Consider the following 516,082-nt stretch of genomic DNA (forward strand, 5'->3'; position numbering starts at 1 on the left):
GTAAAGCAAAAACTTTTATCCCTACTTACGAAAATTACGCACAAAGAATGAAATTTGATAAATTAACAGTTAATATGGTGAACGTTCTCAGAAAGCTAATATTGTTATGTAATACGCATTAGACATACATTCAATTAATTAAAAAAAGCATTACACACAATATCATGCGTCTGACACACACGCATAGACAAGCTACGAGTATCGTCGTATCAAATTAGGGCCAATGAGCGATCATTAGTATTAATAATGGCCTAACTGATTTCGCCCGCGGCGGCTCAATGATAACTAGCCAAATGTGCAGAATATATCAGGTGCATTAGAGTGTATTACACAGATTGCACAAATACAAGTACATTGTCTGTGTCCTTAAACTCAAACCGAAGTAACACAAATAACAAAAGATACGCGCCGGATTTCAACCTTGCCTTGTTTTTAAGACATGGGAGTACTAAAACTGCCCACGATCTGCTACTAATAATATTAATAAGGATAATAATAATAATTCCAGAAAACCTTTATAACTATTAATTGGGTCTGGAATTTGATCAACTCATTAGAACAGTGAATATAGAAATATTAGTAACATTTTAAAAACTAAATTTCTCTACTACTTAATAATATAGTCTGTTAGGAAAATAAATATCTTAATATTTTGTCAATGATATTAGGATTATGACAATTAGTAAAAAGTATAAAAATTGTCTATGCCTAAATATTATTGTCTTTGATTAGTATCTATAACATTTGCCAGCATGCCAGGAGGTTATGCGTGAGTATTGTCTATGCTGGAGGACTGTAATAACAGTTAAGTATATAGGTAGTGTAATTAGTAGTCATACAAGACACTTGAACTTAATAGGGTAGTAATAAAAAAGATAGTAAAATAAATACATGTTTATCAAATAATTTCTATTAATTCGAAGAAAACAAAATAATGTTAACATTTACCATCGTATATTTTTAACAATATATTGATTTGTAAGCCTGAAGAACTCGAGCTTGTTTGCTTTGAAGATGGATGTCACATCAAAGGAATTGATAATTTACGTCGTAACTAAAGAAAGGAAACGTGGGCTTATATTTCATCATGATCTCCGTATTGGGTTCGTTATCTGCGCTTTAACGTACCACGTCTGTATCGTAAGATGGGATTGTGTTATTCAGAAATGTTAATAAAAATTAAATGAATTTATTTCTGACATGCTACTGAAGTTGGAAGTAACAATTACTAAATATATATACCTACCTATATGTATTAGCGTGAAAGTACGTCGGGAAAATCAGCGTAAAATTGTCAGCATATCCGAATAAGAGAATCAGACTGCTAAACGCATTCAGTATGCTGTTAGTATTACCACATACCTATGCAACTAATAAGGTACTAGCAGAAAAGCGATTTGTGTGTGCTTACACAAGCATTCCTATCCTAGCACAACACCGCCTATATAGCCTCAACATCCTGAATGCGTTATTTTATTGGACTCGCAAGTGACATTTTGCCTATAAACTGCAATTAACCTACATACAGCACGTTTAGAATAACTGGCAATTGGCTTTAAAAAGGTTTACCGTGACAGAATTTCGATACAAGCTTACTATTCAATTAAATTGGGACCACTGATTCGGAATGATTTCATTCTTAAAAAACTTTCGAGGAAAATCGGCAAGAGACATTGTTGTTATTCTTCTAGTCAAATAAAATTACACAGTTAATAGTATACCATTATATGTTTATGTTATATGTTTATGTTTATATGTTTATGTTTAATATACCATTTATATATCCGTATAGAAATCAACGGATACTGTCTTACTTACTGACGTACTTTTTATCTGTACTAATATCATATGTGCGAAAGCTCTGTATGAGCAACAGACAGTGTTGATCTTTCACGTTCGAACCTTAGTTTAAATAAACATTATTTAAGTAGAATGATGTTAAGTGGTTATCAACGTCCACCCTTCAAACAACACATCAATACTAAGTATTGCTACTTGGCGAAAGAATATCTGTTAAATGGGTGGTACCACCTACTTAAATATTTGATAAAAGATATGAATCGTTATCTTAAAAGATAAGAAATGTGATGTCCCTCCGTTTCGGAATATAGATTGTATCGAGAAAGACCGACAAGACTATGCGTTTACTTAAATACGTATTTACATAAAACGAATATAAACTTTTACATATGTAATGAAAGTCATTTATGACGACCTCCGTGGTCGAGAAGTGTGTTTTCATGGGTACGCCGCTCCGAGGTCCCGGGTTCGATTCCCGGCCGAGTCGATGTAGAAAAAGTTCATTAGTTTTCTATGTTGTCTTGGGTCTGGGTGTTTGTGGTACCGTCGTTACTTCTGATTTTCCATAACACAAGTGCTTTAGCTACTTACATTGGGATCAGAGTAATGTATGTGATGTTGTCCAATATTTATTTGTTTATATTTATAACAAAATGTATATATTTCTATAGAGAAGATAGTTTACTGACAATATGTTAATAATATAACTATTTAGATTACTATAAATTAGTAAACATAAATAAAGTAAGCTCGTTATTGTTCTCACATTGCTAACCAGACAATTTCTCTTGATTGATCTTTTATGTGCGACAGTAGTTTATTTACATTAATTAAGTTGTTTTTGTATATACTAATAGATTATGTATAGATATGTTATAGGTTTAGTCGTGAGGTATAAGACATAAAAAGTAGGAAGGACAGACTCCCTTGTACTACCTAATATCATGTATGTATATAATCTTGTGATGAGTAACAGCCCTATATATTAATGATTTTTCACAAATTATATAAATTTATTGATGTGCAAAGTTATTTAGTGAGTTTAAGATCGAACTAGCAAGTGTCCCCTCGCTAGGTACTCGTTGAGCCTTTGAAAATCCCGGAACTAGTACCTTCCACTTACGTTCCAGCTGAACGTACCTACTATTACAGTAATGTCTGTTTCCAGCCGTTTGGTTTTGTTGACTGCGATTTGATTATACGGCCAACTAACTTTGACAATGTGTATGAAGTTGGCCGTGGGATTTAAGGCATAGGGATTGTTTTTTTTATTTATTTAATGATCATAAACAGACAAAAAATACGTTTTAAATAGGTAACATGAATCAAATGATAAATAAAATGCAACAACGGCTCGTAAATAACGTCTGTGTCTACTTAACATCAGTTCGCGAATTTGCCTGTACTAAATAGTAGTAATATTTAAAAAAAACAAGAGATTTCGTGGAAAAGTTGTTTTCATTAAATATTATGTATTGAATAAAATTGTTATTAAATTCCCATGACAACTAAAATAGGAACCGAAATCGGTTTAAATAAAACAATATTTAAAAGAAAGAAGCAGAGAGGAAGAGAAAAAGAGGGAATGATCACCTGTGGGGGGCGTAACGCTTTTTAACGTGACAATTCATGTCAGTTCTCTGTATTATAAGCCGCGTAAAGGAACTTCGATCCAAAAATAATTTTACGTGTAACGTAAAATCCAATAGGTCATTGAACGGAGCCGCTTAGGAAAAAACCTGGGCTGGTAATAATAAAATGTATAGTTTGAATTAAATGATTTGTTTTCATCCTTCGTGCAATTCTAACGCTCTAAGCTTTGGTTCTTTGTGGTTATATTGCATTTATGTTTTCACGTTCAGTCTGCATAGTTATTAATTTCTATATCCAATTAGGAGCCAATTAAGATTGACTATTCATCGGTATGAGTTATTTTATGCATAACAAGTGGGGCTTTCATAGCACAAAATATCAAAATCTCTTAATTTAAAGTATTTATTTATAATAAATGAAAATCAAATTTCAGAACTCAGATTTATAATCCATACAAATTACGATTCTTTTTTCAAATAACGTTCATTCTATCAATTTATTATAACAAATAAGAAAAACTTAATTTAGTGGTAAGGCTTTATGCAAGCTCGTCTGAATAGGTACCGTTCACTTATCAGATATTCTACCGCCATACTTAGTTTTATTGTATTCCGGTCTGAATGGTGAGCGAGCGTAACTGCAGGCACAAGGAATACGAGTATAACATCTTAGTTCCCATGGTTGGTGGCGTATTTAGATATGAGGAATGGTTAATATTTCTTACAGCGATAATGTCTAAAAACCGACTACAAATAATAAATAATAAATTCGAGCCCATAATTATAATTATTTTTTTTTATATTTCCGTATTTATGAACCTAACGACCATCACCAGGGAATTATCTAACAAAAAAAAAAAACCTTAACGAGAAATAATGAGAACTTCCTTTATCGAAGGCGGTTAAATATACATATTTATTTTCCTAATTCAATGTGAACAATGCCACTTAATTCAAACCTCAAAATCAAATATTGAAATTGGCTATAATAAACACTTTAGAATAGTCAATTTAAAAGAAAATAAAAGCTATCATCAGTTACAAAATTACATAGAATAGGGTCGAACCGTGAATTTAAATTATATAGATGTGAGGAGCTCAATAGTTACTGTTATTTAACAACCATGTACACGTAATAGACATGATTATACATAATTACATATATAATATGTACATACATATAAACAATATATATAAAAACAATAATAAATATTAAATACAGACAAATGATATTTAGCTAGTTCGGTTAACATTTTTGTTCAATTCGTTCGAACAAATCGTTCTTTTGATCGTTTTCGTTCCTTGAATTTCGATCGAACTATATCAGAATTGATTCTAGTCCTCTATAGGTCGTTGTCTGTATCTCTGATCTCCTAAAGTAGAAATTCATCAGCAATTAATGAAGAATTAACGAAGTAAACAATGACGTGATCTTACACGTGTGACCATTTCTAAAGTACATCCTATCTGAGATTTATGCATTGACAGGGTCACCCCTGTAATAAATAGCAAATGGCTCAGATCGTTACTCCATCCATTTGTATTGCACACACCACTTGTTACTGTGAACGCGTGTGTCCATTACGTGTGGAGTCGTTGCTAAAGATATTTTTTAATTTTATTTCCTCATCATCCTCCTGCCCTTATCCCAATTTGACTTGGGGTCGGCGCAGCATGTCTTCCACTTCCATACTTCTTTGTCGGACGTCATCTCACGAGTAACATTCTTTCTAACCATATCGTCTTCTAATTTTATTTATATGTGAATAATTTTCGTTATTTAAATACGTTCATAGTGTCATCAGACAAGTACTGATGTTGAACAAAATCAAAATCCCATTTATTCCACTATTATAATGGTACATACTCGTATATCTTTATTAAAACCGGTGGTAGACCTGTATGGAATCTGGATTTACCAGTTTTTCAACTACCAAAAATAATACTTATTTTTGAAATATTCCAGTTTGAATGGTAAGTGAGCCAGTGTAATTATAGACTCAATTGAAGATGCAACTTTAATACGCCATTAACCAAGGCAAGCTTGGCGGCTTATTAAGGGTGGAAGAAGAGGCTTATATTACTTTATTACCAGTGTTTGATTTTATTGTGTGAAGGACATCACATAAGCCGACCGATATTAGACACTAAATTGTTCTTAATACGTAACGCTGTAGATAAAATTTAGATATATTTCCAATAGTTTTTCTGATAAAATGAAGCTGGAATTAAGCTTAGATTATTTAGAATGACTATTACATAGCGAAGTATATATGTACGTTAAGAGTGCCATATTTTTGGAAGCATTAAAGAATCCTTTACTAATTTTTCAATAGGAACTTGACCATTTGATAATAGAAAATGAATGGCAATTGCGTTTCTATCGTAAATATTTATAAAATTCGTATAATACACGTAATAAGAGAGACGCAAATGAAATGAAAGCGGTCGTGTGATTGTAATATTGATAAAGTGTTGCAGGAAATCGTTGGAGTTCACCATACCTCTCAGTATCGTGATAAACTTAAATGGTTTACAATTCGACAACGTAGAGACTTCCGATTACTTTCATCTCTTTTCTCTATTCTCTTTGATTCTCTCTCTCCCGATTATTTGAAAGGCAAATTCAAATTTCTTTGTGATAACCACAATCGTCAACTACGTTCTAAGGATTCTTACCTTCTTTCTGTCCCTATTTACACTTCCGGTTTCGTCTCTAATTCCTACTCCGTTCAAGTTGTCCGATTATGGAACAAAGTACCCGAACATATTAGAAAAGCTACCTCAAAATTAACTTTTAAAACTCGTCTACGTGAGCACATATTGTCAGAAAGCCCCTAGCTCTTATGATTTCTGTTATGCACTATTATTATTAAATTAACTATTGTTATATTATATATATGTTTTTAGATACTATATGGATATGTATGTATATGTTTTTTTTATGTAGTTTTATATAAGTATGTGCATATATTGTTATATATTGTTAATTAATTTTTAATTACCGCTTTCATGGTTTTTCTGTTTGACCTAAAGGTTGACTGGCAGAGAATGCCTTCAGGCATTAAGTCCGCCTTTTGTCCCATTAACTTTATGGTGGTCAATAAAGAATTTAAATAAATAAATAAATAAAAACATTCAGTTTGCTGTCCCTCAGACAATTAACGCTTTATATTTACTCCAACGTTCGTACAAAATGTAAACAAGAAAACAGCAAATGATCATTTGTTGTTTTCATGTGATTTAGTTTCTATAGTCCCCACTAAATAAAGCACATAATATACCTAAATTAAGTACATAATATTATTATATACTATATTTTCAAGATGCTTTAAGTGTCTTCTCTTTTATTCTTAGTGGAATCTAAATTCCTAGACGATGGTAGCCTTGTACTTGTTAAAACTTGTAAAATTATTCATTAAAAGAGCCTAATACAATAAATAAATAAATATAAATAAATATTGGACAACATCACATACATTACTCTGATTCCAATGTAAGTAACTAAAGCACTTGTGTTATGGAAAATCAGAAGTAACGACGGTACCACAAACACCCAGACCTAAGACAACATAGAAAACTAATGAACTTTTTTTACATCGACACCGCCGGAATCGAACCCGGGACGTCGGAGTGGCGTACCCATGAAAACCGAGCACACTACTCGACCACGGAGGTCGTCAAATATAATCAATATTACATATATTTGACTAATGAAGAGAGAAATAAATATAAGGGTAATCAGGTTCGAATCGATTCCAAGTCAAGACCGCTAGCTTGTTATATCATAAGAATTTAGAATTCCCAGCTTACAAAACACTCATGACCTTTAAGTGATTATTGACGTGATAACAAAAACGCCTTTCGTTTCACAGTATTGAAAATTTGTATTCGCTTTTGTTGCTTCACTATAATCTTCCGTGCCCTCTATCTGCGTTTTATTTTATAACCTGAGATTGCGCATGTTAAATTTAATATAGAGTTGTGATGTCGTTTTAATATTTTACCAGCAAGACGTGACTGAAGCCAACTTGTGTTTCAGAAGCGTGGCACACAAACTTGACCTTGAAACTTTACTCGTACCGCCCATGAAGTTTCACTTCAATGAATATAAACATATCAACAAATAAAGATACATTCGATGCAACGTTATTGAAATAAGTCCCGAAACGATGCCAATTACGATTTAAAATTCAAACGAAGTGTGAATAATTACGTAATAAATTTTACTTTGTAGTCTTGAGTTTAACATTTCCTTCTAACTGTCTCGGTGGCTGCATCCAAGTGCAATAAAGCGGGGAAAATTTCATTTCGAATACAGGATGCAATTTTACTGTGAAGATTTAAATTCTTCCCTTTTTTGCGTTCGTTTTATTTTCGAAAGTGGAGTGTAAAGTGTACAGTTAGCATCAGAATGATTTAGTCATTGTCAAATTGTGACTATTACTCGTGTTGATTATTTGTTGCATTAAAACATTTCAACTCGCACTTTAAAATAATAATATTACATAGAGTGTGTCGGTATCTGTGCAAAATCTGGTGTACTTGGGAGAAAGCCTTTGTCCAGCAGTATACGACTTCCGGTTGAAATGATGATGTTGATGAAGTCTCATTTGAATAGGGCCGCTGGGGTCGATGCAGGTGTAAATAACTCTTAATGTCATAACATATATAGTCTATATGACATATTTTATTTGTATACAGTTGATTGTGCACATATAACAATATCTTTATTGTCTTCTCCATTTAAACGTAAAGTGTGAGTTAGGAGTTGTGTAAGGAGTCGACAACACAAGAGGTAATGTTCGAACCTGTTCATATCATTGCTGTGCAGTCCATTAATGTATGCCACTTTATGTTTTAATCACCTGAAGTGATAATCTTATTAATATTTTAATTTATACAAACTAAAAGGAACCCTAATCCATTTAAAAATAGAACTTCTCAAATAGATAACGATTTCATCATCGCCGAGACACGAGAGAGCTCCCTCAGGCTACGAACGACATCAATCGAGCGTCGCTTTTCATCCCAATTATGGGATATTTATTTCTTTACTGAAGTAGAAAATAAGATAGGTTTTTTCTTTAGTAGTACAGTACCAGTTCTCGTTGACGCGTTGACGGTAGTGAGAAATGGATAAAACACGACCCATTGGTTGGCTGGAGCAATTTCTTAGTATTTCAGTGGCTCTCCATAGGTTTGTTACAATTATAATTGTCATTCTTAATTTGAATCTGATATTTTGTATGATTTTAAATTCTATGTCTTATAAATTAATTAGACTTGACATACATTAAATTTTAATTATGCTTTTACCCAAAAATTATTAAAACTATTTGGGTAGAAATAGTTATAAAACAGTTTGTTTTTTTTTTGGGTAAAATTGCGTTTTTTCTGAAAAGATAAAGGAAGGCATATAGTTTATTAAAAAGTAAAACTTCATATAATCAAATCGTTTGAGCCATATTCGTGATATACGAATTTATGTTTATACAAGAATTATATATTAAATTATAAGATATTATATTATTTAACAATTATTAATTTAATTAAGTAAGTCACTCAAGTCTTATAGAACGATATTAATTAAATAAATTTTAAGCCTCGAATATTTTATCCAGATCTGTAGAAAATTTGCCAACATTTTTTTCAAACAATATAGATATATTTGAATTTGAATCTTTAATTCGTTTATTAATATAAATAATCACATAATATTATTAACACAACGATTATTAACCTTGTGTTAGTATTATAATAAGATTTTTTATAATTCATGTACTTTTAAGGATGATTAACAAACCCCTAAAGTCAAACACTCTTTTTCTGTGCTTATGTGAAAGTAACTGGAGAGTAAGGACAGATGCAAATAGTCGTAAGTCCAAGATTGAGTTAGGATTAAAGTGATTTAACATAATTAAAACTAAACATAAATGTATTAGTACGTTTACATTGCGAAATTGATATTACTTTTTACTAATAAACATTTAGAATTGGAGTGATTAAAATTTGTATCACTTGAAAAACATTCTATCGACATTGAAACGTGAATCGTCAATTCTACCGTTTTATAAAGTTGCTGAAAAATAACAACTTAAAAAGGAACAAGCTGAAAGCTACAACGTTTATAATGACAATATATAAGAATCTAATAATTCTTCACTTCGTTGTATAAGTCTTTTTTAAGGGTGAACAGTTTTATTAACAGCCTGGAATTTTAAGTTGGAATCGTGTACCTACTCTCCTGTGTGTCGGAAAGCACGAAAAACCGATGGTCCTGCGTCTGAATAATTTTCGTTACAGATAGAGAGTGCATCTGTGTTGGCACACACATTTGTGCCCTATAATACGTCCTTCGTAGTTGGCTTGTATCCCTTTAGATTGGCTGACGTGGTCGAAATCAATTATGACAATATCATCAATATTCGACAACATATTTTGTTTATATTGCAAACTTTACTTGATTAAATGAGGTTTTATATGCGCAATTAAGTCATTTTAAATTGAATGTCAACTTACAACTGGTTTGGAATACTTGGCCTTTGTGGAAGTCCGCTTAGGTACCGCCTACTCATCATATATTTTACAACCAAGCCGTAATACTTAGTAATGTTGTGTTACGGTTTGAAGGGTTAGTGACCCAGCGTAAATACAGGTTTGGTGGTTGGTGTGTAATGTTCGTGTGTTGTTACGAATGTCTAAATCAAAGTCCAACTCACTTTCAATGTGTTTATTGAAACACAAGAAAACCATAGAATAGAAGGTGCAAGAATAGAAACGGTTACACAGTTCACAGTGTTAAACACAAGATAAGCACAAGAAGAAAAAGTTTATAGTACAGTGGAAAGATAGAATACAGGATAGAACTATAAGCAAACTAATAACTAATATAGGTACAGTGCAACGTATACTGCGCGGCGTGGGATAAAGCGACAGGCATTCAGCGTCAAGCATAGGTGACTGGTATAAGTTGAACCGCCGCATACGCAGCCTCGCTAGAACAAAAGGATCGCTATAGTGGTGCGTAAACATCGCGTTCCAGTGTAAGCAGCGATGAAGCGATGCGATACGATAGCTATGGTATTTAATTTATTTATTATTAAATTGTGTTTATATTTTTATATGACTGTGTGATGTATGAATGGATATGTGCGATTATATATATATGTAATATTTATGTATGTATGTTTATTTATTATATTAATTATATATTGTATAATTTAGTTTTAGTTGTAGGATGTAGTATAAGGTTCCCTACACAGGCACAAGGGAAGTTCCAAGGTTGATGGCGAATTAGCGGTTTAAATAATATTTAAGATTTCTTACACCGCCAAAGTCTATGGACAGTGGTGACCATCAGGCAGCCCAATTACATATAAAGGAAAAAAACCTATTTATCTGCTACCTCCATCCAGAATATATCTGATTGGACGTCAACGAACGGTAACAAAATGCTTTTCATCATCTAAAAATTATGTAATGTACTGTATAATAACCGTTGAAAAAAATTTAAATTTTTCCAAAGAAGATACTGTGATCCAGGACAGAAAAATTGTCTATGTGATAGCTAATCTATAAAAAAAATGTTACCCAGTATCATTTTCAAGATCAAAGATTAAATGTATTAAGATATACGACATGGCTGTCCCCGGGGCGGCATGTGTCTTTGTAAATAGTGATCTCCTAACCGAGGCTACCATTGCTCATCGTTTAGACGAAGGAAATCCGAGAAATGGAAAAAGTTACGTGCGTTTTTCTAAAAGTTTTTCTCATTTAAAATGTGTAGTTTATAAAACAAGTAATTCGATCGGAAGGAAAATATATAAAATAAGAGATATTTTATTTAACGTCTGAACGTTTAACATAGTTATGAAAAGCAAGAAAAATATATCCGTATTAAAATAAATAATGTTTACATTTTAAAAGGTTTTATGTAGATAAATATTGCTTGCTTACTTCCTTACTTAAAAAAAAAACAAAACGCTTGAAGCATTTTGTACGACGCATACTACAAGTGAATTGATCACTTAGCAAATGTTTATTACAATTATTTCTTATAGATAACAAATCGTCTGTAACTAACTACTAACTTAACAAAATCAATAGTCCAAATATACTTTATTCAAGTAGGCGCGATTAAATTTAATGACATATCTGTAACGAAAAACAAAAAAAAATGTAACATACTAAATTAAACATAATTGTTTAACAGTTGAATTAAACAAATAAACTTCGTCCTTTTTATTATTTATTATTATTAGTAAAATAAAATTATATTAAAAAAATAAATTAAATTACAATTCTAATCAAAATATTCGTTTGAAAAAAAAAATATATAAAGCCCTCTGTATTCGATCATAATTATTCGTTATGCGTATCCACAAACCATAAAAGATAAAATATATGTAAATCATACATTCACATATGTTTAGGTATATCTCGCTATTCCTTTAATCAATCCTTGCTGGGTTTTCATGCTTTGATAATATTTTATACAAACATTTATTCGATCTTTTCTGTAAATACTTCAGATAAAACTACAACCTACATCTTGTGCTTTTATCCACGTTTAATAAACTGTTCTTAATGTTATATGCTTACTATTAATCGAACTATTGGTAGGGCTTTACAAGCCCGTTTGGATAAGTACTCGGTGGTAATTACCACTCATATCATAATATATTCTATCGAGAAATGATAACATTAAGTGCTTAAATATATACAAATATGATTTAAAAATAGTTACTGTATAAATCTTGACCGCGTTGAATGGTGGCAAGAATGCTAGCAGCATTTCCCCGTTGAATCGCAATTCCCATCCTCTGGGCTAAAACAAACAGTGGAAAAGGAGGTAAATTCATTTTTAAGAGCCGACATGCCCAGTGAATGTTAAGGAAAATCGCAGGTTCATATTCGGGCAACACTGCAGTTTTTATCTGTACAAATCGTGACATATGTATGGTAGAATAATATTGTCTGTCGATTTCTGAGTAAAATAATATTAGGTATACCGTATATTTTTGAAAGAAAAGGTTTTATTTAACCATAAAAGAATATGTAGATGTAATGTAACTGATCGAGCTCTTTCATTTGATACCCATATCACAGGGATTGAAAATTATAAATCGTCATTTTGTAACGTCAGCCATATTGGATTGAATATGGCGGCAATTAATGAATCTTGCATTGTCATCGGAACTAAATATATGTGTGTGGAATCATCATTCTCCTGCTCTTATCCCAATTTTATTTGGGGTCGGCGCAGCATATCTTCTACTTCCATATTTCTCTGTCAGACGTCTTCTTACAAGTAACATTCTTTCCAGCCAGGACATACACATATACATAAATACATAGATACAAGTGAAGTTAAATAAAACCTTTTAAAATATAGTTCATTTTATTTGTTTTTTAGTCTGGGTAACTTGTTGAACTTTGTCAAACTTTTATTTTATAGGATAAAATGTGTACTATATGCTACCATAATTTATTTTCATATAACGATACTAACTTTTATTAAAAACTGTATAGGAATGACCACGAGAAATGAGCGGAGTGCATATTTATTGGTTACAGGCTTAAAGTATTTATATTATGGTTATTAATAATATATCATGCATTGTTAGTTTAGGGACTATGTTGTGTGGCTATGGATATTGGGATCCTGCGTGCTCACCTCGGGACGGATTGACAAATAACACGGATTTTTTCTTAGAACAGAGATTATCAGAGATAAATTATCAGAAGCAGACCGGAGTTTAGATAAGTAGGCATTGTGTTAACTCGTGAAAGACTATCTGAAATATTTGAAATCGGTCAGGCACATTTAATATTCCCTTTAATTTATCGATAATGCTGGAAAAAGTATCGCTAAGCCGAGAACGTGAGTGGGTGCTAAAGGGATATATCTATTTATAGTACTTTTATATTCCGCCACCTTGGTGTACAGTGAGCAAAAATGAGGGTCGATAATATAACACTCAGTGCTATCGACGCTGGAGCAAAACTATTTTGAGGAGTAAATGGTAAGGTGAAAGCGGTGAAAAGCGGCTTAATACTAAGGGTGACATAAGGTCATAACATCAAAGGCCTTTGAAAGAACTTTCTATTAAGCAAATCTTATTGAAATCGCTTGAAAATATGTATTAAGTATGGGCATAAAAATATTTTAGTCTGGCTTTAATGCAGTGGTTGTACAAAGATGAAAAAGTTTTTTTGTACTAAGAGGTATAGTTAAAAAAAATACAACGTATGAAACGGTGATGTGTCCCAAATGTATGTATTATTCGGCTTCCAAGCTACGTTCCAAAATTCTAATCTGATTTTTGTAACGGTAACTTTTATGGTTGTATCGAAATACGTTATAATAATATTAAAATAACAAAATTAACAAAATTGGCATAAGCCACGCGAAACCTATCGAGGCATATTAAAAATGTAACAATATCAAATTTAAAACCACCGAATGTGTATTCTAGCTTGAAACTATCATTTGAACTGATTTATAATTCACACTTACGGTCATATTAATAAAAAGCTTTTAAAAATCTAATTCTTTAAAGATATAATAATACACTACAATTTTACTGATCTTCATATAATCATCGAAATATCAATATTTGTTCAAGTAGCAAGTATTTCATCTTTGTCTGCACAGCGGGGTCGTTGAATGCTCAACTGTAGTGAGTTTCCACGGAGGCCATTTTCTCAAGCTGAGGCGGTCAATAAAAATATAAGGGACGACGGAGTTCGTACGTGAAGGAAATGAAACAGCTACCCTGGGGGCCAGGAGATCTGCGATTTCTATTTAATAATACCCTATTTAGGCACTATTGTGAATATGGACTGAATTATTTACTGCACAACTATTATATTATGAGTCGTATAAATTATGAGGATAAGGAAACGAAGACTAATTTCTGGGTATAGAATCTAAGTAAATTTTATTCGTGGTTAAGATTCTTAGCCTGCCTGTCTGGGTAGGTATATGTATCATTCTACCACCAAACAGTAATACTGTGTTGTCATATTCCAGTTCGAAAATTGAATTAGACGTGGTTATAATAGTCGCAGTGTTCATAGCGTCTTAGAGAAAGAAATTGATAATGTTTTTAGAGTTTTTATGGAAGGTGGCCATTAAACAACGTAAGACTTTTTTGTCTGTATGTAAATAAATATATATATATACCTGTAGTTGTCTATTAATTGTACTCATATTCACATTATGGTTGTTATTATGACTTTTGTTTTTAACTGACATGTGCGTGTGTCTTGGGCTATTTTGGTGCCGGACAATTTTTTGCAATTCCTACGGAAAATATGGAAGAGACCACGATGTTCTTGGTAAGACGGGATCAATATAATGACGGAGGCGTACTGTAGTACTTCAATCCTTCTGGATTCTCTATTCAATATAAAAAAGGGTAGACAGACCAATAACCAATTAAAAAAAAATTAGATAAAGATTTTCTAGCGTTTTTTTATAATATTAAATCATTTTGTATATTTTGTTACTAGTTAAATTTTGTTTAGAAACTGTTTAATAGGTAGCATTAAGAACGTCTTTATATTTTTATCTTTAATATGATTATAAAATTCAAATTTATTTGATAATATTTTTAATCCATCTTCTGAGAATTGTAGTGTACCTCGCATTTCAAATTAAACAACTTGACTTTATCTACTTTTTGTTAATTATATTATGTCTTGTGTTGTAAAATTGGTAAAGTTCTGTACGTTCCGGATACCATTTATCACTTTAAGGTAGTAACAACACGTCACAGAATAAGTAACATATTAGGTTTGTAATGACGCAACGTGACGCAATCCACATGGGCGTGCGGTGACGATTACACTGACGTCGGTCGTTGACGGTGTTCCGTTATGTCCACATCCACGTTGCGCCCGCGCACACCCCGCCCCGCGCGAAACCTGTTTTTTTTTTCATAAACACTCCCGAGACTAGCGGTGGTGTGATCAGCTGCGACCTGCGCCTTGCGTCCCGTGCCCCTCAAATGTTTTTCTTTTTTTTTTTTTCAAGTTGATACTGTCATTGCGTGGCTACAAGGGAGACAGCTGAAAATCAGCAGAGGGATAAAAATCCCTCATAGCCTGAGCTGTCTCCTTTTGACTGCACACAAGTGTCATATTAATTATATTTAATTATTTTTTATTTATTATTATATTGTTTTTATATCCATTTTTATTATATATATTTTTTTTTTCTTTATATGTGTGTATGTCAATAAATGTTTTTTCTTCTTTCTTCTTCTTCTTCATTTAATCAAAGTAGAACATTACCTACCACAAATATATTTCGTTTAATAATAATAAAAAATCGCTGTTTTAACGTCGCCAGACAGCCATCTATTAGGGGCTGGATTCGGCGTGACATAATACTTCATTTTATTACGATGCCTGTTACTCAATTTCAGTTTGTAAATAGATGTAGCAAGCATTGCCGGAGTCATTCGATTTGTATCTTTTAAACATTGTAACCGTGAACTAATTGACTGTTTATTGAAAATTATTTGCTACTAAATTATTCGATAAAAAAAAAATTGAACTTTAAGCGTTAGAATTGGTTAAGTTTGTCTGATTAGTCTAATTACTTTTTGCGTCTTAATTTCTTATAAATAACTAGCGACCCGCCCCGGCTTCGCTCGGGTGCAATGCTGCCACTAAATAAACTACAGAATGTCTTTCAGTCGTTAGACAATACAAACCGCTATGTCCCTGCGTTTTAAATCTGTAATATCTTCGAAAATATTCATTTAAATTACATGCTGTAACAGGACGTATAGATCTTTATTAAATGTATTTAATTTGATAAGGATTAATGCTGTATTGCTTAAAATCGCTTCGAAAGTAAGCCATTATTTCTCGTAAAAAGTAAAGGATAAAAATAGTTATTGTGGGTTATCCCTAAGAGATAGACATATACCATCGCGGACTTTTTTGAAGGCCTTTATAAGATGTACAATACATTATTTTGATCTATCTCGCCTTCTCGCATTTGCAATGTGAGCGCAAAAATGTGTTTAATTACAACATCATTTTGGAAACCTTTAAAATTATTAGTGTTGCTCTACTATATTGTGCATGTATTATACATATAAACCTTCCTCTTGAATAGATCTATCCATTGAAGAAACCGCACCAAAATCCGTTGTGTAATATACAAAGGATTTTGATTTCAACATAGAGACAGACAGCGGTAAGCTACTTTGTTTTATACAAACAAACATTCTTTTTAGGAATGCAATATTATTCCATTTTTTTTTACAAAAAAAAAACTAATTTTAATATGATTAATAGTATATAATAACATGCCCGTCAAACGAAATAAAGATTAAATTATTGTTCCATAATGATTTGTAATTGTATATATACCAATATTTAGCAAAAAAATATAATGATAACAATGCAACTGTAATAAATTCCTCAGTGGTATTTAAATCCACGAACATTAACACGAGTTAAGAATTTCATAATTACTGGAATATTTTGATTCATCTGCATTAAAACTAACTGCAATTTTGAAAAAGCAATTTTCATGCATTTGAGATATAAGAGCAGTTCATGTAATAGAGGTTTCGAGTGTATTGTAAGGTCTCGAGAAAACATATAAGCGCAGGATATATAGGATGAGATATTCTAGAGTTATGTGACCTTATGCTGTGTCACTGTGTGGCGAGAAAATAAATAAAAATCATTAATTGGTTTGTGTTAGCGACTACTTGACGTGTCCTATTAACGTGAGCCACGGATGCGATGTCTTGACACGATCCCCGAGCTGCTCATTCGTGCCGATGGACGACTTCGCTATATACATAAAAAGTAAAAGTTACTTTACCTTAGTGAGTTTCAGCAGTTAATTTATATTCAAAAATTAAATAAAAAGTATTTTCAATATTTATTATGTAAAATAAGGAGCAATTTTATATCTATGTGGAGCATTGTGATTCGTTCCAAGTTCTTGAGAATTTTCAAGTAGTATTTGTATTTACAGTTCGTGTTCGTTCCTGAAAATCTTTGTAGGTATTTCTACGAAAATCTGCGTATGTTATAATAGAGAGAGATAGGTTTTATTGTTGTTATATTACATCAGTTGTATTAATATAAAGATAATTATAATATCCAAATTTGAAAATAGTTTTCGTTCAACTAATGCGTCAATACATATAATTCCAATTATTTCCAAATACTTTTGAGGCAAAGATCTTCTTAGATCACTTCGAGAGCTACTACTAACCTTTTTTTTTTTGTTTAACGAGGAGGAAATGCATTTACGCATGCCGCCCGGTCGGGGGACCTGGACGGGTATGTGGGACTCAACCGGGGCCTAATGCCCCGTGCCAGGGCACGCTAATGCTAATGCCCTATCCTACCCACTAAAACCATCCTCGGGTTTCCACCATGCCGCCGAGTGGTGAGGCCACGGGATCGCCAAGGGCATGCAATCGCGACCCCACCAGCGGAAGCCGCCGTAAGGCGGCTGAATTTTCATGGAAAGCGCGCCTTCCCCCTCATCCTCCACGTAGGAATGTGGCGAACTCCCCCGAGTCCGCCACTGGAGGCTGGGCGTTAACGAAGCTGACGCCCTGCGGCGGATAAGATGGTAGGCTCCGTCGCTGACCGCCGGTGTAAAACACCTGGGAGGCTCGAGTAGCGAGCCCTCCCACTCCCTCTTAGGCAATGAGGCCACTCACATGGTCCGTCCTGCCGCCGATCAGGGACGTACCAGGAGCGTTATGCAACTCAACCGCCTTTGTTAGCTACAAAAATATTCACACATTTTTAACCATTTCAAAGATGTCGTGACGTTTAATTACAATTAATATCTTGTTGTTGTTTCCGCTCGTTGTTTCACCCGCGCGTAAGAGGGGGAGAGCAAGTGTATACCTAATGTTTATTTGTGTCCTGACAACGATGCAATACTTCATTATGATGATGATGATTACGAGTACTTAGGATATAATAATGTCTCGTCGATTATTGTTTATTTAAATTTAATAATAATAAAAATCAAAATATACTTTATTCAAGTAGGCTTTTACAATCACTTTTGAAACGTTATTTTACAAAACTATATTAAGTGAAGGTACCACCGGTTCGGAATGTAGATTCTACCGAGAAGAACCGGCAAGAAACTCAGTAGTTACTCTTTTCCAACATTTAACATACAAAGAAATGTTAGTTAAATATTATACAGGTATACGAGCAACTCGCCCCGGCTTCGCACGGGTGCAATTCTCATACTAAACATACTATAGAATGTCATTAGACAATACAAACCGCTAGTTCCCTGCATTTTAAATCTGTAATATCTTCAGTAGTGCATGTGCTATACATATGAACCTTCCTCTTGAATCATTCTATCTAATAAAAAAACCGCATCAAAATCCGTTGTGTTATTTTAAAGATCTAAGCATACACAGGGACAGACAGACAGCGGTAAGCGACTTTGTTTTATACTATGTAATGACAATATTATATCCTGTCTGGGAGTCAACAAGTTTTAGTTCCACGTTTTTTATCATTGTGTGTGTTGAATAATATATATGTGTGTCGTAATGTGTGTTAAAATAATATGGAACGATCACTGTGATTTATATACCGTAAAAGTTTATTATCTATCCATCAAAATGACATTACAGCCCAGTGGTTCTCGGATCAACGGTTACCGAGCGCAGGATATAAAGCCACATTTTAATGGGCATAAAAATATTACATGCGTAATACCTCTATAATACCTCTTATAGAAAAGTTAGTCAATAACATGGCTATTGAGCAGAGGCGGCCGGTGTGAAATAGCGTGTTCAAATAAGACATGGGCCTTGTACATTGTACTTTTGGTATATATAAAATGTGGCCGCCTAGGGACGACCAGCAGACGTGAAACATCAAAATTGATAGATATTGGAAGAATTAAATATATAATTAAAGAATACCAATATTTAAATATGGAATGAAATATTTTGAATCTTCTCTTAACGGTGAAGAGGGATAGTCGCTCACCAGTAACTCCGCTACTCGTCTAAAGAATTATAGGTAATGTGACTTTTATCAACGTTTCAGAAACTACAGGCACTCATTATGATGTAGTTAGAAACCGTTATGTAAACATTGATGATGATTGATGAAGGTGAACACTTCATAACAATAATAATTTCTTTATTGAGATCTTTTATTTATTTATTCCGTTTATTCTAGCACTTTGACAAAGTGGTACAGTATCGCGAATATAATTTCCCTGCTAATATATTTTATTTTTATTGTTTAATAAGATATATGTCCCTTGTGCCTGAAGTTACACTGACTCTTTGAACCAGATAGCGGGCTAGCGCTAAGCCTTAGGTACGTTAGGAGCTCAAACACAGCTTTCGTCCTCATAAGTTCCACATAAAGTTATCCGGAAGTTTATGAGTAAATATGAAAAACATTGTTATTTTTAAAATATTATGTCGTGAAAGTGTGGTATCTTCCTAAGCCACAGTCCCTTTACGAGCTGTTTCGTCACAAGAAAATACTTCGAATAACTAAAGGACATTTACTTGAAGCGGTTTTTACATCGTCTAAATAGTAAATACAGTACCGAAATATTGTCCATCCAATTTTAATCCTTATTCCATACGACTTAAAATCCAGTCTGGTCTCTTATTGTTAGGCTGTTTGATTTATAATGGATTACAAATAATAAATAATGTCGTGTAGCGCATCTGTGCTCGGAGACAGTATAGTTAAAATTAATTTATAGCACTAAGAGGAATCTCTATTGATAGTTAATATTGGTTAATAGGTTTAACGATTTTGTTTTATAATTCTCGTCTAATATTTATAATATTGGGTTAAGAATATCGTTTGAGAATATTTTCTTTTCTTAAGCAGTTACAGTCCAAAAATCAGTAAATATTACATTGCTGGGAAAATGCCAATTTTACATGACATGCAACCTGCATCCTCAAGATTTTATGTCATAGATAGCAAACGGGCTTGAGACGCAGCCTGATGGAAAGTGATTACCACTGCCCATGGATATCTGCAACAATGAGGGGTTGCAGATGTTTTGCCCGTCTTCAAGGAATTAGTAGCCTCTTTTTTGAAGTTGTATCGGCTTCGGGACCGGTTACACAATGCGCTCGTGCGAGGCAGAAAAAGCCTTAAAATCTTACTGTTGTGGATTTTCGGAGATCTAGGTGCGGATGAATCTTGGATTTCTGACGCGATGTCCGAAGGTGAAATTCAGCGGCTGGGATTAAACCACACAATTCGGAAAAATGCAGTAGAAGAACTAGAGTGATGAAATATCTCTCTAAAGGATTGGAAATATTATCGTCGATAATTCGAGCCGCTCTACCTCGAATACAGCCAGAGGGGAGAACAGTACTCCATTTGAGAACGAATTTGAGCTTTGTATTTTAGGCTAATTTGTGTTTTAGGCGATAGACTGACGTGAATTACCATCCTGTATTACCGAGTATACCAAGATGACTTTTTAGATGCCAATTTGGCTTTACCTTACAATTGACCATGGAACGGAAGGAGGCTCGAAATATCGGCACCAAGTATTCTGATACTAGCAATTTTCTACGAATGAATGAATTATAATAAAAATTAATTATAAACAAGCACATGACAATTCAGTGATACTACATACATACATAGTTTGATTCTGAAGTCTTCGGTTATGATTAGCGTGTTGTTGTTGTTATCGTCTACCCCTCTGTATCGATTTCGTGCTTGACGATAAATCATTGTATGAAAACCTGATTTTTCCCGATAAATTTCTATCATAATAACTTAAAACACAAAATCAAATTTTACCCTATAAAATACATTTTATATATGCCTCCAAAATAATATGGATATTTATTGTTTAAGGACTACTTTTTATCTGTAAGATCTTAAGCGCGTACGAAAGTAATGATAAAGTTTACTTGCGGTAAATTCGGATGATCTATATACGTTCAAGCCAATATCACTAAGCCCGACTGTTTTTTTAAGTTAGAAATTGTACCTTACCGAAGTCTTACCGGTTTGTCGATTATAAACGTGGAAGACATTTTTTTTTATTAATATCATTCTATTTTTTTCTAAATCTTTTGTGCATTTGAAATTTGATTGATTTTATTTATCTTCCAAAGGTCATCCATTAAAAAATTATATCGATAAAATTTATGCTACGCCAATATTCGTTTATATAAATGACCGCAGTATTAGATACGTTTGAAAAATATGTTACACGAGTTCACCCAGCCTACGTATCAGTTTTATTGGCTCAGGGGCATGACGTGACGTGATAGATCACCGAGCGTCCCAATAATTACTCGCCTCACACCTCAGCCATGGAAAATATTTTAATAGGATTCACGACAAAATTGATGGTTGTCGTGATCGTCAACAATGCTCATTATATTTAAAATGTTAATAAATATACAATAGCAGTATATATCTTGTTTGCTTTATTTAAATAAATTTAATCTCATTAATTATACATGCGATTTTGTTCTTCGCCTGCTATTCTAGAGGTTCCTTGGAATTGATCCCAGTAAGTAGTGATAAAACTGCCTTTGTATGGTTAAAATAAAAAAAAGTATCTCTTAGAGATTCGCACTTTCTCCTTGAATGAATTTGTCGTGTTTAGTATTACAGTTGGAGTTCACCAGTACTTCTAGTAGCTTTGGTCTAACCAAAGAAGAAAAATTAAATATATATGAATTGAATTTGGGAAGAGATAAATAATATATTACTAGTCAATGTCTTGACTGAGAGACTATGTACAAGCAGCTTAAAAATAATACATAGCTTCATATTGTTGTTGGAGTATACATTCGTTTTACTTGGTACTTTGCAGAATATTCATTTTAAGCGGGTTGCAGTTCCTCAATTTTCAACTTTTAATGATCAAATAAAGTCTCGCAAATAGTTAATTATATGTTTATTTAAATTGTACATGATATAAATTAAAATTCATTTATAACTACCACTGTAATACTGAGGTTTGTCCGTAATGCTGGTATAATGGTAGCAGTGGTTAAATATTGACAATTCAAAAACGCTTCATTGCGAAGTTTACTTGAATAAAATACATCTGATTTGATTTGATTTGCTTCTATTAGTTATGCGTCACGAAATATTTTATATCATTATACAAAGTCAATGTTAATTCATTTGTTGATCTGATACGTTATATTTAAATGATAATAGAAAAAGTTTTTCCACTAAGTATTTCGGCTGTAATGCCCCTTATCAAGACCATATCTAAATTGGCTGTCGACTCTCTCCCCGGTCGCCGAATTCAATTAAATATTATTCACTATTCCCCCTTCGACTTAATACTTATATTATAGTTATCCGGACAGGCAAATGGACCACATGATGGTAAGTGGTCACCACCGCCCATAGACATTGGTATGGTAATAATTAAGGAATGGTAATCATTTCTTACAGCAGTAAGAAATAATTAACATGCGTATCATCATCTCATGTCTCAGCCGAAGGACGTCCACTGCTGGACATAGGCCTCCCCCAAAGATTGCCACAACGACCAGTCTTGTGCAGCCCACAACCAGTGGCTTCCCGCGACCTTCACCAGGTCGTCGGACAACCTTGTGGACACCCACGCTGCGTCTTCCGGTCCATGGTCGCCACTCGAGAACTCGTCGGCCCCATCGGCCGTCGGTTCTTCGAGCAATGTGCCCTGCCCACTGCTACTTAAGTGTGGCAATTCTTACATTCCTTACAACATAAATATGCAACCTTGGGTTGCTAAGATTTGATGTGCTTGTAATTGGTCAGACTTATTAATTCAAATTCGAACACAACAGAACTAAGTATTGCTGTTTGTGCGGTAGAAAAAGAAGATATATCAGATAAATAACATTATTATGCAAATATTGTATGTTTTAGTTTTTTTTTCAGTTTATGCAAAAAGTACTGTTACAATCTAAAAATAATGTCTGCCTATGTTGCAAAATTAATTGTGCCATCGTATTTGGAGCGCTGTCAAAACTGTAAAAATGATACCTAAACGAAAACGTTGATGTATGTTTTGAAGATTTTATAAATTACTGAATTAAAATCTACGAAAAGCAACCTACATATAAAAGTAAACTTTAAAATGTAAACGTTTCTTGTGAATAAAAATTGTAGAGAACAATTATTTTTTAATTTGTTCTTTCGTTTATCAAGAAGAATATTTCTTGGTTCAATATTAATTGAATTTATAATTCTTCATGCTTAAATATTTAAAAAAATAGTGTGTCCGTTGGGTTATTAACTTCTAAGCTACTCGTTATAAATGCAACGTTTGAGTAAAACGTTTTTGAAGCAAAAAGTTTTTATATCTAACAATTTGACTGAGTTATTATCGAAGATAAAATATAAGTTATATACGCTTTATATTCTAAGTCCAATATATTTTTACTTAAGCATTATAGCAAAGGCCAGTGAAGGTTAATGAGGAATCATTGAACCTCAGCTTTGGAACATTAAGTTAATGAAATCTCCTTTAAAAGGATGAGATGATGGAAAAGATATTCTTTTAAAAGAAATCTAATTCGGTTTCGTATAAAATTCTATTCGAAGAGACATCAAAATGTTTTATATGTATTACACTAAAGTCATCGAACTGCAATAATTATATTTGATATTGTCTTTGTGTTCTTTAAAATTATTTATTTATTTCATAGCTAATTCGGTGGTGTATTATTGGTTTAGTTTCTAGCTTTAATGGTTAGTTTCGGCTAACCCGACGTTCAGACCAATAAACAGTTATAAGCTTTGTGAAAAATCTATTTAATATATACGTTAAAATATTTTATATACATACTAATGGAGCTTCATTCGAATTTATTAAAGAATATTATAGTGTACATAATTCACCTTATATTGTTGTATGAAAAAAAATAATACCACATTTTTTTTTTTATATCATAGGGATTGGCAATGGGCACCTGGTGTTATTGGTCAGCCCATTGAGATTGGCTGTAAGAATTATTAATAATTCCGCATATCACCAATGCTCTATCAGGGTTGGGAACTGATATGTTATGGCCTGTAGTTATACTGGCTCACCCTTTAAACCGCAACACAACAATATTAAGTATTGATGTTTGGCGGTAGAATATATGATGAATGGTTATTACCTACCCAAATGAGCTTGCGCACAGCACTGTTATAAAGTAACAAAAACAAGAAATAAAAACATTCAGCTATCTCTCAATGAGATTTTCACCCACAATTCTTGTGATGAGAATCCTTTTCAAGTATCGGAGGGGCTCTTAATGACAGAACGCTTGCGCTGTTCCCTTGCTATGCTTTTGTAAAAGATGGATCCCACGCAGCCTTTAGATTCGTCAATTCAAGGTCAACTCGTCTTTTGTCCTGCATTTGCTCTCCCCTCGGGAGCGTTAGATAGCCATCCATCGGTACACGATCGTGAGACTTGGTTTCAGTATATTATGTGTGTGCACTACGAGTATTATATATCTTGTATGGTTAACAGGACAGTCGGTTAGAAATATTGATAATACATAACAAAATAATTGATTATTATTACATTATTTATGGTATTATAGAAAGTTTAATGGCATTACGCTATGTAGCACATTTGAAACATTAATAAATAACTTATTTAAAACCAACTTGTGCTTTGAATAAACTGCAGTGTATGTAATGGCGCCAGTGTTGTACTTATGTCCTTTTATTACAAGCGCACAAAGTACGGAGGAAAATATAATGTTATATTGTTCACTAACCACTAAATAAATAAATGTGGTTCTGTATATTCGCATAGTCTTGGACTGGATGCCAAAGATAGTATTGTCATACGAAATCAATTTAATTTATAATAGCCGTTCAAATTCAATGCATTCGGAGCATCTCTCGTTAATTTAGCCAATAAAACTTGGAGCTTTCATTTCCAACATTCTATGCATAGCATCGATTTCGGTTTCGTTACGTTCATCTGCTAAATATTTGGATGTGACTGCAGCATCGTAATAAAAAAAATGTCTAAATTAACAAACGATAACCGCCTCTTTGTTCATAATAATAAGCATAAAATTCGTCTGATGATTGTAAAACATCCTAAATCGTAAGAAACTCTGACATTTTTATATCCAGCAAAAAACAGTAGCCGTGTGGGTAAATACGCTCAGAAACGATTATTTAAGAGGAAACGTCTTTATTCTATACTAGTTGTCGCCTGCGACTTCACATTCGTTTAAGGGCTTGGCGCCAAGTGTTGCATAAAAAAGTGCCGAATTGTATCAAATCCAGTTCAGTGGTTTTGCCGTGTAAGAGCAACATACGTAGATGGTAAGTTTCAGGACTATACAACGTTACTTACTAAATATTGCATAGAGATATAGCAGGATACTTTGATAAAAGTAATGATGGGTATGTATACACAGGTTTTCTATTATCATACTCTCTTATACTTTATTACATAAAAACTACGCAATATATACATGGCTTTACAGTAAAAATCTGGATAAACACTTGGGATCCGTTAAAACTATTTGATGTGATGAAATATTTTTGGGTTTTCGCGACGTTATTCGTGTAAGTGTGGGTGAATCGAATCTTTGCATTTGAATTTGAATGGAAGATGGCATGACACTCATATACAAGAATACGATGACGTATCTAATAGTAAGTAGGCGGAGGGGTAAATAGGCCACCATTTACCATAAGTGGTCACCACCGCTCATAGACTTTGGCGCTGTAAGAATTATGTCTCTTGTACACAGGCACAAGGTACAAGACAACTTTGTTCCAAAGTTGGCAGCGCCTTGTTTTGGTGTAAGGAATGGTTAATATTTTACTCCATAGTTGTTTTATAACATGCGCGCGTTTCATGAGGGCGATTTTTTAACTTTATTATTTGAAAAAAAAAAAACAATAAAAATTGTCTTATCTGTAATCGAGTCTCTTCGTATGTTCGTGTAATGCAAATACCGTAACCGCGGCGTAGACCACGGAACATTCCTCGTTTGCTCTGCACTACACGTTACCCCGACTCACGCAGTGACCACGCGATGCTACTCATAAACACATGGATTATAAAAAACAACTTAAAGAGTTAAATATTAATAATTAGAATAAATTTATATCATACACTGCGCTGTGTTACAATTTATACGATTGTTTGGTTGAGGTTTACGGAATAACTTCTCATAAATAGTAACAGTGATTAGTTCCTTAGGTGTGGAAAAAGTGAAAGCAATGTTTTAATTTCAAACATTTTAGCTAAAGTAAATATAAAGTTGTGTATGTATGTATGTATATTTATGTAAGTGTGATCGAGAAAAGTATTTATTATATATATACAAAAAATTATTCGGCTTCTGAAAATCAACGTTATTGAGTAATACTTGTTATTTTGAATAAAACATTTATTATAATAATATGTACCCAATTAACTTTAATGCTTTGCAGTAGGCGTTTATGACATTATTAATTTTTTGTATAATTTAAACCTCAAAATATTATTTAAAACATCAAAATGATGGTTGTCCTACTCTAGCAACACAGACATACACGTATAGAGAGACATACTGTACGGTGGCCTGTTATTTTGTCCATGCTTTGCGTAGTGGACAATAAAATACAACGAATGTTCGATGTGGCCAGAACATCTGTGTTCCGTGATCCCTGACTGGGTCTATTGTTTAGATATGGAATATTTTCACGTTATTTGCATAAATCGCGCTAATATTATAGATGCGAAATTTATATTTTTGGATATCCGCCGAATCAAATTAACAAGAATTGAACGAACTTTATTGATAAAAATGAGGTCGTATATTTTTACTATAAACTTTTTCATTTACTTGAAATAAACTCTATACTTGTATAAGTTTATAAACAATTTTAATATATACTTAGAAATCTAGATCTTATCTTAAGAATGTAATATTATCAAACTCGATATGTTTATATAATTACTTTTTTTCGTTTAACGCAACCGATATGCTAATGTTGGATTTAATCTGACATCCTATAACAATATAATAAAGTCTGTTATTACACATAATTTAACAAACTAAGATGCCAAGACACACACATGAATAAATATATATGTTACAGCAAAAGTAATAAATCCGGATATTATATATATTATCCAGCCGTTATTTATAATATCTACTCAATTTAGATAAAGTGATGATTTACACAGAAGCAATCACATTAACTAGGATTTTTACCAATATAATGTAATAAAACTAGTAGGTATGGGTAAAGATTATACCTAACTATATGTGTAGCAATATTATACTGTTATTTAGTAGAAATAATTATAATGTTCATCTTAATAATAAAAATAACATTGTCATGGATAATAATTATATGTTTATTAACATTGTTATAACGTTATTTAATTTTAATTCATTGAGTAAATTAGACCGTTTTATTACTTTGGCTAACTTTGACTCGCAATTATGAATAATATCCGGATAAAGTGATTAATTTATCACATTGTCTAGTAATTTTTGCAATTATATATAATGACTAGTCATTATGTATCACTACGACTGTAACATATATACTAATATACTTAAACATATTGCTAATGTCCTAATCCTTTTCAGTTCACTGTAGTTAGCTCTAAATAATGTAGTTTTAAATTTTACTATTTATTTTATTATTATGAAAACTTGAAAAAGTTTTTCTCTTATAAAATTAATATGCTCTGTGGAGTCGAACCGGCTCATCTACTTGGTCCAGCGATATGAAATTTCAAACATCGCGGCCATGTTGAATTTTTAGCTGAGCTACATACCCCAGAGAGATTAAAATTTTATTGCATTTATTAAACTTGCCTGCCAAAACAAAGAGGGATTAAATTAAATTTGAAAATTTATTATTTTAAAATATCTCTACAAAGTATTAAATAAAAATAAAAAAATAGCTTCCCGTCGTCTGTACGATTAGGTCTTTTAAGCTACGCGACGTATTTTAATGGGATATTCAACAATAAACAGAATAATTCAAGAGGCAGGTTTTTATGTATAATCCATGCAAATTAAAGAAGAGAAAAACCGTGAATTTCAACCAAATATTTTTTTCTAATTATGTTAGTTCTTCAATATTATAGTTGTAAATAGACTCTTATTGTGCCCGTGTGAAGCCGGGTCGGGTAAGGTAGTATTGAAAACCTGACAATACAGAATACAGATATTGGTAGAAGATATTTGACGACCTCCGTGGTCGAGTAGTGTGCTCACTGGTTTTCATGGGTACGCCACTCCGAGGTCCCGGGTTCGATTCCCGGCCGAGACTACGTAGAAAAAGTTCATTAGTTTTCTACGTTTTCTTGGTTCTAGGTGTATGTGGTATCGTCGTTACTTCTGATTTTCCATAACACAAGTGCTTTAGCTACTTACATTGGGATCAGAGTAATGTATGTGATGTTGTCCAATATTTATTTATTATTTCTTCTGGATGGATTGGATGGTTTGATAGAAACAAAACCATATATTGCTTGACATGACACGCCATGACATATATTAAGTATTTTAAAATATACAGAATCCATATAATAATATAATAAGATTCTGAATTGTATTTCGTTTCAAATGATTTCTGTATACGATTCTCTACTAAATAAATTAAGTGTTAATTTTTTTATTACTTTTAATTATTGTACTAACATTGTACAAATATTACAATTGCATTTATCATAGAACAGATGCGACGAAATCACGTCGTGAATTAATTAAGACTGTATCGTATTTCCGGACGTAATTCGTCTACTTCATTTATAAATACATTTATCGCTAAGATTCAAATATTTCATTATTTTTTTCATATCTGATATTCGATCTCCAATACTGACGAAATTCGTCTAGCCACTCGTCCCTTTGACTCGCATCCAAAAAACTCTTACTAAGCGTTACGAACGACGAACTATCCTGATACTATATTAAAAGAAACTGAGTTTCTCAATTCTTCTTTTTTTTTTACATTTAATTCAACACCGTAACATGACGATTCAAAAGTGCTTTTATGAGCCTACTTGAACAAAGAATATTTTGATATTGATTCTGTATTATTCACGAATATTGGATATACAGAAAAATGTATTAAGACAATAAATGCTCAGTAAAAATGTTAAAGACAATGAGACTTTTATCCGTATAGTAACAGGACTTAAGTAATGCGGCGAATGACATACACTCTTCTAACCAGAAGAACGAATTACCAAGTTATTATGCAGTAGAATTAAAAAGCCAATACCTATCACCACACGCCTAATGATAACCGGCTTTTTATTTTGTTCGTCATATTATAAGTTGTCGGTGAATAAATATGAGGACGGAAACACATTAAAGTGTACAAAGTAATCTTTGTACACTTTAATGTGTACTTTGTAAACTTTTTTTCGAGGTTTCTTTGGTCAGTATATTGCGGTGGACATTTACTAAAGTTGGTTGTACAAGTAGCAGCTAAAGTTATGGAATTTTATTAACAAATATTTACTTTGTATTATCTAAGAAGCAATTCGAAGTTTCGCGCTCGAACTCACACAAGCACGAGTGCGAGATGTAAAAATGTGATATGCAACATTGACTCTAAACATTATAAAATTTATCGCATACACGTATCATAATGGCGTATCACCGTTAGTTGATCAACATTTCAAGATTAAGATACAAAGTGAATTCGAACAGAATCGAATTGGTTATGTCATAATTATGAAATTCCTTGTATATTGTAAAGCTCTATCCAAAAGTTTTTTTTAAGGACAGTCACGTTTGAATCGGCATATAAATGAATTTATAGAAAATTACATAGGCATTCATGGAAAAGAAATCAGCATTTATTATTTTTCTTATTATTATTTCTTAGTGTGCCAATGTCAAAAGAGGCCCCTATTTGATGATCCCAATTAATAGATATATACTTTTATGTATAAACATACAGGTTTTTTTTGAGTTAAATTTATAATCAGTAAAGTCAACAAAATGAATTACTTTATGGTATAAGTTATCACCAATTATTATTCCTTACTACTTCTAGTTATACTTTTGTCCTTCCATTAAATTACTGATGGAACGGAAGTTTTTTTTTTATTATTACATCATCATCAGCGAGTCACATTGCAAACACCGAAGGTCGTGGAAGTTGCCATTTCGTTTATAATGAAAAATATTTTAGCTAAATATTATATATTATTTTATTAATTTGGAGAACTAAAAACATTATAAACATCACGGGCTTATTTTATATTAACATTACATAATTTAGCATTATGTAAAATTACGGAAAAGTCTAATGTTTATGTCAACAGTACTTTTCAAGTTAGAAGTTAATCGATTCGTTGGAAACACCGTTAAATTTTATTCGAGCAAGTGCACCACTGGCATTCGAAGAGAAAACATGATATTGACTTTCGCAAGACTCTCATACAGCCATGTATGATATAGTTGTCATCCATGACTTGTCAAAATTCTTTGTTATGAGAATGGATGGATTAGGAAAAATGATTTTGAAAAAGTATGACGTTCATTTATAGGCTTATTTTTGCAGAATAATTGTATTTATAATATATTTTTTATGGTATAGGTGGCAATCTTGCAGGAGACTCCCCTGTCTCTGATAAAAATGTATACAACCTAAATTGTAGAACATAAGGAAAGCAACAAAAAAGTACTGTATTATAATTCTCGTATTAAGTCGCGGAGCCAAGTAGTCGCAAAAAAAAAAATTCAATCCCTTTTTCAAAATCGACATCGACAATTTCTAGTTAAGCCTTTCTATGTCCTCCCTACAACATATCCAAAAATTGGCCTTCTCGGTTCATTTGAATTTTTCAGCCTTATATTTAGACTATATCCAATGCGTGAAAAATCAGATCTATTGGCCCGAATCTGAATTCACGATATTCGGGTAAGATCGAAGTTACGACCATTGTCTCCAGGTAATAATAAATTTATTTATCGTTGAAAATATGACCAGAATTTCACATTCAAGTAACGACAATCGATGTCGTGGGTTCACGCGACCGTCATCAATTTGTCGGGACAATATTATTACCGAGTTGACTACTATTTGTATACCTTGACGTATTGCACATACTCAATATGTTTACTGTTTATTTAAGAAGATATTTTAACCTGACTTCGCCAGCTAGTTTTATTTCTCACGAAAAACTAATAAATCGTGTTTTTTAGTCGCACGTGAAAACGGTTCACGTGAAAAGCATTCAGTTTATTTAATGTCATTCACTCGCTCTTTTTATTTAATGATATTAAAAAGAACATTTTATGGGGCATATGTCGGTTTGACTGACTACTAGAATTGCGCTGGATATTTTCAGCAAGGATTAGAGAGGCTGCCAGATCGTGTATCTGCAGCTCCTCGCGTGCTATTCTTCGTGGCTTTGCAGAGCTCTCCTTGAGGTTGAAGTTAGTCTCGCTCACCCGGTCTATCGTGTTCGGTAGCACGAGGCTATTCTGGTTGCTGTCCTCTTGAGGGCCGTCTGATACAGGACAAACAAAGGCCTCGCCTCACACTACTACTAAATATAATAGTTACGACTATCGATCAAAATAGTAATGACCCTTGTAAGCGAGACCATTCAAACAAAGAGTTAAAAAGAATAGATAAAGGATATTTATATAGTTTTCACTAATAGAAAGAGCGATACATTTTGAAGGTTGGCGTAAATAATTTATAAATATTTTGTAAGACTGTGAGGGTGTTTTTTTCGAACAACTGTTTTCGTATGCTTACACGGAAACACTGGCACATCCATAATAGCGGTATATGTATCCGTTTTATAAGGTACACTCACAATAACTATATATATCTAGAAGAGATTAGTAAAATATAATAGTCTTACAGATCAGAAGTGAAAATGACTTTTTATTAAAAATATATATAACATAGATAACAAAAAATAACAAATAATATTAATTAGTTTAAATTAATAATAATAAATAAAATGAACTCTACAAATAATTATCTATGACTCGGATAATTAATATATATATTGTATATCCGAATCACTTAATTTTCGCGCCAAAAAGTAAACCCAAGACTCAAGACCCAACTTCGCTTGTCAAGCCTCCGTGACAGGCGAAGCTGAAGCGGCCTTTTTTTAAATGTATTACGCTGTAATGCGATTCACGCAGTAGGAAAAGAAAAGTACTTTATTTGGGAAGCTGAATTTTGTCTAATTTATTATTAATCTTTATTCGGTTGAATATGTCATTTACTTAATGCATTTAATAAAAGACTTAAGATTAGATATTAATAATATAGATATTATTTAAAAATGTCTTGCTCAGCGCACTTCAATTTTGTTTATTAGTTAGCTGAATTTATTAGCTAGAATGTAAAATTTAATATATGTATTAGGTATTTTAGTCAAATATTAGCATCAAATTTTATCGTAATATTTGGGCGAAGCTTTACATTATAAAGGTAATATTATTTTAGAAAATAATTATTTGGTTAAACGTTAAATATTTGTTTATAAATTAAACATTCAGCACATTTTTCAATATATTATTTTTCATTATTTAAATTTTGTTAGGCCGCTGATTAACGGCGTCTCCGTATATGACTATTCATTGAAAGGCTAATAAAACTTCGGCTACGACAGATGCATCAAGTGCCGGAGATATATGTAATACGTGAGCGTGTACCTTCTTTAAAGAACAGATAAAAATATGAAAAGAACATCGAGTTTATTAAGTCAGCTGTAAATTAAAAATGTAACACATTTTAAATAGGCAATAACAAAACAGTTCGTTGTTTTTTTTACTCAGTTTTTCAATCAATATCTTTTTTGTAGCATCTTTTAATTGGTAAAAATAAAGTGTTACCAATAAAAAAAATGTTAGAAACATCGTCATAATCATATCAGTCGGAAGGCGTCAGCTGCAGAGTAAAGTCTGAAGTTCGAAACAAGCATATGTATTATCCTTACATTTTCAATATTAATTATAAACGAATTTCGACGACTGAGCAAGTATTTGTAGATAGAAATATATCTTTAAAAAGCTTACTTTATAAATCCGTAACTATAAATAATTTTAATAACAAATACCTAAAACTAAGTCTACTATTAAAATCAGATTATTCAGTTCTTCGAAGATTCTTCAAACGAGACTTAACTTCATACTATAATTATAATCGGATAAACAAAGAAACAAGTAAACATCGACTTTATAACAACGATCACCTGAAAATTAAATCAAAATTAATTAATTAAATTAATATTAAATTAAAGATTTTCGATGTATTCAATTAAAAATATAATATAATCAATTAGAATGGGGAATACTCTGTATTTTTTTTTATTTCTATTATTCTTAGTGTAAATGAGTAATTTCCGTCTTTTATATTATGTGGAGACTATTATTTTTTACGTTACAATTCAAAATATCCACACTCAAGTATGTTTTTAAAAGTACTTTAATTGTTCATTCAACGCACTTTAATCCATCAATTTAATTTGTTTTAAATATTTCCATAAAAAAAATGAATTGTTATTTTTGACAATGTACAGAAATCTTTACACTACAACCGTATTAGTAGCCCAAAGAACTTATTTATTTACCATTAAAATACGACGAAATTTATTTATAAAGTGCTTTTATACATGCAGAGGGTTGCGACGGCCTAGTTTCATGTGCTTAATTTATGTTTACAATTCATCTCGTGCTCGTCGGTAAAGAAAAACGCCGTGAGGATACCTGCACGTGTCAGATAAAATTCCACCTATGTAACTAACCCGTATTGGGGTAACGAGGTGGAATTAACTTCAAACGTTTACGTCTATGCATATAAATCATGCAAGCAGATTTTTTAAGACAAAAATGTAGAGACCGGTAGAGCTTCCGTCACGTGAAATAGAGGGGTTATTTTTAAAAATCGTTTTATAAATGCATTTTAAACATATGACAATAAATAAACAGTATAAACAGATTGTAATCCGTGTTTCCAATCAAAGCCGCAGTCACTCTCGCTCTCATTCGAAGTTTCAACTAAAAAAATATGTTCAATTTGTTCTCGATGTACATTTACTCGACGAGTGATTGATATTTTCAGTGAACGGTCACCGAATTTACATAAAATGTAAGATTTTAACAACTATTTTGCATATTATTTTTTTTAGTCTTTTATTGGAATAGCGCGTCGGCATAAGATGTTTACATCCGAATAAGTATTTCTAAGTTTTTGAGTGCTTAATTTACAATTCATTTCGTACTCAACCGTGTAGAAAAACTTTTCAAACCATGTGTTTTAAAAGACATTTTGAAATATTGCTCTATTTTCAAGCAATTTTTACTGGAAAGTTTTAAGATTTTGAGTTTAGGAACCTGGCATCCATAGTTACGAGTTAACAATTTTTTAAATAAAAGAGTTTGTTTCTAGTGTTGAGAGAGTAACTTTTATGTTAGGACTTAATCCGTCTGTGTAAGAACTAACTCATCATATAGTCTACCGCCAAAGAACATTAAGTATTTTGTGAACGATAGACTCAAGGGACATAATATCTTAATGTTACTTTGTTAGTTCCCTAGGTTGGCGGCATCTTTTCAATGTAAGAGATTATTAATATTTCTTACAGTGTCAATGATGACCACTTAGCATTAGGCAACCCATTTGAAAATCTACGAATACCAAACAATTATTAATAAAAAAAGGGTATTAAATAGCGAAACCTTATAATGATAAAATTTTGATTTAAGTTAAAGCCTATTATTTGCCAGATGGCAAAGAGTTTCAAGATATTCAACTGTATACTTTAAATAAAAAGGAACTCTAGAATTAAATAAATCACAGTACAGAAGAGATAATGCAAGTAAAATAATAGAAGATTCTGAGAATGCCGACCATTAACTTCTCTCTACTTTATAAAATGTCTTCGATGAGTCTCAGGTTAGAGTTATGTAGCGCTAAATACGAACTTTTATTATTCTTAGAATCATTCATTTATATAATTATATCTACACACTTTACATAACCGGACTCTACACACGTTGACTTGGTGGTAGGGCATGCAAGCCCGTCTGGATAGGTACCACCCACTCATTAGATATTATACCGCCAAACAGCAGTACTCAGTATTGTTGTATTCCGGTTTGAATGGTGAGTGAGCGAATGTAGCTACAGGTGCAAGGAACATAACATCTTGGTTCCCAAGGTTGGTGGCGCATTGATGATGTAAGGAATGGTTAATATTTCTTATAACGCCATTGTCTATGGGCAGTGGTGACCATTTACCATCAAGTGGCCCAATAGCTCTTCCTCCTACCGGTATCATAAAAAACACTTGTAAAATAAACACCCCGTCTCGTATCAGGGAAAAGCTAAGGTGTACAAACGAGACAAATATTCGTTTCTTATTGAAAATGATGTCTTCATTCAATTTGCAATTGAAACACTTGGACCTCGGAGTAAACTTTAAGATTTGACAAGTACAAAAACATTTATTAATAATATAATACCTCGTCTCATTGCCTCCACGGGTGACTGGGTGGCTGGTTCCTTTCTTTACTTAAAAGATCGGAATTGCGATTCAACGTTGAAATGCTGATGCATTCTCGACGTTGTTACCATTCCACGCGGCCGTGATGTGTATCGAGCCTTAACGTAAGCAATTTCATTATAACACTCATACATATTATTTTAATATGAATGTTTTACAGTTTGTCATCTGACAAGTCCCTTTGGCGTTATCCTGATGATTCGACAACAAACCTATAGTTCGTGATAAGATTAAATGCAATAAAAACTAGAACCGTACTTAATATTATGCTGTCAAATAAGTCGCGGTATCTGCGGAACGCGCCCAACAGAAACAATATTAACTGGGACTCGGCCATTTCCATTTGCATAAGAAAATAAAAATGGTCGCTATTTGTCTTAGGGAGTGGAAAGTCTTTGCTTAGCACCGCTACTATTTGTGCTATGAATACATAATGACAAAACATTAATAATTTTGATTATATATATTTATTTTATGTGAAATAGTGTAAATAACGCTCCGTATGTAATTATACTCTTTTCCATAAATTAATTTACATGGATAATGTTTGTGAAATATAATTAAAACGAAACTGTATTATATTAAAATAAAAGCAAATAATTACTTACCTATTTTTTAATGTCTTATAACTAACTTTTGATATGTCTAGTTTGAAATAGACATACATTTAATTTGATAATATTCTTAAAATTGTTACGATGTTCATAAAGATTTATTAACCGAATTCTTAAAAGAAGATTGTCAATTTGGAAGTCAATACATTTTTTTATTTCTGTTCGAGCATTACTCCATTACATACTGACGTATATTTTTTGAAAAATTCTCTATTTGTTCGAAATGGGTTATTTCGAAATGGTCCCATTTAAATTTCTTATAAACAACGTATAAGTAGCTCTTTAATAAATGTCAGTAAATCAACCGCAATTGCCGCTATATTACTGCTACGTATGCTATTGAAGACGGTTTTTTTTTTAAATCTTTTTGTTTTAATTGATCTCATTGAAAATAAAGATGACAACTTTTTTAGTTATCTGTTTTGACGAAGCTTGCCGTAATTTTAAGAAGTTCCAAAACTTAACGATTACGCCTCGGGCATGTGACAATATATAGTAAGATATTATGAGGTTATTTTTTTATTAAAATACGACGTTATTTTCTATAAGGTATTAGCGATTCACTCGAGGGTGAATTTATTTTTTAGAAGAGCCATTAGTACGGGCGGGCGGCTCCTGTCTCAAAGTTGTTATTCTGCGTTATGTTTGCGGCAAGCATTATTTCGTTTTAAGACTGAACGTTTTTGCTGAGATTGTGTATTTCGTTAACTCGAGCACCTGGAGAGATGTGCGTCAACGGAAAATTTTAAACAATATAATTTAAATTCAAGTTTATTCCTAGAAGAAATAATGTTTTCTTGTGTAAGCTTTAAACGAAGTTAACATTGCTGTTTGGTTTTATTTGTAGCGTTAAGGTCGTCCAGTGACAAAACTGCCATTTTCAAATCGTGATTTGAGCCACAAGCAATATACTAACGACACAATATTGACGTTATAAAAAAAACTTAATTCACATATATTAACTTAGAATCGATATTTATTTGTTGGGAGTTTAGTTGAAATAAGTAACGTTAAATAACAAGACAAAAATAACAATAATAAAAAAATAATATTTATAACTGATCAAGCTATCGTTAACCCTTAAGCTTTGTAAACTTTTTTGCAAAAATAGGCACTTAAGCAAAGAACGAATTTTATTATTCCTATTGGTTTGTTTAATAATATTATGTGAGTTCTATCCTCAGAATTTTGTAACAATAAATACTTAAGCTAAGTATGTTTAATGGTATTTAAACAGCTGTCTATGTTTTTTTTATCAGATAAATTGTTCAACGTACCTAATAACCTCACGAGTATTATTTACTCGGTCGAACACGTCCAGTTTTAATGAGTCTGAGATCAATATTATCTGGTGATGACGGTACGATAAATAAACTGTGAACATTTTAATTTGACCGGATAATTGATAAATCATACATAGTACTGTCTTAAAAAATCAACATTTTCAATTTCATCACATCATTTTTATTAACGGAAATTTTGAAGTAAAGATGTTTACAGCTTTTTTATCTCTCTCTTACCTTATTATTGTACGTCTATCTCTGTTTAGATTAGGCCAGTTGTCGGCTAGTATTAAATTGAACTCAATATAATAATCATACGTATATATTATGCAAATATCCCCCTGTAACTCAAATTTACATGAGTGCGTTATAATAAATACTAAACTTTATTCTGGATAAAACAAAGTTAGCAGACTAGATATTAAGTTGTAACTTAATATCAAAACTTGATACGAATAACAATCTCATAACTACCATTAAGACGATATGATTTCATATATATATTTTTTTATGTTATAGGGGGTAAACGAGCAAGAGGCTGGAAAGTGATTACCACTGCTCACGGACATTGCGACTACGTGGGCCTTGCAGGTGTGTGGCCGGCCTTTAAGGAATTAGTACGCTCTTTTCTTGGAGGTTCCCAAGTCGTATCGGTTCGGAAAGAGGTGGTGCGGGTGATATTTGGAATTTTGCCGAGATGTCCGAAGGTGAAATTCAGCAGCCGGAATTAATCCAAACAATTCCTCGGAACATTCCCCGTGAAAAATTCGATAGCAGATGCAGAGTGATCCAACATCTCTACGCAAAGCCGAAGGATCCAGTAGATCGGAAAGGGCGTCGATAATTCTTGCCGCTCTGCGTTGGATACGGTCAGTAAGTCGGAACGTGTTTACGAAGACCGTACCTCGTAACATTGTTGCAGCTCCAGTATTTTTGAACGCAAGAAGTATTTATGGTAACTTCCCTAAACTCTACAAATCGAAATCAAAGTAAACTTCATTCGGATATGCTTTTGCGAGTACTTAAAATTACGATCGGCTCTAAATGTAGATTCTACTGAGAAGAACCAGCAAGAAACTCAGTAAAGTAATTAAATACAATTTAATAATTATTTATCTTGTTTGAAAATCTATGAATATTGAAATGGATTCCTCGCTCTTTGATCATCTTTATATATAATGTTTAATCGAGTAATATGGCCAAATAATCAAAGGTTTTATTTTTTACATAAGATATGAATTTATAAATTGTCAAAGATAAAAGTATTTGAGGATTTTTATTACTGAACATATAATTTATCAAATAATGTTGATCAAAGTAGAAATTGTAAACAGAATATATTTATTGATAAAATTATTGTGTAATCCAGTTATAAGTGGATTCAATTTTAAAGTAGAGCCTGTAAATGCGTGGGGCATTACTGGACTAAGTCCTCCTCTCCTTTCACATAGGAGTACGCTTATTCCATCACCCTGCTCTACTGCAGGAACTCATTCACACTTGATATCTATAAAACGTAAATTATTAATATATTGCACCCCAGATTCGAGGTGGGTCGCTAATATATATCATATAGTATATGATAATTAGAAACTTGTCCTTCAATAAGTCTTCCAAATTTCAAATATGTAATTTGTCATGCGTAGATCATCCTATTATGTAGTAGTTTATATTAAGTCGAATGTAAGATGTACTCTCAATTTAATCCTGTCTGAAGTATATTCATAACAAGCGATCAAATAAAACATATGAATATAATAATAATACATTTATTTTCATACAAAATGTTTTTCGTCAAAAATCATGGCTAACAAAAATATAAACTTGATTTATTCTAAAGTCATAAAAAACCTCAATGATAAAAAAGCGTCATTTATTAACACACACTGTAACCTGACCTAATATATGTTTATTTAAAAAAAAAATCCTACTAAACATGATGTTAATACTTCAATATCAAGTTCAAGTAATTTCAAAATAATAATAAATTGATTTTATTATAAATAACACTTATTTGAATACCTATCAACAATAATACCTGTCGTTATAGGTACCGCGAATAAGCTGATGGACCACCCTGAAGGGCACTTATAACTGTATGCTTTTTTTTGTAATAAATGCACTATATTTCGTTTACCTGATTTAATAATAAATACCTCTTTAGAGGAATAGAGTTTATTCGTGGTCAGAAAAGTGGAACACTGAAGGTGTTCCCGAGAATCATGTTACGATTGATTTTCCACGTCGTTTGATCGTTGACCAAAATAGGAGATTATCCTCCTGTTTTCTCAGAGAGCTATCAGCGACTGCCTTTTGGATGTATATTCCAATGTATGTGTAAAGTTCATAATAAGGCGACGTTTTCATGGATAAGTTTTACATTACAGGATACCCGCAATAAGCCTGCACTTACAACAACAAAAATGGCGATGTTTGCAACTTTCACGGGATTATTTAAATTATATATTGAAAATTTAGTTTTTATCGGCAAAAAGTATTTTTTCCGTTGCCATTCTTTGTGAAGGTTGACTAATACAAGAAGTAAGTAATGTATTACGATTTTACCTGAACGAAACAATCCGCTTCACACAGAACAACAGTTCTGTCCATAAATCCAGGAAAGTTCAAAATTATTTAAGTGGAAGTAGAGAATTGGAGCGAATAGTTTTTCTTCCAAGAAGACCCGACTTAAATCCCATTACAACTTCTGAGGTAAAACTGTGGGATAATAAAAAGTGCTGATAATTTAAGAAGACACGTTAAAATCCCGTGGGAGCCTTCAAGGGGAGAAATATGCGTGACATAGCGATGCTATTTTTAAAATATAATTCTAGAGAATATTTCGATAAAGTTTACTGTAGTAAATTAATATTTATTATTTAGGTGTACTGCTGATTTACTCAAAAAGGTGGCGGTTCTGGGTAGTGGAGTAGTATCATTGTTTTGTTCCAGGTTTTTTTCTCCCCAAATATTGAAATACTAGTACGGTTCCTTATAAAATAACAAAATTTGCAACAAATATTAGGACCCTACATATGAAATTAGTGTGTTGTTAGGTCGTACTGACCACTTTGATCTGAATATCTCTCATCTAACTTAGTGGTATATTTGGTTAAGAATTCGAAATTCAAATTTATAAATTCATTTAGTTGGTACATTTGAGTTTTGAAAACAGTCATTCACTTGATTTTTCCTCATTATTTTGATGGACAATGGAAAACATGAAATATCAGTATATTTACGAGTACGAGTTCTACCGTGGCACCAGTGTGCTCAACCGACTCAATAATGAAGGGATTTTAAATCGAATCATTACTTACGTACGTACGTACGATAATCTCAAGATCTCGTCGCAATGGCTGAACCCTGGAGTTCCAACCAAATCCTGCCCTAAACGAAAATTGACTCAGAAAAAGTTACTTGTGAGTGTTTGGTGGACTAGCGCCGGTGTCGTTCACTACAGCTTTCTAAAATCTACCCAAATGATTACGGTCGATATCTATTGTCAGCAACTGCAAACCATGAAAGAAGAACTAGCTGCTAAACAAGCGAGATTGGTCAATCGCTCTAGGTCACTGCTGCTTCACGACAACACAAGACCACACACTGCACAACAAACAACCACTAAGTTAGATGAGCGATTGGAATGTCTGCGACATCGATCGTACTCCTCGGATAACAGATTACCATTTTTTCCGGAATTTAGGCAACTGTTTTTTTACAAGGCAAAAAATTCAACTCCGATGAGACAGTCCAAACCGCCTTCAAAGAATTTATTGATTCTCGCCCCCATGGTTTTTTTAGTAAAGGGATCAATACTACCTATGAGATGGCAAAAGTGCATAGATAACAACGGTGCATACTTTGATTAGTTAATTAATTAAATAAAAAAAAATTGACTTTATATTCTTGCCGTACAAAACGCCATTTTCATTTGTAAGGACCTAATAGACATGTATGTTAGCGTATGTAACAACCCCGTAGCAATAGATGGCGCTGTTTGAAAATGTCACTTTCCTGGATCACGCTATCCAGATATTTGATCAAATAACGTTGTAGTTGAGAAAAGTGGAAACCACTCTCCTAGTTTTATTGACCGTTCGATTACCCGAAAGTGATACGCTGTATACTTTACGTTATAATAAAACTACAGTTTTAAATGCTAGGTCCTCACCCTCGAAGACTAGTGCACCTCAAAGATTAACTGTACCAATTTTTAAAACCAAACGACTTACTTCCACTGATTGGCCAATTAAGGCGCGCCTACAGCCAACAAAATTTCAAACTTCAACCGCGGCTCTATTACACGCCCCTTGGGACGCGATATTTTTTTTATCTCAATTTTATATTTGATGTTTTTTTCACGTGCTTTTCATATAATTTATTATTAATTTTGTTTTCAATAACCTATTACAATTATAAAAAAAAAAAAATAAAGATCAGAGGATATTTCGTTATTTATTTATATAGAGTATTTTTTTTAATGTTTTTAATCAAATACAATCGTTGAAAATATTATGTAATTAAACATACTAAACTTTATTTTATATTTCAACCGGATTTACCCATACAAAATCAAGTAGGAATTTTGAATTATACGCCCTCATAATTAATCTTATACATATTTTAATGAATTACGATAGAGCCACAATTTTTTTTTTTTTTTTAATTAACGAACTTCTGTAGGGTATGTATTTTCGATAATTAGTCCTTAGCATCTATTAGTATATTTTTATAATGTATGTATGTTTTTCTAAATTAGTCCTGATATTAATTTTCGTTATTTAAGATATATAATTGTAAGTTTACGATATTTCACTTTCAGATAATTTGTTAGAGTTTCATCCTAAGCCAGGATAAAATGGTTTGAAGAAAACACTAGGGATATATTACAGTTATTTACTCATTAGCTCAGTTGTTGCGTATACATAAATATTAATGATATATCTTGTTTCCTGGTAAGCAGCATATTTCATAAATGGCTAGTCATATAGGTTGCAACGAACGAACATCGGTAAGGAATTTAAAAGAACAAACTGTACAAAGATACAGACCAATTGTTATTGGGCTGAAAATAAAAATTCTGGCGTATTAACTTTATTTTCGAATTCGACACACTAAAAATTAAAATTGTAGTTGATCGTTGACTACATTTTTTTATTTTGTGTATTTTGCGACTTTGGAATTGTATATTATAAAATGGATTTTTTATGTACAGTCAATAACTCAGGTTAGTAATAACTGTTTTATATATTAATAATAATGATTCTAAAATAAAATATGCAATTACCTTAATAGGACTTTCTTCGTCACCGTTATGGGCGCCGACTTTGTGCAGGGCAATCTAGTTGGCTACAACCCAATTTTAATAAATAGAATTTATATTTAGTTAGGTGAAATAATCTTTCAAATAGTAAATTAAATCACCGTCTGAGTCTCTTACTAATTTGATATAAATTTCTAAGTTTGTTATTGAAGTTATCAATGCAATATCTATTGGAGAAGTCTGCGAACTACTCGACGAGACGTCGCCATACTTTAAAATGAAATGCTTTATTGACACGAACTTTCGAGAAAGAATTAATAAAATTGACTATGGATTAATATTTAGTTTATTTCATACATACAAAAATAAGTTTGTTGGTATGTCCTTTCTTCACACGAACAAAAAATTGGATTAATATTTGTCTATGCAAAAAAATATTTATACATAAGATTTTTTCCGCATATGCAGTAAAGTATGACACTCCGATCCATTATTTTATTTATTTGATCTACGGCTTCGTGCAAGCCCATCTGGTTAAGTACCACTCACTCATCACATATTCTACCGCCAGACAGCAATACTTTACTAGTATTGTTATGTTCTATTTGGAAGGTGAGTTAGTAGAAGTAAAAGTACTTTATATATCTTTCGGTATCAATGTCTATGAGCAGTAGTGATCACTTATTATCAGAAGGCCGGTTTGACCATCATCAATCATCTAACAATATTTAAAAAAAAACTCTCTCAAAGATATTCAATGGCCTGGAGATTATAATATTCGAATCACTATAATTGTATGCAGACAAACATAATAAAAAAAATGATGTGTCTCGGGACGCCCGATAGAAGTGATAACTTTAAAACAAAAAACGTCTGTCTGAAACACGACTAGCGCTGTGGGTTAGAGTGAGAGAGAGCCTGCTTACCGCTGCCGTATGCGTAAGATAAAGCGAAGCCAGACAGACTGGCACCGTAACGCGTTACGTAACGAAGCGGTTTACCTTCCGCGGTTACCTTTCGCGGGATGCCCTGCAGATGTAAAATAATTTATAATTATGGGAAACCAATAAATAAATTTAAAGTAAAATGAATTAAAGCATAACGACGAAGAAAACCTCGTATCGTTTTTCGTTACGGCATACGAGTCAGTTTTATTCCTACAACGTGCCAATGTACATATGTATGTTTCACATTATAAATTAAATTAATCCTATGACGTGACATATTTAATTCAGTAAAGTACAGTATTGTGCCAGTACCTAAAAAGGTATATTTTATTTATTACTTGTAGGTAGAAGAAAATGAAGTTCATGTCGCTCTGTCGTCAGCACTAATGGGCGCATCCATCAAAGTGAATAAGTCCATACAAAATGACGCCGTAATGACTCACTACGTCATATCAAGTGTCAGGAACTTTACGTTACATAGAAATGTATATAATGAGTAGCTGTCGTTAGTTTTTATTACAGTTATATATAGCACCATCAAAATGGGACTGTTTCTTTATTAAATGTTTATTTAATGTAACATGTAACATAAAAAAAACCTACAAGCATCACGCTTGTAGGTTTTTTTTTTTATGATATCGGTAGGCGGACGAGCAGATGGGCCACCTGATGGTAAGTGGTCACCACCGCTCATAGACAATGGCGTTGTAAGAAATATTAACCATTCCTTACATCACCAATGCGCCACCAACCTTGGGAACTAAGATGTTACGTACTTTATGCCCGTAGTTACACTGGCTCACTCACCCTTCAAACCGGAACACAACAATACTGAGTACTGCTGTTTAGCGGTACCTACCCACGGGCTTGCACAAAGCCCTACCACTAAGTATAAGTTTTATGTAAACTAGTTTAGTAGTTTTGGTCAGTAATAATCAAATAGGTAGATGATGGCTTCGATGGATTTTAACAAATGTGGTAGTATTTCATACAAACATAAATTTCATACGGTTTCCGGAATGCGTTTACATTTACAGAGCAGCACAACTTTGATTATTGTAAACACAAATTAAGAAAATCCAGTGGCGTAGCTATGTTAATGCAACCGTTGCGGTTGCATGGGGCCCTTGATTCGGGGTTTGGCCGGTCAGCGAGCCACGGATGATTATTTTATTTCAAAACATTTTTAGAGAAAGACCCTCATAGTTGTTTATAAAAAATCTTCAATTAAAAGAAACCTATCACATATATACACGCGATTTAAGATATATTATTTTTACGAGGACAACGAATAATAGGATGATTTTAGGCAATAAGGTCACTCTCATTTTTTTGGGACAAAAAGTCATGTTACTCCACTTTATCACTATAAGTCAATCTCTATTCTATTCTTCAAAAAACTTTAACGCGATGTCTTTTATAATGAATATATTTAAATCATTATTATATAGATCACAGATACTTCATAATATATATTATTATTTTCGATAATTGTAGAATTTAGTATTTATTTCTCTTAAAATATATTAATTCTTCGCACTGCCTCGTTCTACGTACAAACTAAGAACTTGGAGTTTTTCCACATTTTCGGTCTAATTTAGAAGAGGCGTATTGCTATCGAATTTTATTGCATAGAGTTTTATATTATATATTAATATAACGACACATAGCCATTATCATTATTTTCTGTATCCATCTGTGGCTGCCGAGCGATCGTGGGTAGGCGGGCGAGGAGGATTAAAACCACGTGTTTGAAGGTTTTACAGTTTAACAGTAATACAATCAGCACTTTTGATATTATAATAAAGTAACGACGCTCCACCAGGCACGTCTTGCTTACGACCAATGCAAAAGCATTACACAAAAGAGCCTGAAGTTGCGTCAGAGTGAAGAAACGTCCAACCGCACTATCTCCAATTTTACTGTCAAAAATGTCATTATTACTTTTTTCGTTTCTTGACACTCTCAAAACATAGTGGCCCGTCAAATATATTGTGTTTTGAAACATATTATTTATGTCATATCTTCTCTTAAATATAGACAGCAATACCGATGCATAATTGTAAATAATTATATGTTATAGTGTAGCAGTTAAACACGATCTATTTTATTTGTAAATTTTTAAAATCCCCAAAATTTTGAGCACAGTATTGATTACACCACTACAGCTGTTGACATTTTTTATTGACGGCTTCTTTATTCAGTGGTAGGTTACATGCCCGTCTTTTGAAAACCCACTTTTTCTAACAGTAACAGTATTACTTAGTGTCGTTTCCGGTTAGAAGGTTGAGTCCGGCTTAGTCTGGTTTGAAGGTTGAGTGAGTCAGTAAAGGCGTTGGTCTTATATTCGTTATAATAAAATAAGCCTTCGCTCATGACTTGAGCCACCTTAGCAATTTGTAACGGCTTCCTGTTACCGGCCTTGAAGGACGGTATTGAAAACTGCGCTGTCTCTTGAATTTAAATCGATGAGCTGATAAATGAAACTTTATACATTTTTTTATACTTAAGTTTACCATAAAATAGTAGTAACACAAATATAATAAAACAGAGCCGAGGTGACCCAGTGGAAAGAACGTTAATCAAAGATAGCAGATTCGTAATCGGGCAAGTGCCACTAATTGTTGTTTATGATTCATAGTGTGCTCGGCTTGATAGAAATAATTTTGTAGAAGTACTATTCTGCCACGAATTGGAGCAACCTGGTAGAATAGGTGACAAAGATTTTTCTTAAAAGGAAAGCAATTCTTTATATGGAAGTGGAGCATATTATGTATGGTTGCTAATATGAGGTGTATACTAAGCATTTAGAAGAAACATAAATATCCAAAACGAATTAAAAAATGAAGCAAACATAAGTAAAATTAAAAAATAATAAATAAATACATAGACACGACGTATTTATGTATATACAAAAACAAATACGTATCTAAACACACTCACACACACGCACACTTTAAAAAAAAGGATGGCTCTCCTAACACGTGTAAAACGTTTTAAATTTCAGTTGCAAGTTAATCCACACATAAACACTCTTATTAACAGATGAACTAAAATAATTGCTTGTAAAATCTACTCAGCAGTTAGAAAGATATCGAGATCTTTCGAAATCGAAGGTGAATAAAATCGAATATTCCTCTATTAATATAAGGCAATATTGAAATTCTTCCCCAACGTATTACTTCAAAAAACGCAATTTGCGTCTAACTTTTCCGAAATTGTACCGTCTCGAGGGAATCGAAGGTTGATAAAAATAAAATATTATTATAAATTAAAGTTCGATACTAGTTTTTTATTTTTTTTTGCCTATCGATGAAGCATATTAATAAATTCGATTTTCGATTAGGAAAACATTTCAAAGAGCTATTTATGTAGTATTTTTCACCGAAATTGGATTCGACATTACTTTGAAATATTGCTCATCCACGCCTATTTAAAAAAATAACCTGTTTATTGCTTCTTAATCTAAAAAAAATATGTTCAAACGGGTATTATCATGAATTGTGACGTAAGTTTAATAAATAATATCTTGATAAAAATCTATACGACTTATCTATTCCCGGAGACGAAAGTCTTGCAAATCTTTGTCACTCGCATAGTCAGATGCAGCTGCCATTTAAGGGCGTGCGCTAAAACTGGCAGGGGTGCATGGATCAGGAACCCTGAGAGGACGTGGCGGCGCTCAATATATTTAAGGAAACAAGCTACCAACGCACGTGCGTAATCCCGTCATACAGGCTCGCGCCTTTTAAGCTTGCTTATAGTATTTCTTAATACAGACACACGAGTGTGCACCTGTGCGAGTTATAGTGTACGCTAATATATTATGTTATTATAGGCAGCGCCTGTTACAGCCTTATATCAGAATATCGCTATTATTCGGCACAATTTTTTTTTATAATATTCATCAAAGTCTTGACCCTTACAATGATGTGTTTTAATCATGTCTATATATCATACCATTTAAAAATAGTATTTGAACATTAGAGTCATCGTCTCGTACTTCAGTGTATCGCAAAAGATGTATACCGAATAATACTTTTTGCTGATAATTCTCATTCTAAGGCTGAGACTGTACCTTTCGTTCTAACGCACAGCTGGTACTAATTACAGCCGTGATTAACAATAATGTAAATATTTTTAACGCAGACAAAAACATCCCACAATAATAATAATATTCCGTTATATTATTTGTTTAATTATGGATCATTTTACTCATAGAATAGATTGGAACGGTGCGGTAAATACAGATTTAAAGATGAAGTTGCCGAACTGAACTAACATCCAACATCGATTACGGTCTTACTAAAGAAAAATTTATGGTTTGATACCAAAGAGAGCCGAGATGGCCCAGTGGTTAGAACTCGTGCATCTTAACCGATGATTTCGGGTTCAAAATAAATTAAGGACATCAAAATTCAGTGGTGCTTGCCTGGGTTTGAACCCGCAATCATCGATTTCATTTGCAAACAGAAAATCCAATACCGCATTGGACACTTTTGTATGTATATGTACCTATATACATATGTATCATGTCATAAATTTTCAACTTCTCGAAAACATATTTCATTAAACCAATATCACAATGACACGAGGAAATTAAAAGCTAGACTCGCCGTCAGGTCGTTCCGAACCACTGACAAGGGACAGAGCATCCTACCGATCTCAAACGAAGTCAAATATTTGTTACATCAGCTATCATAGGAAATTTTCAAAATAAACACGATTGACGACATCATTTCTAAATCATGATTAAATAGACTTTAACGGCATAGTAATAAGGATCACGGAGAGTGCAGATGTGATATGTCACTTTATAAATGCTTCGTTTCCAAGTTTGGTCTGATAAATTGGATTGGATAACACTCAATTTGTTAAATAAATGTAATTAAGTGATTCGGCTCTCAGAATCGATTTTAGATTGTTGCAATAACTTCTAAGCTTGTTTAACATTTATTTTGTAAATAAATTCAAACGACGATTTGTTCGTTTTTAATTATGAAAATTTTCGGGTGTTGTGTATAATATTTAGTTTCAACTATTCAAGATCAGGTTCGAATTAATTGTTTTTAAGCTGGAGGTGACACGCGTCACAAGAGATTTCCAGTAAATAAACCTTACTGTACACGTGTTTCCGACGGAATAAAAGTGATTCAATTGTTTGTGCTATCAATACGATCTTCATCGGTCGATCCTTTCAGCTCCCGATAGGACACGCGAAATGCATTGCAGCCTTTATCCAGCATCCCTGGAGATATAATGGAGGAAAATATTTTATTTTATGTCACTTTCAATTTATTTTAATAAAACATTTTATGTACATGTACTTTGTTGTACAAGTAACAGTCTGTAACTGTCTCACTGCTGGGTTAGAGCATCTTTGCCGTTTGTGGAGAGGTTAGAATTATATTCCATCATACTGTTCCAATACGGATTGGTAGATACACATGTCGCAGATTTTCATTTAACTCGTGCAAGTGTTCTCAAGACGTTTTGATTCACCGCCGAGCACGAGATGATTTATAAACACAAATAAGCAAAATGCAGTGGTGTTTTGTCCTTATTGTGTCCGTTTTTAAATCTTCAAACCTCAGTTAAATTTTTCATAATTACATATTTTCTTATATTCCTTTCCGAATACTAAATGCTTTAATTTGGGGTACATATAATTTCACTCTGAAGGTTTGGCAAGCCACGAGAGGACAAGAGACAGGCGGTGGATGCAAACTATAGAAACATTACCGTAGACTCTCTGCCAAGGACGTCTTTCATGGGGCTTAACTGAAATTGGCCCATGATATGCACCTGTAGCTTTGCACACACCTGTGATATATAATCTGCCTCGTGTGGTTGGCCAGTCTCGTTTGAGAATAGTCAAAGTGCCTGAAATCACTCAGAAATGCATGTTATGAAATTGCTTTGTATTTATTTTTACTTTTTAACTACTGTCTAAATACGCCTTCGTTTCCTGATTTGTTGCAACATAGTTAATCGTAAAGTTTTTACAAATTTCAAAATTGGAAATTAACTTGATTCTAGAATTTCGACCTAATTTTGCTTCATTATCAAATCAAATTATTTCCCTACTATTTAGGTGCGAATGATATATTTGATAGAGTGAAATCACTTGACACCTTGTGCGGGGTTATTACTTCTTAGACTTATATAAATGAGAGGTATTATGGTGGGTATTTTGAGAGCATTTGGTTACACACAAATGTGACGTTGTTAAACGTGAAGCTCACCATAAGCTCAGCATAACTTCAATAATAATCATAAATTTAAATGATAAAAGTAAGGTCTCATGAGGTATAATTAATATTGTTGGCTGTAAATCTGAAAATAAATTGTGCTCAAATAAGTATACTTCCATTTGAAGAGTTTAAATTTTTAATATCTATACAAATAATTTAAATGCGAACTAACTAGTAATTCTGTTTCATGGCTAAACCAGTGAATCGAATTTGATGTAATTTGGTATGAGGCAGGCCGAACGAACTAATGATTACGACGAATGACGGTAAACCCCAAGGAAGGATATGGCTGACACGGCAAGGAAGGCTTTTTTATACCTAAAACGTACGACCGCTCTAACATGCGGGCGAAAACTAGTTTATAAATTATCTTCATTTATTGACAGAAAACAAACTAACTTCGACGATGTTAACAACCCATCATAAAATATATATATATATTTATATAGTCCGTATATATAAAAACATAAAATAGGCGTAAAAACATAATAGAGGCATAATTTTAATTACATTAAAGTCAATTTCGGTTTTAACAGAGGCAATAAATATGTTTATCTCGAACTTTGTTTATTTTATCGAAGCAGAAACAATAATTGTTAACAAACGTGATGTATAGATAAGCTTCTTACACCGAGTTTCTGTAACCGTAACACCATTTATATTTCATTGCCGAGATAAATTATAATCGATTCTATAATATAAACCTGCAGTACTTTCAACTTTTATTAAGTGTGTATTCAAAAAATACGGATAATTCAATCATATTTATTTTATAATTATTGTAATGAAATGTTTTTTTTTTTAATTAGCTCGTAACCTTCTCTTCAAAGGGAGCGGAGTCTTTAGTCGAGCATTGGTACGTTTGCCCACCTTTACATTTTTACAACTGATATATTTAACGAAGGATGAACCTCCGTAAGCAACTATTTATAAATATACTAGTTGACATCCGCAGCTTCGCTCGCTTTTAGACATAAATCCTATGTTCTTCGTTAAAGTTCAACCTAGCTTTAAGAATGGCCATGAAAGAGCAACATAAAGACACACGGAGTTACTTTAGTATCCACTAGTATATTTATAGTACAATCGATATAATAAAGTATTAAATCAATACTAATTGTTTTGGGTTAAAAATTTAATAAACATTTTTTCTAACTTCAAAGAGCTGTGTTATGCGGAGAAAAAATTTGCATTTATGAAGACGCTCTGATGTCATCAGCTCGCGCCATAGAAATAGGATCTTATATTTTATAAAAATAATATGACATTCACTCGTCACAGCCATTTTAATAGTCTAAATTTAAAGCAGTTGATACCTATATATACTTATGTGACGACCTCCGTGGTCGAGTAGTGTGTAAACCGGTTTTCATGGGTACGCCACTCCGAGGTCCCAGGTTCGATTCCCGGTCGAGTCGATGTAGAAAAAGTTCATTAGTTTTCTAAGTTGTCTTGGGTCTGGGTGTTTGTGGTACCGTCGTTACTTCTGATTTTCCATAACAGAAGTGCTTTAGCTACTTACATTGGGATCAGAATAATGTATGTGATGTTGTCCAATATTTATTTATTATTATTTATTTACCTTGCAGCTAAAACCTTTTCCAGAATGCGCTACATCTTCTGGTATAAGTTTTGTGTACATATATATATTAATTATACAGTATCATACATAAATCAAAGAGGCCCTGTACACCTAAACTAGGAGACCCCGCATCTTAGGGGCCAGTGACTTCCCAATCATTGCTTCCATTTGTTAGACGTATTATTAAAGTTTATGTTTAAACATTGTTTTTATCTCTTGGCCATATTTTGTCCGGTCGTGTCGAATTTGTCGTCTCTTCGGATTTTGAAAGTGAGGGTATAGAAAGTGCACCTGTGTTAGCGCACACACATGAGCACTATTGTATGTCCTGTGTAGTTAACTACAGAGTAGCCAACTACACAGGACAACTTTACAACTTTGGCTAAAGTGTCCGAAATCAGGGCAATATCATAGTGTCCTAATTTATAATCAAAATAAATAAATCTGTCTTCGGTAACCTATTTTAGTAGACGAGCGTTATTTAAAGGAGGTTGATACGAAAGGGTTCGAATATTGAAACAAAAATGCGGATAAAAATGTTGATCCTTCTTTATGAGATTTTTAGAACGAGCGCATAATCTAGATCCGATAACGAAATTTGCATAATTTAGCTTCGATAAGACCCAAGCATTGGTACATTATTATTTATATTTTCTGATATGATAAAGCAATGGAAACAATGTCGAATCGTGTTTATAATGTGTATTTAAACCTTCAGCTTGCGTCAATTACTTAGGTAGCTTCATGAACACGTTCCAGACATTCATTTTTGATTGTACTTCGATTTTAAACGAAAAATCGTTAAATATTCATACTATCAAGTGTCAGAGAACAACATTGAGGAACGCTTAGTGGTCTGAGCTATAGAAAATACTGATTAAGATTTTGTATGATATAGGTAGGCGGGCGGACAAATGGGCCACCTAATTTTAAGTGGTCATAGACATAGATAGATATTCGCGCTTTAACATATATTAACCATTCCATACATATCCAATGCGTCACCAAAATTAGGAACCAGATGCTATGTTCCTTGAGTCTGTAGTTACTGGCCCACTGACCCTTCAAACCGAAACACAACTGTACTAAGTATTATTGCTTAGTGTTAGAACATATCATGTGTACATGGGGTACATACCCAGACGGATTTACACAAAACCCAAGTAAATAAAAATATGTCTTATTATGTATAGTACATCACGCATTGCTTGAGAACTTATTTTTGATAAACATATACATATATGAACAAAACCATTTGTTACTAAACAACATAGCACAATCGATCAGTGTCATAACACGCGATTCCTCCGCGTGTGCTCGGTAGTTATACTTTCTGAAAAGTTTTCGAATTAATATGCATTTTATTAAAATAATATTTTTGATTGATATATGATTTATTGAAAATTTTAATTGAATTAATCTTATCTTTTTAATATAAATGATGTTTACTATGAGTCCTTCTATTCTGGTTGTGGGCTGATTTGTATAAATTTTGGTACCTAATATTTTATCAAAAAGGACATAAAGTTGTATCTAAAAATATATATATATATATTATCACAAATAAATATTATTTATATTATAATTTTTATTATTGATATGTCTCGTTGGTCTATTGGGTTAAAAGTCTATCGATTTAAAGGACATTCAAACCTCGGGTAGGGCTTTGAATACAATTTTAGTAGCAGCTCTGGCGGTGTTGGTATAGCTCTGAGATTAAGCAGTTCCACTATTTCTAGTCGTTTCGGATTTGCATTTCCATCAGATTATGAAATTAAATACTATATACTTGCCCATCATATGTCAAGCACAGTCTCCTATAAGAATAATTGCCATTGTCGAAATCAGTTACACGAACTGTAATCTTATTACTGCCTTGAAACCACAGACTATTACAATACTAGTTGCTACCGGCATCTTTGCTCGCGTTTTAGGCATGAATGAGAAATTATTGCTCAAATGCGATTAAAAAAAAAACAAACAAACATACATGGTACTAAAAAACTGGTTGGTATTTAATCGTATAAGTCGTCGATGTACGAATTTTACATTTGGAGTTATAATTTAAGTAAAATTAAGAAAGAATTTAACTCAAAGCATATCTGTGTATTTTTTTAAATAAAATTAAGAAAAAGAACTGATATTAAAAATTTCATTTAAAAAAGGAGTAACCTGCCTCGTTCGAAATCGTTCGTGTCTTGGTATAATAACGTATTACCGAATCACTTAGGCGGACGCTAAGCCGGGCTAATGGACCGACGCGCATCACGCGCACCGCTTTTATTAAGATATTCTCTGGATAAACGAATGATCCCTTTGACACATTATAATTTGAGATTAATTCACTTCAGTCTCGTAAGCTCCTAATGATTACACAGACTTATAAGGAAGTAGATCTTGTTTACTTATAGGTATGCCTTATTTACAATTACAAATCCATACGGTTGAGAACTTACGTAAACATCTAAGTTTATATTTTTGATACGCAATAAATAATAAATATTACATTACTTATATGGTGGCCTAACACCAAGTAAGGGTCCGCAAAGGGGTTGCCCAAAACATTAGCTTTGGGCAAGCCCGTAGGTATGGATAAGTGCCACCTACTCAACAGATATTGTTCCGCGTGGCTCATTAGACATTCTTCAACTGAGCAATACTTATTATTGTTTTATTTTAGTTTGAAGGGTTCATTGACCGAGAGTAATTACTATGAAAAAACATAGCATATTGGTTCAAATGGTTTATTGGCACGATGTAAGGAATGGTTAATATTTCTTCCTGGGCTAATGTCTATGGGCGGTGGTGACCATCAGGTAGCCCATTTGCCAGTCTGCCAAAATATTCCAATAAAATAACTTCTTCAAAATTATAAAGAGAATCCAAATGAATTTAAGCACTATATAAGTCTCCGTAATGGTATTGTACCTGACTTACCGACAATTTTATCGAGATTCACCCTTCCATATTTTCCGTAGGAGCTTTTTATACATAATTGACGTACAAATATCTTTCATATCGTATGTCTATGAATAACGTGGCTTTCACGTGAATAGAACTGCAAATCAAATTTAATAACGGTAAAGGTTTTTTTCTTTTTCACCACTCAGACTTTGAAACTGTGTCACCAGCCATGGTTACAAGCGTGTATTGTCTCTTGAGCTTGTAATCAGTCTGACTCATTTATAAAATTATATATTTTAAGCTGGACCAAACAAAGCGTCCTTATCTTGAATTTGTGGTAATCAGTAATCACCGCAATGCACAAAGCGCTGTCACTAAAATTTTATAGTTGCACAATAATCACTGATAACTCACTCAAACATTTTCGCCATACCACATGAATGCTGTTTGAATTTGGAATTGAATATTAGAGCATTCTTAAGTTTCCGAAATAGTATTCAAACTCAGATTAATTAATTTGGTTTTGATATGAACGCTCATTTGTCGTCTATTTTGACCAATGATCGTTTCTGAACCCGGAGACATGCTTTCCATATTTCTGTATAAAGAGTACGCTTGTTTGAACTCACACATCGAGGGAAATAGATGCAGCAGGAGTCTTATTTGAAAAAAGCTTTTAAAAAGATGTACTGCAAAAATAACTTCAAAGATATTCTTAGAGCAGATGTTTTAAAAGGAGTATTAAATACTTTTACTTTTTTATGACATTGGTGAGGTGTGAGTAACTGGACCACCTGATGGTCATCACCGCGCACATAAAACGGCGCCACCACTAAGATGTCGTTGTTGCTATTATGCCTGTAGTTACATTGGCTCACTCACCCATTAAACTGGAACACAACAATACGGAGTACTGCTGTTTAACGGTAGAATATCTGATGAGTGGGGAGTACCTACCCAGGTGGGCTTGCACAAAGCCCCGTCACCGAGTACTACTTAAATTAGTATTTCAAAAAGCAATAGATGTTTAGATGTTCGATTTATTGAATATATATATTATATCAATAAGAAGTACATCGTGAAATGGTATTTAATATTTAATTCCTACGTCTAATATTTTATATAAAATTGAAGCTGGTTGAGAAATGACAGTTAGACTGACGGAAAAATACTAAGTATGTCACACTTAGTACTAAATTTTGTTCCTTTTGCCGACGTAATAGCTGTACGGGTTACAAAACGAAACCTAAAACACCGTGTCCGAAACAATGGCTCTGATCCACGTAGTTTCTTTTATCTAGTCCAGCACATTTCACTGGCCATTCAGCCGGATCGCGGACCGGTCACGAGACGGAACTATTTTTCATTTAATTTTTAACTTTTGTACGTTAAAATATAATTCGGTAAATCTTGCGTTCATAAAATAAATTTGATAATTTTGTTTTTAGTGCTCGTGTCTAATAAAGATTGAAAAAATGTATAACTATTTAAATCGCGGATAGTAATATTTTATTATCATTAATATTTGATTCTGCTTCATCAGTTTTAGTTGGTGGGATTCCTATATAAATAACAGATTCTATATAAGTATTAAGACAAAAAAAAAATGGGGCATTTTTCTAGCTTATATGTTTAAGGCGACCACCTGAACCAACGTACCCAGGTCTGAATTTCGTATAAATTGCAGAGAGTAATTGATAAGAAAAAATAACAAATAAATTTCTATATCAAACCCGAAAAAGGAAATTGATAAAAAACAGCTGTAATACTAGCACTTCGCGATCGGATTCCAGCGTATGTTTCGACATCGAGGTCAATCGGATAGTTCCGGAAGTTTGTCGCGATGCAGTCTGTTTTAGTTACCACATTTCCAAACGTTCCGTTCTAACAGCATCTATGGAAATTCTGTTGATCTGAATTCCATACTAATAACGAAACCGATAATCGAATAAAACATTAATGTATTCTGTTCTCATATCTGTATTGAAACAAAAAACTGCTCGTAGAATTTGCACCCGTGTATTCTTTGCTTTGGTTAAGAAAAAAAATACGACATTTTTCTCATTATCATCTACACAAATACTAATGTTATAAAGAGGTAAAATTTGTTTGTTTGTATGTATGGGTGAAACATCTGAACTAATGATAAGATTCAAATTTTTTTCCACTGGTGTAAAGCTACATTATTCCTGAGTGCTGTATATGGGTATCAATTATATTTATATTTTCTATATTAATAAATATCTATCGTGGCAAGCCAGGGCGGGTCGCCAGTACATAATAAAAAATCGTCAATATTTTTGTGAATTATTTTCTTAGAATAATTGTTGCAGAATTTTGAACGTTGCCATTTTAAAACCCTCATTCTGTTACGTTATTAAATTTTGGTCTCGTTATTAAGTAAGCTTAAGTATTTATGTTTAATGCGGCATTTTAATATAAAAAAAATAACATGTAAATGTCCCATTGCTGGGTAAAGCCGTGCTCTCCTTTGCTCCTCGAGAAGATGTATAGCTTTTCAACACAGATTTTACTTGGACATTCAGTTTGTTTGTTACTTGTCAAACTCAAATTAAGCAAATACAAACTTCGATTGAGATTCACGTGTTTAAGATACTGTGCCATCATACCCCAGATGCTTAGATACTGGTTTTGATAATGTTCACCGTTCACAATCTAACTTTACCTATAGTTAAACTATATTAAGGTATACATAACTATTTCCCCAACAAGTATCGCAGTCGTATAAAAGTTTTTTTGTTTTACGTTTACCGTTATTGAGGTCTCGGGATTCATTGACGTTAATCTCGGAGTTTACGTGATCAAGTTTATGTGTTCATCTTTAATTGATAGTTTTGATATTACAGTTTGTAAATTACTTTATAGTTTTTGCGGAGAAGATCAACTAAATTAACTGAGTTTCTTGTCAGATAATACATTCCTAACTGCTAGTTGCTTGGATATAATCCTGTAAAATAACAAGTAAGCCCTCGTAAAAGCCGGCTCGAATAAAGATTACTTCGATTTTAACGGAAAACCTGCGTTGCTTTTATGGTTAAAAGCATAACGGTCACGGTTTAAGCTGGATAAAGACTATTTCGGGTAACAAATCACAATTACATACATATATTTTATTGCTTCTTCTTTTAAAATAAAACACGTGCAACTAAGATTACATGATTGAAGTGAATCAAATCATTTTTTTCTACAGAAACATCATATTTTGAAACGTTGCAGTTTTTTTACCTTGCAGTTTAACTTCATGGCACCAATGGAAATTTAAATTCAAAATACACGTGTATCGACTCTGACAGACTCTAAACTAAATCGAATAAAAAGTCTTTTTAAAATTCGAATCCGAATCTAAAAAAGGAATCACTTCCAGTTTGAGCTAACGATAAATTAAAAAAAAAAAACAAAATTACAGTCCTTGTAACGACTGGACGATAGCTTTTCTTCAAAATAATTAAAGTACATATGAAAAAATATTGTTGACGGTTTGGAAATGATGATGATGAAATTATTCTCCTCTTTATTTTTGTATTACACAATTCGTGATACAAATACACTTAAATTAAGTATTAAAGAATTTTAAATGTTACACTAGAATATTTTTACACCAGCCTTTCCAATTTCACACATACTAAGAGAAATAAAAAAATATATATATGTTCAATAGAGGAACAAAAATACAACAAGCTACTTATGCTTAGTAAATGTTTTCATCTTTATTTCTATTATCTTTCGACAGTTTACAATCACACGAGACAGATTATAATCTAACGGTATTTACAATTTTGCAGTGACACATATGCAATGAAAAACTATATAGTTTACTTTGCTCATTTTGAATATATCTATATTATGTACCTCTGTATTAAAACATCATTTAATATAATTTAATGAGTTTTGAACAAAAGATGGGAAGATGACTTGCGGAAAATAGCTGGCCCAATATGGAGCCGATTAGCAAGAGACAGGAATACGTGGAAATCTTTAGAGGAAGCCTTTGTCGACAGACAAGCTGTTCAACTAAAGCAACCAGTTGCCGATCACTTTAATATAAATTAGAATTAGAATATATATTTAGTTTTTAACAAGTAGGCATGTATCAATTTATTGTAAGAAGAAGCAGCATTAAAGGCTATTTTATTTTATTTTTATTTATATTTAATAAGTTTTGATTATAATATAAAAAAAGCACCTGACTGTATTAATATAATTTTTATGAGCAAACACATGCTAAGGAATGTAGTCTAGCTCAAAATCGTGTAAGTAAGGTTTTAATTTTTTAATGAAGATGTTTTCTGATTCTATTCTGTTTATGTACATATGAATAAATAAATAAAAGTACATCATTCAAATTCAGTCATACACACAAACCAAGTGCCAAATATACCAGCGGAAGAAACTGAGTGAGTATTTTATTGTCAAATTATATAATTGTTTTTCTGCCTCGCACAACCACTCTGTGGAACCAGCTTTCGCCGGCGGTTTTCCGAACCGATACGACTTGGGAACCTTCAAGAAAAGAGCGTACTCTTTCCTGAAAGGCCGGCAACGCACCTGCTAGCCCCCCGGTGTTGCAGATGTCCATGGGCGGTGGTAGTCACTTTTCATCAGGTGAGCCTCCTGCTCGTTTGCCACCTGACATAAAAAAAAAAAATTTTTCAAAACAAAAGAAAATAGACACAATGCCGCCATTTCCTTCGCAAGTCGTGATCCATGAACTCACTATTCGTTTACAAACGTTTCCTTACTTTTAACTTTAATTTTGTATCATTGGTAGTTCGAGCGTTTTACTGAATCATTTTGTTAAACCTTATACATTGCCCCAGTTGCCAGAATTACTGATTTCACCCTAGTAAACTAATAACACACTCAGACATCGCAGTGTCAAAACATCCTTCCTAGAGCTATGGTATTCGTTTCTATAATAAGATTCAGTAGTTTTTTTAACCCGAACATGTTGTATATTCTATATATGTATGTGATAGTTGGGTGGTACCTACCCAGAGGAGTTTGCAAACAACCCTACCACCAAGTGAATTACTGAATTTCTTTCCAGTGGTGAGTACACATGTGGTACCGCCGAGAACGAGATGAATTATAAACACAAATTAAGCACATGGAAATTGAGTGGTGCTTGCCTAGGTTTGAACCCGCAATCTAACCACTGGGCCATCTCGGCTCGGTAACTTTCCTTTTAATTCGAACGATTCAAAAGTTCTATTATAAGGATAAACGAGTACATTGTTTTTGAATTTCGTTTATTGTTCTTGTCATATAGTATCTTAATTATAACCTTATTATTAATTACAAATTTTCGTTCCGCAAACGAATTCGAAGTTGTATAAAAGTAATTACGAGTTCAGTACATCGTAAACAGCGCTGGTCCGCCGGGATTAAGTTTTAATAGCTCTAGTTGTGATAGGAACCGCGGAGACGATCGGCGCTTTGTGCACAGTTTGATTTATAACGCTCCGTTATATCGATCAGAGAACGTATGCCATTACGGCGTTATTGAACCCCAACTAATATTATTCATGCGAAATTGTCCTCGTTGAATTTGGTTATAAACGTCTACAGATTCACTGAGAAGTAAATTTAAGGAAATAAAAGTTTTGACTTGCTTAATATATATTTGATAACGTATGTTCGTTGTCGTAAAAATGTAAATATTATTTCTAGATATTGTAAAACTACTACTGGTTCGGGAAGTTCTACAGAGAAGAACTGGTAAGAAACTCAGTGCTTCTATGCTGAATAAAGATTTTAAGAGTAAGACCTACTTGTATGCCGTGACAGCAACGGCATAACGCTCTCTACGCCATATCATACTGTTCGTGTCATCATGCCTCTTGTCTCCTCGTCAACATAATTCGTCAATATAATCAATGATCTCATAAATATATTATATGGATTTTGAGTGGATGCAAGGCCTTAAGTCATTATAAGCACACGTGTCTTTGTTATGAGTAAGCACAATAGAGTACTGCGATGTTTTGAATCTTGGCAGCTTCGATAATTCCTTCTTCTTTATTCAGTATTTCTGAAATAATTTGTTCTAACCGCTCACAGTTATGAGTCAATAAATAAATCAAAATTATTACGTACGGTAAAACTATAAGAAGTTTTAATTATGATAAAATTTTAACGAATGCACAAGTTTATTAACGAGGATTGCAGTAATACTTCAGCAGCTCTGTGATAAGTTGCAAAGTTGCGAGTCATATTATAAACTTTGCAGGCACGTGTGTTGTAGAGTTGCATAACTTGTAGTTACCGGTATTAGTTCCGCGGTGCAGACTACGATAACACGATAAATTAACATTATAGCCTCCAGTTTTTCCCATTAAAACTTTAAATTGAATTCGAATTTAATAATTTTAGCCATTAATATGTGTTGAATGTATTTAAAAGTTTTATAGTAAACCCTATAAAACGTCACTCGTGAATTATCACCTGATCTTGTATTAAGGATTGGGCTTGAAGCTTAATCGACTATTCCTTTTTCGGTTTGGTTGAAGACGTTTCGATATATTATTATTGATTGAATTATTAAGGAATATTGCCTTCTTCTGAGCCAAGACGGCCCAGTGGTTAGAACGCGTGCATCTTTACCGATGATTCCGGGTTCAAACCCAGGCAAGCACCACTGAATTTTCATGTGCTTAATTTGGGTTTATAATTCATCTCGTGCTCGGCGCTGAAGGAAAACATCGTGAAGAAACCTACATGTGTATATTTTCAACAAAGTTCTGCTACATGTGTATTCCACCAACCCGCATTGGAGCAGCGTGGTGTTATATGCTTCAAACTTTCTCCTCAATGGGAGAGGAGGCCTTAGCCCTGCAGTGGGAAATTAACATTGCCTTTATGCCCCGACTTTTTACTCGTATTTGTAATTGGCTGATTCATTTACGTTTGGAAAAGCGAATTTCCTTTTGGAAGTAGTAATGTTTAACTGTCTTGCCACCGTAGTTTGACCCATTCGCTCATGATTTGATGCAGTAATTTTTTTGCGTACTTGTTAATTAGAGCCTTTCAAATGATAGAATACCAGCGCAGTGCACAGCGTTGAAGCATTTTTTTTCTATTGTTTCAAACTTTCTCTGATCGGAAATCGATTCGATTGCACTATTTATACTGAAAATAAAATGCCGTTCACGCGGAGCGGACTCAAATCTCATTGCTTTTATTTGCCGATCCTCGATGGTATGAAACGACTTTTATCCATGTAATAAAATTTTAGCGTTTGTATTGCAGGTATGCCCCAGCAAATAATACTAGATTATAGTTTTTCATTAAGACTGGAATATATTTAAAAAAAATTTATACAGAATATTACTGCTTAAATGTAATTCTGATACAAATTACCTGATTAACATAAATAATAGTAATAATTCCTGCCTCGTTGATGTAGTAACTAGATATAAAGTTGCAGATCACGAGGTTCTAGATTAAAGGGCAGGTCAATCAAATATGGGTTTAATGTTAATGGGCTTTTCTGCTATTAAATTTGCCGTAAATCTGTGGCTTCTGGGCCGGAAATATTGTCAATCATGTCGAATTTACCGAATAGCGAGTACCTACACAGGTGTTCAAACTTGTGCAATATATTATTCCGCATATAGGTCTCTTCTGAGAGTGGTCATCGCGAAATCGGTCAGGATAACGTCGTCCAGCGTTTTTTTTTATGATACGGATACGAATAAATACGGGATTTGAATGATAGAAAAATGCAAGTTTGTAAACGTACGGTTCGTCTACGTATCTACTGACGGTTGCTACAAAAATATAAAATTTAAAATGTTCTACCAAAAATATTTTTCATTTATTTTAGTATATTCATAATTCTTAATTGTAACATTTATATATTAGATGAGGATGAATAATAATTATTACAATTGTTTATCACGATCCAATTAAATACTTCTATAGTTATTACCACCACTGTCGTCGTATAAACTATTCAAATGTCTACAAGTTACAAGTTATTTCCGATATTTTAGGTCACAGATTAGTAGCCAATCACTGAGCAAAAGGTAGAGCACTCGAGGGCTCAAAAGGCTTATAGACTCTGAAAGGACGAATTTCAGCTTAAAAGTTCGTGTATACACATTAATTTGAATCAAACGTTAAGGCGATTCAGATTAGCTATTTTATAAAACACATCACAGGTTTAAAGCTACATGATGAAATGTAATTTTTTTTCCTGGAAAATATTTTGAGCTGAAATTAGAATGCCCATCATAGGAATAAATACTTCTATGATTTTTTTTTGTAAGCTTTTTTCCGATACCTTCAATTAAATTGTGAAAAATTTCAAATGAATCGGATTAATGTTATGTTACCGCATTCGGTGAAGTAAAGAAATATTTATTTATATAAGGGGTTTTCCAATAGGGACTTGACAATTTTGAATTTAGATTGTGAACTAACCTTTTCACTTAACATCGAACCGTCACTGTCAGTTTATACAGTTAACATTTTCATCATGGTGAAGTACACAAACGAAAAACGTCTGCAAATCATAAAAATTTACTACAGAAATTCGGAGTCGGTGGCCGCTACTTTAAGAGCGTTAACTCCGATTTTCGGTCGTAATTCTCGCCCTAGTAGACAGGCAGTAACAAGTTTAGTGAAAAAGTTTCAGTCTACATGTTCGGTGTGTGATGTTGCTGTAACAGAGAGACAACGGGTTGATCGAAGTGTCGAAAATATCGCTGCCGTTGAAGCGTCCGTAGCAAATGAACCACATCAGTCCATTCCACGGCGTTCTCAAGAGTTGATCATCGGCAAGACTACTTTATGGCGAATTTTGCGTAAGGATCTTGCTTTACACCCATACAAGATTAGGCTCACTCAAGAATTAAAGCCGATGGACCATTCGAAGCGACGTACGTTCTCCGATTGGACTCTGGAAAGGATGCGCCAAGATGATCAATTTCATCGCAAAATCATCTTCAGTGACGAAGCTCATTTCTGGCTCAATGGCTATATGGACTTGGATAGTGGTTTCAACAGGACGGCGCCACAAGTCACACAGCACACGCTACAATCGATTTATTGAAGAACAAGTTTGGTGAGCGTGTTATCTCAAGGAATGGACCAGTCGATTGGCCGCCTCGTTCGTGCGATTTAAAGCCTCTAGATTTTCTTGATCTTTGGGGCTACATCAAGTCGTTGGTCTTTGCTAATAAGCCGCCGACATTGGAAGAGCTCATAGCTAACGTTGAACGCGAAATAGCAGCCGTGTCGGCCGAAATGTGTGGCCGAGTCATGGAAAATTGGGCCCAACGAATCGACCGCTGCAAACGTGCCCGAGGTGGCCATATGAGCGAAGTCGAGTTCCATACATAAATGTATTGAATGTACTTCAACCCGATTATAAAGTTTTTGAAATATGTTAAATGGTTTTCATTTTATCTTGAAAAAACGTTGTAAAGTCCTTATTGAAAAACCCGTTATAATACAAAGATTGGATACTGTTTGTGTTTTTTTTCAAATAATCATGTCTCCATAGATAAGGCACAGTTAGCCTTTGGTGCTCGACGCACATCATTATAGACGATACATCGAGGCGCCTCCATTATTTTTTCCAAGATATATCACTCAATATAAACTTTATTCTTATAATTCAAGACTCTTATCTGGGATTTTGTGTGGCAGTTATTTCAATTATATCATTTATTAAACTACAAGATTTATATTTCACTTTAAGTATATGAAGTTAATATTTTATACAAGACAAAACTTACTAAATAAGCGCGATAAATAAAAATAACGGGCAATTAGAATTCTTAATTCAAATTGTGTATAAATGAAAACATCTGCCTTCGAACATTAAAGGCAAAAGGCATAATCAACGTTACGATTCAGAGAAGACTGTTTTTTATAGAGTTAATTAGTAGAGAGAAATTAAGGAGGTATAAACAATTTTCTCGCTGGGAATGTTTCTCGAAATGCCAATTTCATAGCTCAAGTTGGCATTGGGTTTGTAATGCTGCCATAAACTCATGTTTCATTAACACCTCACCGACAAACGATTCCATTAGCTCGTAATAATATATATTTATATTATCAGTAAAAGCCAATGATGTTTATTTTAAGACATTTATTATTTCGTGAAACAAAACAACTTACTATTACGTATTTAAGTTAATTTATATATTTAATCAAACATAATATCGTCATAATACCGTAGTCGACGTGGAATACTACAATTTATAAATATAATTGTTTGGCTTTAAAAGGAAATTCTTCGAAGGGGAAAAAGCTTTTTTTAAATTTAACCAATTGCTTCCAATATAAGATGAGCTCTCATTTTAATATTGCAATTAAATGCAAGGTGCAATAAAATATTCTTTCTTTTTTGGAAACTGTTTTATATATAAATATATAGTTTGACTGGTCATTCCAGTCGTTCCCGCTTGTCAATTGTTAAAGTCGCAATAGCGGAACTGCAGTTTTCACTCTGTCCATATTTTTCAAAGTTTGTCTTCAAATTCTTGAGACGACTGGCACTCTGGGACGCGGAACTATAAGTTTGTTCTCGCTGGAACTTAATCTGGTTTTTAGTTTTATGGAACAAAGGAAGCACTGATTGCGAGAGGTATTTAACAGATGAGTTTTATTGTATTTTTGTGTTAAGACTTAATATTCATAGGTCGCCTTGTATAGGTAGAGATAATATTTAATTCATCGAATAAAAATATACTTTATTCGGGTATTGTCGTTTTGCCATTTTAAAAGATTGAATTAAAATTTAGCACATATGGAATGTAGCTTCTACTGAAAAGAACCACCGAAGAATTCAATAGTTATTGTTCTCTGAAATAAATTACATGGAAACGAAAATAAATCTATCAAATTACAAACTGTATCTGTACCAGGTAGGTACCACCCACTCATCAGATATTCTCCTGCCAAACAGCAGCACTCAGTATTACCGTGTTCCGGTTTGAAGTGTGAGTGAAAATTATCACGGTCTAAGAGAGGGACGAGAAGTTGTTCCTAAAAAATAAAAATAGTTAATATGATTTATTTGTTAAGCACGTCTGCATATGCTGTGGCGAACATGTAAACATTTTAGAAATCTGAAATATATTTTTTGTATCGTCTACCTAGGGGGAAAATTTCAACTACAACTACATTATGATGATGTTGAAAAAGAGTAACTCCTGAGTTTCTTGCCGGTTCTTCTCGGTAGAATCTACATTCCGAATCGGCGGTAGCTTTACTTTAAATAGTTCCTTAAATGACGATTCAAAAGTGCTTGTAAAAGCCTACTCGAATAAAGTATATTTTGATTTGATTTGATTAATATTATAAGTTATATCGAAACAATATTCATAATAATTAAACTCATAAAGTCATAATAAAACTAAAACAATATAAAACTTTCATATCATTTGTATCAGCCATATTTTTTATAATATTCTTATCGTTCAGTTCTATCAAACCGTACACTCAACTATATTAAATAAATGATTAAACAATAAACGACGTAAGTGACATCGGATAAGCTAATAATAAAAAAATATTTTATTTTCAAAGTCTTGAGCTTAGATTGTTTGATAGACACCGCTAGATAGAAGTACCTTCCATCGTTCAGTTCGAGAACATTCTGCTGTAACAGGTAAATGGTTCGCTGTAATGGACTGTGAACCTTACAGTCAATCCATTAGTCGCTATCCGCAGCCCATCTTAATGGAGCCCAACATGGTTGAGGATTACAAGAAAAATCGAAGGGTTTACGATTGAACAATTTAATACTGCGAATACTGCTTGGAAATACAATTGTGGTTTTAAAGGAACCTGGTTTTTATATATGTCTAAAGAAATCTTTGTATGTTATTCGGGTGAAAGATATACGCTTTGAAGTATATGTTTTAAAAGATCCTATGTATCTAAGTATAAAAGACGACGAATAACGTCTAGCCGTAAAAGAAATACTGAAAAGAAGATCTCTTAAGATAATTCAACTGACACATGCAGAGACCATTTTGTTTATTTAACTATGTTTTCGAATAATTGATATTGAGAAAGAAAAGAAAGTTAATTAATTTTTAACATAACATAAAACATAATCAGCCTGTAAATTTCCCACTGCTGGGCTAAGGCCTCCTCTCCCGTTGAGGAGAAGGTATGGAGCATATTCCACCACGCTGCTCCAATGCGGGTTGGTGGAATACACATGTGGCAGAATTTCGTTGAAATTAGACACATGCAGGTTTCCTCACGATGTTTTCCTTCACCGCCGAGCACGAGATGAATTATAAACAAATTAAGCACATGTAAATTCAGTGGTGCCTGCCTGGGTTTGAACCCGAAATCATCGGTTAAGATGCACGCGTTCTAACCACTGGGCCATCTCGGCTCTAATTAATTTTTGAAAAAAAAAATTATCTTATATTTTCTGCTATCAAAAATAACATAATGTTGTCCAGTAATTACAATGTAAATAAGACGCATGAACATAGCTTTCTTCACTTTACCTTAAATTACTACGATTGTATTCTGTCATTTCGACAAGCTTACCGTACCTTCAGACTCGAAGAGATTTGACTAAAGTAAGTAAATCAATATATTGCAATCATCAATCAGAAATGCCTGATATAGAAGTGATCTTCATAAATGCAGTCCAAAAAATTACGAAGGGTACAAAGTTTGTGTTAATAAACAGACAGTAAGGGAATAGTAAGGGACATAAATCACCACCTTGATAGACACCAATATTTATCGCCCCCAAAGCAGACAACAAATGACTAATCGGTTAATTGGCCAGAGGCTGAGTAACTAACCTGATAAGATTGAAGAGATAAGAACTCTTGGAATAGCAAAGTTAAAATTATATTAAAATTTTGCTAAGAAGTAACTTGCTTGGTGGTAGTGCTTTGTGCAAATCCGTCTGGGTAGGTAGCACAAACATATCAAATATTCTACCGCCAAGCAGCAATACGATTGAAAGGTAGGTGAGGCGGTACTCACAGGCACAAGGAACATAACATGTCATTTCCTATGATTGTAACCAATGCATACGGACTGTATGCTAAAAAAGAAGTAAAATACTATAGTCAAATAGCATTACAGAAGTCAATAAGAACTAAAACATACTTATTTATCGTACTGATTGGCTACGTATTGTGTCTACTGTGGTTCTATCTCCGGCCAAAAATAATAAAGACATAAATTAATTAAAAAATAAATATGATAAAAAAACTATTATTGAATAATATCTTAAGTTGATATTCAGGTGAAATGTGTGTATCGGTTACACGCTTCCTACGTGGATATATGTACTTTAACAGAGATGCCAAAGGGCTAGTATTAAATTTTGTCACAATTGTTCACTTTTATTGTTTTAAGAGTTAGTTGTATGAGTAGATTCTTTTTTTTTATGGCATTGGTTGGCGGACGAGCATATGGGCCACCTGATGGTAAGTGGTCACCACCGCCCAAAGACAAAGACGCTGTAAGAAATATTAACCATTCCTTACATCACCTATGCGCCACCAACCTTGGGAACTAAGATGTTATGTCCATTGTGCCTGTGATTACACTGGCTCACTCACCCTTCTAACCGGAACACAACAATACAGAGTACTGTTATTTAGCGGTAGAATATCTGATGAGTGGGTGGTACCTACCCAGACGGGCACAAAGCCCTACCACCAAGTAGATTCACAAATAAAATGAAAGATCCGTCCACCTCTTTTATTATTATTATTATAACTTTTGATTGTAGAGTTAATCTTACTTCTGTTGAATAAAGAAAACATTAATCGTTTTAATAGCTTTTAATCAATGCTAATGCAAAATCGCATTACAAATTATTCTCAAGACGTTCTACCCATTAATGTATAATAATTTTCTTATTTTATAGACGCCGCGACGTCTAAAATATATAAAATAAAGTAATTTTGATTTGGTATTTCTTACTTATTACATGTTTCTGTAATGCACTTCACTTATTTAAGTACACGAAGTACTGAAAGATGGTTCATTAGGTTTATTATTTGAGGTATAAGGTACTTTAGCCCAGCAGTGGGAAACAATCGATCTTTTACTCATATTGTTACCTATAATAGTATAATTATAGAGTCTAGTGATACATTTATAATGATATAAACACCTGTTATTTGCTTTTCAAATACTTATATTGTTCGTTCATATTGTAGAGCAAATTTTATTTTCACATTTAAAGAAAATCAACTTTATTCCGTTGTTATATCTAACGCTTGTTTTATATACAGGGTCACTTAGTTAAAAAAAAAAACTAACAATATCGCAGTATGAAAGTAAAATCTGATGAGTAATTACATAATCAGCCTGTAAATTTCCCACTGCTGGGCTAAGGCCTCCTCTCCCGTTGAGGAGAAGGTATGGAGCATATTCCACCACGCTGCTCCAATGCGGGTTGGTGGAATACACATGTGGCAGAATTTCGTTGAAATTAGACACATGCAGGTTTCCTCACGATGTTTTCCTTCACCGCCGAGCACGAGATGAATTATAAACACAAATTAAGCACATGAAAATTCAGTGGTGCCTGCTTGGGTTTGAACCCGAAATCATCGGTTAAGATGCACGCGTACTAACCACTGGGCCATCTCGGCTCTTATGATGAGTAATTAAAATTCTTAAAATTAATGAGTGTTGTTTATGATGTGAGCAATTTGGTACTGCAACTTAGTTTTCAACAAATAACCATCTACATAAATTTTTGGTTTTGAAAATTATTCTATTACAAAATACAAACACTTTATATTTTTTTAGTTTAATATTATTTTATAAATGTTAGTTTCAATTAGAATATAAATTTTTTGAACTTTGATCAGTAGTCATAGATTATGGACATTTAAAAAAAAAAGTTTGTGTTACCTGAACTGTCCGAAGGTATGTTCTAAAATATTATACTATGTTTAATATGTTTTGTAAGTATTCTTAGTAGCGTTCACCGAAAATATATACCTACATAGTTTCGTTAGCGTCAAAAATTTACAAAGATTCTACCGATTATGATCTATATGGGTATATTAAGCAGACTTAAACGATGATTAAATCTTTAGAAGGTTTGCGTACATATTGAATATTAGCATGGAAATTGCTTTAAAACGAATCTAACTACTTATACATGTATTTTTTTACGAGAAAAATCGTATAAATCTCGTTAAAAACGATTATTGTATATACTATGAGCGAGTATACAAACTACAAAGCGTAGCCTGGTAGCGCGTGGGCGTTACTACGCCGTAGCAAAGCTACGCACGTAGTAGAGGGTGGAGTTCTGTTGTTGTTTTGACGGGAATTGTTGTTGTGCTTGTCTGTGTATTTGCAATCTCTCATTGCTTATAATATTTTTTCTTCCTTTATGATTTTTTTCAGATGAATAACTTATTTGAATAGCACGTTATAACTCTAACTCACATATATACATGACCAGTGAATAATAAAATTGATTCGAGGCTGCGTTTTTGTTGAAATATATAATTTATGTTAAAATATATCTTTATGTTTATTTAATCTCAAGCCAAGGTATTTGTTTCGTCTGTAAACAACAGTTTTATTTTATATTCTTCAGTTCTACGGAGATGTGTTAAAAGAAATCACTCAACCGATTTTATTGTGATAGAGATTTTCAAATAAAAATATATTTAATATTGGTACGAGATGCAATAGCAACAAACTTATTTAATAAATAAAGCTTTAAGTATCGTCTTTAAGTATAAAAATATAACAGGGCCTTCCCTCGAAGTTTCTCTTTATAAAATATTTGTTATAAAGATATAACTAAAGACGCTGTTGTTATACTTATAAAATATTATCGTTCCATCCTGCAAGTTATGACGTTTATTTATCCGCCGTCGACTTAATGGCAAGAGGTGTAGGTATTGAAACTGTAAAATTTTTACTATTTCTTGTACCGTCAATTTATACGCCCCCAATTATCTGAAGTAAGATGTAATGTTTTGTGTGTGTGTGTGTGTGAGATCAAAAAAACCTTACCATTGTTTACGATTGGTATGTATTTGCGATTTAAATTTAATCAATAATAATTCAGTTAGTCAAGCTGTTTTTATACTCTACATATGCGCCGCTTCATATTTTGCTACACGGTTTTATTTTCACTTTAAAAAACTTAGCGTTTTCAGATTAAAAGCAACGTGTAAACACACCCCTACCTATTATAAACCGCTTTGCTTGTCAGTGGAGCGCGAGAGATAAACACTCGTTCTTATATGTTATGTATATAATAACAATATCAATTAAATTATTTTAATAATGAGCATAAAGTATAAAAATAAACGATTTACTTGGTGATAGGTCTCTCAAGCCTTTCCATAGAAATATTATTAATATATTTGTAAAATTGTGATGTAAATATTATTGATATATACAATCAAAACAAAAATATGTCAATTTACGATTATTTTTAATTCTGAATTAATGAAGGTTTCAATTAATACTTAAAAATTTAACAATAGGGTTATCCAATGATATTTTAATATCGATCGATTTAGAGATTATTTGCCATATAATGACTTCATTAAAACCTTTAAAAAGACCTGTGTCTTTGTTTTTCAGCGATACCTGCTCTTCAGAAATGATTTATGTTCTAAATCTACTCTTCTGCTATCTGTTAATCGGTAAGCTTGCGTTAGTCCGTATGACACGTCCAAGAAGATTCAATTGAGCTTGCATTTTGATATCACTAGTTCGTATTCAAACAAATGCACAGAGAATATACCGAATAAATGTAATTAAATATCTTTAATAATAACAAAAGATAAAAGTTTTGATTAGTAACAATAAATGTATTGCATTGTACTAATGTATATTTACAAACAAATAGTAACTAAATGCTTCACAAAAAGCTGTCGTCTTTAATACGCTGTGATATCTACATCGTTGGTAAGAAACACTTTAAATGAATTCAAAGGCAGGTAAATATTTCGTCAACAAAACATCGCTTTACGCGAGGGGAAGTTGGGGAAATAGCGGTAGAGCATTCGATCGATTGCTCTTGCGATCCTCGACCTCTAGAATATATTTTATGTAACGTCTAAGAGAAAAAACATTTGCCTATCTAAATAATATATTGTTTCCTTTTTTTTATTATTAGCACCGAACTCATACATTAAGACACATTTAGTGCTATTTGTATAACATATGTATAAAAAGTTTTTCTTCACGCGCTTCATCACACGAAAGACGCTGAATATTTTTACATATAATTTGTATCATTATATTCAGCGTGTTTTATATAAGGTTTTGTCATGTCATAGAATATAATTCAAGGTATAACATAGCCACATCAATGTCTGGCTGGGTGTATTAGAGTTAGTGTGTAATACGAAATATTGTATGAATATATTTACTTAATCTAAATCAAATCAAATCATATAAAAAATACAAATTTACTGTTATGTTATAGAGTTTTAGTTATCTGATATGCCATTCCAAATATTTCATAGAAATGACACTTTCAATTCTCTGCTACATTTTAAATTAACATCAAAACCATTTGCCAAGGAGACATTACGTAGCTGTCGCTTTAATTTACGTTTAAGTAAATTCAATTTAGTATTTCAAGATTGAATCTATGAAAAGACATTAAAAGGGAGACGATATCGCTTATTTAAAAGCATCACAACATAATTAGGAAAAGACAACATTTTGTAAAACGACGAAAAAATGATGTTAGCATAATATTTTTTTAGTACATTGATTGTTTTTGATGGTTTTTTTTTAACATCGTCTTGTTTAACGATTAATGTATAACAAAATCGCGTCGTCTCCATCAGACTGGAAAGCCTTCGGTCGCTTTCTACGTGCTCGATGAAAGCCGCGAGCTCTTTTAAGGATTTTTACACAGCGAAAGTATATTTCTCGCTTTCAGGTTATAAATGAATAATTTGCTTTTATAAATAATTGGTAGATATATGTCCTTACATATAATTATTTCAATTTATTTTGTAGGGTTATAATGAATTCCAATTCATTAGGCATTTACCGTTTATAGTTTGCATTGTATTAGCAAACCAAGAGATGTTTTTTTAACTTCCTCTTTATTTCCCAAGACGTGTAGGAATATGAATACAAAAGGGAGTTTTTCTTATTTAAAATGATATAAATTTTTCAGAAGTGCAGGCATCTCTTCTGGTTGTAAGAAAAAATCTAGAAAAGTGAAAGAAAGCGAAAGCGAAGCTTCACTAGTAGTGTGCGCTGCACCACGCCGGTGGCAGAGGCAGGGGGGCGCGTCAGACGGCCGCCTACGCGCGAGCCAGCGGACGTCTGCCACAGCGGCCGGGCCCGGCGCCCGCCGCGCCCGCACCTACGGTGTGAGCGCTACGATCGCTACATTTCGGGTAAGTTTTGTTACGAAATATTTATTAACTACGATATTAATAATATGAAATAATATTTGTGTGTCATACGTATAAGCGCGTTATGCGCTACGGGACGCGTTATCGGCTACGGTCGATTTAGCATTGGTGAGTGTTTATCTACGAAATATTTGAGATAATAATATTTTGGGTGCTATTAGTGCGTTGCTACGCCGCCGTTATCTTCTTTATGTAGGTTTTTTTCTGCGTTATTTTTACGCGGCCCAAGTCATAAAATCCTTATAATTTTTATACTTTTTGTATACATGTATGTACATATTTTGTGCACACTTCAAGCGATTGCCAAGTGTAAAAGACGAGTTTTAGTTAATTTTCAATTCATTGAGCAGTTTATTGTATATTTTATATTATAAACCAAAACTTGTGTGTATATACATATTTAATTTGCTAGTCAGTTAGTGTCAGTTGTTTTTATTTCGTATTGGTTATGCGGTTTGATATTTTAGTTCGGTTTGTTTATTTAGGCGTGGGAAAGTAATATAATTTACATAACTATTTTTATTTGAAAACAGTTTTATTTAATTGTAAAATTTTGAGCAGTGTTTAAATTTTGAATGTTTTAATTTTTACATAATTTATATAGCCAATAAAACTTGTTAATCTTTATATACCTTTTTAAGAATAATTATTCATTTTGCTTTACTATAAATCATATGATTTAAATATCTCATTTTTCTTCCAAGTACTACGTACGTTCACTTAATCTTACTAGAACTCAGTCTATTATAATATGTTGAATACAAAAGAAAAATATTCTTAGAAGTTGTTTCAATTAATTTTAGAACATAATCATTTAGTTATTTTATTTTACAAATAAAAAAAATACGTTACTGCGTTGTTCTTATTACAAATACGAGGGTTCTATTTTCAAAAATCATATTCGTTGAATTACTTTCTTAAACAATTCTCTAAAGCTTTATATCTCTCTTCGTATATGTGTCACGTTTCGCCATATTGAAAATGGTAATGTTGGCCAATGCCCATAATCGATACATGTGTCTTATAATTGTTGTAATTATTAAAGTCAATGTCGTTTATCACGTTCTGAAATTTAATGGCCAAGTGCGGGCTATATACAAGAAAATGTTTTTACCCAAGTTATATGAGTTCAGAACATAAAAGCTGATCAATAATTCAATTCCCTTAATTACTAGATAAACATATGCTTGTTTGAGATCATCGTTTCATTATCTCGATTAGTACTATTTACTTTAGATTTACATCGAATAAGACCAATAGGTCGACGGATTTGTTTTTTATATCATTGTTTAAATAAATATAAATGGGATGCCTCTACAGCTTGAGTTACTTTATGGTACGTCTCTGAAATGAATTGGCTTGGAATTTATGTATATTCGATTTTTAAAAAGTAGCAAAAGAGACATAGTTAGTGACCAGACATTGATTACAATAAAATGATAATGATGTGTGCGCGCATGTAGTAAGTGCATTTTGATATACGGCCCGGAGTTTTAAATTTATGTATGATTAGCGCGTCCCAACTTCGTACGGCTCGAATAAAGGGTCTACATAAAAAGGTTTATATTGGAGGACAAATATATTAAAAAACAAAAAAAAATATTTTTATTTTAGACCAAGGCCTATTCTTGCGTACGCATCTTAACACTATTTAATCTTAATTTTATGATTAATTTAGGAATCCACAAAGGACTAACATTCATTTTTATTTATTAAGAAGATAATAGATAACCGTTCAACACGCGTATTTTTATTGCTCGCCTAAGTTGTCTCCCGAACTCAATTTTGTTCTCAAAGCAAAGTCAAGAGCTAACTATATCCGTGATTAATTTCTGATAGGTCAACGTAGAGTCCGTATTGATTAAAGGAAACTTTTAAATCATTATTAAATTAGCTTAAAATCAATTTACTTGGACATCTTTTTTTATCTTTTGTTTGTTTTTTTTTTTAAATGAATTAGGTGGATAATGAGGAAAATGGTAACAAAAGTTCAAGATAATTAACTTTTGAAACAGACATTAAGTATCTTGGGGAATCTTTTTGACGTGCCGGATAACATTTAAGTCGATATTAAGTAATAAACGTATTTTTCAGTAGGCATACCTTACTAATATTTAATTACATTATTGGCATTTTTAAATTATAACTTCTATCGGGAATCGGGTTGGAACGACTCGAATGCCGTGATGGTATATGGCAAAAATTAAATTTGTGTAAATTAAGTTTGTTTACTTTTAACTATTTTTTTTTTTAAATTATTATTTAAATTTTAATTAAGCTACTCAACATTCGATTGATTTAAAATTTTGAAGATTTTTGCTAAACGTATGTAAGGTGACGTGAGTCATGTAAATTTAATTAAAAAAAATAAAAATTAGATACAATATATAAAATAAAATAAAATAAATGGTGTGCAAGTCAAAACAGTGGCTACCCTTTCCGGCTGTGAGCGGATCGAATCTATAACGTTGATTTTGAAGGACAAACAAAGATTTTTCAAACAAAGGGCTTTTGCTATTGTACAGATTTCTAGATTTAGATTTTAGATTTTAATATTTTATCATCACCATCAGATGAATAGTTAAGGAACGTATTGAGGACAAATTTTTCATTGTAAGGTTCCTACGACACCTGCATAGATTTCGACAAGACAAGACGAATAGTAGGGATAAAAATAAAGATTAGAGTATTGATATCTAGAAAACTAATCGGAGTATCAAAAATTTCGGCATATTTCGTCGAGCTTAATACAAATTCACCTTTCAATCGTGGCGCTTTTAGAAACATAGTTTTGCCGAAAAACACACGAACATTCATCATTATTTATTAAAAAGTAAGTTCATCATTATTTATTTAACACTGAAATCAAAATTAAATTCTGTACTCTTACGAATTATAATATTATAAAAATACGTAAAGAGAATTATTAATAATATATAATATTTTATTTTGTTGCAAATTGAAGAATATTAACATTTAACTTTCAATATTACAAATAGACGTAAAGACGTTCGATCAAACTATTTAAAAAAAAATTTTATACGACCTACGCGAGACGTATAATATTTTTAAGATACTTTTAGTTTTTGAATTTCAATATTTGATATATCCCACTTTCTTAACGAAATAAATAAAAATATTAACAATTGCTTCTGAATATATTCTTATAAATGTTACATAATTATGTTCGTAAAACCATAAGAGATTTTTGTAAGAGTTAAATAAATAAATAAATATTGGACAACATCACATACATTACTCTGATCCCAATGTAAGTAGCTAAAGCACTTGTGTTATGGAAATCAGAAGTAACGACGGTACCACAAACACCCAGACCCAAGACAACATAGAAAACTAATGAACTTTTTCTACATCGACTCGGCCGGGGTCGAACCCGGGACCTCGGAGTGGCGTACCCATGAAAACCGGTGTACACACTACTCGACCACGGAGGTCGTCAAAGAATTGGGAAAGAAATTCTATTACTAAGAACAACAAGCATGAGCTAGCTACGTCTGTTTCCTGACAACGCGGGGTTGATAATTCTCTTACGGGATAAAGTGTACGCTTTTACAAAAATAACTCAGAGAACGTTCAGAAACGTTTAATTGTTAAATAAATATGTTAAGGAACCTTTGTGTGTAGAATATTATAAAACTAATTATTTTCTAATACATTTATGGCATGTAATGATCTCCAAGCCGTTTCTAGTACAAACATGAATATATTAATCCGACCATCTATACTAATGTTATAAATGCGAAAATAAATCTGTCAGTCACTTCTTCGCGTTTAAATAGCTGTATCGATTTCGATAAAATTTAGTATCGAGATAATTTAAGCCCCGTGGAGGTCATAGGCTCCTATTTACCATTTTAATTCATTTAAATTCAATTCAAGTTTGTGTACTAGAGCTTTTGGTAGGCTCGTCTAGATATTTGAACTCGAGACCGCGGTATCAGCACTCCAATGAGCTAGCTATTAGAACACTAAAACAATTCAGTCTATAAATAGTAGACGTACAAAGTGAATAACTGTGGATAAAGTAATGACTCAGTTTATCCGCCGTTAACCGGTACGAACCGGTATGAGGTATATATGGAATGCAAAACAAAGTTGGAAACAATATTAAACGTACAAGTTTACGGAACCCATTTGAAGTTGACGTTTAACCTATTGTTAAGCGAAACTTGAAATACACTCGCAGTTTCACTAATTTGTAAGCCTTTCGGGAAAGCCAGATAATTACATTATATATAATCACATATATTGGATAAGTTTTCCGTTCACATTCTTATTTCAGGTAAATTAATTAAATGTCTCATGTGACGTTTTTTAAATAGGTCATTTGCCTCCTTTAAACAAGTTTGACTGATTGACAAACATTGTACAGCCTAAGTCAGGTCTGACTAGATGATATTTTGCACAGGAATTCCATATGGAACGTAAGGACTACGGACTAAGGACTAAGAAATTCCAAAATTTTGTCTTCATACGGAGTTAAATAGGGGGTGAAAGTTTGTATGGATATATGTTATATTTGATGCTAAAAATATATAAATCGATATTTCGTCTTCTGCTAATGAGCTAAATTAGCATGAAATTTTTGGGATTCGAAGTATTCGAATTAGTTTTGTCTTCTGAAGCTGTCTGTTATAATAGAACTGAGAAAACTTGGATGGTTTGGATGAAAAATTGCAGTCGTGTATCGACCAACCAGCATTGGTTGAATAAAATCCAACTCTTCTCCTTTAAAATAGTCTTATCCAAGCAGAGAGAAAGTTGTATGTTATCATTGTTGTTGATAATGATGATGATGTCGTGATTGACTCCAAGCGCAGTACCAAAGGCTTTTCGTGCTTTCTGAGGCATGGGATTGTACAGACATCCAACTTATACTCAGGGCTTATACTGAGAATTTTTCGAATGAAATCCCCAATAATTTTTTATCGGTCCGATCTAGGTTTTGAACTCAAGACATCGGGACCTGGAAACAACGAACCGGTCTTATCATATAAGGGCACAATTGAGTAAATAATTTCATATATTTTTCCTTTTAACAATATGTTACAGTTGCAATATCTTTTCATAAGACCGTATCACGTATCATATAGTCGATTTGAATGCATACTTGTAAATGCAAAGTATTCTGTTGCTAACGAGACACGCCATCCTTGCCATCGCTCGACACACGCCTCCAACTAGTGGAGTAAATTTGAGTTGAGTAAGTTTGAGAGACTCGATATTAAAGTCTATATGTATATATCTATCTTTTTTCATTATTAATTTTATAATCTTTTTTTTTAAAGTATTTTCGTTTCAGCGGTCTAAGGCACAAAAATAGTGAATCTTTAATAATACATCTACAAAAAATCAATCACAATTGATATATGCAAATTAAATGCGAAAACGTAAAGAAACATTTATGAATACGGTCACACGTCACCTTGCGTTCACTTACAACACGACTGATTTGACTGAAAAATGGAGTTGAGATATATAATGCTAGTCACGATACTCCACATTTATTTCGCCCCCCCCCTTAGTTTGAGTCCTACTATTCGCCCGGTAACGTTATCGAGCCGAGCTAACAGACAAACTCATTTAAAAGAAATACTACAGAAAAATGCTGCAGCAGTGACTAAACGAGTTAGAAAATCTACACAGTTTGCCGAGACGTTATGATTGTCATTTGCATTTGTTTACTTATATTTTGTTTTAGTTGCTATTGTATAGTTTAAACGTATGACGGTCGCGCCACGACGCTAACACTCAGTGTTCCCGCCGCATCGATGTCTTGAGTACACTAGAAGAGGGCGCGCTTTTGGGCGTTCAGGCGAAGGACGAGAGTCTGCATGTAATATTTCATGCCGATATTTGCCATTTTTCCAAGAGATTTAAATGGGCTAAGATTGTTACCTCATATAATATCATGCGATATTCCTGCACTATGTGGATAGCTACTCTTTGTCGCAAATCCTGAAGTTGAGTTCTGCAGTAGGAGACGCTTGACTTGAAGCCAAATGTAGCAACGATTGTACGGCTTAGAAATATATTTGTTAGCTGTCTATTCATAGCACCCGCTATGTTTTCAATCCTGGGCGTTTGAAGCGCTCTTCGAAGCAGCGAATACGGTCAAAAGTGAGCCTGTCTATTCCACCTATCTGACCTTGAGGCTTTACTTGGACCTTTGAGTCATCAACGCAGACGTGCGGTTCTTTTCTCGTCGGCAGTTTATAGAACCGTAGCCTCAACGAATATCAACGTCGATCAACGAAGATCAGCGAAGAGCGATCACGTATATCAACGAAATATTAGATGGATGTTAATACCGGTTTTGGTATACGAGTATATACTTGTTCTTATATTTTGTGTATGAAAATCCGTTCGAATAAAAGTATATTATATAGTAATCAAAAATATATATGTTGTGTGTAATAATAAATTACATTACGGTACTTATTTTCGTATTCGCGTATTGCGTCGCCGTTAATGCCGAGACGAGTTATCGATTTTTTATTTTCTGTATCAACATGTAATTGGATTGAAATACGGTTATATCGAAATCGGTTCTGTTTACTAGAAATTAAATAAAGGTTATGGTTGCATTTCATTCATTCATATTTTATTTTATAAAACGTTTGGTTGAAATTTCGAATGAACGTCGGTATGTAAGATATATATAAATTTTAAACATATTAGAGATCGTAAGAAGGTTGCTATTCATATTACTACGATATAAGTTACATTATATCTACAGATTCCACCAAGAAGTATCTGCGAGAAACTCAGTAGTTACTTTTATTCGATGAACGTTATTATTACATATGTATTCGGTATGTTAATTAAATCATTATTTATCCATTATGAAAATCATTGAATATTAACTGAACTCAATAAATGACAAATGTTTAATTTTTATGTCAAAAAATCAAAATCAAAATATACTTTATTCAAGTAGGCTTTTACAAGCACTTTTAAATCGTTATTTAACAAACTATTTAAAGTAAAGCTACCACCGGTTCGGAATGTAAATTCTACCGAGAAGAACCGGCAAGAAACTCAGTAGTTACTCTTTTTCAATATCTAAAAATACAGTCATGTTAGTTAAATACAATTATATATGTATGTTATGTTTCCTGCCTGGAAGTCAACAAGCATTAACTCCACGCTTTTTTATCATCAATATACTCTTGTATCGAATAATATGCTTTCTTTACCAATGAATTTTTTACAATTGACTTGAATCTATGAAACGGCAAAGTTAAAAATGTCTGCCGTATTTTATTATAGAAGCGGATACCTTGCCCGAAGAATGATTTATTGAGTGTTTTGCATTGTAGCGTCTCGGGGGTAAAATCGGTTCGTATGCCGTGACGGCAAACTGTAAGGCTCTCTTATCCCGTCTTGCCTCTTTCCGCCGCTGGTGTCTGCACCCTGCGTGGAACGTATACTTTATTACTATATTTTATAGTTACAAACAAATCTGTATTGTTCTTTTATTATATCCATGTATGAGAATCTAACTAACCAATAAGACGCTGTGGTGTGAAATTATCCGTAAAGCCAATGGCTACACTTGTGTGAAGTGCCTTTGTTACCTTGAATCCGCGTCGCGGTCATCACTTATCTCCCAGGTGTGTTCCGTCCCTTGTACAATTTCCGGACAGTTTATTCAATAAAATATGGCACACGTTAATCGATTGTATAAAATGAGTTCAAATTAAAGGTAAAATCTTTGTAATGTAAACTAAAATTATGACTGCATTCTATTATCGAATAGATATTTATGTAATTTTACAAGTACTTTAACGAGAAAGTGTATTGATTAATTAAATTTCGTCTGACTTTTTCCAATCTCAGGGATCCATATCCGTATACACCAGTGTGAAAAATGTGACTGTGCACAAGTGTGCACAAGTGTACGCAAACATTGACCAATGATTTTACGCGCTTTGCGAAGCATAGATTATAACAGTCAACTTTCATTTTACACTAACAACTGTTATCTATGAATCCTCGGATTCTCAGAAACGGCACTGTTATACCATAGCCACTGGACCATTAATACAACTATAAATAAAAATTGACATGACACATTAATTCTACTACTTTGACAAATGAAATAAAATCCGTCCACGAATCTTTATTTATCGTCGGGCCTTTTTATATTGATCAAAATTATTAATGGTTTATTTATATTATAGATAGGCGGACGGGTAAATAGACGAACTGGTGGTGAGTGGTCCCCATCGCCCATAGACTTGGGCGCTGTAAGAATTTATAAACAATCCTTAAATAACACAAATGCGCCACCAATTTCGGGAGCTAAGATGTTATGTCCCTAATGCCTGTACTGGCTCACACATCCTTCGAACCGGAACACAAAAAAACTAAATAATGCAGTTTGGTGGTAGAATATCAAACGAGTGGGTGGTACCCAGACAAGCTTGCACCAAGCCCTACCACCAAGGGAAGATTATTAATTATTATTATACACTATATTCGCTTAACAGTGTAGCTGTTGTGGTAGCAGTAGAGTATATTCTATAAAATACTTTAGCTGTATTAGTCGAAACTGAGTAATATAAGTTTCATTCCTCACCTTTATAAGATAACACAATAAAAACGAACAAAGTATACGTCACATTAATATATTGATATTTGAACATTTTAGATTGCGTCTATATCACGTTACTGGCGGGTACATATATCCTTCCCTTTCTCACTTATGTGGATGTCTGATAGAGAGAGTGAAATAGGACGTCTTACCCTGACTCTAAATGCGGGTCAAGTTCAGAAGACATCTGGAGGGCAAATTGGTATTCTTAAGTTTCACAATAAATCAAATTAAATTGGTACCAAATTCATTTTTGTTCAGTATGGAATATAAGTTTTTATAGAAATGTTTAAAGATATTTGTCTTTCATATAATTAAGAGTAATACCTTATTTCTTGAAAGTGAATAAATCAATACTAAGATAACAAATCTCAACAGTTTGTTTTAATGCTTTAATCTCAGGGTCTACAGGCCCGATGGTTTTGATTTGTCGAAAGCTATTGGGGTCAAATTATAGATAGAGCCGAGATGGCCCAGTGTTTAGAACGCGTACATCTTAACTGATGGTTTCGAGTTCATCCCAGGAAAGCACCACTGAATTTTCGTGTGCTTAAATTGTGTTTATAATTCATCTCGTGCTCGGGGGTGGAGGAAAATATCGTGAAGAAACCTGCATGTCTCTAATTTCAACGAAAGCAACATGGTGGAATATGCTCCAAACCTTCTCCTCAAAGGGAGAGGAGGCCTTAGCTCAGTAGTGGGACATTTACAGGCTGTTAATGTTATGTAATTTTATGATACATATCACATAATTTAAATACGTGGGACGCGAGATAAATTAAAACAAAAATTACGAATGAGAAAATTTAGTGATATTCGCCCGGGCTGGGACCCGCAACTGATCATTGGGCCAATAATAAATAAATATGTTCAAATTATCCTCATGCATTAATATATCTTCAAGATCTCGATAAGTTTGTTATTATTGTTAAACTCTCGGTAAGAGTAAATAGAATCGATCATCCTTGATTGCTATTCGTCAAATATACTTTTGCTGATATTGAGATTGTTGTTTCGTTATCATATTCGCTTCTGATATAGTAAAATTGAAAATTGACGACCTCCGTGGTCGAGTAGTGTGTACACCGGTTTTCATGGGTACGCCACTCCGAGGTCTCGAGTTCGATTCTCGGCCGAGTCGATGTAGAAAAAGTTCGTTAGTTTTCTATGTTGTCTTGGGTCTGGATGTTTGTGGTACCGTTGTTACTTCTGATTTTCCATAACACAAGTGCTTTAGCTACTTACATTGGGATCAGAGTAATGTATGTGATGTTGTCCAATATATATAACATATATATATAAAAAAAAATTAAACATAAAAATATTCAACAACAATAACATCGCAAATCAGCAACTAGTTACATAATCTACCGCCAAACCGAAGCCATCCAATCTAAGCCAGTGTAACTCTGTAGTTACACTGGCAACAAGGGGTATAATGTCTTAGTGTAGCGCTGCATCAGCGATCTAACGAATGGTTAATTGTTATAACTGTGACCATGTCTACGAGCGATAGTACGAATTAGATCTATAAAAATAACTTGAATAATTGCCTAGTTTTATTGTTTAACAAAATGTCAAGACGCGTTAAAACGTATGCCCGATATCAGTCGTATTGGTATATCGTACTTGGCAGGTTATAATAATGCAAAGACGTTTGTGTAAAGATAAATCCGACCAAAGAGTCTTCGCGTACATTTTTTGAATTTAGCTAGACTGATGAGGCAGATAAGTCAATGTGTGGAATTATTAAAAACTTTTTAGTAATAAACAAAGACTTTAATCAGCTTAGTACCTTTTTCTCACTTATATTTGAAGTGAAACTTTTTTTAGAATAATTGTGGTTTGAAACTCGATGGAAGGGAAAAGCGTCACGAGGAATATATAAAAAAAATGTGAATTGTACACACATTTTAATTGATAACACGTTTCAGCTTCAGTGTTATCGGCGAACGGTATTACAAAAAAACAATTGCTCGGATCAAAATCAAAATCAAAATCCGGATAGTGCAATAGGACGCGTCTTTTTATGAATACGTCAAAAGTTCCGTCAATTCAATTAGTATTTATTCGGGTTATAGAACTTTATTACTCATAAAGAACCTTACAGTTTTAACTTAAAGTTCACTTTACAATGAGCAATACATATAATTTATATACAAAGTTGGTTTCACTGGTAGAACTATTATAAATATATATTTTTTTGTTTATTTGATTTTGAATTCGCTTTTGGTTTCACTAAGATGTTCCGCGCGCTCCATCTGCCTTTTGTTTTATAATCTGAAAACAATTGTAACACTTATTATATACATTGCATACATTATATATAAAATGTCTTCACTTCACTTCAAGAACACTATACCTAATATGTAAAACCTCTTTTCATATTTAAGGGAAAGAAATCAGTTCGGTAGACATTAATAATTGTCTTAAACTAACTGTGCGTCACCAACTTTTTTCCAATGAGGAAAGTAATAAAAGTTGTTGAAGCAGAAATCGCAATTTGCCACAAGTTTCGCACGGTATCTCGCCATCTCAACATATATTTATGTAATTGCTTTCAGGTAAAGATGGAAACGTACATTGAATAAACACGAACATTGTTTATATAGTATACAAACTTAAAAATAAACATACGCGTATAAATAAATCGCCCGAGTAGATAATTTTTTTGATAGTATCAGAATTGGTATGTAGGTACAAATTGGAGTATAATAAATAATATTTATGAACGATCGCCGGTAACAATGGCAGCTGTAGTGGCGGACGAACGCGTTTGTTTCGGACAGCCGTAAATATTTATTGATTTCGTATCGATTTAATGCGAGAACAATGGCTGTTTTATTGGCCATTAATACTTTTTATATAATGAATCTTATTGAGTACCTGTTCACCTGATGGGATTGGAATTTTCTTGACTATTAAACTTTTTTTGGTAATCTACGTCGCCTATATACCAGTATCCATATTTCAATCGCAATCGAAGCCTCTCAAGGATTAGAATAAATTGTTAGAAAAAAAATCGATTTTTTACTCATATAGGTCATATTCCATAAGACTTCAACTTGTTATACCCACTAGTTTAACCTTGAGTGCATTTTATATCAGTCAGTCATGTTCCTCGGACGCCATTTTGAAGGATATAATACTTTTCCAATTGTTATTTAGAATATGAATAGCTTTCCGCGGAAATGTTCATAATACAAGATAAATTAGATATTTCGATCTATGTTAGGGATTGTACTTATTTCCTAGGAATTGTACACAACGACGGATTACATATTATGGCTTTATATATATGAAATAAACAAACAAACAAATTTATTTATTTATTGAACGTCATACAATAAACTAAATAAGTATAAAAAATAAGCATATTATGTCGACATTTTGTATTACGACATTGTAAGCTTTCACCTCGTTAACATTGGATCCCATATGTCCCGGTGTTCCAGGACATAACGCGTTATTATAAATGTATTTATGTCCTCACTACCGACTTTAGTCATGGCGTCAATACTCGTCAGAGAGTGGATAAATGTGCAAGAGATGTGATCATACTTCAGATCAGGCGTAAACACACTTAAGCTCTTTTCTCATTTACATATCATTGAATGGCAATTCATCAGAGACACGCAGTCCAGGTGCAACATAAACGAATTTATTGTTGAATGTCATAAGAAAAGATACAAAATGTTGCTCCAGGTGAGGCTCGAACTCACAACCCCGGCATGTCTCGCACGCACTGCGCTATAAGTACCGTGCGCTGACCGATTGCGCCACTGGAGCTGTATGTTTAAATGCCAAAAATTTGATAGTTAGAGATTTTCTTGAAGTTCTCTCTTAATAGGACTGTTATTTTAAGAAAGTGGCTAATAAAAAATTTTCCTTCGTTTTACGTTTTTACTCCATTTTACATATAGTGAGTTGGACGCGCTATATTTTCGACATTTATTCACCATTATGATGCCCTCCTGATCAATATCAGTATTGTATCAAGTGTACCTCGCAAAAAAACGAAGACTTTTTTTTAAACATTTTTTTTGTGTACCTATTATTTGTTAACGCGGATTTCAAGATGGCGGCTAACGTTCGAAAACTTCCAAGACCTAAACTTGGCTTTGTACTTGGCGCCTTGATTTTTTTATAATGTATTCTTAGCCTATCATAAAACATAATTCTTAGGATTTCTTAATAAAATGTATATCGTTTCTATTTACTTATTTAAAATGATAACTATTATGATAGATAGCATTTTCAATTTCTCTCGACCTGCATATAAAAAGTCAGATTGAGTTTACCAATTCTGAGAATAGTGGTCACGGAAAAGTAGCATTAAATCTCAGCAGTTTCGCGATTCACTACTTACCTTCGACAGGCCCATTACTTATAAAGCGTATAAAATTCCACACCTGGAAGTGAACATCTTACGTTTCATAACAATTCATATAACAGTTTATCATATAAAAATATATTATACGAAATGAAAATGTATTTTATTTAAGTGGTCTTTTTAACAAAGTTATTTTATAAAATTAATTACAATTATATATAAGGATTATTGTGTAGTTTATATTCGTTTTTTTTTTTAAATTTAAACTTTTAGCTTATTAAAACGCAAATTGTGTGAACCTAGTAATAGTGCAAACCTAGGGATAAGGAGCGAAAGTTAATTTGAAAAATTATATGTAATGATGATGAATTATTAGATATGAATAAATCACCAAATAAAAGTAAATTCAATAAATTAATAGACAACCAAAATAATTATTTCTTTCTTTAAAAGTATCCTTTGTTCACAATGTCCACGTATTCGTCGTATTGTGGATCGGTGATCTCACTCAAACTCTTTTCGTAGCGTTCGTAGCACTAGTGGCGTAGCGTTCGGTGCTACACACTTCACAGTATATTAAGCGTATTATTATATTTTTTATTAAATACGTGTTAAAACTGTTCAAAACTAAGTAGTTGTAATTACTCCGTTACTGAAATGTAGTTTCGTTGTCAAATTTAGCGTCAGAGTAATGTAATCTATTAAACGCATAAAGTTATCAAAGTTTTCAAAGTCAATAAAGCCCGAAAAGTGGTGACTCGACAGTCTACAATGCACTTCCATCGTTCACTTGATTACACATTTCAAGTTTCGGTTATGTACTGGTGTTTACACTGGTCATATTCAGTATATTACATGTCAGTTTGGAACCAGAGAGAACAGTTTGTCAAGTACGATTTTAACAAAGGTATATAGTAATACTACTTTGTTCTATATAGATCCCATTTGTAGAGCTCGTGAATCTCTGAACAATTTCCTATTTTATTTATTTATATATTAAACGTGTCTGAAATAAAGTTGACAAGGAGAAATATCAGACGCGGCATTTTTCAACTTTTTCGTTGCCCGTGAAGGCCTTCATTTGCGGAAATGAAATTGGAAACGTATTTAAAGAGGGACATGAATCGAATGTCAAACCTTGGACAACTATTGGAAAATTTATTATGTTACTCGAAATAATATATTTTTAACTTTTGGACTGATAGATTAATGAAATTCGGAATAGTTGGTTAACCTAAATCAACGCATAATGAAATTATTCTAGAATATAAATGCGTTAAAAAAAAACAAATGCGACTGGAAATTCTTCACTTGTGTCGACGATACTATGTATCGGATACAGGACGGATATATTGCCAAATACCTCGCTCTCTGAAATATTAACTCGCAAAATTTCATGCAGATTGACTTAAAATTTTACACGAAAATGCGAGTTATAAACGGTTTGAGTGAAACCTAGAAAACAAAATGAATTTTTTGATGGGAATCATTTTTGTTTTCCTGAAATATGAGCGAGAACGTTGCGAGGTAAAAAACGAATTTTGCGGTGGAGCCGTTGCCTCAGGAAATGAAATCGGTTGGCTATTCAAACAGGGTTGCACAGCCCCTCACCGCATTCTTTGATAGGTAGCATATTGTGCAAACTACTACCGTGTTTAGCTCGTTCAACTCGCAATTGAAGCCTGCTTAGAATGTTTAGAATAATTAATGTCTCTATTAAAGCAATAATCTAATTCAATTTCGATAATTTAATCAGCTATATGGGATTATGTCCATCTTTGTAGTGATATGAGATTATGAGATTTTATAATCTCTAAAAATGGGATTTTTAAGTTAAGTTGATGTTGATTAGTGTAACTTTAATCAAATAAAAAAAAATTAATAGTACATTTTCTTTAGCTCTAATTGTACGAGACTTAATTTTCCGTGCGGTTTCACTCGCCATGAACTGGGCTTGGCGCCTTGATTTATTTATAATGTATTCTCAGCCTATCTTAAAACATAATTTCTAGGCTTTCTTTTCACCCCTCCTCAACGCTTTTTCTTTCATCTTTCCTAATAAATGGTCTATTACATGCTGGATAAGAGCGTTAAAACAAACAGATGAACAAACTCGATGGCTTTTTTTAAAAAAATATTTATATGTTGAGTCTAAGTACTATTTTAAAGCATAAAAACATACAAAAAATAATAATATAAATTTACGTAAAGTTAAACACAGTCCTCTTCGCTTGTATCGGAGTAGAATAAACAGCAAATAGCTAATACTGCGAACGAGTTTCTCTGGTCAATTGGAGTCCATTGCTTTTATATCGAAGGTTCTAGCCAAAGGCATGTTTGATGAAGCGATAACAATCTTTCTCATATGAAAAAAGAGGTCGATTTTACCGCTTTGATTATTTAGACTAAAGCTTGCAAGACTACTGAAACTAACGCAACTATAACATCATTAGGATTTATAATAAATATTTACTTATTTTATAGCAGTTGCTATAGAACTAGCAGTGTTTCGAACTCGATAATTTCGACAAACCAAAGGAAGCACCACTGAATTTTCCTGTGCTTAATTTGTGTTTATAATTTATCTAGTACTCAGTGGTGAAGGAGAACATCGTGAGGATCCTGTATGTGTCTAATTTCAATGAAATTCAAAACATGACAATTGTATATATTAAACCGAGCAGCATGGTTTAGCTAGAAGCCTTCTCCTCGAAGTTGTCCTTAGCCCAGCAGTGGGACATTTACAGACTGTTACTTTAAGAAAGAAGGCAGGCAAAATTAAAAGTCAAAGTGGTTAATGACCTACCAGCATCAACTAGGGATGTAAAAAATAAAAGAACACTTTTTTAGTTTTTTTAGTTACTTTTTTATCTCGAAAAAATACTGACCTAGTTCGAATGGATACTTTCAGTTTTCATGTTGTTGTGAAATCCTATTTTAAAATTCCATTCATCATTCGCTACGTATGTAGTCTGTGGTGAAACAGTATCTGTCATTTTTGGCGTATCCTATTCTGCCGCTATATTCTGTAATGAAATCTCGCCGGCAGTCATCTACAGATATTTAATTAACGCATTTCAATTAATATTTTGAACATTACACATAAAAGATGAGATATGTTATATTCCTTTTTAAATTAATATTTGTTACCTCAGATCTCCGTCATATATGAATCGATTTGGTTTGTTTTTTGTTTGGAAGGGTATTTCCTAGTTAAATTTCAAGAAACATTACCAATACTTATGTATGAAAAAATACGCGATATATTTTTTTAACCTGCTCGAATTTTATTTATAACTCGTTTTCTCTGAGTATTTGACGTGGTTAGGTTGTTGTTAAAATTTTATATTATAAAATTAATTGTCCAAAAAATTTAAGCCGAAAATCAATGTCGTGATTAAATTAATGAAGCATATAAAGTCAAACTAGAAAACCTGTATTTCAGCTAGCAGCGCCAAATCCAGTGAAAAACTTTCTTACATTGTAAAATATGAATTATAAAGATGAGTAATTATATCAAAACTAGGCCACTGTTGCTGAATTCTGAACATAGATAATAAATATGAAGGAGGAGTCACAGAAACGTCTAAAGTATACGAGATAAAATACAAACGTGAAATTGTTTACCGTCTGGTAAAAATGTTTATTCTTGACAAAAGAGTTCATTATCTTAGGCGCGTTCCAGTTGAAGCCTCAAAACACGTCGCCTGTAAGAAGGGCAAGGTACGAACGTTTGAGGAAGTATATATCTTATATGGTAAAGTATAAAGACTAAATTTGTTTTAGCGTTACGAGACAGCTCATTCAAAGTAGCTGAGTGCAACTGCTATGATTAGTCTTTTGCCTACGAGTCAGTTTTAGTGTATTGTTCACGAGGCTTAATAAGTTGCAAACAGCGGGTATGACTTTAGGTTGTAAAACTATCTCGCTAAATTATAGATATTAGATATTTAGATATTTAGATATAATATATAAAGCGGAAGAGTTTGTTTGTTTGTTTGTTTAAACGCGCTAATCTCAGGAACTACTGGTCCGATTTGAAAAATTCTTTTTTTGTTGAATAGTCCATTTATAGAGGAAGGCTTTAGGCTATATAACATTACGCTGCGACCAATAGGAGCGCAGCGACAGTGAGAAATGTTGCAAAAACGGGGAAAATTATTCACATTTATGGACTTTCGATGCGTGCGCAGCATAAACGTTTTAAGTTACTCAAAAAATGTGTATAAAAGATATATTCCTCTTTTAATAATAAAAAAAAAGTCCGTGACACTATATGTCTATTTGTTAAGAGTGTGCTAGCAGGCGGGGCGCGGCGGCGGATGAGGGGGAGGCGGGTCAGCCCCGCCGCCGCGCTCGCCACTCTCACCCGCGGTGTAGTTCTGCGAAGTAGCAATGCACATAACGACTTAAAAAAATTAACATTCTTAATAGTTAAATTATTTATCAAAATTAGGTTTTGTTATCAGCTTATTTGCTCATTATTTTTAATCGTTTAAAATCGATTACATTTAAATCATAATCTGCTGTAGTTTTAACTTACGATATAAGATAAATTTTCTATGAACATTCCTTCGTACTTTCCAAGTAAACAATTCAAACGTTTCACGGTATAAATAAGGTATAAAAATTACATTACACATGTAAAAAAGTTCAAAATGGCGAGCGATACTTTCACCGATGCAGATTAATCATCACTGAGAAAATAAATTATATAATAAACAAATAAGCAAATAGGTGAATATCGTTTAAAATGACTACACAAATAAATTAGTGGTTCAATATTTCAAGTAATTTCTATTACGTTCAAGCATATTCAACACGGTTGTACTATAATCACCTTATGAAATAATAACACCAAAGGAGAAACAATCTAAATTTCTTATTGTTCGGTTTGTTTATCTTATTACGTTTAAGTTAATATTATTTGTTTTCAACCGTCTTCAAAAAGGAGGAGGTTATCAATTCGTCTGTATTTTTTTTTTTATATGTTTGTTACCTCATAACTTTTCACTGGATTTTGATATTTTTTTTTTGTTTGAAAGGTAGTGCTTCCCGTGGGACCCCATTTTAATTTTATCCTGTTACGATGATGGTATCCCTATGAAAACGATATAAGTCTTAAATGTGCATTATGTATGTGCGCGATAAATAGGTGAATAACTCAAAATTGTGCCAACCAATTTTAATGATTCTTTTTTTATTATAAAGGATATACTTCAAGGGTACTATGGTGAAAGTTTGGTAAGGTTCTGAACATAGGATCCTTGACAAAGTAACGGTACGGAAGGGAACGGAACAATTCTAAGGAGCACGTTAGCGATACTCGGCCGAATCTTTTAGAAACAAAAATTTTGACAAAAAAAAAACCGACTTCAAAAGAGAAAAAAAGTAATATGCTCTAAAAAGTAAAAAATAATTGCTTATTATTCTACAACTTAATAATCAAGTAACTTATTCTACTTACCAATATGTAGGTACATTCTGTGTTTCCACGCAAGGAGATAAGTATGTACCTACCCACTTTAAATCTAACTTAACACAAACCTATGAATAACAAACAATGATCACAATATTTTTTAGATTTATACTATGTAAAATGAAATTAAAAATATTTAGACTATTTAAAAGTCAGCAAAGTTATTACGATAATATATTATAGTTAAAATTATTGTTATTTTTGGAGGCGGTGTCAGCCAAGGTAGGTTTGTAAATATATGATATACTCCAAATTTGTAAATCTGGTCTATCGATAAATACACTTCTTCTTGATATTTTTTTAAACCCTATACGTACATAGTGGTCCTATATAATGACAGAAAATTGGAATCAAAATTGAGTGTTTAAGCAAACATGTCTACCGTCAGGTATTACAATTCATGAACTTTTCTCCTAATCCAAGACAAATAAAAGTCATTCAGATTTACTATTACATTTCCTGTTGAACGTTTTGTTTGTTTTGGCAGAGTATGAATTTTGTTTGTGATTTATTTATTTACAATTGACTTTTTCTTTTGTCTTACATCCAGATGTCGATACACCTGCATCGAATTGTTAACAAAAAAAATATTCGCAATCGTACACTATTGTACAATATTTCTTTTATGTTTAAGAAAAGGGTTGTCATAATTGACCGTATAACAATAAGCAATAAAAACACAGATGTTGGTAATTTATTTAGACAAACTTTACCGGTAATTTTAAGAGGACCTAGAGCAGACATTGTAAGGTCTTGCCTTAAAAGTTCACCGTTATGGAAATTTGTCCATACCTTAAAACTATCTACGAATATGAGAGCACATTTGGGAGGAGGAAGTACAAATTTTCCTTCAAAGTTACTTTTAATAGGAGATGGAAAAGTACCTCATTCTGAAAATAAAATTGAAATTGATCGCGATTTAGGAGAAAAAGTGACTAGCATAGAGAATTTAATATCAAAAGTTTACCCTAATATCGTCGAAATAGAAAATAAAGATTACCAATGGATGTGTCAAAGGGCAATATTGGCGGCGAGAAATAGTAGCGTTGACGAAATTAACGACCTAATTTTAACCAAACTTCCAGGCGATATAACTACCTACACATCTATTGATAATGTAATGGATCAAGAAGATGTTGTCCATTACCCACAAGAGTTTCTCAATTCTTTAAACCCGAGCGGCCTTCCACCACATTCCCTGAAGTTAAAAATAGGTGCTGCGATAATTTTACTCAGAAATCTTAAACCACCAAATTTATGTAACGGGACCCGCCTTCAAGTAAAATTCCTTCGCAATAACGTGATCGTTGCAACAGTTTTGACTGGTCCGGCAGTTGGTCAAACAGTGCTTATACCTCGCATCCCAATGATTCCAAATGATTTACCTTTTAATTTTAAAAGAATTCAATTTCCCATTAAGTTATCTTTTGCCGTAACCATTAATAAATCACAGGGCTAAACATTTAAACACGTAGGAATCGATTTACGTCAAGACTGCTTTTCACACGGCCAACTATATGTCGCGTTGTCAAGATCGGGTTGCGGGCAAAATCAGTATGTTCTTCTACCACAAGAAAATAAAACTAAAAATATAATCTACGCTGAAGTACTGTAAAACATATTATTAAATCTTATTGACGATTATAATAACAAAAACCAACGTGAGCAATCAAACGATAATCATGATAGTGTTTCCGACAACTACGCGAACGAAGTCGCGGGCACAGCTAGTTATAGATATAAGAAAACTAATATCTAGAACAGCAAGGTTTAGAATTAGCTGTTATGAAGACACGTGTGTGATTTTGATTCCGACTACGACGGAGATCAGGCAGCTGCACATGACATTCGTATAGTACACAGTCTTGCCTCACTCTTAATCGTAGTGTCAGCCCTGAACCACGGTATTCAGGTGTTAGTTAGCCCCTAAGTCAATGAGGAAGTTAATTTTAGAATAGAATATAAATTAAATAGTTAGAATGTAAAAATATTGCTCCAGGTGAGGCTCGAACTCACAACCCCGGCATGTCTCGCACGTACTGCGCTATAAGTACCGTGCGCTGACCGATTGCGCCACTGGAGCTGATAGCTTTATCCTCAAAAAATCAATGGGTAGAGCTATTGTTGAAGTGCTTTATTTGCACGCGATAATATTGTTACATGGAGTTAGTCTCAAGTTAATGTTTCGCAAGAAATAAAACGCTTCCGACATTTAATTTTATATACCGTCGGACGTGCTTTTTACTGAATGTAGTTATGTCTTCCAAATTCGGTTCTGGGAGGTATTTGGATTCTATGATGATAGGATGAGGATTCTCAACGGGAGGTATTATAGTTCACAAGTGTATGCCCATATATATGTATTTGTTCTCTCTAATCCCTGACTTTCATATACGTTTGGGATGGTATGACCAAACCGGAGATATTTCAGACATAGAATCAAATTACTACCGGCATCTACAGGCGATCAGTGCCCCTATTTTCTAGATACAAGTCTTTAGACACAATATTGTTTAACAATTTCAATTGTTGATTAATAGTCTTCTTCTTTATTGATGATGATGCTATCGTCCTAACTGTTTTTTTTTTCACAAAAGCTTCGAGGGCAACCAGCCAATTGCGCAGGGCCCAAGTCCCTGGGTTATGTGGAATTCTTACCCGCTAAAACCATGGCTGCGATGTCTGTCTTTGTCATGGATTGAAGAGGTCGAGAAATCGATTACATAAACCAGCTTAGAACTCAAATCATAAATTGCACGTGATAATCAACTTCAAAGAGCCTTATTACTAAACTAGGTGCCCTACTACAATTTCTCTTATAATATCCTTAACACTGAGCTACGGAGGCGTCCCTAAAAGGACGAACATTTTGCTACAAACGACACTTCTCGTATTAATAAAGCGATTAGTGCGCCATATATAGTGATGCTAGCCTGGATGAAATCCATTATTTGGGTCCTTCACTGCATAAACGTATCACTTCAGCATTATTACAGCCTCCGCAACGCCCTGCAACATTTGGTCGTGATTCTGGTACTACCGATTGATGAGAGACATCAATAACGACATCGTAACATCGACCAGCCATAGCTCAGTACCACATAGCACATACACTACTCTAGTAACCCGGTGAGACAGAGTGAGGGATATTACCATATCGTCAAAGACGTTATACAGTAACCTCAAACCCCGAAACTATCTCACGTAGGCAGCCTCATTGGTAAAAGAAGGAGAGACACTACCGTATCGCTGAAGACATTATACAGTAACCTCAAACCCAGCAACTGCATCACCTAAGCAAATTCAAGACGACATCGCCACGAGGGACACTAATGCAGCGACTCTCGGTCGAGCCACACAGCCTCGGACCACGCGTCTAATCATCAAGAATCCACCAGAGTAAATTCAGTACAGTACTCGTGCGCGATCATTTTGCATGTGCATAGTACCAATATAATATAAAGGTTTTGTTATTTAACAATAAAAATCTTAAAACATCAACATCATTAGATCGCTGTCGTCGTGATCGTACCAAACAGTTATAACAAACTTGTATATATGTATGTATGTATGTATGTAAACTATCCAAAACAACTCAACCAATTTTGATTAAATTTTAATATGTACTTATATTGAACCCGGTAGGTGGCGCTGCGACCGATGTTATGTTTTAAAGAAAAAAAAATGTATTAAAATAATTCATTCTCACATATATACGTAAATAGTATAGTATAGTCCGATACAAGCTCTTCGTAGACAGCAAAGGTGATCTTACCCCAAGTTACGACTACTTGTGTGTACGACAGCATGAGGCCAATCCGGCTTTACTTCTCCTCAGGGCCATCTTAAAAAAACACGAGTAAAGCCCAAGGGTTATTTATATCTAAAAAACCGACCAGGCAGTATTTATTATACGTATATTGGGAGTAGTAAATTTAGTCTATGGAAGTAAATTGTTAAAATCATTTGATTTTCTTGTCTATATTATTGCTTAGTAAAAGATACTCACTGTCTCATTTGAGTAGTGTTTTAAGAAGAACCTACCGATATTATTTTTAAAGTTACAGCTCGTATTTATTTTATTAAAGGTAAGAAAACTAAAAGTCTTTAAAAATTATGTCACTTTTACGCTTAAATTAACTTAAAATGAACATGATGTTTACGAGACTCGAGAGCAATACTTATTAAGTTATTTTTGGAGTCATTTGAAGCTAAGGCTGAAATCTCTTTGATTTAAACGTAGACTTAAAAATAAACGAATTAATATAAATACTGGTAAGAGCTAATAAGAACACGTCTTAAATATAATGTTTGCGAACCGAAATACGACGTTGTTAAAAAAAGGAAACATCAAAACTATTTGTACTAGCCACAGTCTGTGAGCAAGTCTTTTATATCAGAAAGAGCCTTTGTTTCGTAAGTTCTGTTGCGGTTTTCATGTTAAAATATACGCGTTTTCAATTAAATTTGTTTCAAGTTGTTGTTACAAGATAAAAACTACTTCGAGTTAATTAAAATAAAACTTATATAAAAAGTGATCGACACAAGACGCCGGCAGAGGCTGAAAATTGATAGTTGTTTAAATAATTTATAATTGAAGAATAAGAATCGATAAATAGCAAAATAAATAAAAACATAGGATTTTGTTAATTAAAAGGGGAATAAAAAGGCGTCGTGCTGTTAGCCGTCACGTTGTTTTTTAACCCCATGACGCGCCAATAAAAATGCTTCACATATCAAATTGAACGATCATAACCACAGCATGATAAACAACCAAAATCAAAATTAAAATATATTTTATTGCAAGCAGGCGATTTTTGAATTGTTAATTTACAGTATTAAATGTAAATCGTATTGTTGAATCTTCATTCTGACCAGCGGTTCAGATAATAGATTCTATCAAGCAATACCGGCTACAAACTCAATAGTTATTTTTCCAACCTTTGAAATAAGATTATGTGAATCAAATACAATTAATTTTATATAACACATCCTGTCTGAAGTCAACAAGTTCTCCGCGCTTTTTATCGTGTATGTAGTCTTATGTTGAATAATATGCCTTATTTATTAATGGACGAAAAATATATTATATTTGCAATTCGATGAGAAAGTATTGAACAAATCTGCGTTCGGTGCTGCCTAACTCTGGCAAATGAACATCATAATTTACATATTTTCTATCTAATTATTTTTCAACCATCATTTAACAAACACCCTTTTCTGATAGCTTCATCATCAGACATATATATATATGTCTGATGATGAAGCACACGCATTGTCTCATGCCTCATAATTTGACATGTAAAATTAACCAAATAATTTACCCTGCAGGTAAAAGCACACGTCTCGCGATGTTCACCGTATAATTAGACGCTGAAGTCTCTGATAAATGAGAGTATCCAGGCCTCCCGGACAAGATGGCCTCCTTCAAAGGTATGTACAATTTTAAACCTTATCGCTTTTATTATAGAACTCTCTTTCCAAGAAACGTATCGTCTCGTGTAGGAAGTTAGAGCGTAATGTGAATTTTGCCCTGGTTAATATGTACGATAGTATTCATGTCTCTCATTGTATGAAATTTTAATAAGAGACGTTTGTTTTGTGCTAAAAAATATGTAATTACTGTTATTTCTACGACTTCACGAGATTATCTTAATCTTTTATTTGAGATTGAAATTAATAATAGTTGTTTCTAAACCAGAGCGGATAATAAAATATAACTGCTATTACACGTTATTTAAAAGACAAAGATCAAAAGTGAATAGAATTTGTCGATGTTCACTGAACATTGATTGATATTTCATGTGCTAAGTTTGTACTTATAATTCATGTCACGTTCTAACTATTTCTTCAAGAGGGGTAGACCTTTGCTCGAGTGTGGGATATCTACGGGATGTTACTTTGTATTACAACGTTAGTTGAAACTGTCTCCAGTAATTTCGATCTGTAGTTGATCCAATGGTACATGAATGCGAATGAGTATTCTAGTAACACGCATGTTAAGTTTTGGGAATTAAATTAAGAACAACAATTAAGTTATGTGTTAAAAAAGACAACTCTATATGTAGTTTTTTCATTTATTCGAAGTTCAAATTAATGTATAGCTGTCACAGTATTTGCATCATTTCAACTATAGTTAAATACATTTTTGGATACTTCCGTGAGCCTCATGCACTCTTAATCACGAACTATTGAAATCAGTCTTTAGTTGTCAACTAATTTGACAAGCTGACTCATCCTTCAATAATCGAATGGGATTCGTATCAGCCAGTCGTAATAGAGTTATTCGATTTGATCCAATTATTGAATTTCCGATGGAAGTGTCGATTGATGACATGATACTCAAAAAGGCGATACGTCGTATCGCCTTTTTGAGTATCATGGAAAAACTGGTATGAAAATTTTGATAAAACTTTTTGCGCTTAAAAATATATGATTAGAATTAGAAGCTCGTTTTTGTATGACGAAGATGCTTACATGGCCCAGTGGTTAGAACAAGTGAAAATTTACAGGTGATTGTAGGTTTCAAACCCAGGCCATTGAATTTTTATGTTTATTTTTATCGTTTTTGGTGGTGAAAGAAAACAACAATTGCTGTATAAAAACATGATATCCATCAACCCGTATTAGAGTACTGTGGTGAAATAAATTCTGAAAATCTTCCGCTCAAATATATCCAACCACAGCAGGAAATGAAATCAAAACAAAACCTGTCATGGGTTTCGAAATTCCTAAAAAATCTTTTAAATAGACGCGAAGTTTTGCAGGAGACCCACTAATATGGTTTATTATTCAAAGGGGAAAATTGATAGATCTATACTTAAAATTCTAAGTATTACATGAAATTAAATTAAAAAAAATAATAATAAAAAGTACTCGTGAGCCTACTTGAATAAAGTATATTTTTATTTTGATTAAAATAATTACAGGTTTTTATATAGCTAGGATCTTAATAAGAAATTATAATTACCCTTGGGGTAAGACTCGGCAAGGTCTGCGAGCCACAGATAGCAGGCTTATAGTTGTATCATTAGGTATTTTTAATTTAATTAGCTTCATTTCTTTCTCGTCTGGGGATCAACTAATGAAGGTTACATTTAATTATTTTTAATACACTCATTAACCTAGTTTATTGCCCACAATATGTTAAAGATTAACATCGTGGACCTTTGACAGGAGTATCAGTATTATTGGATTTATACCATAACTCAGGCGGTCAATGAATTTATATCTGAATCTACACAAATGTACGTATATATAATCTTATTACAAGCTGTGTAACTAGAGTTCCGTTCTCAGAAATCCACCGAATTATCTTATAGAAGATTAGAGTTTCTTGGAGCATTCAGATTGCATTGCTTTTCCCGTTAAGACCTAGGTCACTCACGGTATACTATGAGTAGGAAACGTGTCTTTGAGATGCAGTTTTAGGAATCTACATATTTTTTAACTTAAACTGCCACAATACCTACTATTGTAAAATGCTTAACCAAAACAGAGGCTTACATATAACACTACTGAAACATTATTTAAATATTAAGTATAATATATTTTAATACAAATTTCACATATTGCTGATAGTTATAGCCTAAGTATGCACACTTAAAAAAAAAAGAATTAAAGCAATGACCCTTAATATAGAAGTACTGATGTTCCTATTTACGATTCCAATTAATTAAAAGGGGTGACTATTAAAAAATCAATTAAAACCTTACCTATGAAACAGAAGTCTTAATATTGACGTCGTGTAAACTTAAAAGGTACCGAGTAGTCAATCTAGATTATTTGGTTCAAATGATCGGTATTCCATGAGCGGTGATAGTCACTTTCCTTCAGTTGAGCCTCCTGACCTTTTGCCACCAAACATAAAAAAATGAAAGCCTGCGAACAGTTCTTATCTTTCAGAAGGTCTGCAATTGTACCTTATATCCTTATGAGTTGTTACGGTTATTACAGGAAGCTGCAGTGAACCTTTGGTCAAATTAATATGAATAGTAGTTTAGTTAACTAAACAGGTTTCTAGGATGGATCCTTTGCAAACGACGACCTCAATTTTTTTTCAGGGCGTTCGTCATGTTCAAATACCGTTGTATACATATATGTTTAGTTAGTATTAATTTTCAATATTATTTCATTTTTGTTTTATAAATTAATTTATTTTAAAAATGTTTCTAATGTCCTACCAATATTTTGTTTTATTACACATTTTATCTCAATAATTAATATAATATTTTAGTAAATTATACCTGAATATTCTAAACATATATACATATATATATTTATTTATATATATATATATATATATATATATATATATATATATACACATAAACCTGCGAACTCTGAGAGATTTTTAATTCTTTCTTTTTGGGATCTAAAAAAAATGCGAAGTCTACCATCTTTTTGTTAAAATTTTGATCTTGTATGTAATTGTAATTTTTGGCCAGAAAAAGGTTATTAATCAATTAGTTTATAGTTCACTATCACGTCAGGATAAACGGTAACGCAGATATTTCATTAGTTCACTTGACATTTATACTTCCCCCATAATTTATCGAAGGGAGCATGTTTAACCCGATCCAACATGTGGCAGGTGTGGGAAAAGTTTTTTATTTCTACCCTTTTGGTTTAAGGATTGATATCAATCATATGTTTAAATAAATTTAACACATTTTATGACGTGAGAGAGTTGGTAAAATCTAGCTATTGTGTATATAGTATAAATATGGATATATTTGTTTGTAATCGTTTGACCATTTATTATAAAAAAGTGGGTACATTTTGTATTTTTATAACCTTTACTTTTTTATTGTAATTCGCCACAAGATGGCATTACAGGCAGGACAAAGTGTGCCGAGAGGTTTTACTAGTAGTCTATTTAATAAACTTTACGATATGATTACGGTCATATCGTAAAGTTTGTGTCGTATCACACTGGAGCAGCAAGTACAAACATCTCTTTATATTTATCGCAATAGGGTAGACGGTGTATTGTCAATGTCTCGTGCGAATCAACGTCTGAAAATCTGTCAAACTGACATTAGCTGTTATCGACCAATCACAGTGCAGATTTATTTTAAGAAAATGAATTAATTTAATGCTTGTAACTGTCCTTTCAATTCCAACCAGTTTGTTGTGATAAGACTTACTGTTTCATATTCTTACTCTGCTTATATTAAGATGTTACTGTTACTACATACATATAACTATGTCACTGTATATTCGTATAATAATTGTATGACGTCATCGGAAGAGACTAGCGTCTGAGACACGGGCTCGGCTTAGGTCAGGCGCTTGTACTCATAGAATAAGTACATACATGTTGTAATATTGTAAGTTATGATACATCCATGTACATTATTTGGTTTTGGTTCCTGATAAACAAATAAATGTTCCACAAACGGAAATATTAAACGATGTCTGAACTGAAGCGATAGCTGGATCACCTTATTGCCATGAACGTACAGCGTTAGAACTTCGAACTAATGAGCTGAACTTATATTTGCATTCTTAATTTCCTGGCTCGGGGCTTAAGTTATTCCTTGATTAAACACATAATATGAAGTAGTTACTTCTGAATTAAATATTCTTAATTTGTCTAAAATATATAAAATCCAAAATGATATCCAGTTTATAGTTTACTAGCGACCCACCCAGCTTCGCACGGGTGCAATGTTGATACTAAAATATACTATAGAATGTCTTCATATACAACGTCCATAAATTTGTATCATTAAATACTACAAATCGCTACGTCCCTGCATTTTAAATCTGTAATGTCTTCGAAAATTTGAATTACAATTTAAATTACAAGCAGTAAAGGGCCGTATTGATCTATATTAAATGCAGTGTATTTAAGGTACTTAATTGGATAAGAATTAATGCTGTAATGTTTATAATCGCGTCGCAAATAAGCCATTATTTCCTGTAAAAAGTAAAGGATAAAAAATGGTTATTGTAGGTTATCCATTAGAGATAAACATACACCACCTACTATCTCGTAGGGTTCAGTCAGCGTTTGCAATGTAAGCGTAAAAACATCTGTTTATTTATGACATCACATTATAGACCTCAAAAATTATTAGTGTTTTTTTAATATATTCTAACAAACCCTAAAATTAATTAAATAAAAAAAAATAACACGATTGGCTAACCTATACTTCTTTATTTATTTATTTATTTATAATCGAACACAATTACCGTCAATATATAACTCTAATCAACTATACAAGAATATTGCAATACATAAAGAGTTAATAATTACATAAGAATAATAAATATCACGACCGATACGAACAGACTCGGACCTAGTCGACCGACCGACAACCGAACATTGACCCGTTACTAAGCGCTCTGCCGTATTTATGTGATTCCGCTCGGTCCAGGCTGAGGAGAGGGTAGTTCTTGTAAAACGGCCGTTCCTGACGCGCGGTTGTCCTCGACCGCCTCATCATCTTGGTCTTCATCTCGACTGTCTCGCTCATCCTGACCATCACCAAGTGAGGTCTCTATAATAAACACAAGGCATAAAAATAAGACAAATGTCGTTCAGTATTAATTAGTGATGTGAATTTAAAATTCGCATCGATGAAAATATTTCATTGCTGCCGGCACAAGTGTGCACTCAAGCGTCCTTAGGCAATGATTAGGATGTTTCAATAAAATGCGATCAATCGTTAAGTATTAAAGTTTTAATTATTAAAAAAAATAAATAAAATGTAGTGCGATTGATAAGATTCCGGACTCTCATCACTCGCTATACATCACAAAAGTAGACGAGAACTGTATGGAAGATACTGTAGTACTTTCATACAGTTCATTTGGCATATGGATTTTATATGCTGGTTTGTAAATGTACGACGCTACTCACATGCGTCATAAATTCACAAATTGTAATCAATACAGCAGAGGCCCCACGTTTGCATGCTAGATAGTAGATGTTTATGTTCTGGCAGAGGCCCCACGTTTGCTTGCCTTAAGTAGTTAACGAATGTACAACATTGAGGAATGTCGTAGGTTCGTAAGGTAGGTACGTATGTTTTGGCAGAGGCCCCGCGTTTGCTTGCCTAAAATCATACTGTCATACTCACCGCTTTCGAAAAATGCAGAGCATGTGTCAGGTGTCCACTCGCCTCGCCACCGAACCATGTGTTCAGAGGCGGCTTGAGTCTTTTTACCATAGGAACCTGCTAGTAATTCTAGCTCGTAGCGGTGATGTGGCAGCGTGCATAGCACCCTATAGGGACCGCGCATGCCGGAGTCCAACTTCCCAGTACTTTGAGAGGTCTTGATCACGAAGACAAGGTCCCCCACAGCGAAGGTTTGTGGCTGCCGACGAGACTGGTTGACGTATTCGTCTTGTCTTCGTTGATTGGCGCCAAGCAGCTTAGACACCCGTTGCCTGTCAAGACTGAGTCGAGCCTCTCTGTTGGATGGTTGAGAGGATTCCAGTGCTACGTCTCTCACAAGAGACCTGATGACCGGAGTCGCAGCGTCCATGCCAACAAGTAGTTGCAGCGGTGAAGTCTGTGTGGTAGTGTGTCTGGTGATATTAAGGGTTAATTGTACCTTCCATAGTGCGTCAGACCATTCAGTACCTTTCGTCTCAATATCGACGCGGAGCATGTTTAAAACGGTACGACAATACCTTTCTACCTGTCCGTTTTCGCGATGCATACCAGGCGTGATATAATGTAGGGAAGAACCCAGTTCGCTTATAAAGTTTCGAAAAACTGAGCTTTCGAACATTCTGCCGCGATCGCAAACGATCGTGATAGGTACTCCGAATAAAGAAATAGCATTTGAAAATACCCTCTTAACCTCATTACTGTCTTGTCGGTAAATTGGATATAACAGACAAAACTTAGAAAAAGCATCAATTATAATTAAGATGTATTTGAAACCGTTTGATTCAGTTAATGGTCCTAAAACATCGGTATGTAATATAGAAAAAGGTACATCAGGTTTAGTCCATGACTCAATCGGTTGTAAGGGAGCTCTCGGAACCTTTTTATGGGCCAAACATATAAGACAATGAGTTATATACTTTCTTACAAATCGTCGTAAGTTAGGAAACCAAAAGTGTCGTAATATAAGATCGGTCGTTCGGTCAATACCAATATGATTATGATCATCGTGAAAAATTCTTAATAGACTAAGTCTATGACCTCTCGGAATAAAACATAACAAACGTGACTCTTGTCCAATTGGCACATATTTATAAAATAATAAATCACTCTTAATCACATACCTAGTAGAGTCTAGTTGACCATCTCTTAATTTAGCCATTAATTCCTGTGTTTCCGTATCAGCTGTCTGAGCGATTTTTGCCCAGTTGTTTGTATTACGAATATGGGATACCATTGCAGGAGGATGTCGGCTCAAGAAATCTGCGTGCTGCATTAGGCAGCCTTTCCTGTATTCTAAAGTGAATCTGAAATCCTGTAAATATACCCACCAGCGCGCCACCCTAGGTAATAGGTCTTTTTTACGCTCAGTTAATTTTAAGGAATTGCAATCCGTCACTATTTTGAAGTCTATGCCTATCAAATAGTGTCGGAAATGCTGAAGGGCTCGCACAATTGCTAAAGTTTCAAGTTCGTAACTATGATAACGGGATTCGGCACCTTGGGTAGATTTACTAAAATAAGCAACCACTCTCTTCCTCTTACCATCATGCTCCTGCAACAGTATTGCTCCCAATCCTATGGCACTGGCGTCGGTGTGAAGCTCAGTTGATAGCCTGTGGTCAAAAATCGCTAAGACTGGCTCATTAGTTAAACAGTTAATAATGTAATCGCGAGCTAAATCTTGTTCGGGCCCCCACAAGAAAGGTTCACCTTTTCTCAATAATTTTGCTATACTAGCAGTTTTTGTAGAATAAGCCGCAATATAGCGACGAAAGTAACCTGCAAGACCTAGAAATTGGCGAATCTGTCTTGTGTTGGTAGGCTTCGGCGATCGAACTAGTGCTTCAATTTTATTAGGGCTCGGCCTTACATTACCCTGACTTATTAAGCGACCCAAATACTCTACCTCTGTATCTAGAAAATTACACTTTTTAAGGTTAATTGAAAACCCAGCGTTTTTGAGAATGGTTAGGACTTGTTTTAAGTAGTCCAAGCCTTCTTTTATTGTGTTAGATAAAATCAAAACGTCATCTATGTACGTGAGGACCCTCCCAGTATCTATCAGGGACTTGAGGGTCTTAGTAATAATCCTCTGATAGACTATAGGGGCGTTAGCTAAGCCATAGGGCATTTTTAGATATTCAAAATGGCCTTCCGGTGTAATAAAAGCAGTTTTGCTAATAGAATCGTCATCTGTCTGCATGGGTACCTGGTGGAAGCCAGTCGCCATGTCCAGGCTGACGAAATACTTGAAATTGCCGAGTTTGTCAATATGATCATCGATAAGTGGCAAAGGGAATTTCTCTTTAACAGTGATAGTATTAAGTGCACGGTAATCAACGCACAGTCTGTCACTCCCGTCTTTCTTTTTGACCAGAATGACAGGACTAGCGTATGGCGATTGTGACTCCCGAATTATTCCCTTACTGAGTAAATCATTAACAATATTACGTACCCTGCGCTTCTCATCTACAGATAACTTATAAGGGCGGTGGCTAATTGGTGTAGGAGAAGTTAATTTAATAGTCATACTACCCGTATTTACCGTGGATGTAGCAGTACCCGAGATAAAAATGTCAGAAAACTCACGAATAAGATTAAGAAGACTTATCCTATCCTCACCGGTAAGAGGAGTCTTAATGTTTTCAAGGTCGACCGTCGTTACGTGATATACTGATAACGGACTATTGGACCTGGTTAATAATTGTTCACCATCAATTCTTGTATACATCAATCCCCTGCGATTGAGGACGTCAGTGCCAATTAAAATTGAACTGTTAATACACTCTGGACAGACGACATACAAATCTATTTCTATTTTTAGTTCTGGAAATTCAACAAGAGTTGTGATATATGATGTAGATTCGATATCCTGACTACCTATTCCGCGTAACAAACGATAAGTAGGTATTCTGTTAAAATTAAAATATTTGATAATTGATTGAGATATAAGAGAAATATCAGACCCACTATCAATTAAGACATCTACGGTTATACCTTGAATAACTGCTGCGATCAAGTTGTCTCGTTTGGAGTTAGATCTTTGCAAAAATTTACGGCGCTATTATTATTATTGGATTCCGTATTCAGCGAACGTTTCTTAGAAAAACACGCGTCAACTAAGTGACCGTTACGTCGGCAAAAAGTACAAAATATAGCAGACCGCCTGTCAGTAGAGGTCGATGGACATGACTTTGATATTTCAGACCCTCGTGTAGAACTGGAAGCATCTGCCTTAACCCTCTTAGGACATTGCCACTTTTTATGGCCCTCTTGTAAACAAAGAACGCACTTATCTCCTATATTCGCCTTATTAAATCGTTTTCTCGATAAGGAATGACTAAACTGACGATCGGATACGTAAGGTTTGCGAACCTCACCCTTAGGTTTAACATATGCGGTCAGGTATTCCACCAGATTGCTTGGTGTTAATTTGGCATTTATAGCAGCCGCTTTAACTTGAGGATCGGCTATGCCACGCACGACAATAGAAATTTTTAATTCATCAGATAGACCTTTAACTATATTAAGACGTAAAAGTGACTTACGAGCGTATTCGGCATATGTCGGATACTTATTAGAGTTCGTGCACATAACGTCGAATAAAATAGAAGCTGAATCTACATAACGAGGACATAAAGATTTAAATTCCACTTTAAAGTTACTCCACGTTCTATCGTGAGTCACCCAATCACTTATCCAAGACCGTGCCTCTCCCCGCAAACAACTTCCTACACGACCTAGACATTCGCGATCATCCCAGTTATTTAAGCTACAAGCACGATCTACCTCCGCGCACCAATCATCAAAATCATGAATGTTCGGGTCGAATGGTGAAACATAGAAATTTCGAGTATTTACGCTTAGTAATTCCGATAATGCCCCAACAATTCCGACCGGTACGTTTTTGATTCCACCCGCACTATTCGAAACGACACCCGATACGCTTCCGGTGGTTGCACCCTCAACGGTCCCAGAGTCTTGCTCGTTACTAGTAACAGACGTCGGACCCGTTGACGGCAACAACGGCGGTTGTAATGGTCGGTTGACTGTCGGACGGGATGAGCTATCACTACTCGATATTACAGACGTTGGTTGAATTCTGCCTTCAATCACGTCTAACCGAGAGAGTATTCTATCTAAAACTTTATCATGTCCCCGAGAACGTTGCTGACCGTGACTCGACAATTGTGTACGTCTAGAATATTCGCGGTGACGACCGGAATTACTGGAACTTTCTCGATATCGATGTGTCATCGGGGGCGTATAACCTCTCGAGATACTATGCCTATCGCGAGACTCAGACCTAGATCTAGACCTGGTGTATTCTCTAACGTATTTTCGATCCCTAAATCGAGACGAGCGATGAGACATTATCACAAATTATATACAAATGCGGGTAGAAATTATACTGATTTAGAATTTAATGCTAGACAGCGAAAACTAAAACAAACTAATTCGGATGGAACAGCGGCAGGAACACGTATTTTTGTAATCCCACTTCTGATCTAACAAACCCTAAAATTAATTAAATAAAAAAAAAATAACACGATTGGCTAACCTATACTTCTTTATTTATTTATTTATTTATAATCGAACACAATTACCGTCAATATATAACTCTAATCAACTATACAAGAATATTGCAATACATAAAGAGTTAATAATTACATAAGAATAATAAATATCACGACCGATACGAACAGACTCGGACCTAGTCGACCGACCGACAACCGAACATTGACCCGTTACTAAGCGCTCTGCCGTATTTATGTGATTCCGCTCGGTCCAGGCTGAGGAGAGGGTAGTTCTTGTAAAAATATTATACTCATATTATACATATAAAACTCCCTCTTGAATCACTCTATCTATTACAAAATAACACATCAAAACGCAATCTGTTGCGTAGTTTTAAAGATCTAATCATGCACAGGGATAGACAGACAGCGGGCAGCAACATTGTTTTGTACTATGTAGTGATATATAAACCCACAAACTCCATTTAACATATATTTAAATTATATTTTAAACAATTCTATTCATTAGCTCCTATTGACTTCGTAATCCTTTTTTATGTATGTGTGTTATCGTATATATGTGTAATGTACAGTCGGGGTAAGAAAAGTTTCGTCACCTTAAGATCTATTTTCGTGTGCACAGTATGAGCGATAATCTGTTTTACCGATTGAGTATGACATATTGCGTCGCAATGTCATAATACGTCGCATCTAGCAAAGAGTAAAATAGCGTTTAAAAGCTATTATAATATATATTTTACTCTATCTCTTAGATAGAGTAAAATAATATATACTCGCATCTAGTAAGCCTCTAATTGTTCCAGTCGGCTGTCGGTCGCCGTCAATCGGGATGATAATTACCAACTTTTCACGAAACCTCATAGCCCTTCGTGAATGCTCGTGTAACATTGGAGATTAGGACATTGTCTTGTCTCTTATAAAAGAGAGTGCATAGTAGTAATCCTACTTCCTACTAATATTATAAACACGAAAGTTTGTGTGTATGGATCTGGCTGATTTCTCTGAGGTATGGATGGATGCTTGTTTCGTAAAAATCTCTTTCACGTAAAAATTACTGAACGGATTTGGATAAAATTTGGCACACAGATAGAATATGTACTGGAATGACATATAGGATACTTTATAGCCCGGGAAAACATAAAATCTCTCGGGAACGTGGGTGAAACCACAGGACGGAAGTAGTAAATAAAATAGTAAAAATAAATAGTAATTATGGTAAAATTTATTAATTTAAACAAATCTTATTTATTTTATTAAAAACGAGTATATCCGCCATTCGTAACAATCACAGCTTGTAGTCGCTGTCGCATTGATCCAACAAGGCGAGAGTATATGTTGATTCCTCTGAAGCCCTCCCAGACACTTCAGCAAAGTTCTACGACAGCTGCTTTGGTTCTATCGTTATTATTTATCCACCGCTGCACCCTCAAACCCCATAGATTTTTGATAGGGTATATCCGCCGCTTTTGCAGGCCAACGAATTACCACCACTTCCCGGTGCCGATGGAACCACTCATCACATGTCACGTCATTACATTAACCGTCGCTTAAAATAACGGCCGAATAATATTACAATTGTTTTTATTCTAAGATTGCAATATATTGCAAGAAAATATATGACACTGAAAGACTTTGACAATTGACAATTAAGATATCATATCTACAATATAATTAAAATCTTGTAATGACTAATTAGGCCATAAAAAAGTTTTAATGTTGATATGACACTAGACGTAGTCCAAAGATTTTACACTATTTTGAACCATGTTATCATACTATGTTGGTTTAATTTTATATGCAGTAATCTGTTTAGTGCTTTAGTTTCAAAAGGTAGTAAGAGTTTAGGACTTGATAAAGGAATGAATTTGAAAACTGACGAAGGTTTTCTTACTCTGACTGTACATCAACACAGCAACCGTTAATATGTCATTATACATAGGTATATGTTTAAATGTATTGTAGTATAATATAGCTAGCTGCTCAAAATTTTTAATAAGCTGAAAGCACAAAAACATATATGGCATTTAATTTTAGATATATCCATATTTATATAAATATTAGTATTATCGCCCGCGCCTTTGCTTCGCGCCCTTATCGGTCATCATGTGAGGTAGGTAAAAAAGTCAAGCATGCTTCATTTATATAATTAGTATTATATATAAAATTATAACTATATAATATATATAACAAGTATTTGAACAAATACATTTTACTATTCTTTACAATCTTTAACGTAGATATAAATAAACTCGAAGCCAATAAAAGCAGACTAAATTATATTAATCATAGTATTTGCGGGAATTAGAACGGTTACAGCTGCGTGGGGTTTCGTTATTTTGGCCCGACGAAGACAATCGAAACCCGCGGGGCTTCTGTTTACTGTGAGACAGTATTTCAGTTATTACTTACGAACACAGTATTTAGAATTGTATCTTGGGGTTAAGTTATGTCTAAATGAGATTTATGATTTTTGATAAAGCATATTCTCGTTGCTTTATTTTGAATGTCTGCGTAATTTGAGAACTGGTGGGTGTTAGGAACTAGCGACCCGCCCTTGCTTTGCATGGGAGCAATTTAAAATGTAAAAATAAGCAGTCAATGTTGAAAAATATAAATAAAATGGAAAAGTAAGGCGAAAGACATAGTAAAAACCTGAGTGACTAATGTTATACCAGGATAACTTTCATAGTTCTATTTTTTTAATAATTTTTATCATTAAGCTATTATCATTGATTGCATATATATATATATATATATTTTAAAAGTTGCTTACAGTTATGTTAATAGGTTTATAAATATATTTTTTGTTTTAACTTGTAAATAAGCTAAATTTTGGGGGTAGGGTTTTATGCAAGCCATTTCGAGTAGGTACCACGCAGTCATCACATAGATACCACAAAACAGCAAAACTTAGTATTGGTGTGTTACGGTTTGAAACGTGAGTGAGCCAGTGATGACAAATGACAAGTGATAAAATTGTAATTATAAATCTCGTCTTAATAAAACAAAAAGTTTTTTTTTTTTAAATAATATTATATAAAACCGGATTCGGTAGAAAAAGATAGAAAATGAAAGAGAGAGAAATGGCATAACACTTTCCTTGCCTGACGATTTCTGGCAGTTGAGTCTACTATACGCCGAGGTAAAACACTTCGTTCCAAAAACGTTTTCAATATTCCGCACATATAACATAACACCAAAATAACTTGGGATCACGATTCACACCTACTAATATAAAAGACGGCGCATTCATTTCTTGTCTATATTATTTTCATATCATTACAAATTTTGGTTGAAATTTCATTAATAAAACTCCAAGCCTTAACTACAATACGAACCGAAACAAAGTTACGAGTAAGTTACACATGTTCCATATGATCAAATAAAACAAGTTTACGTATCGAATATACTGTATAATTTTATCGAACATATCCTGACTAAGTTACTGGTCTTAAGTTTGTCGAGTTCCGAGTACATTAAGTAGAATGTTTGAGTTGCAAACAGCAGTAATTAGAGTCGGGTGGACGAGTACCACGTTTGTTGCCATTCAACTTAGACCCATCGAGATTTGAATTTGTGAGTTTACTCAACTTGGTCATGTGTAAGTTTCTGGTTGTTTCTTTTAGTAACTCTCAATGATCTCTATCCAATTTAGTGAACTTCTAACTACATCACGTTTAAAAATATCATAAGTCATTGTATCTATTTATGTTACTTAATAGTGTCATGTTTATTATAGTCCAGTAATCACGTCGGGAAAATCTGGTGAGAAATGAAAATGTACCGAGAAAACTAAGAAAAATAATTGAAAAAAATGACTGCTTTTAATTATTATTTTTCACAACAAAAAAAAATATTTGTTCAACGAATATTATGTGTTTTATTTATAATTTGTCTGGTTTAATAATTTATTTTGTACTGTAATAATTCCCCATCCTCTATGTCGTGCGAGCGGCTAAATCTGACACGAGATTTCTTCCCCAAATTTTTGGCTTTCTTCCTCGATATCTTAATAACGGTGAACGATACGTGGAAAATGTAAACGATCGTAATTGTAGATCGTAACAAAAGCAACAAAAAAGTATTTTACAAAAATTGACGATTGTCAACAGAGTATTATGAAAAATGGAAATTTAATCCTTTTTTCAAGATGGCGAAAATTACACAAGGCTTTTATGGTCGACAATTTAAAGTTAAACTTATCTAGGCCCCTCCTCGTAATATCCAAAATTTGGCTTTCTCAGCTCATTTGCATTTCCAAATGTAGGTATTGACTGTACTATTAAGCTAGGTCATAATATAAGATCAATCTATACGACACGGGACCGGAGTCTATATAACATAGATATTTAGAGTAATTGAAGTTGCTCGAATCTAGAGTAATGTTAAGCTGAGTGGTTGTTTGTTTATTCAAACAGCATATCTTAGAATCTAACAGTTAGTTCTATTTGAATAGATAAATTGAATAACAAATTTGTTGAGAAATGTTATACATTTTTAGTTTACTTAGTGGGATGACCTTACAAGTATTTCTAAATACCACCCAAGAGCAATACTTAGTATTGCTGTGTTCTGGTTCGTAGAGTGAGTGAGCCAGTGTATCAGACACGAAGGATATAAAATCTCAGATCCCAAGGTTGGTGGCGCATTGGTGTTATGGAAGGAATGGTTATTATTTCTTACAGCCCCAATGTCTATCGGTGGTGGTGATTACTTGACATCATATGGTCCATTTGCCCGGCCGCCTTCCTATAAATACCTATATAATAAAAAAAAAAATTATAGGACAAGCTTGTGAACCAAGCTTGAACCCCAAGGAAGAGCATATGCTTAACACCTGAAAACCAAACCCTAAAACGCGAGAGATCCTGCGGGCAACTACTAGTTGGTTATAAAAACTATAATATAGTAGGATTTGTCTCCAAATGGCGGTAATTTAATTAAATATAAAAATATATATACATATCCTCCCGGAAAAAGGAAAAGAGGTCGCCCCTTGAAAGATGGGAAGACGAACTTTTGAAATTCCTAAACAAATACTGGATTGATTGACTGACTCAAGATAGAAAACCATGGAGCGAGATGTAGGAGGCCTATACACGCCGAGATGTCCTTAGTTAAAACTAGATTAAAAAAAACCTTCTTTTATTACTATTAATACTAAGGAATTGAAGAGGCTTAAATAAATATATATTAAATTATTTTTCACTATTGCCATTTAATAATTCTTAATTTTATTTTATTCTACATATGTATCTGTAATAGTATGTACTCTTGGTATGATTTTATTGTATCACCGAGCAACATAGTTCTAAATATAAATAATTGTACAGACGATTGACTGAGCTTAAGCTTGTTGAGTTTCGCGTGCATTAAGTAGAACGTTTGAGTTGCAAACAGCAGCAATTAGAGTCGCGCGGACGACTCCGAAGTTTTGTTGTCGCACGGCTTATACCTATCTTACTTGAGTTAGCTTAGCTTTGTATGTAAAAGTAACTTTTAAAAAGTACTGAACTAAGTTTAGTGTAATAAAATGTTAATGTTACTGAGTATCTCTCAGGTAAATGTTGTTGCGTTTTACAAGCTTCTTGCTTCGTTACTGTAATGAGAAGTTTGAAATTGGTTGTTTCCTTTAAATGTATAATGGTGCTAATACTGTGGAAGAAGAAATAAATCAAACCCTTATTTTTGTTTTAATTAATTGATTATACTCATTACGTCCGTAGTTTTTTTTGGTTTTGTCTCACATGAACAGTGCATTTAAAAATGTCTACACGTTCTGTAATTAAATATATCACAAAAGGCGAATGCCTCTCAGTTTTTTCTTGCCAGTCAAACTTTATGCCAAATTCGGGATCAACAAATCCTTATACAAATGTAGTATAAATAATAACATAAATAAGAATCGAACAAAAAAATCACATAAATTTATATAAAGGTATATAAGTGTTTGACGCTCTTGTTTAGAATTTATCTTAGTGTTCGTGAGAAGTCTAATTGTAAAAAAGGGAATAAAGTACAAATCAGAGTATGATTCTGGAGTCTATTTTATAAACGCCTATCATAATCTAATAAGGAGAGACACGCCTTCGTAATTTAAAATCGAATATTTACATAATGATACGAAATTGAACCGTGTTAACTTTTCAGTCAGAGTTCTTCGGATATAAAAGCAAAAGACAGCATTATTAACATATAATTTGTTAAGATTATCGAAATCAAAGTCGATTTCACGGACGTTTAATTTGTTACTAATACATTTTGCGTATCTTTCGTAACGTTCGTCCTACATACTCGTGTGTTCGAGCTCAGATTACAAATAAGAGCAGAAAGGCTGTGTAATGAAATTGATATTATGAGTAGGACATTTATATAAATTTAAGTTGCTATTTCATTCGACGGTCTTTAGAAATGTAGACCGTAGATTTTGATTAACTCTTTTAAACATTTTTGTGGGATAGAAACATATATTCGATTCAATTTCATGATCAAAAATGTAAAGGAATATTATGTTACCTCGTCACAGCAAATCCTTTTTGGCATTAGATTTGATATACATTAAACTATTCATAAATTGTAATCTCATGTTAAATTTATACTATGCAAATACTATTGATATCTTATTTCATTAAAAGAAATTATCCAACAGAAGAATTCACTAAATATACTAAAACGATAACGATATCGTCGTTGTTGGGTTTAATTATGAAATTAAACCCAATATTTGTAAATATATTGAAAATCAGCACGTTTGTTTGTTACATATTTCAAAGAGAATACTTGCACGATAAGACTTACAGTTAAAAAATTCAAGAGGAAAACTCCCACTCAAGATGAAAGCTCAACGCACATACAATATATTTGTGTAAAGACTCCTTACTTTCTCTCAGTAAAAACCTTTAAAAGAGAGACAGATATACAAAATTCGAAGAGGTTGAAACGAGACAGTAACAGGGCATCACAGGTGTATTAAAACGACTAGCATGAGAGAGACAGACGGCGTCGTATGAAATCGTATACGTATGGAAATAAGTATCACCGGAACAGTGTTACGAGTGAACGAAGCATGAATCTTTAATACAAACGCTTCGTACTACATGTATTAGTAAGAATACAACACGTTCATGTTGGATAATGAAATACATTCTGAATTCTGATTGAATTAATGTTACTATCTCACAATATAATATTATAAATGTGTAAGTTTGTACATCTTTCACTCATCACGCAAAAACGGTAGAATTTTGGTTGAAATTCGAATATAGCTTATATTTTGACTAAAAACAAACATACTAAGACTTCTTCCCCCTCTAAACACGAACGAGATTGTAAACGGAAGCTAGTTTTATAGTATCTAAATAATATATTTTACGATCAATTTTGGATAAAATGTTCTTCACCGTGCTCCAATGTAGTTTGGAGATACACGTGTAACAATATTTATACACATGCAGTTTTCCTTATTATGTATTATGCGAGCTAGTAAAAAGGCTAATATCGTTTAGAATAAATCACCGACTCCAAATAACTTGAAACCAGGAGAAACGGCTGCGAAATGGTCGGTTGACTGACTATAACAATAAAATGTTGATCTTGCCAATTAAAATTGGCTAAACTTGAAGCCGCGTACAAACTTGTTTCATATAGTTCTCTAAAATGACGATTCAAAAGTGGTTGGAAAAGCCTAATTGAATAAATTATATTTTAGTTTGATTATGAATGAAATATACAATTCAAATCAATTTTGATATTTCTCATTTATGACATATTTATATAAAGGAATAAATAAATAAACTTTATAAAATAAATATAATTATTAAATTTTTTCTTGCTACGTGTTTATTTTGTTTATTAGCATGCGTGCGAAGCTGAGGCGGGTCACTAGTCCAACACAAATAAGCAAGTATTGATTGTGATTGAATAGACGTCGTTACCAAGTCTTCTTAATTGACGTTAATACCTATTCAGCCTTCGTGGTATTGGTATAATAAGCTTTGTGATAATCTCTTACAATTGTACATTTATATGCTACGGTTGTTAGAGATTATACAACTTTAAGGATTTCATTGTTATTATGCGGAGTAAACACATATAACGTTTAACAAGTTGTTGCATAGATCATGCAAGATTTGCGCGCGTACACGCAAGTGCGCTATTGCGCGACATTGTGCGAGCAAAAGGACTTATGCTCGTGCAGACGCATTTTAATGATGAAGTTTTATTTTTATCGCTCTTAAAGCAGAATCAATTCCACTACTGTCTCGGTAACATAGTACTGTACCATGCCTTTCGTTTCAACGAGTAAAAATTAAATTAAAAAAAAATCTGTATTTAACATACATATATTAAAATAGTAGAGTAGTAACAGAGAACATGATCATAAAATCTAATGATTTTTCAGAAGGAAGTTCTTTTACGCGGCCTACTGTAGAGTGAGTAAGCGTTATACACCGACGACCGTTCCGTTTATATCTCTTTCTATTTTCTACAATGAATATAACATGATTTAATTTCTTTTTTGTTATTGTTGTATTGTCATTTATATATTTTCAAACATTGTTTGTTTATTCCATCGTGTCTATTGTTTAATATATATTTTATAGCGACTTCGTTCTGACCGGGTGTCAAAAGACAGATCTCGTTTTTTTAAATAAAAATACAGGTAATAGAAAATTTAATTAAACGTCTGCAGCAGTGGTTTGCTCCAAAAAGATAAACCACTCAGCATGACTCGAGTTTTAGACAACCCGACATAGATTTTCTGTGGAACCTCGTAGTTTCAGCTGACAGTGACGAGATCGAAAAAAAAAGAATATCATAACGGTAAAAGTATTTTTCTTCTATTTCTTTGTGTGTCCGTATATCGTTTTTGTATCGTTATCCTAATCTCATTTAGATCTGATTTATATTTTAATGTGCTTGTAATCTAAAAAATTTGGCAAATTAATAAAATCTACGACGACGATTTTTTCCTCAGCTGATCTGGACAGTATGAAATCAGTTTGTACATAGTTGATTAAATAATATAACTATGTCGTAAAGTTTCGGGAAGGAACTGACAGCTGACGCTAGTTTGGAATTCAGGTCCAACATAATATTGTAATTACTGGTTATTTCAATATAATTTCATTTTATTTTTATAATTGGGTTTTATCTTTCGCCATTTTTCGATTGTAATCCAGAATCTCCTTAGTGGTTGCCATTTGTCACCATTGTCATCATTCGATGGGGTCGGTGTAAAATGTTAAGTGTTTCGTGTGACGCGATAAAGTATTTAGACTACATACTGTTTTATTATTGCACAGCAAAATAAACCTTAACATTACAAAATTAGAGTATTTTTAAGATATCTCCACTTCCCCTGCTAATCCCTTCGAACTTGACCTACTTGGCCTGGGAGTAACAGGAATTTTGATTTATTTCATTTATATATTCATTTTTACATAAATAATTTGATCTTTACTGTTCGCTGTTAACGATTAAAATGCCTTGGACAAATTTAAAGACCTTAAAAAATATCTCTACTTTCAAATGAATTTACTAAAAAATATACTACTATTTAAGTACTATCCATTGGGCCATCTGGACTTGGAAAAATAAAAGTAAGCATTAAATTAAGAGTTTTTGAGATAAGTCGTAACGATTGACAGCAGATACGACGGGGTTGAAGCGTTGGTTGCGATACTGTATATCGACTTTTCCGAGAACCATTTTTATCTAGAAGCAGTAAATAAAGCGTAATAATTTTGTATTTTTCCTTAAACTCTACTATAACGGTTTCTATTTCATCTATACAAATCGACATATGTTTTAATTCAGTGTATAAATTTATCTAAGACTGTGTCCCGACTTTGTATGGTTAAAATTCATCATACCTTGAAATTTAATTTTCCTAAAAATCTTTGAAAGGAGTACCTTTAGTTTCAGAGATCTTATGACGGGTAGTATTCTCTTATGAATATTGATTAATGACTAACTGCCCCGCGGGTTTCGTCCTCGGTAAAGGTTGATGGTCAAAAATTGCACAACTACCTACGTAGGAGAGCCACCGTGGCTCGTATTGTAATTCTGTATAATCTTTAACATTAAAAAAAAAAAAAAAACTATCTAATAAAAATATATTTTATCTGACAGATCTTGAAATTAGCACATTCAAACGAACACACACACTCAAGCCTTCAATATTACTTCAATATTAGTATAGATGTAAATAGATACGTAACTTTTACAATATATGTATATTAATTACTAATTTTCGCCTGTGACTTCGCCTACACGTCGAGAAGGGCATGTCGTGTCAGGTATGTTACGTCTTTTCTCCTGACCATGTGTATGAAAAATTTCATAATGATCGGTTAAGTAGTTAAGACGCCAAGCGTAACAAACAAACGAACTCACTCTACAGTATAAGTAAGGATTAACAACAAACCGGTTAAACAAATTAAAAATGATAAGGCGCAGTGAATGTGTTTTGTATTAAAACTTTCCTAACAAGCTGACAACGCTGCAGCCCGAAGTCGTTTCCGGTGAGGGAAATGTTCGCTTAGACGCGTTCATCTTTAAACGTGAAACCTCTGAGTGCAGTTTTAAAATTTTGAATTGTTATAGTTTTTAATAGAACTGAGATGATAACTCAGCGTTTAAGTAAAATACGTGAAGTATAGAATATCGAGAGCTTGAATTAGATTTGAGTAAGAATTTGGCATGGAAGTTGGTTATATATTTCAATATATGATTATGATGATGAGATATGTATTATCTTCGTTTATTATACTGATTAATAAATGGTTATCTGTCGTCGGCCCAGTGTATTTTTCCATTCCATTGATTATATTTGGCTATATGCTCCCGTTCTCCCTTATCGTACATAATATCATCCGACATAAGGTTCAATCATATCTTATTTCTGTATTTCTTTTCTTATTATAACTTTTTAACGACAAAAAAATAAAGAAGGAGGTTTTCAATTCGGTTGTATTTTTTATGTTTGCTACCTCAGAACTTCGTCGTTTATATTGTTTGTTTGTTCGAGAGGGTATATGTCGCGTTTAGTTTCATTTAAATTAAAAAAACCCTAACGGTGAATAATACAGATACAAAGAGTAAATTATCGTTAAAGAAGTTGTTTTTTTTTTTCTTAGAAAAAAATCGTATAATATTTTTACGATACAAAACTTGTTAAAACGTTAAAATGATTCAAAAAACTAATGCTTCCTTTAAAATACAATACTATACATAAACTGTCCTACAAAAGACAGATTAAAGACCGTGTTCACTTGGATCTTATTCAGAAGCGTAGGTTTTAAACACTCGTGTATCGGAACACTTGGAAACGTGCCCAGAACGTGAAATATCGCAAAGAACGGTATACTGCATGTCGTTCAACATATTTTGTTTTTTAATCAGTTCGAATTTTAGTTGCATTTAGGAAATTGGAGATACTTCAGTATATATTTGAATATAAAGTTATCGGCCATTGCGAAATATTTGAATGTATTCATTTTTTAAAAATTGAGGATATCATAAACTAAGATAAGCTAAATTTAAAAAAAAAACTGTTCGGCTCTGTGCAAGCCCTTCTAGGTAAGTAGGTGGTACTTTCATCATATATTATATCGCCAAGCAGCAATACTTTGTACTGTGTTTTGGTTTAAGTCTGAGTGAGCAAGTATAACTACTGTCACAAGAGACATAACACCTCTGTTCCCAATAAAAAGAGTCGTCAAGCTGAGGAGAAAAAGATACTTAACCGTTTTGTCTTTGTTAATTCATATGTATGATATACGCTTTTGAATAATAATAATAATACAAGCAGTCTTGATTGTTCTCTTTTTCAAAGAGAAAAAATAAATAGATAATTAAATTGTAGATGACACAAAACACACTACAGCATATCAAATAAACATTGTGATAAAGTTTTGTAGAGAAAATAAAGTTCTTAAATGTCCCGTTACGCCGCAAACAACCCATAAGTCTTATTTCTACTATGGTCGATGTTAAATCCCATAAAAATCAATTTCAAGCCAAAAAGAAACAGCCTGTAAATTTCCCACGGCTGAGCTGAGGCCTCCTGTCCCCTCGAGGAGAAGGTTTGGAGGTTTTCCGACATATATTTAAAATTTGTATAATCAGCTCGTGTGTTCATCACCTAACGCTAATCTTTCCTTACTCGTGTATCCCATAACATGCTAAAAGGCTGAAATACTCATGTAAATGAAATTTGAATTCACATGAGGAAATACTATATAGAGAATAAAACTTTTAATATTTAAAAACAGTCTGCGACTGTTAAACCCGTACACGTGTTCGTGTATGAAAAGTAAAACATTTAAAAAATGTTATAATCTTGTACGCTAAATTAATTGTTAATCTCATAAACGCTCTGAGCAAAAGTTTAGCCACGGAAAACATTTTAGCATAACTCATGGAAAACATATTATTTTATATTTTATTTGTAGCATCGAGAGAGACAGAAGTGGTCATCTTTGTCGAATATAGCAACGATACTTACGTGCTTGCTTTTGTATTTTGTCTTTCTTGTGTCAAACGTGAAATAAAAAATCATAAGGAATCCTCTAAGCACTTACTGCTTACTTCTTTTTTGTTTATACTATAAGATCAATATCTTGTTCAAAACGTGTCGAATTCTTAATCACCATTCCGGATTTGTAATTGCGTTTTTTATTTTTTTTATTGCACGCAGTACACTTATCTTTTTAATAACATATAGCCACGAAGTATATCGTATACGCGCGACGCATGAGAGGTAGCATAGCGGAATAACAGAGCTTTTTTGCTGTGAGTCGCTCATACATCTGAGGCACGCCAATATATGTTTACATCAACAAGGATATGGATATGTTTTCGAGCAGGAGGTTCACCTGATGGAAAGTGACTACCACGGCCCATGGACATCTGCAACACCGGGGCGCTTGCGCGCCTTTTAGAAATGTGTACACTCTTTTCTTGAAGGTTCCCAAATCATATCGTTTCGGAAAAACAGTCGGCAAAAGCTGTTTTTTTTTTATGATATAGGGGGCAAACGAGCAGAAGTCTTATAAGTTGAGCTTAAAGTGATTACCACTGCCCATGGACGTCTGCAACACCGGGGGGCTTGTAGGTGCGTTGCCGGCCTTTAAGGAAGGAGTACGCTCTTTTCTTGAAGGTTCCCAAGTCGTGTCGGTTCGATACTAGGGAGCAACAGTTCGAGACTTTCTTTAACACAGACCCGATTTTAGACACAACTTTGTTCCGGTTTTCGTCGATGTTTTCCCGATAAATATTAGTACGGCCGGTGAACAAAGAGTCTCCGGCATTGTCGTCTGCATAGCAGTTAATGCTGCTAATTTACAACAAGTCATTGATATGCAGAAGAAACAGAGTAGGTGATACTCCCTCTATGGAACACCAGAATTGACCAATTTTAAATTTCATTTTAATTTTCATTTTAAGTTCACAATTAGTGTAATTTCCGTAATGCCATAACGTACCTAATTAATAATTGTATTTATTGCGTTGAAACTGAATAATGTATCCATGCTTTGTTTAGAAATTATTAGCTATCTATGAAATATTTGGTCATTAATATCAAATGTTAAATGATTAATTGGATAATTAAGAGTTTGCTGTATATAATCTATCTTGTATAATATTTTCAAATTATAAACAGGTATTACAATTGGCAGAACAGATATGTTATACTAATTCGAGATTCGAGTCGTTTCGTTCGTGAATTTACATCTTTGTTAAGAGATTGGATAAAAAATTAATGCTCTGAAAACGAGTAATCAAACTTCAAATTAAATCAAACCCTTCATTTTGTTATGGATCTATTCCATTACGAAGGCGTGCTTCACGCTATTATCGTCGGGCAATACTTTCAGCATAGTATAATACAATGATGCATTAAACTGAAAAATTCTAACGGAAAACGTTGCCGCTCGAAAACGATATTCAATAGATCGTGTATTTTCTTAAATCACTAGTGTTAACAAAGTGTCTTAGTGTGCGTGAAGTGACCAATGTAGGAATAATAATGAACAGATTTACAAATTATAGAATTTTATATGGTTTGATAATTTTTGAACTAATTTCTTTTACGCGGCTAAACTCGTCACGTAAGCGTTATGCCCTACCAGACGATCTTTCCCTCTCTTTCTCTTTCTCTCTGTCTCTTTCTATTTTATACGGTTTTATTTAATATTATTTATTTTATTTTTTGATATTGTTTTAATTCAGACGGGATTTTAATAACAAATTTATTTCTTGTCATTTCTTGAATTATTCTCAAACGTAAAGTTCACTTGGTGGTAGGGTTTTGTGCAAGTCCGTCTGGGTAGGTACCACCCATTCATCAGATATTCTACCACTAACCAACAGTATCGAGTATTGTTGTGTTCCAGTTTGAAGGTTTGTTCAATTCACTGGGTCTCTCGGCTTTTAAATTAAACTAAGATTTTCATAAGTTTTATAAGATATTTTATGACGTGTGATAAGATGTATTGGGAAAGGATAGACAGGCTGGATACGTGTGAAAATTGCTATTAGATGGATAATATAACCTCTTCCAATTTATACGGAAAAATAAATGTATTCATTATATTTTATTAAATAATGTGATATTAGTAAATATTTTTGACGACCTCCGTGGTCGAGTAGTGTGTACACCGGTTTTCATGGGTACGCCACTCCGAGGTCCCGGGTTCGATTCCCGGCCGAGTCGATGTAGAAAAACTTCATTAGTTTTCTATGTTGTCTTGGGTCTGGGTATTTGTGGTGCCGTCGTTACTTCTGATGTCCATAACACAAGTGCTTTAGCTACTTACATTGGGATCAGAGTAATGTATGTGATGTTGTCCAATATTTATTATTATTATTATTATACAATTTATTTATTTCAGGTAAACAACAGCATATTATAAAAAAAATATAAACATATAATACAGTATACTGAGAATAGAGCCAATTACTGTTTTCCATTGAATTATGCAAACTTAATATTAGTTAATAGAAGTAGCAACACAGAGTTTTGATAGCTAACATTTAAAAGTAATAACAAAACAATGAATTAAAAATAACAAAAACTAAATAATAAAAAAAGGAATGAATACAAATTAGGCGACGCAGACCATGTTGTGAGTGTGGTAGTGCAGTTACACTGTTATTTTGTGCGTGAGTAAGTGATTGTATGTGTGTATGTGTGTATATGTATACAAGTTTTGTGTGAGTTTGAATGGTTAAATTGTATTTTGAGCCGTAAGAATGTCTTTTTTATATGACTTAATCGACTTGAGAATATTTTTTATTATATGGTGAGAAAACGCGTGGCAATGTAGAGCTTTAACGTGTATTGGATAAAGGTACGTTAAACAGATTAGAATTTGCATTACGGGTTCGCTCGTTAGGTACATTAAGTACCCGCGAGCGCAACTCATGCGAGTCAAGCTTACCAGAGATTAAATCATATAAAAATATCATATCAAATGTTGCACGTCGATCTGTCAAGCTGGATATGCGATTAAGATGACAATCAAGATTCATTCAAGTGATTTATCTGTTTGTAGTTATTGTTCTAATTTATTTTACCGAGTGACAAGGTTTTTAACATGTAGCATCTGGCGCGCCTTGGGGGTGTGAAGGCTTATACATTACGGTATCTAATGTCGCGGCTTTTCTGCTCCCTTATATGTACTTGGTATTATAATAGGAAAAATAGTATTTAGAGTAAAAAAAAGTCTCTGGATTCAATTTAATAAATAAAAATAATAATAACAGATTTCTTTAGGATGTAATATAGACACGAAATTAAAGTGAATTTAAACAAAAGCAGCGAGACATGAAATAAATTATTTTATGTATACAACACACACACGTACTCACACGCAAACATACTACACACACACGCGCGCGTTCCATTTTCTTAAATGTATGCATGGATTGTGCAAAGTCTAGGTAGTCAGCAGTATTTTCATAACAAGATTAAAATAATTGAATTTCGTTTCCTCATCAGCTATCCAGTGTATCCCCTCTCGGCCACGTTTGAAACCAGTATTTTGGATAGTGTCCAACACATGTAGGAGGCAGCTGTTAAGATTACGATATCATATAATAATACATAGCAAACGGGCTCTATGAAGTTTGAATCTTTTAAATCGTTTTGCGTTAAATATTTATACAATTTTCGTGATTTTATTTCATACATTTTAAGTAGTTTCTTTGTCAACTTTGAGTAATGTTAAAACGGTACATTGCACACCGTTTTTCAGACTACTTTCGTTTATACTTATATCAAAAAAGGTACTACGTTTTATATTAAAGGCTTCTTCTGGTTTGGCTATTATTTACTAACATGTTTGATCTCATGGCTAACTGGAAGGCTGTAGTTTCCTAGTACTCTATCTTGGTAGAATATACCCTTTGTAAGTGTAACCTAACTATCGGGACAACCATTAATAACAGCACGTGCAACTCATACGTGCCAAAAAAGAAGCGTTATAAACTTATTGTTCCAAAATTTTACACACAAAAATGTTTGCTTAAATTCGACTCAAACTATATCACATTCAAACCGAAACAATTTTGCTGGTTTTATCAAATATGCCATGGTTTTGGTTTGAGTGAAAAGGGGCTGTTTCATCGCAAAGTTTTATTGCAGAAAACAGGAAAACACTGCTCTGTGGTTAAATACTCCCCTTTGAATATTAGTGTACCAGCTTAGCGCTTATATTGTTTATTAATTTATTAATTTTCTCCATTATTTACAAACTATAAATACAAATGCAATCTTCAGTCGCTTTCACTATGTTATTAACTTCATCTCAAAGTCGTTTATCGTCTCTCGTTACAGCACTAACAGCCGAAACTTCAATAAATTCCTATGTCAGCTCGATGTTAGACGAGAAAGGCCTTTGAACCTATTTCATTTAATATCCAAACTCAAATCTAAGCTCATTTGTTATATTCAACAGAATAGGCATATATTCATAACAATAATACGATAATCAAGCTCGGGGAACATGATGTCGTCATGTCAACAGTCTAATCTTAAATCAGTTGATACTACGACGTGTAACTTATCTACTAATACCTTCTCTAAAACACTCTGCATTTTATGATAACGGTTTTGTGTATATTAGTTTACTAGTTTTGCTGAATGGTCTCCACAGTGCCCATATACATAGCTGCCATAAAAAAAATCCTTGCAGCGCCAATGCGCCACCGAGCTTGGGAACTAAGAGGTTATGTCTATTATGAGGAATACAGCAATACAAAGTATTACTGCTAGGCAGTCGAATATATGGTGAGTGGGTGGTACCTACCCAGTGCTTGCACAAAGTCCTACGACCAAGTATACATTTATTACTAAAGTAAATATATGTATATTAGTATAGATTTATGAGTTTCATTTGGCTTACTTTCAGATTGCTTTGGGCATCATTGGATTTGGAAAGACAATGATTACATGTTTATTAATAGTAATCAAATATTTAATTTATTACTTTAGATACAATTTGTAAACGAACAAGTCATATACTCGTAAAATTAACTTTTCCAAATGGATAGATTCGTAACAGTGATTTAAACTTCGTATCTCATGTGAAATGTTGAGAATCTTCTTACTGTAATGAAATTCTGCTATAAAATAAATTGCTGATAATTATTAAAATGTTACATTGATTAGTATAGTTAATGTCGTTTATTACTTTCTGACGTTTCACGATTATTCTGCGGTGATTTTCAAGTTTGTTCTTACCGAGTAGCTCTAATGGGCGATGACTTGTCAAATATCTTTGTAATTTCTAAGTGACATCGGTTAATGTATACTTATTTTCATATATATATTGAACTTATATATACTTTTTATATTATATAATCTTGTTACAAGCCGAGATGATCCAGTGGTTAGAACGCGTGGATCTTAACCGATGATTTCGGGTTCAAATCCAGGCAAGCACCACTGAATTTTCATGTGCTTAATTTGTGTTTATAATTCATCTCATGCTCGACGGTGAAGGAAAACATCGCGAGAAAATCTGCATGTGTTTAATTTCAACGAAATTCTGCCACACGTGTATTCCACCAACCCGCATTGGAGCAGCGTGGTGGAATATGCTCCAAACCTTCTCCTCAAATGGAGAGGATACCTTAGTCCAGAAGTTGGAAATTTAGAGGTTGCTAAAGTAAAAAGTAAAAAAAAAATTTTATTGCTTATTAGCCAAAGTGAAGTGAGAAAAATCTATGTTTAAGTTTCAGATTATAAAAGAAAAGGCGAATGGAGCGCTCGAAACATTGTATTGAATAAATAAAAGCGAATACAAAATCAAAAACGAATACAATCAATCCAAACCGGCAGACGGGCAACGAGTCTACTTGATAGTAAGTGGTCACCACATAGACAATACATAGACAATGTGCTGTATTCTTGGGAACTAAGATGTTACGGCCCTTGTACCTGTAGTTACTTGGTGGTAGGGCTTTGTGCAAACCCGTCAGGGTAGGTACCACTTACTCACCATATATTCTGCCGTCAAGCAACAATACTTGGTATTGTTGTGTTCCGGTTTGAAGGGTGAGTGAGCCCGTGTAACTACAGGCACAAGGGACAACATCTTAGTTTCCAAGAATGGTGGTGCATTGGCGACGTAAACAATGGTTAACATTTTTTGCATTGCCAATGTTTCTGGGAGATAGTAACCACTAACCACCAGGTTGCCTATTTGCCCATCCGTTTGACTATATTATATAAAAAACGAACATCAAATAATAATTAATAAAATATATCAAAATAACTTCGGTCCACTGCTTTCTATCTATCTATCTACATTCTATCTATCTATCTATATGAATTGATACCATCCACTCACCACTTATTTTACCTCTAAACAGCACTAATTAGTATTGTAGCCCACTTGAAGTTCTAGTGAACCAGTGATATTATAAGCACAATGGGCATAACTTCTAAGTTACTAAATTTGTTGACGCGTAATTTATAATTAATAATATGTTCTACAGTGCTGATGTCTATGGCCGACGATTTCCCATCAGATGTATTACAAATATACAAAATAAACAGTTTTAATACGTACTTCAAAACTATATGGACGATGTCCAATTTTGTATAAAAAATAAAATTACATATGTATGCAAGAACATTTACACAATCTCTATGCAAATCAACGAATATTAACTCCAAAATATATGCACCTCATTATAAATGTTTTAACATAGGACTCAAATATATATCTATAAATAATCGCTGAAATTATTATTTAAGGTTGAATTACTAAATCAGCTTAAATGTTAATTGAAATCGATATCAAAACCTACTTTGTTCAAATGGTGTTTGATTCGGATTCAATTTTGTATTTTAATGACTAAAAAATATTTGCGTCGCAATTGTAAATTTTCTTGGCAAAGCTTTCGATTTTAGATAATGCTTTATTTATATAAACATAATATTAATGTCTAGTTACTACTATCAAAATCAATTTATTTATTTAGCAGATTTGCTATGAGGTTTTTCAGAAGTTGTCATTGACTTTCTGTTTTCGATTTAGAAGGCTACGAATAACAGATAGAAGCGTAAATGTATAACAGATGCTTTAATACAAATTAAAGGTATATTTGAGTTTTTTAGTACCGGTAAGACGAACGAATCGTTTTTCGAATGTAGTAGATCATAGAGCAAAGACAAGAGCACGAGGAATATGAAACGACTCGCCTTTTCGTTAATATGACAAAAGTGCTGTTAATTATTAATTATTTTAAAATCTTGAACATTTTCATTCATCATTTTCATTCATGTCAGCCGAAAGACGTCCACTGCTGGACGTAGGCCTCACCCAAAGATCGCCACAACGACCGCTCTTGTGCAGCCCGCAACTAGCGTCTTCCCGCGACCACCAGATCGTCGGACCACCTTGTGGGGGGCCTACCCACGCTGCGTCTTCCGGTCCGCGGTCGCCACTCGAGAACTCGTCGGCCCCATCGGCCGTCGGTTCTTCGAGCAATGTGCCCCGTGCACTGCCACTTAAGTGTCGCAATTCTTCGGGCTTTGTCGGTGACCTTAGTTCTTCTGCGGATCTCCTCATTCCTGGTTACGGTAAAATCTAGAACACTAGGTTGTAAACCAAAATCTATACGGACGGATGATATATCAGTGTCATACATTTGTGCTTCGGAAGCAGGGCCATATAATTTCAGTAATATGGCCAATGGTACCATTCATCAGACCTTTAGATACATCTACATTGTAACGCAACATCAACTTGGCCCCAACAAATATTTCTAACTCTAACCCTAACCTAACTCTCTTTGGGTTCGACCTAACCCTTTTATTTAATACCCATACTATACGAAAGCAAAACAAACTTCAAAAGTCCGTCATATTGGATTAAGAGTAATGTCAGAATATTTTTCAATTTATTCTTGACAACCTCTTTCATTTGATACGTATGTTGTAGAAGTGCATAAAAAATAAATAATCTGCCATCTCGAATGTTCCACCATATTGGATTTATAATTACGTCACATTATTTTTCGAATTATTCACATCGAGTCCTATCATTTGATACCTATATTGTAGAAGTGCATAAAAAATAACTATTCTGCCATCTCGAATATTCCACCATATTGAACTTATAATTACGTCAAAAGCTTATCGTGTATTGTCATCCAAACTTAACGTGTATACAAAATTTCAGCCAAATCGGTTAAAGAGATCTGCTTCAAAACTGAGTAGCAAGATTCCACCCGCACATACATATATACATACATTGTAAGTTAAATAAAATCTTTTAAATTTAACAAATAGTACTTATTTTAAATGTACATCTACAGCTAAAGCTAAAATATCCCGAATTAATATAAAAGTTTTTGCAATAATACATAAACCTTTGCATAAACTTTTAACGTATTGGCCTTAATACATTGTGGCTGTATTCATCGGGAGTTGGAGTTGAAAAGATTTATCGTCGTCCGAACTAGTGATACTGAATTCGATTAGTTCAATTACGTTCCTGACTCGGAGTCATTACTTAGCCATTCAATCGTCATTACCAGCCCTCTGGTTTTGTATTGTCTACGTTATTAGTTTAGAAACTTTACAATAGGCGAATTACAATGATTTAAGACATTTATTGTTTAATGTATACAGCTGGTGATTCAAACGTTAAATGTAAACCCGTTTTATTTGCCTCATTGTATAGTGGCTAGCTCTATTGAACTCCGGATCTCTAGATCCTAGCTTCAATCTCTGAGTCGGACAATTGGGTTTTTTCTGTCGAAAAATTCTTAGTTGAAGCTGAGAAATTATGTAAAACCGTTGGCCATTGGGTTTGGCCCGTGGTTGAGATGACCCAGTGGTTAGAACGCGTGCATCGTAACCGATGATTGCGGCTTCAAACCCAGGCAAGCACCACTGAATTTTCATGTGTTTAATTTGTGTTTATAATTCATCTTGTGCTCGATGGTGAAGGAAAATATCGTAAGGAAAACTGCATGTATCTAATTTCAACGAAATTCTGCCACATGTATATCTACCAACTGTGGAATATCCTTCAAACCTTCTCCTCGAAGGGAGAGGAGGCCTTAGCCCAGCAGTGGAAATTTACAGGCTGTCAATGTTGTTGGCCCTGAGCCTGAACTCTTTTCAGTTCTGTCGGCTTTGCTGTCCCATAGGATTGATTGTTTTGGCGCGCACACTTGTTTGTGCACTATGCGCTCAGGCATCTAGATAATACCTATTGATAAATCTAGATACTATTGAAATATATTAGACTAGCTATTCTCAAAAGAGACTAACTAGACACTCTGCTGAGGCCGAAATCGATTTGGCTGAGATCTACAAAGATTATCATTGTTGGACATAAATTGTATCTCACAAAATGTATCTCACACTAAAATAATAATCGACACCGCTTTTTGAAATGCCTACTGAAAACTTCTAAGAATTATTATAGTATTCTGTTATAAAAGTGTATAAATTGTTCCACAAAAAATGTTTTTTATGTTTCGGTCTTCTAAATGAATATTTATTTTATTTACGTAAATTACTTTTTACTCTAATATTAAAACAAACATCTTGAATTATATATAAATGATAGGAAACTGCAGATATCACAAGGCGGACTGATTGTCTCGATCAGGGATAGGATATAGTGTGGGTAACTAAATCATCCAACCCTTACGTGCGTTTCAATACAATTCAAAGGACGAGCGGTCGTTTTATAAAATAATAGACTTTTAAAATACATAAAGAATATTCAAAGACATTAAATTTGCCCAGAATTGGCTACTCCTGCGTCGTAATGGGTTTAACTAGTATTTAGGAGACTTGCCGTTTGAATAGAATATCGCTGGTTCAAATTCGATCAACTAACATTAAGTTTCCATGTGGTCAACTTGTGTGCGTTTTTTTAGATCGTGCTCCCTAGTGAGGGATATTGTCGTGAAAAAATATGCACGTATGAGATTCTGCCGGATGTTTTATCGACCAACTGTCGTTGGAACAGTGTCATGGAATAAGCGACAAACCTATTTCTCAAGAGGAGAGAAAACCTTTGGCCGACAGGCATTTTGTAGCTGTTACTATTCGTTTAAGATGTTCCAATTTTTGCAAATATTGAACTGTTTCGTCGAAAGTGCGTGTGTTTTTATGTTTTTTGCCCGAATCTCTGGACAGAAGTAACAATCACTCACATATTATAACGTCAAAGAGCAATAGCATTGTTGTATTCCGGTTGGAAGGTAGGGTTTAAGATGTATGGGGACACGGGGCGTAAGTAAGCTTCTTAATTCCCAATATTGGAGTCTCTCAACCGAAAAATTCAATATCAAAATAAAATTCACTTAATAATTTTAACAGAATATTCGATGTGATCTAATTCAGGATATTACGTGGTCAGCGCAGGTTTTCGACCGTTCGCATGTTCTCCAATTTTAATAGTACTTGATATCCGATGGTGTTAAATTGCCAATGAATAATTTAGTTAATTTTTTGTAATATTATATTTTCGATATATCGACATTTTTTAAATATATCACGATATCGGAGTGCGATGTATAGAAAAAAAATCGGTATTTCAATTATATATTAGCTTTATTAAAAAAATCGTATGTTAGCTTAAAAATGATTACACATTTTATAGTCCTGTGTATTTATTAAACAAATTATATTATAAATGTATGTAATTGTTAGGTTATAGTTCTTAGTAATATTTTTTTATATTTAAATAAGACAATCATGTCTAACAATATTTTTCAGAAAGAGTTTTTAAAGACAATCTTTGTTTTATATGTTCAGCTGTTTGTCTACTACGATTATTAGGCACTAAAAGATTGATTGTAGACTAGGAATAGAGAGAAAAACATAATATAGTGAACAAAAAGATAGATTATATAGTTTACAGATAAATAAATAAATAAATAAATATTGGACAACATCACATACATTACTCTGATCCCCATTTAAATAGCTAAAGCACTTGTGTTATGGAAAATCAGAAGAAACGACGGTACCACATACACCCAGACCCAAGACAACATAGAAAATTAATGAACTTTTTCTACTCGGTCTCCTACTCGGTCGAACATCGAACCCGAGACCTCGGAGTGGCGTACCCATGAAAACCGGTGTACACACTACTCGACCACGGAGGTCGTATTGATTCAGTTTTTCATGAATTAAATAATAATATGTACCTACTATGTGTTGCAAACTGTATTAGATGAGTTCCGTTATATTAGGATAAAGTATCCAGTACTGTGCAAACAGTCCACATTCCTAGATAACATTACAATAATTATTGTTAAAAAACATTTCGGATCTAACATTAGATTATTTAATATTTGTAGTAAGTATTTGAAAATAATTTCCTTGAAATTCTTGGACTTTCGACTTGTAGGAAAAACCTTTATTAAATATATACCGATAGATATTATTGCCTCCACTGTTGACAGGAAGAATGGTTAATTTTTCGCTCAGAAATTGCGATTCAGCGGGGAAATGTTTTTAGCATTCTTGCCACCATTCCACGCGGTCACGATTTGTACAGTAACTCTCTTTTAATATTGACTTTTATATACTTAATATTATATATTTATAGAATAAAATCTAAACATTTTCATCATCTAATAGATTAAAAACAAATGTTCTTTAATCTCGATCGTTACTAAGAAGTTGAGTCAGTCTCAGTCTGTGCCTAGCAATGAGAATCGTCAGACTCTCGTAGATAACAAACACCTCTTCATTAATCTTATTCGGGCGCGCTAGGGTGCATATGAATTCAGTAAAAGTAGTGGAACCAATAATAATATTTTGTTGCTTAAAATCTAAATTATATTAAGAATCTATAAATAAATAAATAGTGAGGTTTTTATGAAAATAATAAGTTATCTGTCTATATTATATTTCAAGACATCTTAAATATTACAAAAAGTATTTTTTTGTATAGTTCAACTAGCTGTTGTTACTTTAATGAATAAATTAACTACCTAGTTTTAGTGCCTACCGTTTAATTTTAAATAGGCATATATTTTACATATTTAAAATAGAGCATGATAATTAAACACGTAAAGTAAGGCAATGTGTTGCCTGTATAATAAACTATAGTATTCAATTGTTACACATATATATCTAAATACTCCTATAAACCGGAGATTTTAAGATGTCATGCCAAAAATGTCAATTTGCTAACTCTCGTTTGGATATGTAAAAGTTATTGGGGTTTGGACAAGAAACTATCAGTAGCCTAGAGTTAGAAAATACGTTTAGTTAGTGGTAGGACTTTTTCCGGCCTGGGTAAGTATTATACATATAATTTTAATCCTACCATCAAACAGAAATACTTAGTATTGTCCTGCTGCGGTTTGAAGTGAGATTGAGGCAGGGTAACTAAACGCACAAGGGAATTAACATAACTAACTATATGAGAAATGATTAATATTTTTTTACATTACCGATATATATATAGGCACCTTAAGTGAAATTTGTTAATGTTAGTGATACGCAATTTTTTTTAAAATAATAATAGTCGGTCAATTATAATTTAATTGAATTATAAGAAAACATGACTTTGATGTAATAAAATATCGCAACAGAGTATGACGCGACAAATTATGTAATTAATAAAAGTAATGCCGGGTCCGTCTTCGCTGCGGGTCCGCCCAGTCGACCCTCGTCAAACAGCGAGGCCTTGGAGTTTTGCATAATTTAATCACATATGACGTGAATACGAAAAAGGATTGTAAATAACCGAACTAGACCTTTCTTATCGAATATTTCTTAACTCTGAACTAAGTTCTCGTGGAGAATATCGAACATACGGAGAGGAATACATTTGTTGATATCTTGCCCTAATATAATGGCAGATACCATTTTTTTTTTGGAAAGAGCAATGCGGCAATCTCTTTCGAACTTCACCTTGTAGGTAGTAGGGCTTTGTGTAAATCTGTATGGATAGTAATAGCCATTACATATTCTATCATAAAAAAGGAATATTTAGTATTATTGTATTCCGGTTCTAAGGGAGCCAGAGTAACTTTTTTTTTATGTAACAGGTACGCGGACCGGCGAATGGACTACCTGATGTTAAGTTACCACCGCCCATAGACATTGGCGCTGTTAGAAATATTAACCATCCCTTACTTTGCCAATGCGCCACGAACCTTGGAACCTAAGATGTTATGTCCCTCGTGTCTGTAGTAACACGTGCTGACTCACTCTTCAAACCGGAACACAACAAGACCAAGTATTGTTGCTTGGCGGCAGATTATTTGATGAGTAAGTGGTACCTACTCTGACGGGTTTGCACAAAGCCCTACCACCAAGTAACTACAGGTACAAGGGCCATAACATCTTAGTTCCTAAGGTACAGCACATTGTCTATGTATCGTCTATGTGGTGACCACTAACTATCAAGTAACCTCGTTGCCCGTCTGTCGTTTCGGATTGATTGTATTCGTTTTTGATTTTGTATTCACTTTTATAATATGAAAATTAAACATAGATTTTTCTCACTTCACTTTGACTATTACGCAAAGAAAAGCTACAAAATGTATTTATTACATTCTAAATAAATAATATACTAATCTAAAAGAGACATTAATACTACTTGTAAAGAAACCTCCACAATGGGTATAGCGACATTCGAGAGGAATTATATCAGTGTCTTGGATGAAAATCATATTTATCTTAGCGTATTGTCTGCGTCGCCATGGCAACGGGAACTAAACCGATTCAACTTGAAATTACGAGCGTCGGTCTAAGTGATAATTTGTTTTCAACTGACTTTGAACAAGGTGATTTTCTCATTTAATTAAACAAGTGTGTAAATTAAAAGTATTATAACAAATTTATTATAATGCTCATGTTTATATTACAACGCTTTGAGGTATTGGTTTTATTTCCATTTCTACGAGATGCAGATTTTTTAACTCTACTCTCATCTTTTTTTTTCTCGCTGGAAAAACGATACTCTTACAATTTTATGGGGGTATGTAGGGCTCGCCGGCGCTTAAGGCGCCGAAATACTAACTAAAAATCAGCGGTACCCACTCCGTCTTCTCTGAGCATCACTGGATCGCTTGCGCATGCAACCGTAACGCCCCGACGGTGGGAGCACCATTATGGGCCTCTAAGCAAGAGGAGTTCCCGGGGTACAAAGAACCCCCCCTACTCTCGGCGAAGCTTACAGCGGGGGAAGAAGGTACGCATAGCGCCAACGCCTTCTCCCCGGTGTTCTTCTGCGCAGCGAGTCCGGGTAGGCACTCTCATCACGCGCCCGCTCCGCAGCCTCCTTCTGCGACATTAAACTCTACTCTTATCTACCTCTACCGTTGAGCATAAAAAATTGACCACCTGAAAATGTTTCTAATCTGGGCTTGAACAATAACCCTTGGTACAAACGACCCACACGTAATATATACTACCGCCAAACAGCAATACTTAGTATTGTTAGGTTCCGGTTTGAAGGTTGAGTGAGCCAGTACAAGGTACAACGGCTTGTGGTGCGTTGGCAATCTGCTGCTGGTTGAGAAGCACAACAAGGAAGTTCAGAAAGTCGCTTGTTAAAAAAACACAGAAATGAAATTTTTCTAATCTCAGACTAATATAATTGTAAATGCATTAAGTATTGAATGTTATATGAGACACTGACGGTCCCTTGTGCCTGTCATTACACAGACTTCACTCTTCAAACAGGAACACAGCAATACTTAGTATTCGGTGGTAGAATATATGACGATGGTGGTACATACCTACCCAGACGGGCCTGCACAAAGTGAGTCATGAGATGCATCCATTTAATTCTTTCATTTTCGACTTTAGTCTTAAACCCTCCGTGGGGTTCACTTTTGGATGGAATTTTCCAGAACGTGCACATCGTGCTTTAATCTTCGGTATCTGTATCTACTACGTCATTGTTGTTGAATGTTGGAACAGATTGAATTCATTTCAAATTCTAAAAGACGAATACAATAATATTAAAAGGAATACCGAGATATTGATCGGGCTTTTATTATATTTTTCAATTTCCCTAAATGGTTAGGATATTAATAGAAATAGATTAGGGACTAATATTCATCAAAATTATTTTTATTATAGAATTCTTCAACATCTTGGATTTTTGGCAAATACGCCTACAGCTCCAGTGGCGCAATCGGTCAGCGCACGGTACTTATAGCGCAGTGCGTGCGAGACATGCCGGGGTTGTGAGTTCGAGCCTCACCTGGAGCAAAATTTTTATATTTAAATTTACGAAAAAAAAAAACATCACGCATATATGATGTGATGCGCCAGGGGTGGTACTTTTTATTCCGTGCTCTACAGTACCCATACCATCAGGCTTGGTTTGGTCTCTTCTGCAAAACGGCGTCACGTTGATAGTGAGGATTCTACCAAGGCTGGGATAGCACATGGTCGCCTTATATTGTAAATATCAACGCATCTAAAAAATAAAAAGGTCTGCTTCTAGGCCCTTTACAGACATTACTGCTAAGGCGAAGACGTCTTCATTTAGGAATATTTGTGTTCCTGTGTCTCAGACAATATCTGTCTACCCTCCTGCCCATATCTGCAGAGGTAATGCCGTTCTTTTGGGCTCTCATCCAACGCGACTCTTAATAACTGAGGAAAGTAGGTAACCTACACTGACCTAACCAATAGAAATTTTGAGGAGAGCTAAAGCAAATATTATAACACATACCTATTATAATACATGTCTGAATATCATTAAGGCACTCGTTGAACGGCCCTTTTTAGTAAAATGGCTAGGATATTAATTATTATAAAAGGTTATTTAAACTAGTTCGCTACGACATATACACATTATAACTAAAGCAATGATTTTAGTTCAGAAACAAAGATTTATAGCCGAACACAAATTTTATTATATATATAGGAATTACATCATCATTTTCTCGAAGTTGGTTAAAATGAGGCCGCTTAATGTTTTCAGCTGTATTTTAACTGACGTCAAAAAGAATTATGAGATCGGTTGTATTAATTTTTTTTACCTCGGAATTCCGATATTGAAAAACTTTCTTTTTCTTTAGGGGATATTCATTTTTTCTCATTTAATTTCTTTGATTAATTGAAAAAAGCTACGCCTAAGGGTGCGAAAAATACGTAACATAACTTTTCTCAGCGTATTATTAGAAATCAGTTTATTTTTTTTGTTAACATTTCATATAATCCATTACCATTATTGATCTGTCATTTTCGTTGCAGACTGGCTTACAGTGACGTGGGCGCAAAGCGGGATGCACCTCCAGCCGGAAGCCGGCAACGAAGACGACACAGACTCTGTACGAGGACGGTGAGTTTTGAGTACACATGACATTAAAAATCTACCCGAACAAGTGAAAAACAAAGAAAACATAATTTTATTAACGTACTAAAATTCTATAGCTGTATGGTATACAATTTAATTAAAATTCTTTATGTTGGGCTTCTGGACTATTCAGTTCCAGGTACATAAGTACTTTATAACTGAATAGTTATAGAATAATAAGTAAAATAAATTTATTTATTTATTTATCAAAACTGTACACATATCATTACAGGACATGGTTGTCCTAATTCGATAATACAGCACATTTAATAATAATATTTCAAATAAGTTACTACGTTATATAGATTAGATAACCTTTATGAGCTCACTCAGGCTGCAACAAATCGAATCCACCCTGTCGTGCTGTATCAGGTTGAGAATACCTAATGTGAGCGTCAGTGTCGCCTCCTTGAGCAACTTGGTTCGCTCGTTGGGTATCGCTAGCAATGACGGTCGATGTCTCCGCCACACATATCCATCTGGGGCGCACAGACTCAACTAGCAAGTCATCACAAAAATAAATACGTAGGATCATATTCTATCTTCTCAATGCGTGCATCGTCGTATGCGTGTCGGTGATATGAAGAGTGATAAAAATATAAAATTTCTTACAGTACGAATGTCTTTGGGTAGTGGTGACCACTTACCTTAAGATTATTTGCCAGATAGTCGACCTAAATGACATAAAGAAGCTCAATGGTATGATTATGTCTTTCAGACAAAAATTGGTCACGGTCGGCAATTCTGAATGGAAAATTGCCAACTGATAATAATTGGCTAAGACGGTCATCAGATTTGATCGGAGAATATATTTAAGTTATTTCGGAGACACGGGAGTATTGACACTGCAACCTACCTAAATTTACTCTGGTGATGTTTTTCTAAAAAAGACCTACTTACTTTTTATTGATCTAACCCAGGGTTTGAACTCGGAACCCTGGGATTTGCACACTTACAATCTAGCCTCTAGACGAACAAGCTGTTGTGAAGTTCTCCTAAACAGTACTCGTAAACACTCCTATCTCATGATTAACGCTTAATTGGAGAGAATAAAGGAATTATTAGCGATTCGTCCGAAACAAGAATCGGTTGTAATATTAAAAGAAAAATAGAAAGAATTGCAAGTAAAATAACGTAAATCAATTTTTATTTTAAATTGTTAGTGCTTTCTAAGAATTTATTAAAGATTCTTTCGCAATATCGGTTCAGTTTTTTGTCAAAAAATCATGTTTAACTATTGTTATAACCTAATACGTTAGTCAGACATAATAATAAAACAAGTTTTTCATATATTTTTTTAAACTTAGTCGCGATGTAATCAATTTGTTTAAAATTAATGTATATTATATTAAAAATAGAACATATTGTATTAAAAAATACATCGATATTTTATACTATATATTAATTAAATTACGAGTTAACGTATCAAATCTTTTGTAATTTATAAATTTGTAAAAAATAGGTTGAATCAACAATATATTTTAATGCCTCTAAACATGTCACTTCCAACATGAAATCCATCAATCTCCGTCGAACACACTGTTTTGCCAACAAAACACAGAATCCGACATTGACGTTAATTCGTCTAAGCGCAATATTTTATTTTATTATGATTCTGTTTTCCTTGCAAATCTACACGCATTCACTTTCGTGTCCAGAAGATATAGGACGATTGAACTGCAATTATACCTGTATATATGTATGTTGTTAAATTTTATTTCAAATGTATTCTTAAACAGATGAGCTTATCCTCGCTACCTGTTGTAAGAATAGTTATAAAGAATATTCTTACTTAAACTGAAAAGATTACGGTAACCGTTTCTAGCACAATAACATTTTGTCGTTCATTAGACAGGGAGATAGATCAATGGGAAACCTGAAGGTCACCTCCATCTGAAGTGTTTGAGGAGTAAACCAATTCTCACGCTTTAAAAGTACCGATCATGATTCCCACCACAGCAAATGTTACACAATTTAAACAATAATTATAATCAGTTATAACAAAATAATTTGCTACAAATTTTATATAATTTGATACATCTTTCTGTCATCCTCGCACGACTGTAGATTCGAACAAATCGAGCAGGTAGATAATTAATCTAATCAATATGAAATTACCAATACGTCAATTTTACTGTATTATTTATCACTTTAACTAGATGGTAGGGCGTTGTGCTTGCCTATGTTAGTAGTTACCACCCAATTTTATCACATATTCAACCGCCAAAAAGTAGCTACTAGCTGGACGTAACTTCTTAGTTCCCAAGGTTTGACGGTGTATTCATGTTGTAAGGATCGGATATTTTTTTGCCAGAGTCAATATCTATTGGGTGATTATATTACTATTTACAATAAGGTGGTCCATATAAATAATACCTAACAATAAGATCACGGTTACTATCATCAATTCCACGAGAATTGTAAGTCATATAGGTTAGGTATTATTCTACAATTTGTGATGTTTCATAAAGTTCTTATTACGAAATTTATCAGAATTTTCTCGAGACAGGCGCTTGACAACACCTTGCCCTTTGATAAAATGAAAGTGCCGCGGTTCATTCGAGTTTAATGGACAGATTAGGGGTGCCATTGACGTGTATATAGGCGGAAAAAAAATGTATGTTCTACGATTATTCTGTAAAGACAAGCACCGCTTAGCAACTGGTATTGTATAGTTAGAACAACATTATTATTTTCATGTTATACGTCTGAAGGTATGACGTCCCTACCTACCCTATGGACATTGGTGTTGTAAAAAATATTAATCAATCCAACGCATCGCCAATGCACCACCAACCTGCAGTTACAATGGCTCACTCACTCTTCAAACCGAAAATCAGCTATACTAAGCACTGCTGTTTGGCGGTAGAATATTTGATGAACGGGTGGTACATACCCAGACGGGCTTACTCAAAATCCTGCTGCCAAGTTTCGAACAGTGATTAAGTAGCAATAACGTAGCAAGCAAGAGGTATTATTTTCACAATTAAAATACTAGCGAAGAGAAACTGAATTACAATATTTGTTCGTTGGATGGCTATGAAATTGAAATGAAATCGAATACGTTCAGGGAATATCTAACATTGGGATCATCGTATTACATTAATTTAAGAACGCTACAACGGTTCGGCATGTCTATTCCGTCGAGAAGAAAAAAAAATCATAAGAAATATTAATAATCGCAATTATATCCTGTGCACGATATTTCAACGAATACCAATTATCCCGCCCTTATAAATTATTTGTTTAGAGAATTCAATGCTTAAGGATAGGCTTAAAATAAACTTAATTTGAGAACTAACAATGATGATAATATGATGCGCTACGTAAACAGTCCGCCATCTTTAATATCGTCTGACGTCACGTCCATCTTGTTTTTAATGTTAACTTCAATATCGTATGATATCGTAAAATTTTCATATTCTTTATCTCATATTTAAAAACAAACAATGACGTCAATATGAATACGTCAACTCTGCGCCGTCTTTGCGTAATCGTGTGACATCTTAGGATTGTGTAAATCCCATAGTTCACTTCGTATTGTATATCATTTACGTCCTGAACAATGATTTACGCTGCGTAATCGATACATTTCTCATTAGGCGCATAAGAAATACGTAAATTATTATTATTATTTGTTTCGTAATTTATGACTGAATAAATAAAAAAAATCATTCATTAATGTTCCCATTTAATTGGGACAAGAACACATACATTATAATTTAAACGATTTAAAAATAATTTTAAATAAATTTTCCGCTTGCACCATTAAACTTAAGGAAATATATCGTTTTATGCTGATAGTTAGTGCTACCAAGATAAATTAATAAGTTAAACTTGATAATACAAGCTTAGAGTTAGTGTTTGCTGTTTTCTTACGAGATCATCTTAGTCGTATAAAACTTTTAGATAAAAGAATAAACACACAAAGAAAAAAAAATAGTTTTATTTGGCCTGGGATTTGGCTTGTTTGGGCTTAGCTGGCGTGAGCAAAACACAGTCGTCGCAATTATATGAATAGTTTAGAAAAGTATAGAGGACAAACATTCATATTATATATGAATATTTTTATTTATTAAGAAAAAGATTATAGGGTTGATTATGTTATTTTGTTTCAGAGTAAGAGTAACTGACTGTCCTACTAGTTATTTTCGGTAGAATTAAAATTCGAGTATGCGTATAAGAATTTAATTTTGATCTTGGTATATCTACTAAAATAAAGTCATGTGGACATATACAACCCTAAACGCTAATGCAACCCGCATCGACGGTTTTCGACGGATAGACATTAGTGCGGCTGAACCATAGCATTTTCATAAATAACAGCTCGTAATAATTTTATTTCAATCGTGTAAAATTACTATATTTACTATAATAGTGCGATATTTATAAAATTGTAATTAAATTTCTACAAAATCAATATCAATAAAACAATCAATTAATTATTTATTCAAGTAGGTTCGGAAATTAGATTCTACCGAGAAAAACCTGAAAGTAGATACATTTTTCCACCATTCAAATTACAAAATATGTCAGTAAAGTACAATTAATTTTTATAATATATACCGCCAAAAATCAATAAATATTAATTCCACGCTTTTTGTATTGAGTAAAATGCCTTATTTATCAATGTTTTTTCGACATGAGCTTTAAATTTTTTAAAAGGCCAAGTTAATGATAACTGTGTATTCTTATTATAGAATAGGGTAATTTCGTTTTAATTTGTGGGTATCATAAGTGATCTACTCAGCACTTATGGCAATAAAGTTTATAGAAGTGGGAGACCAACCTACCATCAAAAGTATTACCAAGAAGGGAGGTTGGAGGTTTATTCAGACAGGCTGGGCCGATTAATTCTGAAAAATATAGCGCCAAAACGAATTAAATGAGATAAGACCAAATTGATATGCTGATCGTCTCTGAGTGATTTCTGCCACGGTTAGCAATCTCGGTGGAGACAAGCCATCTTCATAGGACTCTCATAATGTAATGGCAAATAAGAGAAAACTGAAACCTGTGTAGGCGCAAGACTAACGCGCTTGTACATTTCACTAGGAAGGAAGAAAGCTTTTTTTGAAAAGACAGACTTGTGTTTTCGTACTCGTGAAGTGCTGGAAAACTTCTTACGGTAATACATTTTTTTGATTCGTGTGTCTTTTAAGTGTAAAATTTATTTAATTCATTGAAGATTATCGAGTTTGATCTAACAGAATAACTTAACAGAACTAATTAATTAACTATTCTTTACTTTGATTTAATATCGGTATTACATTTTTATTTATTAAAATAAAACCGGAGTAAATAGTATTTAAGCATGATTTAAATCAATACAAACACAATGCGGAACCGAATTTTAATATTTTCAAATCAACCTTTTAAACTTCAATGTAAAATTAAAATGATATTTTAATCAGAAGGTCCTCGAATAGGTCACCTAACGATATATTATGCTTACTTTCTCCTTAGTAAATAACTGATAAATAACATCAACGTCTAAAACGCATTCGAAAATGTTACGTCCCTAGTCTATAAAGTATTTAATTGGCTCACTCAGCCTTCAAACGAGCAATACACCAATAAAAAGAATTTTTAACTACCAAAAATCTAAACCTGGTCGAATCAAGTGCGTTTTTTTTTTGGATTAAATTGAATCTAAAGCTACTACTGGTTCGGGATATGTACTTTACCTAGAAGAGCCGACAAAAAACTCAGCTCAAGCTTTTTCGAAATTGATTAATATAATCTCAACCCATTCCACCAATACTAATATTATAAATATTAAAGTAACTCTGTCTATCTGCAAAACCACTGAACCATATTTCATGAAAATAGGTATAAAGCAAATTTGAACTCCAAGGACTCGTAGACTACTTTTTTATTCCTAATACCTCACGAACTTCCCCGATAAAACTCGAGAGGAGCCGCGAGCGACAACTAGTCATAGGGACATATAAGGTTTATCAAACAATACAAGTATAATTATATATGTATATATATTATTAACATATTAATTTATTCATAGGCAACATTCAAGATATCTGTGGAATTTTATTAAAGGAAAGGAAAATCTTGTCCCAAGAATTACGTATTATCAGGTTGAAAGCTAATATAAATATATCACAAGTTTTTTTTCTATAAAACTTAGTACGTAAGAGTGATTAATTACAAGCTCAGAACAAAGTGCATTTTGGAAATGACATCTAATAATCTGTACTAACATTTGAGGAGACGTGTTTTTATAATGACTAAATTAATTGTTAAATCAATATAAATAAAACTATCAAAATGGCCAGCACAGAATTTGATTCATTATAGAGTCGTAATTTAGTTTCATTTGTGATTATAGCGTTCGTAGTGTTCATTTTTTTGGCAAAACTTGACCGTTGTAATTATTGAGAAAAACATATATAAATTGTATATAAAGTATCGGTAAATTGATCGGCAAATCTATAGACTCGGGTGCTGTATGAAATATTAATCATTGTTCACATCGCCAATGCGCCACAAACCTTGGAAACTAAGACATTATGTCCCTTGTACCTGTAGGCTCAGTCGCCCTTCAAACTGGAACACCATTATACAAAGTATTGCTGATTGGCGGTATAATATGATAACTGGGTGCTAACTACCCAGACATGTTTGCACAAAGCCCTGCCATCGAGTAATCATGTGAATCACGATATCAATATCAGTAATGATCAATAATATATATCTCTTGTCACTGGTTTTATGATCGTATTTGTTATTGTTGTTTTCATAACATCAAACCAGTGTATCGAACGTTTCAGGAAGGTTGAACTATTTCAATATTTTTTGAGTGGCAATAGAAGATGACTTATCTCGTCGTAGTTAGTTTGTCGTTTTTGGAATATTGTTTTTTGTGTTTGTGGAAGTTTTTCGAAAATTCTACGAAGATAAAATCGGTAAAACGAATCAGATTGGATGAGTTGTACCGAATTACGTCGAATCACTACACGAATTGCTATTCCAAATAGATTCAGTGTTGTTACAACTCTATTGTCGTAGCTTTAGATGGATTATTATGTTTTGACAACACTTTTAATATCAATCTATTTTTTTTTTCATAGTATCGTAATTCTATTGTAGTATTTCCGTATATTTGGTGTATATTTTGTCATATATATCTATGTAGCGGCCAACTGGTTAAATTAGCTATTCAATGAAACACCTAGCCACTTTACGAAACAGCGCTGCAAAAAGCTGTCTGAATGATATTAGCCAATTAATCATAGAATGAGTTAAATATTCCTTTGTTTTTTTTTAATACGATGGCCAGTATTTGAATGTATTTTTTTAAAAAGCCACCGATTTTTGAAATTGTTAATAAACAACCTTTTTACAGGATCAGATTTTCATCTGTATTTTTTAGAATGACTAATTTAATTAGTCGGCTGCGACTTATATACTTCATTCATTATATATGTCTGCTTGTATCAAAATTCCAAGCGACATCACACTTAAAATTCTGAGTATTACTGATGTCTGCTCAAATTTTGTTCGGATTCTATGATGACTTCTTTGTTGATACGAAATGTTGTGAGGGAATTTTGTCTCGAAGGGTTGTCATTCATTGGTCTCCATACTATATCAGGATAGTTTGACTTTACTTCATTGAGTTATTGATAAGTAATGTTCAGATCACGTACTTATACGCCGTATTTTAAGCCCTCCTTATGGTATTGTTCCCAACGTTATGTGTCCCACGTGCCATAAGTTTCCTCACTTATTACTAAATGGTTATTAAGTTAGCTAAATTACTTCCGAGTTATGCAACTTAATGCATAAACAATATCTACTTGATCGCGAAAGCAATTAACAGCCTCGTGCTGTGAACATATTTTTGTGACGACGGAAGTCATATATATTTTTTTATTTTAGTTCTTGTAACTGGGTGTTTTGATATATTTTCATTTTTTATTTTATTTTGAAATAAATTAAATACATTAGAAACAAAACATCTAATACAAAGCCGTATAAACTAAACTATGTACGTTTCCAATTATCCCATTACAAAGAAAGGATAACTACATATATTATACCAGCTGGTTACAATATATTTTTTCTCAGTAAATAGAATATGCTGAGGAAAATATATATTTTTAAATCGATCTTCTAGATCTTTATATTACAGCGTTCATAACGACAAACTATACAGCTTAGTTTATTAGAATATGTTTTTAATTATTTAGTACAAAACTTTGACTAACTGACTGACTGACTAACTGATACTGTCGATTATCACCAGCTGTTTTAGATGGGTCACGGAATAAAACGTTGACTTGTTTCGCCATTGAGTTGGTACGCATCAATCCGTTGAGAAGGGTATGGATACATCAAGGATGCTATCAAATCTTTTAACGACATCATGCATGAATACGGAGTCCTGATGTGAACGTCGGACATAAAAAGGATTACATCAATAAAACGAGGAAAATTACTTCATAGACGGACATCTTATAAAGGAATTCTTTGACTAAAACATTCCATGCAAGATTTTAATTACTTTTCTGGGAATTCTTAAACGATTACTCGTAGATCGATATATCGGATTTTCGTATTACGGGACGAATACTGTTTCACTAGAGGTCAAGCTTTGTGCAAGTACTGTGCGTGGACTGTGAGTAGGTTTACGTGGCTTGAAGCAATGTCTTGCAATGTATTTACCAAATTTTAAATTTCGATAACATTTTTGGACATCAAATAAATGTTTTCTCCTCGTTTTCAGATTATTACCACTAAAGAGTTTTATGAAATTTCTAATAAATAGAATTCACCTGAGAAATAATTCCCTTAGTTCACTTGTCAAAACATAATGTACTTATCACAGAATGTACGTTCGTCACGGGCTCACATTGGTGAGACTACGCAATAAGCCGACAGACTGACATTATTAATCAATTTGAGCCTTTGAGCTCCTCTACGAAAGCTTTACTGTGACAGGCTTTTATCAGATGAAGAAGAATACAATAATAACGTATATTTCGTAACTATGTATATGCATATATGTATGTATGTCGCCTTTAAATTTTTAGATATGAAATTAAATATTTAAAAAAAAACCTGAATAGTAATTTTGTTTTTCTGGAAGTTTATTGACCCCCATTAATGCATTCCACTTTTCATACAAAATCGGATATCATAAATAACGTTGTACATTGTTATGGTCTATTGTGAAATATAGTTTGTTAGACCAGTTGTTATAACAGACAGCGTGAATATTATAAGTATTGGGTCCGGTAGTGAAGAAAACATCAAAGTCATTGATGTGAATCATGAAAATAGATGAAGCGTTCACTGTAAAGGTACACGTCAAACGAGATGTAACTAATCACTGGCGGTAATTAGTTGTCGGCGGAATGAAAAGACGGTATTCACGAAGCTGGCATCACTATTAAGATGGATGTCTCTGAAATGGAAAATGTCGACTGCGTGTCGACAACAATGATGGAAGTATTATCGATCATTGTGTCGGTAACTTTGTCAAAGGTTCAACGAATGTCTTGTTACATTTCACTGAATATCTTCAAAGGCTCAAAAATAAACATTAGCCATGATGGTTTAGAGGATAGAAAATGTGGTGCATGATTAAAGAACGAAGTTTGAAATCTGGTAAAGCTAGAAAAAACCTGCACGTATCTGAAGCGTGGAGAAGAAAGCTCCAAACCTAAGTGGAGATTTACATATCATAGCAATAGCTGTTGCTATTAACATATTCTACCACAACATACGATTTTAGAATTGGGAGACCGTGGTCCATATTATAAAAAAAAATCATATTCCATAACCATGTCAAACGGCTGAGAGCTAAATATTTGTTTACTTCGCTCTAACTTCTGTAATAGATCTTAAAAAAAAAAATATTAAACTATCATTGCGGTCGAATTACGACATGTAGTGAGGACCAGATTATGTTATTTATATATGATTATCTCACCTACCTATTATTTAATATATTTTTTGTCAACAGTTATGGGAGAGCTGGCAGTTTAGCCGTTACTCCAGGAGAAAAATTAATGGAACTACTTCGTCCGAGCGTGGGCACACCTCGTCGCCATTCGACTGCCGCCTGCGCTCCGGCACAACCGAGGCCCTCTGGCTTCGTATACTGCCCTTCTGACGCGCTTCCTTATTGCCCTCCGTCGAGATTCGCTCCGCCCAGAACAATTAATAAGGTGAGTTAGTATTTATTTATTTTGATATGATATTGTGGTTATTTTTTTCTACATTCGAAGTATACGGTAACACTCACACTCACAGAACGCGATAATAAAATATAAAGGCGGTTCCTCACCAGCAGCATTCGTAAACTAACAATCTAAGATACAATTTAAAGTATTCGTCCGATTCTTCTCTCTTACTGATATAATATTACAAATTGTATCATTTAATGTTGCTCACTTTAATGCTCAGTTATGCTCACTCACATATAATGCTTGAATCAGACCAGACGCATTCATTGAGGCATCGCTCTTAGAAAGGTAAGTTATATTGTTGTAATGACTATAAAATTTAAACGTGTTCGTAACACGTGTACAACGTATCAAAATACCGTATCACCGTTTTCAAAAAGAACATAGAAAGAAAAGGAGAACATAGAAATTAAATTACTATTAATTTTCGTGAGACTAAGCAGCCGAGATGGCCCAGTGATTAGAGCGCGTGCATCTTAACCGATGATTGCGGGTTCAATCACAGGCTTAATTTGTATTTATAATTCTACTCGTGCGCGGTGGTGAAGGAAAACATTGTGAGGAAATCTGCATGTATCCAATTCCAATTCTGCTACTTGTATATCCACCAACCCGCATTGGAGCAGCTTGGTGGAATATGCTCCAAACCTTTTGCCTCAAAGGGAGAGAAGGCTTTAGCCAAGCAGTGGAAAATTTATAGGCTGTTAATGTAATTCCCATGTCTTAATATCTTCAAACATTTTATAATGTGCTTTTACAACAGGGTCCCAGAAGATGCTCGAAACTTTTCTATTGTAAAAAAAAACTAATAAAAAAAGTATGTGCTAAAGAATTATATAACATTACCGACTTCATAGATGACAACACGCCTTGGGAAAGAAATAATCGTCTCCAACTCTTTTCAAAAATGTGTAAAAAGTTATCACTACAGTAACGATTACACTGGTCATTCTTTATTTTCGTTGATATCTCAAATTGTCGCGTATTTTTTAAATATGGCAACAATTTTTCTCTAACAGCTTTTGTTTTTGAGTTACAGTTAACTACCCTCATTTACTACTTTTATTTAGATTTGCGTTTTTTATTATTTTATTATATTACAAAAAAAGTTATCCCAATGGATGGTACTTACCCAGACGGGCTTGCAGAAAGCCCTGCCACTAAATAAATAAGGCAATGGAACATAGAGTTGTATACATAAATAGTCTAAATACCAGTCAGCCAGTTCTTAAATAATCAAGATATATAGGCTTCATTTTTCTATTTCAACTCTACCACTTACTGAAAAGTCCCTTTTTTAATGACAAGAAGTACTGTAATTAAATTTTCATATACATTATATTATGTTTGAGTTCTTTATTCGCATGAAATATGTTTACTTGAGTTCTGTTTGTTATAGTTGCCGCCCCCACAAATACAACAGCCGCCTCAACCTCCACCAGTACCACAGCGGACTGCTCCGGTAGTGGCGCCTTTACCCGTGCCACCGCCAGCGCCTCCACGGCGATCTTCGCCACAGCCTCCACGTCGAGTACCACCTCCGACGCCTCCCCGGCCTACACCAACAACAACACCTCCTATAGTAACTGATCCCAATGGAAACAAGCGCCCACCACCAGCACCGCTACAGCAAATACCTGTTCAATCAAGACTTGACTGCAATCGAAACCCTCAACCACCCGTCCCTAGACGGCCACCCCAAAAGATACCTGATACTCCGTACCCACCGGCACCTTTACCTCAGAATAATCCCGTAAAGCGATCACCAAGCTCTGGATCAAATATAAGTGTACGACAAGACTCGAATGTGTCATCTGATTCATTCAGTCAGACGTCCTCTCCATCGTATACGACGAAGACCATGGAAGCGCCATTGCTTCCCCACCAGCATGTTAACAAAAGCCTCAATGCAAAGATAGCGAGAGGGCTCCTGCTTAAAGAACAGCAAGAGAAGGAGTCTGGCAACACTTCTATAACAAAGAGCATGTCAACGCCAGCCTCTTTACAGACAATAGTTAGGTTCCAGAATGGGAGTAACATGTCCCTACATCACAGGGTAAGTGACCTAATATAATCTGATTATAATTAATTATCTTACAAAATATATCATAACATATTTTCTTAGGGTTATTTTGCCAGACATATTTAAATGCTTAATTGTAAAATCATGGGTTGCGATCCCGAGAGGCTTAAGGATATTACATTTATTTTTAGATTATATTTTAATTTCATCCTCTCTTTGTAAAATTTGTTGAATATAAAAATACATTCACATATTATATAATAATATATATACATACATTATGTATTGCATACAATCAAGTCATTTACGATCTCTGAGACGTTTATGTGAGTAGGCAATTACTTGGGTACGTTAAAAACGAGTCCAATTTATATGAAATATTGACGTGATGAAATGTTATCGCTGCAGCATAAAAATATTCACAACTGGTTGTGTATGTACAATTTCAGAGATGTACATATATCTAACTCCTTTCAATATTAACATTAACGATCCAAGAACAATAACATTAAGTATCCAAGAACATGGCTTGTGGAATACATCATTTTTTAACCGAATGATAAATAAAGCATAGTTGTTGTCATGTTCGTCTAAACAACGTCAGCGAGTTTTCCTCGCAACCGAGCGGCTCGTAGCGGCACGTAGTGGCTCGTAGCAGCTCGTAGCCACGTATATGAGCTACGAGCTTCTTTCACCTGTACAAAAAAAATCTTTTAAAACAGAATTCAACTACAGACAACATTTTTAAGAATTTAAATTTTTTTTTTTTTGAACGAAGTTACCTTTCGTCTAAGAAAATTTTATAGTGCTACCTGGAAGCCGCTATAGAATGAAGTTTTAATTTTTCAAGTTTAATAATTTTCAAGAATCGATAACTATGTTTAAAATTGAATTAATTTTAATCAATAGTGCATCACGATTGCTAATGTAAAAAAATAGTAAACTCTTATATCCGAATGTTATTCCATCGATAGATTATTTATTCTATCATAGTAAGAAGTATGACGCGTTATAAATGTAAATTTAAATCTATTTGAATAATAATTATTCGTATGTTTTGCGGTCACGAGGTTTTCTTTCGCTTCGAATGTTTATCTTTCATTATAAACGTTGTATGTTTGACCCTTATTCTACTCGAGCGGAGTCGGAACGTGCAGTTATTTTTAAAAGTAAATTAAATATGAAAGGCAGAACTAAATAATTTTCAAAACCAGTGAAATTAGTTAGGCAAAAGTTAAACAGTGCACGATTCATGAAAGTTTTATTCGCGACAGCTTTCCTAGGTTCGCGATACACGTGCGCTCGGAGCCGGATAACCGGCGAATGGATTTGTACTTTTCACTTTTACGGATAAAATACAGCAAAACATTATTCACCGCATGACTGCCTTAACACCTTGATATGAAAGAAGTCACAATACACACTCACATAGAGAAACATAGATTGAATTCATTCCTATACTCGAGTGTCATTTTTTAAAATACCGAAGTTCAACATATTTCTATTTATGTTATAAATAGAAAATAATTGTATTTATTTTAAACTTTTAATTGATAAATAAAAATCTTATATTAAAAAAAAAACATTAATAAATAAGGCGTAGTTTTTTTTCCCCTGAATGAAGTAGTGCTGTTGGCCCTACTGGCCTTTACAGCGTCACCTTACGTTGGCGCGAGTGCAAGACTCAGTCTTGAAATTGAACCCTTTCGAGCTCTAGAGTGACGTTCGTCCTGGCTCGCACGTCGACTCAGAACGTAGTCGGTGGGTAAGGCGTAGTGCACAACACGATATTATATAGATGATAAAAAAGTTTGCATTTTTAATTTTCAGGCAACAAAAATAAATTTAATTGTAATTTATTAATATACCAGTAGTAGTTAATTGGCGGGCGAAAGTAATTGTCGATTTTCGTTCTGACTTTCTTTTTCGTTGGAATCAAAGTTGCTTCTAAAAGCCTACTTGACAGAAGTATATCTTAATATGTAATGAACGACTTCGGTAAAACTAAGTCTAATTTTATTAGCACGTTATTTTAGCGAGATTTCAAAAAGCATTATATGGGTCTTTTAGTACGCACTTTTATTCCACTCTCCTATTTAAGTCATTCAAGAACACTTTAATGTTATTTATATGCAACGGGTTGTGGGCTGAGCGAGCCTGTAATAATTACTTCCTGGTAGGGCTTTGTGCCTATCTTTGCAGGTATTATATATAAAAAGAAGTTGCTTAGATCTAGATGTGATATTAACGGTGTAAGAAATGGCCCAAATATCTTACAAGGCCTATTTTAAAGCCGGAGACGAACACTTATCTAATGGTTCAAAATATGTACCAAGAATACGTTGTATCCAGGTTACATTTATTAAAACATTAGCACTCTAAGCTATTTTATCCTCACCAACTTTTAACTCGCCTTGTGTAATAGTTATTAAACTAATTAGAAAATTAAGGTCAGTTTATCAATGATGAAGATAGGCCGAGAAAAACAGTGTGTAACTATTTACTCGCCACAATACAACGTTTATCAGTACGGCTGTTAATGTTCTGCAACTATATAAAAATGCGCGGCGATTTTTCTTTTAAAATTATTATGTACAGGCAGTGTTCTGTTTCATATTTATTATATGGATATTTTTTATGAAGCAAGAATTTTAATTCAAAATGGCTTAAAAAATCATACTCAATAAAGTTATTTTCAATTGAATTTATTTCACTCTATAGCGCTTACAAATCACCGACCTATTTTCACAATAGTAGGCTCACCCACACATGACCAGGCAAATGGACGTAAAAACAATACGCGTTTTTATGTTATAAACCCTGATCCTATAAAAATAAATATCAAATTTCAGTGGACGATAAAACTCTTTGTTATCATAACAATTACTATTTCTAAACGACTCCATAGAAACAACGATTTGGATGCTTTTAATATTCTTCCATTAAAGTAAATTCGTATAGGTAGTAGGAAAACGGAAATAAACATGTTTATAAATCAGTTACGAGAGAAGTAACAGTCTGTACATATTTCACTGCTGGGCTAAGGTCTCCTCTCGTTTTGAATACTCCAAATGCTCGAAAAACCTAAGCTTTCTACTCTCTTGAATTGGTAAGAAATCTCATGATTGGAAGAAAACACATATGGCAAACTTACTTCTGACACACGCAGGTTTCGATATTTTTCTTCACTACCGAGCACGCAATGTATTATAAACACATATTAAACATGAATATACAAGGACACATGCCTGAATTTGAACCCGCAATCTTCTGTTGAAATTCACGGGTGTTAACCACTGGGCTAACTCGGAACATTAGATATTTAGGTAACTTCCGGTCAAATTATTCAACACGTCAATAAAGTATTACTAGTTGAATCAAATATCAAGTATATTTAATTTGGTACCGTATTATGCCGTTTCAAAAGTTCTTGAAAGACCCTACTTAACAAAAGATTATTTGATTTTGATTTAGAAACATTACCGGAAAGTATTATCATAGAGCTAAGTGCTCGCCAGCGTACATTTTGCTGTCACACGCAGTGTAGCGCCTGCAATTAAAATATACTCGTAGTACGATATTTAGCGGCACGAGGCTAAATCGTGGTACGTTTAACTAAAGAAACGAGATTTCGAAACTCGAAGGCTAACGTTCGAATTTCGAAGAAAGGAATAACATTATAATTATGTTATTTTCATACATATTTAGTGCAGAAGGTACTATTGTATAGTAGTAGGTAAACTATTTTTGAGCTCTAGAAATTAGAAGTTGGATACACGGTTTTATTTTCTTACCGAGGATGCGAGAGCACTGTGACCATTGTTACACCATCTGAACTTAGAACTTCCAGATCAACAGTCTTATTGTCTATCCACGAAACCAAGCAGCAGTTAAAATAAAAAATAAAAAATGCTTCTTTACAGTAATGGTGGAACTTCGTAGGTCTTCTTAAGAGCTTTCATTAGCTTAACTGGAACGTATGTAATGGTATATTTCAAAGTGATTTTCACTTTCCTGAATTTCATCGTCCTAGTATCCTGGTCCATGATTACCAGGATAACACTACAAAAATAAGAAATACTGGTTCACAAGTTGCATACGTACCGTCCTCCGCGTGTCGGTAAATGTTATCCTTTCGTTTGTTTTTAAAGCATTATTTTGTCTAATATATTTTGTTGCATTTTTATTAATTCAATCTCAAGTCATATACTGTGTTCTTCGTTGTATGTCAGTTTGAGTTTGTTTACTTAATTTTACTCCACATTTATTTTTACGTTTTCTTTAATTCTTAATTATTTCAAGAAGCATCATTTTTTTCATTTTTAAATGAGCAAACCGAAAATTCGTCTTAGCCAATCTGCCTTCTAAATAAGCTCCTAGTTTTCTGAGAAAAATGAGCCTGCTGAACATTGTGCGCTATTACTCAACTGTGGGACGTAAACAAAAATTCTATAACTTTATGGTAGCTGTTGCACTGCGGAGTGAACTGTTGTCAGCTTTGAATTAATGCCGAAAAATGTAAAAAGGATAATTAATTATTTTTAAGATGTATACACGAACTGAAATGACGTTAATGTTTTTCCTCTCACTTTGAAAATGCTAAATAAACGCCGTTGCTCGTAACTCGCGCCGCGCAAAACATTTTATTTCACACGGAAAGCGTTTCCTGTGAATTGCACTTAATTTGATCACGAGCCGCGATTTCAACCAGCACCAAATTGAATTGTGGATTTATCGGTTGTTTTTATACATTTCATTCGCATTCAACTTTATTATTAAAATTGTCATTCTTTCATAAATATGTAAAGAATGAAAGTTTAAACGATTGGAATGACCAGAATGAAACTGAATGAGTTTTATTTGGTTCGGAACTTGTGAGTTGTTTTCATTGACTTAATTTTTTATACATTTTGTTTTGTCCTTAACTACTGTGTTTTATTTATTTTTTTCTTATTGACGTGCAATATATTTTCTTTCGCTTTCCTGCAATCTGTGAGAGTTATTTCTTTAAAAGCCACAGAAGTGTGTAAAAGCCTGGAAATCGGGAAATTATTTGATCAATGGGCGCGCTCAGTGCTAGAGTTGGTCGTGAAATGGTACCCAAAAAGAAACGGCGAGAGAAACGCAGCGGGTGTTTTATTATAAATTTAACACTTTTCAATTAGAATAACACAATTAATTATACTTAAATTTGCTCGGATTCTATCGTTTTATTCTCTAGGTCTCAATCGTTTAAAAATTCATTACATTTTAATATATTTTCGCATACGAGCGTTTCTTAAGGATGGATAGTAGTCGTGCTTGTTCCTAATGTTAACAGCGTGTACGTCACAATTTCTCCAAAAATGTTCAATGCTTAACATTATCGTATATATATATATGAAACATTGCTTGTATATGATTATATAAGGCTCGCTCTTTTTGTTATCGTCATCGATTGATCTTGGAATTAGATTTTCCCCATTTTCCTTATCAATGGCTATCCATTAGTTTCGACTTTATGCTCCGACTTCAACTAAACATTTGAGTCCATTATTTAGTTTTTATTTGTGTGTGATTAATGTTTGGCATTAGACATATTCCTAATGGCTGAAAATGTATGCAACGTGAACTAGATTACACTGCTTCAGGTTCACACTTGTTACCTCTACTGAAATACATTTTTCTAATAATTTGTTTTTCCTATTTAAATATTTATTGGCAAGTAATTAAACTGTATTCTTTCTACATTCGAATTGTGTACGTAGCCGACGACTCCTTCGTAAATCAACTTCAGTTGGTTCAAGATTCGACAACTTGGTACCGAAAATATTTTCTATGATATTAATGTAAAATTTATCTAATCTAAAGGGCTCATTATATCCAGAAATGCAATATTTAACATAAAAAGATCATATAAAAACTAAAGAGAGACATTTATTAAGAAATAATTAACCATTATACTCTAATGGGCTAATAACGTTCAAAGCCTTCTTGAAAGCGATATCTGAATCTAAGGAAGCCGAGACTTTGCTACAGCTTTATGCATAGTTTATAAAAGTGTAGCAAAGTCAAGAAATACATAATATGGAAATAAATAATTTTGCTCTAATCTCAAACCAGTTTGATATTCTGAACTTGGATGATCTTAATATATCTCTATGGAAAACCTTACTGCGAATTTATACAATAATTCATACTCAATAACATTACATATTCGATAAATTCGTGGCAAAAATATTTAATTTATAGATATATTTATTATTTCGCTTAATTTTCAATTGCAGTTATTAATACGCTTACATATTTTTCGTGGAATTCACTAATTACGGGGGCGAATGGTAATAATGTCGAATGTAAACGAAGCCGTGTGTATTGTGGTTCATTACGGACGATCGAAAATAAATTTTAACGTAACAAATAATACTTATGATTTACAATAATATGCTTATTTGAATTCCACTTTTATTGCTTCTCAGATAAGGGCTCTTTTACCATGTTAGTACTTTGTACGTTTTACAAATTTTATAGGTATATTCTAATTATACAGTACGAATATCGTACATATTATCTTGTCATTAAGGGCCATATTGCTATACAGTATACGTGTTCTTCAGGGGTTTTAATGGTACTACGGTGATTAGACCGAGTAAGAATGAGGTCGACCGAGAATGAATGGTCACGGATTAGACTTTGAATTCTTTGTTATTTGAATGTAAATTGTGTTTTTTTTTTAATAATGGAAATAAGAATGATCTAGGGAGGGTCTTTCATTACAATTAATTACCAATTTTGGTTTAAAATGATTTTCTATGGTTTAAAATCCTTTTCTATACAAAATTTAGTCAAAACAACCAAAAATTTGAGTGTTAAAAGATTATTGCAACTGACAGACCGTGCAAGTTTTAAGGTTATAGATAAACCATGACCCCTTTTACTTAACACTCGATTTTGGCCTTAATTTAAATTTTAATTACGTATAAATAAAATATTGAAACATTACATTACATTAGCAACCTGTAAATTTCCCACTGCTGGGCTAAGGCCTCCTCTCCCTTTGAGGAGAAGGTGTGGAGCATATTCCACCACGCTACTCCAATGCGGGTTGGTGGAATACACATGTGGCAGAATTTCGATGAAATTAGACACATGCAGGTTTCTTCGGTGTTGCAGATGTCCATGGGCGGTGGTAGACACTTTCCATCAGGTGAGCCTCCTGCCCGTTTGCCATCTATGGCATAAAAAAAGAGTCTCCATCTTAACCTTATTATATAGTGTCGTGAGAGGCTACCTTCATCAGCCTCTCTCGCTTCCAACACCAGTGAAATTTCTTCACCTCTAGACGCACACAAGGATGATTAGAGAGTACTTACATGATTCAGAAATGTAAGCATTTCGAAGAAATTCAATACAAAATGAACGAACAACTAACCCTAATTTTAAACCTAAAACGGATGAAACATTTAACACTTGACGCTGAGTGACGCCTTGGTTAGCGAACTCAGCGCCGCGTATGAAAGGATTTCCAATAAATTACTAAAGCCTATTAGGATATTCAACTGTTCGACGGCTACACGGAATTCAATTAGAATAAGCTTTGTAGATTCTTATATTTTTAGTGAAAGACAAGCTACCCATAGTCACACGTGTAAAATTATATTTGAATTTTAAGTATTTGAACACATCTCTCATCTTACTCTTACTAAGTAAATAAATATTACTGTTCGCCCCATTTTTATTTTTATGTGGCAATTTTAAGGTCCAAAGGTACAGAAAACGGTTGATAATACCTTTTGCCTAATAACTAAAAATATTTTAGAACACAGTAATGGTCACACTGTGAACTATCTATTAAAAATGGAGCTATAATATACTGCACTGAATTTATCTGAAGAGCAATATATACTAATCCGATATAAACCATCGAACAAAATATTCCATCCGTTTAGGAGCTCAGATACAGTTCAGATACAGATCCGTTTAGGAATTCAGACACGTACAGATAATTTACATATACAGAGATATGTGTTAACTGATACACGATTTTTTATAATTTGCTTTAACGCAACGAGCGTTAATAAAATGATGTTCATGACATCAATTGGTGTCACGTCGTATTTTTATGTTATGTAAAACAATTATGATGTCAATTTGTGCGATCATATTCAATTACGAACCAAGTCTGTTCACCAGACCATTTTAATTTCCGACTCCTTTAATTCCTTACATTGAACAGACTCTAAATGTACACAATTTAATAGAATTCTGCACAACTGAATTTTATTCATAAGCTGAGGCATACATGACGCATTCCTTATTTCTAACTTTCAATAATTTCGGTGATTAATTTTCAAAAAGTTTAACAATGTTCTTTATCTCATTAACAGAACCCCAAACACTTATTTCCATATTTAAAGCATCAGAAATAACGAATTTCAATGACTTTCATCCCTTATTTAACTCCTTTAGGAGATTAATTTTGAAATTACGTTCGTAGCGCACACAAGATATTGACCTAAATTAATTCAAAATGTCACCTTGTTAGACCCATCGGCTTCAGACGTGCGTTGTGTATCAGTCAGTTATTTAAAAAATTTATTAAGTAGATTTTATTTAACTTCCGGCGTTCGGATGAGAATGCATTTTGCAAGGAACTCCTCAAACGATTAACAGAGTAAACATGAAATTTTGTGTAAATAATTTGGTATGCTAACTCATTTTATGATAGAGCTACTGCACTCAGTGTATACATCTGATGAGGAAACTGTTCAACATTGAACAAGTAATTAAGTATACACATCAAATATGACAGATCGATGAAAGACATAATAACTAACAGCCGTTTTCAATAAAACAATCTATCCCTAGTTTGAGTAACTCAAGATAAAGAAAGGCAAATCTGTTCTTTTGTCCGCACTTTCTTTTTAATAATCTATCGGCGGCTAGAACATTGAAATTAATTATTATTTCTAAATGGTTTTTTAGTTTATTTTATATTATGAAGTATATATTAAGAATATTATAACGATGTCACTTAAAAAGTTGAAAAGTGTTCGTTAAAAATTTTCAAAATCGGTTAGTAAGTGTTTCAGTATGAGAGAAATGTAAGGGAAGTTCGAATATAACTGATCTTTTAAACTGGCGAAAACTCAGGTATCAGGTATATTGAAGACGTATTCAAGCGAATGGACGCATTTATCTCGAATAGAATTTCCACTTTAAGATCGTGACAGTGAAATGCTTTTATGGATAGCTTAGATGTTCCTCGTGGAGATACTCGTAGTTATTATGGAGATAAAACGTTAAAATATTTTAGATTTTAATTGAGTAAACAAAATCAAGAGATTGTAATATTACAGTCAGTCGTTTGGAAATAAAATTACAACCTGACTGCAAGGAAGCCCTGAAAGGCTTCTCCAGAAATCGTTTGTGAATGTAAAACAGAATACGATAATCTTATCAAGTATGTATGTGTAATGAAAAGATTACGGCATGTACGCACTGCCAACAGCGGCTACATACCCGAAATCATATTTAAACATAGCTGCCTTAAAATGATCCGTCGAATTAAGCTAAATTGGCTTGCGTGGAGATTAAATATATTCTTGTATTTTATTAAAATTTAAATCTCATCTTGTTTTTTTTTTTTAATTTATGGGCAGTGGTTTGTGTCGGTTTTCGCGAGATTTACTCACCCACAAAAATTATGGATATCCTTAATACGGATTGAAGTTGTAATACTTGTTGACTTCCAGGCAGGATGTATTGTATTTTAGTAAATATACGCCTTAATGACATGACTTTATATTTTTAAATGTTGAAAAAGAGTAACTACTGAGTTTCTTGCTGGTTCTTCTCGGTAGAATCTGCATTCCGAACCGGTGGTAAATTCACTTAATATAGTTTGTTGAATGACGATTCAAAAGTGCTTGTAAAAGCCTACTGGAATAAAGTATATTTCGATTTTGATCGTTTTAGTATACACATTCGCTTCTGTATCTTGTTTTTTTATTTCACTTTACAACATCCAAAGGCTTTTTACATTCTACTTTTATACATTTTGGTGTTTTATATTTTATTTTTACTGAACATCAGCAGATCTTCGCTGGACTTCAAGCTTTTCGTCTTCTTGCAAGATGTGTATATATTTTTTTCATTTTAAAATAATATACATTTGGTATCCTTTTATTAATCCTTTTAATCCTATTAAAAGCTTTACTGCAATCCAGCGGGCCCTGCTCCGCGCTCAATCAGAGAAAGTACAGCCTCGGCGACTCTGATGTCGCGTTTATGTATAGATGTCTTGAGGCTGTGCTCTAGGATGGTCCTTTCTGGAGCACCCACCTCGGCCGATGAAGCTCCCGATAGCATCGTCACCATCGTCCGTGTAATAGACACAGGTGTTAGTGTATCTAGTGAGGAACACTTTCGTATATACGGAGCCTCACATTCTTCGACTGGACTATGATAACGTCACCGTAGGTCTATCCCTGAGATTCGTGGATTGTTATGACGCCTGACCCTTTTCCGTATCTATGGTCCATCAGGAGTTTCTTTTCTTCCTGCGTATAGACCAGTGATAGGATTTTGATTTGGTCGGATGGTATGTTGGCGTCAGTGAATCTCTCCATTTTGAGGGAGTGCAAGATGGGGCTTGCGGAGTAGATGCTACAATAGACCTTGCTAATGACGTATGCGACGTTCAGAGGGTTTCGGTGCGTACAGGATAACTCAGGGGTGATGTTTGTTGTCAGGCTTGGCCGGCAGTACCTCATTTCGAACGGTTTTTTTTTATGTCAGGTAAGAAGTTAGTGACTGATCCGGTTTATGAGGAGTCGTAGCGTAACTGCCACCTCTTAACAGTTTCCTCTCGTATCTGCCTCCTGACATACGATATTGGGACTTTATCGTAGTCAGGTGCCGTCTTTTATGTGAGAGCCGGTTTCTTGGATAGCTCATCCGTTCTTTCATTGCCCGGCGTTCGTACGTGGGCCCGTAACCAGAAAAACCACACAGTTGTTCCTCCTCTTGAATTTCTCGTATGCACTCCTTCATCTCAAGGGCCAAAGGATGAGTTACCGATGGACACCTTAGTAGGTCAAGCGAGTCGCTCAAGATGGTGTTAGAACGTGGCTTCGATTTTGACCATTTTGATTGCTATGAGGAATGCATACATTTCCGATTTGAAGACTGTGTCATGCGGTTCTGTATCTTGATTTGTTCTTGGTTCGGTGAACTTCAACAGATAGAGATAATGATCTTGCGCTTCACACTCCCACCTTATGAGGATATATTATGTCATTTGGATTGTAGTTTCTTATTTCGATTTTTAATGATTGATGTGAAAGTATGACATCGGTCGTATGCTGTGACGATAAAATATGGAATGACGCTCTCTTATGCGTCATGACCCCCCCCCCCTCCGATGTTATAATTTATTATTATATATTCTATTTATTTATTAAGCTCTTAACTTGTCTACATTGTCAGCATTTCGCGATACACATAAATCAAACCCTGGTATCAGCTCTATGATCTATTTTATTTTTGAAATGATTCTACACTTTCGTATTTCACCAATATCTGAAAGAGCTATGTTGAAACTTAATAGCGCTTTAGTAGCTCAAACTAAACTCCCAAGTAAGCCTTTATATCCTTTGCGCTCTTACAAACATCTTAAAAGAAGTTTCATTTCATTCTTTTTTACAATAGATAATGTTATCGCCAATATTATTTAACAAGATAATTCTCTCAAATGAAAATAGTAATTAATGGGACGGTTGATTTATTTATTGTGAAGATGTAGTCTTAGTCATTTCATTCGATTAACGAATTTGTTTATAGAAAACCTCCAATTATAAAACAACACAAATATTTAGCATGTTTTGTGAACAAAATTAGAGAAAAAAGAGACGATTGAAATTGCTTCGACTCGAATCGAATAAGTTTGTCACAACTCCCAGGATTGACTAAAACGGGAAATATCATAGCACTATTTATTATCCGTTTGTAATTTTTTATATTTTTCTTTTAGATGCTTCGAGACATGCGCAGCTCCAGTACCGAGAGTTCAGCGCATAAATTTCGTCTGATGCAACTCGCGTTGAACGCGGTTGCTTTACTGGCTATCACCGGCGCGCTCTTCGCTTACTTCCGGGCAAACCCCGCTGTTCAGGTACGACAACGTTATGACATGTCATTTAAAACCATTTTAAACAGTGTCTACGGTCATTTAACTTAACACATAATAATAAATAAAATATAACTTGATGTTCAAAGTGTGTTATTACATGATATATATTTTTTGTAGAAAGATGACTTTAAATTTAATTTATTCTCATCTTCAAAACAGATACATTTTGTATTTAATTATTTAAAGTTGAGCCGGTTGTTCTTGGTGATTTCTTTTAATATAGTCTTATAAAATGATGATTACAATAAATGGTATTACTCCTATAAAAGTAAACCCACAACAGTTGTTATGGAAGTGTCAGTATTGGGATTTCTTTTAATTTTGATAGTGGCTCTGTAATTAATAGGAGCCATTCCTTATATAGTCAACGTACCGCAAACGTGTGTTTCTATCAACATGATCTCATGCACCTTGAGCTTGTAAATACACGTCTTCACTCTCTATTCAAATCGTAATACAAAACAAGGTATTGTTTTACGTCAAAAGAATATGAAACTGCCTGCAAGTACCCTTCAACCGGTTACAATGGCCGGTTTAATATATTCATTTAAAATTCGTATTACAAATTGCGTTACAACAGACTCGGACTCTCTTTGGCATATAACGGGCTTTGACACATAAGATATGCCGTATATTTTAAGAATGTGAATTTTGTAGTCGTTGGAATGCCTACCTCTGTTATCATTTTGAGCGCAATGTCCGAGAATCGTAGGCTTCAATTTAACCACGTCATAATTGTTAATAACATTTTTAAGTTTTAATATGTATTTATTAAGCATACAATTAAATCCGAGACAATTCAGACGTTACAAATGAATCTTACAGCTGTGTCGCCGTGGGTTCAAACCAAAATAAGTATCATTGTGTTTTTAACCGACATCAAATGGAAAAAATATACATAAATTTCGAGCCCCTAAAAATATATTCCGTATGTTTTCAGCCTTAGTTACTATTATTATTACAGTTACACTAACATAGTATAGTATTGTTTCTTTAAATTTAAATGGGACCAAACGCGAAGTTATTTAATGAATTACGGATTTCTAACAAACACAAACATACAAAAAATCAACCTAATAAAAAAGAAGAAGGTTCTTGACTTTTTTCGTAGTCAAAAAAAGACTTTTTAAAAAGTCGGTTAGAAAATATATCAATCCATATTGCAATGGAGTTATTTTAATAAAGCATTATATAGTGCAAGTATTTTTACGGCTATAAATTAGGGCAAACCAAAGAAGCCCTAGTGTCAGTTAACACTCTGTTGTTTTTTTTCAACATTTCTCTCTTCATCCAAGGTCGGGACAATGGGCCTTATAATTGGAGACGTACAAAGCTGATTGAAATAATTATTACGGCACGCCGCCCGCTAACAATCAAAAGAAGCCTATAGAGGCGGTATAAACAATCAAATGAAAAGAATTCCAAGTTTTCTTACGAAGGTTGTTACAAGTGTTTATTGTAAAAGATTTTATGCGTCATATTCCAGGGAAAATTCTTAACGAGTGCTAATTTGTTGTGCTTGCTTTGTTACTAAAGGTGAATTGTGTTTAGTGCCTTGTTAAAATATAATAAAGATATATAATATATTATACCATATTCAAGTTGGAAGGGTGTACGCCAGCGTAAAAACAGGTATAAGGGAAGTAGCATCTTAATTCCTAAGCTAATTGGCGCATTGGCGGTGCAAGGAATGTTTAATATTTCTTGCGATGCCAATGTTGGGCGGTGATGACCACTTAAAACAGGCGACCGATTAGCAAGTCCTGCACCATAAGCAAAATGTAACTGTATATATGGTCAGCAGTGCTAGACTTTAAATTATATTATAAAAATGGTAGACATTAACTGAGTGTATTTTACCTCGTACCCATGTAACCTTACGATTTTCAGAAAATATTGCATATCAATTTCATACAAAACCAAAATTTCCTTTATGCTGTAATTTTCTATTCCAGATATAATAGCTGTGTTTATTTAGATTTTTGTTTGAAATATTCTACGTAGAAGCATTGTGGTAATGTTACAGATATAGATAACGATAACATCGGCCAATTGTATGGGGACCTCACATCGCATGGGCGATTGTATTCTTACAGCATCAATGTCTGTGGACAGTAATTACTAACCATCATTAACCATCACATTTATCGGTCTGCCTGACGAATTTATCTATACTAATATTATAAATGCGAAAGTAACTCTGTCGGTCTCTCTATGTCTGTTGCTCTTTCACGGCCAAACCACTGAAACGAATTGATACGATGAAATTGATATGAACTAAGCTTGAATTCCAAGGAGTCCTTCCTTAGACCAACCTCTAAAACACGAGCGGACACAACTCGAAACTCAAAAACAATCGAAATCAAAATGTTCTTTATTCAAGTAATGTAAAGCTACCATCTAAAATAGTATTTATATAAATATATTAAATCATAATAATAAAAATATTTTGACTAAGTTATTTTATCTTTGATATGGTTTTGTCCTGCGTCGCGACACGATAAGTTTCATAAAGGGTGAATAACAGAAATAAACAGTCTCTTTATTTATTCAGTTATTTTATTAAAATACTTTGTCGAAACGTTTGTGTCTGGAAATTAGACACGTCGAGATATTCTGCGGTTCCTTTGACAATACAACCCGATAATTGTATTCATCGCGCTTTGACAAAATATTGAACAATTATTTTTATTTCATTTCTAAAATACGGGCTTGTCATGAGCTACTTGGTCTAGCTTAAAAATGTATTTTAACGTTTCGTTTTAACAAAACATCATAAATATATTGTTAAAACGATAATATTATAATGATAAAAAAACGTGACCGTCCGATGAGAATAGATTTACTGATACAAATTTGATTAAATAAAAACAGTAAATGAAATAATATTTTTTATAATAATATGATATACAGCAACGAAATTTATGTAAGACGCGTCGTGCACACACATGGCAGTAGAGAGCGGCGGCGGAGAAAGAGCATCATGCTGTTTGCCGTTACGATATACAATTTGACTGGCTACCCAGTTAATGTAGTTGCTAGATCGCAGATCCTTGGGTCCTGGGTTCAAACATCGGGCCGATAAAAGTTATTGGGTATTGAGACACTCCCGTGCCTCGGAAGCACGTAACGGCTTTGATCCAGGCCTGAACTCTTTCAGTCGTGATTTGCCATTCTATCGGATTATCAGAGTAAGGGGATAGATAGTGCACCTGTGTTAGCGCACACACTTGAGCACTATAATATGTTCGGTCTCCTTTGAGTGACCGTGCCCGAAATTTGACATGACGACATCATACGAGTAATAAATATTTTAACCCAAAAGCAGAATGATTGTTGAAAGTGACAATCATCTTAAATAATTAAGATCAAAATGATTTATCATAAATTGTTAACCAAGCTGTATCATTAAAATTAGCACAAAGTATAATCGTTTAACAAAGCAAGATGATCTATCAACGTAGTGAGAAAATTTCTGTATAGCTCACAAAACAACATTTTAATTACAGTACGTCAGGAATTTTCGGGAGCAATCTCGTCCGAGAATGCGAGGGAAAAAGTTAATTTTAGGGGCTACCTGACTATATACATTTTATGAAGGCGTGGGTAAAGTTTGCGAGCTCTTTTGGACCGTATCTATGTTTTTATAGCGCCCACGTTATTTTAAATATATTGATTATTCTGTTTTAGGCCTTTGAGATATTTTTATTTTATTATAATCGTCTAGCCATTTCTTCTAAATTTACATGCATTAAAATAGTATTATGTGATTTTCGAAGCATAATCTTCAAAATTAAAATGCATCATAACTATGACAAATTAACTATAATAAATTACTGCTTTCAAAATTATAGCATTGATTTAAGTATCACATTTCCGACACCTAATGGTAAAAGTAATTGCCTACCTTTGAAAATGGATAATATTGATCTTGAAACTGTTAACTCAACCAGAATCTTGGGTATAAATTGGAATTGATAGCTTCAGCGGAGTCCATTTGTCATATCTAGCAGGTAAGCTCGGCTCTGTGGCTTATACTATGCGGTATGTTGGACAATTGACTGATATCGAAACTAGTATAATTGTTTCTTTTAGATATTTAAAAATGGCATCCTATTTATTGGTAATATATCAGAACTATATATATATATTACACATATAATGTATCAGTTATTTTTTTTGTATCAAATCGAATAATTATTATAAATATATGTATGCATACATATACAGGATTACATACATATAAGTATAATTGTAATTAACTTACGTGACTTTGTATTTTTAAATGTTGAAAAAGAGTAAATACTTAGTTTCTTGCCGGTTCTTCTAGATAGAATCTGCATTCCGAAATGGTGGTAGCTTCACTTATACTTATATATTTTGTTAAACGGCGATTCAAAAGTGCTTGTAAAAGCCTACTTGAATTAAGTATATTTTGATTATATGCGGAATTTTATTAAAGAAATGATTACGTTGTCTCAAATAAGATCAATTGACTTTGTTGAGTCGGAAAAATGGCGTCACAAACTTATCCATAATTCTCGTATTTATACAATGGTCAATGATTATCAGTGATTCTATCAACATGATTGTGAATTTTAATTGACTTGAGATTGTTTTAAACATTATATTGTAACTATATGTTTAAAAATATCCCTCTTCCTTTTGTAAAAGGAAAACAGATTCAAAATATGTAGCTTTACTCCGATGTAATGAACTAATAAGACTACTATGAAAACAAATAAAATACACTAATCGAGTATCAATAATATGAATTAGTTGTGTAACTTTTCAAACCACGTATGCTGCGGAGATAAGTTTGTACGTTAGGGACGATAAGTGAGTTTTCAATAGGATTTACGGATCTAATGTAATGTACTGTTTATAAATACTTTAGTATCGGTTATATTGATATATATTAAATTTTGCTTTCTCACATCAGGTAGGGGCAACGCTTTGTATTTTAGCATTCAAAACTAAACCAATCATACTGTGACAATGCAATGCATACATCACCATAATATTTTTTTCACCAATAGAAAGACAGTGAATATTATTCTAAATAGTATATTATTACATGAGTAACTAGTACCAGGCATACAATCAGTTGCCAATTGTCCTTTACAGAAATAATGAGCAAAACATCCAAATTTCTTCCCAGTCCATAATGTCTGGGACGTCATGATGTTTGCGAGTACGAGCGCCGGTGTCCTCGTTTATGGACAAAATAAATTGTAAAAACCTAAAAATAATACGTGTATCCTAGTTGTTGATTTCTCTAAAAGTTTGCAAAATTAATCGATACAAGTAATTATAACTCTTGTAATCATATTTGGAAACATAATCTATTTGTTTTAGCCCATTTTGTTTGCAAAGAAAATGTATTTCAGTGGCGCTATGCATGAACTCGCTTCGTATCTCATTCGTGAAATGTTGTAAATCGACTTATGACTTATGCTATTTCGATGTGTTTAAACTTTAAATGTTATAATTAAGAATCATAGGCAATGACGCTTATCACCTTCTGATATTTCACGATTTTTTCTAAGGTGAGTTCCGAGATTGGCTTTAAAGACTATCTCTAGAGTATGGTTTCATTATTTCTTATTCATTCAACTTTAACATAAAGTCAGAGGCTTTATATTCCCATCTGATTAGAGTCTCATGTACGAGTATAAAGGCTTTTTTATCTAGATCGGCGCTAACTGGTTTGGTTTGATTTCGGTAAATCTTTTCGTGTTAATTCAATAATGGAATTTGAAATTGTTTTATTCTCATATCGTCACTGGACTGAAAGAAAAGCTTAAGTGCAAAATGGTACTTTAGAAAAATGAGATTTAAAGTAAATACTTTAAACCTCATTTCCCAAAATCACCACATTGGCGCTGTAGCCTTTTTCTCTTTCCACTGAAGATATATTATCAGGACGTGAATTTTAAAGTGTTATTTGCATGGGAATTCATATATTCACCTATTTTTAACCGTTCTAAAAAGTGGGAAATTCTTAAAATTATTTATATTATGTATAACATTTTTTTATATTATATAAAATCTGTTGATCATTTCTTTACATAAGATTTTAGTATAAAATCATAAATTTCTCCCTTTGGATCTAAAATATATGTACATTTTAAATAAAAACTTAACAATTAACCTGTTTGCTATTAAAGGCGTATTTTGAAAGTAGATTTAAAAAAAGAAGTTGTTTTGTCAAATATGTCAACTGGGTAATTTTTATTACATAAAACATTTTCTCGAATGGAATCAAGTTAGTGTCTCCAAGTTAGCAAGGGTAACTTGACATTTTGATGTAGCAAGCTGCTCGAAGATGAATAAATCTAATCTGAAAAGGTTCTAGTGACTATGTATTTTTTCTTACCTATTTATAAAAGGATAGCTCTTGAAATATTAATATATAGCATTATATTTAATATTATCACTAATCATTGATTTAAGCATAATTTTGCAAAAGTGTTTTCTTTTATTAAAGCAAAATATACTTTGGTTGGTATACTTTCTCATCAATCGTATACGATTACACGTAATAATGATATCAATTCAATTTATATACCGGGGGTGGGTGTTAGGTAACACTCACTCATGAGATAGTCTACCGCCAAACAGTAATTCATAGAATTGTTCTTTTCATCAATATTTAATTGGCGATAGAAGTATGTCTTGTTAGCTACCACCTACTTATCAGATATGCTGCCGGAAACAGCAGTTCTTAGTAATGTTAGTAATGTTTTGATGGGTGAGTGAGCAAGCGTACAGGCACAAGGCACCGAATTCTTAGTTTCCAAGGTTTGTGGGACATTGGCGATGTAAGATTAATATTTCGCCTGCCTACTTAAATCACAAAAAAATACCGATAATATTTCTCATGAAAATCACCGCATATTAACTCCGCGCTCTTTAATAACGATTCAATTTTAAAATATGTAAATATAGATAAATATTTTACGTTTTGGCTTGCATCAGAATGTGTACAGATTAGCAAATCAGTTTTAAAATAATGCCAGCATTTAGTACCTACGTTTAAATATTTGGGCATAAATAACTGATATTGGGTGTGTTCAAGTCGATTTCAGACAAGACAACCATTCTCAGTGGAATCACTAGACCAACAAAACAATACTAGAATTATTTATAAATTTAGTCTGTTCTATCATTTTAGCAAAATTGTATTTCAAATGTGGAATTAATCCTTCAAATCGTCATGTTATCTCCATAAACAAATCGTTCATATCACAGCAACGTATACTGTTTAAGCAATTTAAATTATTAAAGGCTGTCCGTGCATCTAGGAGCAGAAATTTCAGTATATCATTTAAATCCTTTGGATATTTAGGTACATATCGTTCATCATATATTCGATATGCAGACAATTGCCTCGGCTATTCAATAATAGACTATTGTCCGAACCAGTGTTAAATGGAACATGTTCACAACAACATGTAAGGTCGTTGAACATAAAGCTATCTATATAACATAAATTGATGTTTGGAAATCTGTTGGAAATTAATAGACTATTTAATTGATCAACGTGAACGTTGGTACAGATATTTCTTTTTTCATCGAGATTATGTTCACTTTTGGGTGGTCAGGTCGGGCCGATAAAAATATATTCGATATTACTGTTGAAAAATTCTCAGTAAACGTCGAAAGTCCGAAATTTGGAAGTGTGTAACGTCTTTAAGTGATAAAAAAAGTAGATTATCTCTTGTCTATATCTACTTTCTTGAATAAGTTAATTAATTTTTCGTTCTATACTGGAGTAAAATATCGTGAGGAAACTTGAATGTTTTGGATGAACTTATAAAATAACCAGCAATGGGATAGTATGAGCAATTGAGCTCGAAATAGAACCACATCTCAGCTGTTCTTATGTGAAATATTACGATAGTAAAGCGCTCTGCGCTCAGACAAAGGAAATATCTTTAATACTCTCTTTGTTAGTAATATACCGTTGTAAGGAAATAACTCGGTTTTAAAATAATGACAAATTAGTAGAAACATTTCTTCAAAAGATTGGTCGAATTGGTGAAAATTTGTATTTTATCTCGTTAGTCATATCAAGCGATTTAATTAACATTCCGAGATTTTGTGTTTTAATTTATGTGATATTTGTTCTAGTACGTGTCTCAAGTCGTCAACCGGTCCTCAGTTGTCACGTGGCCAGCTCCGACAGAGCCTCCGGGCGCTCGCAACCCTGCGCCCGGAGTCTGTTTGCCAGTCATAGTCACATTCTGTCAGCAGCATCGAATATCATACAACTTCACCGTATTTCCAAATTATATTGGACATTTTGGTCAACGAGATGCGCAGCAGGTATGTGATGATTTCTAAACCTATTTATTTAAGTGTCTACTTAATAAGCCGCGCTCTTCCGCGATAAGTGAATACTTTACAATTTACTTTTTAACTTTAATTTACGTTTGTACTTTTTGCTATCTTTATTCTTAGATGTCTCACTAAGGCATCTTGCATGCACGCATACTATGCTATAATATTTACACGTATAATATACTACGCACGCCGACAATAATTTGACTTGGCGCGCTCGTGCGAATGAATAGACCCATACAAGATTGCCAACTACCGAAAAGACCCACGTTGGGTGTCAAATTGGTTATTGATATATTTTTTATAAATTAAATTTTAGAAATTGAAGAAAATAATAAATAAATATAGAGTAAAATAAAAAAAAAGCATAGAGGTCAGTGGTTTTTATTTATTGTTTTAGTAATATGAAGCAACTAATTTAATTTATTGTATACGTGCTATAGACAAGAAAATGACCGCGGAAAGAGATCACGACGGCATATACGAGACTCATGCCATTTGCCGTCACGGCATACGAGTCTCCCCCCAATCTTACCCCCAAGGCGCACCAATAGATGTTTCATATAAAACGTCTTTTTCAAGCGATATAATATTTCAAGTTCTAGTTTTTGTACGCAAAATATTCAAGTTGAACTCTTTATTCAAGTAGGCTTCCGAGAGAGAGAGCACTTCTACGTCGTCATTTTTAAAATCTGTCAGTTCTACTTGAATCTATTGCCACTTAAATATGTACATATCTTCCGAAATGAACCGAAAAAACACTTCGTTGCCATATAGAATAATTTATACATATAAATATTGTTTTTTACTATTATTATTATTATAATAGTCTGCGATAATATTTTTTTATATTTTAATTTAGGGTGTGTCAACAATTGATATAAAAAAGATATACTGTGTTTATAAATATATCCTACATATTTATGTACCTAAATCAATGAATTCTAACCCTCGAAAAACCGATACTTAATAATTCAAACGCCAAGATATATTACAGACCTAAGGAACACCCAAAAATGCTCTTATATTTTAATGACGGTATTACTAAAGAGCGTGACCGCACATTGTAAGGACGGATTAGAGCACACTTGACTACCGCCTAATTGCTCGAAGGCCGAAGCCTTTTCGGTGCATTTTTAATAAATTTCGGTGATATTGTTTCTGTATAAAAATCTATAGGCCAAATTTGGGCACAGAATTTTTAACATCAATTTCTTTTCACGATTATTTCATCAACCTATACATATGATTTTCTTGCTGATTTAAAGTATTGTCTTAATCTCCAACCACAGTCACAGTCAAAATCTTCACTTTATCTTTCAAATATAGAAGCATCACTTACATTTATAATTTCTCAAACTAATAATGTTATACTTACCGAATTCGGCCAAGGCGGTGAATCTCAAGGGAGACCAGCCAACACAGGTCATATTATGGAGTATGTGCAGATATATGTGCACATACTATTTCCTCACTTTCATAATCATAATCCCATGGAATGACCAATCTGGCACGACCTGAATGAGTAGCGAAAGTTTTACGCCCTTTCTTGGGCACGGAAATGCACACACTTCCACCTTCCACACTCTGGACTGATAGTGAGAAATTTACAACTGAAAAATCCGATACATTTTTATCGGCCCGACCTTGGATTTGAAACCAGGACCTGGGGATTTGTGGCCTTACATCGAGCCACTAGACCAACGAGGCGGTTGAAAACGATATTCGTTTTCAAACTAATATCGGTTGAGAATAATAAATACCTCAGACTTTATTCACTAACGAACTAATTTTAAAACAATCGAATGTAAGAGTTAATATCGGTCATAAAATATTTATCTCTTACTCCGAATGGGTCCACAGGAATTAGATCGTCTTTGTGTTCGCTGAATGGCAAAAAGCGAACTTAATGGTGTGTAGGTCTTCGATTTCAATATCGACGTCATTCGATAATTAAGGTTTCAGAGGAATCAATCATTGTCAAAAACGTTTACATCTCGACTCCGTGATGCCTGCGCCGTGTCTCGCAACAAAGGGTTATTTATTAGCACCGGGGCAGGAAAATTAATTCCGTTAATGAACTAAGGAAATGTATTGTGTCATGTAGAACTACTTCCTGCGATGCGATCTTACGATCTGATACTAAGCGGATGGAGACATTTAATTAAATAATGCCTTACTTAGTGCACTGCTATGAATATCTCTTCTTCTTAGTAATATAAATGTGGATATATTTCTACAGTATTTATATATTCCTTTGAATAGGTGAATTATAATATTGGTTAATGATGATGATGATGAATATTGGTTAATGACAATCATATTAAAGTAAGATCAGAATTATGTCTTTCATTTCCACGAGTCGTAAGTTAAATCCTACTTGGATATATAACATGTACATATATATCAGTATAGGTTAATACGTATGTCTCGTCATCGAATATAAACGATTTTTTTATAGGTATATAATACTAGTATAGTATACTAAAGTATTCAAATGATAAATTAAATGCTGGGTAAAGGCCTTCTCTCCTTTTGATGAGAGGATTTGTAGCTTATTTCAGCACGTTGCTCCAATACTGGTTTTGGATACACATATGGTAGAATTTCAGTGAATTTTGACACATGTTGGTTTCGTCATGATATTTTCCTTCACCACCGAGTGCGCGATCAATTGTAAACACTAGGTACTTGCCTGGGTTTGAACCCGCAATCTTCGGTTAAGATGCATGCGTTCTAACTACTGGTGCATCTCGGCTCGTCTGCTACATTGAATACAATTATAAAGAAATAATCTGGAATTATTTTCATTCCAGTCGCAACTTCTTTCTGATAATAAAATACAATGTATGGTAAAGAAAACATAAATCTGAACACTTAGTCTAATAGCCTTACACGTGCCCCAACTATGTTTCAGAGTGAACACGTGTGAACGAATAGAGTAATCTATTCCATTTACGACAAAATGTTTTATAAATTGACAGGACTCGACGGAAAATACTAATTAATATCACATTAATTGGAATCATGCGATGTATATTAGAAGTGATACTTGTGGCATATATGTATTTTAGGTCGATTATTAAACCACAAAAGACGTTTTGTTTTTGAGAAAAGTAATGATTTCGGATTACTTGCTTAAATTTTATGCAAATAGGAACACGGTGGCAGGTTTTTGCAGGGAATAATGGGTACAGTCTACACGTTTATTTTTCTACCCCCAGATATCAATACTCTGTGTTTCAGGTGGATGTGAGATTGATTTACCTTGTTTGATTTATCTTAAATATCATGGTTACATTTTACGTTCGAGGAAAAGGTTTGGATCATTTTCCACCACGCTACTCAAATGCGGATTGGTATTTCGTTGAAATGAATGCAGGTTTTCTCACGATGTTTTCCTTCACCGCCGAACACGAGATGAATTATAAACACAAATTAGGCACATAAAAAATCAGTGGTGCTTGCCTGGGTTTGTACCCGTAATCATCAGTTAAGATGCACGCGTATAATCACTGGGCCATCTCGGCTTTTAATATCATGGTTGCAGTGCAAATTTTTTGGTAACCACTTAACATCAAGGGAAAAAAAATATAATTATAAAGTGTTTAAATTAAAAATCTATGAGAGACCAAGTTTTCTTATATAAAATTATTAATAATATTGTTGACTCCCCTTTTCTACTTAGTAAGTTTTCTCTGAACTGCCCACGATCCAACGCTCGTCAACCGTTATGTTTTTATACTCTCACTTGTCATTCATCACATAATGCTAACTGTTTTCTAATCAGAGCTTGTCGCGAATATAATAAGCATTTTGGGAACATTGATATATTTCATTTGTCTTTGATTAAATTTAAAGATAATATTTGTAACAATCTTAAATTAACTTAATTATATACTTTTAATATTGTCCAATATTTTTTATCTTATTGTGTTAAAATATTTGAGTGCATTTTATGTTTTATCAATCGGTGGAAACTTCGCTGGATAATGTGATATTTAAATTGTATTATGTAATCAGATTATATTTTATATCTGTTTGTTTCCCAAATATTAAATAAATAAATAAATAAATAAATAAAAATATTTTTAACAGGATTTGGAAATTTATGACGCTGTCGTGGATGTGCGATGCTACGAGCTCACAGCTCTCTTTCTATGTTCACTCTTCGTGCCCAAGTGTGGCCCTTTGGGTCATATGGTCAGACCGTGCAGAAGCCTTTGTCAAGGTAACGCTATTCCATAAATATGATATTACGGATTTTTTCGCCTGCTATCATCGAATTTTGATTTCCTGATCTTTATGATAACATTTTGTTCTGAATTTTTACCAACTACCTAATAGTCTGTATTTGGTATGTTGTGTTGGATTTGGTTTTGTTCAATTTGGTGTAATAATACAGAAACAATGCGTCGTTGCGGTTTCTTCCTGGAGGTATTCGGCTTATCGATGCCGGATTACTTGCAATGCGAGATATTCCCAGAATCTACTGACACGGACGTCTGTCTCGGCAACCGAGAAGTTAAAGATGCCCGTTTCCGAGCCGCTAAGCCTGGTAAAGTCGTTCTATTTTCTTATATTGTATACGAATATTTTTTATATCGGGATAATTTGCAAAAGTTATAACTGCTCACCTATAATATTATGTTTATTAAGCCGTCTGTCAATAAAATTATGAAAATTCCGTTTTTCCGTACAGTTTGCCCAACGGGCTTCCAATGTGACATGAACCGGTGCATTCCTCATGATTGGCGCTGTGACGGTCACGTGGACTGTGCGGATCGCTCCGACGAGCTCAACTGTCGAGTGTGTAAGCGCAGCGGTGACGTACACTGCGGAAACCAGCGATGCATATCACAGGCTCATCTGTGCGATGGCAAGATTGATTGCCCCTGGGGACAGGACGAGAGGAACTGTTGTAAGAAAACTTATTACGATCAAATTATATCCTTGGACGGTGCCAATAAATTAATCGATTAATGTCATAGACGTTTTTTTTATTGTACAAATATTCTGTTTTCTAGATTTTGTAACAAGAAATAATAAATTCAAAGAGATTTCTCTTACAATTTATTTATTATTTATTTATTATTCAAGAACAAAATATATGTAAGGAACTTCCACAGTACGATTGAGTGACGCGAACGGTGACATTGGTAGCGGTGAGCTGCAAGTGTACCGCGCTGCTAACCAGTCGTGGTTCCCCGCTTGCATCAGCACGCTGGACGAGCCCACTGCAGTCAAACTTTGCTCCATGCTCGGATACTCGTGAGTAGCGTACTTATGTGTTCTGGATATTATCACCCCCGTAAATATTCGTGTGGTTATACTTTATGAAAAAAACTTTAAGACTTGTGATTATTGCTAAATATTCTATGCATATGGCCTAGAGGTTATCAATTTAATGCCTTTATATAAATGAATAAATTTAAGCCTAACAGTCATCGATGGTCCCAGATGGGTGAACAGGAGTTCTGCGGTGGGAGGTGCAGGAGCGCGCGCGGGTCGCGGTCATGCACACGTGCATGGTGTGGCGCAGTCGTACCGCGCTTTCCAGCGCAGCGAAGGCGGCCTGTTACGCGAGCTGAAGGACTGTCGGCACGACACCAGCCGCGTGCATCTCGTCTGCAACAACTACGGTCAGTACCCTTGTAATTGACTGCTAATTTAGAAACGACTTTGACTTAACTTAAAACTTCTGCTCATAATTAATGTATGAAAACCAATTGAAAACGAAAACGTGTGCAATGCGGAGAAGACTATGGAATTATCTATTTCCTTTTTATTTCACAAACTCGATTTATTTCAGTAATATTAAACAAATTTGTCACATAACAATATAACATAGGGAAGATTAAATGGCCGACCATTATGCATGCGACGTTGGCTTAATCGGACTCCAAACGCGCGCTCAGCCGACCGCGACTGTTTTGATTCACACATATGACTTCGCGCGGAAATATTTTAAGAGTAATATAAAATATGAATCAAATATAGTATGTCAATTTATAATTCAAATTTCTTTATTCAGTATCGAAACATTATACTTACTAATTTATAGAGAAGCAACTTCTACAGGTTCAGATAAGAGAATATCATGTCCTGAAAAACTGACGCAAAAAACTCAGCAAATAGTTATATTTGAACTAATTTTATTGATGTAAATAACGTGTTTGGATATAAAAGTGTTAGTTCATAAATGTCCAAACGCTGGGCAAAATAGTAGCCCAATGGTAATGCATCTATGAGTGCCTTCATAATTTTTGATATTTTATTTTATTGGATTGAATACAAAATATAAATCCTCTCTCTTCTTTATAAAAATAAATATATAAGTTCGTATCTTTGTTCTCAATGCTTTCCTAAACCAACTATCCGAAACTTTTATTAAGTATTCTCTATATGGGGCCCCCGAAGGTTCCTGTCTCAACAAACAATATTTTTTCCTATATTTTGTCCTTACATAATATGATGAACATGAACATAGCATACCATGACGACATATAGACCCTTATTTTACGCGAAGCCGGGGCCAGTAGCTTGTATGTTGCAAATACTAGTAATATACCGATATCTAAAATGCCAAACCGTTTATAAATTGGAGACTAACTTATATACAATTTAAACGGATTGATAGCAAGAGGAGTTCCCTTTTAGTCGCAATACCTATTCCGTAACGAGGAATGAAACAGCTGTTCCTTTACCAGCAGCGTGATTTCACACTTCGCGTCACCCGAGTGTACGTATCGTTTACATTTAACTCAAATAACATTTTAGTATCATAAGAAAATTTAAATTTAAATCGTTTTTTTTTTTAATTTTTCGTCTTTCATTCTTGTAAAATTAGCAGAATTGTTTATTTTTTTTTAATCTGTACTCCCAATGACTATATATGTATTTATGTCTGGTTTTAAAAAATAATCCTATTGTTAGAAGCACGTTTATTAAGAAAGGCTATTTAACATCACATGGGAGTAAATTTAACCTAAGGGAAATTTGGTGTTGTCGGTTTGTACAAGCCCAACTGGGAAGGTACACTACACATATATTATACCGCCAAAACGTATGCTATTAATATTTAACGTATTAATACTAATTAATACGTATTAATATAATATGCATTAGGCACATAACATAACATTTTAGTTCCGTAGGTTGGTGCCATATTGGCGATGGGTGAATATTTACCACCAATTGGCACATAAAAACAAATGCAGTAGCTAAAAAATAAAATAAAAAATACTAGCACAATTTATTTGTAAAAACTAATAAAACTAAACGATGTCATTACTCTGTAACAGCTTAATCCCACTCTTTATAGCGCTCGGCTAAGCCGGGCGTACAGCGTTGCACTCGCTATGATTACCAATATATTTAATTATTTATCTATGAAAAGGCTATCGAATAAATAAAAAGTCACAATCGTCCCGCTGTTGGATAAACTACGTTTTTAACTGTATATGTTAATACAGTATATAATAAAAGGAGAGAGCTTCAAAAATATTTCCCTACGTTGCTCTAAAGCAGTGATTCCCAAAGTGGTTCCAGGTGGACCCCCAGGGGTCCACGGGAGACTTGCTGGGGGTCTACGTAGGCGTGAATAAAAAATGGGGGTCCACGAAAATTTATCTGCTTTTGATAGTAAAGAGCAAAAATGTAAGCATAGTTTTTATAAGGGCCTACCTACATTGTTTTAAGTACCTAACTAAGCAGATAATATTTTAATAAGGTAAGCGACTGTTACTTGTCCAAACTTGCGTATTCGATATTACGTACAATTTCATGTACAGACTTGCAAAGCGCTATCCGCCCGACAATGCTTAATGCTTGTTCAGACATGAATTTGATCACCACTATAAATACTTGATGCCAAAGGTACCTAACCTTTTTTTTTTTTCAACTAATTCATAGATTTTAATTGCTGAAATACTCTTAGTGTTACTAAGGATAGAATTAAAAGCACCAATATTAAACAAATTTAAATTTAGTTCATATTTTAGTGTTTCTCTTAAACTGTGGTTACGGACACATGCCAATAGGTGGTCCACGAGAAAAATAAGTTTGGGAACTACTGCTCTAAAGCGTATTGAAAGAAAAAAAAAAGATAAGAATATAGAGACTTTACTTAGAGACTTATACAGTGATTTCACTTTTATTTAAAAATAAAAATAATTTTAATATCATTTTAAAAACAAAAAAAAATACCCTTTAAGAAAATTTTACATTCTTAGTGGTAGCAAATTTAATATCACATTCGACACGCCATGCCTGTCTCATCAAGATTTCTTCACCGCTGAGAATAAGATGAACTATAAACACGAATGAAGAAAATGAAATGAAAAAACAGCCTGTAAAATTACCACAGCTGGGATAAGGCCTTCTCTCCTTTGAGGAGAAGGATTGGAGCTTTCACCAGGCTGCTCCAATTCGGATTGATGGACACACATGTGGCAGAACTTCGTTGAAATTAGACACATGCATGAAAACTCAGTGGTGCTTTCCTGGATTGGAACCCGCAATCATCGGTTGAAATACACGTGTTCTAACCACCTAGCCCCCTTGGCGCAAGTTTGCCAAGCAGCAATGTATATACATCTATATTTATAATTACGAGTAGCCACAAATTAATACAGTTACGTACAAGTTGTCATAAAAATAAGTTACGATATTGATTATCGTGAACGAAATATGTAGCTGATATACTGTTTTACATACGCGAATTATATTCTGTTTCGTTTGTATAGCCCATTGAGAATAGCAATCTTATTTTATAGTCGACATATCTATGAAACTCTCGGAAAAGACGAGATCAATGACCCCACCATTCCTGGATCGTAGTTTTTTTATAATACACTGAGCGAAATACGCTGGAATGTTTACAAATTATGTAAGCGAAGCACAACCTCTGTTCACTCGGTTTTATTTTAAACTGTTCACATTCTTCTCGTTTTATTGCGGACTGAAAAAATGTCAGAAAGTTAGTTAAAATGCTCTATCGTTGGGATTTGTATCGACGGGAAAAATAACTTGAAGCGTTTAGAAAAATGTGTTACTTTATTAAAAGATATACCAATAATTTTATGCTACAGCTGATGTATAATAATGGGGCTGTAAGCGCATTATATCCTTTTCAACAGAAACTGTTTGTTATCGGTCAGAACTCATATAGATTGCGTTGTCTTCAATTATATATGTATGCGGGGCGATGAGGCCTTACGTACGCTATGTAAATAAATCATGATGTTTGATTAGTTGAGACGTTTAAGCGTAACTAACATAACATCGATCATCGCATGTATAAGATTAGTTAGGATATAATCTATACTTCTATACTAATATACTAATACTATTATAAATGTGAAAGTAACTCTGTCTCTCTGTCTGTCTGTCGCTCTTTCACTACCAAACGAATGAACCGAATTTGACGATATTTGATACGAAGCAAACTTGAACTCCAAGGAAGGATATAGGCTACTTTTTTGCCTAACACATGACAACCAACCCCTAAACCGCGAGCGAAGCCGCGGGCGACAACTAATTTATAATATTCTAAATTAACCAAAAAACAAAAGCATGACAAAATACATATAAATTAAAGAATAATAACACACGCGTGTCCCGAATTGATATTTTATGAGAGAAAGTTAAACACAATAAGCCATAATTAATTCCGGATCCCTTAGGAAAACAGGCCGACTCGACAACACTGCCGACAACAGTCAATCAACGCTTTATCAAATAAACAAAACGAGCAAACGTTGCCTATTTATTCCCGTGTTTCGGGTAAGCTGCCTCATGTACTGTTGCTATATCAACTAAGATATTTCTATATACAAACAATTCTAGTATAAAATTATCTTAAATAAATTTATATACTGTATATCTATACATATAATAAAACCGTAACTGATCAAAATCTGTACATACAAGATATTTGAGAAACAATAGTACTGGGGGGTATTTAGTAACGCAATAGATCACAAAAATGTGATTTTTAGAGTTTGTGTCTGTTTGTCTGTTTATGTGTTCGTTCGTTACCGCTAATCTCGGAAACGGCTTTACCGATTTGGATTCGGTTTTCACTGATATACTGTAGTGTTGTTTTATTTAAATCGAGTTGTTATGGAACCAGGGTTGATGAGGTTAAAACCTTTTTAAAGAGTTCTAGTGGTGTTACATCAACCCTCTGCGTTCGAAAATAAATATACTATAGGTATAAATGGGTGCGGCAGAGATTATTTTGTGTTTATTCGTTTCGGTTCCTTCTCATTCCAAAAAAAATTTCGTTTACTTTTAAGCGAGTCCAGTGCACACGGCTAGCTTTATGTGGCTCGGTCGCGTGTTCACAACTCCAAAAGAATCTATACTTTAATCCGAGATGGCACTACTTGTAATATCGTGTAATGTACATTATGCAGTTAGACAAATACTTATCGGAAACTACAATGCCACGACAGACTCAAAGATACACAGATATGTCAACCATATAATACTTCTACTTTTGAGGCTTAAAATCACGCGAACGGAGTCGCGGGCACCAGCTAGTCATATATATATAATCTAAGGATTGTTGACTCTACCGTCGTTTTGACCATCGCGGCTAGTGTTGGGCAAGGCACGTCAAGGCCTCCTTATGGCAAGGGCCCAGGTTCTACCGCCTAGCAGCAATATTTAGTAATGTTGTGTTCCGATTTGAAGAGTGAGTGAGCCAGTGTAACTTTATACAAGGTACAAAACATCTCAGCTCCCAAGGCTAGCGTCGTACAAAAAAATTACATGTAATTCTGTTTTAATGAATATCTTATTGACTTTTAAAGGGTTTGTCCTAACGACATATTTAATACAGCAATGTTCATAATAATTTATAATTTATGTTAGATCAATATCCAAAAGATAATATTTTATTAAATCGTTTTTACTTTAGCTTTCATTTAAAAAAAAAATACTATTTTTTTACTTTGACCAACCTACACAAATAAGTATTCGATGTGGGCGTGGTAGACAAAATCTAAAAATAAAAAGAATCATAACAAGTCTTCGGGGATTTCTTATAAAAAATATAATTGGTTTTATTTTTCATTGACCCTGCTATCAGAAAAAAAAAGAAAAACACCACTATCCTCCTGTTTTGTAGACGTCATCGGGATTGAATGCGAACATAAAATAAATTATAAACGTAAATTGTTTCGTAGCATTTCTTTAAAGTTTTACAATACTGAGTACTGTTGTTTTGCGATAGAATATCTGATGAGTGAGTGGTACCTACTCAGATGGACTTGCACAAAGCCCTACCACCAAGTAAAAGTTATTTTATATTAACTTCCAATCATCCACCTCGATCCAGCTTCCCAACATTCTTATTTCATATTACTCAAATTCCCGTCACAGACTACACAACGTATTTCCCTCCAAAACGTTAAGATGGCGCCTCGACCCCGCTCAAGGACTATTCTCGACTCTGATTGGTCGTGACGTATGATGTAATATTATATTAGTAACTTTGAATGTTTTAGTAAGATGATAATAAACGTAACAATACAAATTAAATTTAGGAAACGATTGTGAGATGCCTTATGAGTCCTTTCTCATTAACTTGGAAGATGATATAAAATCTTACTGCTTTGAAACTTTAGATACCCAAGTATGTTTCGTTACACGTTTTCCAAAATTTCCAGAAAACGACTATCTTCATATAATCGTCATCGTAATAGATTTTGTTGATACTATAAAGATAATGTAAATATTAATTAGTAAATTCCAAGAAAGTGGATTAGTAATATCTTTGTTCTCGTTTGATTAATCTTATTAGCTGATTCCTTAATACTGTAATCGAAAAACGTTCCCGAATGTAAAAAAATGTAAGAAATATTAATTTCGATCCAGTAACCTTAATTAATGAAGGGATCTTATTACATTCTTTGTGTTTCTCACATAAATTTGTCAAAGTTCGGCAATAAGTCAGATTTCGCCAAGGGATGGAAGGAGCGTGGGTGTGTATAACTTGCGTAATTTATCTTTTAATTGAAACGACAGTGCCCAATTAATTTCGTTATCGAGTTTGGGTTAATGTTTATTGAAATAATTTGTATTGTATGGTATTAATTAGTTAATAATATTACAATCAGAAATGACACAGAGATAATAATAATAAATATATATAAAAGAAAATTCAACTATAGTAGCGGCACGCTATGATGGCCGTTTTGACGTTTGCCCGCTCATGAAGTTTCGTATTTAATAAATAATTACATCAAAGGAGCAAATTGTTGTTCTTTATTGTCAATAGTGACGTGCAGTTAGTCATAAAATTTATCGAATGTGATTTCTAAACTACAAATATTAGGGTACCGGGATAACTTTTTTTTTTTTGCGTAAACGTGTACGTCACACTCTCACACTCGTCCTCGTAGTCGGTGTTATATTTGTGTTGACAGTAAATATTTTATATTTTATTTTTTATATTTTGATAGTAAATGTTTTTGGTTTCTTTTTTTGTATCAATTTATTTCTTGTATGTAATGTGTTTATAAAGTTATTCATTCTAATTCCAATTTTGATTTAAATTGATTTCGTTCGAATATATTACTTAAGCTTATTTTATATATTTTTTATTAAACCTTTTTAATCAGATACTACTTGCAACAAAAACTTGAATTAAATTACTTGCAAAAAAACAAAGATTTGAATATATTATATCGATAATAAATTTACATTTCACATCACTTTTTTAATGTGTCAAAACGGCCATCGTATCTTGCCGCTAGTATAGTTGTTGATAATATTTGAGGTTTGAGAATGATAGAAATTAGGCTGGTGAATTTAATTTACTTTACAATGTCGAACGATGAATACATTGTAACCATAAATTGAGCAGGTGATTAATACTTGCCCAGGTTTGAAAACATGATCTTCGTCATACCTCTATTTTCTCGCAATTACAAGAATTCGCAAGAAGAAATCTTGGCCAAATTTGCGGACCAGGTTCTCCACGTAGCATACGACGCAAAACTCCAGTGTACGCTGGAGTCCTGGCCCATAGCATATTGTATCGTAAGCCATCGTATTAAATTGCACTATTGTTGTAGTGCATTTTATTTAATAATAGTATAAATTATGATAATTTAGTTCGAATGACTAACAAATTTTAGAGCAAAATAATGCTCAGGAGAGACACAGGAACCTGCAACGATGCAATTATCCTAATCGGAAAGCCGACATTGCACCAAATAAAGCGATAAAGGATTACAAAATGAATATACGCTTAAAATTTAGAGACACTCCTGTTCGATGAGCTGAATAACACAGATGGTTGGCTATTAATTCCATTTACTTTAATATACCCATCGTAAGTGTGGATTATTTTTAGCACAAACGAGTATTAGTAATTTTAATGATTATGATATAGTATTATATATAATTTAGATTGGTGTTGATGGTGATAAAGAATAATTTACTGATTTAATAGCCATGGTGGCCAGTATTAACGGAGAATGCTTTACTATTTATTCTAATGCAGCCATGAAAAATAACAAATAAAAACAAAACTCAAAATTTCGAAAGTCTCTGGAGTTGCATCAAAATGACTATAACAATTTTTTTTGCAATTAATTATCTCTCCGTCTCGCTTGTTCGCACAAGTATGGCCACAGCTTAAAACTCGCGGTTGCTCGAGCTTCTATCCTTTAAATAAAACCTTTCACATTTCATCCGTAGAACGTGACGCTCGTTGACTCCACAAGAAAAATACTCTGAGAAAGTAATCTCTTAAACAAATAACCAGAGATTTTTGAGCGGATTCCAGCAAAGACGCTGTTTATCATGAAGATTCGTCATTCCCACTTATATATGCTAACATTTACAGGCTGCTTATGTAATGTTTAAAAAAAAAGGCCTCCTCTCCCTTTGAGGAGAAGGTTTGCAGCATATTCCAGCACTCTGCTCCAGTGCGGGTTAGTAGAATACACATGCGGCAGAATTTCGTTGAAATTAGACACATGCAGGTTTCCTCACGATGTTTTCCTTCACCTCTGAGTACGAGATGAATTATAAACACAAATTAAGCACATGAAAATTCAGTGGTGCTTGCCTGGGTTTGAATCCGCAATCATCGCTTAAGATGTACGCGTTCTAACCACTAGGCCATCTCGGCTCATATATATATACTTTCTCAACCAGTCTTGTCCTGAACTTGTCGTCAAATAATAATTATTTTACATTTAATTAAAACAGAATTATCTTTCAATTATAATTTATTTCAATTACATTTTTTTATTATCAGATAAATCTAACACAATTCACAAGTAACTCTGTCTGAACTCTGTCTGTCTAAGACTCTGAATTGACGAATGAAGTATAAGATAGAAATAGCCTTCGACTGAAATAGAAATAAAGATAAATAACTTACAGGATTAACTGGAAAGATAAATTTGAGACGAACAGACGGAATATATAAATTATTTTAAATCAGTTTTTACAAACATTGAAAGAAACTGGATCATAAATGTCACCGAGGAGTTGTTTCACTTAATACATTCGTGTGGTTCTCGGATACGTAGTAATATCTCGACAATGTTCTTCGAATTGCTACACCGCAAAACACGTGTTGCAAAGATAAATTTAACACTTGATAAACTCATTAGTACCAGACTTACAGTCTGCGTTATTCACTTGCATCTCGGTTTCGGTAGAGTAAACGTTCGGGAATGTTACAAGGATAAATATTTATTATCTAAGTCTACTCCTGGTTTCGAAATACACTGTTTTAAAGTGTAGCTGGATATAATTGAGTTATTAAGGAGATGATGATGAAATCGTCACGATGTCCTAACATTTCGACACTTGTCGCAGATTATGTACCTTTTTAGGATATATAAACTCGGACCATTGTGAGATAGATTTAAACTGTCTAACCCCTCGCTTTAAAGCTTTTTTTGGTTTCGACCTTGAATTGAGATCAAGAACTAGTTCTGCCACAGGATTGGTCCTCCTTCGTGCTTTCCGAGACATGGAAGGACAGACTTCAAACTTCCAGACTTTTTTATAATAAAAATAGGTAGACGAGCAAAACGGCCATGGCTGCAAAGTCATCAACGCTCATAGACATCAATGCCGCTCCATCTTTAGGAGCTAAGATGTTATGTCCCTGGTACCTGTAGTTACACCGGAACACAACGATACTGAGTATAGCTATTTATCTATTAAGGCGATAAAAACGCGGTAAAAACTCTTAGCTGCTATTTAGAAAATTTCTAACCAACGAGGTAATCGAGTCTGCGTCCTTACAAGCTAGCCAACTACACGTATAATTAGACCACTGCGACGGTTAATAAAGTATACCTACCAAGTGAACGGAGTCGAAACTTTTGAAATATAAATCAAATAATTTTATCTGTTATTAATATTTCAAATACTTTAAAATGTGAACCGAAACGATGATTTACTAGCAAAAGGACATAACAAATTATTGATCAGAAAATCCTCTGTCAAGTTACCATAATCGGATTATATTTGAATGGAAACGAAATGCGTTTACGCAAAATTTAAACTATTTCAGACTTTATTTATAAAAGAATATTCATCGCATTATTTACAAATAAAATATGGGTTAAATAATAGTGATCCTAATGTAATCGATGCTGCAGTGTTTTAAAAAAATATTTTAATCTCGAAACTTTAGTGGAATCTTGATACAACGTCCCTGACACAGTAAGACTCAACTCCGAAGCATACGTGGTTAGAACAGTGAGACAATTGGTTTTGATACAATTAATACCATACTATTTTTTAAATGTTATTTTTTACAATTATTGTTATCATAAGTATATTTTCGTTATTTGAAACAGCCTGGAGGCGATCATATCATTCCCAAGGTGTGCAACCAACTTAGAAGTCGTTAGTGTTGTAATATCCTCTAGCACACAAATGTTCTTTAATAATAAAAACGTATACATTATTCCACAAAAACATTACTACTCCTGTGTACTCGGGAGCTTGGAGTAACAAGTATATTCTTGTTCCAAGTTTCTATTCTATTCCCCTTAACTACATATATCCACTTTAATTTTACTTTCAAAGTACTGATTCATATATTAGTGTTCACCCGCGGCTTCGCTCGCGTGTTACGGACGTACACTCAGTGATTTTCAATTTTTCCGGAATAAAAAGTAACATATGAGCTCGAATTATCGACAATCAAGTCCTTTCTGACCTGCTTGATCAGGTTGGCTTGATCTTAATGCAAAGCCAAGAGGCTTTGCATTGAGATGTTAAATCACTCTGTAATTTCTACCGCATTTTTTACGGGGAATGTTTCGAGGAGCGGTTTGGATTAATTTCGGATGCTGAATTTCACTTTGGGACATTGCATCGGAATTCGAAGTTTCATCCCCACCATCTAGATGGCTGAAAATCTACAACAGCGCGTCTTTTAAGGCACTTTCTGCCTCGCACAATCTCACAATCTCAGTTTTTACGAACCGTAAGTACCGTAACCGTACAGTTTCTCTTCCCTCTTATTGCAGACGTCCATGGGAGGTGATTGCCACTCACCTATAGCATAAATAAAATGTCCCTCATTCATCTCGTTCTTGACAGTGAAGGAAAACATAATGAGGAAACCTGCATAGGTTGGAGGAAATTAATCCACACCTATATCAGCACTCCTGAAAAAGCGTAGAGCCCTTTGCAGTCCTGGTGCATAAACAGACAGCTACTTTTATAGTACCAATGCATTGTACAAAATAGCTTTTATAAGAATGCTAGTTTTTTCCAAATATCTGCTAAAACAGTGGTTGGAAAATTTATTAAGAAGAAGCTTTAGAATGTTAATTTGAAATATTATTACAGTAAAGTATATTGAATTACCTTATTGAAATCATGGAATTTTAATAATTATCACCATCGTAAACTTTAATTAAAAACTACCATTTCTCTGACAGAAACCCTTGAACAAAGGAACCTAATTAGCCATTCCGTTCAAACTTCAAGCATCTCTAAAATTTCTTAACAGGCTATAACTGATAGGTGGGTGCGAACAAAAAACGACCTTATATTAAAGTGTTACGACACGATTTACTTAACAATTTACATTCCATTACCTGTAATGACGGTCATAAGAAGCAGCGACTGTATTCGATCGCATCGGTCATGCGGGCGCTCGTATTTTTTACGGTATCAAATAAAAAACGTACCAAAAACGTCGCAAAAATCTATTCCGAAACGTTCACCTGTCGCCTGGCGCCTGTAACGCGACAGATGATTTACAGATACAGTTTTTTTATAGCCATTATTCTTTTAATAGATTTTTGAATGCTGAAATGTTGCGTAAAACGTAATACGGTTGTTGAGTTTGACAACACTATTATAACAATTTACTTGGTGATAGGCCTTTATACAAACCCGACTGGCCAGATGCCCCTCACTCATCAGTTGTTCGAACTGCCATTCTTGCTATTGTTAATAGTCAGTGCAACTACATGCACAAGTGGCATAAAATCTTATTTTCCGAGGTGTCGTACTGGTAATATTTCTTACGTTGGTGTTAATGGGTGATGATACCCACTTACAGGTGGCCAAAAATAGAATAAAAAAAAAAAAAACAAATGATTCGTTTAAATTTTTATAAAAGATTTGAAGTTTAGATTGTTTGTTTTTTTTGGTTAAAGATTCAAATATGTAAACTAATAAAGCTATATTATCCTTTTTTTCTTATCCTTAAAACATATTATTTAAGTCTTACAGAGTGTGTCTTTGTGTTTGTCTGTGTGTGTGTGCTATAATATTTCATCAGTATTAAATAAAAAAGTATTTTCTAACATTAAACGTTAAACCTTTCAGTAAATAGTACTCTTGTAGCGAGTTAAATACGTAAGTAAACAACTAATGAAACTCCAAAATTTTGCGGCTTACAACTTGTTAATTATTGTAGCCATTAAAAAAGTTGTTAATAACTTTTAACGAGAACGTCTCAGATTAGTACATTAAGGCAAATACTTGAGATGATTTGTACCTTAAAATATATTCCGTTAGCCTCAATATTGTTATTTTATTTTGTAACTGGCGACCCAATTATACTCCGCACAGACAATCTAGGGCCTTATAATTTTACTTTTACAATAAATGTAATAGACCGTAGATTGTTTTTATTCCATGGTACTTATTACTGTGAGAGATTCCTGTCTTTGCATGCTAATAATTGATAAATAAAATATCATTCCGACTGAGTTTGTGCAGATCCCTAATTATTATTTTGATTCAGAACTAGTGTCAGATTTATGTGATCTAAGGGTTCTGGGGTTAAAACTCTGGGGCCTCTATAAGAAATGGGGCCACAACAATAGAAATTTCTAAAACTAAAAAGCCCCAATTCTGACGAGTAAACACATAAAATGTCGTAGACAAAGTAAAAAAGGGTATAACATTCTTGTATTTTGTAATATTTGTCTAATACATGCTAAAAATGTTTTTATACATAATATAAAAGAAACGAAAGATATTAAAAGAATTTAATTATTTAATCATCGGACTGAAAAATTCTCAAAATTATTTGGAAAATAATTAGGGGTATTCTTTGTTGCCCCAGGGCTTTCGGACCTCTACATCCGGCCCTGATCGCTACGCAAGGAAATCGTTACGTAACCACTCACTATATACGGACCTTAAGAGAACTTAAAATCATAAATTTGTAAAAATATATTAGGTGTTGTAAAAAGTCAACACAACAACATCCTCCACCAAAAAGTCGTAACATTAGAAATGGGCCAAAATGAGAAATGATTTTAGTATTACTAGCATAGTCCCGCGAGGTTTTAAACATTTAACAAATAACCCTGTGTATACATTTATTCAGAACTATGTAAATAACATAATACGCACACTTGTAGGGTGCCTAAATATAAATAAATACCACGTTATGTCACGAATAATGCTACAATTGTTAATATTATAGCAAAATCCAGCGCTAGTTTATAAGTACATTGAGCTCTACACATATTATATCTAAACTTAAACGGATTTACTTTAAGTAAGTGAATAGTTAAGTATAAATCCTTTTAAGGGATTATTCTTAGCCAGAGTTACTTATTCCGTGGTATTAAAAAGGTTTATAGCATGTAATCTGATGTTATCTATGGGTTATTGTTTTTTATCGATACATTTATTCGTTGTTAACTTTTTATAAATTATCTTGATACATATAAGATTAAGTTTTTTGAATATCCTGTTAAGTGGACTGAGAAATGGACCATCTGACGTTAAGTTGTCACCACTGCCCAAAAATATTAATCATTCCTGAAATAACCAATGTCGCTTAGAATATACACTGGCTCACACACCCTCCAAACCGAGACATAACAATAATTATAGGATAAATAGAACATTCGCCATATAGTAACATTTAGTGCTACTAGAAGCATCCTGGACGAAGATGAAATAAGGCACTCGGGAAAAATAATGTTCCACATCCCAAAAAATGATCTCACCATAGTCACAACAGTAGGCATAGATATAAGGCTGAAAAACTCCGTTCTCGCAATCGCAAGGGACCAATCGGTGACCGAAAACGATCTTCAAAGATAACGTGAGAAAATAAACCAGGTTACGGAAAAATAAATTGGATTATACGCAACTTGAATATAAAAGACGACATAGTAGCCACCGCCACAACAGAGGCGAAGAAAGACTAAAGAGATAAGATCACCAGCCGGGCGGAAGCGGACACGGCGAATAATATTCGAGCGTCGATCCTCGTGAATAGCATCAGAGAGCAAGACTAAAAATAATGCAAATAACTTTTAAGTCGACAAGTAACTCACAAATCACATTGGAGCCATCGTGATGATAATCATATCATGATCAGCTGATATTACGTATCAAAGCAGTATCAGCAATGCCTGCGAATGCAACATGAAAACTATTTCCTTTCTAATATATTTTTTTCTATAAATTAATAGCTTTGAACCCTTACCCCTAACGTGTCTCCCATTATACGCTTTGGCAAATAAGCCATACCCGAGCGTTGCTGAACAAAATTCTCAATATATTGCATCTAATCTGTTTTATCGATCGTGGCGCCATCTGTAACTTCACGAAAACTCATTTTACGATATCAAAACCATCCTAAAAGTAATTATATAGAGTAACTCCATCGGATCCATTTTGTTATCATTGAAGTTACTGCCTCTAGATATTCACATTGTCGAGTAATGTTCTTATATTTTTTTAATAGATAGGTAGACTGACTTATGGGCCACCTAATAGCATATAGAGTAAAAAGAGCCGAGGTGGCCCAGTGGTTAGAACGCGTGCATCGTAACCGATGATTTCGGGTTCAAACCCAGGTAAGCGCCACTGAATTTTCATGTGCTTAATTTGAATTTATAATTCATCTCGTGTTAGGCGGTGAAGGAAAACATCGTGAGGAAACCTGCATGTGTCTAATTTCAACGGATTTTTGCCACATGTGTATTCCACCAATCCGCATTGGAGCAGCGTGGTGGAATATGCTCCAAACCTTCTCCTCAAAGGGATAGGAGGCATTAGCTCAGCTGTGGGAAATTTACAGGCTGCTAATGTAAAAAAATAAAATAAAAGCATGTGGTTATCATTGCTCGTAGACATGCTTACAAGCTAATGCGCCACCAACCTTGGAAACTATAATTGTATTTCCCAATTAGCCTTCAAACTGGAACATAACAATACTGACTATTGCTGTTCAGTAATACAACATGGGATGAGTGGGTGGTACCAACACACGGGCATGCACAAAGCTCTACCACCAAGTAAGTTATTTTCTAACCCCGTTCCAGATAACTAAGTAAAAATTTTAATCTATCATCTTAAAAGCCAAATTCAAAATTATGTCCTCCATTTTGAAGTGATTAATATACACTTTTATTAAATTCCTGGGAGGGCTAGCTTTGACAGCGTATACATTACTCGACCCGAAGACTGCGAGACTCGTTACGATAGAGCAGTTTTACATGTTGCTACATTTATTTTTATTCGACTTCCATCAAACCGATATTAGTAATGATTATTGTATTCAAGAGAATACTCGGTTAGATACAAAATTAATTGACTTGTTTCGGTTATCAATAAATTGTCAATAATAGACTGGAGTTAGGAAGTTTTCGGTGCTCTTCAAATTTGGTTATCAAAAAGCAAGATGACTCATAGCTCCTGCGCGTCTCGGTCATGTCATATCATTTTCTCAACGGATTGCGAGGAAATAGAAAATCCAAAGATAATTATGCATTTATGTGTACTAAAATATCTCCTACTTTGTTGATTTTACTCCGTTTTGAACAATCGAATTCTGTCACATGGACATTATCATCATTACATTCAGGAGGTAGTAGATCCGATTTAACATACACGGAGTGAAATGTTAGTGGTAAACCTTTTATTTCAAACTTTAACTACAAACTATTTGAAAGAATAATCTCACCGTACCCAAATAAAGCCATTCAAGAATAGCTCTACCCATTGATTTTTTGACGACAAAGCTATCAGCTCCAGTGGCGCAATCGGTCAGCGCACGGTACTTATAGCGCAGTGCGTGCGAGACATGCCGGGGTTGTGAGTTCGAGCCTCACCTGGAGCAACGTTTTTTATATCTTTTGTAATCATATTTGACATTTAACTTCCTCACTGATTTTTAGCTGGATTCCGTAGTTCAGATCTAAAAAATACAGGGGAAAGTAACCTTGTATCTTTGTTAACTAGGTGATCTTAGTGCAAGTCTGGGTAGGTATATAACATATTAGTTCTCAAGGGTCAATGTCTAGTGGCGGTGGTGACCACTCACTATCCATTTGGCCCATTGGCTAGTATTCATTTCTATTAATTATAATTAACGAAATAATAAAAGGGTAACACAAAGCAATTTAATTTCATCCAAGTGTGACTTCAAATTTGATGTTTCTTATATAATAATTTTGCAATTATGATAAACAAAAACATATTTATTCGAAGAAAAACAACGTACTAACTTCAAACTAATTAAAACGAAATAAAATTCCTAACTCAGACCCATCACGGAATCACTGATCTATAAAGGTCACCCTTCAATTTAGAATAACAACATTGCGGTTATGAATTTGTAATTTAAATAATCAATTTGTTGTCGTCCAACTAAATATTTTAATCTAATAAAACAACATTTGTTTTGGTAAAATATTTACTCTCAATAAATAACGAGTTGAAAATTAAAACGTTCCTTGGAAATTATTTTAGAAGTAAGTCACGCTATTGCCCAAATGATAAATCAATACAGCCTTACAGATTACAATGAAACATTTCTCTTTATGCTTAATTTTGAACATTTGGCATTTTAAATTGCTCCACGATATTTTAATAACTAGAAAGTAGGTTAACTGTGTTACCACATAGGACATGGTCGCCACTAAGATGTGATATGGACACAGAAATATTAACCATAGCCTAAGCCACCAATTTTCCGAGAACCATGGGAACTAATCTGTTATTTTCTTTCTTGTTATTGTATTAACTCACTCACGGTTGCATGTTAAGTGGGTGCTACCTACCTAGATGGACTTCCAAAGAACAATATTACAACTTCAAAAATAATAAACGTGATAACTGTCCATGCTAGGCAAAAGCTCTCTTTAGGTTTTATCAATTATTTGGGTATACGCGGGTCTCATCCAAAACAAATGAAATACCACCAAAACAAATGAAAACATCATTGGTAACATGAACCTGCGATCATTGATTAAAGTCCACGAGTTATATCCACTGATACCTCAGCTCAAGCTTTGTGTTTGTTAGAAGATTCTAGAAAAATCCAGGAAACTATATTGTAACGATATCGTATCGTACCCTGTAAATTTATTTTCCAGGGGTTTAGTAAATATATCGCGTCAGCATTGTAGGTAATCTTTTATTGTCCACCTGAGAAGTTCAGATAGAGGATACACGTTAAACCGCCTTTGTTATCGGTATACTTTATAGCGTTTTCTCAACGGCTTAATGTCAGCATCTACCATATTAATACCAGGTATACATCAGAGACTATTGTCTGGGGGCTTGAGGTACTTGTAGAGCAGCTTGTAACGCTTGAAATGCATACATGCATTAATACACAATCAATACTACGTCAACCACGAAATACGCCTGTATTTAATTACTAGTGTTGGTATTGCTAACAATTTATTTTTTTTAATATTGTAGTTATTGACATCAGCGCTTTCGGAACAGAATTTATACGAAGTCGATAGTATAAATTGGAAAAAAAATTAAATTATAAGTAAATTATTTTCTAGCAGTGTATATAAGAAAATATTGTGAGGATCCGTCTGTGTGGATATACCTCATACCTGTCTGAAGATACCATAAGCTCATCATATATTCTCCTATAATTTCAAATTTTATTCTACTACGAAATTAAGAGAAATCTTGTTATCATATTTTCTGCACATATAATTATGTCCGTTGCAAGAAAGCATAAATTACAAGAAAGAAATATTTAAAATTGCGAGGATTACTTCGCATCGTACTAAAAACGATTTCGCATAAATTTAAACTAAAGCCAAATACTGATCTCCTAAATCTTTACGACGACGAAGCAGTGTGTAGTTACAAGAACAGGGTGCTGCAGAAGATAATAAAAACAAATGAAAATAGCCTTCAACATTCCTATTCTAACAAGGCAAATGCTAATTATACATACAAAGGAACGCAAAGCGAGGCTTAGGTGGATCTATTTATACTAATTAATCCGTCGGCCGAGCACCTGAGTCTGTGGCTGTTTACATAATTTCAGTATTACTCTTGCCATGACTATTTGCGTCAATAACTGTATAGAAATGGTTGTTATTAATACATCTGAATAAAGTATTTTCCATTTATGATATTATATGAACGTTAATCATTTGGAAACGGTTATTGAATTTGAGTGCAATTATTTCTGATATAACAAGGAAGGAAAATACGTAATTAACCAGAGAAAGAAAGAGAGAGAATGCTTTAATTTTCATTCCCGTCACGTGTACTGAGTTGCCTACGCGTTCATTTTTAGGTATTCCTCTTTCGTTTCTAAAAAGGAAACCCTCTTAGGATAACTCGTCGTGTCCGTAAGTTTGTCAGCTTTTTATTCCGCATTTACTAAACAAAGATAATTCTCATTTTAGAACTCATAAAAACTTTGTTTCCTATCTCATACAAAACAGAATTTATATTTTTTCAAAGATATAAAAATATTATTCTATTATTTCTATTAATAATGAATATTTATCGTCTTATATTATAGTTCAATAAAATAATAATATAAGAACTTGCTAAATTCTTTAATTTGAAGCGATGACAGTAACTTATTGCTTTTGACTGTAAAATTTCAATGTTGTTTACACCTTTAAAGACGTATCACTTTGTATGTTACCCGAGTCAGATATTAATTTTAAGTGCTTATTGATAAGTTGATGGTGTAACTTTTCCAATAAATAAAATAAATAAATAAAAATAAAAATCGCCAACTTAAACATCAACTCAGATATAAAATTAAATGAATCAACGGATATATTAAACCATTCGTTTTAATTAAAGGAACAGAATAACTTTTATCGAATTATAAGTTCTTAATTTAATCTCGTTTAAGGCGTGTTTAAACCGCCCTTACTGCTTGTAGCGACTGAGGGCGAATTTGAGTTCCCGCAGTATAATCTGTTATACTTAATTGTTGTCTGGACCCGCTGGTATTTCTGAAACTTTAATTATATCTCCGTAAAGCCGCGCGTCAGGTGTTCATTGAAGTCTTGTAAAAGAAATGTTTTTGTTGTTGTTGTAAGTGATATTTATACTTCTCATAGTCTCAGACTGAATTTATCTGAAGTCATTTAGGAGATCTATAATTCCTTCATACAAAGTATTTGTGTGTGAATTATAATATTCGCATCGTTCGCTCGATGCCCCGAGCTTTAACCCGAATAGCCGGGTCTATCCTGCGATTATAAATAAAGTATCTATATTAAGCAAGATATAAATAGCACATTACAATTTCTAAGGTCTCAAAACAAATCTTAGTAAACAAAATAAATAATAATAATATTATTAATAGATTATTGTAACTTAGCTCGAATATTGTTTGACGTCGCTTTTGTTGGTTTACCCAAACGTTTACCAAAAGGGGTTTGCGTAAATTTCAATTTCGAAACCGGCCGCCAACAAGTTGAGTCGAACAAAGAAATGATCACGGGAGATGTTAATTTTAAATCTCGTGAAAATGACCGACTGAAAAATACTTTTGGATCTTTAAAACAGTCCCTAGTCCTATAGTCCCTTATAACAAACTCCGTTCTCAAATTTTTGAGAAGCCTTTGTATTGTTTTTCTGTAATGTAAAATTTTTAAGTACTTAAGCCCGAGTTGAAAATATGCGCCTCACTGAAATAGATTTGCTTTCAGATAATTCAAGAAGCATATTTGAATTATTATGGAACAAAGTAATTTACTTTTAGCAATTCATTTTGTTTTCTTTAAATGAATGTCTAAGCAAGCTGTGGAAACTTTATTGGTATCCTTAACATTTTTATTTTGTAAAGTATTAAGTATGATTACTGTTTGAAGGAAGAATAATACACAAATGATTGTTATCTGTTCAGAGAAGTCTGCACAGAGTCGTACCAGCAATAGGTATCTTTTCATGTTCACCAGTTAGTTTTTCTTTTATGTCATTGGTAGGCGGACCGACAAATTGGTCTGAATGGGTCTGAATGGAGTGTAATGGATCCTCTCATAGTAATATAAATTGGGCCTCTAACAATCAGTCTATATCCAACAAGGTCTACGATGTTTAAATATTACATTATTTTTAAATATATAAATATTTAGTTAAAATGTCAATTTTATATAATTGACGAAGATTTATCAAGGAATACAAAACTTTATTTGAGCTCGTAAACTTATAAAACTTTTATTTTAAGAGTTAACAGAGAACAGAAAATATAACAAATATATTTACTCCAGAGTGCGGCAAGCGTCGTACTATCGGAGCTGGAAGGAAGCGGATAGTTGGCGGTGTGGAGGCTTCTCCTGGAGACTGGCCCTTCTTGGCTGCGATTCTAGGAGGGCCTGAGGAGGTGTTCTACTGCGCTGGAGTTCTCGTCGCTGATCAGTGGGTACTGACTGCATCGCATTGTGTTGGCAAGTAAGTCAGTTGCATTAAACAAAATCTGTGTCAAACTATACCTATTTTACTGACCCAGTTTTAGTTAGATATCAAAGGCAATTTTCTTAAATTTTCTCAACGATACCAAAATTGTAGAAAAATTGGATTTCTGATGTCCCAACCTGAAATTTGAGGTATCTGTAATCTAATGTATTATTGACCAGATAAAAAAACTTGTTAAGGATATTTTACTATTTCCATTTACATTTTTTGTCCTTGTACCAGTCACTCAGATGTTAATGGCTGGACTATCCAACTGGGTATCACTCGAAGACGATCTCACGCGTACTACGGACAGAAGGTGAAGGTCCGTCGAGTGGTACCACACCCTCTCTACAATGTGGGCGTCGCCCATGACAATGACATCGCATTATTCCAGGTATTCTTGCAGGAATCTAAAACTTCTCCATATTTCACGTAGGAAATAACTTTTGAATTAGTTCTCTGCATAAAATTACATATCCTGATAGTAGTACCACAAAAATTAGTAAGGAGAATCACCTACAGATAAAACAAGAGGCCTTTAAATGCCATATCGGTCATCAATCAGTTCATTGGTCCGTCAAAATCATTCGTTGACGATTAAATTAGTAATTATCCAAATTCACTTAGCATGTATTTTGTTAAGATACAAATATGCTTCCTTGCACACTAAAAATATCATATAACTAACAGAGATAAATGACACATAAGTGAAAAGTGCTTTTTATCTTATTTTTTAAATTTTCAAATGTTTTTTATATTTCCATATTATAGCTATCGTTACTGTTGTCGGATAAATAAATCTAAATATTTCAAATTTGTATCAAGTGATGATACAAATTTTACTCAAATATCTATTACCTAAAAACTGACTTTGTACCTCAGTCGTTTAATATAGAAATCTGAATTATGGTGATACGATATTTTGACGTTTATTTCCTATAAACACTATAAGAATTTAAGTCAATGTCGTATATATAGCTTTCAGATAGTCACGATCATGTTCCACGGCGTGTTCCAACATTGTTCTTACAGCATACCTCTACAGATTCTTGCGAAGTTGTAAATTAATTACCATAATTAATGGTTGATTAGTGGATTATTTTAAAATCATTTTTAACTTGAATTACATTTTGAAAATAATCTTTAATATTTTTTGTCCAGAATACAATGACATTGATAACTATGTACGAAATGTACTCGAAGGTAAAAAATACTTTAAAATAATTGGTAATAACTTTGCACACCAGAAAAATAAGTACAGACCGATTTATTTCTTCCTGTCATCGTATTTAACATCAAAAGATGGAGATAAAACATTGAGATTCTATGTTTAGGTCATACTATTTATTAGGTGAGGTTATCACAGTTACGTTTTGTACCAGTTGGCGGTTCGCGTACGCTACCACGAGCAATTGTCCCCGGTGTGCCTGCCGCCGGCACAGCGTGCACTTGCCCCCGGCACCCTGTGTACCGTCATCGGCTGGGGCAAGCGGGACGACAAGGACAGTGCGTACTTCTTTAAATACTGTTGTGATATTGTTTGGTGAGGTTACCACTCAAGTTTTTGACTGTTCTATGTCGTATGTGAATTGAAGACACACTACGCTTCTGTTGCAACGAATGACCACGCTTCATTACATTTTTAATGTATTATGTTATAATATTCATAAATGAGCCGATAGTAGATTTTTGGCAATCAATAAGCAAGTGTAACAATTCTATATTGAACTCTAATTAATATTATAATTCTATATTGACTTTGACTTTGACTTAACTGTTTAATTAATACTGATGGTAGAGAAATGTCACCGTCACCATCCTGAATATACTGAAGTAAGTGCTTCAGTATATTCAGGTACACTACACACAAGTGCACTGTATGTAGCCGAAGACACAAAAAACAACACAGACAAAATAATTCTGAATTCTGCGCCAAAAACGTGAACTTTTCAGAATTATAGTATCGATGTTTATAATTAAATATATATGTTTATAATATTTTTACTGTAATATTTTGTGTGGAATAATTAATTTAAATTCGTGTTTAGTGTCAGAATATGAACCAGCGGTGAACGAAGTCGAGGTGCCTGTATTGAACCGCGACCTCTGCAACCAGTGGCTTGAACACCGCGACCTCAACGTCACCGAGGGTATGATCTGCGCGGGTTACCCAGAAGGCGGTAAAGATGCCTGTCAGGTGAGCGGGATTTTGAACTTGACGTAGACTTAAAAAAATAAACTGCGGGATCAAATCTACGCAAGCATCACTAAACTTAACACAAATTTTCCATGTGCTTAATTTGTGCTTGTAATTCGCCTCGTTTTCGGCGGTGAAAAAAACCTCACGAGAAAACCTGCATGTATCAAACAATGAAATTCTGCCATATGTGTATCCATCAGTCCGCATTGGAGCAGAACCCCAATCCTTCTTCTTTACATGCTGTTACTTTATAATATAATTAAATACAGTTTAATTTAATGTCATTATCATACGCACCAAGTTAAGACCAGTAATGCAATATTTGAGTGGATAAGCGTATGTGCTTAGATATACTCAAGTTTATAACTATAAGGGTTAGGGAACAGAGAGTGTATCAGAATCGATAGGATAGTAATTTCATACGACCATGGATAATAGGCGATAGACCCTTACGTGCTTCTCGAGGTACAGGATTATCGGTATCATTGTAAAAGCTTTCCAGGTGGTGCAGGATGTTTACGGAAATTTAAACTATTCACGCTACTCCAAATAATATATTTCTTACTTCTGAATATGACATCTGACTGTTTACACTATTGTATCTTGTTTATCCAAGTGTACTTCACGACGAACACGAAGAGAATGGATCATTACTGCGAGCTTGAGTTCTAATATACTTTGTTTTTTGTCAACAACCATAACGTAAATTACACGTTTACAAAGGAAATTAAATAATCAAGTCAACAATAATTTAAATGATTAAAGAGCTTTTAATTAATAATAAACAATAGATTAATTGCATTAATCTTAAAATAAATACTTATGCTAACAATTATAACACTGCCAAATTCCTTATTCTGATTTGCTGAGAATTTGTTTGAGAAAAATCGACCTACTTATGGCCTATGACCCGACTCGAACAATGTCATACTACTACACCAACGAGAAGTTATACCCCCAATGTTTTAATTATAAATTTATAAATATGGATAATAATTAAGATGAAACACCTCGACTACCATATTTCGAAGTTGATTATATAGTTGTTTCAAATAATATTATTTCAATTATATATTTTAAATTCCGCTCATAACGCTCTGAATGATCAGAGTTCTGCTAAATGTTTAATTCGTCAAATTTAAAGCTAAATTGCGTTACATTTTGAAGTTATAGTAATATATTGAATAATAATAATGAATGAACCGATAAAATGATCACATGAAATATTCGTCGAATCTTCTGTATTAATAATGCGCTGTATTTGCGCGCTGCATTAATAATATTATATTAAATTAAGTTTCTCGTGAACGCTATTTGAATTGTAATATTATAACATTCAAATCACGTTTGTCGAGTTGGATCAGTAGTTAGAACAACTGAATGTTAATCAAAGATTGCGCATACAAATCCTCGCGTGAAAACCTGCATTTTTCGAATGAATCTGCTACATGTGCACCAACCTGCATTGGAACAACTTGACGGAATAAGTTCTAAATATTTAGAGGAGAGGGCCTAGAACAGCAGTGAGACATTTCCATGTTACTGTACTTTTACGTTTTTCGAATCACTAATTTATATTTATAACTATATTTACGGGGCAATAGGGCTTTGTGGAAGTGTGTCTGGTAGTACCTGGTAGTAGTAGGTACCCCTCATCAGATATGATTGAGTTTTATGGTAATTGATCCGCTATATAGGTGTGGCTTAATATTACATTAACGATAATTTTGAAGAAATATTCCTGAATAGTTGTCGCCCGCTGTTTCGCCCGCATTGTCTCCTACAACGCCATCAGGGTCGTCGTCGTTGCATAGGCTCCGCGGAGTTCAAACTTGCTTCATACCAAATTTCATCAAATTCGGTTCAGTGATTTTAGTCGTGAAATAGCAAGAAAGAGAAACAGAAAGACAGTTACTTTTGCATTTATAATATTAGAATACATTAGTTATTAGGTTTCTTTTTATGTAATTTCGTGATGATGGGGCGAGAAGTTTAAACATGAAAGCCTAAAAAAGAAACAAATTCACTTTCGTATTTATAATCAGGATACGATCCAACAATTTCCAGCTTTATAAATCAATATTATTATTATTAGTATTGTATAAAGGAATGAGTACATAAGAGGAAGTTTGAAAGTGGCATCTGTAACCGAGAAGCTATGTGGAAACCGGCTGTCATGGTATGGGCATGTTATGCGGAGTAATGATGACCATGTTGTGAGAAAGGTCTTGAGCATGGATGTGGATGGATATAGTAGGGGACGACCAAAGAAACGATGGATGGATTGTGTGAAAGACGATATATAAAATAACAGAGTGCCTCGCGATGGTCATGGCAATGATGGTTAATTTATATATTATACCATTTCCGTCTCAGAAGGTCACTTAAAATTGTTGGGAGAGGAGATGGGGCTGGTTTTATCACTGCAAGTTTATTTTAAAAATGGAAAAAGAAAAATTACAGTTTTCAAGATATAATATCTGCTGTGATAGTTCTTGTATTGAGCTAAACGGAACGAAGTCAATAGTATGGTTTTAATACAGCCTGCTATTATATTTGTTTTCAATGCATCGGTTGCATTGTGTTCCATATTTGTATTCCTAAGGTTTCATTTCGGATCCAGACGAATTATTTAAAGAAATATTGTCTAGAGATATTATTTCTTTGTTTGATCTTGACAGTTATTGTAGGTAATAAGAATTGTACAATTACAGCTTTTATGGATGTGGTCAAAATTAATTTTAGATGGAAAATTCTAAATAATTGGACACTTACACTGAAATAGTTTCAATGGGACTTTTAATCATTTGTACTCTTTTTTAATTTTCTGAAAAACGTCTAAGTATTATTAAACAGTGCGAACAAATTAATACAAATGCCAGAAGTAAAACTTTTTTATGACATTTCATGACAAAACATGAGCGGTTACTACTTAATTCTCCGAGAATTACTTAAAGGATGGATTTGTTTGGTGTATAAAATAGAATGTAATGTTACAGGGTGACTCGGGCGGGCCGCTGCTCTGCAAGGACCCTGACGACACAACGCGCTGGTACGTCGGCGGCATCGTGTCGTGGGGCATCAAGTGCGCGCACCCGCGTCTGCCCGGCGTATACGCTTACGTGCCGCGGTACGTGCCGTGGATCACGCGACAGATTCGCCTCTACGACGACGAGAACGCGCGCTCCGACGACGACTGAGGTTCGCCGCACGCCGCGTGCTACCCGATGTAGACGTAACCACTCCGCAAATTCTTTCTTATGATTTCTTATATTCGGTTATATATTTTTTTAACTAATTATTTTAAAAGAGGAATCAATTGAACGCATTAGTTTTGACCTAATTTGAAATAAATTAGTTTTTTCGTCAAATCGTTATTATACAGAATATTCTATTTTTGCATTTTGAATATTGCAATATTTTATCGGAGTGTCCTCTACTTAACAGATACAAAAAAATCGATTTAGTTCTTACCTACTTTTTAATTATAAATGAAATTAATCTTTTGTTTATTTATATTTTACAAAACATATTTGACAGCATTCAATTATGTAAAATCGTTAAATATGTCAATTATTGGTTACGTCTGCGTCAGTGGAGATGTACATGGAGTTGTGTTCATTGCTTATGGACTATGAAGTTACTATTTTAACGACAATAAAAAAATATATATTTGACAATAAAATATATTGACAATAAATTATATTGTAGCGTATTCTACTGACGATTGAAATTCTAATTACTTATATGTATATATTGATAACTAAAAAATAGAATGGCTAAATATTTTTACATATCGCTCGTGTGTTGCGTGAGGTAAATTATTTGATGCTGTGATAAAACGGAACTCTATAATATATAATGAAATCGATAGAAATTATACCAGTGATGTTGCAAAGTTCAACTTTTTATATAACTTTGGACGTTTTCACGGAGTCTCTCGATACTTTTTCTCGGGATGTTATGCGTCAGTGTGGTGTTTATTGTAATATACGACTAAAGGCTTATGATTATCGAGTAGGGTCACTAAGCTTTAGCGTTTTCAGAATTTTTATATGACGCGATTACTTCTCGATACATTATTATTTCTATATTGTATATTTATTTGATGTTTGGTGTTGTAGTATTAGAGAGAAGTGCTTTTATAGATTATATTATATACGTATTCCTTTTAACTAAACGTGAGACAATAATGTCTTTGCTGAAAGACGTCGCTGTGTGTAATCTTAAATAGAGTTAGATAATGAACCTTATACAATATCTAAATTAAATGTGTCGGTGTGAATTTCACGTCAAATATAAATAGGACACTAGTACTTCCTAATAACAAAGAATTATACTTGATAAAATATTACAACTATATAAATAAATGCAGGTCACCGCCCGCGGAGAATGACTCTTTTGATATCGTTTTTATATGAATGTAAAAAAGTCGATGTGTTATTTTTTTTATTACTAATGAAATTAACGTTAAATTGACAATAACACATCTATTGTGGAAATTAGTAACATAGCTTTAATAGCGTGTAAGACTAAGTAGCTACAGAGGTGTAACTTAGGTTTAGATCGTTTAAACTTAGCTGGTATTTGTCTTTAATTCGGGTTTTAATTTTCACTTACCATTAATTTATTTTATCGTAAATTCAATTTTTTTTTTACAAATACGTGACAATATTTAATAATACATTCGTTCTTTCAAAAATCCATTTAAGTATATCGGTGAATTTACGTATTTTTAGTGATCCACACACTTTTTTTTTTCAAATATATATATAACTATATAACTTTAGATGAATAGCGTTGAGTATGCTCAAAGTTGCTGTTTTAGATATTATATAACGTAATAGATATACATTTATATACAAGCGACAACATAGATTTATTAAATAATGAATTGTATACACATACGACATTTGAAAATGTTTCGTATTAAATTTAAACGAACCTCATTAATAAAATATTAATTTAATTTATTTATAATTACACCCGGGATATATTCAAGTTGCTTAACTTGTCTTCCCGGGCATAAATACGATACAGTTCAATTCGTTTCTAACAACATATATTATCCTCATTGCTACCCTTGTAAGTTCACTGATCTGAGAGACATATAAATATAAATTACTTATAGACGCCATTTTTTAATATTTATTGTAAGCACAGCGAAAATTAACTCATATTGCTCAAAAGCAGTCATTAAATTATGTCAAGATAGTGCCATTTTGTCAAAGAATTTTATGAAATGCCTCAATTCCAAAGCAAATGCTACATGAATTAATATAAAAAACGTGTTCTTTTTTAAAAAAAATTCAATGACGAATATACATTACAAAACATATCGATTTTTTGAATAAATACACAATGTTGCATTTATAAAAATTACAGTTTATAAAACAATGTTGCTATGTTGTCGTTCGTATTGATAAGGTTGTTGACTTATTAAGAGTCCTCTTCTTTCCACGAGCTTTCTATTAGAATAAAGAAAAAAGATTTACATCAAGTAATATAAATTGAAATATCCCTTTATACGAAATGTGAATTTGTTTAAAAAAAAAAAACATTATAATAAACTCTTAAATGTGTTGTGTATATAATATTTTATTTAAACTTATAGAAGTACCTACTTCGGTTGTTCTAATAAATAACGTAGTGACTGAATAAAAAACTATAAATAAAAACCATGTCAATTGTTTGGCAATTGACAATAATAAATTAACATAACCCATTATAAAAGTAAGATTATTTAAATGGTATATTAAGAAAGTGTTGACTATTAAAAAAAAAAAATGTCTATTGCCATTTCGATTGACTTTTTCAGAATAGATTAAGTAGCTTAGGTGTAGGTAGAAATATACTAATTAATTATAGATTTGCTTTAGCGTTTTTCCTTCTATTAACTGTTTATTTTGATATTTTTCAACATTATTATTATTAACGATTACAATTATTTTTTCTTCTAATTATATTTCTTATAATTATACATTTCATTTAATATAAAAAAACCCTCATTAAGTTTGATATAAACGGTAATTTAAATATACTTAGTAATCTCTGTCGATTATTTGATAATCTTTTTCAAAAACGCGAGTGTCCTTGTAATTTTAAATCTACGCCTTTAGGTCGAAATTGTTAGTATTGCTTTTATTTATATTAGATACAGTTAAGTGGTAACACTTAAATACATAAAGATTATAAATAACACGAGATGCATTGGTATTTGGCTTTATACGGAACATTTGAAATGTTCAGCTCTAAACGTTTATATAGTAGACGTAATATAAGGGATTATATGTCGTATACAATCAATGTATGTAGATTAAATGCTGTTGATCTCATTATTAGGTAATATTACGTGTTCACCTTCCGTGTCGGTATCGACTCGTAAATTAAGTATAGTTTATAGAAGCTATGGTATCTAGCGATGGTAAATGTTTTATATACCTTGTCGAGATGTCTGGCCGACGTGAGCGTTGAAGATGTTTAAGATATTTATTTCGTTAGTATATTGTATAAAGGTATTTATATACACGTGGAACGGTGGAGACAATTACGAAATTATATGACGTTCAACTTTAAATCACATACCGTGATTTTTAGTCATTTACTTTCAACACATCATCGAAAATTCTTCTTTAAATTTATCTAATTCATAAAATATATATGATCGCGCAATACATTAGTTGCGTTTCCTCCGCGTGAAGTAGGGGGGATTTGGGACTCACCGGTGCTGAGTGCGCATCAACCTAATAAAAAACATGAGGTCTCCTTCAGTTCGAAAGGATCGTAAAATTTTCATAAAGTCCTTATATTGTTTTTGCAAATAAAAAATTGTAAAGCGTCGCTTAAATTATATGCATATACAAATTGCTTTATATAACAATATTTTATTCGTGTGGCCTTTATATCAAATTACAATATTAAATTCAATTTGTCGCTAGTACTCTGGTACTGTGTGTGCAATAGTTAAGCGAAATTGGTGAATTATTCGGGTTTTTAATTGTGTTGCAAGCTGATACACATATTAATAAGTGAAGTTTGACAAAATCTTGTAAAATCCATCTACGACGTACATAGCTCTGTGTTATAAAATGTATAATTTTTGATAAATTTTCTTCTTACAACTTATTTTAATATTACATATTAATAAACTTCTAACATAACATATACAAAATGTCTCCATCGAATCACAGCCTATTCAAAGTCACGTGGTGGACAATATTAATAAAGGTTGTGTTGTAGACGTTTAGAATTAAACTAAAGTACTCGTAGGTAGCTTGACATTATTGTCGTCTAGAGTATTGTGGTGTTCTGCCGACCCCTCTCAGTGTTGATCGTTGTAGTAGTTTAGCCCTCCATCTTATACGTCGCTGTTTTATTCAAATATATTTTATGTAGGATACTGGCAACATTTTTTAACTAAATTACTAAAAATTACATATATGTTTATATAGATTCAAAATAGACTGATTCATTAGACTTTATTACAGACATGTTATTAAATAAATTAAAAATATATCTTTTAAATCTGTTATCGTAAATGCCAGTGCCGAAGAGGTTTGCCTATTTCTTAGTTCCACGGACGATGTCAGTGCGCTAGAACAATAATATTGGACAATAATTTTATATAAAATAAAATATATTATTTGTACATCTATAGATATATGAAAGTTTGTATTTTTCCATCGTCTAAGGCTTGAGAGCAAACTTCGTAACTTAGAAAATTATCTCATAATTATAAATATTGCATCGAGTAGTAAAAATGGGAATACTGGCCTTCACAATCGGAAAATCGTCACTGACAATAATATTCCATTATAATACGATATGTTTTATATATCCAGAGAACGTATTACCTCTTGCAATAAATTTACTAGGTTAAGTTACGAAATAAATTTAAAATTTTTGAATTATAACTAAAATATACCAAAATGAATATCTATAACCAGTTTTACTACTTCGATGTAGATTATAAATAATAATAGTAGTCATGTAATAGACACGCACAAATTATTCTGTACAAAGCTCTGATAAACATTTTCTGTTGATGAATAAATTCTATTTATGTACTAATCGATGTTAAGTGTTGTAGCCGCGGATGTTGCTTTTGTAATCAAAAATGTAATATGTGTTTAGTTGTGTAATAATCTTTTAACCCTATTTATTATAAAAACTTACCTCGACTTTGCTTTTGGTAACGTTCATAATTAAAACTTTAACATAGTTAAGAATAAAAAAATCCTTTTCAAGTTTACATCTGTAACTTGTATAATACTGTCTATTAATATGTATAACTACGTAACATATCACTCAATATCCAATTAAAATCTTTTTGTATGTAGTTTGTTACATTTCATATAAATATATTTACACTTCGTTTAGAATCTCAAAATTATTCCTACGCTTTGTCACGTGTGGTTGTAACTTACGAGGATATAACTAATATTGACCTTACCTTTATATTAATAGTTATACATTAAACAGAATTGAAAACAAATACAGGTAAAAAATATTCTACGAATTACCTAAGTCTATTACTAGATAAAATATGAAGAAAAAAAATCATACTAGGACATTTCTAATATTCTAAACCAGATCAAATAAAATTTACCAGATTATACTGACAGCATAAAATAAATTATTCTGCAGCTTACCTAGTTAAACGAATCGGCAAGCTATTCTAGTAGCAAAATTGTGTTAACGCGTGGCATAGTGTAAGAATATACACAATTTAAATACATTAAGATATATTTTTCTACTATTAGCTTTCTTTTAAGGATTTAGAAGTGTTCCTCGCTATTGTGTTAGTTGATTTCTGAAGTCCATAGAGTAAATGTTAGCTGCCGGGCAACCGGTATGGATGTCTCTTAATAGTTTGTGTAGCTCTACTTTGTTCCTCAAGCTTGAATTAAAAGTACTATAAGAAACATTGTGTTTTATTTATTTCTAATTGACTTTCCTTAATAGTGTTTTTTTAAAAAGAAATAAACCTTCCTAATCCCGTACCAATAAAGAATTGACAGTACAGAACACTATTGCTCTCTGTCGCACATTGTACAGATAAAAAGGGTACACACCTGTTTCGAACTTCTGCTATAATATTTTTATAATATTGGACAACATCACATACATTACTCTGATCCCAATGTAAGTAGCTAAAGCACTTGCGTTATGGAAAATCAGAAGAAACGACGGTACCACAAACACCCAGACCCAAGACAACGTAGAAAACTAATGAACTTTTTCTACGTTGACTCGGCCGGGAATCGAACCCGGGACCTCGGAGTGGCGTACCCATGAAAACCGGTGTACACACTACTCGATTTATGAGTTTATTAATTAGGTATTTCGGTTTATTTTCATTGTTTTAGTCATTGCTTTTTGACAATTTTAATATGTAAAAGTCATTCTTGCAAAGTATGAAGTTGGCTATAACGTAACATGGTGCGGATAAAACAGTGAGGACTAAAAAAGGTATTATATGGGGTATTAAAACAAACACATTGATTCAGATTAAAATTTTACTAATGGATACATTTTAGTTACATAATCAACAATAGTCATAAATAACTAGGCATTAACAACTAGCTAGTACAAGAATTGTTACAATTTCGTTTTATACAATCATTTCACACCACACAAGTTGCATCGGAAATAAATGAGAAAATGTTAATTAACATGAAAACGGATCCATCCATTGTAATAGACAACCGGGTGAGATGTAGCTAAACTGTAGCTTAGACACTTTTCTACTAACAGCACAGGACTGTTCACTGATGACGGACAGTGGTATCAATTCTGCTGTACACAATCGATTCATTTGTCTCGAATAAAATGCTATTGATTTTGTATTGCAATATTTTGTTAAGATATTGTGTACAAGAGAATCGATACTATAAGATAAATAACCACATTTCTATCGTCATATTGGAAAGTTAAAAGACGTTTAAAACCTTATAATATTAGACGACAGACTGAAGAACTAAGACCGTTTGATGCTGCGATACTATTATAACAGTGGTCCCATTTATTTTAATCGGAATCACTTACAAATTAGTAACGAACCTGGTTATACGCATACGTTGATGTTCAATGAAAATCAGGAAATAAATCGTCGCATATGTTTGTTATAAGGAGAATATAATTTCGTTTTCAAGTTACCTAAATTAACAAGAAAATTTTACTTACGCAAGGTAAGTTTCAGAATCGAATTATGATTCAAATAATTATGAAATATTACAAAAAACTTCCGTTAATAAATTTTAAAATTATCTAATTTTAAACATAGTTATTAATGTTAAATGTATTTTTTATTAATTATCTTTTGTATTATTGGATGGTCGTTGTATTTAATAGTTTAATATCGAGCTACATCTCAATTTAGAGAGATTTTCGTTGAAATTAGACATTAAAACAAATGAGAATTCACTTTTCTAGTTCAGTCTTGAGTATTTTCTCTAAATTGACTAACACATTGGCCCTTAATTCCGTTAAAGGCCACAATATATCGATTGTCATATTCACCCTTTACGGAATTTAATACTACACAACAAGCTGCACTTAAAGAACGTTTAAGAATCATTATTTTCATAATATGCAACTTACTTTTAGTTAACAGATTATTGTATTGTTACTATTTAAGAACTGCAAGGGTTCAAAATAATATTATCATTATCAACTATTCTGGTTTCAATAACTTCATAAATTGCCTGAAAGGTTTTGTCCAAGCGCGCCTAGGTAGGTATCGCTCACTATACATTTTGCCGTCAAACTTTACTTAGTATTTTTGCGTTCCAGTTTTAAGGATGAGTGAGCCCGTGTGACTATGGGCAAAAGGGACACAAGATCACAGTTCAGGTCGGTGGTTCTTGCCGATGTAAGAGTGAGTTAACATTTTATACAGCGCCAATGACTATGGGCGACCACTGTCCATCAGGACGTCCACTGGCTTTACAAAACCTTCACAAAATTCCCAAAAAAAACAACTTATAGAGTTTACCGTAGATGAAACCAGAATAATTAATCATATTACATTTTTGTACCCTGCAAACATTTTGAATTAAACACAATTCTAGTTTTTCACCATAAAGTTCCCGCACCAGTGTTTACCTCCTACCCATTTGATGCTAATAATTGATTCACAGTTATATAATTGAGAACGAATTGACAGATTCCTTTAACAAGAAACTACGTATTGTAGATAACTATTCTCACATCAATACACGATTAATACTGAGTAAATTCATTGAACTCGATTCAGTTACACGACACACGAGGATAGGTAATATTGTCACATTAACGTTTCATTATGCTAAGGTTATTAATTGGCTTTTTAACGGAACCGGGCTCCTACACCGGATACGTGTTCGCACGTTAGAGCAACGCACACACGCAAATACTTATACACTTCGATTATTTGTGACGCTACGAAATTAGTATGATTTAGTTTAGTTTAGTTCAAATGTGTTCGTTTAGGACACAATCACAAAACAGTCATTGTATCTTTTTTCTTCGTAACGCACGCATTTTGAATTTCAAAGTTGACTTTTTACAAATCGACAACGATCGCACACCCGTTAACATCCATCTGTGTCTATGATTCTGCCCCGAACCATTTCCATAAACACATTTTTTTATTCGCCTAAAATTATCAAGAAAAATCAAAGGCGACTATTTATGGTATAAACACTGATCTATGGAAATTTACAGAATGCGGGACTGAGAAATAGCTTTTTCAAAAATAAACGATCGATTTAGAGGGAAAGTGAAAATTATCTATTAAAATACGGTTTATGCCTAAAGTCTATGCGATTAATTGCCTATAACAGGGGACGAATTCTATTACATTCTGAGGTAACTAATTCATACGGAAAGTTTAAAGTCCAGCGAGCGGTCCTTAAAATTGACTTAACTAACCTACTTCTAATATATCGTTTAACATAATAAATAATTAAATAAGATACATCAAAGATTTAGTAAATACATACGTGACAAAATTAATAAAAAAATGCAAGAACATTCTAGAAAGAGCACTCGTCACTAAATAAAACATTGCCCTTTATACGAATAAATTACAACTATAACTGCAAAAGGTCGTATGTAAAAGTAAATATTTAAACATTTGTATGATATTTTTATAAAATTAAGTTTGGTTCTTTTAAAGTTTACATAGATCGGTTGACATTGACACTGCAAAACATATCGATATTACACGACCACACATAATACCACTAGCGTACAGTTAGTGCAAAATTGTGAGGAAACAGTGAGGTTTAACCTAAAACTGCCTTAAATTGTTCTTTACAGAATATTCGTTTTTATTAAAAATCTCTTAAAGTGGAGTCATACCACTCGTATGTATTTGTTATGAGAATATTCGATAACCGTCAGAACAAGCTTGATAATATCAGATTGAAAACAAACGGCATTTACTGAAATTGTTAGTCGACTGACAATGGTTACACGTGTAATGATGTAACACGATTTTACATACGACATTTTGGGATACAGCAATCTATCCAATCAAATATATAGAAACCAAACATAGAATTCCCTCTTCAATTAAAATAATTCCTGAATATAAAAGTCCTTACAAACTACAAAACCGATAACCGTCTTATTTACAAACTTCATTCAATTAGCACGTTAAGACAATAATTGATATTTAAATTTGTTAACTTATTTTTTGTACTAATTATGGACGAACGAATGAAATATTCGATTGATTCGAGTTAAATAATATCGATATTTGTATTATTATAGAGTTGTACAATTGTAATCAACATCGCTTGTCCTCGTTCCAGGTCAATGCAAGTCTCGGCAGCGTCTCGCCCAACCATTTTAAACCCCCTCTCATATCCTCAGTCACTCGCCGCACTCACGTCATTCCGCTAGCAGTCCATCTTTATTCCGTAATTTCTTATCTTGATAACTGTCAAAATTAAAAACCTAACTCTCCTATAATGTCACCCCCCCCCCCCCCATACAAGTCACTACGAGAGTCTATTTCTTCACGCCCTTCCTGTGACCAGAGCACACACATACACACACTATCAAATGTCCTCTGACTACATCGCGTCAGTTGTATTCCCTCTCGTCTCTTTAAACATTGATCGCAGCATCTTCATCTAACTAATATTCATCAACTTTTATCCGCCATCTTTCATATCAGCATTTTTTATCGAGTAAGTCAGTCAGTAATTCGTCAGTCGGTTGTCAGTTATAATCGTATCGCGTTTTCTTGTACATCGGTATGGAATACGTCGTATGTTTACGTTCATTAATAAGACGGTTACGCAGTCGATAAAATTTCGCACCACAGATCTCGAAATATAATTTTAAAAGAGCAACACTATCTACTGTATATATATTAATATAGAAACGAATATAAACTACGATTATACGAACACCGTTATATATTTAGCCATTTTGCATCAGGCTGATCGATATAAAATATGAAAATTTCCTCAACAAAGTAAATTCGGCGTCAAATTTTCGAAATACATAAGATTTTTAAATATAATTTTACTTAAATTTAATGATATGATGAAAGCGCAATGTTATACGTATCGAATTCAAATATTCAATTTCGATAAATGTCGTGGATCGCGGGGACTACTGCCGAAGCAATCATACGGAATACAAGCGGCACAGATACACAAAAGTACCGACGACTATCAAGGAACGCACTGCACGGTACAGTAGTCCGCGTGTAATGAGTGAGGAAAAATGACGTTTGTATAAAATACCGAATTGAGAGATAACCGATAATATTCATGTATACTATCATTATTTAACACTAGAAAAAAAACTACAATGATATCAGTCAAACTATAGCCTCTATGAAATACGAAATGAAAAATTGACCACACAGCTATCATTACAACGATTAAAAATCTTTGGTGTACCTTTATTACGGATGAGAATAACATTTTGAGCCTCGTACGAGAAGCACTAGCATCTAGTCATTCGTCGTTATAAAAGACACTGAACCGTCGCCTACCATATTCACGAAACGATTTTTTTGCCTACGAGGCGTACTTCAATAATAATAAAATAATCTACGACTAACGGTTAGTAGATTAAACGTATGACAAACAGCCAGTTTAGCTTTTGAATGTAGTAACCGCTTATAAAAAAAATACAACCTACAATACAATTACACAGTACCGGTATGATCGGGTTCGCGTGTTGCCTGAGTCCCGAACGTATTACTGTTAACTTAATAATATAATACTGGTTTTTGAACGCAATGATTGTTAACGATCTAGAATAGTTCAGATCCAAGCGACACAAAAATATATATTTAATAGTAATCAGATCGAGGCGACCATGAAGAACGACCGTCGCCCTTTTAAAGAATAAATTGACAAAGATTAGATAGTATCATAGTGTTGATAAAAACGTGCAAATTTAAACCTTATCGCTACAGACATAGGATTCCTAAAAGATTGGAAGAAACGTCGGAGATTCACAGGAGTCGATATAGTCTTAAAAATATTCGCTGCTTTAAAATACTTAGGCCTTTTAGATTCAAAGTCATCTTCCAGTAATATCGAAACGATATAAAAAAAAAACTTCCAGCGAATTTACTGCTGCACAGAGAAAACGATAAAACAGCGCGCAACGAAACGCGCCGGTTACTTTTAGAGAACACGGCGGCGGGGCGGCGCGGGGCGGGGGCGGCGGGGCGGCGTGGGCGGGCGGCGCCGCTAGTGCGCGTGCTGTATGGACGCCAGGAACGCGGGGTCCACGGACGCCACCTTGGCGGTGAGGAAGGCGTGCATGCAGAACAGCAGGCTCTGCAGGATCTGGCATTCTAACTCCTGGAACGGACGTATTTCTAATTGCAGTCCCTCACTGGACACCGTGGTCTACGGTGCGAGATTTAATAAATAAAACACCTCGAAATGAGCGGAAGGAAATGAAAAACGTTTCACTGATGTTTTATTTAGAAAATATGTGTCCAAAAACGACCTTGAATATGTTGCAATAGTTTAGTAGCTAAATTAAAATGAAAACGCATAAGTGATCAAAGCTTTTATATGTGTATGAGAAAGTAGTCACTGATTACTTACCTTGGTTTCGATCACTTTAGTTTCGGTGTCTTGGAAATGTAATTTCAATTTCGATTTTCCATCGTCGCTCGATCCTCTCAACTGAGAAAACCTAAAATCATGGAAATAATTATACGAGACCCTTGATCTCTCACATGTCGGCAGCGAAGGGTGTGATTGAGCGACTCCGGCACCTGTAGGACCACACGGGCGCGGCGCCCGGCGTGCCCTCGCTCAGAGAGAAGCCCGACGACCAGTCCAGGGTGAGCCCGGCCGCTCGGCCCATGTGCACCACCGTAAACGTCTTCTTCTGTAAAAGTGAGATAATATCTGTGTTTAGTAGATCTATTGGGTGTCGTCAGCGCAGCCCTCATTCAGCCCGGGGGCGAAGGGCGAAGGGCGAAGGGCGAAGGGCGACGGACCCCGAGGCGCACGACGGAGGCGACGACGTTGTTGGTCCAGGCGGCGTCGAGGCGCAGCAGGTCGTGGCGCGTCTCGGCGCTGAAGTACCGCGGGCCGGGCGCCGCCAGGCTGCCGGCGCTGGACTGCAGCAGGAAGCAGTGCTGGCGCCAGTCCACGGTCTCGCTCTCCTTCACCGTGCGGAACATCGTCTGGTACACCTTGAGGCTCTCGGGGCACTTGGCCAGGTCGGCCACGCTGGCGGGCGGCACGTCGAACAGCATGACGTCCGTGCCCTTCAGCACGAGGAAGCGCGGCCGGTAGCTCTGCCAGGGCTGCGCCGCCGACACGAGCCCCTCGTGCACCCAGCCCATGTACTCGATGCGCTCGCCGCCCGCCAGGTGCCGGTTGAACAGCTTCATCTGCGGCGGCGACCACACCACTGTTAGTCTATTATACTACTCGGCTATTTACAGTGGACTCCCGGTGATCCGGGCCCTGGCTAATCCGGTACCCCCTTATTATTGAATATTTTTTGACAATCTTCGCTTATGTAAATAATGCATGATTAAGCAGGTGACAACCTGGGCGCCACCACTATTGTGCTCGACGCGTTTTCTGTTTTGATTCTGATCGCTTAGTTTGAATTTGACTACATGTGATAGCTATCACTTTTTTATAACAGATTATAACATATAGAATCTTATCATTGGATATGTAATTTGTTAGATTAAAGGGACTCCTTTGTAAAAAAATCCGGACTATTGGGGGGTCAGCAGGGTACTCTATAATCCGACAATTTCGATAGTCCGCCACTGCCCTGCAGAACGTTTGTCGGATTACCGGGGATCCACTGTACCGTGATTAACATAAAATTCGGTACGGAAAAGCATATCTAGGACAGTTACGACGATGATGCCGTAAGAAAATAAAAAGCAAACTCGTGGTCTTCCCCAGAGCCGCCTCCGTACCTGCAGGTTGGTGAGGCCGGTGATGTTGTCGGAGATGCCCTTGAGCCAGTGCGACAGCGCGGCGGGGTCGTCCACGTGCAGCACGCCCGAGCTCTGCTGCGGCCGCGCGCCGCGCACCTGCGCGCGGGAGCCCGTCAGCGGGCGATTACTCGAGCACAACACATGTTTGCCGCTTCACATACCTCAAACGCACCCGGCCGCAGCTTGTCGGTCCCGAAAACGTATCGAGTCACGTAGCCCATCATGAGAGGCACTGAAACAGGTGTAATGCGAACGATATCAGTCTTGAGCTACTGTGTTCAATTAGACGACTCGTTGCGACGCCCGAGGACAATAAGCTTTTAGACGTGGCGAACAAATATTTCGTGACACGTCAGTAATGTCACGCCCCATGGAAGTTAGTGCAACCCTATTTATCAATCAGAACGTGAAAGTGAAAATAATGCACTAATTTCTTTTGTTTTTGTAACTTTAATTTGGCAATTTCAACCACAATAATACTATAAGTACGTTGAGTGAATTAATATATAATCGTTTCAGAAACGGAAACGAAATTGCAACGCTTGCAATTGCTGTTGTTTTTTGGAAAAATAATGTATTACAATCACTATCGTTTTATCGTGTAATGTAAAAATAACCAGTATTAAAACTCCAGAATAGTTGTTTATCAAAGTGCCAGATGATATTAAAATGACAGTTTGTACCTAAATGACGCCTCACCATAGCGGCTCGTGTTTTAGGTCACGTGATATACAGACTAAAAACTACGACTTTTAATTTCATTATAATAAATTAATAATGCGCTTTTATGACTCAGAATCAAAATATTCGAGTATATAATCTACATACAGTTTAATTTTTATCAAATTTAATAATTTCTTTTTCACTATCGAAAACACCCTATTGTTTCCTTTCGTATTTAATGTTCATCGTGACCATTGAGTGAAGTGATTTGTTTTCAACCAAACTTACAACCAAAGTTTTCAAGCACCCGTCGTCTGCGTCAAACGGGGACACATGTTTACCAAGCGTCTACGGTGTGCCGTAGTCAGCGGCGTGTCGGCATGCAGGGTGTGTGTGCGTGTGCGTGTGCGTGCGTGTGTGTGCGTGCGTGTGTGAGCGAGCGTGGGCTCACCGGACACGACGTCGACCCACTCGCGCGCGGCGTCGGGCAGGCGGTCGGACGCGACGGAGGGCGGGCGCGAGCCGCGCGCCGAGCCCGCCGCGCTGCCGGGCCGGCTGCCGTCCTCGCACTCCGCCCACGCGCTCTGCGCCGCGCGAGGGTTAGTGTGACGGGTGGAGCATCATTTCTACGACTCGCGATGACTATGAGTACGACCGACTGGATATATCCATTTTTTTTAAGATATCCTCTGATAGATACTTCGAAAGGAAGTGGTATGGAGGGATGAATTTTACATATTTGTTTGTTGATGATTATAAGATATAATCCCTGCAAATTGCTAATACGCGCGGCCGCCACTGTGATGACGTATTCTCGTGAGAGACGTTCTTTATTTTTGGGATATTTATCAAAAATGAGTAGATACGTATTTTAGTGTTTCTGGATATTCTAGCCCTAAGGGGTGATATAGAGGTTTAAATATATAGGTTAGTCTTGAAGAAAAGTGAATTTTTAAGGTTAAAAGATTGGCGTATCAATAATGAGACTGGGGGATTTAAGACCTCCAAAATTAAGCAACGGCACTTGACTAATAGATACAGTATTCCATCGTAATGTCATAGTGGCTACAGTTATCACCGAGTGGTTTACAAAGAGATCTTAAATTAACTTAATATTTTAAATTAGCCAATTTCCACGCGAGCAAAACCGCGGGCAACAGCTAGTAAAAAATAAATTCGCAGGCTGAGCCGTGACATCCACCTCAGATACGTATATATTATATACTCGCACCTCAATCCCATACGAATAGGCAGATCACGTATTACGGTGCTGACCCTATCCATCCAATTATTTTGAAATCAATTCAATTACCAATTACGAATACTTTTTGTGCTAGCTGTATTTTTAAGTTATGGATAATGTCTCGGCGGTTATTCCGGCGCATTAGCAATTCGCGGGAATTGTAAGGAAAATAACAAATGAAATAATATGGCGCGTGTGCCTCAGAACGAGGATCGCAGACGAGTCGATAGATTACCTGCCATCCGCCATTCGTTTCGCCGTGCCGCTCGCTGTTACAATTCGCGTCGACCTTGTTATGGAGAGACGGGTGCTCGTCCCCCGTGCTGCTGTCCGTATCGGACGCGCCGTCGGCTGTTTATGAAAAAGAAAAATATATCGCGCAGTGGTTAGAACGCGTGCGTCTCAACCGATGAATTCGGGTTCGAACCCAGCCAACTCCACCGAAAATGCATGTGTTTAATTTGTGTAATTTATGATTAATCTCGGCGGTGAAGGAAAACATCGTAATGAAACTTGCACATGTCAAATTTCAATGAAATTCTGCCGTCCGTATCCACCGACCAACATCGGAGCAGCGTGGTGAAATAAGATCGAAAACCCTTCTCCTCAGAAGGGAGGGGCGCGGCGCACCTTGCTTCTGCAGGAAGGGCGTGGCGGCGCGGTAGTGCTTGACGGTGAGCACGACGATGTCGCCCGCGTTGCGCAGGATGTTCACGGCGTCGTCGTGCTTGCACGCCGTTATGTACTCGCCGTTCACTGAAACACGCCTGCCTGTTCACTTCTTGGACAAACTCATACGCAGCCTTCGTCATCGCACGATACACCCACACGACCCACCAAGGTGCGCAGAATATACTATAGTGCACAAGGAACAAAATACAACTCTACATATAATACCTAGCTCTCATTGTACGATGGAACGGCAAATCCAACACGACAAGAAACAGTTCAGGCACAAGACCGACGACTTTATGCACTTTCCATTGGCGAATCCTTTAAAATGTGAGTTCGACTTTTCATTTCTCTAATGGTTTAAGTATAAATCACATCTCACACCGTCAATAATGGGCTTAAACGATGACGTATTAATAATTCAGTGGTTATCCTTCAAACGGAAAATTCGTCTGTGCAATTAGAGATCCTATGGAAATGAAATAGAAGCACAATTACATGGTGGTAGGGCTTTGTGCAAGCCTGTCTGGGAAGTACCACCTACTCATAGATATACTACTGCCAAGCAGCAGTAATAAGTATTGTTGTGTTCCGGTTTGAAGGGTGTGTGAGCCAGTGTAACTACAGGCACGAGGAACATAACATCTTAGTACCCAATGTTGGTAGCGCATTGGCGATTTAAGGAATGGCTAATATTTCTACCAGCGCCATTGTATGAGGGTAAGGCAAGTGGTCCATTTCCTCGTCCTCCTACCTATATCTTTAAAAAAACTTACTACTGATTCGTAACAATTTGGCATATTTAAAATGAATTACTTATATCCTAGAAAATGACAATACATCTAGAATGTACGTAGAAAAATTCATTAAATCCAATTAAAGGGTGTGCCACACTTTATCTAGATCATGAAACTATAAAGGCTTATAAAAGCCTACAAGTGTGACTCGGATAGGCTTTTCATACAAGTTACCAGCAGCGGAAATTCAATACATTTAATTGGTTCTGCGCGTTTATTAAACACTCACTGCACATATGGAAAGAATATTTTTTCAAGTTTCAACCGTATTATCATCAAATAATATGAAAACGGATCTTGTCGTTTTTTTCAGCATACAATGACACAAGGTACTGTACAAAACGGAAAATTGATAGTTCAGTCTTATAATTAGACTCATTTTTTATATTTTTGGGATGCTGAAAACGAATTTCAAACAGGAAGTATTTCCTTTTGAAATGAAAGACCTCATAATTTTCTTTTAATTTTATTTGTCAGTTATCGCCAAAAAGCCAAAAAACTATTATCCATCTGGTCAAAAAATTGCATTGCATAAATTTACAAGAAGCTAAAAATGTACACGAACTTTTATATGGGATAACATTACAATAAAATTGGGATCCATCAATACCATGTATGCAAAAAATGTTATGATAGATCAAAGTTTGCGAAATGGGTTTTTCGGCCTTTATAGAAAAGGAGTTATAAACAAGAATTTCCCTAACAATTTTGACACTGACATTCACATTTCAGAGAAACAGCGATCCTAGAATTTACTAAAGTTGTATTTTTTATAACATGTACACATTTCCCGATAGTGAACTTGTGTCCTGTGCAGGCCACATCAAATTTAAAATCACTCAATACACATCTCATAAACATTACATTCATTCTCAAAAGTCAAAAAATAAATACCTAATTTCAAGAACACGAAATAAAAATTTCATTAAAACTTAAAGATAAAAAAAAAAAATACATTTTCGTTCATCTCCAAGTAAAATTTCCGCAAGCCACTTGTCTGCCATGAGCAAAAAAAAATGTTCATTACATAAATAATTCTAGGGACCGACATTTCAAATAATTAAATTATCCTTTACAGCGGTAGCTCGGCTGTGAATGTTGCTTCTAATTAGGGACACTTTACAACTAACTGCACTCAATTGAGTAACGGGCTACATTTACATCATTAAGAACATATAAAAGTATTAAAACCATATTTACTACTAGAACGAATTAGAGGATTATTTAATAATCCTCATTCATTCGCGTTATTTCTCAAATATTCTCGTTTTTTTTTTAGAAAGGACTGTATCATAGCCTTTGAGAATTCTCAAGCGAATCCGTATTCATTTTTAATAATAATAAAATTAAAATTCACTTATTGCAATAGCCTGTTGTAAAGCTACCACCGATTCGGAAGAACCGGGAAGAAACTCATTATATACTCCTCTTACGGTACGATTAAAAGTGAAATTATAGAGTATCGAAGAATAGTTGGAAATTCTAGTACTTTGTAAAGATTAATTTCACTCTGGGAAACTTCCAACAATGGAAGAGTAGGCGAGTAGGTGAAAGTTACAACAATAATAATCACACTCAACGATGCATTTAGTAGCATGTTCACTAAGATTTTATAGCTTTGTCGTTGAACCGAATTCTAAGTAAAATGTATAAAAAACGTATTCATCAATGGGAAACTGTCATAATGTTAAAATCCTTTGTTTTAACTGACTATCTATGCACAGCCAAAACTAAGACTAGTAGAAAGTTGAAATTTGGAATGCACTCCGCTAAGAGAGGACTGGATATTTTGGTGTGAATAGTTAGTTAGTGAGGATATAAAATGTTGTAATTAGTTTAAAACACGAATAAGCCAGTATAGTTACATTTCTACACAGTACAAAGTGGCTTAGATACTTTCAACCACGCAACGGATTTCATTCGAGAGGAAGGTTTAGATGTATTATTAAAGTGCAAGTGACAAATGCCGAAAAAAAAAACAATATACTGCTTCGATCTTAAGTTGTAAAAGTTGTAAATATACCCTTATTGTACACCTGTGTAGCCGGGACGTAAATAGTAACACATAACATCGTAAGGGTATAAGAAACAGTTTCTATGGGAAGTGATAACCATTTAATATCAGGTATTTTCCTGTCGTCTTGCCCGTAAGTAATAAAAATTATAAATAAAGGTAACAGACATAACGCGTTACCTTTAATAACAGCGTCACCCACAAAAAGCTGGCCCGTTTGATCCGCTGCTTGGTCTTTGTATATCTTGGAGATGAGTATGGGCAACTTATGTTCTGCCCCACCCTTTATACTGAGCCCCAATCCGCCAACTTTCTGTCTAGTTATTTGGACCATACGCTCCTGGAAAAGATTACACTGCTTGTTTAAATAATTCTCCTCCGAAAAATATTGGATAATATTCATTGCATAGGCAGTTATTGAAAATCCATGGGATTGGTAATAAAACTCTTTTTAACTTCTTGCTAACTGACACACAAAAAGGAGGTTGTTTCATCGGAGCCAGCCATTAAATCGAGGTCATATTTGTTATCGAATAGTATAGTAAAACAACATTAGAAAAAAAAATCATAAGTTAAATAGGTGTGGTTGGCGCCAACAAGTTTTTCTTCGTGGCACGCATATTACAGAGCCGATATGGCCCAGTGGTTAGAACGCGTGCTTCTTAACCGATGATTACGGGTTCAAACCCAGGCAAGCACCACTGAATTTTCATGTGCTTAATTTGTGTTTGTAATTCATCTCGTGCACGGCGGTGAAGGAAAACATCGTGAGGAATATGCTCCAAACCTTCTCCTTAAAGGAAGAGGAGGCCTTAGCCCAGCAGTGTGAAATTTACAGGCTGTTAATGTAAAAAATGTAAACACATTAGGACGCGTGGCATCCGAGGTGGTAAGCAACATTAAATTCATCATCGATTATAGAAGCATTAAGTACCTACGTCACGCCCGGGAATGACCGGCAAAAGAAACGTAACGCAATATATACATACCTACATGTATTATAAGCTGCTTAAAAAGATTATAAAATCGTCACGCATTCAAGCGTTAAAGTAATAGGACTATTTGTAAAATCTCTTAACAGTAATAAATATATAACCACATAATAATTTAGTCTGAGCGATAATTCGCAAAAAGGAGCAATGGACACTAGCTACCAAACGTTACGTGGATCGTAATGAAAACCAAGGATTCCTTTATGTTTATAAATAACGTGTTTACCCTAGCATGAGGCACACTCTTGTCTCGGGGCGGCTGCGGGGGTATGACGACCTCCCTCTGCACCGTCACCGACTCCATGGTGAGGACGAGCCGCGCCAGCCGCGGCCGCGACTTGCCGTCTGACACTTGCACCATGCCTGTGCGGATCTGAAACATACATCACGAAATGTTGCAACTACTGGGATAATGATCAATTGATATTATATTCCAATCCATATATATTTGATACTAACGCGTCATAACGCTTGTGAAAATTAAACTCTTAATAAGGTTATATTCGAGATAAAATATTGTACGGAAATTAATCATTTTTTAAAATGTGCCCATGTTCAATGCAGGATCCTAAAATACTCCAATATTTAAAAAAATTGTAGGTTTCCGTATCGTGTTCCGATATCCCATCCCATCAGGTAGACTCAAAGTCTAGTGTTTAAGATTTTATTTTATAACTGTAACTCTCAATTCTTAGTGCGGTTCTATGGGTTAGTGCATTATAATATATGAACAAGATCAGTCAAAAGGAAATTGTTTAAAAAGGAAGAGACAAACGTTAGCTTTTATCAACGCGACGAAATGTAATCTTTACTTAAAATTAACGTATTCTAAGGAGATCTCAGCTTTTATTTGCTGACTACTTGAAACCGCGGCTTCGCCAGTATTGATACATAAATAAATGATTAGATAGAACTCTATATATTACACATCTATTTTAATAGTGAACCAATTGGAAAAGTGTTTGTTTACAAACATGCTTATTTGAATACTTTTTTACATTAAAACTGTATTCATATCAGATAATACATTTCGCGAATTTAGAGGTAACATACACAGAAACAAACAGGTAAAACTATAAAATCATTGTTATGGGTTCTATAGCACTAGTAAATAAAATTTATATATTTTTTTAATTAGTACCATGTACACACATCAATTACTAAATATTTTAATATATATATTTGGATATAATTGCTTTATTAACTCTCACTGGTTAACCTTATGTCAGACAGTCTGTGCCCAAATAAATGCCAATATTACACTTAGTAATTTAATGTGACTGATGTTGTGAAAAATTTCAAGTAGATTCCTTCCATGCTATAATTTAATAAAATCAATTTATTTTTTAATAATTAAACTAGCCAGACATTCCATTCATTAAATTTAAAACATCTCTCTTTAAGCAGTTTCAAATGAATGTACATTAAACAAACATAAATGAGAAACACAATTGAGTCCACAACCAACAGGTTACAGTAATCACAGCATAATGTAGGTTCCGTCATGCCACTTCTAACGATAGTTTACCGGAGCTGTGATTGTTAAGAATATAGGTGAAGGCCAGACTACTAGAGAAACGTAACTTTATAAATATGTATAGTTTGCATTTCCACTTCCTATTGTAGCATCGTTCTTGATTTAAAACTGACATCTTCATTTATGCTTTTGATATTTCAGAAACATGAATAACAGGAAAATGAATGTGCAAATCTGATTATTATCTATGGTTTTATTTGTATTATCATGAAATATTTATGTCACTAAGATTTTGATTATCCAATCCAATACAGTATAGTATGAAGAAGGTTCTTCTTATAGAAAAATCATTAAAAAAATTATTTCCTTTTTTAAAGCATAGTATTGAACTTCTTACCATTCGATAGTGAATATAATTAATTATCTCAAGAAGCCTGAAGTACATAGATAGCTAGCAAGCCCATTTGAGTAGATTTTATAATTATTCCAGTTATCTAACTATTTATTATTCATCTATCTAGGTGAGAGTGTAATTACAAGCATAAGGAACAAAATATTACCTTGAAATTACCTCTTTGACAATATAAGAACGGTTTCTATTTTGTAAATTGTCAGTACAGTGGTCCAATTGTCTAAATTACTAATTAACAATATTTAGCATGTTCTAATCATAAATTTTGTATTAAGTATTTTATTGTGAAAGGAAACTTTTTTTATGTCATACATAGAGGAGGTCTGGCAAACCGGCTACCATGCTATGTGGCCTTCACTGCCCACAGACATTAGTACTGTTGGAAATATTTATCATTTCTCATATAACCAATGGCCGACCAAAATTGGGAACTAAGGTATTATGTCCCTTATGCCCTTAGCTACACTGACCCTTTAAACCAGAACAAAAAAATACTAGGTATTACTGCTTGTTGGTAAAATATCTGATGAGTATAGAGTACCTACTTAAACAGGCACAAAGTCATGCCACCAATTGTAATTGTAAATACAAATCAATCGGACATTTAGTATATTCTAATTATATTATTAAATAAAGATACATAAGCACCGAGTGTTACAAATAATGAAGGCATTAGTAATAGATACATTTAAAGCAACGAGGATAAAGATAACTTTGTAATTTTGTAAGTAGCTTCCCAGATGTGTGATAACTAATGGCATTGCATTAGAGAACTGCTTACTTAAAAACTAAGTTTGTTTTAAGATAATATTTTTTGTTTACTTTATTTAAACATTTATTCTATTAAATTGTAAATATTATTTAAATAGATTCCAATTGATACAATTATTTGCTGTTATATTAATTGATAATATAAATTTGTAAAATGTTTTTCATTAAGAGCTTGACTCAGTAGGGGGTAAATTTCTATTAAAGTGGCTCACTTGCAGTCCAAAGGTAATTTCCTGTTTTATTTAATATTTATTATTAAACCTTTAATACATGAACAGATAAATAATTGTTTTCGTTTCTGTTTCAATAGTCGAAAAAGTAAAAAAAAAAACATAATGGGCGTTATATTATCTTATAATAATTTTAAGTTCTTACCTTTTCATCTTTCCTCTCCTCTATGGGTGTCATCATTGTGGATAATACACCATAACGAAATAACAGATTTTAATCTAATAATTACCAAACGCCACAAAACTCAATGATTTGTTCTCTTGTCATTCTTATTCACTCTCTGATAAGTTTCAAGTGATCATTACTAATTACCCGGACACTGAACTATTACTATTAATTATTTACGAGATTCACATAACAAATACGAAAAACAGGTCACTGGCTTACAATAAATCAATATACGTGAGTGGAACCAAAACAATCCGCAGTTTATTGAATATTTTTTTGATTTATTACAATAATATCGGAACAAAATGTAAATGCTCCACAGTAGCCTATTGACACTATTGTTCCTAATACTTAATAGGCATCTAAATCGTATCAATAAATGGTTTTATGATACGTTTTTATGAACGACATGCAATCTCCACAACGGCTAAGTTGCCACTGAGCAGAAGTTGCCAGTACAAAATTGACACTGTTTTGTCAGGAATTTAAAATACAGCTTACAACACATTCTGGTTTTTGTCATTAATGATTTGTTTTCTGTGCGTAGTGTTATAGATAAAATGATTATGATGTATTTAGATTATTTTTTTTATCCATACAACAAACTACTAAGACAAAAAACCGTGCACTAAACTGAATTAAGCCGCCATTTTTTTTGGGCTCGGACTGTATGGTCCATATTGACGCACCTTGTATTTTGTTTAAAATGTTCGTTGTGTTTTATTTGGATATGTAAGCTTAAATGATTAAATAGTTTACTTCGATATTACTTTGGTGGTATATTTATTTGTTAAGATAAATTCGAATTTAGAGCTATTTTTGGTTTGTTATTAATTCAAATTATTTATTTAAACAATATAAAGAAGATGAACCGTAATGTAATTTAAATATGTAACTGTCTTAGATTAGTTTATATGTTGTTCTTACTACGTACCTAGAAAGCTGAAATTCAATATACGAATTAAATTTAGGTACTTTTTAAATATGTGCAGTATTTACAGCTATTAGAATCATTTGATTGTAATAGTGTACTACACCAACCTAGGCCATTAATCTTGTTAGAAATAGTTATGCACTTACATTTATATTATAATTATAAATTTATAAAGTCATCAAGAAGTGTTATCGATTTCAGAACATCATTCATATGTAATTTGAATAGGAGATTTTTGTCAATTGGATTTTATTTTCCTCATACATATGTATATACCTCAGGGTTATTAGGTTTATAAAATTAAAAAAATAATAAAAAATATTTTGTGTACTGGTGTATTTATTATTTTGATCTTTAATTATTCACTTATTATTAAAATGTGAAAGCTTATTAGAACCCGAGACGACGACGAGCGAAATAATTTTATTCGATAAATAAAAATAAGTTTAAGTAGGTACATACCTACATAATTCAAAATTTAAATTAATTGGAGGAGCAGGATTAAATTAGTTAGGCTAATAAAGGTTGTATAAATAATAAATAAATATTACGACACACATTTTTATTTCCATCCTTCGTCCTAATATTAAAATTAATAATTTTATTATTACACAACATGTATATAGAAAGATTTTTATACAATAGTGTATAATTAAACGCTAATCAACTATTATAATCAACAATACAGTAAAAAGAATTACGAATCGCTTAAATTAGCAGTCTATTTTAATGATATGTATCTTTTGCGGATTGGAACAGCCGTTTTAACATTTACTTAGAGATATAAAAGCGTCACCCAGCTAATTAAAATTAATATTTTATAATTATAAGAAGTTAATCGCAAACATTAATATCAACATGTCCTGTTATATAACACGACAATCTATATTAACGATTCAAAATGACACGCATTGAATAAAATGTTGACATATTTTCAAGTGACGCCATTTTGAAAAATATGAGACATTTTTCTGAGCGACCTTTAATTTAGTGTAATTTATGTCTATTTTATGACTAACTTATAAATTGTGTGCATAAATTAATTTACTTACCTTATAAGGTCATATGGAGATATGGCCTAAAATAAAGCATTAAATACTTCCTGAATTACTTTTGAACACGAACGCATCACAAAACATTTGTTATTTAAAAGTAACTAATTTATGCACACAAATTATTAAAAAAATCAGTGTGTTCGCTGTGAGAAATACATTTATCGTTAAGCAATTCCAAAATATATTTTTTTATATTAACATTAAATACAGGGCTATTTTTAATAACTTCCTACAGAAAACATCAATAAGAACCTATGTTGTATTGATTCAAGCTACACTATTACGTCTATAAAATTATTTTAAAATAATAAGGTACTTATGTACCAACGCCACCGCAGGAAATTAAAAGTTAGGAGCCGAGATGGCTCAGTGGTTAGAACGCGTGCATCTTGACCGATGGTTGCGGGTTCAAACCCAGCCACCACCACCGAAAATCCATGTGTTTAATTTGTGTTTATGATTAATCTCGAGTTCGGCGGTGAAGGAAAACATCGTCAGGAAACCTACATGTGTCTAATTTCAACGAAATTCTGTCACATGTGTATCCACCAACCCGCAGTGAAGCAGCGTGGTGGAATATGCTCCAAACACTCTCCTCAAAGAGAGAGGCGGCCTTAGCCCAGCAGTGGGAAATTTAGAGGCTGTAACTACTCTATACTGGCGCATTTGGTTTTGCTGCGGTGGCGTTAATACGTAAGCAACAATAATAATAAGTATTATTCTGTATAGGTACATACAGGATTTTTTACGATAACATTAAGCAGTTTAGTGCCATTTCATGACTTCATTATCTCACAGCAAACAAAAATATCTAATCACTTTCTGATTATTTACAAAATCATTACATTTACAAAGTATGCCTTTTAACAGCATTTAAATAAATCACATTATATATGTAAATATATTCTATATATAACAATTATTCTTAACACTTAGCTACGGGAATCGTAAATATAATCACAAAGTTGTTTAAGCCTCGACTATAGATCGGTTCCTATACTAGAAAACGATATTTGTTTCGCTATTTTAATTTTATTCTTAATAACTGTAACGCTAAACAGTTTTAAAATACTTCGCTTTACTTTTAGTAACAGTTAAACGAAAAGTTATTTAAGCCATGGTTATTTAAATATAGGAACCGGTGTTTATTTTTTTATTAAAAGTAGGCGATATTATTTTTAACTAACGCCTGACGACTTACACTTATCACAAAGTACAATCAAGTCATAATTTAAAAAAAAACTGTATTAAAACAGTTATTCCCATTACTTTAGAAAACAATTTATAAAACAAATATAGAATTATTTATTAATTTTTAGTTAATGACTTAACCGGAACACTTTTGGTTTAAATAGTGACATCATCCAAGTGCGACTACTTTTCTATCTTGTATTGTAATGTACAAATAAACACATAATACCCAATAAGTGTAGCCTTTAGCTTTGCAGAAGACGTTTAGCCAAGTCGATGTCGCTTCTCATAGACATCCAAGTACTTTTAGTAGCTTAAAAGTGTATCCAAATTCTCCATAATTTTCATAAAGAATTATGGCTCGTATTTAAATTTAATAAGTGCCGTTGTTCTCGCATTGAATAAAATTGAATCCGTATAAGTTTTATATTATTACAATAAGACGCAAAAAGCTTATTCCATCAAAAACCTATCTAATACAGGTAACTTTATTCAGAATGGTTTAGTCAAGAGTTAGAATTTGTTAGCATACTAAAGTATATAAAATCTACAATGGACCATGGAATGTTACACGTGAATCGTGCATTCCCGACGTTCTTGTTCTTTTCTTTGCTGGTATCTGAAATGTTTAAGAATCACACTTTTAATAAAGGAGACATACTTACCTAATCCTTTAATTTATATTGTTTATTTTTCTCATTTCAAGTAGGCTGCATTTGCATAGGTTAATTTACTTATGACATGAAAAGTTATTTAATTCCCTATCCGATTTTTACGGTTGCTTATGTTTTTAATCTAACATGGACGTGACTCACTTATGAAAAGGTATATTATTTTATTTAATACCGCCAGGTTACCTTTTCGCGCCTGATAATTTCTTAGTTATATACATATATTAAAAGGAAATATGCCGTAAATATTTTTCCAATAGCTCGTGTAATTTCTCGACTAATGGTAGATTTTCTTCATTACCTATTGGGGTATCTTATAGAAAAAAGCTAATGTTGTTGGATACAACTTACGACCAAAATTTATGTTTTGAATTAATTTGACTCTTTTAGAGAAACATTTTTTTACAAGATACTTTTTTAAATTTATATCATTACAAAATATTAATCCTAAATATTATATATTTAGGTAGTTATGAAATTGCTAATTGATTTCATAACTTTTAGAAGAATAAAGTGAAGCATTTATAAATCACTAGCTTAACCCGCTGCTTTACTCGCGCGAAATATTATAAAATTTTATAGTAACAAAACCCGATTGGTAAAAAATGCTCAAACATTATTGCTGTTAAATTGCCTATAGTGAGTTTTATATATATTACTTAATACACAATTGTTTACCCATAAAAACATCCAATCCACTTTTTACACCCTTAATTGGTGATTTCCGCAATAAAAATAACCTTAGTCTATCTGTAATGGTGATAATAAGAGCTGTTTTAAATAGAAACATAAATTCACATACGACTTTTTGCATTTACAGAAACGATATACGATATAACTATTAATTTTAATAAATCTTACTTGTCTATTAATGAAGATATATCAGGTGGCACGGGCGCGAAGCAGCCCGAGAGGCCGTCGCTCCCGTTTTGACCACCGCTGTGTGTCAATAACATTACGTTAAGGAAGTAAGTACCTATAGAATATCAGCGATAAAGTGATGAAGTATTAAGGTATATTATCACTACGAACAAAATGTTTTCTTCGACCAAACATTACATAAAAAACGTTTCACTAAAACTCGACCTTGAGATATAACTAACGCACAAAGTTTTGGTAATTGAACAAGAATAACGTCTTTAACAAATAGGTTCTTAGACACGCAACGAACTTATTATACGTACTTATATTATGTTACTTATATTAAAATATACCACTCGTTGCACACGCCAGCAGTACACACGCGTACACTGCACGAATGTACGAAAATAAGTGTTAGTTACGATTTTATCAGCAATTATAATCAATTATACAAAATAAATATATAACAATATTCTGCTATGAATGAGACATTTTATTTAATTTAAAATGTTACATCGTAACTTTATCGAAAATTTATTCACTTGATGCAAAATTTCGACATTGGGTGGCATTATTTACAGCGCCCAGGGGCGTCGCAAATGATAAAGGTTCTGCCCACCACGAGTTATGTGCCAGCCCGCCTGGATATAGGTACCACCCAATCATCATATTAGAAGCAGCACCAATACTTTGTTTGTGTTCCGGCTTATAGGACAAGGGACATAACATCTTATATCCCCATGTTGGGGCGTATTCTTAATGTTTTTGGGCGGTGGAGACCACTTATCAGGTCCATCTACCAGTCAGCCTACTTACATGTTTTCAGTGCAACGTTTTATATGTAACGTTTGAATTTCTGACGGAAACAGGTTCTACTTGTGTTACGTCATGTCACGAGTTTGACGCGCTGTATTTTTTATAAGCGCCTAAACAAACACTGTGACATAGTAAAATCAAATGAGTATTTATTTATTTACACGCTTTATGATCACGAATATTGAAATGTTAAAAACATCCCATTAAAAACAGGGTTTCTAAAACCAGGACTAAGTTTTTACTTATAAATAATTATTTATTAAGCTGGCAAAATTTAACAGGAAAGGTTAGAAGCTAGATTGTATAAGAAAAGATAAAAACTACAAAATTTGTAATTCTATTTTCGTTTTACTATATTGTAATTTTAATGCAAATCTAAAAGACTGTATAATGATTAATATCCATGCCAAATGTAACTTTACACCATTACAATATGGTAATGAATCGAAAAACCCATTTGAAGTGGGTTTGTAATTTGGTATGAAACAGTGCTCGGTGGTGGCGATCGTGGTAATGACGGTGATGATGACAGCGGATGTGAGGGTGCGTGGCGGGTGTCGGGGGGCAGGGAGGTACCTGGTCTACCTGCTGGCGGTGCGGCGCCCGCTGCCGTATGCGCTGCCACCACCCGACCCGCCTGAACCTGGAATGCGATTAAGGAGATGAAACGTCATCGTCTAAATATATTCCATTCACGAGTAAGTACTTTATGAGTGGCTACTTATAAGTACTGTTTTATATTATACACTATACAACTACCACAGATTATAGGATCTGAAAAGCCCACAAAAAATACAGTATTTCGACTGGTAAAATATACTTGTAGTAAGTTCTTACTTTGCTCAGATATTATATGTAACGAAATTCAAAAACAATCAAACAAAAAAGGTATTTAATCAATGTTCTAATTAGCACATGTGTGCAAGTACGTTACCCTTGGTGGTGGTGTTGGCGGCGCTGTCGCTGTAGTCGTCGGAGTCGGACCGCTCGCGCCAGTGCGCGGGCGGGTGTGCGGGCGCGGGAGCCGGGGTCGCGCGCAGTCGGTGTCTAGCCTCTACCGTTGAGCACTTTGAGAGACTCGATTCATCTGGAATTTAACATTTTTTTACGTGTTACCTCTATCTCTCTCTCTATTTCTTGCAATCTGTGGTGGTTTTGTGAATACGGACGGAAGTGTGGAACTAGAGGCTGGGAAAGTGCGCGTTTTTGCATTTGATCAATGAGCGCCCGCGGTGCTAAAGTTAGCCATCAGCCATAGCATTTTCTGACAGAATGTAATGTTGCTTGTTACATAGGTGAGATGTTAGATGTTGCACATCACATGAGACTACTTTATGGGTCACTCGTTTATAACAAAAATCGGCGGAAGGGTAAATGGGCCACTCGATAGGAATGTGATCACCACTGCCCATATAGGTACATTGTTGCCATTAGAAGTCTTAACTAATCCTTACGTCACTAATGCGCCATCAACTTTGGAAATTAAGATGTTATGTCCCCTATGCCGGAGTTACACGTGCTCACTCAGCCTTTAAGCCGCAACACAACAATAGTAAGTAGCCCTACCACCGAATTAACACGATATTAAAAAAAAATATTGTTTTCATTTTAATATTTTGAGCTAATTGACCCAAAGGGTCAGGCGAAGCGCAAGGCTTTTCACAGGTTTAATAATAAGCAGTGAACACAACAACGCGAACATGCTCGTGTTCGTGCGACATTGCGTATTACGCATATAGCTTAAGCGTTTGGCAAATACACTATGATACGAAACTGAGGTGATATATCTCTACAATATACATAGTTAGTACAAAAGGTTAAGGTTACCGTATCGGTAGTGGTCGCAGGCGCGTCGGCGTCGGCGGTGCGGCGGCGCGGCGTCGTCGTCGCGGCGCGCGAGCGTGCGGAACTGCAGCGAGTGCGCCGCCGCGCCGCCGCCGAACGTCGCGTAAGGGCTGATCTCGTACAACTCAGCTAGAACCACACTTTAAAATTTACTCTATGATCTTATTTTTTAATAATATGACTTGACAATATAACATGCTTCATTAGAATTGAACTGCAAGGAAGATTGTACTCCCGTATGACCGCAAGTTCCGAAGTTCTGGATATGAGCATCTATGTGCTTAATATTTTATGGGCATAAATTTTGTGGGCTTCTCTGACAAAATATTGTCATGATCAGCCCGTACTTCAAAGAGCATGTTAAACCGCTGGTCAGCTACTCTCTTTCAAACTTGCCCTCTATTGAACTAAAGAGAGAGGGAGAATAAATAATAAATCTTGATCGTGCACATACTTGTGTATGCTTGTGCTGTTGTGCGTGTGTTTTTACAATAATATATCCTGTGTGTTGGGTAGATTTTAAGAATATGCGCCGTAGCCGATATAAGTTATGAAAATAATAGATTTCTCACCTGATGAATCATCGTTGGATTTCTCGTTCCCGTTTATCGAAGAGGACGAGTAGAGTTTATGAGCATCTCGAAGTTTTTCTCTTTCAGCTTCATTACTTTCACTCAGTTTTCTGTTATCCCGCAAATAGTGGTCATTTGATAAGCAGAAAAATCTAAAATCAAATGCTAAGTGATTTTACACTTTATCTTTAAGTTAAGAGCTATTTACTCTTACTAACTTAATGCTCATGTTGAAGAAGATATTGTTTTCTGAAGTAACTGAACCTTTTACGGAACCAAGAAAATTGCTGTTTTGAGTATACGTTTAAAATCGCACAATTAAGTAAATTATTTAATAAGTTCGAGCGAATCGGTACATACACCCAAATGATTTTACACAAAGTAAACATAATTATACTATTTCTCCTCGGACTATTAAAGACTAACTTCCGCTTGGCGTGTAGCAGACACAGCAGCGCCGCCAGCGCCGCCACCACGACGAGTGCGCTGGAGGCGCACCACACCAGCGCCGTGCGCATGGAGCCCGTGCGCGCGCCGCCCGTCGCCGGCGGAGACACGCGCAGCGGGGGGATGCGACCTGCGCGAGGTTTAGTATTAGCGTCCGTCTTTTAATTGGGGTTCCCAGTGCAAACTTTTTAATTGAGACGTCAGTTTTGATAAGAGATTATCTACTATTTATTAGTTGGTAATAGCCGTATTTCTAAATACTTATGTGATTGACGAATTGAATGCTTTTGATCAAATTTAGCTTTGAATAATGATTTTGATGTAATTTGTGTCGTTAACATATAAAAAAGGTACATTATGAATTATCAGAATTATTATAAAATTAAAAAGGTATGTCATGAGCCACCCAGTTGAAGTACCTCCGGCAAGCGTGTGCGTGTCGGCGAGCAGCGTGACGCGCTCGACGCCTGCGTCGCTCCATGCCTCCACGGCCAGCTCGTACCACGCGCCCGGCGCCAGCGCGCCCACCACGTGCCGCGCCGCGCTCAGCCCCGAGCCCGCCTGGTAAAACTGTTTCATTGAGCACTCAGGACAAATATTCAATTAATAATTCATTATGTCGCAAAGGCTAAAAAATAGAAAATTGGCACACTTCGACAGGATTAACACAACCCTCATGTAAGCTTACAAATCCAGAAAAAAAATGAATATGGCGCGTCATGTAATTTATACTGATTCAAAAAACGCGCAACTTGAAATTACAAAACTAACTTGTATCCAGTGCTCATCTCCTGCACGACGATACGCAACACGGAAACCGAGGATGGGACAACCACTGTCACGCCACGCGTAGAGATTGATCTTAATGGCAGTCGCGTTCGTGTGTACGTGTTCTTCCGGCTTTGGTGCCTTTGGACCTGTAAACATATTATAAGAAACAGTGTAAAATAGTGTAACCTGTGCGAAGATTTATCCAGTCGTGTGAAATGACACTACATTTAACTAAGGTAGTAATTAGAAAAAAATATAGAAATACTTTTTTACTTACGTCCGCCTCTAGTTGTCGCAGTAAGTATTTCACTCGGTGGTCCCAATGATATCTTGTTCTGAGCTTGAATCTTAGCGTTATATGTGGTACCACATTTCAACATGTCCATAGTGTACGATGTTTGTTCTGGAGACAGTTCGACGCTGTGCCATTCTGTTTCTGATGCCTGCTTGTACTGGAGTATGTAGCCTGTTACAAGTTTAACCATTAGTTCTTGCGTCTACAGGAAATTCGTTAATGTAAAAGACAACTAACAAACCAATCGGTCAAATGTACGTACAATGCTACAAGACTATTGTAAACCAATTGTGTAACAATTATATTTACTCAAGTAAGGGAATATAACAAAAGTACAAAGGTCTTCGCGGTAAAAGAGCGATCTATATAAATAAATAGTGTTAATATACAAGTCATACATAAGGAAATCGCTTAATACCCAAAACAGGTTGATCAGACTCCGGCATCCGCCAGTGCAGCTTGATACTCGTGGCGGTGGTATACTGCAGCGACAGCGCAGGCGCGCCGGGTGGGAGCACCGCCCGTACCGAGTACACGATAGAATCCTCGCCAATGCTGTTCGTGGCCGTGCACGTAAAGTTGCCCGACGACTGTTCGTTCACCTCTGCAAATGGTGTAGCTTGTTTTATTGGTATTCAAATTTTTCTACAAAGTTTTTTTTTGCGAGACCCAACCACACGTATCCGTACCTCTGATATGCAGATGGCCATTCCGCGTGACCTGGTAGTAGCGATGGTGCGTGACGGGCGCGCGCGCATGTGCCCAGCGCGTGCGCGGCGCGGGCGCGCCCACCGCGCTGCACGCCAGCAGCGCGCCGCCGCCCAGCGCCGCGCGCACCGCACCCCCGAAAGATGCGATGCGGGCCGGGACTGTGAACGCACACCGTGTCACTCTATTTTGCAAATTTTTAAGCGTCACAAACTCTATTGTAATTGCAAGTAACTCCAAGCCAAGTGTAGGACAGAATTTTGTCAAGAGTATTATATTGTATATGATATGTGACACAATTTAGTGTTTATTTAGTATTCAAAGCCACCTCATCAAGTCAACGCTTAGTAAATACACAAAGTACCAAGTTTAGTATATTTATTAATGAGATGTTTGTGGATAATTGAAAAACACGTTCAATTACTTGTTAGTTTATTGCTAAGAAGGATGTTGCCCATAGCAACCCGAGTAAAAATAAATACGAGTGTTAATCATAGCAACGCGTATAACATATATCACATCTTCCCCCTTATTCTAAGAACTTAAACTGTTATATAAAAAAAAAAACAATAACCGAAATATTCAACTAATTAATATCTGGAACGATTAACAATCATTACTTTTACTAGAATAGCAATATACATATACAAAATAAAATTAATCAAACTCTATTCCATAGTTTTTAAAACCTCTCAAAGGTCTAGGTCTCAATCCAGATCTAGTGACATTAACCTCCGGAACTGTTGGTGCTTCATGAGTGCCATTCGAGCTAGTAGGAATCACATGATCTCTGGCACTTGGTATAAAAGTACCTTGTAATGGTGATTTACAGGTAGTAATCCATTTACTTTTTATTTCATCAATATGTCTTAATCGGTGAACCGTTCTCCCCTAGCACCTCATAATGCCGTGAACCTATTTCTTTCTCTATCTTCCCTTGCGACCATTTCTTTCCCCCGTAAAATTTCTCGTCCAAACCTTATCACCTAAATTAAAAGATATATTCGATCCATCAACTTGGGCGATTTGTTTCATTTGAGCCGCCTGAGCCTTATTTTCAATTCGAACATCGCTTCGTAATAAATCTAAATGTGAATGTAGATGCCTCTTTTGTAAAAGAGTAGCAGGTGCTACTTCTGTGGTGCTGTGTTCTACGTTCCTATAATCTAATAAATATGATTGCAACGCTGCATCCAAGTCATATCCATCCTGCATTGATTTTTTAATTGCTCCTCCATTTGATGCAGGATGGTATATCGCAGAATAGGTTACTTTAATACCGTTGTTATTCATAAAATCTTTGTATTCGCTACTTGAAAATGGTGGACCATTATCTGAAACTACGTCTCTTGGTAAACCAAAACGAGCAAATGTCTCTCTAAATACTTTCACCACTGATCCTGCTGTAGTTCTTTGCATTTGGAAAATTTCTAGCCATTTTGAAGTGGAATCTATCAAAACTAAAAAAGTTTTACAATGAAATGGACCTAAAAAATCTAAATGTAATCTAAACCATGGTTCAGATGTACATGGCCACGGTTGTAGAGCCGCTCGCGATGGCGCTGTACTAACTTCAGAGCATGTACAACAACTCCGACATGTACTTTCTATGTCCGCGTCTATGCCTGGCCACCACATTACGCTACGTGCCATTGCTTTCATCTTAACAATACCCATATGGCTCGAATGTAATTCTTTTAATAAAATATTTTTTAACGTACTAGGTATAACTACCCTGTATCCCCATACGATACAACCCATATCTATATACAATTCATTACGACGGCTAAAATACGGTTTCAAATCATCATCTTTATTTTCATTCGACCAACCGTTGTGAACATAACTGAAAACTTTACTTAATACTCTTTACTGACATGATTTTTAATAACTTCTTTAGTGATAGGAAGAACATTTTGTATAAAATTAATATACGTTTTTTTTGTAGTGCTTTAACTTTACCAGCAGGTAACCCTCCAGGTAACCATCTAGTTCAAACTGTGCATAAGCCTGTGATAAATCTATTTTAGTAAATTTCTTACCACCATACAACTTTACTAATAAGTCCCCGGGACGTGGTAAAGGAAAACTATCCACCTCAAGACAATTTCAATTTAATATCACCACATAACCTAATTGTGCCATCTTTCTTCATAACAGGAACAATTGGTGTTGCCCAGTCGGAAGTACTTACTGGCGTAATAACTCCGTCTTTGACCAATTCATGTAAAGCCTTCTCAACTGGTTCGCGAAGAGCGTAAGCTAACGGATGTGCTCGCATAAATATAGGCCGGGCGCCTGGTCTTAAATTAAAATCAACAGTTCCACCGGTAAATCTCCCTAGACCATCTGAGAAAATCTTAGAGTATCTGAAACTAAAAGATTCCAAATTAAAATTTTCGTCTTTAATATTATGACGTTAATATCCTTATTATATATAAACGTTAATTCACAATTTTTTTTTTGATTCTAACGAGAAATTACTGACCTCGTCTTTACTAGCTATACTGTCTTTGCTGCTATTCGAGTGTAAATCATTATTTTTATTAAAATGATGAACTGCCATTCTCTGGTCTAAATTTGGACACATCTTCCGTAAATGGCCTTTATTATTACACACCCGACAGACGTACATTTTATATTTACAAGAAACATCTTTATGATGTCCTCCGCAAGCTCTACATTTCCTCCACCCATTGTCACCCTTATGTTCCGGATCAACCTGATGAAATAACTTCGCCTTGCTTTGTTTTCTCTCGTACACATAACGCATTCCACTTGGATCCGCTTCAGAGTTGTCTAGCCGTCTATCTGCTCTAGTACCTCTCGTCCAGCCTGTAGTCGATCCAAATGCGCAATTACCTCCTTCACTTCCCCGTTTAGTAATCAATTTATGCAACGTTCCTTCCGACGATACTGTGCTTCTTCCATTTCGATTCTGCACAAAAGCCGCATCCGCTTCTGCCGCCTCCGTAGTTAGTGATAACTTAAACGCCATATCGAACGTGATATCTTCTTCCGTAAACAGTCTTTGCATTATATTTTCATTGGTTATACCACAAACAAATTGATCTCTTAAACTCTCTTTCAAATGAGCTGATGGAAAACTACAGTTTGCGGAAGCTTTTTTTTAATGCTGTAACGTAATCTGCAATGCTTTGCTCGCTTTTTTGCACACACTGTCTAAATTTAAATCGCTCAGCTAGAACACTAGGTTTTGGCTGTACGTGATCTTTCATTATAGAGACTAAATCTCCGAAGGTTTTTTCCGATGGTTTAATCGGTCTACACAAGTTAACCATAAGCTCATAAGCTTCATTGCCGATTAAAGTGATCAATGTCGCCACCTTCCAGGCCGGCTTAACGTCGTTTACGATAAAAAAATATTCTAGTCTGTCGATATATAGTTCCCAATTACCGCTTAAGATATCAAACGAACCGATTTTACCGACAGACATTTTGGTCATATATTGTATCCAAATAATATTTATTTAGGCAGTAAATTAATTTAAATGCAATATGCAATAGATTTGCCTGATTGCTTCTTCGCTTATATTTGGTTTCTAAGTTTCTAATTTTTTATCCTCGTCGCCATTGAGATGTTTGTGGATAATTGAAAAACACGTTCAATTGCTTGTTAGTTTATTGCTAAGAAGGATGTTTCCCATAGCAACCCGAGTAACAATAAATACGAGTGTTAACCATAGCAACGCGTATAACATATATCACAATGAATAAGTACATTAGGTAATAGTAGCACTATAATTACCCATTATTTTGATTAGTAGCTAAAATTTTCACGCCTATAACATTTTGTATTGAATATATTTATTATTTTAGATTAATGTTTTTTTCAATAAAATTAAGACAATCCGTACTTCTTGAACTAGGTCCCTGTCCCACCACAAGCGTTGACTCCCCTTCTCCTGAGCCCGTAGTGGCAGACACCCAGAACTCGTAAAGCTGATTCTCCATGAGGTTCCTCACTTGGAACATCAGCTCCGTTTCCGGGTTCTTATCAGCCGACACCGTGAAGCTCGAGTGCTTACCTAACCTGTCCCGAAAACAATTGAACTAAAGATTTTATTAACCAAATTACGTAGGCATGTCTATCTTATTATAATAATCCAATATAACGATCGGTGCTCGAAATTGGTACTATTTAGTAAATCGTTTGGCCCAGTGGTTAGAAAGCGTGTATCTTAACCGATGATTTCTGGTTCAAACCCAGGCAGGCACCACTGAATTTTCATGTGCTTAATTTGTGTTTATAATTCATCTCGTGCTCGGCGGTGAAGGAAAACATCGTGAGGAAACCTGCATGTGTCTAATTTCAACGAAATTCTGCCACATGTGTATTCCACCAAACCTTCTCCTCAAAGGGAGAGGAGGCCTTAGCCCAGCAGTGGGAAATTTACAGGCTGCTAATGTATGTATGTATGTAGCAAAACGTTTTAAAAAGGTATCTAAATTGCCTATAACATTTTGAAATTGGTCTCTCTAAAAGTCAGTCATGGAGAATTTAACTCACCGTCCAGCTTCCCTGTAGTAGACTGTGTAATGTGATATAACACCATTGGGATGTACCGGCGGTAGCCAGCTTACAAGCACTGAGTCACTGGAGTAAGGTAATGCTTTTATTTTCTCAGGCGCTGATGGAACTAAAATAAAATATTTCTTTTAAATTAACTTAGTTCGCTTATTTATTTATTAGAGCATGTTGACTTTTTGGAATGAAGATTGAAATGACAGAAAACATCACGTAAGTTGAGCGTTATGCCCCATCTTTTTCTATTATTATACGGTTTAATATAATAATATTTATTTAAAAATACTTTTTTATATTGCATTGATTCACACGCAATTTTTAATAATAATTTTATTTCTTGTTATTTATATATTCTTGTCTGTTATTTAATATAATATAGCCAAAGCAACTTCGTTCCAACCTGGTGTCCCATCATACATCTCTCTTTTTCTATTTATTTCATATTTGGTTAGAGAAGGAAAATGTTATCTCACCATCCTCCTCAGTCATGCAGTAGACAGGCGCACTTCGTTTGCCGTCCCCCGCGGCGGTGTAAGCGGCCACTTGAAGCGAGTAGTTGCTGTACTTATGTAAAGCGTGCAAGTAAGTTTCTGTCGTCGAAACACGCTTTAACTCTGCCCCTTCTGCTGCAAATGCAAAATGAAAATTCTTTTGACAATATAGGGACGTATATATTAGGAATTATTAGTATCAAACCCTAAACCTAGTAAGTCATTAGGGCTGACCAAAAAAAAAAATAGCTTATAAAAAAAATCTTAGACAATAAGCGATAAGCGTGGATTTGTTTTTAATTGATTTGTTTCCACGCTGATGTTAGTAAGTGTGTGCGGTAGAAGGTTTTAGGTATCGAAAATAGCTTGTGATCTTAAATGGGTTTCAAGATTGCTTCGTATCAAAAATTCTAAGGTTCAGGGATCTAATCCTAAAAGCGTATGAAATAGACAGAGAGAGTTACATTCGCATTTATAATATTTGTATAAATTATACCAGTTGTTTACCGTGGTCTGTGGATAAAGCCGCGTAGATGACTTTGTATCCCTGTATGAGGCCCGCTCGCAGCGCCGGCGGCGGCGGCGTCCAAGAAACCTTCAAGCTGGATGACGACAGCGCCGTGCATGTGACGCGCGCCGGTGCGGCCTCAGGAACTGTAAAGTGAGATATTATTATGAGAACCGATATATTATGGAGATAGTCCAGTTGAGATAGATCAAAACGCATGCATCTTAACCGATGATTTTGGGTTCAAACCCAGGCAGGTATCGATAAATTTTCATTTGTTAAATTTGTGTTTATAATTCATCATACGCGGTCGTATAGAAAAACTTCGTGAGGAAAACTGTATGTGTCTCATTTCAATGAAATTCTGCTGTAATGGGACATTTATAGGCTGTTATTTTTAATTAAGTTTTAAGTTTTTTCGGATCCAGAAAAGAACTAATAACTCAGAGACGCTTTGTGACAGCTTATAACAGGGACATTATAGAGACATTTAGTCCTAATTTCAAGCAAGAAGAAAGGTCCTCCTTAACTGTTCAGTTGAAGGTGGTCTTATTTCTAATTTGGATCCACAGCGGGTGGGCATTTATTTTGCTTTTTCTTTTACTGCCGAGTACGAGATGAATTATAAACACAAATGAAACAGATTAAAACTAGGCGATGGTCCAGATTCAAGTGCTTGATCTATAATTTAGATCTCGCTGTTCTTTATACGGGAACATATAGCAAATTATCATTTATCTTATTGACCTCCTTCTAAAGTGGTAGCAGTGACAGGTGCAGATGGTGGTCCAGCAGCAACTCCGTTGAAAGCACGAACACGTACTTCGTAACGAGTGAACTTCTTCAGTGCCGATAGTGTTAGCTCGGTCGCTGACCATCCATTGACTGTCAAAGTTCTGGAATAAAATTCAAAATGAAGAAATACAATTTATGCTTTTTAATATAAATATTTATCATCCGTCATTATGAATGAAATAATTCAGAAATAATGTGTCATGATTCTTCTTTATAGATTGCTTTCCGGCTTGAAACTTTCAGCTTTTTTAATGGAAAAAGTAAAAATTACCTAAGTGTCATCGATAATTATTATTTTGAATTAAAAAAATGCCATTACCTGGTAGAGTTAGGCAGCGTTACGATGTCCGTGGCCAGCTCGGTACAGCTGACGGAGTAGCCGAGCAGCTCGCCGTGCCACGCGTCCCGCGGCGGCGCGCGCCACGTCACGTGCAGCTCGCCCGCCGCGCCCGCCGACACCGACACGCCGGCCGGCGCCTCGGATGGAGCTGCAAAGTACAAATTTATAATTTTAATTATATTATGAATAAGAAATAAGAGCGATATTATTGATGTATGTATGGGTTTATTGTGTCACCTTCTTCTTGTGTCTTCACGACAACAGGTTCCGTGAAATCGCTGCGATCGATCTGGTTGATGGCTGCGATGCGGATCATGTAAGCTGTGTGAGGTCGCAGGCTACTGAGCAACGCCTCGTAGTGGATATCACCTTTTTTAGTTAACCTGTTAATATTAATAGTTTAATTTATTAATTTAACATTTTCAATCAACTTTTTCAATAAGGAAACGAATTTGTAAAATATGATATTTTGTTGAAATCCTTATTTCCTTTTTGTTAAATTTTAGATCTTTCTAGAGTCCAATTAGTAGTCATTATTATTAAATGTGAAGGTGACGATATATGTCCAATTGTACCTTAATATCGATAACGTACTCTATTGAATAAGTTTTTGTTTATCTATAAAATAAAAGCTAGATTTAAATAAGTGTGATGATTTGAGATCATTGAGAACGCACGTGATGTGGGAATGCGAGTGCGAGCCGTGTAGCGACACGTTGAGCGTGTCGGCCGCGTCCCAGCGCGACACGCGCAGCGCGCCCTGCGCCGACAGCGCCGCGTGCTGCAGCGTGTAGCCCAGCAGCGGGGAGTTGCCGTCGAAGCGCAGGCTCCACGACAGCCGCACTGCACGCGACTGGATCTCCGTCACGGACAGTGATTGAGGAGTTTCGGGTTTTTCTGTGAGAATTGTGTACGTTGATCATTCTCTCTTCGTCATTGTAAAATTATTTTTTTATTTATGTAATGGAAAATTTTAAGGAGGCACAGCGGAAGGTCTATTTATTGAATTTATTTTAACATAATATTTAACACTACATAGTAAAATCTCCCACTATGGATATATATTATTATATTACGATGATTTTCAGAACGCAAGAGTCTACATCAAATTATAATAAATTATTTTTACGACACTATGGTTTAAGAAAATTGAATTTCACCTTGGACGGATAGATAAATGTAGTGGTCACTGTGACCATAAGCGTTGACAGCTTGGCACTTGTAGACCCCGGAGTCTGGACGGTCGGTGCGGCTGATGTATAGTTGAGACCTTAAACCACTATCAGTCTTTGCTTCTGAGATACTTAATCTGTAACAAGGAGATATAATCTATTAATGCTTTGATATGAAAAAAATATGTTGTCCCGACTGATATCGTCCTCATTAATCTCAAGAGGGACCAGACAGATGCAGGACATATACATAGAGTACAAGTGAACCCAGGACCTTAGGATCTGCGGTTTTATATGCAGCCACTGTACCAAAGAGTCAGTCAATGCAATGAAAAAATATAAGTAAACTCTATGTAAATAAAAATGGAAATATTAAAAATTAAAAGGATATGCTAATGGTTAAACTTCATTATTTTAATGTATGTTGTATGCAGCAACAAAAAACCGATGAAATAAATGAAATTGGTTGTAAATGTGATATAGTCAGTTTTACCTATAGGTGGAGAGGTCGAGAGGTGAACCATCACGCGACCACGAGAGGCGTAGCGGAGCGTCTCCGCGCGCCTCACAAGCGAGCGTGGCGCCCGCTTCGCGCCGCGCCGACACGTTGTGCGACGTCACCTCAAAACGAGCTGGCTCTGTGGTAAATAATCGTTACATGGTAATGATGGTAAAAGAAAAGTGAAGATTTTTTAATGTCTCTATAACATATACTATCTAGTCGGATTGGCAAATGAGTCACCTGTAAGTTAAATAAGTGGTCGATAATACTATAATCCGTATTACATTATGTACATTGGTATTGAACGAAGGAAATATTAAACATTCCTCATATCAATAATGTGCCAAGCAAATGGGCCATCTCTTCGTAAGTGTAGAAGAAGACAATGGCGCTGTAAGAAATATTAACCATTCCTTACATCGCCAATGCGCCAATTAGTAAATATTGCTGTTTGGCGGTAGAATATGTGATGAGTGGGTGGTACCTACCCAGATAGTCTTGTACAGTCTAAAATAAATGTTTCTTTATACATTTAATTTTTATCATAGAATTTTTGGAGGACTCACCATTAATTGCAACAAATATGGTCTTTGAGAGTGGGGTTCCAACGCCATTTTCTGCTCGGCACATGTAGTACCCTTCATCATAGGGCAGTGCAGCTTCGATCCATAATGTCCCGTTTGACAAGAACTGAAATCTTCCCCCTAGATTTACCAAGGGAACGAAATCTGACGCGGATCCCGCTGAAAGAAAACCGTACAATAAACATGGAAACTTTGTCAATTGACTGCTTGATACAGGGATATAAAAAACTCTTTCCACTTGTTATTAGTCAACCGTTTCTTTATCAAAACTTTAAATTAAATAAGTTTAAATACATTTATTTTATTGCACATTCAGCAAACGAATAAGTTGTTTTTTTTTTTCATCCTTAAAGTATAGTGATTTAATATGACTGATCTATTAAGGATTGGGCTATTGTTTAGATCAATTCAATCATTTAGAACATATGCTGCAAAAAGAAGATCTGTATTTTGTTTACTAATATGAAACACGTCCAATTTTTTATGTTCTATTATTTGGTCTATTATGGAATTATATTTAGTGAAATGCGTAGAACACGTCACTTTAATCGAATTTATAGTAATAGAATTTCACAATATTATGGTTCTATTGTAGTATGACGTATATAACATCAATTTACCTCTCTGCTTAAGCCATGTGGTATGTGGAGTGGGCGAGCCTGTGGTGTGGCAGTGCAATGAGAGAGGCTCACCAGCCAACACCGCTGCATCAGCTGGTTCCCTTAACCATTTTGGCGATACTGCAGCGTGCAATAAAATATATTTTATATTAGTTTATTGCCTTGACTTATTGAAACAGGACAATATTTCATTTGAAAACAAATATGATGGTTCAACGTTGTCTGACTATATTCTTCTTTATAAAATCTTTATAAAACCTTTAGCTTGATGTGTTTGATATCTTCACTTTCTACTGATTAAATACTCGTTTTTTAAAGTTATTATTATAAAAATACTTAATTACTTAATACTAAGCGAGGTCCTAAGTGATGAGAGAGTAGTAACTTGTGTCGTCTCAGATAGTTAGTGATCTCGTGAGTTAATAAGTTTGAGTTTAAGTGGACAATAAGAATATTAGCAGAGCCACAGTAAAATCGTTAATATTCTTTGAAAGAAATATAAGAAGGTGTCCTTTCTGCATACTTACTAATCCTGGCAGCAAAATGTTTTCTAAAATTCTTAAAGCTAAATATAATTTTTACGCTAAAATTACAAGTTATAAATTATTTGAATTATATTATTAAAAACTTTCTTAAAATACATATTAATGTTATAAACAAATTAAAAAAAACTATCTAAACATGTTAAAATATAATAACTAGTTGACTCGTGGAATATTAACAATGAAAGTTTTCTTTATATCAATAGCGCTTGCTTTCATGACACTAGTGTTCAATCTTGCTTATTTTATTTACTGAAAGAATGGTAACGTAATGATCAATATATCTGCTTGTAAATTACCCTCTCCTTAAAGCCATCTAAAATCCAACGTCGAGCAAAACAAAAAACGAAAAACATTTGAGACACTGAAGCCATAACGTCATTTAAAAGTATTATTTCAAACCATTCACAATTACATTTATTAGTTTTCTTTACTGACATTTAGTAAGATATTTTGAATATGTTTCTTTAGAGAATGTTCAAACTTTTGATTGAGTCCAATTCCAATCAAAGATCGCTAAATACCTTGGAGGCATTTTAGATTACAGTAAATACGTGTATAAGTTTTCCAATTAGAATTATACAGAGAAAGTGCGTGGAAGCGTGTGCAATGGGGTGCTAGAGTGCTGGATTAGTTTTAGAAAACCAAACATCAATGGTTTCGTGATTCTTGTGCAAGCGTGCGGTGCTGGCTCTATTGGTGCTGGTGCTCCGGGTTTACCTTTGACGACCAGCTCGGCGGTATAGTTAACTTTGGCCGCGTTGTTGGACGCGACACACGTGTATAGACCGCTGTGTCTGGCTGATACCTCTTTGAATACGAGGTTGCTGAAAAAATCTGCCCCTCGTTCTTCGACCTATCGATCAGTGGAGCCGTCTCATGATTTTACTCAACCGCTTTGAGTTAAGATATTTTTTTGCTTAGTAGGCATATAACAATAGTAAATTTTTATAACAATGATCCTTAAATTTCGATGTTTATTTTGTAGATGTTTAGTTATTAATTACAAGTGGCATGTAGCTTTAAATGTTGATAATCTTATAAATATGTTAACAGTTAGAAGACAAGAGATTATAATTTTGTTACCTGTAAGTCGACTGGTATTGGTGCTCCATCCTTAAGCCAGGCAAAACGTACTGGCATGTCACCAGACGCCACACTGCAACTGACTTGGGCCCGCTTGCCTTCCTGCAGGTTTGCCGAAAACGAAAACGGCTCGATCTCGGGTGGGTCTATTAATATAATGGGGCTGTTCATTAAACTAACTTAAATCTTTCGTATGATGATTTAAAAAAGAAATACCTCCTCATGTTTTAAGAAAAAAATTTAATGGTGCGAAAGTGAGATATCGTTGCCTTTCTTTACCAGTGTTGTTTCACGTACATAGCGCGTAATTTACCTACCCATAATTAATATATTACAAATTTTATATAACACTTATTTATATATTACTGAAGAAAACTACATTATTTTTGATTTATTTTCGAAAATATTTAAAACTTAAAATAGTATTTATATAGCATTATATAGTCCAATATTATTAAAAAATACACTAACTGCTGACAATCAGCTGCAATTCTCTCCTTGCAATCTCTCCATGTGGTCCTACTGCACTGCAAGTGTAAGCGCCCGCACTGCCGGCTTCCACGCGTGCTAGTCGTAACGCACCAGTCATCCCCACACCGGTAGCACTCGCACCCACAGAACTAGACGAACTGCCCTCCCATTCCAGCTGATTTCCATCTCGTTCCCACCGGACAGAGCTGATAAACATGACATTGCTTAATTTGCCTACAACAGTCACGAAATTATTTTATTAGAAAAGTCAATATAAGAATAAAATAATGGATAAGGCTGAAAGTTTACGTTCCTATTGAAGATTCTGGTTAAAAATGAATTTTTTTTTTAATTTAAGACATGATTCAAGAGTATTCAAGTAACCAGCAGGTAGAGAGATATTTTGTCTTAGACGGTAATAGCCGATAGATGGATTTGAATCCGAGACACACCAGTGATTTCACATTATTTGCTTCATTTTTATTTAAAATTCGTCCTATGCTCCATGGTGAACGAAATCAAGTAAAGTAAGGGCCAGTACTCAACCTACTCCTTAAGAGAAGAGTAAGCCATTGCCCAGTTTATTTTACCACTATTGTATATTACTACGCATATTATGAATATTACGATTATAAGTTACGACTGCTTATTTTATTATTTGGTATTCTTCAAATGAATAAAAAAGAAACCATTGCAAGAGAACGGGTCTTTAGAAAATATTTCTTCCAGACCCCCTTGAATCAGTTGTTAAATTTATTAACTTAAGCGAGAACTTGGAGAACGGCTGCTACTATAAAAATCCATTTATTTTACGTTTAATAATGAGACAGTTTAATTTAACTGCTTATATAATTTAATTACGAATTTAATATGTATAAGGAATGATTTTTTTGATTATGAATGATTATACGAAATCCAACAATTTAATTTCTTCAATATTTTATCATCATCAATCTTCAAACACGATAAATTTTATTAAAGTTTGACCTTAAACACAGCGATAAGGAATAATGGCCGTAATTATTCAGAAGGTCCAGATATAAATAAAATCGTTCTTCGTAAAATCTTTTATCGTCTAATGAAGCCGCGTCAAAGTGTCGAAAACTGGGGAATCGTTAAAAACTTCTGACGGCTGACGTTTTCTTACGTAAATCGAATTACATTAAAAATTAATCTTATGATACTTGGATTAAGAATCAAAAAGTCATTAAAACAGTTTTCTTTGCAGCAGTATATTGACCTCTAAAATCTTAAACGGAAGATAAAACGTCTTTGAAGCATAGGAGATAAGACCTTTCAAATTGCAATAACGTAAGACATAATTATTGGCCTACTTGCTATGGTCCACGATTCCACAATATCATACATGGAAATACGAAAATCGTAAAAATTACCAATGGTAACGGTGGTTAAACAACTTTGTAAGTTACTAAGTTGAAATCTTTATAGTTTTAGCGAGTTATTTCGCGATTTTTTTTTGTATTTTCCCTTGACAATGAGATACAGTTAAAATTTATTCTGTATTGTTGACTCAGACATTCAGTTATCACCATGCCAAGTTACATCAATATCCATCAAGTTGCGGTACAATGCGGTAACAGAAAGACATACAGATACAATTGGGCTCTGTCGAATTTCCAATAAATATTATCAGTCAGTTTTAATAGGTTTATATCTTGACGAACTAAATCAAATTAGTTTCGACGACCTCCGTGGTCGAGTAGTGTGTACACCGGATTTCATGGGTACGCCACTCCGAGGTCCCGGGTTCGATTCCCCTCCGAGCCGATGTAGAAAAAGTTCATTAGTTTTCTTGGGTCTAGGCGTATATGGTACCGTCGCTACTTCTGATTTTCCATAACACAATTCAGCTACTTACATTTGGATCAGAGTAATGTATGTGATGTTGTCCAACATTTATTTATTTTATTTATTTACTAATATCAATATTTAAAAAATAAATCAATGAACCAACAGTATTCAAAGCAAAGTACAAGCAACATTAGCACTTCATTTTTTAATTTGTGAATCCTTTTTATGACAAAGGTTCACGGGAAAGTCCCAGGATAAATATAGTCAAGATATATTCTACAGGTTATCCATCTTTCACTTTTAGGCCTTGTTCTATTTAAATAATTAATTTATTGGTAGTCTTTTCTATTTTTTTTAGCTTTTCTATATTATGGCTACACCATATAATGGAATGGAATAATTTATCTTTACATTATCTTTTAATACATAAATAAACAGACTAGCAATTGGACAGGCTGCTGGTAAGTGGTCATCGACCTTGCTAATTAAAAAGCTTTCACCTGTACCTGTAATTACGCTAGTTCACCCACCTACAACCTCCGATACAAAAATACAAAGTATTGTTATTTGGTAGAATGTGATGATTAGTTGGTATCTATCTGGTATTTCATATCTATGCGTAATTTACATAAAATATATTTCGTTTAAATAAAACGTGATAATTCTTTAAATCTTACCTGATTGGATAACCGGAGTACGGGCAATATAAGACCAATTCTCTCCCAGCCACTGCTCTTATGGGTCCGATCGATCGGACATACGGCGGACCTGAAATTGAATCGAGTGAAACAGACCTTAATGCTTTTATATCTTTTATTAAATAACGGACAAGCTAATTCAATAACGGGAGGGTCAATTGGCAACGTTGGTTGGATTCCTGTAACTTTTGAATATGTTAAATGGTTCGTTGCCTTCGGTTTATTCGTTTTAATTACAATAAATCGTCCATGTGATCGAAATTGATTTTTAACGACATATTTTATAGTTTACTGTATGGTAACCGAGAGGTACGTATGTCAGTTGCTTATCTGTAGCTTCCTGTAACATTGCAGGTGTGTTTTTGAAGGATCAATTTATGCACCTGGGTGACAAAGTGGAATTTATCCTTTGTAACGTAAGACATTTGTAAAGCGAAAGCTACACCTGCGACTATGCTTCTGAAAAATCTTAATATTTGTCACGTTTGCTTTTTATGGTTGTTTCTTTAGATGCTTTACACATATGCCTTAGTTGCTCATCACATTTAGAGTCCGCCCAAACTGATCACATGAAACCATCAAGGCTCTATTTACGAGTATACTGCGCCTGTTCCGTGGGATGTATCTTATATAGTGGTAATACTCAGATGAAATGGCGCAGTGAGGCTATTGTTGTGACCGCGTTGTAACATGTATGTACTTACCGTATATATTGAGTCTCGAGGTGTGAGATATTTCCCCGAGAGAGTTTGCCGCTCTGCATGTGTACAGACCGCCGTCTTCCGATCTCACTGCGGTAATGTTGAGGTAACTTACGACTTCGTTGGTCTTTGTTGCAAACTGTTCTATACTGTATCTGTTAAAATACGTATTCTATTCAATTTCGTTTTATTGCTAGCCAATGCATTGTCATAGCTCTTTAATACTGTTGTGTTAACAAATGTATGATATCACTGGAACAATAATTACACAAAGGCTTAAGCCAAACAGATGATCGATGCCCGAACATATAGAATGTTCATATGAGCATTTTTATATATTATAAAGAAATAATTTCTTTTATAAAGATTATTTTTTAAAGATTTCTTTTATAATAATTTTTTTTATAATTTTTATAAAGTTTACAATATAAATGACATAAACGAATTCCTAACTTATAAGAAAGGCATTTACATTTTATTTAAATTGACGTACACATTTAACAAGTGTCTTAATAATCAGTACAGTTTCCTTGAAGCCTATTCTTGATACGTGTAAACGAGTCTCGACGATAATGTTAATACGTAAATGTAAAAAATATTGGTATTCCGCCCTATAGAGTATGATTTAGTTGCGTAATTAACTCTCAAATAAAAATACATGTGTAGTTGAGTCAACTATCACGAAGAATGTGTAAAGATTAATAGTCAATTTAGTTTGCGTCCTACATAACGTTCTTTTGTATTCTATTCTATTCTATTATAAGAAACTCTATATATAAATATAATTTAAATAGTTACCTATGTCCTCTTGCCATGGTGTTAAGAGGCTGTCCATCAAGAAGCCAAGTAAAGTGTGGAGGCGGTGAACCGGCTGCAGAGCACTTGAGAGTGACCACTTGTCCTGGCCGTAGTACTTGTTCAATGAAGGTGTATTGGAGCTCGGGTGCCGTATCTGTTAATGCTGTATCATTAGCGCTGCGTGATCATCGAATATAATATGTTTATTTGCGACAAAAATAATCCCTAATAGGAGAATGAAGTCGCATTTCGATATTTTTAGTTACATGAAATATTATTCCAGCAGACATACCTTTTCTAAGTTATAAGTAAGTCTTCGTTTTTCAATACAAAAAATACGTTAATTTGATTCGTTGGTCAGAGAACTCTTCCCTTATTATAAGAAAAACTGAAGAAAGGAAACATCGGAGTAATTTGTAACTCGTACAAAAGAAAAAAAATTACCTCCTAGTCTTAACTCTGCGCTAGCTTGAGCTGAATCTCTCTCATTCCTGGCCACACACTGGTATACTCCTTTATCAGCACGATGCAATGATGCAATAACTAGTTGTTCTCCATTGTTTTGCAGACGAAGTCTTCCACCGGTCACACCGGATACTGGGATGCCGTTATGCAGCCATTCGAGCCGAGGGGAAGGCCAACCTGCCCATGTGCAGTTGATGATGGCAGTGCCGCCGCTGTTGACTACCTGTGTACGAAAATTTTACTGGATTAATCAACCGATATCGAGTCTTAATATAATAATATAAGTCACGTATTAGTGTAACGTGTATGAAGTAAGTTTATGTTTTCGATCTCGTATTGCTATAATGTACAAGCCAATGACCTAACCCGGACACTGGGTTACCTTTACGTCAAATTAAATTACTATTGGTTTAGTGATTGAATCGTGATGAGGTTATAAATAGACAAACAGAGTTACATTTGCCTCTATAATATTAGTCTGATAAGGGCTCGAATATGCGCGGCTAATCACAAGGGGAGATTCTGCATAATTACTGGCTAAGCTACAGCCGGTATACGTTTAATACATTCGCCAATCGTTGTTACATTAGAAGTGTAGTTATCCTTTGGTATCACATAAGTTTTACACTAGGGTAACACTTATGTTATACCATGTTCAGTAGAACATGCCACATCGCAGTTCCATTTCTGATGGTCGCAGGTGTATTCTCTTCCTTAATGCGAATGAAAAATAACCCAAAACTAGTAAATTGCGGCATATTGGGGTTCGGGTACAAGTTTAGAAGAAACACAAACAGATTTATTGCGCCGAAACTTTGTAATAATTTTTCGAGCACCTTTTTGTTGTCTTTAAGTAAAAATAGTAGTTTCAGAATTTAACTTGGTTCTGGGATTTTTACTTTATTTGTAGCAGAATAGTTGACGGATAAATTAACTAAATAATTTCTGCGTCACTGTATGAAATAAAAAATGGTATCGATGATTGATGGCAGAATACACCTGTACTAATATCTCCTACAAAGGTGTAACAACTCTTTGGATGGACGATGACGGATGGCTGCATTGCCATAATTTAGTCATTATTATGGGATATAGGTTTCGGCTTACATATGAGGAGGGCAGGTGTTAGGTACTGGATGTCTTCTGTATGCCATATTTAGTTCCGATCGGAGCTAATACACGAAAGCAAAACAAACAAACAGACTTACTTTCTCATTTATAATATTAGTTAGGATGTTTATTTCTTCAAATCCATGAATTAATTGCTTTTCCAATTGACTTTATTACTGATACATCGTAGTTGGTCTGCGCTGCTTCATCCGTTTTTAAATAAATAGACTATTGGCTTGCTAATGAAAAAAGTTTCAAATCTGCCTAATAGTTCCAAGGATTAGGGCGTTCAAGCAAAGAAAATCTTTATATTTATTGCATTGGCATAGATATTTTTTTTTATATTTTGCTGATTTCGAGAAAAAAGGATCATAAATATTTTTTCAGTAACTAAATAAAATAATGTTTTTCCCAGACAAAAACAACACACGCTCGTTAGAGTTTTAACTGTCCGTTAAAATAGAATTTCTATTTACATATAAATTTAGGTCGACCTATAATATTTTTAAATCGTTATTTGTGTTGCAAATTTTTGGTGAATTCGGAAATTTAGTTTTCACGTGTTTAATTTAAATGTGCTCATCTATTTAAATTTACTTGGTTGTAGAACTTTGTGCAAACCCAAGGGTAGGTAACACCCGCTCATCATATATGATCCAGTATTGAAGTTTGAGATCGCTGACCCCAAGTAGAGTTGGGATAAGGGCAGGAGGATGATATTGAAGTTTGAGATCCAGTTTGAAGGGTGAGATAGCCAGTGTAGCAACGAGTGAGTACAGTGGACATAACATCTTAGCTTCTAATATGAGAATTATTTTTTCTTACAGTACCAATATCTTTGAGCAGTGGTGGATTCATAAGGTGGCCTTTTTGCTAGTCAGTCTACCTATATAACATAAAACTACAGCTCACACGGATTACAACCAACCACAAGATAACACTTCAAATCAGAACACATCTGATGACTAATGTAGCAAGAAGTGATGATGGAGTCCCAGAACATGTTCCATTCAACCAGTAAAAATGAATCATTCTTATTAGTATAAAAAAAAAAAACTTTTGTAAAAAAAAAATCAAAAAACACTTTTTGTGAATTCAAGCTGCCACCTGAGGATAGCGGTTTTTTTATTCTAGCGCGGAGAAATAGCGTGATAAGTATAAGTGTACGTACGTACTTACTTACTCACCTTTTCACCGTTATTTGACATGCTAATGCCGTACGTCTTAAGCAATCTTCCTTCATTATTAGAAGCTTAATATATACATCTTACATTTTTTTATTAAATCGAAAATTATTATAGAAGATTCGTGTAAAGATTAATATAGCCGCTTATTTGGGGAGGCTTATTTGAAGGGCGACAGCTTGTTAACTGACACAGCAAAAAAAAAAAGAAATCGACGAAAGTAATATAAGTTCAATTGAAAGATTTATTGACAGCATGAGTCCAAGTCCTTTTATGGTATTACAAATATTTGTATAATCTACAATGTACGCAGTTCGTTTCTTTTTCAAGATTGATAAAGCAACACTCGTACTTGTTGTTCGAGGCTTTCTCGAGAGAGGAGAAGATTATGCTTATTCTATCGAGCTACTCCACATTGATAGATATATGTGTGGCATTAAAATGACATGTACAGATTTACTCGCGATGTTTTCCTGTACCGCTGAGTACGAAATGAATTATAACCAATCCATCACGTGATAGATTAGTGATGCTTTAAACTCGAATTCGTGTAAGATTTACTTTTCTGTCTATTCATCTTAGGATTAATATAAAAAATAAAATAAAGTTGTCTTAAATGAAACAAGAACTAATCGAAATTCAACTAAACAATATTTTTTTTTTTGGAATTCGAAGTGTTGTAATTAATGAAATTGTATATACAAGAATATTCATTATTGAAAATTTTAAATATTGTTTCTTTAAAATAATTAAAGCTTTAGTAAAAGATTTGCTGAAGTCGAAAATATAAATGAACAAAAAATTCAAAGAGACGTAAAAGTTTTATTAGGCATAAAATAAGAAACGAACACACAAAAAGTATAAATTCATTATCCGATTGCCCTCAGTTTCGGATAAAAGGAAGAACTAAAATACTATAAAAAGTAAATAAAAAAGTTCAACTGCGTAAAATGGGAACTAAAACATTGGAAACAAGCCAGACGCTTTAAACTTCAACTAACAGCTATTGTACGTAACAGAAGGCCTATATTACTGCCAAAAAGATAAAACAAACTTGAACGCCGTATGCACGTGCGGTGATGACTAGACATAGCACCTTATTCGCCTGTGGAACTACTTCTATAGCTCCAGCTACGGGATTAAAACTTAAGGTTATTCCTATATTACATTACATCATGTTAGCTGATATTATTTCCTTTCGACGTTTTCCTTCATTGATTACGAATGGAATAATAACATACCAATTAGACTGAAAAATCTTTGAGCGTTCAGCGGGTCCAGGCTTAAGCGACCCAAAGTGGTAAAAACCTCCATTAACAGTCACTTCAGTCACTTTGAATATTTTGCAAATTTCACAAGCGTTAGTAATGTCAAAATCATTTGAAGAGCTTACGCTCGAGGTAGTAACGGGATTATTAATTATGCGTTTAATTGCTTCGTCAGCGATGTTGTGCAATAATTATATATATATTTGTCGATAGTCGAGCTAAACAGAAATTATTTTATCGACATTTGAATTAATTATGATTACGTATAATACCGATTAAATATTTAAATAACTTAGAAATAATATGACAGAAATAAATGTCCTAAATTTAACTGTGGTAGTTTCTGTGATATATATTTTTTTATCTTTTTAAAGCAGGAATTTCTTAACTGAATTTGAAAAACAAAGTTTGAACACAAAACTTGAATTTCGCAGAAAGACCAAACGCTTTCAAACTTTCGCGTTCAAACACAGACAAGGACCAAAGAATTTCCTTGAAATTCAAATATACAAAATTTGCCTTATATTTGACAGTTGGCAATGTAACGAAAACTTACATCGTCGGGTGAAAATCACCAATCCGTATTGGAATATTGTGATGGAATAAGCTCCAACCCTTCTTCTCACAATTTGAGGAGCTTAGACCAGCTGTAAGATATTTACAGGCATTTACTTTTAACTTACAAAATATTTACCTTTCACCGAAATGAAATCTACAATGACGTCTTCTTGGATGTTTATTGAGGTAAGAAGGCACGAATTGATTTTGGTTTTGCCTTATTACTGATTGTTGGTTCAGAATACATTATTGCAATGAACTGAAAATGTTCGTACGTGTTCCGAATTATACCAATGGCGTATTTGCATTAATTGGCTATTATCGCATTAAATGGGCCATACGTAACGTCGATAATAATTTTCTTGCATATAAATAATTATTGAGTTGCTATTCATCAATTAGTTAAAATTATTACGAATAAATAAAATATTATATGTGTATACAGTGAAGCTGCAATAGTGATGATTTAAATTGATGCACAATTTTAAATACGTTCTTTTGATTGTCAATTATCCAAAATGTGCTTGGTTTGCAAGTTGATGTTATTGGATGGTTTTAGTATTATTTGAGATATTGTTATATATATATTATGCCGTGATATTATTGAAAGGCCTTTATGCAATTCCTCTTGGGTGGGTAGGAATCCCAGTTATTTAAAAGCAAAGCTTTAATGCCTTGTATTACTGCGTTCCTTTTACTTGATGGTAGTGCTTTGTGCAAGCCCGTCTGGGTAGGTACCACCCACTCATCAGATATTCTACCGCCAAACAGCAGTAATCAGTATAGTCGTATTCCGGTTTGAAGGGTGAGTGAGCCAGTGTAACTACAGGCACATGGGACGTAACATCTTAGTTCCCAAGGTTGGTGGCGCATTGGTGATGTAAGGAATGGTTAATATTTCTTACAACGCCATTGTCTATGGGCGGTGGTGAGCACTTACCATCAGGTGTCCCATTTGCTCGTCCGCCTACCGATATCATAAAAAAAAAGATGTGCAAATCAGTGTAATTATACATACAAGTGACACGACGATATTCTACAAGTTTGGTGACATTTATGTTGCAAAGAACTCTTCATATTTCATCAGAGGCTAAATCATTTTATAATGGTAATGATACGTTACCAATTCTATCCCGATTCAACTTCTATTCCTCATATAAATTAACCTCAGCTTCATAGTGACTGAGGACCAGTTCTTCCCGACTTTGACCGAGAAGCAACTAGAACGCTGAGTTTGTAGAATAGCTACTCGTTTGACCGGCAACGGCTACGTTTCGATTTGATTATGATTAACTGTCAATTTGTAAGTTAAATTGGGAGCAAGTGTCAATGTCAATGGCTCGTCAACATAACTAAAATTTGGCAAGCTATGATAAAGCAATCAATAAAAATATGTAGAAGTCAACCTTCACGCGAACGAAATCACGAAATTATTGTATCCTACATTCTTATGTGGTATTGACTCGTACATAAATACTTTGCCATTTTATAAAGTATTCATTAACAATACTTAAATCTCTATATCAAGATCAATTATTGTGAATTATTAACAGAAATCCAGTACTTAACTCAAACTATTTCCGATTTATTTACATTGACAATTCTTCTAAAAGAAAAAAAAAAACGCTTTGAATAAAGACCTTAAGAAATAGGGTCTGATACATACATATGTACTAAATAAATAAAAAATAAAGGAAAAATCTTCACGTCTCACAAAACGAACCCCAAAGGACTAATTGCATACAAAAATTCAGGCCCCGAAAGAGAACTCTGTTCAAAACAATCGCATTTGCAATATCCACCTCACTAACAATTCAGCGCCTCGGGTCCACGTCACCCTGTCCAATCTTAAACAATCAGGCCGGTCTTCTTCCTAGGGTTTTATTTTCGCTGAGCAAGTACCCTACTTTGCTGATTCCTTAAAATGCGAATGTATGTTTGTTGTAGACAACGGGTTGAACCCTTGTTTGAATTTGGGTAATGTTCAGATGTCTTTCTGCACCTCGGGGATTTTTGCACGTTAAATCTATATTCAACTTTTAATTTTTTATACATACCTGGCACACCTAGCTGATTAGAATACATTAAGATTCAACAAAAGTGTTTTCGTCAACGTCGTACTTGTACAAAACTGTATGACAAAATTTTAGACGATTTAAAAGTAAAAATAAATAATATCCAGAATATTTTCTTAGAAGTTCATAAATAATAGTTCGATTAGACTTCTTTCCAGAGGTCAGTCGTTATTTTTTAATTACTGACCTTTTATTCTCGGAACATAAATTATTATTGAATATTTTTTAAAAGCATATACCTACCCACATCTAAATTTTCTTTCAAACGAACTGACGGAAACATGAATAGATAAAGGTAGACCAGATAAAATACGGAACAAATTTTCACAACTGACATTGTGACCTTCTAAATCAGAATGTTTTCCCGATGAATAAAACATTATCGCACATGTCCTACACGACTCCGTTTATTCTGCACCAATATATACAAGTTGAGTAGTTCGATGCCTGTTTTCCGCCTTCACTTCCCTACCTGAATGTTATTAAAGCTCGCGAGTTATGTTATGAACATTTTGCTCATAAAAAGTTTTATTCGCAACTATTTTATTTCTAATATCATAATGCTTTAGTTCGAGTTCTTATTAAATTAATCATATTATAAAGTATGATGAAAAAAGCGTGGAGCTAATACTTGTTAATTTTGAAGTAAGATATATCTTTCTGACATAACTTTGTGATTCAAATGTTCGAAAAGAGTAATTACTGAGTTTCTTAAAGGTTCTTCTTGGTAGAATCTACACTGCGGTGGTAGCTTTACTTTTAATACAGTTCTGTGAAGTGACTATTCTAAAGTGCTTCTTAAAGCCTACTTGAATAAAGTATATTAATTGATTTGATTTTGGTAATAAACGTATTTCTATTAACTCCCTTAATTAGTCAACTCTATTGGGATCGAAGAGAAAATATTATTTTATTGAATGCGATGATTTCAATTATAACGTCGAATTGGTAAATATTTTAAAACAGTTGTACAAATTTACACACGTAAATGCAACGTATGTAGAATGAAAACAAGGAAAAACAAACTGGAGATAAACACAGCGGTATTTTGTATCTGACAAAAACATCCAAATCAAATTAACCTGATGGACGGCAATTTAAATATGTCACTCGTGTTCTCGATGGAGGACGTTAAAATCAGAGCCGCAAACACCGCACCATTTAAATCGGAAAGCAAATAGACAGGCTGGCTGGTCAACGTTGCTTGATCATTTATTTGTAATAATTAAGAGGCATTTACCGTTTGATGCCCTCGCTAATGACCTGGGAAAATTAAGTTTTTCTTGAAACGTTTGAAGGTTGATTAAAATATCTGGGGATTACACTTAAAAGTTATTGTTTAAGTTAAAAGGATTAAATGACATGTTTTATCTGCTTTGACGTTAAAAGATAGGTATTTTGGGAAGAGCCATTAATTATGCTGTATAATTAATTTAAATTATGGAATGTCCAAAATTGATTGATTTATTAATCGATTATAATGACAAATTTAATACGAAAACTTTAAAAAATAATGACATTTAGTAAAAGTGAATTAGAAAAAATAAAATGTAAATCTGGTATGTTTTCTTTGCGGTTCGTACCTGCGTATGAGGTTGTGCGTGGACAGTCAGATGTGCTCGCAAAGACAGGTGAAGTTTCAAAGTAAGGTGTCCATGTGCGTTTGCTGCCCTGCATGCCCATCGGCCATCGTCGGAGAGCTCAGCGCGCCGGATGGACAGGGAGTCTGGTGACAAGCTGTACCTTCCTCCGCTTTCACCCTCACGAATTTCTCGGAGAGCTCCACTAGCTGACTCTCTGTACCATCTGGTGAATAACAAAAATATATTAAAAAGTTGTAGTGGTTTCTGAAATTCAATAATTTAGTTGACACAAAAAAATGCCGCGCAAAACCTTTTCGAAAGGTATTTTAAGCATACTTTAAATGAAGACTTTAAGTGCATGATATCTAAGGAATGTAATAACACGTTGATTATATGTCTTATATCGTGTAGAAAATTGAGATTGTTAGAGAGAAACAGTTGCTAGGCAACGTCACGCGCTTTTAGTCATTAAGGACGACAAAGGGACGGGTAGGTGGCGTGTTTGTCTTTCAAATATTGCGGGTAACGTTTAGGTGATCCTAGTACATTTTATATCTTTGATAAAGTGTACGTTTTTCTTTTCAGCAGATGTATTTTGACTTTGACCTTGCTTGTACCGTTTTTGTGTTAGACTAAAGAATCAATTTTAATTTATTTATTTTATGAACGGGCTTATACAATTAAATCAGTGGATCAGGACATCTCTTGAGTCTGTAGGTGATCCTTTCAAGTAACTAAAAATTTAATTGAATCTAGTAAGAACTCACTTGAGCAAAGTATGTATAACATTTCAACAACAAATATATACTACTAAAATTAATCCTGATAACCAATAGTTCTAATGTTCTCGACAGAACTATCAACGTTAGTGAGTCTTAGTCAGTTAAATTCACGGCACATTGTTATTTACGGTGAGCAAATATTACGGGCCGTAAACGCGATTTGAATATCAAAAGGTAAATTGAAGATTGTTGTATTTTTGGCTAAAAACGCTGAACCGAGAGCAATAACATATTACCGAGGCTGTTTGTATGTGTATATTTAACTTTTTTTACGTCCATATTTTACTTTCTGTCTATAATTGGAAGGAAGGAGTTCGAAGACGAGTGAAAAGCCCTACCGATTGTCTGTAACCTATAGACATGGGCAATATAAGAAATGTTAATAATTCATAAATTTTCATATTCTTAATTTGTTTTAATAGTTCATCTTGTTCGATGCGAAACATCGCGTTGAAACCTGTATGTCAGATGAAAAATGTGTATCCACCAAGAGACAGTTGAGCAGCGTGGTGGGATAAGCTCTGAACCTTTTCCTTGAGAAGAATAAAGACTTGTAAATAAATAAATAAATAAATCCAGCCTTGGATCGTTAACAGGCAATTGACTCCCTTTTATTTTCACCTAAAACGTGAATATCATCATCAATAATATCATCATAAGTTTTGCGGCACTGTTGTATAATACCAGACGAGTAGTATTAGTATACCAGATATTTTGCTGAAATAAATACTTCATTCATTTTGATTTCGTTTTCATTGGCACATTAGGAGGCTTGCACGATCTTTCCCTGATTGAATATATTGTAATGAGTCGTTTTATATATATCTGTATTGATACAAGGCAATGCCTTATTTGTCCCCAATATCTAGGTTAAGATCCTTATGTTGAAATTCAAGGAGTTCGACGATCGTTATCGATGTGTATTTTCAATGATATCGGTGTAAGTGCTATAAAGTTATGTGCTTATTAATAAAGGTTTTTGTAGCGAGTGAATAGATACACATCGATTGTCTCTTTCTGTGATCGGTCACTCGATATTTGAAAGAAGAAGATGAAGCATTTTGTGACTATTTAAAATTACGGTTTTTATTTCGTCTCGTCATCATTTCAGGATCTCTGAAATATTTATTCGCGTGTCAGATTAAGTAAGAAATAAATAAATAATAAGACGATTACAAACAAGGCTTACACTATGTATTGTATGTTTTAATCAATTCTGTAATAATAATAATTTAATTTAAGTTATTTTTGAATTGTATTGATAACATTGATATTAAATAAGAGGGTACTTTGACTTTTCTGTTCAATATTGTGAGTCACGTGATTTTTAGTGAGGCTTATATAAGTGATGGAAGCTCCGTACAGAATACTTTTACTTTACACTTTACTCTTCCTGGAGCAGCAAAGTGCTAACATTTAAGGTACGATATAATTTTGTGATATAGTATAATTGTTATTGCTTGTTAAAATGTTGATGAATATATGAATTATGTTTTTGCAATTATCAATATACAAAGTTAGTATAATTGTATTTAACTAACATAACTGTATTTTTGGATATTGAAAAAGAGTAACTACTGAGTTTCTTGCCGGTTCTTCTCGGTAGAATCTACATTCCGAACCGGTGGTAGCTTCACTTTAAATAGTTTGTTAAATGACGATTCATAAGTTCTTATAAAAGCCTACTTGAATAAAGTATATTTTGATTTTGATAATGGCTAAATAAATATTTGTGTTTCATATATAATCTTTTATTGTCTTATAACCTTAAAATATAATAAAATAATAAAGGATTAGAAATTATCTTAAAATATCCTGACATAATGTATTAAGTTTCTATATAAAAAATCTAAATCTAACACGCGCGTATGGCTTTAATTAGTGTTAAGTATATACATATGCTCCAGTCGCTTTTACTTAAATGAATGTAATATAGAATTATTTTTTTGGTTTATTCATATACCTATGTATATAAATAGAAATACTGTATATACTAAAAAACCTGTATATACTAGAAAGAGACGGAGAGAAAGGAAAGAGAGGCAAATTTCGTCTGGAGGGGGCATAACGCTATTTATTTAAGTGACGATTTTGGTCAGTTAACTCTATTACAATCTTAGAGCAGGAACTGTCGCAGACAAAAGTTTCATCATATTCAGACGAATGGCTTACAAGCCCAAAAATGATACATAACATCCATACATTTTTATTTACTAGAAGAAAAAGAAGATACCAGAAATTAATTTATATTTTGTCCTGTACGAGAATTTACGAATACATATTTCAATTTTGTAGGTAAACAGAAAATCGAATTTTGGTACAGATATTCCATCGTATAATGTGTGTGCGAGTGTGTGTGTCATAGGATAAAGTATATACATATATTAGTATTATATTATGCGAGGAACACGATACAATGTAGAAATAATTGGCTGAGCGATATAATTACTTTCAAAATTCGATATCTCAAAAAAAATGTATGTGCCAAAAAACCTTTGGCGGCAAGTCTTATACTATCAAAATGAATCCATGAGCTAAATTTCATAATAAAATTCGGTTTTCATTTCTCCGAAGTTTATCCGTATATAATTTTATTGTTTAATTTAATAATCCACAAAGTATCTCGCGAAATGTCATGTATTTCAGTTGGTAGCTATCGCAGGTTCACTCGTATCAAATATCCTCGTCCTACTTTAATAAAAACAGTACATTGATTCCCCTAAATCCGACCTTTCATTAGTAGAGACCTATCTTCATCAAAGAACGTTATAATTTTCCTTTTAACTTTTGATCCTTTAAAGACCTTCATAGCATTTGTAAGTTTTTGCTTGATCGGTGAAAGATTATTATTTCAAAAATATAATTTAACGTTAATATTCATTTATTCTGACGAAAAAATAACAAAGTAAATTTTACTTACTTTCATTTTATTTTAATGTGAGCCAGTCTCGTATTATAATTAGTTAGCTAGATAAGGACAACTGCGATCTTTATAAGCTAAAAACAACAACATATATGAATGAAGCTACAGTTTAATTTTACCAAATACATTCGTCCAAGGTGACTACGTACCCAGAATGAAATTAAAGGCGATATCTTACTATAAGTATTATCACATATCATTCTACTTTGTGAAAGCTGGTCTAGGTAGATACTGATCAACAGGGGGCAGGTTCACACCTGCGTGCGCCAACAGGGGGGTTCCGTGGTGGAAGTTTCGTTCGCCCCCCTGTCGTAGCACGAAGAGTGGTCGATTGGAGAGTGGAAGAGGAGGTGGAGACTCTATCGGACCACCGCGACATCCGATTTGAGATCTCCACCTCTCGCAGGCCGACGGAACCCCAGAATTTCATCAAATTCGATTCAGTTACTTGGCTGTGAAAGCCTAACAAACAAACAGGCAGTCAAAATCGCGTTTATCATACTAGTATAGATTGAATAAAGGAATTTCAATTATATTTCGAATATATTTTCAACGTCATAATTTAAATGTATAAATAGTTAAATACAAAGGTTTCAATCAGAAAAGTAGTTTTTGAAATAATAATTTCGGCGTAATAATACGTCCGACACGTCCAAAATGTTCAAGGATAAATATAAAACCGATACCTGATTCAACTGAAAATAAAAATGGCAAGCCTTACGGCGCATTACACGAGCTATCAATCCTCAAGGCGTCGATCTCACATCGATTACAGTCGACCCGAGAGACCTCAGTCAGCTACGCCCTTGATACGAGATTCGGCAGTGATGACTGAGCGTTGATAACGAATCAATCCATATCGGACTTCGAACTGTTCATAATAACAATACGAATTTGTTCAAAATAAAACGAATTATTGTATAGCTATAAGCTTTCCAGGAAAAAAAACGTTTTGCTAATGTGAAGTTATTTAATAACGTTTAATTTTTATTGACTTGCGAACCTCCCGATTCGCACGGCCGAAAATTATCAACACCGAAATATAATTTATTCCCAATAGCACTCAATGATAACGTAAGGAGAAAGAGCCGTTTACATTTTTTATAAAATAAAAACTAGTGTCGGTCATAATAATATTTGTCATTGTATCCGTTATTGTGTCTAATTCATAGTTACATGCCAACCGCGGCTTCCGAATTACGGTTTAAAGAAATTTCTGCTATCAACATAAGGAATATTTTCATGAATATCGTAAACAAGTATTAATCAACGTACGAGTACACTATATACGATGTTTAACGAAGAAAAAAAATTTTAAACAAAAACAACATTATAAAGCTTTCAAATAACATATTCTAAATATGTCCAGTTTATTTATATTGCCCATAAATTCAAATAATAAAATATAAACCTTTCCTTGATTGAGTCATAAAATACTTGAAGTTTTATGATATCCAACACCGAACCTCGAGGCGTCTATCCCACATAGATTATCGTCAGACGGGAGTCACTCAGCGTGTAACACAACGCCCGAAGGTCTGACGTACATATGGCGCGAATGACGACCGAATAAAAGTATAATATATGTTGATGAAAATGTATGAAATATAACTTTTCTACGTAGTTAGCGCAGAGACATATCAAAGTTGGTGGTGTTGATGTAAGAAGTGGTGTTAATCTTTTACAGCCGATATATTTCTCACACATGGAGGGGAATAGCTACTAAGCTCTGCCCCATAGTATTATTCTGCGAAAGTAAACATTTTGAATTTTGAGGAGGCACACTGCTTTCTCCTAAACAGGAATGAAATACTTTACCCAGTAAAGACATTAATTGTTACTTGACTTTTGGAACATTTTTTATTTAATAATTAGGAAAATCTTAAAACAGTTGAATGAGTTCGAAGTGATATCGATTAAAATTCAACAACGCTAATTTAATCCAAGGCTAAGTTCAATTAGCCCGCGTCACTCCGGGAGCCCTCGCATTAGGTAACTCATTGTAAAGTTGAACGCATTACATTACTCGGAGTTTAGGGAAATTTGTGAAACGTAGCACGGATACAGCGCTCATGAGTTAATTATTTCTTTAGAAATTTTTATTTTGACTAGTTCTTCTAGAGTATATTGCTAATTAATTTTATTAAGGAGAACTTTATTGCCGAAGAAAAACCACAGTGGCGTGCATTTGGAGAGGCCTATGTCCGGCAGAGGACAAGTATGGCCTGATGATGATGATTATGAAGGAGAACTCCTGTAGTTGACAATATTTTCATTATAAACGTATGTCTGTATGTAATGTCTAAATAAATATTTAATTATGAAAAGCATGGGATTAGTATTTATTGAGGCAAAAAAAAAATGTTGTTTACTGACACACTCTGCAATTGAATTAAATTAGTTGAATAGACAAACTACTGAGTTTCTTGCCAGTTTTTCTCGGTAGAATGTTTTATTTTCTCGTTTTAACTGTGTATAATTAAAACCTTTAAGAACATGGGTTTGTAAGCTTTAAATTTAGGATATTTATGAAATTGAATGAATTTGAAATTGATTGAAATTGAATGTTTTATAAATAAGTCCTTAAGTTTCATTTAAGTGAATACCTATATGATGTTGGTCATGAAAAAAATATATATCTAGAATTATAAACCATAGAATTTATCAATTGATTTTTATTTAGATATTTATCATACTGATGTTAAAAATCAAAAAAGAGGACAGTTGATTGGGATTTGCCGTCCCATCGCCACTTTTGATGTCCATTGATGTTTAACGCGACACGTTTTAATTGCTGTATATTTGATATACTGTATACAAATACCAACTGAGAGATTTGGAACGGATTGATGGATTTCATTTTATAAAAGTCGGTGAGGAATATTGGGGCGTCACAACGAAAGAACGTACAATAATTGATTATAGGTCTCCTTTTGCTACTAATGTTAGAACGTTTTCTAAAGTATTTAAACTATATACTAAGATTACACGAAAAATTAAACGAAATATAAAATGCAAAAATTGGTAGAGAATGTCAATAAATGGAATTCGTAGAGTCAGCAGTCGCAGCTCCAAATTTACTTTTTATTATAACAAAGGCCTATTTTAAAAAAAAAAAATGTCATTTCTTTCTTCATTAATTCAACCGCAAAGTCCTTGATTTCCTCTGTTGGTTAAAAAAAGATAAGAAACATTTTATGCAGCATTTTTTTCATCATCACTTGGTAAAAAATCACGTCTGGTTAGGTACCTCCCACTTATCACGTACTCTAGCGCTCTACCTCCCAGTACTACCAGAATTTTTTATTTAAGCATTGCTATTTTCGTTGGCTTATCGATCTATCGGCGATAATATTTGTTTATCGAAATGTCATAAATATCTTATATATTAATAGCGTAAGTCGATTTTTGTCCCAGTGATTATGGGACGATGGCTGCATATAAAAAATTGGTTATAGTCTCATTTTGAAGAGCTCCATCCGTAGATGTGCAGAAAATTAACAGGATTCTTGATTGCAAGTAAATTGTTACGATTTAACAAAGATTTAATTTTAGAGAGTGGAAAAAAGTTACGGGCTGGTTAGACCGCGGTACTACGGCTGTATAAGAAAAAAAAAATGAAAATGTAAACATTCTAACTGAACTAATGTATACTATTTGATATAAAAATTTAATTTAAAAGAGGTTTCATCATTTTGGCGTCAAATGTAGATAATTGACTTGCAGTTTACAATGAAATGAAATCAAAGACTTGACATATGTTTCGAAGTTACGAAATAAACGCGAAGTTTCGCGGGAGACCCACTTGTAATAATGAATAGTCGGAATAGTTACATTACAGTCTCGATCTCAAGCGGCCTTGATCAATTCATATGAGATTTAGCTTTATGTCATGAAATGGGATGTAGGATTTATTCAATGATATTTGGGAGTGACTATGCGATTTAGGTAAGTGTAATTCTGGAGAAAATATCTTTTATATTTTCTTTCGTATTTTTTGTATATTCCAATTGAGCGGAATAGAATCAATAGATCCGCCTTCGCTTCGGTCAACCAGATAAAATCACTGCTTAGTATAAAACAAAGTTACTTCCTGTTGTCTGTCTGTCCCTATGTATGCTTAGATCTATAAAACTATGCAACGAATTTTGATGACGTTTTCTTTAAATATACATAATATAGAGTGATTTAAGAAGAAGATTTGTATGTACATATACATAAACATAACATAATCAGCCTGTAAATTTCCCACTGCTGGGCTAAGGCCTCCTCTCCCGTTGAGGAGAAGGTATGGAGCATATTCCACCACGCTGCTCCAATGCGGGTTGGTGGAATACACACGTGGCAGAATTTCGTTGAAATTAGACACATGCAGGTTTCCTCACGATGTTTTCCTTCACCGCCGAGCACGAGATGAATTATAAACAAATAAAGCACATGTAAATTCAGTGGTGCCTCCCTGGGTTTGAACCCGAAATCATCGGTTAAGATGCACGCGTTCTAACCACTGGGCCATCTCGGCTCTCAACTGGGCTATCTCGGCTCTCTCATGTACATATAATACATGCATAATATAGTATGACAAAAAAGCTGTGAACGTCATATATAAAGACATTCTGTAGTATATTTAGTATCAGCATTGTACCCGGGCGAAGCCGGGGCTGGTCGCTAGTACATATATAATTGTATTTAACTAACATCACTGTATTTTTAAATGTTGAAGAAGAGTAACTACTGATTTTCTTGCCGGTTCTTCTCCGTAGAATCTACATTCCAAACCGGCGGTAGCTTCACTTAATATAGTTTGTTAAATGACGGTTCAAAAGTGCTTGTAAAAGCAAACTTGAAAATAAAAATAAGATTATTCCCATTTTAGTTTGACATCTATAAGTTACTAGCTGTTCTCCGTGTCTTCGTCCGTGTAAAATTTATTTGTTCCATTAATTAATAAACATCAATAGCGCAATGACTGATGGGCCGCCTAGCGATGTAAAAAGTTGCAGGTTCGATTCTGATCACTCAGACACTCCTACTGCAAATTTTAGAGTAATTAGAGATTAAATTAAATATTCAATCGGCAGACAGACGGTAACTTTTGCATTTATAGTTGATAATGTAAAGACATTAAGTTAAATAACACGACCTATAAGTTCAAAATTACTGTAAATAAATAATTCGAACCTTTCAAACAATATCAAAGAGCTCTCAGTATCTTTGAAATACGATCTTTTGATTAAATTAAGTACAAACTTGTCATCTTAGACATCTGAAGTTACCTTCGTGTAGTTCAAGAGAGGTAAAGGCGGGGGTTAGACCTTCGGAGTGCTAATGGAAAACTGATGTTGCCCTAACGAGTGTCATCTCTGAGTTTTATATCGGTAAAATAATCTGTTGAGGTTTTTTCATTGATTATATTGATGTGATTCAATAAATATTATTATTTACAAATTCTTATTCAAGTTGAATTATAAAATAAAAAATAAAAACCTACGAATCGTAAATTATCTTCGGAAGAAGAATGATGAAGACTCTGAAGCTTACTTTAATACCTTACTTGAGTACACTTGACCTGTAATTAGTAATTATTTAGAATATTAGAATTATTCTTATATTATTAACAGTTATTAATTAATATCAGGTTAATATAAAATATCACTATATACTATACAATCAAGTTCCCCGCCGCGTTTGTATGTATGTCTTGTTTGTATGTATGTCTGTCTGAACGCGATAAATGAAAAAAACTAGTGAATGGATTTTCATTCGGTTCAATAATAGACGTTTTGACTCATGATATAATGTATACTTAATTTATTTATCTTTTATATAATTGCTTGAAATACAACAATGATTGCTGAAGATGTCGAAATGATACCGACCCTTATGTAGACCCTTATTCTACCCGTGCGAAGCAGAAAATTATAATACTTTTATAATTTTCGTGTTCTTCTCTTTGATTCTTAAAACATTTTAATGCGAATCATTCTGTATTTTCATACTGTAATATCATCATACAAAAGTACTTTTATTTGAACAAATTTATTTGGATTAGACTAAATATAGATCTAGATTTAAATATTTGTCTCGTTTATTTAATGGTTATAAAGTTCAGGGTCCTGAGATCAAACACCGGGTCTGGCAAATATCATTTTATAGAGGTTTTCTGATAAGAAATTTTCAGTTTCAGAATTTTGAAATTTTCAATGTGAATCTTAATATATTCGTTTTAATTTATTTCTTGCAGTATTTTACTTGATGGTAAGCCATTGTGCAAGCGTCTGGGTAGGTACCACCCACTCATCAGATATTCTACCGCCAAACAGCAGTATTCAGTATTGTTGTGTTCCGATTTAAAGGGTGAGTGAGCCAGTGTAACTACAGGCACAAGGGACGTAACATCTTAGTTCCCAAGGTTGGTGGCGCATTGGCGATGTAAGGAATGGTTAATATTTCTTACAGCGCCATTGTCTATGGGCGGGAGTGACCACTTAAAACCAGATGGCCCATTTGATCGTCGCCCTATCGACATCATAAAAAAATCATAATTAATTATTATTAATTACTATCAACGCACAACTTAAACTGCTGTAAAGCGGGATGAAATATTGAACAGTAATTCCTTACGTAATTTAAGTGCGAACTAAGAATTTTCAATATAAACAATCCTTAAGGGGATTAACGTTGAAGTTTGCCGTTTTTGAAAATCTAAACATCAGAATTGGTCTATAGGAAACGAAGGTTATCAAAAAACTCTTTATACTTAATACTTGGGAACTAAGATACTATATCCCTTATGCCTGTAGCTACACTGGCTCACTCACTTTTCAAACCAGAAAATAACAATAGTGAGTATTTCTGTTTTGCGGAAGAATAAGATCAGTGTGTGGTATCTAACCAGGCGGGCTTGCAGAAAACCCCAACTATGTTCAATTAGATACACGGTTAGTAATTAAATTAGAACTATTCAAATTAAGAACTTCACTTAATCTATAGATTAATGGCTTTATCTCAAATCTTTGCTCAGGCAGAAATCAAATATCTCGTTTCGTTTCATTCAAATATATATCGAATCAGTTGTGTCAGAAAGAGACATTTCTGTTTAAGTAAACACTGATATATCTTATTATGTCAACAACATTTTATCGTTGGGATATATCCTTATTCTAATAGATATTTGTAAACGATGATGACGTATTTATACAAACATCCCTCACAAGCGGAGAGCGACGTGAAGTTGTAGAGACCATCCATCTTACTCCTAGTCATTATTGTATCGACAAAACGACGTTCTGAAGAAGTTTCCTTATAGTATACCATAAGGAAGCTTCTTTGAGTTTGATAAATTTGAATAGTGCGTTTTTTATGTATTGTTCAAAAATGAAACTGTTCTGATTTATATTTATTTTTACATAAATAATGAAGATAACATTCATCAATAATGTATAATATTTAAATGATAATGTTTTAAACTAAAGGGTTTAAGATTATTCGTAAAACTTCAAGGTAAGAACTATGTGTACAATCATACAAAATGAAAAAAAAAGTAAAACATAAACCTTATTAAAAGCAATGTAAAATGTTTACACTTAAAAAGACATAATTCATCATCCAAGCAGACTCGAATGTCGATAAAAACAAAAAAATATTTGCGTTTAAATAATAAGCTAAGAAAACTTAGTCCTTATTCTCTTATTTTTCCAAAACCGTGAATCGACGGTGGGCGTCAGTCGTTAGTACAAAATACGTTCGACCTTTGGAGATTATTATTTTCGATATTGCTTACTTGAAATGATTCTTCATTGATCTTCTTTAATTTATAATTGCTGGTATCCTAGCTGAAATTATGAATTAAAGTTTGTTATACTTTTACGTATTAACCACGAAATAGATCACCAAGAAAATTTGCGTACATGATGTAGCAGAAATGATGCAGGTACATAACACATGGCTTTCAACTCATCACTCGAATGTCGCTCCGCGGCCGTAAATCAGTATATTCACTAAAATTAAATTGAAACCTACGTTTAATGATTGATTATGTTAAAAGTAGCCATTATGACATCATATGATGTATTTTTATATTGTATTATTATGTCCTCTTTTTCCCCACTGAAAAAACGCGTTTATGCGGCCGTGTGAGACTCGCAGGTACAGAGTGCATCGGAAAACCCACTAAAGAACCAGTGGTACCCACGCCGTGTCTTAATGGGACGTCACAGGATCACTTGTGCGTGTCACCATGACGCCCCCATGGTATTATGTAAATTATTGGAGATTCATAATATATTTATTATTATTAACAATATATGAAAATATAAACAATATAAGGACATCGTCGAAAACAAAAGGTTATATTTTCTTATCACAACTTTGGTAATATTTTACTTCGCCTGTCTGAGTAGGTACCACCCACTCATCAGATATTCTACTGCCAAAAAGCAATAGTTACTATTGTTGTGTGCCGATTTGAAGGTTGAGTGTGCCAGTGAAACTACAGGCACAAGAGACATACGTACGAGCTCCCAAGGTTGGTAGCGCTTCGGTGGGATTAAAAGAATGGTTATTATGTCTCATAGCGCCAATGGTTATGGGCGGGGTTCATTTATCCCTTCGCCAACTTATTAAATAAATCATTTAAAAAAAGAAAGTGTCGAACCAGAGTACCTTGTATTACGATGTCTGCAATAATATTGCACAAAGTAAATAAGCAGTTATTTTATTAATGTTATTAATATTCTACTATATTCTGAACGAAGATCAATAGCGTTGTCAGTAACTGTCAAATGTTTCCACTACACCCTGCGGGTATTCGAAATCAACATTAATTTGGTAATTATGTATTTCTGATTTTCTTTCTTGTTTAGTAAAATGTCGATTACTTTTCTTTTTAAATATGTCAGGCAGGCAGATAGGTAAGAGGGACCTGTTGGTAAGTAGGCATTAAGTCAATGCGCGACCAACCATGGAAACTAAGATGTTATGTGCCTAATATATGATTGATGAGTGAGTGGTTCACCTAGGCGTGCATTAACAAAGACCTACCGTCTAGTTTTATCATTCTGATTTAGTAACTGTATTCCGTTTATAATATACGCTACAGCAAGAGCCTTATTGCGCGATGCCGTATTTTCAAAAGACTGAAAAGTTTAAAATCATATCATCCTAATCCTTAAGGAGACGAGGTTGTTTTTCCACATGCGTTTATCTGGCTGGCTTACCCGCGTGAAATGTATAAAACACAAACCTCCAACCCCGTTTTACCCCCTTAGGGATAGAGATTTGAAAGATCAAATCCGTTGTTAGCGGATATCTACATCCTATAAAGAACCTACCTGCCCAATTACAAGTTTTTAGGTGTTATAGTTTCTGAAATTCGTGATTAATCAGTATTTTGCTTTTATATATATAGATTGTATCGTTGCTTAGGCATTTATATATAGCATATTATATAATATTCTATAAATTATTTAAATATTGATACAAGTTATGTTTTCGAATATTTCGAGAATGGAAGATTGAAGGCTTACTAATAGGGTTGCTTTCTTTTCAGAAAATATTGCATATTGTTAGATTTTATTTGTTTTTGCTTACTTGACTTGTACTCAAACACGAAAACCAATACTTAATTGTATACGCATCTTAAATGATCTTTTTATTATAATTGAAATTTCCCATTAAATTAAATTTGAGATCAAAAATCATTCAATTGATTTTAAATTTCGAACATGCTATTGATTTCAAAGTTAATTTGAAATACGATATTAAAAATTGGACCAAAACTCAACCATGAAGTTTTGAACTGCTTGAATTGCTTGCGGTAAAATTGAACCTATCGTATACAGCACATTTAATAGAATCATTTCAACTGCAAAGATTTTCTAATTAGCCGGACCAATTTATGAAGTAAAATAATTAATAGGATTCTGAGTAAATACTGTGGAGTAAGTCGATATTTTCCAAATGAACTGCAAATGGAAATGTTTAAGATATTAATTACTTAATAGCATATTTTTATTTATTTATTTATCCTGCATGGAAATCGACGAATGCTAACTTATTTTTATTAGATAATGCGCTTAATTAATTAATGTTTTTAATTTTTTTTAATTAATAATTTTAATTAATAGATTGTAAAGTAAATTATAATTTTACAACACGAATTTCTCAAAAATTAATAATCAAACAATGGTTAATATTTATAACAGAGCCTTAGACTTCAGGTGGTACCAATTACCACTATAGATGATAAATATTACAAATGATGCATTTAGTAAACATGAGGTCAATCTCTCAATCGAGAAACTCGTCTTGTTATAATCTGAGACTTTAATAAAATCGTGTATTGAGTTTATAAGTATTAGTTATTGGTAAGGAGTAAATGGTCAATGATTACCTTTGCGCTCACCTTGCTATTATAAGGGCCATTAGACTTTCTTTATATTACTAATGAGATTGGCGTAAGCTGATCTGGTCTTTGTGCCTTTAGTTATAGGGCTCAATTTGCCTTTTGTACCATGAGCCTAATGGACCAACATCTAGAGGACTTGTACGGAGCCCTATTACTGGTTAGCTTAGTATCATCATTGATTCTCGGAAAAATGATGTATTTGGATGCTATTTTTTGTTGAACTCAATACTAACATTTAATGGAATTTATATCAAATTAAGTTAAGTAAAATATAACATTTAAACAAAAAAATCGACTTCAAATAATACCATGAGAGAATAAAAAATAATCCTCCCTTATTTTTTTAACATTACGGATGATATTTATTTTACAAATTCAAATAGGAATAAACAGGTAGTAAGCCAAATCGGTTCATAAATATTTAACGGTAATAAACAAAAAATACTAACCTCACCTTTTTTAAAGCCATATATACCATAGCTTTAAATACACGAACTATTTAGAAATACACGGACACACTACCAATCTAATACATTAGTAGTTATTTCCGTCTCAACTACCGCAATAGCAAACAGGATGGACATTTGAATGTGTTTGTAACCATGTAGGTTTACATACAGGCAGTACATACGTACGTATTGATTGTTCACTAGTGTTAGTGGTACTTTATTACTAATGAATACTAATTTACAACGTCATTGGTTCAACACTTGTTCATGAGTGTGAGTTAATTCATAAATAATTGTTAGCAATTGAATAATATCAAACATCATGATGCGTCATTGTTTCATTTATTTTGGCTATGAAAGAGTTCTATGAAATTACTGTTGACGACAAAGTACTCAAACTACAATTTTGTGCAAATTATACAATATAATTGAGCCGAGATGGCCCAGTGGCTAGAACGCGTGCATCTTAACCGATGATTTCGGGTTAAAAGCCAGGCAGGGACCACTGAACTTTCATGTGCTTAATTTGTGTTTATAATTCATCTCGCGGTCGGCGGTGAAGGAAAACATCGCGAGGAAACCTGCATGAGTCTAATTTCAACGAAATTCTGCCACGTATGTATTCCACCAACCCGCATTCGAGCAGCGTGGTGGAATATGCTCCAAACCTTCTCCTCTAAGGGAGAGGAGGCCTTTATCCCAGCTGCAGGCAGCTAACGTAATGTATGTAATACGATATAACTATAATTATTTATATACATATATGTAAAAAATATTTAAATCGTTCAGTATTGTAAGTATTACCATATGTGCCATAAGAACATTTAAGGTACGTTTCCTAATTATACGAGAGACGCTCAAGGTTTTTTCTTATATAAAAACTTGTGGTCTTTTCCCGTCTTTAAGTCCACAATATGCGGTGCAGTTAACTAGTCACTGGGCCATTTTAGTTATTACGGGTAATGCATTGTCACAGCTCTGTAATAAAAATATTCAATCGAACCGCGCACTACAAAGCAAGTTTACGTAAAGGACGAAACGATATCGTAATATAGAGGTAACAAACGGCCCTGGAGCACGAGACAGGCACTAACTTTTAACTTTATAAAATACAGTTCGATTGTCGCTTGAATAAATTCTAAACATTCGTATTTTTATGACAAAGTGAAATATTTTACTTTGGAACGATTTACTTTGAAACTATTTTCATATACAATAAAAATGCGAAAGGGTTCTGTATATGATTTTTTTTTGAATATCCTTTGTTTTGTCACTCAATTTTCTACGTTATCTTATTTGATTCCGTGACTAGCTGTTACAAGGATAACGAAATTCTTATTTGTATGTTACTACTTTCAAAACTTTTTATAGTCCAGGTAATTACAGTTCTATTTTGTTTATGATGTCGTTAGGCGGACGAGCAAATGGGCCACCTGATGGTAAGTGGTCATCACCGCCCATAAACAATGGCGCTGTAGGAAATATTAACCATTCCTTACATCACCAATGCGCCACCAACCTTAGAAACTAAGATGTATGTCCTTTGTGCCTGTAGTTACACTGGCTCACACACCCTTCAAACCGAAACACAACAATACTGAGTACTGCTGTTTGGCGGAAGAATATCTGATGAGTGGGTCTTACCTACCTTGGGCTTGCACAAAGCCCTACAACCAACAAAATAGCTCTTTAATACCTATACTAATAATGTAAATTCGAAAGTAATTATCCGAGTATGTATGTTACGTCATCCCGACTCAATCGCTTATCGGATAATAACTAAATGTAGCATTAAAATACGTTACAAGTTTTACAACCAAAGAACACGAGGATTGCCGCGAAGATCAGGTTATACCTTATAGCTATCAATATCCAAAACTAACATCTGAACACATCTGAACATAAATTAATCCATGTCAATTGACAGGGTGACATTTTAGGCGATAGGTCTCGGTCCATTAGCGGTGACGGACGCTATTGGCTGGTTATACGAATGGCTGACTCACGGAGGATCACAACTATGACTTTTTACCTTGTTCAAACTAATGAAATATTACGAACTATGTTACAACCGTGTCGAGCTCGGGTGAAAGAACTTTGAATGATGTTACAGGGTCGAAAGACTTGCAGGCGTTTAAATAATATAATTCACCGAGTTTTCAGCGCTTCTATTGTTATGAATTTTATGTTTTGAATGATATTTCGAATTGCATTAATCTTAGAAATTTTCACAATTTTAAACTGAAGGTTATTAAGGGTTTACTAATGAGATTTATGGTATAATTTTCGGAATAGCCTCGTTGGTTTATTATGGTTATATGGCAGCAACTCCCGAGATTCCGGGTTTAAATCCTGGCCAGTAAAAATATTGCACTTTTCAGTAGTAATCAGAAGTTAAAATATTGAAGATGGTACTCTTCTTTAACTTGTTAGGCACGAGTATTTTTCTTATCGCCATTTCATCGGATTATTAGCACGAGGTAATAGATAAAAGTTCGCGTACATACTTTTGTACACTTCTATGTCCTGTTTAGTTGGTTATTCTTTAATATTAACCGCCTTAGCCTTTATTCAGTCAGGCTTTTATACATTTTTAGGAATAACGCGATATAAATTATCTATTTTTTTTTAATATATCATAAATAATATTTTATTATCTTTAAAGAGGCTTCACTTTTCGTCTAGTATTCATGTCCATCTGAAGATTACAGATATGAGTGGTTTAATTTGTATTCATTATTCATCTCATGCTCGAGGAAGGATAACACCGTGAAGGCACGTGTACGAATCGTATTCTGACCCATGTATATTCAACAACTTTTCTAACTTCTGCTTGAGAGAACACTTTGACGAAAATAAAAACACGGTCAGTATCCACTATAATGGGAAATTTACTCATTCGGTCTGAGCGACTACATCAACCGATAGGAAATGATACGCCAATCTACCTTTACTATACATAAATGCCCGGATGTATAAAAGTTATGGTGCTGTAAATGTAAGTACGTGTTGTCCTAATAGGGGACAGTTTACGAGGTAATGTGCAAGTTTTAGTAGGATGGTGTGAAGGCGGAAATGTGATCTTTATAAAAAAACATAAAACATCACTTCCGATGTGTATTTATGTGACACCGAGCGATGACGTTAATATTGAAGAATACAGTGAAATAATTAGAAGCCCTGTGATGAGAAGTAACGCTTTCCCGTTGTAAGTGTCCCACAGCTGGGTAATACCACATGACAGATTTGCATCCCTCACGTGCTGTTGTCATCAGGATATATTCCTTCACCGCTTAGCACGAGATTATTTTAGTAATTCGCTTTTAAAGAGCGAGTGAGCTAGTGTAACTACAGAAGGAACATAACATCTTAGTTCCCAGGGTCGGTTATGCATTGGTGATATGTCTAAGGTCACTACCCACGGACATTGCCAGACCTACCTACATTCCATGAATAATTAAAAAATAGTCCATAAGGATAGGTTATTATACTCTGTATCCAATTGATAACTGACAAAATGCACTCGTAACCGAATTTCGGCCATTGCGCTGGAGATATTACAGTGTCAAAGTGTGGACGTAATCATAGGTCCACTCTTATAGTCCGCTAGAACGGCAATCCGTCACGACCGGAGTTTAATCTGCAAGATGGCTTTACGTACTTTTCGAGGTACAGAAGTGTAAACATCGTAATTTTTCGTAAACTTCCTAATTATGGGCTGCGGTTGAGAACTTCTAGACAAAAAAAAAAATCAATAACTTTTATTGGATCAACCAGGGATAAAAAATTTAGGATTGTCAGAAACGTGTGTATTATGAAAACCTCACTTGAATAGAATATTTCGAGATCATATGGTTTGATTTGATTTATATACTCTTATGAGATCGTTCGGTAGAATACAAATCTAAACTTCGGTTTTATACTTCAAAAATAGATCCTTTTTTGTCTCGCTGGACTTTACGCGTTTCCCCCAGTAAAGTTTGGTCGGTATGTGGGACTCGCCGGTGCCCAGGACTGTGCTAAGTACACCGGAATACCCACTAAAAAACCAGCGGTACCCTCTCTGTCTTTTCAGCGGGCGCCACGGGATCGCTTTCGCACTCTACTGTGACGTGGAAAATAGACCTTAGCGTTGTGTGCAACAAACATTTTTATTAGGTATTTGTTTTAGGAATATTAAATTAGTTGGTAATCAAACGAAACACTTAATTTGTATTAGAATATATGTCATTAAAAATATAATAAGACAGTATTTAATTCAAACGATGCGCAAACGCCATCTATTTTTTTTATTACTACGATTGCATAATATACTCGATTAATGAATTTATTTATACAAAAAGTAAGCATACAAATTCAGCCGTGTTTTCTTGGACAGCCTACGATATAAAAAATTAGAATGTTAATCAATTTTTTTATTTGATACACCATAATTTCAACTTATCGTTATAATTAAATTACATTTAATCACGGCTCGTACATTGCTGGCCTGTATCCGTCATTTCATTGTCTTAGCCTATAATAATCCAGTAACTCCAAATGGTTATCCTGGCTTTAAGATGTTACACACAAACTGATAATTAATATTCCTATGTATAATTCAAACATTATATTTTCACTATGACATTTTACAAATTCTAACATTGTATTTAAACTCACAATCGATAATTTTGCTTAATTTAATTTATTTTTAACATTTTGACATAAAACCTATTTAGACTGTTTTCCTATTGTCTCTTTATTTTTATTAATTTTATAATATTTTATTTTATCAGTTAGCTTTTTGCAGTGTTGCCTTATATTTCGATTTCCAAGTAATCTTAGGACACCTGTACAAAAGTAGGCAATTACCCATTTACTTATTATGGGCTATATATAAAAAATAAATTAGGTGACAATCAATGAATGCATTCTATTTGTATTGTCACACACTATAGAACTAAACAGATAATGACAATAATTGAAATCACAGGGTAGCACGGCGTCGAAAGCAGCTCAGTATAGCGGGCTCACAGCAAAGCATTGTATTCAGATGGTCAAATTACCTCGTACACTTGTCTGCAGAAAGTCAACCTACAGTCAAATATTTTTATACAAAAATATACATAATTATAAAAGTATACAAAAACAAAATAATGAACAGATAATTTATTCTGCCTATTACTAATATAATTAATGAAGAAGAAATTTTTAATTGAAAAACGATACCGTAGAAGCTGTTCTCCCGGTTATATAAATTAATCATGTTCGACGCGACCTTGTGTAAATTCACAGCCTCTTCATCATACAAAAATAATTTGATATTTAATAACTTCTTTATCATTGTTACAACAATATAATCATTACAGTTTTTCTTATTATATAACGGTATCCGATATTTGATTAAATAAATATATCTGCGGTCTATATATGGTTACTGAGAAAAGTAACAGTCATAGGTCATATGCTTTAAATATGTATCTTCTAATCTATAACCACAATTAGTAAATTTGTATATTACATACATACATACATTAACAGCCTGTACACTTCCTACTGCTGGGCTAAAGCCTCCTCTCCCTTTGAGGAGAAGGTTTGGAGTATATTCCACCACGCTGCTCCAATGCGGGTTGGTGGAATACACATGTGGCAGAATTTCGTTGAAATTAGACATAGATAGAGCACGAGATGAATTATAAAAACAAATTGAGCACATGAAAATTCAGTGGTGCTTGCCTGGGCTTGACCCCAAATCATCGGTTAAGATGCACGCGTTCTAACCGCTAGGCCATCTCGGTATCTAATAACATATAACCACAATTAGTAAATTTGTGTATACACCTATATATTTTTTTGTATGATATCTGAGGATTTTTTCGCCGTCGAGTTTTACGAGCAGGAGGTGTAGTCGTTTATAATTAAATTAATAACTCTTGTTCATAAAGTCGCAGGTTCGATTGTTATCTCTATCAAAACAATGTTTACTTATGGAAGTAATAGGGGAGGTGAAGATGGGTATGGGTATTTCTAAAAAAATTGCTCTGTTTCCAGGAATGTCTTAAATTTAGTATTGATTAGAGCAATTTAGCCACAAACCCGATTAGTAAGAAAAGTGATGTGTAATTGGAACTCCGACTGATAGGTCTCGAGGGACGGAGCGATGGCGAAATTTATAATTAGAAATTTTAGTTGCGGATTATGAAAGTTAGGCATGAAGCAAGAGTTTGAATTATATTCGTAAATAGTTTGCGTCGATGGTTTAATGAGTAGGCCAATAAAAGTTATCGAGTTTTTCCGTCCGAAAATTCTCACTTGCAGATCAGAATCTCAAAGTTGGACGTTTAGTAATATATTTTGTCAGATTAAATTTCTTGATACTGTTATTCTGTGAATCAGGCGTCAGTCGATTGAAATTCTTCAAAAATTATTTTAGTTATCCAGACTCAATATATTTCTAATGGAACTAATGCATTTCCATAACAAAATACAGTTAGCACATGTTACTTTCAGGTATAGAAATTTGGTAATAATAAAATTTCACTATCAAATTTAACAAAGCTTACGTAGACAAAAAAAAAATTCCCGAGCGACCCGGGCAAGGAAAAAAATCAACTTGAAAACTCGCAACGTAACCGTCGAGACGAAAGGCCTTCAGATGAAAGCAAATTAGAGTGGCGGGGTAATGAGACGAGCTACCTTTGCCGCAATAACTCTGTTCCTGGTAATTATATCACCCAGCTAACTGGCGAGTGGGGGGCGCGCGGTGTTGCCACATCATTCGCCTTATTTTGTCCTGTATTGTATTCATCTCATATAAATAGTACATCCAATTTTAAGTTCTTACAGCACAATCTAAAAGTGTGTGGTATAGCCGTGGTGACCAATTCCAAGAAAACAGGTACACGCAAATATAGGTGAAGCCCCTATTTAGTTGCACTCATATTTTCTTGGACCAGCTAAGAAGCGACAAAGCATAAGCGACAAAGGACGAGTGGAAGGAGCAATCACTTTTAAGCTTTAAATTCGTTTTTTTTTTAGTTTTATTGTCTACACATCACGTAAAAAAAAATTGTATCATTAAAATTTGAATTAGTCATTACTAAATGCCTTCGACTTTCAAAAAACGAAAACGAATATTGTATTCCCTCTTGACAAAGCTTACAAGATTGCATTCGCCTCACTAAGTAACTGCTTTGTTTTTTAAACATAATATAAACCGGGCTACGACTGCTCTGAATGAAAAATGGCTGCATGAAAAGTTCGCTATTTCCATAACTTTTCCTTAATAGCTATAAAATACTATCTTATAATGCAGGCTCTGATGGCATCTCTTTATAAGTCTTTGTTCTGGCCTATGTACGGAACCTATAAAGATTCTCATTTGTTTTATTTATGCTTGTAATATCACGACGTTAGATACATTAATATCACAATATATTTTATGTTATGGTATGAATAATTTAGATTTTTGTTAGATGTGGTTGTCATGTTAATGTTTTATATCATCCTGGTATCATGTAAAAAGTTAGTTTAGTAATTGGTACGTAAAACTACGTAAGTCATAATTGTTACTTTACTTGGTGGTAGGGCTTTGTGCAAGCCCTTCTGGGTAGGTTATCGCTCATCAGATATTCTACCGCCAAACAGCAGTACTCAGTATTGTTGTGTTCCGGTTTGAAGGGTGAGTGAGCCAGTGTAACTACAGGCACAAGGGACATAACACCTTAGTTACCGAGGTTGGTGGCGCATTGGTGGTGTAAGGAACGGTTAATATTTCTTACAGCGCCATTATCTATGGGCGGTAGTGACCACTTACCATCAGGTGACCTATTTCCTCGTCCGCCTACATATAATATAAAAAAAGAGTAATATAAATTATAATTAAGAATGGAATTAAAATTCGTTGATTAGCTGATTTCATTGTCTTTTTTATCAAAATCAAAATATACTTTATTCAAGTAGGCTTTTACAAGCACTTTTGAAACGTCATTCAACAAACTATATTAAATGAAGCTACCACCGGTTCGGAATATAGATTATACCGAGAAGAACCGGCAAGAAACTCAGTAGTTACTCTTTTTCAACACTTAAAAATACAGTCATGTTTATATGTATGTAATATATCCTGCCTGGAAGTCAACAAGTATTAACTCCACACTTTTTTAATATAAGAGCCGATATGGCCGAGTGGTTAGAACGCGTGCATCGTAACCGATGATTTCGGGTTCAAACCCAGGCAAGCACCACTGAATTTTAATGTGCTTAATTTGTGTTTATAATTCATTTCGTGCTCGGCGGTGAAGGAAAACATCGTGAGGAAACCTGCATGTGTCTAATTTCAACGAAATTCTGCCACACGTGTATTCCACCAACCCGCATAGGAGCAGCGTGGTGGAATATGCACCATACCTTCTCCTGAAAGGGAGAGGAGGCCTTAACCCAGCAGTGGGAAATTTACAGGCTGTTAATGTAAAAATGTAAAATGTATGTTTTTTAATATCGTCATGATTTACAATCAGAACCGGTGTTTATATATAAATTTTATACCAAAAATACAAAACACTTGAAAAAGTCTCTTTAATGTGTTAAAATTAATACGAAATCGCGTCTTAGACCCTAACTTCAATTTAAGTGGTCTTAAATGACTTGTGGAAAGTAAGGAAGATTATAAAATAAAAATTAATGCGGTTATTCCAATGAAAAACAGCAGGTAACTACAATAAGCGTTATTTACGTGGACTGTGCAGAGATACTCGCAATTGTATTGACGAACGAAACGTGTAGGGAGCGATAAGTGACTTTGACTAATGGATAATAAATATAAAATTTGATTACTTATTGTATTTTTTTACTGTTTTATGAGTGAAGGTAAGCCTGCGTTCAGCCAGGCCAATTTATGTTATCCGTATTCTTGATTACCTCTAAAAAAACATTGTTCATTTTTATATAACTAAAGAAGATCATCAGCATCATCTGACGACCTCCGTGGTCGAGTAGTGTGAACACCGGTTTTCATGGGTACGCCACTCCGAGGTTCCGGGTTCGATTCCCGGCCGAGTCGATGTAGAAAAAGTTCATTAGTCTTCTATGTTGTCTTGGGTCTGGGTGTTTGTGGTACCGTCGGTACTTCTGATTTTCCATAACACAAGTGGGTTACAAGTGGGTTGGTTACACACAAGTGGGTTGGTTAGTACTTACATTGGGATCAGAGTAATGTATGTGATGTTGTCCAATATTTATTTATTTATCATTTATCTTTTTGTGTTGATGCAAATATACCATAAATTTTTGTTATTCTTCTAAATTTAAACGGTAAGAAAATGTTTTACGTGAGAAATGCTTAAGGATTCTTTTACAAGGCATAACATCTTAAGGTAATATTAAGATATGGCTGACAGCTAAATTATGTCAATCAAAAATGTAAAGTGAATTGTTATCAATTAATATTTCTAATAGATCCCTAATTTTATATAATACTAGTAATAAAACGACCATACTAAGCAAATTTCATAGAAAAAAAAAACTAACTTCCTGTTAGTATATTAGTATATATTTGTTTTTTGAATTTTGCATCCGATAATAGACATAACAGCAACTAACAATTATGAAATATTTAAATAAATAAACATAAAACATAATCAGCCTGTAAATTTCCCACTGCTGGGCTAAGGCCTCCTCTCCCGTTGAGGAGAAGGTATGGAGCATATTCCACCACGCTGCTCCAATGCGGGTTGGTGGAATACACATGTGGCAGAATTTCGTTGAAATTAGACACATGCAGGTTTCCTCACGATGTTTTCCTTCACCGCCGAGCACGAGATGAATTATAAACACAAATTAAGCACATGAAAATTCAGTGGTGCTTGCCTGGGTTTGAACCCGAAATCATCGGTTAAGATGCACGCGTTCTAACCACTGGGCCATCTCGGCAATAAATAAAGTAATTTAAACTTTATTATATGTACGGGTGCACACGAACGGCAAGGGAGACCAGACGGACGGGGGGCAAGACGTCAGATTGAGAAATCGTAGGCGAACCTAGAATATATTATTATCATTTACTTGATGGCAGGGCTTAGTGCAGACCCTTCGGGGAAGGTACATGATATATTCTATCAACAATGAAATAATTAAGTTATAAGTATTTAATTTAGGACTTATGATCACGGCTACATTTTATATATTATGATGTATCGAGGCTATGATTTTATTATACTATAAGAAGTTATACGGCGTGACTGATTGCTACTGAACAACAAATTTTCATGAAAAAAAATTAACTCAGATTTTATCGTGCTAATATAATAACATGAAGTTTCTTTGTTTTAATGAGTTTATCAATAAATTAAAAAAAAAAAACATCGAATTGTATTTAATAACTCCATAATTCGCGGCTTCCATTTTCAAGCTTAATTTTAATATTTTTGTATAAAAAAATATTTAACATTTTGATTTTGACAAATATTTTGAAATTTATTGATAGAAAAAAAAAACTAATGTTAATAAGTACCTTCCTAATGATAAAATATTTTGTACCAGATGCTCTCGTTATAAAATACACCAAAGTGGCTGTGCATTGATAGTCTGTCAGCAGAAGCTACTTTACAAATATAAATAAATGTTAAAGTAAATGACTGAACTGTTTCTATTTTTTTCAAATACGAGGTAGATTCCCTTAGCGATACCATAATGCAAGTTGCAATTATTATAGTACAGAAACGTAAACGTTCTACATATAGACAAGCAATTAGACCTTGCATTTTTTCTAGCGTATTTTACCATTGTGTCGCTAGATCGGGGTTACCCGGTGGGGGTTAATGAGAGCTAGGGAGCGTGACAAAAACCCCGGCGACTGTACACGTCGCTCATTTGTCTCGCTCGAGTTTCCATGTTTTTGCTACATCGTGTACACCTGACGCGCAATTAAGGATACACATCGTGCTAGTTATATTGACTGTTTTTTCAAGTTTATAGGTTTCGCTAGAAAGAAATAAAACTATGAAGTTTAGTTTATATCGACTGCAGCGTATTAAACGGATGTTTAGCTTGTATATCAATGAATATTATGTAACTTAGTACTACTTTTCTGTTATTACTTGAAGAATATATGTTTATAAAGATATCCCGTTTTTTTATGTATATTTTTACATCTTTTGTGTTTTTTCCAGCGTTTTCTAAAGGTGGCTGTTACATAATGGTTCTAACATTCAGCCCGCTTTTATCATATATAGTATTGCATACATAGGTTGTGTAATAAAGTATTTGATATATAAATGTTAAAGTGAATAGAAATTATCCATTTCACACTATTATAACCCGAATATTATATGTTATAAAAAAAATTAACATTCAACTTTTAAAAAACAAAAATGAATTGTAACTAAAACAAAAACCGACATATAAATATCCTGACATTTAAATTTATTAATTTTTTTGGACGAATAAAACAAACGCAAACATTCAAACCAAAACACAGACAAGTAAAGAAATGTTATTTACGGTAGAACAAATGAACAATTAGTACAAAGTTCTACCACCAACACTGGTTAAGTTTAATGTGTTATCCGTTACATTTTTTTTTTAATTAATGCAATTGAATATACTGATTAATAAAAATCAAATTTCCCAGATGCAGCTAATTACATTTATATTAATATTAAAATTTTTAAATCTATCACAAAAATGATGATAGTATTAATTACGTATATATTATTTGTCCGGGCGTGTACACAGAAACACGACGCAATTTGTTACGTTCCTGTTTCCAAGTGGATGACGAGTCACAGTGAAAAATATCCACCGAAATATTCGAGTGTATAAATTACACGAAATATCCGGCAGAGCGAGTTATGACCGGATTATTGTAACAGAGATAGGAATCTCTTCACTAATTCATACGCCATTGTTAATTCTGTGGTTGTGTGATGTCCGTGTGTGAGTTCATATAATACATTATTTAGATGATCCGTACACATAACAAAGAAATAACGGGACGTGTCTGTGTATATTATTTTAAGCTGCTATTAATCTGCTTCGTTTGTTCGACTGTTAGTATTAATGTGTTCTAACTTCTGATGAAAAAAAAATGATACTTTAAATCAAGTGCCTCGTAAAAAAGTTTCTATCGTTTTTTTTGTCTTTCTCCAGCTTCGTCTGTTCTTTTTCCTCGGATTATGAAACTAATTAAATAAAGATCTGTTAATCAAAGTATCTTTGTTTGCATACATATATATGTGTGTGTGCGCACACACTTGCGTATACATATGTATTAATCCAAAAAGGAAACGGGATTATTACTCCTAAATAATTATTTCATACTAGCTAGGAGTACAGTACTTCACCGACCTTATTGTAATTGAATTGTACGAAGTTATTTCGTAAAGTATAATAATCTATATTTATAATTTGTTTAATAAACAAAGTTTATCTGTTTATACAATCCCTTGTGTAGTATGCTCCACTGACCACGGTGGCCAAAATTCGGTAGGAAACGCATTATTTATTATCATTTTAATGTTTGATTCCGATTTGATAGTGCCGTAAATCTTGCTGTAGTCTCGGTAATATCTTATCCTGGCTTAACATTTTGTGTCGCTCTTTAACTTCAGAATATAAAAGTCGAGTAAGCGTTCTCGTGTAAATGATTGCTATGCTCCTTTGAGCATAGCAATCAATGATATTTTATACATAACTAGTTTTAGCCTCCGGCTTCGCTCGCGTTTTAATGGTTGGTTGTGAGATGATATTCGCAAAATATCTTTATAAATTATAGCCTATATATTCGGATGTTTAAGCTATGTTATTGTAAAGTTTCATTAAAATCCATAAGGCAGTTGTTGCGTGAAAAAGTAACAAACACCCATCCTTTCGCCTTTACAATCTTAAGTAAGAATTACTAATATGTGCGCTGTGACCCGTCTAGGAAATAGAACCCTAATAAACTAAGATAACCTATAAAGAAAAAATAAAACAAATGTTTATTCCGTTTCAACAAAACAAAAAAAAATTACAAAGAGCAATGTGAATGAACTAAACATAACTATAATAGACCAAGAACGTATCGACTGGAACAGATACTCCCTCAGACTGATTATTTAAGCCTTTGTATGTTTAAAGACAATCTTTTGCTCGGAAAAAAAAACCATCGTCTATATTCCTCTTTGGTAATGGTGTATTTCAGTTCGAAGGGTGAATGAGGTGAGGGTCAATTACAGGCACAAGAGACAGGGCTTTATTGGCGATGTAAGGACGGTTAATATTTCTATGGGACATTTATGGGACATTTGGTATCGACTAGCCCCATTGCCGGTCCGCCTACCTATAACAATCAAATAAAAAAGAGCAAACCTCCGACACAGTCATGACCTTCAAACTGAAGAGTGAATTTCAATGAGTGGACGTACAAACTTTCTATTTATGAGGAGAGGGGACTCTTTTTTCATTTAGATGTTATAATCATAATTGATTCTAACAACTATTGACTTCCTTGTATTTTAAAATAAGTAAATTTACTGTTTATAACAATTATTAAATAACTTAATTGAATTAAAATATTTTTTATATTCCCTTGTAGACAAGCATACTTCCAGTCCAGTCCGTTAGGAACGTTTAGAATTAGTTTGATGCAATAAACGCGTTACATTTACGAGTGGCCCGGGATGTTCCTCGATTTGTCTCCAACTATCGCAGACATCATTAAGAAGAATATATTACAGTTTTATTAACGTTAATACACAGTGTCAAGAAAAAGCGACGAGAAATATATTTTTTCTGAAGCGAGTACTACGAACTATAGTATAGTAATGAAACGTTTCAAGGTTCACAAGTGAATTTATTGTAATGTTTTTTTTTACGATTTTTTGTACGATTTTTCGAAACTGAATTGTTACAAATCATCCACGAACGCTTTGATTTCTACTCTTTGTTGTTTGTATGTATGTGTGTATTGTGTGCGCGTAGAAGTATTTATGTTTGAGTGTGTTTTATATCTGCGCTAGTGTGTGAAATTTATGATTGTGCGTTGGTATGTGTGTGTTGTGTGGAAGTTAGTCCATGTGTGGCTAGATCTGTCTATATTATTATTAATTTTACATTTAAGAATTTAAATAGCATCTACGGATAGTTACTTGCCCGTTGCTATTTCCTTTACAAATAAATATAATTTTACTATATTTACTGTACAAGTGTGAAAGTATGTAAAGATTTTATGAAACATTTTCGTTATATTGTTATTTGTATGGCTATTGAGGCTATTAACTCTTAGTGTGTAGTTACCGAGGTGAGCCAATGCATTAAGGCCCAAGGAATACCGCCCAAGGGCGCCGTAACGTTGAACTTGCTTCGATATTAGAAAAAAAGCAATAACTATTACGCAAAGGCTACACACACTGAACTATACTGAGAGATTTAACCTTAAGCCTTAAGCATTTTATGTATTAAGTTAAATGACAAGACTTGAATTTTCAATTTTTGCTATAATCATTATTTTATTTTATTAAATTTATTATACTTTATATCTATTTATATATTAGAAGTTCTTAGCCGAATTCATAGGTGGCGCTATGCTTAGATTAAATCGCGATATCGAGATGTATTTTGTATTGGGAGGAGTCACAGGATGCCTTAGGGATATTTTGTGATTTATCTAAGGCCTTTGATTGCGTGCAACACGAAACTTTGGTCAGGAAGCTACGTCATTATGGAATTAGGGACACTGCACTCAGTCTTCTGATTTCGTATCTGAGCAATCGGATTCAGAGGGTTGATGTAAATGGAAAGAGATCTCCCGGGTCTCCAGTTACTGTGGGGGTCCCTCAAGGATCAATTCTTGGACCATTCCTCTTCCTTGTTTATATAAATGACCTGCCACATCTCCTAGGTGATAAACTCGAGATAGTATTGTTTGCTGATGATACTTCTTTAATTTTTAAAATAAAAAGACGTCTTTCAATATATGACGATGTGAACAATACTCTCTCTGAAATAGTAAATTGGTTTAGTGTTAATAATTTAATGTTAAATAGTAAAAAGACTAAATGTATTAAATTCACTACTCCCAATGTAAGATGTGTCAAAACGAGTGTATGCTTAAACGGGGAAGCATTAGATGTTTTAGAATCAACAGAGTTCCTTGGTATGACAATAGACTCTAAGCTCCAATGGGGCCCCCATATAAATAAGTTGGCGAATAGACTCAGCTCTGCAGCCTATGCGGTAAAAAAAATTAGACTTTTGACTGATGTGGATACGGCTCGCCTTGTGTACTTCAGTTATTTCCACAGTATAATGTCGTATGGCATCCTACTCTGGGGTAATGCAGCTGACATTAATACTATTTTTGTACTGCAGAAGAGGGCTATTCGTGCAATTTATAACCTGGGCCCAAAAGATTCGTTAAGAGATAAATTTAAAGAAATTAAAATAATGACTGTCGCTTCTCAATTTGTTTTTGATAATGTTATGTATGTACGCAAAAACATAAACGATTTTCCCAGAAATTGTGACGTACATTCTATTAACACTAGGAACAAGAATAAACTTGTTACTCCAAGTACCCGATTACACAGGGTTAGTAACTCTTTTTTGGGGCAATGTATACGTTTTTACAACAGGATCCCAGAAAACGTTCAAAATTATTCAATTATAAAATTCAAAAGAATCGTTAAAGAGCGTTTGTGTGCTAAAGGATATTACAACACTAATGACTTTTTAGTTGACTGCACACCTTGGGAATGAAATGATCGCCTCCAGGCTGTTTCAAATAACTAAAATATAATAATTATTGTACATGCAAAATGAAAAAAAAAAAAAAATATCCCGCTGAGTTTCTTTCGCCGGTTCTTCTCAGGTCCGAGGTGCTAAATTCCGAACCGGTGGTAGATTTTTGACAATCAATAAGCAAGTGTAAACACTTCTATATTGAATAAAGATTTTTGATTTGATTTGATTTGATTTATTTATTAAAATACTTGATATGTCCCTACAGGTACTTTCTGTGTAATAAAGGAAGTACTTGTCAGCTAGGAATATTCAATTAAAACTGGTATAAATGAATTTCCTGCGTTATTTTCGTTTTCCTTCGACAAAGTAATAGGAAACTTAAAAAAAACACGAATTAAATGAGTAGAGTCGTTCTCCAGTTATATCTGAGACCAAAAGTTATAGGGACTCATGTATATATAATAGAAGTAGAATAGAAATAGAAATAATATCCATAAGAGACTCCATATTTTTTGTTACACTATTTTTTTCCGTACACAATAAAGTATTATTATTATTATTGTAACATTTCCGTTAGTGACTTACTCAAGACTTGATGAAGTGTTTTCCTTCCACCAAATTATCATTTTTCATCTCTCAAAAGATAATCCCTCTCTTTCATTTTGAATTCTAAATGTCTAAGGATAACTCAAAATATTCTTTATTCAAGTAGGCTTCTAAAACCATTTTTGAATCACCATGTCACAGTGTTGAATTAAATGTTAAGCCACCACCGATTAATAAAACAGATTCTATCGAGAAGAACCTGCAAGAAACTTAGTACTTTTCAATTAAATTTATATGTATATCCTATCTAGAAATCAAAAGTTAGGAGTAGTTAAGAGGTAAATTTAAAGAAATTAAAATAATGACTGTCGCTTCTCAATTTGTTTTTGATAATGTTATGTATGTACGCAAAAACATAAATGATTTTCCCAGAAATTGTGACGTACATTCTATTAACACTAGGAACAAGAATAAACTTGTTACTCCAAGTACCCGATTACACAGGGTTAATAATTCTTTTTTGGGGCAATGTATACGTTTTTACAACAGGATCCCGGAAAACGTTCAAAATTATTCAATTATAAAATTCAAAAGACTCGTTAAAGAGCGTTTTTGTGCTAAAGGATATTACAACACTAATGACTTTTTAGTTGACTGCACACCTTGGGAATGAAATGATCGCCTCCAGGCTGTTTCAAATAGCTAAAATATAATTATTATTGTACATGCAAAATGGAAAAAAAAAAATTATCCCGCTGAGTGTCTTTCGCCGGTTCTTCTCAGGTCCGAGGTGTTAAATTCCGAATCGGTGGTAGATTTTTGACTATCAATAAGCAAGTGTAAACACTTCTATATTGTATAAAGATTTTTGACTTTGACTTTGATTATACTTTATTAAAAACATCCCGTAGGGAGTCTCGAGCTCCATGATTATAAATAGACCGGACATATCTTATTTGCAGTATGAAAACAGTTTCAATATCTATAAACGTAATACGTAATACTATGAAAATGACCAAAGTTATATAGTCGAGCAATATAAACATCAGTTAGTTGACAACTTTTCTAACCGCGTATGCTGCGGAGCTAAGTTTTCCTGTCAGGGACGAGCTTATAAGTTGCAGATCACCAGTACGCGGATGTTGAAGTGTGTTTTTCTGTTAAAATGTTGACACAAAACCTCAATAGCTTCTCGGAGTTTGCGAATTGTGAGTGTCTCTCGGAAAATATATAAACCATATTTTACAAGCTTAATATCCGAAATAACAAGCCCAAGTTACGAACTAAGTGAATCATTTTAATTTCAGAAGTTCATTTTTCGCTCAGAGGAACGGAATTACGATTAAATCGGGTAATTCTGCTAACATTATTGCTACCATAGTAGAGTCATACTTTGTACAGTAGCGTACTTTTAATTTATTTTTTTTATAGATATAGGTACCTATTTAGTATAAGAATATGTAGTCATCAAATAAATAAATTATTATCCAACTCGTTTAGGTACGTTTAGGATACATTTTAATTGTATTTCCATATGTATTTTTGCAACCTAATTCTGCTACATTATTAATTTCTCCAGCACTCCTGGTCAGGAGACGACCGTCCATTAGGTTGTGTTTAATTTTATTTTTAATTTAATATATGCGAAAATCTCTTAAAATAAGTGAAGCGAGTAAACACGAAATCTAATTTGCTTAGCGAGTGCCAACGAAATATTATCAACGTTCCGTTTTGGGAGCGCAAATCCTAGAAAATATAAGATGTACAATTTCAGAACGCTTGTTTCAGCTGCAGTCTCGCGCAGAACTTCCGTGGGAAGCTTTTAAGTTTTGAATTTGTATTTTAGAAACATTGTTTTGTGTTTGATTTAAACTGAACATATTTTATTACTTTACTTTTTATAAAAAAAGTCGTGATGTTTTCCTTTTTATAATATGATTTGCACTTTTGATTCATTTAAGCTTGAAGCTAGCTTATAGCTATATACCCATAAGTTTATAATAAAAACATATATTTTTAAATTGAAGTAAGATACAATCCATATATACAATGCATACAATTTTGCTATTCCCTCTATTCATTTGAATATTTTGGTATCCATTTGTAAAACCGTATATATTTAATTCACAAAATGTTCACTTTAAAATAGAGACTGACTTCAAGTGTATCTGTAAAGGTTGCACCTGATCCTAACAAACGTATAAATAAATACGAATGTATTTTATATATACGTTTTATTTTATTTTACTTATTCTATAAGCTAGTAATTCACTTAGTAGTAGGGATTTGTACATGTTCATGTGGGTAACACTGACTCGTTTTGGGGACAAATTGTAGATTGCACGATTTTTCATCTTCTGCAATACAAAAATGTTATTAATATAGGCCGCCCCAATTTAAAATGCCATAAGATTATGCTATGGAAGTGACTAAAATACACAAGGTAAGCCCCGAGCATCGAGATCGAGATACGAAATCAGAAGATCGAGTACAGTCACCAGTTATACATTCATTATATATCAAAATTTCATTATGTAGATTTCAAAGGACATTCTATAAATTTAAATAATAAATAATAAATAAATAAATATTGGACAACATCACATACATTACTCTGATCCCAATGTAAGTAGCTAAAGCACTTGTGTTATGGAAAATCAGAAGTAACGACGGTACCACAAACACCCAGACCCGAGACAACATAGAAAACTAATGAACTTTTTCTACACCGACTCGGCCGGGAATCGAACCCGGGACCTCGGAGTGGCGTACCCATGAAAACCGGTGTACACATCACTCGACCACGGAGGTCGTTTATGAATATATAATATTTATGAATTATATATAATCTAAAACATATTCCAAATTTATTATAAGATTAAAGCATAACAATACGCTTAATCCTAATCCTATGTTTATATATAAATATTTACGAGTATAGTACAATTTTTGTAATCTTTTTATACGTACAAGTACACTTAAGTGCCGATCATTCAAAGCAAATAAGTTTAAGTTATAAAACATGATCTTCTAAGAGATTGCAAACTTGGAAGATGCGATAGCAATACCAGTAGAATTCAATTATTATTTAACAACAAGAAAATTGCAACCTTTACTTTATCCAATATACAAGTCCATATGTTTGGAATATTGTTTCAATAAAAGCTGAAAGCGCTTTGTCGATAGGGTTGTATTGAAACCTTTTAAATATTGGAACTATGAACTTATTAGTTTTTCTGCAACAAACGGCACGTGAGTTTACATAACAGTCTTGGGAATCAAGTAAATACTTTGCTTGAGAATCGGTTTGTTATTTGGTGGTCAGGCTTTTTTTTTATGACATCGGTAGGCGGACGAGCAAATGGGTCACCCGATGGTAAGTGGTCACCACCGCCCATAGACAATGGCGTTGTAAGAAATATTAACCATTCCTTACATCACCAATGCGCCACCAACCTTGGGAACTAAGATGTTACGTCCCTTGTGCCTGTAGTTACATTGGCTCACTCACCCTTCAATCCGGCACACGACATTACTGATTACTGCTGTTTGGCGGTAGAATATCTGATGAGTGGGTGGTACCTACCCAGACGGGCTTGCACAAAGCCCTACCACAAAGTACTGTATGCGTTCCATCTGAATAGTTATCTATTATCATATAATGTACCAAATACTCATTGTTTTTAAGTTTGGATTTGACGTGTGAGTAATTCGGTGTAACTGAAGGTACAGGGGGCTTAGCATCTTATACATCCAATTCAGTGGTCACCACTTACCAGTAGGTGGCATTTTTGCACGTCCGCCTATATTACAATTAAAAACAAATCATTATTAGGCAGAACATTTCAACTAACGGACGTGGTATCTGAAGGTAACACCCACCTAATTTAGATTTATTTTTAGTATTAACGAACATGTACAGTTTGTATTAAGACTACCTAATTCATTAATCACAATCAATTATAATCCATATTGTAATATTATTAAATGCGAAAGTAACTCTGTCTGTCCCGCTTTCACGCCAAAACTACTGGACCGATTTTAATGAAATTTGGTACACAAATAGTCTAGAGAATAATCTTTCTCAGGGAAAGGACATTTTATTTGGAAAAAGTGCTGTAAAGGGTTGAAAAGGGGGATGAACGGTTGTAGGTTGTTGAAAGTATTGTCATTTTTAGAACTAGAAGCATAAAACTTATATTTTAGTCTGTACACTTACAAACTAACATATCATGACACCCACTAAGGAGCGAATTTTAGAAATTCTACCCCTAAAGTGGTGAAATAAGGGATGAACGTTTGTATGGAAGTTCGTAATTTTTTTAATTAGAAACGTGAAACTTTATGTTTGGGATACTGATTAAAATGAATTGATTCGCATTTAAGCATTTCTGGATATTCAACCCTAAGGGCTGAAATACACACCAATGTGGTATACAAAGAGGTATTACATTAACGTACTATTTTAAGTTAATTTGTAAATAAATTCATATTCTACGCGAGCAAAGCCGCGGGTAACAGCTAGTATCCAATATAATTTGTCCACGAGAACAACGGGCCTTACTTATAACAATATAAGAGTGGTGGCCTCAACCTGTTACTTCCATAGTAACAATTTTACGTTCCTATTAATACTTACTGCTTAGTATTAAGTAAGGACCAAAGAATTCTACCAAGTTTGATAAAAATATATTAAAATAAAGAGGAATATTCAATGTCTTTGACAGTTGTTGGTGAAAAGGATTAGTCGACTTTTCTCTTAAAGAGAGAAATTATTATCTATCCGGAGTCCGCCTTTGCGACATTATCCCTGTAAGAGAAATATTGCAAGGATTCCTTATATTTAATATCAATTACGTACTTTTTTGATATAATGTATTTTTAATGTTGAGTAAACCTTTTTTCGAGGCGCCTTTTCTAAAAATACTTTACAAAATGAGGATGTCATATTATATTCGACGCGTTTGTCTAATTTGAGTGAACAATTACTTAGCTGTAGCTATGTCTAGTATACTGTTCCTCGAAGTTTACTGGTCCACGGGTCTATATATATATGTGTATTTTGACGCTGTTTACCAAACATAACAACTTCAGAGAATTTCGTAGTCTCTACTATTTATATATTCAATAAAAAAAAAACTTCCAAAATTTTTTAATAAATATTATTTATAAAGTAAAATAATTTATTAACTATATTTGTTTAGTTTATAGCTTGAATTACAATTGCTGTAAAAAAACTATAATATATAGTATTGTATTGTATAATGTTTAAACTCACGTAATCGTTGGCAAAGGGTTGGCGTGCACTAGGCAGGGTAAGACGGCGTCCCCGCCGCGTCTCGCGCTCGCTTCCCACGTGCCCGGCGAGACTGCTCGGGGAGCAGATGTTGTGCTCATTGCTGTTGACAACGAAAACGTCTTAAATTTGTATAAAAAACAAACAATTTGTTTGCTTTGTAACAAGTGTAATTCTATTAAACAAAAAAAAAATTGACATAATGTACGTTATTAAACTTAAACAGAATTATTGTTACTTAATAAATTTTAATATTTACAATATCTAATTTTGTTGTTATTTAATGCCTGGTTAGTATATATTAGAAATTATTTGTTTTGCTTATGTATGGTAGAATTATATACGAAGTTTCATTCAAAAGTGTTCCAGTAAACATGGTTTATAAGTCTAGAAGTCACACGTATTTGACATGTAAAAATGAGTTAACACGGTACTTAATGATTCATCAAAGTTGGCAACTAGGGATTACGATCTGTTTGTATACATTAAATATATTTGCCTTTTATTTAAATCAAAGCATTTTAAACTATCAATAAAACTTTACAAATTTTTAATTTACGCCAAGCAAAATGAACTGATGTCCCAGAGGTTAGAACCTGCATGCGTCGAATTGTATTCTATGTCATTAAGCGCAACATCATTCTCTCATCATGAGATCTCCGAAATTATATGTCCAAGCGTCTTCAACTCCTTCCATGAAATAGACGCTCGCTGAAAACGAATTTTGGAAATTTTAACATTAAGGGGATATATATTAGGGGTAACTTTGTATGATTATTAGGTACTCGTATGAAGTCGGGACGGACAGCTAGTTATGTATATTCACCGATCTGTATTAGAACAGTGTGGTGGAATAAACTCAAAGCCTTCCTCTTCTCTCCAAAGGAGAACCCAGCAGATGGAAGTGCACAGACATTAATTGACATTATTTTTTCTTTAAGGCGGATGGTAGACCTTATGCAGAAAACTGTCTTGTATAAAAAATAATAGTACTTACGAGCGACATCTATGCTAATAGGTGTGCTCCTGCGCCGTTCGCCTGTGAGTGAATCCAGCACTGAGCAAGAATACTGCGCCCGAGCGTCTTCCACGCGCGTAGACCTTACAATAAGCTTCCATCCCTCGTCCACCAGTAACGTGGGACCCGCTAAAATGTAGGAATAGTTACATATGTTAATTATAACATTTTACTCCTAAACAGTTGTACTAGTTAAACCAACCAACTGTTGCAAATGGATTTCTTTCAGCCTCTAATAAAATGTGCTACAATTCTGCTCTCATGAAAATCTTGATTCACAACTCACGACCTTGAACGTGTCTGAATATGCACCTGGACAGCGTTGCTCACGCGCTGTCATTTTCAATGCTATAGCTGGCGCAAACACATATATGTAAAAGCAGGGATCACTCATTATGGATCATCTGATGATAAGTGGTCACTACCGTTCATAGACAATGGCGCTGTAAATATTATCCATTCCTTACTCCGCCAAGGCGCCACCAATCTTGGGAACTAAGATGTTATGTACCTTGTGCCTGTAGTTACACTGGCTCACTCAACCAAGAAGCAACTATACTGGGTACTGCTATTTGGCGGTAGAATATCTGATGAATGGGTGGTACGTACCCAGACAAGTTTGGACAAAGCCCTACCACCAAATAAAATCATATAGTTAAAATACACATTTAAGCCAGCTATTTCAGATGTATACAATATATAAAATACGGTTCATCATGAAAGAAGAAAGAAGCGAACGAGGTAACCACCGTTTCGGTTTATTTTCAAAATTGAATTAAGCAGTCCTGAGGGAAATTTGTTTGAATTAGGAAGAAAATTTAATCAAATAAAGGTAATTCGTACTGGAAGTCAGGTTGGCGTTATGCTGGAATTTTGCCAAATTTAGTTTCCGTTGAAACTAAAAATAGTTTAAATACTATGTGGTTCGTCCAGGAAACATTAACACAACTTTTTAGTAAAATACCAGCAATATATATATTGCGAATAGTGAAATACAGCCTATTGTCTCCTATATATAACTTATCCACTCCTTTCAGATTTATTTTACTGGCCATTACAAATGCTTCTGCTTAGTATACGATAGTAATCTTCAAAAATATACGTTATGATGGAACTACGATAAGAAGGAATGAAGTGGTACATTTTTAGTGGAGTTTTTTTACAGTTCTGTCTGTGATTAACTACTCCATATATTCTATCACCAAAATGCCAAATATCACCTCGTTGTTTTTGTAGCTAAGGAGACTATAGATCCTGAGGTCCTAGGTGCTATTCCAGGTCGTGTCATCAAAGCAGTATGGGAGTTTTATGTCGCGATAATATCAGTAGCAGCCCGGGCGAAAAAGGTGGAAGTGTTGACACTTCTGTGTCTCGGAAAATATGAAAAGACTTAGGACCTGTGCTTTTGCGTTCTTTTCAAGCTTACCATCTCATCTGATTATGAGCGCACATGTGGTTGAGCACGCCCTTGTGCACTATATGATTTTTGGTTGTCGTGACCGAAATGTAATGACCGAAATATTTAAAGAGCCATCAACATATCATTATCTTTAATCAATTAAAACCAAAATATGACTTTTATCTCTCAAGTCTTATTAAACAAAATATATTACTTACAAAAATGATCGCCGGCGGATAGTACAGCGTCGTCTCTATACCAGGCGGCGACTGAAGCGTGTTCCCGAACCGCGGCCGGCGTCGTACACGTCAGTAACGCTGGTCCCCCAACCTCCGCTGGTGTCGAGGTAACGTGGACTTGCCATTCTTGCCAAACCACTAGAGTGACAAGAAATAAATTCTTAGTTTTAGCTTCTAATTTACCAATTATAAATCTAAACATAACCGGAGATATTGTATAAATGATTACTTTACATTCAAACACTACGAGGACGAATCGTACCTGTATAGTGCTTGTATTATATGAATAGATTGTATTTCATGTTAATATTTTATGATACTAAGAATATCCCGAGGTTGGCTAGTTGTTAGATCGTGTGCACCTTAACCGATGATATCAGGTTCAAACCCAAGTAAGTATCACTAAATATAACTGCATTTGTCTAATTCTGCGACATTTGTATTCGCATTGGAGCAGCATGGCGGCGTTAGTTCCAGACCCAAAAGGAGAGAAGACCTTAGCTCAGCATCGCGGCATTTACAGTCTGTTACTTATTACTTCTTTTGGAAACCGGCTGTCATGGTATGGGCATGTTACGCGGAGGAATGAGGACCATGCTGTGAGGAAGTTATGGGAACAGAACACCTACTGATTAGCTGCTTATCTGATGTTCCCATCGAGAGGCATGCAAATTGTCTCAGAGGTTAATAATCTAGACAATTTAGATCCACTATTTCTGAAGCCCTCTTTGGTTCAAGGGCAAAACATTAGAACATATTTTTTTCGATAACGATTTCCGTACTGACATTAGATAATATTTTAGAATGATAAATTCATATTCTGTAATTACTAGCTTTTATATGGAATTCCACAATTCGTAAAAAGTTAAGCTGTTTTTTGACAAACTTAAGTGATAAGTCAGAGAGGTAGAATTTATTGATAATTGTGTCAATTAAATTAAATTAAATAGGTTAGTTTATAATTTTTATAATCTTAAATGTTAAATATAGTTACTCATTTAATTTATTCTACCGGTTATTATTATTATCAAAACTTGGTTGCTTTTTCCGTGCAGTGAAACTGATGCAGTGGTTCAAATAATGTATTCTAAGTCGAAAATTAAATGCATAAATTTTTGATTTTGAATACATTGTTTGATACACCTGAAATTTAAATAGCATATTCCACATACATAATAAATTATATATTCATTGGAAATTCAACGTACTAAACTCTAATCCAATGAATCTTTCAAAGGTATTAAGTCTAGATATTTCGTAATACATAACAACGCGAAACCCCAAACGAGAGCTCTTATTATAAACGCAAATAGTTGTATATTTTGTTGAAGCCCACATACATACATCCGACCAAGTACACTAAAGCGAGACCCAGCTGAAGACATGCTCAAAGGATTATTAAAATAATATCAAAACATTCTCTTTCAGAGAATGAATTAGTTAAGTTATTGTTGTGAGATTTTGTTGTTTGTGAATGATTGTAAAAATGATGATAAAGATCAAATACAAAATTTTTGCTGGTTTATAGCCGTGGATTGTAATGGAACCCTGTAATAATGTCGATTTAAATGTGTTTATTTGAATAAAGAATATTTTTATATGATAATATGTACCTACTTTTTTTTAAATTCTGTTTTACAATCAAAACTCATATAAATGTTGTATTTAGGTTGTATAGTTATTAAGGATTTGCAGCGGCAACGAAGTAAAATGTGTTCTAATATAATATTAACCATTAAACTTTTAGCTACGTATATTATTTTGTTATGTAATGTCCTAGACGAATAGATAGAACTGGTTTTAAGCGTTATTGATTAACTTACGTGATGATGATGTCACACTAATCGATTTAGGCTACGGCGATCAAACTCAAGGGAGACCAGCCAAATACACATGACATGTTATGGTACATAAATGTATGCGTAAACAAGGGTGCAACCCTTCTCTCATAATCTAAAGGGATGGTAAATCCGACGAGATCGGAAAGAGCAAGACCAACGGCTTTACGAGCTTTCCGAGACAAGCAAGTGTACACACTTCCAATCTCTGGGCTTTAACTGAGAATTTTTCCATAGAAAAACCCAATAAATCTTAATCTGCACTACCTGGGGATTGAACCAAATACCATGGGATTTGTGGGAAAATTCTCGACATTAGAAGCTTCATTCCGGACTGGTACATGATACTATAGCTTGACATTTAATTCAATCTTTAGTTATGTTTAAGTGATTCAAATTATTGAAAGAATCTTCCTAAGAGCTATCTGCGACTTATCTCTCTTGTGGATGCTGTCGACAAGGACATTAAGTCTGAATATAACATTTTTTTAGTACTAGTTATCGCCTGCGACTTCGCTAACAGACCTACAGAGTTAATATACATCTATACTATTATGCTAAAAGTGAAGGTGAATTAATTTATTTAAATCTAACTATAATATAAATTCTTAAGTTAACTTATTTTACGCGTTACGTGTCGTGCCTATAATACGATATCAATCATCATCCTCCTGCCCTTATCCCAATTTTACTTGGGGTCGGCGCAGAATGTCTTCTTCTTCCATACTTCTCTGTCGGACGTCATCTCACTAGTAACATTCTTTCTAACCATATCGTCTTTCACACAATCCATCCATCGTTTCTTGGGTCGTCCCCTACCTCTATATCCATCCACATCCATTCTCAAAACCTTTCTCACAACATGGTCCTCATTCCTCCGCATAAAATGCCCATACCAAGACAACCGGTTTCCGGTTATAATAAGCTATCAATATTTTCTGTAAAATTTTCTATATATACGATCAACTACTTCTATAAGATCCGTCGCCTAGCTAATTATGCCATTCAGAGCGACAAATAGTTTCAGAAATTTTATAGCACACTCAAGGCAATTAAATAAACATTTTCTTTTTTTATGGTAATTATGTAAAGACCAATTAGGAACAAACGTTTTACAACATTGAATTTAATCACATGGTGAAAACCTCAAGGATTGCGTGTTGCAAGAACCATACAGCAAAGTAATTTTTCATCAGACGAAACAATTACGAATCGGAAACTTCCGTCCGTTCTTCAAGTTCACGATACAGTTACGACAAATCAATCTTCATATGTCTTAAAAAATATTTAATACAAAAAGGAATTCAGTCGAATATCTTAAAGAAAGCAGCGAATTTTTTTCTCACAAAGAATAATAATTGTATACAAGGAAAAGGAGCTGGGACAAAGAAAAACACAGTAATAAGTTATGCAAAACAAACTTTTCGACTTAATTGGAACAGATCATTACAATACGTATAAAACATCTTCAATAAAGAAAATAGTGGGCTCAACAGTTTTACCGCCCAAACAGTAATACTTTGTGTGGAACGTTTGGCTTCACAAAAAGGAGGACGGTATCAAGTTGGTTATATTATTATATTATTAGATTTATGTTGGTTTCCTCAGAACTCCCACACTCAGGAATCCATATAATTTAAATACTAACCCTAAGGGTAAAAGAATACGGGATGAATATTGATATGGGTTCCATTCGAGTTTTTTAATTTTGATATATTTTTTTTACTATCCTATTCTGTCTAGCCTTGTGTGTTATAGCCTTATAAGATTGTCCAGCTCTCGAGGTTTTTGGTATAATCAACGAGTATAAAGAAAAAAAAAATTGCGTTTTTAAGAAATTCTCAGTAACAACCAGGAGCTAGAAATGTTATATTTTATAATTTATCTGGTACCTTTTGTCATACGATTAGTCTATTTTGCACAATAGCAGTCGTGAAAAAAAATATTCAGTAAAACATTATCATTTATTTGCCTCGTTTAGTTTCTCTTAGAATTAGTAAGCCAGTGTAATTAAGGTATAAGAAATATAACATCTTCGCGAAGGCGCGTTGATGACAGAAAAATATATTATCCTTAAACCATATAATGCATACGAATAAATTAATAATGGAACGATAGAGAGTCGGGTGTGTAAAGAATCGTTAAGGTATAAATTTAAAGAAATTAAGATATTAACAGTTGCTTGGAAAAATATTGATGAGCTTGAGAAAATGTGATGTCATAGCATTGGTACAAGGAACAAACACAAACTTGTTACTCCGGTTACTCGACTGCACAGTCGTAATGTATACGGTTCTACAACATGTGCGTTCAAAATGCTTCTGTTGCCAAATTAAACAAAAAAATATTAAGGAACGTTTGTGTGCGAAAGGTTACTATACAATTAGTGAATTTATGATTAATACCACACCTTGGGATTGAAACGATCGCTTCCTGGCTATTTCTATTCATATTGAATTGTGTAAAAAAATAGACAAAAAAAAGACCCGCTGAGTTTTCTTTTCCGAATCGATGGTAGTGTTTCTTTTGACTATCAATAAGTAAGTGTAATGCTTCTATATTGAATAAAGGAATTTGAGTTTGAGTTTGATTTATACAATTGTTAAGCTACATATTACGTTAAAAATGTCATGTCTAATAAATGAGACGGGAGTAGATTTAAAACTATTAAGTCGAATTCAATTTAAGTATTCTACTCTCATTACGCAAAATAAATTTAAAAATTTACTTCAAAATAAATATCGTTATAAATATTTAAATAATAAAAAAAATTCAATTCGGCACACACCTGAATAACTTCGCAGAGCTAATACAGGATGTATTCCGATGCACGGTATTCGTTTGCGTAATAAGATTCCGCGGTTATTTTTATATTGACTTTAAAATAAGGCTCATGTAAAAAAAATATTGATAAATATTACTCAATACAAGATTATGGAAATGATAAACAAGCATGGATGTAGTATTTGTTGATTTCTATGCAGGATTTCAGTTCCAATGAGCGAGACCGAGAAGCGCAAATAAAACGTTCCATGCCTTAAACTATTTATTAAAAAAAAAAAGTCAAGGAAATTATATTTATTCCATCGACTAATTAACCTAACGTTTCCTGCTCGAAGCGTGAGCCTCGAGTGAGGTGTTACGAGAATTCTTAATGTGGAATGTCGATGGGAAAAATATTGCAAGAAGTATAGATCGCTGTGTAGTACAATAGTAAATTTAATTGTATTTGATTGGCAAACTCTGTAATTAAACTGGTGGAAAAGAGTAAATGGTTAATTATTTGCCGGTTCTCCTTGGTAGGATCTATTTTTCAAGCCGTTGGTAATTTTACATCTAATTCAACATTGTAACATTTAGAAGTACTTTTAAGAGACTACTTGAATAAAGCTTTTTTTTTTTATTTGGAGTAGGTATAAGATAAACGTAAATCGGCTTGGAATTTAAATTCTTAAAAAATACCAATAAAATTCCGGAGTCATGGAAAAATTATGTACTATCAAATATTTTGATTCAGATGTTTGGGCCGTGACATAAAAAAAAACAATTTTCAGAGTTAAATTGCACGATAGATAGTCACTGTTTCTCTGTAATAAGATTATGTTACGCTCCGACAAACAGCCCCGAGCTGAAATCAACTTTTACAGCGAATATCATTTATGTTAATTTAGGGCCTCTCTGGTGTATAATTTTAGTTTCATTATTATTCGTAATTAGTGAAATGATTTCATAATTCAAGATAATACGGGTTTTAATTTTTATAGAAACAATCATTTATCCTATATAATATATTTTGACTATATTATACGTAACCATTTTTTTTTTTAATAATAGGTAGGCCATAAGGCCCATCCTGTAGTAAGTGGCCATCGCCCATAGACATCGCCAAATAGCCACTTATTACACTGGCTCACTAAAAATAATTAATGTTATTCCTTCCAAGTTTGAATTGCACTTTGTCAAAGTTTTAAATTTGACGTCAAAATAAAGTTTGTCAAATTTGTTGAGATTATAAATAAGTGTTATGTTATATAACAGAATCTTGCAATACATTAATACAACAATAAAAAAAAAATTGCATACTTAAGCCAACGTTTTCAAAGAAATTACATTAAAGTCTCTATTACATAATTGTCAGAAAAGCTAATAATCTGTATTGAATCTAGATCGGATATCAGTTAGGAGTCCCTGATACCCAAGATTTCTAGATATGCAGCCCTAGAAGCACAAGCAGTGAAGCTCATATATACAAATATATATATATTATGACTTAGAGGTTAGATTTAGTTCGTACATTTTAAAACTTTATGGTTTACTGTTTTATCTATAATAATAATCCACAAATTTAAATAATTCTATAAATATTACATACACACACGTATGAGCCATTGCGAGATGTTATTAGAATATGGTTAATGTTATGATCAAAACTATAAAATAGCACAACTTAACAAGTTTTGAGACGTAATTAATTATTCTAAAATCTCAAATTATCAAAGTTTAGTTTCTCGTTAAGTAACTTCTACGAAACGACCCTTTGAAGGGTAATGTCAATATAGTTCATTTTCTTTAACTCCATTAAGTTTCCAGCACCACTCAATGAAGGATTTAAAACGAATTAATTCCAACTAATTAATTTTTTTGCTCAATATAGTGACAAAGTCATTTTATTTTGAAGGTCAATGGTTACTTGGAGACGAGACGTTGCTGTTTAGTAATGAGGTAAAAGGATTAATGCGAGACCCCAAACGAATGCTTTGGTCTGATTAGGTTCGCGCTATTTTCAACACTCCCAACTGCGTGAAGACCTTCGTCAGCAAATAGAAAAATTGAAAAATAAACTATGTAATAAAGTAAATTAATTTGTTTTTTTTTATGATGTAGGTTCGGCGGACGAGTAAATAGTGTTGACCACCTGATGATGTAAGTGGTCACCATCGCCCACAGAAAATGGCGCTGTAAGAATTATTAACCATTCCTTTCATCGCAAATGCGCCATCAACCTTGGGAACTAAGATGTTATGTCCCCTGTAGTTACACTGGATCACTCACCCTTCAAACCGGAACGCAAAAATACTGAGTACTGCTATTTGGCGGTAGAATATCAGATGAGTGAGTGGTACCTACCCAGGCGGGCTAGCACAAAACCCTAACACCGAGATAAAGTTTCTTCAAAGCGTTTACAGAAACAATGCGAACGATGATATTAGTTTTCCAGTGAATTTTGAATAACTCAAATGATCTTACCTTGTTCTGTTTCCCAAAGTAACACGTGGACCCTCGATTCAAGTAAAGTCCAACTCGAAGAGTTTGTTTGAATATATTATATATTTCTTTTATTTTGATTTTGATAAAAAAATATGTTTAATAAAATCTTTATCTTAACTTCCATTAGTTTTTCATTAAATTTAAATCTCATTTTAAAATCAAATTGGACACTTAAGACTTATTACTCGTTAAGTGATGCGCTTCGACCAATAGTATTTATTTTTATTTAATGAACATACTATAACGTACCTATTTCTCTGTCGCTTGATATTTCATTTAATACTATAACATGACACTATAAAATTGCTTGTAATAACATATCTGAATATTATGAGTTTTATTTCACTGAAATATACGATAAAATGTTTTATACGATTCCAAATTCTATTGTAATCGGCCAAACAGTGTCGAAGTTTTTTAATCTAAAACAGACATGACAGAATTCATTTTTAAACAGAATATAGTCATAATGAGTTTCTGAACATGACAGTCGCGTCAGGTAGAAGGTGGAATTTCAAAAATACACACGTATTTTTAGCACGATGCAAAGCACTAGAACAAAGTGCAACGAAAATATAATATTTTTGCTATAAATAATCTACTGACATACTGACGTTAATATTCCTCACTAACGACACGACTTTTATGTAAAGAACTAGTTTCTGATTTTGAATATATTTACATCAAACTCACGCGACACCCGCACCGTCTAAAGGCACGCCGAGTTTTTGAAAACATTGAATGCAAAGGACTTTATTGCAAGAGCCACATACAATATTTTAATGCTGTTCATATTGTCTCTTCATGACTAGGAACGGAAATATTTATCATATAATTTGATGAGATGCCGAGATCGCCAGTGGTTGGAAATGTAGAGCTTAACCTAAGATTGTGGGTTAAAACGCGGATAAGGGCGAATTTTCTAATGCTTTTAATTTATTTTGTAATTCATTTCAAGTTCAGATGTGAAAAAAAGTCGTGACAAAAAATGCTTCTAACCTTGTCTTTAAGAAAGAAGAAGGCTTAGCCCAGCAGTGTGAAGTTTACAGGTACTTTAACTTTTACGGCGCTAGTCGAAATGTTAGTTAATGTACTTCCGTAAATGTCTCTCATCCAATATAATCTAACTTATTGTACGTAAAAACCAAGCTATAGTGCCAATAGGATTTGATCGGTGTGAAATTTCTTTTTTTTATGGTATCGGCAGGCAGACGCGGAAATGGGCCACCTGATGGTAACTGGTCACCGCCCATAGACAATGGCGCTGTAAGAAATATTAACCATTCCTTAAATCAGCAATGCGCCACCAACCTTGGGAACTCAGATGTTAATTTAAACACGAGATAAGTCTATCATTGGCCCACGTCTTCCTTTTATCGACAGTCTTAGCTATCGAATACTTTTGTGTTTATACTAGACTATTATAAGTGGGTGTTTATAGACTTTCGTTATATTTATAGACATATAAATATTGATATATATAAAGCACGTGCTTTACATATTTTGCGGACCCGAAAGAGATCACTATATAACTAATTTTAGACCAACCTTTGCATTCATTTATTTCAATATCGTATCGTATTGTTACTTGTGTGCTTAACGCCATCAATCAAAATGAATACACCCGTATAACTTATAACAAAAATAAGTTATATATTCGAAGCAGACAGAGGATTACTATAATTATTTTAATTTCCGTTAAATGAATACCAGATTTTGCGTGACGGTGACGAAGACAATTATAAATATACAAATAATTAGGAGAATTATTGCATTTATATCTGGTTTTCGTTATAGAGTAAAAAGATATAGAGAAAATGCCGCAGTGTAAAAATCTTTTACGAGTCTTCTATGATATATTGATATACTTTTATATAACATACACGAAAAAACAGGGTAAAAATACCTTTCTCGGGAAAAACTTCTTAAAAAAAGAAGAGTTCGAGCTTTTCTATGTTACTCAGAGATGTAAATTCCTGCGCTCCGTAACTCATCTCAAAGAGATTTAGTTTGCAACGTCTTAGGGGATGAAAATTTCCTTACACATCGACTCGACTCGACTAAGCTTTGAATTATTGATGCAAAACAGTCGGACATCTGTTTTAAAACTCGACCGTCAAGTATATGTATTAGTGTTACATCTTCTTATTAAAGTGTCCAAGTGTGCAACAGGTGTTTCTAACTTCCAGACTCCGGGTTGCTACTGAGAATTTTCGCAAAACCCAACAACTTTTCATCAGCCCGACCTGGGTTTTAAACCCCGGACCTCGAGATCGGCGACCTTATATTTAGCCACTAGACCAACGAGACGGTCATAAAATAGTAAAGTAACTTTGAAATGAAACAATATTTTTATCTAAACTTCTTTTTAAGCTAATCAGTATTATAGTAACATAAATTATATACAGACTCGTATCAAATACTTTTAGAATCTATTTACTTAAACGTCATAGCTATTTTTGTTAAAGTATTACACAAGAATCATAAAACTTTGACATCGTTATAACAAGCGAGGTTAAACTAGACGGCGAAGTATTATAAAAAGTTCCAAAAGCTTCCTTTATAACTTTTAAATCTGTATTTCTTTGAATTACAAACTTTGTATTATTTTTTCTTATTTATAGTACACTTGTATTTTGTCACCAGACCATCGCTAAGAAGCTAGAATGTATTTAATACATTTCTCACATTTTTTTTACCGAAGCAAGACTAAAACAACGTTAAAACGGCTATTAAAATGACTATAATATTCTGTTGGATTTATTTTACTAAACTGCTGCTGCTGGCTGATTTCATCTGATGGACATGCAATAACTAAACGGGATTACAGATAAATATTACTGATAAATATTTCCACCCAAAGCGACTTAAAATTTTGTACTACCGATAAAGAAGTCCTAGGCTTTAGCTCCAGTTCGCTCTATTAATGTATCTGCATATGTCAGTAAATAGTAACAGTGATGGAAAAGATTGTGCACCTGCGTGTATTATAATATTATGCATAGTTAGACATTTTCTATTTGTTTGAAAATGGCTCAGTTCAGTTCAATCAGTTAGTTGTCTAAATTTTCTAATCGCGTATACCGCGAAACCTGTCAGAGGCGCAATCTCCCTGTCAGGGACGATAAGTGAGGATTCCACTGATCCTTATCGAAAGTGATTCTTAATAATACTGTAGTATCAGTAATTGCATATAGATCACTGTTGTTTAAAGTAAGCTTAAACTTTTATTCTTTCTTACTTATTTACTTTCTTTATTTGGTAAGGCAAACAGTACGCATTTTGTCTTTTTGGCATTTAGAACTAAATTGTTTATTTCGGCATTGTTTGTATCGTCTTCATTATTTTGAGATAACTCTCATATAACATGAGAGTTTTCTTTTCTTATAATCGAGGTAGCTCTCTTCATTATAAATTTGTATAATATTATTTTTATAGTATTTTTGCTACAATTTGTCCATATCTTAGCTCTAGAAAAAAATTACCGTTTATGTTCCTAGAGTAATGCAGATAATTTCATCCAAATCAAATCTAGATGATGAGACTAGCTATAATCACTACGATTATTAGAAGATTATTTCATACTAAGAAGTAAAAATCACTGATTTAGATAACACAATTAGAATTTTAATTCTATTCCTGAAATAATAAACTAGTATAGGTCACTATATTACGTATAGACTCAAAGCTTATAAAACCCAAGCATGTCGATATAACATATGCATAGATGGTAAACTATGATAAAATATGGCGGAATTAGCATTTTCGTACGATATTTGCAACGAAGTAACTTGTATCATGCGAATCACTTCCATAAAAATAATGGATATTATCTTCATAAAATTGAGTTGTTAGTTTTAGTCTGTTAAGGTCGATAACATACAGCGCTTCCGAGCGCTGCGCCCATAGCTTATGAATTTATGATACTTATATCATTTTTGCGTGACCTGTTCGGATATTGGATAGATGTATTATTTTACCCAGTAAGCCTGTAACAGCTTGTAAATGTCCCACTACTGGGATAAGGCTCATATAGATGCTATTTCCATATACGCAGTCGGTTTTTATTCGATACGAGTGGATTTACTAGCTCTTTTTTTCATTCGCCGCCGAGCACGAGATGTGATTATGATATTCCTTGAACAGTAGACTTGTATTAGTTTGAATGAAATAAATCTTCATTTATAGTATGTCTAGACGATTTTCGATGTTATACTTCTTTCGGTGCGTTATTAAAAAATATTATTATGATGCATGCACTAGGGTTTCATGAAATTACACGATGAAGTTGATCGCTTAACCACAAATTTATTGTCAAGTCGTTGGAAACAGATAGAATCACATTTTATCTTATCTTACAATGATAAATTAAAATTTTGAACGTTTTATAACTTATGAGTAAATGTTAAAGTAGTAGTGATAAAAGATAAAAATACATTTTTATAATAATTAATTATTAGTATATTGTTAATAAGTAGATTATATTATTATTGCATGCATGTAAAAAAATAATTTACTTATGCCGCAGAAGTTCTCACGGGCGTATAAATGTAAATACGCGCCAACACGTACGATTGGTTTGAAAATTATCCTATCAAATCCCTCTCTCAACGGAACGACTAATAATTTTATATATACCTACAGTTAAATGCAAAACTTCTCCTTTTTTATAGTATAGTTAGGCGGACGGCCTGCCTGGGAAATGGTTCCCATAGACATACGTAAGTGCTGTAAGAAATATTAAGCAATTCTTACATTGCTAATGTTTTGTTAACCCAACCTTGGGGTAAAATGTTATGTTCCTAGTGCCTGTAGTTATACTGGCTCAACACAAATTGCTGCTTGGCGGTAGCATGTCTGATGAAGTAATTGGTGATGACAATAATCCAACTGGTCAGAAAAGAACTTGTGACGTTTACATATCTTGACAACTGTGGAGCTGTAAGACGAAATTACATTAGAGAAATAAATGTAAATTTTACTTTTAATTAACATTGATACATTTTTTCATTTTTACATTTTCCGTTAGAAACTTTTTTAAGCGAATAAAAATTGGCTTATCAACATTTTTATGGGTAATTTAATAATAGTTATTACATTAAGTGCTTTTTATTTGAAAAAAAAGTAATCGAAAGGCATTTTTTAATGTTTTTATCGTGAGAATAAGTCGTAAAGAGTTTCAATCCATTTATTTAATGTTGTGGCGAACAGCTGCTCGGCCACTCAATGGTTCAATGCGCTTTCAGTTATGTTTACTGTGCATAAAAGTATTAGTACTGGACATTTAATTTATTTTCTAAGTTTTATGTACACGATCGCTTCTTAGTTAACTTTATATTTGATTTATTTATATATAAGTTCATATTAATATGATGTTTTTGATGTGTAACATTTATTACCGCGCTTTGGCGGTAAAATCGACTCTTATGCTGTGAGTAAACGGCATGGTGCTTTCCTATGCCGATAGAAAACACACCTCCGATCGGCCCGTGAACTCACCGGGTGAGCGCCTCAGTAACGCTTCAGTCGATGCCAATTGGAGCATTTAGCTGAGACATCGCCCGGTTCAGTCTCTTTTTTGGCTGAATATTTTTTATGCCCCTTTTCCTTTCGCGGTCTTAACCCCTTTGGAATCATCAGTTAAGATTCACGACTTCTAATTTCTGGTCTTCGTTGAGAATTCTAAAAATCTCCTTCTGTAAATACCTCAAAAGTAGCTTAAGATTAAATAAATGCATTGTATCGAAAATGTCAACACTACAGATACTTGGATATAAAGCTTGTTACGCCGAGCTTACAGTACTGAAAGTAAAGTATCGTTGGCTTGTGCATCCAAGTGCATCAGTTCCTGCTTCGTTGCAATTTTATAAGATGTAATATACAATTGTTGTTACCAATATAATATTGATAAATTAAAAAATATTTGATGATCTTTTGGTAGGTTTTTTCACTTACTTTATCTACAGTTTTAATCGACTTCCTTTTTACATTAACAACTTTTTTTTTATGTGATGGGTGGCAAACGAGCAGGTGGCTAATCTGATGGAAAGTGACTACGACCGCCCATGGACATCTGCAACACCAGGGGGACTTGGCGGTGCGTTGCCCGCCTTTAAGGAAGGAGTACGCTCTTTTCTTGAAGGTTTCCAAGTCGTATCGGTTCGGAAAAACCACCGGCGAAAGTGGTTCCACAAATTGTCTTAAAAAACCGAGCTGTTGTGGAGCATATTATTGTATTACACGTTTAATAGCTACTATTTTAAACGTTCTGTTATAACTAATTATTCAATAGAGGAAAACGAGAAGAGGTCACTCATCATAAACTCAAGAAATAAATTGGAAACAAAATATCCTCTATTCAAGTAATTTTGAAACGTCATTCTAAAAAAACTGTATTAAAGTAAGGCCAGAATATATTATCTTCTTAGAAGAACCGCAAGAAAACTAATAGTCATTTTTTTCCAAAATTACCCACAAATCTAGATTGTTATATAAAGCCTTATCAGTTCCCTTAAGTAACAGTAACAGGTCAGAGTCGAGCATTACTTATGTCAGTGAGAATAACTGAACGCACCGCACACAAATGTGCCACCTGGACCTAGATACAATTTGTAACATTACATCTGTGACGGAGAAGAATCAAGCATTACAGTATAGAACTAAGACATGCTAACTGCAGATGTATGTTCAAAATCGATTCTTAAATTGCAACATTACAGGCGATTGCTATGTGGAACCGCCCTCAAATGTGTAATTACATCGGTAATTTACATCGAATTAGGTAATAGCTGTAATAACGTGTACTGATCCTAACTAACGTGATGATTAATATTCAAATTTAGGCCATCAGCTTAAATGGTTGTAATTATTGTATTTGGAAAATGTGGCAAAAATTACTCTTGTATTAGTACATACGTGATTACACTTTAGTAAAAGTAAAGTGTAATCACGGTTTTAACACAGCTAGTATAGCCCAGTGAATTTTCACCGAAGGCTGCTGGATCAAACCTCGGTTACCACAAAGTTTTCAGTTGCTTTAATTCTGTTTATATATCTCGTACTTGTGAGGAAACCTGCATGTGTTAGATGATTTTTTAAATATTCACTTCGAATGGGAGCAGCGGGCTTTAGCCACGTTATGGAACAAAGTAAGTATTCTCGTATGTATAGATATTAGTACCAAAAGTGCAAAAATCAGCACAATTTGGTGAGCGGAGCTGGCTTAAAATCTACTATTATTAATAAAGGTAAATTTCAGACTAACAGATAAGACTGTCTTGTTAGTACACCTCGGAATGTTTAATTGTTGGCCCCACATCACTCACACAGATGATTATTACCTAAGGCTGTAAATTATTCTGAACCATTGTGCTACTGCTCGCTCTGACGCAGCCAGACACGATTTAGGTCAGGATTTTTGGTTTCATTCATTCTTTTATCTTATATATAAAAATAAGTGGCATTTTTCGTTGTCGCTTTATAACTCAAGAATGGGCTCATCTATCCCAACCGAATTTTCAGGGTTTGTTCGGACTATTTAGTAGATGGTTTATGTGAAGTTTGCACAAAATCGGTCGAGTGGTTCTTCATTTAACACATTTTTTGTAACAAATGATTTCAATAAATAGCGGGTCATTTTGTTAATGGAGATTTTTTAGACGGGGAATTGTCTGTCAAGTTAAAAGTAAGTATCAATTAAAAATGAGTACACTCATCCACCAGTTTCAATAGGTAATAAGTCTTAATTCAATTTATTATTTCCAAATAACCCATGGCATAGCATTAAATACTGGCATGTAACACAATTTCTTATTTTAAAAATGATTGAGTTGTCATTAGAAATAATACAAAAATCAGTTAGAACATCGATTCATTTCTTAAAAAAATAAATTACTTAATTGCTAGCTATTTAAAAACTAAAATCATATAAATATTTATTTACGTTTGTCGATTTAAAAGTAGCGTATACTTTCAATTTTTAAATTTTACTCAGTTTTTTAGTGCGCTGTCGGTGTTTCATGTAGTTAGCAGGCTTTATTTTAATTAAATTGTCAAACGCATTTACACAAACGGTAAGTTTTGAACTGTTGAAGTAATTACATGTATGTGTGTTTCTTAATTTGAAAAAAACATATTGCTGTGTATTTTATTATTTTATAATGGATTGTTTTATTGACATTTTTTTATACATTGACAACGAATGCAGTTATATAGGTACAGAGCAGAGCAGTACAGAGCCAGACGAGCAAATATAGGTCGGCGAACGCGTAATACAAATTATGTGACATCACAAAGACGATCACAGACTGCAGATGAACGCACACAAGCGAATGCATCGCAGCGTGAACGTAGTGCACGAAATAGATCTGCTGACCCTGTGCCTGTACTGAATCTTTCACGGCGATCACGAATACGTCGTGCTACTTTGACTGAAAAGATGTGTGCTGCTTTTAATTACAACAGTCAGATTGATTATAGTATGTACGGATACATTGGAATGATGGACGTAATATCCATTGTGATGCGGCAAAATTTTCAGGTGAAACGCCCGGCATGTGTTGTGCTAATGGCAAAGGTAGATTGATTTCTATCAATCTACGACCTACGACCATTGCGGGAACACTAATTTGATGAAATATATAAAGGCCTTATGCCGGAGAGAGATATATTATTAGTAATAGTACATAGGGCTTTGTGCAAGCTCGTCTGGGTGGGTACCACCAACTCATCAGATATTCTACCGCCAAATAACAGTACTCTGCGTTGTTGTGTTCCGGTTAGAAGGGTGAGTGAGCCAGTGTAATCACAGGCACAAGGGACATAACATCTTAGTTCCCAAGGCTGGTGGCGCATAGATGATGTAAGGAATGGTTAATATTTCTTACAGCGCCTTTGTCTATAGGCGGTGGTGACCACTTACCATCAGGTGGCCCATATGCTCGTCCGTCAACCAATGCCATAAAAAAATAAAATAATAATAATACATATAAATGGTATAACAACTTTGCATTGTCTGGTATGATTTGACTGAGATTGTGTTATTATAAATTATTGCTACGTATAATTATATTAAAAAAAAGCTGATGTAAATTAATTGGAATCCAAGCTGTAAGTATGTAAACATTTGTATAGGTTTTAGCTTGTGACCACTTAAATGGAATGTCTAATGCTGTTGTCCCGGCTGAATTATTCGCGGGACCGACTAATGGAAGCCGTCCCGTGATACCAGCTGATTTATATACGTCCCGCTGTTTTTGGAACGTATTTCTTAGTCATGTATTTACTAGACAGATACTTTTGGTATTCCTGTGAAAGATTTTCAGACAAGAATTATCGATAACTTTTTGTTTTTTATTTTTTGAACCTTTTAAGTTTACATTATTAATGAGAACAATGATAATATTGATAAAATTAATTGGGGTTTTTTAATTTGCCTAATTTATAAGATATTGAAAATGTGGTTTTTTTCAGATTTTTCTTGTTTCATAAATGTTACATTTTTTAATATGTTGCAAATGAACACTAAAAAAACTTATTAAAATAATAGTAATACCTATAAGAGACAGCAGCAGAGACACAACATTTTTGTAGTAAATTCGAATATGATGAAAGACAAAATTATACACTCTCGATGGCAGTTAAAATTTTGCACACACGTTTGGGGCCGTAACAATCTAGGGTAACCATTAAATTTTATTTGTTTCAGTAGTTATTTGGTTCAATATATATTTTTTAATGTTTCGTTTAACTCAACAGTTATTGCAACGTGTATTATCTATCCCGGGATGGGATGAGCATCATCCTGTACATCTAGCTATAACCCTCGATTGAATGGCTTCGATGATAGCATCGGCTCAGCGTGCAATATGATAATCTACTCGTTGATAACGCTGCAATATCGCGTGGTTGCGGTCGGCTCATGCAGTCATATAAATTTCTATTTGGCTTACATCCATAGGATAACCGCGTGACGGACATTTTGCTACTCGAATATCCAATATTTTAGCCACTGCACTTTTGCATTATTCCGTCAGTTGAGGTCATTGTGTTAAATACTGTAATCTAGGACGTATTTACGGCTTTGTGGTACCGCTCATTTATCAATTATTCCACATTTCAAACAAAGTAACAATGTTTATTACATACATATATTAACAGCCAGTAAATTTCCCACTGCTGGGCTAAGGCCTCCTCTCCCTTTGAGGAAGGTATGAGCATATTCCACCACGCTGCTCCAATGCGGTTTGGTGGAATACACACGTGGCAGAATTTCGTTGAAATTAGACACATGCAGGTTTTCTCACGATGTTTTCCTTCACTGCCAAGCACGAGATGAATTATAAACACAAATTAAGCACATGAAAATTCAGTGGTGGTTGCCTTGCGTTCTAGCCACTGGGCCATCTCGGATTTTGTTAATGTTTATTGCTGTTAGCTTAAGTGTAATTGTAGTTAAAATGTAACATCTTGTATATATCCTACAGCTAGAATCAGGCCTCTCCGTTAGAGGAGAAGACTTGGAACCGAATCCACTACTATTTTTCGATTCGGGTTGGTGAAATTACATGTAGCTGATTCTCAAGTATATGTAAGCAAGGTTATCTCAATATATTTTTCTTTCCCACCAAGCCCGAGAACTATAAATTAAATGCTTAATAAAACAGTTGTGCTTGACCGGGCTTGAACCTTAAGCCGTTGATTCAAGTGTTTTGACCACTGGGCCATTTTAGCCTGTAGTACAGACTTCAAGTTGATATTTATTTGTAAAGTTGATATTTAATGGTAATGTTTGTTAATTGACATATTTGTAGTATATAATCTATTTATTCATCTAAGTAATCTATTTGATACATTATGTACGTATAGGTGTACAAAACTGTGCTAACGGAACTGCTACAGAATCTATTGATAAAGTAGTTAGATTTTCAGTAGTCGTCGATGTTTTTTTCAAAAGGGAATCGGATCTTTTCAGTGCAAATAACGGCAACGACTAAACAAGCTCAATTTAGTTACGTTTGCTCGAGTTGAATTCATATGAGTGTTTATTCGAGCCCAGGCCCAGTGGTTAGAACGCGTGCATCTTAACCGATGATTTCGGGTTCTAACCCAGGCAAGCATCATTGAATTTCATATGCTTAATTTGTGTTTATAATTCATCTCGTGCACGGCGGTGAAGGAAAACATCGTGAGGAAACCTGCATGTGTCTAATTTCAATGAAATTCTGCCACATGTGTATTCCACCAACTCGCATTGGAGCAGCGTGGTGGAATATGCTCCAAACCTTTTCCTCAAAGGGAGAGGAGGCCTTAGCCCAACAGTGGGAAATATACAGGCTGCTAATGAGTGTTTATTTAATTCATTTCAATTATTTTTTATCGGCGACTCTTTGGATATATCTTTGATATTCGCTTCAATACTATACTCGTAATAATGCTAAAAAACTTAGCTCATGTTTAATATTAATATTTATTTATTTATCACGAAATATGCTTTATTAATCTAGTTATAAGCTTCAATTATGCACACCACCTTAGTTTTAAAAATACACATACAATAGACGAAAAAATATAATACATTAAAATTTATACTGTATAAAAATTGTACAATTTTTATTTGGATGTGGTGAATTGTGGGTTAAATTTAAATAGTCTGATTTAGATTTTATTGTCATAACATTAAAGTTTATTTCAGCTTAGCGGTGAACATTAATCAAATAAGCGAATTCTGTCTGAAAGACAAATTAGTTAAATTACGGAACAGCGATGGACATGCACAAATTTTGATAGAAAAAGTTTTAGCTTGAAGGAATGATAATTTCCCTAATTGTATAAAATTAGTTCCTTTTGATATAATACGCATCATTTAGACCACGGTATTAATCGTAGAATTGGTAAGTGGATTTTAATTGTCCTAAAATTGCTGTCGTTGAACTGTAATATCATAGAATTTTATGGATTCAATATAGAAATATCTCGATTATACGAATTGGATGAATGTGGATTTATATTTTCGACTAAAAATAATAATGTTTTAACGATCTATAATTGTGGATAATAGACATAGATATGTCTATTATCCACAATTAAAGAAGTGAATCCCTCTTATCTAAGAGGGAATCACGAAAATGTTATAGTAGACTTGATTAAGAGGTGCGGTTGAGTGATTGAGAATCTTAACTTAAGCTTCTAATTTTGGAGATTATTTTGCAAAAGGAAGCTGTTCACGTAACATATATTTTTGACCTTTGGGGCTATTAAGAAATTATAACACCGACAGTCGCTTCAAGTACTTTCAGAATTGCATCGTTCATTTTTTTTTGTTGGTTCTTGTCAGGTCTGGGATGTTTTTCCCGAATAGGTAATAGCTTATTTGACAGGCAGTGTAATGGTTCTATTACTAATATGTTGAATAAAGATTGATAATTTTCAAACTCTTAAATGCGAGAATCTAACTACCTTCCCTTGTCGGTGGAGTAAGTTGTAAGTGAAGTAAATTTACAGCCTAATGTTGTATGTATTAAGGAAAACATGTTAGAAGTGCATTTAGTATGGATTAGTTGGTATTGTTTACATTATAATTTGTAGCTACTGTGTATGAAATTTGTTGATAGAAGTTGGAGAACAGTAATTAGAGCGGAAAATCTTCAATAATAAAAGACTTGTTTAACGAGTGGTTTATTCATTAACCCAATTAATATAAGTATGTATGTAACACTAATATTGTTTTTTACAAATTCTGAGCGTTCGATACATATGTCCTTTTTTCTGCATGGCAACAATAGAAAAATTTAAGTAAGTTTGTATAAATGCGATTTTCTCAAAAACTCCTGCTCCGTATATCGTTCTCAAAGATTTATATTCATTGAAAATATATTGCCATCACGCCTTGCAGGTGTGAACATAAAATTTAACAGTTTATGTAAGAAGAAAAATATTGAACAAAAAATAAATATTTTTTTCTCGTTATGCTATCATAAGAGAGCATCGTGCCATTAGCCGTCACGGCATACCAGTCGATCCCCGGGCGCATCAATAATTGTTTCAAAATTTTCACAAATTATTTAAAAAGTTTCATACATTACACAAATACACCGAATCAAATGACTTAATATTAATTATAATCAATGATTCATACAAACCAATATTATTTCTCAATACAATGCAATCCAAACCTGATTCAATACACGTACTTGCTTATTGGCACTCTAATTAATTATAACAGCAAATAAATGAGGTATTAACCAAATAATTATTATATTAATAGAGTTATTTTAAAAACGAAATATCGTTCTTGGTTGTATGTGGTTATTGGTTTTATTGTTAGCGAAAATTCCCTGTATTATATATAGGGAATTTTATATTTAATGTCAATATTTTATTCCATAAACAAAACGTGATGTGACGCGAAGTTTCGTTATTATTAATTAATTAATCTACAAATATTAAACATAATTATGTGTACTTATTTAATTTAACTGCGAGATTATTATATTTTGGATTTATGTGTTAACTGACTATAGGTTATTTTTATGTTTCATAAATTCAAATCTTTTGTTAGAAATACATTGGTAAAGGAGGCATATTATTCGATACAAGATTATATAGATGATAAAAAAGCGTGGAGTTAATGCTTATTGACTTCCAGGCAGGATGTATAGCATACATATATAATTGTATTTAACTAACATGACTGTATTTTTAGGTGTTGAAAAAGAGTAACTACTGAGTTTTGTGCCGGTTCTTCTCGGTAGAAGCTACATTCCGAACCGGTGGTAGCTTTACTTTGTTAAATGACGATTTAAAAGTGCTTGTAAAAGCATACTTGAATAAGGTATATTTTGATTGTGTTTTATTGTTTTCATTATTGTTATGAAACTATACACATAATATATTCTTATCGCATTTTTCTCATTAACGAATAGTTTACATTTTTAAAATAAAATAATATAAAATATTGAGCTGTTAAAAACGCCGAAGACGGTGAATTTGAGACCCAACACGTAATCACGAAATATAACCAATAAAAATGGCGGCTCATTAATTCCGCTTCTGAAAATATCTGTCCCTTTGATTGATGACGTCGCCACCGTGACGCTGTGACGCGCTGATAAATATCTCCCATACATCGCCATAATTTATAGCCTCGGTTGAGGATTGTTTCATAAAATATTAGACTCTATCACGCTTTATGCTACAACTGCGGTCGTACATTTTATAATAAAGATATTTCTTTTGATTCCACAAACATAATATTTATGGACTTTTTTTATGGTGTATTTGGGCAAACGAGCATATGGGCCACCTGATGGTAAGTGGTCATTTTTTTACCATTACATTAACAGCCTGTAAATTTCTCACTGCTGGACTAAGGCCTCCTCTCCCTTTGAGGTGAAAGTATGGAGCATATACCACCACGCTGCTCCAATGCAATCCGCATTGCAAGGTGGAATACACATTTGGCAGAATTTCGGTGAAATTAGACACATGCAGGTTTCCTCACGATGTTTTCCTTCACCGCCGAGCACGAGATGAATTATTAACACAAATTAAGCACATGAAAATTTAGTGGTGGTACTGTGGTGGTTACTTTTAATATAGTTCTGTAAAAATACGATTCAATCGTACTTGTAAAGGCTTACTCGAATAAAACATATTCTTACTGTTGACTATATTATAGTATATATATTAACATTATTTGCAATATAATTATTTCGCTTAGAATATAATGGGACTGAAATTGATTTTCAGTGCAATTACATTAACTTAGTAACCTAAAGTTTCTCTTCAAAGTCAGATTAATTAATTTGGCTTAAATCTAAATTTATTGAAATATATAAACCCAATTAATTTTAGATCGAGTCATTAACCTCTCATCGAGCATGACAAGACGTTGAAACCAACACACGCGGTTAACCATGTGTTCTAAGGTGTTGTATATCTTTCGCCTAAGGTTGATCAAATTTTTATTTTCTTTCAAAAATGTCTCTGTCGGTAAATTTTCTTATCGATTTTTAACATTCTTTCTAATGAAATTGTGAAATATGTGGTGGGCTATTACGATTTTATATAAATAATTCTTACTTATACAGCCTAATAGAGTCAATTGAAGAATTCAAACCAGCACATATTTTTTTCTTAAATCCGACAAGGAAATCAACTTAGTCTATTATCTTGAACCTTTATTATTTCACGTTGCAGTATAATAAAACCTTATTTAATAAAAGCGACAAGGCATAAAAGTGTCTTCCAGAAAAAGGTCACACTGACCGACAAAAACCTTGACATCTCTGTGAAGTGACCAGACAGACCGAGTATTCGTAACGTCACACTACACTTGAACGAAAGTGTGACTGACACGTAAAGTGACCTAGATCATATTTATTTTTATGTCTGCAAATATTTACAAAACTTTTATTTTCTGCACTGAGTTAAAAATTTTACTTATTATTAGGACTACCGATAAACCTACCCTAAAATCAAAATATACTTTATTCGAATAAGATCTTACAGGTTAATATTTTAAGATCAGGTTACCACTGGTTTGGGATTTTAATTCCACTGAGAGGAACCGGCAAAAAACTGAGTTGTTACTCTTATTCAATGTTATATTTGTGTATCCTGTATGACCTGCAACCGGATTGGAGCAACGTGGTAAAATATTGAGAGAAGAATTAAACCCAGCCTATTGTCAAGTAAATGAGCCATTTTTATTTTTGCAAGGTAAAATATTATGTTATCCTAATTCAATAAAGAATACTGATTGAAGCACTTATTGTTCATCTTTGCTTTACTGGTGTGAACTTATTTGGTACAAAGGCTCTAAAGTTTTCTGAAAATTAGTTTTTAGTTCTTTCTTTGAGAACCTTCTACAAGATATAAGAAAACTTAAGAAAGAGATGAACGAAATCGGTAAAGTCGTTCTCAAGTTGATGGCGTGAGAGGAAGCAGGGATTCATTTTTATATAATTATATAGATAAATGCATAATAACAAGTAAAAAAAAAATATATAGGTATATTATTTAATTATATTAAAACAAAATGGACTTTGTATAACAAGATTTTAGTTTATACCTATGTTAAAATAACATATGTATATTATGTATACTATACTAGTATAACTTGAATAAAGAATAATTTGATTTGATTGAGTATATTGAACACGTAATTAATAGTTACTTACCATGATCATTTAACTGTTCCTCATAAAAAACATTGAGATCCTCTAGTGAAATGTGACTTTGCGCAGTATATGATTACAACCCACTCACCAAATTTATGGTGAACCTACCACTATGAAGTAATATTTTTGCTGTGTTCCGGTTCGAAAAATGACTATGATCGTGAAACACGAAAGAACAAAACTGCATTATAGCATTTCAAAATGAAATGTATACTCAAAATATGTTTCTAAAGTAAGATTTTACAGTCAACTCGCGATACACATGTGTCAATTTTGTAAGATGAAGCCAACACAACGCTCACGCAAGTGTTCTGTCGTTGACCCTCTTCTTTGCTTAAAGCCATTGGCAGTACTTCAAGCTGCTGTGAAGTTTTTAAGGTAAGTCTTTGATGTTCCACTCCTGAGATAAAACTTACACTTCACAAAATTATTCTTGGACATTCTACTTATCACCTTAAGCCATTTTTAATATATATTTTTTGACCCGTCTCGCTTATTAGGAAATAATACCAATATCAATATTAAACAACCACCAACGACAACCTTTTTAATCCGCGCATTCAGAGGAATAAAGTACACTAGATTCAAGATTCTATCATAATTACCAAAATAATAGTCGGCTTAAGATATGTTGTAAAATGTGATTTTGTGACAAAATATGATACTCGTAATATTGGTACAAGGAAAGAATACATAAGTATGACGACTGTTACATACTCGACTGCATAGGATCAGTAACATATTATGGGGAGCAATGTATACGATTTTACAAAACGGTCCAAAAAAGCGTTCAAAATATTTTCGTTCGAAATTTAAAAGAACATGAAGGAACGCTGGTCTGGAGGAGCTATTTCTGCAGTAGTCGTTTTTAATTTGACAATATATAAGGGTGATGCATTTATATCGAATAAAAGATTTATTTGATTAATTTGAAGGATTAATTTGATCCAAACAACCCATTCTATTATCTCATTATTTTAATTAGCGAGACTTACTAGGCTATTTATTGCTAGTAACTTAGAAAACAGGAAGAATAATTGATTCCCGGGACATGTTGAGGGAAAATAAAACATATTTAAAACTAAAATTTCTCAAAGGTTTTTTAAATTTTTTATTATTATTCGTTGTTAAAATAAGTAACGTCAGAAAAACATTGATGGTTATCAACAATATTTTATCAACTTAATCAACAGTTGATTTATTTTGACAGTTGCTGATAGATTTGTTGCCAAATCGAATACTGTAGCCGCTTTATCATTTTTAGTCAAAATGAATTTCAATTTTTTTTATGGGTGAAAGGAATAATCTTCTACATAAATAATACGAAATTTATTGATAATATTACGCAATACTTCTGTAGAGGTATTCAGTAAGAACAAAATCGAAACTGACCACTGAATTCGAAGGTGAAATAATAGAATGACTAGAATAAATAAAATAACATTCAACGTATACGCGTATCGAATAGTGTATTATCGTAATTCGGTTTTATTATCGATCACAAGTAAGAAAATACCTGATTATTCGGTTCTTTTTGACATGAGATTTAAATTAAACAATTGCCTAAAATAGTTATATATATTGTTACTGTTGATCACAATAATTTGAAAAAAAGAATTGTGATGTGATGTGATTCAAATGTTTATATTCATTAGATCAGTCTATCCCAAATTGAATCCCAAATTGAATGTGTTTTTTAAACTAGGTCATCTGGGCTCGAGGCATATATCGTCCAGTGCTTGTTAATATATAAAAGAAGATTCTTACTAACGAATAGCCTGTGTTACTCGGAATACTGGATTAAACCAGTTTATTAGTTAGGCATTTTACTGCCATATCTGGCAAAATGCATCGAATAATTGCTATTTTCGGTAGGATAACTAGATTCTACCGAAAATGTATTATTGGTAATCAATTGTGTATACTAATAATACCTGAAAGCTAATAAACTTGCAATAACCCTAGCATCTAGTAACAGATGCTACCCAACTACACAGGATTCATAATTATATCGTGGGAAAATGTATACGTTACACAACAAAGTCATATGAAAAGATGATTCTATGAAGATGCTCAATTGTAAAATTAAATGAAACGAAGGCTTCTAGGCCTTTTGTCCTAAAAAAAAATCCTGGCAAACAAAAATTCTTTAAAAATAAACTATTTTGTTCATATCGTCGACTCTTCTCTGTTTTGTATATTATCAAGAATGAATAATCAAGTGTAATGTTCAAATATTGGCTTTAGCTGACAATCAATTTCGGCCCATGGAATAAAATTCGGCCGAAAACAATTGATAAATCATTGGAAGGATCATTGTGTTTAAATCTTTACAGTACGCCATTTCCACATCATACAATCTGTCACATTTACATCAAAGCTCATTAACCACAAACATAATCGACTGGATCTGTCCACGTCGTATGATTGGTGGTGAAATATTATTGTGTTGACAAGCAGTAAGAGAAAAGCGGATTAATTAAACACTTTATTTTATTGTACCGATATTTTTATGACTGTTTTAAGCAGTTGTGGTTGCAAACTAAAATTTTAAAGTAACTTTGGGAGTGAACCGACTTTTACCAGCTACGTTAAGCTTTGAACTATAAGCTCATTGTTCATCTCTTAATTTATTTATATAATGTCTTTAGTTCAGTTGACTTTGAACGATTCATTCTCTTTACGTATATTTATCTAATTTGTGAACAATTTGTTTAACTATTTCCTGTACGCGCAGCAACTACGAAAATTTATGATAGAATTAATTTTTCGACGAAGTAACCCAAGGGAGCGTTCTTTGATTCGTTACGTTCTTTTTCAATCTCACTGAACTAACCGAAATCATATTTTTTCACTATCGTCTATATGCAGAAGATCTGCAGGTTTATAGAAATCATTCATAGTCATTAACTCAGATGTATCTGTAATCAAGGGAATGAGCTGAATCGTTCGATCTACTAGTTAAACCAGATAAATCTCAAGTTACAGTGATGGTCGGCCGGTAACATACAGAGCGAATTAAGGGTCGTTATCAGGTAGATTTGATCAGAGGTGAAATTCTACTAGTATATAACGGCTACGATACATTGACGATTCTATTCTGATCCAACTTTGACTACGCTTCACAAAAAATAAAGCTCAGCTAAATCGTAACTGGTGGACCATTCTACTAATTTAAACCAGATACGATACATTCAACATTTAATTAATCGCAACTGGATCGTGGAGTTAGTAGAATAAGAAAACGGCTCAACAGCAAAGGTTATATTTTGATTCGATTGCGATAAAGCTACAAATTATTTGTAGAATTTCTCCAATAATTTATAATGATATTCCTATAAAACTATGCCTGCTTAAAACGTAGAATTAATGTCTGATGGTAATCTGACAGGGTTAACTAATGACGACATCAGTAAACTTCATCATTCGATCGATTCCTTGTTTCGATTTCATTTATTTCTGCGACTTTGAACTTAAACGTTATTAGCTCGGCCCATTTTGTATTCCCTTATTGATTATGCCGCCGTCTGCTATTTAGATGCAAATGAAAAGCCACTTGACGTACTCGATCGGTTTTTAAATTTTGTGCATTCGTTTCTTTAATGAGTTGCGCAAATATTTCAGAATGTCGATGACGCTTAAAAGGACTTCCTATTTGAGTCCACCTGAATGTTAAAAAAGCTTACAATTCAGACGCTTAAGCTAAGAGTAAATAACTCCTACCGAGCCAAGTGCAAGTCTGGGTACTACCCACTCATCATATATTTTACCGCCAAGCAGAAATACTTAGTATTCTGCTACGATTAGAAAGGTGTAACTATAGGCACATGAGTCATTACATCTCAGTTACTAAGATTTGGTGGCGCATTAGTGATGTAAAAATGCTTAAAATTTTTACGGTTGTGGACATTTTCTCCAATTTATTGATAGTCAGTCAGGCGAATAATACTATTTATTGGCATACATGCTGTGTGTATTGCTCATGCTCAATATATTATGTGTATATAATATATTGAGTATAAGGTAGTGTTTATTTTAGGAATTTTTTTAAAGAATATATAACTTACGTGGTATTTGAATTTTTGTAACTAATAATTGCATTTTTACATTATCTAGATCAATATTATTACAAACTCAATTATTAATTACACTCCAGGAAAAGCAAAGGCTTACTTTTGTTACCAATTTTTGAAATTTAATATTCATAAGAATATTCTTAGTACATTGATAGAAAATAAAATAAATACGTAAGGTTTGTTTAAATTGGGTATCTTGTTTCGAACTAATGAGATCGTTATATCAAAATACACCCCACGACCACAACCAACAAATAGTAAATTTCCAGCAATATTTGCTCCTATGCCACTGACTAATGGCTTTCCTCTATCTATCGACTTCTAGTTATACAATTTGACTTGATACTGGAGTGTGTACATAGCATTCATTATATATTTAAAGAGGTTTCGTTTATTCGACACAAATCAAGAGAGACGCTTGGCAAAAAAGAATTTGAAATTCGAATGTTGTTACTCCAAGTGCACTCAAGAAAGAATGTGTATTAAATTTCCATTTCTTACCAAATGTAGTCTCTTATTTTGAATTTCACATTCCTCTTTGGTCTCTTATTTTGATTTTGAGAAGATTTCCATTCCAACATGTAAGGTTGTTTTAATTTTTAATCAAATTTATATGCTTTTTTATGTCTGTTCGGACATAACTCCGTTATAAATATTCTGATGTGCAAAAATATTTTTGTCAAAAAGGAGATTATTGCGAAATTGTCCCATTTCAATTTCATAAAGATATGATTCTGATTTTGACTTTAATTAAGATTCTGCCGTTCTTCGTTTACACACATCAGATCTGCTATCGTATTTTGGTGTATTTTCCATATTAGGAGGCAGCATAAATTTAAATTAGGATTATTACAATACAGCTTTAAACTGTGTCCATTCCGTATATCTTAGTTAACATATAATTAAATATTTATATTTTTAATAATTAAATATCGGATTGTCTTGTGCATTTTAAAAGTTCATTAATTTTCTATGTTGTCTTGGGTCTGGGTGTTTGTGGTACCGTCGTTACTTCTGATTTTCCATAACACAAGTGCTTTAGCTACTTACATTGGGATCAGAGTAATGTATGTGATGTTGTCCAATATTTATTTATTTATTTTTTTTTTTTTTAGGATGGTTTTGTAATCACCGTGTTCTTTAAAAGCACCTGAAAATGTAAGTTTAATCGACTATAGAACATGTAAATACAAAATTAAAATCAAAATATTCTTCAGGTTTTTTATCATGAATATACTCTTGTATTGAGTAACAGGCCAAACTAAAAATAGCCGTGGAACTATGTACAAGGATTGAACTCTACAGTAAAGATTTATTTAATGGAATGTAAAATAATTGTTTTTGGTTTATACCATGCGTCACCTTCATTAGCATTCGTAATTAGCTATCCACAAATACGTTTGTCCCTGACACGGGATGAGCTCTGTCTGCCGGTGACGTTTGGTTTTGTTTTAAATTTAAATTCTCGTGCAAATAATACTAGGTTGTTAAGTTTGACCTTAATTCGATATTGCGATTATGTTCGCATATTTTTGAATGTGTATTTTGATTATGGAGCTGAGATGAAACAGTGGTTGCATGTGGTTAGAATACATAAACCTTAACCGAAGATTAATGGTTCAGGTCCTGGGAAGCCTACTGTATTTACATTTACAGTGACTCACCCTTGCATCACACCACAATTTGTGTTTATAATTCATCTCGTGCTAGGCGGTGAATTATAAAAATCTGTCTCATATGAATCTACTAACCTGAATTAAAAAAGCGTGATGGAATGAGATGGAAAACCTTCTCGCAGGAAGCCTTAGCTAATTTTATATATTAGTTAACTTTACTTGAAGGTAGGGCCAATCTCGTCTGGGTAGACCGCCAAACAGTAATACTTGGCATTGTTGTGTCCCGGTTTCAAGGTTAAGTCAGTATGTAACTTAAGTACAAGCCGTATAAGCACAAGTATTAGTTACCAACTTGCGCATTGATGTAATCTAAGGAATGGTTATCATTTCTTACAGCCCCAATGTCTATGAGTGGTGGTAACCACTTACCTTTACGTGGCCCATTTGATAGTCCGCCTACCTCTTACACAAAAAAAAAATATGAGGAATAACTAAAATTAAAGAACCAATGTCATCGACGTACATATTTGTGCGACATAAAAACAGCCAATAATTTAATGTTAATGTATGTATATTTTTTGCTAGTTAAGTTATTGTTTGTAACGAAAATAGAAACAAGCCTTTAAGGAATCAATATTAAATTGATTATACTGGGTTACGAAACAAACTATGGAATGGAAATAGTAGTGTTTTACTATTAAATAGATTTATTTTAAACGATTTATTTTACTCGTTGCTTCTTTGTTTTATATTATAGTCTTAAGTTTGTATCAGAGTTTATAAACTAATTTATATTAATGTTAAATTTATGTCTCTTTGTAAACGAAACACTTGGTTTATATGACTTGGTGGTATCTGTGCAAACCTGGTACCACCAACTCATCAGATATTCATCCGCCAAACAGCGTAACTTAGTTTTATTATGATCCGGTTTGAAAGGTGAGTGATCCAGCGTAATTATAGGTACAAGGGAGATAGCGTCTTAGTTCCCAAGGTTGGGGGTACATTGGAAATGTAAGTATTGGTTAATATTTTAAACAGCGCTAATGTCTATGAGCGGTGGTATTAACCATCGGGACATATGACTATTTGCCCGATCGCATGTTTTTATTATAAAAAAGAGAAATAAATTATTATTCAAACCTAAATTAAATAATATGTATCTGGAAGAATACGAACTTACATGCGTAAACGAATCAATGCGGTATCTTTCATACGAAATAAACAATAGAATCGTTTTCGATGAACAATTCCGTATTAATATTAAATGTAAATATCAATATCAAGTCTGAGTAGGTGTTTAAGTTTGTGAACACCTTTCGTATACAATAAATATCATAGTATATACATATTATCCAAATATATAAAGCCGAAATAATAATAATGTTCCACTTGATATTCCATAAATCCTGGCTAAGGAATCACCTCCACTTAGAGCGTGGTTTGTGAAATCTAACCCCCTGAATGTAAAATTATATAATATTTGTTTATGGTTAATGGTCTTTGATTGAAATTGGACTAAATAAACGAAGACGAGATTAATTTAATAGGTATATTAAATTCAATGAAGGAATCATATAATTTCGATATTTATTTCTTTTATATAACAGGGGGTCAGTTCTACTAATAAATTCTAACTGTATCGCAATCGAATCGAAACGTAATACACGTACACAAAGATTCAGTTGCGGTTCAATAAAAGTGGGGTCGGAGTAGAATCGGTGTATCGTAACCGTTACAAACTAGTAGAATTACACCCAAATTATGATTCAGTTGAGAATAATTGGTGTGAAGAATAAACGAAGTTGGATCGAAATAGAATCGGGAACGCATGACGATTCAAAAGTTCTCTTTGAGCCTTTTTTTTTTTTATGTCGTCGGTGGCAAACTAGTAGGAAGCTCACCTGATGGAAGGTGACTACCACCGCCCATGGACATCTGCAACACCGGGGGGCTTGCAGGTGCGTTGCCGGCCTTTCAGGAAAGAGTACGCTCTTTTCTTGAAGGTTCCCAAGTCGTATCGGTTCGGAAAAACCGTCGGCGAAAGCTGGTTCCACAGAGTGGTTGTGCGAGGCAGAAAATGTCTTAAAAATCGCGCTGTTGTGGATTTTCGAACATCTAGGTGGTGCGGGTGATATTTGGAATTTTGACGAGATGTCCGAAGGCGAAATTCAGCAGCCGGGATTAATCCGAACAATTCCTCGGAACATTCCCCGTGATAAATTCTGTAGAAGATGCAGAGCGATCCAACATCTCTACGCAAAGCCAAAGGATCAAGCAGATCGAAAAGGGCTTGATCGTCGATAATTCGAGCCGCTCTACGTTGGATACGGTCGAATGGAAGGAGATGGTACTGGAGAGCACCCGCCCAGAGGTGAGAGTAGTATTCCATGTGAGGCCGAATTTGCGCCTTGTATAGTCTTCATTAAAAGTATAACACCTCGCCTTATTGCCTCCACTAGTCACAGGAGGGCTGGTTCGTATTTTCTCAGAGGAAAAAAGTTGCTAGCATTCTTGCCACCATTCCACGTCATCAAGATTTATACAGTAACTATTTTTAATTCATATTTGTATATATTTAAGGGTTTAATCTTAATAATTCTTATATAATAAACATAATTGTATCACGAATAATAAGTCCATGCTTTTTATTATATATATAATTGAGTACCGAATAAAATGCCTTAATTCTTAACCATTTTTGAAAAAGTAAAAAAAAAACATTCGTAAAAGTACAATAATCTGCGGGTTATTATTATAGAATCAAATATAGCCAAGGAAGGATGTATTGTATTTGCAAAGTCGTAAACTTGGTGTTACAACTTTTATACTTCTCCTGTTTATACAATGTTTGTCAATGTTTCTATCAAAATAGTTGATTTTGTTTTGGATACGTATGATGTTGTTGCAAACAGACGAAGATAATGTGATCTTTACTACTGTCTTAATAACATTCTCAACTAAATATAACATCCAAGTTTTATATAACTTTTTTATATTATAACAGTTGTTCTACAGATAATACATTACATTAGCAGCCTGTAAATTTTCCACTGCTGGGCTAAGGTCTCCCTTTGAGAAGAAGGCTTGGAGCATATTCCACCACGCTGCTCCAATGAGGATTGGTGGAATACATGTGGCAGAATTTCGTTGAAATTAGACACATGCAGGTTTCCTCACGATGTTTTTCTTTACCGCCGAGCACGAGATGAATTATAAACATAAATTAAGAACATGAAAATTCAGTGGTGCCTGCCTGGGTTTGAACCTGAAATCATCGGTTTAGATGCACGCGTTCTAACCTCTGGGTCATCTCGGCTCTTGGGACATAATAAGTACATTAATTTTTGTATATATGAATAGACCTCAATGTATATGAATTGACAAATGTGCAACATTATAAACAGTATGTGATCCGCAGCTTCACTCGCGTTAAATTAGTATTACAGAGGAAATAAGAGTAGAGCAATGGGGAAGTCTGGGTAACCCAGTCATCATATATTCAACTACAAAGCTGCAGTATTTAGTATTTAGTTTGAAGGGTGAGTAACTCAGTGTAACTAAATTGAAGCCATAACATATTAGTTGGTGGTTGGTGTCGCATTGGTGATATGAGGGGTGGCCTATTTTGCCAGTCCGCCTACCTACGACTAAAAACGAACAAAATTTTCAATCCTATCCCAGGATAATTTCGATAAATTCAGGTTATTTTTCGTGCTTGCTATAACGAAATAATTATCTACGTAAAATTTAAGTTGTTGTAACTTTTTAAGGAGAAGCTTTGGAGTAAATTTAGACTCATACTGGTTTCCTCACGATTCGTTATTTCATCGCCGTGCATGATATAAATTAAAAGCACATGAAAATGGCTGGGTTTGTATCCGCGAACATCAGTTAAGATGCACGTGTTTTAACCACTGAGCTATCTCGACTCTAACTTTTTAAATTGATTTTGATGAAATATACTTAATGGTATCTTAATTGTACAGATTAACGCTTATTTTTACATATTCAATTTTATTTATTGTAATCGAAAGGATACGAATCCTGTATAAATCTTAAAGAGTAGTACCTACCGGCAATTTTATCCCGGGCTCCATAAATATTTCGACAGTCACCGTAGAATATTTATTATTTGAGAACGAAAATACATTCTGTTGTCATTGGAGTGTATCCCGCTCGATATCTCTGGCAGTCTCTTTGTTAAATTATGTCATGACGTTATAGATGATCATACTTAAGGAGACGGGGACGGGGTGAGTGATGAAGTGACATGGAGTCCCTCGCGAGCATCATTCACAGCTCAAAAGATATTATTCACGGTTTTGAATAAGACGGAAAGAATTTGACGATATTTTTCATTTGCCCTCAGATCTTAATATTGCAATAATATGGTAATAATATATATGTTTCTGTATAGCAGTCACAGACTTAGAATAGCCTAGATACCCTTTGGTTGTCACCAAAGCGTGTCCTTTTTTAAACCTACAATGACGTCACCCCAGCCATACTTGAACATAATGATAAATATTTTAAAATTAGTACAGCTATGAGCGACAAAATTACTTTAACCTAGAAGGATTTATTAACCTAGAAGAGTTTTTACAATTTATAAAGTCACAGTTACATGAACACAAACTAAAGTAGAAGTAGTGAGTTTGTAAATAGCATAAACTCTGAGCACACTTGGTTGTGGTGGTGAACACACTCGGACGCTTTGCGGTATCCAGTCTACTCCAATTCTGTGGTAGTAAACTTCAGATATCGTCGTCGCATCTTACAATGAAATCGAACGATTGTTTCGTATTAAAACTCAAAATAAAAATATCATATCCAAATAGACCCATAAAAGCATATTTGAATTGGATATATATACTAGCTGTGCCCGCGACTTTGTACGCATTTGCATTTGACGAAAAAGTTATTGTTGTAGCCTAATTTACTCCTTATTACATAAGTATTTTCCAGTGAAATTCCCGTCAAAATCGGTCGAGCCGTTCCAGAGATTAGCCGGAATAAACAGACAGACAAATTGAACAAAAAAAAATGTTATTTTGGTATATGTACCGTGTATACATACACATGCATTTAGTAAAAAGTGGTTATTTTAATATTACAAACAGACACTACAATTTTATTATATGTATAGATATAAATCATTTATACTTTAATCCACAGCAAAGAACCAAAATATCATACAGAGATCAATGTTACAAAAGTATGTACAGAAGACGAGTCTCTTCTAGACAACCTGTGGATTGAAGCCTTGAAGTTGATTAATCTGTAACTCAGATAACATTTTCATTTTCCATCAGAGGATTATCGCCTGATCTCGATGTAATCGGCGAATCGAATCGTTATTGTAAATCAGTAACCGGTTGTTTCTAAGTAACGAGTAATGAGATGGTTCAGTAATTTAGTCGTATTAAGTTATATAATTTTAATTGGAATTTATTAGTACACCTATTATAATTTTTAATTGATCGATAAGGGTGCTCCTGCTGGTTATTCTCATAAAACAAAATCAAAATATTATTTATTTAAGTAGGCTCATAAAAGCACTTTTGAATCGTCATGTTACATTGTTGAATTAAATTTAAAGCTACCACCGGTTCGGAAAGTAGATTCTACCGAGAACAACCGGCAAGAAACTCAGTAGTTACTCTTTTCTGCCATTTTAATCATAGAGTATGTCAGTCAACAACATTTTTTTTTATATATCCTGTCTAGAAGTCAGGAGAATCAAAATTTCAAGCCAGGTGGTAGTTTTGCTGAATTTACTTGGTGGTACTGCATTGTTCTAGGTCGTTGGGTAGCACCCACTCATTTCATATTCTATCACCAAATAACAATATTTGTATTGTTGTGTTCCGGCTTAAAGGGTGAGCTAATGATCCAATGTTACCACTACAGTTAAGGTTGGAGCATTGGCTCTGGAAGGGAAGGGTAATATTTTTCACAGCGCTTATATCTGTGGGTGCTGGTCTTACCATCGGGTTTTCCATATTTCCGTCAACTTACGTATATTATAAAATATTAATATGTCTGCGTTATTAATGTTACTTTTTTTAAAATATTTTATTAAATAATCGTCTTGTTAAATGACTATTGAATGAGCCTGTAAGAGGTAAACCTATTGGAAAAAAATATAATATATTTATTTTAAATTGGTTGAACTAATAATGTAGTTGTACATTTTTTTTCCTTTAAGTTTAATTTGTTCTACGTATTGTTTCTAGCCGTAAGCAATTTCACCTACAATAGGTATTATATAAGCACGGTTACTAAGTTTCGCGAACTACAGTCAATATAGTTAGCCGTTATACCCTGAAGTCATAAAGGCTTAACTAAGCAATACAAACAGCGCTCCGGTGACCGATAAATTTTCCACTGGTAACTGGTAAATTTCTATTTAAGGGTATGTATACGTGTCATACAATGCTCGCTAAGTTCACTCAGCACGTCGGGCACATATATAAATTGATCATTGTATACGGTTGTAGCGATAAGCCCATCATTGTAGTACGTGATATTAAAGTTTGATTGCAATGACTTTTGTTTGTTTTGCAGCGCTTGCTTAATACAGAAGAAAGTTTTATGGCTGAAAACAAAGGAAGCAATGAATGCACTCGTTAGAGAAAATTCTGCGGTCGCGAGCTCAATTTAACTATCATAGTTCGCTAAACTAGTTTAAATACTATTTAATGCTCCGTGAAGTTTTCCTTGATAACGCTTTATACATAAAAATAAACTTTATTAATCTCATTATAATTTACTAACAGCACTGTAGCTCTATCCGTATCCCACTGCTGGGCAAATCTCCTCTTAAGGAGAAGGTATGAAGGTAGCTCTACCACGCTCTGTTGCGGGTTGGTGGAAGTTCTCCAACATTCCAAACACTACCACCACCAACTTTAGGAACTAAGAAATTATATGTAGTTACACTGACCCGTTATCTCTTCCAACCGCAACACAATAATATTGAGTATTGCTGTTTGGCGGTAGATAATCTGCTGAACCTACCGTCTGGGTAGGCATAAAGTGGTGGGCTTGCATAAAGCCCTACCGCCAAGTAAATTATCTAAATATGTTTTCCTCAATAGACGGATAAATTATAAACACGAGTAATTAAGCTTAGTTCATCCAGATTAAAAGCTGCAGCCTTTGATTAAGATCTCCTAAGCCAAATTGGTCTAATTATTTATTACATGTATATATACATACAATTATATTATATTGTGTTACTATTCATTTTGCTACATAGTTATATAAAACCAACTGTAAAAAATAAATAAGAAATACAATAAATTGTAATTAACTGGATATAATTCGTGAATTGCAATCAAATTAATTTCATTATTTAATAATTGAACTAAATCTTTCGTTTGCATGATTGAGCTAAGATGGCCCAGTGGTAAGAACATACATTGAATTCTCATGGCCTTCATTTCAGTTTATAATTCATCTTTAGCTCGATAATGAAAGAAAACATCGTGAGGAAACCTGCATGTGTCTAATTTAAATGATACTCTGCCACATGTGTATCCCCCAACCCGCACATCAAAACATCTCATCGAAGGAAGGGGAGTCTTTGACCCAGCTGTGGCATATACACAGGCTGTTGCTTTACTTTTTAATATTCATGTTCACTGTAAAGTAATTTTATATAACTAAATATATTTTTCTTATTTTCAATTAATTAATTATTATTTTTTTATTAACATGTACTTCTCTAAATAAGAACATTATCAATATCCATTTTTATAGAATTACTAATATTCCTATTTACCCCTCAAATTTAGAGCTTCAAGCTAGGTGTGGGGACAACAATAGCCCAAGGGGTCAAAATTGAAACGGCGACTTTTACATCCCTAGGCGGCCCCAAAAACATTACGTTTGACGTTTATATTTCATACATTAGCAGCCTGTAAATGTCCCACTGCTGGGCTAAGGCCTCCTCTCCCTTTGAGGAGAAGGTTCAGAGCATATTCCACCACGCTCCTCCAATACAGGTTGGTCGAATACACACATGGCAGAATTTCGTTGAAATTCGACACATGCAGGTTTCCTCACGATGTTTTCCTTCACCGCCAAGCACGAGATGAATTATAAACACAAATTAAGCACATGAAAATTCAGTGGTGGTTGCTGGGTTTGAACTCGAAATCATCGGTTAAGTTTCACGCGTTCTTACCACTGGGCCCTCTTGGCTCATTTCTACGTTTACGATATGTTTATTATTGGAAACTTTATTGGTATTGTGTTATTGTACTGTTTACTTAATTATAAATAAATACACATTAACAAATAAAACAAGCCATACATGTGCCGATATCGTAATATCAAATCAAACACCGACTTATACCATGAAGTTTCAATTAAACCGATCAGCAGACCTTTATTGAAGCTCATAAATGGCTGAAAACGCAACTGCATCGCAAGGTGTATACGTAGTTCATTAATTAACATGGGGGTTAAGCCATAAAGCATGGTTTAATTACCGCAGATTTACTAATAACGTGCAATAACGAGCTAACGACTGACGTTGAACCGTGAAAGGTTTGCGGTTTAATAATATTTGTATTAAAGTAACATGCTCGATGAATATGTTTAGAAATGCTCGGTGTAATTGAAGACTAGACATGTCGATATCCCGACATAGTATAAAACAAAGTAGCTTCCCGCTGTCTGTCTGACCCAGCTTATACTTAGATCTTTAAAACTACGCAACGGATTTTGTTGCGGTTTTTTTAATAGATAGTGTTTCAAGAGGAAAGTTTATATGTATAAAACATGCATAACATATCAAAGTCAAAGTCAAAGTCAAAAATCTTTATTCAATATAGAAGTGTTTACACTTGCTTATTGATTGTCAAAAATCTACCACCGGTTCGGAATTTAGCACCTCGGACCTGAGAAGAACCGGCGAAAGAAACTCAGCGGGAGATATATATATATATATTTTTTAACCATTATTATAGAAACACTGATAATTTTAGAGGTTTCTAATGTGATGTCGTAAATGAACACATTTCTTTGCGCTTGCAAAGGCTAGCTGAACCCTGCGAGATAGATCAAAATAATGTACTAAAGTATTGTACACCTTAAAAAGGTCTACAAAAAAGTCAGCGATGGTATATGTCTATCTCTTTGGGATAACCCACAATAATATTTTTTTAACCTTTACTTTTTACGGCGAGAAATAATCCTTATACAATTAAGTGCCTTAAATACGTCGTGCATTTAATATGGATCAGTACCTTACAGAATGTAATTTAAATGAATATTTTCGAAGATATTACAGATTTAAAATGCAGAGACATAACGGTTTGTATTGTATTAATGACAATAAAAACCTGTGAAAGTTGTATATAAAGAGATTCTGTAGTGTATTTATTATCAGCACTGCACCCGTGCGAAGCCGGGGTCTATGGTTGTATAGGTAAAAATTGTGAAACATTACTTCTATTTTGGGTTTTTATATTAATCTCTCTTGATAGTTTCGGTTTTTTCGTATGATCATTTGTTGGTACCCAGATGAACTAAGCATAAAGCTTTACCACCAAAGATGAATGTGTTTGCGCAGACATTTGTATTCTTGAATATCTCCGGCTTGGTCCTTGATATCGATCGTGGTGCCAAAATATGGTCAGAAGAACTTTTATTTATATTCTAGAAGAATATTTCATTCAGCCTTGTCACGATAATATTCTTAATTGAAAACGGTGTTTCTGTGCAGTTACTTATATACGTATATTGGTTGTATTGGTATTTTGTGTTCGACATTGAAATAGTCGTCATTAAGAATAATCAATAACGGAAATAAAAATAATACTGGACTTTACCATTACAATATAAATCAAATGTATATGAAATATTAGTATCATTTTTCCGAAAGAAATATTTAGTGTAAAATATTCCTTGCAATTACGAAAAATATTAACGTATGTCGAGTCTTGCACTCACGCCATGTTTCGAAAGCAGTATTCCACTAATTAACATCCCTTCAGCGTGCGCGGTAAGCGGAACCGGGGAAGGTATTTAATTAATGTCACAGTTTGCAAGATATTATATCGTTATAATGAGTTCTTAATTTATTCTGAATTAACATTGAGATCCGGTATAGTCCAGTGGTTAGAACATGGCAATCTCAGATGCAGGTTGCCCAGTTCAAACCAAGGGAAGCACTACTGAATTTCCATGTACTTTATATGTATTTCCAATTTATCTCGGTCTCGAAATCGGTCACTATAATTTAAAATGTCGTAAAACTTACATCACAACTAAATACATTTTTAATTTTATCCCATCTTTAAAAGTGCACATAAAACGTAAAGTAACTTTTACTTAGTAATGAATAATAATAAATGGATTTAAATTACTCTTGCGTTTGGTCAACAAAGAGCCGCTGTCAAAAGCGCATGGACGGAATATTGTTGAATAAATCGATTTCTACGTACAGTAGAGCTGACATTACAAAACGGTGCCACCGGCTTTGTTGTTGAATAAGTCCAATTTACAATACACGATTTATTATATTGAAGCATTATTAAAATATGAAATACATATTTTATTTTTATATTTCCTGTAATTTCATTTTGAGTAATAGTTTGATTTATCGTTAAACTTCTTTCAGTAATATGGCTGGCCGTTGAAACCATTTAATTCAAATAATGGAGATAGGTATTATCAACATCGTACCTTTACGTTTGAGAAGTAATTCTGATCTCTAAGTAAAACTAATCAATTATTATTATTAACAATATACTTAATTTTAGACTACGAGTATAATACGGAGAAATATTAGGTCTAAAATAGAAATTGATATCTTGTACAACGATCTGTTCCCGACATATCAATCTGAGTGATTTTAAAAAATATTATATGGGCAGATGGTGCTCCCATAAGCATAGATACAGATATTTACACACTTTTTTAAAAAATATAAAAACAAAACATTAATGTTATAAATTACATAAGTGACTTTGATTATTTTTGTTTTCACACCTTAACTATATACAGACGTTGCCCGTGAAAGGGGCAACGCTTACCTAAGACCAACACCATCAGCACATGTGGACCGCGCATATTAAATCAATGTCTATGAATTATTGCGTGATGAATTTTGATGAAATTGCAGTTGTGTCTCATTAAGTATGATTATTTGAGCAATTAGCTAGACGTTGCAGACCATTGCACTGGTTATACGAATCATAATATTATTATTAAAGTTTCATTTAGTATGGAAAATTGAGTTGCTATATCAATAAAATTATATTGCATTAAATTAAGTAGTTGTTTGGCAGTTGATTATATCATTCCAATAGTAAGCTCAATTCCCAGTTGTGTTGCATTGGAATATGAGTTTAGGAAAAAAGATGGTCAGATTTAGAGGTCTGAACGTCCAAACAAACAAAGGGGAGGTCCCTAATTGATTTCTAAATAAATCTAACACTTATTTTCGGTCGAATCTCTCAATAACTTATTGAACACGCTATGGAACACTTAAATTCTTAAAATAAATAAGTGAGTAAAAGTTTACGAAATTTATTTTTTATTAGTACATGCTCATACTAGATCGATGTTTATTCCAAATTGTGATGATATTTGAAAACTCCAGCCCTTAATGACCTTAACCAATTTAAGTTATTTTTATTAAAAGAAAATATAATAATTTTATCTTAGTATCACGAGGTTAATTTTATTAATAATGTTTTGGCATAAATTTATTTCAATATCGTGTCCGTCACGGATGCTTTAAATATTACATAATATTTTAGCTCTTAATTCAATACCGTGTTAAGATCACGTCATGTGAGCGATTTACGTGCAAACGACTTTGAAATTTAAATTAATTTTAAATACATGTATAAAAATTATTACAAATAAATAGAGATCAATTATTTTATCTTTTAAATAAAATAATTCGTGGAGATTGCTTTTTCTACTTTACACGAACATTAACAATACGTTACCTTAAATATAGGTTTTATAAATAAACTACATGACCTGTTAATAGTATAAAACAAAGTCACTTTCTATTCTTCTTTTAGTCAATAAACGGATTTTGATGTGACTTTCACAAATAGAAGGAGCGACAAACGAGAAACGTAAGGAATAAGTACGCTCTTTTCTTGAAGGTTTCCAAGTCGTATCGGTTCGGAAAAATCGCCGTTGCGTAGTTCAAAAATTAGATATTTTTGAACTACGCGACGTATTTTAATGCGGTTTTCATCAATAAGGAAAATGCTAATATTATAGCTCTTACCAAATCGAATGCAATATTATGTAAATCTATGGTTTGTTTATCTTTACTATTAATCGAAGGGCGATTGAATATACTATACTATTCTCCATGTTGCATGCGCAATAGAAAGATACAAAGTATTAACAGTAATTCAATCTGTCTCTATCGTAGAGTATACTACAATTAATTTGTAAAAGAAAAAAATTTAATTCCAAAAGATTCTCTCAAACTGTGGAATCGTTTAATCAAAAAATAAAGTGAGTCATATTCTTGCGTTGTTTTAATATATTATATTTAAAAAGGTATCCTGTATGCCAATGTGGCCACTGAGTTTATGGTATAAGTTATATAGTAGCTTCAACGTGTGTGTTATTGAAGTTCCTAGGTCTGTATCAGATAGCAGACGACGCTTGTTATCCTGACGCTTCCAAGTAACGCGTCTAACGAAGCGAGGTGATACTTAAAAAGGTGAAAAAACCTACGGAATTTCTAGTCACGTTTGAAAGCGAGGGCTTACTTGGAAAGACACGTCAGGGATTTAAAATATAAATAGTAAATCGACTGTAAATATAGTTCAGAACGCGAATAAAGTTGTATTCATAAAAACAGAAACATACCGGTTATAAAAACAAATTATTCATCAAATAATAATTTGTCTAATTATTCACTTAAATTATACACTTGAACTGTAAACTTAAGGAGAATATTTTTCAATAAACTTTAGAACAATTTTTACGGACAATATATAAAATTTAAATATATTTTACAATACTTATTCAAAGTATTGGTGTAAATGTTTAGCTATCAATCGTTTTGGGCTTCTTTGATTTTTAGGTACGGATGGCGTTCTTGGGTTATTTTAGTGACAGTCACACTGTTAATCGGAGTTAACAGATGATTGCGGGTTCATAACAAAAGTAAATTATCAAAATTCCACCTGGTTAATTTTTGTTTACAATTTATGTCATCCACGATGTTTTCCTTCACCGGAAGATGTACATTATTGTATTGTAAGAAAATCTCATATACATCAAATTTCCACGAGAAAAACGAAGCTACCTATTTATAGATCCAACGAAACATTAGATGTTATTATCAGAATTGATATGTCATATACCTATTATTCAGTTTAGCTTTTCACTTATGATGAGTCGAGATAATAATCTCGTGTATCGATTATACACTTTTAGAAGACATTGCCTTTAAATTACAACTTAAAACACGTACTAAGAATCTATTAGGTATTTAACTATACCACAAATATAAATATGCGTGACTTTTTGTAGATATACAATTTCGTATATCTCTTTTTATGTATGAGTACAACCCACCTGCAATTGAGAAATAAGATAAAATAGAAGAGTGCTAAATAAAAGGGTGGTGCCGCGCCGGGAGCATTAACCCGTATTGTAACAGTTCAGATCCGACCACTACATAAATGTGAGTGAGCACAAACATTTCAGTGCGCAATCTCGCAAATTTCGCTGACTTTGAAATAAGTTACGACACAAATATATTTGTTTGGATCTCTCTAACTCCAACTCATCCAACAATAGATAGATATGGTAGCTACCGCGCACTCATCAAGTATTCTGCCACCAAGCTGCAATATATGGTTGAGTGAGCCAATGTAAGTATAGGTACATGGGAGATAACATCTTAGTTCCTTAGGTTGGTGGAGCATTGGCGATGTAAGGTTGGTTAATATTTCTAACAGCGCCAGTGTCTGGGCGGTGGTGACCACTTAACATCTAAGCGCCTGTTTACCCGTCCACCTGACTATTCCTCCAAACTTTCTCCTCTATACGACGAGGGACTTTAGCACGGCACTAGATTAGTAACAGACAAGCTATTATTGTTGTTTTAATATTGTGTACATTAGTTATAGAATTATTAGTCAAATTTGCTTAATTGCTGGATTGCAATTTAATTCCCTTGGGTATCGCGTCCGAGTTAATACGCTAATTAACCTGTTCGCTCAAGTGTAAAACCATGTTTGAGTCTTGAATTGGTAACATATTAAGTAATGATTTAAACATTTGTTTCTGTAATATATAATTCTAGACTTTTGACTAGCATATTTTACGAAAAATGAGTGTATGTTTTATTAAAAAATAATTCGATGAAATCTATTAATACGTTGCAATAATCCATAATATTGGGTTCCTTAGAATCGTTTCATAATAATAATGTTAAAATCTTAACATTTAATGCAAGAGTTTTAAGTTGTCAAGTAAGCTTGTCACGTCAATCGTCTAAGTTTAAAGTGGATGAGCTATATAAATATTAAAACCTTCTCCGAAACGCGGTGCACGTTCATGTCATGTGTGATGTGATGTGATGATCACTACAAAACGTCTTATTTACATTAGTATAGATAAATCGCTAGATATAATTGTCCGGTATTCGCTTTAAGCTCATTAGTTAAGTAGTTTGTAACTAATGCGGTACTGTAATAATTTAATTTATAACGCAGGGATCTCTTCCAGCGCCTTAAAAAATAAAATAAGAAATATTTGTCTCATTTCTCGCTGAAAAGTAAATGGAAAGTCTTGAGACCTCTTCGTAAGCATAAAATACTCGTGACAGGAGGTTTTGCTCTTCCATTTAACTTATACAGAAAGTAAAGGAAAGTGAAAAAATAAAATTTAATGACAGCAGTGATGTAAGTATGTGTGTGTTAGTGAGAGTTTGTGAGTGTGGGTGTGACATTTTATACTACACCTGCTATTTAAATAGCACCATGACTTTTAGAGATGGTTTTATAAAGTGTCATCTTTAACCTGGTTTAATGACGCTGTACTGATAAAAAAGTAGCCGAGAATGTTCTATAAATGTTTGTAACCTAAATGCTATAAATATTTCATCGATCGACGATGCACAAAACCTAGACTATTCCTTGCACGTATCGAATGATTGCGGGCGACAGGCCGGCACACACTGATCGAGGTGCAATTCACGTGTCGAGGTCTATCCGTTATCTGTCGAGTATGGCAATTGGTGGCTTATGTGTAATCTTTTATTTTACGGAAGGGAGGCTATTTTATGCGCTTTGAACAGTCTGTGATATTTAGGAATATGAGTAGTGGTACGCACGGTTACATTCGCTTAAGTTACTGGTCCGCCATTGTACTCAGTCATTACGTTTGTTAGTAAATGGGATATGTAACATATTAAAATACAAACACGTTTAAAGTAACAAATACACTCTCAAGCATAATCATATTAGCAGTATTAGAATTTAAATTCCATATTAAAGAGCAAAATAAAAATGATTCAAATAAAATACCATAATATTATAAATAGTTACAATTTCCATGATTATCAAATGTTTACTTGAATTTTCTTTTAAATTAATGAACTAAATGTTGAAGATATCAGCCGTATCAATATCGACCGATTGAAAATGTTTATAATATAATTATAGTATTTTTAAATACATATTTTATTTTTACCTTCGGCGTATTTTCAATTAAAATGTTACAAATTATGTTTAAGTTAAAAAAAATCACATTTTAATATTGTGTACATTAGTTATAGAATTATTACTCAAATTTGCATAATTGCTGGATTTCAATTGACTTCCCTTGGGTATCGCGTCCAAGTTAATACGCCAATGAACCTATTAGCTCAAGTGTAAAACCATGTATGAGTCTTGAATTGGTAACATATTAAGTAATGATTTAAACATTTGTTTCTATAATATATAATTCTAGACTTTTCACTTTCACATTTTACGAAAAATGGGTGTATGTTTTATTAAAAAATAATTCGATCAAATCTATTAATACGTTGCAATAATCTGTTAAAATGTTACGTATTACGTATATAACGTTTTAAATGTTACAAAACAATAAAAATGTTACAAACTATGTTTAAGTTCAATAAAATCACAACTTTTCCAGCACATAGCCTCAATTGACGTCATTAAACATTGTCAATGACATTCATAATATTCCTTATATTGTACGTCTCAAGCGAGTGATTTTAAATTACACTTTTATTACGAAAATCTAAAACGATCCAAAAACTAAATTAGTTTTTCTCAAATATTTGCTTAGAGCTCCAACAACATTCGATTTAATGATGTGCTCTCTAAGAAATCTTAGTGGTGATAAAAATACCAGTATCTCTTTTTTACATATGTAGTTAAAACGAAAAACAAGTCTTAGTCTTATCGTAATAGAACTAGCACTAATTGATACCGAACTATTCTATACTTGAAACTAGTGTTCGCAGTTGAACATAAGCCAATTCCATATTTAATTAAGGGTTATGTGAACAGAAATGAAGCCATATATATATAGTATAATAAATTAACTTACAGCTTAAGACTTGTAATACGTGATAAATGAACTTTGTAAAGGAACACTTAGAATGCTTTGAAACCTCCACCGCCTCAATATAAAGCCGAATTTAATTGAAGAAAACTGACCTGCTTGTGTGCGCATGTCACGAGAAACAATGGCGCCGTGTGTGTTGTGCGCCCGACAGCGATAAACAGTGCTGTGGACGTCCTGGCGATACTGCACCGCTGAAAACGGCAGGAACACCAATGTGCCGTTATCCAGTACTTGTCTGCAAAAGAGAGGCACGTTTGATGTAAAATACAAGAGAAGCATACATTAAAGCACTTTATAATACAATTTTTTAACATAACTCAAGACACAGATCCAAATGATTGTTATGTGCAGTGCTTACGAGTTTCTGTAGAATTGATGTCGCAAAGTGATTAATAATAATTGGAAAAACCGCTATAAACTATATTTTAATGAGTGATGAAGTGAACACGAAGTTGGTTTTTTATAATACAGCACTATTTTCAATAAACTGTTTCGTCCAGAAGATGAGAATAGACAAATAAACAACACTTTACTTCGAATTACCGCGACATCATTGGCTGAGAGCTTGAATATTAAAAATCATGAGCTGTTTGAAGTACACAATACAGCTGCTGAGCGAGTAGCAAATAACACGGAATAAGTAAAACTATGGTTTGCTTATCTTTATTCTTTTTACAATTGAACTATAGACGAAACGATTCAGAAATCAGAGAAATTATTTAAAATCAATTCTTAAAAGCGCCATGAAAAAGTCGCGGCTGAATAATTCCGCTGTTCGTCTTCCATTTCCTGCGCGACGAAAAAAAGATGAGGTGGAATTAAGGCAGTTTCGCAGAGCATGTTGGAGTAAAAAAACCCTGGGGAGCTTGTAATTGGCGCTCAGAATCCTGAACACCGACCCGGGGATATTTAAAACCGGTGCATATTTGAGGGAGGTAAATTGACGCTGATCCAAGCATAAAAGCTGAATTGCTTTGTTATTATACTGCGGAAATCCTTCTTTGTTTTATAACCTGGTGTCATACTAGTTTTTATGGAGGTCTATGATTTTATGGATGACCGAATATGCATGGAAACTAGGACGATCGCTGACAGACATTTGAGTAGCTCACGTCATATAATAAAATATTACGAGATCCTTGGTGAGTGTAGTAAGCTGAAAAGGGCACTGGGCTAAATAAATCTTGAAATATGTTAAGGCATGAATTTATTCTACTTTTAGCTATCTTGGTTAGCAGTCAGTGATGAACGATTATTAATAATCAGTACAAACAATTTCAGTGATATATAATAAAATAAATAACTCAGAAATTATAATTACACGAACTGTCTTTACAATATAATTTTAATTTATTTAACAAGGAATTCGTAAAAATGATTCTTCTGATACTAAATGATTGTTCACCAATAGACATCCGTGGTATACATATACGACTGCTAAGAAATATTAATATATATTTCCTATTTAATATTTTCATTAATGATATTTGTAAAATTTTTGATCACTCTTCGGTTTTATTGTTTGCAGACGACAAGAGAATCTTTAGAAAGGTTTCTGGACTTTCGGATTGTTCGTTGTTACAGAACGACCTCAACGGTTTATGCAAATGCTGTAGCGACAATCTTCTCCCTCTTAATGTTAAAAAGTGTAGCATTATTTCTTTCACACGTGAACAAGTACCGATAACTCACGAGTATCGTCTAAGAGACGAAATTGTTAACCGCGTTAGTGAGGTGATGTGACCTGGACCTATTTATTTAGATAGCAAATTTACTTTTAAACTTCACATAGACCATATCGTCGCTAAGGCCTACGGAATGCTTGGCTTTGTACTGAGAGTTGGTGAGGAACTCAAAAATTATACCATCACTCTTTTGTTCAATAGTTTGGTACGTTACTCAATACAAAACTTATATAGATTCTCTAGAAAAAATACAAATAAAATTTATGAATCATGTTCAATGCAAGTTTTACAACTCTTATAGTCAACCTAAATTCAGTACATTAGAAGTTAGCCGTATGCTCAGAGATCAAATATTTCTTTTTAAACTGTTAAATGATGTTATCAACAGCCCTTATTTATTTGGTTGTTTAAATTTTAATGTCCCTAAATTTTATAAGCGAAAATATACTCTTTTTGATTTGTCCTGTACTAAAACTAAATATGCGCAAAATAACTTCATCGGTCGTGTAACAGGTATAATAAAAAATTTAGTACTATAGATATATTTTCATGTTCCCTTTTAAGTTTTAAAAATAACATCAGTGAATTGTTAAATCAATGAATGTTTATTTTGTCTTATGTAATTTTTTTTTTTGTATTTTTTAAATTTTTAGTTACTAATATTAATTATTTTTTATTTTTGTAAATATTTTTTTTAATTCTTTATGTAACTATTCTAGTCCTTATTGCTTCCTGCTTTTAATTTGTAATTTGTTTTTAGATATCAGTGTAAACTTGATTGGTTTATGTATTATGTTTCCCGAAAATAAATAAACGACATGCACCGTCAATATAGTACTAACAATAAGTAAAATATTATGGCTATTTTGCCTGAAATTACAATAGCTCACTTAACACTGAAGACATACAGGAATTGAATTCACATAGGTGAATTTGTACAAAAATTTTGTCACAGAAACCTAAAATAGTCAGTTAAAAGTTTTCTTATGTCCGTTTAAGGTTTACGTCATTTGTGAATATTTTTCTTCCTTTTATATGTATTTATAATATAATAAATAGTATTTATGTACTTGTTTTCTGTTTTTGTTTCCATTGATATAAGTGGGCGCTGCTGAGGAAACAATTTACGTAAAACGGTTACAGAGAGACAGTCAAAGGGAAGTGAAGAAAATTAAAGTGGAGTTTTTACTCAGATTGAAATTGATTTCAAATTAGTCCCCGTACGAAATGTGAATTTCTTTAGGTTTGTTAGTTGGTTATATTTCTATATATTGTTTTTTAAGTACAACTTTATCTCTGAATTTGTTTAACTTTTGAGTCTGTCTAAATTCTTGCGAGACGATATCAAATCGTAATCACCAATTTGGTTCTTATTAATTATGGATATAGTATATAGAGCCTTTTGTATGATGCAGCCTAAAATAAATTAGAAAGTATGTAAATATACGTTTTGTGTGTAAAGTACCTCATTTGATATATAAAAATATTGTTGTGAAACTAAAATCACGAAGCCTGCATTATTATTATAACAGCAAAACGTAGACGTACTGTTTTACTTGGTGGTAGGGCTTTGTGCAAGCCCGTCTGGATAGGTACCACCCACTCATCAGATATTCTACCACCAAACAGCAGTACTCAGTATTGTTGTGTTCCAGTTTGAAGGGTGAGTGAGTTCCTAAGGTAGGTGGCGCATTGGTGATGTAAGGAATGGTTAATATTTCTTACAGCGCCATTGTCTAGGGGCGGTGGTAGCCACTTACCAACAGGTGGCCCATTTGCTTGTCCGCCTACCGATATCATAAAAAACCTATTTAATATTCTTTTATTTGTCTTCAATTGAAGGTGTAAAAATGAAATGAAAAAAAATATAAATATATAATATAGATGTTTAATACTAGAGTATAATATTATATAACTGGAAAAATAGAAATCGTAAATACGACATAATTAAATTAAATCATAAAAAAGTTGTCCATGGGCGGTGGTAGTCACTTTCCATCAGGTGAGCCTCCTGCTCGTTTGCCACCTATGACATGAAAAAAAACAAAGTTAATGGCAACAACTTATATAAAGAATACATCACCAATTCACCAAATGAGCAACGGTATCATTGTATATTATTGTACGAATAAATCCAAAAGGGTTTTTGTTACATCGTTCTTAATACAGTACAATATAAATAAAATTAATAACCACTTAAAACAAAAAAAAATAATTGCGTAATTTGAGGGTGTGATATATTTACTTTATAAATCTTTATTTAGGTGGACGGGAATATGAGCCACCTGATGAAAAGTGGTCTCTACTTCTCGCAAACATTGATGTCGTAAGAAATGTTAATTATGCCTTGTATCGCCAATGCTTCTTGGTAACTAAAATGTTGGATTCTTTGTGTCCTACAGTCACACTGCTTCACTAACCCCTCAAACTGGAACACAATAATACTAAGTACCTAGCCAGACGAGCTTGGACACTAGCACCAAGTAATTGAGAATTAAATTAGTATTCAAACAAAGCATAGGTACCTTTCAAATTTAAAACAATGTGATTTTAATAATACGTGATAGGCTGATCGTGAGTTTTTAAGTTTATAGTGAGAAATTGTATCTATGCTTTGAAGATTCCGTGTAAAATGATTTCAGAGGATTTATTGTTTGAATCCCTTAAAATGAAAAGTAAAACTTTTCTCGTTATAACTTTATATAAGATATAAAATTGACAATGTTTACTCAGATGGTTAAATTTTGTTATGTCTAAATATTAATGCGACGACAGGAGAGACCATTCACCTGTATTTCCCGAATCGGAGTAATATAGTGGGAGAAATTTTAGGGTTTCTTCTTACGATGAGAGGAGGCTTAATTTGTTAGTCGGGAAAGTTAATAATATTTGCGGATCGATGAATTGACTTTGCAGAGATGACTACTTGGTAACAAATTTACTTTTTTTACTCGGTATACTTGGGTCCGATACTAGCTGTCCATAATGAAAATTCGTACAAAGCTCCCCCCCTTCCTCACCCCCTTAAAGCTTAAATATAAAAAAAAACTTAGCGTCTACATCGCGAGAGGTAAACCACCACACTTATATCTATAATAAAGATCTCGTGAAAACTCATAAAAACTAAGATTTATATTTTACAAAAGAGAAAATAAATATGATATATAGATTATCTTTGAAAACAATTTATAAAACCAAACTTTTTATCGAATTCGACGAGAAAATTAAAATCACGCAACTCCCTGGACAACATGCGATGGAACACTTGACGGATGACTTTGGGGCGAGGTACAATCGTATTGAAAAAGCGAAGTTATTTTTTGTTCAAGCGCACTGAATACTTGATAGGGAAATATCTGTCGTTGGTTCAAAAACGCCAACCTTTTGAAATGGTATCGTATGTAGCTTTAGTTACATTGGCCCACTCACCCAAATCAGAACCCGACCAGACTAAGTGTATAATGTATAGCAAACAGATATCCTTCTGATGGATGAATGAATTAACTGATTAATTTACGAGTAAACTTGCAATTCGGTCATAGTAACTGAACGTATTACCTAAAGTGTCTGCCGTAATTACTCAAACTCAAACTCAAACTCAAATTCCTTTATTCAATATAGAAGCATTATATACTTACTTATTAATAGTCAAATGAAAAACTACCACCGGTTCGGAAAAAAGAACCCTGACCTGAGAAGAACCGGCGAAAGACTCAGCGGGTCTTTTTTTTGTCAATTTAATTATTTACACAATTGAATATGAATATAAATAGCCAGGAGGCGATCGTTTCATTCCCAAGGTGTGGTATCAATCATAAATTCACTAATTGTATAATAACCTTTCGCACACAAGCGATCCTTAACAATTTTTTTTTTAATTTGGCAACAGAGGTATGTTCAACTTTCCTGGATCCTATTGTAGAAACGTATACATTGCCCCACAAAGGAGTTACTGACTCTATGTAGTCGAGTAACAGGAGTAACAAGTTTGTATTTGTTCCTTGTACCAATGCTATGAGTATCACATTTTCTCATAAAATCATTAATATTTTTCCGTACATACATAACATTACAGAATATATATTTAGAAGCAACAGTGAATATCTTGATTTCTTTAAATTTATACCTTAACGATTCTTTAGCTCCTAAGTTATAGATTGCGCGATTAGCCCTCTTTTGCAGCACAAATCCAGTATGGATAGCGGCTATGTTACCCCAAAGCATAATACCGTAAGATATTATACTGTGAAAGTAACTGAAATATACTAAGCGAGCCGTATCAACATCGTTAAATAATTTAATTTTTTTGACCGCACATGCCAAACGAAAATACAAAAATATCAAATACTACTGTATGGCGGTAAAATATCCGACGAGTGGGTGGTACCTACTCAGACGGCACAAAGTGAGACCACTAAATGAGATGTTTTTATAGATTTAGCATGAGAATGTTTAAGGATCTTTAATATTATTGACTTTGAAAAATTCACGAATGTTCCAATAACAAACATTTAAGAAAAACTTTCAAATACAAGTATTGAGTAATTTGTGCAAGAAAACCTCTAAAGCGACTACCGCGAAGCTTACGTGAATCTTCATACATCAACTTCAGTTCTACTCTCGTTAAAAATCTTTTAAAATACACGTCAGCTTCGAGGACGTCACTCAGGGTTGTAATTTTTTACATCATATTACGGATCCTTTTAGTTAGCCCACTAATTAGTGTTACGAAATTATTTTTTAAAAAGACTCTTTTTAATATTTGAATTTTGTGCGGAGAATATATACGAGCGAGGGACATTACTAGCATATATAACAACGTATTAAAAATTCTCACTGCTTGATTTTTTTTTTTTTTTAATTCTTAATCAACTTCAAATATTGTCTGAAGAGGATTATCAATTGGTCTGTATTTTTTATGTATATTACTTTAAAACTCAGTTATTTCTTAACTGATTAAAAAAGGAAAATATTATATAATTTCTTAGGATTTATTTTATTTTAACTGTTAAAATAAAAAAATTAAAATACGCGGTGAATTTTTTTATGGGCTCGAATTTTATTTATCATTTATTTTCTCAGTAAATCATTGGACTGTAATTTATTCGAGCACGCAGTATTGAGTTTTGACATCGTATTCAGAGGTGACTGGACACGATTTTTAAAGAATACACGATTCCGATTTGAAGAACAATATTTCTTGCGTTAGACAACCCCCTTTGTTGGACACGCGATCACCATGCTTTGACAAAAGGGCGTAGCAGTTACTTTTAACGCGGGTGACATCGCACGGAGCGTCTTGTAAAATAATATAAAAAACCAGCTGTCTTAAGCTATTTCCAATTTCAGCGAAGTATAATATTCGATCAAAATACATTTTGTCTATACGACACCGATGAGTAGGCACCGCAGTTTTCCCGAGGGAAATATTCTCGTAAGCCTATAGGAAAATATCTGGAAATGAGAAATTTTGGCAATATTCTCCAAACCAAATGATATTTTAACGTGTTGATATTATAAAAGCGATATATATTTAGGAGATAAATATATATATTATTTTGTCGAATATAATCTCTTCGTATATTTTTTTTATGAGTCAGTATGTGGACGTAGAAATGGGCCTCCTGATGGTAAGTGGTAACCAAAGCTCATAGATATTAGCGCCTTAAGAAATTGTAATAATTTCTTCAAATATCACTCACCTTTCAAACCGGAACACTGCTGTACTAACTATTACTGCTGGGCGGTATAATATCTGATGAGTGAGTGGTACTTACCCGACGGGCTTGCATAACGCCCAACCATCAAGTAAATTTAGATTTGATATTATTTGGGAGATACAAGTAGTAAAACTCATTCAGTATTTATTTTATATAATAATACTAAATTGACTCACGATCACCTTTCTAAGAAGAAACTTTCACAAAAGCTTAGAACGGTTTGCACATAGTCATACTTATAGTCAAGCACCTTTAACTTCTAAAGCCATAATAGGAGGATGCAGTTTGCACGAGAAAAATATAGCAGATCCTACTATGAATACGAAACTTCTCTTGTCTTCGGGGAAGCTAAGCAGTGAATTCTCTTTTAAAATTGATTGGGTGATTTAAATATCAAAAAATGCATAGACTAAGATGGGAGCGTATAATATTTTGAAAGTTAAAAAAAAAATCTTTTAGCTATTTTAAATGAGAGATTATTAGTCGCCCTGATTAGTCGTTCCCGAATCCTGATAAACGCAACGGTCAATTATCCTGAACTCGGCTAAAACTGGGCGAGATTGAGTTGCCCGGCCGATCCTAGCCATTAGTGCGGGTCATTGAGCTTGGTGCACATAATATACAGTGATAATGGCTGATATTTGATGCTGGCTAAATCGATTTCTGTGACCACTACTACCAAATTAATTAATTAAAAATTAAGATTGTTATTGAAACTACTTAAAATACGCAAGTAATTTAAATATTCAGATATAACATAATATTCTTATTGAGCAAACGCGCGAATATTTTTACGGATACAACGATTGTGAATTGTTCCAGTATAATTATTATTAAGCTTAATTTTTGAAATTTTGCTAAATTCTTAATATCTATATACATATATCAACTATTGTGACGTCGATTGAACGTATAGGTCTAGAACCTATATATATATATAATTATACATATTGTGTAACATACATATTGTGTAACACCTCTGTGAAATCTAATATATGTACATATTAGATATTATTTCACAGAGCCATGGTAATCAAATTGCATCAGGTATATGGTGTATTTTTACTTAAATTGGATCTGTATGTGGGCAATACAGAGCTTACATTTAAAAGAAAAGAAACTATTTTCTATTATTAAAAAATATTTTGTATTACTAACAGTATTTAAAACGGGATATTTACCATGTTTTTTATTTTTATTTGGTGGAGCTCGATATTTCGACATTATCTACGAATGTCTTGTTCACCAAAAATAACCATGTTAATATAAAATCTTATATTTTCTATAATTAAAAGAAAGACTTTGGTAACAAATATTAGAAATTGGCGAATTATTGATATTCAAGATAATGGATTAAATGTTAATCCATTTTTTTAAATTGTTTTTTTATGGAAGTTCTATACGACCTCAAATCAAATGACCCAATATAAAATACAAACTTTTGTACAAATTCTCTAGACGCGGTCGGTCACCGTCGATCCTTTATACCAAAGCACATAGCATTAGACATTCCTTTAGAATGTTTCAGGCACTTTACAGTCGAGAGACGTCCGGGCTCGTGGGCCGTCGACAACAGACAAACAGGGACGCAGACTGTTTTGTGCATACCATATGACTTTGAGTAGTCTGCTTTAATAATATTGCTTTCGAAGAAATTACTCTGTGTTCACTCAACTTTTTAGTTTTTTGTGATCCGTTTAGAGTAACATGTCGTGAGTTTAGTTAACGTTGATTAGAATTCAGTTACTATACTCTAAAATGATACGTAATAACAATAATAGAAAGACACCGAAGCACTATTTTTTTAATGCTTACGCATTTACTGATGTACAATTTGTGCAGGTCCAATCATCGATCTGTTGACATGAGATAATAAGGTCCCCAAAGGCGCGCCAATAGATGCATAAACAACTATTGTAAATTATAATATCATTTATTTTAAATATATATTACGTATACAATAAATTATCAATAAGTTTAATCCTTCTATATTATATTCAATAAAGGATTTAGATTTAATTTGATACAGTTCCATAGCTCAGATTATTTGGTACTATAGTACCAATCGTGAAACTGTTATGTAACCTATGTATATCCTATATGAGAATTAAGGGCACGTTCTATTGATAAGAGATCAATTTACATGACGGATATTGAGTCGATAATATAATGGAATGGGATAATGGAATAGGTTGGGATGAAGTAATCATAATAAATTATAATGTATTATGACGGTATCTTCATAGGTCGTACTTAGGTTCGTTACGGTAGCGTGCGAAAGCGATCCTGTGGCGCCCGCCAAAAGACGGAGAGGGTACCGCTGGTTTTTTAGTGGTTATTCCGGTGCACTAGGGCGCACTAGGCGTCCTGGACATCGGCGAGTCCCACATACTCCTCCACTTCATGTGGGGGAAACGCGTAATGCGTTTTTCCAGCGATTTATTTCTCATTACAAAAAATACTAGCACCGATCACGAGCCACCAAACGCACAATAAGTAACATATTTAACGTACGTAACAAGGAGTGTACAAGAAACTGGTCTGGCTGGTCTCTTCACCGATCATATCCTGCGTTGATCTTAGATAAAACATCCTCAGATCATTTGAAGACCGATATGGCCGAAATTTCAAAACGGTGATTCATTTTGGCATAAAAAAAGCAAAAAGGAACCCTTCTAAGATCACTTTCTGTCTGTCCCTCAAGAGTATTTTTCTCAGAAACGTATAGAAGTATAATAATAAGGTTCGTGTCATGTTTTTCTATTCATTATAAAAAAAAAAAAACTATTGTGCGGTGGCACGGAATCCTCAGTGCGCGAGTCCGACTCACTTGCCGGCTTTTTTAGGCATTGTGACCTGTATAATCTAGTAGCGTAATTTATTTTTACATTAACATTAACAGCCTATAAATTTCCCACAGCTGAGCTAAGGCCTCCTCTCCCTTTGAGGAGAAGGTATGGAGCATATTCCACCACGCTGCTCCAATGCGGGTAGGTGGCATACACTTGTGGCAGAATAACGTTGAAATTAGCCACATGCAGGTTTCCTCACGATGTTTTCCTTCACCGCTGAGATGAATTATAAACATAAATTAAGCACATGAAAACTCAGTGGTGCTTGCCTGGGTTTGAACCCGCAATCATCCGTTCAGATGCACGCGTTCTAATTACTGTTCTAACACAATTACACAGCCAATCTATAGTCCTGTTCGATCGGCTCATCCACACTTTTGATAATTATCCAATAAATTATTAAAAATTGTTCTTTATTACAAATTAATTTCCATTAAAATATTTCTTAAAAGAGATCAACGTTAACTGTTTAATTCTTAGGTTGATTTCGATTGATAGATACATGCATTTAATTTACAATTTGATTCATTTAAATAATATAGCAAGATCTCTGACAAAATTGAAAAGCTTTATAGTGTCAGAAACATTTAAATCGAGCGAATGAAACGTAAAATATTTAACTTTGCTCTAAAATTAGACGTTAAAATGTTATTCTCATCGCGTCAAACGTACTGCGGGACTAGACTAGACGAAAATCGTCGAAGTGATTTCGAACTTTGCTGTCGTCTAAATTATTCAATTCTATATGAGATTCACTCTGTGTAACTTTCTCTAAGCCCCCTGTTTACATGACGTTGATTTGATCTACTGACTGTTTCATAATGTAACGTTTCCTTAGTAATTTCAACTTAAGACGTTTAGCCCTGCTCATTTATTATATATATTATTTTGTTCATTCGCAAGCTTCTAGTGAGAAAAAAGCAAGGGAATACGACGGGATACGCAACCATGTAACAGATTATAAAATGAAATAACCACAACAATATTTGATAACCGACACACTATAAATAAAAAAATGTGGCTGTCATAGGATTCCCGGCTGATGAGGATAATAGAAGAAAACCAATAAATAAACACGAAGAAAAGTAAATAAAAAGATAGAGTTTCGTCAGCAACGTAAATATATTTTTCATACTGAACGCACACAAGGGTGCGGAGAGCGGCGCGGATAGCAATAACTTAAAGTCAGCAAAAGTAAATTTAATAGAGATAGTACAATATTTAAAATAATACTAATTTAATCAAAATATCATTAATTATAAATCCCCTGTCCGAATAAAACGATTTCATCAAGCACGTTTTCCGTTACCGCCGAGTGCGAGTTACGTTACAAACGAAAATTAAGCACGCGTCACTCATTTCTGTTCGTTCGGATAACACTTCTGTGCGACTAAAATATATTTTTGACATATAATACAAATTCAAGTATTCTATTCAAAGGTAAAATTATCAATCTTAAATAATAAAATCTACGGTTCGTAAAAGAAAACAACCCTGAGAATATCGATGAAAGAGAGCCATGGTTTTTTTTCCCTGTCCGTGTAATATCTAAACGATAATCGTTTAAAATTTTCAATATTAAAAATAGCCTGGAGGCGATCGTTAATTATCAAGGATTGCTGTCATTTTAAAACTCACTTATTATAAAATAACCTTTTTAATTTAGCTGGAAAGATAAAATAGAAAGAAAAAAAAGATAATAACAGAACGTCCGCATATAATCGTATTGGTAACTTAATAATGTTATAAGTATCAATATGACGCATAAGGCTGACCGTTGGAATTAATGTAAATTCCACCGAGAAGAACCGGCGTATATAGTATTAAGTTGACCATTTATCAAGATATTATTTTCTGACGTTGTAAAAATTTTAATAAAAATAGATTTGGAAAACGTAGGATTATGTTTGAATTTAATAATGTTTTCATTGGTATTTCGAATTTTAAACAATTTTAGAAGAATAAATTACATTATATCGGCCCAGTGGTCAGAGTGCGTGATTTTTAACAGATGATTTCGGATCTTGGGCAAGCACCACTGACTTTGTGCTTAATTTATGTTTATAATTCATCTCGTGCTCGGCGACGATGGAAAATACTGAGAGAAGATCTGCTATTGTTTTTAAATAGCTTGTAAAACTAGCTGAAGAACTGAAGTAGCAGTCGGCTGTTCGCGTATTTCGAAGAACCGAAGGCCATTTTAGCAGTCGAGTTCTGGATTAGACTCCAGATTAGCATACACAGCGTTCTTTAATAGCCAGGTCATCCGAAGATTTATAGAGTACTTTGTCTCACTTTGGAAGAGGCAAATCATATATTTCATGTTGCTAAACATATTCAGCAGGGGATGATTTAGATAATTGTTTGATGATAATAATATTTTAGTCTATATGTGTATTATTTTGATATTTTAAAGTAAAATTATCCGAATTTAAAATAATTTTTGAAATCGATTAAAAACTGGAATCATGCGTAACGCGTCAGCACGTCGCCGTGTGTGCAGGCTTACGCACCCGTGGTGTGGCAACGCCGTATGCCGAAAACAAAAGTAATGCCTTAAGCTGCCGCTTAACTTTTGACATAAATTTTGCCATTCACTTTCTCATTAAAACCGGGCACGTAATACCGGAGCCAAAGGGCTTTGTAAAATTGTCTACCAACCGTGATATTGTAATTTATTATAAATTGGTCATTTTTATGACATTTTTGAAAGAGATTGTTAAGAATAATAAATGTTCTTATTAAACATTCAAAAACAAATTTTATATAAAATGCTCAAATAAAAAATTGCTTCTTTACATCATCTTATTTTTATAAATAAAAAATAATTTTCAAGCAATAACACAGCCAACGAAAGCAAAGAGCTTCGTGTTTTTTTTCAAATTTACCTTATTGACCTAATGTCGGTAGTACTGAAAAACCTGCCCACTACAAATCTGGCTACAAATTGTTTAGTTTTTTAGTGAGGGATTCTAAATGCCAGCCTGAAGTTTGGAGGTTGGTGGTGATTTAAGAGTACATGCCTCGAAAAGGCAGTGAAGCTGTTGGTTCTGGGCTTGATGTCTCTCCGGTATTGTCAGATCACTGTCTCATTGAGTTTTGGAAATAAGAGAATAGAAACCTGTGTTTGAGTATACGATTAAGGTGTATTATTTCTACGCTATTGGTTATTCCCTGGAAGAAGCTGCTGTAAATATTTTAGGAGGAAATAGTTATCATGTTCTAATGCTGATTATAATATATCATAATATTTACCCTGCGTAACTGCAAATCAACCAAAACAAAAATCGAGACTGATGTTGCTTACATAAAACTATGTATAATTAACTCAAATTGTTTGTCACTTTTTCATTTTGTTTCAACGCATTTCAAACAACAACGATAATAAATTAGTTTCACTTTACGACGTAAATTATCAAATATCCTTTTAAAGTATATACGTTAATCACTCATGATCACGAATCCAATTTTTCACATACAATAAAAATATTCTCATATATAAAATCATTTCTTGCATTTTGCCCGTACAAAAAGTTAACCAATTTCGGCAAAACATCACAACTAAGAGAAAGTGAGGATGGACGCGTAAGCACGTTCAACTCGAAACATTTCGACAAGGTTATAAAAATGTTATTTGAAGGTAGTAAACAAGGGTAAATGGTAATGCTCGTAAGCATACGGAAAGATCATGATGAGCGGTCAGTGATACTTAAACACCTGAATATTTCCATGTTTAAGGACAATAATTATAATATTATTGAAGACCATCACCAAAAATGGGTTAGAAGTCGTCAATAATTTGCGAAGGATCCTTTGAAAGAAACGATTCAACAGCAATCATTTTTAACGGATTTAAAAGAAGTAAAGTTTACGAGGAAGAACTTTTTTGGTTGCGTTTTATTTTGGTATATTATACCAGTCAATTATTTGCAAAACATAAGGATCTGTGTTTGCTTATTAATCGTATAATTGAGTTATTTTGCCCATGTGTGGGACATTGCACTGTTACTTTACTTGACACACACACTGACTGTTACTTTACTTTTTGTGTTTTTATTGAAATGGCAGTTCTTTGTTTCTCTTCTAGGGCATACAAATGGGTGTTACACGAATGCTTAGAGTCAAGGCTAATTAATACCTAGAAAGACCGGCAACTCAACAAACTCAAGTCTTTCATTATTCAAAATAACCGCGAAATAAATATTACAATAATTAAAATAAACTTCCATAGGACGTTACATAGGCTTGTGAATATTTTATGCGACGTCCCTTTTATTCCCTTTTTCAATTTTCACAGCCTAATGCTCAAAGGGCGTCATTAGAAAGCGCCCCTTCGAGTCGCTACAAGTACCGTCTCAGACCTGTAAGCCTTCACAATAGATATTCTGTCCTGTAAGCGGTTTTTACATCATGAATAATTACAAAATACGTTCACACTTGCCATTAATTCTATTCTTTACCTTATTAGATTATAAAAGTGATCACTATTTTGTATTACTATTACGTAAGTATTTGAAGTAATTGATTATATTTCCTGATATGTTATCCTATATGCGTGTACCATGAAGGAAATATTGAAGAAGGATGCATTGAAGGAAGGGAGAATCTTGTACTACCTTTGAATCGTCATTTTACGGGATTAAATTAAATTTAAAGTTACCAAAGTGTTCGGAATATAAATTCTACTGAGAAAACCAGCAGAAAACTCAATTAATACTCTTTTCGTAAATTAAATACAATTATTTTTTATTATTTATTCGGTCTTAACGTAACCTTACTCCTCGCTTTTGTATGTTCCATATATGGAAGACTAAAGTCTTATATCGAGCACTACAATACACCTAACCATTTTTTTAGTATGTGATTTTTATTAAAGCATTTTTTTTATAATATTTGTATGCATACGACCAATGAGCCACCTGGTGGTAAGTGGCCACCATCGCCGCTAAATATTGGGACTTTAAGAAATATTTACAATTACTTACATGGCCAATGCGCTACTATGCCATGCCTAAAGATACATTGATATAATAACCTTTCAAAAAAAAAACAATAATCAGTATTGCCATTTGGCGGTAGAATATTTGATGAGTGGGTGGTACCTTCCTAGACGAACTTGCACAAAGTTTTATCACCAAGTAAAATCATTTTGCTTTCGAAAAATTACCTCGCGAATTCAGGACCCCATTAAAACACATATGTGTAAAACTTTATCCAACACATTAAAGGTCTACGCATTACATTTTTCCTTGTTCAACACAAATTAAGCTCACGCAAATCAAGTGATAATTGATTGATTTGAACCTTTGCAATCAGGTAAGACCTTGTCTTCGAGTCGAGATAGATCAGTAGCTACTGAGCGATCTCAACTCTTTCGTCGATTTACTTGATCCTATTACCCTAATTCAGAGACAAAGATGTAACGCTGTCTCTCAATTTAGTAAAGCAATTTAATCCTAATTTTTCTCACAGTTTCTTTGGAAACAAGTTACTTATTATGCGGCAGGCAGAGCTTCGTGGGAACGAACAGGTGAATCATATAATCCGATTATTTTTTACCGCTTCTATTTGTTTCCAATAACGAAATTTATTTTATTAATAACTCGTTACCGAATTGAACTTAAATAAATTCGAACAAATTCAATTGTACTCAATTATAAGACCATTTTTTTAACCCAGTACAATTTTTTCATCTCATAGATATAGCGATTTGTGGCCTCACTTCGTATTCAATGTGATTTGATAATTTCAACGTCATTAAAAGCAAAAGTATCATAAAATTTTGACAAAAACACTGTTTTCAAGAAATATTCTCAAAAAAATAATTATAAATAAAGTTCGCGCCCATAGACATTTCCATCGCGCATTTTTCTTTAAATATAATATGGAACAAACGGGAAACATACCTCCCAGACAAAAAAAAAATCCAAGTCGGTTTTTAAATGACGATAAAAATGAAAAAAGAACACACACGAAAATTTCAACGACCTTCTTTGTTTGACATCGCTTATAAATATACCATACATATGTGCCAAAATTTCATCAAACACATGCAAGAAACCTCATGATATTTTCCTTCTCCACCAAACAGGATATCAATTAAAAATAAATTAAGCACATGAAAATTTACCGATGATGCTCAGATTGAACGCGAAGTCTTCTGTTAAGATTCACACATTCACATAATTGGGCCATTTTGGCATGGCATGTATTGATCTCTACTTAGTATGGTATATGGTAACTATATCATTACCGATAATTCCAATAATATAAATTTGATAGAACCTCGGGATATGTCTCAAACTAGCAACAAGACCAAAGAGGCATTTCAACCGTTAGTTTAGTAATATAATCGCGACCCTCTAAAATATATTTAACCCGCTTTAAGCGCCTCTGAATTATGTAAATACCTAAAATTCTCAGAGATTATTGCTGAAGCCACCGCTCTCACTATTTAGTGGTAAGTGCTCGGCGCTAGATAAAGCGAATGCTTAGACGTTTAAGTGCCTTGTTAAGAATTGTTTGAGAAACATTCGTACTGTAAGTTTAAGTATATTTATCACAAATGTATAATTAAATTACATTGTGAGAGATTTACATTTAATATACGACAACGATAAAAAATCCTGGAGTTTTTTTTTTATTCCGATCCAGCAAAATAAATTTTATTGTATAATTGTTATTATTGGATGATACGATTGTTGATAAGGAGTAATTCCTGAGTTTCCTTTCGTGTGTTTTTAATGGAATCTATACTTAGTTTTATCTATGCTTACATGAAACTTATATTTATAAAGTGACGATTCAAAAATGTTTGTAAATGCCTACTAGGATAAAGTGTCATATAATATATAGATTTTTATCTCGTTTTTTATCTCGTCAATAAGTTACAAATTACGACTAAGGCTACTATTATAAATGACATTTTTTTTGTTAACTCTACCCATATCTCAATAAATATAAGCTACAATGAAGTTCTTCGTTATATATTTTTTTCGTAACTGACGTGACGTTGTCCCGGTCGGCTATAACCTGGATAAATGACACGTCAGCGGACGATTTACGGCTTCGGACTTTACGATACCAGATAATATCGTATCTTTTTAATATACTTTTATATAACGCTTTTTTGGTAAGCGTTACAAGTATGGTATCTAATACACTGTAAGCAATATACAAATATAAGTTTCGTTTGCTGTGTATGCTTGAATATTTCTTAGTGTGTCGTATGCGTTCCTAAGCTGTTCTTTTTTTGTTGGCTGCATTTTTTACTTCAGCTCTAAAGGGAAAATATAAGCGCGAGCAACTAATGATGAAGGTCTCATACGCACATATTTATGATGACTGATAATTTTATTAAAATTTAAAAGTAGTAATAATAGAGATTCGGACATTTGTACAAACATTTACGTAATCTGATAATGAAAAACACCCTCACTTCTGACATACTAAATTTTACTATCTGGACTATTCATCGTATACAAAATATAGGGTATTGTTCTTGTAGTATTGTTTCCGTTATGACACTGCACCGGTCCAGTGACGGTTAACCGGATAAATGACACGTCAGCTCGAGATTTACGGCTTAACGTCAGAAAACTTTTCACATCTCATGGATAAGGTGACCGCGATGGCTAATACTTGTGTACACTTAACTAGTAAATTTTGTTGATATTTATTCTGTAAAATAGAACAAGGGTTCGGATGCAAGCAGCGTTCTGATGATAACCCCACCTCGGCAAAATATATTTCAAGAGATCTTCTTGGGTACCTCACAGATGGTGCAAAATTTGGCCATCTTCAGCGAAATACTCCCAACGCCGCGATTAAGACGAGCTTGGATATAACGCGTATATTTTTGCTTTAGTAAATTGTAAGTACTAATTTAGTTAAATTGTATTGCTGTTTCTGGCAAAGTTGGATTTAGTACAATTTCAAGAACAAGGGACGTGGATTTTAATTCTCAGTATAGTTATTATCTCTCCCAATACCAATACCTATGACCGGTTGGGATAAATTAACATCAAGGGAGCCCTTTTTATCCGCCTTTAGATTACACATAAAAATACGTGTACGTCGTACTTAAAGCACGTCATAAATAAACATTGGAAAAAAATATCACAGCCAAAAAATACCCTATTAAACTCTTCGAAGTCATTAAATTTATCACACAGTTAAAAAAGACAATATACATATATATATACTTTTAAATGACTGAAGATGTCAAAAATTTAAAGTAGAATACCAAATATTTATCAGAGGTGAAGTCGCTTTGTATGTTCGGTTAAACGTTAAAAATTTATTCGAGCGCATAAATATGCTATCTCGAATTCCTTTAATTAACTCCGCGGATGAACCATTGTGACTGACTTTATATCCATCACTTACAACTCAAATTAAGTCTTATCTCTTTGTAATTGGGTTGAATTTCGTGTCAATTATTTGTGCATAGGAACTTTTCTATACCAGCGTGGATTACTTTACGGGTTGTTACACACAGGCGTGTCTTACTGCCTGTGTATGAACATGTCTATGCCAGCCTATACCTACAGCCTGTACCTGGTGCTTCATAAAATACCAGCTTTTTAACTTTGTCGTACTCACGTTATTAAAGTATACTTATCCGCTCTCAGTAAGTATTCCCTTAAACAAGCTGTGACCCGTGTATTTGATATAGCATGAATTAAAAATGCCTTAATCTAAAGGTAATTCAAGGTCACGTTATTTGTAGTACTGGTAACCAAATTTTGTGTATAACAGTTTTGAGTAGAATAAGAATCATATTTTGATTGTAAAAAAAAATTCAGGACATGGTGATCAGAGTATCCTTTTAGGCGTTTGATAATATGTATCACAGAGTTAGGGTTGTGTGTGTATAATCACATCTACTATAGTTAAGCCAATCGATATAAAACATAGTGATGCTGTTTCATTATATATTTCGTAATTATGTACATATTTCCTGTGAGTTTTATTTCCAATTGTATAGAAAATAAAATGATATACAAATCATAATATATTAACTGAAATAATTTTAATGTATTGGATACACAATAGTTAATGTATAAAAAAATATAATTGTAAGTAAAATATTATAATAGATTTACACTCATAGTAACCGCAGATTTAACGATACGATTGATTTTTTTTTTAAAGTTCGACGGCAAAATTTTTTAGTTTTACTTTTGTATAAAATGCAAATTCTACGAAATTATTACCCTAACCTAGCATTACTATTAATGTTTATTTAGGATTTTTTAATAGATTCTATTAATAAGAGACTTAACCACTTTAAAAAATCTGTGAACGCTTAAAACGGCTAATCCAGCATAAACACTCTTTAAGTGTATTGTTTATTTTTGTATATTATCTGCGTGTAAATTTTTGAGTTTGTATATGTATGTATGTGTTATTATATTATTTTTAATGACCACATTATAATGTAGACTTCACTTTCTGCAAGTCTTAATTATGATCATTTGATTTTAACCTTTTTTTATGATGTTAATTTTATTATAATATAAATTTTTTTTATGATAAATGATATAAAGCCGGGATGGCCCAGTGGTTAGAACGCGTGCATCTTAACCGAAGATTTCGGGTTCAAACCCAGGCAGGCACCACTGAATTTTCATGTGCTTAATTTGTGTTTATAATTCATCTCGTGCTCGGCGGTGAAGGAAAACATCGTGAGGAAACCTACATGTGTCTAATTTCAACGAAATTCTGCCACATGTGTATTCCACCAACCCGCATTGGAGCAGCGTGGTGGGATATGCTCCATACCTTCTCCTCTACGGGAGAGGAGGCCTTAGCCCAGCAGTGGGAAATTTACAGGTTGATTATGTTATGATTATGTTTATGATATAGGTTGTCGGACGACCAAACGGGCCACCTGATGGTAAGTGGTCACCAACGCCCATAGATAATGGCGCTGTAAGAAATATTAAAGATTCCTTACATCGCCAATGCGCCACCAACCTTGGATACTAAGATGTTATGTACTTTGTCCCTGTAGTTACAAGTAACTACTGAATACTGCTGTTTGGCGTTTTGAGGAGTGGGTGGTACCTACCCAGACGTGCTCGTACAAAGCCCTACAACCAATTTCCTAATGGATAATATTACAGATACTTTACTAGAAGAACATTTATTGCATTCACTGATAAAATTATTTGAGTTGTACGATAATAATTAATTACGGCTACATATTGATCACAGAACCAGCATTTGTGTTTCAAGTGTTGATTTAATTCTTTTGCGTTTATTCCATTTTTTTGGGATCGGAGAGAGATTTTTCTTTTTTTATCATCTCTATCTCTAGTCATATCTTTTCTATAAATTATGATTTTTTGTTATTTTCTAACTCAATCATCATAAGATATATTTACAAAAATCGACATCTTTTTTTCTACAATAGACTAAGGTATTAATAAATACTGTATAGTTTTATTTTTAAAGCTACAGACGCTTTGAAAAAGTAGCTTACAATATAACGTCTGGTGACGTTTGTGCTCTCAGAACGCTTAAGATATTTCTAGAAATCTGACAATGTATTGTCCAATGAAATCCTCTGATTTGAGGTTTCTAGCTTCAAAGAGAACAACTCTTTTAGCACAGCTAGGTTAAATGAAATGTTTGCTGCTCCCAGTATTTTAAAATTTAGACGACGATTAGCGACGGAGATGGTGAAGAAAAAATAAGATTATTTTTTAACAATGTAAAAGTTGTTTTCTTTTTGAGTATTTCTTGTTATATTGTCTTATTAATGACTAGCTGTGTCGGCTTTGCACGTGTGGAACGCAGTTTGCGACTATAAGAACGCTTGCTCGTGGTTACTCCAGCTCGGCGTTATTTTCCTGGTTTGTTTTAAGAATACTGTAATAATCTTATTTACACTGAAATTAAATGAAAGAATAGAAATAGATTAAGTTGTTTTAGAGTTAATCGATTACAAAATAAACGAATCTTTCCTCTTTTTAATACTCATATAGATAAAGTAGAAGTTTATACAGCACTAAATAATTGGAAAGTTTGTATGAGTGATACGCTAGATTGTAAAAATAAATGTTTTATTTTTTCGTTAGGTACGCGATACTTCATTACATAGCACTAAGTTTTATTAGTAAAATATCTTATTGAACTGTTAGTTGTCTTGAACTAAGATATTCACTTTAAGGAATAGTCTCACTTGAAGTAGACGAGAAACGCAGAAATTCAATAACAGCGATGCCAATTATTTGCGAAGCTGCTTCTAGCGAAGTATCGAAGTGAATCGATAGGTGACACAACAGGACGGTGACAAGTTTCCTAGCTTAGAGAGTATATTAATCCAATATGTACAGTTACAAGAGTTTGCCAAAGATCAGACGTTCCGGAAGATCAGATCAAGTCTGAGAGATGCACCGTCTTGACAACTAGACGGGTAGACTGGGAGTTAGTAAGAAGTTTTCGAATTTATGTCATTAGTTGTGTTTTATTAAACTACGTAATATTAGTAACTACTGGGTAACCCGCGAAACTTCAAGTTTATTCAATAGATTTTTTAGAAATTTTGAAACCTATGACTGATTTTATTTTGAATTAATTTCGTTGTTAACAAGTCATTCCTTTATTACCTTCATTTGACGCCAAAATGATTAAACCTTATTTAAAGGATTTTTAATGGCAAATAGTATACATAAACAGCCTGTAAATTTCCCACTGCTGGGCTAAGGCCTCCTCTCCTCCTCTCCTTTGAGGAGAAGGTATGGAGCATATTCCATCACGTTGCTCCAATGCGGGTTGGTGGAATACACATGTGGCAGAATTTCGTAGAAATTAGACAAATGCAGGTTTCCTCACAACGTTTTCCTTCACCGCCGAGCACGAGATGAATTATAAACAAATTAAGCACATGAAAATGCCTGCCTGGGTTTGAAGCCGAAATCATCGGTTAAGATGCACGCGTTCCACTGGGCCATCTCAGCTCTCGCAAATAGTATACATTAGTTTATTTAGAATTGGAGTATATCAGTAGAAAAATACTTTAATTTACAACTTAAACATTGTTATTTGAAAACTAACTTTGGCCTTTGAATCGAGTCCGCAGCCTAACAGTCGGTTATTAAATATTTTTTTAATAAAAACAAAACAAAGAACAACGTATATCGTAGTGGTACACGCGTTTTTCATTTGTTTTTTTTTCTTTTGTATAGTCTAACCGGCCAGTAACTTTATCCGCTCTCTAAAATTAATTATTTGTTAATTCGTAACAATTTAGTAAATTACAATCAAGAATCCTCTTTATTTTTCTGCACTGGATGTGCAGCTTTAACTCTTCAAAAGGAGACCATGACTGACTTTTTAAGTGTAGCCATCGTCCCATAATCACTGGGACAAAAATTGACTTACGTTATTAATATATGTATAAGATATGAAAAAGCAAGATTCCATAGGAACTAGAGTATGTGAATTTACGCCGAAGATTTCATACATCCCTATTTCAAACCTCGAACCTAGATTCGAATCACTTTTTATGTGTGTAATTAGTGTTTAGAATTCACCTTGTTTACAGAGCTAACCAATAAAAAAATATCACTTCATATTTTTGATATTCCTGTTATGTATTTGTTCGTGTAAGATCACATATAGCTCAGTGGCCGTTATTAAGATTCTCAAACCCGAGTACTGCAGATTTTTAGGATAACTGATTTTACATCTGCTTAATTCATCTCATGTTCTTTGCTAAGGAAAAGTTGGTTGAAATTGTACCTCATCTAAATATATCAATTGCATGGCTGTACAATATTTTTCTGCTCTGAAAATTACATTGAAAAATTTAAAATACGTTCGAAATTTGATCTTTAATAATCCTATTAAAATGTAATATCGAAGTTCGGAGCATGTCAGAGGAAGTGAAGCGAACACCCGAGCTCTCCAGACCACTTGAATTACATTTAACCTGAGCACCATCGTGTGCGTGTAATTCTGTAATCGTATCAATAGAGTAGGTATTGCACTTCGCAAATGCACATTTAATTTCATTTCATTTCATGGAATTCATTTGTGATTCATTCGTATTTATTCATTTACCACTTTAGGATTAAATAATAACAAAAATATACGTAAAATTATTTCCTAGGACATCTTAGAACTTAAAGAGATCTCATATAGACTGTGAAGAACTTAACTACTTATGAAACTAATTTGACAAGATATAATTACAGTTGATGCAGTTTCATTTATTTATTAAAACTTTATTATTTAAGCCAATAATGAATGTACACAGGTTATCGTAGGTTCCTTTTAATTATATATTTCTTTCCGTTTGCTGTTTGAACACTATTAGAGTAATAGCGAAAAAACTTTTAGAAAACATATAACAGCACTTATTGCCTTCAACGGTGACAGGACGGGTTCATTTTGAACCCGTGGTATCGGAATTGCGATTCAACGGGAAAATATTGCTCGCATACTTAAGGGCATTCCTTGCGGTCATGATTTCTACAGTAGCTACTTTCAATATTGATTTGTGTGTACTTATATATCTCAATAAAAACAATTCCCCACATTAAATATGTAAATGTTAGTTGTATAAGAATTCGCTGCGATGTACGTCAAATATACATGAAGTCTGTCGCGACTACCGCAAGAAATATGATTCGTTTAACGACTTTGTTTTTCTAAATTTCATGAAATTGAATTTGAATTTCATAAGATAATTTGAAATTGAAATATCTGCGATATAGATATTATGCCATTTTTAAGAATATACTTATTTATTATATATGATTCTCTTAGTATTATGAGCCAGTGTAAGTAGAGCTTAAAACATATCAGTTCCCAAGGCTATTGGCACACTGACGATGGTGTAGTTTATATTTCTTAAAGTTCCAATGTCATTGGTCGGCAGTTACCATTTACCATCAGGTCAGTTACACAGTCCGTCTACCATTTTACATTTATATTAGATAAGTTTACTTTTATTTCATTTAAAATGTTATGTACAAACTAATTATATTTAATATTGTCGCAAGAATACTCTCAGAAGTCAGTGAAACGTATCGAATTGCGAGATCGAATAATATTTCATTCGTCTTTATTAATAGAAATAATTGCGGAACATTCGATAAGCTCCAATTAAATATCGTCAAAGCAACAAAAGAGTTTCGAAAACATCAAACAACTGTAAGGTATCATTGACTTTCGAACACTTAAAACGAAAAATACCAATGGCTCATTGACGTGAACAATATCGACGAAAGTCCCGAAACTAAACAAATGGAATTGTTATAAAACACAAGAGTCAATTGGTCTAGAATAATGAAGGCAACCCGAGGGTTTAGATATCCAGAGGAACAAAACAAGATATTAGACGAACAATGGCCCTCGGCGCCCCTGGACATATCAGGATGTGGGGGACGAGCTAGGCAATATCTGGGGAATTGCGAATGCAAGCTTTATATTTGAACGTATAGTTTGTTTGTAGTTTATGACTGCAGAATTGAAGGTTAAATTTTTATAATTGAAATCGATACAGATAATTTTTAATTGCCCGCTAAGTCGACCTCGGATTTGAGTTATTTATTTCTATATTAATGGATCGACAATTGTTTAAGTTTAACTTCTATTTTTTCCTTTTTTTAAGAATAGTAGCAATACCCACATTTTATTAAGGAATAACTAATATTGCTAGGAGTGGGGACGACAATAGCCCAAAAGGTCAGGATCGGTCCTGCGATTTTTGACATCGCTAGGCGGCCCTAAAACCATTGCGCTATTGAAGCTTCAATTAAATTCAATAAAAGCTTTTTAAAGAATTGTAACTCATTATATTAAACATTATATATTTTATCATCAGATTTCAAGTAGATTTCAGAACGTTATATGTATGAATAGTAGCAAAACTATTTATAGTTTTTAGTGTATATAGCAAGTGAAGTAAAAATCTTGATAGCGTGATTTAGGCAAACGAAAGATATTAACCCTAAACATTTTACGCACTTAGTCACATTAACAAAGAGTTCTAGATGTGAACTGAAGTGTTGTGATAGAACTGTTATCTAATTGGTTATGATGAAATAATATTTATTGTCTTACGAATTACCTTGTTTTATTGGAAACACAAAATTTCTGAAGTTTATCAACAGTTCTACAATAACAAGAAACGTATAATCATGTAATTTTTTTTAAAACTTTATAATTGATGGATTGATATTATACATACATAATGTTATTAATTTCGGCAAAAAATACCCAAATATTATAAAATAATTTTATTAAACTTTTACACGGTACCATCACTCATCAGATATTTCCGGTTTTAAGGGTGTGGTGTATGAGTCAGTGTACAGGCACAAGAGACATAACATCTTAGTTCCCAAGGTTAGTGGCGCATTGGCGATGTATGAAATGGTTTATATCTTTTACAGCGTATGATGTGATGTGGTGGCACATTGGCACGCCAGCCTACATAAAAGTCTGTGTTGTTTATTAAAATCTGCTTAAACCCTGTCTCAGTCACACGTAGTTACTTTGTACAAATTGATTCGACTTATCCGTGTTCACACGCTTTTTTTTCTTATATATGATTCTTTTATATTACCGTTGGTTTTGTGAGCAATTATAAAGTTTTGGGTTTTTAATTTTTAGCGCAAAATAAATCACAGTCTATATCTATGACTATAAATTAAATGTTACAATCAATAACTGAGCTTCGCTCTCGCCGAATAGCACTAATTCTAAACATTGGTTTTAGTTATTAACACAAATGAATTCAGAACAATAAGAGGCACTAAGTTTTCTTTACTAAATATATTTTAAAATAAAAGTATATATCTACTATTTTTAATATATTTGCCAAAGAGACCGCGACGCGGGTTGGTTGTAATTCTTATTACACAAGGATACCAAGCATTTCATTTTTGATGTACGAATATTTCACCGTTAATGTTTCAAAAAGCAACTTTGTAATAGTGTTTATTTTCGTAGTAAGTTTGTAGAGCTCGTTGATAACTTTGTGTATCTAGGCAGACGGGCGCCTCAAACGTTACTGATACGTTACCGAGATAATTGTTTAAAAAGAATGAAATATGTTTTCCAACTAAAATTATAACATATATTTTATAATTGTTGTTACTGTTCTGTTTGTTTCGTAAAAATTCACCCGTTTAATTTATTATTCAGTTTGTTGCAATTGTCTTTGGTACAAGTTAAAACTTATTGTGATGTTTAAGGATTGAATTTGACTAACAAATGATTTATTAATTACCACATTATTCGTACCATACTTAATTAATAAATGCAAATTATATTTTAATCTAGCTCTGTCCGCAACTTCGTCCGCATTTGAATTTAACGAAAAAGTTATTGTTGTAGCCTAAGTTACTGCTTATCACATCAGCTCGGCCAGTGAAAGTCCCGTCGAAATTGGTCCAGTCGTTCCAGAAATTAGCCGGAACAAACAGACAGACAAACAAAAATTGAAAAAAATGTTTGTTAGGTATATGTACCGTGTAAATAGACACTCCAATTTTATTTTATGTACAGATAGGCCAAACAATTGTACCTTTTGAAAATATATTCCAACTCACAACATTGTAAACTGCTATTGAAAATAATTTAACAAACATGTTTTTCTTAAATGTTTTTAGTTATTTCTTATTTAAGTTATTATTTAAAAAATGTCGATAATAATACTTATTTTATAAGACTGCGTTATTGGACACGTGACTAATTAAGAGGCAGATTCCTAGGTTACAATTATGTTGGCTAAGAAAAAAAAAAGTATAGTCGAAGATAGGTTACGCCGTCCGATATAATAGACTTGCTAACTAAATAGAGTTATTATGCACTAGAGTGTTCGACCGCAAACGCACTCTGTATACCCGTTCTCTCAAAGCTCGGAAGGTTGACAATCCAACTTGGAGAGATCCGACCACAGAAAGACTAAGGATTTACGAATGTTTAACATGCTTTCCTAGTTACGTGAACGAAATTTTTTAACTCCCTAACTCTGGATTGCTACTGAAACTATCAAGTAAAAATCAATAGCATTCATTTTGTCGCTTAAATCGAAATTGGAACCTAGAATCTTAGAATCAGCAACATTATAACAATAATAACAAAAAGGCACTAAACCATCATAATACAATGGTCCAGTCATCACAACTATCGAACCAGAGCAAAGTTTACAAAAACAATTTTGTTTTTTGCTTACAACACGAAAGAAACAATTTGCCTTCCGAAAAGTAATGAGGCAATCCATTGAAAACGAAATCTGATTAAGCCCGTGCGAGGGTCTCCACCAATTTTAGTGCGGAATCAATTCAGTACTGGTACTACAGCGGCTGTCAACCTTTCCAAGATAACAAAGAGATCTGTGAAACGTATACCTAACTTTTGCTGTATAATTTTTCTTTACTATGCAAATCAATAAATTGGCTTGCCTTCGCTGTTAGAAGCGTTATCATTGACTTACGAGGACAGCGTGTGCAAATTGAGATTTAATTAATCTCCTTTTTTTAAACAAGTTCTATTTGTATGTAAATAAACTTGAGTTATCAAGCTAACATAATTATTGTAAGTAATTTATGCTACGAAAGAGAGCACGACTGTGATAAAGTGTCTCGACGGTTTTAACTTTTCGTTAAATCTTGTAAATGCTGACTGTAAAGAGAAATATTATTAAAGTAATGTAAATTTCTATATATATTTTCAATATAACTTGGTCAAATATTATATAGAGCATCAAATAAAACAGTCACCAAGGAATCAAGGATTTCAAAGTGCAAGGAACTGTATCAAACGAATCATATAAATGAAGTTCTAATTTTAAATAAAATTTAAACGCAAGCCCAATAAAAGATCTTGAATAAATAAAGATTCTCAGAAAAAAAATTCTGGTGAAATAAATTAAAATGCATTCTTGCAAATCTTCCGAGGGTAGATTTAATTTGTTTGAACTTCGAGTAATGAAAAAACGTTTAATATTCCACTACAACGATGCATTGCGTTTAGAGTCAAGACGATCCAGTGGTTTGAACGCGTGGCTCTTAATTGATGATCGCGGGTACGAATCCAAGGAAGCACTGTTGAGTTTTCATGTACTTAATTTATGTTTATAATCCAGCTCGTGCTCGGTGGTGAAGGTAAACATAGTAAGGAAACCTACTTGTAACTTATTTTATCGAACCACCAACCCGTATTGGATAAACATAGTGAAATATGCTCAAACCTTTTCCTCAAAAGAAGATGAGGCCTTAGCCCAAACCCCTGTTGGGTTGGGTATTAATAGACTGCTAGATACGATACATGTAATACAAAAACAAGAAATAACATTTTAAAGAGTTTTTTGTAGATATTTCGATGTTTTAAAATAGTTTATCGAGTATGTATGTATCTCTTATCGAATAAAATATGTCAGCCGCCAAAGTTTCACACCTTGTGAAACAGCCTCTACTAAGTAGTTCTCTTGACATCGTCAAGATTATTGGGATGAAATGCAAACCTTAGTCAAATTTATTTAATTCTATTAAATGTAAAAATACCACCGAAACGAAGTTTTGATTCTATTGCGAAAAAACGAACGAAAACTCGGGAATTTCTCTTATACAATTATTATGAAATATATAGTTATGTTAATAAAATACAATTAAATCAATCCCGAAAGTCGAGGAGTGCTTTAATTAGTTCTACAGTTATCTCACAGAAAAGATATAAAGGTCAAATCTGGTGAAAAGGGTGGCCAATCGACGTTGACTACTAATTTAAAAACAGTTTGAATTTTTTTAATAGCTGGAGACCTTTATAATATAACAAAAACTATATATTATAGTTATCAAAAATCAAAATATTCTTTATTCAAGTAGGCTCATAAAAGCATTTCTGAATCGTCATGTTGCAGTGTTGAACTAATGTAAAGCTACCATCGGAAAATAGATTCTACCGGCAAGAGACTCAGTAGGTTTATATATCCCACCAGGAAGAATAAAAAGTCCACGCTTTTTTATCTTTAACATAATCTTATATTAAAGATAAAAAAGCGTGACTTGTGCGTGCATTGAGTAATATGCTTTATTTGTCAATATTTTTTTGATATGAGCTATATATTTTTAATAAGCCAAGTTAAAAATAGCTGTGGTATCTTATTGTAGAAACGAATACCGTGTACCAGGAAGGATGTACTAAATTTGCGAATGTAATTAATGAAAATATAGTATGATGTTTATTTACTGTAAGATGACAATTGATTCACATTAATTATCATTTGAAACTAATTTACGATGAAATTTATCTTAAATGATAGATTTACAACTTTGCCATTTTGAAATTCTTGATTGTATAAAAACTTGAAATATCGAATTGTTAATACCTCAAAGCATATAGAATAATATTTTTATTTAAGCTACATAGATCAACTCAATAAAATTATAATCTTTGGATCTAAAATATTACAAAAAGTATATCTGAAACTACTTTGAACCGCTAGCCTGTAAAATAGCTTCGATTTTCGACAGTTTATATAGAAGCTGTCGACATCGTAATGTATTCAATGACAACAAGAACAGATTGGGTAGTTGATGGCAAGTAAACATTGGTATTGTAAAAAATATTTTTAGAACGAAGTTCTTCTACGCCAGTTCACTCTACAGTAGAGTGACAGTAGACTGGCAGAAATCATTTCGTAAGGAAGAAGGCGTCTGTCCAGGCGACGTTTTCTTCTCATTCACGTTCCCTAGGACTCTTTTTTTACATATACTTTTATTAAAACACAAGATTTTAATAACAATTTCATGTAGCGAAAGCAACTTCGTTCCTATAATGTTCCACGACACGACATTTTATTTATTTTTAATGTCATATATCCAGTCAGGTGGACCGACGAGTTAGAAAAATTATTATTCCTGATAATATCACCAATGTGCCACTAATCTTGGGAACTAAGAGGTTATATCCCTTGTACCTTTGCATCTTTGCACTGGCTCACTCACCCTTCACATATGAACAAAACAATACTACGTAATTCTGCTTAGCGACGGAATAGAATAATATTTGAATATAAGACACATTGAACCGAAATGTATTCGTACAATTTTGTTATTTAATTAATGACGTAAGAGTAACTCCTGAAGAGGCGGTTTTTTCCGGTAGAATCTATATTCGGATTTTTTTTTAATAATAATGAATTAAAGTAAACGATTCATTAGTACTTTTAAGTCTAGTCGAGTACAGATTATTCGATCGCCTCTCTCGTGATTTAATATTTCAATATATTAAATTTTGGTATGTTTTCTATACAAGTATACATAATACTAATCACAATCACACAATCCAACTTCATTAAAATACATGTATTTCGATGGAATTTCATGACTTGCGCAAAACTGACTTCATGTAAGCCCTCGGGAGTTTCAATACTTAAATATTGCTGTTTGGCCGAAGAATATCTCTTAATTGGGGAGTACCGACCTAGGCGGGTCTGCACAGAGCTCTACGACCAAGTAAAATACATAGATTTAAAAGTCAGGTCGGACTAAATCATATTTATTGGGGTTTTCCGTCGACATATTCAAAGTAGCGGCTCCAAATTTGGAAGAAGGTAATTACACTTCCGTACTCGGATAACGCGTATATTCATTGTTCATACGCCTGTTCTCTTTCCAGTAATTTCTGATGTAGGAATAGAGTGTGCATGTTTTTGCACACACTGTGTATTATTTATATACAACATAAGTGACCATTTGGCTAGTTTTGGCTAGTTTCATAAATTCAAATCATTTGTAAAAAATTCATTGGTAAAGAAGGTATGTTATTCGATACAAGATTATATAGATGATAAAATAGCGTGGAGTTAATACTTGTTGACTTCAAGGCAGGACATATAACATACATATGTAATTGTATTTAACTAACATGACTGTATTTTTAGATGTGGAAAAAGAGTAACTACTGAGTTTCTTGTCGGTTCTTCTCGGCAGAATACATTCCGAACCGGTGGTAGCTTTACTAAATATAGTTTGTTAAATGACGATTCAAAAGTACTTTAAAAGCCTACTTGGATAAAGTGTATTTTGATTTTGATTTTGACTCCTTTGATAAAACTATCGTGACCAATATGGGTCGGGAAGACATAATTATAATCGCATTAATTTTCTCTATAACGACAGATATTTTAATATGACGATAGTTCGTGTTTAATATTACGTAGACATGTATTTTTGATAACTGTCTCAAATGTAATCTCATTACACTGCCAGCGTCAGACGTCGCTTTAATTTTCAATTTTAATATTTCATGTCACCTCCGTTATCATCTCCTCTCATATTTAATAGCCGTTTGCTGCATACTATATTTATATGCAAGAATATTTTTTTAAAGGTGAATATTACGTTTTTATTTACGTGAACGTTTACGTTTAAGTTATTATGTGCTGACGTGGAATACTGTTTTGATGATGGTGTTACATTGAAATTGGCACTTTAATTATTATTATTATCACTGACATTGTTAATGGGTCACAATAATATATCGATCATTGGCTTTAAAATGTTGTAATGACTTTGTGTGTAACTGTCGTGACTCAATTCCCCTCGAGGTCCCTTACCTTTGTGTTCTAAACGAGGACAAAACCGATAAATTTAACTAAAAATGTTGTAATATTTAAGTTTAAAAAATTATGATTGGAAAGAAATTGTTTTCGCTGTATACAATGTATTTGAATAAAACACTGTCGCCGCTAATAGACACAATGGAATAAATTAACATTTACTGTATGTACTAGAAAGAGAAAGGGAGAAAGAAGAAGAGAGAGAAATCCTGTCTAGAGCCGGCATAACACGTATCCTTACGTGTCTGCCAGTACATACTACTGAAAGGCGCGTAAAAAAGAGTTTCATTCCAAAAAACCTGCTAAGATTCTATTTGCGATAGAATTCATATATGTTAATCCTATATTCTTTAACAGTCAAGTGACCCAATTCCTAAAATAATCAGGCCAATCGCAACACAGCAAAACTATAGCTGTTCGATAGAAGTGACTTGTATCGAACAAAAAATTTTACGGACCAAGTCTAGCTATCGCCAGGGAAAACTCAATTTACAAATAACAAAATACGCATTAAACTTATATTTACTTCAGTTTGTATATTTTTATATCGCTCTGTTTCTAGGTAAATTCTCTGAAACGACTGAGCCACAGCTTTATGAAACTTCGTAGAAATCAAAAGAATTAATTATTTATATCTTTTTTATATAAAAATGTTTTATTATCGTTATTTTAAATCAAATATTAAATTATATATTCGTGGGAAAAATAATTTGATATTATATATTATGGTGTCGATAATTAATCTATTTTTTTTTTCACAAATAAGGTATATCACTAAAATAAGAGCTTAGATAATATCGCGAAACAAATACATACAAACAAATAAATGTAAACATGTATATGTGACACCATTTTGTAAAAAATATTCACGTACTGAGTTGTGTATTTTTCCAAACTTTTTCCAGCGGCTAAAGCGCTTCAACGTACTTGTTTAATCGGATTTTTATTCGCCGAGTCAGTCTTCAATCAAACAAAACTTATCCTTTATATAAATGTTTTTATTGACGTTTAAAATATAAACTTGTGTATTTATTTCCATACGTTATTAATAATAACAGTCCATAAAGAAAAACATTCAAATGAGAATATTATTATTTGACTAATAATAACAATTTATTTCCATAACGTCGTATTTGATATAAAAATAAAAGCGGTGCTTTACTCAATGGAAGCCTGGATCCACTCATCGGATAATCTTATACCAAACGCAATACTTAGAGTTGTTATGTTTTTGTTTGAAGGGCGAGTGGTTCACTCAGAAGTGAAGAAGAAAGTCATAACATAACATTTTAGTCGGCAAGGTTGTTGGTGATATGAAGCGTGATTAATATTACTTTCAGCACCAATGTCTATGGACGGTGCTGACCACCTACCATCAGGCAACCTATTTGCCAGTCCGCCTACACATTCCATATAAAAAATATATAGGCCCCTGTTATATAAATTGTCGTTTAGGATAACCTTAAAACACTCTTTTGTCTCTTTAACGTATGAAAATCTCCATAAAAATAAAGCCACCCAAGGGTCTACACAGCCATTAATAACACAAAAAAACATAATATATGAAAATATACGGCGTTCGATTACGTTGATTTCCATACAGGATATATTAATTTAATTTTATGTAGTAGACTTTGTGTTTCATTTGAGAGAAATATTTTCCTTCGAGTTCTTCGCTGTAATATCTACATTCTAATCCAGTGGTATCTCACATAACATTCAATTTAATCCTGTAACATAACTAATTAAATGCTTATAAAAGCGAAATTCAAACGAAAATATTTAGATGACTACTTTTGTGAATTCATTAATATACAAGCTTTTGCGAGATCTAGAATCGATAAAAAACAATTAAAAAAGGAGCTACATTTTAATTTTCATAAATATAAATACCTTTTAATTTAATGGAAGTTTGAATATTATTTGCTGAATAATATATTATAGGCGTGTAATGCTAATCTGTGTTCTGATATTATTTTATAGTTTACAGAAAAATAGGACGAAAATTGAAGACAGCAAGGTTATAACAACAATACAATCTGTTTTACGAAAAAGTAAAGTAAAACAGTATTTATTTATTTATTCATAGGCACACAAACAGAATACAATCAGAAGATACATTACATTTTCAGCTAGATTACATCCTAAGCATGTGTACACGGAATGCTCGTAACAATTATATTAATACAGTCGCGTGCTCTTTTATATAATAATCAAAAAATAATAAATTATAGTAAATATATAAATTAAAATAAATTGAAATTTATCAAAGACTAATATTATACTTCTTAGCTTACACTTTTTTGGTTTCATTTAGGTCGTGGTATCAATCTCTGTATCTATCAAAACAAGAACTCCAATATTTTCTATAAATACATTTATTTATTTTAATTTACTGTAATGAAAAATATTATATTTTTAAAGGAGTTAACAGTTAAGATAGTCCGAAGATTAAATCCGGACACATATCATTTCATATTCATGTGCCTAATAGAATAAGTTTTTAATTCACCGAGCCACGCATGTGTCAGGCAAAATTGTGACACATGTACAATATACTCAATGGTACGGAATTAGCGTGATGGAAATAAGCTTTATTTTGTTGTTTATATACATTAAGTACATGAAAATTAATTACATTTGGCAAAATTTTGTGTCGATCTTTGGTTAAGAATTACCTGTTCTGACCACTGGACCTTCACGGCTCTAGGTTATGTAGGTTGCTATATATCTATCTATGCATTATATTTATCACCTTGCTTTGTTATTATATATGTTTTTTTTTATTATGACACTCACAAAATAATTAAAAGGTCATATAATAATTGTGTATTGTATTTAACTTTGTAATTCATCGTGACTCCAGGTTTAGAGTAGGGGAGACTCTTAGCTAGACATTAGACTTTTACGAGCTGTTACAAAGATTAAACATTAAAACAGTTATAAAACATCTGTATGTACGTCAATTACGAAGAAATAACTAATTTGTTAGTAGAGAGACTGCCAGTTATAACTTTATGATATAGACCATTATTTTCTTTCGAAATAACAATTCACAGACAGCATCAAAAAACACAGTTTTATTGAGAGGAAGGCAACGTCTCGGTGGGCGTTAAACATGAACCCCCACTCTTTTAAACTTAAACTATAAATCCACTGGGTCATTTCATCTCCTATGGAATACATAACTATAATAACCTCGAATGCGACGCCGAGGAGTTGCCTCGAAATATGACTTCTTATAATAAATACGAAGCATGTATTAAGAAGTTTTGAAGCAAAACCTTCGGGCAGGGCTGTCACTTTATATCCAATTCATAATTAAAGATTTTCATTTTAAGTTTATACAACTTCCGAACAATTATAATAAGTATTTTTGTTTGTTATCGCATTTGTTTGAACTCATTATATCGTCTCAGTGTAACCGAGCTTCACCGGCTCTAAAAATATTTGTTCATAAAAGAAATACGTATATATTATTTTTTTGTCAAAAAATACGTTTCTTTACTGAGCCATTACCGAGATACATTAAATAAATGTATATGATATGTACAATAATCGCTTCGTTTAATATTATAAGTTAACAAAAATAAGTCTTAATTTGAAAGTTAGGGTATAATTGATAATTAATAGATTATTATGAATCCATTAAAACTATCATTGATATTATGTATTTCTAAATGGTCTTTTTGTTTCTCCGCAAACTTGGTGGTAGGTCTCTGTGCAAGCCCGTCTGGGTAGGTACCATCCACTCATCAGATATTCTACCACCAAATAACAGTACTCTGTATTGTTGTGTTCTGGTTAGAAGGGTGAGTGCGCCAGTGTAATCACAGGCACAAGGGACATAACATCTTTGTTCCCAAGGTTGGTGTCGCATAGGTGATGTAAGGAATGGTTAATATTTCTTACAGCGCCTTTGTCTATGGCCGGTGGTGACCACTTACCATCAGGTGGCCCATATGCCATGGCCATACGCCAACCAATGCCATAAAAAAAACGCTCTCCGTGCCGCTTATTCGTAATTTTAATGTTTATTTGTTTTTTTTTTTGCATTAAGTTCGAGCATTTAGAGTCTAAAACGATTTTTATAATTGCAAATTTAAATACAATCTATGTAGTGACAACCCTACTCATAAGTTGCCGCAGCTTAGAAATTAATTTTGAAATTTTTACCAAGACTTAACTTCGTTAAGAACGTGCAATATTAACGGACAAGTATTCACTGCCATTGAAATATACTATGTATAATGTTTTAATTAAGTAACGAGTACGAGCTACATAAAAGGGGTTTAAATTTAACTTGTACTGAATAGAAATTTCAAGTAAAATAGGTAATAAATGAGACCGACTTTAATGTTTATTTCATTTGGACAGAAATTTTACTATTCAATGAGTATATTTGAAAAATTTTTGTTCGATTATACGTTTCTTTAAGAATTTAAATATTTTCTATATTTTTAAACATTGCTTTATTATATTTATTTTCTTGTATAGTCGCATTAGTTGAGTTGATAAAGAATCCAAGGATATTTAATTACTATCTTTAGGTAATTGTACATTAGTGTACTAACAAACTTCTGTTAGTTTTTAATTAGCAACTCTTGGAGATTTTATATTACATAAATAGGAATAAACAAAAAAACTACATGCTACTATTTTTTATATTACCAGAATAAAAACAAAAAGCTTTATATTTTAGCCACACAGGTACTTTTTTGTTTTGAAATTGCTCACCTTACTGACGTTTATAGTACCGAGCGAGCAAATACTAGACTTCGTTTTGAAATTTGACCCGTCTGTGGCTCCGAATAACGTCGATACTGAGAGCCTTTGAGATCGTACCTCAGCTCTGTAGGTGATTGGTAAGTAAAACGTTGTATTTTTATATTTTAATTTATAGTGTTGAGAGGGCAGTTTGAAGTAGGCAGTAAGGGACTTACTATCTTAGACGGGTAGCACACCGATGGGGCAGAGACGACCTCTTATCAGATCGTCGTACGCTTGTATATCTTCCGTGCACAATTAAAAAAAAATCTCATCATACCATTCAACAACTCAAGTCAAAATAATATAAAAAATATATTCTTAAAAACTTCTATGAAACCTCGTTGCTCGTACGAAAATCCTCTAATTTATTTTTCATAAAAAGAATCTGCACTGTTTTAATGTCTTCAGACTAATAATGTTACGGTTTAATAATCTCGAACTTTTGGAAAGTTGCTAGTTTATAAGTTGGAAGAAAATGAGAACATTCTAGAAAAAATTGCTAATCCCGAAAGTACGTATAAACTTAGTGGCAACCGATAGCAAAATTAAATACGAGTATGGAAAAAGCTAAATTGAATTTTCAAAAAATAAACTAATATATTAAACATATCGTATAAAAGAAGTTGCTTTCGTTGCTAAAATATTTTCTATACTTTAAATAGCGTTCTGCAGTTTGAGGATAACGTTTGGTATGTGAAACTACTGAATAAATTTTCTTTAACCATAGTTTAACCATATGCACTATCGACCAAGTCACATTATACATGAAAAAAAAGTCAAAATCGGTTCATCCGGTCAAAAGCTATACACAGCTCAATCCTTTTTTTAAAATAAGAAATAGTGTTATATGCCAGTATTAGACGTTATGCCATATATAATATTCATTAAAGTTTAACCAATTATTGAACAATTAATTACAATAATAATTGTATAGATCATAATTTAAATTCAATAGTTTCTGTTACATTCATAATATGTTATAAAAATATGATATAATTAATGATATAGAATCACATGACATAACACCGTATTGGAGATACATATATCTATTAAATATATAACATAATTATATCCATATCTTTATTTTGCAGCTAAAGTCTGTCCTAAAACTAAAATCATATTAAAATTTGTATTAATTATCTATTTATTAATACTAGCTTGCCCGACAGACGTAATCCTGTCTAGCTATAAATATTCAATTCGAACTTATAAAATAATTATTACTTATAAATTAGTAATTCCTATTATCTTAAAAATAAGAACCTACTTATTACACGAAGTATTAGAAATCTTAAATATATATATGTATATATGTAATGGACAAAGTCGTTCTCAAGTTATAGTCTGAACAACTTAATAGGGATTTATTTCTATATACAATATTTTATATAAGTATTCCAAATACGTGGAGAGCAAACTTCATAGCCCTTTTTAAGCCGATTGCGTTTACTGCGGATTGTGAGATTTGACGTAGTCAAGGGCTATACAGAGTGCAGAAATGTACATAAAATATCTTACAAACGTGAAATTTGTCAGGTAGGCTCCTTATATGACGTAGACATCTGCTAAGAACTCAACCCTAAGGGGGTAAAACGGTGATGGAGGTTCACGCGGGTAAAGCCGCAGTGAGTTTAGTTTCAGTTAGTATTAAATATAATAAAGCATTCATAGTTTACGTTCACACTGTAAATTACAACATACGTCATGTCAAACTTAAACATCAACAGCGGATTTTTTGATATTTCGTTGAGTATTTTTTATTATACTAATGACGATGTGTCGTACAGCTGAGCCTAATTTTTCCTATCTTCCGATTCAACGCGTCTTGTATTAAAATTTCGACTAAGGAAGATTACTGGTGATGTTAAAGTGGTAAGAGCCCATTAATTGGATTATTTATATAATGAATAAAACATATATGACCTTTTCATAGTATTAGTATGATGATAGGAAATTATATGCAATTGTGCGTTTAATTAATCAAACGCAATTTGATACTCAAAACGGTGAAACACGCCACTTTCAGTTCGCTTCCCCAATTTTAAATAACTTTGTTATAGTTAGTATATAAATATATATGGAAAATATATACTATGTAATATAATATGCTATATAAATATATCAGGTGTTATTATTATTAGCAAAAAGATTACTTTTTAAAGGACCATAATATTATAATGTCCTTTAAACTGATCTTTGATACTGAACACTAGTCCAGCTTCGAGGAGTAATTTACAGTACAGTTGACAAGTTTGTGAATAAGCACACGTGCAGTCTCTGTTTCCTTACACGCATACTCTGATCGGACAGCAGTTTTACACAGAGATAGATCACGCTCTGAGCTATCGGGTTTAAGTGTCCATTTGCTAACTACGAGTAGAGATTTTTCGACATAAATCCCAAGAAATATTGCTGGATTAACCCGGATTTCAACTCTCAACTTGAATCCTGAACCTTAAGATGTCAGGAAATTCAAATTTTAATGCTAGTAATTGTCTTTTCATATCGAATGAAATTCAACGATAACTAAAATCGCCACGGCTTTTATGGTGTATGGTTTGCACGATAACTCAAATTCCAGTACCTACGTAGATACCTATAGGTATGTTAGTGTTATGTGCAATATCGGTTGTAATTTGATCGCGTGCTACGTCAAAGTGAGCGCGTAGCTTTTATTCTGTTACAAAGGAAACAGAAATATTGAAATAAATTCTATGCTCTGCGAGTTCCTGCTATATATTTCTGTCGTTTCATCTTTATATAAATGATATACAGTTTTTCCAACGCTTTGACTTTACATTGTTTGAATTTACATTAGAAAAAATGTCACTTTAAATAAAATATCACGCTCAATAAAATATAACAATGAACTAGAATTGTACGATGATATTTCTCTTGGAAATGAACCGGAATTTACAGGTTTATTATTTTATAAACCAAGGAACAAACAGGTTTGCACTACTACACATACATTGATTATAAACCATACATTTTTCAAATGTCTCATCACTAAATGGATTTTTTTTATTGTATAGGTTGGTAGATGAGCACATGGACCAACAGATGGTAAGACGTCATCACCGTCCATAGACAATGCTGCTGTAGAAATATTAAACATTCCTTACATCGCCAATGCACCACCAGCCTTGGGAACTAAGATGTCCCTTGTGCCTGTAGATATACTGGCTCATTCGCCCTTCAATCCAAAACACAACAATTCTGTGTACTGTTGCTTGTCGATAGAATATCTGATGAATGGGTGGTACCCAGACGGTCTTGCACAAAGCCCTACCACCAAGTAGATCATATGTTATGACCTCAAACAAAAACATTATATTAAATTCATAAGCACAAACTATTATCACCTGATACTGCTTCATTAGTATAATATTTTGGTTATTTTCATAATATACTTTAATACTTAAATATACTTAAATATATTAGTGTCATGATACGCATATAATCGTTTTCATTCTAGGAAATGTTATGTTCCGTCATAACATTTTTGCAACTACGTTACGATATGTACATAAAAATTTCTTAGAATCAATGTCTGTTATTACATAAACACGAGTAGTAAAATGATTTTTAGAATTTTCATTTGTTGAATTTGACGCCACGTGTAGCTGGTGTTAATATATTAATGGCAAAATATTTTTATAATGGTGGTAAGTCACCATCACCTACATATATTGGCACAATATTAACCAACCCTTCCGCCGTCAAGCCGCCACCAAATTTGTGAAATAAGACTGAAGTTACCTTGGCTCACACGCTTTTCGAACCGAAACACAAATACTTGGTTTTGCTTCTTGGTATAGAAGTGTGGGGAGAAGGTTGTACCTACCCAGGCGGACTTGAATGAAAGTCTAAAAGCAAAAAAAGAGAAGTAGCAGACTGTAAACGTCCCACTGCTGGGCTAAGGTCTCCTCACCAAGCTGCACCAGTGAGGGTTGGTAGACATATGTGGTAGAATTTCATTGTAATGAGACACATAGAGGTTCCATGAAGCACTTCCACGAATTAATTTGGATTAGCAGTTATTGTGTAAATGTTCCTCTTTAAATATTAATATTTAGTATGATTTTAATCTTCAAAGTGGCTTTAACTGAAACAACATACATTATTAGTCAACGCTTCACGTTATATTCATATGGAAACTAATTTAAGTTGTACGATGAAGCATTGTTGTACGTGGTTAAGACAAATTGCTCGCAGGTGATGTTTTAGAGTTTCACATCTCAAATCTCTTATCGAAGATGTTAGATACAGTCGAAAGATCAATAACAATTCTAAATTCTAAATGATTATTATTTAGGACTTTGTGCAGGTCCATCTGGGTAGGTACCATAAACTTATCAGATATTCTACCGCCAAGCGACAATATTTAGTATATTTGTGAAGCGTGAGCCAGTATAACTATGGGCACACGGGAAATAACACCTTAGCTACCAAGGTTGGAAGAACACAGGTGTGAGGTAAGGTATGATTGATATTTCTTACGGCGCTAATATCTATGGGCGGTGGTGACCACTTACCATCAGGTGGCCCATATGCACGTTAGTCTACCTTATACATAAAAAACAGCGATAAATGAGCAAGCATTAAATATACTTTTAAAACTTTGATCGATGTCTAACAATATTTATTGTAAACCTACAGTCGGATCTAATGTAGATTCTACCGAAAAGAACTATATATAAACTCGAAACATTACTCTTATCAATTAATTGAATACTATGAGGTACACAAACAGTTATTATTTTTTGTAATCTGCATGTAAATCACTCACACTAAGCCCCCGTATATATCTTTGTAAATTTGTTTTGGTTTATAAGCCTAATTTATTGTTTTTTTAACTTAAGACTTAAGTTTATTAATTGGAAAAGATAAAAGCGAACCTTTAAGCGACTAACTAGTTAATTAGTGCAAAATTTGTAAGATTTTAGTTGTTCGGGTTCTTACAATTAAATTTAATGATAAATGGTAATAATAATGAAACATAATGATCGGTAACAGTAAAGTTATGACCCACGAGTCGTAAGTTACGACTAGATATTACAATTAGATTAATATTTTATTATGTTGATATGCTATCTACGTTTTCAGCATCAGTACATTGTGCATCTTTTAATATAATATGTGGTATTCGGTATTGCTTTTATTGTACTATATTTGTCTCTATTATGACTCATCCTCCTGCCCTTATCCCAATTTTACTCGAGGTCGGCGCAGCACGTCTTCTCCTTCTACTACTTCTCTGTCAGACGTCATCATATAGTAACATTATTTCTAACCATATCGTCTTTCACACAATCCATCCATCGTTTCCTCACAACGTTGATTATTTTATGCCTGTTTGTTATAAATATAAATATGTAAGAAAATATATTCGATAATTGCCAAACTTTAATCAAAAGAGGCTTTTAGTAATTAAAGCGATAAATGGTTTTCAAGTTAATAACGAATTTTGAATCACAATTGTTTTACATTAACGTGACATATTTCTAAACTGCGCCAGTAATAGTGTCTACACAATTAGCCTTCGTATTTGTCGCTTATAATCAAGTTTACATTCGAACCATGCAAAATCAAGCTGACCAAATAAATATCACTTATGGGGCACACAATAGGGGCTATGTTTCAGCCGCAGCTATTTCCAAAAGCCACATAAGCCCCGTAAGCCCCGTAAACTGGGGTCTGTTAATGTGAACACGTTATCATCAAACACAATATACTTGATTAAGATGAATTGTTGTATGATGATAGTTACTGCATGAATGTAGACTTTCACAATACTGGGTGGGGCTTTTGTTGATCGATGTTTATAAAATTGTATATTAAAATTGTCAGTTAGACTAATTAAGAGTTTCAGGCCAGTTCGTTTAGGTTGAATCTTCATTCCGAATCTGTCATAGCTTCAAGGACTTGTACGAGCCTACTAAGAATAAACTACGTTTTGATTGCTTATATAATACATTTCACTGCCACCAATTACTCCACGTGTCTATACCAAAGCTTATTAAGCTTTTATATCGTCGATTTTTATTGGTGTATTATGAAATTATTTCAAAAGCCCGTCACTATCATACAAGTACAAAATAAATTAAAAAGCTACAATAAGTTTGACGTCACACAGACAGATCATAAAATCAGTGCTGGGTTTTGGAACCAAACTTGGAAACTTGGAACCTATTTAGGATACGATTGCAGTCATTGTTTCTCAAATCTCTTTTATTTCTCTTTATTGTTTAGATTAGGTAATGTTTTCTTTGTCTGATTTTTGTCAAATGTATGTATATATATTTACTTACTTGTATACTTTTATATTTATGTATTTATATAGAGGGGATTTTTTTCAAATGTAACATATTCGTGTCCTAAATATTCTTTTTCTTCTTCAGAATATTTTGATAAACACTTTATTCTCTAAACAATAATAATGCCCTCAAGTCAAAAATGAAAGTACCTTCATAAACAAGCTATTAAATTTGTTGTACACTATATATTGCTTCTTTGTTTATGTAAAAAAGAAACTAACTTATATAATAAGTAAGCTTGGAACGGATTCCACTTCTATTTCTCGTGTGAATTGGTGGACTTATGGGAAAGAAAAGTATTCGAAATATGCGGATATTTTATCTATGTTATCCCTAAGCAAATGAGTACTCAGTAGTGCTTGTCTGTATTTGTTTTATTTTGTCTGATGACTAGACACAGACGTATTGGCCGTAGATTTGGTGAATCCTGTTATTTGTTGGAGGTTGATATGTTAATATGTATGACGTTTTCTTATAATATAGTTAGGTGGTTAAATTAACCACCTGACGGTAAGTGATCGCCACCGCACATAGACATTAGTTCTGTAAGAAATTAATTACTCCTTATATCACCATTAGAAGCCTTATCTTAGAAGCTAAGACGTAATGTTTGTAGATAAACTGCTTCAAGCACTCTTGAAACGAGAGCACGACAATACTAAGTACAGCAATCCGCAACACTAGCCAACACCAAGTCAAAGTGTTTGGTTTGTCTTCTTCTCGTTATTTGACAGTTTTGCTTTCTTGGATTGTTTCTTGATTGCCTGTGTTAGAATGGTCAAGACGTGTTTTATTCACTGATCCATCTCGAGTACCATCCACTGGTCGGTATTAGCAAAAACAATTGCATGTTACAATTGCCAACAATTACCTATGAAGTTAAAAAATCACGTACAATATAATCTACACAATTTTAACGATCTATTCAATTTTTTAACTAAACATCAGTGTCATCTGTCAGCGTTATATCACTGCGTGTATGTGTGGTTGGCAATTAGTTCCCAACGGGTCAACGTAGGCAAATGCGTCAAAACCACTGGCCGACATACTCTGCACGGAATACAGGCAAATTATTAAAACATTTGCCTTAACACTGTTTGCATATATTGTTGCATGTAATAGCTTTGCACAGGAATTTACTGCTTTAGTGGAATAAATCGGATTTTTTATTAAAACGGCTGAAATAGTCGCTTTTTTTTAAAAAATATTTTTTTAGAAATAGGTTCAACGTTTAAATTATTTTGAGTAATTGCATGCAATTTATATGGAACTAATTGTTTCCTGAAACGATTTAAAACAATTTGAGAATTTGGATTTAGAACGTGTGTTGCTTTACGATTACAATAATTCGGTAAATATTTTATTAATTATAGGAAAGTCATAAAATTAACAATATTAACAAAACAATGAAAGAATCAAAGATTAGTAAATAGATTGTTCAGAGGCCCTGCGAATAGAATATATTATGGATTTCAAACGAAAATCAAAGATTCAATTCTAGGCCATTGGTAAAACAAGTAAGTTTTCGTAAGCCTATTTTGTTTTTTTATATTAATTTTTCAATTTTTTGTGAGGTAATCATCCTAAGCCGATGAAGTTCTACGAGACATACGAAAATTATACAGCGCACTGAAGTTTTGTACAAGTAGCCACTTGGAAATGTCCAACAATGGGTCAAGGACTCTAAATTTGAGAAAAAGGGTTAGAGCTGTAAAACTAGACAGCTCAAATCAAAATGGTTTGTGCAACACATATGTGCAAGATTCCTCTAAATGTTTATCTGATCAAGAAATAATTATAGACATAAATTATAAAAATTCAGTGAAAATGAACTAAAACTTTTCTTGCAGAGATTTAAGTGCGTCATCTGGTTAAGATTAGTGTAATTTAATCACCACCCGATTCTCACTTACTAGTAAACCGTTTGAATATAACAGTTCCTTTTTACGGTGAACATTGACTAGCAATAGTATTTCAACAACGATTTCCAGTAGAAACTGTATGAATTATACATGAAGGTAGTTAAATGGACACGTAAGTGCCCTTTGCTGCAGACGATGACAGTGAGAAATTACAAAGTTCTTTGCCAATGCGCTCAACGTGCGTCATAAGACATCCTTGTCTTTAACAACATTCACTCGCTCACCCTTGACTCACACATACTCAAACATATTGCAACCGTTAAATGCAAGTTTCTATGTGTGAGTTTAACGTCGGACTTACAAAGTACTAGAATTTCCTAGTTTCCTTGAAGCTCAATCGATATGAGAACCATGTTTAGATGTAAAAAAGTCGATTTAAGTTTATGCTGGTATTTAATATTTCTTTTACAGATTACGATCAGAATACCAGGATACGATCTGCAGATCTTACTAGCTAGATCAAGAAGGCAGTCAAAGACTACAATAATCTTATCATTGATCATACAACTTTACTTGACTGTAATTTAAGTAGTATCTTAAACAAACAAACAAACTGGGGTGGTTTAAATGAAATAAACCTTTGAATAACAATTCACTTTAAATACAGTAACATCAATAATTACATTTCATTAGTGTTCCATTTCTTGTAAACGGCCTTTCCTATTAAGCAAAATGTCCGATTTATTCCACCAAGCAGCCCTACGAGTAAGTGGTTACAATATATTATCAGAAAAGTCAATTTTGACGCTTTAACTCTCAAGGTTAATATTGAATTTTGGTTTTCCAATTTTTTTCGCATTATCATTTGCAGATAAGACATTTGAAACTTGAATACTATTACTGCTAAAGAATCAAAAATTTAACACTACATCTTATTGTGTCTGCTGATCGTAGAATTCATATTTATATTTTGTTTTTTGTCTTTAATACAAATAGTTAATTTATGTCTTGTTTATTTTGTTTAACAAAATAACATTATCAGGCTTATATGGTCACGTATTCCACCTAATATTAAGTGATATACCTTCAGCTATACCCATTGGCATCTCAAGAAAATTGATCGAAATTTGAGTCTAATTGTCATCGCCTGTCATGACATTTCTGATGTTGCTGATAAGTGGTTGATATCCAACAAGAAGATCTGCTCAAAGCTTTCTTCTGACAAACAGTCTTACCAAAAATATATTTCGAAAGCCATCAAAAAAACTTTAGTCAAACAAATGAATCTTTTTTCCCTTACCGCAAATATTTTTTTACTATTGTTCCCCGGCGGCTGAGCGAGTAAACGCTTTAATAAAATTGGTTCCGCACACCTGGCCCTGCACAAACGAGAACAATTTCAAACAGACAGTTCGATCCCAGCATTCCTCTTGAGACTCCGTTAAAGATACGGGGAAAAGTGGTTTAAATTGAACAAATAACGGCTATTTAAATCGAGCACTGGTTCGTAATCTTGTTCAAATATCTTTTAGTATTTGTCACAAGTAAATAAATGCCACTTTATTTATTTATTTAAGGGAGGCATGTGAGAAAATGGGAGTCCGTTGATAATGGTCACCTTCAGACTTTGCTTAAACAAACCAAAATTGGAGCGGGATCGTGGAATAGGTTTACTTTTCCTCAGGAGTAGATAACAACTCTTACTATTACATTATATTTCTTCACTATCTGGAAAAGACCAATCTTTTACCAATAAGACCACCTTTTTCTATAAATTCTGTTTTAAAATAAATATTTACCTGTTTTTTTTGTTTGCAGTAACTGAAATATTTTCATACTATATAGAGGTCTTGTAAAACTTCTACTCGATTCTTTCCATAGCACATTTCATCGTTCTCAAAGATAGAACTATTCAAAATGTCTTATACATATTTCATGGCGGCTTCCATCTCGCGAAATCTTCGCTTTGCGATGAGAGCGTATAATTTTAAGGATAACCATCTTTGCTAGGCGATAACTTTTGTAAAGTCTCGTTTGATGTTACGGAAGTCGGGATTGCTTTCGGAATTCCGAATCAACATTCTTGGTCACTACCAAAAGGTCGCTCATCGTTCAAAATACTTGGTTGCATTATCTAGTACACGCTGCATAGCCTTCAACAAACCTTCTATCTAGTACATTAACCCACCCGAATAATAAAGCCGAGATAACCCCGCTGGGTTACCACTGTTAGATCACGTAAATATTAACCGAAAATTGCGAAATCAATTGCAATTTGCTCGGGGCGAACACTTCTGATTTATCATGTGCTTAATTTGCAATTACAGAGTTACTGGATTTATATGACACCTGTGTTTGTAGACACACTTGTACATTTTAATATGTTTTGTGTTCGCTAGTTTGTTAACTAGTAATTGTTCCCAAAATTAAAAAGTGATATTTTTAGGTCGTAATGTTAATTCGATAGCTTATTAAACTGATAAAACATCATTAATTATACAATTATGTCATATTTTTTTTCTTTCGTAGTAATCGCTCTTCGTTTGGTTTTAATCTTCGGAGTTCTTATAAGTTCTTCTCTCCTATAATACCTTAAATAAATAGGTTTACAGTAAACGAGTGTTTTTACTACATTCGTTGATCCGACGAAAGCCCGAAACCTTTATCAATCTTGTGTGTGTCCGTTCATTTGTCACAGTCTATTTTTTCTTAAAGATAAAATGAAGTTTAAATATTTTTATGGGAAAGAAAAATGTATACTGATCAAAATGGGTAACATCAAATGATGAGATTAATATTGAGAAATACAAGAATAAATTTAAATTTTAAGCGGCTTAAGCTGAAAACTAAATTAGAGCATTAAAATTTTAGCATTAAAATAAAGGCAAATGTTCTCTGAAAACATATGGATTATAGGGCTTCGCGAAAAGTTTAGAAGAAAACCTAAACAAAAATCTTAATCCATGTCTTCCTGAAAAAGTTTTTACAAATATTTTCCATATTTCGCAGGAAATATAATACTTTCTACTTCATTTTCTATTAAGTATTCGATCTATTCTCTGTACTATCGCGATGTTTAAATTCTACTACTATTTATTTTAATTTTGTTAGCAACGAAATTAGTTGTCTACCCAATAAGGTTGTAATGAATCATTATATCAACATCAAGTTGATTGTATCGTAATATTAATTGGATTATTAATACAATTTTGATTGATAATTTTGAAATGGCTCGTTTTAAAATCAAAGTCAAACATATTTGTTGTGGACAGAAAGTTACAATAAGGTAAATGTTCATGCTAAGGTGTCGACTAGGAATTCCTTGACAGAATATTAACATTTATCAAACAGTAAGCCTTGAATTTTTCGTTTAAGAGCAAGCGGTTTTGATGAATTTCGAATGTACTTTGGATGTTTATTGTAAATGAGAAGGTATTTAACATTACATTAACAGCCTGTAAATTTCCCACTGTTGGGCTAAGGCCTCCTCTCCCTTTGAGGAGAAGGCTTGGAACATATTCCACCACGCTGCTTCAATGCGGGTTGGTGGACACACATGTGGCAGAATTTCGTTGAAATTAGACACATGCAAGTTTCCTCACGATGTTTTCTTCACCGCCGAGCACGAGATGAATTATAAACACAAATTAAGCACATGAAAATTCAGTGGTGCTTGCCTGGGTTTGAACCCGCAATCATCGGTTTTTTTTTTTATACTAGAGGTGGCAAACGAGCAAGAGGCTCACCTGATGGAAAGTGACTACCACCTCCCATGGACATCTGCAACACCGGGGGGCTTGCAGGTGCGTTGCCGGCCTTTCAGGAAAGAGTACGCTCTTTTCTTGAAGGTTCCTAAGTCGTATCGGTTCGGAAAAACCGCCGGCGAAAGCTGGTTCCACAGAGTGGTTGTGCGAGGCAGAAAGTGTCTTAAAAATCGCGCTGTTGTGGATTTTCGGACATCTAGGTGGTGCGGGTGATATTTGGAATTTTGACGAGATGTCCGAAGGTGAAATTCAGCAGCCGGGATTAATCCGAACAATTCCTCGGAACATTCCCCGTGACAAATTCTGTAGAAGATGCAGAGCGATCCAACATCTCTACGCAAAGCCAAAGGATCAAGCAGATCGGAGAGGGCTTGATCGTCGATAATTCGAGCCGCTCTACGTTGGATATGGTCAAATGGAAGGAGCTGGTACTGGGGAGCACCCGCCCAGAGGTGAGAGCAGTATTCCATGTGAGGCCGATTTTGCGCCTTGTATAGTCTTAGATGATGGGCCGACGTGAAATACTGTCTTGCCTTGCTGAGCACACCGAGCTTTTTTGATGCCAATTTGGCTTTGCCTTCCAATTGACCGCGGAACTGAACGAGGCTCGAAACATCGACGCCAAGTATTCCGATACTAGCTGAAAGGTTAAGATGCACGCGTTAGCCACTGGGCTATCTCGGCTCTTTTTAGAATTCTATTTTATGAACTTAATGCTTACATTATGAGCAACTGGAACCGGTCGCACGTGTCCATACTAACGAGAGCAAAAGTCTTGTAGCTTGATTGTCGAACACACTTCAGTAATTATTTTTGACAAATAAACATTTTAAGAACAATATAATACGTTGGATTCATTAAAAAATATATGGCGATAGAATGATGAGAATCGAGAATATATTACTGGATATTATTTTTTGGTTTTTATATCTAATCTAAATATATATTTGATTCTATTATTAATTTTATCGCATACTATAAGATTTTCAGTTTCAAATGAAGTTTTCTTTGTTCCCATCAACTAACTCTCCGATAAACTTGCGTTTCTCAAACACCGATAAAATTGATGATATTTTAGCAATGTTATCGTTGGAAGCGCTGCGCTCGACACGCGATCTCGGTCTCGGGTTACGTTACGTGACAAGTTATGCGAGTGCGGCAACTTAAACAGATTGTTATTTTATAACACTGTTAGATAGACTAGCAAATGCGCCGTCGGATAGTAAGTCCACCATAGCCCGCTTCGGTTAACGTTTACGTTTTCCATCGACTAATATCTCGATTATTAATCAATATAATATTCCATTGTGGAGCTTATTTCTTTAACATTATACTTAAACTCACCTGATATCCTTATCGTTCTTTATTTATTAAATTCATAAACATCAAACAGAGACCTTGTTTTGTAAGATGAATAATATATTTTGATATAATATTTGAATAATAAAGACCAACGACTTCGTTTCTCGCGTCTCGTGAAACGAAACATATCTGGCTTCCACGTGCTTGTACTGTAATTTATATTTATATGTATATTTATTTATTTATTAGGGCGGATTGCGAGTAAGCCATGTCATGAGTGATGAGTATGGACATAAAATACATAATATATATTTTTTTTATGATATAGGTAGGCAGACGAGCAATGGACCACCTGATGGTAAGTGGTCACCATCGCCCCTAGACATTGGCGCCGCAAGAAATATTAACCATTCCCTACATCACCAATGCGCCATCAAACCACATAACGGTAAATTAGTATGAAGCTAGCTAGCTAGCTAGTATCACCAAAAATTGCGAATCTGACAGGAAAAATAAAAATAAAATTTAACAAGCTCAGGCTTGAAATTTTTATTGACACCAATGTTTAAGGTCATAACGGTTATTAGGTTACAACTCTGTAACAAAACATACAATACTGGCGTAGATTTAGCATTACGGTTGAGTCCTTTACGTACGGATGCATAATATAATAAACATTTAAACGAGGCCTTGCATCAGTAACGTTTTAATAAAGCGTTACACACAAATTCGAAATTGTAATATTACTCTTGTCATGGTCAAAGGTTTAATGCTAAAACGCTTTAGGGTAGGCCTTTGTCTAACTCCGGTTTGAGTGTTCCGGTTACAAGGGTATCTAAGCCAGTACTACGGGCACAAGGATAATGATATCTGAGTTCCCAAGATCGATGACGCATTGCCTATATGAGGAATGTCAGTACCGATGATGATGAGCTGATGATGAGATGACCTATTTGTCAGTCCGCTGCTTACGACACAAAGGTAAAAGAAGAATGTCATCCCCCTCGAAGCAGTATGTCATTTAGTTTTAGGGGACAATAGTACGCAAGTCGTTTTAGTAAACATTGCTAGGCAAAAAAGTATTTTTATAATTACACGGTTATATTTAAAATCTAAAATCGGATTGGTTTAACTTTAGCAGATTTAAGAGAAATAGCGCCGCCAGTGATTATACCAATTTACTCTTATTGGAAATCTTTATCCGGTGCTGATCCCGATCTGCTGAAAAGAAAACTAATCGTACCTCCGGCTTCAAAGCTTTAAGTCTGATCTTGTGTAAATCTACACTGGGTTTATCTCGATTAGTTAATTCTTTTACATTTTCAAACCAATGCTCCTAACATTACACAATTTACTTGCAGTCGATGTAAAAAATAAATGAATGTACTTACAAATGCAATAAAGCATTATTTGTTAGATTAGCAAGGTATAGTAAAGTCATATATATATTTGGAGTTTATCCGCCATACTGCTTTAGCGCGGGTTGGGTTGACTTACTCCAAGCTGAAATACATCCGACAAATTAAGGATATTCATTTAAGTACTTGCCTAGTAGCGATCACAACAATATTGGTTACGTGTATATAATCATTAAAATACGAATTTCATGCCAATTGTTGTAAAAAAAAGGTTTAAGTTATTCGCGATAGTGTGTTGCACCAGGATAAGTGTGGGCAGCTCTCCAGACGAAAGAGTTCCCGACCAGGAAAACATAGATTTTGCCGCTGTATAACTCTGAAGAGATGAGTTGAATCTTCAAGAGAAATAGAACAAAAGAAAGATCTGCCCGAGGACACCCTTCTCAAGAAGATAAGACTTCTATCGTAGTAATTATTAAAAAAAATGGTTATACTTTAACTTAAAATACCGCGGTTGGCATGCGGTCGCCTAACCCACTTTTAAAACACGTATAAGTTTCGGCACGTGTAGCTGCACCGCCACCGAGACTTAGTCAACTAGGACACATCAGTTATTAATTTTAAGTGCTTATTGATAAGTTGATGATGTTACTTTTTCAATAAATAAATAAATCCTATCGGAACAGCGGTGAAGAGGACCAGCTCCAAAAGTGAAGATCGAGGAATTGCGATTTTTTGACCCCATCAATTAACCTTCCACGAAATCTTGCCCCTCAGAAACACCCATACAGACCCACCATAAGATGATATTATTGAGTATATTAATATAATTTAGTTTAATGTGTTTTGATATCATTGTATTATTTTATTGTACCTATAAATAATATAGCCGTCTCTTTTTCATGTTTGATTTTGAGGAATTTTAGTGCTTTTAAATAAGTTTACTTTAGAGATTGTACTCCACGAAATCGGTATTGCTTTTCTTTAAATATATTACCTTGTATCGGGAGATTAGGGGATAGGATCGGGATTATATTATGTATCCCTATATAATAGTATTACTGTTTTTATAGTTACTGTCAGAAGATTTTTTTTTTTAAAGAATAATTGGTAAATGGGTGAACGTATCTTATTTTGCTTTTTATTTTATTTTTTTTGTTTTAGTGCGACTGATATGAATGCACGAATTAAATATTCGTTCATTGAACGTTACGAGAACGAAATATTATGAAAGAAAATAAATTGATCGAAATATGCAACTATATATTTCAGTTGATTACTCCAAAACGATTTGCCGGACATAATTATATATGCTTGTTACATAAGCACGTATCAGAAAACTTAACTTACCTTAATCCAGGAACGTCCTCTAGTTGTGCCCCATCAGGCTGCTGCCAAGCGAGCTGAGGCGTAGGAAAGCCGTGAGCCGCACAAGATACTCTGGCGCCCGTGCTGTTGGAGAATACGAGCCTTGATGGCGGCTCCATCAAAAACACGGGCCCGTGCTCCTGGCCCTCTCCACCTGGGAAATAGAGAATCTTATCAAGCGGGAATTATATTCCGTTCAGAAATTAAATGAAGTAATATTAGGGATTATTTTGTATTTTTTAATATTTTATAAGATATACCTTGTCAATAAGCAAAGCATATTTTCTATGAGTTAAAAGTTTTCAATAATCTAGCTTAGACTATTTGTTGTTACATATTGCTTAATTTTTAAGTAAAGAGAGGTTCTTAGATTCTGTATGGAATTCTCACGGAAATCTTACATTTTAACAAAATTAATAAGTAATCTTATCTATACTTATAAAACAACAAGTCCTGACTGACTGACTGATTCATCATCACCGAGCGTAAACTATTAAAGTCAGGGCCATTAAAATTGGTCAGTAGGGTCGTTATATTGAGAACGCACCCACTAAGGAAGAATTTTTGGAATTCATATCCCTTAAGGGGTAAAATAGGGGTTGAGAGTTTGTATTGAAGTGCGTCATTTTTTAAGTCCGAAATATGAATCTTAATTTTGAGCTACTGATTAAAAATGTGTAGATATGTATTTTAGCATTTCTGGCTATTCTATCTCTAAGGGGTGAAATAGGGGTAACCTACATATTAACATTTCTCATATATGAAAGCTATTCTGGAAGTCCGTCATTTTTTAAGTTAGAAGATTGGCGCTTCAATAATCTTACTCAGGAGTTAGAGACCTCCAAAATTATGCAACGGCACCAGAATAATAGTAAAGAAACTCCATCGTAATGTCATACAGGCTACAGTTATCACTCGATTTGCTAAAGGAAAAACGGTGTATGTTCCACGAAAATCTTTGATACCGTCAGAATACCCCTTTGAATCACGAGAGTACAGTTCGTGCTTTAAGTCGATTTCGCCATGACAATTAATAAAGCACAAGGTAAAACCTTTAAAATGGTCCGAGTAGATTTAAGAGAAGACTGTTTTTCCCATGAACAGGTCTACGTAGCCTGTTCGAGAGTGAGCTCTGCGAGCAGTCTGATGATTCTAACGCAAATCTAACCACAAATGTGGTATGCAAAGAGATCTTAAATTAACGTAATATTTTGAATCAATCTGTAATATAATCATCTTCGACGCGAGCAAAGCCGCGGGCTACAGCTGATTTAAAATCAAATTACCTCATACTTTTTTCACTCTCGTGAGGTAATCAGAAATTACGAAGATATACACATATAATAATAATATCATATAAAACGTAACTAGCCTTTATTCTTTTAATATTTAACCGGATAACAAAGAATATTCACTAACAATATGTTATCAAATAATACCACAAAGCCTTTAATTTATGTACGAATCCATTAACCGGAGCTCTTTCGGTATAGATAGATCGTAATAGTACGAGTAGAACTGAACACAGATTGTCGAATTAACACCGAGAGCCGCTTTAATGCAAGCAGATATAACGTGATATTTGCATTTCAAACATTCGCCAGCCGTACTGATTTGCCGGCTGCTGTGAATGCAGTAACTCATTAGTGATTTACTTAAGATAACAGCCGTGATTGTAAATAACGTATCGATAATATTATTAAGCACTTTAAAGTGCTTGATCAGTCTACAATTGTTTCATTGTGTTAATTTAAAGCTTCAGCTTTAGACTTTATTCTCGATTAATATAAGGATAAGTTGTAGAAAAATCATAGATTACGTTGATACGAGTAAGTTCTTCGTGAGGTTTTAGCGTCAATTTTGATAATACATCTGGAAGAAAAGTAGCGTGGGCCGATGAAGTTATCACTCTTTGTAATTCTCATAAGCTATGGTCCACAACGACCAGATGTAATTGTGCTCAATTGTGCTCTTAGTACTTACCTGGATAATAGATTGAACCAAGTCTGTAATGAGAATATCCTCCATTTTGAGAGTCACTCATTCTTCTGGGAAGATCTTTATGATCTTGGAAGACATGGTAAAGCGGAATTGGTATAGAGTTGGTTCTGCTGAGACATTTATTCGTCTTCGATGCGGGTGAGCCAAACTCATAGCTTAGCATGTAAGATGTTCACGACAATTCTTTTTTTTTTTAATTTATACTTTAGAGAACTGTTACAGTGTCGTTATTGATACAATATTTTTATGGTCAAAGTTTTTATTATACCAAAACATTTTATGAAGACTATCTAACTACATGTAGGCATAAACTATTGATATTTCTCAACAAGATGTTGAGCACCAGGCTCTCGAGATCCCAATAATCCGATTTCCATAGAACTTAGCACACGAATTATACTACTCTGCGAAATATCTAGGGCGGACTGCAAGTATTGAACCATGCTATTTTGGGACAAATTCAATATTAATCGTAGTATGTAGCTTTACACGATGACGCAATCGTAGAAACATTTTCTGTATTAACTGTTACTTTTATAAATATTATAATCGTATATCGCCGAAAATACTGAGTGGTCTTTAAAGATTGCGGGTTTAGACGCGAGCACATACAACTCAATTTCCTGGACTAAGCTCAGCAGTGGCAAAATTTACTGTTGATTGATGTTTTGTTGAAATATTTTTGTATTGCGTGTCTTAGTATAAAGAAGTAGAGGATATAAAAAATACAGATAAACTTATAAGTAGATTTTATATTATTTATTTAACACTAGTGCAGGTGTACATTATGTTTAAAAACGAAGTTACTTAAAAGCTCTGACTTTATTGAGTTCCAATTATGAGTGTGATGCGTTTAGTTAAGACAGTATAATACAATACATAATTCAATTCATTGCCAGCTATGTTGGTTAAAAATTCAATTAATTGATGGAATATTTTCCCATAGAGTCATAATAATATTTTATATTTTAGATTTTCATAAAAATTGGATCGAGTTTTTCTTACGTATCTTTATATATTTTTTGTAAAGATATATGTTCACTGGATTAGAAAAAAATCATGACATAATAGTTTCTCATTTCGTTTTACAATAGAATCGGTTCTTTAAGACTCGTTACTCCTCACATCACCAATGCACTGCAAACCTTGTCAATGTAGTTACACTGGCTCACTCACCTTTGAAAAAAGAAATCAGTAATACTAAGAATTGCTATTTGGTTCTAAAATGCGACTTATACCCTACTAAGAAGTGAAGCAGCTACCCACTGCTGTGCACAAGCAAATATCTTGAAAAGGTTCAAAGCTTATTGTACTGCTGAACACGCAGTGATACATTTTTTGGGACAAATCCAGACGTCATCAGCGCTGAGCATGAAATAGAACGGAAAAACAATTGAGAAACATAAAAATACGATGGTGTGTACTCTTGGGGTTGAATCCGTAATCTTCGAATAATGTGTTCTTTGGACTGCACCATCTCGGCTCTTTATCTGGATTCTTATTCAATTTTATATAATTTATCCACACAAAGAATCAGGTCAGCCTTTTAGAGGAAGTTCAGTAGAATACACGCGTACAAAAGAATTATATACATGTAGGTAAACAGAAAAGGCTGTTTTGGTAGGAGTAAATGTACAATTCAAAGTTCAGCGATAAACTATAATGTTCTGGATTTAATCTGGAAATCGTTTGTGAGATTCCAGATGAAAATTCTGAGCGTTTTTTCTCAACTGCAGTTTAACTACTTCTCGTGCGTCGCAATCACAAACTTTACCCTAATCTTGTAATAACTGCTGGGAACTGCATTGCCAAGTGGAAAACAATTTTTATTATAATTTTTTATGTGATTCGTCTCTTGTACTACAACTTAGGTAAGTATTCTATTTTATATTTAGCGGCGATATCACACTACTTTCTATACTATAGTATATTAAAAAGTTATCAAAGCTATATATTTTTAAAATACTACCTGAACCTGCGACTTTACCCGCGCTAACATAATATATATATAGGTAAAGTTTAATTATGTTAGCATTACGGATTGTGTTATATATATATATATAAACCCCCACTTTAACCCACCGAAGGGGTGAATTAAAAAATTTAACCTATGTCTTTCGCCGGGACTCAAACTATCTCCATAAAAATTTTTAACAAAATCGGTTCAGCGGCTTAAGCGTAAGGATCCTAATATGATAGAGTATGGTGAATAGAAAAATACCACGCATTACGTCAGAGGACATTTCTAATATACCACTAGAGGTAAAATACCGAGTGTTGCCTCATGTGCATCCACCGACGTACATTGTAACGACGCAAAGGGATAAGAACTCTTAATTAAATAAGGCATTAACCAAAAGCGAGACTTACTGTTTATATATTGAATCTTACGAAATTAATATATATAGATGTAACAAAACATATATTTAACAAAGAAATATATATAGAGAAATACAAAGGAATACATGCTATCCTCATAAGTCTTGCTTTTGTACACGTCATCACTTCTACTTTTTAATCACATTAACGCAATAATGTATTAGCAAAGCAACCTAGTTAGTGATGGAAATAATGTAGGTAACCATAAAAACGAAAAAAATAGTAACAAACTTAAATCGTGTGTAGAAAATTTATAGAGTGCAACGATAAAATTTAGATGATTTTTTTAAATGTAATTTTCATTCCAAATAATGAGGATGACAAATACTAAAGTAAAAAATTAATGTCAAGACTGGAATCGAACTTTTGACCATATGTCCACCGCGACACAGTACAGCCGCCATTTTAAATAGGCAATGTGGTGCAGCTTAGCTTACAAGCAGTACAATTATTTATTTCCTCTGTAATTAATCCAATACATAAATCTCCAAATATTCAAAACTTTAAAGTAATTAGCCGTAAAATTTAATAGACGATCTAAACGTGTAATAATTCACAAAATTATATCGTTTGCCGTGCCAAGTAATTCCGCAAGTCGTATCTTAAGTCCGAATGGGCAGTACAAGTTTTTACAAGTTACGTAAGTTATTCAAGATTGCGTACCGTCCCCGGGAGTGCTGACTCTTTTATGATATTATTTCAAAGTTCCCTCGAGAATTTCATGCAAAAAACATTATATTCAACTTTTTTATTATTTCATGCCATTGCGTTATAAATAAAAATATTACCTCCGTTGTTTTTAGCCTTTGATTGTATCTATACAAATAAATAAAACTGAAGAATCTGTCCTCAAAAACGACTAAGCTGATTTTAAGAGGACCTTGACTAGCTTAGATCACTTTTCTCAGATTAATAATTAGGATTTTGGGCAAAATAATTAAACATATTAAATTGTTAACGATTCAACCCCTAAAAAGAGGCAGTCGCGTGTAACGGCTAGTTTAAAATAAGATAGTTCTGTTTATTGTAAATTAATAGAGTGGAAATATTCCACCGCTGGGCCTTCTCACCTATTCTGAGGAAAAGGTTTCGAGCTTACTCCAACACGCTGTTCCAATGCACGGTGTTGCTTTACTTTACTATTTATTCTAATTGTGTATATTAATAGTGCCCAGTTCCATTGTTATAGCGTAGAATGTAGATAAAATCCGGGGTCGGATCGAGCAAATAAGCGAGTATTGGGTGTTTATGTTAATGAGTTCTCAGTTTCAGCCTGGAGTTAATGTGCCTCGTGCCTGGAAAAGCGCGTATAGTTGCTGGTCATGCGTGTTCGGATCTCTCTGCGGTCACGTCAGATTGCCTTTCACTCGGACTATGATAGTGCAGGAATAGATGGTATATGTGTGTTTATATATATGTTCGTGTAATACGTTATTAACTGGTCTTTATTGATGGCCACCTATTTGGAATACAAGGATAAATTAAACGGGATACATTTTGCTTGTGCTGTTGTTGATTTGTGACTATTCAAAAGCTTTTATTTAACCTCGCCTGTTTGCATGCCTGGGTCAAATATTGAATATAAATCACTTACATAGAATCAATTTAGCTGACATTTCGCTAGAATACAAAACAACAATAACAATACAACTGGTGGCAATATATATTGTATTAAATTTTATTCGTTTTATTTCAAAGACTACAATAAAAGCATGTTTTTATTTTGTAAAGTATTTTTTATATTAAAAAAAAATATGTGTTTTTATGAATTTGTTATATTTTAAAGAGAGATATTTTTATTTATCATGTATCAAATCAATATTATACCGACAAATCTATTGGATACATATTACTTTTGAAATCGATTTCATAACATTTTAAAATGTCTGGTTAGTTGACAATACAGAGTCAGAGCAAACTGGTTTACGGTAAGTCTAAGGCAATTAATTTTGCACGTACACGGCTGGTGTATCCTTATTGGTATGTAACATTGTACATTAAGTCATCCGTCTGTTTATGCATGTTTCCATTGACATACAGATGTCATAGATTTAAGATGATGTAATAATTATCGGATTGATATAGGCTATGGCGACAATTTTAAAATCAGACTTATAATATAAGTAGGCACCCGGTTATAAGTCGAGAAAACTTGGGCAGGCGACCAAAACTAGCAACATAACTTGATTTCCGAAGCTCAGGATTACCATTCAAGTACAATAGGCGTACTGGCAAATGGGTCACCAGAATATGGTAAGTTCCATATATTACTAGCTCGCCACCGGCATTAGAAACTAAGATGTCATAGCCCTTGTGCCTGTAGTTACACTGGCTCACTCAACCTGAGAACCCGATTAAAACAACTTAGTATTGTTGTATTCCGGTAGAATATCTGATGAGTCTACTTACCTAGACGAGCTTGTCCAAAACTCTATCACCAAGTTATTTTTTTAGTTTTTTTACCCTCATAATCCAACGGGACTATACAACCGATTCCATCACGATGTTTAAATGCCACTAGATAGATGTACATGTGGTAGAGCTTCATCTGATATGTAAGTTACATCACGATGTTTTCTTCACATCTAAGCGAATGAATTGACCATATTTGAACCCCTTATTGACTAAGATATATAAAATAGCTAAGGAGTGACGTTTATTCAAATATCTAAATAATAACAGGTAATAGTATCATAGTAAAAAGTATATAAAAGTTCATATAAAATAGATCCAGGATTTCAGGCGCTTAAAAATATTTACACATAAATATATGAAACGCGAAATACAGAGCAGCTATTGTTTCAATAGGAACAGTTAAAAAGAGTTATGATGCTGTGTGCAGGGTTGGCGATAAACGATTACTAAAACTATAATCTTTAAAAAGTATCAATATTTATTTATAGAAATATTTATTAACTTGTTCAAAGACAAAAAGTTTTTAAAGCCCAGACAAATTTAAACCTGAGACTGAACCTTTTTTAAAGATAGCATGTTGAGTAGGGGGGCGCACTTTAAGTAGTAATAAAACTATAATAAATAATTAATTATTGTATAACTTATAATATTCTACTTTATAGGGAGAACTTCATTCAAATTTAGAAATATTTAATGTATTATAATGAGTTATTTTATTTTGAATTAAAAAAATCTGATGTCGTGTCTTGTGTATTGTTATATAAAAAAAAAATTTTAAGTAAACAATTGTCTCAGAATACGATCGCTTTGTTAACTGAAATCAGATGAGATATTTTTCTTTATATGTCAACAATCATTTCGTCATATAAATAATGAACGCTTCATGATAAATTTTAGGTACTGCGGCCAATATTAATAGAAATTAGTTAACTACGGAAGAGATATGTACCTGCTAATAATTATCGGTCTATATTAGCTCGCAGCCGTTGGTAAATTATGTTCTCTTAATATCACTTTCCAATGAGAGGGCAATCTGACACGACTGAAGATAGCTCAGGTGGATGATCAGAAACAACGACTTCTTTTTTTTTATAGTATCGTTAGGTGGACGAGCAAATGGGCCGCCTGATGATAAGTTGTCACCACCGCCCATAGACAACGGCGCTGTAAGAAATATTAGCCATTCCTTATATCACCAATGCGCCACCACCCTTGGGAACTAAGCTGTTATGTCCCATGTGCCTGTAGTTACACTGGCTCACTTACCCTTCAAACCAGAATACAATAATACAGCTGTTTGGCGGTAGAATATCTGATGTGGGTGGTATCTACCCAGACGGGCTAGCACACGGTTTACTTATTTTATCAACCTTATATTTCAACCCTCATAAGATGCTTTATACTACCTTGCCAATAGACACTAAGTTAACAGCAACAGTTAACACAGATAGAAAATGCCATAAGTGACGCAACGCTGCTATTAAAAGCTAACAGTATTCACAAAATAAAATAAAAAAACAGTTTGTAAGTTATGTGACAACCCTGGATCGAGTGCGCGTGGCGTCGATGTTTTGTGGTCTTTGTTTCGGAGTGAACGCTACTGTAACCTGGCGTTCATTTACAGATGTATTCAACTATAATCGAATTGGTGAAGAATAAGAGTTGAACTATTAATTTTTGTTTGTATTGCATTCACCTGCTCTCTCTGTGTTTAAATTATTGTTTTTTATTTAATGTTTAATCATAGATGAAGAAATTATGACCAATGAGCAACTTGAATAGAAAAGGAACGAAGAGTAGTACTACCAAAAATAACTTAAATACGCACTTTTATGAAGGAAGAACTTGATGTTAAGGCCTTACCAAGTACCACCCAATCATCAGATATACTCAGATATACAACCGTCAAATAATAACTTAGTATTTTTATGTTCTGGTTTTAAGGGGAGTGAGCCAGTGTAACTACAAGCAGAAGAGACAAAACATCATAACTTCAGAGGTTGGTCGTGCAAAGGCGATGTAAGGAACGGTTAATGTTTCTTACAGCGGCTCTACGGGCGGTGACCGCATCCTATTAGGCGTCCCAATTTCCCATCCTTCATATAATTTACAAAATAAGTAGTAGACTAACAACATGAGTGATCTTATCATAACGAATGCATGTGGATATCGATTGTACTGATTGCGATATACATCGAATTTGCCAAATTCATACCATACTCGTGTTGTACAAGCTGACAATGTTATCTAATGTCTCCGACGAACAATGTCGGTTCTCACCTCACAGATGCTTGTTCACAATTAGCTTTAGACATGTGCAATGTTCACAGCAGTATCATTTACAATACAAGCACCGAATACAGACTGATATGAAAATTGAGCCTGTTTCGGCCTCAAATAGAAGTACAAAGGTAGTATGTAATATTGGATATATTATTTACTTATAATTTGTTACAAAGTGTAAGCTTTTATTTTGGTTTACAAAATTTACTAATCCGATTCAAATGAAGGTTCAACGTTCCGATGGATGAAATATTATTTCAAAAAGGCCACAAAACATTATAACAAAATATTATTTATTTAAGTTGATATATGTATATTAAACGTTAAGCTGCCACTGATTTGAAATTTAGATTCTACCCGGTAACTGGAAAAAAAAACTGTAATTTATCTTTCCACCAATTTGCATAGTATGTTGATATATTATATATTATTTTGGGATCTATCTCTATATAATATATAAGATATCAACATAATATAAATCAATATAGTCGGGCTAATAATAATATGTCATGAATTTTATGCAGGATATATTTTAGCCGTATTGGCGTTTGCTCCCGTTTTAACTTCACTTTTAATTTATCATACAAAATGACGATTCAAAATGCTAACAGATACTCGTTTTAAAGTAAACTTAATCTTAATCGATCGAGTACCTAAAAAAGAGTTGTAAGAAACGTATCAGTAAAATAATTTTATAATAAAGAATTTCCATCGATACCGAGGAAAATTTTACAAGTTTATTTGTGCGATGAAGACAAAGTCCATATTTTGCTGTAATTGGACTGGGCAAAGGAAACTTCGCGAGTAAGTTATTGCGTGAGCTGGAGCATTAGTTAGTAATTGGGCTAATGGAATATGATATCGTTACGTTAAATAAAAGATAAACACTAACATAGATGTTGAACTCAGAAAGGTAACTAATTTAGATATATAATCGAAAAAACCCGCCTGTCTCATCACGATCACTCCGAAATTATAGGTCCGATTGTCTTGAAATTAAGCATATTACTAATATCGTGATGTAGTCGCTCACTAAGATAGGATAAGGATTGTTGGAAATTTTGAATTCCAAGGAGGAAGTGGGAGGGAAAATTTGTATATTGTTGTATTATATGATTATATATAAAACTTCATTCAAGAAGGCACTTACAAGCACTTTTGAATCATCAGTTTGCGAAGTTGATTTTATGTAATTGATGGCCATATATAAAGATCTGTGCCATGATTTTTTTCAATTTTAAATAGTTTTAATCGATGTGGTAAAACTGAAACCTGGATCAGGAACCAACCATTCAGTTTAATTTTGAATAACTGCCTTGATACATCTCGAAATTAAATTCGAAAACAAAAAGAAAAAGATGTAATCTCGTTGTGCTTCTAAAGAGTCATATATGCCACAGGATTATATTCCTTACGACACCAGTTTATGATATAAAATCGGATAACATTATATAAATTTATACGCACGATGCATTAGCATATAAACAAGATACCGAGCAACTTTGTATCTTTTAGTACATCGGTTAATGAAAACTCCGTTTGAGGTTATTAAGGCTTTATAAAATAACAGTAAAAGCGAAATTGATATAAAATATTAACCAACCTAAATCCGGGCTCCATTACTCATTTGTATTTGGGAATATAAAAATATATCTTTTATAAAGTTTGTTTTTTGTGTCTCTAATATCGCTTTCATGCCCTAACTACTAAACCGATTATCATGATGATTATCACGTTAGGGTATAAATAGAAAACTACATAGGCTACCTAACATCTGACCTCTACTTCCACTAAATAACACTGTCCCACTGTATAAATCATCACACTGTACACTGTACAAATCATTTGATTGCAGAATTTTATTTTTATACCATCATATTCTTATTGAACACTTAAATATATTCGATTTCAAAGTTTTTAGCATTTCGTTTTTTTATTTAAAAATTGGAAATTTAATACAAGTCGTACCAATACCGTGAAAAGGGCATGAACTCGGGATGTATATTTGTGGGAAAGTCCACAATGCTGATAATTCAGTCAAGAGCCCTAGTAAACGGTTAGATCTAGTAGTAACAATTAGACTTTGAGTAAAATTAAGGTGATTTGAGTCTGAATCGATCTTAGTTGTGGACTTCTTAATACTATCGAATATTCTAGTGTTGCCAAAACGTAAATTTTTGGCGTCATACCAAAAATATTCAAGAGATAAATATCAGGGTTCAATTCTTGGCTCTTACGATCTAATATCAAATTGACAAACTTTGACAAATCGTAGCTATCAATCTTCGAAGTTATTCAGATAATGTTCTTCCTTATTCAAATAGAAATTCTACGAAAAAAACAATATAATTTAATAAAATATTAACAAGAAATATTATGTTACGAAACTTTTAAAAAAGTAATTTGAATAACAAATACTTTGATATTAATATTTATTAGATGTACAACATTTACAAAACATTTTTATATTTTGGATTTTCTTATAAATACAAAAGCTAAATATTTTCTATCAGCTCACCGTCTCGGTATAATTAATGTGATATATTTTTGAACGACGAGATTCAATAAAATGAAAATCACAAATTATCTAATAATAAGCCTTTACCGCCTGTTTTCAGATAATTCAATATAGTTATAATTATTCCATAACGTTTTGTTACGTAATTTGTGGAATAACTCCTCCGAATTGCAAAATTTTAATGTTATTGTTTATTTTTATTTATTTACTTTTAGGTTTAGTGTTTTAATAGGATAATAATACATTACTTACAAGTTAAATGGAGGTTTTTTTATATATTATTTATTAGCGTGTGTTTTCAAAGAAACAGTATATATGTATAAAGTCGTAGTATACATAAATAATATCTGTAATACTTATGACAGCGTGAGTTTGACAATGGCCCATAGACAATTTTTATGTGGATAGGTTAAGGTAAACAAATCATAATATACTTTATTAATACTCTAAGTAGGCTCATAAAACTTTTTGAAACGTAATTTTGATATAAAGTTATTATACGTTCGTATATTGCTATAATATATTTGACGTTCCTATTAAAACAGTAATCTATCAGAGCATCAATGGTCTATATACCATCATCATATATATATCAACAAAAAGTGCTTGAATCTGAAAAACATGAAACAAGAGTTAGCTCAATACAAATTCAAAAGTATGATTTTGAACAAACGTAAAAGAGATAACGGGACATTTGGACGGGAAAAGACTACCAAATAACTATTTAATGAACTCCATTCAAAGTATCACCTAAAATGTCGTCCGCAAACAATGTTTATTAAACCTCATAATGGTGGGAACGAAAAACAAAATGGGAACAACAAAGTCATGAGCGCTTCGAAACGTCCAACCTTATTTATGAAGCCTTGTATTTATGAAGCCATATTTCATTGTTTATAGAATGCTTTATTCCGCAACACAATACAACACAATACATTCGTGTTTAATTGTATTCCTCTCGCTTAGTACCTAATTGTTTTTAAATTAACGTAATATTACACATTTCATGAGGGTTTGGGTAACTTTTACGAGTAAATATCGTTACAATCTTGCTATTTATATACCTAACATTAGCTTTAATGTGTTCATTTTACGTGTTATATTTGGTGGGATATGTGCAAGCCCGTCTGGGTAAGTACCACCAATTCATCATATTATACTCAACCGCCAAACAGCAATACTCAGTAATATTGTGCTCTAGTTTGAAGGATAAGTGAGCTAGTTTCACTTCAGGCATTAGAGAACATCTTGGGCTCTAAGGTTGGTTGCGCATTGGTGATATGAGGAATGATTAATATTTCTTACTGTCTATAAATATGGGCAAAAGTGAGTACTTACAATCAGGTTGCCCATTAGACATATAAGACATTAAAAAACAATTTTGATTATAAAAAACGTACAACTGTACTAGACCTCACATCTCATCGCACTTGTAAGTAAAAACTGACTACGCTACGCTTTTTGCAGTGGTTAACTTATTAGCCCACATATCTTGAAGCCCTGGTTTTACAACTGGGCGTGTACTAATAAAAACTTATTTGGGTGTTCTGGAGAGAAATTGCATCATCGGGGCGAGTGAAATTAAGGAAGAAAGTTTGTATTGAACTTCGCTTTTTATGATATTAATAGCAAAATTCAGCAGTTATTGTATTTTTTTTTTAAAAATTCGAAGGCGTTTAAATAGGATATGTAAGTAAGTATGGGGTACATGTCAGTCACCTCCTCGTGGTGTACCCTGGGCAACGGGGCCGGATTGAGCTTGCTCGTCGGCCACGGCTAAGACTGGCGGGAGGGATGCCGCGGGGCCGCTCCTGGTACGTCCCTGATCGGCGTCAGGGCAGACCATGTGAGTGGCCTCGTTGGCTAGGAGGGAGAGGGAGGGCTACTCGAGCCTCCCAGGTGTTTTACACCGGCGGTTAGCGGCGGAGCCTACCATCTTATCCGCAGCAGGGTGTCAGCTTCGTTGACGCCCAGCCTCCAGTGGCGGACTCGGGGGAGTTCGCCACATTCCCACGTGGAGGATGAGGGGGAAGACGCGCACTAGACGCGCTTTCCGTGAATATTCAGCCGCCTTACGGCGACCGGGCGGCATGCGTAAATGCATTTATTCATGCTTTCATTTTCTTCATTTCATGCTCTACGAAAACGTCATGTCGCAGAAGGAGGCAGCGGAACGTGGACGCTGCTGCACATGCAACAACGCTACGCGCACCTTCTCCGCTTGCCTCATACGCGGGTTGACCGTCAGTGCGTCACAGCAGCATTCGAAAGGGATTCTGTGGCGCCCGCTGAAAAGACGGAGAGGGTACCGCTGGTTTTTTAGTGGGTATTCCGGTGCACTAGGGCGCAGTCTAGGGCACCGGCGAGTCCCACATACCTCCCACTTCACATGAAAGAAACACGTAATGGATTTTTCCAGCGAGAAAAAAAATGTATGTAAGTATGTATGGAAGTTTGTTGGTTGGTTATTTTTAAAATTAGAGATTTGGATTGGTTGGTTTCCTTTTTAAAAATTCGCTTATTTATTATATTCCGATTAGTGTTAAAATCTACCAAAAAACTAATATTAAAAAACATCGGTGGATTTCTCTATACTCTTTATCGTGGAATTTCCCCCCACATAAGATCAGGTCCCACATGGCTGATCAAGTAGTATGATCAAGTACACCAAACAGCAATACTTAGTGTTCCTATATTTCGACTCGGAATGATGAGTGAGCCCGTATAATTATAGGCATAAGGGAAGGAAAATCTTTGATCCCAAAATTGGTGGTACATTGGGGAATTTGGTGAAGTAAAACATCGTTTTTAGCCAACCATTTACAAGTCTATACCATATCCATTTAAAAAAAATATACCTTCTTTAGCAATGTTATACAACTTCAGACGCTTAAGAATCAAACCAAAAAACAATTAACGTTAGTCTAAATATTACCGCGCACAATGACTTCAATTGTACGATATAATGCAACTCGGTAATATTTCCCAGACAATTGTAGTGACTCCAAATTGCTGTTGTTTATATAAATTTATTTATATAAACATTTTTTCTCTTCAGGGTTTTCATCTGTCCTGGCGCCAATTAAAATGTAAATTGGAGTCACCCGCCGCGCCTATATGGCGCTTGTATTAAAAATACTATACATTTAGAGGTCTGCCAAAGTATTGAGAGTAAGCCCTATTACCTTTGAAATAAAGTCCATATTTATATGTCATTTAAATGTGTTTCATTTATGAAAACTACACTTTTGATACGATTACATACATTTTAATGTATGTAATCGTATCAAAAGTAATATAACAATAAAAATATATTTGAAGCAAAATTAAATGTTTGTTTAATAATCCTGAATTTCAATAAAGTACCAGGAGCGCATGAACCCATGAGGGTTATCGGGATTAATTCCAACTTTCTTATACATATTGATGGATACACTCCTATGCTAATAGTAAATTGACTTCTCAACCCTCGTACTGATATTATAAGGGTTCTATATTTTGATTAAGGGTTCAGTTCTGACTAAGGGTCTATAATCGTTTTGACTTTTGACCGAACCTCCATTTAACTAGGGGGAAATAAGGAATAAAAGTTATTAAGACATTACGAAGATAATTTGATAAAAAAAAATAACGAAGTTTTATTTTAGTCAACATATATATTTGGTACCACTTCACGTGGCTGGTACCACTTGAAGTGGTAATTACATTTCTCTTTTACAGTAATTATTATTCACTTAATAAATATTTATTTATCGATTTTAGAATACTTTTGTAAGCCTCGATGGAAGCCATTAATCTTAATTATATCTTAAGATTAAGTACCACTGTGGTTTTTGTGTTTGATTTGTATTTGACGACCTCCGTGGTCGAGTAGTGTGTACACCGGTTTTCATGGGTATGCCACTCCGAGGTCCCGGGTTCGATTCCCGGCCGAGTCGATGTAGAAAAAGTTCATTAGTTTTCTATGTTGTCTTGGGTCTGGGTGTTTGTGGTACCGTCGTTACTTCTGATTTTCCATATCACAAGTGCTTTAGCTACTTACATTGGGATCAGAGTGATGTATGTGATGTTGTATTTATAATTCATTTCACGCTCGGCTAAGAAAAACATTATGAAGAAATATTTTTCAATCTGCATTGGGTCAGCCTAGTGGAATAAACTTCATGCTTTCATCTCTAGCAGAGAAACGCTAATTACTCAGCAATATTTACAAGAATACTTTAAATTTTACTCGAGGCTTTTTCATGTCATTAAGGTAGGTGGACTGACGAATGGGCCCCCTGATGGTAAATAGTCACCATCGCCAATAAACATTGATGCTGTGAGAAATATGAACTAAACTTTACAACACCGATAAGAAGGGATATCTTTGGGTGTAGATATTCTGGCTCACGCGACCGTAATAACAAAAATACTAAGTATTGCTGTTCGACGGTAGACTCTATGATATTTGTGTGGTAACTACTCAGAGGGGCTAGTACTTAGTCCTACCACAAACCAATGTACCAAGTAATCACCAAGTAACCACCAAGTCAAGTATATTATTCATAATATTGGATATCAGGTAGTAGTTGATATTGAAATACCCTTCACATAAATACCTGAAAGAAAGTCATATACTCGACCTGATCTTATGTTAGATTATGCAGAGGGCTTCTCGCAACGTTCGCGTAGTTACTTTTGAAGTATTATGATATTTATAAAGGTTAAGGCGCTTATTGACATGTCGAATACTCAGCTTATGCGTGAACATAGTCGACATCTTATATGTTTTGTGCAATAGAAAATGATTACTTTTTTTGAATTATGTTACAAAAATGTTATCATCCAAAATCTGAGTAAGGGCCTTCTTCATGAATGTCAATGGGTGTTTCGATATCATACTGATAAACATATCAGTGAATACAGATTTTTACAACAATACAATATTATTTTGTAAATCATCTGTTGAACGAGCCATGGAAGAGATTGCATGCAGAGACGCATCTGCACTTGAAACGCTCATTGATCATTTGCGAATCAATGATGTCCGTTTATATATTATTATATGTATGTTTCAAATAACGAAAATGTGTTTATTATTATTGTACATGAACTTAACTATATTTGTGAAAATGAAATTATAAAAAATATATATATATCCCGCTGAGTTTCTGTCGCCGGTTCTTCTCAGGTCCGAGGTGGTAATTTCCGAACCGGTGGTAGATTTTTGACTATCAATAAGCAAGTGTAATCACTTCTACATTGAATAAAGATTTTTGATTTTGACTTATACATATGTTTAATTGATATTTTTAATCAGAAGACTACATCATTCTGCAATACGAGTATTTTTACCATGATTTCCTATATCGTCAAACACGTTACAATTTGTTGCTGTCACAAATTTGCACATTCATTACATATTGGCTTTATTCAACCCGCAATCCAAATATTCCATTCACGTTTTTCCTCAACTGGTCCTGCCCTACTTATATGAATATATTAAGCTATTGATAATGTCTATGGTATTTGTTCACAAAAAAAAAACAATTCTATTTTGTGTGATAGAGTTCACGGCGTTTGTGAATTATTATAAAAGACAAAACGTTTGGAATCCCAGAAAATTTTATTTGTTCGCGGGAGAACAAAGGAAATTTTATAAAGTAAACGCCCTGTTAGGAACTGTCAAGTTTTATGCTTATCTACGCTCTTGAATGTTTTACAAGTAACTGACGTTATGCTATTGGCGTCGACCATCCCTAGGAATACCTTCGTTTTCAATGACACGTGATACAAACAATGAAGGTTTGTTTCTTAATCACGCTATAATTTCTCTAAAATCAATTTTTAAAAATGGTTAATAGTTACAGCTGATCAGCTATACCGAGAAAAAGTAAGAGGAGTAAATTTGCTAAAGGTACTCTTATATTCACTGTGATAAAGTAGGAATATCAGTTATATATTCAAAGCGCGTTTGCTATACTAATTCATAATGAGATGAACTGTTTAGAAGGAATCCGCGATAGAAAACTCAACTTTTAACACAAGCAACACACCAAAAATAAGACACTATTTAAAAGATTATATTCTTTAGTGCGCTTTTGGCATTTATAGAATGTAATCATTCATAATATCATACTAATATAATCAATCATAATATTTACATATTATATTAACTCACCCATGGCGAAGAGTATGATGAGGGCGGACACCACCCAGGAACACATCGTGGTGAATCAATTTGCTCGATCACATAGTTAATTTGGTAGCATTATACGTCGCCGCCTTGGACCTGAAAAATAAGTTAAGCTGAATTCATTCATTTTCTGAATTATAATGTATTAATTTAAATATTCTATTATTAATAAATATTATAAGATTATATTATGTTTTATTTAAGTTTAATCATTTAATTGTTACAGCGCACTATTCCCGTCGTTCCCTTGGTACTTTAAAATAAAAGAGATTGCCTGGCAGAGATCATTGTAAACGATGAGGGTGCCTTTGTATGCTTTAAGTTTTGTATTATTTCCCTTACCTACCTTATATCCAGTAAAGAATAAATAAATAAAACGATTTTAATGACCCATTGCTTATGCAGTGTCTATTCTTTTAGCAAAGATAGGGATTTTATCGCTAATTGTATAATATGAGTGTAAACCTGATCTGACCAAGTATTAGAAGTGATCTATATTTGTATGGCCGTTAATATTCTCAGGGTCCACATTGTGAAAATATTATTCATAATAGATAAGTGCACTGGCAAATAGCTAACCTGATACCAGCGCCAGTAGACGTACAGTAATTTTACAAACATTACATACATTTTATGACTTCTTTTTAAATAAATCTTAGAACCGAAGTTCTACAACATCGTCTTAATGTTTACTTTCAAACAAACAATTACAAAAATTTGAATCACAAACGAAATAATTCAAACAAAACTCGAGAAAGAAAACTAGCAACCATTGAAATTGAAACAGTGGAATCACTGTAATCTCCTTTTTTGGAAAAACGATTTTAAGCTTCCCTATAAAGTAAAAGATATATAGAGCTCTAGGACTAATGCCAGATTACCTATTCAAAATATTGGGACGATAAGGGATTGCAACTATATACTGCATGACGTTTACACGGTTCTCAATGGCTTGAGTGTGTTTCAAGGTACCAGTAAAAACTTCTTCAGCTTCTTATTTTAAGATATAGGTAGGTGGCCGAGTAAATGGACCAGCTGATGGTAAATGATCTCTACCGGGCGGTATAGACGTTGGTGCAAGAAATAATTACCATTCCCTACATCGTCAATGCCCACCAGACTTGGGAGCTAAGATATTATGTCCCTTGTGCCTATAGTTGCACTGGTTGACTTACACCGGAACACAACAATACTAAACATTGCTGGTTGGCTGTAGGATGTCTCATAGTCTTCTTCAGCCGCGGACTTCTATAGTAGATCAACAGTGGCTAACTATGCTACTTCTGGATCTATCAAAAGATATTCTTGTAAAGCTTTAATCGATCGAATCGACTTTCTTTATTTGATTACAACTTCATACATGCTAATATATATATAACTGAAACTAATAATTTTATCGTGTGTATAACGCAAAGGGATTACTACGGATTTGGTTCTCTAATATTTAGCTAGTTATATAATTACATCGGCTACCATCGAAAACTCTGTCCAATAGTAGAAATTGGTTTCAGTTATTGGATCTAAAATATTAATCAAATAGGATTAGGAGTTGTATGTATATGTGACATAAGGGCGAAAACCGCGTATTATTTTTTTCTTTGTGCAATATTGTTCGTCAGTAACCATACGAATGATAACACTGGACGAATACAATATGTCTGTCGGACTTGTAGTGACCCTGACGATGAATAAAATAAATTGGTGATGCTTTCTAATGCTTGCAATCTTAAAGCAAAGCATAAATCAACATCTCAGTAAAAATTCTAAGTGAAATTACTCATATTTTATTTCTTCTATTAAACTTAAGAAAGAACGTTTATTAAAAAGTTGATCAAAAAAATGAAAATGAACAAATCTGCATAACAAAGGATACAAGGACAATAAAGGAAATATTAGATTAGTGAAAAAAAAAGCTCTCAGCGAACGACGCCGATAGCAACATTGTCTCAAAGAAATCGTTAAAAATCTTTGACGACTTCTCGACGATTTTTCTATTTCATTTATAGATCGGACAATTACAGCTTCTGTCTTCATTAAAATATTTTACATCGGAAATAAAATAAGCGATACAAATTAGGGACAAGAAAAACGATAATCTAATTTGGAAAAATTTAACTTGTAGAATTGTTTGGCGGAATTGTTGTTGGCTTTGGAGTCGTATTAAAGTTTTTAAAGGAAGATAAGCGCTCTCTAGAAAACGAAATATAAAATGCGAATCATTTTTAATGTTGATTTTATTATTTTTATTAGAAGTCATGTAGTTAACTGTGTCATATGATAATTGGTAGCCACCAAGTCAAAAAATATTAAGAGTTTTTCGGATTTTCTAAAATATTTATAACTTCAGATTTAAGGCAACACTTTTAACGCTAGCCCGAATGGTGATGGTTTTTAGGATTAAAGCAAAGCATAAATAAATATGCATTGACTGCAATAGAATTGTTTGTTTGCTGAAACCGAATATGTTTTTGTATTATTTGTACTTAAGTTTTGTTTATAATCTGAATTTAATGCTGTACTAAAAAAGGAAAAATATCAAATATAATTTGAAGCAATTTTAACAGTGTGTTTCTTATTTACACATATATTTATATATAACGTAGGTAAATAAGGACCCTCGCTATCAGATTCGTAACTAGATCAATAAGACATCGTAGCAAACTAAAATAATATTAAACTATTTTTAAATTTTGTTCTAATTATATATTTTTTGATAATTCATTTATTTTCCAATGACCGCTGTCAATATGTGACCGACGATAATCCAGTCTTCGTCGCACCATTTTCTTCACTCAAGCGTACTGAAGACGATCGTGTCATTATTTTATTGTTATTATGCAATATGTAGGCGGACGGGCATGTGGGCCACCTGATGCTAAGTGGTAACCACCGCCCAAAGACATTGACGCCGTAAGAAATAATAACCATTCCTTAGATCACACCAATGCGCCACCCTTTGGGAGTTAAGAAATTTTGTCTCTTGTGCCTGTAATTACACTAGCTCACTCACCCTTCAAACCGGAACACAACAATAGTGAATATTGCGGTTTGGCGGTAGAATATATGATGAGTGGGTGGTACATGCCCACAGTGATTTGCACAAAGCCCTACCACAAAGTAATGTGTCAGATAAAGCAATAGATGGCATTTCTGAAAAATATAGAAAAGAATAGATTCAGGTTGTGACAGTATTCAATAAAGTGTAAAATAGCCAAGAAAAACTATTTTTAGATAGTAAGGTATATATAATAAGGTAGATCTTACGAGCGCTTTTGAATCGTTTTACAAGATTAAATTGCATGTGAAGCTACCTCATGAAAAAACGTAAATTATATCGAAAAGGACTGGGAAGAATCATAGTGGTTATTATTTTGCTGAAATGAAATTTCTTGATCAACTATATTTCATGTAAACTGTTATATATCGATACCGACGTCACGGCAGAACGACGGCCGCTTTTTAGATATAAATATTGTACGGTTGAGCTCGATAGGCGTATTTCTATCTGTAATACTGATATATATACATTTTAAAAAATCTAACCTAACTGAAAGAATATCCTTACTTAAATTATAAATTTGAAACCCTCTATGTATGGATGTCTGATACATTTTCACGCAAAAACTACTGAATTCATTTTAATGAACTTTACAATAATATAGCTTATACAGAATAATACATAGGCTATATAGTTTATAAAGATATTCTATGAACAATACCTGAGAATCATAAAAGAGGAAAAGGATATCAATATCGTATAAAAAAATAACAAAAATGATAAAAAAAATACGTCAAACCATGGTCAAGATGTTGTAGGTGAGGTAAAGTTCCCCGGGGATGAAAAACCTTTCATGTGTCCCGTATCGAATTTACACGAACGAAGTCGGTCGGGCTAATAAGAGTCGCTGGAACTCATCAGTTTTGGGAGCTGATAGTGTTTTTCCCTTGTCATGTCAGCTAAATGTCGCATCAAATTATTATCTAAGGGAATAGAGAGTATGCACATATGTTTTATAGGATATATATATCTGTAAAATTTTATACACCGTTAGAGTATAATCAAGCGACTCGATGATTAGTGGTCACCACTGTACATAGACATTGGCGCTGTAAGGTAACCATTTCTTATATCGCTAATGCGCCACCAACCGTGGAAACTAAGATAAGCCTTGTGCCTATAATTACACTGGCTCACTCACCATTCAAACCGGAACACAACAATATTGGTATTTCTGTTTAGCGGTAGAATGTCTGATAAGTGAGTGGTATCTTCCCAGACGTTCTTGCTCAGAACCCTGTTGGTTCAAATAAATATATTGATTAGATTTTTTCTTATGACATAATTAAAAGTTACGCCGCTAATTATTCAACAGTCGACAGATAAAATTATAACGAACTCTGATGACTTCTTCAAGTTCTGACAAATGTGACAAAGTTCTTTGGTTTATGTTTTAATTTTAATCCAGGTTTTACGACTTGGAAATTTACGTTGAATATGAGAAATGGAGGTGGAGTTCCTTGACGCGGTGCGTTGATATAACTCCAAATTACTGACTAGAGATAATAATGCGTAGAACGTTTAGCTGATTTTATTACACGGCGCCGTGGAGCAAAGAAGTCGTATCTGCTCCTTTAAATGCGTACAATATAAAGCGTTTGCCACGTATTACGCGTTATGACGTGGTCCAATGTTTAGAGGTAGGTATTCTGTAAAAATAAAATCGAAATTACCCGCAGATGTGAATGGGATATACGACTTATTATTATAAAATTTATAAAATATCAATCAAAATGGCGCAAAAAAAAAAAAAAAAAAAATATATATATATATATATCCCGCTGAGTTTCTTTCGCCGGTTCTTCTCAGGTCCGAGGTGCTAAATTCCGAACCGGTGGTAGATTTTTGACAATCAATAAGCAAGTGTAAACACTTCTATATTGAATAAAGATTTTTGACTTTGACTTTGACTTTGACATCACCAACAGCTGTAGACCATTCTAAGAATGCGACACTCTTACAGAACAACACTACCACTATCACGGGCTATCATGAAATCGTAATCTTCGGTTAAGATTTCGTTTAACGTGTTGTAGACACTGAGCTGTATTGGCTTTTAATATACCATCATATTTACCTTATTTCATGTATTGAATTTAATATGAGTTCTTTACTGTATTGAATTTTATAAACATACCTGTATGGATGTATGTATGTATGTATAAACATGATATTTCACTCATGTCACTTCGATAGCCTAAATGAAAACTGAACTCATAATCAAAATATATTTAGGAAACTCATTCTCTTTTCTACTATATAAAAAAAAATCTTTATAAGGCGGCGGGCGCCCGTACTAAGGGGCATTCTGCTCGTTGGCCTGGTACAGAACGGTCGCTAAAAGTAGTTTTGTTTGTTTCCTCGATTATTGTTTTTTTTTTGGTATAAAAGTTATGTAATTTGTATTTTTGTATAATTTTGTAATTATTTCACAAAGTGTAAGATATTTTTTTTTTTTTTTTTTTAATAATTTCTGCTTCGAACTCCTCAATATACATTTTATTCAAGTGGGCTTTTACAAGCTCTTTACAAGCTCTTTACAATCGTAATTTTACAAAACTATATGAAGTAAAGCTAACACCGGTTCGGAATGTAGAACCAGTAAGTATCGCAGTAGTAACACTTTTTCATCATTTGACATACATTATGTTAGTTAAATACAATTTTATATATAATATATCCTGAACGTATTAGCTCCATGCCCCTTTGGCATCTATATAGGTAATGCTGTTTTGAATGATATACTTAATTTATTAATGTTTTTTTAAGTGCATCGTTTAGTAGTAGTTTTATATGCGTTTTAGTAGTTTATCCAGTTATGTATTACAATGACAATTATCTCTTTATCATTAGTAACAGAAACTATCTATGTGAGTTGTAACTTGAGATTGCATTATTGCTTGAGATTTTAGGTATTAAATAAATCCAGCAGTAGATATAGAATATTCTAACATGTAATTAGTGGCAATGAGTCGATTCTGTAGCGACTGGGGCGCGTGTCAGCGTGCAGTGTGAACTGGGAGACGCTGCGAATGTAATTTCGGAATGTAAATGAACCACTTGGAGCTCGGAGTTTCGTATTTCAGATTTAGGTAGTTTCGGTTTTTGGGCTAGGTTTTGTAAATCCTTACTAGCTGGAGACTCCGTTTATTCATATGTGTATTAGAAATGAGTCGGTTTATTTATAAATATTATATTGTATGCTTTTTTATGTGAAAAATCGTATGTTGTGCCATTTTGCCTCCTAGTGTGGCAAGAATGCTAGCAGCATACCCCCGGTTTTATTTACATATCAACAAAACAAAAAAATCTATCTTAATATTATTATGATTATATTAAGAAATAAATATTTACTTTATTAACAAAACTCTTTGTTTATGTTTATTTTATTCCATATTCATATTTTGATTTTAAATAATAATAATTATAAATTGTTCAGATAAGTATTACATATCAATTCGGCTTCGTATATAATATGTAACATTTATTGAATAAATAATAATCTTGTTGTGTTCTTGAGAAATACAATAATATCGATCAAAATGTTACCTTAATGTCAATCTACCAAAAATGTCGTTGTTCGATCTATTAATTCAATATATATCTTTTACATCAAAGAAAATTTAAATCTGCCATAAGCCAGGCTTATACATCGTAGTGTTATAAAAAATAGGAGAAGTAGAAATCTTGGTTGTAGAGCTTTATGCAAGCCCGTCTGGGTAGGTACCACCCATTCATCAGATATTCTACCGCCAAACAGCAGTACTCAGTATTGTTGTGTTTCGGTTTTAAGGGTGAGTGAGCCAGTGTAACTACAGGCACAAGGGACCTAACATCTTAGTTCCCGAGGTTGGTGCGACATTGGCGTTGTAAGGAATGATTAATATTTCTTACAGCGCCATTGTTTATGGGTGGTGATGACCACTTACCATCAGGTGGCCCATATGCTCGACCGCTAAACTATGACATAAAAAAATCCAATTAATTTAGATATTTTCGATTAATTGTTGAACAACTTGCTTGGTGGTAGCGCTTTGTGTTTGTTATTAGATATTCTACCGCTGAAGAGAAGTACTTAGTGTTTCTATATTTTTGTAGAGTCAGTAAGCCAGTGTAACTGCGGCCACAAGGGACATAACAGCTTAAACTTATCTTAACCATGGGAAGGTTGTTTGTGCATTGGTATGATATGAGAAATTGTTTATATTTCTGTCTATGAGCGATGGTGGCTACTTTCCATCAGGTAGCCCATTTGCCATTCCTACCTAGAACATACGAGTCGGTCGTAAAACTTTCAATAAACCGAATACCACGTCGCCCGTCATGAAAAATTGAAATCAAACAAAATGTCAACCAATGAAACTATTTAAGCCCTCGAAAACGTGTTACGATATGTTCTATCAACGTCGCAGATGTAAATATCATTCATTGGTTCGTATCAATTACTAATTCTTATCTAATTTTGTATACGCACAATATATAAAATAACATTATCAATATCACAAATATAGTAAGGATTCTGACGAAGCCCGTACATTCAAATCTGTTCAGACATTTTAAAGTATTCGTAGAATAAATAAATTCATAGAGCCAATATGGCCTTGTGGTTAGAACGCGTTCATCTTAACCGATGATTGCGGGTTCAAACCCAGGCAAGCACCACCGAATTTTCATGTGCCTAATTTGTGTTTATAATTCATCTCGTGCTCGGCGGTGAAGGAAAACATCGTCACGAAACCAGCATGTGTCTAATTTCAACGAAATTCTGTCACATTTATATCCACCAACCCACATTGGAGTAGCGTAGTGGAATATGTTCCAAAACTTTTCCTCAAAAGGAGAGGAGGCCTTAGCCCAGCAGTGGGAAATTTACAGAATGTTACTGTTCCTTAGACACTCATATATATGATTATGAAACATTACACTCATTTTATGGGCAGTCGTGTAAGAATATAATACAATTCTTAATTCAAAATCTTCTATAAAAACGGTTACATATAACGCATAGAGTAGGAATTACGCGCTTCGTTTAAGTTCGTATTTATATTAGTGCGTTGAATCTTGGAACTCAATTTTTCACACACTTTTGGCGATGTTGATGTCTGCTATGTAGAATTTATCAATCTACTGTAAATCTACTAATACTATATTTTGTTATCTACCTGTCTATACCTATTTAGTAAATTTAGTACGAGTAATGAGTTCCAAACTCTCTCCTTAAACGGTGATGATATATCCAGCAGAAGGAACTTACATATTTTTTTTTGCTGAACCAAGATTTAAGAACGAGAGAACTCAATACAATTTATGACAATAAAACGCTGACTTCTCTTACACTTCATTGGTAATCCTTGATTTTTTTTCATTAAAATTTAAAGGACAAATTTATTTCCCAAACTTCACATAACTGTCAGACCATTCAATTTGCGTCCAAAATTTTAGTTTTCGAGTGCAGCTCGCTAACAACGGACGCAATCAAGATCAACGGCGCGCAATAAAAAATATTTTTTTTTTATTTTTACAAGCTCTCAGTGCCGATTCTATTCGCATCAAAGTTTTACTATGTTTTAATTATATAAATATAAAAATATTTCTATAACCAATACAGATATCATAATAGTTCATTCTCTTAACATTTAGAGGGTAGTCGCATTGTTATTTTTGTTATTCATATAGAGTATTCATTTGTTCGTTATTTTCCATAACCATATCAATGTAAATTTTGTACTTTTACTTGGTACAAGTCCGTCAAACAGCAGTACTTAGTATTGTTGTGTAAAGGGATTTTTTTTATTCTTTCAGCGCCAGCGCCATTGTCTATGGGCGGTAGGGACCTCTTACCATCAGTATGCCAATTTGCTCCCGTCTACCACCAACATCATAAAAAAACTGTAATTTTAAACTTAATTGATTACGTTTTTTAGATTAAATTATTGTTAATAATATCGTATGAAATTAATTATTGCCATCCTTTAAATTGTAACGCAAACTGTAACTATAAGCATAAGATTTATAAATGTTTTGAGTTCGTATTATTTGGTAAATCAAAAGATATTGGCGGGATTTGTAGAACGGAATACGCCTTACTCGGTAAGGATGTATTGACTTTGAAGTTGGAAACTTGGTGTTATAAGTTTATCTTAACTTCTCGTATTTGTATAACGTTTGTCACAGTTTCTATCAAAATCGTCAATATTATTGTGTGTTATACCATATACTACATTATTAAAATATCCTATGGCTCCAACTTCCAGCTTATAAATAGTCCATACAGATGATGATCGAAGTATGAATATTTGTTTTTTCCTTTTTGAAACGTTTGAAAAGCATAATAAGAAAAAAAAACTCATAATAAAACATAAAATTCAAAATAAATAATTTGAGTATCAGTGACAGTTACATTTCGAACCATATTTGCTGCCACATATCAACAAAAAATATGTCAAATGACACAGACAAACACACCACCTTTTTTATTTGGGCATAAAACCAAATTATACGTTGTAAACCAATTCGGCATCAATGCTTTTATTATCATATTAATTAGTTTTTTCTGACGTTTTGAAATAGTCATAAATTGTAATTAGGAAGAATAAAATATCACATTTGACCGTTAACCTAAAAAGACCAATCATTTATGTAAACCAAAAATAGAAACGATCTTAAAATAGATCCTTGTGGAACGCCCATTTTAAGTAAAGATTAGAAAATGTATTTCTGTTATTATAAATTCAAACGAAATTAGTTTGTAATTATTAACAATCAGGATATTTGTAATTACAATAATTTCATTGGTTCTTCTCAGGTCAGAGTTATCATTCTCTGATTAAGGGGTTGGTATTTGATAGTTTGATTAAGAGAAGTATAGTAGTACTATATTTAATAAAGATATTAAAGTGAATATATAGGTCGGCTAAATGCAAAACACGAAAAATGTATACGAAGCAAAAGAAAGAAAATTAATTTCTTTTCGTTTCGAAATAGCAGTTACTTAGTTCATCTGAATCTAATTTGAAGCGTAAGATCCAGGAGATATGATATAAAATTCTTTGAAATATTTATCACCATGCTCCGGACTCAGCGTACCTTCAAATCAATTATGCATAAACTTAACGAGAGATAATAAAGGGAGCTATTCATGAAGCTTTGACAAATCTAATTAAGGTCCTCCATTAGCCGAGTATCATCTCTTTTCACCATGAGTTTCTATCCAATAATTCCTGATTTTCAGACGTAAAAATTCTGAACGACATAATTTGATTCGAACGTACGATTCTATTTATTTTATTTGTTTGAATAAATTATTATGCAAATTCGAAATAAACTGTTTAATTTTACACTCGCCGAATCACGCAGGTGGTTTTTGTATTTATACAGTACAACATTAATTCTTTCCGAATAAATATTCCTAATATTTTTAGTTAAAAAAATGTACATGCATTTATATACTAATTATTTACAAGAATGCATTAATTATAATAAAATAATAATTTGAAATATTTAGTTACTGTACAAATGAACGCGAGGAATGGTAGGAGGATGGTATGATGGCTTGGTAGGTGGTACTATTTCCCCTTTGAATAGCAATTCTTATAATCTGGGCAATAATGAATCACTCCTCTCCAATACATTATATTTTTTAATATTATATAGGTATTTTAGTTGTCTATATGTTTATACTATATGTTTTTAGGTGTCTTAAAAGTATAATGTTTTATTACATATTGGGAGATATTTATGACATACAAAGGTCACATTATCTTATCTTAGCAGGTGAGGCCTATAAAATATAAAAGTAATCGATCAAATTTCGTTCTGAACCTCTTGGGCTTCCGTAAATATTTTAAAATATCTCTACTTTATGAGTACTTCGTTTTTTTTACTTTATGGATATTGGATATGTTTCTTCTTCTTATTTAGAAATAAAAGATTTTTTTTTTAATTGAAAGTAAGTAAGCTGAAGATATAAAATCTACGATGTTTAAAAATAAGTCTATTCTTCTCAGAAGGATCTACATTTCCTTAACCTGTGTTAACGTATTCTATAAAAAGTAAATTTTGTTTTTTTTTGGTGATGAAATTTTCCTTTAAAATTTAAGTCACCATAAAATAAATAAAATAGTTCTATCTTAATTTATATATTTTTGAAATTGTAGATTTGCTTTGGAGATGGCGTTGTTGGGTGTAAAGCAATTATTGATTGAATTTTATAAAACAAAAGACTGATGGAGCATGCTCAGCATTATAGTGACGTATCTATTACTATGTCTTCTAGGATTCATTTTTAATAATTAAAATTACAGTACAAAAATTTATTCTGATTCAATGTGGAATCAGAATAAATTTGTTAACTACAAATATTAACAAAGTTAATTTAAAAAAAATGTAATTCTTACAATCTTTCATGTGTATATATCTGTATATATCTATTTAACGTCAGCGATGTCCACGTTAATCGTTGTTTTATGTAAAAGTTGATCGTTTACAACGTTCTGTTGTATTTTTTCGTGTCCAATCTGATAAGGTGACAGCGGCGGCAGAACGCGCATTATATGTGATGCTATCGGGCGTTTCCACGCTTCTCGCTTTTTTGACAGCGGCCCTGACAGCTCGGGTTAAAGGAAAACACATTATGTGGGTATTTACGATGAATATAAAAATGTTTTTATCAAGTTAGATCACTTGTAACAACACTATATTTTAAATGTACTTTAAAATATAGTGTTATTACAATTAGCAGCCTGTAAATTTCCCACTGCTGGGCTAAGGCCTTCTCTCCCTTTGAGGAGAAGGTTTGGAGCATATTCCACCACGCTCCACCAATGCGGGTTGGTGGAATACACATGTGGCAGAATTTCGTTGAAATTAGACAAATGCAGGTTTCCTCACGATGTTTTCCTTCACCGAGCCGAGCACGAGATGAATTATAAACACAAATTAAGCAAATAAAAAATCAGTGGTGCTTGCCTGGGTTGTAATCCGAAATCATCGGTTAAGATGCACGTGTTCTAACCACTGGGCCACCTCGGCTCGTTATTTACATTACAATACAATATATAAATAACTAGCGAACCCCACACGGGTGTAATTTATTTAAAAAAGAAAGTTAGCATGACAAGAAAATATTTCGTAGGTATATAACTCCATTTGTTAATGTTTATTTATTAATTAGTTTAGACAAGTCAAACGAGGAATATGCCCAATAACTTTGTTGGATAATAGAGATCAAAATACATATACATAGATTCTATTTTAGATTTTAACTAACAAATTCATAATCATATTACTACAGTTATCTGTTTCGAAGGGAACGTTTCTTTTTTGTTCGCAATTTACGTAGTAAAAATTTATAAATAATGGTGAAACCTCCTTCACTATTGAAGAAGTCTTGAAATGTATTCCACCACAGAGTTCACATGAGATAAATTTTCATCTGAAGCACGAAGTTTTCCTTCATCGCCGAGCTTGAGATTAATTACAAACAAAATTTAAACATATAGAATGCTTGGCTGTCTATGAACCTGTAAGTATCGGTTAAGTCGGATGCATTCTAACCACTGAGGTACCGTTTCTCATAATGTAATAGACAAGCTTGGTGGCTCTTATAACTAACGAAATAAAAACTTTGCTTACAAAGCAACGCAAGAACTTTATTCAATTTGTCAATCCCAAAAAGGAAACAAACATCTCACATGTGTTTTATTTACAAATACGGATTTTTCTTTTTAGTATTATTATATTCTACTTTGATGGATATTTTTTTAAGGCAGAGGTCCATCTAGAACGGCACAACTATACTTATTTACTGATAGTAAATGGTCACCACCGGCCGGACACATTGGCGCTGCATGAAATTTTAAACATTACTTACATAACCAATGCGTTACCAACATTGAGGTTTTTTTTGTCCCTCGTACCTGTAGTTACACTGGCTCACCTATTGCTGCTTGGCAGTGGAATATATAATGAGTGGGTGATATCAACCCAGATGGGCTAATATAAAGTCCCATCACCAAGTAAATACCTTTGTTCGTTGTCCTTATTAATGTTGGATAGACTATAAATTTTGTAAATTAATATTTACTTCCTAATTTAGTCGCCTCACTGAGACGCTGAATTAAGTTTCGTCGCCTTGGAATTAACCTATTTTCATGTCACTTTTATATTTGCTATAAGAGTTATTTATATATATTTTTTTTTTTTTTGTACAATGTTATTTTTTCTTATACGTTTATTTTAAAATTTCAATTAGTTTTTTTTTATTCTTTACTTTTGTTTTTATAATTTATTATATTTAATAAGCACAGTAGTATTTTTTGTCTCTTTCTTTTTTTTTTTGTCTTACATCATGAGTTAGCCTGTAAGAGTGATGTACATGGTAATATTTTTAAGACTTGATGTATATAAAGAATTAGATACTTTGTATATCATGTTGGCTTCTCAAATAAATAAAAAAAAAAAAAAAACCGAGCCAACTACGTCGGACCTCTATTCCGTCACTCATTAACCCAGGACCAACGGTTTGACGTGCTTTACGAGGCATGGGCGTGTACACATATCCAAGTTCTACTCTGGGCCGCTACTGATAATGTTTCGACAGGAAAACACAACAACTTTTTACCAGTCTGACATGGGACTTGATCCCAGGACCTCTAGATCTTCGGTCTTACATGTGGCCAATGAACCAACGAGGCAGCTGAGTAGTAATATATATAAATATGTGCATGTGAAATTACGCCAAAAATTTTGAAAAACAGGTGTCCGTATATATCATAATATATGGTCAGTTCAAACTGTGAAATTTACATCAAATGCCCTTATGAATATGGCAAAGAGGTATTTTACTGGCAGAAGATTATCCTACCGAAACCCAATGTAACCGTTGCAAAAATTTAACGACGAAAAATTCGATGTCAAGAGTCGATGAAATGAAAATGAAAACAAATTGACTGGAGTGAGTTTCGACATTTAATATTGTGCTCCACATATGGGAGCTGGAAGATACACACACACATGCACATATCCTTAACTGACATTTGGGAATATTATTTGCTAAAATGGAAGTTAAACAAATCACAGACTATTAAGACTTTGTTAAATTTATATGTTATTAATGGGTACAAAATCTTGCCTTAAACAATGTATTTTCAATTAATCCGATCTATTATTCTTTTATATTAAAACAAAGGAATATTCATACATACTCTATTTCTTATAGAACCTCTATTGATAATATTAAAAAAATAATTTTTAGCTAAAATCTTGTCACTGCTTACAACGAGATTTTATAAAAATACAAAATATTCAAACCAATATAAGTAATGTGGAATTTTCAAGTTAAACATAAACTAAATAAATATGTATATCTTTTATACATATTGATTCTGTAATTCACAGGAATTTAAAATGTTCTAATATATAGTAACTAAAGTATAACTTTAAAAATGTATAAGCTGGATCTGTGTTGTACGAGAACAAGGGTTCATGTACTTTGGAGCTTGACATGCTCTCGGAAGAGAGGGAGAAATAACAAGGGACTCGCATTAAGTACTATGGTCAGGGGTTGGAAGTGGCGAGACCTTATTATAAATTATTCCAACCATTCAAGAACAATGGTTCCGAAAAGGTAAAAATATATCTAAGCGGACTTATAAAATGTTTCAAATCCCCGCATAATTAACAGCATTAAACAACACGATAATGTAAATAACGCGATATTTTAAAAAAAATGCTCAAGTAAAGTTTCAGAACTTTTTATGAATATCTTTAGCAGAAAATATGATCGACAGACTAATCACAAAGCTTAGTAAAGTCTTAAAACTATTAACGAACTCTATTTGTTTTGGTCAGATCAGTAGCACGAATAATCAGCTGACAGTTAGCGACGTAACCTCTTACCCTCTGTGTTTCAGAATCCTTCGCCGGCTTATTAATCAACTGAACACTTCGAGAGACTTTAACCTGCAATTCACGGGTTAACAATTATTACGTACCTAGTTTTTCCACTGTTTCTTTCACACTAACGCTAATTCTTATTTGAATGAGAGGGATGAATGAGGGTGCGCGCCACGGGACGTCCGGCGGCAGTCGCGTCGCGAGGCTGACTGAAATCTGTGCGGTTCTCAAGCAGGTCAGGTCACCGGTAGGGGCTCGTTCAGAGTCTGAATAAATTGTATAAATGTTTTAACATCGGCCTTTCAGCGGCAATTTAGAGGGACCGAATTTGTTGACGTTTGAAATTTTATTGTAAACAATTTATCGTGTTAACGCGGGTCGACCTAACTACGAACATCGTTTTTAATGTAATAATTATAAATGGGTTATAAAACGTATACGTTAAGCAATATGTAGTCGTAATCGTAGTCGTCGCAGTCGTATTTTTTTTTATTTGCTTATAAATTGAATTTTTTTTTAATACCAAATTTGTTTATGATTTTGTATTTTGGTTTCTCCTATAAATACATAAATAGACTTAGTAAATATATCCCTTGAAACCATGTTATGTAATAGTTATTAGGTTTGATATCTTTTTAATCATTGTCAAATATATTTTAACATAAATGAAAAAAATTATACATTATATACACCAAGACAATTGTACAATTATTCTATATTTATATTGCTATTCGTACCCAAAACAATGTCTTTCGGTGCCTCACCTTTGCCTGTTATCCTACCAATAAATTTAATCCTCAAACAAAACCCAAACAAACTTCATCAAACACCTCAATATGAAGAAGGCTTTACTCAGCATCCCACCACCACACGGAAAACCGCTGTAAGCACAAACACCCACACACCGAGAGTTCACAACCTTCCTAAGAATTTGATACTGTTTTTATGTGTGGGTATGGAAATACCTGACGTCGAATTGTACATCTGTGTGAGTTTTCCTGAAAATGGCCGACCAAACCTCAACGCATGCGTACAAATCGCAAAGTAACTTATTCCATTCTTAAATTAAGCGTTGAGCCATTTTGATTCCTATTAATAAGACGTTAAGGCGATTATATTGTTGGGCGATTTTGAAATATAATTTTGCTAAGAAGTACGGCGGGCTTTTGAAGTTGGAAGTTGGTAAGGACACTTGCGGCGAGCGTGGAGGGAATCAAAATAACGTATGCTTACATTTAAATGATGTTGCTTTAATATGCCAAGATAAAAGAAATGTCTGGCTTACAGACTGCTTTGATTACTTTCAGGCTATTTATAGTATACTATGGTACTTTAAAGATGAACCTTAATGTACTTTATAACTATTAAAACAGGTACATTTTATATTCGTTCGCATAATGTGGTATACGCTCCGAATAGCATCCATTTGTGCTAACTTTAGAGGGTGAAATATTGGACTGCATTTAATGTCACCCTCAGGGACACTTTTAACTTGACTCCGAAGTGTAAAATATTGGTTGTCATTTGAAAACTGCGTTCAAGAAATAAAGACTATCACTTTGGTATATTTTTGAAATTGCATAGAATATATTTTAAGTTATTTAAAGATTTCGGTAGTGATAACTATTATGCCATTAGTGAACTACAAATATGTCTGAATAAAATAAATAATAATAATAATAAAAGGATAAAAATTGAATTATTCCTGTCTGGACACTTAAATGAAAACCAAATATTGAATAGAAATATCTAAAATAACTGTTTAGTTGCTTTTGGTGTCGGAATTCTTATCAAAACAGATTTACATGCCCTCGTGTTGGGTTTTATAATGGCATTTGTAGGTATGCGGTCAAATAGACTACCCGATGGTAAGACATAGACAATGGGGCCCCGTGTCGACCAATTCTTACATAACCAACGCTCCATCAACCTTAGGAACTGAGATGTAATGTCCCTTGTGCCCGTGTTAACACCGACACCGATGTAACTGACGTCTATAATAAAATATACACTAATATTATAAATACGAAAGTAACTCCTTCTAAACATAGGCTAGTTTTTGTAATTTACTTCTCAAATCAAAGCCCAGTCTTAAGAAAGTACTACTTACTATGTTTTATTTAGGAACATAAAAAAAAATACGAAAAAAACGTTGACATTGGCACTGACCATAAATAGTTTTGTAGTTTATATAAAACATTTGAAATAACCCGAATCGGATTTACTTATAATCAATAAGACTTGCCTGTTGAAAGATCGACATTGTAATACAAAATAAAGAAAGTGGGACATAACATCTTAGTTCCCAAGGTTGGTGGCGCATGGGTGATGTAAGGAATGGTTAATATTTCTTACAGCGCCTTTGTCTATGGGCGGTGTTGACCACCTACCATCAGGTGGCCCATATGCGAGTCCGCCAACCAATGCCATAAAAAACCATACATCTAAGGTCCACGTATTCGACACTACATTATATAATTTTATCGTGAAAATAAAGAAAAGAAAAAAAACAATTTCAATAGGTAAACAGTATTAGTTAAGTAAAATGCTTTTCATGCTTCATAAATTAATTTTCCACAAAAACTTACTAAAAAAACTCGCCTTAAATAAAAACATACGAGAATATTTTCATTTAATAAAATTTCGTAAAACAAATAAGCTTCTTCATTCGAATTAGCCCGAGCACGTATCGTTACAGAGATACCGCACCTTTGGCACGGGTTTGTAAGACCTTGGCATTTGTTTTAGAGCGGCCAACTTTTGAACTAGGCGTTGAGCATAGTTGTGGCTGAGCTTGTACCCACATCGCTCGATATTAGTGTCTGTAATAAGATAAGGCGACCTACCAGTGGAAATGTTAACAATGTTTGCGTTTTTATTAAGTGTAATGTAAATTAATAGCCTTTGATTTTGTGGCAGATAAGCTCTTCTTTTTAAAAAGAAAGCATGGAACTTGTTCCAGCACGCTGTTCCAAAGCGTGTTGGTGGAATGGATGGCAGATTTTTGTACGACATTTTCTCTCAATCCTCACTATTTCGAATAGCCTCTATTCGAAACATATAAATCTGGTTATAATTATATCCTTTGTATAATTTAATATCTTGTTTCTATTTAATGGTATGTTGATAATATTACTGAAATGAAAATTTAATTTTAATTTAACTAATTCCAGTAAACAAAGGTTTTGAGTCTATATATTTTAATCATTATATTGGATGTCTTGAAGGAATAAACTTGTAACCCCTACTTTCCGATTGCATACGGTACAGAGAACGTTTTTGGGCAATGGTATAGCATATATAATAAGATACCGAGAAATATAACCAATTTACCGTTTACTAAATTTAATAAATGAATCTTATTATTCATAAAATAATACTTTTTTAGAAAAAAATGCCTGGATTTAGGCTCGGCTTCCATCATAGGTCACTAATTATTTATTATTGTAAAAAACAGCATTGTAAACCTGTTTATTTGAAAAGAGCAACAATGCGAGTTTCTTGTCGTTTCTTCTCGCTGGAGGCTGCTTTCCGAAACGGTGGTGGTATTTAAATTTTTAAATATCAACGATTCAAAAATTTCAAGATTCAAAATTCATTGTGAAGTTTACTTGAATAAAATTGAATTGATTTGACTATTTTTACGAAATCGGTAGCAAACGAGCTGCTTACTCATCTGATGGAAAGCGACTACCACCAAACATGGATATCTGCAATATAGGTTCGTGGTTGCGTTGCCCACCTAAACCAGCTTGTTTGAAACTATCAACGACCCAGGGTAACATTTAATTGGCAGACATTAATTTTCATCGCTCCTTTCAGGAGAACGCTTGGCGCTATTACCACGTTATTGCAGTCTGTGGATATAAATTTAGCAGACATATATTTGACTAATTTCGAACATTCGAAGCTTAACATAAACTGATTTAATACAAATTACGTGACAATTTTGATTCTTGTCCAGACTTGTTTTATTTGAAAACATCCATGATTCCAATCGAATGTGACAGTTGCAAATATTGATATTATTTAAAGTGATATTAACAGATAACTTCTAAAATTCCTTAAGATTGACTTTGTAACAAGTCAGAGTAGATGAGTAGATACTGCTTTCTTCTGTACAACACACACACACACTAACACACATAATAGAATTACAAAAGCATCTATTCACATAGAAAACTTTTTTACAACGAGGTAGTCTCAAAGCTACTTTGCTATGAAAGAATCAGGTAGATGATGTAATAAATATACGAATACAATAAAATCTTAATAGTAGGTATTTCTTAATAACATTTCAGGGGTTACCGCATATAGACGATGTTTTGTACCTTACGTCTATTAACGTTACACTGGCTCACTCACACTTCCAGCCGAAACAAAAGGATATTATAAAGTATTGCTGTTTGACGTCACGTGACGTAAGATAATATAGGATGAGCGGGTAGGTGCCACCCACCTACCCGGAAGGTTTGCAAGAAGCCTTATCACAAAGTAAAATTGACAAAATATCTCTTAAATTCTATTGACCTCATTTAATTATTTTACGTCGTAATCGATAAAATCTAAGCGATCTACTCGTAATCAAAGGACCCGAGGGGTTTATTGCGTTGACCTCGTTGCATAACGCCGTCACTCGATGTCCAACGACTCGCACTTCGCTTCACTACGACTCGTGAGTTATAGTACTTCCGATAATCGTTACCATTGGTTCTCATTGAGAACACACTCCTCGAATCATACTATGCTTATTTTTTATAAAATAATATTGATTGAATTGAAACTTTAGAAATAGATGAGAGTTAAATTGCAATTACAACCCAACTTCTTTGTTAAACTGCGACGTAATTAATATTATAATATAATGTTAATATAATATTCTAACCAGCCAACACACACAACACATAGAGGACAAATGCACGAGTGCTTGCAAAAACAGGTGAACTCTCTGTTCCCTCAGTCTCCTAATCCGATGCGGCATTACTTGTTTTCTGAGACTCGGAAGTACACACATCCAACATCCAAACTCTGGGCTGTTATATTTAGCCACTAGTCCAAAGTGTTATTAATGAACTGTCTGAAAAGAGTAAATAATCAGTGTTTTGCCATTTTTTCTTGGTAAAATCGACAATTCCATAAGATACCACCACTTTAAACACAGTCTCGCAAAAAAAAATGCACAATTAAAAACAATTTCTTTCACAATAAAATCAAATGTGAATTTCTTCAAGGGTATGCGTAGTAGGGGCTAATTTTCAATTCAAAATATGAATTGGTCATTTCATTTTATTCTTACAAGTATTTACGAGGGTCACAAACTGAGCACCGAGTTAAACCGTGTTTACAGGAGACTATTTCAATCGATCTACTGCTAAATTGAAAGCGATTTGAACCAGTCTTTAAATCAAATTGAAACTATAAAAATTGATTTCATAAATGCTTAACAACTATTGAGTTTTTAGATTTTCATTCGTTACCATCAATCCACATTGGAACATTATTCGGAAAGTTTCAAAAGGAAATCCATGAAATCTCTACGATTTTTCCCGCCTTACCGATTTATTTTAATCGAGAAAGCAAACAATTTTTGCGAGGTTTTCTTATAGAAGCAAGCTCCTTGCCTAAAGATGCATGAATTGACTTAACAATGAGAGAATAAGGTTTTATTTACTTCTTGTGTTTCGGCAATGCTTGTCACTATTCCAATGAAAATAATCAACGTTATTGTGAATTTATATAATATTGTTCTAATTACTTCCAAGCTTTTTGATTATAAGTAGATATACTCTTTTTTGAAGAATTTTGAGAATTTTTTTATACCAGACTAGAGTCGATGACTATGAAAATATAATAATCATAAATTATCATGTTTTATGTTTGTGTTTGTAAATAAATGTATATTTATGATGTCAGATATTTTTGAAATCCCATATGCAGATAGAATTACAATTAAATTTTCTTGCCGTGAAAATAAGCAAGAAAAACAAATTGTTTTAAAGTGGCGATGTTAGGGAAGAGTTTTGTTTACAATTTTATTCAATATACATATAACTCAAATACAAAAAAGACATACATTTCCTACTATTTCAAGTACTCACACTGGCTCGTTCGAAGTTCGATATTTGATGTGTGATTCCAAAATTGAATACTTAAAAAAATTAAAACTCGCAGCATTGGTGATGATACTCATCAATTAACGTCGAATTGGAAAAATAAAGGAGCTCGTAAATTACCGTACGAACCTACTTAAAGACATTAAGCTACTTAAAACACTGAACAATGGGAATTCTGAATTGGATTAACTTGTGTGAAAATTGGATCCTCAGTGATTATGGAAAAAGTTTGTCATTATGGTTGAACTTAAATGAATGCTGCGAACTCTTATTATATGACAAAATTAAAAAGCAAGGTAAACAAAAGGTGGCCTGCGTTACGATTGACGTGTTTTATAATTTATAGGTTCTTCACAGTATATTTTTCATATATTCATATGTAAAATGAATTTATTATTAATGTTATATTTGTTAATGATAAGCATTATTTAATATCTACGTTTTCTCAAATGTCAACTGCTTTCGCTAGAACTTCATGACTACATACGTCATTTAATTTTTATTGAGATTTATTTAAAACTTTGCCAGAATAAAATAACAAGATCCACTCCTCTACGATTTCTACAGCAGTAAACATCCTTTACAATAACCAATAGCAAAGAAAATTATCGCAATATTCTTCAATAGTATATGTATTTCCCTACTAGTTACAGACATGTTATTTATAAACGTATTAAGTATGTGTTAGGCATCGCGTAGCTTAGCTTTCTGCGTAGTGTAATAAGCCTAAGTCATCAGTGTCGTCTGGCTGTCGTAATTGAATCAAGTGGAGACCGTGGTCGTCCAATTAGTCCTGTGCAGAGCAGGGCACACGCGCGTCTCTTGTTATGACGTCAGAATATTGTGAACGACTGCGAACGATTTTAATGGATACGGAACGAAGAACGTTTTTATATTCACTACCTTTCTCTTTTAACAGGTGTACTCAAGTCTCTTTTATTTTGTTTAATTCACCCAAAGCTTGAATTTGATCGACTCCGCCTGTCTCAATCGGTAACATTTTGTTTCGCAAATGGATGTTCTTCTATGTATCTCTTCATCTGCATATTTAATATTAGGTGTTTTTCAAATAAAAGGATATTTTTAATGAAATTATAGAATATCAAATTGCATTGTAGTGTATGTATCTTCGGTTTCCGATACACTGATATCCATGGAATATTTTCATCGTCGAAAAGTCATCATTTTTGTAGTTAGAAATAAAGAAAAATCAAAGAATATCTACATAAAATATATAACTAAAGAAGGAAACGACTGGTTGTTCTTATAAACCTTGTCAAGGTACTTTAAAATGTTATTTTTACACTTGAACTTTAAGTGAAGTATAGTTTGGCGTCATCAATCAGTAGTAATTCAAAATTTATAAAATTTGTCAAAAAAAAATTATCATAATTATGTATATATGATGCGTCCCCAAAGTGCTCTCAATATAATATAATCCACACGATCTGTTTGCAAAGGATGAAGATAACATGAGCAGCTTGCTGTCAAGGATGCATAAATATTAGCAGTCGACAAAATAAAAAAAAAACCTCAAATGAAAATTAATAAAACGGGCTACAAGACCGATACACTAAAATAACCTTTCTAAATATTTTCAAAGTTTCTTAAAGATAATTTGATTATAGGGATGTTAACTGTCAAGATGGACATTGGGTAAAATTCTAAGGATTAAAAAAATATCAAATAAAACTTCGAAGTATAATTGGTATTGTAATAATTATCATTCCAAAGTTTGTTATTTACAGAAACTTAGACATTCACATAGGCAGTGACGATCTTTACATAACATTTAATATGGCAGCGTTATATATATAAAATGTAAGAAATGATGTTTTATAAATTGGCAGTTTAGATTATGTGTCAAAAGTTACTCACAAAACACAGCTAACGTCAAAATCAGACTTGGTTTTCTGTCATTTATTATTTGAACGCTTTATAAATTGTACTACGTTCTGTATCTTGTATTTGTACGTTGAATAATTTCAAGTCTAATTTTGACCGAAATACAATATGGCGTATTAAAATCCACAAAGTTTATATTTTGTATCATAGATGGCGTAACTTAGCAGCAAATTATATATAAACTAAATCAGCATTATTTATTCATTAATATTGTTATTTAAAGCTTTTACAAAAGAAATAGTAGATATCGGTTTCGTTCTAGCGTTATTTGTTATTATTTAAATTAGCATCGTTTTGCCACTTTCAAAGGAATATCTAATATATTTTTTTACGAAATAAAATATTCAATAACAAATATAATAACTTCTTAATATTTATAAAAACAATAATATTTTGTTTACGAATTGTACCGTTTCTAAGCCGAATATCTTTGTCCTTTTTCGTTATAGTTATTTATTATTTATCTAACGATAATATGATTAAAATTTAAATTTCGAATGATTTAAAAAATATTGTCTATCAATATTTTTGTGCTAACTTACGCCGAAATGTTCCCTACCTATTCAAACTAACTTACTGACTAACCAGCGTCGTATAGTCGTAACAAAGTTATCTATATCAAAAAAATACATTATAATTCTTTTCGTCAATAATTTCGAATTCATTTTTTTCAGATCTGAAAATAGTTACCTAATAATATCCAAATAGGCCGCAATTAATTCGAGTCAAATACAAAACGCCTAGAAATATTCACAATTGTTCATAAAGAACGATTATTCTAGAATCTAATTTTATTATTACCTAGTCAACAATTTTTTTAGTAATAATAGTATTCTTGTATTTGCTTCCAGCAGTCTTTATTGTCTACGTATTTATACGTGGATAGTAAAATCTCTCCGTTCCTGTTCTTGCCGTTGTTGATATCTGAAATAAAGAACAAATGAGTGAAAAGTGACATCTCATGAAGATTAGAATGACTTCGAACTTGGTTCAACGGTCTAAATAGAAGTGAGCTCGTTACGACATCTGTTGGAGTAAAACCTTAAGCAATTTTAAAGGGGTTTGATCGTAGTGCATGAAAAATTCAATAGATGGCATTAGCTGTAGTTAATGTAAGCTGTAATATATTTTTTAGTATTGTTAAGATTACGATAGTAATATCTTTTTAGTATGAAAAGTACTGATTGATCGTATATCAGCGCTGGATCTGTACATTAAGTACAGATGATGTATAATTGAAATTTGGAAATCTTACTTTCGTAATTGTAAAGTCAGTGGTACTAATAAATGTTTTTGAATATTGGATCTTAAGGTTTTGTTTATGTCATATAGATTGGATTGCCTGATGATAAGTGGTCACCACCGACTATAGAAATTGTTGCTGTAAGAAATGTAAATCATTTTCCATGTCACGAATGCGCGATCAACATTGGGAATTAAGATGCTATGTCCCTTGACTCACTCACACCCGCACTAGGTGCGTCTGATTGATGGCTTGACTGATTGACGAAAACATTATGAGTGGTACCTACCCAGATGGGCTTACGTAGAGAAGGTACGTTCTGCCTTTCAAACTTCAACGACACTCAATTAACCCCTTAAAAGTGTCTTAGAAATTAAGACACGATACATATTATGTAAATGAAGTCACATAGTTCTAGTATCATAAGTATTATAAACGTAAAGTAAGTATCACGTAGGTTCGTTTACCGTTACCTGGTGGTGTTGGGCGTGTGGTGTCGGCGCGGGCGCCGCCGCGCCTTGTCGCGGGGGCCCGAGCCGCCGCACGACTCTGCGCTGGAGTCCGTCACAGCGCGGAACACCTCTTCCGCTGCTGATTACAGACAATTATATAATAATTATCACAAAAAAATCATATGAAAATTTAAAAACCAAAATATATTAAGACTTATGAAATCTTTCAACGGTAGCACATCAGGTCAATATTAGATTATACTAATACTAATCATTAGGTTTATTCACGATATTTTATATAATGCATTTTTTTATAGAAGTATTCAATTAGTAGAAAAGCATTTATTTTCGGTATAATTTACATTTTGTTTAATGACGATTTAAATGTGCTTGTAAAACCCGATTTGAATAATATATCGTTTTAATATAATTACTTATCTTCAAAAGTATCTGTATACAGTTGTACATGGAATTAGATAGAACCCCACCTTTCGCAGGAGCCAACGGCATCCTGTATGAAACGCTGGAGTTACACTCCGCGCACGGCGACCCGCTGGAGTCTGAGTCTGACTCAGTTCGCCGCACCATCAGAGTCATCGCTCGTGAAAGGGTGTACTCATCTGCAAACATTTTATCATAATAATCTTATTATGAATGGCTTATTACGAAAACATTTAAATTGACTGACGATAACCACCAACATAATAAAAAAAATACTTACTCATTTTTCTTGAATAAAAATAATATTACGATCTAACAAGTGAGCTAACCAAAAATATCTATGTGGTTAAATTTGATGCGGTGGAAGTAGGAGCGTCAGGTATACCAACAAAATCTTTCTAAAACCTTCTATAAGTCCTATTCCAATCAAGAATACAGCTCACAGGTTCTGACAAAATTTGGTTAAACAGGGAGGACAACACGAGCTGTGAAGATGACCGTTGATGTGCATAATAACATACATAATCAGCCTGTAAATTTCCCACTGCTGGGCTAAGGCCTCCTCTCCCGTTGAGGAGAAGGTATGGAGCATATTCCACCACGCTGCTCCAATGCGGGTTGGTGGAATACACATGTGGCAGAATTTCGTTGAAATTACACACATGCAGGTTTCCTCACGATGTTTTCCTTCACCGCCGAGTACGAGATGAATTATAAACACAAATTAAGCACATGAAAATTCAGTGGTGCCTGCCTGGGTTTGAACCCGAAATCATCGGTTAAGATGCACGCGTTCTAACCACTGGGCCATCTCGGCTGGCTTGATGTGCATTGCAATGAAATCCCTTGAACCTATACTCAGGTCGCAATTCCTGGAATCTGCTCAGAGATACTTCCTCTATCACACGACGAATACCAAAAGGTCAGCTTTGTTTAAAACCAAACTAAAATCTGAGTTACGTCTTTCATTCGACGTGGAGAGAACACCTTCGTGAACGATTAATATTGTGCTTATAATAAGACAATAGTGCTATACAAGCTTAAGTTTTTTACGTGTATATTCGAGAGCATAGCTACCAGTGTGTGCGGGCGAGCGGTGCGAGTGCGCGCGCGGCGGCGCGGCGGCGAGCGGCGCGGGCTCGGCGCGCCCGAACGTGCGCAGCGTGCCGCCGCCCGCCTCGCCGCTCACTCCGCTGGCGCCGCCCGCCATGCTGAACGTCGCGTATGGACTGATCTCGTACATTTCTGCGTAGTTAAATAACAGGGTCGATGTCAAATCTAAAGTTCTGTGTAAACAACATTTTAAAACATTAATCGAACTGGAAAAACGTCTTAAAAAGCTTTTGATGTATATTATATTTAAAACTACAATTATGAACTATTAACACCTAATTCGTAATGCTGGTTGCATCACAACGCAAGTTAAACTCTCCTCAACACTAAAGGAGAATCTGGGCTTACTTACTAGTTCTAAAGTCAAGCTCGATGATGGTGTATTGCATATTTCTAAAACTAAGTTTGTTCTTGTTAAAATTACAATTATGCAAACATGAGAGATCAGAATATTACCTTGCTGTTCCTTCTTATTGGGATGTTTGATAGGCGACGATGTGTACACTTGCTGACAATTCCTTCTATTATCACGTTTTTCTATGGACTTGTCTTCTTCTGAAACTCCACTTTGTTCGTAGCCTTTCCTGAAGCACGAAGCTGCTGCACTGTAGATAAATAAGATATTTTATTAAAATTACATTTCTTGTTCTGATAAACATAGTCTAAGATTTTTATACGTTTTAATGTATTTCAAATACAACATAAATTATATATTGACGTAATTAGTTTAACATTTCTTACAAAATATAAGGAAATTAATTTGATAAAGCACCTGTACTTCCATATATAAAAATTATGATAAAAAAGAATCTTATGTTGAGCGAGTGTACATCTTAGAAAAAAAAAATTAAGCTTATCAACCCTTGTCAAAATAAAAGACCTCAAATATTTGTCTGGCGTTTTTTTTAACCCATAGCTTAGCTAATTGGGAACCGATCATGATGACACTTATTTGTTATCGCAATTAACAAACTTTTTGTATAAGGACATACATACATTTTATAAGTTAAAAACTTATGGATTAATCATTTTTCTGTGTATATCTGTACTATTGGTATAAATATGAAGGTAACTTAGTTTGTCTGTCTTTCACGGCCAAACCACCGAAACATTACATAGTATAAAACAAAGTCGCTTACCGCTGCCTGTCCCTATGTATGCTTAGATCTTTAAAATTACACAGCAGATTTTGATGCGGTTGTTTTTAAAAGATGGATTGATTCAAGAGGAAGGTATAATACATGCACAATATAGTAGAGACACACTGATAATTTTAGAGGTTTCTAAAGTGATGTCGTAAATTAACACATTTTTTGCGCTTACATTGCAAATGCTGGCTCAACCGTACGAAATAGATCAAAATAATGTACTACAGTATTGTACACCTTAAAAAGGTGTTCAAAAAAGTATGTACGATGGTCTACGTCTATCTCTTAGGGATAACTTACAATAACTATTTTGTATCCTATACTTTTGATGAGAAATAATGGCTTATTTTCGAAGCAATTTTAAGCAATACAACATTAATCCTTATCCAATGAAGTACCTTAAATACATCGTGCATTTAATATAGATCAATATGGTCCCTTTAATTATGTAATTTAAATTAATATTTTCGAAGATATTACAGATTTAAAACGCAGAGACATAGCGGTTTGTATTGTCTAATGCCTGAAAAACTGTGAACGTTGTAAGACATTCTGTAGTATATCTAGTTGTAGCATTGAACCCGTGCGAAGCCGGGGTGGTTCGCTAGTTTGACATTATTCGGTATGAACTCCAAGGAAGAACATACATACATAACATAGTATACTTTCTTTTGGAATAATAAACCTTTTCAAACCTTAACATAGCATACTTTTTTATACCTAGCACCCAACCTGTAAAATGCGGCGAAGCCGCGGTTGACCACTATTTACTTAATATCACCGATTGCGTAATGATTTCAATGATTCTATTCTTGATGAATACACTTTTCTAAAATAAAAACACCCAAACAGTATTGCTAACCATGTTAAAATAATATAGAAGTAGAATTAACTGATGCAAAAGGTATCTAACCTTCTTCTATACGCCAGAATAGCCAATAACAGCAGCGCTACGAGCAGACCGGCCGCAGCCGCCAGCAGAGTGAAGCCGCCGCCCGCCGCCGCGCCCTCCTCGCCGCCCGACGGGAACTGCGCGGGCGCCGCGATACGCTCTGTGAACACAACATTAATATCGAACGTATGATTACTTCCTGTCGTAATTGTATAATTATTACTGTTAAGTAATTTGTCTTGTTTAGTTACTATTTATTCTAAAAAAGCCTACTCTAACATCCTTCTGTCGTACTACTAATCAAAGACAATGGATGGTAAGTGGTCACCACCACCCATAGACATTGACGCTATAAGAAATAATAACCATTCCTTACATTACACCAATGCGCCACCAACCTTGGAAGCCAAGATGTTATGTCCCTTGTGCCTATTACACTGACTCACTCACCCTTTCAACCGGAACACTTGTTGTTCTAAGTATTGCTTTTTGGCGGTAGAATATCTGATGAGTGGATGGTACCTACTCAGACGGGCTTGCATAAAGCCCTGCCACCAGTAATATCATATAAATTATATCAATGTTCTCACCGCCATCTTCAGTTAAAGTAGAGAAGTAGTAAGTCGCAGTGGTAGAGCCCGCTGTGCTAAGGGCGACTACTTTCAGGTGATACCAAGTGGCTGAATGTAGACCACACAGCGCAGTTGGTAGTATGTCCAATCCAACAGTTTCCGATCTCCAAACTGTTTCCTCAAAGCCTCGGATGGAGACAACGAAATGTATCAAGGGGCAACTGTTACTGTCCCACGTCAGAAAGTTAAGTCGAACACAGCTACTGTTGCTCGTGATCATATGTTTTTCATTTGCTGGCTTAGAAGCTGTAACAATATACTTTTTTAGATAAATAAAATAATACAGGAAAATCGCACATAGCGAATTATTAAATAGATTTGTTAGATAATACTTCAAATTATTTGGTTTCATACTCATCCCTACCTTTATTAAAAATGCGAAAGTAACTCTGACTGCTATCTCAACATGCTTGAATCGCTGAACCGATTTAGATGAAATTTGGCGTGGAAATAGCTTGTCCCGGGAAAGGACCTAGGTTAGTTTTCATCGCGGAAATCATTCCTTCAGGGTGTGAAAAGAAGGGTGGAGTTTCATGTGAGGAGTCTACCATTTCCTCCTTACATTACATTTACATTTTCCAAATTAAATTTTCGTAAGGGTAAAGCCGCGGTTTCACCTAGTGTCTCATAATTTAATTTCGACTAATTGTCATTATTTATGATTGAAATACGTTGGACATTATTTTTAGTCAAAATTACGCTATCGAAGTTGATTTCATATTCATTAAAGTATGTTTGTAATAAAAAAATGTGAATTATACTGATTTTATGTCATACCGCCACCGCTCGTAGAAGCTGATAGGATTTCGCTCGTTGCGGACGGTCCTGCGGCATTATGAGCGGTGATTCGTAGTCGATAGGTCGCACCGCACGCCAGCTGTCTCAGCGCGTAAGTGCGTGCCGTCCCCACCATCCAAATCGACTGCCATGCACCATCGCCACGTGCATATTCAAGAGTGAAACCTGAAAATATTTTATGGAGCAACTGTATACGGAAAGTTTTTGAGAAATTATTGATTAAAAATAATAACGAATTACAATTAAGGAATTGCGTCACTCTTGATAGGTACCATGTTAGATGTGATGTGACCACTTACTGTGAGAGTCAGCGGCGTCCCACGCGAGCAGCAGCGCGGCGGGCGCGGCGCCGCTGAGGCGCAGGCGCGGGCGCGCGGGCGGCGACGACGCGCGCAGCTCCCACACGCCGCGCTCCTCGCCCCACGGGTTACGGACCACGCACGTGTAGTTGTCTGACATTACTGCCTCTAGTTCTGTTAGCAAACAAAAATAAATATAATAAATAAGTTGTGTACGTATCTAATTATTCATTGCAAATCGAGCCTTTTCTGCTAAAAGAGCTAAGGTGCCTTTCCTGCAAAACGAGGTAAGTTTCGGGCTTCAGATCCGGCCAAACACAGAAAGTTAGACTACATATGCTTAGGTACTTAATTTGTTATTATAATTCATGTGCTCACGGTAAAGGAAAACATCGCGAAGAATTGGGGATGTATGGGATGACATTCCGCCAGCAGTGGGATATTACGTTTTTACTATATTGAAATTTAACTTACTTGGGATAACAAGCCGATGTCCTTCTATTCGAATTCTCGGATCAGTAGCCGGTGACGGCGGTCTGCGGCGACTCCAGACACGCAGCGGGGTAGGAGTTCCCGCACCTCCGCACGTTAATACAACACGTGAACCTTCCGCTACAGTTATTCTGCGTGGGAAAGACCAAATTTTCCCTCCAGCTGAAAATAAAATAATAATGTTATTTACTCACAAGTCTATAAGTGATATTTAAACTCAATTTTTCAAATTATCAAATTTCTATTATAAATATAATAAAGTAATCTTAATGAGATTAGTATTTAGGAGATATCACCTCTTGAGCTTGGTTTCTTAGCGACGATAGCACTCATCTCCCCCTCGCCGGCAGTCGTGGCGGCGGTGACCCAAAATTCGTAGAGCTGGTGTTCCTGCAGCCCACGCACTTCCAGCATTTGCTCTTCATCGGTATGCGGTACCATCACGTGGGAGTGCTGGCCTGTCCTGTCCGACAGTTTCAGTTGAATGTTTTTTTAATTTAAAAGCTTAGGACTTGGATAAGGATGTAGACGTGATAACCATATGATTTATGGGTAAATAAATTTTACTTATACAGAGCAGTTTTTATTAAGCCTTGTAATTGATAGACTTTACTTTGTGGTAGGGCTTTGTGCAAACCCGTCTGTTTAGGTACTACCCACTCATCAGATATTCGACCGCCAAACAACAGTACTCAGCATTGTTATGTTGCGGTTTGAAGGGTAAGTGAGCCAATGTAACTACAGGCACAAGGTGTCCCTTGTTATGTCTAACATCTTAGTTCCCAAGGTTGGTGGCACATTGGCGATGTAAGAAGTAAATGTAATGGTTAATATTTCTTACAGCGCCATTGTCTATGGGCAGTGGTGGCCACTTACCACCAGGTGGCCCACATGCTCGTCCACCAGCCTACGCCATAAAAAAAGACGATAGTGCTTTATTAAATATCGCCTGGGTAGACACCAAACACTCATTAGATATTCTACCGCCAAACAGCAATACTTGATATTGTTGTGTTCCGGTTTGAAGGGTGAGAAGTCAGTATATCAACGGACATAAAATTGCCCTCAAGTTTCGTGGCGTAATGTAAGGAATGGTTAATACAAGTATGTCCTAAAGCACCAATATTCATGGTTCGTTTGTTCATCCGCATGCCAGAGTTATAAAACAAAAAATAGTTACTTTAACATTTAAATATTAAAAATCGTGAATCCATCAATCCTGAGACAAAAACCTTGTCATGACTACACTATTCGTACAAACCTTTGGGGCCTGTTATACACCGTGTAGTGTCTAATCTTTCCATTCTTCTGTGCAGGTGCGAGCCAGCTTACTATCACAGATTCCTCAGAATTAGGTACTGCTTTTATGTCAGCTGGTGGTCCAGGGACTGAAATTGAAAATTATATTTATATAAATTATATTATACAGCAGCAACAAATTTAGTGTACGTATTAATTTTTATTATAATTATATATGATGGTGATGTTGTCCTGACTGATTTTGGTCACAGTAGCCAATCTCAAGGGAGACCAGCCAATTACGCAAATTATGGTGCACACACACACATACACACTTGTGCGCAAACTACAGGTGCACTTTCTAGTCCCTCACTCATATAATGAGCGGAAAGAGTTCAGGCATAGGACCAATGTACGTCCATAATAATATATTGAGTACTATCAAGTACCTAAACAATATCAACTACTGACCATCATCGAGCGTGGCGCAGTGCGTGGCGGCGGGCGGGCCGAGGCCGGCGGCCGTGCGCGCGGCCACCTGCAGCGAATAGTTCCCCGCCCGCAGCCCCCCCACTTGCGCTTCTCCGCCGCCAGCGCGACGCCTTTCCCATATTGCATCAATTAATCCAACCTCCTGTTCAAACCGAATAAGACATTTCATGACATTTAAAATAAATAAAACGATAATAAGTTAAGCCCAAACGAACGAGAAATGGGAAATAAATTGTATATTTTAAACGCTCTGACATAAAAATTGTTCCCTCTGACAGAATTTTGGCCATCAATTTAACACTAACTATTTGCGGTCAGCACAAGTCACAAGCGCACACTCTATACTCTGAGCTATTTCGATACCACGAGGAGCTAAAACACTGTTCAAGCTGTAGTAACTGGACACACAAAAATCCAATAGATTTTATTGAATTTCAGTTATTCGTATGTGATTATTACCTGATACATAATTTCATATCCTAAAAGTAGGCCACCTCGTGAAACGGCTGGTGGCGGCTCCCACCACACGCGAAAGGATTGTGCGGACAGCGGCTCGCAGCGGATATGTTGCGGTGGAGCGTCAGGAACTAAATTATGTCACATATAATTAATTATATATCTATTGTATTGTTAGACAAATATGAAATAATCGTATTCATAGAATTAAATGTGATGCAATCGTATTGTGACTTTCGTTTAGCAAGACTGGAGAGGATTACCGCTAGAAATATAAACTACTTCTACAGTATAAATGCACCACAATGCAATGCAAAATATTGCTATGTGGTAACAGTATAACGTACAGAAACAGAAGACTATCTTCTACTAATAATATTACCGTCCTCAAGTGTAGTAGCTGCCAGTGGGGCACATGACGGCCCCGCGCCCACTGCGTTAAACGCGCGCACGCGCACCTCATAACGCGCGTGCGCGCGCAAAGACGCGAGCCGAGCGTGCGTCGCGGCCCAGCCTGGCACCGTCAGCGCTAGTGATGCGTTGTCTCCCCGCCACCATATCGCGTAACCGAGCAATTCACCGTTCCAGGATTCTTGAGATGGAGGCTAAAATATTTATTGTAATGTTTATTATGAGCGGATCCTTAAAGTTAAACTGTAATTGCTATAAAAACTGTTACCACCTGCCACTTGACTAATAGTTCTCCTGGTGCATCTGCTTGAATTTCAACGTTGCGTGGAGGCTCTGAAGGTGCTGTAAGTAATATTTTAGAGAGGTTAATTTATTAAATTTACAAAATTATTTTGTAAAGTTATGGTTTAGTAATAAACGTTCTATGGATGCTGAATTGTTACTTATTTTTCTCAACAGCAATCCAATCAAAAGACAAAATATTCTGTAAATCTACGACCAAAACATAATTATATTTTTGTTATTGTTTATGGATGATATGCGACCATTGAAACGTATACATAACTTTTATCTATTACTGTCTAATGGTTTTCTCAATTAAGGATACCTTCTTCTAAAGTCTGCACGATGACGGATTCGGAATATTCACTGTCTCCGATATCGTTAACAGCGGCAAGCCGTAACGCGTAAGCGGTTGCTGGCCTAAGCCCATCCACTCGATATTCCAAGATCACTTCCGATTCTGGTTCCACGGCTTCTTGTCTGCGACATAAATACAAATAATAATACTTTAAAAATTTGATATCGAAATCTTTTAAATGTTTATATAGATATCCAGATTCTAAAACTTTTGTTAAATTCGGATTCTATCGATAGATAAAATATGGATTTTAATCTGATCCCTTTAAAATCAGTTATTTATTTATTTTTTAAATTCAAGAAAACCTTAGCTTAGCAAATGACTACTAAAAGAAAGTCACAGATTAAACGCATGCCTATAATACCATACAAGGAAGAGATTATATGGTTAAAATTAAAATATACGAATATTGAATACCTTTGTATGAGCAAATCTGGTGAGAGGTCCCTGGTGGGTGCGTCCGTCCAATCAGCAGCTCGTCTCGCGTCGCCCACAACGCGATATTGCAGACGATAGGCTCGTAGCCGCGCATTACCATCGTACCCACGTCTCCATGCGAGGCGAGCTGCTCGTCCTTCACGGCGTACTACGATCAGACCTCGAGGTGCCTCGGGAAACTCTGTATTTGCCATATATATTTCATTAATAAATCAATAATAGTCCATAAATGGCACACTGCTTCGCAATCGTCTTCCGGTATAAAGAGAAAGTTTAAGACCTGGTTCGCTCAGAACAGACTTATGAAAATACAAGTACTAGAATTTCATTCGCAATAATGTAATAACTTCATTTCTTTCAAAATTCTCGTGCTATTCCCTATTCAATTACATCATCATAAAATTCTAATTAATAAAAACAAATATATAGGTAAAGGTATATTATATAAAATATGAAGTAGCTGATAAAAATACCTTGCGATAAGTTCGTGTCTGTACTTGTATAGTAAGTAACATAAATATAGCTTTAGGAACACTTGGACGTCTATTTTCTTATTACCTTGCACAGCTAAGTAAATAAGCAGCTCATCACGACCAAAAGCGTTCTCAGCCCGACAGCGATACACGCCGGAGTCACGGCGTTGCGCATGCGCAATTGTAAGTGTAGAGCTCGCTCCGCTCTCTGACCTTTTCTCTGATACCGATACCCTGTAAAATTAATATTTTGATGATGATATAATTATCTTCGTCGTTAATATAATTTACATTGACTTATAAAAAAGCACTTGTGTTATGGCAAATCAGCAGTAACGACGGTACCACAAACACCCAGACCCAAGACAACATAGAAAATTAATGAACTTTTTCTACATCGACTCGGCCGGGAATCGGACCCGGGACCTCGGAGTGGAGTACCCATGAAAACCGGTGTACAAACTACTCGACCACGGAGGTCGTCAAGAGCATTAGCGGTATTATTTTCACGATTATAATATCGGCTTTAGTTACCTGTATGTGGAAAGATCTAGTCGTTGCATGTTATGCGTCCAGTGTAGTTGTATGGGCGGGTCGCCGCGCGCCGCGCACGACAATGAAGCACTCGAAGTGCGACGTACGGACATGTTTCGTGATGAGAACTCAAAGTGAGCGGGCTCTGAAAACGTAAATAGTTACTTTAGCTGTTTGTGAAGTAATAATACATTAATCCAAGGCATCATCTTCTCTCAAGGAGGTTTGGAATTTATTCCACCGGTCATTCAGTGATTGTTGGCGAATACATATGATCTCACCCAAAACACGCAGGCTTTCTAACGATATTTTCCCTTTCTGCTTAATACGAGATGAATTACAAACACAAAATAAGCCCTAAAAATTAATTAATGCTTGTTTCAATTAAAAACTCGAAATTCGTAAATACCGATGTTGAATCGTCTAATTAGTATAATATTGGTGATTTTTCGTAAATAAATTATTTTTATTTGTTACATTATTCCTTAAATGCTAAAAGGTTAAATAAATAAATTAAAGTTAAAGACAAACCATTAATGGAAACAGTGATAATTTTCGACAGTCCTCTACCGACGTTGTTGTCAGAGCGACACATGTAACGACCCTCGTGCGCGTGCACCGCCGCCGCGGCGCTCAGTGAACCGTTACTTAGAACTGATAACGGCAACTCTATTCGAGTTAGGGGACGAAAATCGCCTGAATTTGGACCTGTAAAATATTAGAAATGCCTTCACACTACATTTTTTTCTAACAAACCAGACAAGAATTTGCTGTTGTTTGTTTTGAATACAATTATATCTTATTACCTGCCGATTTGATGCTTCTAAGAAACAATTTATGTTATCACTCACATTACACATCACATATTTATTGAAAGAACATAACTGCATTCTTCCAATAAATATTAAATCAAGATGTCTTCAACATAAGGACAACCGCAAACAAGGTACATCTTGAACAGGAAAATGAGAACAACTCTTAAATACATACCTTGTGCTTTTAACCAAGTAATTCGCGGTTCTGGATATCCTTTCGTAGAGCAATGTGTAAGTATTTGTGTCCCAAGAAGTACTGAAACATCCTGTGGCTCAAACACCCACGACGGAGCAACTGTAATGTGGAAGTAATTGTTTTATTATAAGGTTACACTTTTGTTAAACTACATACAATGAATAGAATTGTGAGCATTGAGTATACAATAGAATATGGTAATTCAACAAATTCAAAACTAACAATGCCTGTTTAATAGATCAGGATAACTGCAAACGATTATGCCTTATACAATTTTGAGGTAAGATATTTTCAGCTTATAATTATTATTAATATTTTTTTGTGATTGTACCCTTGACAGCCAGTCGTGCTGTGTGATTGACTTCAGCTGCCGTGTTGCTCGCGACACACGTGTACTCTCCACTGTGTTTCGACGTCACATGTGAGAAAATCAGAAAGCTAAATTCATCCAAGGATTTCTCTTGTACCTGGAAATTTATAACTTGTTCGATAATATCTAGAATAGAAATGTAGACATTTTTTTTAGATAAAATGAGTGAACTTGAACAAACCTGCAAATTTGTGGGAATATGTAGGCCGTCTTTTAACCAGGAAAAGTAAACAGGTTTGTCTCCAGACGTTATACCACATAAAACTTGTATAGAGCTTCCTTCTACTAAGTCTGCAGGAAACGAAAACCCAGCAATTTTTGGTGGATCTGAAAATTAAAATCAATTTAAAAAAATGGATTTATACATGATAATTAAAAAAAGATGGTAACTCAATACTTACTTCTGACAAAAATTTGCACATCTTTTTGGGCATACTGTCCAGATGGTGCGGTGACTCTACATGAATACACTCCAGCGTCCGCTGGTTCAGCTGGCCAAAGGAGAAGTTCTCCACCACTCCCCGACAGTGCTCTGCCAGTCGATCCAACATCTAAACCTCCTCGCTGCCACCTGATATCACTATGAAATACATTACAATCATCAGATCTTCAGAAACTAGATTCTCAAATACGTTTTATTCATAAAAAATGACATGCTCTATATTATAAATGATAAATAAAAGACGAAAAATTCTGATGATAATGATAAGTCTGTTACACTACTGAAATAAACAAAAACGAAACTTATAGTCTTACTAAACAAATGCACCTCCATCAACCTGATTGGAAATCCGGAGTAAGGGCAGAAGATTGTTGTATTCACTCCAGCTACCACTCGAACTGGTCCGATGTTCCTGATTGATGGTGGTCCTGTTGAAGATATTTCACAGTTAGCTTGATATAGATAAATAACATAATTAATATATATATATATATACATCAATCGACTTCAACTAATACTCAACTTAAATGATGTTAAGTTCAGGCTCATGAAAAGTCTTTTTCGTATTAAAAACATATGGTATAGATCTATACCTTAATGTGGTGTGGTGGTATTTGATCCATAAGACGGTTTAAAAAGTATCTTTTATGATCAAAATACCTTAAGGTTCACGCTTGACGTAACGCATCACAAATGTATATAAAAATCTAATTTATTTATTCAACATAAATAGTCACATATAGATGTTAAACAAATGTTTATCGTGAATTGAAATATTTTTAAATTACCATTATCAATACTACATACGTCTAACGATACAAAAATAATGCCAAATAATTTTCATTTATGAACAAACTTTAAAACACTAAGAATGTTATTATTTACGAAACTATAAAAGTAAAATAAAAAAATATAAGATTTTAAATTAACATGGTTATTTTTATTACTACAAGTATTTAAAACGGAATATTTACCATGTTTTTTATTTTAATCTGATGGAGCTCGATATTTCGACATTATCTACGAATGTCTTGTTCACGAGACAGTCTCGTAAACAAGGCATTTTAAATAGTTGTAGTAATAAAATGTTTCAAAAGTGTTTTATACTTTTATGTTTGATATTATTTACCGTAAACATTAAGCCTCGTCGAGTGCTCCACAGCGCCTCTTGTATTGTGCGCGCGACAAATGTAACGCCCGCCGTCTTCAGGTCGAACAGATGTTATGTTGAGATAGCTCACGACGTCGCCGTTGGGACTCATGAATTGTGAGACGCTTCTGCGATACAACGATAAAGGATTATGCATAAATGTTTACTATATTCCGAGCATTCGAACAAACAAAATATTATATTTAGTATTTGACTTTGTATTGCTTTGGTTTCTTTGTTTCTATGAAATGAAAGAATCAAACAAGTTACTAAGTAGTGTTTAAAGTTAACATGCCATGTTACCAATGACAATTAAATAAAACAAGTAAATTAACTACTCGTTAAATTGCTGGCTGATCCTCTTTTTTGTAGATAAGAAGGTTCGGAACTTAGTCCACAACATATGGCAAATTTACAATCGATACATGGAGGTTTCTTTCTGATATTTTCCTTTAAGGCCGAGGATAATTTAATAAAACTTTAGTGCCGCTTGCCCGGCTTCGAACCGACAATCTTCGTCTACGATTAGGGTGTTTTAGTCAGTATGTACCTCGGTTGTTAGATTATATCTTTGTATGGATATTAGTTATTAATAATTGACAATGAGTGACTATTATACAAATATTGTACATTATGTTAAATGTGTAAAAGCCCAACCTCTGCGGTGTATTATGTTCCTCGACTACTTGCATGTCGAGCAGCCAAGTGAAGCGTGGCGGCGGTGACCCTGAAGCGGAGCAGTGGAGTGCGAGTGCCGGCCCCGGGTGTAGGGCCTGTTCGATAAACGTATAGTGCAGTTCCGGGGCTGTGTCTGGAATATATGAATTGTGTTATAGCATTTACGATGTAATATGTAACTTTTATGGTCGATATCTTTATAAATTCCACCTATTATATATTTATTTCATTCTAGCACAAAATTTAACCAAATCCTGGCTTAATTTAAATTTCTGCTACAGCGATTAATTTTGAAAACTAGTCATTTACGAATTTAGGCATTTCAGGATTAGAACTCAGGACCATTAGAACTGCAGTATTATAAATTAGCTAATTGAATCACTAGACCACTAAAATCACCAGTTCATATATAATATAATAATTAACAACATTTCATAATCACAAATATACTTTATTCAAGTTGGCTTTGACAAGGGATTTTGAACCGTCATTTAACAAACTATTTTAAGTAAAGCTACCACCGGTTCGGAATGTAGATTCTACCGAGAAGAACCGGCAAGAAACTCAGTAGTTACTCTTTTTCAACATCTAAAAATACAGTCATGTTAGTTAAATACAATTATATATGTATGTTATGTCTCCTGCCTGGAAGTCAACGAGCATTAACTCCACGCTATTTTATCATCTATATAATCTTGTATCGAATAACATGCCTTCTTTACCAATGTATTTTTTACAAATGATTTGAATTTATGAAACGGCAACGTTAAAAATGTCTTTATTTAGTAAAGTAAGTAAAAAATGGGCATATCAACGAAAATATTGCACTTTTGAATATAAAATTTTGTAATTAAATTTGTTTGTCATTAATTTCGCATACGGCTCTTCTCTGATTTTGTGTCCAGAAAACGAACAGCCATTAATCAAGAGTGTCAAAACAGAATCCAATCAACGCCTCGAATTCTCAATAAACAAAGGACCAGCGACGTATGGGTCTCATTCATCATCCGATCACGGACACCGAAAAAAATAAAAATATTTTCATCTTTATTTTTCTTAATTTTGTATACGGGCCGAGACTTACTTTGCAGCCACTACAAACCAACGTCTACGTTACATCTTTTACATTAACATTAACAGCCTGTAAATTTCCCACTGCTGGGCTAAGGCCTCCTCTCTCTTTGAGGAGAAGGCTTGGAGCATATTCCACCACGCTGCTCCAATGCGGATTGGTGGAATACACATGGGGCAGAATTTCGTATTATATAATAGACACATGCAGGTTTTTCGAGCACAAGATGAATTATAAACACGAATTAAGCACATGAAAATTCAGTGGTGCTTGTCTGGGTTTGATTCCGAAATCATCAGTAAAGATGCACGCGTTCTAACCACTGGACCATCTCGGCTTTCAACGTTACATCTTGATTGACAATTATTCAGTACAATATTATATTATTATATTAGTAGATGAGAAAAGAGCTTGGAGTTAGTATTTGTGATATTAGTAGGATAGCTAAACTTAATTGTATATCATTGTGATAGCGATTGAGGCAGTTTTATCTTTGAATTGAATATTGAATTGAAAAAGTGTTTATGTCTATTATGAATTTATATTATGCGTATCTTTAATTTTAAGTTTAAGTCTTATAATGTGACTTTGATTATTATTTCTTTCATATAATTTTCTTATTTCTTCTAAAAGAATATAAGCTCGTACTAATTTATGAAATTATTGTATTATAAAGACTAGATATTCCAAATTTGAATATTAATAATTTATATTATATTTTAAGTATAATTTTGTTTATTTGAATACTTTTCGTTATCATTTAATTCAATAATATCAGAATCAAACCAAGGCCCATTTTTTTAAGCTAGCACACTGTTATTTGTCAGTTGTCCTGTGCAAGTTCAGCTTGTATGAGGAAATCGTCGTCGTAGAGTTCAATGAAAACGTATTGCCAATAAATAATAAATTAAGTATTGAAGACATGGAAAACACGTCTGTGAAGATACAATACAAGTTCATTAAAACTTGCATTCTCATTTCTTAACTGCTTTGAGACTGTGCCAAAGATTCGCGTTCGAATTTTTGTGTTTGACATTTTTAAACACAAGAACAAATCAGAAAAATAATTGGGTCACCCATAAATAAATGGACGTTTGGTTTCTGAAGTTACTTGTTAAATTAAAAATATTGATTTGATAACGTCGAGGAACATTGACTAACTGTCACAGGGTTCTGGAAAATCTGGTCGTTGAATAATCATAAAGATGATAACCAGTTTCTTAATGTGATTTCTTCATGGGCTTGGTCAAAAGCAGAGTCCTTTTATTATTTTGTCGTATTAGTGTTCTATTTTTATAGATGAAATGAATGATTGAAAACAATTACAGTTATAAATAACGATTTATTATTTATCAGCGAGTGGTTTTTTTCTGCGAATGGAATTGTACTATAAATATAATATATAATTTTGTATAAAAATATTCTTACAACTGTGAACTCTATTTAAAAATATCCCCTAAGACTATCTAAAACTAAAGCTCATTCAATTTCGTCAGGGTGGTATATAACTCAAATATGATTTAACACACACACAGATGTAAAGAAAACAAAGAAAGAAAATTAATAAAATAAAATATCATCTTTTAAATAAAGAACAACTTCCACAAATAGTTTAACAATCGGCTACATAGCTCAAAGCATTACCAGAGCTCAGTAAATGAGCGTGACAGAGGAATTATGAGGCAGTAAATAACGGGGCATTGCTAGTGAGCTCTTTATTGCGGAATACGGGCTGAGTTGCCGGACGGGCTGACAGGCGATCTGTTTGAGCTTGGACCCAGTTATTGTGTGAAGCGGAGTATGCTTGCTTCCTAATCATTCATTGTTAATCCATTACTTTGCAGTTCATTTTGTTGTTTGATTCAAAGAGATTTAATTCAAAGATAAACTGCCTAATAAAATAAAACATATCTGCTGTAGGGCTTTGCGTTAATCCGTCTTCCAGCTACAAGGTACAGTTGATGGCGCATTGGCGATGTAAGGAATGATTAAAATTTCTCACAGCACCAATGTCTATGGATGATATTGGATTGGAGTTCAATTTAATCACTGTACTAAAATCAATTAATAACTCAACAAGCTATTTTCCCATCTACTATTAATATCTTGTACTGATAGTTTTCCTTTTAAATAAAAAAATAAATAAATTAGCTTTAAATAATTTTTTTGGTGAACGTAATTTGATAGGAAAACTATTTTAAGCCTTGTTGTGAAAAATTACACTGATAGACAAAAATAACCTTAATGAAAGTTAAATTAATTTGAATGGGATATTTTGTATCTACAACTAGCCTCTTAATAATCTGCATTTTTAAAAAGTTTCAGTCACCCTTAGTTTTCTTGCAACTACAATGCACTTTTTTTTAAGTAAATATGGTTGAAAATTTTATTTAATCAAGAAAAACAATTGACATTTGACTTTTATTCAGGATTTTCGGGAATATTTAGCTTCAGGTACATCTCTTTTGAGTGTCCAACAGTAATCAGCCAACATGTTCGGACTCCACTTCCTTGGTACCGTTTTTCCATGTTGGATATATCCTGACGGAATCGCTTGCCGTGTTCATCGCTAACGGCTCCCAAATTGAGGAAAAAAATCCAAATAAGAGTGTAAGAAGTGTACCTTGAGCGACATATTGCATCCCATATTCTTGTAAGCTGATAAAACGTTGTTGACCAACTCTTCATAGTTTTCGGCCTTCTGGTTTCCGAGAAAATTACAAACAATATTTCGAAAACATGTCCATGCTGATTTTTCGCACGGATTAAGTTTTTGATCAAATTCTTTATCAGACAGTAGATCTCTAATTTGTGGTCCTACAAATATTCACTCTTTTATTTTAGCATCGCTGATTTTAGGGAATTTCTGTTTCAAGTAACAAAAACCATCTCCATTTCTGTCCATAGCTTTGACGAAGTTTTTTATACGTCCGAGTTTGATGTGCAATGGTACCTCCATTACAATACATCTTCAGGGATAGGTGTTTGAGCAGATTTTAAATTCGGATAGTTCACGGTGTGTCTAGATTTGTGATTAATACCTTTGATAGAAGTTTGGCAGAAATAACAATCTGATACATGGTCTTTCTGTTCAGACCATATCATTGGAACTGCAAACGGCATATCCTTTAGCCAATTGATGTTAATAAACTAACACACTGTGCACAACAAACACTAGGAGTCCAGGTTTTGTCCAAATTTCGCACCGGAAAGCTAAAATAATTAAAATAACAGTTTTTAACTAATGGTGTCAAATTACGACATTAACTTTAATAGTAAGTTGACCGCAAATGTAACAAATTTATCGGGATGGTTTACACACACTCTGGGCATCTTATTACGATGTACAGAAACGACAATCACAAAGAAAACCGTTTTAATTTCAATAATTTAATATTAATTTATTGGAAACATACTTCGGTAAGCAATATTCGCGTAATCAATTTAGTTTATGTTTAACGAAAACTGAGGGTGATCGAACAAAACTAAGTATGAGGTTTATATGCGGGTGGGTAGTAGTGTTTAAAAAACCGACTTGGTTTTGTACTTTGACTTGATATTCAAGCATCTGAATGTATATATTTTCTTTATTGTACTGTATATAATTAAACTAAGTAAATAACAACGCGTTATAGTTTACAAAATGACCACCACACTTGTGCCACCAAGGCGACATAACGGTAAGACGTTAATGTGGCTGTCATTTATTTTTGTACGGCTATTACAAACCGCGAAAAATAACATGTAACTTGTATTACTTTGTTCCAGTGCGAAGGCTTTTTTTTATGGTATCGGTTGGCGGATGAGCAAATGCGCCATCTGATGGTAAGTGGTCACCACCGTCCATAGATAACGGCTCTGTAAGAAATATTAACCATTCCTTAAATCACCATTGCGCCACCAACCTTGGGAACTAAGATGTTATGTCCCTTGTGTCTGTAATTACACTGGCTCACTCACCCTTTAAACCGGAAAATCGTTATAAAATTTACATTCCGTGCTTGGCGGCTAATAGATTGTGAAGCGTTTTACATTTCTTACGTAACCAGTGTCTTGATGTGAAGATGACCAATCACCGAGAGCCGCAAATGCTCGTTTGGTTTGCGTACTTTCCTTTTATTTTTCTGCACAGTTGTTGTATAACAATATAACGTTTGTAGTCTGTTTGTGGCGCGCGATATTATTTAGAATAATACCACGTAGTTAAACAATTCAATATGAAAATTTTCCAGCAACTTGCGCCGCTTAGTCTGGCCTGCTGCCCAATTTCGAGTTCTTAATACCTCCGAGCTCACCACAAATTTTGTCCGTAATATGATCTTGTCATCGATTTTAAATTGATAGAAATATTAATTTAGACGATGCTATTTAATTTAGAAACATTTCTTTTCTGTGTCTTCTCATACACTATCTACTTTTATAAAAATTATATCGAAATATAATGTTTAAAACTGTATAAACCTAAATGCGTATTCTCTGTTTAAGTATAAGTATCAGTGTTATAATATAGATATATTTATTTTGCCTTGACTTGGTAAACACTTACTCCTAAAATACTCCTAAGTCATAGGCGTGATATTTTAACCAATGCGCCACTGCACTTCAACCTTGGGAAGTGAGATACATGTCCCTTATGTCTGTTACGTTCGCTCACTGGCCCACCAAACGGAACCATAATAAACAGTATTACTGTTTGGCGGTAGAATATGATATAACGATTAGTGGGTGGAATGTCTGTCGACGGACTTGCACGAAGCCCTACCTTTATGCATAAAATAATTACACAATTAAAATATTTTTATAATACCTTGATATTTCAAATTTAATATTCGTTTTATGATCACGGTAACGTAATGTGATGTTTTAATCGCTATCGCTTCAAAGAGATTATAATGAGAATCCATAAACAAAGATTAATTTGCATTTCATTGTGTACTTAATGGATAGCTTTCGATGCTCTGCGGAGATGTAAATTTGGTACCCATATCTATCTAAATTTGTCTCATAAATACTCTCGTTTCCCGCTTTTTGAATATTCTGATTAAGATTTATCTACTGTCTACCCAACGAAGTTAAAAAGTTCTCAGCAATTGACTAAAATAAATAAAAACTGAACAATGTTTAATACCAATGAAATTAAATGGGAGCATCTTGGGGCTATACTGAACCCAACACAATCATAATCATCAAAATCAGTTCATAAACAACAAAGTTATACGAACGAATTGAAAACCAATTTTATTTCAATAACTAAAGCAAAAACTACGTAATCACGAAATTCAAATATGGAATCGTAATACGATTTCGATAGTTTCAATCAAAGTATCCATTACATAATTTGTAATATCAAATTTTTATCATCCCAATCTCGGACCGGAATGAGTGACGTAAATAAATTATAAATTTCCAATGTAAATTCGGTCGTCCCAACCGTGTCACGGGTGACGCATGGCCTGTCCGGCGCTGCAGCACGCTTTAATCAATAAACGACCAATCCCTGGCCAGTACAATCGGATCTATATACGACAATTGCAATTTACATCGATTTTAAATTCGCTCGCCTTTGTTCGAGGGTCTGACGTAATGTGACGCCAAATGATGCGAATTAATTAATTCAATTCTGTTATGTATTTTTGTTCACGTCGATTGTACTGCAAGTTTAATTTGAAGTCGTTGAATGTACGTACGATTCCTTGAAGTGGTTGTTTGTCTAGCTTACAGATGTTTGCTCGAAACGGTTTCGTCCTTTCGTATATTTACAAAGCCTTTTGAAGCACTTTCTTAAGGTGGTATTCGTTATTATAATAAAATTCCACATATATTTTTAACTTAACCTATTAAAAAATTTAAAGCTCATGTCAGAAAACCATTAATAAATAAGTCATATTACTCAATACAAGATTATATCAAAGATAAAATAGCGAGGACGTAATATTATTAATTTAATTTTGTTTACTGACATACTCTGTAAATAAAATAATAGCAAAAAGTAACTACTGAGTTTCTCGGAAGAATTTTCCGAACCGGTGGTAGCTTTACATTTAACTCAACACTGTAATATAACGATTCAAAAGATGCTTTTATGAGCCTACTTGAATAAAGAATCCTGCGAAAAAGAAAATAATTTGGTTTAGCCTATAAGAAATTCGCGATAGCAATCCGTTCGTCCGTGACAGTGTTACACGTCAATTTATTGGATGTTTTTAAAACCGTTGCTCCTGTATCCTCACCTTAAGGCGTGTTGGATAGCAGTCAAAGTAACTGCTATAGACGGATGGGACGGGCAAATACTCGGGCCAATGGACTATGAAATTACACTCTCAAGACCTTTTTTTTTCTCATATTCTATATGAAATAGTACATTGTTGTTTTGGTTAATTAGGAACTGGGGCACAAGAAATTGTAAATTGAATTATGTATACGTTCATAATGCAATGTAAATACCAAGTAAAACATCTTTCTTTATATATAACGAATTGAAAATATTTTTGTGGCTGCGAAGCACTGTCAAGCATTTATTCCTATTATTTCCCGCCACCGTAATCCGATTTCTTGAAAGTCTAGAATTTATGTGACTAACATAGAGATCTTTCTCGGTAATTCAGGATTGGAATATTAATATATTCTACCATCGGTGGAAAATTATTAAGCCCACACATGCATATGAAATGTCAGTATCGTTCCATTGTGATACTTTATATGCAAATAAAATCTTGAAATGTGATTGTTAGCGCAACGAAAGAAGTTTAACTAAAAAAAAACTAATGTAGCAATTGTCACCATTTTACTGAAATCACAATATCTTCAAAAATAGTGGTATTCATTCATTTAAATTTATGAATAATGTTTACATTAAATGTAATTGGTCACATAACATAACATGGGTAGACTATATATTTAATATTGTATACAAATACAAAAATGATAAATACATAACACCACCAAGCGACGTAGTCGAGTTCACATTTTAGTGACGTATCCGTTCTTGTTTCTTTTCATTCACGTACGTATATTGTTATTTGTGAAATCATGGAAAAGCCATTTCTAATGATTCTAAAATTAATATTTCAGTTATAAGAAGAAACAATTGAAACGTAGATCTATTCACAGTGTAATGCATTAGTACGAGTGACGTCATCTTACAATATGTGTTTGTGTGCGTGAGAAAATTGACATAAGATTAAAGGTAGCAAATATATATAACCATATATTTGATTATATTTGACAGTGAACGTCGATAATTTAACGTGGAGGGGCGCGCCTGATCGAGTGATGCCTTGTTATATATCAATATTTAATATTTATTACTGTAAATATCGTAGAACATAAATTAAACTTTTAAATAAATAATCTTAATTTAATTTTCAGGTTTTGAATTATTTATTTCTAACAATCAATTCATAAGTACAATACTTTAATATCGAATAAAGACTTTGAATTTATCTGATAAATTAGCCACATAACCATTAATTCAAGAATCAAATACAAAATATGCTACGGTCTCTTCAGGCTAATACGTCATAATTATAAAAATATCAACGCTGCAATTAATTATAAGTTCAGCTTAATTAACAGAGCACCTGAAACGCAACACTGACATCCATACTAATAAATGTTGTATAACAATTTGATAGTTACATAATGTTTTGTCTTCTTCGTTTGAACATCACATTACTGAAGAAAGAAAGAGAGAAACTGTGTGACTGTTAAGCAAAGAGAGAAGTGCCATCTCAAAGATATAATTTTTATATGAACAATAGCAGTTTCATCAATTTCGTATTATGACGTAAATACTTTGAAGTTCGTGGAAAACTATTCGTGAAAACGATGTCTCTCTTGTTGAGAATATTAAGAGGAAATGTTCGATGCTTTTCGATAATTTTCCGAAGTAAAATCAATTAATAGATTAGTAAGTAAGGTACATTTTAATTCCAAATCCTTTTTATTTTCATTCAGCGAATAAGAAGCTAAGTTTAATGCATTTTTTTTCAAATGAATACATCTGAATAATTAATTCTGGATAGAACGCATTAAATGAATTTGCAATCAGTAATTATATTATACTCAGACCTAATTACATCCGTAAAATAGTATATCTATAGGAGGACTCGATTAATTTAATAAATATACTTAAATGTTGCATTGATTCATATATCTACTCGCTGAAACTGCGGCTCCTCCTGCGTTGTCAATTAATTCTAAGAAATGTTAATTCAAACTTAGATATTTGCAACTTTTGGGCAAAATTGTACAAAAACATAATTTTAAGATACTTTAACCGTTTTTTTTTTTAATGTTTTAGGTAGGTAAACGGGCAAATGGGCCACCTGATGGTAAGTGGTCAACATTACTAATTGATATTAACGCTGTTCGCTGTCGCATCCGCTCATTCGTTACCTTTGAAATGATAGCTTGCTCACACGCACTCATCTGCTAACATAACACACAATGTATAGCAATCATTTGTAAAAAAATATGAATACCTCCAAGTCTTAACTCCGCAGCAGCCTGTGCACTATCCAGGTCCCTCTCGGCAAAGCATTGATACATTCCACGGTGAGCGCGCACGACGCCGTGGACACGCAGCACCCGCTCACCACCCCCCACCGGCACCCCATCGTGCAGCCACCGCACTCGCGCCTCTCCTCCTTCCACTGAGCAGTTGAAGGTAACGGAACTGCCTGAGTTAGCAACCTGATTGAAAAACACGCAGAATCTATAGTCGCAGCTCTCACCTCTATAACTCATTCTTGATATTATTTTGTTATCTTCAGTTTTATTTCTCTTTTTCAGGGGTAATATAAGTATCATGACGAAGATCAAGCGTGATAGGTTTATCTTAAATTGACTACGGCGATATAAGAAAATTTCGATTGAGTTATAGCATAACATAATTATAATAAAATATCTAATATGTTATCTTATAAGTTAAGTGTACAATATGACTTCCAAATTCAAAAATTAAAGTAACAAATAAAATATAAATAAACTAAAATGTGTATATAATTTTTTTATAATATAATTTTACCAGCTGAACTATGTGTTTGACCAGCTTTAAAATATAAATTTAACAAAATATACTTTATAGGGATCGAGTCGCATGGCAAGCTGATTGCTGATATATTTAGTTAATATTCAACTGTTTTAATATAATATTGAACGTATAAATTTATTATTAAACTAAGTTTCATCGAGAACAGTCACCAAGTATTTTATTCGATCGACATTAAGTTTGACAAGAAAATATCTCGTAGGAGTTAATCCTAGCATTTAGAAATAGTACATCCAAAAAAATACGAAGGTCTCATTTATTATTTGGCTCATGAAATTCAATGGAGTCGAAAAAAATATCCATTACTTGCTTCAGCCACGTGTTACAAGTCAATACAAGATCCGACTCATGAATAATTCAGAAAACATCACTTTACATCGGCGTCGCGAAGATCAAGTCTCAAAACGGATTAGCGATAGAGTGCAAGGGGCGAGGCACTCTTTTATGACGATCATTGTTATTTAATTTAGAAAAACAATTGGTATAGATAATATTTATTTATTTAATAAATAAATATTGGACAACATCACATACATTAGTCTGATCCCAATGCAAGTAGCTAAAGCATTTGTGTTATGGAAAATCAGAAGTAACGACGGTACCACAAACACCCAGACCTAAGCCAACATAGAAAACTAATGTACTTTTTCTACATCAACTCGGCCGGGAATCTAACCCGGGACCTCGGAGTGGCGTACCCATGAAAACCGGTGTACATACTACTCGACCACGGATGGTTGTCAAATAAAGTACGGAATGATCATGTTTTGATATTGATCGCAGGTTATAGAACTGCGCAAGGTTTAATAGTACAGAACATTTATGCTTTGTTCGCCCGCTGACATACTGACCTGATCAATTGCTTTCGAAACAATTCTAAAAAACTTTAGTAATTTAGTAATGTATTAATAATATCATGTATTTTGTAATTTAAGATTGATATTTGTTTTAAGCATTGCCATAAATATAAATATTTTAATATAATCAAAGTAATAATAATTAACTTCTGAGATAAATATAATTTATGGTACCGATGGATGGAAGTATGATATATAATTTCCAAATAATATATTTGTATAAATATAAGACGTTCTGTTAAAATATTGAACAAAGACAATTTTTAATTGAAGGTGTGTACAGAGTTGCAAATAGAAAACAATTTTATTGCTGCAATTAAAATGAATTGGGTTTCACCATCGCCTTACTGTGATTACCATTTGTTTACCAATTCTTCATAGAAAAAACCCATATGAATAATATACCCGAAGTTAATAGTATACATCTATTTAAATCGATTGCACCTGTTTCCTAACTTAACTTTTATTGAAATTTCGCTTCAACACATTAAAAGACTATTACTGGTGAAGCGCTGGCCATTACAAAAGTTTTAAGTAAGTTTACCCAGAGAACCCAGAGACGTTTCACGTGAAAGCGGTTGTTTCAATTTAAATTAGATATAATTTAATTTTAATTAAACATCTTAACATTTAGACATTAATGAAATAAAATATATTGAATCATTGTTAAAATCAATTTTCATTAGAAGTTTTTCAATCGAATTGTATTCGTATATAATTTGATTGCTTTAATTCTATCATAAACGAATCTGTTTCGTAATTAAACGAATTAAATCAGTGGTAGACGTTTCTTCTCTGATTTAGTTTGTCCCTTGTGTTGAGTACATTTGTTTTGTTTTTTACGTTTGTTATAACAAAAGTGTGTTCACTTATCCGTCATAAAATGCTTTTAAGGTTTTTGTATTGTGTGTTTTGTTGCTCATTGTGGTAATCTAATTTCTTGACAGATTCGAATGTCTTATACGTATTATTATTATACTCGTATTATTTGTGAAGAGAATGTTAATAGCTGCGGTTTTTTTTAAGGGTATATGATACGAGTATATGGGCTACTTGATGGTAAATGGTCACCACCGCCCATAGACAATGGCGCTGTAAGAAATATTAACCATTCCTTACATCACCTATGCACCACCAACCTTCGGAACTAAGATGTTATGTCCCTTGTGCCTGTGACTACACTGGCTCACTCACCCTTCTAACCGGAACACAACAATATAGAGTACTGTTATTTGGCGGTGGAATATCTGATGAGTGGGCGGTACCTACCCAGACGGGCTTGCACAAAGCCCTACCGCCAAGTAAAAATAATAAAACAAGTTAAAAAATGTTTATCATACATGTTGTAAAATGTATATCGTATTCAAATATAATGTTTAATAACATAACGTGACCTTTATATTACAAAAAGGACATTCGTAGATAATGTCGAAATATCGAGCTCCAAATAAAAATAAGAAACATGGTAAATATCCCGTTTTAAATACTGATATTAAATAGGAATAGTCCCAAAACCTTCTTAAGGGGTGAGTGGGGTTTTGCAGCATCTTTGTTCATTTAGATATTGTGTCCAAATTTAAACCTTTTACATTTTATCGATACAAAGAGCTTTCAATATTATAAACAAAAATAAAAGAATACTGTATACATTTTCCAAAGCATTCACATTTATTAAATAATGCTCATTATTATTTTCTCCTCATACTCTTATTCTAACAATTCGTCCTCGTCCTCGTCCTCGTCTATATTCGATGAGCGCACAGCTAATACTAACGTCTCTAGATCTGCTCTGAATGCTTATTTTTCAATTTGCCACTTCGCGTCAGCGCGCCGCAGATGTCAAGGCGAGTCTGAGAAATCGGGTGTCGGAAAATTGTGCTACTTGCATATTTGTGATATTTTTCAGATATCTTGTTCATATCTTTAGTTCTTCTTTGAGTTCAGTTTGAGTTTGAGTTATTGGCGCGGCTAGAGGGTACTACTCGTGTGCCGTGACGGCTAACGGTACGACGGTATTCTATATATTTTGTTGCTATATATAATCGTAATAAGAAAACCAGATTATTTTGGGAAGTTATATGCGTAAATTTTTGTAGTCAATAATTTCGAGTAATAGATGCTAAACGTAAAACTACCAATTCTTCGCCAACCATGGGAAATCAGATGTTATATCCTGGCTCGTTTCTCTGTCTCACTGGCGTCGTACCCATCCAGAAGACCTGATACCTCTACCATTGTATTAATACATATAATCATCGTTTCAACTGGAAATAACAGTAACCTTTTTTATATAAATAGTTTTTTTTGGACTTTTTAGCGACCAAGCTAAATGTCACAACGTTACTTTAATAAAATTTCCACCATCAATATTAGGGTATATTAATCACAAAATAATGTTTCCCTGTATTCATGAATCTTCGGACACCGTGTGTAATATATTCAACTTTTAATTAAACGGTGACAGCGTTGAAGGTGTATCTCAAGGGGCAAGTTAAAGGGAAAAGGTCCATTTGTCGGACAACGAGGACTTTAATTGTATAAAATATGCTAATTTTATTCGAATTATTTTCCCTCAATTCAACGAAGTATGTGGTTTATATATTTACATTCTTGTTCCTTATCATTAAAGCATTGTAACTTTAACAACCGGTAATTGTCAAACAACTGGGCTAGGACTTTATGGAGAAAGTATGGAGTTTACTCCACTGAACCGAGATGACCCAGTGGTTAGAACGCGTGCATCTCAACCGATGATTTCGGGTTCAAACCCAGGCAGGCACCACTGAATTTTCATGTGCTTAATTTGTGTTTATAATTCATCTCGTGATCGGCGGTGAAGGAAAACATCGTGGGGAAACCTGCATGTGTCTAGTTTCAACGAAATTCTGCCACATGTGTATTCCACCAGACCGCATTTGAGCAGCGTGATGGAATATGCTCCAAACCTTCTCCTCAAAAGGAGAGGAGGCCTTAGCCCAGCAGTGGGAAATTTACAGGCAGCTAATGAATGGAGTTTACTCCACATGTAGAAGATTTTCTTCTCACAGGTGCAAGTTTCCACCCGATGTTCCTTCACCGCCGTTTATGGTATGAGTTATAAAATCAAATTTAACACATGAGTTTCAACCCGCAATATTAAATAGCTTAACCCCTGGACTATCACGATTTTTACATGAATATTTAAATTATATGCCCACTCGGCTATGATTAATCTTGATTCTGTACAAACTATAGAAACAGCGCTAAGTAGGCAACAGAAATAGTCAAGTGAAATCATCTTTAATATCGATAGAGCACGATTTTTATTATAAATGTGATATGTCTATTAGTGAAAACAGAATCAAAATGGGTACAAACATTTCTGAGAGTAAAAACAAAATGGCGGAGCAGTTTTGTATAAATAGATATATCAAGTTTCACGATTGCGCAAAATTTACGTACTTGTAGCTGTGGATGCACGCTGACGACGAGCCTAGACCGGACCCGAAGCCTCGCATCTCTTCTCTGCTCGCCGTATTGGTTGTGAGCTCTGCATGTCCATACGCCACTGTCTGAGATCTGAGCTCGTCTAATTATTAAAACTTGATCTGTCACTGATATCCTTATGCTGTTGGAAACAGGACTCAGGCGACCGTTTGCATGACGGAACCAACTGAAAAAATAATTTCAGTTAGGATTATATAGGTTTGGAAGAAAAAAGTTTTTTTTTAAATAGTGAATATTGAACTACATTATTTCAAACCATAATAGCTTTGTAAATTTCAGACGAAAATGATTATCATATTTATAGAAATAGTTTTCCGAATATAGTAGCATTGTTAACTTTTGATATATCTGGAACAATCTAAATATTTTGCCTTATAATAAAAAAAAACTATTATGGCTATTATGGCTAACCTATACGTGGGAGGAGGACTGCCAATAGCACAACAAACTAATCGGATGTCCCCTCCTTGAGGAACTGTCTCGTCTTCTGATATTGTGAGGATTCTTGGTGCCATACTTCCCGTAGTATCTGTAAGAAATATTTATTTATAACAATCTTGTATTTATCAAAATCAAAGCTATTGTTAAACCTCATATTATTCTTACTAGAATTTGAAAGGAACTGTAGACAAAATACACTCTTGGACATTTAAGAGTGTGTTTATACCTCTTACAGTCAAACAAGTTATATTAATTACTCAGCTAAGAATAAGAAATTCAAACCTGCTAATTGTACATAATGGTAATCCGGTTATAAATATTTACATACGTGAAACAGCAATCATGGCTGTGTTACTCCTTCTCTTCTCCCCCGTTAGTACGTGCTGAGCCTCGCACGAATAAGAACTGGCATCATCAGGTCTCGCTTCTCGTATCACCAGGATATCACCTCGGCTGCCACCTATCATATATCGACCGCCTAGAACAATACGATATTTAGTTAAAGTAAAACTTTAAAACTAATGAAAGAGTGAAGCTGATAAAACAACTGTATATGAGGTATCTTTTCTTCAAAATTAAACAGAAAGTAGGCGTAACCTAAGAACAAAAATACAAATCGGTTCATAAGTGACGGAATGGAGTTCTGAGGTAAGGAAAAAAAATACAACCGAATTGAGAACCTTCTTTTTTTGAATTCACATAAATTCGTTTCAGTTTTTTTTTATATTTAATTTGTCTTAAGTACAAAATTACTTCAAAACTAAAAAGCGATAGAAAACTCATCTGACGAAGCTCAGCGCGTACTTGAGTACACAAGTAACAACATACATACACTAGGTCGAGCGAAATTGAAATGATACTTCAGGCTCGTCTGATATTTTCCTATTGTTATATAGCATCGGTATGTTGACTGACAAATGGGCCACTTGATGGTACCGTTCACAAATTAATCATCCCTTATTTCAAACATGCACCACAAACCTTGGTAACAGAGGTGTTATGTCAACCTTCAAACTGGAAGTTTTAGTGGAGTGGACCCTGGAGGTTCGATCGAAAATCATATGATAAATAGGTGGTACCTTCCCAGGCGAGCATGTACAAAATCCTACCACCAAAATACGTTTGCTCTATTTATTCTATTTAATTGTATCCAATATTGATAAGTAATTAGCTGTTTACATTACTCTGCGTTGAGCTTTGACAAATTATACTGTACCATCGTATAAAGATATTATTTAAGTAATGTAATATACGCCGAATTGAATTGGATATTTATTATTGATTAAAAACTAAAACAAGTATTTTCTTCATTGCGATGCGAAAAATGAATGCATTTACATTTATTTTTAAGTTTAGTATAAAACATTCGATGACACAAGAATAAGTGCTTACTGTCAAATAAACTTAGAATTAAGATGAATATCAATAAAGCATTTACATGAAACGGCTATTGGTAAAGCGGGTGAGAAAAGTAGCGCTCACATCTCATGACTGTGAAATTAGGGGACAACTGTGATCGAGTGCATTTATACATCTATTGTAGTGCTGGCGTCGGCACAGTTCTGACGGAGTATCTGAAAGTGGACAGCCGCGAGGAAAAGTTTTAACTTTTCATACAGATATTTAAAAAAAGAAACAATAAAAACTGCAAAAAATACAGTCTACAAAATTAAATTTCTTAATTCTTTTATTTAGTTCACAGTTATTTAGTTTTGTGCAATTTTTTGCCAACATTGACCTTGAAGCTAGGCGTTATTTTATTGATTTTAAGTAGGATTTAAAAACAAATTTATTCTTATTAAAGTTGATACTGAGATAATCTATTTCCTGTCAGCGTTTCTATCATAGAAGTCACATTTTATGCTTCAATTTTAGTATTCATTTTACATATTATATTGTATCCATTCTCGTTACTCAAATATATATAAATATACTTAAATATGATAACTAATATCACAACAGATCGAGTTATCGATATTTTAAATGTATATACAACGTCCTTGCTAATTATATAACCAATTTCCATCAACTGTGTTAGGGCTTTGTACATACCACCCATTCGTCATACTTTCTAATCTCAAGCATCAATAATTTGTATTTTTTTGTGCTGGTTTAAAGGGTGAATGAGCCAGTGTAACTACTGGCACAAGGGACATAATAATTTAGTTTCCAATATTAGTGGCACATTGAATATGCAAGGAATGATTAAAATTTCTTACGGTGCCAATGTCTATGAACGGTGGTGACCACTTACCAGGCTCACTTGCCCATCCACTATCCTATTAAAAAAAAAAAACTATATAAAGCTATTCAAAGATAAATTGATCTTGATTTTTTTTTTAACATCAGGCTATCAGCATGCTCAGTTGCCATTTACGTAAGTTCAAATAAATAAGAGAAAAACGGTATGGTGACTAGAAAATAAATCGCATCGTGTACTCTTAGATGTTATACGGCATAAATTCCATTGAATTGGCATAATTATATTTCAAATAAAAACACAGCAATACAATAAATTGATGATTATACAACCAGCTGGGTCTGCACAATATCTGAAAATCACTAATATTACTTACGTCAAATGCAAGACGTTTGTTTGACCTTTGTCATTTTAATAATACATTGTGGTTTCAAGTCAATCAAGGTTATTATCATAAATTAATTATTGCTCGTGATTAATTTCGTGATCGCCATGGTATGGTCGCAATCAAGAACACCTCATACCAATTGAGTAATTAATTTAGTTTAACACAATTAGTGCAATTAGTGATGAGTTAAATAGCGGGTATAATTAAATCCAAATTCGTTAAAATATGAATTGTGTAAATAAAAAAAAGTTTTTTAATAAATATAGTAATCAAACTTGTCCACTGAATTGAGACAATCAAGAATATTCTAAATTCAAATCCTTGTTTATTTTATTAACGTTGATTATTTAAAAATATATCGTATAATCTTTTCTCTCTACCAGTTCGCGATCCCCGACGGCCGTCACCGTTTTACGATCAGATAACTTTCAGCTTCGACTTTTTCAATGAATTCTAAATGCGCGGCAACTGTTTAAATGTCTCTTTCTCTTTCCAACATTCGAGCACCGGTTGCTTAGTCTCTTTCCCTCCATTGTAACCGTCAACTGATGGTTCTGATAGTATTGTTACTTTGTCTTCCCTGAAGTGTTCTTAAGTATTCCTCTAGCTACGAATAGCTTTTATGTTTGATCATTCGAAAATTTTAATTTTGTGAAAAGGTTTTTTTTTTGTTTATAAATCGTAATGATCTTCGGTAGCAGGGAGACGATTATAATTAATGGAATTTCAAATGAATCTGGCAAGAGCGAGAGAGCAAATTAAAATTTACGATGCGACTGCTTGTATTTCCCTGTTGTGTCTTTTTAATTGGAATATGTTTTGCTTGTTCGTATTAGTTCTGCCGGTGAACTCAGGTGATATGAGTTTGTAGCATCGGTGTTTTGTACCGAAAACAAGTTATAATCGTCTGCATTATTTACTACAATTAAAAAGTAGAGGTAGAAGCTTATTAATAATTTGCGATTTGGTTGTTCCATGAGAATGTAATTATCATATCTTATATATTAATAGCGTAACCCAATTTTTCTCCCAATGATTATAAGGCGAAGCTACACATAAAAAGAGCTCCAGCCGCAGAAAAATAAAGAAGACTCTTGATTGTAATTTATTTTACTGTTAATATTTAACAAAGAATTAATTTTAGAGAGCGGAAAAAAGTAACTGGCCACGTAGGAAGCGGCGCTATGGCTGTATAAAAAACAAAAAAAAGTAAATCATGCAAAGAGACATCGTCAGTTTACAATTAAATTAAATAACAAAAAACATTGTCATATGATTCGAAATTTGTAAATATTTGTTGAATAAACGAGAAGTTTCGCGTGCGACCTACTAGTCATATGATTATTTGACTGGAATACTAAGTCATAATATTTGTATTAGGTAACAAGAAACTTCGTCTGCTGTTAAAAATAAGATTTAAGATTTATTCGTGTATCACACCCATTTTAACTAACGAAATGAATTGTGAACATCAACTCAAAATACAGAGTTTTTTACCATCCAATAGACAGACAGAGAATTTGATCCCGTGATCTTCGCCTGACATCATATCTCATAGTTGACATGTAAGATTGTTGATGATTATATGTTATTAAATGAACTCACATTCAGTTAACAACAAGAGCCAAAAATATTTAAAAAATAAATTCATTTTAAAACACGCTTTTTTTGACTGTTGAGCAATTCCACCGTCGTTAACTAGTCCTGGGGGCGTTTGATTATGTTTACCATAAAAATGCAATGTCATTACAACTATGTAATATTTTAAATCCTAGGGTTAGAGGAATTGGCTCTAATTTGGTTTACAAGAGTTAACTTGTAATAATAATGATAATTAAATCTGTATTCATGCATAAACACGTAGAGATACACAATACATAGAATTTAATTGACAACATCAGTTCAGTATTTATTTGAAAGCATTAATTCAATCGTGAAATTAACAGTTAATAGAAGTTCTAAAACACGACAGGTATAAACAAATATCTAATTAACGGGTATTGGTAAGTTCAACAAATGCTATGATAGAGTTATGTCAACAGCCAACCTCATTATACTTTGTCGCGTCGTCGGATATCGCGCTGTTTGCGTTCACGCCGACCGGCTATTGATCTAACAGTTCGTTGGTACTAATTGTCTGGTTTATTTACTTTGTCCCTCTGAATATATCTGATATTTATTTTAAAACAGAGACAATAAACACTGCTGAACAACTGTAACAACGATCAAACGTGAAACGGAATACCTTGGTGCACAAAATAAAGTCTTGAGTACCATATGTCATATTAGGATGTTCTCCTGATGAATATCAGTCACGGCGGTTGTTCAGTAAGAACTCAACTGTACAGAAAATATTTTAATTCTAAGGCGTGTAAACGCAGGTGTACGTATAATCTTTTTTTTTATTGGTAACGCAGACTATTTTCAATCTTCGACCTCTAAAAATTCATCGACAGATATTTTTTTTCCATGAAATTTGTAGGTGGACGGGCAAGTTTCTATAGACATTGGCGGCGTTAGAAATGTTACTTCACACGCCCTTCGACCTGGCTCGCACAAAAATAAGTTACTTTAGTTACTTATAATTTCATTTCATTCATTTTATTTATTTTAATTTTCGTGTGCGCGCGTGTGTTCACTCAATAATCAGGGGCCATCTGAAAGTCAGTATTGTGCATTAGCACAGCATATACTAAGATGAACCCCTTGCTACCTATACTGTATTCCTTGAATTAAATTATTTTCTTGTGTACAATCGTTGTAATGTATGTTTATGTGTAGCAAAAATAAATGGTAAATGGTTTAAAAAAATACTAAGTATTGTTGCTTGGCGGTATAATATATGATAAGTTACTAGACAAACTTGCAAGTACCGAAAAAATAATCCAATTACTTTTTATTCATCTATCCGGAATTCTAAGCTCTGTATCTTCAGATTTATATCCAAGACAAACCTAATGAGGCAGTCTCGATAAGATTATACACATTGATTTTGCGCATATAATTATTATTAATATACAAGCAAAACCGTCGCCAATATGAGTATACACAAAAACCTTCGAAACTGAATATTGGTTGAGTAGTTTTTTTCAGGTAGGTAATTAAAGTCTACTTATTTATTGATATTAATTTATAACGGTTCGTTTAGATTGAATCTACCAAAACATTTACGTTTAATATAAGTCTATAAAATAACGATACAAAATACTTCGTACATTTTTTAAATTGCTTTAGACTCTCACTAATAATTTTTTTTTAAATCGTGACTAATTTAATCCCGACCTTTATTATTTTATTTCAGATAAGGTAGAGCAGTTTCTAATTTTTGGAAGCAGCGATAACAATTTATTTACTGAAATATTTATTTCAGGTTTCCAAAAATGGAAAAATGATGATTACTCGTTTTATTTAATTGATTAACTTATATCCAGTTATAAATGTTAAGATTATAACACACTTATTAGCATATTAAAATATTCTTAATTGTAAATATATTAAGTATCTAGAGCTACACCGATTTAAAACTAAATTAACTCAACGTACAAATATAAATTTAGTTCGTGCAAAGCGTTACAGAGGTCGAGAGAGGATTCTAAATTGCTTTTCAATTTAATTAGAAAAAGTAATATTCTCCTTTCATTTTGAAATAGATTTCTTGTTTATACGTTTGTTACCAATATTGACATTTTGTTTATATTTTTAAAATACTTCTCAATATTTAATGTTAATGGCAGAAATATGTTTATTTTAAATGAGATTTTCAAAAGCCTTGATCCGAGTTTTTCTTTAAGTAAATTTACTTACACCTTTAATATTATCAGGGAAACTAAAAATGTTTTTCTCCTTTCGACTGGAATGAGTAATAAGCATTACAAATGTTTCTCTAGACTATAAAAAGCCAGTGTCAAAGATCTAGCCTGCGTGATTCAGAAACGTGAAATATTTGATAACCGCCATCTGTCGGTACGGGGTAATATATGCACTTAAAGGTATTGTATAATGCCTTTGAAGGATGTTTTTTTCAAGTATTCTCTAAAAACAACTAGACAGAACTAGGACACTGGCAATTCAACGAAATTTGCATTTAAACTACTAACAGTGCCAATATAGTGAACAATTTACTCTCAAATAAATAGGTAACGTGACCTGGTACATCTCGCTCTTATTGAGAAATACTTGCTGAATTATTGAACAGTACAATAATGAAATATTATTGACATTAAAAATTACTCATTTATCAATATATACAATGGTGATATATTTTCATACGCTCGGTAACATTCATCCCAGGGGAGGATGCGATCATTTTATTACAGACACATAACAGTTACGGCTATTCGGGCGGCTCGTGTTATGATAGCTATAAAAAAAACATTTAGGTATTCAAACAGACGTTATTTTAAGTACTAAGACAACATTGCTCGGGAAATTCATTTTGCCGGATAAATTATAATTGTGTTAGTGTTGATTTTTTGTATAATACTTATAATTAATACGTTATTTTACAAATTGAAAGATTTTTTTTACTTTTAATTCTGATTATTAAGCTTATGTCCTTTTGAAATTATACACATGTGATGTTTTTTTATATTAGGAACCCAGGAGACTTCATTTTATTATAAAAAAATATAGTCAATAGTATATGTATATTTAAGTCAAGTACAACATATAAAATTTTTAAAAAACATAATATAGATGATCAAAAAACGTAGGTAATAACCGGCTAGTCTTAGAATTCGTTTTATACATAAGTTTAATATCTTCATATACAGTCTTGAATTGTTGATAGCACGTCTGGGCATCACCTATTCGTCATTTAATTTCGCCGAACAGGATAAGTGAGCCAGTGTAAATATAGGCACGAGGAACATAACATATTCGTTCCCAAAGTTTGGGAAAAGGAATGGACCTCATTTTAAATTAAAATGTTATGTTACAAAATGTAAATAAAATCGCTGAATGTGACGTAGAATATGTTTTAAAATATATTTAAAAGTGCTTGAATGAAAATTGAAATGAAAATTTTGATGATTTGCTGTTTTCTTTAAAATTCATACTTTAAAACTGTTGTATGAAAGGCGTATGTTTTGCTGCAAGTGGTTTTTTTATGGTATCGTTACCTGATCGTAAGTGGTCACCACCGCCCATACACAATGGCGCTGTAAGAAATATTAACCATTCCTTACATCATCATTGCGCCACCAACCTTGGGAACTAAGATGCCATGTCTCTTGTCCCTGTAGGTACACTGGCTCACTCACCCTTCAAACTGGAACACAACAATACTGAGTACTGCTGTTGGGCGGTAGAATATCTGATGAGTGGGTGGTACCTACCCAGACGGACTTGTAAAGCCCTACCACCAAGTAAAGTTTTTATTTGTGTCGTATATTAATAAAGTCTTTTAAATCGTTTTTTACAGAAATCATAATGTTATTAAATCGTTAAATGTAAATAATATGGCTTCATCGGGACTGCAATGTTTTTTATTTCGAACATAAGTTCTTATGGTTTTTTAAAGTAAAATAAATTGTAAAGGATTTATATAAAGTCAATGATTCATATTGAATTTATATGTTTCAGAATCAAAACAAACAAAATTTTAGATCACTTAAGTGTTTTTAACATATTTTTTAAATGCTAACGATACCTTAAGTGCTTTTATCGTAATATATCTCTTACCTAAGATTAAAAGAGATTACAGATATAAATTAATTCTGTTTAAAGTGTAAAATAAATTAATTAATTATCCGTAAGTACTTAGTAAAATATTGCTCGAGTGTCCACGCCTTGGCGCTCGCTCTCAGACGACGTACTCAATTCCTTTATTGAAAACAAATTATTTCAAATTGGTTTTCATAAGAGATTGCAAAATTTATAATATAAATTACATTTTCGCCTCATTTATCTAGCGGCTAATTTATCAATAGGGATCTTGACATTTCGAGTTTAAACCTGTTTGGGTCAATAAATGTTTTATTGAAAAGAAATTCTGAGTAGTAATATGGAGCTTGGAAGTCACCAGTATTCCCGTACCTCGGCAAGAAAGTCATAGGTTCTGCGCTTGAATCCTTTCGTCTCAGATATGCTGTCCCAATGGATTATGAGAGGGAAGGAATGGAGAGTACACTCCAAATAAAATATAATAGAGATGACGCAGTGTACAATACAGCAAAAATGCCCATCACTTTCACAATTTGCCGTTGACTTTTGGTCTGAATATCAGGCGACCTCAATCTCATTAATAAAATATAGTCATTGTTATTACATTCGAACTAGTTGAATTTTATATGATTTCACGTTAATAGATCTTGCGTTAAAGTCAGTCACGAGTCGTTTAATATGAGACCATTGTTATTCAAGTGAGGTAAGAAATGTTTTAATTAAAAGTTCATCTTTGCTTAAGATAATTATATTGCTTTCATACAGCTTAGTCTTAATCCTTGACAGTCTATAAATCGCGATGTATAGTTTCATATTAATTCAACAGCACGTTTTCCAGCCGGCTCATTTTAATCCGACGGAGCAAGCGTTCCCAAACTTTTGTCTCAGTTGATGCCCGTACCAAAAATTACCCAGCTAAGGTATTAGGCACGGCTAATCTACATAAACACTGAAGAATCTGTCGACTTCACGGAGAGAGCTCTTTAGAAGCACGATATGTAGATTAAAAATGCTGATTTTCTTTTATAGGATATAGTGTTCGTTTGTTATTTAATTACATAACAAAATATTCTTTTTAAGCCAGTGTGTTACCGGGATTTTAAACAGGTAACATTTAGGTGTTTCTGCTGCTTGTAATAAATCAAAAACATAGATATATGTATTCTATCTCAAGTGTCAACCTCCGCGCTAAATTTAAATAGAATTTCAAGACTTATTTCAAATCGCTTGTCATTGGATCTTCTGGTCTCGTCCAACAATGCCAATGGGTGTGATGAGTATACATAATATGTATTCCACACACCCGAGTTTACTATATATGTGTTTGGAAAGGAGATTCTATCAGAACCGGCAAGAAACGCAGTAGTAACTCTTTTTCACCATTTTAAGTACAGAGTATGTCAGTATTTTTTTATTATTTAGATACATATCTATAGAAATTTTGCATCCCCAAAGTTGAAAACTCGAATAAAGTAAATTAAACACAGATCTCATTACTGAGTGAGATCTTATCTCCGTGATTCGGGCCACGTTATCTTTAGCATAAAGGCCGGCATTAAACTTGCATTAACGTTTTGCTTTTATTGAAACTTTTAATTCTCTGTCGTCCTCGGGCGCTGTTTAGACAACTCCTTTTAGTTTGTAAATTACGTTGCTGTTAAACACTTTCACTTTGGCTTAATTTAATTAAGATTTTAGACAACGACTTTGTAAATGTATTTTTAGCAACATTTACAGCTTGCTACTAATGTTGTTTGTTTTGACGTCTGTTGTCTGAAGGAAATGTTGATAAAACATAGGTACTTATTTAACCTAGCAGGGCTTAGTGCAAGTCCATTTAGATAGGTCCTACATGTATATCAATCATTCAAGCACCAAGCATCAACACTACGTATTATGTTCTAGTTTAAAGGGTCTAAAAGGTCAGTCTATACTGGCACAGTGAATGTATGAATATTAATATGGATGATTGGTTGTACATTGATGGAGTATATTTTATAGATATATATATTTTATAGATATAGCGATTTTTAAGACATTTTCTGCCTCGCACAACCATTCTGTGGAACCAGATTTCGCCGCCGTTTTTCCGAATCGCTACGACTTGGGAACCTTCAAGGAAAAAGCGTACTCCTTCCTTAAAGGCCGGCAACGCAACAGCAAGCCCCCTGGTGTTGCAGATGCCCATGGGCGTTGGTAGTCAATTCCCATCAGGTAAAGCCTCTTGCTCGTTTGCCCCCCATAACATAAAAAAGTTGTCTTCGCCTGCGTGAGATGACTAATGTAAGAATAAAGACGGCGAAAATAAAAACAAATTAAATTTGTTAATGCCTCCACGTTCACGTGTGAGCATCTGATCGATTTGTAATGATGTATAAAATCTTTCGGGTCACCTATCCTTCGAAAATCATACCAGTGAGTGGATTTTGGCGATACATCGTTTGTACACAGAAATAATACTTAGTATATAAACAATATTACTTACAGATAGACAAAAGAATAACTATATATCAAAATTTTACGCAAATTAAATTGCACAGCGGCACGTAGAATATATGATATTAAATTACAGAATAGCTATGAGAATACATCGAAACAAGAGAGACGTGGGATCTCATAGAGGCGTTAATAATCCCCGTCCATCCTACGTTTGCCTCTTAATCCGTCTCGGGACTTCGCTTCGGTGGTTTTCTAGTTATAAGCAAACAAACTAGCTATTAATACGTCTCCGAACTTACGGGTTTTACGTTTTACAAATACAACACTATTGTTCTCAATACTGTTCTTATTGTAATCCTATCAAAATATTAATATTGTAATTGTCTGTATCTAGTCTAGTGATTCGTCTATAAGGTTACACGATCCCGAATTCATGGGATTAAATTACGAAGCGATCAAATTGTTTGAGTTTTTTAAATACAGCCGTTGTTCTCTTTAAGGTCTTGATTGTTTTGCAATTTTACATTTTTTTTTTCAGATTTACAATTTTTTTTACACCCCACCCGTAAAAAATTATCCTAAGATTAAGATATTTTAAGATAATACTAGCTGTCTTTCCGTATTCATACGGTTGAAATGTACACAAAGTTATCCCACCACTGAAGTATAAATTTCCAAAAAACTTTTCTTAAACGTCGTCTTGAACGTCGCGAAAAAAGTAACTATGCGAAATTTTACGTCAATGGAGTATATAGTTTTTGAGATCTCGTGAGTCAGTGGTATTTCACAAAGACACACATTATTCAATATATTTGTCCCTGAACAACTCAAATGGATATATTTATTCTGCGCCAACAAATTAAATACTTTTCGCGGTTTGAAATGGAAATGACCCCAGAGGATAACCGAAAGACCCTTCTGCTAAAGTTCCATGTCCAAATTACAACAGAACAAAGTCGTGATTCGTATTTGATACGAATAAAAAATTATTAAAATATTTATTCATGCACATAATAATTATAATGACAAACAAAATGAGGAGTAGCTATGTATATAAATTTTATTTTAAATAACAGAAGTAAGACGAATAATTCGGAGAAATTGCCGGAAAAGCATTTTTACTGGCACTGAGCACTGATTGCGCAAGAACCATCTGCACTAAGCTAACTTTTTAATTAATAGAACGGCTAATTTACAAAGTAAAATATATACGTACTTATTTTATCAATGCTAAAGTAAATCTGTATGTAATGCTTCCATAGCTAAATTTGATGTAATTTAGTTTGAAGCAAGATTGATACTCAAGGTCCTTCCTTTAGTATCAAGCTGGCATATGTTACTTTTTATACCTAAATATTGACAAACCGAAATACAGTAATACTAATTATACTATTTGGCGATAGAATGTCTGATGAGTTGGTACAAGCCAGACGGGCTTACAAAAGGCTCTAACACCAAGTTAACTATTACTAGTAAAGTGTTTTAAACGTGCAAAAGATGGGTCATCCATCTATCATTTATCATTTGCAATTTATAAAAAAAATTGAACCATTGCAACGAATTTTGTACGTTATAAAATAAAAAGAAAGAATTTAAAATTCGAACTTTAAATTGTTTTCATTTTTATTCGTTGAATATTAAACGAAAAGGAAAAAGACGAGCGAACGGAAAAATCTAAAACAGATAGCATCGTTTCGAAATGAGAGATGGTAATCGAATTTTCTCTCCTAATCGAGAGAATTAGATCTCATAAAGACGCCAGTTCTTGTTTCTGTCGCGGACAGCCACTTTGTAGGAAAAAATCTTAATTTTCACCCACGCGAAAAGGCAATAATCGCCGGGCTGGCCCGAGGGGGAAATTAATTTGGATTTTATAAGGTATCCGGGGAGTCGCTGGCAACTTTCCAGACTATAGCATTATATTGGAACCGGTGTTTGAGTTTGGAATTTATCGCTTCGACATTATTATTAATCATCGCCCCATTAAAAAACCTTTCAAGAACATCAATTGAGGAACACTTTAAACATTAGTTCCATGAAATTATTATTATTTGCTATTTTGGTAAGTCCTGCTTTACTTTTTCCTGCTTTTCCATTATAATCCATTTTATTTTCAATAATTCTTTGTATAAAATATTGGTTTGTACTTACCAGCATCAGCCGCCATGGGAGCCAGGACGCTACCATCCTTAAACCACCTCGTGACTGTGATGTGACCTCGGACCGGAGCCGAGGCCGCGCAAGACATCAGCGCAGAGCCACCAGACACACCGTGCGTCGGTTGAACACGTACTTCCCAGGGTACATCCATCACTAAAATTTTATGGGAAAATTAGTTTTCAGATAGACTCGTAGATAAAATATAATTTTATGAATAGTAACGTAAGTTACGTTATTAGAATCAGAGAACTCTCTGAATTAGTCTAATAACACAAATTCCTTCCTTATTCAAATATTTCTGCTTTACTCGTATTTTAAACAAATAATAACGTTGCTATTAATAAACCTTTCTCAGTATGAAGTCATTAACACAGATTATTACTTTATACGGACACGTCAGCTTAAATTGGCTTGGAATCGATATAGTAGCCAACTTATCGTGCGAAATTAATGTCCACGAATTTACATATTATTTAAGAACAAATCAACCGAATCAAATTCCTTAATTCAATATAGAAGCATTACACTTACTCATGGATGGTCAAGTTAGTCCCTACCACCAGTTAAAAAGACCCTGATCTGAGAAGGTCTAGCGAAAAAAGCTCAGCGAGTTGTTATTTTTTATATCAATTTATTGGAATTTTTATTTTCAATATAGCAAAGAAAGAGTTCTCTTGGTTTTTGTGCAAGCCTGCCTGGGTAGACACTCACTCACCATATATTCTACCAGCAAGCAGCAATAATTAGTATTGTTGTGTTCCGATTTGAAGAGTGAGTGAGCCAGTTTATTTACAGGCACAAGGGACTTAGCTCCTAAAGTTGGTGGTGCATTGGAGATCTAAGGAATAGTTAATATTTCTCACAGCGCTAATGTTTTTGGGCGTTGGTGATCACTTACCATCAGGTGACCATCCGCCTACCAAAATAATAAAAAAAAAATAGTTGCCTCGTTAGACTAGTGGTTAGCTTATATACCTAAGTTGAAGTCTCTATTTGGAATTCCTGGTCAAAAGATAAAACTATTTGCTCTATCTTATAAATAGAATCAAACACCTGGCTCCGGGAAGTATGTTTTGACTTTGTAGAGTCGGAAACTTGTTATTAAAAGTTTACCTTCACTAGTGTTCATCCAAGATTTGCACTGATTTTTTAAATGATTGTAACCTTTGTGTCAATAATTTATTGTCAATATACATTATATTATTGTAAATATATTATAACGTAAATATTGCTTGTTTGATAAAGTCCAAAGAGTTTCTTAAGCCCCAAAAATAAAGTACTGGATAGCTCTCATTACCTATACTAGTAATAATCTACCACAAAGGGTTAATCATTAAATTGTTATTAATTCATACGTCACACTCCATCGCCATCAGTCATGTGGCATTTTATGTGCTATATATTTATAAATCATGCTAAAACTCTAACACTATCTGTGTTGTTAAATAATTTTAAATAAACGTAAATAATTCTAAATTCTGACATAAAGTTAATCTGAACTGAAATGGGATTTTATAAATTCATTTTCTTACAAATATCGTACATTAATATAAAATATAACTATTTCTATAACATCGGGGTTGACATACCGCTTCATGCCACTAGACACCCTACACCTCCCCACCTCCATCCCCCCTCATCACAATATGACAGTTCTGGAGTAATTAATTATATAGCAACACTGACGTTGGAAATTGGGTTATGGTGTTAGTCAGGCTAACATTTCATGTTTAGAGGCATTTGATAATCATTTTAGTAGAAACGGCTAATGTAAATATAGACATATACCCCGTCCCAACTCAACCCGTTTTTGGGCTAGCAGCCTTCTCGGGCGTATGCAGAATAACACACCACTGTTTGCTTAAAATCGGATGAATGGTTTTTAATTATAAAGAATGATTATGTACAACTGTTTTGTATCTATTTAAAAATCCAAATGATTCATGTTAAGCAAAATAGTACGTTTATGATTACGATTACTGTCACCAATAATTTGTAGGAATTTTATACATTTACTAGGAAAACCGGGTCGTTGTTCTGCATACAAGTCGATGAATCGCCATGCCAGCTAGTAACGAGTTACAAGCATTTGTATATTATAAACATTTCTATGATATAGTAGTTTAAGTTCCAAAGATTCAAATTTAAGACCGATATCGTTGTAGTATTGTCAGGTCTCGAAGGGAAATGTGTTATAACTAGGACACGCGCCATGAATAATAAGATACCGGGACCCGTTGATTTCCCATGTCACCGATAGGCAACAAAATGTGGATCAACTTTGACGGGATTAGGGGACGGACAGCGTAATCCGGCGAATGAGACGATGCTTCCGCAGCATCCGGCTTATTGCAGTGGGAAGCGGCTTACTCCGTTGTGTCTGAAGGATGAACGCTATGGATTATTTTTCAATTACGAAGTTATTATTGTTTGTTTTCAAACATTTAATTTGAATATTATTATATTTATAATCGCTATATTTGAACCAGTGGATAGTAGTGGGGATATCATCCGAAGAGCGCGGGTTCAACCCATCGTAAAACATCTTATGCGACATACAAATGTAAAACATGGTTTACAGGAAAGATTAAATCATAAGATCTTCTGATTGTCAATTCTACGTATACAATATGATAGATGACTGTTTCGACACTGACTTTAGGAAATAACTTAAGTGCTAAGACATACGTGTTATAAATGTTTTATGTCTGACCTTACATTATAACTGTATTTTATTAGTATTCGCAGTAAACTTCATCATAAACGTCATGTCGTACAAAAACGTAATACGACATATATTTGACAAATTATTCCGAGTTGTTTGTGTGTTATCTTGTAAAATAATCGATTCGAAAAAAATATTGAATTGACCGCATTCTGAAAGGAATTAATCTTTAAATAATCTTATTCCGTTCTTGCATGACCCACAATAAAGTTTTCAATTATATTTCATTTCTATTATGGATTAATTTTCAGTTATATTGTTATTCTTTTTTGCTTTAATTTGATTGAAATATTAAAGTAAACTTAGAATGTATCGTCATAATTTATTGTCAGTGCGTTTTCTTTCCTAAATAACTTTTGTGTCTTTATTTTTAATTTACGTAGATTAATAGATAAAAGAGCTGCTTAATTAGTTTAAAATTTAAGTTTTCGTCTACATCTCTATGTGCTTTTGTGATAATATGTTGAGATTTCATTGGTTTCTGTATCTTTTAAACTCTTTGAATTATTATTTATTTATAATAACTGATGTCTTCCTCGGTTAACAATATTTGTTATAACATGTTGCGTAATGATCGGATCGTCGATGTAAGTATACATTTATAATTGGTACTCGCAGCTTCATTCGGCAATAAAAAATATATTTAAAGATGTTTCTGAGATTATTTCATTTTATAAGATAATTCATATTTTGGTTGTGATAATTCAGCTGTGAAGGAAAACATAATATTGTCAATAATTCAAATAAATTCTGCTATAGAATTTAGGTATATAACGTTTGAACTGAATCATAACAGAATGCCAATCCATCATGAGTTATTAAGTGAAAATTAGCAATGAATTTTGTTCCAATGTGAATTAAATACTCACAAATCAAAACACCATAATATCGTCGAGGATTCTATTTGATTTTCATTCGTTTCGGGAAATCGGATTCATTTCCTTAAAATAATGACGAATTCGTCGCCATCTTGAAATCATCTCTTTATTTCTGGCAAGCCCCAATTTTATTTTGTTTGACGTATAAATCTTTTTAAATTAAAAACGTGTTTTTTGTATAAATGAACGGATTTAATAAATGAATAAAATCAACGGAGACATTGAAATAGAAAAGTTTTGTAGATTTATGAACTCTGAAATTTTGTTTTTCGTTAATATTTATTTTGTTGTTAATTGAATTTTATTTTTTTATAGCGTTATTGGACATGCACAAATGTATATAATAGTTGCCCCCGTGACTTAACCCGCGTGCTCGGTGGGGTCAAAGATTTTAGGTAAATAAAGGTAGCCTCTGTCCTTCCTTGGGATTAAAGCTGGCGTCATACCAAATTTTATCGATTTTTTGGTTTATCCGTTAAAACATATCAGACGGACGAACAGACAGAGTTACTTTATATTATTAGTATAGATCATATTACAAGATTATCTAATTGTATTATGAAAAGACGGACACGATCGTCTATTCTTTTCAACACTGGTTACTACCGAATAATCCTTATAATTTGGTGTATAAGTTTGCCAATAAAGTGATTTATAAATATCGCAAATCGGATTAGTGTGGAGTGGGTCACGCACTGTGCCATTTCCCGATATTTATCAGATACAGATTTTGGTTTTCTTGTAAACAATGAAAGAACTGCTATTTCGTATTTTTTTCAGAATATTGGCTCAGTAGTCTTAGAAATTGCTATAAATAATCAATTTTCGAACATTAATTTTCATTTAACGTATGCTCATTAAATATATCAAATATTACCTATATTGGTTTTTTTACTTATAATGAATTTTTTTAAGTTGCAAATTTACCTTCGAAGCCGTCGTAAGCCGAGAAGATAGAGCGCTTAGATTTCAATATCTCAGCAGAAGGTTGCGATTTCAAACCGAAATTTTATCATAGTGTGGTAGTTTCAGAGAAACCCGACTTATAGCTTAAGAAATGAAAAATGCGATCTTATAATTGTGCTGATTATTCATCGTCGCTATCTAATCCTGCCTCAGTGGACTCGTGGCGGGTTGATGAGGCTAAAGTTCTCAAGTTTAAAAATTGAAATTTACTGTCTCTGGCAGTAAATGTCAAAATTTTCACTTCAGAATTCATATTTAATTATTAATCTGAAGTAGAATTTCAGTCTGACTATGCTTTAGGACTCGGTACGTTAAGATTTTTTTAAGTATTCCTTAAAAAGTTAGGACAAGGCAATGGGATACCTGATGGTAAGTGGTCGCTATAACCCATAGATATAGACGCCGTAGAAAAATGTAACCGTTCCTTATATCAGCCATACTTTACTGACCTTGACAACTGAAATGTTATATCTCTTGTCATGTAGTTACAATAGCTCACTCATCCTTCAAGTCGGAATACAAGAATTCTAAGTATGATTGCTTGGAGGCAGAATACTCAGACGGGCTTGCACAAAGCCCTCCCACCAAGTACAATCTCTTTATATCTGTAATTTCTATCTACTTTCTTTTTAACTAAGAACTAAGAATCATACGATATACAGATACGTATATTTACTTTTGCATACAAAAAAACTTCTGCATTGCTCATTTTGCGAGCTCTGGCTGACAATATCTAGTTTGCTAGAGTGACCAGTATTCTCTAACGACAAGGTTCTCAATGTCCGGTATCAAAAGCTCCAAGTACCAAAACGTTCAGCGTCACAAAATATTTTGTCCAGTATTGTACCTTAAAAAAAGTGTTTAATTTTCTCTTAAATGTAGATTTAAGAGAAATATAAACTTTTATTTGAATATCAAATTTATTTTCATAGTTGGAACTTGCACATTTCATGGCTCTGTGTATTTTAATTTAAATAAATGATACAATGATGAGATTTTAATTCTCGTGGAAATGAATTATTTATTGAGTTATATTGAAACACGTAACGAGCTTTTTTGTTAGCATTTGTATCCCATTTTTTGTTCCTTGTGATTCAGCTCTTCATTGTGAGTTAAGGTTATAACATTGGGAATATTCTATACTTATTAGTGATATATATTTACATCGTCTACATATACATTAAAAAACATACATATGTATTAAATATTGCTATTAAAGAAAGTTCAAAGATAAAAGTAAGATTATTCAACGTAAATAAGTTTTAGTTAAATTCTCAAAAACCACAAAGTTCCCTATGGCGATTTTAATGGTAAAGCGTGAGATTAGTATTCATTGATTGCTAGGCAGGATATATTATATAAACTTAATTGTATTGTACTGATGTACCATGTAATTAAAGTGAAGCAAATGAGTTACTACTAACTCAACACTGTAATATGAAGATTTAAAAGTGTTTGTATGGGACTAATCCAATAAAGAATATCTTGATTTTGATTTTGAACAGCTATTAGTGTACATAACACTACACCCTGTTCAAGTTAGCTTGATATTTTTGACAGGCGGGCTAGTGATGAGATTAAGAAAATATAACATATATAGCAGTCGATGGAACGATGGAATGCATAATTCAAATTAGAATTCAATTTTTTTTTAACTTATTTTTCTAAAAAGAGTTATACCAGCTAAAGAGACCCCAATCACTTTACGTTCGTAACAATAACTTAACAATTATCTTTAATAAGGATTTTTGTAATCGATATTTGTAGCAGTTACTGCCTGTTATTCGCGTCCCTACGGTCCGACCGATGTAACATTGTACAAGCGTCTATTATTTTCAGTGTTTCTCCTTAAATTTTACTTTGATGCAATAATATATAATAGAAAAAGTCTTAAAATTTTCGGATAACGCTTAAATCTTTAGGAACTATTGTATTATATGTACTTTTTTGAATATCATTACAAATTTTAAAATCATTAAATTAAGAAAATATTATGTTCGACATTGCAAAATTGTGTCGATCAGAAAATTTTACGTTTGTCAAAAAGATCAAGTTATCTTGTACAGGGTATAACAATAATAGAAAATTATTGCTTATTACTCTACGGTTATCCGAGAACGTGAACATCGCAGATTCGATCCGGATTTTTGGATCACTGTCAACCCGCTCTGAATAACAGACAAGGGATATAGATATTTCAGTCATGAATTAGTAGTATTGTTATATTTTTATATTGTTATATTGTTTCTAATAATAGCATTGATAATACTTAGCAAACTAACTTCCACTTTCTAAAGTACTAACTAATTAAGTCAATGGTTTATGATTGCCTATTGGGTCATCGGTTGCCAAACGAGCGATGATTAAAGGCTAATTTGTTAATCTGAGTTTAAAAGCCAGAAAATTATGTTTAAATTAAATATAACGTATATGCCCTTTGCCGTCGCGGTATACGAGTCGGTCTCTCCCCAGAGGCTCGGCACGAGACGTTTCACGTTAAAATGAATGTGTATATAATTATTGTAAAAAATAAAATAGCCAATTATTATATCATCAATGTCAGTAAGGGTTACACCAACAGAATAACAATTCTTCAAACAATATGTAAATAATCCATTCGATTAAAAAACGTTAAATTATTTAATCAACTGCTATATATGTTATATTTTCTTACTCTCATCACTAGTCCGTCTGTCAAAAATATCAAGCTAACATGAACAGGGTGTAGTGTTATGTATATATGTTTTTATTTATATTGCGTTTTCTTTAAATTATATAAAAAACTACAAAAAAAAAAACAAAATGAAGTCCTTTAATACAAATTCCATACGTTTGTCATTGCTTACTCGGAGTCAGACACTATTAGTTATGAAAATATATTCAAACCATTTTAAATTATGCAACTTTATGTTTTTATTTATATTGCGTTTTCTTTCATTTATATCAAAAACTACAAAAAAAAATCAAAATTAAGTCCTTTAATACAAATATATTTAAATATATAAAATAGTTACTGTATAAATTATGACTGCATGGAATGGTGGCAAGAATGCTATCAGCATTTCCCCGTTGAATCGCGATTCCGACCCTCGGGGCAAAAAATGAATCAGCCCTCCTGTCACCAGTGGATGCAATAAGGCGAACTGTTATACTTTTAATGAAGCTTTGGATCTACTACTCAACTATGTTTCAACAGCAAATGGGATAAAATCATAATTTGGAATAGCACACGAATATTTGGATCGTTTGTTCGCTTCAGTCTATTTCGCAATAGAAATTTAAAGCCTCAAAGAAACTCCTATAAAATTTTAAGAAATTATAAGCCATGATAAGAATATAAAAACGAACTATATTAAGTGTCAAATCGTTACTGGTCCTTTAAAATTTTGATAATAAGTTTGCGCTAAAGTAATCCGCTGCGTCTGCATCCTTATACTACAATACCCTCTTGAAGGCTCTTCAGTATAAACGCCGCACGAGTCCACGTGTCATGCCATTGTTCGGCTCGCCATCATCCACTTCATCAGACTCTTTATAGAGTGTTCTTTAAAATTACGATTATTTTATCGAAAAGGTCCTTTTTTATTTGAATTACTTCTTATAATATTCAATCAATCGTGTGCCCATACACCCACTTATTATCAACTACCAAAAGGTAAATATCTTATAAATCAGGAGTCAATGAGATAATTTCAATAAAGGAGAAATAACAGATTTCGATCCCATGCTTGAAGTTGTAAGAAATAGTAGTATTAGTAATATAATTTTCAGTGCCGATAATCATGTTTATACGACTCCGATGCGCAATTTTCATTGTTTGTCTGCGTCCCAATGATAATAAAAATAAAATATCTTAAAGTTGATATTAATTTCTGAATTCCCAAAAACAAAGTATATATGAAAAGATAAGGATATACTTCAAGGAAAACGCAAAAATAACTATATCAAAAAAAAGCTGAAACATCAAATCAAAACAAAGAATTAAAATTGAGGATATTGATATTTTTCGGTAGTTTCCACAGCAAAATGGTCACGCACCTTGAATAGGATGTAGGGAGCTAGAGATTCATTGTTCCAAGCGATCGTAGGCTAAAAGGCGGCGGAGGGCTGTCGAGAAAGCGCTGCAAATGCTGCCAAGCCTCTATACGACCGATACAGGAGAGCCGGTATTGTAAGAATTTGTAAGCGCTTTCCAAATATTTGATCTTATCGAATATAGAAAGTGAAGTGGGTTGTTGTGGTGTTGAAATATTTGAAGGGGATGTCAGATTTTTTGCTGAGTGATATTGTATTTTATAAGTCATTGGTCGCAAAATTAATAAGAATTCATAAAATACGAACATATAAAAGACAAAATATATATAAAAGTCGTGAAATTACAACTCAACCTTTGTTGCGCAAAGTAGAAGCAAGTAATATATTTTGGACTCGTGTAAATGACACACTTATATAACTATATAGATCATTACCTAACTCTGTTAAATATAAGGTATTACAACAATTATTACAACATGGAATACTATCGTACTCGTAACTCCAAGTTCTTATCTGAATGATATTGAGTCGAGAGATGATTTCTTAGCTGATTCCATTAGCGGACCTCTCTTACAAAGGGATATTGCGGGAACTCAATCTCAGGGGTTTACGGTACTCAAGACTCCTCCATAAAGATTCGTATTTGCATTCCAGCCCAAGCGATTCTGACTTACGCCTTCGCAAATGCCAATACGTAGGTCAAGTGTTTTAGTGTTTCAGACTATTTTCGCACTTATTTATCAAACGATTTGGTTGATTTTTGGATGGACGTTTAAGGCATTGCCGGATAATATCGGTGGAGGAAAGGTTCACGATGTGTGTTGGACCGATCGGCTGGGCCTCAAGTAGAGGTTTCATTACCGGTTCGCTTTTTATACGGAGCATGTACGCTCGTAATATTATCACTCGGGGTACGGACATGATTTATAAAGTAAAATGATGCTTGATTATTTCCTTTACGTGAGGAATGTTTTTGTCCATATATTATACATCTGGAGAGCTTGGATTATTGAACATAAGAAAGATATAGATTCGGAACACGTGAATCTTAACGGAAAATTGCAGGTATATACATACTTATATGTAGGTGTATACAAATATTAAGAAAATCTAATTTGTATTCATTAGTTTGCAGGTACACACATCTACGTCGAGTAACCAAGAGCAAGTCGTCATGATTATCATTCAGCCAATGTTAATCTACTACACTACTGGATCCAATATCTCAGTTTTTCACTATCCAAATTTCCACAGATCTTCACCTTCAGGTATGAAAAGCCCAGTGCCGTTATAAACATCTAAGAAGTATGAATGTAGGTTAAACTATGAGGCATTGCCAATACTTACAATTTAAATTGTTAGGAAGTCTGTGCTCATAAGCAGAAATTGCACATATTGCGACATAAGAAAGGGTAATATTTTATAAAGAAATGTACCTTTTTATTTTGATGAGAATGTGTATACACAAAAGTCGAATAAATAAGTACAATAATTAAATAATGACAAATTAAGGTTCGAGAATAAAAGGCAGATGGAACGAAATATCATTTATCGTGAAACTGACAAAGATTATATTAATTTCGCGTCAAAGGAATACAATTCTATTTTCTTCCTTAGGCGATTCAGAGCTTCTTCATACACGCTGATTGCATCAACGGAAAGTCAATCTTAGGTTTATAAGAATACGGTGCTTTTTTGTAAATCTTTAGGTATAAAACGTTGGCGTTTGGTAAATGTTTAGCTAACCGCCTCAAGTATTTGTTTAGTTATTTTATGGTAAAAGTGTGAAGCATTTGATGTTATATCGAGAATATAATAATTATGTTATCATTAGTTTGTCAACGTATGAATAATATTTTTACAACCAATCGGAGATGCGACGTGTTTTTGGTTTTTTATTGAAGGTTTATTAAAACGAAAAATTGGTGTTACTCGTGATTTTGATAATATAGCTAAAATTCTATTTACTAATTATATTTTACACCCGCGACCGATTTTAATAAAACAAACGCTACATGTTACCCCTAGGTCATTACATTACATCAATGAAAACCGCATCCAAATCGGTTAAGCCGATTCTGAGATTAGCGGTAACAAACGAAACAGACAAAAATTATAAAAATCTTATTTATGTGGTCTATTGCGTTAACAGATACTCCCAGTAATGTGTTTTCTCAAATCTCTTCCGTTAATTTTTTATTATATGTATAGATTAATTCTCTTAAATTTTTTAATACAATAAGTTACTTAAGCTGAAGAAACTTTAAATTTTCTTTTCAGCAAACGATTTCTTTAAGGAATATCTCGGCTATTTTTACTGCCAAGGAATGTATTGGTACAAACTTCGGCGAGTAATTGCATTCTTCTGTAATGCATAACCAGATTGTATAAGCGGCATGCATGATATTAATACCGACTATCTCATCTGCTACAGACATTATTTTAGCTATGTTCTACTATGGAGCGCGCCACTTGAAGTCTTGTATAATTTGAGCTTCTTCTGGTATAGCCAAATTTCCACGTGCGGAATTTTAAATATTTGAACCAATTTTTATTTTTTGGTTACTTGGTGATAAGCTACTGTCCAAGCCCGTTTGGGTAGGTACAACCCACTCAATTAATTCTATAGCAAAACAGTGGTACAGTGATGCTTTGTGTGGGTGTTTTGGTTTAAATGGTGTGTGGGTGCACTAACATACACGCATAATATTGTATTGCTAGTGTTCGAGCGTGGTCGAAAGAGAGCACTTCCTTTTATGTCATCCTAAAATAATTAAAATAAATGAGTATCCAATCACATAAAAGTGAAACTATAGACTATTTTAAAATATTAGTGGTGTAATGAATTAAAGTAGATCAGATAAGCAATTTGCACCTCGACCCTTAAGTCACAATGACATCGGCTAAAATTTAAAGCGCTTCCTAAGTACTTAAAATGTATCCTGACATTTTATTACTCCGTCATTATTATATCAGAATACCTGTGACAAGTACGACAAATTTCTAATAACCATATTTTGTCCCGCCCTTAACATTTATGCATTTCCTAGAGTATGAAAAAAAAAATTTAACTGACATACACACAGACAGACAGATATCTATGTAGATAATTTAAACAACGTGACTTTAATGCTTTTGTTATCATCGCCCTAGCATGAACCAATTCGGCATTTTACCAAATTCTAATAATTATATGTGCCAAACATTCTGGAGACGGGGCTTTCCTCGGTATCGGAAAAGTAAAGCCATACCAAGTACTGGTTGACGGAAAGACATAATTTTGGAAACTAGAAACTGAGTGTCGTGGTATAAGATTATTGTATTGCAGTTCAATGAAGTGATGGCTTCCACTTGTCATTATTTTCATTGGTACGCCCTTTACATATTAAATTGTCATAAAGAATACATTCCTGCATACTGACCTGCCTCAAGACGCATGTCACGTGACAGCACCGTACCAACTGTACCAGCGGCGCGACACCGATATACAGCAGCGTGAACGTCGCTGCGGTATTGCGCCGCTGAGAAAGAGCCGAGCCACAGCGTGCCGTTTGGCAAAGCTTCCCTGTAACAAAGAATACATTTCATTTTATTCTAGTGATCCGCCCCGACTTTGTACGCGTTCAATTTATTAACACAGAAAAATATATGACACAAATATATTTTACACTATTGTTTATTATACCTATTCCGAGTATTATATACAAACAAACAAATTTTACCTCTTTATAATATTAGTATAGATATTTATTAAGAGAATATTATTTATATTGAGCTCAACCTGAAGCTTGTGTCAAAAAAAATTCGATAAATAAGGCATATTAATCAATACGAGATTATATCAAATATAAAAAAGCGTGAACTCGATATTTATTTATTACTAGGCAGGATATATAAAAAAATATTTTTACTCTAATGACATACTCTGTAAATGGTACAGAAGAGTAACTACTGAATTTCTATGCCGGTACAATCTACTTTCCGAACTGGTGGTAGCTTTACATTTAAATTCATTCAGACGATTCTAAAATACTTTTATGAACTTACTTGAATAGAGAATATTTTTTCTAATAATAAGTATGACCTTAAAATTTGGCATTGCTACTATTCGTAAAACAAAACCGACAGGATCATCGACCGCGGACGTTTATCCGAGTGTAATGTAAAAAGTAAAACATGGATGGCTTATTCACTTTTAAAGCGATTTCACGATTTAAAGTAAATATGCACACTACGTAAGAATGACGATATGTATAAACATCACTTCATTTACAAAGTTTTAAAATATAAGGACATTTGTTGTCTTCGTTGATACTTCCATACTAGTCTTTTATTCGTATTATGTTGCTGTAACGCCACGTCGTACCCTAGCTCGTTAGGTAGCAGCCACAAACGTGACCTACCAGACTATAATTTGTAAAACGTGAAAAAAAAACTGAAAAGATAAATAAAAAAAAATCATTTGAACCGCAAAGCTGCTAAGAAAGTGGTTAATTAAAAAGTAACAAAAATACCAATACATTACATATTATTCAAATGTCAAACCGATTTGCGTCAGACAGTAGTTATCATAAGAGTATTGGGAAATTATATTACTTCTGAAATTGTTTTTGAATGCAAGTAGGATTAGCACAATCCCGAAAGGACTTTTACACCGTTCGTTATAATTAAAAAAAATTATTCATTAAAAAAATACGCATAATTTAAATTTAAAACTTCACGATTTCTCGAATTAAAAAACAACACTAGGATATTAGCATGATTGAGAAGTTCCAGCGTCGAGGATAAAAGGGTTGCTCGTTGAACTAAGTTCTGAATACTTAAAGGAAAACTTGAGCTTGGAGTGGGATATCAGCTGGACTACTACTTTACCGAAAATCACGTTTACATTTTATCTCAGCCTTATTTATTTATTAAATTTCTCTTTTCATGGTTCATGATAAATCATGACGTTCTAGCAAGAATACAAAAGGAATCGGCGCCAACCGATGCAAGATACGGAACGATCACGGCGGAATACGATTTATAATTTATTAATGAAAGGAATTCGGGCGTTTATTTCCATTCAATTCCATATTGCTTTGAATGCGAAATCGTTACAACCGGATTCGAGCCTGAATAAGATTAATGACGTACAATTTTGTTTTTGAAAAATAATGGGAATCATTCACATTAATACGAACGCTAGAAAACTGCAAATACCTGTTCTAATTAAATGTGGTTGATATCACTTGGTGGTAGGGCTTTGTGCAAGCCTATCTGGGTAGATACAAAGTCAAAGTCAAAAATCTTTATTCAATATAGAAGTGTTTACACTTGCTTATTGATAGTCAAAAATCTACCACCGGTTCGGAATTTAACACCTCGGACCTGAGAAGAACCGGCGAAAGAAACTCAGCGGGATATTTTTTTTTTTTACCAGCCAGTATTGTTGTTTTCACTACAGGCACAAGAGACATACATCTTTATTTCTAACGTTATATCACAAAAAGGGGTATGGCGCCTGTATATTTATTTTTATTGTAAACACATTTCTTTGATTAGCTGAGAAATAAATAATAGCTTCGATATCTTACTGAAGACGAGCTGGGCGATTGTAGCCTTTTTTGTAAAGGTTTTTTTTTATGTCATAGGTGGCAAACGAGCAGGAGGCTCACCTGATGGAAAGTGACTACCACCAGGGGGCTTGCTGGTGCGGTGCTGGCCTCTAAGGAAGGAGTACGTTCTTTTCTTGAAGGCTTCCATATCGTATCGGTTCGGAAAAACCGCCGGCGAAAGCTGGTTCCACAGAGTGGTTGTGCGAGACAGAAAATGTCTTAAGAATTGTCTTATGCGAAACGAAACCATTATACATCGCTTGTAATATATCAAAAGCTGTCGAGCAAGTACCAACCACAACGCTACAAAGTTTCAACTTAATCGAATCTTAAGTATTACTAAGACTAATCAGACAAAAAAGGTTTCGACAATAATTAATCATGATGTATGTAAAACAAAACTTGGAAATGGAGTTTTGTTTTACATATACCATGAGCAGACAAACTCGAGATGTGTAAATATATCATATGAAACGGCTTAAACATTTCAACCGAATATAATAAATCGCCTCTAAGCAAGTAATTAGAGCCGCACACGTCGTGATATTAATTAAACGTAGGATAAATATGAGTTGATTACTGGCCCTTAATTGCGTCGTCTTAATGATGCGGCGCGGCTGCTTCCTAGCTTGTCTTGCAATATATTAAGGGCAGATGGTTTTTTTTTTTAAATATATATATATCTGAGAGCTAAGATTTGAAAACGCATTCGATTCTAGTTGATGTGATTTCTGCCATCTTTTTATTCGTATACAAGAATAATCTTGTCAATGTCAAGTTACATGCAAATACTCGTGTTTATTCTATACATATTGAATTTTTTTTAGAAATGAATTAATAACGCAAAAAATTCACGCACTTTTTTTCAAATTCAATTGCATGCATGGTCACCACGGTTCTCACTTGAGAAATCAGTGGTGGTCAGCCGTTTGAACTCTCATTCGCCGGCTAAATCTCACGTTTGAAATCCCCGAGCAAACACAGTTTTCACTATATTTAAATTGTATTGATGAGGAATTATTGTTTACAGAATGTTTTTGTATTGACACGTAAAAAAAAATCATATTTTCTGATGATCTTAATCTATAAGTATGGAACTCAAATATTAAATAATATTATACTTCTACGAGTATGTCGGAACTTTAGATAAAAAACACATAATACAGAAGACAGAGGGTGAATGTATGTAGTTTCAGGTGAAAACGTATACGAAACCAATTGGGCTTTGAACGGAATTCAGATATATGTAGAGTTATTTTCCGACTAAAAATAAAACGGATTGTAAAATGAACTCGCTCAATCTTGATAATATAGTTCTCATCTTAATAATAAGAAACATGCTAGGTCGATAATTCCACCAGTAAGTCCCTTTCAATTGTGGATGAACCAATGTTTTCTCTAATGGAAAATTGCATCCCATTAGAAAATTATGGCAGCGACCCCAGTAATAGGATACTTAAGACATTATTGACGATAAATTAGAATGTCATAAGAAAAAAATACTTTCAGTAATCGATTTAAGTGAAAAAGATCGTCTTGAGGTACTTCGTATGTACACCGTATAATAAAATTACTTTATTATCTCTAACAATATTGTTACATTGGTAATATCTACTACAAAATCTAGATATATTGGTAATGTACGGTTCTGAGTTCATGTGTCATAACGTATGATAGTTTTCATAACATATATGCCGCTTCCCCTTAACTCATAATGATGAAGCAAAGGTGTCACCGCCGCGAACGTTAACACAAACATAGGACGCTCCACAAACGTATGATAATGAAGGCGCTCTAATTGTGTCTCGATACAGCTTCCTGCATCCTGCTGTCTGGTCTCTGAACTCTAGACTAAAAATAATAAATACTCTTCTATAAAATAACTCGTGGTGAATATCTTTTTAAGATAGTTCCAGTTGTGTGTATGATTTTTCTATTATTTTTCTTTTTAATATTTTTCAAGAAACCAGATAATAAGATATGTTGTTATATTTCTGTCACGGCTATTTGTTGCAATTGAGTACTCACTTACTAACTTTAGCATTTCTAAGAAAAGTTGGTTCACAATTCTTTCTCTTTGGTAAGTGATCTGTTAATTCGAAAAAAAATTTTTTTTGTTTATTATTTGGATATTCCGTCCATGATTAATGTCTATTGCAAATTTACGTTTTATATTAATTTGTTTTAGTAAGATTACTCTGGCAATACGTAAAGTGTAATCCAATATAACAATACGCCGGTTTTTTTTTTATATAGGTGGTACACGAGCACGAGCTGACCTGATGGAAATTGTAGGTGCATTCCCGGCTTTTAAGAAATGTGCACGCTCACTTGCCCTTCAAATCGAAACAAAGTACGCAAAGTATTGACGTATATAGGTTAAATAATTGATGACTAAATGAACTGCCCTACCACTAGAATATATGATATAGCGCTTCGGACTTAGTTGTCAAAACCCATCGTCTAATTTAGAAAAAAATAGTCGAATAAATGTAAAATAGACGAGGAGAGTCTTTGTATTATATTATTTACAGAAGCAAATATAATGGACGTTATTCATTAGCTATTCGTAAACAAAGCATAACGCTCACAGCAAACAACCCAAGCGGGACGTGTGTAGAACAAAAACTAAATCCATCAGAGCTGTATATCAATTCACCAACTATGGTAACGGGGTCAACAAGGGTCTGTTGAAATTCAAACTAGCCCGTAGTTTCGGGCCTTACAAATATTTGCTAAACGCAAGTCATGAGATTAAGCATTCACGGCTAATAATAGCTTAAATTATTAAGCATTGTTTAATTTATATATTAAATATACAATTGTATAAAAAAAATATATTTAGAAACGATAACTTGTAAAAGGTATGGAAATTATCTAATACGCAATAAAACATTTAACGATTCAATCCAAACTTGATATGAATTCAAGATTTAAAAAAAAAGTATAAAAATATTTCAATACAAACGTTATAAGCAAATAACCACCATTTTGAAACATAAATAACTCAAAAACATTGAATAGGCATTAAGTGCGAAATAAAGCAACCGTGTCGAATCGCTCACGCTTGTGACACACGCGTTCAAACGTTCTCGATAGGGTCGGAGAATGGTTATTGCAGTATATAAGGATGTTGGTTTTACGGCCTATCCTGAACACTGTTTGTGCTTGCGAGGCAAACATGTTCGCATAATTATGTAAATGGTGATACGTATTAACATCGCCCTCGCTCCTATAAGCAGATAGCTCGCTAGATCGTTACTAATTTGATATAATTACTTTAATACTAAATTGTTTATTGATAATCACTAAAATTTCCAGATCAAAACAAATGTTTTTTTATAAAACCACACCTAAGTCACATTACGAAAGAGATTAATTGGTATAGAAAAGGAAAATTCAAATTATAGACAGTTGGATATATTATTGTAGTCATTTTTATAACGATATTAATGCAAAATAGCTACTTTATATAAGTTATCACCGAAATCTGCGCCCAAAGAAATGGTATTGCCGATAAAAATATATTAGATGGGTACTTCCTTAATTTTTCATAAAAATTCCATTTACGGCAAACACAAATTCAATTACGAAGGAGTTTGAAGCGACCGCACCTGTTGGTGAGAAAAAAAAAACAATTTCCCAACCGAATCAGGCTCGAAGGACCATAAAGAGATATAACGACCCCACCTTTGTCCGAATGGCGGTGGGCAATTTTCTGAAGAAACCTCAGGGGTATAACTGTCTATTAATCCCCTCCCAAGAATTATAGACGGGAATATTTTAAATTGTGTTTCACGCACCACTTTTTAATGCAAACAAGATTTTTCCAGAACAAAGAGCCGGCTTAATGGTGTGAGTTAATAAAATTACGTTCCAGTGGAGGTTGACTGCAAATCTAATACACGACTTAACTTACTAGCTACGTGGTTTTACTGACGCTGGTAAAAGAATATTAAAGAAATAAAGGTATATAATATTAAAAGGAAATTTATATGGAGTACCGGCATTTAAATGAATCCACTTCTCTTGAAGAGAAGCTTTCGGTCTTATTTCACCACTTTGATTCAATGCGGATTGGTGGATCCACACTTAGAGGAACATTTTTTGCTACTGAGACACAAAGTAAGTACATGAAAACTTAGTGGCATTTGTCCGAGTTGGATCCCGAAATTATCGTTTAAGATTCTCAATTTTTAGCAACTGAGGTATCAATCTCAAGTATCGTTTAGAGTTGGAATTATTTTAATTAAAATTGATCGATTTATTGGATTATGGTTTGTAAATGAGTGAGCCAGTGGCATCAGGGACGTAACATCTCAGTTGCAATCAGGAGTGATGTTCGGAAAAGGGCAATATACGGCTTGTCCAATAAAAGTGCGCGGTGCTACACATGGCCGTCGGAAGGTATCAACTCAATTTCCGAAGAAAAGAGCCGAGATGGCCCAGTGGTTAGAACGCGTGCATCTTAACCGATGATTTCGGGTTCAAACCCAGGCAGGCACCACTGAATTTTCATGTGCTTAATTTGTGTTTATAATTCATCTCGTGCTCGGCGGTGAAGGAAAACATCGTGAGGAAACCTGCATGTGTCTAATTTCAACGAAATTCTGCCACATGTGTATTCCACCAACCCGCATTGGAGCAGCGTGGTGGAATATGCTCCATACCTTCTCCTCAACGGGAGAGGAGGCCTTAGCCCAGCAGTGGGAAATTTACAGGCTGATTATGTTATGTTTATGTAATGTGAGATGTCAATGTTGTCAAATGTTATCTACTACACATCATAGGCGACTAGAGTAAAACTTTTCTTATTTCGAATAAGTCGCGAATGTAATATATACTTTATAAAGGATTTTTTTAAGAATATATTCATTCATTTTTAAAAACCAAGTTTTGACAAATATCTTTCATCTCAATCAAGAATTCTTTCAGGCTCTCACGAAATAAATTAAAATAGTAACAATGAAGCAAATTTGGAATTCTACTGTAAATTGATCCTTATTGTGTGCACCGTATGAGTCAATTTGGATTGCCGTATTTTCGAGTTAACTGTCCTTTTTATATTACGACAGTCAATTCCTTTATAAACGAGTATAATCATATTTTATCAGCATTTAAATAGGTTTTATATATTAAAATGCTTTTATGTTTGCGCTCGGCAATCATAAGTGTTCGTTACGGAGGTCGAGTGAATAAATTTAGACGGGATCCGAACGGCTTTTGTTGGACGACCTTTGCCCAGTTCCGGTAAAAGGTTGTTAGGGAACTTTTATTGCGAGCCTTTCACTTTCCTATAAGATTAAAATGCGACGGCAGCGCCTCGGGATACATTTAGCTTATCGTCAGTTTACCGGTACATTCAATTTTAAGAAAATTGGAGTTTTGTCACGACGGCGTTTAATATTCATCCGTGGGATATCTTTTGTACTTCACTTTGCTCATAATTGTTTTTCAAAAGTATTTGAGAGTGCTTCTAGAGCTGATAAACACACAACGATTTTAATGAGCACTAGAATAATGTGCTATTGAGGCAGATTACATTACAAATTAAAAGTAATGTTTTTTAACATAAATTGGCTTTCATATATATCGGTGTTAAATTTTTCAACTTTGCCGTTTCATAGATTAAAGTTAATTTTAAAAAGTACATTCGTAAAGAAGGCATATTATTCGATACAAGATTATATTGATGATAAAAAAGCGTGGAGTTAATGCTTGTTGAGTTCCAGGCAGGAGACATGACATACTTATATAATTGTATTTAACTAACATGACTGTATTTTTAGATGTTGAAAAAGAGTAACTATTGAGTTTCTTGTTGGTTCTTCTCGGTAGAATCTACATTCCGAACCGGTGGTAGCTTTACTTTAAATAGTTTGTTAAATAACGATTCAAAAATGCTTGTAAAAGCCTACTTGAATAAAGTATATTTTGATTTTAATTTTTTATTTTGATTGTAAATACTGTTAGATTATAATCTGTCTCGTAAAATGACGACAAATTGTGAACAATTTACAGTAAAACGTATAAAATTTCAACAATTAAAAAAATTGTGACTTGTACAATTTTAAGGTGACATAAGATGTAAATATGAATCATCTTAAGATCTTCGAGACTAATTGACTTTAAATTTAGCGGAGCTACCAATGGGAGTTGTATCTTTGTACGAATTATACCGTACGAAGTAGGGACGAATAGTTAGCAGTAATACGAAGCCAAAGATTTTAATTGTTATTTGAAATCGTTAGTGTCGAGATCTAATTGAAGTTTTATTTGAATAGCCCATTTATTGACAATATTCATAGACTATAATTAAATATCACGCTACAAGCTGTTCGGAAAAACGGTAGTAGAAGCGTTCATTGACTAAAGTGCTCATTTACATAGAAAATAAACAAATAAGTATATAATATAATATATAATAAGTATATAATAAGTATATAAACAATCTTCAACTATTTTTTACTTTAACTTACATCAACTGTTGAATTCTAAGAATTTGCTAGAATCCGGATCCGGATAAATCGGATAAAATACACACAAAGACATTGTCGAGTTGACAACTTAAAGGTACAAGTGTTTTATTTTCGTCGAGTGTTTCAGCAGCAAACTGTCGGCATTACTTCGCTAATCATAATAATTATACTAATTATGACCGTCTTATTGATATCATAAACAATGTACGTTAATCTGGACAGACGGAATTATATAAAGTGTACGCGCGAGAGAAAAGTGGACTGTAGTTAAGGAAAAAAGGGGAGTTGTTACCGCAAAACTGGGCTCTGACTTATGAAGACACGTTCTTCTTGGGAGCGCTCCCTTGGTCTTCATACACTCGAAGAACACAGCCAAAGGGATGGGTGATATTACAGGAGAAGGATAAGTCCGTTACACAAGCTAATTTCAAAGGCGCGGCGCAATCACATAACACACGTTACCGCGGCTCACACGAGAAGGGAAGAGAAAAAGGAAGTACGTCATACGTCAAATCATTCCATAGACAAATATTGACGTTTCCATGTACGCATAAACCTAAATACGCTACATAAAGTAACGTATTATATCGTGGATATATAATTATTATGGTAGACAGAGTACTTTTGCCCGTATTATTAGTACGTATTTCGTTTTTAAATAAATGTAATTAAAAAAAAAAACTTTATCAAATCGACAGATTTAAACTACGTTAAGATTAATTTGAATATTTATATAGAGATAACATAATATAATTATTAATTAAAAATTTTGGAGTTAAAATATTTTAACGTGAAATAAGGAGAAAACCCTTTAGTTCTATTGTTTTACATATTTTTCATATAAAATCCACGAAGATGAGTATCGAGCTAAGTATCGGAAGTACGTGCCTTCGAAGCTAAACTGCTAATTTTCGGCCCTATTCTTATATGAAAAATAAATGAGTATATACTGTGTAATTTATGGTGTTTGTGAATCTTTTTCCATGTTATTGACAATATAAATCAATACGCTATAGTTTTAAGGGAGTAAAAGTGCATATTTTATGAATAAAACTAAATGAAATAAAACATATTTTTTTATCAAACGTCTCAGCATAAACTAAAAAGTTCTTTTTTGTTATGTTGAAATGAACTATGAGTTTGAAGGTTTTTGGGTCCATGTTAAAATATCTTGCAATGTTTTTTTGCATACAGATCACTGTAGCTTTCTTGCCAAAACCAATTGAGTAACATTTTCTTTTGGCAAAGCAAATGAACCACCCGATGTTATTTGGTTTAAATTTTTACACAAAAATACTATTTAAATATTGCTGTTTGGTGGTATAATATCTACTGAGCGGTAGAACCTGCCCAGATGGACCTGCACATGACCTCTCACTTTCAGGGCGTATACTACCTTAGTAGGTTTAATAGCTCGACTTAGGATTTCAAAGTTAAGCAAAGCAGTTATGAAATAAGAATAACTTAGCAAGATTCACGGCTTATTTATTTAAAACACATAAAATACGAAAAGTTATCACACAAAAAAACATATTTAATATTAATAAAGTACAAGTAGTATCCCAAAAAGAGATATCTTCCAGCCAATCTCAATGTACTGAGTGGGCCTTTACTTTCAAAATTTAATATAAAAATAAATAACACAATACTCGGTGCTAAAACAAACGAACGATCTTTGCCGGTGTCGAGAACGTTTTGAATATCTCTGAAGTTTGTGAGAAGCCACAGGATGCCGGAGGGATATTTCGTGATTTGATGTACGTAAGGTTTTTGATTTTGGCTTCCACTACTTGAATTTAAATGTAGTAAGTTTAAATATAAAACATAGGAAAATAGGCTTTGTAGAAGAAGATTATTCAAAATTAAATCAAGCATAGCCTAACAGGGTTGAGCTACATATGTTGACGGAATTTACACAGGGCATATGATTATTTTTAAAACACACCTAGTAAGAATTCCTTTATATAGTTAAGAAGTCATGCCGGTGTTACAACGCAAAATATTTATTCATCCGCTGATCATGAGAATTCTATTGGCTTGAATCAGACTTAAAACTTTAATTATTTTTTTTCTTTCTTGCTTCTTCAATTATTACTCGAAAGAAGTCGCAGTCTGATGTGACAAGTAGTTTAATATAAATGTTGCCAGCGACCTAATACTCATACCTGGTCTATGTAATAAAACGTGTTAGCACCGTTAACGAGCCGGCGCCCAAGCGTGATTGGGCCGGGTCGATTGCTCGGCCCAATATTGTCCCCCGTTAAGCCCCTATATTGGCTTTACGGTCTGTTTGTTACATATTTTACTGAAATACATCACGCGTTGTATAGCTCAAGCCGTTGCAATACAATTTACGGAACGGAAAAACAAAAATAAAAAAATATACATAAAATGCATCAAAAATTAAAGAGAAACGCAATGCTATTCATAAAAACCGTGAGTTGTACGAAAATTATATTTACGTGCGAGTTTAATTTTGCTCTTTTTAAGTTTCACAAATTTTCATTTATTTATTTTACATTTTCAAGTTGATTAAAATCTGCGTTATAAAAGTAAAGGTACGCAACGCATGGCGCACACAATTTGATGTTGATCCTCGCGCACAAATATCGGTAATGCAAGGTAATAACCCATTGCTCATATTGGCTATGCTTTGCCAGCCTCCGGTTCTAATTGTCAGGCCCCAAGAGACATTACACAAGCAATTCCTAGATTGACTCTTGTGTAATTTCACTCGTAATTAAGTTGCTTCGTAGGCTTAGCAGCTAGATTGTATAGCTGCAAATATTTACGTTCTTAAGGTTCGAATCACGGGCGTGACGAACATAGCTACCATGGTTGGTTACCATTGGCGATGTAAAGAAAGGTTAATATTTCTATTTCTTGTTTCTTCAGCATTAGTAATGCTATGGGTGGCTTTTTACATTTACCATAGGGTTGATCAAAATATTTTATTAAAAAAATGTTGCATTTTTTTGGAAATTACCAATGCTGAAACCTATTGTTACTGTGTTGATCTCTCTCCAGTTCGATTCCCGTCTAATCGGTTTATGTGTCTTAGGAATAGTGAGTCCACACGTATGGGCGCATTCACCACACTTGCCTTCACTTTAATGTCACCTACGTAAATCGGTGGCCTGCCGTAGGCGAAATTTGGCAAGTGGGACATTATTATTATTAAATTAGTCTGGTTCACTTGTATTCCAAGCTATAGCTATATTCCAAAGCAATATGAGGCATAGATTAGGAAAACAATATTTGGTCAACTTCAATAAATAAAGACGTGCTTTACTCGCTTACAAAGGATCCGCTGTAAATTTATATGCATAGCATGTAAGATTAAGTATACTTAAGTGTAATGAACGAATAAATTATATCAATATATGTCATTTACATAGCTTAGGGAGAACAGCGCCGTCTAATATCATCTGACCTATGTTAGAAGAATTGATTATTTTGTTAAAGCAATTTTAAAAGAAAAAATCAAAAATGAAAATTCCGTTGGGTCCGTTATATGTTATGTAGTAAATAATAATAGTCACAATTATATAAATTAACGACATTTGATAATAAGACGATAAGAAATAAAATTGTCAATACAAATCCCATGTGAATTTAAACAGTAACAAAAATTGTCTAAATAAAACCGTATATAAGAAAAAGACAGAGAGAGAGAGAGAGAGAGGAAAAGAGAGGGAATGTTCGGCTGGAGAGGCCATAACGCTTTTTCGTGACGTGAGGATTTTTTCCATTTTGGTCTACAAGCCGCGTAAAAGAACATCGTTTCAAAAACTACACATTAGTTTGCCGAAACTTAAATCTGTGTAAGGGAGTAAAGACTTTCGTAATCCAGGGTATTATCTCGCGTAACGAATTGAAATAAGAAATATTTGAAATATTTTTTCTAGTCTATGTTCGTTCATATATAATCTTACCCCGAGCTGTGTCGTTTTGCTGTCACTGATAACCGATGACTTTGATTGACGAGTCTTAGTATAAGGGTCGAATGAAACTTTCAACCGTCACTCAAACTACTGCTCAGAAAAAAGTCGAATTATTTTCAATATTAAATGCTAACATCATACAAAAGGGTCGTATGTATGTTTCCATATAACTTATATTTCATAGGAAAATATATAATTATGCAATTAGATAGCAAAATTACTTTTAATTTATTCCAATAATCAACCGTAACAATTTAAAATGTGAGCTCACTACATGTACACACTTGAAAGTAAATATATACAGAAACTCTGTACTCCAATTCGACTTTAAATTTTGACTTTTTTCGCGATAAAAGATTTGACTGGAAATTATTGACATATGCCTACAAATATAGAAAACAAATCAATGAATTATCTTGCATAAAAAAAAACTAGACTCAAGGATGAGAATGAAAAATTTAGATCTTATTCCAGTACTGGTTGTTGGATGCTTTCTTGGTAGAAGGGATTTATGTAAGCCCTTCTGGGTAGGTAGCTCCCTCGTACCTCGTACCACTCATCATATATTCTACCGCAAAGCAGCAATTCTTAGTATTATCGTATTGCGGTTTGACGGGTGAATTGAGCCATTGTAATTACAGGCAACAGGGACATAACATCTTAGCTCCCAAGGTTGGTAGCACATTGGCGATTTAAGGAATGGTTACAGCGCTACTGTCTATGGGTGGTGGTGTACACAGGTGGCCCATTTTCCCGCTCGCCTACCCATATTATAAGAAAAATTATTTTCTAAAGTTATTTTTTTCGCCGCCGAGCTCAAATTGCATAAACACAAATTAAACACATATTTGGTCAAATTCATGTGTTCTAATCGCTGAGTCACATCAGCTCACTGTTAAACATAGTTTAGAGTAAAGTGTTAAGGGTGAAGTTGAAACAATGCAAACTCATCCTTTAACGCTTGAATGAACACAGAAGATTAATTACAGAGTCCTCCACCTGCAACAAAACTATGGGAACTTATATCATAAATCATGGAAACAAACAAACACATTTAGCGACATGACTGTGTTTCTGAATTACTAATTTATAGCATTTGTTAAATATTTTTGGAAATGACCTTGATTTTGCTATAAAAATAAAACTTTGTTGAAAATAAAGCTTTGTATGAATTTAACACGTACGGTGTCGGGATGGGCAACTTGTATGCTTATAACAACATAGACTCATGGACATCAAAACCACAACTTAGCTGTTGGGTCTAGAAGAACACAATTCTGTTCAGGAGTTTCTTATGTAACGGAGATGATTACTAAGAAATATGTTTTGAAAAATCATCTCCAAAGAAGGTTATATAGGTGACAGTATATAGCAGTACGTCAGAGTCGAAGCATGACTTTTGTGGTCCTTTTAGGTTTAATTTGTTGTTATATCGTTGCCTAACTAATTTGTCTCGATCGAAACATTTTTTAAATTCTATTGTCATGAACGTTTCGTTATCACACGAAGTGATCAAAACGCGTTTATCTTAACTGACGCTTGTGGGTTCAAACTCAGCAAGCATTACTGAATTTTCACATACTAAATTTGTATTTATAATTAATCTCCTGATCGTTGTTGAAGGAAAATCATGTCTTATTTCAATGAAATCCTACCACATATGTACCTACCAACCCTCATAGGACCAGATTGTTGGAATAAGCTCCTAATCTTCTCTTCAAAGGGACACAAGGCTTTACGATAACAGAAGGACATTAATATGCAGCTACTTTTACTTTAATATTGTTTATCTGTATAGCTTGTAATAAATGAAAAATAAATGCATTATTTTGAAAACATTTAATTAAATTATTTACAAAATCCATTAATTAAGTCCAAGCAGCGAATAATTTTCGTTACATAAGCTGCTAATTTAAAAACGTTTTTCTCAGAAGAGAGAAAAATCACTGAGACATACGTATATTATTCATTACACGATAGCGCCACGTCATCATTCTACCGTCGGTGATGAATGATGGGTAAATTATGTATACGTCCGAGCAGGTGGAATTTGGACGTTACAAGTTAAAGAATTACGCAATGTATTGTAAATATAAAATTAATTTTAGTTTAATTATAGGAAGAGTTTTAAGGTAATTATTGCGTTACAGCAATCATCGTTATTAGTTTGGCTCACCTGAAGGAAAGTGATTACCACCGCCCGTGGACATCTGCAACACCGGGGGGGTTTAGAAAGGAGTACGCTCTTTTTTTGAAGGTTCAAAAAAGTTTGGCTATCTTGAAGTGCAATTCTATATGAATAACGTCGTATCTCACTCGTGAAATAACAACCGACTTACAGTGATACGCCATTATGATACGTCTTATTTTAACAATTATTATTGTCAATGTCGCATATCATATTCTATTGTTTCACGCTCGTGTTCTGCAATGAGTTTTGAGTTTCTTCTTATGATTTGATGGCATGAATATTAATATTTTTGACCTTTTTACGCAAGGTAGTCTTCTAGTCGCCAACGTTCCTTTTGAATGTTTTATGTGACGGTTGAGGCATCTGATTGTTACAATTGAGTTGAAAGACACATCAACACGTAAAGAATTAAAATTAGATAACTATGTTCGACTATACTGGGAATATGATACTATTGCGTAATTACTTCAGTTTTACATACACACAGGTTTCTAGTGCGTATTATAGGAATCGAAATAAACATATATCACAACATAAGTGTAAATATCAAATGTAATTCATAATAAAAAAAAAAAAAAAATTAATACATTACAAATATTTTAACAAATTTATTATGTAAATTATACGTTACAAGAAATATAAATTAAAAAGTAAAAAGAGGATGATTAGTATAAATAGTGAGATCGTGTGATTAATTCCGCTGCAACTTGTAACTTGTGCGTAGTACGAGTTCACACCCGCGGCCGACGGGCGCACTTTGTCTTCGTTACTGTAATAACGTCTCGTAATGGACACCCAGCTTTATAGTGCAATGGACATTCGCCTCGTTCCGTATCTATGCTATAAATTGACTGGAATTTTTTATATTTTTGAAATGGAAAATTTTATAAGTCGCTCCATAAATAATAATAATATTTAGAAAATATAGTTCCAGCCGGAAAATAAGAAAATTAATCTTTGGTCCTCGTCAAAAGCTGACTTAAAAATCTACGTAATAATAACAGGTACTACACTATTGATTGCACTATCAGTGTATTTTATCTTTATGTATAACTTTAATCAATGACAATGTCAAAGCTACAAAATAGTAAGGTATGGTTGCCCTTCTTTCCGCGCTACGATTAGTTTTTTGTAATTTATAATGTAGGTAGAGGCCCAGGGTAATGGGCTAAAGGATGGTTAGTGGTAATTTCTAACGGACATCGGATCTGTAGGAAAAATAAACATATCTTATATTAGTAGCTAAGATGTACTGTTTCATGCGCCTGTAAATACACTGGCTCACTCGTCCTTCAAACAAATATACGGTAGAATATCTAATGAGTTAGTAAATGGGTGGTACCTACCCAGACGAGCTTGCACAAAGCCCTACCATCGAGTGAAGGCTTTGAATTTATTCCATTATTCTAATCCAGCGCGTACAAAATCACACGTAGCAGAATTTAATTCGAGACATTCCTCATAGTATTTTCCAACGTTAAGGTTGGTCCCATTCGACCAATCATCAAGTTATTGGATGGTTGGACGGATTTATCTCTATCTCGGTTTGTATCCACTGGGCTTAAATAGCTCTAAGTCTTTAAAAGCAGTTGAACTTGGAATGATAACCGAGAAGACGAATTGTCTCAAGATTACACATCTTTAGTTAGAATTTGGTACAATATATTTGGCAGTATAATATAAGGTGGTAGCTTTACCGTTTGTCTTCGTTATGCCGCCGCTCAATAATTGCATCTAACGTACCCCGCTGTCTACTGTCTAGGCTCCATAACTTATGCACTGAGCTCTTTATTATAGACGAGCCGTGGCACTTCGTTTACTTGAATTTTTCACCACGAAATGCTGTTGTGTGAGTGCCGTCAGAGCATCTTGGATATACTTGGATTAAAAATTATTTTATTGTCTCAGGATTTTACCGATAACCGATGATATTTTTAAAGTGATGTATAGATTTATTTATCGGTGCATTAGCAAACATAATCCTACTTGTAATTGATTTTTCCTTAAAATATTTTTGCTTAAAATTTATAGTAATATACATCATTTACATCACACGCACATTAAGACAATTCGTAGACGTGACTTTCAGTGATACTAATGCGCGCGGATAGTTCAGCGTGGAGGGGGGCGCCTTATTGAATCAATAGATACATACGTACAATTAGATAAACAAAAGAGCATTCATCTATATAAATAATTTTAATGTATCGATTTCATATTACACTTGAGTACAATAAATTCTCTCACTTATTTAATCTGATGAGAAGAAAAACCGATAAGATCGGCGAGAGATCGGGTACTGGCCCAGCTTTATATATTTTCCGAGGCACGTTGCTATCGCGGTTATACGGCTTAGAAATTCTTAGCAAATAATCCCAAAAATGATAATTAGCCTGACCTAGTATTCAGACCGCATACTATGCAGACGTACCAGCAAAGTGTCGTCAAGAAAGTTATGTGAAAGGATCTTAGATTCATGGCGTCAGGTCGTTAGTCTCCGTTACGGAAAAGCTCCGACAATTATTGTAATGCACACCACTTGTTCTACCTCGTAACTCTCTCGTGAGTCTTATATAATAGGGAACTTAATAAGAGATCAGTAATTTATTTTCTGCTATTATGCGATTCTTGAATTTTTTCTGAAATTTGTTTTAAATGTTTATTTAAATTTGTTTAAAAAATATAATAAAATTAATATAAATTGTATTTCTGTATTCCTCAATGGATTCACCATTAAGGAAACCACAAATTTTATTTAATGGTGTTTGGCAAAGTTAAATCTTCTGACTCAATATAGTATTAAATAAAACATACCGGGCGACTGTGTAAGGAATAAGCGAGCAACAGCAGTTCCATTATCCTTTGATCGAGCATAAAAGTAATAGATCGAGAAGAGATTATGCTAAATTAAATTAAATAAAATAATAATGGGAATCAGAACTTAGGAACATTTATAATCATAAAGAAAATAAAACTTCCACTTTTATTTGACAATAATGGTTATTTAAATAACGACGAAAGTACTAAAAATCTTAAGTAATTTTATCATTTTAATATTAATGTAAATCTTTTTACACGTTTAAAAATATGATATACGTTCTTGTCTGTCGTTATAAATTTTGTGAAAATGTTACGTTCTTATTTTTATGTCGCGAATCAAGAGATTACTGTTTGACTGAAGTTTTTCCATGTGTTTTTCTTATATCAAAGTCGTAGTATATTAATAAAAACTAATGGTGTTTAGGTACGAATGTTCTAGAACCAACTTAATGTTCAAATTTATCATTTACAGGTCAATGACGATGCTGCCTCAAGGTACATTAAACAATACCCCATGATTGCTTCTAATGAGAAAACTTTATTATAATACATACAAAAACATGGGTAACACTCGCTCTACTTCAGCTCAGATCTTTCTTTTCTGTATATTTTAGCATAATGTACTCCTGTAGATATTATGCTAATAATTATATTAAACTTAAATTTAAATGTTTAAAGCGGCTTATAATTCTTACGAAGTCAATTATTTATACATATAAGGGAATAATTATAATTTAATGTAACTATTTAAGTTGATATTATACCTATTACTTTAAACACGCCTGGGTGAGCTAAGTTTATATTTAGACATATCCTCCATATAACATACCCTCCGTATGTTATATGGAGGATAATTAAGACAGTTAAGACATCTTAAACATAAATTCTTGATTTCTGACAATTAATCTACCTATGTATTATTACTAATTTTTTTTTATATTGGACAACATCACATACATTACTCTGATCCCAATGTAAGTAGCTAAAGCACTGTGTTATAGAAAATCAGGAGTACAGACGGTACTAAAAGCACCCAGACCCAAGACAACATAGAAAACTAATGAACTTTTTCTACACCGACTCGGTCGGGAATCGCACCCGGGACCTCAGAGTGGCGTACCCATGAAAACTGGTGTAGACACTACTCGAAAACAATGGATCTATTTTCATATTAATATATTGAGATGGTTTAGTAAATCTTTACCGACAATTCTGTTCCTAATTTTCATCTCTTTTATGTTCACAAGTATAAAAATCCTGCATGTTTAAATAACTCACCCCAAATTTTAGCACAAGTATATTCAAAACTAGTGAAGATTTACGAGCTGCTGTTGTTTGGTAAATATTATAATATTCAAATTAATAACGCTTTTGGAACATCCATGACCCGTCACGACCGAGTCGTTAGAAGACGTAAATCTTAACCGATTTAGTTTAAATCCATGGCAAGCACCACTGAACTTGTTTTTATTATTATTCTCGCGCTCGGTGGTGAAGGAAAACATGGTGAGGAAACCTGCATGTGTAGGATGAGAATCTGCCACCTGTATCCACTAACCCTCATTGGAGCAGCTGGAAGAGTAAGAAGGTTCTAAGTCATCTCCTCAAAAGGGAGAGGAGGCTTTTGTCCAGCAGTGGAACAATTACTGATCCTTTATCTTAATTATAATTATATACAGCATTATTTTGTTTCACAAACAGACAAAATTCCAAACATTGAAAAAATATTAAATGATGAGTCTGTCTATGGTTATCGACTTAACGACTTGGATTATCGGTTTCAAATAATATTAAGGAACGAGTATCCATAACGAGTTTACCATAAAGTGCAAAATAAAACACTGTAGGTTTTTTTTATTGCATTAGGTGGACGGCAAAATGGTCTACCTGGTAAGCGCCTATAAACATTAACTCCGTATGAAATTTTAACCATTTCTTACATAAACACCAAAGCGTCACCAAAGGGAACGTGTAAGTAACGTCACGTCACGTCACGAATATGTAAGAATATAATATATGACGGAGTGACTTGTCCCAGGTTGTTTTTAAAAACGTGACGTCAGCAATGTCGCGAATGTCAGGGTTTCGATTCGCTGACGACACGAATGTCAGGATTTGGATTTCTATCCATCCTGCGTTTAGTATGAAATTAAACGCAGGAAATATTCTTCTTTGATTTATTCCAAGCTGAGGAATTCCGATCGCTTCGACGGCTCGAACAAGCCTCTCGATACCGGCGGACGTTCGGCCTTTTATAACAGAAATGGGTGGGGGCACTTTTCGCTCAATATGACACCTATTTATGGACGGTGAAATATTTCAAACTAATTTAACATCTCAAAATTCGCTAAATATTATTAATTTAGCAATCAAACAGTTTTCAATTATTAAAAATAATTAAAACAATAATTTCCGGGCACGTGTTTTTCTTAAATACGTGATTTTCCGCCGACATATATAATGTCAATAATAATTACACCCATTTACGTGATACGGAAAACAGCAATACTTAGTGTTCTGATTTAAAAGGTTAGTGAGCCAGTGTAACTATAGATACAAGAGACAGTATCTTAACGTCCAAGGTAGGTGGCGTATAGGTGAGGAATGGAAAGATGAATGCTGCTTACGATGCCATTGTTTATGACTGACCACCTTACCAGGCGGCCAATTTGCCAGTTTTAAAATAAAAAAAAAAACAAAGTGAATGGCATGAGAAATATTTTTTATTAAATAATTGTCAACAATAAAAAAATATATCAAAAATAGAATTCTTTTTCACACGATCAAGCCAATGCGTGTGTCAAAATTGGTGATCATCGGAGCGTGTACGCAATTATTGGATCGCACTACGCTGGTCGGAGGCAGCGTCGCGGTGACGTCGCAATTGACGGCTGTTGTACTCTCATAAATATATTATACACTAAATGTGCCTCGCAGATATACCCGTGTTTAATTACGGTGATGAATGTTATATAGATTTTCGTTTATAATTCATCACGTGCTCGGCGGTAAAGGAAAACATAGTGTCTTATTTTATTAAAATCTTTTAAATGTGTAATAACCAAGATTGGAGTGGTGGAATAATCTCCAAAGCGATTAATACATAATATAAATATGTACATAAACTTAACGTTGTTTTTAATTTTGACAGGCCTAACTATTTAGTATAGGTGATCTAACAGGGGTTTATTATTAACTAGCGACCCGCCCTGGCTTCGCACGGATGCAATGATACTAAATAATATACTCAAGAATGTCTTACAACGTTCACAGTTTTTCAGTCGTTAGACAATACAAACCACTATGTCCCTGCGTTTTAAATTTGTAATATCTTCGAAATATTAATTTGAATTTCATGCTATAAAGGGCCACATTGATCTATATCAAATGCACAATGTATTTAAGGTACATAATTGGAAAGGATTAATGCTGTATTGCTTAAAATCGCTTCGAAAATAAGTCTTTTTAAGGTGTACATTATTTTGATCTATCTCGTAGGGTTCGGTCAGCGTTTGCAATGAAAGCGCAAAAATATGTTTATTTACGACATCACTTCAGAAACCTCTAAAATTATCAGTGTTTCTGTACTATATTGTGCATGTATTATTCATATAAACCTTCCTCTTGAATCAATATATCTATTGAAAAAAACCGTATGAAAATTCGTTGTGTTTTAAAGATCTAAGCTTACAGAGGGACAGCGGTAAGCGACTTTGTTTTATGCTATGTAATGATAACAGCTTCATTTACATTTGCAAGTTGGACATAAAAAATATGATTTAAATTCCATTTGCAACCAAGTTATAATTGCCCGTTTGAAGTTAATATGATTATTTTAAAATCTAATAAATAGTTTATAATTTATAACAAAATATTTCTTCTGAAAAATGTGTTTTTGAAGATTTATTATTTTTCTAAATGAAGAAGTAATTTCGTTGTAATTAGACACTTGCAGGTTTCCTCACGATGTTTTCCTTAACTGCCAAGACGAGATGAATTATAAATACAAATTAAGCACGTGAACATTCAGTGGTGCTTGCCTGGTTTTGAACCCAAAATCATTGGTTAAGATGATGGCGTTCTAGCCGCTGGGTCATCTCGACTCTTTTTTTTAAATAAATGTTATTTAACGATGTGATGAATTAAAGATACTTAAAACATAACGGAAATGCTTATAAAGATATTGTGATTATATTTTTTCCTTATAATATGTATAATAGTTTACATAATATACGTTTATAGTATAAACACTTACCTATCACTGAAAATCTGCGTTAAACTTTGGGGGTTATTGCATATTTCCCAATGATTTCAACAAAAGCTGGGTGACATTTTGTTATGTTTTGGTACGCTACTGTCTACAGCTTTAGTCTATTCATTTTGTAAACTGTTTATACATTTATAATATATTATAGACCATTTCATTGACGACAGTTTAAAGTGTAGAAGCGATGACCAAAAATCAGGCTCCGTAAGCATCTAAATCAAAGCAGTAATCTGGGCATGAAAAGCTAGATTAATGAACCGGAGAATCGTTGGCCTTCGCGCTCGCTACGGCTTCGAGTATCACTACATTTACTTCGTGTTAGTCCGCACTTACAATTAGTGTGACGCAATATTTTATATTTAAATATAAATTAACATCAGAATATTAAATATGTATTAGGTTTCGATGATTTTTTAAAAATAGATTTATTATAACACTGTATTACATATATAAATAAAAAAAATTAAAAATTTGTTGCTAGTTAATTAATCCCGGAGCCGCGTGTGTTCATTTTCTTTTTTAAAAAAGAACATGTTTAAAATTTATGGCATAAGTATGGCCTTGTAGATAGTGTTAGTCACCAATGCACATATACATTGGCAGCACAAAATCGATACAACGCCAGTGTGCTAAGAACCCTGGGAAATGAGATTTAAGTGAGATTAGTCTGCAGTTACATTCACTCACTCACTCACCCTTCCAACCGCAACACGGACTAGCAACGAGCCCCACCACCAAGTAAGTAAGTAAATAATTGTGGCTTCATTAAATTCTTAATATTAAATATCTCAATAAGAGACAAAATATAACAGCGCTCAAGTAAGAGTGTTTAAAAAGATAGCATTAAAAACAATCAGGTCCCGTAACACCCTATGGAATTATCAGTACATCATTCATTCATTCTTTGGGAGTAGAAAGAACGAAAACAAAACCGGCCGGCCGTGACACGCATTAATCTTGCCAGTGACGACTGGATTAGGGTATACCGTTTTCCTGCTACGTGCGCGGAGATCAGTGTGAATGATGTTGCTCTGATACTAGTGGTAATACTCGTCTGACAAGATGACGGATGGTCTTGTTTCTAAATCGAATGGAGCGAAGGATATATTATGTCTTAATACTGAGGTGGTCATTAAGATTATATCATTACTGTAAGCTGTACGAGCATTTTTTGTTGGTGTATGTGCCTCTTTAGGTAGGTAAAACGCACCCATGACATTATACATACATTACACATACAACCAGAAATATTTAGTACTAGCTGTGCCCGCTACTTCGTGCGCGTTTGGATTTTACAAAAAGTTAATGTTGTAGCCTAAGTTATTCCTTATTACATCAGCTATTTGCCAGTGAAAGTCCCGTCCAGCCGTTCCAGAGATTAGCCGGACCAAACAGACAGACACACAGGCAGAAAAAATTGGAAAAAAGTTATTTTGGTATATGTACCGTGTATACATATATAATATGCAATTACTAAAAAGCGGTTATTTTAATATTACAAACAGACACTCCAATTTTATTATATGCACGGGTTGTTCTTTTGAGTCAGTGTAAATACAGGAATAAGGGACGAAAAATCTTAGTTCCCGAGGTTGGCAACACATTGTATATATGAGGAATGATTAATATATCTTACTGTACTGATGTATATGGGCTGTAGGAACCAAATGCTGCCCGAACGCTTACCCATTTTAAGAAAAAATAAACTAAAACGAGTATATGTACTTTAGAGTTTATTTATTGTGCTAATTCATGTAAATTTTAATTTATATCGTAATACATCTTTTTTGTTATTATTAAATTGAAATTGTAATTTGGAGCTCCATTTTAAATTTGTCAATAATTTAAAACTAATACAATATACAACGTAACAAAATATAAGAATGGTGTGCCGTACTGGTAAGGTATATATAATACCGTGACTTCTCCAGTCAGTTCAAAGTTATCATGCATCGGTTATAGTTTATGTATATGTAACTCATTATACCACACATTATAATATCGTTTTATTGTAACATGTTATACTCAATATACTAAAAAAACTTATAATAAGTTTCGTAGTGTATTATTTAATAACATATTTCTACGGAGATGCGATAAACATTACGCGAGCTACTCTATAATATTTTCTTCAATTTACATATTATTTTTGTTTTCCCGTATTTTACATCACAAATTGATAAAATACAGAACGCTACAGTGGGCTTTCGTTTCATATTATAGAACACACATTTGATATATCGCTCATAACGCTCAATTATACTTGTTAAAAGGGCATTGATCGTGATGAAAACATTAATGGTAGCGGTACTTAGTTCAAGCAACAATCCCTCTTTCGCCACTTCTGGCAAATGTTTTCTCTCCTTTTGTCAAAGCTTAGTAGCTTAGTTAAATAATAATCTTTCCTATAAACACCTTCTAAGAATAATTGTTACCAGATTCGATATATATAATAATTTTCGCACAGTTTCTGCGTAACGATTATTAAGGATTAGCGGGGCATTAGATGAGATTAATCTCCTTATCTATGATGGATTAACATCAGATGTTCGTGAGAATAACAAGGATTTAGAGCTTATAATGTGATCCTCAAAAGCGGATTGTAATGTGAATCGATAGAATTAAAAAAGTAAATTGTTTGTTGTAATAAGGGCTAGCATTTATTAATATAATGTTCGGCAGTTTAGGAAATCGACCTGAGAAAATTAGGGTGGGTTAGCCTAGTAAATGTTCAAGTATATTTATCAAATTGCAATGAAACAACATTGTAAAACGACCTCCAGTATATCGCACACATGTGCAGACATAGGACAGTCTAAAACTATTATAGAGCTGTTTAAATTTCATCGTTCGTTTACGCCTATTATATTAATTTGGGGTCGGCTTAGTGCTATAACACTGCACGATAAGGAATTCTCTCAGTGAATTGATTTCCACCATCGTAATGATTCAAGCTCTTAATATAATTTTACAGTATTAATAGAATTTTACAATTAAAAAAAAAGCGACACCAACAATTTTAGATAGAGCTATGAGTATACGATAATCTGCCGTAGCCATTTTTGTTCATGTAATTATTAGGCGGACGGAGAAATGTGCCATCTGATGGTGAGTGGTCATCGCATCCCAGATACATCACATAAAAATTGGTGCTGAATCCCTTACACAACCAAAGCACCACCAAGCTTGGGAATTAAGTTGATGTCGCTGGTGCCTGTAGTTTCACTCGCACTGCTATTCAAAATCAAAATATATTTTATTCAAGTAGGCTTTTACAAGCACTTTTGTATCGTTATTTAACAAACTATATTAAGTAAAGCTACCACCGGTTCGCAATGTAGATTCTACCGAGAAGAACCGGCAAGAAACTCAGTAGTTACTCTTGTTCAACATTTAAAAATACAGTCATGTTAGTTAAATGCAATTATATATGTATGTTATGTCTCCTGCCTGGAAGTCAACGAGTATTAACTCCACGCTTTTTTATCATCTGTATAATCTTGTATTGAATAATATGTCTTCTTACTAATGTATTTTTTACAAATGAATTAAAATTATGAAACTGTAAAGTTAAAAGTGGAACATTCAAACTGCAACAGAAAAAAACTAAGTTTTTTTGTAAATAATAAGGAGGTGCGTCCTACCTAGGTGGGCTTGCCACCAAGTTGTCGTAAACATACTGGTTTAATTTCGAATTCAATTAAATATAAATCGAATAATAACAGATTGCATTTCGGACTGGGTTGAAATG

At 33.7% G+C, this 516,082-nt stretch overlaps 4 protein-coding genes and 4 non-coding genes across 8 annotated transcripts; 3 read left to right on the top strand and 5 right to left on the bottom strand.

Moving 5' to 3' along the window:
* Positions 1 to 73,048: 73,048 nt before the first annotated feature.
* On the top strand, positions 73,049 to 200,468 carry LOC113394092 (atrial natriuretic peptide-converting enzyme). The gene is made up of 17 exons (XM_064216876.1): positions 73,049 to 73,134; positions 96,916 to 97,017; positions 135,978 to 136,065; positions 146,069 to 146,273; positions 147,691 to 148,347; positions 160,328 to 160,468; positions 168,623 to 168,817; positions 172,931 to 173,063; positions 173,238 to 173,390; positions 173,535 to 173,753; positions 173,962 to 174,103; positions 174,293 to 174,474; positions 194,815 to 194,995; positions 195,242 to 195,395; positions 196,384 to 196,507; positions 197,050 to 197,198; positions 200,201 to 200,468. Exons 2-17 carry the CDS (start codon positions 97,002 to 97,004, stop codon positions 200,399 to 200,401), a joined length of 2,940 nt encoding a protein of 979 aa, XP_064072946.1. The 5' UTR covers positions 73,049 to 73,134; positions 96,916 to 97,001; the 3' UTR covers positions 200,402 to 200,468.
* Positions 85,470 to 85,561, bottom strand: Trnai-uau (transfer RNA isoleucine (anticodon UAU)). The gene is given in 2 exon segments: positions 85,470 to 85,505; positions 85,524 to 85,561. It is a non-coding gene; the product is annotated as a tRNA-Ile (tRNA).
* On the bottom strand, positions 93,576 to 93,667 carry Trnai-uau (transfer RNA isoleucine (anticodon UAU)). Its single transcript is given in 2 exon segments — positions 93,576 to 93,611; positions 93,630 to 93,667. It is a non-coding gene; the product is annotated as a tRNA-Ile (tRNA).
* Positions 134,893 to 134,984, top strand: Trnai-uau (transfer RNA isoleucine (anticodon UAU)). Its single transcript is given in 2 exon segments — positions 134,893 to 134,930; positions 134,949 to 134,984. It is a non-coding gene; the product is annotated as a tRNA-Ile (tRNA).
* On the top strand, positions 190,345 to 190,436 carry Trnai-uau (transfer RNA isoleucine (anticodon UAU)). Its single transcript is given in 2 exon segments — positions 190,345 to 190,382; positions 190,401 to 190,436. It is a non-coding gene; the product is annotated as a tRNA-Ile (tRNA).
* A 10,923-nt stretch (positions 200,469 to 211,391) lies between the features above and the next one.
* Positions 211,392 to 223,529, bottom strand: LOC113403093 (gamma-1-syntrophin). The gene is made up of 12 exons (XM_064216612.1): positions 223,062 to 223,529; positions 220,253 to 220,399; positions 219,215 to 219,374; positions 216,182 to 216,307; positions 215,787 to 215,902; positions 214,760 to 214,892; positions 213,807 to 213,877; positions 213,625 to 213,741; positions 212,677 to 213,075; positions 212,449 to 212,564; positions 212,276 to 212,366; positions 211,392 to 212,023 (listed from the first exon to the last, which is right to left on the bottom strand). Exons 1-12 carry the CDS (start codon positions 223,095 to 223,097, stop codon positions 211,910 to 211,912), a joined length of 1,626 nt encoding a protein of 541 aa, XP_064072682.1. The 5' UTR covers positions 223,098 to 223,529; the 3' UTR covers positions 211,392 to 211,909.
* Positions 223,530 to 226,631: 3,102 nt separating this feature from the next.
* On the bottom strand, positions 226,632 to 427,023 carry Dscam3 (Down syndrome cell adhesion molecule 3). Its single transcript, XM_064216635.1, is given in 39 exon segments — positions 226,632 to 226,884; positions 227,798 to 227,875; positions 229,190 to 229,256; positions 229,548 to 229,700; positions 230,441 to 230,587; positions 231,031 to 231,182; positions 231,457 to 231,607; positions 231,897 to 232,038; positions 232,249 to 232,394; positions 232,526 to 232,714; positions 232,962 to 233,147; positions 233,233 to 233,412; positions 237,130 to 237,305; positions 237,783 to 237,912; positions 238,274 to 238,426; positions 238,799 to 238,945; positions 239,547 to 239,695; positions 239,914 to 240,082; positions 240,172 to 240,317; positions 240,612 to 240,831; positions 241,095 to 241,243; positions 241,600 to 241,744; positions 242,175 to 242,351; positions 242,813 to 242,932; positions 244,075 to 244,210; positions 244,441 to 244,586; positions 244,912 to 245,117; positions 247,401 to 247,491; positions 248,126 to 248,277; positions 248,921 to 249,074; positions 249,365 to 249,608; positions 257,164 to 257,386; positions 293,249 to 293,369; positions 294,264 to 294,413; positions 295,902 to 296,060; positions 341,584 to 341,726; positions 394,064 to 394,235; positions 411,841 to 411,951; positions 426,907 to 427,023. Coding segments are annotated over 38 exon segments (5,667 nt in total). The 5' UTR covers positions 411,887 to 411,951; positions 426,907 to 427,023; the 3' UTR covers positions 226,632 to 226,832.
* Positions 427,024 to 436,538: 9,515 nt separating this feature from the next.
* Positions 436,539 to 478,578, bottom strand: LOC113394119 (cell adhesion molecule Dscam2-like). Its single transcript, XM_064216641.1, has 30 exons — positions 478,421 to 478,578; positions 465,907 to 466,056; positions 465,549 to 465,666; positions 465,093 to 465,303; positions 460,226 to 460,436; positions 450,650 to 450,803; positions 449,972 to 450,120; positions 449,180 to 449,270; positions 448,802 to 448,980; positions 448,582 to 448,727; positions 448,362 to 448,497; positions 448,010 to 448,129; positions 447,551 to 447,727; positions 447,020 to 447,164; positions 446,571 to 446,719; positions 445,992 to 446,193; positions 445,542 to 445,696; positions 445,206 to 445,276; positions 444,906 to 445,128; positions 444,527 to 444,654; positions 444,047 to 444,209; positions 443,598 to 443,724; positions 442,633 to 442,799; positions 442,319 to 442,498; positions 441,845 to 442,018; positions 440,137 to 440,275; positions 438,532 to 438,680; positions 438,016 to 438,207; positions 437,010 to 437,141; positions 436,539 to 436,660 (listed from the first exon to the last, which is right to left on the bottom strand). Exons 1-30 carry the CDS (start codon positions 478,515 to 478,517, stop codon positions 436,539 to 436,541), a joined length of 4,557 nt encoding a protein of 1,518 aa, XP_064072711.1. The 5' UTR covers positions 478,518 to 478,578.
* Positions 478,579 to 516,082: the final 37,504 nt, after the last annotated feature.

The sequence above is a fragment of the Vanessa tameamea genome, chromosome 2, assembly GCF_037043105.1.
Source record: "Vanessa tameamea isolate UH-Manoa-2023 chromosome 2, ilVanTame1 primary haplotype, whole genome shotgun sequence".
In the NCBI taxonomy this organism is placed as follows: Eukaryota; Metazoa; Arthropoda; class Insecta; order Lepidoptera; family Nymphalidae; genus Vanessa; species Vanessa tameamea.

What these genes read in the sequence shown, in the direction of transcription:
- LOC113394092 (XM_064216876.1), top strand. An exon ending in CGCCCAGAACAATTAATAAG is followed by an intron (nt 146,274 to 147,690) that starts GTGAGTTAGTAT and finishes TGTTTGTTATAG; the next exon opens with TTGCCGCCCCCACAAATACA. An exon ending in CAAGCGGGACGACAAGGACA is followed by an intron (nt 196,508 to 197,049) that starts GTGCGTACTTCT and finishes ATTCGTGTTTAG; the next exon opens with TGTCAGAATATGAACCAGCG.
- LOC113403093 (XM_064216612.1), bottom strand. Translation starts at nt 223,097, where the DNA reads ATGATGACACCCATAGAGGAGAGGAAAGATGAAAAG. An exon ending in TGCGGCCGGGTGCGTTTGAG is followed by an intron (nt 213,742 to 213,806) that starts GTATGTGAAGCG and finishes TCCCGCGCGCAG; the next exon opens with GTGCGCGGCGCGCGGCCGCA. An exon ending in GCGCCCGTGTGGTCCTACAG is followed by an intron (nt 212,367 to 212,448) that starts GTGCCGGAGTCG and finishes CCATGATTTTAG; the next exon opens with GTTTTCTCAGTTGAGAGGAT.
- LOC113394119 (XM_064216641.1), bottom strand. Translation starts at nt 478,517, where the DNA reads ATGTCTTGCGCGGCCTCGGCTCCGGTCCGAGGTCACATCACAGTCACG. An exon ending in GAACATAATACACCGCAGAG is followed by an intron (nt 450,121 to 450,649) that starts GTTGGGCTTTTA and finishes GTTGTATCGCAG; the next exon opens with AAGCGTCTCACAATTCATGA. An exon ending in GCCGTTGGCTCCTGCGAAAG is followed by an intron (nt 436,661 to 437,009) that starts GTGGGGTTCTAT and finishes GTCTGTAATCAG; the next exon opens with CAGCGGAAGAGGTGTTCCGC.